The sequence below is a fragment of the Balaenoptera ricei genome, chromosome 8, assembly GCF_028023285.1.
Source record: "Balaenoptera ricei isolate mBalRic1 chromosome 8, mBalRic1.hap2, whole genome shotgun sequence".
In the NCBI taxonomy this organism is placed as follows: Eukaryota; Metazoa; Chordata; class Mammalia; order Artiodactyla; family Balaenopteridae; genus Balaenoptera; species Balaenoptera ricei.
Window position 1 is genome coordinate 4,603,461 of NC_082646.1, and position 576,716 is coordinate 5,180,176.

Sequence of the window (576,716 nt, forward strand, 5' to 3'; positions counted from 1 at the left end):
CCCTTTGGCCAGGAAGAAAATAAATAAACAAGGCAATGTCAAATGTCACTTTGGGAGAATTCTCTCTTAAACCTGGCTGGCTTTCAGCAACTCATTTTTCTCAAGTCAGCTGTTGAGCCTTCAGTTTGGGGATGAGAATAAGCTTTCTCTCTCTCCCTTGCTCAGATTTCCAGGTTCCCTCTAAAACTCAAGGTTAGGCAAGCAATGCAGTCGTCTCTGGGGCTGCTCTCTGTGCTGGCTCGACTTGTCTGCACCGTGACGCTGCTTCAGTGCCTGGAGGGCACTGCGGTGCAACAGACCTGAGATGCCAGGAGTGAGCCCAGATGCTACCGTCAGGAAGACGCCAGTGTCAAGGCCGACAAAGGAGGCCAGGGGGAGGCCTCCGACAGCTTCAGAGACAGAGGGAATTTGCCTTCTCCCCGGCTCCCCCCAGCCCCTCACCGCGAGAATACTGAATCAAACTATAACAAATGCAGTTATTTACCGATTTACATCCAGACAGGCTTTTTCTTTTTTTAGGGAATGTTGCAATTATTGGAATATACGTATTGAATCACTAAAGGTGTTACTAGGACAGAGGTAATTGGTTACAGACTCTGAAGCACCAACTTCAGATGGCTGCAGAGTTGCCCAGAAATCACAGCCTTCTGTCTATCTGCAGGTATAGCAAGAATAACTACTTACCTGTAGGCTATCTGGATGCTTCTTTCTAAGGAGGGGCAGTGCTGGCTCAGAACGAGAGTAAGGAACATCAGCACCCTTGAGCTCGCTCAAACACCCCTGACATCTGGAATACACAGAAGGAATCCATTTCTTCTTTCTCTGAACTAGACAGAATACCAATGGGGGGAAAGTTACCAAGATGTTTTGAGACCCTGGAATAGAGTATCTGTGTCATCCAATGTATGTAGAGATCCCAGTTCCTGTAGGTATTATTCACCTTCTCCACCAGCTGAGCATAAACCATTTAACATTCGGTCAGTACAGCTGAATTTGGAGGTGTGATGGCCAAACTCTGGGATGTGAAGTCTTTCTGAAAGAAAACAGAATGTCATTATCTTAGCTGAGAGTAGCCAAGGGATGAGAGCCTTGGGCAAAACTCCATTCTCACGGTGACTTGGTTGAATGCCCCATCCTGACCTCCTCTTGACATCACAGGAGATTTCATGTTTCATGCTCACCAATCCCTGGGAACAACACAAGCTATTAAATCCCTCTCTGCATACTCTTCTCTCTCTGGCAGAGATGGCTCTCTGTGGCCAAAAGGTGAACCCATGGAACTCCTGCAGTTTGGAGAAAGAGTAATTTTTAAACTATGTGTTTGTGTGAAGCTGCAGGTCTCTAGTTTTCTTCATTCACCTGGCTGTTTCTCCAGCACTTAGGAAGTACCCATTAAGACCATTACAGATCCTAAGTGTACCAGTTTCAAGTAGATGGCTACCATACCAGGATACATTTCTTTAAAGTACACGTCTTTCAATTCTCCCGTCCAACCCTGTGCTTCTATGGGAAACTCATTCCAGCCTTTCCCTCCTTCTCTGCTAGAAAACATCTAGAATTTTGGTCTTTAAAAAAACTCTGGTTATACTGAAGTTGGCAAGAGTGAGATTATTATGCATGTTCACTCCCTAATTTCTCTCCAGGATGTGGTGAAACCCTGCTTCACGTCCATGCCCTTGAAATTCTGCTAACTGTGGTCAAGGCCACGTTTTATATTCAGTGACGCCCACTGAAATGACTAAACGCTGAGTGGACCCGAATCTCTGCAGTGACATTAGATGATGCAGTATTTGGCATGGGTGGGTTTGGGTACTGGGTTAAATTATGTAGGTTAACCCCCTCCCCAACATTTAGATTCCAAAGGCGTCAGAAGGAGGGAAAGGTACAAATATAAAAGAAAAAGATCGAAACAAAAAAGGGAGAATGTCAAGATCTGTTCTGTTACACAGACGCTTGTTGCAGGTCGAAGTGCCGCGCAGCCTTCAGAGGCTGAACAAAAGGAGCCCGGGGAGAACCAAGGGCAGTGCCATCTACGGGCAGGGGTTCACTTGTCTCCTGGCCATGCACCTTCGGGGGTTGCTACTCTTTCACCCTTTCTTGTCCTTCCTCTCCCCTGCCAGGTCACTTCCAATCTTCTGGTCCATAACTCTGAATGAAGAAGACAACCAAAGGAACTTTTAGGCCCTGATTCCAAATAATAACCGATGCGAGTTGATTTTACACCAATATGCGCAAGAGATGGAGAGACGAGGAGCTTCCCGACTTGCGGCAACGCCCCCTCTCCTCCGCCGCGCGGTGACAGTACCCTGGGGTCAGCTGGCAGTGGAGAGGAGCCACTGCCATAGTCTCGGAGGATGTCTCTTCCTGCTGCTGCTGCTGCTGCTGCTGCGGCAGGTTCAGTGTTTTTGCACCGCAGCACAGTGCAGAAGCCGAGGCTGCAGACCTCGCCCAAACCCCCGAGCCGGCGTCCGGGCCGCGTTCCCGCGCCCCGCCGGCCCCAGAGCCTCGGGGCGGGGACGAGCCGCGCGCCTCTCGCCGCCCTCCCGCCGCGCACGTGCGCTCCCGGGACAACGGCAGGCGAGGTCCGGGCGCGCCCCCGCCGGCCTCGGCCGCGCGCGCGCTCCGCCCGCCCTCCTCGCGCGTGCTCGTGCCCGCGACGACGGCGGCGCGCCTCTTCTCCCCGCTGCGGGCGTCGCGGGCGCTGGAGGAGGCGGAGCGCGGGAGGCGGAGGCCGGGCCGACGGCGGGCTCCGGCGGGCGCGCGCGCCGCGAGCGGGGCGGGGGCGCTGCGGGGGCGGCCCGAAGGCGGCGGGCGAGGGGCTCGGAGGCGGAGGACCGCGTCCCCGGGGCCGACTCGGCCGGGTGAGGGCGAGCGCGGTGCGTGTCGGAGGTGGGGACTCCGAGGCCGCGGCCCGGAGCCCGGCGTCCCCGCCCCCGAGCCTGACGGGGCGACGCGGCGGGATGAGGCGCTGGCGCGGGGGGCGCCCGGCCGAGCCCCCGCGGCTGCCCTGGGCGGCCAGGCGCTAGGCTCGGCGCGCGGGCGGTGCTCGGCAGCGGCCAGGACCGGGACGAGGACGAGGACGAGGAGGAGGAGGAGGAGGGCGTCGGGCCCGGCGCCCCGCAGGGCAGACACGGAGCGGCGAGCGGGGCGCAGCGACGCCGCGGCGGCGCGGCGGAGCCGCGGGGCTCGGTAAGGCGGGGGCCGCGGGAGGGCCGGGGGCGCCGGTGACGTGGGCAGGCGCCGCAGGGGAAGGCTGCGGGGGCCTGGGTTTCCTTGTCGGGAGAAATTCTTTTTAAAGTAAAGGTTCGGGATCGAATGTTCTTAGAAGGCCATCTCGGGTTTCCCCCGTCCCCGCCGACTCCCTCCACGGCCTCCCGGGGCGGACCGCGCTCGGGCCGCTGCCTCCCGCGCCCGCCGCTTCCCCCCGCGCCCGCCGCTTCCCCGCGGCCTCGTCGGAGCGGGCCGGGCGGTTCCTGGCCTGCTGCGGCGCTCCGGACCCGAGGCGCGGGCGGCGGGCCTGGGGGCTCCGGGGGCGTCCTCGCCGTGCCCGCCCCCTGCCGTGCTCGCCGGCGCACCCGTGGAGTTTTCCCTCTCATCTTTCTAATTGGCTGAAGTTGCCACTGCACATTGGACGGTGCTGGTGACTTAGTGCCCTTTTCCCCCGCCATCACCCCCCACGCCCCCGTCTTGCCTTTCTCGTTTTGTTGACTTGAGTAAATATTCATATTAAAAAATTACCCAAACAGATGACGAGAAACGGCAGAGGGAGAAAGTCAAAGCTGATTTCTTAGCTGTAGTCTACTTCTGGACCCTTTATAACTCCACCTTCTGTTGCTGAAGCTTAAGGAAGGTGGGGGGGGGGAGGAGGAAGAGGCCCCCAGCAGGATGCTTGGGATGCAGTTTGATAGTTACCTTTTAGGAAATAGAATTTGGAGCATTATAATTTTGATCCGCATGCAGAATTGCAGTCTGCTTTTAAACTGCTCGGGGCACTGCATGATGCTACATGGGTAGCTGGCAGCTGGGCCACATTGCATTGTTGTCAGCACCTCTTTTATTTTCCATTCTTTCAGAGTTCTGTTTGGCACAGATTTAGACCTTTTAAGTCAGTCTGAATGGGAATAACTTCTGATACATTGGTTGCTTTTGTAAACGTTGTCTGTATCTGTATTTCTGTTGGAAGAAAAAAAGCATATGGTGCTGGAGTGCCGTGGCTCTTAAGAGTGCAGAAAATGTGCTAGTTTGAATCAGTAATTGAATTGGTTGTAATATTTTTGGGTAGTGACTGTTGTGATTCATTATTTTTCCTTATTGAGTAAATTGAAATCTAACTCGGCATCTTGACATATGGTCCATGAACTTGAGAGTGAAGGAAATAGAAGCTTTAATTGCTGCTACAGCACGACCTCAAAGTTTTTCAGGCCCTCATTGGTGTGAATTATTTTTTAATAGGGCTGTTTGTGAAGATGGGATATTATGATGTTGTGATTACCATTTTCAGGAATATCTGGAGTCTACTTCATTCCTAAAATTGGGTGTGTGATGCTTTATAGAATAAGTATTCTAGAACGGTGTGAGGTTGGAACTATGCTCAAGCTGGTTATCTTCATACCATCGTCCCTATAGCCGTCCGTGGAATAAAGCAGCACTTTGGACAGAGACTTGTCCAGACCTAGCTGGGGTGGAAGCCCAGTTTTTTACTGTATGGTGATGCACATTGAGGTGGGTGATAGCGTGTAAGTGGGCCACAGAGGAAATGTTAGTTGGAAGAACCTTTGTTGGTTATATAACTTTTTGTTTTCTAGGGAGAGACCAAGAAGCAGACAGGCAGGCTCAACTGTCATTAGAGTCTTTGATGTTGGTTTGAATTCCAGTAGTTACGTTCCTCTTATTTTCTTTTCCTAACCTCCACATTATTTTCCAATCACCAGAAGCTATTCCACAGTTGGGCCAAGACTTTAATGGCAGTTCATTCATCTCCATTTCTCTTTCCCTTATTCTCTGTTTAGATGACTTGTTCAGCAGTTTCCCCTTTCTGAGCTGGTCTGGGTGCATTGTCTGCATAGTGCACATAGATTCACTATTGAGTCTAAATGCATTTAACAAATGTCAAGAATTAGCAGCTGTTTTCTTCAGAAGACTGTGATAGCAGAATAAAAATCGAGTGAAATGAACTAAACGTTTTCATTGCATTTAAAGATTTTGACAAATATTCTTGAAAATCTTAAGGGTTTAACCCATTAGTGTGAAATTTGATGTCCATGGAAGTAGTTAAGAGGCAGCGAGGATTTGAAATCAGGTCGTAGTTGCAGTTATGCTGCTCAGTAGCTGTGTGGCCTCGTCCCTGCTTTGGGCAAGTTATTTACATTTCTGAGCCTGTTTTCCGTAGGTGTAAAATGGGGATGAGAAGGCTTGCACTGTCTTCCTTACAGAGGAGGGGTCAGATGAGAGAAAGGGTGTGAAAATGTTTTGTAATACTTCTTATATGCGTAAGGTATTACTGTCATTACCTATAAACTTAGTATTGAACTGTTTTAAATGTCTTAATATCAGTTTTAAAAAATGCACGTTAGGAATTAGAATGTGTTAGATCTCTTTGAGTTCCAGAATCTTGTGATTCTATTTCATTCTTAGGAAATCCATATGTGGGGTCTACAGTTTTGGACTCTGGAGTTTTTGATTATTTTGGGACAGATGTCAAGTTTATTGAGACTTCGAGCTTCTTTAAAGTATCAGTTCAGAATATTAAAGGAGATTACAAGTTAGGAGTTATGAAAAGAGCTGTTTAGCAAAAAATATCTTATATTTGTCTGCATTATTTAGGACAGACATTGGCAAAATTCAGCATGTAGGCCAAATCTGGCCTGCAGCTTGTATTTTGTATGGCCTATGAACTAAGAATGAAAAATTTTTAAATGGTTGAAAAAAATAAAAAGAATATTTCATGATGTTCAAGTTACATGAAGTTCAGATATCAGTGCTCATAAATAAAGTTTTATTGGGATACGGTCATACTTGTTTATGTATTGTCCGTGGCTGCATTGGCAGTACAGCAGCAGAGTTGATTTCTTGCAACAGAGACAGTATGGCCTGCATAGCCCCCAAATTTTAATAGCTGGCCCCTTCCAGAAAAAGTTTGCCAATCTTTGATGTAGGACTTAAAATTTTTGCTTTACTTAGCACAGTGTTATTTCCTATCATAGCATTATAGGGGTTAAGACCCCTGGAAAGGTACTAATTTTTGCTTTGGAGTCAGATGGACTTGTATTTGAGTACCAGCTGTGATATAAACTTTGATCCTGGACAAACAAATTAACATCTTGGTGTTCAGGTACCTCCTTTGTAATCAGAGAATATAGAATCTGTCTTAGAAGGTTGTGGTGATGATTAAATGAAATGTTACATGTCAAAGCTTAATACGATTTAGGCATACAGTAAGTACTTAGTAAGTTATACATGACAGTGATCATAACTTCTAGTGTAAACAATAAGCCTAAGATATTGCACATCACCTTGCCCCAGTATTGTAGAATTGTTCTCCTGAGTGGTATGCTACTTGGTATGGAATTTTCTCCTTTACTGAAACAATTAGTTCAGTTACCAGCTGATAATTGGAATAGCTTGAGAAGTTTCCCATATGTTGTACTGTATTTTTATTAATCACTTGCTTATTTAGATGATTAAGAATGGGTGAAAAGGTAATTCTGCTCTGTTTTTCAGAGATCCTGGTTCTTGATAATTTCTTGGTATTAATGTGTTTGCAAGCTGAATTTAAATACCAGTTCTCTGTTGGTTTTGGTGTTTCCTGTTTTTATTTATTTGAGACAGATATTTGAGAAAATACATTAAATAAGGCCAAGGTTAGATAACTTTTTTAATGTATTTGACACTCTATGTCTTCCTTACGATTTGCATTAGCATCTCTCTCATATCCTCTTCAGAATTGGAATAATAAAACTTAATTTTTTTCCCTAAAGATAGACCTAGTGTACTATCTAGAAGCTTCGATGTTAAGCTGCTTTCTGAAGTATTTGGTTTAAATTATCTTACAATTGACAAATTGGATGTGCTTCCCAACTTCAAGTGCTGGTTTATTTAACATTAATCCTAAACTAAGAGTGAGCAAATAAACAGAGGCCATTGTTCTGACTGAGTCAAACAGAACAGAATTGGGGCCAGTGTGACTCCTGCCATCCTACAAATTGTGCAGTTTTACACCTTGGATGTTGCTTACATGCAGTGGGATGATCCAAGGGAGACATGGGAGGGCACTCATGCTGTCCCCATTCTGTCCTTGGTGGGGCAGAGGGCCTTTCATCAAACTGTAGAGCTGCAGCCCCTGGAAAACTACACTGCAGGGTTCTAATTGTAGCACCTCAAAAACAGTAGAGGCCTAAAGAAGACCCACGTGGAGACAGTATTCTCTTTTGAGGTTAAAACATATAAACAACAAAACCAACCAGAGATTTCCTCTTTGAAGAGATGCAGGTTGAGAGGGGATATTCCCCATGGTAGCAAAACGTAAAGATTTGGTAAAATAGGTGTTTATAGTTTCATAGTATACCTGGACAAGGGGACTTCCTTGGTATTTAAAGGAGATTGTTTTAAGAAGGTAAAAGGAAGTGAGAAACAAGGTGTTTGGTTTAATTTCTCATAAGAAATTTATGAATCAGAATGTTCAGAGTGGAAGTAGAATTCTGATTTTCAGGGAGATCCTGTTATTTGGCTTATGATCATATATTCATTTACTACTTTATTTTAGTATACATTAGTATTGGAGGCTGTGGAGATGGAAAGCACTGAGTGGAAAAGCATACGTGACCCACGTGGTATGATATGTTTACGTTGTCTCTATTAGGAAAGATAGGCACCACGCTCTGGGGAAGAACTCTAAAATAAATATTCCATTCATTTTCCCTTAAAATAGTAAAATTTTTATTATCTGGGGTTCAACCTTGTGGTCTTGGGCAGGCCATTTGATTACATTGTTTTTATTCCCTTGTGTGTAGGATGGAAACAGTAATTCCTGTTCCTCTTTTTATTGGAGAGGTATATGGTAAAAGGACTCAAGATGAGTAGTATTTTCAACAGTTTTGAAGAACATATTATGTGTACTTTATAAATTACCTAGTATATTAAGGACAGACAAAGGAGATTTTTGTTTAACAGAAAGAAGATTTGAACTTGAAGTCAGGACCTGGCTTGGCTCTGCTGTAAATAATCTGTGACTTTGGACGAGTAATTCATCTCTCTAAACCTCATTTTCCTTATATGTAAAATGAGGGGTCAGACTACAGGTCTCTAAGATCCTTTCTTGCTCCAAAATTCCATGATTCTCTGATTTTTTTTTTTTTTTTTTTTTAAAGTAGGGACCATCCTCTTGCACTTGCCCAGTTTCCATTGACCTTCTACCTGAGGAGAACCTGAAATCCAGTGGTCTTCCGGATTCGCTAACAATCCTGGCTCCGGTAGGATGCAGGAAACCAAATCTCTTTTATCAGTGAACTGAAAAGTATCCATTCAGTACAAGTGAGTATTTTGTACCATGCTAAATGCAGTGGAAGATAGATATGAAAGAAGGTGGCATTGAGTCTCTGCCCTTAGGAAGTGTTCATTCCACTGGGGAGATAAACTATATTATGAAAAAGAATATCTATAAAAGAGTAGACAAGGGGACAGTGGGATGATCCCTGATCTGGCAGTTCGAGGACTTGGGTGTACTATTGGAGAGGATACTTTGTGGCTTTATGGCCTTGTGGCCTTGAACATTTGTAACATGAGCTTTGTAGACTGTCTCCAGCTCTGAAATTTGGTCATATTCTCTTTGACAGAGAGGCAGCATCTTTGAATCAGCCTGTTAGGAGACAGCTCAAGTGAGAACTGCTCAGTCCAGGCCAGATTTTTATGCTCATTTTGCATAATTGCTTGATTTACTGGATAGAAGGAAAGGGTTACTTTAATTTGCTGGAAATGCATTCAAGGGGCAACTTTTCTTCTGGAAAAGTCAAGCATGTGAGAAGTGACAAGAGACCAAAGTGTCCCTGCTTCTGGATCAATAACTCTGAGCCCTGGATCTCATTCATTTTTCCCTTCTTAAGGCTTTCACTCCTGCCATTATTTTTTTCCTTGAATTTTCATTCTCTCCTTACTGGATCATCTCTCTTAGTATGCAGACATGCCTTATATTACTCGCAGCAGTGATGATTAACTGTTCACCAAATGCCATTCTCTGCAGCTTCATTTCAGTAATAGGGCCCTCAGGTTTGCTCTGGCACATGGATGCCCAACTAGACTACATTTCCTAGCCTCCCTCTTACAGCTCGATGTGACCACATGATGAACTTTGGGTAAATGGATATGACCAGAAGTGATGTGAGTGATTTCTGTGTCATGGCCTTAGAAAGGAAAGCAGGTTGCTTTCTGCTTCCTCTTCCTTTCTGCCAGGAGAATGTAGTGCTGGTGCATGTTATTCAACCTTGCTGGTGAGAGCAGCACTTTAGGGGGGATGGATCAGTAAGATGGGTCCTCGGATGGTCTCGTGGAGCAGAGCCGCCCTACTACTGCTCACTTATCTCTGGGTGGTTAAGTGAAAAGGGAATACAGTTTTGTCTTGTTGGAGCCCCTAATACCTTAACTGAATAAATCACCTCTGTTAAACCAGCCTCTCCTCCACCTTATGTTTCCCTTCAGCTGTTGCCCAATTTCTTTGTTCCCGTTTGCAACAGGAGAGGTTTATGTTTGCTGTGTCTACTTCCTTACCACTGATTCTCTCTTTAGCCTGATCTGTTTGAGCTCCTGTTTCTGCACTCACTGACATTGTTTTTAATCAAGGCTGCAACGACCTGTGTCTCGTCAAAGCCAGTGATCAGCAGTGTCTATGTCTTATTGACCTCTCATCAGCATTTCACATTGGCCAACTACTTTCTCTGACCTCGTAGCTACTCATTCTCTATGTCTTTTTGCAGCTTATCTCTACCCACCCCCCACTCTAAAATTTGGAGTGTCCCTGGGCTCTCCTCGTGTGATTTCATGCATTTTCGTGGTTTCAGATACCATTTATATGCTGAGGGAGCTCAGATTCTTTTTTTTTCCCCCTTGAGCTCTAGATTCATCTAACGCCATTCCTCCACTTGGATGTCTAATAGACACCTCAAATGTAACGTGAACAAAGCAGAACTATGAGTTACTCTTTCTTTCATTTGCTCTTCCCTCCACCTTTCCGAAGTCTTCATCTTCTCAAGTGAAGTGACACCACTGTCTACCCAGTTGTGCAGGCCAAAACCCCTGGGGTTATCCTCCATTTTTTCCTTCTCATCTCATATTAAAGTCCCGTCAGCTCCACCTTCAGAATACACACTGGACGTGACTACGTTTTTTAATAGTTTTTTCACTGTTAACACCTAGGCTGGCAGCCTTTCTCCTCTGGAAAACTGCCAGCAGACTTCCCTGCCTCTACTCTTGCCCTTATTTTCCTCACCTGTCCTATAACAGGAGCCAAAAATAATGTTAAATGTTAATCAGATTGTATCACCTGTTTACTGGCTTTCCAATACACTTAACACTAAAACTAAAACTTAAAGGTTTATTATGGAAACAAAATCTCCACTGTGGCCACTTATGAGGCCCCGTGTCAGCGGTTGTTAGTTGGGGAAGATCTTGCCCTTAGGGGACGGTTGGCAGTGTCTGGCTGTCAGGCCGGGGGGACGGGTGGCAGGGGGAGTGTGCTGCTGGCATCCAGTGGGTAGAAGCCCGGGAAGCGGAGCATCCTGCAGTGCGCAGGACAGCCCCAACCGCGACGGACACTGTCGTCCAGCACGTCTGCAGGGCGCCGTCTGGCTCCTTGCTTCCTCGCCAACCTCGTCGTCTTTCTCTGTCTTCTCCTTTGTTCACGGGGCTGCAATCACAATGATGTGATTCTTCTTGTTTTTTCCGTAATAGACTTTTTTTTTTTTTTGAGCACCTGTAGGCTCACAGCAAAATCGAGCAGAGGGTACAGGTATTTCCCGCATCCTGCCGGCCCTCACACACACAGCCTTCTCCACTGCCAGCGTTCCCCACCAGAGCGGGACGTTAGCTACAACTGATGGAGCTGTGACAGCACACCATCACCACCCAAAGTCCGCAGTTCTATTAGGGTTCATTCTTGGTGTTGTACATTCTGTGGGTTTGGACAGATTTATAATGACATACATCCACCATTATAGCGTCACACAGAGTGGTTTTCACTGCCCTGAAAACCCCCTGTGCTCCGCCTGTTCATCCCTCACCTCCCCCCACTCCCAACCCTTGGCTACTCATGATCTGTTTAATGACTCCATAGTTTTGCCGTTTACACAGTGTCTTATAGTTCGAATCGTACAGTATGTAGCTTTTGCAGATTGGCTGCTTTCACTTAGTAATGTGTATCTAAGTTTCTTCCATGTCTTTTCATGGTTTGATAGCTCATTTCTTTTTAGCACTGAATAATATTCCATTGTCTGAATGTACCACAGTTTATCCATTCACCTGCTAAAGGACATCTTGGTTGCTTCCAGGTTTCGGCAGTTATGAATAAAATTGCTATAAACAATCCGTGTGCAGTTTTTTTGTGGACATGTTTTCAACTCCTTCGGGTAAATACCAAGGACTGTGATTGTGGGATTGTATGGTAAACGTATGTTTTGTTTTATAAGAAACTGCCAAACTGTTTTCCAAAGTGGCTGCATTGCCACCAGCAGTGAATGAGAGTTCCTTTTGTCCCACATCCTTGCTGGCACTTGGTGGTGTGAGCTTTCTGGATTTAGGCCATTCTAATAGGTGTATAGTGGATGATGCTCTTTTTTTATCTCTTGAAGAAGCTAAGCATGTACCTTTTCAGGGATTTACAGTTGCTGTTCCTTTTGCTTGGAATGTACTTCCTTCAGATCTTTGTGTGACTGCCTTCTCCTACCCCAGAGAGGCCTTTGTGATTACTGTGTACATGCAGTACCGCAGTCTTTCTCTTCTATATTACCCCATTTTATTTTCTTCATTTTAGTTTATTTATTTGCTTATGTTTTACATTTATAATCCCCTTCTCTGCAAGCTGTTTGAGGGGCACGGGCTCTGTCTAGATACGTACTGTATCCCTAGCTTTCCTATTAAAACATATTTGTTGATGCCAGAGAGGTGCCATCCATCGTGGGGATGGGAAGACAAGGTTTTCAGTGATAATGATAAATCAGAGCATCCTGAGAGCAGCAGGGAAGGTTATGATTTTCCAGAGGATGGAAAAAATCCCTTGAGACAAGGCTGCTTTAGTCTTAAGTAAGTAATTTTGTAGAATGGAGGAATTTACCTCGATTTTTGTGAGGACGCAAATGACAAGAGTAAGCTGACAGCAGGGACTTTTTAAGAGAGAAAGGTTACTTCAGGGTTTAACTTCCATTTTGCCTTGTGTCTCATACCACTTGTCTCTGCATATAGAGCTACACGTTCATACTGCAGTTATATAGGCCTTCTGGTTATACGTAGTTTTACCTTTTCCCAGTATCAGAGTTTCTTCTGCATTTTCCTTGGAAGAGAAGCACATACCCTCTGCTTCTGTATTTTCAGTGACTGAAAACTCAGTTACTCACCTGACAGCCCAATTCTTTTTTTTTTTTTTTATTGAAGTATAGTTGATTTACAGTGTTGTGTTAATTACTGCTGTAGAGCAAATTGGCTCAATTATACATATATATACACATTCTTTTTCATATTCTTTTCCATTACGGTTTATCACAGGATATTGAATATAGTTCCCTGTGCTATGCAGTAGGACCTTGTTGTTGCCCAGTTCTTTTTAAAAGTTCTTATTTTTAAAAATTCCTCATTATATTAGAGTGGAATGTACCTGCCTGCATTTCCAACACCACACAGATCTGCTCTGTTTTTCACATGATGGCCTTCAGCTGTCATGGAAAAATGGCTGGTTCTTTGATCTTCCCACCAACTTTTTCTCTTTCCAGGCTAAATATACTTATTTTCTTCAACTGTTCCTCATATGCCTAAGATTTTTAGCTCCTTTTCCAGGAGCTATTTACAAGTTATTAATCAAGCTAACTGATACAGATGTTCCATTGCCTACCTTAACAAAGAAAACTTCATAATGACCTAACTCAGGGTCAAACAGGGAATTCTCAGATTCCTCTGAGTTCTGCTCCAGAACATGGTAAAGGGCAAAGACCCAGCCTTCAACCCAAGATTCCATTCTCCCTCCAGGTTCCTTGCATGAGGGACTTTTTGCGTGCGCACATATGTGGACACTTGAATCCGTGCATCCCCGTTCACCTTTCAGACAGCAGCTCTTTGATCATCCCTTGGACCCAGCGATGTAAACACCAATGGTGGGGTCATCTGCCATTGGGAGGATCAACTCACTCAGGGAAGAGACCTGAGCAAAGCCTAGAAGTAGCCAGGAAGTTCTGGGGTCCTGGCAAAATGAGGGCTGGGTGTGTAGGCTGCAGTTGGGCGTACCTTTTAGGTCCGGAGATCAGCTGGCCCCATGCATGGTCAAGGGTGTGGTCAGAGGGAGGCCAGTGCATGGCCATTCAAAGATCCAGGCCTAGGACAGGGGTTTATTGCTTAGGTCCAAGGTATTACTGTTCTGTCATCGTCAGACTCTACTCTTGATTCTGTTTCCCAGAGCCAGTTATTGTGGAAAAAGTTAAATTCCCTCTTACAAGTGTTCCAAATTAGACATCGCATTTTAATTAGAGCTTCCTAACGAGTGTGTCAGACAGCACTCTGAATGTGTTACAGATAGGGCAGAAATACTGATGTCCTTATTCCTCAGAGAGGATTATCAGTGACGGAGTGGCAAGAGCTTCTGCTGATCACTGTTGGCCAGCAGCAGCATGGCTTGCTTGCTGCCGTGTGCCTGTATCTGGACTGTCATTTTCTGTATGTGTCCTAAGTGCAAAAGGCTGAGAAACCCTGCTCTAGACTGCTGTGTGGTGACTATGCAGGTCTCATGGTATAACGTGTTTACATACAGCTTTGAGAGCATTTTTATCAACATTAATATTTGGTCCACCTGATGATGTTGGAGGTGTCAAAGTAGGTTTGTGCCCTTCTTATTAATGAGGATATAGGTCCAGGTTAAGTGGCTTAATCTAGCTACACATTCTCACTCAAGTAGGGCAGTCGAAACTAGAACTCCATTCTTCTGACTCTTATTCTGGTGTATTCTCTCTACTAACCCAAATTCTTTTTCTTGTACTTTTTTTTGGACAGCCTATCACTTCTGGTTCATTTAGGGCATGCAGGCAATTACACTTTTTAGAGTTTGTCTGTCCCAACTTCTGTTATGTTGTTTCCCTTTATTGTTACTTTTTAACCTAAAGACTCAGCTTGACATTTAATCTCTATTAATTGGTATCATTTTTATCAGATTCAAACAATTCATCCAGTGTCTTGCAACTTAATTGTGTGTTATGCATTTTGATAGCTCTCTTCCCTAAATTAGTGTCCTGTTTAGTTGTTACAGTGACGTTTGACTGAAATGGTCACCCTGCATTGTTTATAAAAGGTTAGATTACGTTAAAGCAGGAAAATGTGCAATACATTTTAGAAATCTTTCTTTCCTAAACCAGTTATGATTAAAAAAAGTTCTGGCATGTAAGTGTAAATTCACTTCCCTTTTTATTTAGTGCCCATTTTGTATTGATCTTTACTAAAGTTATTTTATTTAAACCTCAGTAACCTCACTTACTCATGTTACCTAAGTGCTGGATTGATTCATAATTCAAATCTAGGTCTGTTTAACCTCAAAGTACCTGTGCTTTTCCTCAGTACTAGTCTATAAATAATGTGAAATGATTTCTAAACATTTAACTTGAGCTGAGAAAGGGATGTTTCCCAGATTATATTCTTACATTTGGAATAAGTAATTCTCTGTTACTTATGCACAGGACAGGCCCCCTCACCGCACCCCCTGGCCCCCTCATTATCTGGTCTAAATGTCAGTAGTGCCAAGTTGAGAAACCCTGCTCTAAAGATTTTAAGTAGTCAAGGTTTTACTTTGAATATGTGTGTGTGGTTTTAGCCAACAGCATCATGGTGATAGGTGCTAGAGTGGATCAGAGATAGTTTCTCCTACTCCCTGCTTGGGAACAGGTTGTCAGTGACATTAGAGCATGATGTTTTTATTCATTTCAGTTCTGTGTTGCTTCTAGAGAATCTGGGATTTAATGTTAAAGGCTTTCTGAGTTAGAAAAGGTTAGGCTTTTTATATTGTAATACTTATGTTTGTTAGAACTTTTGATGGGTAAAAACGTGAAATATATGAAACTTAGCTGGCATTTTGGTATTGACCTGCTAACCAACATAACTTCTATGAGAAGTTGTATTTATTGGTTAAAAGCACAGATTTGAAGGGATGGTTGCTTAGCATTCTAACACCAGTTCTCTTTTTTCCCTTGTTTTTGAGTTGCAAGGCATGACTGGAACATCACTGTAGCACCGTTCTCAATTTCTTTACGTTAATTTTCCCAGACTTGATTTTGTGTTCCTTTGTTCTAGATTGCTATACCTACCTCCTTAAACTAAAGTTTAATTGTTTACTCTAGCTGATCAAGAACCATCAGAGGTTCTGTATTCCTGTTATACTTATTAAATGCTCTTGCTACTACACGTACTAAACTCTCTTGCTTTGATTTGCAAGGAAAGCTTTTTTTTTTTTAATAACCCTCAATTCATGATTCAGTGTCACTAAATGATACATATCTGTCTTTTTAATACTATCAGTAGCTGCTGTTACTGCTAACATTTATTTATTATTGATATGCCAGAAACTGTTCTAAGCCCCTTACATGTATTATCTGGTTTATTATCACAATTGCCCCATGAGGTAGTTACTCATACAATTTTTTTTTTATTGTGGTAAAATTTAACATAACAAAATTTACTATCTTAACCATTTTTAGGTGTCCAGTAGTTTTAAATATATTCACATTGTTGTGAAACAGATCTCCAGAACGTTTCCATCCTGCAAAACTAACACTCTGTGCCAATTAAACATCTCATTTCTTCCACCCTGCAGCCCCTGGTACCCACCATTCTACTTTCTGTTTTTATGAATTTGACTACTTTAGGTACCTCATATAAACGGAATCATACACTGTTTGTCTTTTTGTGACTGACTTATTTCACTTAGCATAATGTCCTCAAGGTTCAACCATGTTGTAGCATGTGACAAGATTTCCTTACATTTTAAGGCCGAATAATATTCCATTGTATGTATATATCACATTTTATTCATCTCTTCATCCATTGAGGGACACTTGGGTTGCTTCTGTCTCTTGGCTGTTGTGAATAGTGCTGCTGTGAACATGGATGCAAGTAGTTCTTTGAGATCTTGCTTTCAGTTGTTTTGTATGTATACCCAGGAGTAAAATTTCTGGGTCATATGGTAATTCTGTTTTTAACTTTTTGAGGAACTACCGTAATGTTTTCGACCCCAGCTGTACCATTTCACATTCCCACCAACAGTGCACAAGGGTTCTTATTTCTCCACATCCTCATGAACATTTGTAATTTTCTGTTTTTTTTTTTTTTCTTGTACCATCCTTATGGATGTGAAGTGATATCTCATTGTGGTTTTGATGTGCATTGGCTTAGTGGTAGTGATGTTGAGCATTATTTTCAGAAGTTTGTTGTCAATTTTCATATCATCTTTGGATAAATGTCTATTCAAGTTCTTTGTCCATTTTTAATTTTTATTTTTTTGGCTGCGCCATGCGGCATGTCGGATCTTAGTGCCCCGACCAGGGATCGAATGCCCCCTGCAGTGGAAGTGCAGAATCTTAACCACCGGACCGCTAGGGAAGTCCCTGTCCATTTTTTTAAAATCAGGTTTTTTGTTGTTGTTGACTTGTTGGAGTTCTTTATATATTCTGGATACCAATCTCTTACCAGATATGTGGTTTCAAATATTTTCTTCCATTCTGTGGGTGGCCTTTTCACTCTGTCGATGGTGTCCTGTGATGCACAACAGTGTTTAATTTTGATGAAGTCCAGCTTATCTATTTTGTCTTTTGTTGCCTGTGCTTTTGGTGTCATATCCAAGGAATCATTGCCAAATCCAGTGTCCTGAGGTTTTTCCCTTACGTTTTCTTCTAAGAGTTTTATAGTTTTAGCTCTTTTATTTGGATCTTTACTCCAGTTTGAGTTAAATTTTCTGTATCTTATAAGGGTCCAATTTTTTTTTTTTTTTTTTGCATGTGGATATCCAGTTTTCCCCAATACCATTGTTGAAAAGACTATCCTTTTTCAATTGAATGGTCTTGGTACCCTTGTTGGAAATCATTTGCCCATATATGCAAGTACTCCTACTGATTTTATAGATGAGGTGATTGATATTGAGATGTGACTGATAGATAATACTAATACATTAAAAAAAAGAATTAGTTTACCACAAAGTAATTTATATTTGGTACAGTAAGATGAAGGAGGTTTTTAGGGTCGTGAGGTCTTTTTTTGTGTTGTAGTCTCTTCTCCCAGGAAAATTAAGTGTCAGTAACCCGGTTACTGTGTTTGCACCCCAGTTCTGATAGGTTGCCAACTCCATGCACTAAGTCAGTGAGTTTTTCAAACTTTTCTAGCAACAAAACCCTTTTTTTTTTCCCTCTCAAACAAAATCATAGGTGGACCTCCAGGGTTTTAGTGATAATTAGTATTTTGTTATTATATATTCATCTAAAAAAATCAGTGTATAATATTTACCTATTTTTGCTGATTATTATAACACGAATTCATGCATTTGTGGTTTCCACTGTGTTGAAAACGTGCATATTATGGTTTTAAAATTTCTGCCTGTTATCGTTTTAAGCATAGGGAATGATGTATGGGAACACCTTCAAATCGAATGTTTGCAAAACATCTGAAGCTCTTCCATGGATGTCAGTGTGAAAAATACTAGCTTATCTAGCTATCTTTGAGGTTCAACTTGTGATTATGGAGAACCATTTTTCTCTATGCAAAGTTGGTTAGAGAGTTAATATGAGAAAGTCTTGACTTCTTTAGTGCTGAGATGCAGGGCTAATTTAATAGCCTAACAGCTGGCTCAGACCGACTTCTTTTCATTTTTATACTCAGGATCGAAGGGTTAGTGCCAAAAGATATCTTTTTTCTGTGTGTCCTACGGTGGTTTAAACTTAACGTCAATTCAGATCTTGTATTTTAAGATACTGACATTGATAAGGATACCAGAATTTGTGTAGCTAGTTGTAAGAATTTTATTCTTTGAGATTTGATTTTAAGTATGTCAGCAGCATTTGTTAAGTTTGGAAGATAGTAATTTTGGGTTTCAGCATTCTTATTAGATACAGTAAGGTCTTCAAAAAACGAATCACTCTTTTTTTAAAAAGTTCTTTTTCCTAATGGAGTGTCTCCCATGAATTAACTGTATGTATAATGAAATATACTCTTTTCTAAAGCTGTAATCATTACTTAATCACTGTGCAGTGGCATTAAGTAATTTTGCAGAGCCCAAGATGCTTGAAAATTGGTATAGCTGGTGATATTTTAAATTTAGCAACAGTAAGAAATAGTCCTATTCTGGCTGTAGAATACAAGTGTTGGAAAAGGTTTTGTTTGATTTCTTTAATACTCTTATTTTTAGAGCTTTTGCAGCCCCCAGCTTTATTGAAATATTGTTGACATGTAACGTAAAAGTTTAAGATGTATAAGCTGATAATTTGATACAGTATATATTGCAAAATGATTACCACAATAAGATTAGTTAATATCTCCATCCCCACAGGCTATTAACATTTTTTTTTTTTTTTCGGTGTGGTGATAACATTTAAGATCTACTCTCAATATCTTTCAAGTGTATAATAACAGTATTGTTAAATGTAATCACCATGCTGTACATTAGATCCCCAGAAAACATATTCATTTTATAGCTGGGTGTTTGTACCCTTTGACCAACATCTCTCAGTTTCCTCCACCCCAGCCCCTGGCAACCACCATCCTACTCTCTGTTTCTATGAATTCAGCTTTTTTTTGGTTCCACATATAAGTGAGAACATACAGTATTTGTCAGGGTCCATTCATATTGTTACATATTGTTTCCTTCTTTTTTTTTCTTGGCTGAATAATATTCTGTTGTATGTATACCACATTTTCTTTATTCATTCATCCCTTGATGGACACTTAGCTTCTTCCCATGTCTTGGCTATTGTGAATAGTGCTGCTCTTCAAGATAGTGATTTCATTTCCTTTGGATATACACCCAAAAGTGGCATGGCTGGATCAGGTGGGAGTTCTGTTCTTAACTTTTTAAGAAATCTCCATATTGTTTTCTATCATGGCTGTACCAAATGACATTCCACCAACAGTGCACAAGGGCTACTTTTTCTTTACATCTTTGCCAACACTTATTGTCTCTTGTCTTTTTGAGGACAGCCATTCTAACAGGTGTGAGGTGATATTTCACTGTGGTTTTGATTTGCATTTTCCTGATGATTAGTGATGTTGAGCACCTTTTCATGTACCTGTTGGCCACTTGTTTGTCTTCTTTGGAAAAATGTCTATTCAGTCCTCTGCCCATTTTTTAATCAGATTTTAAAAAATGCTCTTTTTCTTTTTTGGTGTATTTAAAAGGTAGTGTTTAATAATTGACTTTGTTATTGATACATTTGGGAAAACAAACAGGTTCCCATATGCATGTTCAACTGTTCTCTCTTGTAGGGATACATTCTGACCTGATGTTTTAAAAACTTCCCTAAGTGTGTAAACTGTATTTTGAAAATAGTAGATTTAGCCAGATTTTACAACTCTTTATTTGTAAATTTGTAAATTTGGTTAAACTAATAACTCAGCATTCATTCAGTAGATATTTACTACCTACCTATTAGAAGTGGATTTGTAGGGGATTAAAAAGTAGGGATTTTCTTTTGCTATCTATATTGTTAGAAATTAAAAAAAATAAGACAGCTAGAATAATATTAAATATAGTACAGTGTAAACTTTTTTAGAAATTGAAGAAAAATTAAAAGCTCAAAAGGTATGTTTTAATTCTATTTAGTTTTTGTGGCATGCTCAATTTATTCTGTCATAAGTAAATATTATTTGTGAACATTTTGTTAGATTTCCATATTTTCTCTTAATTTGTGTGTGAAAGGCAGACTTTTCCCTGTTTCTTTTTTAAGTAAATAAATATTTATTTATTTATTTTTGGCTGTGTTGGGTCTTCGTTGCTGCATGCGGGCTTTCTCTAGTTGTGGTGAGCGGGGGCTGCTCTTCGTTGCGGTGCGCGCGCTTCTCATTGCGGTGGCTTCTCTTGTTGTGGAGCACGGGCTCTAGGCGTGCGGGCTTCAGTAGTTGTGGCTCATGGGCTCAGTAGTTGTGGCTCACAGGCTCTAGAGTGCAGGCTGAGTAGTTGTGGCTCACGGGCTTAGCTGCTCCGTGGCATGTGGGATCTTCCCGGACCAGGGCTCGAACCCGTGTCCCCTGCATTGGAAGGCGGATTCTTAACCACTGCACCACTAGGAAAGTCCCCATTTCCCTGTTTATATGAAGCTCCATCTTCACTTATCATATGGTGATACGGCAATGGCTAGCCATAAACATCAATACGTTTAGTTATAAAAATCACCAGAATTTGAATATTTTTTTCTATAGGAATTTCTTTTTTTTTTTTTTTTTAAATTTTACTTATTTATTTATTTATTTATTTTTGGCTGTGTTGGGTCCCTGTTTCTGTGCGAGGGCTCTCCCCAGCCGTGGCGAGCGGGGGCCACTCTTCATCGCGGTGCGTGGGCCTCTCACTATCGCGGCCTCTCTTGTTGCGGAGCACAGGCTCCAGACGCGCTCAGCAGTTGTGGCTCACGGGCCTAGTTGCTCTGCGGCACGCAGGATCCTCCCAGACCAGGGCTCGAACCCGTGTCCCCTGCATTGGCAGGCAGACCCTCAACCACTGCGCCACCAGGGAAGCCCAGGAATTTCTATATATCATTGCTAGTAGCATATTGATTTCCTGCTAAATAAGATTCTAATATGATCAGTTTGCCCTTTTTTTCTTTGCACCATTAATATTCTAGGAATCATTTTAGATTCCTAGACATGTTTAGAGTCTGTTACTTCGATAAACAGAACAAGTTGCTTATCAGCTCTTTGCTCCTCGTAGGAAGCAGTTCTCATACATTTATTTGCTTAAGAGTATGTCTTGAAAACTATTTGGTGAATTCCTCATTACCTGCTCGCTTAGCATAGGAAGAGGTGGAAACAGAAAAAAATGCTTGGTTTTTACTGGTTTTCTTTCTTTTAGCATTACTGTCTAATCAAAACAGGGGCCTGGGCTTCAGCATATGGAGAACTGAGTTCACGTAACTGGAGCTGATCTGTTTATAGGCTAACCTCTTGGAAGGTAGAAAGGGAAGGTCTGAAACAGGAGAAGAGGTTTAGAAAATCCTTTAGCTTAGTCTTAGCTAGATTAGTGATATGAAAAATATTATGATATTCTTAGTGTTTAGGATTAAGGACTTCAGTAGAAGTAGAAAAAAAGAAATGCTTGGTTAAATGAGCTGATACAGGCCCTAGTGGTTTAGAAGTATTTCTGAGTTACTGAAGTTCATGCAACAAGATCTGGAATAACTTTTCCTTCACTTTAGACCCTCTTCCTTTGTTTAGCCCTGTCCAGAGCCACCTTATACTCCATTTCAGCAATATTGCTGAATTTCTGTGATCTTTGGTATATGCAGTTCATTCTTTTTGCTTCTTTCAGCTGTATTCCTTTCCATTGCATGCTCCTTAACATTAAAAACATTGTGATCTTGGACCCATTTGCTCTGAGGAGTATGGTGTTTAGCACACTGTTGGAGGCTCAGTAAGTTTTCAGAAGTCTTTTCAGCCTTCCAGAGTGTTTGCCTTAGTTAGAAACAGTTCTGGAAAGTTTTCTTTGTGGAGGAAACTGCCTCTTATCTTTGTACTGGCAGAGTCCTTCCAGCATCATGCTTCAGTTGATTTGTGTTCATTTAGCAGCTCTGCTGCTAAAACTTTTTTTTTTTTTCAAAGATGCTTATGTAATTCCTTTTTGGATTACTTACTGGTTAATTTTTTGGGTAATTATGTTTTGATTAATTATTCAGCTATAATAAAAGTATTGTATGAGAATAGATTTTGGAGGTTGCTGTTAGCACATGAAAGTAGTAGGAATTTATTTAAAAATTGGCTTAAATGGACAGTTTTAACAATTAAATGTTTGACTTCTATGCTTAAAGAGTTGTTAAAGTATATGCATAAAGGTAAAATTACTTGTATTCTAAATTATATTACTGTATTTATACTATTTTTCAAACATATTCTTTAGACTCTTTTATTTTAAAATAAATTTTATAACTTTGAGATTTCTTATTTAGATGTATTTATTGTCACATTTTAAGAAAGAACTTTTAGATTTACAACTCTGTATAAAAGCCCATAATAAATTTCTTTACTTTTTATCATGTGGGTATGATTTAAAATAGAGAAAGGCAACAAGGATGAGAAAAACCCTGAAAAAGTCTTTAACAAAAACTTTACTAAATCATGTTATAGGAAGTATGATAATTATGACAAGAAATTGTAAGACCATTACTGTCAGTGATGTTCTTTGTGTTTGGCTAGAATCAACATTCATTTGTGCCCAGGTAAATAAATTATTTTATTTCACAAAAGAGATTTAATAATTTATGGCTGAAGCATAAATGAAATACTATGGCCCTTCAGTTAAGTAATGCACATGTAGGCCTCAGATGTAAAATTTCAGTCAGTGTAGTTGTTGCAGCCCATGTCATTGAAGGAATGGGGACAAAAGTTTGTTTGTAACTACCATGGAACTGAGTACAAAGACGCCAGTGACCTTTGAACTTCTGTGGCTGTGCGTCTGAACAAGGAATTGTTTGAGGATGGGAAAAGCTGCCAGTAGACTTGGGATGTGCTTTTCCCTTGCTTTCTATGGAATTGTTGAGTGACCCTCCTCCAGAAAAACAAAAAAGCACAAACCCAAAAAACAAAAAGCTTAATTGGAAGAAATTCTTATTAGTCCCAGAGGAATCTCATGTCCACACAGCTAAATCTAATTAGATATTCATATCCCAAAGTGATAGTCTCTATAAAAATATTGTCTCCACTTACAAAAATGGCAGTGTTAATTACTGCTGTTTTATGCATTGACTAATCTGGTAGATGCTTGTGGTTTCTTCCTCTGCAGTTCTTGTTATCTTCTTCGTAAAAGCTATCCTGCAGCTCTTCTGGTTGAAAAGTCCTTCTGTATCCGGGTCACACTAATTCCTTAGCTTTCTTTTTTACATTGTTTAAAGGTTGGGCATTATTCAGTCAGTGAAACCTATAAATATTTGGCAAATGAATGAGTGCGTTAATAAATCCACAGGAAAAGTGTTATTTTTTTGTGTGAGAAAGTAGGAATAATGGCATTTGCAGTAGTGTTTTTTTTCCTTTATCCCAAGGTGATTAATAAAAATCTAGTAATATCTCTCAATATGAGAATACCATAAATGCAGTATCTCTTTTACAAATATAGAGTAGCTCGGCGTTTGAGTCTTGGTTGCATTAGCCAGTGTTCAAACTGGGCTCAGGTAACAAGGTTTTATTTCAAGTCTGTTGTCCTTGGAAAGACTAAGGAATCAATACTAGTATTACCATTTTGGTGAAAAGCTGCCTCTGGCGTATGTTGTTGCATATCTCTCACCCATGATTAATAAAGCAGGAAGTTTGTATTTGAAACTAATGCACTGATTCACCATTGAGTAGTGCATGTGCTTTGAGGTAGTTCCTCTTTCCTATCAGTAATGCATTTGTGTATTTTTTTTGTACACTTTTGGGTAGTTCTCTTTCTGATCAGTGGTCAGCACCATGGTTTGGTTTATAGGTTATGATATATGTGGTCATACTGCTTAACCGGGGCCATTGGGATTGAGTCTCTGACTTTAGGAGGAGCTTTGTCTCTGTGAGTGGTAAGAGTTAAGGTGGGAAAAATGAGTATGGTAGTTATGATAACTCTTCTAAATGTCTTTATGTATTATGTATGTCTTTATGTCTTTATATATTAAAATCCTGATTTACCAGAAGTTTAACATAAATTCTTAACTTATTGCTACTTGGAGAATTTTGTTTTTCACACTCTTATGGAAAGTTACTTAGGAGGTTTAGCCTTGAGTCTTGATTTATCAGCTACTGTTATGAAATATAACAATTTTTAAAAATAAATGTATTTATTTTATTTTATTTATTTCTGGCTGTGTTGGGTCTTCATTTCTGCGTGCGGGTTTTCTCTCGTTCCGGCGAGCGAGGGCTACTCTTCATTGTGGTGCACGGGCCTCTCATTGCGGTGTCTTCTCTTGTTGCGGAGCACGGACTCTAGGCGCGTGGGCTTCAGTAGTTGTGGCACGCGGGCTCAGTAGTCATGGCTCGCGGGCTCTAGAGCGCAGGCTCAGTAGTTGTGGCGCAAGGGCTTAGTTGCTCTGCAGCATGTGGGATCTTCCCAGACCAGGGCTCGAACCCGTGTTCCTGGCATTGGCAGGAGGATTCTTAACCACTGCGCCGCGAGGGAAGCCGGAAATATAACAATTTGCTGCCAGAAGTTTTTCAGACTCTTGTTAGGCCTGTTTAAATTGCCTAAGATGAGCATGGCCTCCAGATGTTTGTTATCCTGGAGACCAGCTCCTCTGGAGGCAGAGATGTAGCATGGAGAAGACTGTGGCTGAGACCCGAAGGAAAGTAGGTGAAGAGTGGGCGCTAGGAGACGGGCGGGGCTGAAAAGAGAGCAGAGGAGGTACAGACAGCTGCAGATGAGAGCCTCTCAGATCCCAGCTAAAGGAAACTGGAGGTATCCTGTAGAGGAGAAAATCCTTAAATGTTTTGAAGATTACAAAAAATTAAATTCAGCTTCCTTGGGTTAATTGATGTATATCTTTTATTCAGTTTTGCTTTGTTTTAAAGTCTTTCCTGTGATATGTATTGAACTTAGTTTAAACTTTAATGTGATAGTTGTTTAAGAGAGAACAAGCAAACCTTTGCACAAAATAGAGAATATATTTGACAGACTGCTCGAAAATTGCGACGTAACATTTAGTGAATTGAATATTCCCCTTTAAAAATCTTCCAGTAAATATATTGTTACTGATTTGGATGAAAATAATTTTTTGAATAGTCTACTTTATTTTATTAAAATGGTTGGTTTATTCAGGGGAAGGATAAAGAGGAGGACTAAAGAATATGGGAAATACTGGTTGAATATAGCATTATTCACATCTGTTACATCGAGAGGACATGTTTGAGTTCTGATAACTATTTCAGCAGAAAAGTGCCATGTTACTTTATGAGATGGCAGAGGCTAACTAAAGTTAATTTGGTTGAATAGTGAATAATGCTTTAGGTCAGAAAAGGGCAGAATGAGAATTCACTGTTCATTCTGAAAAAATTTGTCAGGAAATACTCTCTTTAGAATTTAAGAAGTTCTGTTTTTTTTTTTTTGTTTTTTTTTTTCGGATTTGTTATTACTACATCTAAGAACTGGGTATTTTAGAAAACGTCATTCAACTTTTTTGTAATTTCCGGTTTAAAAGATTAAAATTGAAATATGAAAGGAAAACAATCTGGACATTGAGCTTTAGCTGCTAGCTGGAGAAATGGTGGGTGTGCCTGGCCTTGTGATGTTACAGGGCCTGAACTTTTAGATTTCTTCCTGTGGGAAGTAGTGTGAAAAATGCTTCGGAAAAATAGTTGCCAGAGTTGTACCACAGAACATTGCCTCTAGTGCCGTGAACCACAGACTTGTAAATTGCTAGATTAAAAAAATATATTCAGTATTAGTAAAGACAGCAAGTACTCATCATAGCTATGGCAGAGAGTCCTCACTGCCTATCTGATATCCATTTCCCTATGTTTCCTTTCTAATAGAACTTAATGTTTTGCTAGAAGCAGAAGTAGGCCTAGCTAAAAAAACTATACATTTCTTAGCCTCCTTTCCAGCCCGAGCAGCCATGTAACATAGTTCTGGTCAGTGAGATGTAGGCAGAAATTTCTGGATGAAGTTCTTTTGAAAGCCCTTTTACCTGTTTTTTTTCCTCCTGCGTAGAAATCAGACCATGCGTGGGGCTAGACCAGTATTCTAGAGGCCTTTAGAGGAAAGCCAGGAGATTTACAGAGATCTTCCCCCATGTATTCCTGAGCTGCCAAACCAGTGTCAGCAAGTGCCTCTGTGCACTTCCATTTGATGAGAAGAGTAAACCCCTGTCTTGCTTAAACCAGTATAATTTAGGCTTCCTGTTACATGCATCAGAACATTATTCCTAACTGATATAATTATTTACATGCCCGTTATGATCTGCTTCCTGGAGATTTGGAATCGTCTCATTATAATTTAACAAGGGATTTTATCTAACTTCAAATCCGGAAGACCTTGGGAGTTTTGGAATTATTTCTGTCTTTTAGACTTGATTGGACCAGCTGGATATCCAGCTGGATGGATATTGGTTACCAAGGAGGTCTGAGGAAATGTGAGGAAGTATTCATAAATAGTCTAGCATCTCCCACCGTCACTTCATCCTCTCTTTCATTTTAGTTCCTGGCTTCATCTGGCTACATAATCTATAGTGAAACTACTGGCGCTCCCTCTGAATGGAGAGGATTTCAGGTAGTTATAGCACAGTCAGGAATCTGACTGATGACCTGATCTCCCTCCATACCAAGGTTAACTGTGGAGACCGTTTCCCTTTTAAAAAAAAACTTATTCAGGTGTAATGTACATACGGGGAAAGTACACGGATCATACATGTACAACCTTATGACTTTTCACAAACTGAACATATCTGTGTAACCAGCATCTTGATCAAGAAACAAAGAAGTTCCTCTGTTGCCCTCGTGGATTATCAGTGTCCTTCTAACAGCATACATTAGTTTTTACCTGTATTTGTATTGTATATACATGGAATCATACAGAATGTACTCTTTTGTGTCTGGCTTCTTTTGCTCAGCATTTCTGTGAGATTTGTCCATATTGTTATATATAATTATAGGTCATTCATTCTCATTGCTGTGTAGCATTCCATTGTGTGACTATATCCCAGCTTATTTATCTCATCAACTGTTGGTGGGCACTTGGGGTGTTTCCAGTCTTGACTTATGAATACTGCTGCTAAGAACATTCTTTTGGTAAACATATGTAAGTATTCTGTTGGGTATGTACTTTGGAATGGAATTGCTGGATCATAGGGTATCAGTGCTTGAGAGTTTTAGCTCCTCTGCCTTCTCATCAGCACTTGATTTGTCATTGCTTTTAACCTAGTCATTCTGGTGGGTGTGTATTTTGTGAAGTGCCTGTTTGTCTTTTGCCCATGTTCTATTGAGTTGTAGGTCTTTTCTTACTGTTTGTGGGAGTCCTTTTTATATTCTGGATACTAGTCCTTTGTCAGATATTTGTATTGTGAATACCTTTTCCTATTCTGTGATTTGCTCTTTCACTCTTTAATTGTCTTTTGAGGAATAGGTCTTTATATAATCCAATTTATCAGATTTTCTTTTATGGTTAGTGCTTTTTGGGTAATGTTAAAAAGTATCTTTGCCTACTCCAACGTCACAAAGATGATGATCTATATTTTCTTCGAAAAACTTTTATTATTTTACCTCTTATATGTAGATCTTCCCTCCATCTAGAATTGACTTTTGTCTAGATATGAGGGAGGGGTCACAAAACATTTTTCTCCATATGGTTATGTAGTGGAGTCAGCACCATTTGTTAAAAAGATTATCCTTTCTCCTCCACTACAGCGTTAGGTTTGTCGTAAATCAGGTAACCAGATGTGTGGCTTGTTTCTGGACACGATTCTATTCTGTTCCATCAGTCAGTTTTTCTACCCTTGTGCAAGTAGCATACTGTTTTAATTATTATAGCTTTATAATGGGTTTTGTTAACTGTTAGTGTTAAGTTCTTTACCATCTTTGTTTTTCTTTAAGATGGCCTTAGCTAACTGGTGATTGTCAGCTGGTTATGTGGAGTTAATATTCATTCTGTATGCCTTCCACCCTCTACCATACACATCCCTCAACCAGCTGACTGAAATACTGGCTTAATCTACTTAGCTGTCAAGAGAACCCAGTAAGGACCTCTAACCTCTTAGTGGATTTTCAGATTTATTGAGTAAACAGAAAACAATTTTTTTTCTGTTATTGAATAAACAGAAAATGTGATGAATTAAATTATTCATCACATTTAAACTCAGTGCTCACTTTTAGCATAAATCACTGCTGTGTGCAGTAATCAAATATTTAGTTCAAATGTGTATATTTAATTGCATTGAGGCTTAATTTTCTCATTTGTAAGTAATCAGCTGTTTTGTTTATTATGACCAACTCTGTAGATACTGTGTTTGGGATTTTTGAAGCAAAAAGATGAAACAGGAATAGTAAAATAAAAATAAGACGAATCCATCTGGAAGACTGAATCATCTGTGCCTGACATTTAAAGGCGGTGATCTTTGTTAGTCACAATGTGATATTGTCAGTTGGAAGAAATTTCTCCTCAGTATCCTGCCTTCTTTTCCCCTTCCATTTCATGTTGAATCAATTGGGGGAAATCATAAGTTTTTAAACTAAAATATTAGTTATTTTTCTTCAAAATGAGTCATTCATAACTTATTTTCTTTGGGGGCTGGAGAATGGGAAGGAGTCAGGGAAGTAGGGGCCTTCTGGTGACAGTGACTGTGCATTTCACATTCCCATATGACACACGTCATCATGTATGGTACGTCAGAGTTGAACAGTGCAGGTGTGAACTGTGTGGGTCCACTTACATGTGGATATTTTCCAGTAGTAAGTACTACAGCACTACGTGGTCTGTGATTGGTTGAATCTGCGGATGCGGGGGTGGGAGGCGCCTATAAATTATATGCTGATTAACCCTTGCATTGTTCAAGGTCCAACTATATTTAAAATTGAGATTGTCTTGGGCTTCCCTGGTGGCGCAGTGGTTGAGAATCTGCCTGCCAATGCAGGGGACATGGGTTCGTGCCCTGGTCTGGGAAGATCCCACATGCCACGGAGCAACTAGGCCCGTGAGCCACAACTACTGAGCCTGCGCGTCTGGAGCCTGTGCTCCGCAACAAGAGAGGCCGCGACAGTGCGAGGCCCGCGCACCGCGATGAAGAGTGGCCCCCACTCGCTGCAACTAGAGAAAGCCCTCGCACAGAAACGAAGACCCAACACACCCAAAAATAAATAAATTTTAAAAAAAAAAAAAAAAAAAAAAATTGAGATTGTCTTGAGAAATTGAAAATATATGAATTATTACAGTATCTTTGGGGAACTTTCTTTCTAGTTTTTAAACTCGGGGGCCAGACGATCAGAGATCTGTATACATGTGTGCTGCATGAGTTTTTAATTCCTCTCTCAATTAATAAATGGTGAGTTACAAGGGTTCATGTTTGCTTCAGAATTTGGAATTGAACTGAATGTGAGTTAGGCACATAAGGCTCTAACCCCACCTATTTACTTTTAATTACAAATAAAGAATATACCATTTCATTTATAATGTAATTTTAATATAATTAAACTTGAATAGTTAAAAGTTGCATAATTATATTCTGCATGAGTTAGAATAACTAACCAATCCAAATCTGCTCAGATCCCTGGCAGCAGTCCATTTGTACAACCATGTGGTAGGCAGTTCTCCTGTGTTAGCAGGTCTGATACAGATTTTTGCCTAAAGATCTCAGTGGCAGCATTTTTGAACAGGTACTTAACTGAGTGCATATTGATTTTCAAATACTTTGTAAGCTCTGGCAATACAAAGATGAGCAAAATAGGTGTGTTACCTGCCATCACAGAAGTTTCCAGCTAGAGTTGTATAACTCTGGGTTATAATGCGGTGTGTTTGCCTACTGGTAACAAGAAATATTTTTTTCCAGCTTTATTGAGATATAATTGACATATAATATTGTGTAAGTTTAATGTGATGATTTGACGCACATATATATAGCAAAATGTTTACCACGTAAGGTTAGTTAACACATCCTTCACCTCTCAAAATTACATTTTTCTTGTTGTTATGGTGAGAATATTTAAGATCTACTCTCTTAGCAACTTGCAAGTATACAGTGCGGTATTGTTGACTGGAGTCAGCGTGCTGCACATTAGATCCTCAGAACTAACTCATCTTATAACTGGAAGTTTGTACCGTTTGACTAACATCTCCCCATTTCCTCTACCCCCCAGCCCCTGGCAACCACCAATCTACTCTGTTTTTATGAGTAAGTGATTTTTGATTGCCCTGTGAGTATTCAGGCCTTCTGCTCCAGTTAAGTATAAAGTTTCTAGGACAATATATTAGTATCAGACTTCTACATATTGTGGACTATTTTTCCTCAACATGTAATTGGTTAATAGTGTGTAACGTAGCTGGATTTAGCCGTTTGCACTCTGTGCAGAGCATATTCTGTCTGAAAATATTAAGGCTCTGTTTCTGAGTGCTTCTGGAAACAGGCACTCAAAAATTAACGTGCACTGCATGTTCTTCATGTAACACGTTTCCTTATCTACTGCTCTTTTTGCTTGGATTGGGAAATAATGAGAATGTGTATACTTACCTATCCATAGACTGTGGCCATATTTGGTATCAAGAGTATGTCCTTATTCATAGATAAGGTCTGTCTCCATATATCACAAGTTCCTGTTTAAGAAGCAAAGTGAGGTAATGAACAGGGAGAGGGATGGATCCCTATCTGACAGAATTTAGGTGGCCACTCCCTAGGTGTCCAGGAGTAGGAGGGCAAGATTAGGACCAGGCTTCTTCCAAAGATCCTCCCTCTGTCTTCTTAACTTACCCTCTGGCTCTCCAGTTCCTTCCCCCAAAGCACACCTGGATTTAATTTATCTATGTAGTTCTACTTTTACATCTTTTAAACCAATGTCAAGTTTGTCTGCCGCTTGCCATCTCCACTGCTACATCTGATAGATATTCTCTTTCAGTTATTGCAACAGCCTCCTTACTGCTCTCTCTGCCGAAAACTTTTCCATTCCAGCTCATTCTTCCTTCATTTTGGAGCCAGAATAATTTTACTGAGATGCCCCTATGGGTATTCAGGGAGTTCCCCTAGGTGCTTTTCCCTGGTTGGGCTTAGAGTTTGGCCTAGCGAGAGGCTGAAGCATGCTGTGTAGAGGGAGTAGCGTTTACAAAGCTTTGATACTTTAACTGATGGCAGCATCATTACATCAAGTAGACAGCCTCCAAGAAAGACTGCAGTTCTTTCAGACCTGATAGTCATTCACCTCTAGGCATGCTGGCAAAGTCAGTTGTATTACTTACTGGTGGTATAGCCTTACTTTAATTCAAGCACAAATACACTTGAACCTTGTTTCTCTTACACAGTTGGATTTGGAAGACCTGTTCTGCCATTTATATCTAAGAGCTTGTTCCTATTATTTTCCTGGAGTATTTGATTCACTCTACTGTGTTTGTTTAGTTAAGAAGAATAACTAATTTGCAATGGTGATCAATATTTTGCCCAGTTCAGCAAACATCTTTGATGAGTTGGAATCCCCTGTCGAGGAGAGAAGTTGCCAGTTAAACTGTTAATGGAAAGCAGTGTATTAGCATAGACAGCATCCTGAAAATGCACAGGTACCATCTACTAATTAGCTGACCATTGTTGCCTCTTAACCAGTTTGGTGACAGTATATCCTAGGAGAGTTTGTTATTTTCCTCCATTGATAATCAAAGATTAGACATGACTACAGTTGAGAGTAAAGCTGTTAAGCTGGAAGTAGACCAGTTAGTGTAAGTGATGGTAAAGGTGTTAGAGAAGATAAAAGTAAACTGTAGTTGTAAAGGTAATGTCAGTTTAGAATTGCTCCGAAACTATAAATTATCTCCCTTTTCTGTGGTGGAGATGATACAAGGGTGAGGCATGTAATCACATTGGCGTGTTTGAGATAAATGTCCTTTGTTGTTGTCTTCAACCCTCCATATTTTTTGCTCTATTTCTTCCATAATATTTTAGTTATAAATATGTGTAATTAATATATTGTTGATGTTTCATTCAGTAAGTTTCTGTCAAATATAATTTTAAAGTATAGTTGCATTTAAACATTGAGCTTAAGCAAATTAGATGTTTTCTGTGTTTTCATGAATACATTTACATGTATTCATATAGTCCACTTACTTTTAAAAGTTTACTGTTTCCTGCCATGTGTTTTTTACATTCAGAGACACATTTTCTTCTTATTGAAACTGTTTCAAGATTTTGTGGTGTAGGCTGGTGGAAAAATGATTCATTTGACAGTATTGTATTCTACAGTCAGGGTTATTGGAGTACATCATATTTCATTAAGGGAGAAAAGCTTGAGAAAAGGAGAGTCTGTAAACCAGATAAAAGTAACAGTGTCTGTTAACTTCGTTATCTTATCACCATCACCTTGGGAGTTACTTAGTGGTGCCTCATCAAGATAGGACCAGTCTACTTATTGTCTACTGGTTTAGAATTCTCTTAACCAATATCTAAGAAATCACAACTTGCTGGTTTAAATTATAAGGTATTTTTTGGATCTAAGCCAAATTCAAAGATGGATTTTATAGCATTCAGTGTAATTTTTTAAAAAAATTTACATTTATTTATTTATTTTTGGCTGTGTTGGGTCTTCGTTGCTATGCGCAGGCTTTCTCTAGCTGCAGCGAGCAGGGGCTACTCTTCATTGCAGTGCGCAGGCTTCTCATTGCGGTGGCTTCTCTTTGTTGCGGAGCATGGGCTCTAGGTGCATGGGCTTCAGTATTTGTGGCTTGTGGGCTCTAGAGCGCAGGCTCAGTAGTTGTGGCGCATGGGCTTCAGTATTTGTGGCTTGCGGGCTCTAGAGCGCAGGCTCAGTAGTTGTGGCGCATAGGCTTAGTTGCTCCGTGGGATGTGGGATCTTCCCGGACCAGGGCTTGAACCCGTGTCCCCTGCATTGGCAGACGAATTCTTAACCACTGCGCCACCAGGGAAGTCCCCAGTGTAATTTTTAAACATCTGTTCCTTGAATAAATAATTCTTTAAAAGGCAAAAATAGTGTAATGGAATTCATACACTGCTGTGGGTGTGTTAAATGGTGTGATTTTTCTGAAGGGCAATTTAGGAATATGTATCAAGAGCCTTGAAGCGTTACCTTTGACCTAGTAATTCCACTTCGAGGATCTTAAAGATTTAACCAAAGATACTCATTGTAGTATTATATCTAATGATGAAAATTTGGTAAATCATAATGTCCAACAAAATATAGTTATGATATATCCATATAGAAGAATGTTACTTAGCCATTATAAACTTTATTACTTAAGACTTTAATAACAAGGGAAAATCATGATATAAAAGTGAAAAAGGTATGAAGAACTCTATAAGAAGTTGAGCTCTATCAAACAAAAGCTAGCAGTTAAAAGCATGAGTCAGGGGACTTCCCTGGTGGTGCAGTGGTTAAGAATCCACCTGCCAATGCAGGGGACATGGGTTCGAGCCCTGGTCTGGGAAGATCCCACATGCCGTGGAGCAACTAAGCCCATGTGCCACAACTACTGAGCCTGCACTCTAGAGCCCGCGAGCCGCAACTGCTGAGCCCGCGTGCCACAACTACTGAAGCCCGTGCGCCTAGAGCCCGTGCTCCGCAACAAGAGAAGCCACTGCAATGAGAAGCCTGCGCACTGCAATGAAGAGTAGCCCATGCTCGCAGCAACTAGAGAAAGCCCGCGCACAGCAACGAAGACCCAACGCAGCGAAAAAATAAATAAATAAATAAAATAAATTAAAAAGCATGAGTCAGCCCTGTATATAAAAGATCTGGAAAGATCATCAAGCCACATAAGATGCAGAAAAGCAAGGTATAGAATAATACACACACATGCACAGAAAAATAAGATATTTATGAAAATACACTAAATGAACTATATTTATATTTGTATATAAGCATAAAGAAAAGTCTTTTTAGTAAAACTGTTAATAATGACTGGAACTGGAGATAAGAAAAGGCTTACTTTGACTCCTACTTGACTTTTAACAATGAGAGTGTATCCATATATTAATTTGTAATTTAACGTAATAATAAAAAAAACCCTGAAACTTTTTTATTTTATAAAGAAAAAAATTCACTGAGATGTAAGCAGTAGTTATCTCTGGATGGTAGGAGTTCAGATAGTTCTTAATAGTCTTTGTATTTTTTTTGTACTTCCCAGAATTTTGGCAATGAACAGGTATTATTTTTATAATCTGAAAAAGCAGGAAGATTTTTTAAAAAGCTGAAATCACAGGTAATAGCGTGGTCTGGAGTAAGGACTGCTGTTATTCAGATCCTGGCTGTAGCATTCTAGAGCCTTGTGACCTTGGGGCTGGGGCAGGGGGAGCTGCTTTACTTTTTCTCACAGGATTTTTTGAAGATTAAATTAGGTATGACATATGTAGGTTAATTTTTATAGTGTCTGGCACGCATTTGGTGCTTAATGAACCTTAATTTCCTTCCTTCTTGTTTTTTCTCATTAATGACATAATAAACTCTTCAAAAGAGATGGAAAATACCATAAAGCTATTAACAAAAACACAAATGTATTCAATAATTAGACAATTGAAGAGTTTACAGTGTGATAGTTTCAGAAATAATCCTGCTACAGTATACGAAGTGAGAATATTCCTTAGAGCAAAACAAAGAACTATGGTATTTCACTTCTGATGGTAGGAAGAGGTGGGTATCAATCCTCACCGTTCTGTATGAACCAGTTGTTAGTCAGCAGTAACATGGTTGTCTAAGTATAGTTTAAAAAATTCTCCACAGGTTCAACCTGAATAGTTTTTTTAAAGCTTTGTTATAGATAAATTGCTGTTTTTATTCATCATAGCTGTCAATATTAAGAAATAAAATTAAGATTTCAGGATAAGTCTTATATTAGTAAATTAATATGTAAAATGAGATACCTTAATTTCAGAGGCTATATTTCAGTGACATAAGATAATTAGGGAAAATAGACATCAACATAAAATTCTCAAAGCAGTTAACGATTGTATTCTTCATACACATTTGTTAGATATACAACAGAAAATACAGACATCTGCTTTTCCCTGTTTTGCAGAGGAGGTATCACAAGCTTAAAGAGGAAGATTGATTGATATCAGCTGGTGAGGTGGCAAAGTAGGATCTCATTCTAAATACATTGGACTTGAGAAGCACCAACATTGCTGTCTCTGGTATTGCTGCATCTGATGTTTTCATACAAGGAAGCAATTTTTAAAAACACGAATTCAAAAAGATACATGCACCCCAGTGTTCACAACAGCATTATGTATAATAGTCAAGGTACGGAAGAAACCCAAGTGTCCATCAACAGATGATGAATGGATAAAGAAGCTGTGGTATGTATATACAATGAAATACTACTCAGCCATAAAAAAGAATAAAATTCTGACATTTGCAGCAACCCAGATGGACCTAGAGAGTATTATGCTTAGTGAAATAAGTCAGAGAAAGACAGATACTGTATGTTATCACTTATGTGTGGAATCTAAAAAATAAAACAAACGAATGTCTGTAACAAAACAAACAGACTCACAGGTATAGAAGACAAATTAGTGGTTACCGGTGGGGAGGGGGAAAAGGGGAGGGGCAAGATAGGGGTATGGGATTAAGAGGTACAAACTACTGTGTATAAAATAGATGAGCAACAAGGATAGATTGTACAGCACAGGGAAATATAGGCATTATTTTATAATAACTAGGTGGAGTATAATCTATAAAAATACTGAATCATGATGCTGTACACCTGAAACTAATATAATACTATAAATCAATTATACTTCAATACAAAAAAAGGAAACAATTTCTTTAAAGGACTGAGAGGTTTGGATAGGTATCAAGTGTTCCTGTTAGTTCATTTGTTTCCTTATTTAGTCATATTTCTCAAAGGAATACATTTGATATCATGTGTAGCTGGCTATGTTTCTTCTTATAATCTCTCTCTTGAATCGCAACCCTTCAAGAATGCCACATAGTGAAAAACAGTTTGGGATAGATTTTCGTGTGGTAGAAAATGAGTGTGCTTTGGGAAACCACTCTGCTCATGTGACTCTGAGCCAGCAGCAGGGTCTCAGCTGGGAGCCTGCACTTATGGTTTGGCCTGAGCACCTCTTTTCTTGAGTATCTACTAGTAATAAAAATCTCAATATTAATGCCAATTCAGTGCTTTTTATAAATATGAAATCCTTTAGAATTGAGCCCTCTGAGTTCATTTCCACTCTGATATACGTATTTTCCTTTATTCTATATGATTTTTTTTCTAAAAAGCTAAAAAAAATGTTGGAATATATTGTTCTTTCATACCCTATCCGATTTTTTACCTTGTAGGTTGGTCAGTGGTCAGTGTTTTTCTTTATGTCTCAGTAGTGTCTTTATATTTTTAACCTTGTAGTTGTTTGACTCATTATAGGTTTTCTAGGAAGTTTTTTGCTGTTTCTAATGAATTTCAGAATGGTTCTCTTTTGACTTTGTCCCTTCTCTTAATGGCATCCTATTATTTTCCTTATCTGATTTAGTCTATTATTGTCATCCTTGCACTACAGCATTTGTTGTAAGAGGTAACCTGAGCGGCATTGTGTTACCCTTTTCTCTCGGTTCGCTAAATGACTGTGAGAGAGGCGGTGGACTCCAGGCTCCAGGAGGGCAGAGACCATGTCAGCTTTACTCACTGTGCACTGTCTCTTGCACAGCAGGTGGTACATAGTAGGCACACAGTACAGAAGTACACGAGGGTGTGTCTAAGCACGGATGGAGCAGAAGGAACCTTGGGGTCATAGGTCACTACAGCCTGAGTCATCAGCGTATTGTTGCGGGTGTGGAGCATAAGAAAATGAGGAGAGGGAAGATTCAGCCAGGATTTTAGAAGTATGTGGAGAAACGAGTAATAGTGATAACAGTACTTTTTTTTTCTTTTTTTAGCATTTTAACCTTTTTTTTAATTTTTGAATTTTATTTTATTTATTTTTTTATATAGCAGGTTCTTATTAGTCATCCATTTTATATACATCAGTGTATACATGTCAATCCCAATCTCCCAATTCATCCCACCCCCCCATCACCCCCCTGCCGCTTTCCCCCATTGGTGCCATATGTTTGTTCTTTACATCTGTGTCTCTACTTCTGCCCTGCAAACCGGTTCATCTGCACCATTTTTCTAGGTTCCACATACATGTGTTAATATACGATATTTGTTTTTCTCTTTCTGACTTACTTCACTCTGTATGACAGTCTCTAGATCCATCCACGTCTCTACAAATGACCCAAGTTCGTTCCTTTTTATGGCTCAGTAATATTCCATTGTATATATGTACCACATCTTCTTTATCCATTTGTCTGTCGATGGGCATTTAGGTTGCTTCCATGACCTGGCTATTGTAAACAGTGCTGCAATGAACATTGGGGTGCATGTGTCTTTTTGAATTACGGTTTTCTCTGGGTATATGCCCAGTAGTGGGATTGCTGGGTCATATGGTAATTCTATTTTTAGTTTTTTAAGGAACCTCCATACTGTTCTCCATAGTGGCTGTATCAATTTACATTCCCACCAACAGTGCAAGAGGGTTCCCTTTCTCCACACCCTCTCGAGCATTTGTTGTTTGTAGATTTTCTGATGATGCCCATTCTAACTGGTGTGAGGTGATACCTCATTGTAGTTTTGATTTGCATTTCTCTAATAATTAGTGATGTTGAGCAGCTTTTCATGTGCTTCTTGGCCATCTGTATGTCTTCTTTGGAGAAATGTTGATTTAGGTCTTCTGCCCATTTTTGGATTGGGTTGTTTTTTTTTTAATATTGAACTGCATGAGCTGTTTATATATTTTGGAGATTAATGCTTTGTCCGTTGATTCGTTTGCAAATATTTTCTCCCACTCTGAGGGTTGTCTTTTCATCTTGTTTATGGTTTCCTTTGCTGTGCAAAAGCTTTGAAGTTTCATTAGGTCCCCTTTGTTTATTTTTGTTTTTATTTCCATTACTCTAGGAGGTGGATCAAAAAAGATCTTGCTGTGATTTATGTCAAAGAATGTTCTTCCTATGTTTTCCTCTAAGAGTTTTATAGTATCTGGGCTTACATGTAGGTCTCTAATCCATTTTGAGTTTATTTTTGTGTATGGTGTTAGGGAGTGTTCTAATTGCATTCTTTTACATGTAGGTGTCCAGTTTTCCCAGCACCACTTATTGAAGAGACTGTCTTTTCTCCGTTGTATATCCTTGCCTCCTTTGTCGTAGATGAGTTGACCATAGGTGTGTGGGTTTATCTCTGGGCTTTCTATCCTGTTCCATTGATCTATGTTTCTGTTTTTGTGTCAGTACCGTATTGTCTTGATTACTGTAGCTTTGTAGTACAGTCTGAAGTCCGGGAGTCTGATTCCTCCAGCTCCGTTTTTTTCCCTCAAGACTGCTTTGGCTATTCGGGGTCTTCTGTGTCTCAATACAAATTTTAAGATGATTTGTTCTAGTTCCGTAAAAAATGCCATTGGTAGTTTGATAGGGATTGCATTGAATCTGTAGATTGCTTTAGGTAGTATAGTCATTTTCACAATATTGATTCCTCCAATCCAAGAACATGGTATATCTCTCCATCTGTTGGTATCATCTTTAATTTCTTTCATCAGTGTCTTATTGTTTTCTGCATACAGGTCTTTTGTCTCCCTAGGTAGGTTTATTCCTAGGTATTTTATTCTTTTTGTTGCAATGGTAAATGGGAGTGTTTCCATAATTTCTCCTTCAGACTTTTCATCATTAGTGTATAGGATAGCAAGAGATTTCTGTGCATTAATTTTGTATCCTGCAACTTTACCAAATTCATTGATTAGCTCTAGTAGTTTTCTGGTGGCATCTTTAGGATTCTCTATGTATAGTATCATGTCATCTGCAAACGGTGACAGTTTTTACTTCTTCTTTTCCGATTTGTATGCCTTTTATTTCTTTTTCTTCTCTGATTGCCATGGCTAGGACTTCCAAAACTATGTTGAATAACAGTGGTGAGAGTGGACATCCTTGTCTCGTTCCTGATCTTAGAGGAAATGCTTTCAGTTTTTCACCATTGAGAATGATGTTTGCTGTGGGTTTGTCGTATATGGCCTTTATTATGTTGAGGTAGGTTCCCTCTATGCCCACTTTCTGGAGAGTTTTTATCATAAATAGGTGTTGAATTTTGTCAAAAGCTTTTTCTGCATCTATTGAGATGATCATATGGTTTTTATTCTTCAATTTGTTAATATGGTGTATCACATTGATTGATTTGTGTATATTGAAGAATCCTTGCATCCCTGGGATAACTCCCACTTGATCATGGCGTATGATCCTTTTAATGTGTTGTTGGATTCTGTTTGCTAGTATTGTGTTGAGGATTTTTGCATCTATATTCATCAGTGATATTCGCCTGTAATTTTCTTTTTTTGTAGTATCTTTGTCTGGTTTTGGTATCAGGGTGATGGTGGCCTCATAGAATGTGTTTGGGAGTGTTCCTTCCTCTGCAGTTTTTTGGAAGAGTTTGAGAAGGATGGGCGTTAGCTCTTCTCTAAATGTTTGATAGAATTCACCTGTGAAGCCATCTGGTCCTGGACTTTTGTTTGTTGGGAGATTTTTAATCACAGCTTCAATTTCATTACTTGTGATTGGTGTGTTCATATTTTTTATTTCTTCCTGGCTCAGTCTTGGAAGGTTATACCTTTCTAAGAATTTGTCCGTTTCTTCCAAGTTGTCCATTTTATTGGCATAGAGTTGCTTGTAGTAGTCTCTTAGGATGCTTTGTATTTCTGTGGTGTCTGTTGTAACTTCTCCTTTTTCATTTCTAATTTTATTGATTTGAGTCCTCTTCCTCTTTTTCTTGATGAGTCTGGCTAATGGGTTATCAATCTTGTTTATCTTCTCAAAGAACCAGCTTTTAATTTTATTGATCTTTGCTGTTGTTTTCTTTGTTTCTATTTCATTTATTTCTGCCCTGCTCTTTATGATTTCTTTCCTTCTGCTAACTTTGGGTTTTGTTTGTTCTTCTTTCTCTAGTTCCTTTAGGTGTAAGGTTAGATTGTTTATTTGAGATTTTTCTTGTTTCTTGAGGTGGGGTTGTATAGCTATAAACTTCTCTCTTAGAACTGCTTTTGCTGCATCCCATAGGTTTTGGATTGTCGTGTGTTCATTGTCATTTGTCTCTAGGTATTTTTTGATTTCCTCTTTGATTTCTTCAGTGATCTCTTGGTTATTTAGTAACATATTGTTTAGCCTCCCTGTGTTTGTGTTTTTTACATTTTTTTCCCTGTAATTGATTTCTAATCTCATAGCGTTGTGGTCAGAAAAGATGCTTGATCTGATTTCAATTTTCTTAAATTTACTGAGGCTTGATTTGTGACCCAAGATGTGATCTATCCTGGAGAATGTTCCGTGTGCACTTGAGAAGAAAGTGTAATCTGCTGTTTTTGGATGGAATGTCCTATAAATATCAATTAAATCTATCTGGTCTATTGTGTCATTTAAAGCTTTTTTCCTTATTAATTTTATGTCTGGATGATCTGTCCATTGGTGTAAGTGAGGTGTTAAAGTCCCCCACTATTATTGTGTTAGTGTCGATTTCGTCTTTTATTGCTGTTAGCAGTTTCCTTATGTATTGAGGTGCTCCTATGTTGGGTGTATATATATTTATAATTGTTGTATCTTCTTCTTGGATTGATCCTTTGATCATTATGTAGTGTCCTTCCTTGCCTCTTGTAACATTCTTTATTTTAAAGTCTATTTTATCTGATATGAGTATTGCTACTCCAGCTTTCTTTTGATTTCCATTTGCATGGAATATCTTTTTCCATCCCCTCACTTTCAGTCTGTATGTGTCCCTAGATCTGAAGTGGGTCTCTTGTAGACAGCATATATATGGGTCTTGTTCTTTTTTTTTTTTAATTTCTTTAATTTATTGCTTTACTTTTTTTTTTTTAAAGTATTTGTTTATTTATTTATTTATGGCTGTGTTGGGTCTTCGTTTCTGTGTGAGGGCTTTCTCTAGAACTTGTGGCAAGCGGGGACCACTCTTCATCGTGGTACGTGGGCCTCTCGCTGTCGCGGCCTCTCTTGTGGAGCACAAGCTCCAGACGCACAGGCTCAGTAGTTGTGGCTCATGGGCCTAGTTGCTCCACGGCATGTGGAATCTTCCCAGACCAGGACTCGAACCCGTGTCCCCTGCATTGGCAGGCAGATTCTCAACCACTGCGCCACCAGGGAAGCCCTGGGTCTTGTTTTTGTATCCATTCAGCAAGCCTGTATCTTTTGGTTGGAGCGTTTACTCCATTCACGTTTAAGGTAATTATTGATATGTATGTTCCTATGACCATTTTCTTGATTGTTTTGGGTTTGTTTTTGAGGTGCTTGTCTTCTCTTGTGTTTCCCACGTAGAGAAGTTCCTTTAGCATTTCTTGTAGAGCTGGTTTTGTGATGCTGAATACTCTTAGCTCTTGCTTGTCTGTAAAGCTTTTGATTTCTCCCTTGAATCTGAATGAGATCCTTGCAGGGTAGAGTAATCTTGGTTGTAGGTTCTTCCCTTTAATCACTTTGAGTATATCATGCCACTCCCTTCTGGCTTGTAGAGTTTCTGCTCAGAAATCAGCTGTTAACCTTATGGGAGTTCCCTTGTATGTTATTTGTCGTTTTCCCCTTGCTGCTTTCAATAATTTTTCTTTGTCTTTAATTTTTGCCAGTTTGATTACTATGTTTCTCAGCGTGTTTCTCCTTGGGTTTATCCTGTATGTGACTCGCTGCGCTTCCTGGACTTGGGTGACTGTTTCGTTTCCCATGGTAGGGAAGTTTTCGACTATAATCTCTTAAAATATTTTCTCGGGTCCTTTCTCTCTCTCTTCTCTTTCTTGGACCCCTGTAATACGATGTTGTTGCACTTAATGTTGTCCCAGAGGTCTCTTAGGCTGTCTTCATTTCTTTTCATTCTTTTTTCTTTATTCTGTTCCACAGCAGTGAATTCCACCATTCCGTCTTCCAGGTCACTTATCTGTTCTTCTGCCTCAGTTATTCTGCTGTTGATTCCTTCTAGTGTAGTTTTCATTTCAGTTATTGTATTGTTCATCTCTGTTTGATTGTTCTTTAATTCTTCTAGGTCTTTGTTAAACATTTCTTGCATCTTCTCGATCTTTGCCTCCATTCTTTTTCCGAGGTCCTGGATCATCTTCACTATCATTATTCTGAATTCTTTTTCTGGAAGGTTGCCTATTTCCACTTCCTTCAGTTGTTTTTCTGGGGTTTTATCTTGTTCCTTCATCTGGTACATAGCCCTCTGCCTTTTTATCTTGTCTATCTTTCTGTGAATGTGGTTTTTGTTTCACAGGTTACAGGATTGTAGTTCTTCTTGCTTCTGCTATCTGCCCTCTGGTGGATAGTCTATCTAAGTGGCTTGTGCAAGTTTCCTGATGGGAGGGGTGGTGGTGGGTAGAGCTGGCTGCTGCTCTGGTGGGCAGAGTTCAGTAAAACTTTAATCCACTTGTCTGCTGATGGGTGGGGCTGGGTCCCTCCCTACTGGTTGTTTGGCCTGAGGCGACCCAACACTGGAGCCTACCCGGGCTCTTTGGTGGGGCTAATGGCAGAGTCTTTGATGGCTCATGCCAAGGAGTACTTCTCAGAACTTCTCCTGCCAGTGTCCTTGGCCTCACAGTGAGACACAGCCACCCCTGCCTCTGCAGGAGACCCTCCAACACTAGCAGGTAGGTCTGGGTTCAGTCTCCTATGGGGTCACTGCTCCTTCCCCTGGGTCCCGATGCACAGACTACTTTGTGTGTGCCCTCCAAGAGTGGAATCTCTGTTTCCCCCAGTCCTGTCGAAGTCCTGCAGTCAAATCCCGCTAGCCTTCAAAGTCTGATTCTCTAGGAATTCCTCCTCCCCTCCTTCCCCTCCCTTCTCCTCCCTTCCCCTCCCTCCCCTTCCCTCCCCTCTCCTTCCCTCCCCTTCCCCTCCCCTCCCTCCTTCCTTCCTTCCTTCCTTCCATCAAAAAACATTTGTTGTTCACTCCTGTGCCGTGTTTTATGTTTTATATTGAGGACAGTAAACTTTATCATATTTATTGCTTGACCTGTGGTTGTTAGTGGTATTTCAGAACGTAGATGATGAAGACTGAAACTACTGTGGTGTTTGTAGGAATGAAATATTAGATGTCAGATGCGTTACAGAGGTGGCATGGCAGGCTTGGTAACTTTGTACGTGGGGTTAGGGAGAGGTCCACGTTAAAGGCAACTTTTAGGTTTTAAACTCGAGTGACTTGGGGACTTATTGCACGTCTTGTTCCTAATGCACATTGGGAAATAAAGAGGGTGTGCTAGTGTATGTGGACAAGTGGGATTTTCTATTGGATTTATTTCGTTTGCATTGCCAGTGGAAAATTCAGTTGATTCCTTCTAGGAAGCAGGTAGCAATGGGGAACTGGGACTTGGGGAGTAGGGAATAGGGGTGGCCAGAGATGTTAAGAATATAGATTTGTAATCATGTCTGCAGAAGTGGTAGATAAAGCCTGAAGTGAATTAAACTGTCATGGGAGAATGTGGGTTTGTGCTCTTAGTGGGGGTGGGTCTGGAGCTGAATACTCTTAATTTTAAGAGTCACTTTATTCCTTAAAAAAATTATATATGCCCATTATAAAAAACCTGGTGGTATGGAGGGTATATCCAAAATCTTACTACTCAAAAGTAACTGTCATTAATATTCAGGAAGATCATCCTAGACTTCTTTTTATACATATTTGTAGGTAGTTAGAAATAATTTTGGAAATTACTATTTATTGAACAGTGTATTTTGTTTCATACCATGACTGTCTTTAGCAGTCCAAATCCCTCAGTTGTTTGTTTGTGATATTGAGTTCCTACAACTGTAGCCCTGGATAGGGCTAGGAGGAGTACACTCTCGGTATGTTGCAAGAGCTTGCCTTGGGGGGCAGTGATCAAGGGAGGTGACAGGAATGTGACACATGATGGAACTAGTTGGCCTCAGGGTTCCAAGTAGAGCTGTGGTATGGTAGGTTAAAGGTGACTGCACATTCTTTGCTGCTCTTTAAAGGAGGCATTTAAATTATACTAAGAAAAACTTTTTTCTGTCGCATCATTAAAAACAGTTACTTCTGATAGCACTTACTGAATTTAAGTGGTATTTCAGGGTTAGTTTGTATTATTAATATTATAAAAGCTAGATTGCTACTATTGCAATTCCTGTCTTTAAGCTATATTGCATAGATATATTTTCAAGAATATATTATTCATATGTAGAAAATATAAAATTAAAATCTGTAAAGAGATATTTCATGAACTTAATGGTGTCCAATTATTTCCACTTGTATCATGCTGTTATATGCTCCCTTCTGAGTAGGGAAGAGTTTGATCTTGTTGACTAGCTATAAATGGGGAGAATGTGCTTACAGCTTAAGAATTAAACAACTTGGTTTAGGTATTGATATTTGATGGGGTTGGTTATCTGAAAGTCAAATCTTAAGATAGTAATCTCAACTAGTATAACTGGCAAGTGGGACCTGCATCTTTAAAAACTTAAGTTTTATGCCCAGAATTAATTCTACAAACATTTTATGTGCAGGTGATATGTAGGAAATGAAGATTACAAAAAACAGTCCCTCCCCTGGAATTTATATAGTCTGAGAGGTGAGAGAAGGAATTTGTATGAACAAGGTAGAATGATAGTTGCCTAAAAAACTACAAAATGCTGTGGGGTCTCCAAGAGGGAAAAATCTGTTTTTAAAAAAATTGTGTGTGTATGTCTTGTAAGTTTTTGGGAAAAAAATTTCAGGAAGAGTGGCATTTGAGTTGGATTTTAGAGAGATGGCTTGGTGTCAACAGATTGAGGCTGGTTTGATGGATTAATATGAGAACAACACAGGTGGAATAGTATGGAACATATTTGGAAAATGGCCAGTAGTGTGTGTTGGCAGTAATGTGGGGAATGAGGAGGATTAATTGGAGATGATGTTAAGGCTAATATGCTAAGGAGTTTGTACTCTATTTTGTAGGCGTTTGAAAACACTTGGAGGTATTTTATTTGAGCAGGAACTGATATCATTCAATTTGTATTTTAGGAAGGTTTCCTAGATGGACTAAGAGATACTTAATGGTAGGTAGGAGCATGAACTGTGGAGCCTTCAGTACAGGGACACCTCCTGGCTCTGTCACTCTTGGTAATCTGATCAATCACGGGTTTACTCATCTGCAAAGTGGTGGTAATGATAGTACTTAGCTGTTGTGATGAATAAATGACATTATGCAGTGGAGTGCTTACTGCAGGTCTTAACACAGAGTAAATGCTCACAAAAAATATTTGCTACAGAAGAATATGATTTTGGAAAAGGGCAAAAGCTAGAGGTAGAAAGAACACACAGGAAAGAGGAAAGTCAGTCTGTACTAACTAACAAGGTATATAATATGCCGGGCTTTTAAAAATTATGGAGATAACATTTTATTGCACTATTGAAAAGTCTTAATTGTGTTTGTTAGATATATGTGTGCATGTATTTAAAATAAGTTCTCTGAAAAGGCAGCTGGTTATATTAAATCTCTCCTGTCTTTGTATCAGAGTGACCTTAAGCCTGCATGAACGCATGGGTTAGTGATTTTTGTAGATACGCGGTGTTGGCGGAACAGGAGATGATTAGTAAACCCAGCTGCCTGGGAAGTCATTGATTGAAGAAAGACCGTCGCTGAAGTTTTCACTCAGTGCTTCCTCACTGTGCAGCTTTTTTTCTTACTGGGTCATGAGAAATGAGAAGAGGTGGAAAAGAAAGGACATGAAAGGGCAAAGGCTCCATTACTTGGCTTTGTTGTTAGGAGTTATTCCTGAGAGGGTATAAAAGTTAGAAGGAAGAATCCTTTAACATAAAGGTGCTCTGTGTCCTCAGAGGGACTGTGAATAAATTCCGTGATTGATTGGCCTTAAGATGAGAGATTCAGGGTGAATTGATTTTACCTAAGCTTATGGGAAGAGTTAGGATTAGTCAGAACTGTGATTGAGAAAATTGAAAATTACCTTGAAACATCAAAGTCTTTGGGGTCAAATGCGACTCTGCTTTTTCTCCAGTTCATACCCACTATATCAGCAAACTCTGTTGTCCCTACCCTCAAAATAGATCTTGGCTTGGGGCATTTCTCACTTCCTCCATTGCTCCCACTGTAGCTCAAAATCACCACTACCTCCTTGACTAGACCAAGGCAACAGCCCTAAACTGGTCTCCTTGTTTGATTTGTGTCTAGCTCAGAACTAGTCTTTATTATAGCAGCTGAGTTAAACCTCTTTAATATAAGCAAGGCCATATTCCTCTTTCACAGAAACCTTAGTAGATTCCTATTTCAGGTGTTCTTAGTACAACTTGGAAAGCCCTGCAAGGTCTGGCCCTATTTCTGGAGCCTTTTCTCCTGTCACTCCACTGATACTCTATTGCACACCCTAGCCATCAAGCTGCTCTTGCCCCAGGGTCTTTGTACTTGTGGATCCCCCTGCCCAGATGGGCTTTCCACAGGTACCCACGTAATTCACTAAGTTTATTCAGGTCTCTGTTCACAGGTCACCTCCTCACAGAGGCTTCTCTGGTTACCTACTGTAAAGCAGGCATTCTCCGTTCCCTTTAACAGGCTTTATGCACTTATCACTACCCAACAAATACATCTTTTAAGAACATTTGTCTTCCCCATTAGGATGTAAACTCCAAGAGAGCAGGGATTTTGTTTTTTGGAGTATTCCTACCAGCTAGGACTTAGTAAATGGCCAGTAAATATTTGTTTAATGGATGAATGATTTATAAGCAAAAGGGGATTTATATTTCTTTAAATCTGAAATTTACTATTTTCATCGATATTTACTTATTATCAGCTATGTACTGGAGCAGGCAAAATGAAAATATGAAATATTTAAGAAAAGGAACAACTAGGGAACCATAGGATTATAATAGGATATCCAAGCAGCTTTTGCTTAAGATCGTACTTGGTGGTATAGAGGATATAGTCTTTAGAAGCTTCTTTCCCTCTAACTGTAAATTATCTTTCTTATGACATTGTCTATGCTAAACTTGAGGGCTGACAAAAATTGTTTGATTCTTACAAATTATTTAGTAGCTGACTGATTTTGTAACTCTCTGGTTAACAGTGTGGTCTTAATCTTGTGTGATTCTTTTCAGAAATACAATTTTTTAGGTCTTATAGTATCTAGAAGTTTTCAATCTTAAAGTGAATTTTAGCTCTAGATCTTTTTGACAAAGGTTCAAACTCTCAGTTCCAAATATCAGAGAACTATGTTGAATTTAAATGGCTAAGTGAGGGACTTCCCTGGTGGTGCAGTGGTTAAGAATCCGCCTGCCAGTGCAGGGGACACGGGTTCGAGCCCTGGTTCGGGAAGATCCCACATGCCGCGGAACAACTAAGCCTGTGCGCCATAACTACTGAGCCCGTGTTCTAGAGCCCGCAAGCCATAACTACTGAGCCCACGTGCCACAACTGCTGAAGCCCGTGTGCCTAGAGCCCATGCTCTGCGAAAAGAGAAGCCCCTGCAATGAGAAGCCTGCACACCACAACGAAGAGTAGCCCCCGCTCGCCACAACTAGAGAAAGGCTGCGCGCAGCAACGAAGACCCAGCGCAGCCAAAAATAATAAAATGCATAAACTTATAAAAATAAATAAATAAATGAATGAATGAATGGCTAAGTGAAAAACAAACGTTGCAAACACCAGAATGCTCTTTGGGATCATTAGGAAACCCAGCATGCCTTAATGCATAAAACTAATGTAAGTCATACTTAAATTTGAATTCTTCCTTACTAGTATTATAATTTTGCACAAGTTTTTTAACCTTTCTTGAGCCTGTTTATCTAATGAGTAAAATGGGTATAAAATTATCTAGCTACCGTACAGGGTTGATGTATGAATTAAGAAGATATTTGTATCATATAGTTTGTACATAATAAATGGTAGATAATATTATAAAATAGTATATGCATGGGTTGCTGTGAGTGCATATGTTTTTGTATTTTGATAGTTGTGATGTTTCTAATTTTCCAAAGGTATTCGACAGTATTAACTAACATATTTTAAATCTATCCAGTTGTCATGAAATCCAGTCAATTTGTTTTATGCTTTTTATTTTAAAAAGCAGGTGTATTTTGAATTAATGCGTTATTCAAAATAGTATTAGATAGGGTGGGAGGGAGATGCAAGAGGGAGTAGATACGGGGATATAGGTATATGTATAGCTGATTCACTTTGTTATACAGCAGAAACTAACACACCATTGTAAAGCAATTATACTCCAATAAAGATGTTAAAGAAAAATAAAAAATAATATAGTATTAGAAGTTATGAACATGAGAAAGTGACATAATTTCTGCTTTTAGAGATTAAAAAAACATTTTTAGGATCAATATTTTTGAAGCTCTGTAACTGTGTGTGTGTGTGGTTTTTTTTTAGTTTATTTATTTATTTATTTACTTGGTTGCGCCAGGTCTTAGTTGCGGCAGGCGGGCTCCTTGGTTGTGGCACGTGGGCTCCTTAGTTGCGGCATGCGTGTGGGATCCCTGACCAGGGATTGAACCCGGGCCCCCTGCGTTGAGGGCACGGAGTCTTAACCACTGTGCCACCAGGGAAGTCCCTGTAACTGCGTTTTAAAATTATACTATGAAGGGGCAGTTGGCAGAAGAGATCGTGCTCCAAGGCCGCCAGCTCACTTTCTGCTTGGAGTTCTCGTGGCCCGTGATTCGGCCTCTGCTCTCGACCTGGGGTCCATTTGTTGGGCGTCCTGGTTGCCCTCTCTCACCTGGCTGGGGCACAGCAAGGAGGCCCCATCTTCTGACGGCGTCCTATGGAGTAGGGTCCCGGACCGTTGTCCTGAAGAGCGAGATTGAGCTTGGCCCCCTCCCCCTCCTCTCCCTCCCTCCTTCCTTCCGCCGCAACGTGGCTAACCACAGCCCCGCGCTGAGCCGCAGCCCCAGGCGGCCCAGCCGCAGCAGCAGCAGTGTGGCGCGGAGGCGCCCCCGAGCCGGCAGCCTCAGGCAAGCAGGGCAGTGTGCTGCCGCTGTGGGGCCACGGAGAGACCGTGGATCTCAACCCCACGACTGGACCAGTATCCCATCGTCGCCTTACTTCAGAGTGCAGCTCTACGAGCTCAAGACCTACCACGAGGTGGTGGACGAGATCTACTGTAAGGTCACACATGCTGGACCATGGGCGAAAGGAGGCAGGAAGACAGCTGGCCAAACAGGGATGTGCGGAGGGGTTCTAGGCGTTAGGACAGAAGGAATTGATTCTACAGCTTTTTGTCTGTTATACAGATTATTTACTCTGAAGTTAACTCGCAAGCAAGTGATGGGTCTTATAACACACACAGACTCTCCATATATTAGAGCCCTTGGATTTATGTATATAAGGTACACACAGCCACCTACAGATCTATGGGACTGGTTTGAATCCTTCCTTGATGCTGAAGAGGACCTAGATGTGAAGGCTGGTGGAGACTGTGTAATGACCATTGGAGAAATGCTATGGTCTTTGCTTACAAAACTGGAGTGGTGTTCTACCTTGTTTCCAAGAATTCCGGTTCCAGGTCAGAAGAATATTGATCAACAGATTAAAATGCGGCCAAGAAAAATCAAGAAAGATGGAAAGGAAAGTGCTGAGGAAATAGACATGTTGAACGCAGGTGTTCAAGGTCTCCAAGGAGATCACTGAGTCCACGGAGGTCCCCAAGAAGATCCAGAAGTAGAAGCCATCATGGGGAGGGCCATGGGTCTTCTAGTTTTGACTGAGAATTAGAAAGAGGAAAGAACGCTGGCAACCAGAGCGTGAAGCCAAAGAAGGAAAAAGAAAGGCGAAGATCCTGAAATATTGATCGGGGGCTAGAAGGTAGGCATAGCAGGAGTAGGGAAAGACATAGAAGCCGTAGTTGAAGTCGTGATAGGAAAGGGGATAGAAGGGACAGGGATCGGGAAAGAGAGAAAGAAAATGAGAGAGGTAGAAGATGAGATTGTGACTATGATAAGGAAAGAGGTAATGACCGAGAAAAAGAGAGGTCAAGAGAACGGTCCAAGGAACGGAGAAGTAGGGGTGAGGTAGAAGGAAAGAAATATAAAGAAGGCAAAGATGATAGGCGGCATAGAGATGACAGAAAAGATTCCAAGAAAGAAAGAAAACATAGGAGTAGAAGTAGAAGTGCGGGGAAACGAAGTAGAAGCAGGAGCAAAGAGAAATCAAGTAAACATAAAAATGAAAGTAAAGAAAAATCAAATAAACGGAGTAGAAGTGGCAGTAGAGGAAGAACTGACAGTGTTGAAAAATCAAGAAAACGGGAACATAGCCCCAGCAAAGAAAAATCTAGGACGCGTAGCAGAAGCAAAGAACGTTCCCACAAATGAGATCACAGTGATAGTAAGGACCAGTCTGACAAACATGATCGCCAAAGGAGCCAAAGTATAGAACCCAGAGAGCCAAGAAAGACAACATAAAAGCAAAGAGGAGAGTGTGTGAAAATTTTTTGTATAAGTGGATCACATTGAATCCTATAAATGTTGGATTAAATCTGCTTTTTTTTTTCCTCCCAAGTTGAGATGGTGAAGTAGTTACACACTCTTCAAGCTCCCTGTAGGCTGCATTTTCATTTCCTCTTTTGTGTAGGGAAGTGCCTTTGTAATCCCATTTATTGCATTGATGTTTTCACCCAACTGTTGAGTTTGATACATGATGCACAGATTATTCTTGCATTTTATTGTTGAATTGTTTTTGAGATGTACAGTCTGTACATATGTCCTGAAAATGTTTTAATTCCTTTGGCATGGTTGCCATGTTGGTTAAATTTGTATAAGGCAATAAACTGCCACTAATTCTATTTTTGTTTTGTAGGTGTGGGATTATGGTTTGTGTACTGAAGTTAGCATGGCTGTGCTTTTCGTAATAGAATGCTAAAAACTTTGAAAATGGGTCTTGGATGTCTATTATAGGAGAATTACATGCTTTCAGTGTACATGAAGGCAGCAGTTGTAGGATTCACATTCTTGTCCACTGTATATTATCTTGGAAGGCTCTTGTTAATATGTCAAACCTAATATTCTCCACAGTTAACTTTAGAGAGAATTTAAGAGAAGTTAGTTTCTGATGCAAAGGTTTCAGTTAGGCTGTGATTTGATCAAAAGTCCTTTTAGCATTCTACCTCAAAGGGACACTGTTAGTATACCTAAAATTTATTCACTAAGTTTTCCTTAAATTTCCTTAAATACTTAAATTATGAAACAGCTTGATATAGTGTCCTTTTTTTAAATTCAAAACTTTTTTTATTGATAATGAAGATTGCTGTTTGAGGTTTTAAACTTAATCTAGAACAGAGAAATATTAAAAGTAATGCTATGCTGCATTATTTAAGATTATCAGCAAATTATTTGATAGATTGTTCTAATGATTTGTATTCTGATTACAGAGAAGGATCGTGAGTGTGGAATAAATACTGGATTAAATCCTTTAAAAAAATAAAGTTATACTGTGGCTGTACCTGGTCACCTCATGGATGTCAGTGTAGGACCAGTGCACAGAATGGCTCAGTAAAATAAAATCACATATTGAAGTTTTCAAGTAGCAGATTCCAGCTTTATTAGATAATCTTTTGATGCTTCTACAAGCTTTTTTATGGTTAACATTTTGCGGTGTAGTTTTATTCCTTGGATGCTTTTTTAGTCTTCCATCTCTCAGGTGAGATAATTAGCTTCATTCCATGAAATACGGATTTTAATGAACCTATAGGCAACAATAAGAAAAACATTATTTCTCCTGAGTCCTCTGAATATGAATTAAGAAGGCAATAAGATGTACATAATAGACTTATAAAAACAGTGCTGCAGTAATGACTGATTTTAAAATATCCAGTTATATACAGTTCATTTGATATAGCAGTTATGGCAATATTCTGGTCATTGCCTATAGAATATATTTGACTTAGAAACTCCCTCTGAGTCTTCATATGCTACCCCCCTCTCCTCTCCAGCTGTGTAGAGAAATATAAAAATATATGGTTAAGCAGAGTCAGTGGGTGAGAAAATGGAATAGACACTCAGGAAGTAGGCAGTTAACTTGAAAGCTGCCTTAGAATAAGCTGAATGTGCTGTGTAGGAATTTTGCAAATTGTCATTAAGATTTGTGCAAATGTAAATGCAAATACTGGGTTCTTCTGATTGTTTGCTCTTTCAAGTACTGTACACAGGGGTACACTGCTGGAGGCTACTGCAACAGAAATACCGGTTGAGCTATATAGTCTTGTACAAAAATATAGAGAACTGGAGAGTAGTAGCAGGGAAAGCAGTCCAGCAGGGAGCAATCAGTGTTTGCTTAGAGGAAGTCATTCGACAAAACTTGGCTAAAAAACAGGCTGCAACTGCAACCTGCCTGCTTTATCTGTGTGAAATGATTTATCATCCTTTTATTTGATGTCTGCATATACAAATATAAAGGTGGTCCGTCACCAGTGGTCACCTGTTCTACATAGCAACTCACACATTGTGTGTGAATGTCAGCAGTGATTCACCAGGCAGCGGCATGAAAAGGCCGGACTCAAACGTGTCATCTTTAAGGGAGCTTCAGGTAGTAAGCATGGAAACCTTGTCCATTATAGCAAATCAGCAAAAGGTTATATTATTTTTTTCAATTTGTGCATTAATACCTGCTGAATAACTGTACTGTCAAGTACAATAAATAAATATGTCATCACCATTTAGTGGTAATTCAAACCTAGCAAGAACTGATAACCAAAATCAGGAATATTTTGAAATACACTAACCATTTTAGTTGATCTGTTATCTTAACTGCTTTCAAATTAAATGCAAATTTCTGGGAAAAAAAAAAGAATAGGGATCTTGTAAGTAGAACCCTATTTTATTATTTGTATACATTTTTACTGAACTGGAATAAAACCAGCTGATGGTAGGTTAGTAAGTCACAAACACTCTATCGAGGTACAGCTGATGTCAGATGTGAGTTAAGTAGCTCTAAATGTCTTTGAAATTTCATATCTATCTTAAAAATCCAGATGACTTTTACAATGCCCACACCATAATATATTTAAATTTATATAAATATAACAGTGTTTAAAATTACCCCTCCCCTGAAGATGTGCCGTTTTAACTTTTTGTATTCCTTGGCACTTGTTATAGTACTTCCACTTTGAAAAGTAATGTGAAGATGGTAGGTTTTTGATTTAATTATCTGTTTTAAAATTTATTAGTTTGAAATGTCCCACACGAGGAAGTACAATCACCATTTCACTTTTGAAGTCTGTGGTTGGGTGTACAGGCAGGTACAGGTCATTTTAGGTAAAAATACTGTTATCTAACACTGAAGAAAAACCCCACAATTCTTATCAAAAAAGCAAATAAGGCCAGTTTTTAATTTCCAGTTAAAAAGGTGAACTATCTTACTAGTGATTCAAAAGTTAGACATGAATTGATACTGGTTGTTGGTACACTTTTGGTAATAATAGATATAAATCTTTTTCAAGCAGAAGAAAATATAAATAAAAGGAGAAATAAGCCAATCTTATTTATATGTAGGTAAGATATATAGCATTCAGGGACTTCCCTGGTGGCCTGGTGGCTAAGACTCTGCACTCCCAGTGCAGGGGGCCTGGGTTTGATCCCTGGTCAGGGAACTAGATCCCACATGCTGCAACTAAAGATCCTGCGTGCCGCAACTGAGACCCGGTGCAGCCAAATAAATAAAATAATAAATATTAAAAAAAAAAAAAAAAGATATATAGCATTCAGAACATGAAAAGAGTTGTTAAAAAAAGCTTCAAATAAGATCTGTCAGAACCACTGAACAGTGCACTCCTTGTGAACGATATTTTCATCATCCGGATTGCGAGTGTACACAGTTAAGAATAGTTATCTTGGAGTAGTTTCTCTTTGAAAAACATCAGTGCTCTTCAGAATGTATTTGTTTTCCATTATAGTCTTCTTTTATTATTTTAAAATTTTAGAATTTATTTTTTGAATAATAAATACATTCAGATGTTCAAAATTCAAAGGAAATAGCAGAGTTTATAATATTCACTCCTTGTGTCTCCATCTAGAGATATTTTAAGCATCTGCAAGTATGAGTATAGTTATTTTACATGTATATGTTTTTCTTCTCCCTCCTTTAAGCAGAAATTCTAACCTACTGTATGTATTGTTCTGTACCTTGAAAACATTTTTTATTTTTTTTTTACATAATTCTGTATCATGTAAAGTGTCTCCCTCATGGTTCTTTTTTAGGACTGCCTGGTATTTTCTTGAATGGCTGTATCCCATTCTTTTTTAACCAGTGCCTGTTGTTATACTTTCAGATTGTTGCCTTATTGTCTTCACTCCATAGATATTTTAGTGTTGAAAATCATTTGTTTCGTACTTTTCAGGCAGAAATGTTTCGGAGTTAAGAAAAGAATAAAGACTGTTGGGACCTGGGTGAGGAAGGGTAGTCCTCAGCTAGTTTTTGATTGTTAAAGAGTTCACTTAAGGTCTTTTAAAATCTGCTTTCATTCATGTCTGTACATAAATGATAGCATTCTACAGAAAGGGCTTAAAAAAAACTTGAACAGCCCCAGGCAACATTCAAGCATCCACTGGGAGAACCTTGTGTCATAGAGCCAGAGATCTGGGTTTTTATTTCCATTGAATTGGGACTGTGGGCAAGCCTGAAATTCTGAACTGACTATATCTTTTTTACTTTACTTTCTTTATATTGTTTTGTAATAATAATAATAATAAACCCCTAGTTGTAAACAGTTTAGACAGTGGTTCCTATATTCATTCTCTTGCTTCCCTTTTAATATAGTTTTTTTTTTTTTAATTTTAATTAATTTATTTATTTACTTATGGCTGTGTTGGGTCTTCGTTTCTGTGTGAGGGCTTTCTCTAGTTGTGGCAGGCGGGGGCCACTCTTCATCGCTGTGCGCGGGCCTCTCACTATCGCGGCCTCTCTTGTTGCGGAGCACAGGCTCCAGACGCGCAGGCTCAGTAATTGTAGCTCACGGGCCCAATTGCTCCGCGGCATGTGGGATCTTCCCAGACCAGGGCTCGAACCCGTGTGCCCTGCATTGGCAGGCAGACTCTCAACCACTGCGCCACCAGGGAAGCCCCTTAATATAGTTTTATTGCATCTATATATTCCTAAGAATATTTTATTTTTAAAAAACTAGTTTTAAATTTTATAAAAAGATTATGATGCTCTGTCTAATCTCTAGAATTTCTTCCACTTAATATTACATTGCTAAAATTCATCTATATTATTACTTGTCACTAAAATGTATCCATCTTATAATGTATGTATATCTCATTCTATGATTATGACTACAATTTATTTATCCAGTTTTCTGTTTGTGGACATTTGAGTTGTTTCCCAGGTTTTGTTATTGTGAACAGTGCTTCTAAGAATATTTTTGTACTTGTTTTCTGTTGTACTTGTGCAAGAGTTTCTCTTAGGTATAGACACTAGGTAGGTGTATAGCTAGGAAATTAGGAAATCCTCAGGTATGTACCTAGGACATTAGTTGCTAGGCATATGTGAATGTTCCAGTTCAGGAAGTAATGCCAGACTGTTTACCAAAGTGCTTGTACTGCATGCAACAATTAAGTTTCTATTTCTGAGTTGTGTGTACAAATTGGGTTCCTGCTCTCATGGGAATTATATTCTAGTTAAATAAATACAAGAAGATAATTTCAGAATTGGTGCAGTGTTATGCAAAGGATAGATAATATTGGGAGCTGGGCGATGGATGGTCTTTAGCCAGTTTCTAATCATTAGGAGCAAAGAGTGATGGCAAGTGATTAGGAGGGTTTGTTTTAGTTACGGAAGGCCTGGGGTGGGGTGGTCATTTGAGGTGAGACCTGGATGAAGAGGCAGCTGGGTCAAAATCAGGGACCCCAGGAGTAGAGAGCGCAGAGGCACTGGGGAAGGAACGAACAGGGTCTGTAGCAGGTGCAAAAAAGCTACTCTGGTTGGAAAGCAGTGGACCAGGAAGGAAGTGAGAGGTCAGCAGAGCTGGAGCATGACAGGGCGGTGAAGAGCCATTAGAAATTAAAATAGATGAGTGATGTGAGCTTATTTAGATTAAAAAAATATATATTTATTTATATTTATTTTGGCTGCTCCGGGTCTTAGTTGTGGCACGCTGGATCTTTTAGTGGCGGCATGTAGACTTCTTGGTTGCGGGCATGCGAACTCTTAGTTGTGGAATGCATGCGGGATCTAGTTCCCCAACCAGGGATCAAACCTGGACCCCTTGCATTGGGAGTGTGGAGTCTAACCCACTGGACCACCAGGGAAGTCCCGCTTATTTCTATTTTGAAAATATTACTCTCACTACCGTTTTGGTAATGAATACCAGATCATGATGTGCAGGAATGGAGAAAGGGAGATGGGTTAGAAGCAAATGCTAGTCCAGTTGAAAGATGCTGATGGCTTAGACTAAGGTAGCAGTGCAGAGGAGAGAGATAGTGAGGTTCAGGATATGTCTTACAGGTAAAGTGACAGGATTTGCTGGTAAATTAGTTTTGGAGTTTTAGGGAGATAGAAGCTTTTAATTTCTAAAACATGGTTTTTAAAACCAGTATGTTATTAATTCAGAAGCTTTGTCTCTGCTCTAAATAATGTACTCAATGATTTTAGTAGAGTTAATTGATTTTCACTCATCACTTGAATCTGTTTTCTGGGATGTTGCAAATGTTTGCTGCACAGGTGTTAAAACTGGTTCCTGGTCTAGCTCCAGACCTTTCCTGTGCACTTCTATCACTGCAGTCCCTTTTCTGGCCTCTACCTGGGGACATCTGTCCTTGTTCCACCAGCCATTTCTTGTTCTTTGTTCTGCATTCTTTTTTTTTTTTTTTAAATTTTTAAAATTTTTGGCTGTGTTGGGTCTTCGTTGCTGCGCGCGGGCTTTCTCCAGTTGCATCGAGCGGGGGCTGCTCTTTGTTCCAGTGTGCGGGCTTCTCACTGCAGTGGCTTCTCTTGTTGCAGAGCACAGGCTCAAGGCCCATGGGCTTCAGTAGTTGTGGCTCGCGGGCTCTAGAGCGCAGTCTCAGTAGTTGTGGCGCATGGGCTTAGTTGCTCCGTGGCATGTGGGATCTTCCCGGACCTGGGCTCGAACCCATGTCCCCTGCATTGGCAGGCGGATTCTTAACCACTGCGCCACCAGGGAAGCCCCTGTTCTGCATTCTTGCTGTCACGCTTACTTTGCAGGGATGTGCAGAAGCTGCATCATTTGGATTAGGGCCATGACATCCAAACCTGAAACTGTGGCTGGTAGGTTGGGTCAGAACAGCCTGAGGCCTTGGAGATTTGGACTGAGGAAAGTAGTTGAGTCTTAACTGTCAGAATTTCTGCAGAATCCAATTACTTTTGTTTCTGTGAAATTAGAATTGATAAGATACAGCTGATTCATAAATTGATGTTAGGTTCAAACACATCTTTTAATGTAGCCTTTACATTTTAATCAGATTCTAGTTTTTGTAAATCACATCATGTTGTACTTATGCTCAGAAATTCTGTAATTGTTTGTGACTGGAGACTCTGTACTCCAACAATATCACTTATTCCTGCTTCTTTTTTTATATTACCACCACCCAGGGCTGGTTTTCTCTTATTTGAAGACCAAGTTCAATGGTACTTTTTACCCACACACCTGCATTTGTGTCCATGGTGCCCTGCCACTTTACCAGTCCTTTAATTCCAGCTGATAACAGCAAAAGTGGTACAGACCTACTTTTGCTACAGATGATGGAAGTTTCAGAATAGGTTATATTGCTACACATATAGCATCTAAGGGTAGGGGCTCAAGCAAGAGCTCGGGGAGGGGCACAGGAAATGTGGACTGAGATTCTACAGAGCAAGGAAAGTCATGGCAGGTACCATGTTGGGTAGCTAGTTGAATCGGGAGGGGAATGTCTGGAAGGGGAGATTGTATTGGTGTCTGGTGGCTGCTGTAACAAATGACCACAAACCTGGTGGCTTAGAGCTGCAGAAATTTATTCCCTCACGGTTCTAGAGAGCAGAAGGCTGAAGTCAAGGTGGCAGCAGGGCCACACTCCCTCCACAGGTTGTAGGATCCTTTAGCTCTTCCAGATTTTGGTAGCTCCAGGCTTCCTTGGCTTGTGGTCACATCACTCTTGTCACTGCCTCCATCTTTACATGGTCTTCTCCTTTGTGTCTTAATCTCCTCTTCTGTCTCAGAAGGATGCTTATAACAGGATTTAGGGCCCACTGGAAATACAGGATGATTTCATCTCAAGATCTTTAACTTCAAAGGTCTTTCTTCTAAATGATGCAACACTCACTGCATATGAATATTAGGACATGAACATATCTTTTTGGGGACCACCATTCAACCCACTACAGTGATCAAAACCTGTGAAGTCCTACTTTAAACCTAGAAAACTAAGGTAATGATCAAGTGGGGAATCAAAGATAGAAACAACTACCTTTGGGTTTTGTTTGTTTGTTTTTCCTAGAACACATTTATCCTGACAGAGCCTCCCCTTTAAAGAAGCATAACATTCATAAAGCATAAAGTTCATAATGCTGAGTAGGTCTCCCCATTCCACTCTGGAGAGGTGGTTTAGTTAGTATAAAAGTGGCCAGATTCGTTCAGGTAGAAGATTAAAAATAAATAAACATTTTTCTTTTTTGAACAGCTAGTATGGAGATCTTTGGGAAGAATTTCCTAGAATGCTGTATATGTATATATATGTATATACATATTATATATTTACCATTCTTTCTGCAGATATTTCAATTATATTTATTTTTCTCCACTTCGTAAAAGGTTTCAAAACATAAAGCACAGAGAATCACAGCACTTAGGTGCCCATCATCTAAACTTAATAAAATTTTGCATTTTGCCATATTTACTTTGGATATATATTTTTAAGAAGAATAATGTAGATATAGTAGGCTATTCATCTTACATATATATTTTATAATCTTAAAATTATTCGGCACAATGCTTTGACTACACTTTTGGGTTTAGTTATTCATAATTCATATTTTGTACTATGTGTTATTAGTGTTGTCAGCAGGACTTCTTTTAAATCAGTATTTAACTGTGGGTGTTTTGAAGTGAGATAGTTTATAGTTCTGAAATAGTATGTAATGTTTGAAATTGATTAAATTGATTCTTAAAATCTTGGGGCTTCCCTGGTGGCGCAGTGGTTGAGAGTCTGCCTGCCAATGCAGGGGGCACGGGTTCGGGCCCTGGTCTGGGAGGATCCCACGTGCCGCGGAGCAGCTGGGCCCGTGAGCCACAATTGCTGAGCCTGCACATCTGGAGCCTGTGCTCTGCAACAAGAGAGGCTGCGACAGTGAGAGGCCCGCGCACCGCGATGAAGAGTGGCCCCCGCTCGCCGCAACTGAGAAAGCTCTCGCACAGAAACAAAGACCCAACACAGCCATAAATAAATAAATAAACAAATACTTTAAAAAAAAAAAAAAAAGAAAATCTTATTTGAAAACTTTAATGTTCGATAACTTGTCAGTTATCAAGTAGTAAACTCTCTTGAACTCTTGCAATAGCTTTATAGTTTTTTGTTTCGTGTTTTCCAAAAATTTTGAAATGTTTCAAACAAACAGGAAAGAATAGAGAGAAACATAAACCAACATACCAGCTTCATTAATTCCTTATATTTTACTAACTTGCTTGATATTAAAAAAAAATAAATAAATAAAACATTACATATATAGTTGAACCCTTGATGTTATTTTCCTTTCTTCTTACCTAGAAGTAACCATTAACCTGAATTTGGTACACTATCATACTCATTCATGATACCCTTTCTATTAAGTACATACATCTAGCCATAAATAATATGTACCGTTTCTTGGTACATATTACAACTATATAACAAGTATCATATTTATTACTCTGCAGCTTTTTTCTCATTTTTAAAATTTATTTATTTATTTATTTATTTTTGGCCGTGTTGGGTCTTCGTTGCTGTGCGCAGGCTTTCTCTAGTTGGGGTGAGCCGGAGCTACTCTTCCTTGCGGTGCACGGGCTTCTATTGCGGTGTCTTCTCTTGTTGCAGAGCACGGGCTCTAGGCGTGCGGGCTTCAGTAGTTGTGGCTTGCAGGCTTTAGAGTGCAGGCTCAGTAGTTGTGGCGCCCGGGCTTAGTTGCTCCGTGGCATGTGGGATCTTCCCAGACCAGGGCTTGAACCCGTGTCCCCTGCATTGGCAGGCAGATTCTCAACCACTGCGCCACCAGGGAAGCCCCCTCATCATTTTTTGATAGTCATGTAGCTATATGAAGATACAGTTCATTTTAACTATTGTGTATATTTTCACTGTGTGAGTATTCCACAATTACTTCATCCATTATCTCAGAGATGTTTAGATTATTGCAAATTTTTTGATGACTCTGCTGCATGGAACAGCCTTGAACGTTTACTTCTGCGTGAGTTTGTTATGGTGTCCTAAAAGTGAGTTGCTGGGTTGAAGAGCATATGTAGCCTTAGGTTTAGTAGGTTTAAACAAATTGATCTCTAAAGGGGTTGTACCCATTTGTACTCAGACCAATTATGTATTAGAATTCCTGTTGTTTTGTATTCACTGCCAAGAATAGGTTAGTTCAGATATCTTTTTATTATGGACATTTTCAAATATGTACAAAAGTAGAGAGTAAATATAATGAATTCCCACGGAACCCTCACCTAGCTTCAATAGTCTTTAATATATGACCAATTTTACTTTATCCACAAAGCCGCTCCTACCACCCAGGATTGTTTGGAAGCAAATCTGCCGTCGTATCATTTCATCAGTAACTATTTTCATACACAATGCCTGTCTTCAGAAGATAAGGACTCTTTTTAGTAGCATTGGTATTTATTTAGCATATATCTTTTTAGATTGAAGTATAACTTTTATATAGTAAAATGCATGTCTTAGGTGTACTGTTCTCTGTTTTGATAAATGCATATATTTGAGTAATTCATAGCCCAGTCCAGAGCAAGTCCATCCCTCCAGCTGGAAGAGATCTGTGCACATCTGACCTCTGTGAGGGAGACAGAAGTAAAGGAAGGTGGGTAGGAAAAGCCCCAGACTGTGGCATAGTTTTCAGAGTTTTGGCAAAGCCAGTGGGGAACCATTGAGCCAAAGTTACCTGTCAGGGGAGCCACATGGTTCCCAGGGACAGGCTTGCCTTTATATCCCTGTGGCACTCAGTTCTTGTCTGGGGGCAGCCCGTGAGAAGACTGGTGGACAGAATTCCAAAGACAGCCCCCAGGATTCCTGTCCCCTGGCTGTTCTGTCAAACACTCATCTAGGTACTGTTGTGAAGGGATTTTTACAGATGTAAGTCCAAGTCAGTTGACTTTAAGTTATGGAAATGACGTAGGCCCTTTAAAAGAGAGTTTTCTCAGGTTGGTGACAGGAGGGGAAGTCAGAGAGATTTGAAGGCAAGAAGGATTAGGTGTGCCAGTGCCGGCCCAGAGGCAGAAGGCGCACAGGTGAGGAAGAATATGAGTGTCCTCTAGAAGCTGAGGGTGACCCTTGGCTGACCGCCAGCAAGGAAACAGGAACCTCAGTCCTGCAACTGCAAGGAACTGAATTTGGCCAACAACCTGAATGAGCTTGGGAGCAAATTCTTCCTAGAGCTGACAGCTGAGAGTCAAGCCTGGCTGACACCTTGATTTTGGCCTTGTGAGACCATTTATTAATATTATCACTGATCTCATCAGAAAAGCTATCAAGCTCACAGTGTCAGATACAAATTTTTCCAAAAATCTAACTTTACTTGAAAGTTCAGATTTTATCATTTGCCACAGACACAATTTTATTCCTTGAAGTGAGAGACTTGCTTCATTTCTGAGAAAATTCCTGACAAATATGATTTGAGTAACCGTAATTGGTTCTTCTTTCAAATAAATATGTCATTCAGTGAAGAATGGAACTAGTTCATCCCTTATTGCAGTCACTCGAGTGATTTCCTCAGACACCTCAATCTGTTGTGTATCGAAGCCTGAAGTACTTTATGGGTACTTCCCATGTCATCACACAGAATATTAAAGAGATACATCGATTCACGGGTCACAATTGAATACAATTAATAATTTTTGCTGCTTCAAACGTATTTTAAATGAAAGTAGATTTTGCTTTTTGGAATTGTGAGTGCATGTTAGTGAAGAATACGATGACTTGCTATAGTTTATTACACTGCCTTTGTTCATAGTTACACCAATATTTTTATGTATCTGCTTTTACACCATCATGCAACACAGTGACAAGGTGATAAGTTATTATGAAAATAGTTTTACCGTGCCAGACCCCTGAAAGGATTTTGGGGATTCTTAGCTATACAGGTACACCTTGTTTTATGGTGCTTTGCTTTATTGTGCTTCACAGATAATGGGGTGTTTTCAAATTGAAGGTTTGTGGCAACCCTGTATCGAGCAAGTCTACTGGTACCAGTTTTCCAACAGGATTTGCCCACTTTGTGCTTCTGTGTCATATTTTGGTAATTCTCACAATATTTCAGACTTTTTTGTTATGGTGATCTGTGATCAGTGACCTTTGATGTTGCTGTTGCAAAAAGATTATGACTTGCTGAAGGCTGAAACGATGGTTAGCATTTTTTAGCAAAAAAATTGATATTAAATTGATCAAATATTAGTTAATTACATTTTTTAAGACATAATGCTATTGTGCTCTCAGTAGACTGCAGTCTAGCGTAAACATAACTTTTATATGCACCAGGAAACAAAAAACGTTTGTGTGACTTGCTTTATTGTGAAATTCGCTCTACTGCAGTGGTCTGGAACTGAACCTGCACTATCTCTGAGGTATGCCTGTACGTTGAGAAATGCTGCCCTACATCTTTTTGTCTTGTCAGTTCTTCAGTTTTAACCATCTAGTGGGTGTACAATTGTATCTCGTTGTGGTTTTAATTTTCATTTCTTTCATGACTAATGAGCATTGAGTACCTTTTTATGTGCTTATTGGGCACTTGGATATCCTCTTTGTCGAGGGCCTGTTGTCTTTGAAATGCCTCTTCTGGACCCTGTGATGGAGGTAGACAACCTTGGAAAGCCCGCTTTTAGACCCAGCACACTTAACATTTTTACTGGGCATCTGCAAGTCAATTAGGAAAAAAATGTCATTTATTCAGTCATAGTTTGTAATTTTTTTTGTTTTTAAAACTTTTTATTGAAGTATTAACATCAGTTCAGCAAGATGCTTTTCATATTTATTAATCTTTTAGTTTTTTAAGTTACTGATTTTCCGTTTTCTATTTCATTTATTTTTGCTTATCTGCATTATTTCTTTCTACCTATTTCTTCCTAGGTTATGAGTGGCAATTTAGATGATTGATTTCAAGTCATCTTCTTTTCTAATTTAAGCATTTAATGCTATAAATTTCCCTCTAACCACTGCTTTAACTGGATTTTACAAGTTTTGATGTAGTATATTTTCTGTATTGTTAAATTATGAAATATTTTAAATTTCCTTTTAATATCTTCTTTGACCCATTGGCTGTGTATATGTTGCTTAATTTCCAAATATCAATATTTGAATCTTTTCTAGATATCTTATTACCGATTTCTAATTTAATTATGTTATCAGAAATTTTACTCTGTAAACTAAATCTTTTGAAATCTGAGCCCTGGTTTATAGCACAGCATATGCTCCATCTCAGTGTTATGTTCCACATGCATTTGAAAGAATGTGTATTCTGTGTTTGTAGTGTTCTATTAATGTCCATTAAAGCAAGTTGATTTAATTGTATATTATCCAATTTTTCTATATCCTTATTATTTTTTTGTCTAGGATTTTCTAGAGAGGAAGAGAGGTGTTAAATTTTCTAATTATGGTATGGATATCTGTTTTTCCCTTTATTTCTGCAGGTATACCTCAGGTTTTGTGGGTTCACTAGACCACCATAATAAAGCGAATATTACATAAAGTGAGTCACATGAAGTTTTTGGTTTCCCAGTGCATGTAAAATTTATGTTGACACTAAACTGTAGTCTATAAGTGTCTAATAGCATTATGTCTAAAAAAACAATGTACAAACCTTCATTAAAAAATAATGCTGTTGAAAAAAAATAATAATAATGCTGTTGAAAAAATGGCTCAGATATATCGACTTGCTCCAGGGTTGCCACAAACCTTCAATTTGTTAAAAACACAGTATCTGCAAAGCACAATACAGGGAAGTGCAATACAATGAGGTATGCCCATGTTGGTGTTTACTTCATGTATTTTGAAGTTTTGTTATTTGGAGCATACACATTTATGATTAAGTTTTCCTGATGAGTTGACTTTTCTTATATTATTTGCAAAAGTCCCATTTTACCTCTGCTAATACATTTTTTTCTTGAAAAGTGATTATATTAATATAGTCAAGCCAGCTTTTCTTGGACTTATTATGTTGATGGTTTATCTTTTTCTGTTTTTATTCTCAACCTATCTTTGTCTTTATTTTTATTTTTTATTGAAGAATAGTTGATTTACAATGTTATGTTAATTTTTTCTGTATAGCAAAGTGACTCAGTTATACACATATATACATTCTTTTTTGTATTCTTTCCCATTATGTCTTTATTTTTTTTTTATTTTTTTATTTTTTTTTTAATGTCTTTATTTTTAAGGTGTATTGCTTGTCACTAGTATATAAATGGGCCTTGCTTTTTTATCCAGCCTGACAACCTCTGTTTAATTAGAATATTTACTCTATTTATATTTAAACTACCTGCTAATTCCAATATCTCTCGGTCATTCCATGGTTTGTTTCTGTTGACAGCTTTTTCTCTTTACAATGGCCTAGTAATTTTCTGTTGTATCCTAATCATTATGGATGATTGTTGTAGAGAGCCTGTCTTTTCTGTTTTCTTTCTCTGAGTATCATTTTGGTTTTAGTAGGCAGTAAAATTACTGGGTGATCACATTGAACCTTTGGTACCTTAGTTTTGTAGTGTACCAGGGTGGGCTGGTTTTGCCCTAGTTCAAGAGGACCCCTTTAATCCTGGGGCATAGCCTTTACTCTTCAGGAAAGAGCCTCAGTGTAAAGCCTGGGGTTTTTACCCAGCAGTTTCTAGGCTTGGCTGACATTCTGTTTCCTTTGGGGTGGCAGCAGCTGAGATACCGTCTCAGCCTCTTTCAACCTTCCAGCTATTGCTCTCTGGTGGCCTCCATGGAGTCTTTCTTTGCACATGTGAGTTAATGGGTCAGCCACGAATTTGAAGTGAGCTTATTGTTAGAGCATAGGTCTCCTCTGCAGCCCTCTCCTTTCTGGAATTTCTACATTCAAATTTACACTCACTTTGGTGACCCCAAACTCTGTCGTTTGACACCTCCAGCAAATAAGACTGTGGCTTTCTGCTGGAATTTTGGTTACTCCTACACTGTGGGAACTGGGATGTGCTCTCGGGAAGAGCTTAGATATGTGGACCTTACCCATGAGTGTGGTTGTTTAAGTGGTTGAATCCCTGATAGTTTTGCTGGTGTTTGGTTGCTTTTGTAGGTTGGGTTCCTTTGGGAAGCAAACTCTGTGGGGCAGAGAGAGATGTGAAGGAAGTTTATTAGTATATTATTGGTATTGACACCTGAGGAAAAAGGGGGAAGAGAAGGGAAGGAAGAAATGGGTAGAGGGAGAAGGTGGGCTGTGATGCATTTTTAGAAAGGCCGTAGCTGACTCTGTAGGGGGTTCTGAAATGGGATGGCTCTTCAGAGTTTATAGCCATTCATTAGATGTTCTTCTTCTGTCTTTTCAATTACTTGTCTTATATTTTGTTCACAGTTGATAGTCCTTAACCTGTTGGAGATAGACAACGTGGTGGAAAAATATAAGCTGTTATACCATTACCAGAACTAGGATTTCCCTAGGTTTTAAAATTGAAAGTTATTTGATTTTCTGGTAGTGTGTCATGCTTACATTTGACAGTGTGAAGACACTCCAGGTGGTTTTCATTTAGTTTGAAATACTTGCTTGTTAGTGTATTTAACTTAATAAGAAAATGCTACTCTACTGAGCTTTCATCTGTAATCAGAAAACATAATTGTTTGCCACATGTTTAATAGCTGTCAAAAATAGGGCAGGATTTCTTAACATAAAACAACGACATCAACACAACAGAGTAAATATTTGTATAAGAACCATAAAGTATGTGCTATATAACTATGAAAAGTTATTTTATATATTGAATACTATATGAAATTTTAGGCTCTTATTTGTTAGATTTTTACATTTTAAATGTTAGCCAATCATTGAATTGATTTGATGTGAAATCACTTAGTCCAAAGATATTTCAGTCTTATTTTAAAAAAAGTTTTACTGTCAGTTCTCTAAGTTGTGAAATATTACTTGTGAGAAATTTCATTTAAAAAGCATATTCTAGTTTAACGTGATGTCACAAATTTAGCCTGGAGAAGACAAAAATACTTAAACAGTTGTTTGCTTTCCTGCCACATCCCAACAAAAATGCTTTACCTTAAGATGTTTTGTAACCAGATTAAAAAAAAAAAAAAGTTAAATCGAACAAACTAGTAAATACGTTATGGAGTACAGTTGCATCATTCATTATATGTTTTACTTGCATCCTCACTGTAACTTTAAATGAGAGAGATTAGGGAGAGTGAAGATGAAAGCTCCTTGACCTTTGTCCGGGTCCAAAAAGAATGACTTTTTTCAGTAGCATCTGAAGCATTTCCTCAAAGATATGGATTGTGTATTCGGAAAAAAATTAAGTAGTTTCTTTTGAAGTATGTTTTATAAAAGAATCTGGATTGGCCACGTAGTGTAATGTTAAACTTGAGGTTCATGTTCTTAGCCTGTGTTACCATTGTTACCATAATTATTTCTTTTACAAGAGTGCCACCTGACGTTCCAGTTCTTCAGTAGCAGCTAACTGCGTATTTTCATTTAGCAGCTTAGACATAATTTTGTTGCTTGCTATCTGGCCATGTTAATGTAATATATATATATATAAAATTATGCAGACTTTGTCCCAGTTAAGGTGATAATTAAAATCCTTAAGTAACTTAATTTTAAAAATTGGCTCATTTTAAGGGATTCAATTATGTGATTCTTTTCCTGTGTCCCCAAACCTTGCCGAGCCTCTCCACATCTTACCTTTTGTTGCCCTTGCAACCTCTACAGACTTCCAACCCTCAGCTTGGTCCCTGAGTCATATCAAATAAAGATAGCTGTACAAGTGGGGTGTTCTAGGGAGGTACCAGGTAGGTCCCTATATTGAGAATTCCTTGGGAACGAAGCTTTCAGGCAGCTCCAAACCTCTGGTATCTGCCAGGTTGCTGGTTTTCATGGGTTGTAGGTTGTTGGTTTTCAAGGAAACCGTGGAAATGTGAGGCAGGGGTGGGATTAGGTCAAGTTAAAGCAACACAAAGCTCACTCTTTCTACTGAGATTCAGTCATTTTTATTGAAAAAAAAAAATGCTCCCTGGATTGCTGCAAGCCTTTGGTTAATTTTCAGAATCTTTTAAAAACTGAGGAGAGAATTTTCAGAGGTTCTTTCTTCACCGTTTTCACTGGTATAACTCTCTTGGCCGGTATTTAAACCTCAATAAATGTGGGTTCCTCTCTTTGACTCTCTTTGGTTTGAATTACTAAGTTTTTAATACATAACCATTCCGTTGTAGAGCTTTTGTAATCTGAATGCAGGGACCAGAGCCTTCTAAAAGTTTGAATCTCTTGCCACGTCTTCTAGTATAATTCTGAGAGTTCTGCAGTGATGGCAGGGTGTGGATGCTGTAGTCCCCAGTACGGTGGCACCGCCATCTGTTTGCCACTTTTCTTGTGGACGTAAAATTTCAGTTAGTGATAATAGTGCGGTTGGTTCATCTGTTTTCTTGGTTGGCATTTTATTACTTCACCGTCACCGTGGAGCCTGTGAGCTCATCACCAGTATTCAAAATGAAGGCCAGTAAATGGACTTGGCGTCTTTTTATTTCTACACAGAAATTTCTGGTATTGGCTCTTTTTATCCTTACTTCAAGACAGTACCACAATGTGATTTGGTTCAAGTGGCGTATGTGTGGGCAGGTGTCCAGCTGATTCTTTCTTTGCCTGAAACTTCAGTTCTGGTGAGCATGGTAGACCTTGTTAACTTAGTTCCTTAATTTTCTTTGGTTCTTTGTGGAATCCTGGCATATAGAAACTTGTTTTTGGAAAGTTGAATTTACTTTTCATTTTGTCCGCTTTTACTCCTTTCACTGTTTTTGAAATGAATGTTCGATATTTAAATTGATATTTAAATCTTTATTTCAGATTTTAAAAAATGTCAGCAAAAAGTCTGAATTCATAAAAGTAAGCAGGTATCTTTTTCATTTTGTTTCCTGAATTATGCCAAGATTACATTTAAAAATATCATCAATTCTGCTTTTCCTATTAGCATTCCTGGTGTTACTCAGCCTTCCACCTTTTCTTTCCCTATAGTGCGAATATTTGACTAATTATTATGTCCTTCCTGTGCTTTAGCGCTCAGTCATGGATTGTCTGGCAGCCTGGGTAAAAGGAAAAGGTAAAAAACAAACAAATAAAAAATAAACAATCTACTATTCCACTGATACCACAGATCAATAGCTAAGCTTAAATAGTTGGCTAATGAGAAATTTTCAAGCATTCAAACATTCTAAGCAAGCTAGAGGTGCAGAGTAGCTAAAATTCAATAATATACTGGGTCTGTTCTGTTCAAAATATAGCCACTAGCCATTTGTGGTTATTGAGCTCTTGGGATATGGCTGTTCTGAATTGACATGTGTACTGTAAGTGGAAAATTCATATGGGATTTCAAGGGCTTAGTATGACGAAAGAATGTAAAATAGATCATTAATTTTTAAATATTGAATACTTGGTGAACTGATAATGGCTTGGATATATTAAAGTAAATAACATATATTATGAAAATTAATTTTACCTGTTTTAAGAAGTTTTATTACTAGGCTATTAAATTTAATATGTATGTCACTTACATTATTTCTATAGGGGAACTCACCATTGCACTAGACTCTTGCTAATGGATGTGTCTGAAACGTCAGTGTTCTCAGTTTCTAGAAGTTATTTTTTCATTTTTAATTTCTGTACACCTTTTTCCCCCTAATCAGAATGTATAGCATCATCTGAGTCCGTGATTTTTAAACATGGCCTCACATCAGAATTACCTAGGAGACTTTTAATAAATACTGATGCCCTCACCTTATCCTTAGAGAATTTGATTTAGTTGATGGGTCTCAGGCTTTGGAAAGTATTAAAAAAGCTCCTTAGATAATTCTAATGTATCGTTAAGTTTGAGAACTGTTGTACCATTTGGTTCAATTCTATTTGTTAAATAGTTTGTAGAAATGAATAGATATAACTTGGAGCAAAGGTATTATTACCATTATGGATTCTGCACCAAAACAATAACCAGGCTTTAACCTGTAAAGGGAATGCCTAGAGGTTGTTAACAATGCAGAGTTTTGAGTCGTGCTAACGGAATCATTGCAGGGTTGATCCTGGAAATCTGCCTTTTTAATGGCCTTGTAGGTGATCGTGATGCAGGTGGGTCACCATCCGTTGAGTGAAGCCAGGCTGGATCCCAATCAGAGGACATGTGTTTACTGAGGAATTGACGTCCCTTCATGTTGGGAAAACCTGACTCTGGCAAGGCAGACATTTGAGTGTGTATTCTCCTCTCACCTTTTCTGTGTTGGGACAGCTTGTTTTTTTAATTTAGGTTGCTGTAGTGATTTCTGTATATATTGATTATTAAAAAAACATGCAGGTGTTGGAGAAGTTGATAACATTTGTGCTGTTTGCATTAAAAAGGAGTGTGTATGAAAGACGTTGGCAGGGCTATGTTTTGGCCATAATTCACAATTTCATTTTAATTGAATATTCGCAGTATGCAGTAGGCTCATTTGGACTGGAGAGTAACTTTACTACAGCTTTTGCCATATACCTGCTTTTGAAAATGACCCTCCAGCATTCTGCTGTAACACTCAGTTTAAAGCCTTTATTGGGCATAAGATATATTCTCTGCTAGTAAGCAAAAAGTAGTAAGAGTAACATTTGGGCTTCCCTGTTCAGCAAGCTGTCTACATTTTTGAGTTAATAACCCCCTGATAAAAGTGGCATTTTTCATTTTGTCTAGAAGTGAAAGGTGACCTTTGGTTTTCTGTTGTATTGTTGCACTAGGGCTAAAATAGTTTTTTCCTTTCCCTCTTTCTCCCAAACCTTATTCACATGTCTTTATTGTTAGTCACAGTCTCTTTTACTCCAAGTCCTTTGCCATATACAAATCCTTTCTTTTGCCTTAAAATTCACCTCCAGTTTTAAAATCTTTTTTCTTTGTTTTGTCTATTCTGTGCTCTCCTGGACGCTCCAAATGGTGAATGAACATATTATAGGTACTTAAGCCACAGTATTTCAGTTAATGATACTCTGGTTTTAAAAAAGTTAATTCATTCTAGAGAATGTTCCAGTTAAAGGAAAAGCATATTCGTTGTTAAATGACCTGCTCTGCCTGATCCAGCTTTCTTAAGCAATTTATGCTAGTGCTGTCGTATTAAAACCCCCACTTACCCAGAGTATAATTCCTTTTCATTGTTTATGAGCTTTAGAAAAAAGAGATGTGTTTGGAAATGGGATTGCCAGGATTTGTTTTTTTCATGACAAAATGGTTATGGCTCCCTCTGTTTGAGGCGGACTAAGTTGTGTGGGATTGAGAATGAGCGCTGCGTATGTGTGGATGGGTAGTTAACGTGAATGTTACTAATCTCTGGATTTTAGGTACTTTTTATTTGCAAGTAGGAGGACGTCTCTATCTTCCATTTTCAGTCTGGGAGAAAGAATATTAATAATCGTATGGCAGAAAAATAAAGTTGTGGTCTGACCCGAGAAAGTTTGAGGCAAGTCTTAGTAATTATCTTTACAAATAATGTTGTTAATGTTTTTGAAATTATCAAAATATTAGAAAAGTTTGAAAATTACTGGAGAAATTATATTTCTGGGCCAGAAGAATAGAGATTTTGGCCAGCTAGTCTGAGAGATTGCCTAAGAACTGGTGTGAGATTGTAATTCTCTGCTCTTTTGTGCTTCCTAAGTTAAGCATGGTTTGCATAACAGGCCTTAGAAACATTTAGCTGAAAAACAGGTTTAAGCTTTCTTGGGTATCATTTGGAGGAGAGGAATAATAGAAAAGTTACAGGAAAGGTTCCTCAGCCTGAACTCAATAAAACAATAGGAGCAGAAGGAAAAGATATGCTTTGTTTGTAAATCTTTAACCATTTTTATATTTGATAATTATAACTACCGAAACATCGTGGAGAAAGTACGAGAAAACAATTTTTGTATATGTATTCCTTATGTACACGTAACTGAAATTTGCATTTTCTGGTAGGATAAAAGTGCAGCTTTCAAAATAAAGCTATTTCTATTTGAACTAATGCCCCAACTAAAAGGTGAAAAGAATTTTGAAAATTCAGCTATCAAGTTCTCCAAGAGCATAATCTGAATTTGAAACCTAGCTGGTGTGTGTTTGTGAATTTAGCACCCCTTCCCAGTGTGGCCCGAAGACTGGTTGGTATAGGATATAAAGGGCCCTCTTGCCCCTCCTCAGTTTTGGGGGCCACGTCAGTGCTGCCCGTGGGATTGGTGTTGACTGTCACTAGGTCTGCAGTGCAGGCCGGCTTCTCTCTTTGCTGAGTGTTGCTTCTCCCTCTCACCACAGATGTTGATCCCTCTGGTACTTCCTAATAAAGAGTCTACATGCCACCATCACCTGGAAATTAAAACTCTGTAAATAATTTTTGGATCAAAGAGGAAATTTTAAAATGTAGAAAATGACAAAATATATTAGACAAAATATATTAGAACCTATGGGATCTAGTAGCTAAAACCATATTCTCATTTTATTGCACTTCACTTTATTGTGCTTTGCAGATACTGCATTTTTACAAATTGAAGGTTTGTGGCAACCCTGTGTTTGTCAGATGATGGTTAGCATTATTTAGCAATAAGGTATTTTTAAATTAAGGTATGTGCATTGCTTTTTTAAACATAATGCTATTGTACATTTAATAGACTGCAGTATAGTGTAAACATAACTTGTATATGCACCAGGAAACCAAAAAATTCATGTGACTTAATTATTAAGATATTTGCTTTATTGTGGTGGTCTGGAACAGACCCATAATATATCCAAGGTATGCTTGTGTAGGAAGATTATTTGTCTTAAATATGCATATAATAAGCAAGAAAGAATTAATGAATTATCCATCTAACTCAAGGAGAGAGAAAACATCATAAAATAAATCCAAAGAGAGCAAAGGAAGAAATGAATAAAGACCGGTGGGCATGAATAATGGCCTCTTAAATATGGCCCTGTCCAAACCCCGGAACTGTGAATGTGTTGCTTTACATGGTGTATTAGTTTACCATGGCTGCTCCAACAAATTACCACCAACCTGGTAGCTAAAACAATGTAAAGCTGTTCTCTCAGTCTCGGAGGCCAGAAGGCTGAAATCAAGGTGTTGGCAGGGCCATGCTTCCTCCAGAGGCTACAGGGGAGAATTTGTTCCTCACTTTTTCTTGCTTCTGGTGGCTGCTAGTATTACTGTGCTTGTGTGCTTCACTCCAATCTCTGCTGCTCTCTTCACATCACTTTTCCCTCTTCTGTGTGTCTAATCTCCCATTGCCTCTTTCTTATAAGGATACTTGTGATGGCGTTTAGGGACCACCTAGGTAATCCAGGGTTATTTAATTATCTCAAGATCCTTAATCATATCTGCAAAAATCCTTTTCCTAGGCGTTGGGACATGGACAGGTCTTTGGGACTCACACCAGATTACCACACATCGGCAAAAGGGACTTTGAGATGTGATTAAATTAAGAACTTTCGCATGGGGAGATTATCTTGGATATCTGGGTAGCCCAAGGGGTCCTTAAAAGTGAGAAGCAGGAGAATCATTGTGAGTAGCAGAGGTGATGACGGGAGCAAAAGGTTGGAGTGATGTGTGGAAGGGGCCGTGAGCCAAGGAGTACAAGTGGCCTCTAGAAGCTGTAAAAGGCGAGAAACAGATTCTCCTCTCTCCCCAGGGGACCAGCCCTGCTGACACTTGGACTTTAGCCCAGCGAGACTGATTTTGGACTTCTGATCTCCTGAACTTTAAGATAGTACATTTATGTTGTGTTAAGCCACTAAGTTTGGGGTGATTTGTTCCAGCAGCAGTTGCATATGAATTCAAAGATCAAAGCAGAAATGAATACATAACAATGCATTGAGTGCTAGTGTGTGTTCTAGGCAATTTGCATATATGAGCTCATCTAGTTCTCACAATAACCTTATGAAACAGGAACTTTTATTGATAAACCGAGGCACTGGAAAGTTACATAACATTTTCAGTAAGGTGATAGATCTATTTAGAGAAATTGAATAACTGTTTTGTTTTAGAAAACAATGAAATAACTAATCTGTTAAGTTTCATTTGGAAATGAACACAGGTACAGAAGGAGTTTAAAGAATCATTGGATTTGCTCAACTCTGATGAAACAAATATGAGAAACTGAATGAATTGGATGATTTTTCTAGGAAAGTTGTTGTAACAACCAAGCTTACCCTAGAAGATAGAGAAAATGGAAGCGGAGCGATTACCATAGAAGAAAGAGAAAAACTTGTTAAAGAGAAACCCTCCTTTTTCTCATCCTAATCTACCAGACTTGGGTGATACTGGAGAGGAAATCTACCACAGCTTTATGAACTGGATAATACCAGTGCCGTTTAAACTGGTGGAGAGAACAGAAAAAGAAGGAACAGTTTCAAAAATTTTAAAAGATGCTAGCGAAACTTGGCAAAGATTGTACATTGGAAACTTGATCAGTCTCACAAATGAATAACTGTAAAAATCTTATAAATATTAGCAGAATCAAAGCTCATTAAGGAGTAATACACCATGGTCAGATATGATTATTTACTAACCCCAGGAATGTAAAGATAGTTCCTTTTGTAAATCACCATATGAATAAATCAAATCAAAAGTCTGATTTCATCACTTATGTAGATTTTGAAAAACTATTTGTTAAAGGATAAAAGGAATAGATGGCTGTTTGCTCCAAAATGATTAAATCTGTGTGTGTGTATGTGTGTGTGCGTGCGCGTGTGTGTGTGTATATGTATGTGTATCTGTCTGTTTCCAAAAGCCAGCATCATGATTACTGAGCCAACACTGGAAATGTTATCATTAACCAGTATAAAACAGTGATAATCAGTGGCAAGAAGGACTTCAAGAGGAAAGTGTTGCTTGAAGGATGAGTCATTGTTTACCAAGTGAATGAGTGAAAGCCTCTTCAAAGGAAAGGGGCTAAGCAGTACAAACATAGTCATGGCGATGTGAAAAAATTGGTGAGTTCAGGGAAGTAATTTTCAGATATGATTTGAGTGGAGCTGATAAAGGGAAGGTAGTCATCCCTTTGTACCTGCGGGCTCGGCATCGGCGGATTCAACCAACCGCAGATCAAAAATATTCAAGAAAAAAAGTTACAGAAAGTTCCAAAAAGCAAAACTTGGATTTGTTGCAACTATTTACATAGCATTCACATTGTATTTACAACTATTTACATAGCACTTGTATTAGGTATTATAAGTAATCTACAGATGATTTAAAGTAAATGGGTTATATATGTTATATGCTAATACTCCATTTTATATAAGGGATTTGAGCATCCTTGGAATTTGGCATCCCTGGGGGGTCCTGGAACTGATCCCTCAAGGATACAGAAGGATGACTAAATATTTATTTATTTATTTATTTATTTATTTATTTATGGCTGCGTTGGGTCTTCGTTACTGTGCGCGGGCTTTCTCTAGTTGCAGCGAGCGGGGGCTACTCTTCGTTGTGGTGCGCGGGCTCTTTCTCATTGCGGTGGCTTCTCTTGTTGCGGAGCACAGGCTCTAGGCGCGTACGCGGGCTCAGTAGTTGTGGCTCACGGGCTCTAGAGTGCAGGCTCAGTAGTTGTGGCTCACAGGCTTAATTGCTCCACAGCATGTGGGATCTTCCCGGACCAGGGCTCGAACCTGTGTCCCCTGCATTGGCAGGGAGATTCTTAACCACTGTGCCCCCAGGGAAGCCCAGGGATGACTAATTTTTAAAAAGCCTTTCATATTGATTTTAAAAATCAGTATATAGTGTTACCTGGAGAAACCATAATTCAAAAAGATACATGCACCCCAGTGTTCATCGTAGCACTATTTACAATAGCCAGGACATGGACGCAACCTAAATGTCTGTCAACAGAGGAATGGATAAAGAAGATGTGTACATATATACAATGGAATATTACTCAGCCATGAAATAGAATGAAATAATGCCATTTGCAGCAACATGGATGGACCTAGGGATAGTCATACTGAGTGAAGTAAGGTAGACACAGAAAGACAAATATATCTCTTATATGTGGAATTGAAGAAAAATGGTACAAATGAACTTATTTACAAAACAGAAGTAGAGTTACAGATGTAGAAAACAAACTTATGGTTACCAAGGGATAAGGGGGGGAGGGATAAATTGGGAGAGTGGGATTGACATATACACACTACTATATATAAAATAGTTAACTAATAAGAACCTGCTATATAGCACAGGGAACTCTATTCAGTACTCTGTAATGGCCTATATGGGAAAAGAATCTAAAAAAAAAGTGGATATATATATATATGTATAACTGATTCACTTTGCTCTACACCTAAATCTAACACAATATTATAAATCAACTATAATAAAAATAAAAAAAATAAAGTCAGTATATAGTGTTGATGAGAGGAACTCATTGGACTTAAGCAAGTTTCCATTGTCCTTGTAAGCTTTAAGAATATATTTTTTGGAAACTCTGATTGCTTGCTTCAGTATCCATGAGCTGCACTTTATCCATGGGTTAGTTCTGAAGTCAGTGGGCAAGGTGATGTGAATGCCTAGTTAAAAGTATCCTTGAAAACCCTTTAAATTTGCTGTAAAGAACAGAATAAAAACATATTGTCGTCACTAAATTCATTATAGTTTTTTCCCAGCAGTGAAACAGATTTGCTATTTTTCTTTTAATTGAGCACCAAGTGAAATATATTGTCAGATTTTTTAAGAAGCTCTGTTATATTAAAAATGCATGTCTTAAAAAAAAATGCATGTCTTTAAATTACTTGGAATCAAACCCAGTGCTGAATAGGTATTGTTGAGTTTGCATAAATTAATCACATGTGAAACTCTGCCACTCTAGCTCTTGTACATAGAGGTTGTACTGGATACTTGTTTTCTCCTCCCTCCCTCTCCCCCTCCCTCCCTCCCTCTCCTTCCCTCTCTCTCCCTCCCTCCCTCTCTCTCTCTCTCCCTCCCTCCCTCTCTCTCTCTCTCCCCCCCCTCTTTCTCCCTCTCTCTCTTTCTCTCTCTCCCTCCCTCCCACCCGCCCTTTCTCTCTCTCTCTCTCCCCCCCTCCCCATCTCCCCCCCTCCCTCCTTCCCTCCCTCCCTCTCTCTCTCTCTCTCTCTCTCTCTCTCTCACTCACACTCTCCCTCTCTCTCTGTGTCTCTCTCTTTCTCTGACTTGCTCACGCACTGACTTTCTCACTCCCTTTTTGCAATAGCCCTTGATTTTGGTTTGGGAGTCCTTTCTTGCCCCAGTCTTGGTTCCTTAGGGACCAAGCAGGACTCCACCTTCCTGTTGCAATGATAAAGTCCGTGACTCAAGCCCAGGCCAGTCAACAGAGTATCTTTCAGACAAAGTGATCTGTTCAGAAGTGGGTAGGAAATCTTAAGATGGCCCAATTAAATGGACTCTGTGGTGCTACCGGAGGAGGAGGTGGTGTGGGAGTGTGGCCCCCCCTGTGGTTAGGGCTGAAGAGGCTGGTCAGAAGTCAGATGGAAGTGGTAACAGCACATGTGGCTGGGCGCGGCTCCTTGTCCTAGGGAGTTGTGCGCGGTCTCTGTGTTCCTAAGCGGTTTGGTTCAGCGGGGTGCAGCTTTCTGCATTCGCTTAGTGCCTGGTTGTTTCAGTAAATAAATTGTATTGGAAAACATCCGTGCCCATTCATTTACTCTTGTCTACGGCTGCTTTTCTTCTACAAAGGCGGAGTTGAGTAGTTGTGACAGAGACCATACGGTTCACAAAACCTAAAATATTTATTATCTGGCCCTTTACAGAAAAAGTTTGCTGACTCCTAACCTAGTGCTTCTGGCAGATGAAATCATGTATAAGCAGATGCAAAATTCATGCTGTGTATAAATTGGTCCCTAATATAACAATAACTTTGGAACAAATTTGTCTTTGCAAAGCAAGTATTGTAGCAGAACTGTCTGTACATGAAACCTAGGACTGTAGCCAACATCTGGAGAGACACCTTCCTGAAGCCATTTGAACCCTCTGAATGTCTCTGTACCTAAAGTGAGAGCAACCTTTAGGTATTTTCAGTCATATGATCCAACAAATTTCTTTTATGTTTAATCCAGTTTCAGTTGCATTTTCTATCCCTTATAATAGAGTTCTCTAGAAAAATATTTTTTTGGAGTAGTTTTAGATTTACCAAAAAGTTGCGGATATTATAGAGTTCCCATTTATCCCATTCCGATTTCCCCTTTTGTTAACATCTTACATTAGTATAGCACATTTGTCACATATAATGAACCAATATTGACACATAATTATTATCTAAGGTTCATATTTTATTTGAATCTTGGTTTCTACCTAATGTTCTTTTTCTGTTCCAGGATACCAGATACCTTTAGTCATCATTTCTTCTTGGGCTCTTCTTGGTTTTGACAGTTCTCAGACTTTCTGCAGTTTTGATGACCGTGACAGTTTTGATTAGTACTGGTAGGTTATTTTGTAGACTGTCCTCACTTTGAGTTTGTCTGACTTTTTCCTCATGGCTAGAGTGGGGTTATGGGATTTTTGGGGGAGTACTACTGCAGTTCTCTTTTAAAAATTGCTTCTTGAGCAACAAGCATGGACAAGATAAGATAAATATGAGTTATTCTTCTTCCCTTCAAGATTTTTATAATTTTTATTTTTAAAAAAATATTTAAAACATACCTACCTTCCTCCTATAAAACTAGAGTGTGTAGTCGCCTTCCCTATCTTTTCCTGCCCTCATTTAATGCCTCATTTATCATTCCTGTAGCATCTTCATGTAAGATTTGTCATTTTGGCTATGCAAAGCACTGTGTCTATTTGAAGTAAATCTGTTTTTAAATGGCTTATGTAGGGTTATGAAAATGTTGCACTATTAAAATGTTATCTTTAACATAAAAATTTAATTCAAGATAAGGGAACCTGTCACATTTTTAGGAGTTTTGGTTTAATATTTATATTTGCATAATGCAGAATTCACCTAATGCAGCTGAAATAGGGCACACTATTTTTGGCATGTCTCGCAGTACGTTACTTAATGTGGGTTACAGGGTGCTGGGGTGATGTCTCAGGCTCTCACATCCGTCACTTTTCTCCATTACTGTTACCTGCTGCCAATTGCAGGAAATTTCAGTACATTATTAACATTCTGTCATTTGCCTTTGGCAAGTAGTTCTGACAAATGGAAGATTAAAATTTAGCTGCTATAGGTTTAAACCACATCCTTTGTGTCAGTAATACCCAATACCTCCTTGGGTATTTTTCTGGTTTACCTGAAGCAGTGATTTTGTCCATTTTCAATGAAATGGGAGTTTCATTGAGCTTCGCAGTGTGGTCCTGCCTTGGGGACATCTCTTGATTACCCTGTATCTCAATTTACATCATTTAAATTTCAAATAGCAGCACTTCCAAAGTGAGTCAGAACATTTGAGGCTTAGACAAATGAAAACTCATTGATTCTTTTTTTTTTTAAAGATTTTAATTTAAAAAAAAAAGTTTTTAATTTTTATTTTTGGCTGCGTTGGGTCTTCGTTGTGGTGCTCAGGCTTTTCCTTGTTGGGGCTTCTCTTGTTGCGGAGCACAGGCTCTGTGCGTACGGGCTTCAGTAGTTGTGGCGTGCGGGCTCAGTAATTGTGGCTCGCGGGCTCTAGAGTGCAGCCTCAGTAGTTGTGGCGCACAGGCTTAGTTGCTCCGTGGCATGTGGGATCTTCCCGGACCAAGGATAGAACCCATGTCCCCTGCATTGGCAGGCGGATTCTTATCCACTGTACCACCAGGGAAGTCTCACTCATTGATTCTTTATACTATATTTTATTTGAAATGTACAGTTATGAAATATAAACCTTTGATGTGGTTTGGAAAATAAAATTCAGATATCATATATATTTTGGGGACAACTAGGTAAAGGCCAGATAAAAATATAATTTGAGATCCAAATGAGTCATGTTTGGTGGTCCAAATAAGGTTTGTTTATATGTAAAATGAGCAATTTTTTCGCCCCCAAACTGAAACTTTTTGTCTTCTTGTAAGTATCCTGGATTACAAATTTTCAACTACAATTACTTAAGTACATAACATGTTATGAAGTTTCCTAGAACATTGTGTATAAGCATACTTTGCTCTAATTGCCATCTAGAATGTTTACAGTTGTACTACTTTATGTACTGTAGTAGCTGTAAGAGTCTACCAACTGTGGTGGATTCATACGAACATTTAAATAAGAAATATTAATGGAGAAATAGTGTACATTATGTTGAGGCAAATTAAGCAGTATGGTTAGTAATGGTTAGTATAGTAGTACTGGTATAGCCTTAACGAGAATAATTTGCCTCAATAGATAGAATAACTCCAAAATAAAAAAGTCCAAAGGTTGTCAGAGCTCTGAGCCAAGAAATGACAACTTCCTACCTGTCATATATTACAAATACCATGTGTTTCCTTCCATTTCCCACAATGAGAGACTTATTTGTATATCAGGCAACTGGTTAGAGGGTATAGTTGATAGTTATGTTACTATTTCACTCATTTCCAGCCTCTCAGTAACCACATACATCTCATGAACAACCCTTCATATTTGAACTGATAAATTCTGAGTTACAGAATTAAAAAGTGGTATTTTTACAGTTCTAATACTCTTCATTTAGGAATGCTATTTCTTTCACTTGGATTATTGACCATTTCAGAAAGTAAAAGCATATCATTTGGGAGGCTTAATTTTTGTTCTTATTGCTCTCTTATGTGAATACCTGATCATTATACAGCTGGGCTGTCAGATAAATAGAATCAACTGAAGAACTTCAAATGCAAATTCTAGAATTTGGTCTCTGGAAATACAATAGGTCTGTGTGTGTCGGGGGGGAACCTGTCTTTTTTTAAGCTACTCATGTAATTCTGATGCCTAGTGGTACATGTTTGTGTAGTTCTCTTACGTACCTCCTGAGGAGCGCCTGCATTTGGTTTATATGGAAGGCACTGAGATGGGTAGGGAATGAATAACTGTTCTGTTGTGTTAGGTGTCCAATAGTTGTGACGGTAGCAGTTTTATTTTGTAGTAAAACTCTAATGGGCCATAACGGAGTATGTAGTAAATATAGTAAATATTGATACCGTTTTTAAAACATTTTTTATACAGTTGTTTTTGCAATAATGTGTAAAAATACGGTCGCACAAATCACTCAAAATCTATACAGCTTTGTATCCAGAGCACTAATAAAAGCAATAATGATTCTAATAATAGCACAGTTAAAAAGATATGTCAAATTTTGAATAAGTAAAGAAATATTAGTTAAGTTAGGATTTTACCTTTTGATTAATTAATTAATTAATTAAAAAAACTTTTTGAGCTGTGCCACGTGGCATGTGGGATCTTAGTTCCCCAACCAGGGATCGAACCCACGCCCCCTGCAGTGGAAGCGCGGAGTCCTAACCAGTGGACCACCAGAGGAGTCCTAGGATTTTACCTTTTAAATAGGGTGATGGTTGCTTGATAGAAAGTGGTGGAATGAAGGGTTGAGACTGCTGATAACAGAGACAAAGGCCAAGTACACCAAAAGGAGGAAGCACCATGCGAAAAGCCCAAGACGTAGGATGGAACCGAATTGAACCAGCAACAGAGTGGTGCGAGTGGGCGTCACGTGCAGTCCAGTGGTCCCTGTGTTTCGCCTCCACATTCACCCGTGTAGACAACTTTGTGTTAAACTGGACGTACCCGGCTGAAAACATAAGGTGTGGGAAAAATTGTCACATATAATCTGAGTTATGTTGACACATTCCCCTACTTACCAACCTCATATGAACTAATTCGTGTTACAGAAATGTGTTGTAGCAGAACAGATCATACTTGGTGACCATTTTGGGGGCATGACTTTGTGGTTAAGTGCATAATCTCAGGCTCGCTCCACCCTGGTGTCCCTTGGGCAAATCACTTTACCTCTTTATGCCTGTTTCTCTTTTTTTTTTTTTTTAATTAATTAATTAATTTATTTATTTTTGGCTGTGTTGGGTCTTCGCTTCTGTGCGAGGGCTTTCCCCAGCCGTGGCAATCGGGGGCCACTCCTCATCGCGGTGCGCGGGCCTCTCACCATCGCGGCCTCTCCCGTTGCGGAGCACAGGCTCCAGACGCGCAGGCTCAGCAGTTGTGGCCCACGGGCCCAGCTGCCCTGCGGCATGCGGGATCCTCCCAGACCAGGGCTCGAATCCGTGTCCCCTGCATTAGCAGGCAGATTCTCAACCACTGTGCCACCAGGGAAGCCCTCTCTTGTATTTTTAAAAGTATTTTGAAAGTGTTTTTTTTTTTTTTAATTTTTATTTATTTATTTATTTATTTTTGGCTGTGTTAGGTCTTCGTTTCTGTGCGAGGGCTTTCCCCAGTTGTGGCGAGCGGGGGCCACTCTTCATCGCGGTGCGCGGGCCTTTCGCTGTCGCGGCCTCTCTTGTTGCGGAGCACAGGCTCCAGACGCGCAGGCTCAGTAGTTGTGGCTCACGGGCCTAATTGCTCCGCGGCACGCGGGATCCTCCCAGACCAGGACTCGAACCCGTGTCCACTGCATTGGCAGGCAGACTCTCAACCACTGCACCACCAGGGAAGCCCTTGAAAGTGTTTTTGAAAGTATTATGGGAAAGCAGAAAGGAGAATACTTTGGACTGGGAAATAATTTGAAAATTTCTTGGTGGAGGAGATGTTTTACCTCTTCCTTCTCAAATAACCCGACAGGTTAATACCACTTATAAATTGTGTGACTTTGGGCAAGCCTCAGTTTCCTCATATGTAATTCAGAGACAGTGTTTTGATCACACCATCTCATCAGAATTAATATGAGATACTATGTGAAAATTTACCATATAGTTGAAAGGTAGAAAAAGGAAACATGCATTTCTGGAGTTAAGTTTACTGACTTCAGAGTAGATGGTCTTAAAGATTTCTTCTAGCTTTGAAAGTACTGGAATCTCTGAAACTTCTATAAGTTCTAATAGTTGTTTCCAGTTCTCTGTGTTCTCTGACACAGATGTTTCTCTGGCCCTTCATCCTCTTCAGCCTTAAGTAGCCACTGGCCAAATTCTTCTTTACTATCATGTCATAGAGATTTGCACCAGATACTCATTCAGGCGAATGTTCCTTATTTCAGAGAAGATTGCCTAAGAAAAATATCAATAACAGCATAAGAATTACCCGCATATTGATTCACAGCCTGTGTCCATGCAGTTGAGCATTCTGTCACTTTGGTGTCATTTGCAGAATGTTTTGAGGAAGGGTATTGATACCCTTACTGATAGCCCCAGATATTCTGGTTAATGATTTACATCTATTTCATTCGTTAATTTTTAAGGAATTAAGACAGAGTTTAGTTTTTGCCTTCCTCCTTTTTGCCCTCATATTGCCTTAGCTGATCAGAGACTTCACTTCATCCAGCTCTTCCTCCCTCCCGATCCCTCTTTAAAACCAATTTTTGTGTGTGTGTCGCTGATTTCAACTAAATTAAATTCTCATTAAAATAATTTTCACCTTAAGGTTTGAATGCTCAACAAGCTTGACCCTCTCACAGATAATTTGCTTTTCAAATGGTTGTTCATCAAAATAAATCTCTAAATAGTTTATGAGTCATTGTTCCTAATGAGTGTGTGCATATCCTTGAACTGTTTTGGGGCAGAAAAAAGGATTGAGAATCCTCTGTTTTAAAGCCACACTTGGAGAAATAGCCTCAGTTTTTTCCTTGGAAAACAATGCTGTAAGTGACCATACTTTCCTGTTTGTTTATTTTCCTGTGTTACACCTGTTTTTATTATTAAGCTCTTTAATGTTAGACTATATAGTTATTGAAAGATTATAATGAATTCACTTCTCAGTGCTTTTTCTTATAAATTTAGTTTTCTAAAATCTGTTATTTCAGATGTAAAATTCCCACCCTTCACTTGGTTTAGTTTCTTTTAGTCACTTGTTATTTGTTTTGAAATATGTCAGAGTGCTTTCAAAACAATAAACCACTGTAATAGTCTAAGGTGGTATTTTTGTTTTGCTGGTATCTACTTTGTATTTTATATTTGAAAATGACAGAACGGGTGATGATACTCACTGGCTGGTGGTTCAGCTGGCAGAAAAGCCAGTGCATGGCGAATCGCCTCTTCCATGTGTTCACTTAAGAATGCCTTGTCAGTTTGTGGATATAGTTTCTACTTGTAGAATCTTTCACTGTTTTAGTAGTTCTTTGACTTGGAGATTCTGATAGACTGGCCAAATAGCTAACAGTGTTTTCTTGGGGGGCAGGGAATGGGGAGGAGATTTGTCTAGTTCTCCTTGGCAAATCTGTGTTACTTGATACTAACAGGTTGGATTTCCAAGCTCATGAAGGTTTATTAATGTTTACACCTCTGTGTTACATTATATCATGAATCCATGTTTTCTCAGATATGCAGCCTGTTATAGATATATCTTTGATCTCTTGATTCCTGCTAATCATTTAATATCAAATGTTTAAGAGTTGATGAACCTAGGTTTAATATACTAGAGTGAGATAAGTCCTGCATTTCACCTGTTTTCACATAATTGATAATTTATTCCAGTATATCAATTGTTCCTTTTCCTGCTCAAAGAGGAGTGATTATAATGTTTCTGTCCTTTAAGAATATTTCATAGTTCACACAGCTTTTGTGTTGTCCTAAAATGTAGAAACTAATTAGTGGCAGACATACTGGGTAAAGTCTTGGTATTAGTCATAGATTGTTCAGGTGTGTGCAGGTATTGCCATTGTCCTTAGCAGATTGTGTAGGAGGACATAAAAATGTCATAGATGATAGTAGAGGATGCAAGAGCCCTTTTAGGTTAGAAGTTAAACAACACTTGAAACTTCTTAATGTGCTGTACCTTGGATAGCTACCCCACTATGCCTGGTTAAGTCATGCAAGAATATATTATATATGGCCCTTTGGTTACTTGTGTCTTTGCATTTTGTATCATTTTACCATTTTGCTGTTCATTTGATTAATGTTTATTTTAGAAGGCTGGTAGGTAAGGCAAAAAACATGAAACTAAAGCATTCAGTGTAGCTTTTAGGAATTAATGCCTGTAAAGGAAATAAGAGAGCTAGAGGAACCGGTAGAACAACACTGTTGGGATAGATATAATCAACAAGGACTGGAATACTAGAGGTTATACAGGACCTGATTTCTTCAACAAATATGTGACAAAAAAAGGAGAAGAGGAAGCCCGTAAATCTCAAGATTATTAACTAAATTATTAACTAAAAACTTATTAACTAAAATGTCATGTGTGGTCTTTCTGATTCAAACAAACCAACTGTTTAAAAAACAGGTTTGTAACAATTGGAAAACTTGGTACACTGAACTGGGTATTTGTGATATTTCTTCAGGTGAGATAGTGATATTTTAGTAATTTATAAAGGAGCCCTTATGAGAGTTTTGATTTCTCTTCTGAAGGAGTTTAACATTTTTTTTGTAGATCCTAAACCTAGATTCATGAAACATCTTTCTTTTAATTATACCTTCCATTTTTTTAGCATCTTTTATTTACAAATGTTGTGTTCCATAGGTGCTTTATGTATACTGTTTCATCTAATCACTTTGATTGCAATATGATTGGGCATGTTTATTTTGTTCAGATGAGGAAATTGCACTTCAGAGATCTTAAGTAAATTGCCCAAGTTCATATAGGTAATAAGTGGCACGGAAGGAATTTGAATTATCTGAGCTTCATCAAATTAAAAAAATCCAACATTATTTCTAAAATGGAAACCATGGACTCAAAAGTAGTACTGTTGTTTTCAGTTGCTTTGTATATTTAACTTGAATACTACTTGTAATAGTGAAACAGTAGCTTAATGAATTGTATATCAGTAAGCAGCAAGTTAATTCAGTTTCTAAACATACTTATCTTACCACAAAGGTATAGTGATATAATTTGAGGATTCTGAATTGACACTTAAAAACAGCTTTATTGGGCTTCCCTGGTGGCGCAGTGGTTGAGAATCTGTCTGCCAGTGCAGGGGACACGGGTTCGAGCCCTGGTCCAGGAGGATCCCATATGCCGTGGAGCAGCTAAGCCCGTTCGCCACAACTACTGAAGCTTGTGCGCCTAGAGCCCATGCTCTGCAAAACAGAAGCCACCGCAATGAGAAGTCTGCCCACCGCAACGAAGAGTAGCCCCTGCTCGCCACAACTAGAGAAAGCCTGCGCGCAGCAACAAAGACCCAGCTCAGCCAAAAATAAATAAATAAATGCATTAAAAAAAATTAAAAAGAAACTTTATTATTTTGCAAGTACTGCTTGAGACATCATAAAACGTACTTTGTATTCATTATATCTTTTGAAAATATCATGTGAAAAGCACCACAGATTATAGTATTAATGTCTGGTTCTAGCAAAAACAGAAGAAATCGGCAAATAGTCAATTCTTAATGTATCATTCAAATTTAACGCCCATACTATAAGTGTAAAGACTGTATCAAATTCATAAACCACTTCGTTTCACTGTTTCCCTTTTCAAAAACTCACAAAATCCAACCCAGGAATACCTTGTTCCAGTACTCAAGAGCTCCAGGTGCTCTTGCTCAAAGGAAAAAAAAAACCCAAACACCATGGTAGCAGCATTAACATATTCTAGCAAGTGAAATTAAAGTAGTCAGAGGCTGCAGAGAACTCTGCATCCACCTTGACACTGGCACACAGAACAAGCAAGCAAGCTGCACTAAACTTAAGCATTCCGCTGGCTGACTCAATAAATAACAAAACACTTGCTTTATGAGACATGTTCAAAGCTAAGGGTCTCAGGAAATCCTCACTGGCTAAGCAACCACCTCACTAAATATGATAATTACATCATCATTTCTAATCCATACATTAACCTTACAAGGTTGTTATTCCTCTTTTAGAGATTACCAAACTGAGATGCAATTTGTTACTTGCCCCAAACCATACCATCTTATAAACAGTACAGTTGAGATTTGAGCCCATGTCTGTTTGACTTCAAAATACTTCCACTTCTATTGAAAACTGTTTTTTCCCCCCAGGTTTTATAAACGGAACTTTTTATGAAACGGAACTTTTTTTTCATGAATATATTCTTGTGATAGGGATGACATATTCAGATAGCCATTTTGGGGGGAAATTTTATTTAGTTCTTTTGAACAGTTCAGAGAGCTGTCCTTGAATACAAGTTTCTAATGAAGCAAAATCTTCTCTAACATCAAATGTTCTATTTTCTAGTCAAGCAGACCAAGGTTGTCCACAGAATGCTTCACAGCTATGACTCTACACATAGATATACCAAATGGACTCTTCAGAAAATTATGTATTCTAAACATGAATAGTGCGTGTCTGAGTATAATGTATACATGTGTATCAAATAATTGTGTCAGAAAAATTAAGCAAGAATCCTTCTAAAATATTTCCAGTGACTGAAGATTTTCCTCAAATGTTCAAATGCCATCCATCATTAACCATTCTTACACTATGTATTCATTCTAAATTTTAGTGGATTTATATCTTTAAATTGTTTTTCTCTTGAAAAAAAAAATGCATTCTACTTTGGGACTCTTCAACTGTTGCTAAGAATGCTTTTCCTCTTCCTGCAGGGATTAGGAACTTCTCTTTCCCTCACCTTCCTTACCTCTCTTGGTCAGTGGAAGATGAAGAATCAGCTGGTTCTAAACTGCTGATGATGACTCCCTGGGTTTAGGTCAGAGACTTGTGCTCTAAGAAGCTTGTTGTGGAAATGGAGTCTGGTCAGGTTTTAAGCCAATCAGGAAAAAGGGTTAAAGCCACCCTGTGGTCTGCAGGAAGGGCCAGTCCCTGGCTCAGCTTCTGGTGCCCTTGGGACTGACTCTGCCTGGTTCCTGTCCTGCCTCCCTGCTATTCATTATCTTTTGTTTTTTCTAGATTTTCATAAACTACCAAAGAAGGGAACAGAAAAAAGAATGCATGTTGATTCTTAAGTTAAAAACATTTTTTAAAAACTTCTAATAGCAGAGTCAAAACTGTGAGAACAAGTGTTGGGAGGTCTGCTTGGTGTGTAAGTCAGCTTGGGAGGGGAGGAGGCTCTCACCGCAGCAGGGGCGCGGGACAGGGAGGTAGGGTTCTGATGTGGCAGCAGAACTAGGAGAGACTGCCGGAGTGATCTGACGTTAGTCAGGCTGCCCGCAGTGTGCTGTGTACAGATACTGCTTACAGGTCACTTTTCCTTGTTTGAAAGGGCTTGAGGAAGGGAGGTGATCAACCATGAGAGTGAAAGAGCAAAAGAAATGATTAAAAGGAAAGGTAAGTAGAATTCATGAAAACACAGGATTTTTTTTGCCAGATTGCCCTGCATAGAGGTTATACCAATGTATATTTCCACCAACAGTCTATATTTATTTTCCCACATCTTCTTCCAAACAGCTTGTTAAAACTTTTAAAAATCTTTGCCTGATAGATAAAAAAAAATCTTACTGTGTTTTTTTGCATTTTTATTATGAGTGAAGTTAAATACTTTTTTTTATGTTTTAAGATTCTTTCGTATTTTTCTATTATTATTCTCTTTATGCCCTTTGCCTAGTTATCTTTTGGGTTGTTGGGTTTTAAAGAGTTATAGGCACTTTTTTAATATGTTAAGGAAATTAACCCATTGTGATATGTTCCAAATATTTTTTCTTAATTAATTACATTTTACTTTATTCACAATTAAAAACTTTTTTTTTGGTTAGGGAAGATTTTAAAATTTGTATGTAGTAAAATATCAGTCTTTTGTGGTTTCAGGGCTTCTTAAAATTATACTTAGAAAGGACTTCCTCGCTGTGAGGTGATAAAAGCTTTCCCATGATTTTCTTTTATGGTTTTCTCTTTACATTTAAATCTTTGATCCATTGGGAATTTATTTCAATGGATGGAATGAGGAAGGGATTAAATTTAATTCCATCTCTTTGGAATCTTTGGAAAATGATAGGGGATTTATGGCATAGAGAGATCTCAATAATCCTTTAATTTTTTTTTATAGTTATTCAGGCCAAAATTTCTCTGGAATTGTCTTGAGTGAAAATCATTAGACTAGTTTGCAAGATATCTCTGTATAAATTGTTCAGGAGTTTTTCCAGTGTAGCTGCTCTCTAAGAACAGTTTGTTTTCAAGATTTGTTCCCAGACCTGATAACAAATTTCAGTTTCTAGCAGGAATATATGTAATGACCACACAGTCCGTGGATTAAAACTGTATAATTTTTGAAGCAACAAGATTAAAACAGTAACACATAATGTAAATTGTAGTTTTGTAGAAAGGAAGAAGTATCGTATAAACAAAGTCAGCTAGAGGGTTAACTTCCCTTATTTTCAAATATGAAAATTCAAGGGTATCCCAGTGGATGCCTTTTAAAATTTCATCTGGTAAGATTTAATGTAAAACCAGGCTCGTCAGTGTTTGGCTGCTCAGTAAAGGGCAGACGCCCATGCATGGGTGACATGTCAGTGGTTGGTACCAGCATGCTTGTTTTTTAAGTAACAGTTATGTTTTTGCCAGTGTTGTAGATGCTATACTTTTCACTCATTTCCCAGCGAGTCATTTTATTGCTGCTCTAGGCATCTGCAGTTTAAGTTATGTGTGAAAATGTTGCATGCTTTTATTTGCTGTAATTGTCAGCATCTTTTAACTTACGATATTTACTTTTTTTTTTTCTTTAGAAAGCCATGGACAAGCCTGGCTGCTGTGTCCCACTTTGGATACTTGAGCAAAGGTGTATATGGCAGTTATTATTGTGGGGAAGGAAAGACGGATGTAATACTAGAAGGCACGAAGTTGGGCAGGTCCCTAGACCATGCTTATCTTCTCTATAAATTGTGATCCTCCCTACCTCTGAGATCTATAACTGTGCCTCCCATTGTGCTTGGCCCAGGAGACCTTTTCATGCAGTGTTATCCTTTCTAGTTTTTAGTTGACGTTTCTTAAGTCTGAGATAGAGCTTTTAAGTTTAATTAGGTCCCATTTGTTTATTTTTGTTTTTATTTCGATTACTCTAGGAGACGGATCTAAAAAGATGTTGCTGCGATTTATGCCAGAGAGTGTTCTGCCTATGTTTTCCTCTAAGAGTTTTATAGTATCTGGTCTTACATTTAGGTCTTTAATCCATTTTGAGTTTATTTTTGTATGTGGTGTTAGAGAATGTTCTAATTTCATTCTTTACATGTAGCTGTCCAGTTTTCCCAACACCACTTATTGAAGAGACTGTATTTTCTCCATTGTATAGTCTTGTCTCCTTTGAGGAAATCGTAAACAAAACAAAAAGACAACCTACAGAATGGGAGAAAATATTTGCAAATGATGCATCCGGCAAGGGATTAATTTCCAAAATATACAAATAACTCATACAGCTCAATATCAAACAACAAAAAAAAATCAATCAAAAAATGGGCAGAAGACCTAAATAGACATCTCCGAAGAAGACATACAGATGGCCAACAGGCAAATGAAAAAAATGCTCGACATCACTAATTATTAGAGAAATACAAATCAAAACTACAATGAGTTGTCACCTCACTCTGGTCAGAATGGCCATCATCAGAAAGTCTACAAATAATAAATGCTGGAGATGATGTGGAGAAAAAGGAACCCTCCTGCACTGTTGGTGGGAATGTAAATTGGTGCAGTCACTGTGGAGAATAGTATGGAGGTTCCTTAAAAAATCAAAAACAGAGTTACCATATGATCCTGTAGTCCCACTTCTGGGCATATATCTGGAGAAAACTATAATTTGAAAAGATACATGCACCCCAGTGTTCAGAGCAGCACTATTTACAATAGCCAAGACATGGAAGCAACCTAAATGTCCATCGACAGATGAATGGATAAAGATGTGGCACATATATACAATGGAATATTACTCAGCCATTAAAAAAGAACAAAATAATGCCATTTGCAGCAACATGGATGGACCTAGAGATTGTCATACTGAGTGAAGTAAGTCAGAGACAAATATCATATGATGTCCCTTATATGTGGAATCTAAAAAAAAAAAAGGATACAAATGAACTTATTTACAAAAGAGAAATAGACCCACAGACATAGAAAACAAATTTATGGTTACCAAAGGGGAAAGAGCAGGGGGAGGGATAAATTAGGAGGTTGGGATTAATATATACACACTATTATATATAAAATAGATAACAAGGACCTACTGTGTAGCACCAGGAACTATTCTCAATAATTTTGTAATAACCTATAAGAGAAAAGAATCTGAAAAAGACTATACACACACACATACACACGTATAACTGAATCACTGTGCTGTATACCTGAAACTAACACAACATTGTAAATCAACTACAATTTAAAAAAAAAGTCTGAGAGAAAAAAAAAGGATATAAGTAAGAGAAGTCTGCATCTTGAAAGCTTCTATTTTTTAACTTATTAGCTGGAAAGTTTAAGAAGAGAGAAATAGTTATTAAATGAATTATAGTGAAAACTCACCTTCATTTCGGTTCTGCATTTGGTTATGTAGGTCACAGAGCCTAAGGCAGTGGGAGGGGTCCGGTATCACAGGTGTAGCAGTCTGACACAGTGAGGGTGCTTCATGGGATTTCCTGTCTTTGCCTCACCTGCAATTAACCTAGCACGTAATAAACTTCGGCCCAGCATGATCACATATCACTGATGCCTCAGCTGTGCACCTGTGTGTACATCAGTAGAGCTGAACAGCCTGAACACTGCTGTTCTTTAGTCCATGGCTTGAGGTTTAAATTTTTGAAGTACAAGATGGAGACAGAAAGTGAGAGTAGCACTTCAGGAGATGACAGTGTCTTTTTGTTGGAGTCAGAAGTTATAACCCAGGTGAATGACATTGAAGAGGGAGAAAGGGAAGAACGTTTCAGGTAATTACGGAATTTGCTGTCAGTTCTCCCTCTCTCACCTTTGTCCCTCTGTCCACATCCTTCACTTGTGCTACTCAGCCCTCCCATCCTCTTTGTTTTAATCTCTTTTCCAGTAAGACTTCTTTTCTCTGGGGGAAGGTTTGGAGCTGAAGAGGACAGGTTTCTAGTTGTATGTAGCACTCTTCATTCCACAACTTGTCCTGAGCTTGTAAAAGACATTTTAAATGACTTGTTAGAACACCAGGAAGAGAAGGTGTTAGACAGGTTTTGTAGTAGCATTTCAGGAATTTCAGGTAGAGACTGAACTACTACCCCTTTGTATAGCTGATTTGTACCTAACATGTGATTTGGATTTGAATCTAGTAGATTTTTCTTCTTCTTTTCTTGGAATATGTTCCTGTGTGTGTGTGTGTGTGTGTGTGTGTGTGTGTGTGTGTGTATGGCTGCTTTTGTTGCCTTATTCATGTGTATGAAACATTTTGATTAAGTACAAATTAATTGTTTCATGAATCAAAGCCTCTGACCTTATATCTCACTCCCCTTATATCTCCCCTGCCCCCCGCCCTGGCAAATCTCTCTTGGTTTGATCTCTAGCTGTAACTTCATAATTGAAGTGTTTGCGAATGCCTCCTGATTAAGCAGCTCTCCAAGTTCCTTTCATTGGTGAAGAAAGAGGTCTCACCCAGCTTGTAGACACAGCGCCATTTGTGTATTAATTGTGTTGTGCTGTTACAAATTTTAGGAGGCTTTATTCTGGCTTTTCTTTCTCAACACGGTTAGCAAATTAATTCTTTTGGAGGTATTAAAAAAAACTCTTGAAGTTTGTACTGCATATTATCACTGTCAGCCACATGGGCAGTTAAACATCTTTTACAGTTTTATCTATGAGTAATTGGGTAGGAGAACAGATCATTATTTTCATCAGATCTTGTCTTTTTTTTTTTTTTAATTTAATTAATTAATTTATTTATGGCTGTGTTGGGTCTTCGTTTCTCTGCGAGGGCTTTCTCTAGTTGCGGCAAGTGGGGGCCACTCTTCATGGCGGTGCGTGGGCCTCTCACTATCGTGGCCTCTCTTGTTGCGGAGCACAGGCTCCAGACGCGCAGGCTCAGTAGTTGTGGCTCACGGGCCTGGTTGCTCCGCGGCATATGGGATCTTCCCAGACCGGGGCTCGAACCCGTGTCTCCTGCATTGGCAGGTAGATTCTCAACCACTGCGCCACCAGGGAAGCCCAGATCTTGTCTTTATGTTTAGTGTTCAAAGAGTCTTTCCTTTCTCAAGTTAAAGGATTTCTTTATCCACAGATTTTATTTTTAAAGTCTAGGTTAAATTACAGAAGAGATTGAATATTAGGAACTCTTGATAACCCACACTAAGTTTGTTAATCAGTGGTTAAAATGAATAAGAAGTATGTTTTACATTTGAAAGAATAATTCAATGTTCAAAGTATGAAAATGAACTATTTTATTAACATATGAAATTCTTTTTTTGTGTCAGCCTTCTCATTCTCTCCATAATTTTATTTTAGCCTTTTTTAAAAAAAATGTTTACTTATTTGGCTGCTCCAGGTCTTAGTTGTGGCACACGGGTCTTTTTAGTTGCTGCATGCGGGATCTTTTAGTTGCAGCATGCAGGCTCTTAGTTGTGGCATGCGGGATCTAGTTCCCTGACCAGGGATTGAACCTGGGCCTTCTGCATTGGGAGCTCGGTGTCTTAACTCCTGGACCACGAGGGAAGTCCCTAGCCTTTCTTATTTGAGTAAGCTACCTCTCCCAAGGTGTGCTGATGCTTCACATATTGCATAGTTTTAAATATGGTCAGTGTGTCATGAACAATTAGTAGGAATGAGGTATTTATTATGTTTGTGTTAAAACTGTTTGGCCTGGTGTTAAAATTGTGGAAGTTATTTTGACATATTTGTCAAAGGAAGAAACAACCTGGACTTTGCTGTTGTGATAGATTTGGTACTGTGATCCTCCATTTACTTGTGAGGCAACAGGAGGCTGTCTGGGATATTCTTTTGACAGTTCATTTAAAAGCAAATCTGTGTAAGATTGAGCTTTTCTTTTCCTTAGGACTGTGTGACCACGTTTTCATCCTGAGAAACTGAGCTAGTGTATGCATTGTTTTAGGAAACCGTGATACTCTAGGGCATTTGTCTGTTTACAGTATTATTTCATAGCTGAATGTCACCGTGACTCTCCCAAACCAAATATGTCTTTGAGGTTTGATCTTATTTCATTTATAAGTGCAACAAAGAGATCAAGGTAAGGCCACATTCCAAGTAGCGTTTCTCACCTCTTCAGCAGTCAGACGTAAGGAAGTGTGGCATCAGAGTGCTTGCACAATGTTCACAGTGGCGTTCCAGCTGAAACGCCTTGCAGAAAAAAATGTGTGTGGGTGTCGAAGGTGGTGAGGGGCGGATAGTGGGAGTTGCAGCTGTAACCTTGGGAGAACCAATTATAGATTCAGTGCTGTATATGAGAGTTGTTTCTGTAAAATCAATTAGATAGTTAAAAATATATATAGAAAAGTTTTATGTGTTTCTTTAAAATCTGTGCTAATACACATTAACCAAACTGTCATTATGGTTACATACTCATTAATTTCCATGCATGCACACACACAGAATAAGGGCAGAGAAGATTGTGTGCTCTTCTTTTTCTCTGAATAGCTTCTGATCTGGGTTTTAAATTCATTCTTAAGAGAATAGCATTGTGTCATTTGAGGCAGCATGGCTAAGAGGGTAAAGTCATAGCTGCCTGAAATGTAGGTTTCTTTCTGGTACTTCCAGTTGTCATCTGCTTTAGGAGGAGGTACTCACAGAGGAGCACTATGCCCAGTAGCTTTTGGAATAACTTTTATTTTTGGACTTGGTTGGAGTAAGGGGTACCTTTTCTTACGTTATAGCTCTGTGGGAAGTTGGTCAGTCTCCCTTCATGGCAGTAGTTCTAACCTGCCTACCACTGACTCACAAATCTCTCATTTTGATTTCTAATTTCGTGAAGTTAATGTCTATCATACCATTACGGTAAAAGAGTTCTTAGACTAGAATATTTCGAGATCCTCAGAGTCTTTTTTTTTTTTTTAAAGTGCTTCTATAGCACCTTGTATTTTTTTAAAATTTAATTTAATTAATTAATTTATTTTATTTATTTATGGCTGTGTTGGGTCTTCGTTTCTGTGAGAGGGCTTTCTCTAGTTGCGGCAAGTGGGGGCCACTCTTCATCGCGGTGCGCGGGCCTCTCACTATCGCGGCCTCTCTTGTTGCAGAGCACAGGCTCCAGACGCGCAGGCTCAGCAATTGTGGCTCACGGGCCTAGTTGCTCCGCGGCATGTGGGATCCTCCCAGACCAGGGCTTGAACCCGTGTCCTCTGCATTGGCAGGCAGATTCTCAACCACTGCGCCACCAGGGAAGCCCCCTCAGAGTCTTTAGAATAGTCCTTAGGGATCATTAGAAGAATGCTTCTGTAAATATGAAAGGAGAATATAAGGCAGAAAGGAAAAACAAAAATGTTTTAATTCTTTTAAGAGAGAAAAATTTATTTAGGAGTTATATGCAGTGTACTAAGTCAAATATGATATAGTATATCAGTTATATGTTTATTAATCCTGTAAAGTAGGTGTTATTATTTCCTATCTTCCAGATGCAGAAACTGTAGCTCAGAAAGCCACATACACCATATCGTCAGTACATGGTAGAGCAAAATCTTGAACCCCAGGGTAACTGATGTTAAAAGTAAAAGACTTCAGTTTTATAAAAAATTTTCATATGTCTGCTGCTTAATGTTATTTTCTAGTAAGTAATAACTTTTAAGAGGCTACAGCTTATTTCTCAGTTCTGAAATTCCTTCTTTGAGCACCAGTGGTGTATAAATTATGCAGCCAACATAAAAGTGAAGTAGTGCATACAGTAATGTGACCTTTTAAAAATATGACCTCGAGGACACCTGGGAATTATTATTAACTCACGATCATGAGAGGTTCTGGTTCTTTGGCATTTGAGAGTAGAAATGTTTATCATATGATCTTTTTTTTTAAAAAAAATATTTATTTATTTATTTATTTATTTTTGGCTGCGTTGGGTCTTCGTTGATGCGCGTGGGCTTTCTCTATTTGCGGCGAGCAGGGGCCACTCTCTGCTGCGGTGCGCGGGCTTCTCATTGCAGTGGCTTCTCTTGCTGTGGAGCACGGGTCCCAGACACGCGGGCTTCAGTAGTTGTGGCACGTGGGCTCAGTAGTTGTGGCTTGCGGGCTCTAGAGCACAGGCTCAGTAGTTGTGGTGCACGAACTTTGTTGCTCCGCGGCATGTGGGATCTTCCCGGACCAGGGATCGAACCCATGTCCCCTGCATTGGCAGGCAGACTCCCATCCACCGCGCCACCAGGGAAGCCCTATCATATGATCTTGTTTAATGTTCTCTGGTATCTCATTGTTGGCAGATTCATAGCCTAGTATGTATGACAAACAATGACATATAGTTTGAAATGTTTACAGAGATAGTACATAATTAAACCACATTTCTAGAACTTGTATACCTTTAAAATTAAGAGTATACAGATGCCCAGATCTCTCAGTCAGATCTTCACTTGTATCTCCATTATAAGACAATTGATTTTAAGTGAGAAGAGAAGCTTCTGATTTGAGTTAAACCAGATAATTTGGTGTACATATTTTAATTTTTTTGCAATGTCTCTATTGGTTTATAGCATCAGAGAACTAATAATAATGGCTCATGCATTTGATTGGTTGGTTGCTTGCTTGCTTTATTCATTCTCTGCCTTATTTGAAATGAGGCCATGAGTTAGAAGATACTGCAGCAGTCCAAATAGGTAACAAGGGCTTGGAATATGGTATTTCTTCTATGTTCTTGCATTTCTTTCAGATCTAGGATGGCTATTTTAATGGCTAAATTCCTCTGGAAACCCATAAAGCTATTTCACAGTTCTCTGCTTTTAATACCCTGACTGTTATTTTGTCTTCTATAGAAATTCCTCATTTTAGGGTTCCCAGGATAGAGAGGTAGCATTAACAGCTTACCAGTGACAGATATATCAATATCACACCCAGGCCTATTTTATACTCTGTGACTTTTCCTAGTCATCACACCCTTAATAATCTGTTATGTATGATACCAAAAAAGATGTGTATTTTTGCATTAAAAAAAAAGATATTTCTATTACTGTGTAACTTTGGATGTATGATCTGGAGTATAGTTTAGCCCCTAAAATATTCTTTCAATATGAAATAGAACTATCACCCAATATACTCTCATTAGTGTCACAAAAATAATAAATTTAATGATAATCAGCAGAGTCTGATGTGAACATTGCTTAATCTCAGAAAATTTTATTCAGTATTGGAGTCTAGCCAATTGGCTGCCTTTGTAATTAACCATGAAGCATGCTCCTACAAGACTTTCTTGGTATTTCAGTAATTAAACTCTTTGGGATGGAATCCAAGGTATGTTTATCTGTATGAGTTTTATGATGTACAAGAAGGACCTTAGAGCACAGAAACTGTATAAAACTATATGGAAGTTCCTGGTTATTAAGTTATTTATTTAAAGTTAAAATTTTAACTTTCTTTTTCTTTCTGTTTCTCCTTAAGCTTTGGATTCAACTTAACATTAAACCCTCGTAAACAGTCAATTGCATGTTCAAACTTTACTGTAAATGAAAATCCCTGAAACACTTAAAGCTCTGTTTATAAATGTAATATAGTCAATTTCCTTTTTTAAAAAAAATACATAAAGTGACAAACCTGGGAAGATTACAATCAGAACAAGCAAAACCTTTCTAGATACTTAATTTTAGAAGTTCTGCTATACTTTTACTTTCCATTAGTGATTAGCTTCCCTTTTCCATGCTCTCATATGCAGATATGCATTTTCTGTATTAATAATTTGCAAATCAAACAGTTTCTTTAACTTAGGTAGGCTGTTTTTTCCCCTCTTCGTGCTCTCTTTTCTTCCCTATTTCCCTTCCTTTTAAGATAAGGTCTTTAGAATACTTCTTTCAGTCCCCTTCTCTCTGGATGAGACTTGGGGTACTCTTCTGTTTAACACCGTTCTCCCCTCACCCCCAGGCCTAGTGTTTTGCTGTAATGCTTTACTGTTTTTTATCATTCAGTCAGATTCAGTTACATGTGTCGTTGTTTGCTCTCCTTTTTATCATATTACATCTTAATGTATCTGTTCTAGTGCATTTGTTATTTGGTTGATATTTTCTTGTGTATTTTGTTCAGATAAGTTCTATGAGTGATGTACTCTGATTTCTTGCATAGACTCAATGCTGTTTTTTTCTTTTCCGTTGTAGGCAACTTATTCTTTCTGAATGCTTGTAAGATTTTCTTTTTATTCGTAGTTATGTGTATTTTGTCATCAAATCTTCAGCTTGGAGCTCAGTGACTTTCAATCTACAGATTCAGGTCTTCATATTAGGAAAGATTTTTTAATGTTATCTATTATTAATTTAATTATTACCTCTTTTATCTGTAATAATTTTCTCCTTGTGGAATCTATTTATTGCATATTTAGTCTCCTTAATCATTTTTTCATGATGTATTTATCTTTACATTTTGATTTTGTGATTTGAGGTATTTCTTGTACTTGTTCTTTAGGCCAGGGGTCCCCAACCCCCAGGCCGTGGACCGTTAGGTACCGGTCCGTGGCCTGTGAGGAACCGGGCCGCACCGTAGGAGGTGAGCAGGCTGGTGCGCGAGTGAGTGAAGCTTCATCTGCCGCTCCCCAATGTTCGCATTACGGCCTGAACCATCCCCCCCTGCCCCGTCCCCATCCGTGGAAAAATTGTCTTCCATGAAACTGGTCCCTGGTGCCAAAAAGGTTGGGGACTGCTGCTTTAGGCCACTGATTTCGTCCTTTTCTTTAATCTTTCAGATTCAATTTGAGTATAGAAGTAATTTCTAAGCATTCTTCTTCACGTATAGATATAACATATCCACTGACATAATATTTATACAGTGATAAATTTAGATTATTGTCTTTCTTCTTCAGCTTTGTAGCTTGATTCATTCAATGTACGTGTTCTGTTTGTTCTGACTGAACAGAATTGAAGCTTTTACTGCTAAGCTAAATATTGCCCTTCTTTGTTTCCTCCCCCTACGGTGTTTTCTCCAGCAGTCCCATGATGTGTATAGCTCTGCCTTCTCTTAGGTGCAGATACCCACATTAGGAGCCCTAGTCCTTCTAATTGACTGTTAAATTTATTTACAGAGTAATTTTCCAGTTTTTACTAATTCCTTGGGGGCAAGTACCTCTTTTGTTGTGGAGAGAAGTGGGAGTGTAGCCCCCTTGAACCTCTGTTTTTCTCTGCCGGTTTACCAGTCAGTATGATCGCATTTGCTTTTTTGTCTTCCAAAAGTTGATCGAGATTTCTGGCCTGCTGATCCCACCCATATTAATCTCTTAAGGAGTTATTTCCTTTTATTTGGCTTACTGGCTTTTCAGAGACTTGGAGAAGGAGAGCTCTGTTTCTCAACATATATGAGGTCTTGAATTGGAAGTCCACTGGTAGTTATTTTCATGGCTTTTGAGAGGAAACTTCTGAAGGGGGCGTTCAGTGAGGCAGAATCTTGGTGTCTGTCACCTAGTCTAGTGGGTCTCTAGAGGTGAGAATGGCTTGTTTTAGTGTCCTCTTCAGGCTGGGAAGTGGGAACTTCTAGGAGAAAATGGTCTATCACATCTGGAGTGACTGAGATGTGCTAATATATTTCAGTCTTCCCATCTGCAAAATAAGGCTAATAACAGTGTATCAAACAGTAACCAGTTAGAAGATATAATGGAAGAAAAGGTGCCATTTTTAAGAGCAACAAAGAAGATAAAATACTCAGAAATAAACTTAATAAGAAATTCTAAAACCTATATGGGGAAAATTTAAAATATCACTGAAGGACATGAAAGAAGTTTGGAATAAATGAAAAGGTATACCTTGTTCATAGCAAAATATTCAACATGATAAAGATGTCAGTTTATTATAAATTTAATGTGATAATAAGAATCCTTGTAAAAACCTAGGTAAATTGGTTTTGAAAGAAATTGACCTTGACCAAATAATTTAGCAAAGAAACTTTGGGGAAAAGAAAAAAGCAAGGATGTTGGATACAGGATTAGTGTGAGCAGACATTGCTATAAAGTGTCAATAGTTAAAACCTTGTGGTACCGGTATGAATAGAGGGCATAAGGGAGTAAAATGGAAAGCCTGGGAATACACCCTAATACATAGGCAGGTATGGCAAAGATGGCTTCTCAAAAACCAACAGAGACATTATGTTTTTGATTTTGTTTTTTTAATTAATTTATTTTGGCTGCGTTGGGTCTTCATTGCTGTGTGCGGGCTTTCTCTAGTTGCGACAATCGGGGGCTACTCTTCATTGCAGTGTGTGGGCTTCTTGTTGCAGTGGCTTCTCTTGTTGCGAAGCACGGGCTCTAGGCGCATAGGCTTCAGTAGTTGTGGCACATGGGCTAAGTAGTTGTGGCTCAGGGGCTTAGTTGCTCCGTGGCATGTGGGATCTTCCCGGCACAGGGCTCGAACCCATGTCCCCTGCATTGGCAGGCGGATTCTTAACCACTGCGCCACCAGCAAAGTATTCAGGAAATACTTTGGGGGAAACTGGATATGCATCTGTGGAAAATAAAATTGGAGACCTGCCTCATACCAGGGATAATTTCCAAATGGTTGAAGATACAATGTATTAAATAAAAACATGAAATATTCAAAAGAAAACATGGGAAATTTAAAAAAAAATTGTTTTAGATCCGGAAAGGCATTTTGAACTGACTTAAAATGCAAAACGCCCCGTAGAGCTCTGTCAGCTTCTGGTCCGTCAGGAAGTCTAAGCTCTGCTCTGAGGCTGACGTGGCCGACTGCAGGGAGCTCTGCAACCCGTTGGGACCAAACCACACCCCTCGAACATCTGTGTGGCTGACAGGGTCTTGATGCTCTGGCTGGGTGTCAGGCCTGAGCCTCTGAGGTGGGAGAACTGAGTTCAGGACATTGGACCAACAAAGACCTCCTGGCCCCATGTAATATCAATTGGCGAGAGTTCGCCCAGAGGTCTCCATCACAATGCTAAGACCCAGCTCCACTCAACGACCAGCAAGCTCCAGTGCTGGACACCCCATACCAAACAACTAGCAAGACAGGAACACAACCCCACCCATTAACAGAGAGGCTGCCTAAAATCGTAATAAGTTCACAGACACCCCGAAACACACGACCGGATGTGGTCCTGCCCAACAGAAAGACAAGATCCTCATCCGCCAGAACACAGGCATCAGTCCCATCCACCAGGAAGCCTACACAACCCACTGAAGCAGCCTTACCCACTGGGGGCAGACACCAAAAACAGCAGGAACTACGAACCTGCAGCCTGCAAAAAGGAGATCCCAAACACAGTAAGTTAAGCAAAATGAGAAGACAGAGAAATACACAACAGATGAAGGAGCAAGGTAAAAACCCACCAGCCCAAACAAATGAAGAGGAAATAAGCAGTCTACCTGAAAAGAGAATTCAGAGTTATGATAGTAAAGATGATCCAAAATCTTGGAAATAGAATGGAGAAAATACAAGAAACATTTAACAAGGACCTAGAAGAACTAAAGAGCAAACAATGATAAACAACACAATAAATGAAATTAAAAATTCTCTAGAAGGAATCAACAGCAGAATAACCAAGGCAGAAGAACGGGTAAGTGACTGGAAAGGTAAAATAGTGGAAATAACTACCACAGAGCAGAATAAAGAAAAAAGAAAGAAAAGAATTGAGGACAGTCTCAGAGAGCTCTGGGACAACAAAAATGCACCAACATTTGAATTATAGGGGTCCCAGAAGAAGAAGAGAAAAAGAAAGGGACTGAGAAAATATTTGAAGAGATTATAGTTGGAAACATCCCTACTATGGGAAAGGAAATAGTCAATCAAGTCCAGGATGTGCAGAGAGTCCCATACAGGAGAAATGGAAGGAGAAACACGGCAAGACACATATTAATCAAACTATCAAAAATTAAATACAAAGAAAATATATTAAAAGCAGCAAGGGAAAAGCAACAAATAACATACAAGGGAATCCCCATAAGGTTAACAGCTGATCTTTCAGCAGAAACTCTGCAAGCCAGAAGGGAGTGGCAGGACATATTTAAAGTGATGAAAGGGAAAAACCTACAACCAAGATTACCCTACCCGGCAAGGATCTCATTCACATTTGCCGGAGAAATTAAAACCTTTACAGACAAGCAAAAGCTAAGAGAATTCAGCACCACCAAACCAGCTTTACAACAAATGCTAAAGGAACTTCTCTAGGCAGGAAACACAAGAGAAGGAAAAGACCTACAATTACAAACCCGAAACAATTAAGAAAATGGTAATAGGAACATACATATTGATAATTACCTAAATATAAATGGATTAAATGCTCCAACCAAAAGACACAGACTGGCTGAATGGATACAAAACAAGCCCCATATATATGCTGCTACGAGAGACCCACTTCAGACCTTAAATGTAAATGGATTAAATGCTCCAACCAAAAGACACAGACTGGCTGAATGGATACAAAACAAGCCCCATATAAATGCTGCTATGAGAGACCCACTTCAGACCTAGGGACACATACAGACTGAAAGTGAGGGGATGGAAAAAGATATTCCATGTAAATGGAAATCAAAAGAAAGCTGGAATAACAATTCTCATATCAGACAAAATAGACTTTAAAATAAAGACTATTACAAGAGACAAAGAAGGACACTACATAATGCTCAAGGGATCAATCCAAGAAGAAGGTATAACAATTGTAAATATTTATGCACACAGCATAGGAGTGCCTCAATACATAAGGCAAATGCTAACAACCATAAAAGGGGAAATCGACAGTAACACAATAATAGTAGGGGACTTTAACACCCCACTTTCACCAATGGACAGATCATCCAAAATGACAATAAATACGAAACAAAAGCTTTAAATGACACATTAAACAAGATGGCCTTAATTGATATTTATAGGACATTCCATCCAAAAACAACACAATACACTTTCTTCTCAAGTGCTCATGGAACATTCTCAAGGATAGATCATATCGTGGGTCACAAATCAGCCTTGGTAAATTTAAGAAAACTGAAATTATTTTTTCTGACACAACGCTATGAGACTAGATATCAATTACAGGAAAAAAATCTGTAAAAAATACATACACATGGTGGCTAAATAATACACTACTAAATAACCAAGAGATCACTGAAGAAATCAAAGAGGAAATCAAAAAATACCTAGAAACGAATGACAGTGAAAACACGATGGCCCAAAACCTATGGGATTTAGCAAAAGCAGTTCTAAGTGGGAAGCTTATAGCAATACAAACCTACCTCAAGAAACAAGAAACATCTCAAATAAGCAACCTAACCTTACACCTAAAGCAATTAGAGAAAGAAGAACAGAAAAACCTAAAAGTTAGCAGAAGGAAAGAAATCATAAAAATCAGATCAGAAATAAATGAAGGAAACGATAGCAAAGATCAATAAAACTAAAAGCTGGTTCTTTGAGAAGATAAACAAAATTGATAAACCAGTAGCCAGACTCATCAAGAAAAAAAGGGAGAAGATTCAAATCAACAGAATTAGAAATGATAAAGCAGAAGTAACAAGTGACACTGCAGAAATACAAAGGCTCATGAGAGATTACTAGAAGCAACTATATGCCAATAAAATGGACAACCTGGAAGAGATGGACAAATTCTTAGAAAAACACAACCTTCCGAGACTGAACCGGGAGGAAGTAGAAAATACAAACAGACAGTCATAAGCACTGAAATTGAAACTGTGATTAAAAATCTTCCAACAAACAAAAGCCCAGGACCAGATGGCTTCACAGACGAATTCTATTAAACATTTAGAGAAGAGCTAAACCCTGTCCTTCTCAAACTCTTCCAAAATATAGCAGAGGGAGGAACACTCCCAAACTCATTCTACAAGGCCACCATCACCCTGATACCAAAACCAGACAAAGATGTCACAAAAAAGAAAACTACAGGCCAATATCATTGATGAACATAGATTCAGAAGTTGTCAACAAAATGCTAGCAAACAGAATCCAGCAGCACATTAAAAGGATCATACACCATAGTCAAGTGGGGTTTATCCCAGGAATGCAAGGATTCTTCAGTATACACAAATCAATGTGATACACCATATTAACAAATTGAAGGATAAAAACCATATGATAATCTCAATAGATGCAGAAAAAGCTTTTGAGAAAATTCAACACCCATTTATGATAAAAACCCTCAGAAAGTAGGCATAGAGGGAACTTACCTCGACATAATAAAGGCCATTATGACAAACTCACAACCAGCGTCATTCTCAATGGTGAAAAACAAACGATTTCCACCAAGATCAGGAACAAAACAAGGTTTTCCACTCTCACTGCTATTGTTCAACATAGTTTTGGAAGTTTTAGCCCCAACAATCAGAGACAAAAAGAAATAAAAGGAATCCAAATTGGAAAATAAGAAGTAAAAGTGTCACTGTTTGTGGATGACATGATACTATACATAGAGAATCCTAAAGATGCTACCAGAAAACTACTAGAGCTAATCAATGAATTTGGTAAAGTAGCAGGATACAAAATTAATGCACAGAAATCTCTTGCATTCCTATACTCTAATGTTGAAATGTCTGAAAGAAATTAAGGAAACACTCGCATTTACCATTGCAATGAAAAGAATAAAATATCTAGGCATAAACCTGCCTAAGGAGGTAAAAGACTTGTATGCAGAAAACTATAAGACACTGATGAAAGAAATTAAAAATGATACAGAGAGATGGAGAGATATACCATGTTCTTGGATTGGAATAGTCAACGTTGTGAAGATGACTATACTACCCAAAGCAATCTACAGATTCAGTGCAATCCCTATCAAACTACCAATGGCATTTTTCACAGAATTAAACAAAAAATTTCACAATTTGTATGGAATCACAAAAGACCCTGAATAGCCAAAGCAATCTTGAGAAAGCAAAATGGAGCTGGAGGAATCAGGCTCCCTGACTTCAGGTTATACTACAGAGCTACAGTAATCAAGATAGTATGGTACTGGCACAAAAACAGAAATATAGATCAATGGAAGATGATAGGAAGCCCAGAGATAAACCCATGCACATATGGTCACCTTATCTTTGATAAAGGAGGCAAGAATGTACAATGGAGAAAAGACAGCCTCTTCAATAAGGGGTGCTGGGAGAACTGGACAGCTACATGTAAAAGAATGAAATTAGAACACTTCCTAATGCCATACATAAAAATAAACTCAAAATGGATTAAAGACCTAAATGTAAGGCCAGACACTATAAAACTCTTAGAGGAAAACATAGGCAGAATACTCTATGACATAAATCACAGCAAGATCCTTTTTGACCCACCTTCTAGAGAAATGGAAGTATAAACAAATGGGACCTAATGGAACTTAAAAGCCTTTGTACAGCAAAGGAAACCATAAACAAGACGAAAAGACAACCCTCAGAATGGGATAAAATACTTGCAAAGGAATTAATGGACAAAGGATTAATCTCCAAAATATACAAGCATCTCATGCAGCTCAACATCAAAAAAACAACCCAATCCAAAAATGGGCAGAAGACCTAAATAGACATTTCTCCAAAGAAGATATACGGATTGCCAACAAACACATGAAAGGATGCTCAATATCACTAATCATTAGAGAAATGCAAATCAAAACTACACTGAGGTATCACCTCACACCGGTCAGAATGGCCATCATCCAAAAATCTACAAACAATAAATGCTGGAGAGGGTGTGGAAAAAAGAGAACCCTCTTGCATTGTTGGTGGGAATGTAAATTGATACAGCCGCTATGGAGAACAGTATGGAGGTTGCTTAAGAAACAAAAAATAGAACTACCATACGACCCAGCAATCCCACTACTGGGCATATACCCTAAGAAAACCATAATTCAAAAAGAGTCATGTACCACAGTGTTCATTGCAGCACTATTTACAATAGCCAGGACATGGAAGCAACCTAAGTGTCCATCGACAGATGAATGGATAAAGAAGACGTGGCACATATATACAATGGAATATTACTCAGCCATAAAAAGAAATGAGATTGAGTATAGTGAAGGGTATGGACCTAGAGTCTGTCATACAGAGTGGAGTAAGTCAGAAAGAGAAAAAGAAATACCGTATGCTAACATATATATATGGAATCTGAAGAAAAAAAAAAGGTTCTGAAGAACCTAGTGATAGGACAGGAATAAAGACGCAGACGTAGAGAATGGATTTGAGGGCACAGGGAGGGGGAAGAGTAAGTTGGGATGAAGTGAGAGAGTGGCATGGACATATATATATACACTACCAAATGTAAAATAGATGGCTAGTGGGAAGCAGCCGCATAGCACAGGGAGATCAGCTCGGTGCTTTTTGACCACCTAGAGGGGTGGGATAGGGAGGTTGTGAGGGAGCCGCAAGAGGGAGGAGATATGGGGATATATGAATATGTATAGCTGATTCACTTTGTTACTCAGCAGCAACTAACAGAAGAGTGTAAAGCAATTATACTCCAATAAAGATGTTAAAAAAATGCAAAAGTCCTAAAGGAAAGGGTTCTGAAATTCAACTACATAAAATATAAAACATCTGCATTATAGAAAACAATAAGCAAGGACAAATGACAGCCTTTAAAAAATACTTGGAATTCATAATACAAATGAAGAACTAATCTCTTTAGTATATAAAGAACTAAAAAGATATAAGAAAAAGACCAAGAACCCAACAGAAAAATGGGCTACTGTATAAAAAGAATTTTTTACACTGTATTGTATTTGTCTTTCAGGTATACGTGAACATATATAAAAATGACATCTTACAAACTTGTAGCATAGTTAGTAATAGCAAAAGATTGGAAATAATTGAAGAATTCATTAGTAGGGGGATTGGTTCAATAAATTATGGAATATCTACACAGTGGACTATTACACAGTTGTAAAAACAGTGAAGAAGCTCTTTATATACTGATATGGAAAGTTCTGCAGGAAATATTAGAGAACTGCACAACAGTGTGTAAACATACTTTTTATGTAAAAAGAGATGGAGGAATAAAACTGTTCTAATTTTTTACGCAAAGAGTAGCATATTTAAACATTGCTTTTTTACTTTGCTTTTTGTGGATATATTCTTTAATATATATGAAAAAATTATATACGTAAATATATATATTCATAAAGTCTGGAAGAGTATATAAAGTGGGGAATTTAATGGGTAGGAATTGGGCAGACTGGAGGCAGGGAAGGGAGGAAGATTTTTCACTATATACCTTTTGATACTCTTTTGATTTTTGCATGATAAAGTTATACCTGCTAAGAATTATAGTATATCAGGCATTTTCAGTTGGAAATAACCAAAACTCGATTCCTCTGCCTTCAGTAAACCTCCATTCTGTTTTCACCACCAACATAGCTAACCCTGTTATTGTTAGAAGTTCAGTTTCTTTATTTTCTGGGAATTCTAGGAATATTAGATATTTGTAAGCGCTTAATAGTCTGTATAAACGAACCAGAACAGAGCTCCAGTATTTTAAGGTGCTTTATAATCTAATTTATTAATATCCTCTGAAGGTAGGAAAATATATTACTCCCTATGATAACAGGTAATAACTCTTATCATTTAGAGACACACACAGCCACCTTGTAGCTTCAGTTTTACAACTTAAACAGAGAACACCAAACTCACCAGTTTAGGTATATCTCAACGAGATGATGTTCTCTTCAGTAAAATTTAAATATATTCTTTCACAAACAGAGAGACATAAATAGACTAAAACCCATTTCTCTGACAGAGAATAGGTGCCTTTCTCTGTCAAATATCACCACATGGTCAGACCATAAGAAAACTTCCCAGTCATTCTCTATACCAATGGGGAGTAACTCACTCGCCACCAGTGTCACAGAACCATACCCAACTGGGCAAAGAACCAGAAATGAACAAAAAGCAAAGATTGGGGGATACAAGGAAAAAAGTTCTGTCGCTGCTCGGAATTCACCCCGTGGATCAAGGGAAGATATCCCTGGGAGCAAGCAGTCCCTTAGGCGATGTGTCACTTGGGCTTCTCTGTGGAACTTCAACTCCGTCAAGTATGATTTTTCATGTTATGAACAAGAAGCTCATAAAATATAAAGTGAGTGTGTGTCAGAGATTCAAATAATTTTTTAATTAGGGAAGCAGCAAGATGGTAAGGCTAGTTCCTACAATTTGAAGAAAGTGTTGTCTCTCTGCTTTTTCCTTTTGATTGAAAATATCCAGGTTCAAGTCTGGAGATGTTTTACACAAAACTCTTGTAAATATAGCATTAGATTCTTCAGGTTTTATGGTTAGTAATCTTAACACTTTGTCTTTTCTGTTAGATATGCAACTATAATTAATCACTTTAAGGGTAAAATCTGTCTATAATTTTAAAAGCATAGAAGAAAATAGTCAATTAAAAAGATACTAAGTTTTTGTGGAGTTGATTCATTGTTATATGACACAAAATGTATATAAACATAATTTTTATACCTTTTATGATAATGTGTGACATTTGCCAATAAATTTTTATTTTATACTTTTTTAAGGTATAACTTGCATATAAATAAAGTCCACAGATCAGAAGAATGGAGCTTGAAGAACGTATAGAAATGTATACATTCATATACTCAAAACACAGTCAAATATAAATTATTCTCAGCACCCTACAAGACCCTTGCCCCTCCTATTCATTACCTCTCCCAAAGGTAACCATTCTGACTTCTGTCACAATAGATTAGTTTTGCCTGTCCTCTTACTTCATGTAAATAAACTACGGTATGTACTCTTCTTCCCTCCAGCTTTATTGAGATATAATTGACTTATAACATTGTGTAAGTTTAAGGCTACAAAGTAATGGTTTGATACACATATATACTGGGAACAGCATGTACTCATATCTGGCTTCTGTTTCTCAACATTTATGAGATTCATCCACTTGTTGCAAGTTGCAGCAGTAATTTTTTTTTCACTTCTGTGTAGTTATTATATGGAAGATAGTACAAATTATTTATCTATTGTATTTTTGGTGGGTTTTTTTGGTCTTAATAAATAATTGTATGATACTACTGGTATATATAAATACATTCTATTTTTGCATTTGACCTTATATTCTGTGATCTTGCTAAATTATCTTATTTATTCGGATTGTTTTTAGAGTCTGTTACATTGTTTACATACTGTATCATTTTCAAATAATGAGAATTTTATTTTTTCTGTTCTAATTTTTATACCTCTTATTTATTTTCCTTACCTTTTTAAATAAAACTGATTAAGAGGGACTTCCCTGGTGGCGCAGTCATTAAGAATCCGCCTGCCAATGCAGGGGACATGGGTTCGAGCCCTGGTCCGGGAAGATCCTAAATTTCGCGGAGCAACTAAGCCCGTGTGCCACAACTACTGAGCCTGCGCTCTAGAGCCCATGAGCCACAACTACTGAAGCCCACACGCCTAGATCTCGTGCTCTGCAACAAGAGAAGTCGCCGCAATGAGAAGCCTGCACACCGCAACAAAGAGTAGCCCCTACTTGCCGCAACTATAGAAAGCCTGCGCGCAGCAACAAAGACCTAACGCAGCCAAAAATAAATAAATAAATTAAAAAAAAACACCTGATTAAGATCTCAAGGACAATGTTGAATAGAAGACATTCTTGTCTTGTTCATGACCATGTTGACCATTCTTGTCAGCGGGAAAGCATCAGTTTTACCATTAAGTGTGATGCTAGGTGTGTGTGTTTGTGTGTGTTTTAATAATCCTCATCAAAACATAAGTGTAGTTAAAAAATCATGAATAAGTATTAAATTTTACCTGTTGAAATTATATATGTTTTTATTCCTTTATTTTAATGATGTGGTCAGTTTATAGGGATTGATTTTAGAATATTAAATTAATTTGTATTTTGGACTGAAACTCACTTGTTCACTATCCTTTTTGCTAATATTTTGTTTAGGAGTTCTGCAACTATGTTCATGATATTGAACCATAATTTTTTTTTCTAGTAGTGTGTTTATCAGCTTGTTATGAAGGCTGTCCTGGTCTCATGGAACAGGTTGGTAGGTCTTCCTTTTACTTTTATACTCTGGAAGAATGTATGTAAGGTTGTTATTATTTATTCCTGAAATGTTTGAAAGAATTCACCAATGAATCCATTTGGGGCTGCAGTTTTCTTACAGATTCAGTTTCTTTAATAGCTATAAGACTATTTAAATCTTTTGTTTCTTGTTTCAGTTTTGATAAGTTGTGTTCTTCAGGGAATTCGTTCATTTAAACTAAATTCTCAATATATTGGAATAGAGTTGTTGGTAGTATCTTCAGAGTCTTTTTTGTTTTTTTGAAGTATTTATTTATTTATTTGGCTGCGGTGGGTCTTAGTTGCGGCACGCAGGATCTTCGTTACCACGTGCAGAATCATCTTTGCGGCGTGTGGGATCTTTAGTTTCCCATGCAAACTCTTACTTGCAGCATGTTGGAACTAGTTCCCTGACCAGGGATTGAACTCGGGCCCCCTGCATTGGGAGCGCAGTGTCTTAGCCACTGGATCACCAGGGAAGTCCCTCTCAGAATCTTTTTTAATGTCGGCAGGCTTCTAGTTATATCTCCATTTTCATTCTTTATATTTGTGTTCCTTGTTTTTTCCTCAATGTTTCTTCCTAGGCGTTGTCCATTTTATTAATCTCCCAAAGAATCAACTTCTGACTTTGATTTCTTCTATTATACACCTGCTTTCTATTTCATTGATTTCTTTATTATATTTTTTTTCTTTCTTTTTTGAATTAATTTTCTGTTCTTTTTCTAGATTTTTATGATGGAAGCATAAATCATTTATTTTTCAACTTGTCTTATTTCAGATAATATACATTTAGAGATGTGAATTTTGCTCTGTTTCAGTTGTATTCTACACACTTTAATGTGTTTATTTTTGTTTTTCAGATCAAAATATTTTCTAATTTCTATTGTGATTTTGTGTATTTGACTCATGAGTCATTCAGAATTTTGTTTCTTAATTTCCAAACATTTGGGAGAATTTTTAGTTATCTTTCAGTAATTGATTTTTTAAAATATTTATTTATTTATTTTTGGTTGCGTTGGGTCTTTGTTGCTGCACGCGAGCTTTCTCTAGTTGCGGAGAGCAGGGGCTACTCTTTGTTGTGGTGCGCAGGCTTGTCATTATGGTGGCTTCTCTTGTTTTGGAGCATGGGCTATAGGCGTGCAGGCTTCAGTAGTTGTGGCTCATGGGCTGTAGAGGGCAGGCTCAGTAGTTGTGGTGCACGGGTTTAGTTGCTCCACGGCATGTGGGATCTTCCGGGACCAGGGCTCGAACCCATGTCCCCTGCATCGGCAGGCAGATTCTTAACCACTGTACCACCAGGGAAGTCCCTTTCAGTAATTGATTTTTAGTGTAATTCTATGGTGGTCACAAAACAGTTCATTCATGATTTAAATTTTTTGTATTTGTTGCTACCACTTCATGGTCTAGCATGTGGTCTTTTTGTAAATATTTCATATACAGTTGTAAAGAACGTATATTATGTAGTTGTTGGGTTTAATGTTCTAGTTCAGGTTGGAAAATTGGGTTGTTCAAATCTCCTATATACTTACATTTTTTTCTTTTCACTAACTTATTCTATCAGTTACTGAGAAACGTTTGTTAAAATCTACAGCTGTAAGGTGGATATAGCTATTTTCCTTTTAGTTCTTTCAGATTTTGCCTTATGTATTTTGAAGCTGTGTTATTTGTTGCATATGGATTTTATTATTATTCTACTCTGTTGATTTGACACTTTTATCATCATGAAATGTCCCCCTTTACCTATTTTTAATTAGAATTTTTAGTCCGTTTACTTTTTTATTGAGATATAATTTACATGCCATAAAATTCACTCTTTTAAAGTATACAATTATGTGGTTGTTAGTATATTTTCAAAGTTGCACAAATACCACCACTACCTAATTCTTGAACATTTCAGAAAGAAATCTCTTATTCATTGGTAACAACTCTCCATTTGGTCCTCCCTCAAGCCCCTGGTAATCACCAGTATACTTCCTGTCTCTGTGAATTTGATTATTCTAGACATTTTGTATATATGGAATCACACAATATGTGGTCTTTTGTGTCTGACTTCTTTCATTAAGCATAATGCTTTTACTTTTCATCCATGTGGTAACATGGATTAGCACTTCATTCTTTTTTTAATGGCCAAATATTATTTTATTGTATGGATCTGGTAAATATTTTGGTTCATTTTTCAGTTGATGCTTGTTTCTACTTTTTGGCTATTATGAATAATATTGGTATGCTTATTCATGTAAAAGTTCTTGGTGGACATATGCTTTTATTTCTCTTGGTTAAATACGTAGGAGTGGAATTGATGGCTCATACAGTTTTTCTATGTTTAACATCTTGAGAAACTGCCAAATTGTTTTCTATAGTGACTGTACCATTTAAATTCCTACCAGTAATGAATGAGGGTTACAGTTTCTACACATGCTTGCTAACTAGTCCAGTCATGTTAAAAATTATTAATAATATCCTTGGACTGAAGTTTACCATCTTGATATTTATTTATTTGCCTTGTTTATTCTTTGTGCTTTTATTCTTCCTTTACTGCTTTCTTTGGGATTAATCAAGTATGTTTTATTTTTCAAAATTTTCTCCTCTATTAGCTTTTTAGTTGTACATTTATTATTCTTTTAGTGGTTACCATAGGGATTGTAACATATATCTTTGGAATGTTGCATTCTTCTCTAAAATAGGACTTATTTCACTTCCCAACCAATAGAGGATTCCTAAATTGTTTGGCTACATGTACCCCTCCTATCCTTTGTGCATTTTTATGTCTATTATAAACCTTGTAGAACATTATTATTGTGTTTACATCCATTTTTACATCAATATTTACTTACGTTTCCCCACTTTTTGTGCTCATCATGCATTTCTGTAGATCTGGATCAGTTTCTTTTGGTGAGAAGAACTCTACTATTTCTTTTATTGAAAGTCTTCTGATAATAAATTCTTTTAGCTTTTGTTTGAAAATAAGTTATTTTACCTGATTTATTAGTGGATAGTTTTGTGAGGCAGAGGGTTTTATGTTGGCAATATTTTCCCTTTTTCTGTGCTGAAGATTTACCCTATTATCTTCTCATTTCCATTGAAATGTCCTCACATTGTTATCATTGCTCCTTTGAAGTCAATTTGTCTTTTATTTTCTGGCTGCTTTTAAGAATTTCTCTTAGTAATTTTTTTTTTTTTTAGCAGTTTGAGTGTAATGTAAGTGTTTATTTTTTTTAATCCTGCTTGAGATTTGTAAGATTTATTTGATCTGTAGTTTGATGACTGTCATCAGTTTTGAAAATTTTTCAGCCTTTATTTTTTTATTTTTATTTTTTAAAGATTTATTTATTGATTGATTGATCGCTATGTTGGGTCTTCGTTTCTGCGCGAGGGCTTTCTCTAGTTGTGGCAAGCGGGGGCCACTCTTCATCGCGGTGCGCGGGCCTCTCACTGTCGTGGCCTCTCTTGTTGCGGAGCACAGGCTCCAGACGCGCAGGCTCAGTAGTTGTGTCACACAGGCCCAGTTGCTTCGCGGCATGTGGGATCTTCCCAGACCAGGGCTCGAACCCGTGTCCCCTGCATTGGCAGGCAGATTCTCAACCACTGCGCCACCAGGGAAGCCCCTCAGCCTTTATTTTTAAAACATTGCTTTTGTTTCTTTTTTAAATTCATGTGTCTTATCTCTGAGTTGTGAATTTTGAGGCCTTTTTCGCGTATTTTATGCTGTTTCGTGTATTTCTGTCACTTTTTTCTTAATGTGCTTCCATGTGGATATTTTATACTGAACTGTCTTCCAGTTCACTAATCCTCTCTTTAGTCATGTTCATTGTTCTATTAAACTGACCCAATGAGTTCTTAATTTCAGATATGGTATTTTTCAGTTGTAGGATGAATGTTTTGTTGTTTTTCATAGATTACAATTTTCTGTTGGAATTCTTCATCTTTTCATCTATTTCTTTCATTTTATTGAACATTAATCATAAATGTTTTTGGCAACTTGATAAAAATGTAGCTGAAGTTTTCTTATCAAGTTGTATATTACTCTTCTCCCTCTGCTTTGTCCTAGGCAAGTAATTGTTTGTAATTCATCTCATCTTGGAGATTCCTGTTTTACGTTAGAATTTAGGCTAGTTGGTTGCCTGGAGACCTCAGTTTTCTGATGGATCTAAAAAAAAAAGTTATGATTTCATAGATTATCTGCTTTTTCCTCTTGTTAGGCTGGGAGCGATGCTCTTTACAGCTTTCTGCATTGTAAACAGAAGCCAGAAATGCATGATAGCAATTTTAAAGTCCTTTTCTGATAATTCTAAAATCTGAATGAAATGTGAGTCTTTTTCTGTTTTGACAACTTATTCCCAATGTTTATTCATTTGTTCCTGTTTCTTCTTCTTATTATTATTAATTTTGGGGGCAGTCCTTATCATGTTTATTGGATGCCACACAAGGTGGATGAGAAATTTGCAGAAGGTCTATAGGATGTTATTTTCCCTGAGGACAGTTAATTTTTCTTCTGGCAGTTCTGATCATGTCAAGCCTTGATTTTAAGCTGTGTTAGAGCTTGTTTATTGCTATTTTGACCTTACTCCCAAGGCATGACTTTTCTGGAGTCTCAGTTGAGAGCCCAGCGTTTTTCTTTTCAGTACTCCTCTGTCTTGGCAGTGCTTGCCTGCCAATCTCCATCTCCTCAGCATGGCTGGGCTGTTGAAATATCTGCTTGGCTTTTTGTTGCCCATCTGCTGTTTTTTGATAGGTTTCTTTGCATCTTGTCCTATATACTTATGTAAGCTTAGGAATCAGTTAACAATTTGAGGGGAATTTTCATGTGGATTTTTAGGCTCCTTCTATATAGGTCTTTTGGGAGGCATTTTTCACTCTGGAGCCTCCTCTGCTTTGGCAACCCCAGTCTCCAGGCTCTGCCTCCTCAGCCCAGTTAAGGTACAGCAGTGTGCTTGGGCTCTCTTTCCCATCATTGGTCTAGAAAATCTCTTATACCAAAGAATGATTAAATGTGGAATTTGCTTCATGGGCTCCCCTGCTCTCCAAGGATGTAGCCCCAGAAATCCTACCTGTAAAGCTTGCTTTCCTGTGCCTTCAGGCAAGTAGTTTTATATGTTTTTTTCAGCATTCATAGTTGTTCTCCTTGAGAATGCTAGTTCAATACGCTATGTTCCATAAATTGGAACCAGAAGTGCCATATCTCTTTTCTCATTTTGCATGTTCACTAATGCTTAGCAGAGTTCTATAAATATTGATGGCTGTTGCAAATCTTTTCAAGGTTCCAACTGTGTTGAACAGATAAAATCAGTACTTATATAATAATTACCATAGACAATAAAGGATAACTAGTTATAAACCTTAGTTTTATCTCCTGGAATAAAAGCAGGTGTTGGTACATCAGGAAAGAGCTCTGAAAGCAGAGCAGAAATGGAGAGCCAATACTAGCCACTAAAGCTCTTTTAACTGAACTTCAAATCTGGTATGATTATCTGTTCTTTGAATTGTGGTCATTGGAAAGCTTTCCTAGAAACAGGAGCTCTTATCACAGTCTTTCATGTTTTGATCTCTAGGAAGATGAAGTCCTCAGTACATTCTGAAGAGGATGATTTTGTTCCAGAACTACACAGAAACGTTCACCCTCGAGAGCGGCCTGATTGGGAAGAAACACTTAGTGCAATGGTAAATCAGTTTTATGCATATGTATGTATGTATATTTTACTTACATAAAGAAAAGGAACTGAGGAAGCATTACTCACATTAAAAATTTTTTTGTCGTTTGTTGCTTTGCTCATTTGTTCAGGAAATATCTGTTGAGCGAATTATCTATTCAAGGCACTGTTTTAGACTCTCTCGGCAGAGCTGTGAATAAAACACACACATTTCCTGCCTTTGTAGCTTATATTTTAATGAGGTAGGAGGAGAAGCAAATAATTAAATATATAATATGTCATGTGGTGGTATGTGCCATTGTAGAAAATTAATGCGGAGTGGTGGGGTTACAGAGTGGGAGGAGAGAGTGTGAAAGAATAGTTGCTAGTTATATAGGATGGGCACAGATGGCCTCTGGGAGAAGGTGAGATTTGAGCAGACACCAGAGGGATGTGAGGGAGTGTGTTTATCTGGGAACCGATCATTTTAGGCAATGGAAGAACAAGTTAAAGGCTGTAGCATAGAAATAAAAAGCAAGTTGGAAAAAACACAAGTAGGACATGTGACTGAAACTGAGCTGGGAAAAGTAGAGGAGATGAGGTCAGAGAAGTGGTTTGTTGTACTCCATTATAAGGACTTTGGTTTTTTATGCTGAGTGAGCTGGGAAACCATTGGAGGATTTTTAGCCAAGAAGTGACATGATCTGGCTTAAAATTTTAAAGGAAGTCTCTGGTCGCTGTGAATAGGCTAAAGAGGGAGGCAAAAAGAGGAAATAAGGAGACCAGTTAGAAGGTTATTATATTAGACGGACGGTGATGGTGGCTTGAACCAGGACGGTAGATGGGGAAAATGGTTCGATTCTGGATGTAGTTTTACAGGTAAAGCCAAGCATTTTTACTCATGAATGGGACAGAGAGTAAGATAAAGAGATGTCAAGGATGAGTTCAAGTTCTTTGGCTGATCAGCCTGAAGAATGGAGTTTACGTTCACTGAGATACTGGAAAAGCAATCCTTGTTTGTTGTGAGTTAGGTGGGAAAATCCTATGCAGTGTAGTTTTTCCACATAAGTTTGAGATAGTCATTTAATCTATTATAACTTTTATAACTTTTTGTAATTCAGATCTGTTAATAAGAACAATGAAATTTGTTTTGCAGAGAATAACATTTTACTTAATTGGAGTTAAAAGTTAGTGATTCTTATCAAAATTGAATGCAAATGTTCATTTGTCAGTGCAGGTTTGCAATGAGATTTTACATATTTCATTTTTGAAAATGCCTTTTCCCTCAGGTACTGCCAAATATATCAGTTTATGAGCATATGATTTTAATTGAGCATATTCATTGCTTAGAAGGTGTTTATGGAATTCTTTTAGTTTCTTCTCTTGATATTTTCCTTTTAGCATAACATTACATTGCAAATTTCTGCGCTGAGGAGATGTGAAATAGTCTCATCAAAGACAAACATGCCCCACACCCCTATTGAATCAAGTAATCCCTGGAGGTGCCAGCATGCCACTGAAAGGATATTCAGTAAATTCTTTTGCTTATTTAGAAATCTTTCACAGTTTTCCTATGTATTTTGATAACCTGCAGTAAGTCTACATTGAATTTATCAATGGGAAGAAAGGTGGTATCTGTTATGTGGTGGTTTGTTTACTCTGTATTAAAATGTCACATGACGCGCAACATAGAAAGTTACTGAATTCTGTTTTCTGGAGTTCACATTGATTTGTCTATGGAAATTACCATTTGTATCATATGTTCTTAGCATCTTTTATTATTATATTGGTACTCTAATTTCTTTATTTGTAAACTTTTTTTAAAAATTAATTAATTTTATTTTATTTATTTTATTTTTGGCTGTGTTGGGTCTTTGTTGCTGCACGCAGGCTTTTCTCTAGTTGCGGCGAGCGGGGGCTACTCTTCGTTGCGGTGTGTGGGCTTCTCATTGCAGTGGCTTCTCTTGTTGTAGAGCACGGGCTCTAGGCGCGTGGGCTTCAGTAGCTGTGGCACGTGGGCTCAGTAGTTGTGGCTTGCAGGCTCTAGAGCACAGGCTCTGTAGTTGTGGCGCACAGGCTTAGTTGCTCCATGGTATGTGGGATCTTCCCAGCCCAGGGCTTGAACCCGTGTCCCCTGCATTGGCAGGCAGATTCTTAGCCACTGAGCCACCAGGGAAGCCCTATGTGTAAACTTCTTGAAGACAAGTGCTATGATTCTATTTTTTGAAAAAATCATTACACTCAATAAATAGTATATTGCAAGGTTGCAAAAAGTGTACAGTGAATGATGAAGAGGATATAAATGAGATTAGAGCTGCTGTTTAACTACACTTACTCTAGAAAATTATACTGATTTTAAGGAGGAAGTAAGAGTAAAGAAAGTTTGGGACCTTTTTCTCTTTCAATAATAATTTGTGTGAAATATTATGTTGAGAATGAAGTTTATTAAGAGAAACCCTTATAAAATGTTTTTCCAAAACAATTCCATTTATTTAATTTTTTAATAGTTTTCAAAATAAAAGGGCTTAAGTGTTGAACTTTTATTGATTTGTGTGGTGTGGCCAGAATATTAGTTTTTTAATACATATCTAAAAGAATGTCAGAAATTTCTGAATTGTTAAGAATTTTAAAAAGTTTGTAAACAGTCATTTTTAAATTGAGGTATAATTGATATGTAACATTATATTAGTTTCAGATGTACAATATAATGTTTTGGTATATGTGTATATTGTGAAATGTTCACCACAATAAGTCTAGGTAACATCCATTACCACACATAGCTGCAGATTTTTTTTCTTGTGATGAGAACTTCTAAGATTTACTCACTTAGCAACTTAAAAATATACAACTCTGTAAATATTGTATATTTACTACAGTAACCATGCTGTACTTTATGTTCCAGGACTTATTTTATAGGGGGAAGTTTGTACTTTTTGACCACCTGAACCCATTTCGCTCACCCACCTTTGGCAACCACCAGTCTGTTCTCTGTATCTTTGAGTTCAATTTAATTAATTAACTAATTAATTATATATTTTTAAAGCCTCCACATACAAGTGAGATCATGTGGTATTAGTCTTTCTGTTTTTCACTTATTTCACTTAGCATAATGCCCTCAAGGTCCATTTATATTTTAACAAGTGGCAAGATTTCTTTCTTTTTTATGGCTGAATAATATTCCTTTGTGTATATATACCACATTTTCTTTATCCATTCATCAATCAATGAATACTTAGGTTGCTTTCATTTTTTGGCCAGTGCAGATGATGCTGCAATTAACAAAGGGGTGCAGATATCTTTTCGAATTAGTGTGTTCATTTTCTTCAGATAAATACCCAGAAATGGAATTGCTGGATCATATGGTAGTTCTGGTTTTCATTTTTTTGAGGAACCTCCATAATGTTTTCTGAAGTGGCTGCACCATTTATATTTACACTACCAGTGCACAAGGGTACTGTTTCTCTTTTCTCCACATCCTTGCTGTTACTTATTTTTTATCTTTTTGATAATAGCTATTCTAACAGGTATGAAGTGATAACCCATTGTGTTTTTGTTTTGCATTTCCCTGATGATTAGTGATGTTGAGAACCCTTTCATGTACATGTTAGCCATTTGTATGTCTTCTCTGGAAAAATGTCTATTCAGAGCCTCTGCTCATTTTTTAATTGGATTTTTTTTTTTTTTTTGCTATTGAGTTGTGTGAGTTCTTTTATATTTTGAATATTAATCCCTTACTAGATATATGATTTGCAAAAATTTTCTCCCATTTTCTTTCCCTTTCTTCCCATGAAAGGTTACCTTTTCATTTGGTTGATGGTTTCCTTTGCTATGTAGAACTTTTCAGTTTGATGTAGTCTCACCTGTCTATTTTTTGCTTTTGTTGCTTTTGCTTTTGTTGTCAAATGCAAAAAGTCATCTCCAGGACTGACGTCAAGGAGCTTAACTACCTATGTTTTTTCCTAGGAGTTTAATGACTTCACGTATTATGTTCAAGTCTTTAATCCTTTTTGAGTTAGTTTTTGTGTGTGGCATAAGATAGTGGTTCAGTTTTGTTCTTTTGCATGTGGCTGTCCAGTTTTCCCAACACCATTTATGAAGAGACTGTCCTTTTCCCATTGTATATTCTTGGCTTCTTTGTCATAAACTTATTGACAGTATAGAAGTGGACTGATTTCTGGGCTGTCTGTTTGTTTCCATTCATCTATGTGTCTGTTTTTATGCCAGTATCATACTGTTCGGACTACTATAGCTTTGTAATATAGTTTGAAATCAGGAAGCATTATGCTTCCAGCTTTGTCCTTCTTTCTCAAGGTTACTTTGACTATTCCATGTCTTTTATGGTTCCATATAAATTTTAGAATTGTTTCATTTCTGTGAAAAATGCCATTGGAATGTTGGTAGGGATTGCATTGAATCTGCAGATTGCTTTGGGTAAAATGAGCATTTAATTCTTCCGATCCATGGGTATGGAACATCTTTCCATTTGTTTGTATCTTTTTTACTTTCTTTCATCAGTGTCTTATAGTTTTCAATGTTCAGGTCTTTCACTTCCTTTGTTAAGTCAATTTCTGGGTATTTTATTCTTTTTATTCAATTTGTTGAATCTCAATTGTAAATGAGATTGTTTTCTTAATTTCTCTTTCTGATAGTTCACTATTTGTTTACAGAAATGGAACTAATTTTTGTATAATGATTTTGTATTCTGAAGCTTTACCAAATTTATTAGTTCTAACAGTTATTTTTTTGGTGGAATTCTTAGGGTTTTCTTTATATAATATCATGTCATCTGTAAATAGTGATAGTAACACTATCACTTTCCAGTTTGGATACCTTTTATTTCGTTTTCTTGCCTAATTGCTCTGGCTAGGACTTCCAATACTGTGTTAAATAGATGTGGCAAGAGTGGGCATCCTTGTCTTGCTCCTGGTCTTAGGGGAAAAACTTCCACCTTTTCATTGTTGAGTATGATGTTATCTGTGGTTGTATCAGATATAGCCTTTATTATGTTGAGGTACAGTCCCTCTATACCTGGTTTGTTGAGAGTTTTTATCATAAGTGGATGTTCAGTTTTGTCATTTGTATCCCTGGATGAAATCCCCCTTGATCATGGGTGTATGATCCTTTTGCTGTTTTGTTGAATTTGGTTTGCTAATATTTTTTTGAGGATTTTTATATCAATGTTTACCAGGGATATTGGCCTGTAATTTTCTTTTCTTGTTGTATCCTTGCCTGGTTTTGGTATCAGTGTAATTCTGGACTTTTAAAATGAGTTTGGAAGAGTTTCCTCTTTTATTTTTTGGAAGACTTTGACAAGAATTGGTATTAATTCTTTCAGTCTTTGGTAGAATTCACTGGTTAAACCACCTGGTTCTGGACTTCTGTTGATTGGGAGCTTTTTAATTACTCAGTCTCCTTACTGGTAATTGGTCTGTACTACATAGTCATTTTTAAGTCAAAACAGCAACAACAGTAAACCCTAAAATAGGGCTCTATCCTTTTGTGATTTATGGCTTATGATTTATTTATTACTCTTCATAAATGTGTAGCTAAAACTAAGTTTTTAAAGAATAATAAAAAACTGTAGAATTTTTCTAAATTACTAAATTGAAATATTTATTTGCAGTTATTTAACAATGAAATCATTTAGGAAATAAATATTAGGATCTTAAAAAAATAAGATTAAAAACCTGAAAAGAGAGAGAGAATCTTTCACCAGTTTTGACTATTTTAACTAAAATCACCTTAATTATCATACTTCTTAGTGTTTTTCAATTCACTTTATTTTTAATATTGATCATTGCAAAATTCTCAAAATGGAGCCTGTTAATTCTTGAATTTTTTTGTTAAGAACAGTTTCAGTTGCCTTTTGTACCATTAAAATAAATGTGTTCAAGGCTCAGCACTACAGCAGGTCATGTTGTAGCAAATGAAGTTATTATTGATAAAATAAAGTCAATGGTCCTGGCTGAAAATGCTCACACATATGCTAACAACCAGAGTCAGGAAAATTAAAACCAGTTACAAATTTTGAACTTCCAAAATACCAAAAAATTTAAAAAGGAAGACAGAAAGTTAATGCCCAGTGTTGTCAACACTGTGTGTGCTCAGGCACATGCTGTCCCCCTCCTCTGCCTTCTCTCCCTCTCCAGCAACAAGTGGGTGCTGGAGCGTGCTCTCTCTCCCTCTCTCCCTCTCTCTCTCTCTCTCTCTCTCTCTCTCTCTCTCTCTCTCTCACACACACACACACACACACACACACACACACACAAAGAAATTCACACTCGCAAATCACAGTCACACCCACTCACTCCTGCAAGTTTGGTCTTTTCCTGTCTCTCTTCTTCCTACCTGCTAGATGTAGGCATGCACAGGGGTCTGTGCTTTGTCTCTTAATGTTTGTTTCTTGCTAGTTCTTTACTGTTCCTGTAGATTTCACTGTCATCTCTGTACACATGACTGCCATGTCCATAGCTCTAGCCCTGTAAGAGTTCTTTCCCTACATGAAGGTCCTGTAGAAACCATGGGCTACACATTTTCACTAAATCCCGTCTTTACTCTCCCTGAAATGAGTTGTTTCTTTTTAACATTACAGTTTATGTTAATAACACTAACTTTATTCCAGTCCCCCAGGTTCAAAACCTTGCATTTGTTATAAATGGTTTCATTTCATTTTTCTTAAAAGCAAAAGCTTGATCATTTTTGCTCCAGTCACAGTGGCCTCCTTACTTTTTCTCAAATAAGCCAAACATTCCCCTACTTTGGGGCCTTATATTTGTGTTCTCTGCTCCTGGAAAGTGCTCTTCCTACACAGTCTGCAAAGACTGCTCTCGCTCTGCCTTCAGACCTCTCTTCAGATGTTACACTTCAGTGCTGCCTTTACTTGCCACCTTAGGTGAAGTAATAACCCTATCCTCCGCTCTTTCTTTCTTACTCTGTTTTAATTTTCTCTGTAGCACTTGCAAATCCTGAATATTTGTATGATTATTGTCTTTCTTTTCCATTAGGGTGTAAGCTCCTTGAGTATGAGGACTTCATCCCTATTGTTTACTGTTTTAGCACCCATGCCTGGCATAGTGAATTCTCAGTAAATATTTTTTGAATGAATGAAATTGTCATTTTCTGGACAAATTGAACCATTTGTTTCTCCTTGAAAAATGCCCTGAATTTTCCTGCATTTTTATATCATTTCTCAGATATTAATATGAATTCTTTTTTCTTTTCCTCTTTCTTCTCTTCTTTTTTTCTTTTTTCCCCCTTCTCTCTTTCCTTTCTTTTTTTAAAACAAAAGTGAGACCATTGGTATACTTTTCTTAGACTTTAAAAAAATACTCTTTGTATTTGGAGTTTTTCCCTCTCTATTGCCTACTTTCTTTTTTTTAAATTGAAGTATAATTGACTTACAATATTATGTTAGTTTCAGGTATACAACACAGTGATTTGGTATCTTCATACATTATAAAATGAACACCAGGATAAATCTAGTTACCATCTGTCACCATACAAAGTCATTAACTATAGTCAACCATGCTATACATACATCCTCGTGACTTATTTGTTTTATAGCTGGAAGTTCGTACCCCTTAATCCACTTTGTTATTTCACTCATCCCACTACCCTCCTCTCCTCTGGTGACTACCAGTTTGTTCTATCTGTGAGTCTATTTCTGTTCTGTTCTGTTTGTTCATTTGTGGTTTTTTTTTTTGATTCCACATATAAGTGAAATCATACAGTATTTGTCTTTGTCTGTCTGACTTATTCCACTTAGCAAAATAGCCTCAAGGTCCATTCATGTTGTTGCAAATGGCAAGATTTCATTCTTGTTTATGGGTGAGTAATATTCCTCTCTGTGTGTGTGTGTGTGTGTGTGTGTGTGTGTGTGTGTGTTCTTTATCCATTCATCTATTGATGGACACTTAGATTGCTTTTATGTAGTGCTGCAGTGAACATAGGGGTGCATATATCTTTTGAGTTAGTCTTTTTGTTTTCTTCAAATAAATACCTAGAAGTGGGATTGCTGGATCATATGGTAGTTCTATTTTTAGTTTTTTGAGGACCCGTCATACTGTTTTCCACAGTGACTGCACCAGTTTACATTCCCACCAACAGCGCACAAGGGTACCATTTTCTCCACGTCCTTGCCAACACTTGTATTTCTTGTCTAATGCCTGCTTTCTAAAGAGGAATGAGGATTGATAGAGCAGCTGGATTATTTCTTTCAGAATAAGTTTGAAGAGGAGGTAATTTTGGAGGAGGTGTGTATTTTGTTTGTTGTTCCTTGGATTGATAGGTGTCCATCATATGTGGTGCTGAGACTGGTTTCTTTTACCCATCAAGCTAGGAAAACATTTGCAATTTGAATAAAAGAAAAGAAAGACATTGCAAATGCTCCTTAAATGAATATCTTTAGCTCTTTTATTACTGTATGATGTTTAACAGTATTTTTGACTGATGGCTGGATTTTAATTATGATTCATAGACGCTGATAATGTTTAGCATGCTTACATAGAAAATGCAGAAGAGTGGTTTTAAAAAAAAAAGACCAGTAATTCGATTTCCCATAGTGGTGAGATTATTTTGGTATGTTTCCATCATGATTTCTTTTTTTTTTTTTTAACATCTTTATTGGAGTATAATTGCTTTACAATGGTTAGTTTCTGCTTTATAACAAAGTGAATCGGTTATACATATACATATATCCCCATATCTCTTCCCTCTTGCATCTCCCTCCCTCCTACCCTCCCTATCCCACCCCTCTAGGTGGTCACAAAGCACTGAGCTGATCTCCCTGTGCTATGCAGCTGCTTCCCACTAGCTATCTATTTTACATTTGGTAGTGTATATATGTCCATGCCACTCTCTCACTTTGTCCCAGCTTACCCTTCCCTCTCGCTGTATCCTCAAGTCCATTCTCTAGTAGGTCTGTGTCTTTATTCCCGTCTTGCCCCTAGGTTTTTCATGACCATTTTTTTTTTTTTTAAGATTCCATATATATGTGTTAGCATACGGTATTTGTTTTTCTCTTTCTGACTTACTTCACTCCGTATGACAGACTCTAGGTCCATCCACCTCACTACAAATAACTCAATTTCGTTTCTTTTTATGGCTGAGTAATATTCCATTGTATATATGTGCCACATCTTCTTTATCCATTCATCTGTCGATGGACACTTAGGTTGCTTCCATGTCCTGGCTACTGTAAATAGTGCTGCAATGAACACTGTGGTACATGAGTCTTTTCGAATTACGGTTTTCTCAGGGTATACGCCCAGTAGTTAGAGGAAAACATAGGCAGAACACTCTGTGACATAAACCACAGCAAGATCCTTTTTGACCCACCTCCTAGAGAAATGAAAATAAAAGCAAAAATAAACAAATGGGACCTAATGAAGCTTAAAAGCTTTTGAACAGCAAAGGAAACCATAAACAAGACGAAAAGACAACCCTCAGAATGGGATAAAATATTTGCAAATGAAGCAGCTGACAAAGGATTAATCTCCAAAATTTACAAGCAACTCATGCAGCTCAATATCAAAAAAACAAACAACCCAATCCAAAAATGAGCAGAATACCTAAATAGACATTTCTCCAAAGCAGATATACAGATTGCTGACAAGCACATGAAAGAATGCTCAACATCATTAATCATTAGAGAAATGCAAATCTAAACTACAATGAGATATCATCTCACACAGGTCAAAATGGCCATCATCAAAAAATCTACAAACAGTAAATGCTGGAGAGGGTGTGGAGAGAAGGGAACCCTCTTGCACTGTTGGTGGGAATGTAAATTGATACAGCCACTATGGAGAACAGTATGGAGGTTCCTTAAAAAAACTAAAAATAGAACTGCCATACGACCCAGCAATCCCACTACTGGGCATATACCCTGAGAAAACCATAATTCAAAACGGGTCATGTACCACAATGTTCATTGCAGCTCCTTCATGATTTCTTATAATCAAGGAGTTTTTAATTTAGCATCCATATAACCATGATTTTCTTATATAAATTTCCCCAAATTGTTAGTTTCAAAGAATATTGCTTTGTTGATATATTTCGCTTTCTCATCATGTCTGGGAATATGATTTGACAGTTGTGAACCATATACAATTTTATGTTTCCTTTTTTTCTCCATTTAATATAAGCTTTCTACCTTGTTATTAAGGTGCTGCAGCAAAGAGAAAATTGAATAGTCCCCATTTTACATTATGGGAAGTGTCATAGGTGAAGGAGTTGGCTGGTTTACTGGAGGGAAGAGATCTCTGGAAAAGACTGGCTGGTGGACATAGTGTAGGGACACCTGTGAAGGGGGAATACAAAACATTGCCATGGATAGGGAAAGAAATTAAGTTTTCCTCCTCATAGCAGAAAAGAGTGAGGGTCTTGAGAGCTGCAAATGGGAAATGGAACAGATTTTAGTGTGCACAGTGAACACAGGGTTACAAGGGAGAAGGCAGAGGTGCCTCTTGCACTGGGTCAGATCTGTATACCCCCCCATCAGACACCTGCAGATCTGTATACCCCCCATCAGACACTTGCAGATCTGTATACCCCTCATCAGACACCTGCAGATCTGTATACCCCCCATCAGACACCTGCAGATCTGTATACCCCCCATCAGACACCTGCAGATCTGTATACCCCCCATCAGACACCTGCAGATCTGTATACCCCCCATCAGACACCTGCAGATCTGTATACCCCCCATCAGACACCTGCAGATCTGTATACCCCCCATCAGACACCTGCAGATCTGTATACCCCCATCAGACACCTGCAGATCTGTATACCCCGCATCAGACACCTGCAGATCTGTATACCCCCCATCAGACACCTGCAGATCTGTATACCCCGCATCAGACACCTGCAGATCTGTATACCCCGCATCAGACACCTGCCCCACCTGCAGAATTTGCACTCTCTTCCAGGGCTCGCCTTCGCGTGGGCAGCGTACTCCTGTGAGGGATGCTTCAGCAGAGTCTTGGGCAAGTACTGAAGTCAGTGCATTCTGTGGAGTTCTGGAAGGCATGAGCTTCTGAGGCTCTGCATCACAGTCCTGGGAAGAGAGAGAGTTTTAACTGCATGAGAAGTAAAGGAGCACTTAAAGCCTGAGGTCACTTGGGAATTTCTAGGGTCTTAAATGTCCACATTGTTAGTATTCATTTTCTATTGCTGTGTAAGAAATTACGACAAATTTGGGGGCTGAAAACAGTACCCATGTATTATCTTACAGTTCTGTCGGTAGAAAGTCTGGGCAAGCTGAGCTGGGTTCTCTGCTCAGGGTCTCATAAGGTTGAAATCAAGGTGTTGGCTACGTTGGGCTCTCATCTGAAGACTGAAGAATCTGCTTCCCACATCATTCAGTTGTGGACAGAATCTAGTTCCTTGTGATTCCTTCTGGTTCCTAGGTCTGAGGTCCCTGTTTCCTTGCTGGCTGCCAGCAGGGTGTGGGGTGGCGTGAGGACTTTCTCCTCCTATTGGCTGTCTGAATTCCTTCTCACTTGGTTACCTCAATCTTCAAAGCCAGCAGTTGCACCTCAAGTCCTTCTCATTCAGTAAATCCTCTTTGACTTTCCCTTTTGCTACCAGCTGAAGAAAACTCTGGTTTTGAAGTGCTCATGTGATTAGATTAGGCTCACCCAGATAATTTTCATACTTTAAGATCAACTGACATGAGACTTTAATTATATCTGCAAAATCTTTTCACAACATTACCTAGGTTAATGTTTGAATAACCAGGAGGTGGGAATTTTGGCAGGGGTGGGGTTGGGGGCCCTTATAGAATTTTTTTGCTTAACAGTGTTATATAGTTTTTCTTTGTTATTTATGCTTCGTAACATGTTTAACATATGTGATAACATTAGTTGATGAAAATTACAAATATTCAAGAAATTTTAAAACCACTAATACACCATAAAACCTATTGCTTGGAAGAAATATATGTATACAGTGTGTTGTAATTGGTATTAAATGAAAACTCTTAATAAACAAATGTAATAACTATATAATACCCTATAATACAGAATGTGTTTTTGATATTAAGTAGTAGGACCTTGAGCTTGTTTTATACTCTTCACTTTGATGAATATCTTTATGGTGAATTTTGCCTTTTCTTTTTACTATCATGGGGAATTACTTAATCAAAGAATGTGAGGATCCCTACATTACTTATCAAGAAGTTTTGTTAATTCATATAATAATGTTTAGGGTCTTTTGTGCCATATATTTTCAATCTTAAAAATTTTTAGTCTTTCATATTTTGATAGGAATAGAGCTGTTTCTCATTGTTGTAATTTCTCATTTAAAAAAATTCCACTGTCTTTGAACTTTTTTCCTTCCATATGCCTATATTAGAGGTAGTAGGTTTTGTGATAAAAATTCAGTTTAACTCGTGCAGCTAATGCACTATGGCAGGTTGCTTCTTTCTTGGTCTCGGTTTCCTCTCTACGGTGGAATGGCTGAATGAGATTTCTTGCAGCTCTGTGATTATGTGTTAAATACCTTCCCATATTCTTTTTTCCTTATTTAAAAATGTGTAATACCCATTAGCATTCTGCTGGTACCTGTTAAGATAGACTTTATAGTATTTGGAGAAGATAGTCACACACATAGACAATATGGAGGGGGCAGGCATTGTGTGGGGCTCACTGTGGAAGCAGCCAGCGCTATGGTTCTGTATCAGAGGGTAGTGTGTTACACTGATGCTAAATCAGTTTACAGTTAGCCATTCAGCATTAGAGTTTTATTTGGATTTGGGATCAAGAGAATTGGCATTTGAAGGATTGTTTAAAGATCTGTACCAGTGGTAGGAATGAGAGAATACTTCTCTGGGTTAGGGAGCAAAGAAGCAGACAGGATAAAACATTGCCAGTTCCTATTTCTGCAAGTTTTCAACATCAAATTATGTTTTCCTGAAATGGATGAACTCTACAGTATGTGGTTTAACTGGTTCAGATCATGGAGAAACAAATACTTTCCTTGTTATAGATGACACATTGTTTTCAGACTGCATTAGTTTTTACCAGTGAGGGTTTTTTTTTTTTTTTTGGCTTATATTTAGCTTGTGGTAAACTATAGGGCTTAGATTTTGTTACAGGAATTCTTGTCAAATAAAGTGTGTTCCCCCATACTTATGTAATTGAGTTTTGAATATAAATTGAAGGCTTTAATTTTTATTCTTGATGAACTTCATAATCATTTTAGTTTGTCTTTGCAACCTATTTAATAAAATCTCTTGAACTCTGTCACTCAGAGTATTAATATGCTTTTAAGTTTTCTCCTGTCTATAAAATTGATAAATATGTCATATATGCTTTTGTCGTTTATAAAAATTTTGATAAATTTGGGAATAAAACAGCCCTGTGATCTGCTGCCTCTTTCCTGTCACACAGTAACTGCAGTGTCATTGACACTTACTTCACATTCTTGAGTATATGATCAGCTCCAAATTCATCTCATTGTAGTAATATTGAATTCCCACTTTAAAATTGTATCCACCAGCCTATCATAGAAGACTCAGCTATATGCCTGGCTGTAATCTAGTTTCAGTATGCCTTCTACATTTGTCTGTTGCCATTCTGCCAGCCTTATTTAAATACTGCTACCCGCCCCCCCAAAGGAAATGAGTAAGGGTTTCTACGTAATGTCTTTGCTTTATATTTGAACTATGTCTTATGCTGAAAACCTTTTTAATGACGTTAACAATTACTAGTTTGCTTTAATCTACTTTTAGTAGTTTCAAAGGAATAATGCAACTATTATTGAAAACAATTTGTTTCCTTTCATCTCTAGGATCTATCATATTTGGATGTATTACTTTGCATTACTGTCATTTGAAGTAATTCCTCTCTGTGTGCTTAAGCCTCCAGCTTTAAATGATTATGTTCATTTGTTTTATTTGGGTTTTGATTTTAAGAGTTTGCCTTCTTCCGCCATTTTAATTTAACTTAGTTTTTACAAATATTTAAAACATTTACATGGCCCTAAAATCTGAATGACCGAACAAAGCATTCAGAAAAATCTGACTTCTATCCCTGTCTCTTTGTTCTTCATATGTGAACATTTTATTATTTTTTTCATATGTGAACATTCTAATTGGTTATCGTTTCTCACTTTTCTAAGTGTAACAAATTATACATAATATACATTTTATATACAAAATGTTCATATTTACCTTCTTTTTAGATAAAGGATAGCCTGTTCTTATGTAATGTTTTTTCCCCCACTCAGTATATGCAGAGGGTTACTTCATAGCAATAGATCAAAATCTTCCTCATTACTTTTATAGCTGTGACTATTCCATTGTGTGGATGGAACACAGTTTATTTAACCATTCCCTTTTTGATGGGCATCTAGGTTGTTTCCACCCTTTAGTTACTAGAGATAGTCCTGCAAAGAATAACCTTATTCATATGGAACTTTGTACTTTTGCCATTATAAGAAGAAAATGGTAAAAAAAAAAAAAGGTTCCATTTATTAAAATGACTGTCTTTTTTCCTGACTTAATTGCAGTCGTGCCTTTGTCCTGAATCAGATGGCCCTATTATTGGCTGTTGCCTGAATTCCCTAATGTGCTCTATTGATCCACTTTTCTGTTCTTGGGGAAATACCATATTTAGTTATTTTAATTTTATAGCAAACCTTGTTATCTGATAGAGTAAGTATTCCAGCTTTGCTCTTCTTAGCCTTGGCACTTCTATGTCTTTTGCATTTCCATATACATCCTTAGAATTAGCTTGCCAATTTACACAGGTAAATCTGTAGATAATTTTGGCGGAAACTGACACCCTGACAGTATTGTGTCTTCCAAGCTGTGCAAATGAGTTGTGTGTATGTGTATAATATATCTATTAATCTACATTTTCTTATATTTTGAAAAACATTTGTAGTTCTTAGTGTAGAGGTTTTTCATATAATAGGTATTTTCCTAGGTATTTGATGTTTTCCTCAATGTTATTGTAATTATTATTGTAGGTAAAAATTTCTTGTTGTTTTAAAATTTTATTTTCTGCTAATATATAGATATGTAATTAAGTTTTGTATATTTATTTTATGCCGAGAGACATTGATGCATTCTTTTGTTAATTCTAAGAGTTTGTAAATTCTTTTGGATTTTATATGTGCACAGTTTTTATTCCTTTTACCTTCCATATTGCACTGGCTAGGCACTCTATAATGATGTTGAATAGATGTGGTAATTGCATGCGTCCTTGTTTTGTTCCTGATATTGGAGGAGGGAACTTTTAATATTTCATCATTCAGTATGCAGTTTCCTTTAGTTTCTTTCTGGATACTTTTTATCACCTTAAGGATGTTCTCTTCTATTTTAGTTTACTGATTTTTATTTTTTTGTGAATAGGATTTGGAATTTTTTCAAATGTGTTTACTGCCTCAGAGATGATTACGTGGTTATTTTCTCCCTTTTTCGGTTAATGTGATGAACTACTTTGATTTGTTTTCAGATATTAAACTGATCTTGTATTCCTAGGATAATCTACCTGATCATGGTGTTTTATCTTTTAAATCTATTGTTGGTTTCATTTTTCTAACTTTTTATATTCTCCTTAGAACTATTATTTTATACTTAAAGTAAGGTGTAGAAACCTTGCCACCGCATAGGTTCCTTCATCTTCCCCCTTTATGTCGTACTTTTTTTTTTTTTTAAAGCTAAATAAAATCTGTATTAACCAGCAAAACAACAAACAAACTTCTGAAGTTTAGAAAAAGAACTAAAGTACATAAAAATAACATTTGCATAAGTCAAGATTTGATATGATTGGAGTTAAATGTATGAACGTCTTTATGTTTTGCTGGAAGATGGTGAGGATATTGATTTACTTTTAACTTCGGTTGGTTACCAGCTTTAATAGGTTATGCCACAGCAGTAACACCAAAATTTCACTCGTTTTTCATCAAAAGTTTATTTTTTCTTATGCAATGCCTATTGCAGGTTTGGGTGACTCTCCGGAATACTGAAAAAAGAAAAAGGTTAAAATGAAAAATAGCAAATAAATTAGAAAGAATGTTATTTTAGTTAAATGAGTTAAGGTTCCTGTATTATTCTAGAGCTGTGCTACCCAGTAGAGTACCCAGATGTGACTTTTTGCATTTAAATTAATTAGTAAAATTTAAAATTCAGTTCCTCAGTTTACAGCCACATTTCAAGTGCTCAATATTAGTATGTGGCTGGTGGCTACCATATTAGACATTTTGGGGGTTTATATTTGTATCTTATGTAATAAGATCATTTCTGGAATTTATAGGTAATATCATTAGGTCCATATTGTGAGCAGTGACAAAATTAGTTTACACCTGTTTTTCTTCAACTCAGATTATAGTGCTTAAAAGTATTATCTTTTTTTTTTTTTAGTTTTTTTTTTTTAATTCAAACAGAAAGTCACAAAAATTATAATCATCCTCATCAGTTCACTCAGTCCCATGTAATTAAATTTTTTTTTATCTTGATCTTTTGTTAGCACTTTTATGAGTTCATCAGTTTTTCATTAGAGTTCTGAAAATGCTTATTCATTCAGTTCAGCAGTACAGTCAGTTACCAGAAACCTGTACTTGTCAGAGTCTTTTCCATGAATTTCTTGAAGATGAAACCCTTTTATAGGAACATATTTGCAAAAGCATCAGAGTACACCCAGAACTGTCTGTAAATGACAAAAGACTTAAAAATGACCACGGTTAAAGATTTGATGAAAGTTCATAATAATGCAATTGTATGTCGTACTTTTTTAAAGTATTACATCAAACAGTGTTATAATTTGGCTTTCAACTGGCACATATATTTTTAAAAACTTCAGAGGAGATTAATGATTTATTACATTTATCCAATTATTTACCATTTCTCTTGCTCTTCCTTTATACCAGAAGTTTCAAATTTTACTCTGGTATCATTTTCCTTTTACAAGAAGAACTTTCTTTAGCATTTCTTTTGGAGCCTATGGGCTGGTGATAAATTCTTAATTTTTTTTCATCTGAGTATGTTCTTTTACTTCATTTCTGAAGGGTATTTCCACTTGATGTAATTTATGGGTTGAGAGTTCTTACAGCATTTTATAAATGTTTCTCCACTATCTTCTGGTCTTCTTGGTTTCTAATGAGAAATCCAGTAAGGATTTAAATACTTATTACCTTATACATAATATTTATTTTTTTCTCTGGCTGCTCTCAAAATACTTACTTTATATTTGGTTTTCAATAGCTTATGATGGTTTGTGGTGTTCTTTGATTTTATTGTTTTAATTTTGCTAATCTTCTTAAATCTGTAAATATATATCCTTCAACTAATTTGTAATGTTTTCTGGAATTATTTCTTCAAACAGTATTTTTTTTTTCCTGTGCCACTGTGTTTCTTTACCGTGGGTATATACGGGTTTATTCACATTTTTCAACCTTTTGAAACACTTCTGAGTACCTGCTCTTTAGATTGGATAAATTGTCGGGTTCACGAACTCTTTTCTGCCGTCATCGTCATTCTGCTGTGGAACCACGACAGCGTGTTTTATGTCAGATACCACATTCTCCAATTTAAAGTTTTTCATGTGGTCTTTCTTTTCAGTTTACATATTTCGTTAAGGAGTTACCGTTTTTTTCTGTTGATTTCAATATCTGATGCAGCATGTTTATAATGCAGCTGTCTGTTGAACAACATGGGTTGGAACTGCATGGGCCCACTTACATGCAGATTTTTGTCAGTAGCAAATACTACAGTATTGCTTGATCCATGGTTGATTGAATCTGCAGATGTGGAATCTTGGATATGGAAGACCTGCGCATACGGAGGGCCGACTGTAAGTTATACTTAGATTTTCGACTGTGTGGAGGGAGGATCAGTGCCCCTAACCCTGCCGTGTTGTTCAGGGGGCAACTGTGTATGAGTATATAGGCTTTAAAATTTTGGTAAGTCCAACATCTGTTTCATCTCATATTTGGCACTTCTTTATTATCTTTTCCTTTGGGAATTGTTCATATTTTACTGGTTTTTGGTGTATTTAGTAATTTTGGACTGTATCATGGACATTTTGAATGTTATGCTGTGAATCTGACTCCTGTTGAAATCCTCTGGAGAGTGTTGACTTTTTTATCTTATCAGGCATCAGCCTGATTGGGTTCAGATTGAAATTTCTTTCTGGACTTCTTTAGCTGGTGGTTTCAACGTCAGTTCAGTTCCATAGCATTTGCTGTACTCTTATCTTTATTGGGGATTTTGCACACACTGTCTGCTCTCAGATGATGCTTTTCATGGTTTCTCTGGCTGGAAAGATGGAGCTTTAGCGCATGCAGTTTTTCCTAACTGGGGCTGCTGTTAGGTCTAAGTAGAGAGAGAAAAAACGTGAGAGGAAAAAACCCCAAGGATTACCCCCACAGTCTTTACACAGCAGGGTCCTCTTTTATTGTTTCTCTCTTCAGAAGAATGGGTTCTTCACTTAGGGTCTTATGTGCCCATGCTGCAGCTGAAGTGCTGCTCTCAGGCCTGTCCTTGGGCCATGTTGAAAGAGGAAAGAGGAAAAAAATCTCTTGGTTACTTTCCCCACATTTGAGGGGCATTTCCCCCTCAAGTCCTCTGGCCAGAAAGTTGGACTTCCTGAAGAGTTTTTCTCACTGTGCCTGTTACTCATATCCTGATTCTGCCTGTCTTTGGGTAATTCAAGAGGTAATGGGTGGGGAAAAAACCAGGAAGTTCAAGTTTTAACTTTGCTCCCCAATTCACCTGCTCTCATTAAATCTTTTAGAGTAGTTGCATGTTTTAATTTTATTTCATTTTATTTCCTGTAGAGTTTTTATTGTAAACAGTAGAAGAGACTGGAAACCTCACATTCTGTTTTTGAAATAAATTTCACTGCATATAGAATTCTATAGACAGTTGTTTTAAAAAGCAGTTGAAAGAACTCAATCCAGGTGTTCTGCCTTTCTCATATTTATTCCTGTGAATGTAATGTGTATCCTTTTTCCCCAGCTGCTGTTAAGATTTTCTCTTTATCAGTGGTTTTCAGCCATTTGATTATGATATGCCTTGTTGTTTTTTAAAGTGTATATCATACTTCACATTTATTGAGTTTTCTGGATAACGTGTTTATAATTTTCATGAAATTTGGAAACTTTTTACCCATGGTTTTTCAAAATTTTTTTCTATGCCTCTTCTTCCACCAGCCTTGGGAGAGGACAGCATTTTCCTCTCCTTTTTTGCCTTTGGTTACACTTACATTAAATGGCTTGATATTGTCCCACATGTCACTGTGACTTTTTCCTGTCTTTTTTCTTTCACAAAGCACAAAAACTAAAAAACCAAAAAAAAATTTGGGAGGGGTTAGTTTTTCTTGCTATTTCTTTAAGCTTACTGATCTTTTCTTCTGCTATGTCTAATATGCTCTTAGGTGTTTTTAGTTACAGATATATTTTTTCATCAGTAGTAGTCCCTTTGATTTTTTTGTTTAGTTTTCATTTCTTTCTTCATTATGTTTGTTTTTTCCCCATCCTTGAGCATATTGAGCATATTTACAAAGTGTTTTTACATTTTTTTCCTGCTTGTTCCTTTACTTTTGTTATTTCTAGGTCTGTTTCTAGTTAGTGAGTTTTCTCCTGGTTATACCATTTTGGCTAGATTTCTTAGGCTTTTCCTGTATATGTGGAGAATAGGAATGACAAATTATTTCAGGTTCATTTGTATATGAATATTTTCATTCACTTGTAGTAGTTTTCTCCTTTCTGGGAGTTTCCCTTTAAGGGGCAGTCAGTCATATGGCAGCTTTGAAACGTGACACCTGTTTCTCCTCCCCAGTAATACTGCTGCTTTCTGTTTGGGCTGTATTCCTTCTTGCTGTGGTTTGGGAGTGTTTGCAGCTCAACAGTTTGGCTGAATATGGAGTTCATCTTACATAATTTGTTTCTCTCAAAGATCATATCACTTCTTATGTCTTTTCTGTATGGTTGAACTTTAGTGCTTATTAAAACAGTTGGTTTACACATTTTATCCAGCTTTTCTGGTTGTTTTAGTTTAGTTCTAGATCTTAGTCTAGTCCTGGCTGGTGTTGAAAGTCTCTTGGTTGGTTTTGATGTCTGTATTAACTGGTATCGTAAAATAAGTTAGAAAACAGTTTTCTTTTTCTGTTCTTTGGAATTGTATTCTTTCCTCATTCCTCATTGTTTTAATAGTGATCATTAACTATTCCAGGCAAATGTAGAACCAGCTTAAGTTCCATAAAAATTTCTTTTGATATTTTTCTGTTAATTTTTAATTGAAGTTTAACTCTCTTCTTTCACGTACTGTAATAACAGCTAGATTTAGTCATGTACATCAAAATAGTAAGAGTAAATATTTTTAACCATAAAAACGGAGCTGTTAAAATGAATAATTTTATTTTATTAATTTAGACTTTCATAGATATTATTTATTAGCAAGGAGAATTAAAAAACGAGAGATAAAAGTCTTGATTTGCTTTCCTGGGGTAGTACAGTACTGAGTTTCTTTGAGCCTTTTCCTTGAATGATACTAAATTTTAGTGTTGTAATGGGGGTTGGGGATGTTAGGTATTAATAAAATATGTACATATATCACTCCATTGGCTCTTGCATCAAGGAAGTTATCTTCTTGATGAATGGAAAAGTCTTTGATTGGAGAATGAGACAAGGCAGTTTGCAATAAAATATGAATAAAAACATAATATAATGCTTCAACTTGCTGTATATAGGGTGAGTCCTGTGGATGATTTAAAAAAAGAAAATATCAGAATTTGGCTAAGTTATTGGGATAGGCTTAAATGGTAGGTAGATTTTAATTGCATTTTGAAGATAGGGCTATCTTGAGGGGTAATGAACACATCAGTTACATTACACAGTGAAAATAAGAGGTGTAAAACTGAGCCATGGGGAGGAGTGAGGAGATAAAAATAGTTAATAATCTATTAATTCCCTTTATCTTCTTGGAGCACATCTTTTGTGCCTGTTGTCTGTAATTCAAGGGTGAATGAAACTCTCCAACCTTTTAGGAAGTCAGTTTATTGCTGGAGATAAGTATATAGGGAATTTAATTTAACGGTGGGTGCTTTTATGAGCATGCTATGTTCCTTAAGTGCTATTTTCCATTGCCTCTGTTGTCTCTTTAATTTTCTATTGATGAATGGCACTGTTTCTGTGAAGGTGATACAAATTCTATTTTGGAAGCATAAATAAGTGACGATTATAACATGAATAAATTGGGAAAATTGTGTGTTTTCCAAGAATGAATGTTACTTAATGAATATTTTCTAAAAGAGAACTTTCTTAATTTTTGATTTAGAGCAACAGAATAAAATGGCTCAAGCTAGGTGCTTTCAGTAGAAATTTAAGAAAATTTATTTTATTAAAAAATAATATGTAGGTAAAAATGTTAGTTTATCACACAGTGGAGTAATAGTACTATATTTTCCTTTTAATTCTGTTTTCTGAATCTTAAAAGAATTAATGATACCACTTTTTATGCTTGGGACCTTTCTGGACTATGGGAAAATATTGCTGGACAAAACATACATGGTTACAGGCTTGTTGAACTGTTGGTTCAAAAATATTTTCTTGAATCCTCTCAGGCTTCTTGGACCATTGCTTTGTTCATTTGCCGAATTATTACCATTTTGTCTTTTTAGGCAGAGGTCTTCCTGTCAGGCCCATTTGGATAGCCTGTGAATTTACCTTTGGGTCATGTTTCGACCTTCAGTCCAGTCAGTTGTGGTTGAAGAGCTGTGTGGTCCACAGTGTGTCTCCCCATGTGGATCATGGGCCTGGCAGGCTTCCTCATTTTCTCCTTGGGTGTGTGTTAGGGATGATGGCCTATCTAGCACAGTGAGCTTGTTTGCAAAGGACAGTTAATATTTTAAGTTTCAATCTGCCAAATAAAGTCATCACCATCTACCAGCTGGGGCCAGTGCACCCTTTTCAACGCCTTTATATTTAAATTTTAAGTCAATTTATGAATAATTTACAGAACAAATATTGAAAAACCATTTTGTTAGAAATTTTAATATGAATTTAAGCATAGCAGACCTCTTAATGTCAAGTGAATTTTGGTGCACAAGCATCATAAAAGCTGAAAGAATGTTGCCACCCATTATTTTAGCAAAACAGGTGATCCAGGTCGTTGCTGCAAAATTTTCTGTGATAAAATCCTTTCAGTTGAGTGACCAACTGGAGGAAAATACCGTGTTTTCTTTTTGTCCTTAGAAATATATTACTCACTTATAATTTTTAACAGATTGATATAATCATCAATCTGAGATGTCATATGTATGTGACCAATGTCACCAGCATTATTAAAGTCTAGGGTGCTGCACACTGTCTCTTTGCACCCATCCTTTGATGTGCCTAATCATTGTAAAAAATCTTTGTCAGTTTTCTCTTTTCTATTACGGATGGAAAATGAAAAATATGGAATTCTTAAATATATTCAATGAAAACAAAATGTCAACTACAAAGATGGTGTCTCCAAGCTTTTAAAGTGTGTTCTTTTTTTTTTTGAGGTATAATTGATTTACAGTATTATATAAGTTTCAGGTATACAGCATAAAGTACCTTCTTTAAAGATGATGCAGCGGTTTGGGCAACACAACGTAAAAACTAGATGATGATTTATTTCACTATTGCGTCAACATTGTGGGTCAGTGGTTGACAAATTCAGCCTACTGGGTGCTTGTTTTTGCAAATAAAGTTGTACTGAACATGGATCTATATTCAGTCATTTACACATGGCTGCTTCTGTGTTGTAACAGAGTTGAGTTGTGGGAGAGACAGTGTGGTCCATAAACTTAAAATATTTACCATCTGACCCTTTAAGAAAAAGATTGCCAATGTCCTTTCTAGGTGTTTCCCTTATTTTTATTTTTTTAAAAAAAGTATTTTAAATTTTAGTCTTTTCTAGTCTGGTAGGGTTAAGAATCATGATGAACACTGATGAAACAATACCTAGAATTTTGAAAGAACTCTGTTTCAAGATAGAGGAGAAATTATACTGAGACTCTATCTTAGATTTTTGAAAAGGTCCAGTGAATCCATAATGTAATTGCAAGACAGAATGAGTTCTGTTTCATTACTAAAGAATATAATAATACTTTTTCTCTTTGGAAGACCTGTAGGACAGAATAAAAAGACTCTATGAACAATTAATGATGGAGTATCTACCATTATAAATAAGCTAAGGAGGTTTAACTATTATTGACTATAGCAAGTTTAACCATGCTAAAGACCAAAACCTAAAAAAAAATGGGTCCAGTGGTTCCTGATGGTATATATATATCACGTGTTAATTCTTGTAAGTTCATACATTGTTACCTCATATTTTTGAGAAGTCATGGTTTTTAACATTTAACTAAACTGTCTTTGCTATTTTTTTTTAAAACATCTTTATTGGAGTATAATTGCTTTACAATGTTGTGTTAGTTTCTGCTGTATAAAAAAGTGAATCAGCTATACGTACACATATATCCCCATATCTCCTCCCTCTTGCGTATCCCTCCCACCCTCCCTATCCCACCACTCTAGGTGGTCACAAAGCACGTAGCTGATCTCCCTGTGCTATGCGGCTGCTTCCCACTAGCTATTTTATATTTGGTAGTGTGTATATGTCCATGCCACTCTCTCACTTCAACCCAGCTTACCCTTCCCCCTCCCTGTGTCCTCAAGTCCATTCCCTACGTCTGCATCTTTATTCCTGTCCTGCCCGTAGGTTCTTTGGAACCATTTTTTTTTTAGATTCCATATATATGTCTTAGCATACAGTATTTGTTTTTCTCTCTCTGACTTACTTCACTCTGTATGACAGACTCTAGGTCCATCCACCTCTCTACAAATAACTCAATTTCGTTTCTTTTTATGGCTGAGTAATATTCCATTGTATATATGTGCCACGTCTTCTTTATCCATTCATCTGTCGATGGACACTTAGGTTGCTTCCATGTCCTGGCTATTGTAAATACAGCTGCAGTGAACACTGTGGTACATGACTCTTTCTGAATTATAGTTTTCTCAGGATATATGCCCAGTAGTGGGATTGCTGGGTTGTATGATAGGTCTATTTTAGTTTTTTAAGGAACCTCCATACTGTTCTCCATAGTGGCTGTATCAATTTACATTCCCACCAACAGTGCAGGAGGGTTCCCTTTTCTCCACACCCTCTCCAGCATTTATTGTTTGTAGATTTTTTGATGGTGGCCATTCTGATCGGTGTGAGGTGATATCTCATTGTAGTTTTGATTTGCATTTCTCTAATGATTAGTGATGTTGAGCATCCTTTCATGTGTTTGTTGGCAATCTGTATATCTTCTTTGGAGAAATGTCTATTTAGGTCTTCTGCCCATTTTTGGATTGGGTTGTTTGTTTTTTTGATACTGAGCTGCATAAGCTGCTTGTATATTTTGGAGATTAATCCTTTGTCAGTTGCTTCATCTGCAAATATTTTCTCCCAGTCTGAGGGCTGTCGTTTCATCTTGTTTATGGTTTCCTTTGCTGTGCAAAGGCTTTTACGTTTCATTAGGTCCCATTTGTTTATTTTTGTTTTTATTTCCATTTCTCTAGGAGGTGGGTCAAAAAGGATCTTGCTGTGATTTATGTCATAGAGTGTTCTGCCTATGTTTTCCTGTAAGTGTTTTATAGTGTCTGGCCTTATATTTAGGTCTTTAATCCATTTTGAGGTTTTTTTGTGTATGGTGTTAGGGAGTGTTCTAATTTCATTCTTTTACATGTAGCTGTCCAGTTTTCCCAGCACCACTTATTGAAGAGGCTGTCTTTTCTCCATTGTATATTCTTGCCTCCTTTATCAAAGGTAAGGTGACCATATGTGCATGGGTTTATCTCTGGGCTTTCTATCTTGTTCCATTGATCTGTATTTCCTGTTTTGTGCCAGTACCATACTGTCTTGATTACTGTAGCTTTGTAGTATAATCTGAAGTCAGGGAGCCTAATTCCTCCAGCTCCATTTTTCTTTCTCAAGATTGCTTTGGCTATTCGGGGTCTTTTGTGTTTCCATACAAATTGTGAAATTTTTTGTTCTAGTTCTGTGAAAAATGCCATTGGTAGTTTGATAGGGATTGCATTGATCTGTAGATTGCTTTGGGTAGTATAGTCATCTTCACAATGTTGATTTTTCCAATCCAAGAACACGGTATATCTTTCCATCTGTTTGTATCATCTTTAATTTGTTTCATCAGTGTCTGATAGTTTTCTGCATACAGGTCTTTTATCTCCTAAGGTAGGTTTATCCCTAGGTATTTTATTCTTTTTGTTGCCATGGTAAATGGGAATGTTTCCTTAATTTCTCTTTCAGATATTTCATCATTAGCGTATAGGAATGCAAGAGATTTCTGTGCAATATTTTGTATCCTGCAACTTTACCAAATTCATTGATTAGCTCTAGTAGTTTTCTGGTAGCATCTTTAGGATTTTCTATATATAGTATCATGTCATCTGCAAACAGTGACAGTTTTACTTCTTTTCCAGTTTGGATTCCTTTTATTTCTTTTTCGTCTCTAATTGCAGTGGCTAAAACTTCCAAAGCTATGTTGAATAATAGTGGTGAGAGTGGGCAACCTTGCCTTGTTCCTGATCTTAGTGGAAATGGGTTCAGTGTTTCACCACTGAGAATGATGTTGGCCGTGGGTTTGTCATATATGGCCTTTATTATGTTGAGGTTAGTTCCCTCTATGCCTACTTTCTGGAGGGTCTTTATCATAAATGGGTGTTGAATTTCGTCAAAAGCTTTTTCTGCATCTGTTGAGATGATCATAAGGTTTTTATCCTTCAAGTTGTTAATATGGTGTATCACATTGATTGATTTGCGTATATTGAAGAATCCTTGCACTCCTGGGATAAACCCCACTTGATCATAGTGTATGATCCTTTTAATGTGCTGCTGGACTCTGTTTGCTAACATTTTGTTGAGGATTTTTGCATTTATGTTCATCAGTGATACTGGCCTATAGTTTTCTTTTTTTGTGATATCTTTGTCTGGTTTTGGTATCAGGGTGATGGTGGCCTCATAGAATGAGTTTTGGAGTGTTCCTCCCTCTGCTATGTTTTGGGAGAGTTTGAGAAGGATAGGTGTTAGCTCTTCTCTAAATGTTTGATAGAATTCGCCTGTGAAGCCATCTGGTCCTGGGCTTTTGTTTGTTGGAAGATTTTTAATCACAGTTTCAATTTCAGTGCTTGTGATTGGTGTGTTTGTATTTTCTATTTCTTCCTGGTTCAGTCTCAGAACATGCTTTTCTAAGAATTTGTCCATCTCTTCCATGTTGTCCATTTTATTAGCATATAGTTGCTTGTAGTAATCTCTCATGATCTTTTGTATTTCTGCAGTGTCAGTTGTTATTTCTCCTTTTTCATTTCTAATTCTGTTGTTTTGAGTCTTTTCCCTTTTTTCTTGATGAGTCTGGCTAATGATTTATCAATTTTGTTTATCTTCTCAAAGAACCAGCTTTTAGTTTTATTGATCTTTGCTATTGCGTCCTTCATTTCTTTTTCATTTATTTCTGATCTGATTTTTATGATTTGTTTCCTTCTGCTAACTTTTGGGTTTTTTTGTTCTTCTTTGTCTAATTGCTTTAGGTGTAAGGTTAGGTTGTTCATTTGAGAAGTTTCTTGTTTCTTGAGGTAGGATTGTATTGCTCTAAACTTCCCTCTTAGAACTGCTTTTGCTGCATCCCATAGGTTTTGGGTTGTCGTGTTTTCATTGTCATATGTTTCTAGGTATATTTTGATTTCCTCTTTGATTTCTTCAGTGATCTCTTGGTTACTTAGTAGTGTATTTTTTAGCCTCCATGTGTATGTATTTTTTACAGATTTTTTCCTGTAATTGATATCTAGTCTCATAGTGTTGTGGTCAGAAAAGATACTTGATACGATTTCAATTTTCTTAAATTTACCAAGGCTTGATTTGTGACCCAAGATATTATCTGTCTTGGAGAATGTTCCATGAGCACTTGAGAAGAAAGTGTATTGTGTTGTTTTTGGATGGAATGTCCTATAAATATCAATTAAGTCCATCTTGTTTAATGTGTCATTTAAAGCTTGTGTTTCCTTATTTATTTTCATTTTGGTTGATCTGTCCATTGGTGAAAGTGTGGTGTTAAAGTCCCCTACTATGATTGTGTTCCTGTTGATTTCCCTTTTTATGGCTGTTAACATTTGCCTTATGTATTGAGGGCTCCTCTGTTGGGTGCATAAATATTTACAGTTGTTATATCTTCTTCTTGGATTGATCCCTTGAGCATTAGGTAGTCTCCTTCTTTGTCTCTTGTAGTAGCCTTTATTTTAAAGTCTATTTTGTCTGATATGAGAATTGCTACTGCAGCTTTCTTTTAATATCCGTTTGCATGGAATATCCTTTTCCATCCCCTCACTTTCAGTCTGTATGTGTCCCTAGGTCTGAAGTGGGTCTCTCGTAGCAGCATATATATGGGGCTTGTTTTGTATCCATTCAGCCAGTCTGTCTTTTGATTGGAGCATTTAATCCATTTACATTTAAGGTAATTATTGATATGTATGTTCCTATTACCATTTTCTTAATTGTTTTGGGTTTGTTATTGTAGGTCTTTTCCTTCTCTTGTGTTTCCTGCTTAGAGAAGTTCCTTTAGCATTTGTTGTAAAGCTGGTTTGGTGGTGCTGAATTCTCTTAGCTTTTGCTTGTCTTTAAAGGTTTTAATTGTTTAATTTCTCTGTCGAATCTGAATGAGATCCTTGCTGGGTAGAGTAATCTTGGTTGTAGGTTTTTCCCTTTCATCACTTTAAATATGTCCTGCCACTCCCTTCTGGCTTGCAGAGTTTCTGCTGAAAGATCAGCTGTTAACCTTATGGGAATTCCCTTGTATGTTATTTGTTGCTTTTCCCTTGCTGCTTTTAATATATTTTCTTTGTATTTAATTTCTGATAGTTTGATTAATATGTGTCTTGGCGTGTTTCTCCTTGAATTTCTCCTGTATGGGACTCTCTGTGCATCCTGGACTTGATTGACTATTTCCTTTCCCATATTAGGGAAGTTTTCAACTATAAATCTCTTCAATATTTTCTCAGTCCCTTTCTCTTTCTCTTCTTCTTCTGGGACCCCTATAATTCAAATGTTGGTGCGTTTATGTTGTCCCAGATGTCTCTGAGACTGTCCTCAATTCTTTTCAGTCTTTTTTCTTTATTGTGCTCTGCGGTAGTTATTTCCACTATTTTATCTTCCAGGTCACGTATCCGTTCTTCTGCCTCAGTCATTCTGCTATTGATTCCTTCTAGAGAATTTTTAATTTCATTTATTGTGTTGTTCATCACTGTTTGTTTGCTCTTTAGTTCTTCTAGGTCCTTGTTAAACGTTTCTTGTATTTTCTCCATTCTATTTACAAGATTTTGGATCATCTTTACTATCATTACTCTGAATTCTTTTTCAAGTACACTGCCTATTTCCTCTTCAGTTTTTTGGTCTGGTGGGTTTTTACCTTGCTGCTTCATCTGCTGCGTATTTTTCTGTCTTCTCATTTTGCTTAACTTACTGTGTTTGGGGTCTCCTTTTCGCAGGCTGCAGGTTCATAGTTCCCATTGTTTTTGGTTTCTGCCCCCAGTGGGTAAGGTTGGTTCAGTGGGTAGTGTAGGCTTCCTGGTGGAGGGGAATGGTGTCTGCCAGTGTCCTGTGGATGAGACTGGATCTTGTCTTTCTGGTGGGCAGGACCTTGTTCGGTGGTGTGTTTTGGGGTGTCTGTGAACTTCTTATGATTTTAGGCTGCCTCTCTGCTAATGGGTGGGGTTGTGTTCCTGTCTTGTTAGTTGTTTGGCATGGGGTGTCCAGCACTGGAGCTTGCTGGTCGTTGAGTGGAGCTGGGTCTCAGTGTTGAGACGGAGGTCTCTGGGAGAGCTCTCACTGATTGATATTATGTGGGGCCGGGAGGTCTGTGGTGGTCCAGTGTCCTGAACTCGGCTCTCCCACCTCAGCGGTTCAGGCCTGACACCCAGCCAGAGCACCAACACCCTTTGGGGAAGTCTGAGGTCTTCTGCCAGCATTCAGTAGGTGTATTGTAGGAGTTGTTCTGCATCTAGATGTATTTTTGATGTATTTGTGGGGAGCAAGGTGATCTCCACGTCTTATTCCTCCACCATCTTGAAGGTCCTCCTTGGCTCTTTTTTTTTTAATAAGAAAACATTTTAAAAAATTGAACTGATGTTGTGAATTTCTTCTCTTTTTTATTTTATTGAGGTATAATTGATGTGTAATACTGTATTAGTTTCTGGTATACAATATAATGATTTGATATTTGTATACATTGTGAAATGATCACAACAGTAAGTCTAATTAACGTCTGTCACCATACATAGTTACAAATTTTTTTTTTTTTCCTTGTGATGAGTACTTTTTTTTTAAAATTAAAAACACATTTTTTTTGGCCACACCACACGGCATGTGGGATCTTAGTTCCCCAACTAGGGATCAAATCCATGCCCCCTACTTTGGAAACATGGAGGCTTAACCACTGAATCACCAGGGAAGCCCTGTGATGAGCACTTTTAAGATCTCTCTTTGTAATTTTCAGATGTGCAATACAGTATTATTAATTATAGTCATCGTGCTGTACATTAAATCCCCATGACTTATTTATTTTATTGCTAGAAGTTTGTATGTTTTGACCTCTTCACCTTTTTCACCTATCCACCACCCCTACCTCTGGCAATCACCAGTCTGTTCTCTGTATCTATGAGCTTGGGTTTTTTTCATATTGATTTGATTTTAGATTCCATGTATAGGTGAGATCATACAGTATTTGTCTTTTTTTTTTTTTTTTTTAAAGAAAGCTGCGTTTTATAGCTACTTTATTTATTTATTTATTTATTTATGGATGTGTTGGGTCTTTGGTTCGTGCGAGGGCTTTCTCCAGTTGCGGCAAGCGGGGGCCACTCTTCATCGCGGTGCGGGGACCGCTCTTCATCGCGGTGCACGGGCCTTTCACTATCGCGGCCCCTCCCGTTGCGGGGCACAGGCTCCAGACGCGCAGGCTCAGTAGTTGTGGCTCACGGGCCCAGCCACTCCGTGGCATGTGGGATCTTCCCAGACCAGGGCTCGAACCCGTGTCCCCTGCATTAGCAGGCAGATTCTCAACCACTGCACCACCAGGGAAGCCCCAGTATTTGTCTTTTTCTGACTTAATTTCACTTAACATAATGCCCTTAGGGTCCATCCATGTTGTTACAAAAGGCAAGATATCGTTCTTTTTTTTATGGCTGAGTAATATTCCACTGTATATATTTACCGCATCTTCTTTGTGGATCTCCTCTTAACTCAGTTTAAATGCTCAACCCGCATTATTCTCCTCTATTGCATTATGTGACATTGGCTATACTAATTTTTTCTGTTACAAGTCATAGAATGTATAGCATAACTTTGTTTTTTAATATAGATATTTGGATTTGCTGTTTGCTTTCTCCAGAGTGTGAAGAACTTTTTCATTTTCCAGTTTCTGTTGTTAAAATGATGCAGGTGAATGTTTCACTAAAGTTATAAAATCACTACTATGAAAACTGGCAGAGTAAGAAGTAATTTGGAGGTATTACATAGATGGTACTTTCAAATTTTAGTGTGAGAAATGTATATTGTGATCTCCTAATTATGTTCACATATACCATTTAAACTTTTATTAATCATTGTAACCACGGTTATTTTGCTACAACAACTCTTGGGGGAGATTTCAGTTTGTGCTGAGGCACATAGTATAATAATTGATTTCAAAATTTGATTATAAGATAATGAAAATTCTTAGTTTAACAAAAAATTTTTTCCTTTTACAGTAAAGTTAAATATTTTTAGGTGAATATTTTTCCTTATTCTTAACAATTAAAAGTCTAGTAAGTTATAATTTTAAGAAGAGATTATTAAATCTGTATGTATTTCTTTTGGTGTGGAGTCAGCAGAACCATTGAAATGAACTATAATCTGCTTTTTTAAATCTATTCATAATAAAGGGATAGTCATAAATCCTTTGTCTTTATTTTTTTAAGGCAAGAGGAGCAGACATTCCAGAGATTCCTGGAGACCTTAGTCTTAAGACATGTGGCAGTACAGCCAGTATGAAGGTTAAACATGTGAAAAAGTAAGTATAATTTTACAGCGGGTTTTAAGTGAATTTCTATAAATGGAAATCAGTTCTTTAGTTCTGTTAAAACTTTTATCCAGATTTCTTACTAAATGAGCTCTTACTGTCCATACATTAAATTATACTGTTAAGCCTTTAATTATCACTCAACTATTAGCAGAATAGGTCTGAGGATTATCTGCTTATCTAAAAATACACTTTAATTTTGTTCTTGTAACAACTTTTATGTTATTGTGTATTAGGTTGCATTTGTTCAATAGGAACAATCCAAGTATGTCTTTTTTGGTACCTTTAATACATGCTCTCAGTCATTTGGAAAAATCACTTTTGGTATTTGAGTTATGAAATTGCTATTTCTCAGCTATGCCTTTGAGAAAGCCTGAGATGGATGCCAGTATTTGACTATTAAGTGAAGTATCCGTTTCAGTTTTAGACAGAAAAACTCTTTTCACCTGGTGAAGGGTTAGATAGCTATGTTTTTATTCTAAGTAGAGGAAAGACAAGGATAAAAATGTTCATTCTGTATACAGACCCACCAATCCAGGACTGATGGGCTGTGACAACATTCACAGGTAAAATCTGGTTTTGTATATTGTGGTGGGAATGCTGCTTCTGCTTAGAGCAGGCTGTTGACAGTTTCCGTAACACTCACTGAAAGCCTAGTTTTTCTAGGGCCATTGACGTGGGTCAAGATTAGAAGAGTACTATAGTGATGCTTTTTATTTTACTTTATTTTATTCTTTTGGTTTTGACTTGTGCACTGAATGTAATTTCCATTTGATCCTGTGTATTTCTGAAAAGGTGTGTGTGGATATATGTGCTCATGTGCATGTGCTTATTAAATAGTTTTGCTTGTTGCATGAGCTCTGCAACCTGTTTTATTTCCCCCTTAAGTTTAGTAGTTTTGACTGTTCCAGTATCTTGTATCTCATTTATTTCATGTACTTCAGGTTACCCTTCACTAAAGGTCACTTTCCGAAGATGGCTGAATGTGCACATTTCCATTATGAGAACGTTGAGTTTGGCAGCATACAGGTATATTCGAGATATTTCCTGCATACTGAATCAAGACATTTATATCTTTATCTGTGTATCTGATAGGTGACACTTAGAAGTAGTTTTTTCTATTGATGTCTTATTGGTTGATGTGAAGACTTTTTTTCTCTTCTATTGACTAATATTTGACACCTGATGACTCCTGTTTCAAGTGGAAACAGTGTAAGAGAATCTGTATACATTTCAGAATTTCTATCAGATTCCTAGACAGAGTTTGCCACTGTTTGATAGCATGAACTATTTTAGTCGTTACCTGACCCTTGTGTTGGGTCATACTGGTGATGGATAAATCAGAGTTGGGGTGAAGGTGGAGTAGGGGTTAGGGAGAGAAGTGCTAATGGAGTTTTTTTTCAATATTTTTCTTATTATAAAGTATATTATGTATATACATGTATATAAAACACATTTATAATATATTTTATATACATATTTGTGTACATTTTAAAGCCTAGGTTAAGAGATAGAAATTTCCTGTGTCCCTCTTGTGTTTCATTTGCCTTCCCTACCTGAGAGGTCACTTATACCATGACTTTTGTAATATTCATTACCTTACATTTTTAAAATAGTTTTACTCTCTTATATGCATTCCTAATCAATATGGCATTAAGGTTTACCTTTTTGAACTTAACATAATTGTAATTATTCTAATTTGTTCAGCAAATACTTACTGAACAAGTACTATGTACAAGGCGCTGTTTTAGGTGCTTTGGCTATATTAGTGAACAACAACAACCAAAATGAAAGACCCATTCTTAAAGAGCATAGAAGATGGCCAAGAAGGTAAGAGTTATGGTAAAAAAGTAGAACAGGGTTAGAAGGATCAGGGGTTCTTGGGGGTAAATTGAAATATCAAACCAGTTTGGGCTTCATTATTGAATATATTCCTTCTTGCTTCTTTCATTTAACATTGTGAAATTTATCCTTGCAGATGTATGTACTCATAGTTTGTTCGGTTTGTTCACAGCTGTATATTAATCCACAGTGTGCGTATGTCACAAGTAATTTATTGATTCTTTTATTTTTTTGAAATTTGGGTTATTGTCAGTTTTTGGCTGTTTTAAACAACATCTCAGTGAACATTGTTCTACATGAATCCTGATGTACAAATGCCAACTACTTTTTAAAGTGGTTTACAAATTTATACTCCCATAAGCAGTAAACGAGAGTAGTTGTTCCACATCCTTGCCAACTCTTGGTTGTTTGATACTTGTTAATTTTTACCAATCTGATGGGGATGTAATTCTCACTGCATTTTGATTTGCAGTCTCCTGATTTCTGATATGGTTGCTCAGCTCTTCAAATGTTTATTGGGCATTTGAGATTCCTATTTTTTAAAACTCTAGATCAAGCCTTTTGCTCATTTTGTTTTATAAATTTGCTTGTATTTTTCTTATTCATTCATGAGAATGCTTTACATATTTTGGATCTTAGTCCTTTCATGTTGCATCTAGTCCTTTATTGTTTTTGTATGTGAACTAAAAACACTTCTCTCACCCTGTGGTATGTTTCTTTCACTCTCTTTATTCTGCTTTTAGTGTTCAGGCATTGACTATTTTATTCTTTATTTTATGTAGTTGTATGTTTGTACAAATCTTCTGATTTGTAGTTTTTCTGTCATATTTAAGATGCCCTTCCCTGCTCTGAAGTTACGAAGATATTGTCCTATTTTTTTTCTAAGTTTCATAGTTTTGACTTTAACATTCAAGTTACTTGTAATTGATATTTATGTATAGTGTGAAAAGGAGTGCTGTTAAAAATTTTGAACCCTTAGTGTGACAACCAGTCAGAGTAGATATAAACCATAGCACTGGAGGTGAGTCCTGATGGCCTTCTCCTGTGCAAAGCATTGCCCCTGTAGTTGCATGGATATTGGTGGTACAGTATTTCAGTATTTTAACACTGTGATACCCACCAGTCTTTTTTAAAGGGAGTCCAATTTTATTATTATTTTAAAGTGTGATTAGCTATGTTAGTCAGAGTTCTGTAGTGAAACAGAACGAATTTGTGTGCATGTGTGTGTGTGTGTGTGTGTTGTGTGTGTGTGTGAAGAGAGAGAGGGAGAGATAGATAGATACTTAGATTTTAAGGAATTGGCTCGTGTGGTTGTGGAGCTTTAGTAAGTCCTGAATCTCCAGAGCGGGCTGAAGACCAAGGGAGGAGTTGCTGTTGCAGTTTGAGTCCAAGGGCACTCTGCTGATAGCGTTCCCTCTTCTACAGGGGAGGTCTGTCTTTTTTTCTATTAAGACCTGCAACTGATTGGAGGATAATCTTCTTTTCTCCCTCTGCCTCTCCCTCTCCATTATGGAGGGTCATCTGCTTTACTCAGGGTCTACTGAATTAATGTTAATCTCATCTAAAAAATAAGAGTACCATTTGGAATCATGTTTGCCCAAAAGCTGACACATAAGATTAACCATCACAGTCTGCCCCTTCTCAACTTGGCACCCCTTAAACCATACTTATCGCCAAATAAAGACAATAACAAAGTCATACTTCTGCCTAGCACCATCAACTATTTTTCATACAACCAAAAACATTAACCCTTTTCCTAGAGGAGGATGCAAAGTCCTTGGGTAATGTTGACTCTTCTTGATAACCCATAACTAAAATACTGTGATGTAAAGTTAAAAATACTTAAATACCATGATATAAATCTTACATTATATAAGGTGATAAGAGAGGGAAGAAAACAAAGATATTTGTTACACGTGCATGCATGCGCACACACACAGGAACATATTCATAACAAAATAAGGAGGAAATGCTCATGGCAAGTATAGTTCTTGATTCTGTAAACAGTCATATGGTTGTAGGTGGTGTTACAGTTACCTTCATCCACTACTCATTCTGTATTTCCCTCTGCCCTCAGCAAGAACCTCGGCTGGTTGTGGTTCTTTACCTGGTGAGGCAACCCAAACCTTCATTCTGGGTCTGGCCATTAATAGTCCTGCCAGAACTGGGTTTTTGTTATTTTTCATTGAGTTTAATGATGGGGCATGGTGATACTAAGGACACCCTAAGGGATCCCATATATTCCAGACATACTCTGCATTACCTCCATTGTGAAGTAGCTGTCCAGTTTCCCCCTGGTAGTCAGGATCAGGATCAGTCATACCAGCCAGTACCATAATGCCCTTCTTTTCCTGTTGATCTAGAGGCATGAGGAGCCCAAAGTGGCTGAACAGCATTCTTAACTTCCACATCATTGGAATCATTGTTGTGTTTTCTGGTGGAAACATTCCTTACCTTGGAACTAAGGCTACTAGGCCAGTAGAGCATATAGTCATGGAGACAGGAAACACTAATTTTGCTAGTGAGTCACTATGAGTAACACTGAGTGGTACCACTCCCATTTTCACCCCCCTTGATTCCTGGTTCCCCAGTCTGATTAAAGACACTAATGACTCTATGTCCAATAGTAAAGAGAGCATGGATAGTCCATGGCATGATGGGGCAATAGAGATATGCGTGATGCGCCATTGGATGCTTGGAATCAAACACTTGTAGGAGACAAGGTTCTGGATGAACATATATATGATATAACATTTGAACATTTTTGTCAAACTAATGAGTATAATAAGGTTTTCATTTCCCTAATGATTAGTGATGTTCAGCATCTTTTCTTGTACTTATTGTCCATTTGTATATCTTCTTTGGAGAAATGTCTATTGAAGTCCTTTCCCCATTTTTGAATTGGGTTGTTTAGTTTTTGTTGTTGTTGAGTTTTAGGAATTCTTTTTATATAACCTGTTTGTGTCTTTTAATCTAAAGTGAGTCTTCTTTTAGACAGCATATAGTTGGATCACTTTTTTTTTTTAATCCATTGTGTCCATCTTTGTCTTTTGATTGGAGAGTTTAATCCATTTCATCTAGGGTAATTGCTGATTAGGAAGAATTACTTCTGTCATTTTGCTATTTGTTTTCTCTATGTATTATAGATTTCTTGTCCCTCATTTTTTGCATTAGTCCTCTTTTGCTTTTAGTTAATTTTTTGGTAGTGAAATGTTTCAATTCCTTTCTCATTTCCTTTTGTGTCTATCTATAGGTATTTCCTTTGTGGTTACCATGGGGGTTACATTTAACATCCAAAGTTATATCACTCTAATTATACCAGCTTAACTTCAATGATATACAAAAGCTCTGCTCCTTTACAGCTTGGTCCCCATACCTTTCAGTTGTTGATGTCATATAATTACATCTTCTTACATTGTGTGTCCCTAAAACATAAACTAGTAATTCTTTTAAATACATTAGTCTCTTAAATTATGTCAAAAACAAAATGTGGGGTTACAAACTAAATTTCCAATACTCGCTTTTAGACTTATAATTTTAAAAAAGTATTAGTTTCTTAAGTCATGTAGAAAACAAAAACTGGTTACAAAGCGTTGTTACACAATCCCAGCTTTTATAGTTGCCCATGTATTTACCTTTACTGAGGTCTTTATTTGTTTGTATGTTTTCTAGTTATTGTCAAGCATCATTTCATTTCAACTTGCAGGACTCCCTTGAGCATCTCTTGCAAAAATAAGCCTAATGTTAATGAACTTCCTCAGCTTTTGTTTATTTGGGAATGTCTTATTTTATCTCTCACTTTTGAAGGGTGGTTTGCTGGATATGTATTCTTGGTTGACAATTTTATTCTTTTAGCAGTTTGAATTTGTTGCCCCACTACCTTCTGGCCTCCAAAGTTTCTGATAAGAAATCTGATAATCTCATTGAAGATCCCTTGTATGTGACTAGTTGCTTCTCCCTTGCTACTTTTAAGATTCTTTCATTGTATTTGGATTTTGAAAGTTTGATTATAATGTGTCTTGTGTGGGTTTCTTGAAGTTCATCTTACTTGGAGTTTGTTGAGCTTCTTGGCTATTTATATTCATATCTTCAATCAAATTTTGGAAGTTTTCAGGAAGTATTTCTTCAAATAGTCTCTCTGTCCTTTGTCTCTCTGTTTCATTCTGAGGTTCCTACCGTGTGTATGGGATGGTGCCCCAGAGGTCCTGTAGGCTCTGTTCACTTTTCTTCACTCTTTTTTTTTTTTCCTGTTCCTCAGACTCAGTAATTTCCATTGTCATATCTTCACATTCACTGATTCTTTCTTCTGATTACTCAAATTTGCCCTTAAGTCCCTCTTGTGAAATATTCATTGTTGCTATTGTACTTTCAGGTGCAGAATTTCTTTTTAGAAACTTGTCTTTTTGTTGATATTTCCATTTTGTTCATATGTCATTTTCTTTACTTTTTCTACATTGTCCTTTAGTTTTGGAGGGCATCTTAAAAAAGTTATCTTAAAGTCTTTTCCTAGTAGATCTACTATCACTTTTTTTTTATGGTTGTTTCTGTTGATTTATTTTTTTCCTTTGGATGGGCTATAGTTTTTTATTTCTTTGTGTACCTTATGGTTTTTTGTTGATTCAGACATTTGAACGTGGTAGTAGTAACTAACTTTGGAAATCTGATTTTTGCCCCTTCCTTGAGGTTTGCTGTTTTTTGTTTTTGTTTATTTTATTTTATTTTTAATTGTTGTAGCCTCACTCTGTGCCAAGGACTAGCCTGAGGTTTAAACTTAAGGTCTCCTCAGGTACTTCCTGAGCCTGCACGTGTCCCTGGGCATCTTCCCCATGTATGCAGTTGGTTTGGAATGTCCTAGTCTATAATGTCTGGCTCCCCAAAGGGGAAGAAGAAAAATTAAGGAGGGGAAAGGGCACTGGGCCTTTAAATTCTTTGGAAGTTGCTTCAGCTAGTGGGGGAGGGGCTTACAACAATATGGGGGGTGTAACAACGTGACTGTCTGCCTGTTTACGCCTCTGCTATCAGGAGCAGCCATCAGAGCCCAGGTCCTTCTTATTTATGGGGCAGGCTCCTTTTTGCCCACCCTGGCTCTCACAAGCTGCATGCAGGCTGCTCCTTGAGTGTATGCGGCGTGTGCCGAGGGGCTGGGGATGGGGAGCTGCCACTGTGCTAAGAGCTGAGATGGACCAAAATTCTCTGCAGTGTATCCTCCAAGCCTTCACCTGGAAGTCCCAAGCCTTCAGTAGACTCCAGAGTTACAGAACAATTGCATCAGATTCTGCCAGTGCAATTACTGTCTAGGTGGGAGATTCCTGATGCTTCCTACTCCACCATCTTCCCAGAATCCTCCTTCTCAGAATCCTTACTTGTTTTTAATATAGGATTGACAGTATGTGCTGTGGAGAAAATAAGTAGGAAAACTTAGTAAAATGTGTTTGGAAGACGTCATCAGCCTTAAGCTCGGTAGCTCTGTTATATCCTCATCCTCATAGGTATTCATACTGTCAGTTGACTGACTCAGTTGTTGCCTATTAATATGTCCCAGTTGTGGGACATTCTGCAGTTGCATTCCTTCTTTTTTTTTTTTTTTTACTCTGATCTGAGGAATTTCTCTTAGACTTAACGGATTTCTTGTGCTCATATTTATAGCTCTTTCTCTTCCTCAGATATTGAGAATTTATAGTTTCAATAGGCCATTGTATCCTAGAAAATGTCACTGTCCACTAAATTTTTAAAATCTGACAGTACTATATTTAACTGTAAGGCTTTCAGTTATAAAATGAAAATAATTATTCTTAATCCTATATGTTATAAATTCTGATTCTCAATTTTATTTAGACTGAGAGACACAATTGCTTATAAAATAATTTAGATGTAAGGGTTAATTTGGGCGAGTAGTATCATTACCATATAACATACAAAGGAAATTTTAATGGTTTCTCCTTTGAATTGTGGCATTGTGTCTCTAGCGGACTTCTCTGCATCTTCACTTGGATGACTAATAGTCCCTTAAATTTAGCATACTTAGAACAGTCCCCTCTCAGACCTGCTCCTCCTGCTGTGTTCCCCAACGTGATGAATAGCAACTCTATATCTTTCCAGTTCCTGACCAGCCAAACCTTGGAGTCGTCTTGGATTTCTTTCCTTTTGTTACTCCTCACATCCAGTCCATCAGCAAAACTCTTGGCTCTGTCTTTAAAATATATCCAGGATCTGGCCACCCCTGCCTGTCTCAGCTGTCACCTTAGGTTAGCTGTTGTCCTTTCAGGGGGATTATTTCAGTAGTCTTATATAGTTGGCATAACAGCAAGAATGATTCTTTTCAAATGTTAAGTCAGATCATGTCACTTTTTCAGAACCCTCCAATTATTTCTCCTGTTTTTCAGAGTAAAAGTCAAATTCTTTGAAATTCCCTGCATGGATCACAAGCTCTACCTCTATCCTCTTTGACCTCGTCTCTTACTCCTCCTCCCCTAAGACTTAGAATTCTGGCCACAGTTGCCTCTGCTCTCCCTCCAGTGTACAGGCTCCCTCCTCAGGACCACTGGACTCTCTGTTTCCTCTACTTGGAAAGTTCTTCTCCCTGGATATTCACATAACTTGCTACCTTCCCTCTTTTAAATACTTGATCAAATGTTGTCTTCTCAGAGCAAGTGTACTTTCTGCACATAAGATGGCAATTCCTGGTCACCAGCATTTTTCATCTCTCTTCTGTAATTAATTTTTCTCCATAACATTTACCACCATTTGGCATGCTAAATATTTTATTATTATTTATTCTTTTTTTTCCTACCTCAGCATCTATCTAGAACAGTGCCTGACACATAAAAAATCACTCAATGAATATTTGTTGAATGAATGGATGAATAAATTTGAAGAAGAGATAAAATTTGCTTTAAAAATGCTTTTTTAATATTTTGGGTTTTTTCACCATTTAAATTTGCTCTTATAGGATAAGAATATATTTTCCTTATGAGTATACATTTATTTATTTATTTACAGTAAAGCATCAAATAGAATGGATGATGAAAACTACAAATGCAAGTTAAAATTCCCTTTATGCCCTATTTCTTTTATTAACTATTTGTTATGTGTCTGGAATTTTTCTATATATTTATAAAATAAATAGCAGTATCTCTAGATAGAGCTATAGCTATAACTCTCTACCTAGCTATCTATAACCTTTAAAAAATATAGCTAAATGGAATTCTATACATACTGTCTTGAAAATCGCTTTTTTTCTTGAAAGTATATTTTGCATTTTTTTTAATTTCAGTAATTTGGATTCACCTCATTCTTTTTCACAGCTACATAATATTTCATTTTATTATTATACCATAGTTTATTTAATCAGTTCCCCATTGACGGATATTCCAGGTTTTATTGATATGAATATATCCATTAAATAAAATCCTGTAAGAGGATTTGCTGGGTCAAAGGGTATGTACATTTAAAATGTTGACAGTTGTTGCTAAGTTTATTTGCTTTCTGTCTCTGTAGATTTGCCTATTCTTGACATTTCATATAAATATAATCATACACTATGCTGTCTTTTGTGCTGGCTTCTTTTACTTGGCCTAGTATTTTCAAGGTTCATCCATGTTGTGGCATTTATCAGTACTTCATTCCTTTTTATGGCTGAATGTTATTCTGTTGTGTGGACCTACCACATATTGTTAACCATTCTTTAGTTTGTGGTCATTTGAGATGTTTCTGCTTTTTGGCCACTATAAACAATCATGTATGATTTTTTGTGTGAACATATGTTTTTGATTCTCTTGGTTTTATATGTCTTGTTGAATATAGCACCCTAGTGGGTGTGACTAGACAGATGTGCTGTTGGTCATTTACATACTTTTTTGAAGAAATGTCTATTCAAGTCCATATTTTAATTGGGTTATTTGTTTTTTGTTGTTGTTGTTGAGTTGTAAGAATTCTTTATATTATTCAGAATACTAGACCCTTATACATAATTTGCAAATATTTTCTCACATCCTGTGGGTTGTCTTTTAACTTTCTTTATAGTGTCCTTTGAAGCGTAGAAATTTGTAATTTTGGTAAAATCTGATTTATCTGTTTTTTTCTTTGGTTGTGTATGCTTTTGTCGTTACATCCGAGAAATCATTGCCTAACCCAATATGAAGATTGATATGAAGATTTATTCCTGTGGTTCCTTTTAAGAGTTTTATGGTTTTATCACTTACATTTATGTCTTTGATCCATTTTGAGTTAATTTTTGTATATAGTGTGATGTAAGGGGTCCAGATTCATTCTTTCGGATGCGAATATCCAGTTTTCTGAGCACCACCGTTGTAAAGACTGTTCTTTCTGCCTTGGTCCTGGCACTCCTGTTGAAAATCTATTGACGATAGATGTATGAGTTTATTTCTGTACTCTCACCTCTCTTCCTTTTGACTATATATATTCTATGCCAGCACCACACAGTTATTATCACTGTAACTGTGTAATGTGTTTTGAAATTGAGAATTGTGTGTCTGCCAACTTTGTTCTTCTTTTACAAGATTGTTTTGGCTATTCTGAAGTCCCCTGGATTTCCATGTGAATTTTAGGATCAGCTTGTCCATTTTTGTTTTTTTTTTTTTAAAAAAAGGGCAGTTGAAATTTTTATAGGAATTATGTTGATTCTGTAGTTCAATTTGCAGAATATAGCCATCTTAATAATATTGTCTTCCAGTCCTTGAACATGGGGTGTCTGCCCATATTCTTTAATTTTTTTCAACAATATTTTGTAGTTTTCTGCATACAACTGTTTCAATTTTTTGGTTAAGTTTATTCCTAAGTATGTTATTCCTTTTGATGCTGTTGTAAACACTGAGCAGCCTCCAGCATTCCTGTTTGTAATTTAACTTGTGCCTGATAAAATAATTACCAAGCCTGTGTATTCTTTTCCCAGTGAATTTGGCAACACATATGCTTTAGATTGCACAGCTGTGTTCAAATCCTACTTCAGCTCAGTTCTAGCAGACCTTAGCCTATCTCTGATTTTCCTGTTCAAGTGTCAGTTCACTATTTTCAGTTGTAACACGTGACATAAAATGGCATTGTCCTGTTGAGAAGAAAGGATACTGGTGTGGGGTGGAATGGGTGTGGCCAGCTGGCAGGACGCTCTCATTGTGCCACACAGTCTTGACCTTGAGGGAGATTGTCAGTTAATCTAGGTCTTGTTTTCCTTATCTTCCTACTGGATACACTAGAATAACCAGATGACAGCTGATGATCCTTCTAGCTAAGATGAACTCTGAGCTCCGACTTAAATGAACTGGGGATGTGACAAGGTGAAGAGGTAAAAGGTTGTAATGACACAGCAGGAGAGACTGTACCATGTCATGTTCTTAGTTCTTAGTCCACTTTTATATAGAGCATGACTAAGCTGTCTTTAAAAATTAGTACAGATCATTACTCTGGTCACAGAAATAGATTGTTGAAGCATCTTTGTATTCCTAGGACACACTCTACTTCTGGGCTAAATATTTAAAAACTAAATTCCCTTTTTCACTCTTAACAGGATTTTATGCTTTTTGTGTCTGTGTTCATTAGTGCTGTTGGTCTGTGTATTGTACTTGTCTACTAGCCTGAGTGAGGGAACTTCACTGCCCCATACCCTTTAAAAAGTGAATGTCTTGGAATAGTTTGTGGAAATGGGAATTACCTGTTCTTTGAAAGTTTAGTACAATTTTCCTGTTTGGTTCCCATTTGAGGGCTTAATCTTTAATTACCATTTCAACTTATAATTTGATTATTGGTCTAGTCAGGTTCTTTTTAGGTCTAGTCAATGTCTCCTTAGGTCAGTTTTTTTTATCTTTTCTGAGAAAATTGTCCGTTTAATGTAGGTTTTCAAATTTGTGGGTATAAATTTTTGTGTACAAGGTATTCTTAACACTTGGTCTTACCAAGAAACCAGCTTGGGATTTTATTCATCAACGTGAAACTCTTTGTCTTCTCCCTCCCTCCTTTCATTTCTCCCTTCCTATTATTAATTAACTATTAATTCCTAAGCATACTTTTTTCCTTAGATAAATAAAATTGTATAGGTACTATTGATATTTTATTTGTTTTTGGTCACTGTTTTTTAATAAGTGCATTTGAGTTTGGACATTTTCTTCCTGAATAGTACTTTGAACAGACTCTACAGGATTTGATGTATAAGTGTTATATTTTATTTACAGAAATTGAAACCTGAAGAAAAATATAAAGATAAGCAATTGCTAGAAAGGGCTTCTTATTATTTATTAAGTAAAACCACATGTAGTTTTAAATTCTGTATATTTATTATCTTTATTGCACTTCTCCTCATTGTATCATCTCCATTGTCCAAAAACAAACATTTACTCACATTCACGAACTATTTTTCAGTAAGAAGGAAAAAAATCTCTTGCCACATGTGAAGATATATAATCAGTTTATTCAGCTTGATGCTATTGAGTCGTGAGTCTCTTTCTGCTGTGCTTTATGTGATACCGCCATCTAGTGTGTAGAACACTAAGTGACTATGTGGGTTTACATTTTCTTTTTATCATTCGGTTATCTGAAGCTGCGAGTTAATGTTTCTTTTTATCCAGTTTCATATAAAGCATTAAGTTAAATTCACCTGAATGCGAGAGCTCAGGTTTTGACTGAAATACAGCACAGAAAAAGTATGAATGGTAATACCTGTTTCCTGAGTGTTCTCTACTGAAGCTGCTGTGCAAGGGGCTCGGAAATGCTCCTGTGGCATAATTCTCAACTTTCAGGGTGTGCTTTTTCTTCAGTCGACACTTCCTATCAGCAGACACAGTCTTGCCTTGATACTGAGAAATGTGGAAAAAGTTAGTAAAGTTTGATCTGAAATGTTGAGGAGTAAAAGTATAAAATAAACGCCCCTCAATCTTCATTTCAAATGAAGTAATTGGAACTATAAGCCAGTATTTATTGAATGCTTTCTGTGAGCCAAACATTATACTAAGTACTGTTTGTATGTTGTCTCATTGACCCTTCATAACAGTTTCAGTTGAGGAATTTGAGGCAAAAAGAGCTTGAGAACTTACCTAGGATCGCAACTACTAAGTGGTGGGGGTCTGTGTTTGAATCAAGGCTGTAGAGCTGTTCTGCACATTCTTTTGTAAAAGTACGAGAGAAGGATACACTGACAAAACTGTTTTAAGCAGGAAGAAACCATAGTTTTGAAAGGCCTACATCTTTGATGTATTTGAAGGTAAAAAAGTATGATGATTAATAGTGCAGTGTAACCTGTGTGCTCTTAAGTAAATTCTTTAACTTTTCTGGGCCTGTTTCCTTGTTTGTAAAATAGGGATAAATATATCAATTCCAAATATATATATATATACTTTCCTGATGACCTAAGGGTAGTGGTGTCAGGACTGAGGCAGTGGGTAAAGAAAAGCTTTGCAAATAGGAGGCTTTATAACTGTAAGGAATTTTGTGACAAACTACCCCTCACAAGAGAGACTGTATTGATAATATTCTTGTTGATCTAGTAATCAGTTTATTTAGATGTAATATTTCTTTTAATATAAAAACTGGCCTTATATAAAATTGTGAAATGGAGAATGTTAAAATAACAGGTGCATTTTCTGTAATTATAATTAATTAAAAAATTTAGTTCCAGTTTCAGATAGAATTAAACCTATAGCTTAGAATATTCAAATTGTAATGTATTTAGAAGGTTTCAGGTTTAAAAATAAAGATAAAGGAAACGGAAGAAAACACATCATTGCATTTTACCCTATTGAATAGTAACATTGAAAATCTTTTGTTAACAAATCGTTAACAGATAAGATCATATATATGGATTCCACATTTTCAGTTTCAGTATTTCAGTGTACTGGTATAATAGTTAACAAGTTCAATGGACTGTTGACTAAGTGTGGTTTCTTTTGGAAACAGACTGAGTTTTCTTCCTGATTAAGAATTCGTATAAATATAGGCATTAAAGTTTATAGAAATAAATATCAGCAACAAGTTTTGGTAGCTATCTGTGAGACTTTCAGACATTAATAAAAATGAAGTAAGTCAATGAAATGGTATTTCCCCCATCTTCTTAATACTACCTGCAGTTTCAATATTAGCTTGTAGATGTTTCCATTTAAAAATATCTTATTTACAAGTATATATTATTATGTGTGTAACCATTTGAAACAAAAGCTGTGATAATTTTACTATTCCTAACCCTACCAGAAAGTTAAGTTTTCCTCAAACCAAAACAAACGTATTTCACCCCTACTTTTCTGCATATTCTGTAGTGACACCTCCTCTTATTCCTGGAAATCTTCGTCATTTGAGGGGAGGATTTAAAATGAAGAGTTCCATAGTGAGTTATCAGTGCTGCTGTCATCCAGGTACTGGATTTTAACTGTATCTCATATGAGATTATCCAGTCCAGGAGTTCGGTGTGCAAAATTGCTTGAATGATGAAAAAATATATCCTATGTTGGAGTCACATTACACATGCAGTTGACTTCCAGGAATTTGACTGAATATTCTTATAAAAATAGTATTGTTGAGTCTGAAACTGAGAAGGGTCTGAGAGACTAACAAGTCAGCTCGCCACAGTTTCTCTCTCTCTCTCTCACTCTCTCTCTCTCTCTCACTCTCTCTCTCTCTCTCTAACAGAATTGTGAGGTCGCTGCATCAGAAATCAGACCTTTTGTAAACTCATAGTGTAAATCGTGTTGGTTCCTTATGCCTCAGTTCTCCATGAGGTGATGTGAGAACGAGATATACCCTGTGTGTACACTGGGATTTTGTACCACGAGAGACAAACGCTGAAATTATGAAACTTGGAGTTTATATAGGAGAGCTGGCACTTCTGTCCATTTGCCTTTCTGGAGATGGAGAGAGGGAACACTGCTCTGGAATGTAAACACATCCTCTCTGGGGAAAAGAAGGAAAGGTGTCTTTTTCACAAACAGATGGCTCTGGGGAGAGAGAAGACTTTGTGTCTCTCTGGAGGGCTCTATTATTTGGGTTCCCATTCAGTCTTCCTTTAACCCTGCTGCTAAAGCTGTTTGTTCAAAAAGTTCTGACCATATAGAAATGTGAAAATATTCTTGAAGTATTGTTTCCTGACAAGTATATATTCTGGAGTGAACATCTGTAAGATGGGAGATGTGATTCTGCTGTTCTGTCATTTAATCTCATTTCCCACGCATTCTTCATGCTGTGGACCTCTCGTTGAGCTGAGGGTGGTTCTGGTGTTTTAAGGATGAGCAAACCAGTTCCTTCACCTGGTACTCACCTGAGGAAACAGTGCTCTGTTCCGGTTCTGGAAGGAAAAACTGACTGTTAAGTTTATTAAGATGCATGTAGGTCTCTAGCTTTTTCCTAAGAAATTTGAATTGCAGTTTTGTCTCATTGATTTTTGCCCTGTGTTCTGAAATTAGAACTTATTTCGCTTATTACCCACCTAAGATGTAACTCAGATATAGGGTTGTTCTTCCAGTTGGTGTCCTCAGCTCAGGTGTTTTGAAGTGGTATTTTCAGTGTTGAGTCTTAGGCTGTTGATGGTTGGGATGAGCAGACCACATAATATTGTGCAACAGAAATTATTTTTCATGTTTACATATTCTACTACAAGCTATGGTGCGTGAAGAAAACTTTACAAACTCCATAGGTATGTCATAGTGAAACCATAATAGCATTATAAAAGGTGAATAAAAAGAAGAGAACTCTTTCTTTGCCCCATTTGCAATCTGTTGATTAAGCTCTGATGAATGGTTTTTATGTGGGTGGGGTGATGTATTTTTACCCAGCTTTACGCTGATTTCCATTCTCCATGCAGAGAAGGGACTTTTTTGAACATTTGAAGGCTTGCTGAATAGAGTTGTATTTTTAAAGATCCTAACAACACTAATTTCAGATTTGTTTCCATGGTGATAGAAAGTGAATTCAGTATAGGAAAAAAAACTCCAAAAATAGATTTGTAAGGAATCCAGAAGTATGGGACTTGGAAATTCTGTTTTCCATTTCTTATAGGCAAAGGATTGAGATATCATTAAGTTGAAGGAAGTAAAAATAAATCATTATGTTCATGTCATAAGTTTCTATAGGCAAATGTAGCCTAATCTTTCATAGTGGTTTAGAAGATAATTTGGAGAAATGCCATCCTTCAAGGCTCATCTAAGGTATTTGGATTTTGCCTTTAAATTAATTTCTTAGTAGGAACTGACAAAGTATTGAGGGATTTTGAGAAGAAAGTACCATGATCAGTGTGTAGTAGGAAGTGGAAAGAGACCAGTTAGAAGACCACTGTAATCATCTAGTCTGCAATTGTCTAGACCAGGGGTCCCCAACCTTTTTGGCACCAGGGATGGGTTTCATGGAAGACAGTTTTTCCATGGACCGGGGTTTGGGGGGGGTGCTTTTGGGATGATTCAAGCATATTACATTTATTGTGCACCTTATTTCTGTTATTATTACATTGTAATATATAATGAAATCATTATGCAGCTCACCATTATGCAGAATCAGTGGGAGCCCTGAGCTTGTTTTCCTGCAACTAGATGGTCCCATCTGGGGGTGATGGGGACAGTGACACCCGAAGTGTGTTGCTTATGTCCATCTACTCCGTAATCTCGCTTTGGTTGCCGTCCCTGCAGAAAACCCTGCTTCACAAGGATAGGATGTTGGAAATGGAAGCAGGCTTTTCAGTGCTTTTGTGGCAATCTCAGGATATTCCGCCTTGACTTTAATCCAGAACGTATGGAGATTTGAAGTTGTCTCGCACATACTTTTAAGGCCGCCGTCATTTGCGATCTCAAGCGGTTGATCATCTTATAGCACGGACAAAGTCGATTCACCTGGCTTATTCACAAATGGGTCACGGATCCGTTCCTTCCCAGTTCGGGGGTCTTTTGTGGTTGTGAAGTAATGCTCAAACTCTTTTGAAAACTGAGATAGGTGATCATGCACCAGCTGGGAGAAAGAAGGCCCTGGCTCAGTCTCTTTCAAAATCTCTGCTAATGTTTGAAACATGTCAAAAATCCCAATGTTCACTCATTGCCCCCATAATTCCAGTTTGGCTTTGAATGCAGCCACTTTATCAGCCGACTTGAACACAGTTGTCTTTCTCCCCTGAAGTGACAGATTGAGTTTGTTGAGCAGGTTGAATATGTCACACAAGTAAGCAAGTTTTGCGACCCATTCTGTGTCACTGAAATGTGCTGCCAGTGGTGACTGTTTTTCTAAAAGAAATCTCTGGAGCGGCTCTCCTAACTCAGAAACTCTGGCCAGTGATCTCCCTTTGGAAAGCCGTCTCACCTCTGTGTGTAAGAGAAGACGTGTGTGCTCTGCGTCCATCTCCTCATGGAGCTGCGCGAACAGACGTGAGTTAAGGGCATGTACTTTGATGTGGTTGATAATTCTAATCACATCCTGCAAAACGTTAAGTTCAGGTGACATTTTTCGGCTAGCCAGCACTTCTCTCTGGATGACACAGTGCGTAGACACACATTCAGAAGCGACCTCTTCGACCCGAGTAGTGAGACCAGAAAGCCCTCCAGTCATGGCAGCCGCTCTGTCCGTGCATATACAGACACAAAATGACCAATTCAGTTTTCCTGATATGTAATCATTCAAAGACTTGACTAGTTCTGCAGCTGTGGTGTTGGTTGGCAACAAAAGTGCACATAGCGTATCCTCATGCACATGCTCCTGAAAAATATATCGCGCAAAAACAAGCATTGTTGTCTTGTTGTCAACATCGGTAGACCCGTCAACCTGGATTGTGTGCCACGGTGACTCATTAATCCTCTCTAACAATTGTGCCTCAATATCCTCTGCTATTTCATTAATTCGTCTAGTTATGGTGCTGGCCGAAAGAGGAACATGTGCCACCTTTTGAACTGCAGTATCTCCTAAAAGTTCACGACACATGTCCTTAGCAGCAGGCAGGATCAACTCTTCACCCATAGTAAAGGGCTTCTCTTAGCTTTAGCAATGCGGTTAGCCACTAAGAACGATGTTCTCAGGGCAGACACATTTGATGAAGTGGTGGCCTTCAATAATTTCTTCTGTTCTTCGTGTTCATGTTTTTTTCTTTTGAGAAACTCCAAAGGCTTGTCTTTTAATGCAGGGTTCTTGGTCTCCACGTGGTGAAGCAGTTTTGAAGGTTTCCTGGCTTGGTTGGATAGCCAGTTGCCACATATTATACAAATTGGGCTTGGAGAATGTGAATTACCTGTTGTGATGAACCCGTAATTTAAGTAGGACTCTTGGTATTTTCCTTTAAATGCAGCTTTCTTTTTGTTGGCAGTCTTAAGAGTCTTCTCCTGTCTCATCATTGGGTCTTCCCCCCTTTTCAAAGAAGCTCTCCAGTGATGTTTATTTTTTACTCATTTTGGCTAGGGTTAGCTTGTGGGCTTACCAAAACTATGACTGAGACAACTGTGCAGTATGGGAAAGAGGCGCAGACGGAAGTGGTGAATAAAATAATGGGCGGGCCATGGGTGGGCTAAAACAAGTGTCGCATTCTGACTTAAAGCCTGTAAAGCCTTCACCAGATGCAGCTGTACGATTGAAGTACAGCAACACACTTGCCACTGTAAAGCCTTCACCAGATGCAGCTGTACGATTGAAGTACAGCAACTCACTTGCCACTGTAAAGCCTCCACCAGATGCAGCTGTACGATTGCAGTACAGCAACGCACTTGCCACTGTAAAGCCTTCACCAGATGCAGCTGTACGATTGCAGTACAGCAACTCACTTGCCACTGTAAAGCCTCCACCAGATGCAGCTGTACGATTGCAGTACAGCAACGCACTTGCCACTGTAAAGCCTGCCACCAGATGCAGTTGTATGATTGAAGTACAGCAAGTCACTTGCCACTGTAAAGCCTGACACCAGATGCAGCTGTACGATTGAAGTACAGCAACTCAACTGCCACTGTAAAGCCTGCCACCAGATGCAGCTTAATTGTCACTTGCCACTCACTGATAGGGTTTTTAAAATATATATATATATATATATATATATATATATATATATATATATATATTTATTTATTTATTTATTTATTTATTTATTTTTGGCTGCATTGGGTCTTAGTTGCTGCGCACGAGGTTTCTCTAGTTGTGACGAGCGGGGGCTACTCTTGGTTGCGGTGCGCGGGCTTCTCATTGCGGTGGCTTCTCTTGTTGTGGAGTATAGGCTCTAGGTGTGCGGGCTTCAGGAGCTGTGGCTTGTGGGCTCAGTAGTTGTGGCTCGCGGGCTCTAGAGCACAGGCTCAGTAGTTGTAGCGCACAGGCTTAGTTGCTCCGCGGCACGTGGGATCTTCCCAGACCAGGGCTTGAACCCGCGTCCCCTGCATTGGCAGGCAGATTCTTAACCACTGTGCCACAAGGGAAGCCCACTGATAGGGTTTTGATAGGAGTCTGCAAGCACTTGATTGATTACGGTCTCTGTGCAGTCAGACCTCTCGTCTAATAATAATCTGTATTTGCAGCCGCTCCCCAGCGCTAGCATCACCGCCTCAGCTCCACCTCAGATCATCAGGCATTAGATTCTCATAAGGAGCGAGCAACCCAGATCCCTCGCGTGCGCAGTTCACAGTTGGGTTCGTGCTCCTAAGAGAATCTAATGCCACCGCTGATCTGACAGGAGGTGGAGCTCAGGCGGTAATGCAAGCAATGGGGAGCAGCTGTAAATACAGATGAAGCTTCACTCGCTCACCTGCCGCTCACCTCCTGCTGTGCGGCCCAGTTCCCAATAGGCCACAGACTGGTACCAGTCTCTGGCCCGGGGCTTGGGGACCCCTGGTGTAGACCAGATGCAGTGAGGCCCAGAACTAGGGAGGTAGCAATGGAGAACAGGAAGAAAGGAACAGGTGTGAGAGACAAGTTTTGGGAGACAGGAGAGATTAAGGAATCAAAGGTCTAGGTTAGATCTTAACCCTGGGAATATGAAAAGAAAGGATGTATGGAGAGGAGGGGGTGGTAGAGGAATCAAGGGTGATTAGGTTGGTCAATTGGGTGAATAGTTATATTTATTTACTTTGGGAATTCAAGAGGTAGAAGAGAATATGCAGGGAAAGAGAATGAATTCAGTTTTGAAAATGAGTGCTGTATTCCAGTGAGACAATGTTTGCTTATTCAGTCATTCATCAAATAATTAGTGATCCCCATTTAAATTCCAGATACTTTTCAAGATGTTGGGGTGGGTATACACCTATCTCATTTTTTTCACTATATATTGTGTTTAAGAAATCTGTCAATGTGTATTACAAAGATTTTTATCCCCATTTGTGACTCATCTTTTCACTTGGTTTATTGTGGCCCTTTGTGATAACTTTGATGGACAGTTGCTATTACCTGTTTTTGTGAAGGGGTCTAGAGTTGGGGTCTCCTCTTCCTGCATCTTCCTAATATCCCTCCTCATATAATCTCTTTATGTCTGTCTTTTTCTTTTTCCTCTGGGATTCCCATAATGTATTGTTTTGGTCCTCTGTATGGTGTCCTACAGTTTCTTAGGTACTTTTCATTTTCCTTAATTCTTTCTTCTTTCTGTTCTTTGGAGTGTATACTTTTTTTTTATTTTTTATTTTTTGGTTGTGCTGAGTGGCTTGCAGGATCTTAGTTCCCTGACCAGGGATTGAACCCGGGCCCTCAGCAGTGAGAGCGTGGAGTCCTAACCACTGGACCACCAGGGAATTCCCTGGACTGTATACTTTTATTTGCCCTTTCTTTAAGTAAACTTATTCTTCTTCCTGCCTAAATCTGCTGTTGATCTCTTCTAGTGAAATTTTCATTTTAGATAGTGATTTGTCATCACCCAAGTCTGTGTTTGGTTCCTTTTTTTTCTTTCTTTTTATTGATATGCTCATTTATTCATACATTGTTTTCCTGCTTTCCTTTAGTTCTGTGTAGTTTCTTTGAGCTCTTTGAGTATATTTTATGTAGTTTGTTTAAAATCTACTAAACTGGAACTTCCCTGGTGGTCCAATGGTTAGGACTTCTTGCTTCCACTGCAGGGGGCACAGGTTCCATCCCTGGTCAGGGAACTAAGATCCTGCAAGCTGCACGGCACAGCCAAAAAAAAAAAAACTACTAGATTTTATATCCGGACTTCTCAGGGATATTTTCTTTTGTTTTATTTATTTTTTCTTGTGAATTTTTTTGTGCGTATCTTGTGATTTTTTTTTGTTGCACACTGGACATTTGACTGTTATAATGTGTAACCCTGGAAATCAGATTCCACTCCTTTATACAGGTTTGCTGTCTTTTTTTGTGAAGGCTGCAGTTGTCTGTGACTTTTCCAGACTGTTTTTGCAAAGACTGTATTTCTTGTCATAGGTGTTCACTGAAGGCTCCCTTCTTTTAGCTTGTGTTCCAGAAGGGTTTTGTTAGGGAATTCCTTGAATGCCGGGAGCTAAAAATAAAACAAACAAATAGCCGCTTCTCCAGTCTTTGCACATTTCCTTTGTGGTGGGGGTGCTCATTCAACACTTAACCAAGCTGTTTACAGCTCTGTCTTAGCTAAAGTTTAATTAGAGGTTAAAGCTTAGGGTCTTACTATGTCCTTTGCGTGCATGTGTCTCACCCTGAACATGTTCATGGGCTTCTGCTGTTTTCTAGAGTAGTGAGAAAGTTTGTTCTGAGAGTTTTTGCTTGTTTTTTCATGTTTCTGTGAACGGACTGGAGTTTGGAGCTGCCTACTCCACCATTTTGTTGATACCATTTGACTATACTGTTTTGCTTTTAATGCCCCCCACCCCATCTCCTTGCTTTAATTTGGAAATTTGCTCTCTCCTTCCCTCCCTTTCCTTCCTCCCCCTTCTGTTCTACTTAGGAAGACTGATCTTCTTCTATTCTTAATTCTGTTGCAGGTATTGACATTTAAAAATTTTACCTCCCTCTTTATTGTTTGGAAGTTACAGCGGGTTTTTCTGTTCTTTTGGTGGCTACCATTAAAATTTAACTTGAACACCTAATTTTTAGTCTAAGGTTTATCAGTGTCTTTACTTTTTTTCTCAAGCAATACCAGCACTTAGAATGTTTTAAGTGGGATTACTCTTTCTTGTCTTCCATGGTAGTGTTGTTCAGGATTTATAGTTTCATCTCTTTATTTCTTATAATTAATCATTATTTTTGTTATACGTTAAGATTTGTTTAGATGTAATACTTATTTGCTGAATTCTTTGCTCAATATTTCTGCTTTATACCTTAGTTCTTTATCCTGGAATCCTTTTTCATCTTTAAGTACATATTTTGGAAGTCTTTTTAGTGAGGATTTGTTGATGGGAACTGATGAGTTTTGTGTTTTTTTTAAAATGTAATTTATTTATTTCTTTGCTTATTTATTTATTTTTGGCTGCATTGGGTCTTTGTTGCTGCGCGTGGGCTTTCTCTAGTTGCAGCGAGCGGGGGCTACTCTTCATTGTGATGTGCGGGCTTCTCATTGCAGTGGCTTCTTTTGTTGTGGCGCACGGGCTTAGTTGCTCCACGGCATGTGGGATCTTCCCGGACCCGTATCCCCTGCATTGGCAGGTGGATTCTTAACCACTGTGCCGTCAGGGAAGTCCAAACTCATTAAGTTTTTATTCATCAGAAAATGCTTTTTTTTTTTTGCTCTTTTCTTGTAGGTTTAGGTATGAATAAAACCTAGGTTAATTTATTTTCTTTTCTCAAAACTATTAAGATCGTCTCAAACTTCTGTCTGTTACTGTTGAGAATTTAGGTGTTTTATGTTTACTTACATATTTACCCTTTCTGATGTTGTTTATTCCTTCCTGAAGTTCTGGGTTTTTGTCTAGTACTATTTCCCTTCAATCTTAGAAAGTTGTATTAGCTTTTATCGTTGCACTGGTCTGTTAGAGACAAATTCTCTCAGCTTTTGTCATTTGTAAATGTGTTTATATTTCTTAAATTTCTGAAGTTTATTTTAGTGAGATATAGAATTGACAGTCTTTTTTCTTCCAGCACTTTAAATCTGTTTCTCTTTGTCTTCTGACCTCTCTTATTTCTGTTGAGAATTTAGCTGTCACTTATCCATTTTCCTCTTAATGTTATATGTTTTTTTCTTTGCCTGCTTTAAGGATTCTTGTCTTTATTTTGTTGTTCAAAAGTGTGATTATGATATGCCTAGTAGTGATTTTTGAAATTTATCCTATTTGGGATTCACTGTTTCTTGAATTTGTTAGTTGGTATCTTTCACCTGTTTTAGAAAGTTCTCATCTGTTGTCTCAGCAAATACTTCTCTGCCCCATTCCAATCCCATTTCCTTCTGGTACGCCAGTTGTACATACTGCTTGTCTGTCTGGTATTCTTTCAGAGATCTTAACTGTACTGTTATTTATTTATTTATTTTTTGGTCATTCTTTATTTTCTCTATTTTTTTTCAGCTTGGATACTTTTTGTTGACCTGTTTTCAAGTTCAGTGATTCTTTCATTTACTGTGTTCAGTTTGCTGTTAATATCTGACATCATAGTTTTATTTTTAGCATTTCTTTTGAATATATTTGTAGATCAGTCTCTGCTAGAATTCCCTGTATACTTATATTCTTACATATTATCTTTTCAGACTAAATTTTAGAATTTCTACCATAATTAATTTACATTCTTTTTATTATTTCAATATCTGGGCCATTTCTATGTCTGTCCCTTATCCTGTTTCCTCTCTTGACCTTGGGTCACAATTTCTGGCTTCCATGTATGTTTTGTAATTTTGTATGCCGAATATGTTATATAAGAGACAGTAGAGACTAAAGTCAATAATTTTTATCTTCAGAAATGGGCTTATCCCTTCTTTTTCCGTTCTGTTAGATTGTTGTGGTAGATTATGTTAGTCATGTTTGATGGGGCCCTGAGTCAAGCTGACCTATGGCTGATATAGACCTGGCCTTTGGCAACTTTGCTTTAGTTTATCATTACTTTTAAATATTTTGAGTGTAGGTTCAGGAAGTTTTTTTTTCAGCAGGGAAAAGTGAAAATTGGTGAGATCTCTTTGTGCTTTACTGCTAAGCCCGTAGTTTTCTGAACTGAGGCAGAGCAACCCACCTGGTTGTTAGTTCTCTTTGCTCCCCAGCTTTTTGCGCCAACAGGTGCTCTCTTCCGGCTACCCTTGCCCAGGTCCTAGTGTGTAGCTGCCTTATACTCTTACAGCACCCGCGATGCCTCAGTGGGGTTTCTCTCAGCTTTTCTGTGCCACCTCCAGTCACCAGTTGTTAAATGCCCCGAGAGCCTCAGAGGATCTTTCTCAGCTTTCTTGCCTTCTCTCCATCTCCACTGCGCTGCCTCGTGCTTGGGGAGACTCCACACACTTCATGGGTTCATATCTCTCAGTTCTCCTGCTCTGTCCCCCTGCCCCGCCGTTGGTGTACTGACTGTGTCCACTTGGTGAATACCTGTGGGAGTCAGTTGCTGGGTAGGTGTTGATGGTGCTCCTTGGAATTTTAGTTTATCTGTCACTCCAGTCCACATGCAGTCAGTTGGGGTTTGGCTGGTTTCTCCTTACCGTGTCTAAGGCAGGTTCTTTATCCTCCTGCGTCTTTGCCAGGTGTCTGAGCACATCCATACGAATCTCTTCTGTCTCAGGAAAGTCTTGTCCCTGTTTGCAACTTAGTTCGTGTAGGTTTCTTTTCACTTTTTAAAAAACTCATTTTGTAGTTAATCTGGCTTATTTTTTGGCTAGTGTGAGAATGAGCATTATCCTCTGAACTTCTCCTACTTAATACCAGGAGTTTTTTGTTTTTTTTCTTTTTTAATACTTCCAGTGATACTGCTTTCAAAAAATAGAGACTATATTCTCATCAACTTTATATTTCTTATAATATTAACTATAATGATAGGTAATGTTTATTAAGTACTTACTGAGTGCCAGGCACCTTGGTAAACACTTTAAATGCATTATCTCATTTAATGAACTTGAGAATAGGTGTTATTATATCATTCCCATTTTCCAGATGAGAGATTAAGTAGGTAGGTCAACATTATAGAACCAGTTGGTGGCACTTTTGAACTCAGGATTGTCTGTATCTGGAGCTGAGTTTGCAAATTCACATCCCTAGATGGGAAGGATGTAAATAAATGTAAATAAATGAGTGAAGTGAGTAGGGTGTAAAAAAATAACAAAGCAAGTAGCATGATAGATGACACTTAACATTCAACCTAGCTATTGACTAAAAAGTAGAGAGTAATCACTTCTGTGACAAAGTCTCTGGGAGAATTCTTGCCTCATTCAGAAGGGGGTGGTCACTTAGCTCCGGCCACTTGTTGCCCATGTGAGAATATGGGTCTAGTAGTTCAGATTTTCAGATTTTTCGGTAGAAGTCAGAAATCTGTATTTTTCATATCAAACCGCTTAGTTTCTAAATGTTAGCTGCTGGTTCAAATAAAAATAAAATGAAATCCAGTGTTCAGACCTGCATGGTGAGTCTGAAATAAAATGTGTCTGCGGGCCCAACCTGTTCTCTGGGCAGCCAGTGTGCAGTCTCCGTAATAGAGCCTGAGCTCGTTTAGACCACCGGTCACGCTGTCTCTCAGGGCCCGCCTGAATGCCTTCCTTTCACATTTGTGCTGTACCTCAGGGACATGAAGGCCTGCTTTGGAATGAATGTACTATTTTATTTACTGCTGTTATACCGTTGTGCTAGTTTAGATATAAGCTACAAAGAAAATTTTTAGAAACGTTTTTTAAATTTCTTATTTTTTAAATTTTTATTTTATATTGGAGTATAGTTGATTAACAATGTTGTGTTAGCTTCAGGTGTACAGCAAAGTGATTCAGTTATACATATACATGTATCTATTCTTTTTCAAGTAGAAACATATTTTTTAAAAATCCTGAATTCCTCATTTTATCTGCTTTAAGCAACAGAGTTCTATTATAAGGCATATCTTACATTAAGTTGATGGGAGGGACAGGTGTTATTGAATGCTTATTTTATTTTGTTCATTAATCATGACTTTCTCTTCCTCTCTTTTGCCCTTTCTTCTTTGACGTAGCTTTCACTTTCAGAAGAACAGAATGAAGTAACAAAAAATGGCTGTGAATCTAAAGAGCTGGTCTACCTCGTGCACATTGCTTGTCAGGTAATTTTGTGGATGTGTTCTCCATTTCACATAAAATTTAATGAGAATTAAATATGAATGAATAACATTGAATAAATGAATGAATAAATATGAACAAATAACATTGACTGTGGTAACACAGATGTTTTATTTTATTCTTTCTCCCATTCATATTGGCATTTCTGCATATACTCAGAGTTGAAACAATCAATTTAATAGAGTCAATTTAATAGATATTTAATGTACAAACGTAAGTGAAAATTCTTCCTGTAAGAGTAAAGGAAATAGGACTTCCCTGGTGGCGCAGTGGTTAAGAATCCACCTGCCAATTCAGGGGACACGGGTTCGAGCCCTGGTACAGGAAGATCCCACATGCCGTGGAGCACGTAAGTCCATGCACCACAACTACTGAGCCTGTGCTCTAGACCCCGCGAGCCACAGCTACTGAAGCCCGCGCACCTAAAACCTGTGCCCTGCAATGAGAAGCACGCACACCGCAATGAAAGAGTAGCCCCTGCTCGCCGCAACTAGGGAAAGCCTGCGCGCAGCAATGAAGACCCAGTGCGGTCAAATAAATAAATAAAAATAAATAAATAAAATCCTTAAAAAAAAAAAAAGAGTAAAGGAAATATATTGTTTATTGATGATGAGATTAAATGAGTCAGCTACGGGTCACATATTACAATAAAAGAGCAGACTAAGTAGTGTCTGCATCAGGTGCGCACTTTTCTAACCAAGATGGTAAGTTCTGCTGTTGTGTAACAACAATGTGTGTATATTTCAGAAGTGTGCTATTTCTTAACTCTTAGTATTAGAACTTTTTTGGTGGTAATTACCGTGACTTGCTCCTAATGAGATTTAAAATATGTCATTTGTAGCATTGATTATTTCCTCCATCAAGTAAGCAGTTAGTTTCTTTATTTATTCTTTGTTCATTGAGCCTTCTTGCCTATCTTTGAACTAGTCATTGTAAAGCAAGTGTTTTCGAGGAAAGCTTTCTTATGTACAAAGTTTTTAGTTTTCTTTGAGAGAGTAAGATAAGGGAGTTTATGGGGTTTTTTTTCCAAAAAGTATTATTCATGTACCTGAAATTAAAAATTAAATAATCTGGAAAAGTCTAATGGCTATATCATATGGGAAATACTTAAGTTCTTAGTCTTGGTGTGACTTTAAGGGCAAACCTTTTATAATTAAGTGCTTTTATTTGTAGGTGAGGGAATATGAGATTGGAAATTGAACTTAGCTTGTATATATATGTTCAAAGTTACATATCATTTATACATGTTTTACTGTATGTCATCTTGGTTCCTTTGAGGAAGTGGGCAGCTCTGAATCACTGTTTCATGTCATATTTCATAAAAATGCTTCTATTTGGTGAGTTAATTTTTAAGTGAAAATATCAAATGCTTTTATGATGAACCATTGCTAATACAGGGATATAAAACATTTTTTCTTTATCTAGAGTACATGATTGACATGTGAGTCATGAACTTATTATTCCATCTAAAACCTACACCTTTTAGCATCTTCTCTTCTTACCAGTGATTTCCATTTGTTCTGACAATGCAAATATTTTTATTCTCATAAGCAAAACATAATGTCAAAAATACCTGTGCTGTGGACATATATACACTACGAAATGTAAAATAGATAGCTAGTGGGAAGCAGCCACATAGGACAGGGAGATCAGCTCGGTGCTTTACGACCACATAGAGGGGTGGGATAGGGAGGGTGGCAGGGAGACACAAGTGGGAGGCGATATGGGGATATATGTATACGTATAGCTGATTCACTTTGTTATAAAGCAGAAACTAACACATCATTGTAAAGCAATTATACTCCAATAAAGATGTTAAAAAAAAAATACCTGTGCTGTTCTTAAAAAATGACCTTCAAAAGGTAAGCATGGTATTTTGGTACCATACATTAAAATGTATAATCGTTACTTGATTATGCCTCCATGAATTAGTGACCTAGATAATTAAGGCTATTTCCTGGTTGTAAATATCTTGTCAAGCTGCTTAAAAAATTTCAGACTACTTGTTACACTATTTACTACATGAAAGTAGTAATTTACTGCATTGTCATAATGCTATCACGTTTCTCCTCTGCCTCACACTGTAAGTAATCATTGATATGTTCTCATGGCTTACCTTCTGTATTCTTGCCATATATGTCAGCCATAAACCACATTAATCTAGAATCATTTTTTTTTTATAACCAAGAGAGACTCACAATCAAACCTTCTAATTTTGCAAATGAAGAAGTTGAGGCCCAAATTATGGAAGTTGCTTTCCTAAGCTATATGAAATCTTAGCAGGAGCTACTAAGGGCTTCAGTTTCCTGATTGCCAGCTTTTCTTGCATCACCTTGGAATTTGCAATCTACAACAGATTTTAGAGATTGCTTAATCTTCAGATGAGATACGATCACCCTTACGCCCTGTAATCTGTTCGTTATAGAAGCCAATTTCATATTTCATATCTTTGCTAATTTCTAATTTTTAATAATGTGCACTTGAAATTTTTTTTATTTAACCAAAATTCTTGGTCCTTCATCTTAACCCACTTTCTTCGCTTGTTCTTTTATCTTAGAAAGTGTCTAATTAAACAGCTGTGATCTTTTTCCTTTCTGTAGGTTAAGTGATACTGATTTCTTTAGGTATTACCTTTGAATCTTGTAATGGAGTCTTTGTCTCTGCCTTTTACAGTTTTAATTTCTTTATAAATTGTGAACCCAGAAATGTAAGCCATATCTTCCATACTGCATAGATCCAAATTCAGTAGGCATTTTTTGATCACTTATATGTCTAGTACACAAGTATTATGGCATGTAGCATATCATTTAATTCTTAAAACCTCTGTGAGGCAAATAGTCTGGTTTAAAAACATCAGTTTTTAAGTGTTAATTTTTTTAAATAAATAAATAAATAAATTAATTAATTTATTTATGGCTGCGTTGGGTCTTCGTTGCTGCATGTGGGCTTTCTCTAGTTGCGGCAAGTGGGGGGTACTGTTTGTTGCGGTGGCTTCTCTTGTCGTAGAGCATAGGCTCTAGGCGCACGGGCTTCAGTATTTCTGGCATGTGGGCTCAGTAGTTGTGGCTCATTGGCTCTAGAGCGCGGGCTCAGTAGTTGTGGCTCATTGGCTCTAGAGCGCAGGCTCAGTAGTTGTGGTGCACGGGCTTACTTGCTCTGCGGCAGGTAGGATCTTCCCAGACCAGGGCTTGAACCCGTGTCCCCTGCATTGGCAGGCAGATTCTTAACTGCACCACCAGGGAAACCCCTAAGTGTTAATTTTAAAATGACTAATTTAAACCTAGCTGTTGCAAGAATTTATTCTAACATGTGCCCTAATGAAAATTCTGTTCTGATCTTTCCCCCTCTGAGTATAGTTTTGTTGGTTTAAGAATAATTGTTGCTTAATGAAATACTTAGTATTTTATTGTTCCATAGTAAGCTTTAGAGAAGTTGAAATGAATGGTTCTTATTGAAGTTGAATTGTATGAACTACCTTTGTATTTACCAGAATTCATCAATGTATAATAGTTTATTTTTTCTGAAGATCAAGTTTTTCATAAATATTTACATTAGAAGGAAATGGACTGTCAGTCAGGAGGCCTAAATTTGTCCCAGCTGTGCCATGACTAACCAGCTGTGTGGCTGACAGGGTCTTGGTGCTCTGGCCGGGTGTCAGGCCTGAGCTTCTGAGGTGGGAGAGCCAAGTTCAGCACACTGGTCCACCAGAGACCTCTGGGCCCCATGTAATAAAAAAAAGGCGAAAGCTCTCCCAGAGATCTCCATCTCAATGCTAAGACCCAGCTCCACTCAACGACCAGCAAGGTACAGTGCTGGACACCCTATGTCAAACAACTAGCAAGACAGGAACACAAACCCACCCATTAGCAGAGAGGCAGCCTAAAATCATAAGAAGTTCACAGACACCCCAAAACACACCACTGGACATGGTCCTGCCACCGGAAAGACAAAATGCAGCCTCATTCACCAGAACACAGGCACCAGTCCCCTCCACCAGAAAGCCTACACAACCCACTGAACCAAGCCTACCCACTGGGAGCAGACACCAAAAACAACGGGAACTACAAACCTGCAGCCTGCAAAAAGGAGACCCCAAACACAGTAAGTTAAGCAAAATGAGAAGACAAATACACAGCAGATGAAGGAGCAAGGTAAAAACCCACCATCCCAAGCAAATGAAGAGGAAATAGGCAGTCTACCTGAAAAAGAATTCAGAGTAATCATAGTAAAGATGATCCAAAATCTTGTAAATAGAATGGAGAAAATACAAGAAACGTTTAACAAGGACCTAGAAGAACTAAAGAGCAAACAAACTGATGAACAACACAATAAATGAAATAAAAAATTCTCTAGAAGAAATCAGTAGCACAATAACTGAGGCAGAAGAACGGATAAGTGACCTGGAAGATAAAATAGTGGAAATAACTACCGCAGGGCAGAATAAAGAATGAAAAGAATTGAGAACAGTCTCAGAGACCTCTGGAACAACATTAACCGCACGAACATTTGAATATATAGGTATCCCAGAAGAAGAAGAGACAAAAAAAGGAACTAAGAAAACATTTGAAGAGATTATAGTTGAAAACTTCCCTAGTATGGGAAAAGAAATAGTCAAGCAAGTCCAGGAAGCACAGAGAGTCCCATACAGTATAAATCCAAGGAGGAACACACCAAGACATATTAATCAAACTCTCAAAAATTAAATACAAAGAAAAAATATTAAAAGCAGCAAGGGAAAAGCAACAAATAACATACAAGGGAATCCCCATAAGGTTAACAGCTGATCTTTCAGCAGAAACTCTGCAAGCCAGAAGGGAGTGGCAGGACATATTTAAAGTGATGAAAGGGAAAAACCTACAACCAAGATTACTCTACCCAGCAAGGATCTCATTCAGATTCGATGGAGAAATTAAAACCTTTAAAGACAAGCAAAAGCTAAGAGAATTCAGCACCACCAAACCAGCTTTACAACAAATGCTAAATAAAGGAACTTCTCTAGGCAGGAAACACAAGAGAAGGAAAAGACCTACAATAACAAACCCAAAACAATTAAGAAAATGGTAATAGGAACATACATATCGATAATTACCTTAAATGTAAATGGATTAAATGCTCCAATCAAAAGACACAGACTGGCTGAATGGATACAAAACAAGACCTGTATATATGCTGTCTACAGGAGACCCACTTCAGACCTAGGGACACATACAGACTGAAAGTGAGGGGATGGAAAAAGATATTCCATGCAAATGGAAATCAAAAGAAAGCTGGAGTACCAATTCTCAAATCAGACAAAATGGACTCTAAAATAAAGACTATTACAAGAGACAAAGAAGGAGACTACCTAATGCTCAAGGGATCAATCCAACAAGAAGATATAACAATTGTAAATAATAATGCACCCAACACAGGAGCACTTCAATGCATAAGGCAAATGCTAACAGCCATAAAAGGGGAAATAAACAGTAACACAATCAAAGTAGGGGACTTTAACACCCCACTTTCACCAATAGACAGATCATCCAAAATGAAAATAAATAAGGAAACACAAGCTTTAAATGACACATTAAACAAGATGGACTTAACTGATATTTATAGGACATTCAATCCAAAAGCAGCACAATACACTTTCTTCTCAAGTGCTCATGGAACATTCTCCAGGATAGATCATGTCTTGGGTCACAAATCAAGCCTTGGTATACTTAAGAAAATTGAAATTGTATTTTTTCCAACACAACGCTATGAGACTAGATATCAGCTGCAGGAAAAAAACTGCAAAAAATAGAAACATAAAGGCTAAAGAATACACTGCTAAATAACCAAGAAATCACTGAAGAAATCAAAGGGGAAATCAAAAAATACCTATAAACAAATGACAATGAAAACACAACATGGGATGCAGCAAAAGCGTTCTAAAAGGGAAGTTTATAGCAATACAATCCTACCTCAAGAAACAAGAAACATCTCAAATAAACAACCTAACCTTACACCTAAAGCAGAGAAAGAAGAACAAAAAGAACCAAAAGTTAGCAAAAGGAAAGAAATCATAAAAATCAGATCAGAAATAAATGAAAAAGAAATGAAGGATACAGTAGCAAAGATCAGTAAAACTAAAAGCTGGTTCTTTGAGAAGATAAACAAAATTGGTAAACCATTAGCCAGACTCATCAAGAAAAAAAGGGAGAAGACTCAAATCAACAGAATTAGAATGAAAAAGGAGAAGTAACAAATGACACTGCAGAAATACAAAGGATCATGAGAGATTACTACAAGCAACTATATGCCAATAAAATGGACAACCTGGAAGAAATGGACAAATTCTTACAAAAGCACAACCTTCTGAGATGGAACCGGGAAGAAATAGAAAATAAAAACAGACCATTCACAAGCACTGAAATTGAAACTGTGATTAAAAATCTTCCAACAAACAAAAACCCGGGACCAGATGACTTCACAGGCGAATTCTATCAAACATTTAGAGAAGAGCTAACACCTGTCCTTCTCAAACTCTTCCAAAATACAGCAGAGGGAGGAACACTCCCAAACTCATTCTGCGAGGCCATCATCACCCTGATACGAAAACCAGACAAAGATGTCACAAAAAAAGAAAACTACAGGCCAATATCACTGACGAACATAGATGCAAAAATCTTCAACAAAATACTAGCAAACAGAATCCAGCAGCACATTAAAAGGATCATACCCCATGATCAAGTGGGGTTTATCCCAGGAATGCAAGGATTCCTCAGTATGTGCAAATCAATCAATGTGATGCACCTTATTAACAGATTGAAGGAGAAAAACCATATGATCTTCTCAGTAGATGCAGAAAAAGCTTTTGACAAAATTCAACACCCAGTTATGATAAAAACCCTCCAGAAAGTAGGCATAGAGGGAACTTACCTCAACATAATAAAGGCCATATATGACAAACCCACAGCCAACATCATTCTCAGTGGTGAAAAACTGAAACCACTTCCACTATCATCAGAACAAGATAAGGTTGCCCACTCTCACCACTGTTATTCAACATAGTTTTGGAAGTTATAGCCACAGCAATCAGAGAATAAAAAGAAACAAAAGAATCCAAATAGGAAAAGAAGAAGTGAAGCTGTCACTGTTTGCAGATGACATGATACTATACTTAGAGAATCTTAAAGAGGCTACCAGAACACTACTAGAGCTAATCAATGAATTTGGTAACATAGCAGGATACAAAATTAATGCACAGAAATCTCTTGCATTCCTATACACTAATGATGAAAAATCTGAAAGAGAAATTAAGGAAACACTCCTGTTTGCCATTGCAACAAAAAGAACAAAATTCCTAGGAATAAACCTACCTAAGGAGACAAAAGACCTATATGCAGAAAACTATAAGGCACTGATGAAAGAAATTAAAGATGTTACAAACAGATGGAGAGATATACCATGTTCTTGGATTGGAAGAATCAACATTGTGAAAATGACTATACTACCCAGAGCAATCTACAGATTCAGTGCAATCCCTGTCAAACTACCAATGGCATTTTTCACAGAACTAGAACAAAAAATTCCACAATTTGTATGGAAACACAACGGCCCCGAATAGCCAAAACAACCTTGAGAAAGCAAAGTGGAGCTGGAGGAATCAGGCTCCCTGACTTCAGACTATACTACAAACCTACAGTAATCAAGACAGTATGGTACTGGCACAAAAACAGAAATATAGATCAATGGAAGAGGATAGAAAGCCCAGAGATAAACTCATGCACATATGGTCACCTTATCTTTGATAAAGGAGGCAAGAATATGCAATGGAGAAAAGACAGCCTCTTTAATAAGTGGTGCTGGGAAAACTGGACAGCTACATGTAAAAGAATAAAATTAGAGCACTCCCTAACACCATACACCAAAATAAACTCAAAATGGATTAAAGACCTAGATGTAAGGCCAGACACTATAAAACTCTTAGAGGAGGGGGCTTCCCTGGTGGCGCAGTGGTTGAGAATCTGCCTGCCAATGCAGGGGACACGGGTTCGAGCCCTGGTCTGGGAAGATCCCACATGCCGCGGAGCAACTGCGCCTGTGAGCCACAATTACTGAGCCTGCGCATCTGGAGCCTGTGCTCCGCAACAAGAGAGGCCATGATAGTGAGAGGCCCGTGCACCGTGATGAAGAGTGGCCCCCGCTTGCCACAACTAGAGAAAGCCCTCGCACGGAAACGAAGACCCAACACAGCCATGAATAAATAAATAAATAAATAAATTTAAAAGTAGTAGTAAAAAAAAAAAAAACTTTCTTAAAAAAAAAAAACAACTCTTAGAGGCAAACATAGACAGAACACTCTATGACATAAATCACAGCAAGATCCTTTTTGACCCACATCCTAGAGAAATGGAAATAAAAAGAAAAATAAACAAATGGGACCCAACTAAACTTAAAAGCTTTTGCACAGCAAAGGGAACCATAAACAAGACGAAAAGACAACCCTCAGACTGGGAGAAAATATTTGCAAATGAAGCAACTGACAAAGGATAAATCTCCAAAATATACAAGCAGCTCATGCAGCTCAATATCAAAAAAACAAACAACCCAATCCAAAAAGGGGCAGGAGACCTAAATAGACATTTCTCCAAAGATGATATACAGATTAACAACAGACACATGAACGGATGCTCAACATCACTAATCATTAGAGAAATGCAAATCAAAATTACAGTGAGGTATCACCTCACACCAGTCAGAATGGCCATCATCCAAAAATCTACAAACAATAAATGCTGGAGAGGGTGTGGAGAAAAGGGAACCCTCCTGCACTGTTGGTGGGAATGTAAATTGATACAGCCACTATGGAGAACAGTATGTAGGTTTCTTAAAAACTAAAAATAGAACTACCGTATGACCCATCAATCCCACTACTGGGCATATACCCTGAGAAAACCATAATTCAAAATGTGTCATGTACCACAATGTTCATTGCAGCTATATTTACAATAGCCAAGACATGGAATCAACCTAAGTTTCCATCGACAGATGAATGGATAAAGAAGATGTGGCACATATATACAATGTGCTACATATATGCCACATGTATGTGCCACATATATATATGTGGCATATATATATATGGACCTAGAGACTGTCATACAGAGTGAAGTACGTCAGAAAGAGAAAAACAAATACTGCATGCTAACACATATATATGGAATCTAAAAAAAAAGAAAAAAAAAGGTTCTGAAGAACCTAGGGGAAGGACAGGAATAAAGATGCAGGCGTAGAGAATGGACTTGTGGACACCGGTAAGCCAGGACGAAGTGAGAGAGTGGCATGGACATATATACACTACCAAATGTAAAATAGATAGCTAGTGGGAAGCAGCCGCATAGCACAGGGAGATCAGCTCGGTGCTTTGTGTCCATCTGAGGAGTGGAATAGGGAGGTTGGGAGGGAGATGCAAAAGGGAGGAGATATGGCGATATATGTATATGTATAGCTGATTCACTTTGTCATACAGTAGAAACTAACACACCATTGTAAAGCAATTATACTCCAATAAAGATGTTAAAAAAAAATATTTACAGTCATGTGAAAGCTTCTTTACGTCCCCATTGATGGAGTAAACAGTTGGTTTTAGGGGAATGCTTTTCTGTCTCAAAATATCTCCTGTACTCTGATGCTTGAAATTCCACCATCAGAAATGCATTCCTCGGTATTAAATAACTCCTCCACTTGGTCGGTTTAGAATATGTTGTTACTAAGGGGGTGGAGTTGATTATTAACGTTTGAAGAGCATCTGTGTATGAACACAATGTATTGAATATAAGCAGGTCGCAAACATTCTTACTTAAACCTAAAAACTTTTCTCTGAAATATATGTGTTACTATTCCCATTATGTAGAAGAATAAACTGCTGTTCGTAGGTGTTAAGTAACTTGTGTAAAGTCCCCTATTTGGGATAAGGCCAGGCTGAGGTTTAAATCAGGTCTTTCTTTTCACTGAACTTCATCATACATACAATTAATTCATAGTACTAATTCTTTTGCATGATATACTTTCTCATGATAAAAGAGTCTTCAGAGGACATGGGTGAAGACTGTTCTTCTCAGAAAGGACCGCAAGTATGTGTAGATTTTGTCTAACTCTTTCCACCTCTATTATTACCAAGCTATATCTCAAACGCTGTATCTTGTTAGGCCATTGTTGATAGCATCTGCGTTTGCACCCTATACTTGATTATAACCCTTCAACTGCCAGAATGAGGTAAAATGTAAATTTAAACATGTTACTCTCATGGTTAAAACTCTTCAGTAGATTTCCATTGAATTTAAAACTAAACCCAAACTGCTATCAAGGCCTGTGTGGGCCGTGTAGGATCTGGACCTTGCCTACTTTTTCTAAGCATCGTGGGACAATCTTCTCACTCCTACGCTTTGGTCTCACTAGCTTTCAGTCAGTTCCTAAAAGACCCTGAGTTTTTTCCTGCAACAAGGCATTGACCTTTTGGTCAGCTCGTCACTCCATTCACACACGCAGTTGCTGTGTCTGGTGCTTGCTCAGTTCTCAGGAGGCAGGTTAGATATCACTTCTTCATAGCACAGAAGTATCATTATTTTATTTATGTATTTATTAACTTAAAAAGTATTTTTTTCCTCACTAGAAATAAATTCTAAGCAGTCAGAGGTTTGGTGGTACTTTCTCTGTTGTATCTCTAATGCTCGCTCCAGGGCTTGGTACTATGTAGGTGCTCAGTAAATAGCTGGTGAATGAATGAAAGAAAGAAGAACAAAATTTTGTCTTAGAAATTTGATCCTATATACACTGGTATTTTTCTTTTTCTCTCATTCTTCTTTATGAGCCTTGTTAAGAATTGTTGATTTTTGTTATCCTTGGAGAGCAATACTTACTTGATAGTAATAATTATTAAGGTTATAAATTAGCCACAAATTAAAATTTAGACAGATGTATATAGTGAATTTTTTGTCCTGTTCTTCATAAAATAATTGAACTTCTGAAATACTCTGATCATTTACTTTATTCAGCCCATTTAGAAATTCCATGATTAAGGTTGTTTTTTTACATATGAAATTTAAAGTTTTTCTTCCACATCTACTGAAAAGATAGGTATTTTACTATTTTTAGAATTTTACTCAGTGACTTTAAAACAGTTTGAGAGAATTTGCAAATTATGTGTTATGGTTTTAATTTCCTGCATGTAAATCTGTATAAAAACGCAGACTTTTTACTAGCACAAGAACAGTTTTTAAAAGTTGAAAGAAATCAGTTTATTGATATATGAAGAAATGAATTTTGAAATCCAGTCCCCAGTATTTACCTTTTGAGGCTCTGAATTTTATTTCCTTTATGTGGTTGCTTATTGATATTTATTTCTTTCAGCAAGACTCTGTAGAGAGAAGAGAACATGATTACTTTTTATAAATTTAATAGACTTTTTTTTTAGACCAATTTTAGGTTTACAGCAAAATTGAGTGGAAGTACAAGGTTCCCTCATATCCCTTGTCCTCACACATGCACATCCTCCTCCACTATGGACATTCCCCTGCTAACGTCGTACATTGTTACAACTGATGAGCTTACATTGACGTACCATTGTCATTAAGGGTTCATTCATGGTGTTGTGCATTCTGTGGGTTTGGATAAATTTATAATGTGTATCCACCATTATAGTATGTGGAATAGTTTCACCATCCTATAATCTCCTGTGCTCCACCTATTCATCTCGCACTCCCCCTCGTCCCTGGCAACTACTGATTTTTTTCTTAAATTTTCTCCATACTTTTGTATTTTCTTTTTTTTTTTTTTTTTTTTTTTTTTTTTTTTTTTTTTTTTTTAATAAATTTATTTATTTATTTTTGGCTGTGTTGGGTCTTCGTTTCTGTGCGAGGGCTTTCTCTAGTTGCGGTGAGCGGGGGCCACTCTTCATCGCGGTGCGCGGGCCTCTCACTATCGGGGCCTCTCTTGTTGGGGAGCACAGGCTCCAGACGCACAGGCTCAGTAGTTGTGGCTCACGGGCCCAGTTGCTCCGTGGCATGTGGGATCTTCCCAGACCAGGGCTCGAACCCGTGTCCCCTGCATTGGCAGGCAGATTCTCAACCACTGCGCCACCAGGGAAGCCCACTTTTGTATTTTCTACAGTGTCATATGGTTGGAATCATATAGTATGTAGCCTTTTCAGGGTGGCTACTTTCACTTAGCAGTATGCATTTAAGTTTCATGTCTTTTCATGGCTTGATACTTACTTTGTTTTAGTGCTGAGTCATATTCCATTGTCTGGATGTACCACAGTTCATTTATCCATTCACCAGCTAAAGGACATCTTGGTTGCTTCCAGGCTTTGGCAGCTTTTAATAAAGCTGCTGTAAACCTTTGTGTGCAGTTTTTGTGTGGACATAACTTTTCAGCTCCTTTGGGTAAACACCAAGGAGTGCAATTGCTGGATCTTGTGCTAAGAGTATGATAAATTTTGTAAGAAACTGAAAAGTCTGCCTAAATGGCTGTACCATTTTGTATTCATACCAGCAGTGAAGGAAAGTTCCTGTTGCTTCCCATCCTCTCTAGCATTTGGTGTCATTAGTGTTCTGGATTTTTGCCACTCTAATAGATGTGTAGTGATATCTTCTTGTTTTTATTTGCCTTGCCCTGATGTCATATGGTGTGGAGCATCCTTTCATATGCTTATTTATCGTCTGTATCATCACCTCATCTTTTTGGTGAGGTGCCCATTTTAAAATCCGTTGTTTGTTTTCTTATTGTTGATTTTTAAGGGTTCTTTGTATATTTTGGTTAAAATCCCTTATCAGTAGATATGTTATTTGCCAATATTTTCTCCCAAGTCTGTGGCTTGTCTTTTCATTCTCTCGACAGGGCAGAAAATCTTAATTTCAGTGAAGTCCAGCTTATCGATTCTTTCTTTCATGGACTGTGCCTTTGCTCTTGTATCTAAAGAAAGTCATCACCAAACCCAAGGTCATCTATATTTTCTCCTATGTTATCTTCTAAGAGTTTTATTGTTTTCTGTCTTATGCTAAGGTCTTTTTGAGTTAGTTTTTGTGAAAGATGTAAGGTCTATGTCTAGATTTATTTTTTTGTGTGTGGATGTTCAGTTTTTCCAGCGCCATTTGTTGAAAAAAACCATCTTTTCTGCATTGTATTGCCTTTGCTTTTTTGTCAAACATCAGTTGACTGTATTTAGGTGGGTCTGTTTCTGGGCTGTCTATTCTGTTCCATTTATGTATATGTCTATTCCTTTCCTAATACCATATTGTGTTGATTATTGTAGCTTTATGGTAAGTCTTGAAGTTACATACCATCAATCCTCCAACTTTGTTCTTCTTCTTTAATATTGTGTTAGCTATTCTGGGACTTTTGCCTCTCCATATACACTTTAGAATCAGTTTGTCAATATTCAGAAAAATAACTTGCTGGGGTTTAGGCTGGGGAAGGATTGTGAATCTGTAGATCAAGTTGGGAAGAATTAACATCTTGGCAATATTGAGTCTTCCTGTCCGTGAACATGGTATATCTGTCCATATTTAGTTTTTTGACTTCTTTCACCAGAGTTTTATAGTTTTCCTCATATAGACCTTGTACATATTTTGTTAGATTTATGCCTAAGTATTTCATTTTTGGGGTGGTAATGTAAATGGTATTGTGTTTTTAATTTCAGACTCCACTTATTTATTGCCTGGTATATAGGAAAGCAATTGACTTTTGTATATTAACCTTGTATCCTGCTACTTTGCTATAATCACTTACTGGTTGTAGATGGTTTTTGTTTTGTTTTGTTTTGTATTTTCTACCTAGATGATCATGTCATCTGTGTACAAAGGCAATTTTATTTCTTCCTTACCAATCTATATATCTTTTATTTTCTTTTCCTGTCTTACTGCGTTAGCTAGGAATTCCAGCACAGTGTTTTAAATCAGTGATGAGAGAAGATATCCTTGCCTTGTTCCTGATCTTAGTTGGAAAGCTTCAAGCTTCTTACCAAAAGTCAGTTCCATTTCTATAAACTATAATAACAGATTATCAGAAAGAGAAATTAAGAAAACAATCCCACAATTGCATCAAAAATAATAAAATACCTAGGAATAAATTTAACCAAGGAGGTGAAAGATCTGTACACTGAAAACTGTAAGGCACTGCTGAAAGGAATGGAAGATGACACAAATAAATGGAAAGATAATTCTTTGCTCGTGGATTGAAATAATTGATATTGTTAAAATGTGCATACTCCCCAAAGCAATCTACAGATTCAGTGCAATCCCTACCAACATTCCAATGGCATCTTTCACAGAAATAGAAGAAACACCCCTAAAATTTGTTTGGAACCACAAAAGACCCCAAATATTCAAAGCAATCTTGAGAAAGAAGAACAAAACTGGAGGTATCATGTGCCCTGATTTCAAACTATATTACAAAGTTATAGTAATCAAAACAGTATGGTATTGGCATAAAAACAGAAAAAATAATCAATGGAGTAGAATAGAGAGCCCAGAAATAAACCCACACGTATATGGTCACTTAGTTTATAGCAAAGGAACCAAGAATATACAATGGGGAAAGCACAGTTTCTTGAATAAATGGTGCTGGGGAAACTGGACCACCACATGCAAAAGAATGAAAATAGACTTATACCATACACAAAAATTAAATCAAAATGGTTTAAAGGCTTAGGTGTAAGACCTGAAGCCATAAAACTCCTAGAAGAAAACACGGGTAGTATTCCCCTTAATATCAGTCTTGGTAATGATTTTTTAAAATCTGATTCCAAAAGCAAAAATAAACAAGTGGAACTACAAAAAAACTAAAAGGTCTGAACTGCAAAGGAAAGCATCAAGAAAGTAAAAAGATAACCTGTGGAATGGGAAAAAATATTTGCAAACCACGTATCTGATAAGGGGTTAATATCCAGTATATACAAGGAACCCCTACAGCTCAATAGCAAAAAACACTCTGATTAAAAAATGGGCAGAGGTCTCTTCAGTCTCTTTAGCAAGTGGTGTTGGGAAAGCTAGACAGCCTCATGTAAATCAGTGAAGTTAGAACACTGCCTCACACCATACACAAAAATAAACTCAAAACGGTTTAAAGACCTAAATATAAGACATGACACCATGACAATCCTAGAAGAGAACATAGGCAAAATATTCTCTGACATAAATCATAACAATATTTTCTTAGGACCATCTCCCAAGGCAAAAGAAATAAAAGCAAAATTAAACAAATGGGACCTAGTCAAACTTAAAGTCGTTTGCACAGCAAGGAAGCCATCAACAAAATGAAAAGACAACCTATGGAATGGGGGAAATAGTTGCAAACGATGTGACCAGCAAGGGGTTAATACCCAAAATATATAAATAGCTCATACAGCTCCATATCAAAAAAACCAAACAACCCAATCAAAAAATGGGCAGAAGACCTAAATAGACATTTCTCCAAAGAAGACATAGAGGTGGTCAACAGGCATATGAAAAGATGCTCAACATCACTAACTATTAGAGAAATGCAAATCAAAACTACAGTCAGGTATCACCTCACACCAGTTAGAATGGGCATCATCAGAAAATTTACAAATAATAAATGCTGTAGAGGGTGTGGAGGAAAGAGAACCCTCTTGCACTGTTGGTGGGAATGTAAATTGATACAGCCACTATGGAGAACAGTATGGAGGTTCCTTAAAAAACTAAAAATAGAATTACCGTATGACCCAGCAATCCCACTACTGGGCATATACCCAGAGAAAACCATAATTCAAAAAGACACATGCACCCCAATGTTCATTGCAGCACTATTTACAATAGTCAGGTCATGGAAGCAACCTAAATGCCCATCAACAGATGAATGGATAAAGAAGATGTGGTACATATATACAATGGAATATTACTCAGCCATAAAAAGGAATGAAATTGGGTCATTTGTAGAGACGTGGATGGACCTAGAGACTGTCATACAGAGTGAAGTAAGTCAAAGAGAAAAACAAATATCGTATATTAACACACATATGTGGAATCTAGAAAAATGGTACAGTTGAACCTGTTTGCAAGGCAGAAATAGAGACACAGACGTAGAGAATAAACATATGTACACCAGGGGGAGAAACGGGGGGTGGGGTGGGATGAATTGGGAGATTAGGATTGACATGTATACACTAATATGTATAAAATAGATAACTAATAAGACCTGCTGTATAGCACAGGAACTCCACTTAGCTGTACAGTAGAAACTAACACAACATTGTAAAACAATTATACCCCCCCAAAAAATTAATCTTAAAATAAAAAAAAAATTAGGTATCCCCTCACTACTGTCAGAATGGCCATCATCAAAAGTCTACAAATAATAAATGCTGGAGAGGGTGTGGAGAAAAAGGAACCCTCTTGCACATTGGTGGGAATGTAAATTGATACAGCCACTATGGAGAACATTATGGAGGTTCCTTAAAAAACTAAAAATAGAGCTACCATATGACCCAGCAATCCCACTCCTGAGCATATACCCAGAGAAAACGTTAATTCAAAAAGATACATGCACCCCAATGTTCATAGCAACACTATTTACAATAGCAAAGGCATGGAAGCAACCTAAGTGTCCATCAACAGGTGAATGGATAAAGAGGATGTGGTATATTTATACAATGGAATATTGCTTAGCCATAAAAAATAATGAAATATTGCCATTTGCAGCAACATGGATGGACCTAGAGAATATACTAGGTGATGTAAGTTAGATGGAGAAAGTATGATATCACTTATATGTGGAATCTAAAAAACAATACAGATGAATTTCTATACAAAGCAGAAACAGACTCACAGACATGAAAAACAAATTTATACTTACCAAAGGGGAAAGGGAGGGGGAGAGGGATAAATTAGAAGTATGAGATTAACAGATAGAAACTACTATACATAATATAGATAAGCAACAAGCATTTACTGTATAGCACAGGGGACTATATTCAATATCTGGTAATAACCTATAATGGAAAATAATTTTAAAAATAATATAGTATAACTGAATCACTTTGCTGTACACCTGAAACTAACATAATACTGTAAGTCAACTATATTTCAATTTAAAATATCCAGAGCTTTGAAATAAAAAGTCGACATCTGTTTAATCTCTGTGATGGAGATATACATATGTTAAATTAATTTTTGTAATTTTCTGATATTTGAAGTGTTGCGTAATTTTTGAAATGTTTATGTGTGAAAGAAAAAATATTTGCAACTGTGCGATAAGTTGTTTTTTTTTTCTGCTTTGTTGTTCATTTTTATTTTTTATTTTTGCCATTCCAAAGGAACAAGTATTTAACCACCTGTTGTCACTCAGGAATGCTTTGGGTAGAAGGCAGTGGTAGAACTGAAAAAACAAAGGAGCTTACTTGAGCGAAGAGTAAAAGAACAACTTTCCATAGTAGAAGAAGAGCACTTAAAAATCATGTAGGCAAGAAAGGGAACATTTCACACATGGAAGAAATGCAAGTGATTGAGCATAACTGGAAGCAAAGACACGGCATGGAGGAGTAGTGAGTGGGATCACACTGCAAATTTAGAGAGGCCCAGACATGCAAGCCCTGATATGTGCAAGTATGTTTGCACTTAATCTCGTGGGGCAGCGGTTCCCAACTCAGGCTGCTCATCAGATTAACTGGATCTCATTCCAGATTTATTGAACTAGCATTTCTTAGAATAGGAACCAGGAGACTGTTCTTTAAAAATATCTGGCACATCTGTTCTCTTATTTCATTCTAACAGCCCTCTGAAAGAGGGAGGTGGTATTGCTTTCCGTCTGTGTAATGGAGAATTGCAGTCCACGGTAGGACTAGACAAGTTTATCCTGTTAGTTATGGACATACCTGTGTTTAGAATTCAGCACCTCTCCCATGGAATGGTACCTTCTGCTTCTGCCCCGTCTGGCGGAGGCAGATGGAAAAGAGCTACAGCAGAGATGTTTCTTGCAATTCGGAGATGGCTGCTTTGTCTCCCGGCCCCTCCAGATTGCTATGAGATGAAAGCCTCCATGTAAAAGTGGATTGAACTGTCAAACCAAATGATGTGGAGTGGGGACCAGCTCATCATTACTGCCCACGGGAGCTTTTGAAGGCCTTTTGTCAGTGTGACCTGACAAACTTTGTATTTTGTGTTGGGGGAGAAGATCAAAAGCAGGGAGGTCAGAAATGATGTCGGTCCTTAATAAAGCTCTGGCTACAAAGTGATAGATTCAAGAGAAACTTAGAAGACAGTGTGTAATAAATATGCTCTGTGAGCAGATTTTCATTTCTAATGAGCTTGTGAGTTTAGGCAAGGAAAGGAAGAAAGACTGAGAATTGGGGAGATATAGTGGGCTCTAGATAATATATGCACACCAAATGCTTCTAGATGAAATTTCAGTAGTATTAATTTTCAGTGTATTTCCAGTTTCAGTCACAGAAATGTTCATGGTAACTGATCAGTAACCTGGTTTTATTTTTCTTTAATTTCTGGTAATATTCTCCCACACAAAATCATTTTATGTTTCTTTCTGTGGGTTTAAGGTCACATGCTATCTTCCCATCTACCAGTTATTATTCCCAAGGAGAGCCAGTGGGCTTGATCAGTGGTAGGAAGAGGTTTAGTGGACAGTTCTAGCTTATTTTCCATTTTTGACATTTTAATGTAATATAACTCACTGTAGGGTTTTGGAGTTTAACTATTTATTGTCAAGTTAATTAGTAAATATAAAATCTCATGAATAACATATCGTTACGGAACAAATCCTGGTTCCTAACCATTCCTAATAGAGATAAATTATAGGAGTCTTTTTTTTTCTTACTCATAGGGCAAAAGTTGGATCGTTAAAAGAAGTTATGAAGATTTTCGGGTACTTGATAAACATCTTCATCTGTGTATTTATGACCGACGATTCTCCCAGCTCTCAGAGCTTCCCCGTTCTGAGGCCCTGAAGGACAGTCTAGAGGTAAGCATTCAGTACTTTGCAGAAGTAATCACTATAAATTAGCAGAATTTTTTTTGCCAGTATACTAAATAAAAGCTTATATTGAGCACTCAGGAAGATTCGTGGGATTAATTATTTCTTAACTGAAAAATTAGTAATGCTGTTAGGATATTTCGAATTGAAATAGGTTCAGTGTATAATTTTATAAGAAGAATCTCATATCTTAATATATAAATGGGCAATATATATGAGCAGATCATTTTTCAAAGAGAATGCAAAATATAGAAGCAAAAATAATGGAAAAATGTTGACCTCACTAATAATCAAAGAAATGTGTATTCAAATGATGCTGTTTACTCAGTTTATGATGGCAGGCTGTGTCCATGCACTTATTTCCACTCCTGCCAAAAATTTCTAGTAAAAATATAAGAGATTTTTTTTTTTTAATTTAAGAGGAAAGAGATTCTTTTAGAACATCAGAAAATAAAAAGAACCATCAGGGAATCAAAACTTGTGAGGAATCTTTGAAAGTAGATGGGATGAGATTTATGGGGGCAAGAAAATACAGCATAAGAAACTTGTACAGGAGGACTGCAGAGGGACAGATAAACTAGAAATCTTCAATGTGAAAACCGAATAAACAAAGTAACAGAAGAGCAAACAGAGGGCTTTCAGAAGCATGATTATCACCCTCAGAGAGAAAGTGAGGCAGTCACATTCACGGAATGAGAACAGAGTTTTAAAAAATAAAATAATCAGAGATCTTAGAAATGAACATGTGGTTTTTAACATTAATTTTAATAATAGCAAACCTTAACAGCTGGACTACATGCAAAATGGACATAGATGAAGAGAGAATTAGTGAGCAGGAAGGGCCAGTTTTGTAAGAACACAGCCCCAAAAGGGATACAAAGTTGTGAGAGAATTGTTGGGAATCACAGAGAATAGTTCCAGAAGTTCCTCCAAGTTCCTGTTCCTCTTGTAGGAGTTATAGGAGGAGAGAGTGGTTGGCAGTAACTAAAAATATAATAAATTCCCCTAAATTAAAAAAGGGCCTGTTTTCAGATTAAATGGGCCCATTAAGTGCTAAATATAATAAGTGAAAAGACACACATCTAGAAACATTGTGGTAAAATTTCAAAATGCCAAAACAGAGAGGAAACCCAAAAGGCTTCCGGAGAGCAAAAACAAGGTTTTTCTCAACGGAACAAGAAACGTATTGGCATTAGACTCCTTGGCAGCCACAGTGGATGCCTGAAAACAGTGGAAGTCCTGAAGGGAAGCCATTTCACATCTATAGTTAATTCCCAGGCGATTATGTAGTGAGGGCAGAGTGGAGACTTCAGTCATGCAAGAACTGACACCGCGACACGGAATGTCCTCAAACCTCAAGAATGTCCTCAAACCGCAGATCCTTTCGTACCATAGAAAGGCTGGACGTCTCTCTGCCTCCTTTTCCCTGTCTGCCTTGTCTGTTGTGTATTTCTTTCTCAGACTGTCTCAGAGCATGACCACTCCCAACAGGGGCCAGGTTCTCATTTACTTTTAAGACAGCAGCCAGACTGAGCTGAAATTTTGTGTCACGGTTCCTAATTCCTGCAGCAACTCCTGTTAGGTCAGCTAATGTTGGGTCCCATTCCCGGACCCATCCGTTGACTCGTGGTGTAGGATCACGTACGAACTGTCCTGCCATGGCTGGGTGTGTGAAGACTGCAGCAGGCCTTGAAGAAAGCATTTCAGAGTAGCAGGGGGAAGCCGGGTGGAAAAGCAAGTATGTCTCTGCTATCGTTTTACACTTTCAATACAAAAATAGAAAGAGAAGGCAACCAAATTAGAAGCTGTACAGTAGTATGAGCCCTGATGATGAGGGGCTAAAGTGAAAGTTCTGCACCAGACAGGAAGTTATGTAAGTGCCTGTAATGTCAGTTCATGGAACTGTTAAGCCTCTGTGAAGAACCTCCGTAACTATGAAAATGCATAAAAATCTGCAGATTTTTTTTCTTCCAGAAACAACCAACTTACACCAGTTTCTTTGACAAAGAGTGTAGTATCTTTATTCTGTTACCACTGAATCTTCTCTTTTTCTTTAGTCAGTCACTCAGATGCTTATGGCTTACCTGTCCCGCCTTTCAGCTATTGCTGGCAACAAGATCAATTGTGGACCTGCCCTTACTTGGATGGAGGTATTAATCCAGTTCATCTTTTATTAAAGTTAATTTTTAAATTATCTACTTAAGAAATTTATATTAATTTTCATAGCTGTTGAGTTTCAGGAATTGAATAAATGGCGCTTATTCTCCTCTTCTGGAAGATAGATATGTGATGCATTAAATATTTTTCATCTCAAATCTTTCTTTGATAATCCAGGAAGCTAATTTTAATATTATTTTATGACTCACAATGACACCTGTTATTTTTGTATTTAATATATTAAATAATATTGATATATTAATGTATATACATTTAGCAAGGTGTATGTGTATATATATGTATATATATATATTTAATTGGCTTAGTAACTGAAAATAGTTTTTAGTCATTGATGAACAAGAGACAATTAACCTTTTAAAGAGTCTGATTTAAGAATGTCTTGAGTGATAGAGTATCCTCCTGTCAATAGGTTAGGTTTTTCTCCTTAATTTGCATATATAGAGTTACATTATTCTCTCCTCTCAGTGGAAATTGGGAAGGCAATGAAAAGTAGAAAGAATATAGACCTTAGAGCCAGGCCAACTTGCCCTGAGATCTTGGTTCTTCATTATTGGCTGTGTGATCTGGGACAAATTATTTAATCTCTCATAATTTACATAACCTCTTTTAGCTTTAGCATCTTCATCTTTAAGTGTTGATAATGATGATAAGTATCTTTTAGAGTTATGAAGATTAAAGTGTGTATGTTACATGTATAATACAATGACTGGCATATAGTAAGTACTCAATAAGTGGTGAGTTTGTTTTTTTTTTTAATATTCTTTGGGTTATGGTTTTTCTAAGTCGAGTTGAATTACATAGATACACAAAGAAACTTGCAAGTCCCATGTCTTTACCCATCTCATAGTACATTTTCTTTGTTACAGATTGATAATAAGGGAAATCACCTTCTAGTTCATGAAGAATCATCCATTAACACTCCTGCTGTTGGTGCTGCCCATGTTATCAAGAGGTACACTGCTCGGGCCCCGGATGAATTGACCTTAGAGGTAAGTGACTAAAGCTGCCGTGTGTTAGCTCAGTCCCTGCTATCTTTCTAGCCTCAATTTTAACTGTTGCAATCATTTCCTTAATGAAAAGCACCAGGTTTTTCTGTGCATCATTGTCTTTCCGCCTGGCATGCCATCTATTTTTATTTTAATGACTGTACTCATTCTTGAAAATCCAGCTTAAATGTCTCCCATTTCTTCTAGGAAGTCTCCTTGATCTCCTTCCCTCTACTCCATGGAAATACATACCCCCCAGAACCTGCACTGAACGTCATTCTGAGCTGTTCTCAAGGCTTATCTCTGATATGTCACTTAACTACATTCAATCATAATTGTTCTCCTGTTTGTCTCTGTGAGCTTCTTGAAAGCCAAATCCTCTTTTGTCTGTGTGTTTTTAGCACCTAAAAACAATACCCAGTGATACTTTCTTCTCATTGTTCATAGATTGAGGTAAAGACCAGATGAAAAGTGAAATGAACATTTCTTGCTATCAGATGCAAAAGGAGGAGAATTAAGTTTCTTCCTTTAATATTGGCTGATGAGAGACCAAAGAAAATGCTGGCAGTTATTCAGTTTAAGAGGAAACAAAGTGTAAATTTTTACTGTATAGAATTCAAACTGTTCTCAAACTAAATTTTTAGCTCTATACACAAAGGAATCCTTGGTCTTGAAAGATACCATGTCTGTTAGCAAATATGGTTTTGTGAAGAGGACTTTCGTGACTGGAAAAATTAGTTGTGAATATACAAAAAAAATTCTTAAAGCAGTATTGTGTACATTAGCAACATTGCTCTGAAGTGCTTAACTGGTTTATCACAGAGATCATCAGTTATTTTGATTGAAGAATACAACTTCCTTTAAATATATTATTAAAAACTATTATTGCCATTTTCATACTTAAAATTTTGTAAAAGTTTGTATAAACTCATCAGTTTGTCTTTTAAAGTGAAGAAAGTCAGCTATTTAGTGGGAATGTTATATTGAACCATCTATTAAAAGAAATGTAGTTGTCATTCAGTTTTACATGTACTAAGAATAACCCAGTAATTGTAGACATCTTAGAGCTTTCCTATATGATGAAATAAGATATGTCAAATGTTTAGCACAGTGCCCGGCACATGGTAAGCGCTCGCTAAATGTATTAATAGAAGCCGCTGTTGTTCTAAATATGAGTATTTAAAATTGCCTTTTAGATTCACTATAGTGAATCTGATCACCTTTAGTAACAGCAGTTAACAGAGTATTTTAACAGAAGTGATGATGGTATGATGCCTGGTGTTCAGACATCTTATGCTATCAATCAGGCTTTCTGAAGTTACTACAGTTGTTAGTTGGACCACAGTCTTTGTGCTGCTTAACTTTTTGTAAACCTCTCCTTAACAAATGGTTAAGATTATTAAATTCCTTACAGAAAGAAGTGTTAATGTTTTACCAGAAATAATGAGCCAGAAAATAAGATAGTACTTTACCCTTTTGTTACAGTTAAGATTTAAATTCTAGACAGACAATTGCTTTAAAAATTGATTTAAAACGTTTCACTTTAAATTTTTTCTCCTAGGTGGGAGACATTGTTTCTGTTATTGACATGCCCCCAAAAGTGTTAAGCACATGGTGGAGAGGCAAGCATGGATTTCAGGTAGGCAACAAAGAATTTGGTGTGGAAAATTCAAAGATCGTTTTTTCTTTCAGTAATATTTCTGTTTATAATATGTGCTGGCAGTGGACTTTGTCATCAGAAATTTTGTCTGCAGTGATAAAAAAAATGTAGATGATGTTAGACTTGGGTTTCCTTTTCGAGTTACTGTTGTGGTTGTTTTGATCTCCTTCTTCTTTCCTGTGTGGTGGTACAGCCAAAGTGTGAGCAGAATGACACGCCTGGTGGCCACTTCTAGGTTATCGGGACTGTGCTTCTGCCTTGCTTTTCACCGCGGTTTAAAATCATGAATCACATATGTTTTCTCTCTAGAATTAAGTCAGGTTGATCAATATTTTTTTAATGCATTGTAACTGTTAATGTAAACAATGTATGAATTGCAGAATAACAGCAGAATCTAAAGCTGTCTCTTTTTCCTTATATGCCTAAGTAATTTGAGACCTGATAAAGGCATATTTTAGATTGGCTAGCACTAATTTCCACAGGATAGAAAAGTTTCCTTTTAACTTTTAAAACTACCACTAGAAGAGCATCTAAATATGCCTTAAAATTGTATCCTGAATATATTTGTTGTCTATTTATAAAAGTGTTCCTAAAATGCTGCATAGATTAAATGCTCGTGCTGTACAGTTAGAAATATTAATAACTATCATATAAATATCTTGAGCTTTAAGTGCATATAAAATAAAAGCTATTAGGCTTTTATAAAATGTATTTTCTCAAAAATAATCATACACTTTAAAACAGGATAGCGTGGTGGTTAAGAGCATGGGTTCTGGTGCTAGATTGCCTGGGTTTTAATCTTGTGTTATGTTGAGCAAGTTATTTTACTTCTCTGTGCTTTAGTTTCCCCAATTGTAAAATGGGGATTGTAGGACTATTCTTAATCTCATAAGATTATCGCAAAGATTAAATGTGTCAGGATAAAATATGTAAAGTATCTAGAGCAGACGTGATGCATATTTTTCACTCAATAAATGTTGATTTTTAAATGTAAATAATTCAGTTTTTTATTTTGCAGATTTAAGTTTATCTCTCTCTTTATCTGTTATAAAAGCATTTATAGCAATTTAATTTGATGATTAAAAGCAAAAAAACCATCTTTATTACCCCACAAATTTTCTTATTTGTATAATTTGCAGTCCTTCTTTATCTGTGCTCTGATTTCTTAATTGTTACGAATAATTGGTGCTTCTGATTAAATATAAAACTAAATGGAAAACTGGTGTTACCTCTTTTTCTTATTAAGAGGTCAATTCTCCATGTTCATGGAAATGAGCTATAAATGTTAGGGTCCCAAAGATGATCAAAAAGTAAATTTGGCTTTAAAATGACAGTTATGTTTTATTCTTGATATTGCTGCCTTTCTTATAATCTTAGATAAGTCACTTGCTTTCTTTGGACTTTAGTGTCTTCTTAGACAGTTCCACTTGTAATCCCGTCAGTCCTTCTTAACATTTTAATTCCATGATTGCAAAATAACAGGTTTTCCCTTCTTTCATATAACAGATATTTATTGAGTATTGACTCTGTGCTAGGTATAGATTTATCTTCCTAACTTTTATTTAGAGTTAAAAATTAGTTTATTCCCCAAACAAATTATTTAATATAAAAACAGGTTTTTAAGCTTTCAGGATTGATTTATAATTGATAATGAAATGTTTTTCGTACAGGATTGCTGGTTGTTTAGACCGTGTTGGAGTATGACTGTGAGAAGAGGAGTTGCTTTGGGGGCGTGGGGGCTCCCGTGAAACCAGGAGCAGGTCTTTAAATGTCACTGTCAAAACTTCATTTAAAAAAGGAACTGAATACTTTAAGGGAAGGACCCACACAATTCAGTCCTCCTCACTCCCGTCTCCAAGTACAGTCACACTCTGAGATACTGGGGTTAAAGGCTTCAGCATAAGAATTTGGGGAGATATTATTTAGCCAGTCCCGGATGGCTAGGTGGGTGGGGCCACTCTTAGGGCTGCTTGAAGGCCGTTCCTGGACTCTCTCTCATAGACTTGGTAAAGAGTAGGGCCCTGCTTGAGCCAGGCTGGCTCCTAGGCCAAAGGCAGGCAGAGTGTAGGGCTGTTGGCCATGACTGCAGAGAGCTTGAGGGCCTTGGGAGGAAGGAGCCCTGGGAATGACTGCTTCATGGGTGCCCCTCCCTGCCCCACTGTCCTCAGGCAGCATCTGAGAAGGGGACAGTGGTACTCACAGGCTGGTACAGGGCCTTCGTTTCACTCATGGCAGAAGGCCCTCTGGGCACTGACACCGTGCCCCGAGGCAGGACGAGGAGGACAAGCAGTACTGGTCCCCTCCTCAGGGCCTCGCAGATGAGTGGGAGGTTCTGAGCCCAGCAGGACGCCCTAGGAGATGTAGGAGGGGATCCTGGAGGTGGTGACTTTGAAAGGCAGAGTCTTGTGCATGTCTTCAGAGGAGAGGATGTCCAGATGACCTGGGTAGACCGGCTAGACGTGAAGCAGCCATGTGACCGGTTAGCCAGCTTGACCTGTCCTGGTCACACAGATGGACTCTGTAAACTGAGCTTTGTCAGTGAGCCATGAAGGAGGAAGCACAGAGGCAGGAAAACTGTCTTCCTGATACAGTAGCAGGAGACGAGGGGCTGGGCTTGGCCTTGGGGTAGCTTGGACAGTGGTCTTCCGGGAATCAAGGCCATTTAGAGCTGACCACTCTCGGGAGAGAGGGTGAGGGGGAGCAAAGACGTGGGCTGTTGCGTCCCAGGATGGAGGCCAGCTCTGAGCTGTGGCGCTCTGACCGCTGAAGGGACGTGTTCTGGGAATGTGGCGTTGGCGTGCAGGCAGGTCTGCTCAACCCGATGTGTTCATAGCGTGTTACGTGGACTCCGCTTTCTTTTTTTCCCAGTCTCGTGTGTCGTTTTCTCCGCCCAGCTGTCGGGGCATGACGGGGTACACGTGGCGTGCAGAAGCCTTTCCCTCAGAGCCCTGTGAACTGATGCTGTGCAGTTGCTGGCTTGTGACTTTGTTTTATTTTTTTTTATTATCTAAAAAATAATTAATAGATTTTATCATTTAGTACAAGTTTACAGAATAGTTGACCAGATAATACACAGAATTTCATATACTCCCTGCCCCACACATGTATACAGTTTCTCCTATTAACATCTTGCTTTACAATTCATTGGATAGAATTGGCAAAATGCTGAACTTTATTACCCACAAGCTGATTAGCAGAGTTTACCTACAGCACAGTGTAAGCACTCTTTCTAGAAAAGTGGTCTGAGGAACACCGGGGCCAGAATCACAAGGATAAGAATACAGTGTGTCAGTATCACATCCTCCTCCATAATGATGGAAACAGTTTTGGGGTTTGCTTTTTGTTACCTTTAATGAACCAATATTCATACATCATTATTAACTATAATCCATATTTTCATTAAGGTTCACTCTTTGTGATGTATATAGTTCTGTGGGTTTTAACAGATGCATAATGACATGTATCCACCATTACAGCTTCATACAGAGTAGTTTCACTGTCCCCAAAATCTCCTGTGCTCACCTATCCATCCTTCTCTCCTCCTAACCTCTGACAAGCACTGATTGTTTATTGTCTCCATAGTTTTGCCTTTTCCGAAACATCGTACAATTGGAATCATATGGTATGTAGCCTTTTCAAACTGGCTTCTTTCACTTAGCAATATGCATTTTAGGTTCCTCCATGTCTTTCATGGTCTGATAGTTCCTTTCTTTCACTGTCTAATATTCATTATTATGGCTATGCCATCATTTATTTTTCCATTCACTTATTACAGTGCATCTTGGTTGCTTCTAGTTTGGAGCATTTATGAATAATGTTGCTGTAAACATCCATGGGCAGGTTTTTGTGCAGATGTGTTTTCACCTCCTTTGGGTAAATACCACAGAGTGCACTTGCTGTATTGTATGGTAAGGTCATGTCTAGCTTTGTCAGAAACTACCAAACCGTGGTTTAAAGTAGTTGTTACCGTTTTGCCTTCCCACCAGCAGCAGCGGCGGGGATCCTGCTCCGTGTTCTCATCAGCATTCGACAGCTCTCAGTTGTTGTTGTTGTGGTTTTAACCATTCTGATAGGGGTGTGATGGTATTTATTGCACTGTTCTCTTAATTTGCAAATAAAATTAGTCCAAGGAGTAGCATTTACCAATATAGCTAAGGGTGCTGTACTGCCATCTTCACTTGTTACCAGTGTTACCATAACTCCTGCTCTCCCTTCACCACTGATTCTCAGACTTCACTTGATACGCTTATGACATGTTACATGGGGAACATGGTAAAACATAAAATCCTACGACCTAAGCCCTGAAATTCGGTTTCACTGGTTGTGGGATAGGATTAAGACTGCATCTTTATCCATGTGATTCCGGCCCAGGTGTTCCTCAGACCACTCTTCTGGAAGCAGTGCTTACTCTGAGCTGTAGATAGACTCTGCCAATCAGCTGGTGGTTGATGAAGATCAGCATTCTGCCAGTGTGTGTATTGTTCTAACCTAGGCCATAATTTTGCTATGGGGACAGAAGGATTAGTTCATCCATGTGTTTAAATTATACTGTGACTATGTTTCTTTTCTTAAACTTCTGGGAGTAGGAAGTGTGAAATTATATTAACTATAGTAATTTGAAATTCCGAAATCTGTTTTTTACTTGTCTTCTAAAGGGTATATTGAATCTTTTACCTTTGTTTTCTGAGGTGTTTCATCATATAATCTATACTTCAGCAAAAAAAAAAAAAAGCTCTTTGCTTTTTCTTTCTTGTTAAAAATAAATGTCATCAGCTTTTATACTTACCTGGGGACCGTGGTTGGAAATGTGAGATGAAGTGTCTGGAAAGTCTTTTTTTCTTATGTAAAAGCCATAACACAGATGTCAAATGTTAAAATCTTTGAGGATTATTTGTTTGTTAGTGCCATGTTTGGCAAAATTTTATCTGGGAGCCACTGGCATCAGAATGACCCAAGAAACATGTTAAAACCAGATATTACTAATCAGAATCTCTGGGGATGGGGACAGGAATCTGAATTTTATCAAGTTCCTCAGGTGATGAATAAGCACAAAATGTGAGAACCACTGACCCAGCCTCCCATTGTTTATCCTGTGCACAGATAAAGGAAGAAATTAAACACAGTTTAGTGAGTGTTCTCCTTTCCCCCAGAAAATCTTCTAAAACGTATTTGGGATACAGTCAATCTAAGAGATAAAATACCGTTTAGCGAGTGACAGAACTCTGTACAGCTCATGTTCTCTTGGTTCTCCACAGGATGATCAAGGATCGGCTATTTTATTTTTCAGAGTTACCCGAGAAGGTTGTGTGAGGATTTCTGTGTACAATGACAGAGAAGCAAATCTTGGACAGTAAACATTCCCTTACCTCAGGAGTTTAATGTGGTTCCAAGTAGCTTATTTTCAGAAAAGTATTCTTTATCCCAAAGGGGAGATATTTGGAAACCTTGTCACTTGTAGTAAGTAGTTTAATAAAGGAAGACAATTTACCCACTTATTTATATGAAGACCATCATTTTATGTACGGAATTCAAAGCTACACCTTTTCATTACTCAAAATTAAATAGAGCAAAATATTTCCTCTCCAGTTAAGTAATGGGAAATCACATACTGTAATTTTTCATCTGTAATGTTATAGAATTTCAAGGGAAGAGGGAGTATGTGGTACTCCAATATAAGGAATTGTAACACTTCTTGGTGCTCTTACGTGTGCTTTCTAAGTGCTTTCCATTAACCTTTAATTCTCACAGTCTATGAAGAAGGTACTATTATTACCTCTCTTTTACTGACAAGGAAACTAAAGCAAAAGGGGACTAAACTACAAGCCCATTGTTATTTCGCTGTTTAGTGTCAGAGCTTAGGTAGAAATTTAGGCATTCTGGGCAAAGAACAGATCATAGTAGTAATTTAATGAACCAGTAGTGGCTTCTGCTTGTCTACATGTGTGAATCATAGATTTCTATATTAGAAAAGATGGTAGTGGATCATCTAGTCCTAAACTGTCATTTTAAAATTATAGAAATCCTGAGACAAAGGAATTTAGATAGATTGTTCTGATTTACAAAGACAGTAAGTCAGTGATATAGCCAGAACACAAGCTTGGTGAGTTCCAATTTTGTATTTTCCCCCCCTTGGATCACAAAAATTTGTAACTTTTCTTAAATTATTTTCTGTGTTACTTACTGCAATTTTTTATTTTTCTTATTAGTGCCATTAGCAGCTGCCACTGATGTTTAGAGAGAAATTAGTTTCTAGATAGCTCCTTTTGTTAATTTGTAACATCAGAATATGTCCTAGCAAATGATGCTTAAACACTCAGTTTCATGGAAATTATTGACAAAATGGCTTAGGGTAGTAGTTCTTAACCTCATCAAACCCTATATATCCCCTTGTTACGATAAATAATTTCTGAAATCTTTCCTTATGATCCTGAAATGAAATTTACAAGTGATATACCAACCTACAAGCACAATTTCAAAAAAGTCAGTATAATTTTTCACTTATAATATAAAGGAGAAATAAAAGGAAAGTAGTTGTGTATTTAAAATACACAGTGTATATTTAAAATCTATATACTTGGGACAACTGCATGGACGTCTTGTTATTTCATATCTAGTCCACAGACCAGTAGCCTTAACATCAGTCAGAAAATATAATAAAACCCATTTGTAATAGCATCAAAACTATGAACTACTTAGGGATATATCGGAAGAAAAGATATAAAAGATCTGTGTACTGGAAGCTACAAAGCATTTCTGAGAGAAATTAAAGAATATTTTAAAAATGAGAGATATATACCTTGTGTATGGGTTGGAAGTCTTTATATTGTTAAGATGCCATCTCTTCTCAAATTGATCCCAATCAAAATCTCAGCAGATTTTTTGTAGAAATTGATAAGCAGATTAAACAATTCATATGGAAATGCAAAGGACCTAGAAAAGAACAGCCAAAACAAAATTGAAAAAGAAGAACAACGTTGGAGAACTAACACTAATTGATTTGAAGACTCAACTATAAAACTGCAGTACCAAGAGAGTGTGGCATTAGGGGAAAGATAGACAAGTAAGTCAACAGGACAGAATAGATTCCAGAAGTAGACCCACACATACATGGGCTGCTTATTTTTGACAGAGGTTCAATGTCAGTTCAGTGAAGAAAACATGGTCTGTTTTACAAATGATGCTGGAACAGTTGGATTTCCTTATGCCTCCAGAAATCCTTTGATTTATTTCTTGCACCATATGCAAAAATTAACTCGAAATGGATCACGTACCCAAAATGTAAAGCTTAAACTATAAAGCTTCTAGACGAAAACATAGGAGAAACTTTTGTGACTTTGGGTTAGGCAGAGTTTCTTAGATTAATATCAAAAGAACAATTCATAAAATAATAAATTGAATTTCATCAAAATTTAACACTTCTGCTCTTTGAAAGACATTACTTATAAGACAATAAAAAGACACACCACAGACCGGGAAAAAATATTTGTGATGATTATATCTGATGAAGGACTTGTATCCACTACATAGAAAGAACTCTCAAAATTCAACAAGAAACAGAACTCAATTTAAAAAGTAGCAAAAGTGGGAGCAGACACTTAACCAAAAAGATATATGACAAAGAAACACATAAAGAGATGCTCAACACCAGTAGTCATTAGAGAAATGCAAATTAAAATGACAGTGAAGTCTTGTTACATACTTATTAGAATGGTGAGGATGTGGAGGAATTGGAACGCTGACACAGTTGGGGGGAATGTAAGATGCTACAACCAATTTGGAAAACATTTTGTCAGTTTCTTAAACATACACTGATGACATGATCCAGCCATTCGACTCCCAGCTGTTTATCCAAGAGAAAAGAAGGCTTACATTCATACAAAAACTCACACATGACTGTTCATAGCAGCCTTACATATAATGGCCTCAAGCTGGAAACAACCCAGGTATCTCATGAACAAGAGATTAATGCATAAAGAAATGGTGGTATTTGTACAGTAGAATATTACTCAGGAATAAAAGGAAAGAATTATTGATAAATACAGCAACATGAATGATCCTCAAAATAATTAATGCTGAATGAAAGAAAACAGACAACAAAGAGTACATTCTGCATGACTCTATTCATATAAAATTGTAGGAATTGCAAAGTAATGTATAGTGATAGAAACTAGGTTAGTTGCCTGGTGAGCAGGGGTAGGGGCTGGTAGGGAGAGGGAAAGATTACAAAGAGATACAAGGAAACTTTGGGGGTTGATAAATATATTCATAAATTTAAGTGTGGTTACAGTTTTATGGGTGTCAGAACTTATCAAAATGTACACTTTAAATATGCACAGTTTGTCAGTTATACCTCAATAAAAGTGGGAAAAAACTGCAGAAGCATCTGATTTAACTTTTCATGTATCTAATCCTATTGACAATTCCTGTGTTTTCTACCTCTGTGTCTCTTACATTCATATACTTTTCTTTCTTCCTCATGCCAACTTGACTTGGGGAAAAACTACTAAATGGAAGGTTCTCTTTCTCTCCTTTAAGCCCATCCCTAACCTGTTCCTGCCTTATCTTTTTCTTCTGCTACTATATTTTTATTACCTGCTTCTCTACCCTCATGGGCCCTAGATGCTCATCTTTTCTTTTCCTTCCATCTTCCTAGAGTAGAAACTCATTTTGAGTGCTGCAAAATATACTGAATTTCCCTCACCTTTCTCAGCCATTTACATTAGAGCTTTAGAAAATGCCACTGCAGCAGAAAGAATAATATGATGAATATAATTATAATAATATAATTTAACATGAATAAAACAGGATGATATAGTTCATACATCATATTGTTAGAGTTCCAGTCACTTTTAACATTGGACATTTTGAGTTTATTAGAATTATTTATATTTGGTGAAATACTAGCTTAAGTATGCATCAGAAAAGTATAAATGTTCATTAACTATATTTTTAGGGTTAGTCATGTGTATATTTTCAATAGAACACAGTTTCATTTTTTATGATGGAAATTTTATAATAGGAAAACAATCTATTTGCTTTTCACAAGTATACAGAGTTAACTCTTTCAAATAAAAGTTATCTTAACTGTAAACAGTTACAGTTAAGAGTGATTTTGGCTTCAAGAAACAAAAGTGAACAGAAAAGGTAGCATTGCTGCAGTTGAGTCAGCAGCATAATGATGCTAGGCAGAATTCTCTAAGATTCTCTTGGCCTTTCTTTAAGGTCAAATGATGGCTACTGCAGATCCAATCCCAATACCTACGTACGTACACAGCATAAAGAAGAGACAGAATAGTAGCAGTAAAGCTTTTTACAGGTGCCGTGGCTACACCTGAATGCAAGGAATCTGGGAAACTGAATATTTAGTTTAGCTAATATTTAGTAATATTACACTTTATAATAAAGGGAGACAGGTGAGCAGGGATTGGAATTAGGCGTTAGATGAACCTATCATGGACTTACCTCTATGTATTACACAGTAGCATTTCCCCCATATACCTAGACCTGATGCATTGAGACATTCAAAAAGTGAAAAGTGTAACTAGTATGTATGATACAGTTCCCCAAAGAAGATCATTAAGCTTTGTTCAGTCTTCGTGAAGAAGTGATGGAAAATTAGTTTTGTTTGCTGACAGATGCTTGAGCTTATAAACTAGGCTAGGTGCTTTCACACACATTATTGAGGTAGCTAATGTTGTCCCATTTTTACAAATTAAGAAACAGACATATGTTAAGCAATTTGCTCCAGATCACAGAGCCTAGTAAATGGATGCTCTTTTCTCTATAGCAGATTGCAGAAAATGTTTACAAATGGAAATGAATTAGAATTTTATGGAAAGAATGGTATTTGACAGTGAGGAAACTTAAGTATACACAAGCAAAAGGTGGTAGGTATTGTGTGTCATATCCATACAGTGGAGGGGCTGGAGCCCTCTAGATCTTCCAGTGGCCAGCATATTGAGATAATAAAGAATAGATAGCATTTCTCAAGTGCTTACTATATGCACTTTGCTTATACTGATCCATTTAATTCTCATAACAACTCTTATGAATTAGGTGCAATATTATTATGTTTAGAGGAAGAAACTGAAACATAGAGGCTAAGTTATAAACCCGACCTAGTAAGTGGCAGACCTGGAGTAGAACCCAGGCCCTCTTAATCCTGAGGCTACACTTAACCATAAGTGATTACCTTATAACTGATTTGCATAAGAGAGAATGAGAATGATCTTTCAAGTTGATTCTTGTCTGGTTCTAACCAATCTTGGAAGAATTTCTACTTGTTATTAGTTAAATAGGAAGTTGAGTAAAGTATGATATAGAATTTCACCAATAAAAGCAAATACTTGGAGCATCATTTTGGAAGGCAATGCATATAGGAACTCTAAGACCCAACTTTCACATATTTCAAACAAAACTGATAATTTGTTAATAAGCCCTTTTCAGCTCATGATAACTAGTTACATCTTAAAATTTTTAAGAACTAACATAGAATATCGATCAAGAAATTGAAGTAAGAATGCAGCAAGTGAGCATGTGAAAATAATCCCACACAGATGGAAATTATACAGCTCAGAACTTCACGATGAATCATACTCTTGGAAGACCATTCCTTTCTTCCCCAGAGTCTGTCAACAGAGGGATGTACAAAGTGATGTAGTTTTCTTGTTTCAGCTTTAACATCTGCTGCTTGGCAGCCCAATTATATTCCCATCTAAGAAAACATCTATAAATATTGGTTAAAAATTCCCTTTTTACTTTTGTTTCCTGGCTCGTTGTTTCTGTATTCATTCTGTTGGCTATGTAGTATCTCTGGGTGATCTGGAGCTCAGTATTTTACTAATAAAGCTCCTTGGGAATCTACCTGACACCATGAGCAATTCTGCTACCAGGTCACATTGGTGTGTTTTTTAAAGCCAGAGTCTGTTACCACTGCCGAGATTGGTTGTTTTCTTCTCTTGCTTTCCCACTTATCCACGCACTACTGGGCTCTTTAACAACAGTGGATACCAGGATTTTAAGTGAGCGATTGTTTCACCAATTTATTTTAGTCTTGTCATTTTTCATGGAACCTGTGAGAGAAAGAAGAGAAAATTTGCAAAAAAAATTTGAATGAGGTTTAACGTTGATTTTTAAAAAATCATATAGAGAAATCAGTAAATATGAAAATTGGCAGTAGAGGTGTTAACACAACTAGATTGAAATTTCAGCAAAGTAAATTATTAACAGGTATAAATTATACCTCTTGCACGCATAGCTTGGTATCAGACTAAATATTTTAATTGGTGTAAAAGAAGTTTGGGAAATTAAAAGGTAAAACTAGGAAAGCAGGCTTAGATATTTAGACAAAACACGTAACTCTATATACTCATAGCAACAGATTGTTTTATTGTTTGTATAATTGGCATCATCAGTGATTTAGAGTCTTGGAATAACAGAATCATTGGGAGGGGCTGTGGAGCACATTACTGGAATTGAATTGGCAGCGTTCGTACGCTGGTCTGTTCTCTGGTTTAAAATCCTCTCTTTGCTGCTTTTCTTCTTTAGGTGGGACTCTTCCCTGGACACTGTGTTGAGTTAATTAATCAGAAAGTTCCCCAATCAGTGACCAACTCAGTGCCAAAACCAGGTGAGTACACTTTTTCATTAATGTGGTTATTTATCAGCTGCTTAAAGATTAAGATTTTCTCTTCCAGTCAAGCACATAGCTTGTTTAGCTATTCTTTGCATTTATTGTCATAATGTGCATTCTTAATTTTATGTGGTTTTGATTTTTAATATATTCTTTTTTCTCTATTGATCATTTCACAAAGGTTTACATGCATTCAAAATTTTAGACAATTTTAAGAACTGTTTGCTCCATTAAGCTTTGTCATTATTTGTTTTTACAATTATATAGTAGGAATGTAGCTTATTAATGAATAAAATGATAAAAGAAAATACGAGGTTTAAAGAACTGACGTGGAGATAGTATGATTAGCTGAAAATTAATAAATGAAGGGAATGTATATTTTATCAGTGCCTGTGAACATCAAAACTATTTTAAACAGCATTTGTTATCATTTATATAGTATATTTATAGTGCTATATAAGTATGTGGAGTATTTTACAGATATGTAGAGCAGTGTGTTACAGGGGGTAAAAATTAAAAAATGAAAATTTTTGTTTTTATTGGGGTGATTTAATCTGGACAAATTTTACAGAATACCTCATCTGGAACTTTTTAATGTGATGTAAATTTTTGGAAAGAAAATAAAAACAAAGACTAAAAGATTTTAGAAGGAGGAGGGAGTAATCAAGTGTATTTCTCCTGATTGTATTACATTCCCTCTGCCCTTCTCTACCCTCATCGTGGGATTCCCAGTCTCTTTGCAAGGCATTTTCATCCTCTGTTAAATCCCCCTTCTTTGGGTAAACTTGTTAAACATAAAAACACTTTCTCAGTAAGTACTTATTCATTAGTGGTTGTGATGGCTGTAGTTTTCTTTTCTTGTTTAAATATGGCATCAGTAACTTAAAAAAAAAAATCCTATGCCCATTAGCAGACACTGCCCCATCGTCTCCCTTCCCCCCAGCCGTAAGCAACTACTAACCTACTTTCTGTCTCTAAATTTCCCTAATCTAGACATTTCACATAAATGGAATCATACAATATATAGTCTTTTTGTGACTGGCTTATTTCACTTAGCATAATGTTTTCAAGATTCATCCATATATCAGTGCTTCATTCTTTCTTATGGCTAAATAATAGTCCAGTGTATGGATATACAATATTTCTTTTATCCATTCACTTTGGGTTTCCATTTTGGCTATTATGAATAATGTAATACTTAGTGTACAAGTTTTTGTATAGATGTGTGTTTTCATCTCTTGAGTATATATCTAGGAGTAGAATTGCTGGGCCATATGGTAACTCTGTGTTCAACCTTGTGAGGAACTGCCAAACTGTTTTACAAAGTAGCTGCACTGTTTTACAATTCCACCAGCAGTGTATGAGAATTCCAGTTGTTCCATATCCTTGTTACTTTTTTTTCTGTTGTTGTTATTGCTGTCTTAGTGGGCATGAAGTGATATATCTTTGTGATTTTGATTTGCATTTCCCTGATGGCTAATAATGTTGAACATCTTTTTATGCGCTTATTACCCATTTGTATATCTTTGGAGAAATGTTCAGATCCTTTGTATATTTTTTAATTGGGTTGTCTTTTTATTATTGAGTTGTAAGTGTTCTTTATACATTCCAGATACAAGTCCTATATCAGATAATATGATTTGAAAATATTTTCTCACATTCTGGTTTGTCTTTCGTTTTCTTGATGATGTCTATTGAAGCGGAAATGTTCTTAATTTTGATGAAGTTCAATTTATTTTTTTCTTTTGTCACTTATGCTTTTGATGTCTTATCTAAGAAGGTGTTGCTTAACCCAAAGTCAATATTTACTCCTATGTTTTCTTCTAAGTTTATAGCTTTAGATCTTATATTTTAGTCTATGATCCATTTTGAGTTAATCTTTGTGTGTGGTGTGAGGTCCAACTCCATGGGATATCCAGTTGTCCGAGCACGATTTGTTGCAAAGATTATTCCTTCCCCATTGAATTGACTCCCTTGTAGAGAATCAGTTGACCTTAGACACATGAGTTTATTTCTGGATTTTCAATTCTCTTCCATTGATCTATATGTCTGTTTTTATGCCAGTACCACCCTGTCTTGTAATATTACCATTGCTTAGTAGTAAATTTTGCAATTGGGAGGTCCTCCTACTTTATTCTTTTTCAGGATTGATGTGGTTTTTCTGGGTACCTTGCAGTTCTATATGAATTTTAGAATCATCTTGTCAGTTTCTACAGAGAAGAGAGCTGGGATTCTGATAGGGATTTACTGAATCTGTTTATCAATTTGGGAAGTATTACCTTCTTGCCAGTATTTATTAAGTCTTCCAATCCTTGAACATGGGATATTTTTCCATTTGATTATTAGACCTTTCATTTCATTCAACATTTTGTAGTTCTTTTTAGAGTATAAGTTTTGCATATCTATTGTTAAATTTATTTTTATTCTTTTTGATGCTATTGTAAATGGAATTGTTTTCTTAATTTCATTTTCTTATTGTTCATTGCAAGTGCACAGAAATACAATTAATTTTTGTATATTAATCTTGTATCCTGAAACTTTGCTGAAATTTTGTTAGTTCTAATAGGTTTTTTAGTAGATTTCTTGGGATAGGCTAAATATAAGGTCATGTCATCTGTGAATAGAGGTATGTTTACTTCTTCCTTTCCAGTTGGGATGTTTTTTATTTCTTTTCCCTGCCCAGTTGCCCTGGATATGCTACATTGTTGCATAGAAGTTCTGAGAACAGGCATCCTTGTCTTACTTATGATTTTAGGAGAAAGCATCTAGTTGTTCACCGTTAAGTAAGATTTTAACTGTGGGGTTTTCATAGATGCCCTTCATCAGGTTGACAAAGCACCCTTCAATTCTTAGTTTGTTGAATGATTTTATCACAAAAGGGTGTTGGATTTTGTCAGATACTTTTTATCCATCTATTGAGATGATCATGGGTTTTTGTGGTCACTATTTTAAAGTTATTAAAGTTCAACATCAAAAATTTATTGCTATTTCTTGTGCTTTATTTTTATGTATTTCTGCTGCATAAGCTTAACTTTTATTAATTATAAAGTCTTATCTTTGATAATTTTGCTTCAGAGATATACTGTTTTTAAAAATAAGCTTAATATTGGTATTAAATTGTATCAATCAAATATTATACTTTCTCATGTTCTGAATATGAAAGTGATTTTCTAATAGTGATAACGTTTAAAACTTTTAAAACTTGAGGAAGTTAATCAGTTATTGGCAGTTCTAGAAAATAGGTTTCTGTTAATAGACCTGTATGGCATTGTTAATTCTAAATTAGTAATGATATATAATGACAGCACACCTTCAAAAGCTAGTATTTTATCTTTTGTGAGCAGCATTGCAGGGTTGGCATAGGAAAATGTGCATTCTTACTACATTTTGAAAAGGATGATGTGAATTCTATCAGCCTCAGGCTTGTTTCACACTTTAAAACTGTCTTTGCCTGCAGTACAAATAACTTTAATGTTCTATTTATTTTTAACATTGCCATCTGTCACTGTTAGATGCCAGATCTGAAAGATGCAGCTATAGTTTGAGACTGCAACTTAAAGCTCCCTATATTATTGCACAACAAGGGCAATAGGGAAAACTTTCCCTTTGGAACTCTTCTTAGTGCTCTCCATATGTCCAATTATTTGTGTATGTAAAAATAAAATTAATGAATCACTGTGTCCTGACCAAGATAGCATGTATCCATGGTTCCTTAAGGAAAAGAACGTGTGTGGGGTGGAGGGGGCAGAGAAAAGAAGAGGAAAGAAGAGAGGAAGAAAGGTAGACACTTGTCCCAAAGAAATTGGCATTTAGTTCAGTCCCCACAGGTTCTGGTTGAATGGCAGGTGAGGCTGAGGTGGGAGGAAGAGGAAGGAAGCACATGAGGATTTCTGTGTGTTTATCCGGTGCAGCATTTACTGAGCAGTTATTTACTGGTGTCTGTCTGCACGTTTTTAGTGTTCTCAGCTGTTATCTCCTCGGATATTTGTTTTGCGCCCTTCTGTCTCCCTCCTCCTCCACATGTCAGTTACGTCTTTGATGTTGGCTCATTGGTCCTCTCTCCAGCTTGGGTGCTTTCTGTTGACCTCTTCCCTCTGTGCAGGCTTCTCTGAATTCTAATGAATTCTTCAGTTCTCATATCAGGTATTTCGTTTCTAGGATCAACATTTGGTCTTTTTTATAATTTCCATGGTGGAGTCCCCACCTTCCCACCTTATCCACCTTTTCTTCCAGAAAGAAAGAAAGAGGGGGTTTGGGGGAGGGAGGGAGAGGGCGGAAGGTGGAGAGAGGGTGAAGAGAGAAGAAAGGCAAAGCTTACTTTTGAAGCATGAGCTTCTAAAAATGAAGGACTAGGGAATTTAGACAAACCCTCCCTCTGAAAAGAGAAAATTTGGACAGAAATGTAAAAATATAATATCTCTTTGAAGCACTGGAGAGTTAACAAGGTAGTAAACAATTACTGAGCTAAGATTAAGCAGAAGAAGGATATTCAGAGATGTGACCCCAGTGTATGGGGACATTAGCCCCCTAGGGTATCAGCTGATGGAGTAGGGGATGTCGCAGCACTCACGGAACAACAGATGGAGCTCAGAGCCCAACAGAGCAGTGTTGCTGATAATGCCCCAAGCTTTGAGTTAGGAGTTTTCTCGAAATTGACAACGGATTCTAAATCGATCCTAAAATTTGTATAGAAATGCAGAGCCCCAAACACACAAGACAGTTTTGAAGAACAAAAAAGTGGGAAAATTAATATAATAGATATCAAGACTTATTGTTAAAGCTTCACTCATTAAGATACTGAGATTAATGCAAGGATAGACAGATAGAACAGTGGAAAAGAATAGAGTCCAGGAACAAACCTGTGTCCATATAGATGCTTCATAGAACAGTGGAAAAGAATAGAGTCCAGGAACAAACCTGTGTCCATATAGATGCTTCATAGAACAGTGGAAAAGAATAGAGTCCAGGAACAAACCTGTGTCCATATAGATGCTTCATAGAACAGTGGAAAAGAATAGAGTCCAGGAACAAACCTGTGTCCATATAGATGCTTCATTCATGCACAGCAGAGCATTGTGAAAAAGACAGCCATTTCTATAAATGTTGCTAGATCACGGAGAATTATAGATCTGTATATGAAAGGTAAAACAACAAGACTTTTAGAAGAGAATACTATAGAATATCTTCATGACCTGTTTTCATGATCTTGGGTTAGACATAAAGCAGTAATAACTGGGAAGCTTAATCATTAAACTTAATTAAAGTTCAAAATGTCATTGTAATATGCTATTAAGATAGTGAAAAGGGCAAATCACACAGTGAGAAAGATATTTGCAGTACACATATCTGACAAAGGTCACGTAACCAAAGTATGTAAAGAGTCAGTAAGAAAAGGACAGATAAACTGATTTTTTTAATTGAATGAAAACTCGATCAGGTATTTCACAACAAATATCAAAATGCTGAATAAGCACATGACAAGATGTTCCACATCATTAGTCTTTAGGGAAATGCAAGTAAAAACTTTATTAACTCACAAAAACACACCCACCAGAATGCTTAAAATTTAAGAGTAGCAATACCAAAAGTTGGCAAGGATGTAAATCTGTGGGAATTCTCGTACGCTGCCAGGGAAGCGTAATGCAGGACAAGCACTGTTTGACACTGCCTACTAAGTTTGACATGTATATATACCTTGTGACCCATTCTTAGGTATATGTATAGAATGTTCATAGCAACCTTATTCCTAATTGTCAAAAAACTAAAGAACTCAAAGGTATATCCATAGTGGAATGGATAAATAAAGGCATGTTCATTCAGTGGATTCTTCTACACCAATGAAAATGAAATGAGTATGGCTGTGCGGAGCAACATGGATGAGTCTCACAAAAATAAGTATTGAGTGGGAGCAGCCTGATGTATGTGCACACGTACACTGTGTAATTCCGTACATGTAAAGAGGGAGTTCAGAATCGTACAGTTCACACTGTGTAATTCCGTACATGTAAAGAGGGAGTTCAGAATCGTACAGTTCACACTGTGTAATTCCGTACATATAAAGAGGGAGTTCAGAATCGTACAGTTCACACTGTGTAATTCCGTACATATAAAGAGGGAGTTCAGAATCGTACAGTTCACACTGTGTAATTCCGTACATATAAAGAGGGAGTTCAGAATCGTACAGTTCACACTGTGTAATTCCGTACATATAAAGAGGGAGTTCAGAATCGTACAGTTCACACTGTGTAATTCCGTACATATAAAGAGGGAGTTCAGAATCGTACAGTTCACACTGTGTAATTCCGTACATATAAAGAGGGAGTTCAGAATCGTACAGTTCACACTGTGTAATTCCGTATATATAAAGAGGGAGTTCAGAATCGTACAGTTCAGGACTGTTCTGTGGTGACAAAAGTTTGGACAGTGGTTACTTTTGGAGAGGAGAGTGAGTAGATGGGTAGGAGAGAGGATTCTGAAGTGCTGGTAATGCTCTGTTCATCCAGGCGGTGACTATACAGAAATGTAATGACGTGGAGTGTCTTTTCATGTGCTTATTGGAGAAATGTCTATTCAAGTCCTTTGTCGTTTTTGAATTGGTCACTTTGCGTTTTTTACCTCCTATCCAGGTAAATATTCCTTACAGTATCGCTTTAATACACAAATGTTTGAGATTACATTTTCAAAATAGATTTTATACTTCCATACTGTGAAATACTCTGCAACCCTCAAAAGGAATGAAGTAGAAGCCTATGTGCTAACCCAGGGAATTTTTTCTGTGATGTATTGTTAAATGAAAAAGCAAATCACACAACAGTATAATCCCATTGTAAACTCATAGAAGAGGATCAGGAAGGATACATACCTAACTGGAAAGCGGAATGAGGTTGTAGCTATAACAAGAGACATTTCATTTTTTTTCCTCTGCTCCTGTATTGTTTAACTCCTTTACAATGATCATATATTACTTTACATAGATTATAATCTACCCTTCACCCCACCCTGTCCAAACAGGTAATTTCTTAGGGTCTTTCTTAATGCAACCACCCCATAAAATAGATATTTTGTGATAACAGATTTATTTAATGTTTATACCTATGTGAAAAGCAGCTCAGAGAGGTGAGAGCACAGGCCTCAGCCTTGAACTTTAATGCCTGTGCCATGTGTTACTGTCCATATGCATGTCATTTGGCTTCTCTGATTTTTAATTTCCTCATCTAAGAAGTGAAGCAAGATTCTTTTAAAGATTAGAGATAAGGCATTTAAAGCCCCTGGACACTTAATAAATGTCAGCTGTTATTTTTTATCGACATGTTTATTTACTATGTTATATCCTTTAAATTCAGGAGTGTCTGAAACTAGGTCTATTTAGTTTATGTAGATGCTTATTTAATATATTATTTGTTGGTATAAATCTATATGCAAATATTTCACAGTATACCACTGAAACAAATGAATTGCAGTAGTTTTCATGGGACCATGGTGAGGAAGGGAGCTTCTCTGCATGGTCACTTGAATAGAGTTTGCATCACAGATTTCTGTCTGAATTTTTTTGTTAGCAGACATAGAAGTAGCTGAGGCTTTTTTTCATTTTGGGGGAAGACTTACTAATCAGGTGTAATGCTGATGAAATCCTTATAAATAGTTTATAAGGTAACACAGCCTGAATTTGTGGCATAATTTTGAAATTAAAAAGTCCTTGTATTATCCTTTTAGGAAACTGGTCCTCTAGTATCTTGTGTTTTGTTGTTGTTTTATTTGCAGTTTTGCCTAATTATAGTTTTTTTCCTTTGTTTTCATTTGTTTACTTCTGGATTATTTCCATTTTCTTTCTTTGAATGTCCAGCACTTAGCTCTTCTGTAACCATGTTTCCTCACGTCACTTTAGTATGAGGTGACCACTCTATAGCAAGTAAAAAGGTTCAGGTTTTTACTTACCCGAAATGGAATGTTGTACTGAATATTCTTCCCATTGAACACATTACTTTATTACTCTGGAGGCAAATACCTTAAGAATCAGATATGAAAATCAGTACCCTAGGAGGCATTGATGTAAGATTTAAAAGAGTTGCAAAATGCTAGAATGCCCGGGTGGTTTTCTCTCCGAATACATGGTAAGAGATACATCAAGATAATACTTTCTCGGGCTTCCCTGGTGGCGCAGTGGTTGAGAGTCTGCCTGCCAATGCAGGGGACACGGGTTCGGGCCCTGGTCTGGGAGGATCCCACATGCCGCGGAGCGGCTGGGCCCGTGGGCCACAGCTGCTGAGCCTGCGCGTCTGGAGCCTGTGCTCCGCAGCGGGAGAGGCCGCGGTAGTGAGAGGCCCGCGCACCGCGATGAAGAGTGGCCCCCGCTTGCCACAACTAGAGAAAGCCCTCACACAGAAACGAAGACCCAACACAGCAAAAATAAATAAATAAATTAATTAATTAAAATCACATGGAAGCTAGCAAACAACAACAACAAAAAATTAAAAAAAAAAAAAAAAAAAGATAATACTTTCTCACTCTGCATCAGGGAAAAATAGAAAATTCATAACATCACATATTTGCAGTTGCCTTAGAGTTTTTGAATACTGTATTTTTATTATTTAAATTGGAATTTGAATCTCGATACCGCCCTGCAATGTACTAAGGATGCGGAATGTATTTCTGTCCCCCACACACCGCTTTTTTTTTGAATTTTATTTATTTTGTTATACAGCAGATTCTTATTAGTTTTTTAACTAGTGGAGTAACTGAGACTCAGAAAACTCCACGCTGTGCCTGAGCTTTCATAGCTGAACTTGCAGAAGTTTTCTGACCTCTCCTAGTAACCACTGTCCACACCTAGGTAGCCCTGGCTGTGCACCAGATGGATTACACTCATTTGCGATTGTTTAACTCAAAACCCAGAATTTTCCCACCATGGAACACTGAATAGAGGTAAAATTTATTGTTTTCTCTCTAAAAACAAACATTTTGGTTTTATTACAACAAGAGTAAATAAAACTGTATTTCTGTATATGAACAGAAGAGAAATTAGGGCAAAAGATGTGTTGAATGGAAGATGAAGAGAAGTGCTTATAGGAACCTACTTAATTTGCTAATTTTGTTTCAGCCATCATTCTTTCTAAGGCTTCTCTAATCAATTAAAAGAAATCTTTCCATAGTTCCTCATTGCCTATAAAGCATAACTCCAGACTACGTTATTGTGTCATTTTTGGCCGTCTTCCTTTTCCATTCTCCTGTTCTGCTCTTTCTCCCTGTGCTCGCTGGGCTCTATTTCTGTGTCCTCAGAACATACCACGTGGTCTCATAGCTTTCCCTCTGTTCCTGCAGTCTGAAATGCCCTCCTCCCCATTTTGCCCACTTGAAATTTTCCTTGTATTTAGACTCAGGCCATAATCTTCTTGTCCATGAAAGTTTCCCTGACCATCTCTCCCCGGCCCGACTCTCCCTGGCCCATCTCTACCTAGGCCCATCTCTCCCTGGCCTGTCTCTACCTAGACCCATCTCTCCCGGGCCCATCTCTCCCAGGCCCATCTCTCCCAGGCCCGTCTCTCCCGGGCCCGTCTCTCCCGGGCCCGTCTCTCCCAGGCCCGTCTCTCCCTGGCCCATTTCTCCCTGACCTGTCTCTCCCTTGCCCTGTCTCTATCTAGGCCCATCTCTCCCTGGCCTGTCTCTCCCTGACCCGTCTCTCCCTGCCCTGTCTCTATCTAGGCCCGTCTCTCCCTGACCCGTCCCTCCCAGGCCCGTCTCTCCCTGGCCCGTCTCTCCCTGGCCCGTCTCTCCCTGGCCCGTCTCTCCCTGGCCCGTCTCTCCCAGGCCCGTCTCTCCCTGGCCCGTCTCTCCCTGGCCCGTCTCTCCCTGGCCCGTTTCTCCCTGGCCCGTCTCTCCCTAGGCCCGTGTCCTGTTTGTCCTCAAGTCAGATCTGACAGCAGCTGTTTCACTTGCTCACGAAATTGCAATCTCCTCACAATTGACAGGTGTGTCTCATTCATCCTTGTCTCCCCCACAGGATACGTGCACAGTGGATGCACAATGAATGCCTGTGGAATTACTTTGTCTTAATATTTACTACTAAAATAAAATTTTAGAATACAGCTTTTAACTTGTAATCCCTGACTGCAGAAAACCTCAGTGATTTCCCTTTGTGCCAGAATTGTATACAAAATCTTTAGCCTAGAGTTTAAGATGCTCCATAAATACTGAGAACTCACTTATCTTTGTAACCTGTTTTTCCCTTTTCTCCTCTCTGCTCAGCATCAGAACATGTTTCCTTATTCTCCACTCATTGATACTTTGGCTCTGCCCCTTTCCCTGCCTGTGATCTTTCTTCTGCCTGAGATGACTTACTCTGTTCTTCACGAAGGCTCCTTAAGCTGCTGCTTCACAAACTTGATTGCGCATTCAGTCTGCCTGAGAGAGAGAGAGTTAAAAACTGTAGACTATCATTCGTTAGGGTGGGGCCTGACATTCTGTATGTCTAAGAAACTCCCAGGTAATTCCATAATACTGGTCCTAAGACTATGTTTTGAATAACGAAGGACTACATTTCAGCCTACGGTAGCTATTCTTTGTGTCACTCATTTGGAAATAGTGTCTGGCAATGAGTTATTTTGAATTTGATGCTTTACTTTTTGTGTGTCTTTCTTCTTCACCTACATCGTTTTGCTTGTGGATAGATATTCTATTTTATATTAATTTGTATCCTTTATACATAGTGTTTGTATTAAAACAGTTGATTAATAATTATAAACAAGAATAATGTCCACTAAAATTATCAAAAATGTTTCCTAAACTCCCATTTATGTTTTAGCCAGTGCTAGGGGTGGGCTCGATCTAATCCTTGCCATAAATAAAGCAACTTTTCCATTTCTGATCATTTCCAGTATTCGTTCATTCACTGATCAGACATTTTATTGAGTGCATACCAAGTACTGGGGTTAAAATGGTGAACACAACAGACAAAAATATTGTTATTTTGTTGTTGGTATTCAGGTGGGATGACAGGGAGAGAAAGAGGCAAACAGACACATTATATATATACTAAGGTAGGTAAGTGCTCTGGAGAAAAATGAAGCCTGGAAGGGGGGTTGGTACAGGGGTTAGGAAGTACTGGGATGTGGTTCATGTGGGGTTGTCATTTCAAAGGAGGGTAGAGTGGTTGGGGACAGGCTCATTAGAGGTAGCTTTTGAGCAGAGATGTGAAGGAGATGAGGAGCAGAGATACGCACGTACCTGGGGGAAGAGCTTCGGAGAGAGGGAACTGCAAGTGTAAGGGCACTGAGCCGAGTGTGAGTTGGGGCTGTTGAAGGATCAGTGGGAAGGCCAGCTTGACTGGAGCAGTGAGTGAAGACATAGGATGAGGTCTGGAGGTGAAAGGACATCAGATTCTCCTTGGGGCTCGGGTGCCACTCTGTGGATTGTGGCTTTCATTTAAAATTAGATGGGAAGACGTTAGAACGTTTTGAGCAGAGCTGTTTGACCTGCCTCACCTTACGTAAAGGATCACCTTGCTTGCTGCGTTCAGGACAGGAGATGACATGGGTGTACGCTGTGGTGATGAGCCCACCAAGAGATGTTGGTGGCTTAGACCAGGAGGGTAGCTGTAGAAGGACTGAAATGTGGTCTAATTCTGGATATGTTTTTGGCCATGAAACTGGCAGAATTTACAGACATACTACTGTCAAGGGTTTGAATAATTCGGGTAATTTTTATGACAGAATGATCGGAAGGTGGCCTTTGCCTTTCCAGTGAGTTGTCTCGTTGCCCCCGCTGCCCACACGGATACATCTTAGTCCTTCACAGGATAACCTCCATTTGTTAAATACAAGAGAAAAATAACAGGTGACCTCTCCTGTGCCATCAGCAGTCTTTAGAAGACAGAGCATAATGCTTTAGGGTCAGCCATATTTTTTAACTTTTTATTTTGAAATAATTATAGTCTCAGAAGAAGTTTCCAAAATAGTACAGAGAGGTCCCATATACTCAAAACCCAGCTTCTCCCAGTTGTAACACCCTACATAGCTATACTGTACATTATCAAAACCAGGAAATCGACACTGTCGCAATGCAGGGAACAAGATTGACAGACCTCCCTCCAGCTTCACCAGTGTTTGCACACACTCATTCTTACCCTGTGTTTTTACGCGGCACAGAGTGCAGGCTTTAGGTTACAGGTGAGGGTCATTTTGTCACTCTCCTGCACTCAGGCAAACTACCGTCAAATTTATTTATTCCTCTCTGTGCTCGTATGTTAAGCTGTACTGAGTATTCCCCCAAATGGCTTTTCTACAGCATGGATTCCTCTTCCCCTTCCCCCTTCCTTCGCTCTCTCATTCCTCTTTCCCTTGCCCTCCCTTGCTGTCTTCAGTGCTGAGGAGGGGGTGGAAGGAGGGGTGGCTTTGCTTTCTTCCACCATGAATAAACTTTAAGAGCCTCATTTCCTATTCAACAAAATCCATAAATTCCCAGCTGTTCCATTGGTAAAAATTAACATGTTTTGTTCCTGCCACACACTGGAATTCTCTGTGGTCTTTCAAATTGTGAAATCACATCAGTTCATTGTTTTTCTTATTGTGGCCTACCATTTATCAACACTTCTTTATTCACAACTATGATCAGAAAGGAAGGAATGAATACATTTGATCAGTAGCAGATTTTGGCACTGTGCGTGATAAATGCTCCCTGGGTATCTTGAATTCAGCAGTTCCTACTTGTTTGACCTTGGCAATTGCTTAATCCTCTGCCTTGGCTTCCTCATCTCTAGCATGGGAATAGTATTCGAATCAACTTCATAGGGTTATAATGAAGACTATCTGTAAAGTACTTAGAATCTGTCTGGCACGTGTAACATTATTTTGTTTACTAAAAACAAATATGTGAACATGAATTTACATTGGTATTAGTAAAAAGTCATTTGGAACAGAAAATAACGTTAATCTCTTCCAATTCATTTATTTCTTCCAATAATTCTAATTGGGTTAACACAGTGTAGTACTGTTATTTAGTATAAATATTGAATCTTTTCAATGTTTTTATGAGTAGAGCTACAATTTTAACACTTGGGCAGTGTATAAAGGAGGAGGTCATAATCAGGAAAATTTAATTCTGAATTTTTTTGGTATTGAAGTATAGTTGATTTATACTTTTGCATAATTCTGGATTTTTAATCCTGAAAAAACTTTTCAGGTTTTAAAACTTTTTATTTGCATATTAAAGAATTGTGCATTCCAATCTCAGAATTTTTCACACAGAGGCAGTATAAGTTGGTAATTTTTTTTGTCAGTCTAAGTAGAAAGCAATCACAGCTCATTATCAGCAAAGATATTCAGAGTTACGTTTTCCTAGCCTGTTGCTGCCAGTTTAATGATTCAGCCTTTTACAGACAGTACTTCCTGCTTGATCAGTTACTTTTCTTATTTTATTTGGGCGTAAATACCATCATTTTTATAGGATACATTGTCTCCCATGTGGATAGCAAATATAAACAACTGAATAGTAAGTGACTTTTTAAAAAATTAAAGACTGAATATCAATTTCATAGTGGTGTTATTCTGAGCAGAAAATATGCACCTGTGTGAAGCTGGTGGGTGGAGTCATACTGGTGAAGCCTGTTCAGCAAGTGCAGTTGGGCTGGGGCGGTTTTCCTGTGCTGCAAAGCAGGATGTGCAGAGAGAGAGGATTAAGCTCCTCCAAGCAGCACTCTCGCACACACAAGCTGCTCGGCTTGACTAAAGACCAGAAACAGGGCCAAGAGAACTGCTGAAAGGGGCCCCGAAAGCAGAGCTGGAACCTCAAAGTGCCGTGAAGATTTGACTTGGAGTTATCCCGTGGTGGACAGGGTCTGAGCCAGTGTGATTATGATTCATTTGGCACGCTTTTGCATGGAATGCAGAGCCGTGGTATCCTGTCGGATCTACTGCTAAGTGCAGTCATCTGGAATAATTGTAATTATTGATCCTAAAACTTGTGCCACAGCAAGAGGTAAGGACATCTCAATCAATGATTCAAGTGTTTGACCCCAGCAATACTCAAGAATATTTCACTGAGACTATTTTTATATTACATTTGGGCACATGCTTCTTTGGCTGCTTTTAGGTGAGTGGTTAATTATTTAGTTATCCAAAAAATTCAATAATTGAGCTTTAAGGTTTGTCATGTTTGTAGAGAGATGATCATTTTTTCAAGTAGATCGTACTACGTAGGTATTATCTGTTACTTTCCTAGTTTTAGGAAATACTCATTTTAAAATTTCAAATCAGCTTATTTCTTAATGCTTTCTAGACCTCAGGTTAATGTACAAAAGTTTGCATGTTTAAAAGAACATACCTTTGTTTCATAAGCAACAAGTATATATTATCATATTTAAAAATTTTTCCTTGCTGGGTAAATAGCATCTCAATTATTGACTAATAGAAAATAGGCAGCACTGCTTTACCATAAAGAATTTGGTAGACTGTATAAAGAGACTGTTCAAATTAGCACAAGGAAGTAATAACCCTTCTTCTGCCCTTTTATCTTCAAGTATTGGTTTTTTTTTTCCCCTCATTGACATCAGTAAGGATAACTGTCTCTATCCATGATATATTTGTATTAACTCTTTTTTCCTCTTGCAGAGATTTTCTTACCATTAGGGTAGTATTCCATATTTATATGGTGCTTCTTCAGATCTTGGTTATAAATGCTTTTCATTAAGATAACATGGAGACCACAATTTTCTCTGAATCACAGATTAGTCCTGTTAAGAAGCTGAACATTTTTCTTTTCTACTACTCTTTAAATAATATTGATATTTTAATTTTCAAAACCACAAATGGGGGAACCTCAGAATTTAGAGCTCTTTTTCACTGTCAACTTTTAAAGAGGCACCAGTTGCTCATATGATACTGGTTTGAGACTGTAACTTCTCTTTTTTAACATATTATGTAGTACTATATGATATTCAGCAGGAGAGAGCAGAAATCTAAAGTTTCTTAGGTTAAGTTTACACATAAGACAATTAGAGGGGGAAGAACTAGGAAGTGACTCTGTGTTTGTGTGCACCCTTCCTTAGTGATCTCAGCCCTGAATTTAGGAGGTACAACCAGATGTGATCAAACCTGGTTTGGAAAGCTGACTCAGGTTCTGATTAGCCCTGTACCGTGGAAGATTATGAAAAGTGTTCAGAGAAATTATAGTGGTGAAGTAACTCCTGTTTACTGACACTTGCTGAGTTAAGTGGTTGGCATATGTAATTTCATGTAAGCATTGTAGTAACCCCGAGTGATAGTACTGTTATAGTCATTCTCATTGTGTATTTGAGGGAATTGAGACTTAAATTTGCTCAAGACCTTGCAAATTGGGAAGTGATTAGGGAATGGATTCAAGCCCTTAGGTCTGTCTGACTGCAAGGCCCATGTTCTTATTTCTCATGCCAAAGGTCAGGTCTTTTGTAGGGCAGGCTTCTAAGACTTCTGCCTTTAAATAAAGAGTTCTTGTTATCAGTTCTGTCTTCTTCAAATATGGAGCTTTGCCCCTCCAGCTCCTGCAAAAGAAAATGTTGGGGCGGGGAGTGGGGGGAAACAACCCACAAAAACAAACAAAACCCACCCTGATCATATCAGTGTTACACACAAAACTTCATAGCTTAATAAAGTGCAGAGGGTTATTTGACATCAAACTGAATATGGTTACATTTTAATCTAATAAAAAATAATTTCAAGAAAAGTATTTTCACACTGTTAAGATTAAGGTTCTACATGTTCAGACTTATAGAACTTTATGATGTTACTGAATTCCTAAGAATATGTAGTTACTATAATTTAATTTTTATAAGAGATATATAAATAAGTGTTCTCTTAAAATAGTACTAGTTTTTAAGCTTCATATCAAATAGTACTAGTTCATCCTGGAAAAATAAGAGCTCAGATCACTTAAAAATTCTTAGCAGCGATGCTTCTATAGTCTTTTTATTATAACCCACTCTAGTATTAGAATCCTTTAGTGTCAGGAATTTATAGCCACCTCATGTTTCCTCCTACTCTCCTCTGCTAAAATGCAAATCTTTTTGTTCTGTATTTAGAAATGAAATTAGTCAGAGTCTTTTATATAACTAAAGGGGTAAAGTTAAAAAAATTTCTTACTTTGTTTTTGTACAGAGTTGAGGAACAAAACCAATCACATTTATTGTTTTAATTTGTAATTTAAAATTTTAAAATAAAAAATCAGTATCAGGGGCTTCCCTGGTGGCGTAGTGGTTGAGAATCCATCTGCCGACGCAGGAGACAGGGGTTCGAGCCCCGGTCCGGGAAGATCCCACATGCCGCGGAGCAACTAAGCCCGTGTGCCACAACTACTGAGCCTGTGCTCTAGAGCCCGCGAGCCACAACTGCTGAGCCCACGTGCCACAACTACTGAAGCCCGCGCGCCTAGAGCCTGTGCTCCACCACAAGAGAAGCCACCGCAATGAGAAGCCTGCGCACCACAACGAAGAGTAGCCCCTGCTCTCTGCAACTAGAGAAAAGCCCGTGCGCAGCAACGAAGACCCAATGCAGCCAAAAATAAATAAATAAATTTATTTTTTAAAAAAATCAATATCAGTTTTAGCAGGAAAAATGTAAAATTTACTTATATTACCCTAAAATCACATAAGCTAAATTTGAGCATTCTTATTACTATTATTTTTAACATCTTTATTGGAGTATAATTGCTTTACAATGGTGTGTTAGTTTCTGCTTTACAACAAAGTGAATCAGCTATACGTATACATATATCCCCATATCTCCTCCCTCTTGCCTCTCCCTTCCACCCTCCCTATCCCACCCCTCTAGGTGGTCACAAAGCCTTTATGTTCGTTACTGAAATTCATAGCTCCTAGAAAAATAAATGTATCATGTAAATAATGTCTTATTGTAACCTAATGCCCATTTTCCCAAGGGAACTATGATTTTTAAAGCTTTAACATAGTATGCCCTTTGTGGTTTATCACTGTTTATGTCCTGCTCTAGCAAGAGCAGCAGCATGAGGTTGCTTTGGTTTCATTCTTAACCCTGAAAAAGAGACATATTTTTATTCAAATACTCAAATATTTTAGTTAACCACAGGCATGCTATTCCACGTAAGAGTTGTGTTGGATATTCTGAAGAAGCAATTTGTTACCAGTTCTCTGCTTCTCTTTTTCCAGATGAATTGTTCTCATCTCCTCTGTGTCTGAAAAGCTCTTCTCTATAATTTACTACAGATTTATTTTCTAGATCTATTAGTGTCATCCATTTGCATTCCACTCAGTTAATGCCTTTTGAAATGCCTCCTCTTCTCTCTTATGGGTAAATGGAAGCCTATTTGACTTATGTAACTGTTAGTAGCTTTACAAATTTTCAAACAAGAGCCATTACTGTCAGTGCTATTTTAAATTCAGTATTGCATGAACATGACATTTCTCAAATACCTGGTTTCCTCCCTTTGAGGCTGGAATGTACAGATATCAGAACTGTTACAGCCGTCCCCATTCCAGAGCCTCATCCCTGGGCTGGCCCCAGATATTGCCCTGGCAGCTGTTACACACATCAGTTAGAGAGCTGTGCTTTTTCTCTTACTTCTGGAATTGTTTATGATATATTGAACAAAAATGATTCTCTACTTTCTTATTCCATAATAACTTCAACAGTATGTTACGATTTAATACTCAAGCTTATCTACATATTTTCTTTGACATCTACTTTGGGATGGGTGCGGGGCGTCAGTGAAACTCAAGGCTGAAACTGCTTTATTCCTGCTTTAAAAATTAGAAGAAAACTCAGTAGTTCCTTTGAGACAGTGAGGATTTTGCATTTTTGAGTATCAACCTGGTAGAATATAAGTTTTCAGAAATTCCAGAACGTATAGATACTATTTACCTTTTTTTCTCTTACTACAGTGAATTCCTGAAACATAGTTCAAAAATTAATCTTTATAAAGTATATGGCACTTTCTAGTAAAAACAATATTATAAATGGCCATTGTAGTGTTCACCAGGGACTTGCTAGCAAATAAATCAAAGAAACAATCGTGTATCATATATATTATGATATTACTGGAATTTCTATATTTTCCTTCAATTTTCATTGGAGATCTGGTTTAGGATTCAGTTTATCTTTTTCTTCATCTTGCCTTTTTTAGGACTGGGAACAGGCCAGTGAGTGGAGGCAGGGAGAGGGCAGATCTAGCAAGATAGACCAGAAGATTTACAGAGAGAAAAATAGAGTCAGTGACAGAGTTTCTTAGATGTGTCCTTATTCCATCAAATAAAAACCTACTCTGAGTTTGGTTTGCAAGAAACTCTTTAACTCTGATTTGGATGGTGTTTTTTGTAAGACTAAAAAAACATATCATCAGAATCATTCATGTGTATTTTCAGTCATTGGCTTAAAGAACTTCCTTTACATCATTATTCATCCTTTTGCTTTATTTATGTTAAAGCTCTTCTGTAGTATGAAAAAGGAAAAGTTACAAAAGGTTCTATATTTCAGTTACTGGAAGAAGTGTTTTTAGTTCAGTTTGTTTAATATTTGAGTAACATATAATCTTGCTCATACAGAAATTTTTCTTTAAAAGTTTGTCAAATTACTACTCTAGTGAATCAGTTTAATTTCTAAGTCCGTTTATCTTCAAATAAAAGCTTTGTTGGTTTAGTTTAAAACTAATTTAACTGATATACTCAAAGCTATAAACTAAGTAAATATTATATCATATTTTTCCCAGCATGAGTGCTGACTAAACTGGTTCAAAAGCTATGTTTCTGAGTTGCTGACAGATCCTTTCAGGACATGCTAAAAATAAGTTAATTTTGGCATCTCTTCCCAATACCCATTTTAATAAATTTGAAAATGCTAAGTAACACAGTTCACTTCAGCTATTTAAGAATGTAAATATAAATCTATATCATATTTCTTTGCTGCTATTTAAGGCAGCAGCAACCTATTACAGTTTTCCCGTTTTTAGAATTCTTTGTCTATACTTGTACCCTATAGAATTCTTTTATGTTTGTGTTCTTTTATTGAATGACACTTCTAATATGTTTGCAGGATCACTGTGTTTTTTACAGTTTCTAAGAAGGACTCTTGCCTTGGCTTAAGGCTTTAGTTTTTTAAGTTGCCACTTGCCTTCTCCAGTCTTTCATACTCATTTACATCCGTGCAATGGATACAGGGCAAGTAGGAGTAAAGGAGATTTACCACATGAGTATAAAAGCAAGACTTTAAAAGTGCATCTAGTTTGTCACGTTCAAAACTTAAAAATTAAACAAAACAAACTAAATGATTATCTTAGTAGATACAGAGAAATCATTTGATAAAGGTCAACACTTGTTCATTTTATGTATCTTGGCAATTAAGAATAGGGAGTTTCTAAAATCTATTTAAGGTTTCTACCCAAAAACCCAAGAAAATTTTATTCTTAATGGTGAGGCATAAGAAACAATCTATTTGAAGTCAAGAACAAGATCATCATTTATTCAAGGTTCAGTGAAATTAGACAAAAAGACATGGAAGGGATAAATATGTACTATTTGTAGATGATTGTCTACAAATCCAGAAGAGTCTACTGTCAAATTATTAGAAGTAATAACAGTTGAGCAAGGTTGCTGAATGAAAGATAAATAATACAGTGACAACAGAGTACCTAATATTTATTAAGGTTTTTTTTTTTCTATCCAGCAGAAAAAAAGTGCTTTATATTTAATTCTCACAACAATCCTATTAGGTAATTACTATTTTTAACTTTTTCATAGATGAGGAAAATGAGGTCTGAGAATTAGGTACCTTGTCCACAGTTGTACAGCTAGAAGTCACAGAGGCATGATTGGAACCTCAGTAGTCTGTCACACCATGCTAATTGTGTTTCTATATACCAGTAATAAATTATTAGAAACTCTCATTTAGAAAATAGTACAATTTACAATAGCAATGCAAATCATAAAGTTCCTAAGAATAGCTATAACAAAAGTAAGTAAGACCTTTATGGAGAAAGATTAGAAAAACTTAAACTGAAGGACATAAAAGAATCTTAAATAAATGGAGAGATATACTGTGTTCATGGTCAGGAAGGCTCAATATTGAAAAGAAGTCAGTTTTCCTCTAAAATAATCTGTAATTCAGTGCAGCTTCAATCGAATTCCCCAAAGTTTTTTTTCCTCCTATAATTAGAGAAGCAGGTGCTAAAATTTATATGAAAGAGTAAAGGGCTAAAAATGTAAAGGCAGTTTTGAAGAATCAGAAAAAGTGGAGGGACTCATTTTTCCAGGTATTAAGACCTATAAAATGCTAGAAATGAAGAAAGTGAGGAATTGATGAAGAGAGACTGGTAGGATTGAGAGAACACAGAAACAGACCCTCACATACTGTACACACTTTTCACATAAGAATTAACCTTACAAAGCAATGGAGAAGGAATTATCCAGTAAAAGGTGATGAAATAATTGGTTGTGCATAAAGAAAAAAGCAGTGCGATTATATCTCTGCCTCATCCTAAACATACAAAAAAGTTCAAAGTCAATTAAAAACCTTAAAGTGAAAGAGGTTTAGGAAATAAAAGGTTTAAAAGAAATAAGACGGTATGTTTATGACCTTGGGTAGGGAAAGATATCTTAAAGCATGGAAACCTTACACAAAGACGTGATTAGAAATTTAGACAAGATAAGCCAAAGACTGGGAGAACATGTTTGTAACATGAGTAACTGACAGGGGACTCGTTTCCAGATTATATAAAGAATTCTTGCCCATCAGTAAGAAAAAGACAACCAAATAGTAAAATGGGCCAAGGATGTGAACTGTTATTTCCCTGAAGAGGAAGACTGAATGACCAATGAACATGAAACAATGCCTAATCTCATTAGCAAGCACAGAAGTGCACTTTAAAGTGGAATAAAATTTCATACTGATCAGATTGATAGAAATGAAAAAGTCTGACAGAACTGAATAGGACAAAGAAATGAAGAGTGGAATCCTGAAGTACACCCTATGGGAATGTTATGTTGGTAAATCATTTTAGAGAATATTCTAGCAAAGTTGAAATATGGTTGAAAAGTACATACTCTACAGCCCAGATGTCCTACTCTTCAGCATGAGTGCCAGAGAAATTCTCTCAGCTGTGTCAGGAGACACCAGATTGCTCAATGCAGTACTGATTGTAATAACAAAAACTTCAAAACCCTCTGAATGACAGTCAACAGAATGGGAGTGCAGCTGTAGTATATACTTACAGGGGAATACTATAATGCAATTAAAGTGAATATACTGGGCTTCACTGGTGGCGCAGTGGTTGAGAGTCTGCCTGCCAATGCAGGGGACACGGGTTCGAGCCCTGGTCTGGGAAGATCCCACATGCCGCAGAGCAACTAGGCCCGTGAGCCACAACTACTGAGCCTGCGCGTCTGGAGCCTGTGCTCCGCAACAGGAGGGGCCGCGATAGTGAGAGGCCCGCGCACCGCGATGAAGAGTGGCCCCGGCCTGCCACAACTAGAGAAAGCCCTCGCACAGAAACGAAGACCTAACGCAGCCAAAAATAAAAATAAATTAATTAATAAAAAATAAAAATAAATAAATAAAATGAATATACTGAGCCACAATTATATATTCTCAAAACAGATAACTTTGAGGAAGGTTTGATATAGTATGATTCCATTTCTACAAATTTTAAAAACATGCAAAATGATAATATATATTGCTTATGGCTGTGTACATGTACAGCTAAAGTATAAAAACATGCATGGAAATGATATAAATCGCAGCAATATCTTTTTGGATCCATCACCTAAAGTAATGGAAATAAAAACAAAAATAAACAAATGGGACCTGATTAAACTGAAAAGCTTTTGCACAGCAAAGGAAACCATAAGCAAAATGAAAAGACAACCTACAGAATGGGAGAAAATATTTGTTGTTTTTGTTTATATGTATCTGGTAGGTTGGTTACATTTCCCTGCCTTGGAGAAGGGGCCTTTTGTAGGAGGTGTCCTTGGCGTCCCAGCAGCGAACTCCCCTCTCATCACCAGAGCTTTGTGCTGGGCTTGGGTCACAAGCGGCTGACTGTGGAGCCCCGTGGGGGCCTGGGGCTAGTGCTGGCTCACTGGGGCAGAGTCAAGGTTCAGGAGAGCCCGGGGCTGTTGCCTGCCCACTGGTGGGTGAAGCCAGGTCTCTGGACTAGTGCTGGCCTCCTGTAGGGCAGGGCTGGGTCCTGGGTTCTGGCTGCAGAGCCCAGGGGTCCTAGAGCTGGTATCAGATGGCTGGTGAGTAGGGCTGCTTCCTGGCACCCTTGGCTGTGGAGTCTGGGATGTCCCAGAGCTTGTGTTGGCCGGCTGGAGGATGGGGCCAGGGCCCAGAGGTTGCTGGGCCTGCTGCCTGCCTTCTGGTGGTGGGAGCTGGGTCCCGGGGTCTCTTTCTGGAGGTCCCTGGGGGTCCCAGGTTTATTGTCTGTGCACTGTTGTGTGAGACCGGGTCCTGGGTCCTCTGGTGGGCCTGGCTGTGTCTAGGGGTGGCTGTGGGCTTTGGGAGTCTTAAGCAGCCTGTCTGTTGGTGGGTGAGGCTGTTTCTACACCCAGTTAGTTGCTTGGCCTGATGCGCCCCGGCACTGGCGCCTATAGGCTGATGGGTTAGGGGCTGGGCTGGGTCCTGAGGCTGATAAGCTAGAGAGAGGATTCCAGAATGGTGCTTGCCAGGACCAGTGTCCACATGGTAGACCGGACTCCTCAGAAATGGCTACCACCTGTGTCTGTGTCCCCAGGGGAGCTGCAGTTGCTGCCTGCCTCAGAGAGACTCTCCAAGATCAGCAGGCAGGTCTGACCCAGGCTCCTTTCAAATCACTGCTTCTGCCCTGGGTCCCGGAGTGTGTGAGATTCTGTGTGCCCTTTAAGAGTGGAGTCTCTATTTCCCCCAGCCCTCCGGGACTCCCAAAAGTAAGCCCTGGTGACTTTCAAAGCCAAATGCTCTGGGGGCTTGTTTTCCTGGTGCAGGATTCCTGAGCTGGGGAGCCCCATGGAGCCCAGCATGGGGCTTGGACCCCTCACTTCTTCGGTAGAAGCTCCACAGTTAATACTCATCTCCCGCTTGTGGTTCATCCACCCCGAAGGTTTGACTGTATTGCAACTCCACCCCTCCTACCTGTCTCGTTGTGGTTCTTTTTTTATATCTTTAGTTGTAGAAGATCTTTTCTGGTAGGTTCTGGTCTTTTTCATCGATGATTGTTCTGCAAATAGTTGTAATTCTGGGGAGCCCATGAGAGGAGGCGAGCTCAGAGTCTTTCTACACCATCTTGGCTGATCTTGAAGAGCAGAATTTTTTTTAGAAAACTAGTCTGTGTATATAATAACAAAGTAAGGGAAAAATCAATTTGACATTGCTTAGAGAAAAGTCTTTTCTCCATATCTATTGGTATGAATATATATGTTGTTGTACGTTAAATGAAAGCAAGTTTATGGAATTTTGTATTAAAATTTGAATCTTTTCATGTTTATTTAACATAAAATATTTCAAAGTATGCAACAGAGACAGAATTTGAGAGGTTATAAAGACCCTTAAATATCCCAGAGTCCAGTTGCCTGTATTTCTATTCCAGTCTCTTAAATTTCCATCAAATGGTCATCTAATCTATGCTTATAAAAATTTGAGCAAAAGACAGGACATTGTGTACAATTGTGAAAATCCATTGGACATATAAACCTTACACTTGTACTTTATTATACCTTAGGTTAACCAAGATAATCTCCTCAGGTATTACGCATCCCACCTCTACCCTCTCACTTTGTCTGCCTGGCCATATGAATTCATTACAGATCTTAGAACTTGATGCATATAATCAAATAAACCTAATGCCAAGGCCCTTATCTGACACAAATCATCTTCCTTTAATTTAATTTACTGAGAAATTACTCCAAGCCCAGACTTCTCTCACATCAGTCTAGAAGATTTCTAAGACCCAATTTAGAGAACTCTGATTTAAGTGAAGTATTATGAAAAAGGAGAATTCTTAGGATTTGCTGGAGAAATACTATACTTGTGTAGTTAGAAACTCCTGGTGCCCTGCCTCTCCATGTCAAGGTTCACCGTGCCCCTATAAACTGGTTGTTGGTATCATAAAGATTTACCTTGGAGATACTAAGTTGTGTGTCATACTGCTAAAGCTTTTAACTACTGGAAGAACTGGTCTGGTTGGATTTGTGTCAAGTTTGAAAGATGATTGCAAGCATGAAATCTTGTCTAAATGATATGGAAGAAAGTAGCCTTGTGGCACATGTTGCATTTTAACCCTAGAGTAGGGAATTTGAATACACAGTGGTATGATTTGCTTTTGTCTAAGTACTGTTTTGTGTTTTATTTTTTATGCATTTTATCTGTGGAAATGTCTGTTATCATTTTCATTTCTCTGATCCACCATATTTGGTGGACCTTAACCCTAACACACTTCCCACTGCATTCCAAGGTTCCTTTGCTGAAGTGGGTTTATAAGCACTTACCTGTCTAAAGCCAGTCCCCCACTCTCCCTTCCTCAGGAGAAGTCTCCTGATTTCATTGACAGTATTCCGTACTCTGTTCCTCGAAAGGTAGTTTTACTAAGAAGTTTGCTAGTTTGTTATAAGAAAATGCGTAGGGGCAGTGTAGTGTCCAAAAGAAACTTCTTTTAGCCATTTTATTGTCTAAGAAATGGGAAGAAAATATAAAGTGAAGAAAAAATTAATATGAAGAGACATTTATATTTGGAAGTGTTGTTAGATCTTCAAATTTGTAACTAAATTGAGTATTTTTATTAGTTTAAATTTCCAGTGCAATGAAATTTGTCTATCTCGATAAGTAATTGATTATTTAATTATGGATGCCAGAGTTTTTCACCATAACTATCTCTAAATTGGAATGCCAATTGTAATAACAATAACAGCAACACTAAAACTGTGTAGAACATAGTTCAATCTTTCTTTGAAGACTTAGAAATTATTTAAGATTGTATGTCTAGTCACCATTATGAATATTAGTTATTTTGGTATCTCACATTGGGATATAGGTTGGCAGGAAGAGACCACACCCACCCCTCTTTCCCATTACAAGTTTAGGTTTAAAGTTCCCAATTTATTTAGTAGTGTTTTTGGAAAGGTGACAGAAGCAGCGTGGCCACGCCGAGTAGAAGCCAGGTTACGCGCATATCAGCACAATTTCCCAGAACCCACAAGTGCCAGATGGGGGCACAGAGTTGCTAATGGCACTCTCCACTGGTCTTAATTTTGTGTCATACTGCAAGCTCCTACTTGAGTCTTAGGTCATTATTTAGGAAAAATAAATATGAATGGTCTTTACCCTACGGGAAAAGATAGCCAACTTTCCTTCTTCTTGAGCCCAACTTAGGACACCAAAGACAGTCAAAGCTACCAGGTGTCCTGGAAAGTCCTGTCCTACCCAGGTTGCCCTCTGACTAATGTAATTTTATTGTGTATGAGAGTTTGGTCGGAGGAGCATGAATACAAATCTATCTCTGTACAGGTATCGCTGAATTGTGAGCGTATTTCCTGGTTAATATATAATTAATTTCAGTCAGTAATTCGAGATACGATACTGCTAACTGATGTGAAAGAAATAAACCTATTGCTCTGTACTTGCAGGGAGCCTAGTTCAATATGGCAAACTATCACGGCAGTTTTTTTTAATGTTCTAGCTCCATTTTTGCTGAAAATCATCACTCCCTTCCTTCCTTCTGGGGAGTATTTTAAGAAGTCATAGTCGTTCTTCATGATATTCAAATCTTTCTGACGCTCCAAAGCTGGCCAGTGGGAGTCCATTCAACTCCGTGCTTTTGACATGGCTCCTGATGGGTGTGGGTGCTTCCCCTGCTTTGTGTCTCAAAAAAATGTCCCAGTCTCACCTTGTGCTTGCTTGCTATCGACTTGCAAACAGGCATTTCTCCAAGGAGTCCTGGTTTATTTTGTTAGGGAATGATATTTAGAAATCCAGGTCTGAGACCAAAGGCATTCATGCAACTGGAATGTCATTGTTTCTAAGCCTTTTCAGTAGCTAGAGCTTAGGGAAAATGTGTGTATATTTTAATTTTGAGTTCATGTTCCAACTCATGGCTAACATTAGGGTTATTTTTTCTTAAATTCCTTTATTTTATTATTGTATCTCCTTTCTCTCATACAGTTGAAAGAAGTTTAATATTACTTGGTAGTTGTTTTGTCCCTAGAATATATCCCGGTAATCATGTGCAGTTAGTTTATTGTTTACAAGGCATTTAAAATATTTTCTCTCTGTTGACAATGTTACCAATTTGATATATTATTAGATACATTTCTTAGGTTATTTTCAATCTTAGGATTTTCTTTTTTAACGTTCGAAATTTATATTTGAACGTGTAGAAAGAACATTAACATAATTCAGAAGTCAAACTACATAAAAAGGTATATTCAGAACAGTCTCATTTTTTATCCCCACCCTTTCCCCACCCATTTTTTTTACCCATTATTATTAATATCTGGTTTATCCTTCCAGTGTTTCTCTTTGCAAAAATAAGCTCTTATGTACACACATACATGTGTTTATTATGTGTTATGAATTTATGTGTGTGTGATGTATTTATTCCATATCCTTTCTTATGCTAAATATACTGTTCTCTACCTTCCTTTTTGACTTAATATATTCTGGGGATTGCTTCATATCAATAGTTAGAGATCCTCCTTTAAAAAAAAAAAGCCAAACAGCAGTCCTCTGTGCAGATGTATCCATTAATATTCAATCAATTTCCTGTTAATGCACATTTAGGTTTCTAATACACATATTGGGTTATTTTTAAAGTAACCTTTCTAAAGTGTTTAAACTCTTCAGTGTGTTTTCATTGCATAAAATCCAGACTCTGTATTATGGCCTCTAGTGCTGGCCTTTACCTACCTCTTCAGCCTCATTTCATACAGTCTTCCTTGTTCACTATACTCGCATCTTCCAGTTCATATATGACTTCCTCAGACCTTCCCTGACCACCTTATCAAGGTATTGGGTTGGCCAAAAGGTTTGTTCGGTTTTTTCCGTAAGATGGCTTTAGTAGCGCTTAGTTGTCTTTAACTTCATTCGAAACAATTTTGTTAGATTGTATTGTGGCAGCTGTCATATCAGCGTGCATTTTAAAAAAACTTATCAAAATTGGTGAATTTTTGTGTAGCCACTTTAATATTGAAGACGGAAGAAAAAAAGCAACACTTTAGGCATATTATGCTTTATTATTTCAAGAAAGGTAAAAACGCAACCGAAACGCAAAAAGAGATTTGTGCAGTGTATGGAGAAGGTGCTGTGACTGATCGAACATGTCAAAAGTGGTTTGCGAAGTTTTGTGCTGGAGTTTTCTCTCTGGACAATGCTTCACAGTTGGGTAGACCAGTTGAAGTTGATAGCGATCAAATCGAGACATTAAATCAAATCGAGACATTAATTGAGAACAATCAATGTTATACCACTCGGGAGGTAGCTGACATACTCAAAATATCCAAATCAAGTGCTGAAAATCATTTGCATCAGCTTCGTTATGTTAATTGCTTTGATGTTTGGGTTCCACATAAGTTAAGCGAATAAAACCTTGACCGTATTTCTGCATGCGATTCTCTACTTAAACATAATGAAAATGTTCCATTTTTAAAACAAATTGTGACGGGCGATGAAAAGTGGATACTGTACAACAATGTGGAACGGAAGAGATCGTGGGGCAAGCGAAATGGGCCACCACCAACCACACCAAAGGCTGGTCTTCATCCAAAGAAGGTGATGTTATGTATATGGTGGGATTGGAAGGGAGTCCTCTATTATGAGCTCCTTCCAGAAAACGAAATGATTAATTCCAACAGGTCTAATTGGTACTGCTCCCGATTAGACCGACTGAAAGTAGCACTCGACAAAGAGCATCCGGAGTTAGTCAACAGAAAATGCATAATCTTCCATCAGGGTAATGCAAGACCTCATATCTCTTTGATGACCATGCAAAAACTGTTACAGCTTGGCTGGGAAGTTCTGATTCATCTGCTCTATTCACTAGACATTGCTTCTTTGGATTTCCATTTATTTCGGTCCTTACAAAATTCTCTTAATGGAAAAAATTTCAGTTCCCTGGAAGACTATAAAAGGTACCTGGAACAGTTCTTTGCTCAAAAAGATAAAAGATTTTGGGAAGATGGAATTATGAAGTTGCCTGAAAAATGGCAGAAGGTAGTGGAACAAAACAGTGAATATGTTTTTCAACAAAGTTCTTGGTGAAAGTGAAAAATGTGTCTTTTATTTTTACTGAAAAACCAAAGGAACTTTTTGGCCGACCCAATAGTTTCTTTTTCTCATCACTATTACTACACTCTGTTTATTTCCTACTAGCAGTTAAAAGCAATCTGAAATTACCTTGCTGTCTTAATTTAGGCTGTATCATACAGTGGCTAAGAACTTGGGTTTTGAGCTAGACCACCTGACTTTTAATCCTGGTTCCATGACCTTAGACATGTTACTTAGCCCTCTGTGCCTGAGTTTCTTCCTCTAAAAAGGGGGTAGCAATAGTATTTTCCTTATAGGATCCTATGAGAAATGAATGGTTAATAAATATAAACACTTATGCAGTTGTTGGCACGTAACTAAGCATAAAATAAATGCTGGCTATATGGGTATTATTATTTGTTCATTGTCCTTCTCTCCTCAGTAAGCTCTGACAGCAAGAGCTTGTCTTACTTGTTGCCCACTGTACTCTCAGTTCCTGAGGTACAGGAGGCACTTACATGTTTGTTGCTAAATGAATAGTAGTTAAAATTCAGTTCCCATCCCTTTGAAACATTCCTGGAAATCTGACTAAAAGAATGTTTTCTCATGTACATCATATGCAGTTGCCAAATCCAACAGATATTTTCATCAAATTCAGCGTCAAAGTACAAATGCCTACTTTTTAACATGTGTCTTGGAAGTTCTGGCCAATTATTAAAATCTGAAAAAGAAATCAGAAACAGGATGGAATTACCATATTTGCTTTAACACAATATATCCATGAAATCCGAAAGGATCAACTAAAATTCTCCTAAAATTGTTGAGAGTTTAGAAAATGATCAGATTTGAGCCATACATGAAGAAATAATTTTCCAGTATACCAGTAACTACCAGTTAGGACTGTAATTGAAGAAAACTATTATTCTACAAAAGCAGCAAAAAAAAAAAAAAAAAGAAAAGAAAAAAAGGTAAAATACTTAGCAATATCCCTAACAAGAAATATGTGGAATGTGTCTTTTCATAAAGAAAATTAGAAAACTTTACTGCGAGATATAAAAGCTTTAGAAAACTGATGACACACCCTGTTTCCAGGTAGAAATATTGACTATTATAGAAATTAAAATTCTTTCAAATATATAAATGTAATGTTAAATTACTGTAAAGCAAACTCATTTGTTTTTATTCATTAATCTTCTCAAAATTATTTTAAAGTTTGTTAGAGAATGTTCAAAAATGAACAAAAATGGTTTGATGGCCATACTTTTAACAACAAAGATTCATAACACACAATCTGGTAGCAACTAGGGGAGAATAAAACTCATACAAGTTCAGTAACTTTTAATATACTAATATTACAAGTGTGACATACTTCTGAAGTTACCCCAGTGTGCTATAAATGTCTCAGCAGATAAGAGACCATGTCATTTAACTTCGTAGCAAGGATCTCAGATACAGGCGAGGTTGTACTTTACCCAGTGTCACAGCATGTTAGAGATAGCATCAAAATTATACTGACGATTCTAAGTAAACTTTAAGTAATTGGTATAGAAAAAATAAATTTCCTCTTTAATCTGTGTACGGTCTAGGATGACTACTTTGTCCCAGTTTGCTCAGGACTTTGCTGGTTTTAGCACTGAAAGGCTCATGTCCCAGGAAACCTCTCAGTTATGGGCAAGCCAGTTACAGTTGATCACCTTTGTACAGTTCATAGAAAAGATGCTTAAGTCTGTAAATAGAGTTTCCCCCAAAATGTAAAGAGAGTGTTTAATCTGGTCAGAGTAACCCATCTAGTGGTCCATTTTGGCCACAAGTTAATCTCAGTGCACAGAATTCCTACAGGAGGATTCATCAGTTCAAGGGATTTATGATTTGGGTTCACTCAAGAAACTATAGCAGGGTTCAATAAGACTCCTGTAATCATATACAAACTGAGTAGGAGGATTGAGGCCATGTGGCTTAGTGTTCTATCCTGCAGCTAATCTCTGATCTTATGGTAATTTGTTGTGTGTTGACTTCTAGAGTAATTTTCCCTGCAGGCTGTACTTCTCAGCAAAAGTCAGTTTTCTAAGGATTTGTTTGCTTTCAGATCTTTTGCTGTTATCTTTCTAACATATAAGTCAGTGGAAATATCTTACTATATGTAACTTATCTCTTGCCTTGATCTACAAAGGATTTAAGGTGACATATTTGGTGTACTATAGATGAATGTTAATAGAAAATCTAATGCTTTTTTATGTGTGTGTGTGTCTTGTACTTACATAGCCATTAGTTTGACAAGTGTGATCTATATCATAATGCAATGAGAAAGAGGGAGTTGTTTATTTTTTCAGTTTTACATTCCAGATTGTAAATGTCATGAAAATTTCTAACCACTAAATAAAATATTTTAGAAATTAACTAGAAATGCAGTTTCTAAATTTACACCATTTTAAGTCTTACTTATCATGAAGATCTCCAAAGCAATATACAACTCAGGTCCCAGTTGTCATCCTGTAGCACGCTTGGGTAGCATTGGGAAGGTGGCTGGTTTACCACGCTTGATTTAAAAAAGTCACAAATTATAATACTTCAGTTTGCTCACAATCCCATCACATAAGATCACAGGCTCTTGAGAAGAATATGCAAAAACCCTGATATTATTTATAAAGCAACTGTTTCTGCAACTTCTGCAGAAAATTTCCTACAGAATATAAAGTATACTTGTAATAGATTATTTTGTGGTCAGCTGTTGAGATCGGCATTTCTTTTCATACTAAGTAAAAATGTGACCTCTTGCCCCAACTAAGGTATTTTCTCTTTATTATTATTTTTTAGTATCTAAAAAGCACGGCAAGCTCATTACTTTTTTACGGACATTCATGAAGTCTCGTCCAACAAAACAGAAGTTGAAGCAGCGTGGGATCTTGAAAGAAAGGGTATTTGGTTGTGACCTGGGGGAGCACCTTCTGAATTCTGGTTTTGAAGGTAAAAATAAAATTTATGAACTCATAATTTTAGTTTCTGACCTCTCCCTGTTGATTTCCTATAATCAATTAAAGTAGATTGGACAAGCAATACCTATTCCAAGTAAGTTCAGCAGCACATATTGAACGTTCTCAGGTACTCACCTGAGTTCTGGGGTAGCTGAGAATCAAGAGGGGTCTAGGAATGCACTTTGGCATCAGAGATGCTTGTGATCTGTTCAGGAAGAGGAAAACATTCACACAGAGGGTATAGTAGCTCTGCTAGTTTACGTTATTTTCATATCTGTCCAGATAGCTTCCTCAGCCAGTTTTCCTTCTCACAGTTTATTCTAAAATGTTTATTTCTCTTTTGAAAAAAAAGTCATAGTTTTGAGACTGTATATTACCAAGACCAGCCTCCCAACTTTTATAACTAAAAATTTAAATTCCTTTTTCTGTAAATTAAATTCTTATTCAAGAATTCAGTGCTTGGATGAATGGATGGATGTGATCATTATGAGGGAGTGCTTTCCAGTTTGTTATTAGCTTTCAAATATCAATTCAGCAAGTTTTAGTTGTGCTTAGAAGTTTTGGTTGTGTTTCCATTCTTAGTAAGTATGGTAGAGAGGACAGATGCCAATATATAATTTCTTTATGAAAAATAACAGGTTTAATAACTGTAATGGTTATATATCCCCTAACTATGATAAAATCTATTCTAGTGGAACAAAGGGTTTGTAGGTGTCATTGATTTTTTCATAGGACTTGTTTTATTTGCTGCACATATTTGAAGCCAAATATCCTTAAAATGAGATCGCTTTTTTAAAAAGTGAGAACTTTGTAGAAAACTAGGTAAAATTACATTTGGTACAAAATGTAAAAAATATTTTAAAACTCAAGGTGAGGAAACTCTGTTGCCCGAATGTATTTCTGTTTGAGGTTATTTGGCCCTTTCAACAAGAGGCTTTCTTAAATTATTGTAAATATACGGGGATTTTATAATCAGAGCACACTGGAAACAAGCAAGGCCCAATAACCCCTGAAATTAATCCTTTAGGTAATCGTATTTTTCTAACCAAAAATCATGATGCACATTCTAATGTGTAACACCGTACCGTGTACTCTTGGCCTGGAAGCCACTGCCTTGAGAATGGAACTTGCCTTTTTCGTCTGTGTTACACAATGCTTGCATGATGCCTGGCATATAAAAGGCTGAATGTGTGAAGGGAATGACTGACTGAATAAATGAAGAGAAAAGAACAGAAATGAAACTGAAACTGTCAAGAAAAATAAAGGACCAATTTTTGTCATACTTACTTATACTTCTTTTAGCCATGATTCTAATTTTAAGGGTCATCAGTTTAATTTAAACATTTACTTCCTATTGTATTGTCATTTGATGATAAAAAAGTACTAAAAATATTAAATAAGAGTGGTTTAGAAGTGTATTATTTGGAGAATGTGGGAATAATTCTTAAAGTTATATCACCTTTTGGAAGAATCATTTTGGAGGTTTCTAATGTTATGTTTTGACTGGGTGATTATTTAATGTGCACTTGGCTGGTTGGTTAGATGGTTTGAGGGAAAAAGGTAGTTAATAAAATGCCTTTTTATACTAGGATTTCTTCTAATAATGTATTGGGTTCTCATATTACTTTCTTATGTTAGTGAAAAAAAGAATTCAGATCTTTTCTCTTTTTATCTTCCTGTACTGTTCTTCAGTTTCTACTCTCTGTTTTTCAAAATGAAAGTTTATGCTCTTCTCTTTCATTTTGCTACTAATTTTAATTTTATGTCTCATTAGTCTCTCTTAAAATTCTAAGTAATAACAATGTTCAGTTATATTGTTTTATTTATGAAGCTCTGTGATGTGATTGTTTTTTGGACATTCAGTCCTTTTACTTAGGGAACATAAAGTGTAAAGAAACAGTTCAGATGTTTTCCATGAAGTATGATGTCTGTAGAGGCTTAGCTGTATAATCAGGGAAAGACCTCTAATTCCCCATATTTTCAAATTTGCCTACTTGTTTGGGAGAACATAAGCAAGTATGAATATAATATCACATGGTTGTAAGAATCCCAGAGAAGTTATCTATACTTTTTGACAGATGGTACGTTATTTTTTTTAGGTTTTTTTTTTTTTTTTTGGAGTATAATTGCTTTACAATGTTGTGCTGTACAATGAAGTGAATCGGCTATATGTATACCTATATCCCCTCCCTCTTGGACCTTCTTCCCACCCACCCCATCCCACCCATCTAGGTCATCACAGAAGCACCAAGCTGAGCTCCCTGTGCTATACAGCAGGTGCCCACTAGCTATCTGTTTTACACATGGTAGTGTATTTGTGTCAAATCTAATCTCCCAATTTGTCCCACCCTCCCCTTGCCCCTGTGTGTCCACATGTCCATTCTCTACATCTGAGTCTTTATTCCTGCCCTGAAAATAGGTTCATCTGTACCATTTTTCTAGATTCCACATATATGCGTTAATATACGATATTTGTTTTTCTCTTTCTGACTTACATCACTCTGTATGACAGACTCTAGGTCCATGCACATCTCTACAAATGACCCAATTTTGTTCCTTTTTATGGCTGAGTAATATTCCATTGTATACATGTACCACATCTTCTTTATCCATTCATCTGTCATTGGACATTTAGGTTGTTTCCATGTCCTGGCTATTGTAAATAGTGCTGCAGTGAACATTGGGGTACATGTGTCCTTTTGAATTATGGTTTTCTCAGGGTATATGCCCAGTAGTGGTATTGCTGGGTTGTATGGTAATTCTATTTTTAGTTTTTTAAGGAACCTCCATACTGTTCTCCCTAGTGGCTGTATCAATTTACATTCCCACCAACAGTGCAAAAGGGTTCCCTTTTCTCCATACCCTCTCCCGCATTTATTGTTTGTAGATATTTTGATGATGACCATTCTGACCGGTGTGAGGTGGTACCTCATAGTAGTTTTGATTTGCATTTGTCTAATAATTAGTGATGTTGAGCATCTTTTCATGTGCCTCTTGGCCATCTGTATGTCTTCTTTGGTGAAATGTCTGTTTAGGTCTTCTGCCCATTTTTTAATTGGCTTGTTTGTTTTTTTGGTATTGAGCTCCGTGAGCTGTTTGTGTATTTTGGAGATTAATCCTTCATCCGTTGCTTGATTTGCAAATATTTTCTCCCCTTCTGAGGGTTGTCTTTTCGTCTTGTTTATGGTTTCCTTTGCTGTGCAAAAGCTTTTAAGTTTAGTTGGGTCCCATTTGTTTATTTTTGTTCTTATTTTCATTACTCTAGGAGGTGGGTCAAAAAAGATCTTGTTGTGATTTTTGTCAAAGAGTGTTCTTCCTGTGTTTTCCTCTAAGAGTTTTATGGTGTCTGGTCTTACATTTAGGTCGTTAATCCATGTTGAGTTTATTTTTGTGTGTGGTGTTAGGGAGTGTTCTAATTTCATTCTTTTAAATGTAGCTGTCCAGTTTTCCTGGCACCACTTATTGAAGAGGCTGTTTTTTCTCCACTGTATGTTCTTGCCTCCTTTGTCATAAATTAGGTGACCATATGTGTATGGGTTTATCTCTGGGCTTTCTATCCTGTACCATTGATCTATATTTCTGTTTTTGTGCCAGTACCATACTGTCTTGATTACTGTAGCTTTGTAGTATAGTTTGAAGTTGGGGAGCCTGATTCCTCCAACTCCGTTTTTCTTTCTCAGGACTGCTTTGGCTATTCAGGGTCTTTTGTGTTTCCATACAAACTGTAAAATGTTTTGCTCTAATTCTGTGAAGAATGCCATTGATAGTTTGATAGGGATTGCATTGAATCTGTAGATTGCTTTGGGTAGTATAGTCATTTTCACAATATTGATTCTTCCAATCCAAGAACATGGTCTATTTCTCCATCTGTTTATGTCGTCTTTGATTTCTTTCATCAGTGTTTTATAGTTTTCTGAGTACAAGTCTTTTATCTCCTTAGGTAGGTTTATTCCTAGGTATTTTATTCTTTTTGTTGTGATGGTAAATGGGATTGTTTCCTTAATATCTCTTTCTGATCTTCCGTTGTTAGTGTATAGGAATGCCAGAGATTTCTGTGCATTAATTTTGTATCCTGCAACCTTACCAAATTTATTGATTAGTTCTAGTAGTTTTCTGGTGGCATCAAAGGATTTTCTATGTATAGTATCATGTCATCTTATTTTTATGAAAATTCTGTAATGCAAGCTAGGAGAGCCTGATAATGCAGAAATAAAACTCTGTCCTCTGAAGAGTTTTCTTCCAAGGCAAACCTTTTGTGTACTTGCTTGAGTTAGCATGATAACTTGGAGCATGCTTTATGAGAAATATCTTCTAAAAAAAAATACAGCTTTGTTTTCCTTTTTCTCTTTAAGTAATTATGTTAATTGCCCCAATAATCTCTAAATATATTTTCTTTGAAATAGCTGATAGAAATTTTCCAGCCCCAGATTTTACTATTCTACCTCTCGTTTGCAGAGTAGGAGCCTAAAGCATTGAGGTTATCATTGATGGAACAATTTTAGAAATAGGAGTCAAACTCATAAAGATACTTTATATTTTGCATTTTGCATATCATTTTGACATAGAGATTGCTTATATTATCAAAGTCAATCCACAAAAAATACCCAACAATTCTGCCTGCCCTTTATCTCTACCACATATACATATTCCCTTTCTTGTTACTAAAATTCTTAAATGCTTTTAGAAGTAAAAAGCATACAGCTGAAAATGAATACAGTTCTACATGAAGACCAAGATCCCTATTCTGCTGACTTGGTCAGATAACTTCGTCAGGCTCACAGGGTCCTGTAAATTAATTCATTTGCTAATTTTCTACATTGTGTCAAGACAGTGCTCCTGGATTTTGAGTACACAAGGATGAACAAAGCATGTTTGTTTGCCATTTAAGAGTTTGACTAAGAAGGAGTAATAGCTGTATAAACAAATAAATATTAATTCAAAAATGGCATAGTTCTGTGGGCACCTAGAACCTAGTGCAGCTACCTCTACTTGGGACTTTGGGGGATATTCAGAGAAGGCTTGCTTAAGAGTGATAGTTCAGTTGGGTTTTGAACAACAGCCAAGAGTTTTCCATAAGAAGATGGTAGTAGAGAAAGAATCCAGGCAGAGGAAATTGGTTTTCCATCACCTGGAAATTGATGGACTTATAGAATGGCTGGTTAGTATGGTAAAAGATGAAACTTCACTTGGCCTAGAGTTGTGAAATATGGTAATAATAAAATAAGTGCAAATGGCAAAGGACCTTAAAATTCAGGCAGTGTATTTCCATAGTTAAAATGTGGCTCTGTACTTGGACTGCTTCAGTTAGCACCTTATTTCTGCCATTTGTTTACTGCTTGTCCGTGGGTAAATCTTCACCTAAGCCTCAGTTTCCTCTCTGTAAAATGGGGATAATGATAGAACTTCTCCCACAGGATTTCTGTGAGAATGAAATGAGAGTATCCATTGTAAAGCACTTAGCCTGGCACCTTATACATGCTCAATAATATACCTGCTTTTTAATAAAATTATTCAAAGCTAAGGAGTCTTAAGTTTTAAATGTAAGTTACAGGATCTGATAGAATTTAAAAGACAGGATGCAGGAAGTACAACAAAAGGCAGGAAAACCAAGGAAAAGTCTTCTGTAGTAATGATGATAATATGCTGTAAGTGAAATACATTAGCTAAAATTATCTTATTAAAATATCTTAATTGTTTCATTCCCCACTCTGCATGTTTCATCCCTAATATAGTAGTTTTTTGCACACCAAATAATGTTCTTCCAAGCCATTCTTTTCATGGATTGTAACTTAAAACGATGAAAGGAACATAGCTACTAAAGCCTGTGAATTCCTCAGTCTGCATTGCAAGACAAATGAAGTTCAGATTTCAGTAATTGTAAATTTTTGAATGGTTAGAAAAATGTTTTATCATAGACTTTAAACGTTCTGTTCTAGACCGTTGTTCAGAGAGGTAACCAAAGTGCCTTTCTCTTCTTCCTGCTTGTGGTTGGTGTCGTTTATGATGAGCTGATACTGTCGGTCAGAAGTCAGTAATTTTAATGCAACGATAGGCAGGAAATTAAAAGATTCCATTTACTTGAAATTGCTTTGACCTTCGCATTATGTTGATGTTTTGTTTATTGGATATAATTGGAATTAGCATTAACTATAAAAATGATAAAAGAAACTTTTAAAAGTGAAAAATTGAAGCACTTAGAATAGATAGTTGTCAGGCTGGGATAAGCATTTAACTTTGCATATTCATTCACTGTGTACGAAGTTCAGCTGAATAGCTGTATTTTTTAAAAATCTAGAATGGTTTTAGAACTGAACAGTTCACCTTACTAACATGATCTAAATGAGTCTGTTGCAGAAGATCTTAGAGAAACTATGCTAATGATGTATGAACTCTTCCACTTACCTAAATGTAACAAGATAGAGCCAGTCTTGATTATTTAGCAACCAGTTATCTAGCGTAGATGTGAAATTAAGTAAATATGCCTTTGTCAGTTTTTGTAGTAGATTAATCTCCCCCCCTTAAAACTTTAATTTGCAAATTTCATTTTGCTAAGACATTCTCATTTTTTGTGACTTTGTTTCCACTGAATACTCTCAATTTAAATCTTCAAAAATTCTCTCTAGTGCCCCAGGTTCTTCAAAGCTGTACAGCATTCATTGAGAGATATGGCATCGTGGATGGAATATATCGTCTCTCTGGCGTTGCCTCCAATATCCAGAGACTACGGTAAAACCTAATTTGGCATTTTCTTTTTCGTTCCTACTGTAATTCATTAAAATGAAACTGTTTCAAAATTAAGTCACTTATATTGATAACTGTAATTTTCTGTAAGATAGTTTAAAGTAGGAAATAATATCCATATTGTTCTCTGTGTATATTTTCCTAAATGCCATCTCTTCGTTTGTAGTATCAGAAAACCATGTCCCCTAATCTCTTCAGTACTTGTATTTTCTCTTTGCAATATTTGAAGATTTTTAAAAATTGAATTTGAACCTATGATAACCATGAGAGATGATAATTTACATTATAATAGAATTATTCTTTAGTTAATTACAATTGATGAGAGCGAACTTTCTAATCTCCTTTCACCTGAGCTCTGTAGTATATGTTCAAGTGTGCATGTATTACATATTGCACATCCTCTCCCATTATCGTCTCAGAGACAAGAATAGTGATATCCTTTACACCAGCAATAGAATTTTTAATTTTTGCTTAATCTCTTAGATTCTAGTCTATTCTTAATATGTTATTATCCTTTATTTTTTAGTCTATTCTTAATATGTTATTATCCTTTATTTTTCACTGTGGTGCATGATAATTGCCATTATTCTATAGGATTTTAATTGTTCTAATTTGACCACAGAGTTCATCTCTATTTTCAGGAATACATGTTTGGAAACTAACTGAAATTGATTCTTTTCTTTTTTTTAATAGATCTTTATTGGAGTATAATTGCTTCACAATACCGTGTTAGTTTCTGTTGCACAACAAAGCGAATCAACCATATGCATACACATGTCCCCATATCCCCTTCCTCTTGAGCCTCCCTCCCATCCTCCCTATCCCACCCTTCTAGGTCATCACAAAGCACTGAGCCAATCTCCCTGTGCTATGCTGCTGCTTCCCACCAGCCAACGGTTTTACATTTGGTAGTGTATATATGTCGATGCTGCTCTCACTTTGCCCTAGCTTCCCCCCCGACCCCATGTCCTCAAGTCCATTCTCTGTGTCTACCTCCTTCCTGCCCTGCAACTAGGTTCATCAGTACCTTTTTTTTTTAGATTCCATATATATGCGTTAGCATACGGTATTTGTTTTTCTCTTTCTGACTGACTTCATTCTGTATGACAGACTCTAGTCCATCTGCATCTCTACAAATGACCCAATTTCGTTCCTTTTTGTGGCTGAGTAATATTCCATTGTATATATGTGCCACATCTTCTTTATCCATTCATCTATCATTGGACATTTAGGTTGTTTCCATGTCCTGGCTATTGTAAATAGTGCTGTAGTGAACATTGGGGTACATGTGTCCTTTTGAATTATGGTTTTCTCAGGGTATGTGCCCAGTAGTGGGATTGCTGGGTCATATGGTAGTTCTATTTTTAGTTTAGTTTTTTTTTTTAAATAAATTTATTTATTTATTTACTTATGGCTGCGCTGGGGCTTCATTGCTGCACGTGGGCTTTCTCCCACGACGAGTGGGGACTGCTCTGTTGTGGTGTGTGGGCGTCTCATTGCAGTGGCTTCTCTTGTTGCAGAGCATGGGCTCTAGGCGTGCAGGCTTCAGTAGTTGTGGCACACGGGCTTAGTCGTTCTGGCTCACGGGCTCCAGAGTGCAGGCTCAGTAGTTGTGGTGCACGGGCTTAGTTGCTCCATGGCATGTGGGATCTTCCTGGACCAGGGCTCGAACCCGTGTCCCCTACATTGGCAGGCGGATTCTTAACCCCTGCACCACCAGGGAAGTCCTATTTTCAGTTTTTTAAGGGCCCTCCATACTGTTTTCCGTAGTGGTTGTATCAGTTTACATTCCCACCAACAGTGCAGGAGGGTTCCCTTTTTACCACACCCTTTCCAGCATTAAATTGTTTTCTAGATTTTTTGATAATGGCCATTCTGACCGGTTTGAGGTGATACCTCATTGTAGTTTTGATATGCATTTCTCTAATAATTAGTGATGTTGAGCATCTTTTCATGTGCCTCCCAGCCATCCGTATGTCCTCCTTGGTGAAATGTCTACCTAGGTTTTCCGCATGTGTTTTAACTGGATTGTTTGTTTTATTGATATTGAGCTCCATGAGCTGTTTGTATATTTTGTAGATTAATCCTTTGTTGTTTCATTTGCAAACATTTTCTCCCATTCTGAGGGTTGTCTTTTTGTCTTGTTTATGGTTTCCTTTGCTGTGCAAAAGCTTTTAAGTTTAATTAAGTCCCATTTGTTTATTTTTGTTTTTATTTCCATTACTCTAGGAGGTGGGTCAAAAAAGATCTTGCTGTAGTTTATGTCAAAGAGTGTTTTTCCTATGTTTTCCTCTAAGAGTTTTATAGTGTCTGGTCTTACATTTAGGTCTTTAATCCATTTTGAGTTTATTTTTGTGTATGGTATTAGGTAGTGTTCTAATTTCATTCTTTTACATGTAGCTATCCAGTTTTCCCAGCACCACTTATTGAAGAGGCTGTCTTTTCTCCATTGTATGTTCTTGCCTCCTTTGTCGTAAATTAGGTGACCATATATGCGTGGGTTTATCTCTGGGCTTTCTATCCTGTACCATTGATCTATATTTCTGTTTTTGTGCCAGTACCATACTGTCGTGATTACTGTAGCTTTGTGGTATAGTTTGAAGTCGGGGAGCCTGGTTCCTCCAACTCCGTTTTTCTTTCTCAAAATTGCTTTGGCTATTCGGGGTCTTTTGTGTTTCCATACAAATTGTAAAATTTTTTGTGCTAATTCTGTGAAGAATGCCATTGGTAGTTTGATAGGGATTGCATTGAATCTGTAGATTGCTTTGGGTAGGAGAGTCATTTTCACAAATATTGATCCTTCCAATCCAAGAACATGGTACATTTCTCCATCTGTTTATGTCATCTTTGATTTCTTTCATCAGTGTTTTATAGTTTTCTGAATACAAGTCTTTTGCCTCCTTAGGCAGGTTTATTCCTAGGTATTTTATTCTTTTTGTTGCAATGGTAGGTGGGAGTGTTTCCTTCATTTCTCTTTCTGATTTTTCTTTGTTGGTGCATAGGCATGCCAGAGATTTCTGTGCATTAATTTTGTATCCTGCAACCTTACCAAATACATTGATTAGTTCTAGTAGTTTTCTGGTGGCATCTTTAGGATTTTCTATTTATAGTATAATGTCATTGCAAACTGTGACAGTTTTACTTCTTCTTTTCCAATTTGTATTCCTTTCATTTCTTTTTCTTCTCTGATTGCTGTGGCTAGGACTTCCAAAACTATGTTGAATAAGAGTGGTGAGAGTGGACATCCTTGTCTTCTTCCTGATCTTAGTGGAAATGCTTTCAGTTTTTCACCATTAAGTATGATGCTTGCTGTGGGTTTGTCATATATGGCCTTTGTTATGTTGAGGTAGGTTCCCTCTATGCCCATTTTCTGAAGACTTTTTATCATAAATGGGTGTTGAATTTTGTCAAAAGCTTTTTCTGCATCTATTGAGATGATCATATGGTTTTTATTCCTTGATTTGTTGATGTGGTGTTTCACATTGATTTACGTATATTGAAGAATCCTTGCATCCCTGGGATAAATCCCACTTGATCATGGTATATGATCCTTTTAATGTGCTGTTGGATTCTGTTTGCTATTATTTTGTTGAGGATTTTTGCATCTATGTTCATCAGGGATATTGGTCTGTAATTTTCTTTTTTTGTAGTACCTTTTTCTGCTTCTGGTATCAGGATGTTGGTGGCCTCATAGAATGAATTTGGGGGTGTTTCTCCCTCTGCAATTTTTGGGAAGAGTTTGAGAAGGATAGGTGTTAACTCTTCTCTAAATGTTTGATAGAATTTGCCTGTGAAGCCATCTGCTCCTGGACTTTTGTTTGTTGGAAGAGTTTTAATTATGCTTTCAATTTCATTATTTTTGATAGGTCTGTTTGTATTTTCTAATTCTTCCTGGTTCAGTCTTGGAAAATTGTACCTTTCCAGAATTTGTCCATTTCTTTGTGGTTGTCCATTTTATTGGCATACGGTTGTTTGTAGTATTCTCTTACAATCCTTTGTATTTCTGCTGTGTCAGTTGTGATTTCTCCTTTTTCATTGCTAATTTTATTGATTTGCATCCTCTCCCTTTTTTTCTTGATGAGTCAGGCTAAGGGTTTATCAATTTTGTTTATCTTATTAAAGAACCAGCTTTTAGTTTTATTGATCTTTGCTATTGTTTTTTCATTTCTCTTTCATTCATTTCTGCTCTGATCTTGATGATTTCTTTCCTTCTACTGACTTTGGGTTTTCTTTGTTCTTGTTTCTCTAGTTTTAAGTGTAGGGTTAGATTGTTTGTTTGAGATTTTTCTTGTTTCTTGAGGTGAGATTGAATTGCTATAAACCTCCCTCTTAGAACTGCTTTTGCTGCATCCCATAGGTTTTGGTCATTGTGTTTTCGTTGTCATTTGTTTCTATGTATTTTTTTATTTCTTCTTTGATTTCTTCAGTGATCTCTTGGTTATTTAGTAGCACACTGTTTAGCCTCCATGTATTTGGGTTTTTTACAGTTTTTTTCCTGTATTGATTCCTGATCTCATAGCGTTGTGGTCAGAAAAGATGCTTGATATGATTTCAATTTTCTTAAATTTTCCGAGGCTTGATTTGTGACCCAAGATGTGATCTATCCTGGAGAATGTTCCATGTGCACTGGAGAAGAAAGTGTCTTCTGCCATTTTTGGATGGAATGTTCTATAAATATCAATTAAATCTATCTGATCTAGTGTGTTATTTAAAGCATGTGTTTCCTTTTTATTTTCTGTTTGGATGATCTGTCTGTTGGTGTAAGTGGTGTGTTAAATAAAGTCCCCTACTATTATTGTGTTACTGTCGATTTCTCCTTTCATGGTTGTTAGCATTTGCCTTATGTATTGAGGTGCTCCTATGTTGGGTGCATAAACATTTATAATTGTTATATCTTCTTCTTGGATTGATCCTTTGATCATTATGTATTGTCCTTCCTTATCTCTTGTAACAGTCTTTATTTTAAAGCCTATTTTATCTGATACGAATGTTGCTACTCCAGCTTTCTTTTGATTTCCATTTGCGTGGAATATCTTTTTCCTTCCCTTCATTTTCAGTCTGTATGTGTCCCTAGGTCTGAAGTGGGTCTCTTATAGACAGCATATGTATGAGTCTTGTTTTTGTATCCATTCAGCCAGTCTGTGTCTTTTGTTTGGGGCATTTAATCTATTTACATTCAAGGTTATTTTCAATATGTATGTTCCTATTACCATTTTCTTAATTGTTTTGGGTTTGTTTTTGTGGGTCTTTTTCTTCTCTTGTGTTTCCCGCCTAGAGTAGTTTCTTTAGCATTTGTTGTAAAGCTGGTTTGGTGGTGTGAATTCTCTTAGCTTTTGCTTGTTTGAAAAGCTTTTGACTTTTCCATCGAATCTGAATGAGATCCTTGCTGGGTAGAGTAATCTTGGTTGTAGGTTTTTCTCTTTCATCACTTTAAGTATATCGTGCCACTCCCTTCTGGCTTGCAGGGTTTCTGCTGAAAAATCAGCTGATAACCTTATGGGGGTTCCTTTGTATGTTGTTTTTTGTTTTTCCTTCGCTGCTTTTAATATTTTTTCTTTGAATTTAATTTTTGTTAGTTTGATTAAGATGTGTCTTGGTGTATTTTTCCTAGGGTTTATCCTGTATGGGACTCTCTGTGCTTCCTGGACTTGATTGACTATTTCCTTTCCCATGTTAGGGAAGTTTTCAACTATAATCTCTTCAAATATTTTCTCAGACCCTTTGTTTTTCTCTTTTTCTTCTGGGACCCCTATAATTCGAATGTTGGTGTGTTTAGTGTTGTCCCAGAGGTCTCTGAGATTGTCGTCAGTTCTTTTCATTCTTTTTTCTTTATTCTGCTCCTCGGCAGTTATTTCCACTGTTTTGTCTTCCAGAACACTTATTTGTTCTTCTACCTCAGTTATTCTGTTATTGATTCCTTCTAGTGTATTTTTCATTTGTTATTGTGTTGTTCATCTCTGTTTGTTCTTTAGTTCTTCTAGATCTTTGTTAAACACTTCTTGTTTTTTCTCAGTCCGTGCCTCCATTCTATTTCCGAGATTCTGGATCATCTTCACTATGATTACTCTGAATTCTTTTTCAGGTAGATTGCCTATTTCCTCTTCATTTATTTGGTCTTGTAGGTTTTTACCTTGCTCCTTCATCTGTGATGTATTTTTTTGCTTTCTCATTTTTTATTTTTATTTTTTTTTTTGAGTGGGATTGTATTTCTGCCTTACTGGTCGTTTGGCCTGAGGCTTCCAACACGGGAGTTTGTAGGCTGTTGGGTAGAGCTGGATCTTGGTGCTGAGGTGAGGAACTCCATGAAACCTCACTCTGATGAATATTCCCTGGGGTCTGAGGTTCTCTGTTAGTCCAGTGGTTTGGACTCAGAGCTCCTACTGCAGGAGCTTCGGCCCAGCCCCTGGCTCGTCAACCAAGATCCCACAAGCCTCGTGGGGCAGCCAAAAAAAGAACAATAACAAAGTAAAAAATAAAATTAGACTAGGAAACTAACAGATATGTTAGAAAGGTTATAAAAATAAAAATATAGATGAATCAACATCCAGAAGATAACCTCAGTACCACAATATAAAAAAGAGGAGGAGGGAAAAGGAAAAAAACTTCTAAAAGGGAGAAAAGGCCTTGGCTGTGGAGGGCAGGGCCTAAGGAAAGGTGAGGTTTGGGTGGTGGGCGGGGCCTATGCTTAGGACCCACAGGGCTGGAAAAGGCCCTGGGGGCTGTGGGGGGTGGGGCTTAGGCTCAAGGAACAGAAGGTCTCAGAGGGCGGGGCACCTCACCTGGGAGTCCAGCAGGCTTCCTGGGCTCTAGTGGGCGAGGCAGTCGAGCTCCTCTCCTCTCCTGCTCCTCCGGTCTGGGAGGCCCTCCCGCCTGCCTCTCCTGATCTCCCAGCCTCCCTCCTGTGCCCCCAGGACCAATGCGGCTGGGGGTAGGGGGAGGCCTTGGAGGGCAGGGGACCAGCCTGCTAGCTCAGCAGGCTCCCAAGTGGGCGGGGCAAACGCCCTCCTCCGCTCCTCTCCCGCTCCTCCTGGAGGCCCCTCCCGCCTGCCTCTCCTGATCTCCCCGCCCTCAGGGGCGCCGATCCTGTCTGGCCTCTACTTCTCCTCCCCCCTCAGTCCCCCTGCGTCCTACTCGTTCACTTCGGGGTTCCTCCTGCCTCCTTGGGGTCAGAGCCCCCCACCAGCAGCCGGCAGGTGCCCTAGTTGTGGGGAGGTGCTGACTCTGCGTCTTCCCACACCGCCATCTTGACTCCGCCTCCTCAAATTGATTCTTGTACGGAAAAAGGTTTCAGTCTTTAGTTTCAGATGCAGCAAATCTCATACTAAGATTGTCCACATACATTAATCCTCTAGGTTCATGAGTGGTCTCATGTCTGTAGATTAATATTAGTTAACCTCCTCAGAGTGAGCTTAATCTGCCTTAGTGTTCTGAGCACAGTTTTTATTTCACTCACTTTAGTGCTGCAGATTTTGCTTTCTTTTAAAATTTGGTGTCAGCTGGGAATTGCTTTATATTGTTTCTGGCTTCCTTATCCCTCTTCCATAAAGCATTCCTGAACTGTACTTCTTGTACCTGAGGAATTTCTGCACATAGTCACACATGGACCAGCTGCCATTCAACTCTAGTTTTCAGAATTGCCAAAACATTGGGTATTTAAACCATTAGGAATTAGAAGTCCTGTTTTCAGATCTGTGTGGTAAGAGCTTCTCTTTCACACACATTTCAGAGATTTCTGTCCATTTTAATATTAAAGCTATTCCCTTAATTTCCATTTAGAAAAACACTTGTTTCATGATTAGACATTTGATTACTACTGAAGTCCAAATATAACTTGTATGAAATATAGTCATTTGAAGAAAATATTAACTCACTGAGGTAGAGGTTAATACTTTGGACCTTTCCTTTCTGTTTTAAAGTCATATTTGCTTTTCTTTCAAAAAAATAGTTTTGTTGTCTCTCATCTATCTTTTTAGCCATGAATTTGACTCTGAACATGTTCCCGACCTGACAAAAGAACCCTATGTTCAAGACATCCATTCCGTGGGCTCCCTGTGTAAGCTGTATTTCCGAGAGCTCCCAAACCCTTTGCTCACCTACCAGCTGTATGAGAAGTTTTCTGTGAGTACAAGTCACTTTTAAGTCAAGTTCTGTTTGGAGTTTTGCTGTGTTTTTTTTCCAAAGCGTGTGAAGATTGGTTTGGTCATATGAGATAGTTGTATGAGGAAGAGGGGTCCTTTAAAGAAAATAAAAACACTTTACTGCTAGCTGGTCCACAGTCTTCACTGTTTTCACTCTTTCGGTTTCTGACTTTGAGCCGCTAATCTTATAACCCTCGATACTGGTTATCATAAAGTTTTTAAAATATTATCTTTTAATAGATTTCAGTATCTATTTAGTGTGGAAACAAAGTTTACTTCCTTGAATACTACATTGTTTTTCTTCATAGTTCAGCATCAAAGAGTAAAGTCAATTAATCTCAAAGTGAAACTGAATTGTAAATGAAGAACTTTCATCTTTACCAACAAAGCCTAATAGTTTATTTTGCATTATGGTTGTTCTAGGATGCTGTTTCAGCAGCAACAGATGAAGAAAGGCTGATAAAAATTCATGATGTCATCCAGCAGCTCCCCCCTCCACACTACAGGTAAACCACATGTAAAATACCAGCCAAAAGTAGAAGTCAGTTGTGTAAAAGTGGGTTCTGGGGTTTCTGTTTAAATTTACTTGGAGTTCTAACTCTTTAAACTTCCGTTTCTCCATACATTTGTATTTATTTGTCTTCGTATTCTCAGGGTCTGGCACAGTGCTTGGCATCCAGTTGGCACTTAACAAATGTTGTATGAATGAATGAACAAATGGATGGTTGACTGAGCCTGTTTGTTCGTTTGTTTTTTGAGACACTGAGAAATTGCTGAAGGTAGTGGGTGTATGACCACAGGTGTGAATACTTTGTGAATTGCTTTGCTTAAATCCAAAATAAATCCAAAATATTGACACACTGCTGGGTGCCTGTTTACTTGTTTACCCAGAAGATGACCCTTAAGGAATCTTCACTGTTTTAAATTCCTTTTTTCTTTTTGCTGTTTTGTCTGGGGGATTTCCATTGCTTTGTTTTCTAGCTCGTTAATCCATCCTTCTGCTTCATCCAGTCTGCTCTTGAATCCCTCTAGTATATTTTTTGTTAGATTATTTTATTTTTCAGCTCTGTAACTTCGTTTAGAACTTTCTTATATTTTTCTCTTTGTTGAAGATCTCTCTGTTCATCCATTCTTTTCGCAAGTTCAGTGAGCATCTTTATGACCATTACTTTGAACTCTTTATCTCTGTTTCATTTAGCGTCTTTTTCTGAGGTTTTGTCTTACTCTTTTATTTGAAATATAATCCTTTTTCTCTTCGTTTTGCCTGACCCTCTGTGTTTGTTTCTACGTATTCGTTGAAACAGCTGTCTCCTCCAGTTTTGAAGGAGTGGCTGCTGAGAGACTGGGGGCGGGGGTCTGTTGTCTCCGCAGTGCCCTGGGGGTGACAGCCTGACAACACCTGTCTGTCCGATTGTCTCCGTGCTCTGGGGCTCAGAAACGCGAGCCCCCCAGTCCCCAGTACTAGGCATTCAGGGGGGGTGCTCACACCGTCCAGATCTGGCAGAGGTGGGGTCAGAGCTCAGGGAGGGGAGCTCCATGTTTGTCATATCCCTCCCACTTGTGGGCCACCCGCCGTGGGTGGGGGTAACTGGCACAACTGCGCCTTTCCCCTCCGCTCCGTCCCAGTGGGGCTTTCCCACCCCGCTTTTTTGTCCTTTCTGTAGAAGAGCCGCCTTGCCAGCCTTTAGGTCTTTTGTGGAGAGAGTCATCCTATGTGTATCTAGTTATAGCTTTGGTGTGTCCGTGCCAGGAGGTAAGCTCAGGATCTTCCTACACCACCATTTTGAACCCTCTCTTTTGTTGCTGCTTTTTAAAACCCAGTTTAATTTGTATGTTAGCTTCGACTCTCAGAAATACTTTTGCTATATCTGAGAAGACAGAATAAAATGGAGGATGACTGCCATTTAGTGAGAGAAAGAAAATGGCATAAATTATGGATTGATTATAGTGTACAAAGAAGCAAAAAGATAAAATTTTAAAATTTCAGTTATTGACAAGAAATTAAATTCAGTAGGTGTTTTAGTAATTAACAAATTAAGTAATTTAGTGCTGACCTTTTCAAAATGACATTGTTCATATATATATTTTTTAAATTGGCACTAAATTTGGCACTAAATCAACATGAAAATTTTCAATCAACATTAAAAATCAGCACTTTTTTTAGTCAACTCTGTAGCTGTAAATGCCTGGCAGTCGAGTCAGGAGGTGACTCAGCATTGGCTTGTCCTGTTACTGTGGCCTGTCTTAGGAGGAACGTGAGAACTTTGCGGGGGTCTTAAGGACCCACTGAAGAGTGGAAAAAAACCTCAAAAGAACTTTTGTGAAGGAAGCTCAAGAAATTTAGGTGTTTAGCCCTGAAAAAGAAGGTTGAGAAGACAAATCTGATCAATACACAGTTATTAAAAAATATTTTTAAGGGGGACTAGGGCTTTCTTTAACTTACCAGAAAAAGAAACCTAGCGCAATACAGAGAATATTGGCTTTGGTAGATAGACCCAAGTTTGAATTTCCAGCTTCATCACTTACTAGCTGTGTGGCCTCTCCAGGCATCAATCTCCATATATGTGAAAATACTAACAATACTAACAATACCTTCTGAAGAGGATGCTTTTTAATGTAATGAGATCAAATGTGTGAATGAGTCTGGCCTTTAATATTTTTTTTAGTATAAAGTGTAGCAAGACAGATGATTAGATTTAAGCCGAGGCTTCTTTATAGTTTTACATGAAGTACTACGCGAATATCTTTTCTCTCTAAATTAAAATTGTCAATATAACTTATGTACATAGTTTTAAAAAGTCAAACACTTATGCAAAGCTGGCAGCAAAAAACCAGCAGTCCTGGGGCTTCCCTGGTGGCTCAGTGGTTAAGAATCCACCTGCCAATGCAGGGGACACGGGTTCGAGCCCTGGTCCAGGAAGATCCCACATGCCGCAGAGTAACTAAGCCCGTGCGCCACAACTACGGAGCCTGCGCTCTAGAGCCCACGAGCTACAACTACTGAGCCCACGTGCCACAACTACTGAGGCTGCATGCGTAGAGCCCGTGCTCCGCAACAAGAGAAGCCACTGCAATGAGAAGCCCACGCACTGCAACGAAGAGTAGACCCCGCTCGCCGCAACTAGAGAAAAGCCTGCGCGCAGCAATGAAGGCCCAATGCAGCCACAAATAAATAAAATAAATAAAATAAATAAATTAAAAAAAAAAAACAAAAAACCAGCAGTCTCCTCTCCCCGTTCTAATTTCTCTTACCCAGAAGTTATTATTCTCAACTCTTAACTTCTAGAGTTTACTCCCCTGTTTTTAAATAGCATGCGTATGTTTTTATTTCCTGATTTTTCATTTTTAGGTATAATTATTTGCCTTCATTTTGTGGTAAATGAGGATGTAGCTGTAGCTCCCCTCCCCCAATAGCACACAAACACACGGCCCCTTCTCTCCTCTTCATAGTCTGGTTGTATCAGCATTTGGTGTGCAGCCAGAGTTCATTTTCTATGTTGTTGTAACTACTTAACTGTTATTCACAGCTGCATCTAATAGTATACTAGGATTTTATTTCCCTTCTGGGATAACTGTGTGTTTTCATGGAGTGATGGCCTGTTTTTGGTTTGCTGAGTATCTGTTGATTGCTGGTCCGTCCCCTGACTCTCTCACAGAACTGTGGATGTTCCCTTAGTTGTATTTAAACATATCAAGCAACCTTTTAAAAGAAATTTTTCCCCATGAAAACACCCCTCCTGGTGCCTTCTGTCCCACTGCTCTGCCCGGGTTGATTGCTCTCTGGATCTCCACGCAGCTCCAGCCCTTCACCTTCCTCCTGGAAATTCCCTCCATCACTTTCTTCACGAGTTAGATCCCTTCTCTTCTGGATCTCTGGCTGTCACCTTCCATGTTTTACTCCCTGCTTTCCTAGTGTACGTCTTCGGTAGCTCCGTGAGAAAAGGTGTATGGGAGGTAAATGTTTTGAGACTTTGATATGAAAATGCTCTTATTCTCCTCGAATATTTGGCTGATAGTTGGCTATAGAATTTTAGTCTGTAAATAGTATTTTCCCGTAATTTTGATGGTATTACACCATTGGCATCTAAGCAAAAATGCTGCAGCAAAGTCTGATACTAGAGTGCTACTTTTTTATATGATCTATTTTGTATTGTGTATATCCTTTCTGGATGTTTTTAAATTTGGAACATACCTAGTGGTCCGTTTCCTTAGTGACTCATCTTGGAGTGGGTTCTTTTTCATTCTTTGCTCTGGGCACTCACTGGGCTTAGAAACTGCTGAGAAATTTTCTTGTATTATTTCCTTGATGGTTCTCACTGCAGCGTAAACCTCATCCCTTTTCTTCATTCTCTTTCTGGAATTGTTTTAACTCTTGAACTAACTCTTTTAGTTTCTCACCTTCTCTTTGTCAGTTTCCACATGTGGGTTTCCTCCAGTCCGTCTCATGATTAAAAAATAAAATTGCTTCTGAGAGCTAACTGCCTGCCTTCCCTTGCTCCCTCTCTTTCTTGTTTCTCCGAATGTTTCTGCTTTATAGCATCCTATTCTATTCTTATTCATGGATCTGTCTCTTCTCTCTGTGAGAATATTATTGGTCAGTACAGGTTGTGTTTTGTTTTAAATTGTTCTCTGCTCCTCACGGTACTTGTTTCCTCCTCATGTGGCAGCTCACCTTTATACAAGACTTTGCAGAGCATCCACTGAGGTTTCATAGAAATCTTTTTAAAATTTTGTTTTATAAATGTTGATAGCATTTAACTTAACTATGAATTAAAGTAACCTTGCATAAACAGTCATAGAAACACTTAACATTGGCTTTAGGTAAGCTTATAATTCAAATGATATTAGTCTAAGTATTCAGTATGTTAGCCAGAGAAACTTATTGTGCCTTGGACATCAATCATCAGTACGTTTTACAGAGGGAATTGAGAGGGTTATTGGTTAATCTTGTGGGTGAATTAAGAGAACATCAGTAAGAAGAGGAGGAAGAAACCCTATCATATATCATACAGAGAGAGAGTATATATGTGTGTATAAATAGAGAGAAAGAGTATGTATGTATATATCATATGTATATATACATGTGTATATTGTATACATATATATGTATATATTTCTCATATAGTGAAGTACAAATGTCTTCTATATATTTTATATTTTATACAAATAATCTCCCACCATTTGTTTTATTTATATTCCTTATATATTTATCCCCTGCAGTGTAGTACATTTATATCACCTATTATATATAATTTCTATATATTATAGAAATTATAATGTAGGGCTTCTGGAGCCAATGGCCTGTGTTAGCTGTCTGACCTTGTGACCTTGGGCAAGTTCCTTTGCCTCTGTGGACTCAGTTTCATTGTTTGTAAGAGAGAGATAATAGTACTTTTCTCATAGGATTGTTACGAATATTAAAAGGAAAGCACTCAGAACAAGGCCTGTTAAATAATTACTATTTATATGAGTTAATAACCATTATTATTATCATTGTTATTGTCTGCCGTGTACCTTTATGTTTTAAGTTTGTTATGTATTTTATCTCTACAAACACACATACACAGAAACATAAATGTGTGTGTGAATATATATATATATAAAAATATGCTCATACACATACATATATATTTCCTACTATATTGATACATATAGCTTTTTTACTATATTATGCTTATCTTATCTACTATTATTTATATTTCTGTTACCAAAGTATATATTCTTCTTTATTATATAGATATTTCTTAATAATATATAGGTATTTCCCCAGGAAATTACATGTATAGCTCCCTTGCTATCTGTTTAATCTTCCCTCTTGAACATTATGTACCTTTCCTGCTGTATATTATATATTGTACAAATATCCTTCTATATGTTTTTTATATTTACTGTATTGCCTATTCTAGATATAACCCGTCTAAAATATAAGCTTCCTGAGGTCACGAATCCTGTCTTATCACTGTATTCTCAGAATAGAAACCTTGCACATAGTAAATGTGCAGTTATATATTGCATATGCACTTTACATATTTTGTACACTATATATTTTATAGATTGCTGATATATATCTATGTATATAGAATATGTATATCCTAATATTATCCTCTTTTCTCCTGATGTGCATTATATTACCTTACCATGTATGCCCACCTGTTTCATACATATTACTCACTGTATACATATTTCCTCCTTGGCATCTATCTCCTATGTAATGTGTTTTTATATTCTAGTTTCTTCTATGTAATTTGTGTATCTCCTACTTCATATATCTCTTTTCATTCAGACTTTCTAAGATTTTAACATTCACATTTTCTAATTCCTTAAATGTTCTTGAAAAACATGATTCTTAATAGTATTCTTTCATGTGAATGGGCCATATGTTATATAAACGTTTCCCCTAATTTGCCTATTTAATCTATTTGTATCGTGGGAGTTTCTTCTCCAATTTTGAACACTGCTATGAGGACCATCCATTTACCTGAATCTTTTGGGGAATCAAGGTTATTTTTTAGGATAAAAACCTGGGAATTCTTGGAAATCAAAAGATCTTAAAAGTTTCTTCCCAACATAAAGCAGTTTTCAACTTGTATTCCATAAAGGTATATGCAGTTTATACTCTGCTAAATATGAAATGCTCATTTCATGGCACTCTGACTAAAATTCTCCTTTAGCTTTTAAAAAATCTTTACAATTAGATGTAAAGATTTACAGTTAGATGTAAATCTTTACAGTTAGGTGTGTGAATAAAATGGTGTCTTTTGTTTTAATTTGCATTTCTTTTAAAATACATTTCTGAAGTGCTTTGATCTTTACCTTCCTTCTTCTACTCCTCCGACTCCAAATAATAAAATTTTACATTGTGTTCTAAATACATTTCTCAAGCTTCCTGTCTCTACATTGTCTCCAGGCCAGCCTCACTTCTGTCTGTGTGTCTTTCCTTATTTAACTTGTACAGAAGAGGGACCGAAAATTACCCTTTTTTTTTTTTGCCAGCTAGAGTAGATACTCAGTGCTATTGACGAGCACAGACTTTTGGAGCCAAGCTGACCTGGATTTGATCCCAGCACCACTTGTCTCTGTAACCTGGGCCAACATTGGCTCTCTCGCCCATAAAATGGGGATGGTAACACTGTGCTTGTGGGGTCTGTTGTGAGAATTTGGTGAGATCCCCTGCAGAGGCTTCTTGAACAGTGCCTTGAGCTGTTATCTTCCTTTTCTCAAATTCATGTCAGGCTCATCTGAATCTTGAAGGCTTATATGTTGACCACAATTTAACTTTAATTTCTGTTTCAAATAATAGTCTTAAACTTCTGTCTCCTGTTCATTGTCTTTAACAGTTTTGTAAGCTGATAGGTAATACCTCTGTGTTTATCTGACTTGACTTACATTTAAGCTGATCATGCTTTATTTCCCAAAATACTCTGCCCTATTGTTTAATCTCTCTATATATAAAAAATTATTTAAATAAATCACACTTAGAATGTATAAGATAAACCAGGATATTAGGATTTGAAGTAGGCTTTCTATTCCAAGAGCATGTTATTTGTTCAAATATTTTCCCCCTTGGTACCTACTGGAATTTTTCTTTTAACTCTTTTTAGGCTTGTGAAATGTTGTTTTCTTTTACAGAAGAGAAGTTTAAATTCTTTCCTGTTAGCATGTCTGCTGCAAGTAGAATAGCATAACTTCTTGATAGTATTTGTCTAGAAACTAAATTTTGTGGAGGATTCACTTCACTGGTGTCCCTGAAACTAAATTTCTAACAGGCAGGAGCAAATATTCCTAAAGATTTCTTTAAAACTAAAGCTGTTTCGTTTTCTGAGCCAGTTCTATCAGAAACTTGCACTTCTTACTGTATCTGCCTTAGACTTTTTTTCTTAGTATTCTGTAGATGTAATTATCATACATAAAATGTAGAATCCATAATATTCGGACAGTTCTGTAGCAGTAATAATACTCAAACCTAATAGGCAGCAAAAAAATTTGCTGGTGTTTGTATGGTTTCTTTTTCCATGTTGCCATTGAAAACTTACAAGTTAATTAGTGGAGCTTTTATGCTCTATACTGATACATGGTGTTTCTTTTTGTTAATATGTTGTATTTCATTTTCCAGAACGCTGGAGTTCCTAATGAGACACTTGTCTCTTCTAGCTGACTATTGTTCCATCACAAATATGCATGCAAAAAACCTAGCAATTGTTTGGGCTCCAAACCTGCTAAGGTAAGTTGCATTTGACTTATGACCTGAAGTAGAAACAGAGTGACCTTAAATAAAAGTAATTCATCAGTGTTCCTTAAGGATAATTTTTTAAAATTAATTAATTAATTTATTTATTTATTTATTTTATTTATCTTTGGCTGTGTTGGGTCTTTGTTGCAGTGCGCGGGCTTTCTCTAGTTGCGGCCAGCGGGGGCTACTCTTCGTTGTGGTGCGCGGGCTTCTCATTGCAGTGGCTTCTCTTGTTGTGGAGCGCAGGCTCTAGGCGTGTGGGCTTCTGTAGTTGTGGCATGCGGGCTCAGTAGTTGTGGCTCGAGGGCTCTAGAGTGCAGGCTCAGTAGTTGTGGCACATGGGCTTTGTTGCTCCGCGGCATGTGGAATCTTCCTGGACCAGGGCTTGAACCCGTGTCCCCTGCATTGCCAGGCGGATTCTTAACCACTGCGCCACCAGGGAAGCCCAAGGATAATTTTAAAAAGTAAAACTAATATGTTGTTTTTATGAGCATCTTCCTAAAACAGGCAATCGGGGTTTAGCCAAGGCACTGTAAAAGTATGCTTTCTTCCTCTGGTTTGTCTGTGATTTACACTTAAAGCAAAAAATAATGCTCTTTAAGACTGCTGTTTTGGGGACCCTATGATGGTAATGTTGTTTACCCCACAGATCAAAACAGATAGAATCTGCCTGCTTCAGTGGGACGGCAGCTTTCATGGAAGTGAGAATTCAGTCTGTGGTTGTTGAGTTCATCCTCAATCATGTTGACGTCCTTTTCAGCGGGAAGATCAGCGCGGTCATTCAGGAAGGGGCAGGTAGGGCTCTAACAGATGTTGTTCACTACCAGGAACATGTATTAAAACCTCTACCAGGTTGGGAAACTGCATTTCTTATCTCAGTTTAATAAATCTGTCTTAGTAGAAAGCAGCTAATTTATATCTGTTCCCCAAAATGCACAATATAACAGTTATTTTGTATGTTTTTAGTGACTACTAAGTATTAGACCTATCATGATCTAAGTTCATGGCCCATAAAAAATGTATCATGTCACCTATTATTGATGTATATAAAGATGTAATATAGAGCAGCAGAAGTAAAATTCCTTCCAAAACTAAAAATACATGAATGATACTAGGCCTTGCCTAGAATCTTTTAAGAAAGGAAAATAGTTAAATTACTTAAGGAATTTTATATTTATATCTATCACTGTTAATAACCTGGTATGTATCTTCTATTCCTCACTTAGTATAAGGCTCTATTACTTTTGCCATTTAAAAAACTTAATGAAGAAAATATAAAACAACACAGAAAGGGAGATAGATGGATGGACAGGTACACAGATTGTTGTACACACCCACAGATACTTGTATTTTTTTTCCCCCGTGTCATAAAGTTTGACTCTCTTCATTGCTTTTTTTTCTTTCCAAAGCTTCTCTATCAAGACCCAAGTCCCTGCTGGTTTCATCTCCATCCACCAAACTGCTGACACTGGAGGAAGCCCAGGCACGAACACAGGCTCAGGTCAATTCTCCAATTGTGACTGAAAACAAATATATCGAAGTAGGAGAAGGACCTGCTGCACTTCAGGGAAAATTTCACACCATAATTGAGTTCCCACCTGAAAGGTAAAATTCATTTAGTCCTCCTCAAAAATGTGCGTTTCATGGCTATTTGTTATTTTCTTTTCTTTTACTTTTGTATTTTCGTATTACTATATTGATTCTGTGCCAGTCCCAGAAAAACCTGTTCCTTCGACTCTGGATGTTACTTCATAGGGACTGATGTGAATGATTCTCGAAAAGCATTACAACATCATGTCATTGTTGGAAAGGAGAGGAAGGTCTGCTGTACAGGGAATATTGTTAGGAAAAATGATACATTTCCTGTATGTCGGGTGTCATTTTCTCTCTGAAATATGTTGTTGAGAAATTAGTTTAGAAATAAACGTTGCGACAGCTTATTCAAAAAACAGTGAATGGATAATGGCGTGACGTTGGTTCCCACTGAGTTCAGAGTAGACCAGCGCTCCTCACAGGGCACCTCCCGACCAGCAGATCGTTCTCGGCCGGCCCCAACCCCAGACCCACTGAACCAGAACTCCGGGGTGGGGTCCCGCAGTCAGTCTTTTATCAGACCTTCCAGGTGGTTCTGATGTGTGACAGAGTTTGAGAACCACTGCTGTTCACTCTCTCAGTGTCCTTTCCAGCTCCTATTCTCTGTTTCTCTAAAGAAATGATAATAACACGGTTTTTATATCTTCTTTACTAAGTTACTGTGGGAAGACTAATGTATGTGAGTTAATTTTGACCTCGGGTTCCTGCTTTGGCTATTACATAGGAATGTGAGGACTTCAACTCCGTGGATTTGGATAGTACTAATGAAAGTTGAGAATTTATTTCCGCATGTTAGTATACTTCTCTAAATTCCTTTCATTTCCCTTGATTAAAATGTCCTGACAATAGTAAGTTAGAACATCTTTGTCATTCTAAGTTTATCTTCAGTTTCTTGAATTTATATGATACCTCTACAATTTTCTCAAAAACCTCTTTATAGAATAGTAATCAGGAGTGTCGATGCTGGGATACAGATAGACCTGGGTTCCAACTCTGACTCCATTATTTACTAGTTTTACAACATTAAGGAAGTCACTTCAACTTCTTAGTGTCATAATTTCCTCAGTTGTAAAATGAGAATAATAATACCTACCTCATATGGTTTTATATAACTTAAATGAGATACTACATATACAGTTAGCATAGCGCCTGGCATTCTGTATATGTTAGTTATTTTTCTTAATACTTTTCTTCTTTTTTGGCTTAATTCTCTTTCCTCACACCTAAAATCATTTTCTTCAACTCTGTTTTATTTTTGGAGTTTTAATATTTTCTATTCCCAAATATGTCTTATTCTCACTTATTTCATGGATTGTGAGGTTAGATCCAAATATGAAAATCTGTATAAAAGTTATCTTTGTGAAACTAGTTACTACAATTAAACTTCGTACATGTAATTTTCATTTCCTGCTTCAGCTGCACGGCTCAGCCGCGCTGAGTGGAGAGAGCTCTGTGCAGGGTGGGGGTGTACTGTGTCGGCTGGGCCTCTCCAGGCTGCTTGCTTCTTTCCATCGTTTATTCTTTGTCCATAAGTAAAGGTGGCCCCTTGGGTGTCTTAATACAGATTATTTTCTCTCATAGGAGGAGGCCTCAAAATAAAATGAAAAAATCTCCTGTGGGCAGCTGGCGTTCCTTTTTCAACCTGGGGAAATCATCATCTGTTTCTAAACGAAAGTTGCAGCGTAATGAGAGTGAGCCCTCAGAGATGAAAGCCATGGCTCTGAAAGGTCAGTGTGTCACGCCTTCCCTTCTCTCTGCGCTGCGGGAGCAGTTTGCCTGCGGGGCCACGCTTCCCAGCCTAGAATGCGGCTCTCCTCTAACTCAGACACAAACTCACCACATTGTTATAACAGGCTTCAACAGGATGCATCCTAGTTGTGTTGTTACACGTGAATTGTCTTCTTTGACCAGTGCTTCATCCCCAAATACGTATTATATATAAGTGTGTAGAAGTTCCCAATTCCTTTGGAAACTATATAGACTATATATAGTGTGAATGTGGTTAAAAATTCACAATATATTTGTAATGTAGTTTGTATATTGTTGGTAATAAAAAATAACTGCTGTGGTATTTAAACTTACTAGTCTACATATTTATAGATTTTAAAAATGACAAAATCATATTTCAACATGCCTCTAAGAGTTTATAAGTCTTATAACCAAAGAAGGTATCTTTTTACCAGATGATTCATTGATGAGAGTATCTTATTGGATAGATAAATCTATTACTGTGTTGTTGAAAGTACTGCTCTTTTAAAAATCATTTAAATCTACCGATATTAAGAGGTTCTGAATCTAGGAAGGAAAGTAGTGCTTACTTCTTGGGTAATGTTAGAAATACAACATACAGTTCATTTAATTCATCATTCATTCAGTTTGCGATCATGTACATATTTTCTTCTTAAAAGGATACCAGTCATTGGATTTAGGGCTCACCCTAAATCCAGTTTTGTTGCCAAAATATCGGCTTCCCTGTGCACCGATGCCGAACAGAAATATGGAGACAGAGATTTTGGAGGAAGACAGAGATGGCTTTATTTTTCTGCCAGGCAGAAGGGAAGACACAGCAGGCTAGTGCCTCAAGAACTGTGCCCCCCTGTCCTGGGGAATTACAGGGGTTCTTATAGGTGGAACTCCCAAGGATAAGTGATAGGATCAAAGTGGTGAAGGTCTTGCATTCTTCTTCTTCTTCCAGTATTTTAAAACAGTCACTGCTGGCGTCAGGCAGCCTGTTAATTGGGTCCATTCATCTCTGGGTTATCAGCCTGCGACCTTCTTTCTGAAATGTAAACAGCTACAAGGGGTGATTTGCTACAAGAGAATGCAGCAAGAGTAAATGCCAGGTGCAGGGTACAATACATATGGAATCAGAGAGTAATTAGCTTTGTGAAGGACATGTCTAGCTACAAGTATTTGTTAGTAGTAACAGCTAAAGAATAACCAGGATTGCTTAACTCTTTCAGGGCTGTTTATGCTGTTTCCCCAGCCTGTGCATTGTTGCTTATTTTTCTTGTTTATCAGAAAAGTCTCATTTCTGTTTTTGCTGCAACAGTATGAGATCATCTCAAGACATACTGATCTTTAGGAAATATAAAAGCAAGTTTTAAAACTCATCTCTATTCTCAAGTTCATAATCCTTTAGAAAAGATTTTTTACATAGGAAACCACTTGAGAAAACAGTACAACACATTATAAAATACAAAGCAAAATTGAATATGGTTGCAAAAATATGATTACTCTTGGAAGTTTAAATATGTGCACAGAAAAGCACCGTTCCCTTTCAGTACATATGTAACGGTGGATAAAGCCTGACACTGTTTGGTTTCGACTCTTCAGGTGGCAGAGCAGAAGGGACCTTGCGCTCAGCTAAGAGTGAGGAGTCCCTCTCTTCCCTCCACGCAGCCGATGGTGAGACTAAAGCGTCAGTTGTTTTATTCTAGAATATATTTCATAAAAGGACACACAATTAAGTATATTTTATAAATACATGCTTAATAAATAGGCTATAGACTATAATTTCCTAAAAATACTAGTATCTATTGATATTTAGCATTGTCCATTGATGTTTTAATATGGTACCAGTCTTTAATTTCTTCATTTTTGACATGATTGCTATTCAATTTACATAAAAATAGGTGAAGTGTTTTAAGTTAACCATTTATATTTATTAATGCCCAGCGGAAAATGGTGTTAATAGTATTTCTTTCTTTAAATTTCACAATGAGAGCACAATGTTTGTTACAAAGTATAAAATTAAGCCGTTTTGATGTTTAGACCAGTAGTCTTTTGTCTTGCCAATTTAACCTGACGTTAAATCTCGTACATCACTTTGGTTAGAGGCAGCCCTCATTATCTGAGGATGATTAGTACCAGGAAAAGGCAACCTGAAGTGAATCTGCTTAAAATGGGGGCCGAAATTTTACGGTAAATAGTACAAAAGGATTTGATCGCAACTTGGAGAACAAAACTAAAAAATTTTGAAAATAACTTCTTAGCTTCCGTTTAGCATAAGTCGGGTTATAGTTGCAACTCTGTACTAATTTTTAGAATGAACAAAGATTACTTCCATGTTGACTTGGAGGGAGGTAGAGCTTTTTTGACAAAACCATGTAGTTTAGCAAATAGGACGTCCTCCACGTCACGTTTGGCTTGTGCAGCAGTATGGTAAAAAAGGCCCTTGTTAGAAAAATAATGAAGAGCTGCATTGATTTCCCACGGACTTTTCTTAATCCACTGGTATTCAAATTGTGCTCTTTTGAAGTTTGCTGGGGTGTCTTCCTTCTGGTCAACTTGCTCATCCTCATTTATAACTTCTAACAGCCAGGTCCTCATTGACCGATGGCTCTGCTTGTGATTCAACAGATCCTCGCATTTCACTTCCGTTGGGTGTCTGACATCTTACTGGTTTTCCCAGATTTTCCATTTCACTGAAGTTAAGAGAATGGTTCACAAAAACAATGCAGTGGGCTGCGTAGGTGCTTGTATTAAGCAGCAAATAGTATTTGAGTAGGGATTAATTTTATAAGTGGTCAACACATTAGTGGATGTATTTGTGTTAAGACAGTGCCTCTTTATAGTACATTTTCACTATGGCAATTCTAATCATTGTAATAGAATAATGAGATAGAGGACTTCTTTTACCAGTTGGATGTTTAGCAGTATCATAAAATCAGGTAATACTCTACCACTCTTAAGGCCTCTCCTTGAGGAACTTAAAGCCTGTTCTTGTTAAAGAAAAAAAATATATTTTTAAGTATTTGAAAGGAATCCTTTACTAAATATATGTAAACACTTCTTTTTGAGAAGTTCAATTTTGTAGAAATTTGGGTATGAGGATTTTTCCTCAGAAAAACAAACAGAAAACCCTTTTTGCTATTGTACATCCAAAGTACCATTTAAAGTGGTTAGTTCTACCTCACACATCATGTGTGAGGTCAGTGATAAAATCAGAAAAAAAGAAATGAAAAACTTGGGCAAAGTCACAAGAGTCAGTGCTGGACTAGTAATAGAATCTAAGACTTTTGAGTCCTTTTTCCTATTGAAACCATCAAATGCATTCTCCCTCTGATTGTATCAAATGTGTTTGTTATTTAGCATTCGCTTTGGGAGTTCCGTCTGTGTGCCCCAAGAGACAATTATGTTTTCTTTCTCTATATGGTATGTTTCTGCTGTACTAAGTAGATAATTTATCACGGCACCGTGTATCCTGTGACATTCATACTCTGATACTGTATCCATTTTTACCAGGTGATTCCAAGCTGTTCCGACCCAGAAGACCCAGATCTAGCAGTGACGCCCTGAGTGCCTCTTTTAACGGAGAGATGCTGGGGAACCGCTGTAACTCCTACGATAATCTGCCTCACAGCCACGGAAGTGAGGAGGAAGTAGGGCTGCTGCACATTCCGGCTCTCGTGTCTCCTCATTCAGCTGAGGATGTTGATCTGAGCCCACCAGACATCGGGGTAGCCAGCCTGGATTTTGATCCGATGTCATTTCAGTGCAGTCCTCCTAAGGCCGAATCAGAATGTCTGGAGAGCGGGGCTTCCTTTTTAGACTCATTGGGATACTCCAAGGATAAACAGAGTACCAGTAGAAAGGACACAGAAGCAGGTGGTAGCCAGTCTCAGACTCCAGGAAGTACTGCAAGTTCTGAACCTGTCTCTCCTCTTCAGGAGAAACTGAGTCCATTCTTTACCCTGGACTTGAGCCCGACTGAAGAGAAATCATCTAAGCCAGCCTCGTTCACTGAAAAGGTCGTCTATGCTTTCTCTCCAAAGATTGGACGGAAATTAAGCAAATCCCCCTCTCTGAACATATCTGAGCCAATTTCAGTGACCCTTCCCGCTCGGGTGTCAGAAGTCATCGGTACCGTCGCAAACACAGCAGCTCAGAATGCACCTTCTCCGGCCTGGAACAAAAGTGGCGAAGAAAGTGATGTCATAAATAGATCCCCCACCCAGGTAGTAAAGATAAAAGCAAACGAGAGAGAGGCCCAGGAAGGGTGTGAGTCTGAAGTCCAGCCCCTGGACCAGGTGGCTGCTGCAGACGCAGACCCGCCAGGGAAGGAGGAACCTGCCTCAAGCAGTCAGAGTAAGGCTGTACCTTCTGGACAGGCTCAGACAGGTACCATTTGCTTTCCTCCATTCTTTCTGTAAGCTAAGAGGGATCTTCAATCCCGTGTGCCAACTGTGCCTTTTAAGAGAGAAATTTACTCCACAGCTAGCCTTTAATCAAACAGAATGTTTTTCTAGGTGGTGCTGATGGCTCAAAGCCCTAAATTAAAATCAGTCAAACAAAAAATCCCCCGAAGGGCCAGTGGTCCTGCTTCAAACCTTCATAAAGTCCCCTTATCTCCTTGGACAGTCAGAATTCCTGGATAATTTTTGCACAACTTCGTAGCTCTTGATTCTGTTTTGTCTTCTGATAAAATACCTATATTATAGCCTTACAAGTTAACCAGCCAGCCTACACCATCAAATATAAATACTATTCTTAATAACAATCTGCAAGCACTTGAAGCTTGTTTTCTAAGCAATCTTTTCTGAGCCAGGTGAGGGACCTGCTTCACCCCCATCTCTGTAGCAATCCAAGAGGAGATTGCAGTCTCAAACACTCTTTGTTTTAGTTTTCCTTCTGAACCAGATGTGTCTTCTACAGCATTTGCATGTGGGATAGAAGATCGTGGATTGCCATTTTGAAATATGGAAGGCACCCATTTTTTTAGTGATGAAATGGGGAGTGTTTGGCTTTCCGTATAGGATAACACAAGCTACCTTTTCACTTTCATTTTTTTCCCCAATTTCCCACCAGGAGCAGATGCCCATGACCCCCCTCAGGATTCCGTTCCTGTAAGTTCAGTCTCTCTTATCCCACCACCGCCGCCTCCGAAAAATGCTGCGCGCCTGTTGGCGCTGGCCTTGGCTGAGTCTGCACAACAAGCCTCGACCCAGTCGTTGGAGAGGCCGGGCGCTTCCCGGGCTGCTTGCACACACCACGGGGACACAGCAGTGGCCACGGCTGAGGAGAAACTGCCGACTGCCTACTCTAGTGCTGCCCTAGATAGAGCCTATTTCCAAACCGATAGGCCAGCTGAGCAGTTCCACCTCCAGACCAAGGCCTCCGGAAACTGTGACCAGCCAGCACCGGATACGGCAGCTACTGGGGTTTATACCCACTCCAACGCCGCTGAATCTGGGGAGCAACGACACCCAGCAGACATACCAGGCAATCAGCCGCCTCGAATCTATTTATCTGGGGACCCAGAAAAGGCCAGGGTCGCTTCAGTTCCCTTAACAGATGCTGAGTCTGATGATCACATAAGTTTCCCTGAAGCCCAGCCTGTGAAGACCAGTATGCCGACTGTCTCCTTTGTGGACCAGGGTCAGCTTCATTTCTACAGTGGAGATCAGCCTCCTTCTTACCTTGGCGCAAGTGTGGATAAGCCCCATCACCCTTCAGAACTTGCAGACGAAGCTCCCGCACCTTCTAATTTGCCTAGGGACAAAATCTACCCTCCTTCTGGGTCCCCTGAAGAGAATACCAGCACAGCCCCCGTGGCGTACATGACCACTGCTCCAGCAGCAGCCGACGTGAGCGCCAGGGAAGCCAACTGGGATGTGGTCGAACAGCCCAGCGCAGCAGGGTTCACCGCTGCCACCCTCCAGCTCGGTCACAGAACTCATCGTCCCCTCCCCCCGCCTCCTTCCCAGAGACCCTCAGAGCAGCTCCCAGTCCTGGGGCAGGTACAAGCCGCAGCCAGTATAGGACTAAGCAACGCCCACAAGGTAAGAAGGGGGGAAGTCAGCGAGGGGAAATGTGTATTTTTCCGAAGGTATGTCACTTTCCAGCAGAGTGTGTTGTTATCTTGAGTGAGATCTGACATCTGCCTTGAAGTCCTGTGGCAGGTTTCCATGAAACATTTCCCAGTTGAGGTTGGCATCTGCCTTTATTGTGATGCTGGTTTTCCTCTGAAAAAGGCGTGGTTACTCGATGGCTCTAGTTGAACGATACCTGCTCCCTTTAGTTCCCAAGCATGTAGGTAGTTTCTTCATAGAAGTACAAAGAGATTGTGAACAAACGAGTCGAGCCGGGCCTTAGGTGTCAGGGCTTCAGGGCTTTCCCGGCTCTGTCATTGATTCACTGTGGCTCTGGGCAAGTCGTCCAACCACCTCTGCCGGTTACTCATGTCTGCACTACCAAAGCGCTGTATTCTCAGGACATTTGGAAGACTTTCTGCCTTACAGACTTTTTAGCAATATCAGAGGTGACAGTGTCCTAGGACTTTTTATTTTCTCAACATTAACCAGCAGATTGTTCTATAGTTAAGCACCTGTTTTGATGAGAGAATGTTATACGCAGAATGCTAAGGGTTTTTGTGGTCACCTTGAACTAAAAGGACTTCGCTATCTAGTCTTCTGTGCGGGATGCTCGTTCTAGTGGCTGCTTCTCAAGGGGAGCGTGTTTGCAGCCCTGCAGTGAGGACCACGTTTGGCTTCTGCTGCCACAGACCAGCTGGAGCACAAGGAGGGAGGGAGAGACGGGGGCTGTTGGATGCCACCTAGACGAGTCCCTTCCTGTCCTTCCCTGGACTTGGGGCTGAAAACTGTCCACTGGGCAGCCGTGAGTCACTTTAAAAACCTCTCCAGATAGAATCAATGCTTCTTGTTTAACAGAATGTTCTTGGTGTTGAGACTGAGCTACACAGATAGACCAGGTGTATGTTTTTAACCTGGTGGTTATTTGGCTAAACTTCTGTTTGGTCTGCACAGTGAGATAGTGTCATGGGCACCTCATCTCACGTTGAAAACCTGTCGTTCGTAAATTGGAACAGCTCTCCAAAGGTGGGATGGCTGCTACGCCAGATGGCTGAAAAGAAGGCACTGGGGACAGGCAGGCCTCTGTCCTGTCCAGGGTATCCGCACAGCTTGGGAAATTTCAAGCTGCTGCCCCAATGGCCTCACCTTGTGAGTTGTGAATTTAATAGCGTTTGATTCCATAGAGAGGAGCAGAAAAAACAAACTCATAATGTTATCATCTTTCAATAGGTTCAAGGAGTAGTTCTGGCTCCAGAGAGGCCGCCTGAACCCAGAGCCCTGGGTGAGCCCACGCCCGTCCTGGTCGGCGACGGCGGAGCAGCCGCGCAGTGTCCCGCCTCTGCCCCTGCTTCCCAGCCCAGCCTTCCCGAAAAGGTGCGGGAAGGCGCCAGGGCCCCCCCGCTGCACCTGCGTGGCGAGCCCATCCCCGTGCACTCCTATGGCTTCCCTACCCCGGGGCCCCCCACCAGGACCGTGGAGAATAAAATCGCCGCTGCCATCCACTCCGGCGGCGCAGACACGTCCAGCAGCTCTGGGCACCATCCCTTTGTCACTACTTCCTCGGCCTCCGTGGAGGACGTTTTGCCTTTACCACTCCCTGTCCCGCAAGCCAAGCATGCCTCTCAGAAAACTGCTTATTCCACCTTTGCTAGGCCTGATGTCTCCACCGATCCCTTTGGTCCAGAAAACTGTCTGCATTTCAGTTTGACTCCAAACTGCCAGTACCGCCCCCAGAGCGTTCCCCCTCATCACGGCAGAGTGGAGCAGCGCCAAGCGTGCGGTTCCAGATCGGAGACACCGGCCTCCGCGGGTCCTCGGTACAACACGTACGTGGCCCCGGGAAGAAACGTGTCTGGACACCACCCGAAGCCATGCAGCCGGGCCGAATACGTGTCCGCTCTGAGCTCCTCCGTTAGGGGCAGTTGTTACTCCGAAGAAATGCCCCTGTACCCCACCATCCGCAGGGTGCAGTCTCTCCACACCCCTCCGTCGTCCATGATTCGCTCTGTCCCCATTTCGAGGACAGAGGTGCCCCCAGATGATGAACCAGCCTACTGCCCAAGACCCCTGTACCAGTATAAGCCATATCAGTCCTCCCAGGCCCGCTCAGATTATCACGTGACTCAGCTCCAGCCTTACTTTGAGAATGGCCGGGTGCACTACCGCTACAGCCCCTATTCCAGTTCTGGTTCCTATTACAGCCCAGACGGGGCCCTGTGTGACGTGGACGCCTACAGCACGGTGCAGTTGAGGCCCCTTCACCGCCTGCCCAACCGCGATTTTGCTTTCTACAATCCTAGGCTGCAAGGAAAGAACGTGTACAGCTATGCTGGTTTTCCTGCACGTCCCCGGGCCAACGTGACTGGCTGTTTCTCTGCTAATGACCACAGTGTAGTCAACATGCCTCCAGTTGCCGACGTAAAGCACACTTACACCTCATGGGATTTTGAGGACATGGAAAAATACCGCCTGCAGTCCATCCGGAGGGAGAGCCGTGCGCGGCAGAAGGTGAAAGGGCCCGTTATGTCCCAGTATGACAACATGACCCCCGTGGTGCAAGATGACTTGGGTGGGATCTATGTCATCCACCTGCGGAGTAAATCAGATCCTGGGAAAACTGGACTTCTCTCGGTGGCAGAAGGAAAGGAGGGGTGGCACCCAGCCAAGGCCCTCAGTCCCGAGGGAGATGACCGCCTCTATAGGAAGCATCTGGAGCCAGAGTTCGACAGAGCCCACCACCACGGAGGACACGGCAACGGGCAGTCAGAGAAGCCGACCCTCCCTCAGAAGCAGAGTAGCCTCAGGAACAGGAAGCTGCACGACATGGGCTGTAGTCTCCCCGAGCACAGGGCACGTCAGGAAGCAAGCCATAGGCAGCTGTGTGAATCAAAAAACGGGCCACCTTACCCGCAGGGAGCCGGCCAGCTAGATTATGGGCCCAAGGGGATTCCGGACACTTCTGAGCCAGTCAGCTACCATAACTCTGGAGGGAAATATGTTCCATCAGGGCAGGAGTCTCTAAGACTGAACCACAAAGAGGTGAGGCTCCCCAAGGAGCTGGAGAGGCCTCGGGCTAGGCAGATGGCAGCCCCAGAGAAACACTCCAGAGACTGCTGCAAGGAGGGGGAACACCTCACGCAGCCAGCAGTCCCGCCCCCCAAGCCAGAGAGGAGTCACAGCCTGAAGCTCCACCACACCCAGAACGTGGAGAGGGACCCCGGCGTGCTGTACCAGTACCAAACACACGGCAGGCGCCAGGGCAGTGGGACCGTCGGGCCCCAGTACGATAACCTGGAGGGCTACCACTCCCCGCCCCAGCACCAGCGAGGAGGCTTCGGAGCAGCGGCGATGGGCACGTATGTGCCCCCCAGCTTTCCCCACCCACAGAACAGGACATACGCTACAGCTCTGGGGCAGGGCGCCTTCCTGCCCACAGAGCTGTCCTTGCAGCATTCTGAGACACAGGTCCATGCGGAATGAGCCCCGGGAGCAATAGAGTTGAAGCAGCCTCTGCTGGACAGTGGACTGTTCTATTTTTTTCAGTAACCAAAAAAAAAAAAAAAGCTACAAAACCCCCGACCACATTTAAAAAATAAGAAGAAAAATAAATCGCCATCTTTTTCCCCCTTCCCTGCTTCATCACCACCTCTTCCATCTACAGACTGTGTCATTTTTGTCATTTAAAGATCTGAAAGATTGTACAGCACTGTGTTGAAAATCTCATAAAGAAATTTGTTACAGACCGTACTTGCCATATATAAGGGCTGATTTGTAAGAGCCTGAGGACTGCCTTTAACTGAATCTGAGTTTGACTTCGTCCTTCCTAGCGTTTTCTGTGTCCTTCAGAGCAGCTGCTGCCCGCTTCCCTGAAGGTCTCCGTGTGTCCTGTCTGTCCCCACTTGCTTTCCCGGTAGCTACGTCTTGCCTAGAGGGACACCCGCTTTTCTCACTTCATCCCCCTGTCGTAGAAGGGGCTGTGTGTTATATTAGAGTGGGGAAAACTTCTCCTTGATCCTTCACATAAGTCTGTTGGACATTTAGAAAATTATAACAAAAAAAGGAATTAAGACTTTAAGCATTTAATAGTCATCACAAAATGTCAGACCACTTAGATCCGGGCTGAACCATGCTTTGCACACCCTTCCATAGTTTCTCCTCACAGTTCAGTGAAGAGACTCATCTCACTGCAGAGGGATTTTTAAGTTAGAATTAAAGAAACTTCTTAGGTGGACGTCAGTGACCTTTGTTAGTACCAGAAAATGACATCAGTGGTTCTAAGCTGCTGCCTGCCTTCAGTTCTTTTTTTTTTTTTTTTTTTCTCAGTAATATTTGGTAAATTGTGATCCTAGTGAAATATTTCACACCATTTGTTTTCCTGAAGCAACTTTTGTTTTTCATTAAAAAAACAAAACAAAACAGCATGGTTTGACTGGATAAACACATAATTTATCATGATTACAAATTTACATGTTAATTTGTTTCTAAACCAGGAGTCCTGGGAATTCTTAAAGTAGCTACAGGTTATCTGTTAGTAAACTGAGCATTCCTGCAATAACCACTTAGCACAGCCCGTTTCACCTGCTGGAATTCTGGGCAGTGACCGTTTACACCCTGAGGAATGAACGTACTGTTTCTTCCCTCTGTCCTTGTGCGATCACAGTCTTACTGTAATTGCCATCCACACCAGCATTTCAGGTATAGTCCTTACAACGCTGGAGACATGTTAAACATGTTCATACCCAGGACTTTCTTTTGAAAGTCGCATTCCATTTTCTCAACCCACCTCACCACGTATGCCAGACTAGAAGGCAGTCCTGTATTTATAAAACGAGTTGAGATTGTCATGTCATTCCATAGCTCTTTATAATACTTGATTTTTATACATTCACATGTTTTAAATGCTCAGTTTGTAGAAGATACTAGGAGAATTTCATTCCATTTACTGGATGGTTGCTGCTCTGGCTTTTTAAAACTTGGAATTTTATTTAGAGCAAAGAAAAATCTTCTAAGAGGCTAAATTCATGCTGCTATTATTGCTGTGAAATTGTATAAAGATTAGGATTCATGCCAGTTTTTTTTAATCTAAAATATCATGTGATTGCATTTTAAGGGTTTATATTTAGAAAATAATAAAGTTTTAAGAGCAACACATTTACCTATATGTGGAAATATGCTGTAAGGTTTTCTTTCGTTCCCCCAGAATTGATCAGAGAGATTCAATAAAGATCATGGTAGAAATCCTAAAATTATGGAAAAGGTCTGCAGAAATTCGGGCCTCTAGATGAAAGGTGCAGACCCACCTGGCATATAGTCACAATGTTAGGGAACCTGATAGGATACTTCCATTTAGCACACACACATCAAGAGCTCTGTGCAGGAATTTGCTCTTTGGTGAATGTGCAGCACTAATATTTTTTCAACCACAGCCGTCTTTTTGTCAGTAGGCAATCCATTGTCCCCTTGCGATAATACAAGCCCTGTAAGCTCTCACCAACAGCAGGGAGACTAGGAAGTGGAGCTGGTGTGACCCGGAGATACAGATGGCTTTAGGAACTGAGAGCCTAGAAGGGTGTGGCTGAAGGTGTCCAATTTTAACATGTGTGGATTTGTCACGCACATTATTTACTCCTGAAACTAAGGTCTATTTTATAAACACTAAGCTTAATTCTTGAAGGCGGTTACTTTATTAAAGTGCTATGGGTTTAGAAATGTCAGGTAAATATTTTGAATACAGAATAATCACTCAAATTCCTGGTATAAGTGTGAAACACAAACTTTAGGTAAAATCTACAGTTGTTGCACTTAGTGTAGGTACAGCCTTAACTCTGGGTTCAGTTATTTGAAGGACTTTGCCAGTATCCTTCCCTTTCTCATATTGTGGGTAGACGGCAGGTCACTGTGACCCGGTTACCTCAGCATGGTTCACCTTGTGTGTGACTTCACAGATTGAGTAACTGTTTTGACGTGGAGCATTATGATGAGGAAATGGAGCTGCCTTATGCATTAAACCCAGAATTTAATTCTGTTGGTATTTTCACAGCCATGTCTCCAGATTTTATCCTTTTTGGAAAAATTCTGACACCACAGCTTTGTTTGATTGAAATAAATATTCCCTGGATGTCTGGCCAGAGACTTTGCTAACAGCCCCGGAGATGCCATCTTCTTTCAGTAAATTTCATCTGAGCCTTATTACTTCCTGTGGTCAGTTTCCTTCTAAACATGCAAGTCCCTGGGGACGGTCCCAGGATAGGGCCTGCACGTTTTTATAATGGCAAAGCATTTTTTAAAAGGGTCAGGTTGAAATATTCTAGGACTAATCCTGTAAAGAAGAGGGACCATTAATGTGAGTGGGGGTAGAAGAATAGGTTATTACCACATCTGAAGCAGCAATAGACATATACAGTGTAAATTTGAAATTTGCCCTTTCGTTTAAAAAAGGAGCCGGCAAAGTCCATATATCTGTTCCCAGCCCTATCAGTCACCCATTCAATATGTTGGCAAAGTATCGTCTGAGCAGTGTGTGTAAGAAGTAATGAAGAAAGCAAAAGGATGTCAGAAAGTTAATTCCAAATGGTTAGAGGCATGTGATTTTTAGTACTGTGTGTTACGGAAATGTCAAGAATGGTATATTTTAACCGTGTGCAAGCTAATGTCAGTGTGCACAGAGGGTCTTTTTTCCTTTCTCGATTAGTGCTGTTAGTGTTCAAAGAATAAAAATGGTTGTTTTACAGTTTAGATTCCAAGGTAGCAAAATCTGATTTTTCAACCATGACCTGCATGAGAGAAGCATCCTAGGAAGTCTTAGATCATACTTCTGAGTTCTTAACTTTAATTTATATAGTGTTTTTTTATGTTTTAATATTTTTGTGAACTGGTGTAAATTGTTAATGCATATAAGCTTGTGTATTTTTGTAAATAGTTTGTGATTTATTTCTTGACCCATATGTAAATATTTAGAGTCTCATTTCTTCAAAAGTTATTTGAAGCTGAGTTGTGGGTTTGGGGTTTTGTTTGTTTCTTTGTTTTGGATGGGGGTGGGGGGAGAGAAGGGATTTTGTACTCTGATAACCCAGATGGAGATACCTTGTGGTTTAAAGCAAATGTCCCACTGAAAGCAATTCAGATATCAACAAAATTATTTCAGGTTAAAACAGACTTCCTTGTGTATGTGTTTCCTTTTTAACCTAATATGAATGATAACAAAATAGATGGGGTAATTGGGGGTATTCAGACCAAAAGATTAGCGTTTGTATGACACAGACTATTATACCAAAAGGAATATTATTTTATTTGAGGGAAGGGACTTAACGCCTCCTGTTTTTATCTGTCACAGTACGCTGCCTGGCCGACTCTTCCCCAGGTCAGACAGTACCTTTAGAACTGCAGAAACCTTGACCTGCACCGGAGGGTCTGGGCAGACTTGCTGCACCTACGTAGGGCCACCCTCAGGCATCTGTGCCCTGGGCTGCCGCCTGGCTCCCACGCTTGCGGTGTCCAGGAGGCTGAATTGGCTTCTTAGGGTTCCCCAGAAGGGGGCTCTGAATAGCAACCACATTTCTAAAGATTCCCACACAGCATCTTGGACATCCTGTGTACTTTGCAGAGTGAAATGACCAGAAAAGAATCAACTCCTACACTCAGTCACCTGTGGCCTGGTGGTTTGTGGATAAAAATAAAGCATTCAAATGTGACAGCTGCTGCCAGTAACCCACCTGCCTGTTGGGGGTCCAGACGCCTTCCTGTGCCAACGTTCTGAAAAGAAATGCTTCATATCAACCAGGACTTTGTAAAGGAAAAAAAAAACAAAACAAAACACTTCAATATTAAGCTATTGGAATCCTAGTTTTCCTACCAGGAAAGATAAATTACAAATTATTCTTCATCCTAAAATATTAGGGCCTGTCCCTTTTTGCCAGTAAAAGGGAAGTTGCCTGTTTAGTACAGATGGCCCTGGCGTGCCAGCCCTCTTTTATATATCTGTGTACCACACTCCAGACCGGAAGCAAGATATAACATCTGCTTTCAATAAACACTCCCAGCCTGAACATGTGTTCCCACGGAAACTGCTCAGATGGGATTAAAGACATGTATGACATTGCCACTGGGTCTTCTACTTAATTTTCTGAAATTCTCAATACCAAGTATTTCATTACCAAATTTCCTTCATACTGATGAAAATATAGTACCTACCTCTTAAAAATGTGTATTTATTTGTCATTGAGGAATCAATGATAAATACATTGGTGGTGTTTGGGATTTTAGTCATTCGTGGTCCTGTGGGAAAAGGCACACTTTAAAGTGATACTGACTCCCTATTACATTAAAACTTTGGGCACCTGCATCCACCTGAAACAAGACATTTTAGTTGCTATGTTTCTCACATAATTGAGAGTGTACCTCTTAAAAAAAATTGTGAGGTTTAATTTTTATTTTAAATATTTTAATTAAAATATTTCCAGAATATATTTCAAACCACAAACTTTGCTGTCAGTATACCTAACGATTCACCATTTACATCTATAGATCACTATACCACAAGATAGTGATACCGTTGGGACACACTGAGATAAAATGTTCGCTTCTATACCAAATGCTCTACCACCGCTGTCCTATTATGTTCTTGCGGTTTTTTTGTTGTTTTTTTTTTAATTTCCTATATTCTCCTTTTCTTTCTGCTGTCACTGCCTGCTACCACTACGTGGTACCTGTAAAACTCCCTCTTCCTCTAAATAACCATTCAAAATAAATAAGCTTGTCAAATAGGTGAGCAAAAAAAATTCTGAACTGGGGCCCTGAAAGATTGGGACTTTGTGTCATCTGTTTTTCATTACTTGGAGCCTCTGATTCTTTTCTCCTAACAAGGTACTTGGGTAGCCGAGTTTCAGAAGGTGAGATTATTATATAAGATGCTTAGAAGGGAGAATGAAACAAAAACTCTTAAAAGAGTTCTCCCTGCATTTGACATTTTGTGAGAAAGCTACATGATTAGACAGACTGTCATTTTCCATGTGAATAACTCCCCATAGAGGAATGCTGGCCCACAGAAGACATCCAGCTCCACCATGAACTCCAGTGGGAAGAGAGAAGGGAGTGCCAGGCACATACAGCTTCAGCTGTCATCAAGTCATTCAATTAGTGCCCTTTTTTTTTTCATTTCCTAAAAACATTTTGCAAAACACCCTGAGATTTCTCAGCCACTTGTTCATGTTTTAAACTGGGCAAGAAGTTCTCACACTTTGGAATCCATATAAAGCACCTGGATAGCCGGTTAAACGTAAGATTCCTTGAGCAACCGCCGGACAGTCTGATTCAGTAGGTCTCGGACTGGACTCGGGAATCTACAATTTTAGCAACCACTGTGTGATTCTGGTACAGGTGGTTGAGAAATACTAGACAGAAGCTGTAATAGGCTTCTCGCAGAGGGAATACCAGTTCAAGTTTATAGAGCTTCGCCACTTTTTCGCATTTGCACTTTGGCTCCCCGTCACTTTTGTGATGGCTAGAACAGAAGTTTATCATTCATTTCTCTGTCCCCGGTGATTACACATTAAGCCCAGATTCAATTATTTATAGCAATGACACATAGAAATTAGGTCTAACTGGGCTGACAAGCAATATAGAAAACACTTTAACATTTTCTAAAACTGGTAAGATGCTCATGACTCCATACCATTAACTCCCATTATATACTTACATAGTCAAGTCTTGGGTGTGAGCCATTCAGGCTGGTTAGGAAGAGTAGTTCACGCATATTGCTATTCAGACAGTCAACTCAAATACTGTATTCAGGGGAAACAAATAACTCTTAGAACAAAGTGATCTGCTTTCCTTTCGCACCAAAACTTTTACAAGAACTACCAGCACATAATTAGCTTATTTGACTTTTTAGTTTCATGTATTTTATCAGTTGTGGGCAATGGTATAGAAATGTTTTTAACAGCCAATGGTGACACTATGCTTACTATATACAGTGCCAGTCACTGGTGTAAGCCTTGTACATATGTTAACTCATTTGTTCCTCATGGGTTTATAGATGAAGCCAAGGCACACAGAGGTTCAACTCTTCACCCACTGTCGTACAGCTGGTAAAGAGTGAAGGAGCTGAGATCCAGACCCAGGCACTCCTGACACGAGTGTAGTCTCTAATACAAGCAGACTTTAAGTTTGGGTAATTGAATCCCGACTGCTACTAGTTTTAAAACCCTCAACTGAACTACTGAGTCCTTCTAAAACCATTTCTAAAACTCATACTAAGCCATGGCTTCCTCATCTCTAAAATGGGAATAATAATAATATTACCTACCCCTTGGGGTTGCTCTGAGGACTAAATTAGATAATAGATGTTCCTAAAGGGCTTAACAAGAGAGCAAGTACCCAATAAAAGTTATCCAGGCTTTGTACTGTGAGATGGTGCAAGACCGCACAGCAGTTAAGGGAAAGTTATGCTTATACAATTGTATCATTAAGAATTTAATCAGTTGGGTCAACTTTTCTGAAAAACTGGAAGGTTTCACATAGTTGACGTATATCTTGCAGGAAGAGAATCTTGACCAGTAGAGATGCAAGATGTAATTTAGTGGTTAAAAGGAAACTTCAGAGTGAGACTTGGAGTGGGACTGGCAGTGGAGGAAGCCCTTGCTTTCTGAAGATCCTTGGCGGTTGTTTTGCAGACACCTTTACGTAGATGGCCCCGGTTACGACCACTGATGACGCTACGTCCGTCCTGTGCTACAGCAGGGTTCTCTCCGTCCCATTCCATTGACTCATAACTGCAGCTCAGGGAAGTGGTCTCATGACCCCAGGGAGCGGTGCCTTCTCTACTAACGGAGCAGCTGTCAGCAGGCCTGGCTTCATTGTGTGGCCCCAGCGGCTCGCGGGCTGGTTAAAGCACACGGTGGCCGGAACAGGAGCCGCGCTCAGACTTGCCGCAGAAGAATCACAGGGGAAAACAGACAGCGTGCTTTACGCAAGAGGGGCTAAAGCGAGATGACTTTGTCTCTCCACTTTTGAAAAGGAAAACTTAGGGTCAGTTATAAGGGTCTTTCCGTTATTCTTAAACACACGACCATTTTTCTTTTTTTTTTTTTAAATATTTATTTATTTATTTATTTATTTATTTTTGTCTGTGTTGGGTCTTCGTTTCTGTGCGAGGGCTTTGTCCAGTTGCGGCAAGCGGGGGCCACTCTTCATCGCGGTGCGCGGGCCTCTCACTATTGTGGCCTCTCTTGTTGCAGAGCACAGGCTCCAGACGCGCAGGCTCAGTAGCCGTGGCTCACGGGCCCAGATGCTCTGCGGCATGTGGGATCTTCCCAGACCAGGGCTCGAACCCATGTCCCCTGCATTGGCAGGCAGATTCTCAACCACTGCGCCACCAGGGAAGCCCACGACCATTTTTCTTGATTCAAGATCCGTGGAAGGAAAATGCTTATTCAGAGAAGAGAGTGTAGTGACTGAAGTGATGGCAAATATCGTGCTAACAATTTATTGGTCGATTACCATATACCAGGCTCTTCTAGGCGTTTACATGTATTAATACCAACTCGGCCTTCCAACAGTTATGTCAAGTAGCTTTGTTACTTTTATGCCACTTGACAGATAAAGAGACTGAGGCCCAGAAAGTTTCAGTGATGTGCCCGAGCTCATTCCTCGGAGGTTTGGGGGATTCAGGCCCCAGCTCTCTGACTCGGAGGCTGCACTTTTATCACTTCTGTGCTGCCCGCCCAAAGGGGGTCTTCAGAGGTCGCGAACACCCTAACCCTGGACCGGCCAAGACACCGGGCTGTGAACTTGCAGGGAACTCACCCCCGCCTCAGGCTCGGCTAGGCTTATGCTGTGGTGACGTCACCCACCTCTCAGTACCTTCGCACAAAAACGGTGTACTTGCTGCTCAAGCCAAGTCCGCCGCAGGTCGGGCGACTCTCCCGGGAACAGCCTTCTGTGCGGCGGCCGGCTGCCCGCCTTGAGCCGCCTCATCTGAGACGCGTGTCCCCGGGGTGGCGGCTGGAGGGTCCTGGACGAGGAGCTGGAAGGCGGCCCCAAGGCGAGGCAGGGCCTCCCGCGCACGGCCGGACCGGAGCTGGTCTCCGGGCCCCGCCGCCCCCAGGCCCCGCGAGGCCGCCGAGCCTGGAAGGAGGCGAGCCCAGGGCAGCGGGCAGCTCGGCGCTCTGCGCACCTACGACGGTGGCAAGAAGCTGGCCCTGCGCCCACGAGGCTCCGGTCACTGGCTGGAGGAAAGCCTCTGGAGGTAAGGAGCCGGCGTACCTCGCTCAGTCCCGACACACGCAGGAAGGCTTGCCGTGCGGCGGGTGCTCTGTGAGGGCTGTTGGGGTCAAACAGCCCTCTGCCCACCCCTCACCTGCTCCATCACTGCGGCCTCACGCAGCTCCTGGTTCTTCCCTAGACGGGCCGCGTCCCCTCGCCGCACCTGTGCACGCACGTCCGTCCCCTGCACGCTCAGGCCCCAGTGTTCACCCGGCCTGCTCCCTCACTTTAAGTCTTTGCCAAGTGTCACCACCTTAGATATGACCCCCCGCATCTAAAATAGCATCTCGTACTGCTCTCAACCCACTTCCTCCGCTTTCCTATGCTACACATGTACACCCGTGTCTCCTCGAGAATGCACACTCCGCGACGACAAGGACTTTGTTCACTATTATATTCTCACGCCGAAAACAGGGCCGTAGCGGAATATGTGCCTCAGTGCCTAGTGAACGAATGACCGACGGGTGCCCGTCCTCCATGGTAACGCAGTGCAACGTGTGAGCTCAGAAGCCTTAGTCTGGACACCGGAATAGAACCGGTTCTCTCTCCTCAGCGGCAAGAATGGACCCAACCTCACTTGTTTGCTTTGCTTTCATGTGTTACAAGCGCGTTTGGACTAGTAGTGTTGCTTGATGGCCCCAAAAGGAAAGCAAGTTAGCTTAAGTTATTTCAAATTCAACTGCCAGAGTGACTAGATGCTGCCAGAATTCGTCAGAAACTCTTTTTTAAAGGAGGTCAGATTTGAAAATTGCTTGCAAGGTAGTGAAGGGGAGTTACTTGGAAGAGAGGAATGGAGATGTTCTAAGTGTCCGGAAAAGACTTCCCTCCCACTTTCACACCCACCCTACAAAGCATTTTAGAGTGCGGGCCTGAGAAAATGTAATGAACCCTTTTCCTCAAGGCCACAGCAACTTTGGAAAAGAAGGAAAAATCAAGGCTTGAATCGTTTTCAGCAAACATACAGAGTAACCTATGTACCAAGGGATGATAGCCTCCAGAAACGTAAATGGGTTAGTGCCTGAGTGATCCACTTCTCTAAGTTACAGGAGCTTAAAGGGGATAGAAAGTATAGGAAACCATCTCACTGATGTTACTTGGACCCTACAGGTTAAAGCTGCTGGGCCCCCGGAACTCTCTGAAAGGAGCTGCCCTGGCTCTGGATTTCACTGTTGCCTGGCCCCTCCTGATGTAGGAACTACCTGTTTTCTTGGTGCTCCTCTCAATGCCACTTAGCAAGTGTTTTATACTGATTAATGGGGGGAAATGGTTCTCTTCCTACCAGAGTTTATGATGATTAGAGTGCCAAAGGCTATCTTAACTCTTAAATAAACCTAGAACACGTAGGAATAGCTTCTAGCCAAAAGCAGCCAATGTTGGACTCGAAAAAATTTTTGCTACCCTAATATGAGTATTCCAGGATAGTGTACGAATGTTGCCAAAGCCAAATTCGTGTGCCTGATGCACAGTGAGGCCAAACAAACCGAAACATCAGTTTGGAGCAGAGAAAGGTTTTCTGCAGGACCAGGCAAGGAGAAAGGGTGGCTCGTGCTCAAAAAGCTCAGACTCCCTGATGGTTTGCAGGGAAGAGTTTTTATGGGCAAAATTTGTGGGGAGCTCTGCAGGGTGTATGACCTCCCTCTGACTGGTTGGTGGGGAGGTCACAGGGTGGTGATCCAGGAATCTCAATCATCAGCCTTCTGGTTGCAACCAGTCCGTTCGGTCTGAAGTTACCGTCCTCCCCCTGGGTGGAGGCCTTCGTTACTGTAGAAGAACTCAGAGATTGTTATATATTGTTCTGTATATCCCTTGAGGAGGAACCAGGACTCTGCCCCATCTCTGCACTATTGTTTCTTCACTGCCTTTCCTTTGTTTCTGCATTCCCTCACTCCTCTAATTAGTAACTGTTTGAATCTGCCCTTTGGAACTCAAGGAAGGTCTAGGAGGCTGAAAACCTTTTTCCTACAAACAAGAAACAGGGGATGCAGGAAGGCTTTTGTGCTCGGGAGGGCCCCACAGGTCCTGCTCGGTTTCACTAATACCATCACTTTCCTACTTTAAGGTAATTTCCTTGGTGATTATACCTCACAGAGATGGGCACCTTTTGTCCCCTATCTTAGAGAATGGGATGCTTGTCCAAAGACCTCCTTATTGTCCAGGAAGGTTCCTGATCATCTGTGCTGGCTTCTCCTCAGTTCTTCAGCAACAAGTTCCCCTCACCTGTCACCCACATCCCAGTGAAGGAGGGGAGGCTTGGGAGGGAGGAGGCGAGCATGAGAGTCACAGCCCACGTACACACAGGACTCTGAGGGGAGAAGGAGGTAGGCTTGTTCTGATTGGCCCTAAATGGTGGAGGCAATCAGACATGAGAGCCATGAGCAAGGATGCTGTAAGAGGGATGGGAATGTTGGATGGGTAATTAGAACAGGCCTGTGAAGACCCTCCGAGCCCTGAGGGTGTGCGGTGTTCCTGAAATCTTGACGATTGGTGGCCGATGCCACCTGGAGGTCCTTTGGGAGCTGCCTGCTCTGCCACCCAGTGGTGCCCTTTTCTCTGCACCTGGAGAACCCTTCTTCTCCCGCTGCGGGCCACTGCCCCTCCAAATAGCACTTGACGTTAAATCCCAGCTCTTCAGCCTGCTCGATATGATCCGGCTCCCTGGCGCCTCTCTCCCTCCCCCCCTCCTGTCACAGTCAGACGCTGCCTTTTCCTTATTCCTACATCCCAGGTCCGCCAGGAACGCCCTTCTCATGGGAGGCCGCTTCTCTTCACCGCGTTCTCACTCCATCGGAGAGCCTTCCTTGATGACCCAGTTCAAGGCCACTTGATCATCTCACCCTCTTAATTCTCTAAATAGCACTTATTATTCAGAAATGGTTTGTATTTATTGTCTACTAATTGTCTGCATCTCTTAACTAGTTTGTAAGCCCTACGAGCCGGGGACACACGGTACATATGCAAACAGGTTTGTTGAATGAACGAATGAATAAATAAATCATTTTAAGAAAGAAAGGGGTCATGGAAAGAAGAACTTTAGGAAACTGTTATTTTGCCCAATGCTCAGCCCTGCGCGGAAGGGCTGCCTTTGTAACCACGGGCGTCTCCAGATGCCAAAACCTGACCTTCCTGCTGCCTGGAGAGCGGGGTTTTGAAAAAGCCGCCAGATGGCGCTGGTGACACGCTCGTTCCTCGCCAGCGTCCTGTGTGTGGACCAGGGCGGCTCGGGCCCCCCGATGCTCCGTAGGCTGCTTTCTCCCTCCTCTCTTCGCATCCACTACCACAAGTCCGGGCACTTCAAGGGCACGGACCCGGCCGCAGAGGCTGGGAGCTGATGTGAGGAGCCAGTACTGAAAGCAGGAGGGTGAGATTGGAGCTGTGACACACAGCACTGGGATAAAAACGCCATCCGCCCAAGAACGCTAGTGAGGGGTTGCTTTCATTAGAAGTCTCCGTGATTTCTAAGGATGATATCATGGTTTTCAATTCTCGAATACTGTTTATGGCTATTTTCAGGAAATGGCATAAACATTTAGAGACTAGCTTCTCCATTTTCACATGCTAAGTCCAGACAGGGCTTCTGAGCCCCAGCAGAGTTTCCAAACTCTGATGTGGACACACATCAGAATTCCTTGCAGAGCTTTTTCATTTTTTATTTTATTTATTTATTTATTTTTTTGCAGAGCTTTTTTAGAATATAGATTTCTATGCGCCACTAAATGAATTGTCTCTTTGATGGCCAGAGAACTTGTTTTTTAAATTAATTAATTTTTTAAAAAATTCTTATTGGAGTATAGTTGATTTACAATGTTGTGTTAGTTTCAGGTATATAGCAGAGTGAATCAGCTATATGTATATAATACATATATCCACAGAACTTGTATTTTTAAAAGGAACTCCTCAGAAGAATCCGTGTCATCGTGATTTAGATGCCATCGTTCCCAGAGAGGAGCCATCCCCTCCCCCAGGCTCCGTTCTAGAACCAGGCGGCTCTGCCCACCACTCCCCTGCTTGTCCAGGGTTCACCTGGCACCAGCGCAGTGTCACAAGTTATGTTTCACAGTCGTCACTGTAAATGGGAGTCTCCCCAGCCCACAAAGACCACATGGTCCCAAGGTTTGGAAAATAATGGGTTAAATAGGTTTGTTTGGTTTTGTAACTACAGAATTTCTTGGAGATCCACATGGCACGTGTACATGAAAACCTCTAAGAAGGAGTATTTGGTGTTGGATTGTAGAGCATTTGTTCACAGAATATTCCTTCTGAACACGTTTTAGGAAACATGTCTGGTTGCATATGGTCTGGACTGGGTGTCAGGAATTTTTGGTTTTGGCCACAGCTGCTTTATTAATAATAATGTGACCACCTTATTTATCCCCACCTGATTCCACACCAAATTTGAGGGAACCGGCCATGGGACTTTGCTAAGTTACTCCATCTCTTGAAGCCACCACTGCCTTGTCTGTAAAATGGGGAGAGTGACCGCAGTCAGGACAGCCTCAGAAGCAGTGCGGGACAAATGAAGCCCCTCATCATCTGAGAAAGCGCTCTGGAGAGAGCGAAGTACCAGATAAGTAAGAGGCGGTTGTGCGTCTAGCAGAATGCGAGCCTTAGTCCAATAGCTCCAAAGAGTGGAATGTTTTCAGGCTGGCATATAAATTTATAACCATTATCATAATAGCTGTCATCTGTAACAACTTTTCTGCACAGTAAGTCCCCTACATACGAACAAGTTCCGTTCCAAGAGCGCGTTCTAAGTCCAATTTGTTTGTAAGTCCAACAAAGTTAACATAGGTACCCAACTGACACAATAGGCTATATAGTACTATACTGTAATAGGTTTATAATACTTTTCATGTAAATAATACATTTAAAAAAACACGCAAAAATAAAGAAAACATTTTTAATCTTACAGTACAGTACCTTGAAAAGTACAGTAGTACAGTACAACGGCTGGCATATAGGGGCTGGCATCGAGTGAACAGGCAAGAAGAGTTACTCACTGGAGGAGGGAGAGGAGGTGGGAGATGGTAGAGCTGAAGGATCGTCAGCAATAGGAGACAGAGGGCAAGCTGTGATTTCACTCATGCCTGACGGTGATGGCACAGGTTCTGGTTCCTTGCTGGATTCAATTCTATCTACACTCTTGAAAAAATGATCCAGTGACGTCTGGGGAAAAAGCAGTTCTTTTTTCTCATCATAGATGACACGGTAGCACTGGATTGCATTCTGAACGGCTGCTGCAACCTTCATGCACAGTTCGGGTCCTGTGCCTCAAAAACTAACAGTGCCTCCTCAAATAAAGAAAACCCCCCTTGCCATTTCCTGTATCGTGAATCTCTTCGGTTCTTCAGTTACTTCTTCCTCTTGTCTCTCTTCATCCTTCCTCTGGGCCTCCAATTCCTCGCGCTTCTTAACAGTACCAGCTATATCACTGCTGCTGTTTATGCTTGCTTCAGGACACCCTGGGCTTGAAATAAAGATACTGTACTCTATACAGTACTGTATAGTAAAGTACACAGAAGCACAACCACTTTCAGAGGATGCACACATGTGACAATGTAGGCCAGATACTTGAACTAACCTGCGTGATTGGACATGCAAATGCACGTTTGCATCTTTGAAAGTTCGCAATTTGAAGGTTTGTATGTAGGGGACTTACTGTAATGAAAATCATTCACATAATTAGTTTTGAAAGTCAAACAGGATCACAAACCTTATAATAAAACATCAGTTCCCACTCACTTTCCAATTTCTACTGCCCAGAGCAACCTTTTTCAATTCTTGTAGGTGTGTCTCTGGTATTTTTTTTTAATTTAAAAAAATTTTTTGGCTGCACCACGAGGTATGTGGGATTTTAGTTCCCCAACCAGGGATTGAACCCACACCCCCTGCAATGGAAGCTCAAAGTCTTAACCACCGGACTGCCAGGGAAGTCCCAATCTTCTGGTATTGACCACCTAATTTTTAAAGAACAAAGTCTTAATTTTAATCTAGTCAGATATATCAATTTTTTCATTTAGGGTCAGTGAATTTTATGTCCTATTAAAAAGTCATTCCCTACCATAAGGTCACAAATTTAGAAATTTTATTGTTTTACCTTTTATCCTGTGACTCAAATCTAGCTAGAATTGATTTTTCCATATAATGTGAGATGGAGTCAGCTTAGTATTTTTTTTTCTATATGGATATAATTGTCTAACACCAATTATTGAAAAATATTTCCTTTTCCCAAAGCTCATCAATGCCATATTTTTTATAAATCAAATGTTTGGCTATTCATTTAGATTCACTCCTATTTATCATTTCCATTGCTCATACCTTACTGTATCTTTGAACTTCTATGTGGGATCATTTCTTTCTGCATGAATAACATTTACTATTTCCTCTAGTGTGGGTCTGATGTTAATTACTTCTTAGTTTTTGTTTATTTGAAAATGTTTCTATTTCACCTTCATTCCTGAAGGACATTTTCATGGATATAGGCTGGCTATTATTTTCTTTCCATTGTCTGCTGATTTCCATTATTATTTTTTTTTAAAGATTTTTTTGATGTGGACCTTTTTTTAAAAAAAAATAATTAATTAATTAATTTATTTTTGGCTGTGTTGGGTCTTCGTTTCTGTGCGAGGGCCTTCTCTAGTTGCGGCGAGTGGGGGCCACTCTTCATCGTGGTGCGCGGGCCTCTCACTATCGCGGCCTCTCTTGTTGCGGAGCACAGGCTCCCGACGCGCAGGCTCAGTAGCTGTGGCTCACGGGCCTAGTTGCTCCGTGGCATGTGGGATCTTCCCAGACCAGGGCTCGAACCCGTGTCCCCTGCATCGGCAGGCAGATTCTCAACCACTGCGCCACCAGGGAAGCCCATGATTTCCATTATTTTTATGAAGAAGTCAGCTGTAAGTCTAATTGTTACTCCTTTGAAGGTATTGTTTTTTCACCCCTCAGTCTGCATTTAAGATCTTCTCTTTGTCTTCTTTTTTTTTTTTTAGTATTTTTACAATAGTGTGCTTAGATATGGAGATGATGATGATGATGATGTGTGTGTGTGTGTGTGTGTGTATTTATACAAATACATGTAATATATATATATATTTTTTAAATTTTATTTATTTATTTATTTATGGCTGTGTTGGGTCCTCGTTTCTGTGCGAGGGCTTTCTCTAGTTGTGGCAAGCGGGGGCCACTCTTCATCGCGGTGCGCGGGCCTCTCACTGTCGCGGCCTCTCTTGTTGCGGAGCACAGGCTCCAGACGCGCAGGCTCAGTAGTTGTGGTTCACGGGCCTAGTTGCTCCACGGCATGTGGGATCTTCCCAGACCAGGGCTCGAACCCGTGTCCCCTGCATTGGCAGGCAGACTCTCAACCACTGCGCCACCAGGGAAGCCCATGTAATATATTTTTAATGTAATTTGCTTAGGGGTATAGAACTTTTAAAATCTATGGCTTAATATTTTTCAGCATGTTTGCAAAGTTCTCAGCCATTATATCTCTAAATATCATTTCTGCCTTGTTTTCGCTCTCCTCTCCTGGGATTCCACGTATGTGTATGTTATACTGTTTCACTATATTTTCTCTGTCTCCTACTCTCCTGTTTTCCATTGTTTTGTCTCTCCATGCTTTATGCTGGATATTTTCTTTTCACCAGTTCATAATTCAGATTTTTAGCTTTTCAGAGTAATCTATTATTTAATACGTCACCGAGTTTTAAAAATCGACATTAAAAATTTCTCAGTTCTGGAATATCCTTCTTTCCTTTAATAGTTCTACTTCTCTGCCAAAATTCTTGATATTGTCTTTTGTCATCTTGAACACATATGCATAGATATTTTAAAGTCTACGTCCGATAAGTGCTATTTCTGTAGTCCCTGTAAGTCTGTTTCTATTGTCTATTTTTTCTCTTAGCTTGTTTTCTTCTTGTGCACTAGTTATTTCTTATTGTGTGCTGAACATTCTTTTCAAAAAATTGTTTGCTAAAATAATTTGAGGACTAGAATAATATCACCTTCCTCCAGAAAGGATTTATGCTCGCTTCTGCTATACATCTACGGATGCCAACACTTGGAGCTACCTAATCCAGTACCAGACTTGGAGAGAGCTTGAAGCTGAATTGCAGTCTCCTTGAGAACAATCTGGTTCTGTTCAGTTTGCTCCTAGGGTGCAGACTTTCCCAACCCAAAAGGAACTGGGTTCGTCAGGCCACTCCCCTATATATTGGCTCATCCCTATGTTGGTGAGCTCCACACTGCAACTCAGGTGCATTAAGCCCTGCAATGTGCCACATGCAATATGCAATGTGCCCTTCAGCCAACTCCTCTAGAACCAACCCATACTCCGAAAGGGGAAGTGGTCCCAACTACCGGGCTTACCTCTCTGGGCTTCTGCTCTCTCTCCTAGATCTTCTCCCAATAATTCATCATGATCTTGTTCGCTTACTATCAAGAGCTAACAGTGCCTTTGAGAACAGTTTTTAAAAGATTTTTATCTACCTCTTATATTTGTCCTCAGTCAGAGGTTTGTTCTAAATTACTGAATCTCCATTACCAAGAGCAGAGGTCCTCTTGGGACTTTCAGCATAGGGCCTCTGGCCACCAGCATTTATGCTTTAACATTTCGTATCAGACACTTCCAGTAGGCAGGGGTTGTATTTGAGAATATACTTGATGGAAAGAGAGAGAGAGGAGCATTCAGTATGGTGGTTCAAGAGTTTGGGGTAACTCTGAACCACAATCAACCTTCAGCTACAGCCCTTTGGTTCAGAGATTGGCTCAAGTAAGAAATTTTGTTCTTTTCTTTAAAAAAAAAAAAAAAAAAAGGTTCTTAATACCATGGATTCCATAGGGTCCTTTCAAAATGAATCATGTCTATATGGATACATTTCTCTTGAAGTTATAAAAATGTATTTAAAATATCTTCTAAAAGAGAAATAAATACCAAGCCCTGAAACATATTTTAGATTTAGATTTTCCAACTCAGGCTATTTGGAAAATAACTGAAAAATATTTGTGTGACTAAAAGAAGCTCTTCCAAGCTCCCCTTCATTACCTGACTTGTTCATTAAAAATGCATCAATGGATTTTCACTGCTTTCCTGTGCCAGGCTCTGAATATTAAGAGTATGTACTACTTTGCCTCAGAGAATTTATAATCTAGCTAAAACCAGACAGGTGAAAACCATCTAAAGTAATAAATATGCATAGGGTCATGTAATGAAATGTACATATATTATAGAGCCTAACAGCAAGAGAGAACATTTATGAGTTATTCCGCCTCACTGATTATTTATCATAAACTCTCATGGCAGTTCCTAGTTACTGACTACCTTGGGCTTCCTCTGAGAAAATCAAAAGTAACTGGGTAATCTAAGCAGCTTCTATTTATTAATAGTCACTAGGACCTATGAACTAAAAGTGGTATAAAATGATAGACAAAGGAACAGGTGCAGGATATAGACTGCCTGGGTGTGAATTTTTATGTGGGTGTCTTAGTTGGGTGACCCTGGTTAAGTTACCCCAGCCCTCTGCTTACTTTTCTATAAAATAAGGATGAGTGTACCTAGTTTATAACATGCTTGTGCAGAACGAATGGGTTGAGATCAATAATGCACTGAAAACCAATTCTGGGGCATGGTTAAGACTCTCAGTGTAAGTTCTTATTTTTCTTAATGTGTAATCATGGTTAAACATTTACTTGGGGGAATTGAGGTGTAAATAGGAAAATACTTTGTGAATTATTAGCAACAACATACACATAAAGAAGGAAAGGGGAAAATCCATTCTGTTCCCAGCCAAGAGACGTTTAAACCAATAGCCTTCCTGCCTCCACTCACATGTGAGGTGTAGAAAAGCAGTTTCCACTTTGTCCTTCCAAAATATCTCTTTGATTTTTCTTACACTCATGCCTGAAAGAACTGGCTGGTGGCATTTCTTACTGAAGGCAATTTTACTGAAAGCATTTTTACTTTGTGCGCAGCCTTAATGAAGAGGGTTCACTTATGTCCGCATCCCCTGAACTCTCACTGGTGATATGGCTATTCTCCCACCCAACTCAATTCTCTCCTCCTGCCCCACCTGCAACATTGAACTCTGGTGCTTGCATTCATCTCATTAAATTTATTAAATAGCCTGGGATAAATACTTAAATAGAATTGTATTTCCTAATCACTACCTATGCAAACATGCCGTCTTGTTAAAATTTAAATTGATCTAAAATGGACATTAAACTCTTATTTTTAACTTCATCCCACTGGCTTCATGGACTATCATGTCTATGTTCTTTTAATCTGGGTAACATTTTTGCCTTGACTCAGCATATGGATAATTTAGCAGTGGTTACATTCTTGTTTATTAAAACACTTTGTATTCAAATTAAAAAAAAATAAAATGGACATTAAAAAAGTTACTTTCCCTAATTTTAAGCCCCATTCATCAGGCAACTTTTCTTCTGCTTCGCCCTTTGATGTTGACAGTCCTAAACATTTTGTCCTCAGGCTTTTTCTTTGCTCTCGCATTCTTCCTGAGAAATCACATCCGCGCCAAGGATTTCCTTCCCCGTCTCTCTGTTATCTTTTGTTCAGAATTTCCTCCTGAGTCCAAACTTCCGTCCAACCTCCCCCTGGACTGCTCCCCTCGGGGTAACCCCAGGCTCCTCAAACTCAGCATATCTAAAGCAACTAAGAATTTTCCTCCGCAAATTACATTTCCTTTGAATCCCCCTAATTATCCTTTATTGACTCAATCACTCAAGTTGGAAACTCCAGAGCTGACCTCCTCATGTAGCTGCAGCCTCATCGCTGGTGCTCAGTTCAGACCTTCATCATTCCTCACCTGGAGTATTACGATAATCACTTGTCTGGCCTCCAGTTTTTAAAATACGTCCCACAAAGTGCAACCAAAGCGATCAATCTGATTACATCATCCCTTGGTTTAGGTTCTTGAATGAACCTCTCAATCAATGGTGCCATTGTTTTCAAAGTAAAGTGTGCTTGAGAATTACCCAGGCATCTTGTGACTACGTGGGGTCCTGGATCCACCACAAAGATTCAGAGTCAGTAGACCTGGGAACGGGGCTCAAGAATAACATTGTTGGCAAACGTGTCAGGCTGCTCTGTACAGGTGGTCTCTGGGTCGCATTCTGAGAAGCGCTACTCTGCAGGACAGTCCCGACCCCTCGGAATGGCACGAGTGCGTGTTACTTTCTGGCATGTGCTCACCTCTCTAACCCCATCCATGTCTATTCTCCCATTCATGTCCTAAAACCCAGCGTTCAAGGTCAAGCCCAGGAGGGCATCAGGCCTGAGTTAGAGGCCTGCTGCTCGCTCATTCTCACTTTGCAGATGTAACAAGAGGAGCGCTACGTCCAAGCTGTAACAGGCAAAAATGAGAAAAGTCCCATATTGCCAGTAGCTCAGACTGTGCTAATACCTTGCAGTCACGGTTCTCTTATAAAAATGGAAATGCTGAACACTCCTGAGCAGAGGATGAAGGGAAGGAAGCCAGACGCCTTGCCCATCAACAGTGTCCAAGTCTAGAAAGTCGCCCTCAACTCACGCGCCCAACTGGTGAGCTTGGCCGGCCTGTGTCCGGCAGCGATCTGAGAGCGAGGACGGTCGCCGAAGTCTGTCCGAGGGGACAGCCTTAGAAAGGTGTGCTTCTTGCCTGGGAGCACAAAGTTTAAGAGATGTACCCCACATGGCTACGATCATTAAGCCACAGTAACGTCTCCCTAGTGAGACGTGGCTAAGTAGAACTTCTCTTGCCTTGCTTTGGAAGGGTGTCAGAGGAGGTCGGGGAGCCCGGGTGGAGGGCAGAGGTTCTCTCCCTGACACCTGTGGCTCCCAGCTTGCTGGAGAAGCGATGGAGGCAGAGCCCCTCATGGGCAGAGGCCCACACTCCTTGCCATCACAGATTCTTCGCGATACTAGAGAGAAAACATATTTAGGCAAAAACCATTCTCTGCAACATTATAACTTTTGATTCAGGAATGAGACAGGGAAATGCAAATTACATCTCTCAGAGGATGTAAATGAATTTTTAAGAAGCAAATGACTACTGAGCCTGTGCATCTGGAGCCTGTGCTCCGCAACAAGAGAGGCCACGATAGTGAGAGGCCCGCGCATCGCGATGAAGAGTGGCCCCCGCTTGCCGCAACTGGAGAAAGCCCTCGTACAGAAACGAAGACCCAACACAGCCAAAAATAAATAATAAATAAATAATAAATAAACTAAAAAAAAAAAAAAAAGAAGCAAATGAGAGTGTTTCTCAGGGTAAGATGTCTCATCCGGTTTAATTAAGAGCCCCAGGATTTCTATCCAGTGAGCGTTCATCGCATCAGCTTTCCTTGCTCTGTAATAAAGACACAGTCAGTGAGAAATCCCCTCAAGACGGGGAATAAAGAGCTCCCAAATATAAACATCTTTCCAAGAATTTGGAGGTAGAAAAAGGAGCTGTATGTCTGAAGGTTGGAAACATGTATGGGGGATAAAAATTAATATTCTGCCTGTGATAATATCTTTAGTGGGTAGTGCTTCATTCAGAATCAGATGTGTCTCCCTTCCAGATAGGAGCCGGCATTTCACGGGCTAACTATAAAGTACATTCAAGCTGGTCCAAAATTAGGATCCACACAACGGCCAGCTCCGTTCCTGGAGAAAGTTGCCCTTTCACCTTCTGCTATCCTCCCACCCATCCCTCGTTTTACCTGGGGTCTGAGTTGCATCTCTCAGTCGGGCCTGGTAATTAGGATGAGATGAGGTCGCGGTGAAGCCAGGGCTGGGTGGCAGCTGCTGAGGACAGCCCGCGTGGGTGGGAACCGGTCTGCAGGGTGAACACGGTGCGGTCAGTCTCCCGAGGCTGAGTGGACACCCCCTGCCTGCTCTTCATGCGCCTTCATGGACGTTGAGAGAGGCCTGCTGTAAGCCGAGGAGGGGTCATGGAGCAGTGCTAGAATCAGCTTTCTGGAGAAACCCCCGATTTCCCGGCACACGGGAGAACCATCTGCACATGGAAACCCGGCCCCACCGCGGGCTGACGTCCCAGCTCCTGGCTGGGCAGCGACCTTGTCTCTGCTCACCCGGCCGTTGCCTCTTGACCTCTGGCACTGGTTGCAAATGGGGGGCTGGTGTTGTGCCTGGGTCACCCCCACAGGCCAGCGTGCCAAGAACAGGTGAGGGCCCAGCCCATCCGCCAAGGGCCCACGGGCATCTCCAGGGAGGCTCTGGACTCGCTTCCGGGGAGCTAAGCCCTGGGTCACCTTCCTCTCTGGCCTTGGCCCGTTTAGAAAGGTCAGACCTGCACCCCTAGTCAGCTGGGAAACAGTGTGCAGGAGACCACTTTCACAGGACCTCCAAATTCTAGGAAGGAGAGGAGGGGTGCGGAGCAGGCAGTGAAGAAGGTTGTATCATTCCTCTATCTGTGTATCTCTATCTCTGTGTCTATACTGTTGCCCCCATTATTGTGCTCTTACTTTGTGCCATCTTATCAAATCCTCACAACCATTATGTGAGGAAGATACAATCATTACCATTTGCAGGTGAGGCCTAAGAAGTTAAGTTCCTCCATACCAGTGGTTCTCAAACCTTTGCTAACATCAGATTCACCTGAAGGGCTCGTGACAGCACAGAACGCAGAGTTTCTGATTCACCAGATCGGAAACGGGGCCCGAGAAGTTGCATTTCCAACCAGTTCCCAGGTGGTACTGTTGCTGCAGGTCCGGGGCCCGCACGGTGAGACGCAGAGGTGCCCACAGCCTGTGGGGACACAGACAGTGGCCGGCCACCTGATCTGTGAGAAGTGCCGTGGCAGCGGGGCCGTGGCAGGGCCTCGGAAGGCCTGGGAGGGACGCAGGGCTCTTGTTTACACAGCTTCTGGGCAGGGGCGCGGGCCTTGTCACATGACAGTCGAGGTAAACGGCACCTCCTCCTCCTCCCATCCCTATTTTTGGAGCAAAACTACTCCAGGTGTATCAGCGTGGGTTCCATCCCCACATGTAATTTGTACAGGAAAGTTTGATATAAACTACTAGTAACTCTTTACAGGAGATTAGCTACGAAGAAGGAATAAAGCAGCTCTGAAGACCATCCTAAGGCTGAGTGAGGTAGATGATTGCAAGGGGGCCTCCTCGCCACTCCGAGCCTAGAATTCCAACTTTGTTTGGAGCGGGTGAGGCTGAAGCCTGCTGGACGGTGAGAAGATGACTGGCACGCCCTGGGCCACAGCTGGGCCACAGGCGGCAGCCCGTGGTTGGAGAGCGAGGAAACGCAGGTGGGGACCGGCACGCTGCGAGCGCCCCACTGGGTTAGCAGGAGACCAAGGAGGGTGGGCGGGGGATCACGGGCCAAGGCTGGCCAGCCCTCCTGGGGAGCCAGCAGGCCGGGGACCCAGGCGGGGACTGGGAACGACACTTGCTGGAAGGTGAGCACCATGGCGTATTCAGCTCCCACACGTCTGGCAGCCCTGGGTAAGCAGGAAGGAAGCACAGACGCGGGAGAGAGGCCCCTTCCTTCTGCGATGTCCGGCCAGTGCCCTGTGCAAGCTTAACCTCATGCCGGCTGGCGAAGAAGAAATATTTACAGGGCCCGGTTTCGTTATCACAGAGTAAGGCGCTGAAGGGTGCAGTTGGAGCTGAGACTCAATAAACTGATAACTGCACACGCCAGCGATCCACTTACTTAGACTACAATGTGAATGGCCTTTTGGAACTGAGAAGGCACGGCGGCCCTGAGAGAGGCATTCACCCCAGTTGGCCGGTGGTTAGGAAAGTTGTCCTTGAAATACTTTCTATTCTGTCTTGGAGAACCCATGGAAATTGGCCAGAGGAAGGAGAGGAAAGGCATAGTATGAAGGCACAGAAAACGGAGAAGATGATGGACTTTCCCAAGAAGCCAATCGGGAGAGAGAACTGCAGATACTGAGGTTTCATCTCCTCAAGAGTAAGTCCCATTGCAGAGAACACCACCTCCTGGGGCCAAAGTGGATGAGAGAAAGCTGTTGCCTCTTGTCACCCTTACTCCTCTCGACCCCCGCCCTCCCCTGCGGCCATCCTCCCGCTGGCCACCCCACTCCGCTCTCCTAGCTCTGCCGCCTTAACACTCCCGAGCCCCGTTCCTTCACATCCCTCCCAGGAGTTTTATGAGTCCCCAGGATGTGATCCGGGGGCCTCACTGGAGGTGATTCTTTGCCCCCGCGTCCCTGCTCTCTTGCTTTGGCTCATAGTGGGTGAACCTTCTAATGCTGCTGGTGCCACAACCCGCGCAGGCCAAAGGCCCTTCCGCCACAGCCAGTGCCCCTGAGGAGGCCTGCTGTCCGGGGCCAGGTCCCCCAAGGTCACTGCTGCCTGAGATGGGTGTGCTAATTCCACCTCAGTGAAGGGGGCCCGAGGCCGCCTGTCCTCCCTGCCCTGGGAGCAGGGACAGAGCAGAGGCTTCTCACCTCTCCCCTCCAACACCAGCTCAGGGTCTTGACCGAAACTTAGCCCTTGAGTCCTCCAAGGAGTGGGTTCCCATCCAGGAGCCCCTGAGCTTCACTGTGATAACAGACCAGAGGTGGCAAATGGGTTTCATCTCATATTTAGCCCCCAGATGTTCGAGAGTAGCTGCCCAGGGCACCTCACTGAGGACCCTCTAGGCAGGTCCAGAACTGGGAGGGAAGAGGGCGGTGATGCATTCCCACGACCAATGGAAGCGTCACCCTTGAAACTCGACTTGGGCAGCCCCCTGCCTCTGAGCTGTGCGCCGTCTGAGCCCCACGAGCACAGCTGGGACCCCTTCTGCTCTTAGTTACCTCACTTCTCCAACAGGAGATGGAAAGGGAATAAAGCTTGTTTTGACGTGAAAACTGGTTTTTACGCCACGTGTGAGCTGCAAACACCAGCCAGCTGGGGGGTAGGAACACCCAGTTCTTCAGAAGAAGCGGCTGTCTTTTCATCGCATGGAGGCGTCACGTTTCTGGAAAGGGCACCCAGGTGTTCTGAGCCATCTTCCTCCTAAATTAAGATGGGTTGCAGCAGGAACTCCTAGAGAACCAGACAGGTCCGGACAGGAAAGCAAACCCCCTAATCTGGGTCTAGAGGTGGAGGTGGCCCCTGAGGAGCGCGTGCCACTGTCCTCCTGCGGCTGACGCGGGGCAAGACGCTAGGAGGGAGGCGGGACGGTGGACATAACTCCCGAGACCCTGGCTCCCAGAGGCTGCAAGGCAGGGAAGGAGGCGCGGCCACAGCTCGGCTCTTTGCCCTTCAGATCACGCGGGCCAGTCGGGCGCTCCGCGCCGCTGCAGGAGCAGGGCAGCCGCTTCGCCCTCAGGAGGGGCCGCGGGCGTGGCCACCGTCCTGTAAGCAGCTCTTCCGAGGGTGAATGTCTCATGGCTGCCGAGCTGGGGTCCCCCCAAAACGGCGGGGAGAGGGGGCCTCGTGGGCAGAGCGTGGCCTGCGGGCGTGGCCGTGGCCGTGAACGCGGTTCTCACCTTTTCCTCCGTGGCTCACTGGGCAGCTCCCTCTGTGGCTGGTTGTTGCTTGATCACATTGGGAAAGAACTTGCTCAGGTCGCAGGAGGGATGCTGGGAGCCGGTCCACGCAGGCACTCCGCATGGTCGTCACCAAATCGGCTGCGAGGACAGATTCGTGCGACTCGGGCTGGGGCCGGGGGGCGAGGCGCTGCCCGTCCGTGCTCTTCGGCCCAGGGCCTGACCCCGCTGCTCTCAGCCTCCGGCCGGAGCGCGCACCCCCCGCCGCTACCGTCCGGCGCCGTCGGCTGGCTCTTTGCTCAGCGCCCGCGGGCAGAGCCGCCTCGTCCGGGGGCCGCGGGGCGCCGGCTCCGCACCAGGCTCTTCCCGGGGAGGACGGGCCGCGCGCCCCGAGGGGAGGACACGGGCCGGGGCGCGGGGGGCGCGGGGGGCGCGGGGGCCGTGGTCCGGAGGCGCGGCGCGGGCGGCGCGGGCGGCGGGAGGGCGGAGGGGCTGGGCCGCGTCCCGGCCTCACCCGCGGGGCGCGCATCCTCGCTCCTCCCCGGGCCCCGCCGGCTCTCGGGCGTAGTTTCAGCCGCGGCGTCAGGGACGAGGGCCTCGCCGGGAGTCCCCTCCTCAGGGCCGTGTCCCGGCAGCGCGGAGCAGTGCGGCCGCCGCCCCCTCCCCACGCCCGCGCGGCGGCGACCCCGAGAACGGCCGCTTCCGGGGACGGTCCCCCGCGGAGGGCGCGCCCACCCGGAGAGGCGCGCGGCGGCGGGAGCGGGGCGTCCTCCCCGAGCTCGGGCTGGCTGGCTGCGTCCCGCACACAGGCCTGGGCTCCGGCCCCGCCGGGTCAGGTAACCTTGCCCTCGCCCTGACCCCAGCTCCAGAGACTGCGCCATCCCCCGGGGTCCCCTGTCACTCACATCCCTCAGTCGTGTTGGAAGGTGCCGTCTGTTTCCCGCTGGGACTCCGCGGGGCCAGGCCCTCTTAGTGTGGACTCTGAAGCCAGACCGTTGGCATCAAAATCGTGTCTCCACCCTCCCAGCTGGGACTCTGGGCCCCACCTATCTCTTCTCTAAGCCTCACTTTCCCCACCTGTGAAATGGGCACAAAAATTGTCATTCCGTCTCCTCCATCTCCTTCCCCACCTTCCCCTCCTTCCCCTCCTCCTCCTCCTGAACTTCCCCCCCTACCTCCAGCTCCCAGAGGCTCGGTCCACAGCTCTCCATTTGGACAGCTGGCATGTGGTCTCCAGGTAGATGGTGCAGGGAGTTCAGCTTCGGGGCAGGCAGCTTTCAGCTCTAAGCCTGGGCCCTGATGAAGTGAATGTTAATCATTAATATAATTTCTTTCCGGAGAATCATAAGATTTTACAGCTGGAAGCGGCCTTAGAGAATCATTATAGCCCACATGTTACACTGTGGCAACAGAGGGCTGTTGCTGTCCCTAAAGTCACAGGGCTAGTAGGCTAGTAGCTGACTGTGCTGTGGGCCCCACTACCCCACGCCCTTCCCCCAAACCCAGTCCAAGCTTTTGAGTTTGTAAAAGCATCGCCTAGATGCGTGAGTATAGCCCAGCCCTGCAATATCACTCTGGGTGGATAGACCTCTCCCCTGGTGATCCAAGGAGAACTGTAGAAGGAATAAACCAACCCTAACAATATTAATAATCGTTATTACCCCAGTGCTGTCACCACCGCTTCTGTTTGTATCCTGCACTTTTTTTAACCTCTTAAGTACTGGCCCTAATGACAAATGAGGAGAAGCCAATTTCAGCAGACAGGGTCTCCCCAGGGAGCTCAGAGATGCTCAGGCTTCAGGCAATGGGGTCCGGAGGCAGGGCCTGGGCTGCTGGGAGACCCAGAGCCCCATGGTGATGCTGCAGGTGCCTGGCACAATTTGGAGCCTAATGAAAACCAGAAGCGACCTCGTGGACTTGTCTTTGCCAGTCACTGCCAGAAGACTCTGTCCCCGTTAAGTCGTTCAGTCTCTGAGTCCGATAGCTGGACTCCCAGCCTCACGTGACTTGGTGGCAGGGTCCTCAGGTTTGGTGACCTTTCCCCCCACCCCCCAGCTCTGGGCCCGGACAGCGCTGGGGATGTACAGGCCTGATAAACAGTTCCAAGGGAACAGCCAGCCCTGCTCTGAAGCCTGGGCGGCTGGGAGGCAGAAAGGTCTTTTCTTGAGGCTTTTGGAAGGAAGGAGAAGTTCACGGCCGGGGTGTTAAACAAGGAAGGGCTGAAAGGAGAGGGTCTGCAGCAGACAGACACACGCACCGGGACGCGCGGTGACGCCAGCGAGAGCGAGATGAAGCCGTTTCAGCATCCCCGCGGCCCTGGCCCTGAGCTGGCCCCTCCCACACGCGGCTTTCTGATCAGAGGATCCTCAGGGTGGCAGTCCTCGACTCCGGGACATCTTCCGGAAGCTGGTAACGAAGACGGCGCTGGAAGCTTAGTGGCTCTGAGGACGGGGGAGGGCACACGGGGACAGGCATTCATCTCCAAACTTGCAGGGCACGTCTCCTGGAAACCGGACTCAGCGCTGGGCCGGGGGGCCGAAAGAGCAGCCCGCCCCCCGAGCCTGGCCCTGGGCCGCCCCGGCACTTCCGGCGGGGGGTGGGGAGCGGTCGAGGCGGGGGGGGGGGGGGGGGCGGGCGGGCGAGGCGGAGGCGCACAGGCTCCTCCCCCAGAACTCCCTGCCTGGGGCCCCAAGGTCGTGTTGCTGATGGAGCCACGTGTTTCAGCGATGAGAGGGAGGAAGCGCTCCCTTTCCTTGCTGTCCTTGTCTCCTCTCTCCTGTGCTCTGATGACCTTGAAGAGCCTTCTGTTCCTTCTGTCCCAGTTCGGTTTCCATGGGAACCGGAGTGGCAGCGTCATCTCTCTGCTGAGGTGAGATGCCCCCAGGATGCCATGAATACCCAGGAGAAAACTATCAGAGGAGAATAAACCATCTCAGAAATTACCCTGCAGGGCCCTTCCTGATATTCTGCTTCCGTCTTCTCCTGAGTTAGTTAGATCTTTCGTTTTGCGTCCTCAACTTCAGGGCAGCGGCGGGGAATGGGCATTCTCTTCCATTTTATCTGGATCTTTGGTCCTTAGCAGCTGTCCTGCACCTGGTTGGTGTGATAATTACTTACTTAGTGAATTCATGGGTGAGGGCCGTGATAAGATGAAGTAATGTGATGTCCTCTCAATAAATCCAGATAACCACATGTGGCTCCTTGAGTTCTGTCCTCTCCCCAAATTTGCCAGCTGACAAAGTGACTTCATGACAGAGTCATGAACTGCTGTAGATATATTTTATTTGAACTTCTCAAAAAAGCTGGTGGTACATTTACGAGTGGTCACTTACAGTCAAGCCGATTGACAGCCCCTGGACTTTCTAGAATGGGCCGTGGACTGCTCAGCACGTTCCTGGACAATGGGACAGATTCAGAATGAGCTGTCTCCTAACTGTGGTTCTTATAGAACTGTTGAGAACATGGACTCTGGAGCCAGTCTGCCTGGGTTCAAATCCCGACTCTGCTACTTAGGAGCTGAGTGAACCTGGGCAGGGCACTTAGCCTGTCTGAGTCTCAGTGTCCTCATCCATAGAATGAGACAATAATGGATTCTATCTCGTAAGTTTGCTGTATTAAAAGAATTAATACACGTAAAGTGCTCAGAACAGTACCTGTGCATAGCAAGTCCTAGACATCTTATTATTATCATTATTATCCTATTTTATTCATTCTGAGATGCATTTTTTCCCCATTTTGACATCTCTGAAATCTGAAGGTTTTTTTTTTTTTTTTCTGTCTTCTGGGAACATAAAATATGGTGTGCCTTACAATGGATTGTGTTTCAGATTCAATTAAACTCATTATTATTGTTATTATTCCATCTCTAGCACAGTCTCTGGTCAATAACAGGCACCATATACTTTTGCAAAGACTAAATAAATTCTCTCTAGGTCTTCCCTTCCTGGAGTCCTAGTAATGAAAGGTTTGCCATTGTGATCATCAGTGTGGGCTCAGCTGAATCAGGCAGACAAACAGCACTGATACTAGAGGTGCAGTCCTTTCCTTTTCTTCTCCTTAGCCATCAGGACAGACATTCTAGCTGGTCCTGCAGTGTTGGGGAGGTAGGGGATCTCAATCTGCATCATTCTGACACCCAGAGGGAGTTTTGTGTCTGTTTTAGACAGAGTTCTCTAGAGAAACAGAATCAATACGATGTGTATTTAGGTTTATTTTAAGGAATTGGCTCATGAGATTACGTGGCTGGCAAGTTCAAAATCTGCAGAGTAGGTTAGCAGGCTGGAGCCCCAGGAAGGAGCCGGTGTTCCAGTTCAGGTTTGCTGCAGAGTTCCTTCTTGCTTGGGGGTGGTCAGTCTTCTGTTCAGGCCTTCAGCTGATTGGAGAGGCCCACTCACATTATAAGGGGCAATCTGCTTTACTCAGAGTCCACTGGTTTAAATGTTAATTTCACCACAAACACCCTCACAGAAACCTCCAGAATAATGTTTGACCCAATATCTGGGCACGTTGGCCCAACCAAGTTGATGCATAAATTCACCATCGCAGTGACTTATAGGGGAGATTCCTGGTGTGAAGGGTGTGCATTTGTTAAGACCATCTTTGCCTTGGAGAGCCCACCCCTCCTTCCTTGGGAAATCCTGAAGGGCTCGGCTGGACTTTACAGTAGTATCTTCTGTTGTCCCCACTTCAGTCCTGCACCCTAGGCAGGAATAACTTCATTTTTCAAATGAAGACAAAAAAAATCTGAGTCTATATGTCTTATTTTTTTTTTTTTTAAAGATTATTTATTTTATTTATTGATTGATTGCTATGTTGGGTCTTCGTTTCTGTGCTAGGGCTTTCTCTAGTTGCGGCAAGCGGGGGCCACTCTTCATCGCGGTGCGCGGGCCTCTCACTATCGTGGCCTCTCTTGTTGAGGAGCACAGGCTCCAGACGCGCAAGCTCAGTAGTTGTGGCTAACGGGCTTAGCCGCTCCGCGGCATGTGGGATCCTCCCAGACCAAGGCTTGAACCCGTGTCCCCTGCATTAGCAGGCAGATTCTCAACCATTGCGCCACCAGGGAAGCCCAATATATGTCTTATTATTAATAGTGGATAACTCTGGGAAACTAGAAGGTGCCTTATTCAAATCCAGGTTTCTCTGACTTTAGCTCTTGCTTGTCAAGGATACTAATAGTTTTTACTGTTGCTATTTCATTATTATATTAAACACTGATGCTTCCTGTGTTTCAGGCCCTATTCTAAGCACTTTACATAGATTGACTTTCTTAATTAACTCAATTTCCTAACCTGCCCCTAGAATTCCGAAGACAGATGTGACAAACAAGCCACCTGAAGGTGAGAAGTGCCTGCAGCGGACATTGCCTGGGCGTGGCCATGGGCAGGGCTCTTTGCTGCCTGGGGCTAGTTATCGCTCTCTCTCCTGCCAAGCTTCTTCCCTGCTATTTTCACTGAGCAACTGATTAATGTCTGTGCGGGGTGGACATGCCCACGCCATTGGTGTTCTCACCTCGTCAGTTCTTAGCACCTTCTAATGGCTTCTGAGATTAGCGCCTATCTTAGTTTGCCACGTTTGATGAGGCCGGGGAACATAGACAGGAGCCAGGGATGCTGTCAACACCACAGGCTCTCCGAGCTCCACCGTCCTGCGCTCTTGTTTTGCACGTCTTCTTAACTGCCAGTAGCTCAGCCCTACCAGCCTCCTGAGAAATGAGGACCTTGTTAGCAGGACATCCGTCTGTCTCTGAGCATTGCTTAAGGGCTGGAGTCCTGATGTGCATAGGGGAGCCATGAGGTTTTCTCCTTACCTTGACTCCTGTATGGGTTCATTTTGGCAGTAAAAATCCCCTTTATCTTTCATGTTAGGTCAGAGGTTGGTGTTGAGGGAATCAGTAAAAGAAAGGAAATGCTACTTTGATGGACAGGCTAGCCGGCAGGTGTTCGGCGCATCCAGAGGACATGGGTCATCGTTTGGCGTAAGTGATGAGTGCCACAAAGCCCCTGGGCATTCAGTGGGACGAGGAGGACGGAGGTCGGGGTGGGGAAGAAGAAAAAGCGGTGCTAACTTCATCTGGGCAATGAAGGATGAACAGGATTTTAAAGGTGTGAAGGGAAGGGAGAAGGAGGTGATGGGAAAAGCCCGGGAAGAGTGAACGTCTCTCGGCGAGGGGTTCTCCACTGTACTGCGCATCCCACCCTCCCTTTCTCTCTGGGATTGTCTGTTGATGATCCCTTCACTGCTGGGCGTTGTCTGCTTCTCCTCTTTGGTTGATGTTTCCCATCAGCATTTAAATACACTAAGTCTGTAGCATCTTCAAACAGCAGCACACGATCAAAACTCTAAAACTGTCTTCCCCCAATCCATTTCTCTCCAGACGCCCACTGCCCTACTTATCACGGTCATCCAGTGGCTCAAGCCCAAAATGAGGGAGTCAGTCTTTACATCTCTCACCCTACTCTGTCTGCTTCTCTCATTCCTTACTAGGTCCTGCCAAGTTTAACTCTTAAATATCACCTGAAGCTGTCCACTTCTTTTTATAGTGAAGGTTAATTTTGTGTGTTCACTTGGCTGGCCACAGAATATCTAGATCAAACGCTTTTCTAGGTATGAAATTAGCATGTGAATTATTGGACTCTATAAAGTAGACTGCCCTTCCCAATGTGAGCGGACATCCTCCATTCCATGACGGGCCTGAATAGAGCAAAAGGCAGAGGCAGGAGGAATTTACCCCTTTTTCCTGCCTCACTGCTGAGCTGGGACACCTTGTATCATCCCCTCCTGCTCTGGGGCTGGGATCTAAACCGCTGGCTCCCTTGGTTTCCCAAACGTTGGACTCTGACTGAATTATACCACCGGCAAAGGCAGATTATGGGGCTTCTCAGCTTCCATAATCACATGAGCCAATTCCTCATCATACATACTTACATACATACCTACATACATACATTCATACATACACACTCTCCTGTTGGTTCTGTTTCTCTGGAGAGCCCTGACTAATACAGATGTGGGTACTGACAGTGGTTGTAAAGGAACAGAATTTGAAGGATGAGTTTTCTGAATTGGTTGTGGGGTTTCTGGAGTTGGTTCTCTAACTTGATTAGATTTAAAAATGCTAATCGCTCTATTTCCAGTAGTAAAGAGAGCACTGATAGTCCATGACATGAACTGTTTATGGAGATGTGCAAAATATCTGCATTGGATACTCCTAGTTGATTAGAAGTAAGGTGATCAAGATACTCCTAGTTGAGGAAGAAGAAAGATGCTGCTTGACCGTGTATATGATACTTTTGATCTGGAAACTATTTTTGGAAATGCATATAATGACCTTAGGTGGTTGCTCCTAATGTCACTGGACAAAGTGGCAAAAGAAAAGGATGAGCTCAGGGATTGGAATTCCCAGCTCCAGTGCCACATGTAGGACCTGAGAGTATCGGGGTGTGCCCTCACAACACCCTCAGCTCCTGGAGCTGCAGGGCTGAGACGGCTGAAAGTCAAATGCAGATCTCTTCCTGCTGACTTACTACGCAAAGTGATGCAAGTTGACTTACAATGCAAGTGGCTGACTTACTATGGAAGTTGAACTCCCAGCCTCCTAGGGTGTCTGCTGTTAAAGTGAGGGCATTGGTTGGGGAAGAATGGGATCCTGAGTTGAGATGGGGACCTGTGGGAAGATCATGATGAGGCTGGGGACATTAAGCTCCTGAATTCTGATAATGTCATCTTTACCAGTGGAAGAGGACTCGCCACCCCAGAGGCCGTGGCATCCTGACCCCCGTCTGAGGGGATTAACCCTGCATTGCCTGGAGAAACTGTGATGGCCTCCCCTGAGGCAATTGTGTCTTGCAAGACAATACTGATTCTCTTCCTGCAAACCAACCCCCCATATATACACACACACAACACACACGGCAGAACCTCCTATGGCTTCTGTTCCTCTGGAGAACCCTGACTGATACACACATCTACTGATTTACTTCTACTTCCCTAGTCCAAGCTACCAGCATCTCCTCCCTGGACAAGTATGTCTCTTCCTGACCAACTTCCCCACATCTGCTCCTGCCCTTCCTCCATCTTATTCTCCACACTGCAGTCAAACTGATCTTTTAAAAGTTACAAATATAATTTTTTGCTCCCCTGTGCAAAACCTGCCAGCAGGCTCTTCTTGCTCTGACCAGAGCCCTGAACGTGGCCTGGAGGCCTGGCGGGGCCACTCCCGAGAACCTCCCCAGGCACCACCCACATGACACTGGGGCTCACACCTGCCCGTTCCTCCAACAGCCCAGGCTCCCCCTCTTCCTGGCTTTTGCGCAAGCTATTCCCTGGGACGTTTTCTTCTAAAGCTTTACCTAACTCATTCCTGCCGGTCCTTTGGAGCGCAAGTCCAGTGTTGCGACCTTGAGGAACTGGTCAGTGACCGCCGTGCCCAGCAGCCCTCATTCTCCTGCTATACGTTCTCTCGCAGCCCTCGGTCCAGAGCGGACCTCAAAATGCTTATTCAACACTCATTGTAGAATTCCTTTTTGGAGTCCCCCCCGTCGCCCCAGAATGAGAACTTTGGTTGGTCTTGCACACACCAGGCCCTCGGTCACCCCTAGGGCACCCGACCTCTCTCTGCTGCTAGCTTCACCCTCCAAACCACGGATCTGCCCGTTGCACTTTCTCACCTAAAACTCTTCAGTGGCTTCAATGACCCACAGCTCTACTTGTCAGTCTTTCCACTTGGATGATGGGGGACTAGGAGGCCCCATAAGGCCGCCAGTGTCAAGCATGACATTTTCTTGAAGTTTCATGTTGTTGTTTAAAAATGCATGTGAGGTCTGCATTTCAATCTATAGTATCCATTTGCGAAAAAAAAAAAAAAAATTGTGCTTCCCTACAAAAACCTGCAAGAAAATGGAAGCTCCAAGCACTTGCCTCGCACTGACCATGGGGCCTTCACAAACCACCAGGACCACCGTGCACTCCCAGAAATATGAGTCCCTAAGTCTGAGAATTGCTGCTCTGATGTCATTCATCACAGATGATGTCGAGGCCCAGCCCTATGCCCGTGGTCCACTTCTGGGTTTTCCACAGATGCAGCGGACAATCTCTACTCCTGCCCACAAGTTCTTGCTTCTCTCTGCTTCTCTGCCCGAGAGGATTTTTTTTTTTCCGGTGCAATAAGAGCTTGCTCAGCCAGTGTGCAGGGCAGCCCAAGCCTGAAAGTCTGGGGATTGAAAAACCCCGGGGCCACCCTCAGCTGATGAGGGAAGAGCGTTGGTGTGTGACTCGCCTCGCCAGCTTCTCTCCGTGGGCCAGTCGTGAGCAAGTAGCATCTTCCAGGAAGAATGTCCAGGAGATGTGCGGGGAGGGATGGTCCTGAGAAAGGGGAGGCTAAGCAGAAGTGGGCAGAGGGCCCCCAGGTCACTGTGTGGGTCTGCAGTCTATGAAAGGAGGGGGAGAAGGAAGGAGGAGGGGGCAGGAAGACCCCCAGACTGCGGCGGTGCGGCTTGGAGAAATTCTTGGGGGCCCCGGGGAGCGGGGTGTGGGAGTGGTGCCCACAGGGGAGCCTCACGGACACAGCAACTGATTGCCTGCCTGCGGAGCTCCTGGTTTTGGGTTTGAAAGCTGCTGTCAGCTAACTGCATTCCTCCAGCCGGTCTGTCACGAAGGGAAATGATTATGTCCTTTTGCAGAGGAGATTAAGTAACTGGCTCTAGAACATGGGCAAGTTGTAGATCCAGGGCTTAACTCCAGGTTCTCTGGCTCCAGGGTCCGTATGCTTTTATTATTTTTTAATTAATATTTATTGTAGTGTAGTTGACTTACAATGTAGTGTTAGTTTCAGGTGTACAGCAAAGTGAATCAATTACATATATATTTATCCACTCCTTTTTAGATTCTTTTCCCATATAGGTCATTACAGAGTATTGGGTAGAGTTCCCACGCTATACAGTAGGTCCTTGTTGGTTACCTATTTTATATATAGTAGTGTGTATAAGTCAATCCCAATCTCCCAATTTTTCCTTCCCCCACTTTCCCCCAGGGTCCGTACGCTTAATCACGAACCTGTGAGGCCTTGGAGAAGCGGTCATGCCATCCAGTATGGTGAGCAAACAGCAGGGTTGGGAACCACAGGAGGTGGCAGCCCACGGTGCACGTGCGGCGGGCAGCCCGAGGCCATCAGCATCCGGGCATTTCAGAGCCCTCGGAGCCCCGGTGGATCTCCCAGGGCCTCTGCTCACATCAGTGACCACGGACAGTTCAGAAGGGCAGGGTCCCCAGCGCTGCTGCAGCCCTAGAGCACTATGTCCCAATCAGCCCCACCCCAAAGGCAGCACGTGCCCCCAGGGCCGCCCCCTGTGCCTTCGCCCGCCACTGCCCTGAGTGACAGGACGGGGACCCCCACCCCTCCAAGGTCAACAGATGGTGGCAGCTGAGTGAGCAAGGAGGTCGGAGGGACCTGGTGGGTCTCTGAGCACAGCTGGCCTCTGGATGACTCCAGTCTGCGGAAGCTGAGCCCTCCCTCAGAACTGTTGCCCTGTGTGAAGGAGCAAAGGGGATCTGAACCCTGTCGGCCAGGAGGGGCCAATGTCTGACTGCTCTGCACCAGAGCGTAGGTGTGGAGCATGGCTGGGTTGTCCCGCCAATCCCGATCCCAAACGCTGAGCAAGGGCCTCGCACAGAGCCGGGTACGTGCTCTGTGCATCAGGGAAGAATCAGGGAGTGAAGGAAAGGCCGAGATGCCTTTGCCGAGGAGGAGCAAGCAGGAGTGGGGGGAGGGGGAGGAGGAAGCAGGTGTGGGGGGAGGGGAGGAGGAAGCAGGTGTGGGGGGAGGGCAGGAGGAAGCAGGTGTGGGGGGAGGGCAGGAGGAAGCAGGTGTGGGGGGAGGGGAGGAGGAAGCAGGTGTGGGGGGAGGGGAGGAGGAAGCAGGTGTGGGGGGAGGGAAGGAGGAAGCAGGTGTGGGGAGAGGGGAGGAGCAAGCAGGTGTGGGGGGAGGGGGAGGAGGAAGCAGGTGTGGGGGGAGGAGGTAGCAGGGTGGGGGGCAGGAGGCCCTCGCAGTCAGGGAGCAGAGGGTCCTGCTTAGAGGACCAACCCAGGAGCAAGGCTGTCGGGTGCATAAAACGTAGGTAGGAGGTCCAGGAGTTTCTCGGAAGCCCAGTAATTGGGTGGAAAACTCTGGTATGGGGAAGTAAAGGACAAGAGAACAGGAGGGACTGTGGGAAAGGTGGGAGGGGCTAGGATGCCTCCTTTAGAGGCTGGTTAAACGGAGGGGGGATCTGAGGAGAGGGGAGGGTGGAAAATGAAGGTTCCTTTCTCTGCAGGTGGCCAGCAGTTTCAAAGGAGAGGAGCTAATATTTACAGAGATGCCACTTTGAATGGGGCACTTCCCATGAAATCTCATATACTTCTATGACATTCTGTGAGGTAGTTATCGCTGTTCTCCAGCAGGGAAAGAGATGTGGAGGTTTTTTTTTTTTTTTTTTTTTTTTCTAGAGGTTGTGGAGGTTTAATGTGGCTGAAAAGGCTTTTCTCTTTCCAAGATGGTGTGCACACTCCGAGTTCAGGCAGAGACACTTCCTGCATTAGCACCTCTTGCTCCTCGGCTGTGTGGCATTTAGATACTGGGGAGATGTTAATGCAGCCATAGGATATTAATGTTTGTGCATGGTTTTCTATTTATAACTCTCATTGAAATCAGTGCATAAGGCAATGGTTATTATAATCAATTCAAAGGTCAGTAAGGAAAAAGTGAGCTAAAGAATCATGAATTAATGGTGACTGCACATCTTGGAGGGTGTGTGTCTTGTGCATCTGTGTTGTAAATGGGTGAATGAAAAAAATCACCATCTATTGGGCTTTTTCTAAAACGTGGCTGAAGGATTTTGCTACAGAAACTTGAAGCACAACTGTCCTGCCAATGAAGAGTAATGATGGGTGGTCACCCTGGAAAAGAAAGGCATGACTCATAACACACGAAGGCCATCTTTACGTGAATAAAACGAATAAAGTGGAACTATTTGGGACAGTTCATTGAACTGCAACGGAGGCTGCTTCTGGATTACCTTCCAGAACAGGCTATTCTAGGCATAGTGAATATAAATTAAGAGAGACGGGGTAGAGTGAGAGGCAGTAATGTAGGAATCAAATCTTATATTATCTATTGATCAAGTTCTTCGCCCCTGGTTAATTCCTTACGTTTTCTTCCCTGAGTCTCATACTGCAAAAGAAGCCCGTTGTTTGATTCAGTACACCTTTCTGCCCACCAGCTATTTCAAAGAATTCAACAGTCTGTTCTCCAGTTGATGTGAAAATGCAAATCTGTAAGGAGACTATGGAAATTTCACTCTTTTAATGAGCTACCTGTCAGACATCACAATAAAAACCAACGAGGTGACATGAATTTAAAAGAATGCTTCAAAAATGAAAATAAGGCATTTAAATGGGTAGTGGAAATCAAAAGAAGTTGCAAAGCTACAATGTGAAAAAGAACTAATTAGGAGAGAAATTCAGAGCAATCTAGACCAGGCAACATGCAAGAAACAAAGCAAAATAGGCCTGATTCAGAGGGAAGAGAAGAGGTTATCTGCGTGAAACCCAGGGAAGATGGGTCCTCTCTTGTTTGGCCTTCCCGGGAGCTGGCGTGCTTGGGAACAAGCAGGTCTCTGTGGTGGGAACTCTGAAGAATGTGCTCTGCTTACGGGTGGATAACTGTTGGGTCCTTTTGTGTTCTCACCTCATGGCTCTTCCATGGGTTCCTTGCTCAGCGTCTCCATGGAATCCTGTGGGCTCTAGAAGCAGTATTTGTGCATGTCTGGGCTCTAGAAGCAGTATTTGTGCATGTCTGTGGGAGGGTTCCCTGAAGCTATCATTCCGTGGAGTGCTGGAGGCAAGGGGCCCTCAAGATCTTCTCTAGTTCCTTTTCAGACTCCTCCTTTCCAGCGTGTCCATTAAATGAAGGAGTTCCTCAAGTGCTTAGCAGGTGTTTAATCCTGTCCAAAACGTCCATTAGACATTTGGTCCATAAGCCATTTGGTCCAAGCCAAAAGACCCTTGATATTTGGTCACATTTGGTCCTGTCTCAAACATCCATGGAAACATTTGGTCCATGCCAAAAGTCCTTGATATTTGGTCCCATCCAAAACCTCTCGGCATGGACCAAATATGCTCATGAAATTTTGGATTGAACTGAATTTCAGGTACCTTTTGGCATGGACCAAATGGCTTATGGGTGTTTTCGGCAGGACCAAATGTCCTGCAGGACCTCAAGGATCAGCCCTACACCTGCTTCTCTTTCCGCTTCTACTTTCTTCAAGGACAATTTCATCTGTGAACTCCGCTCCAATTCCCACTTAAAAAAAAAAAAAATTAATTAATTAATTTATTTATTTATTTATTTTTGGCTGCGTTGGGTCTTCGTTTCTGTGCGAGGGCTTTCTCTAGTTGCGGCGAGCGGGGGCCACTCTTCATTGTGGTGCACGGACCTCTCACTGTCGCGGCCTCTCTTGTTGCGGAGCACAGGCTCCAGACGCGCAGGCTCAGTAGTTGTGGCGCACGGGCCTAGTTGCTCTGCGGCATGTGGGATCTTCCCAGACCAGGGCTCGAACCCGTGTCCCCTGCATTGGCAGGCAGATTCTCAACCACTGCGCCACCAGGGAAGCCCCCAATTCCCACTTTTATGCTGATAGAATCTACTGTTCTGTCCTCTGGGCTCCAAACTTATATATTCAAATGGTTAATTTTGAGTGTCCTCAACCATACCTCAAAGGCAAACACGCAAATGCAGTGGTTTGGTCTGAAACCAAGCTCATACTAGTCTCTCCCTTCCCACCACCGCCTAGATTAGATTCTCCTCCAGGGCAACCAGGCTCAGGGGATGACCCAGCTGTCCAGTTGGTTCTGCAAACCAAAGGCCTGGGGGTTGTCCCTGACACTCCCCTCTCCCCAGGGTCCCATCGTTCTGTTCATTATTCCGCTTGTATTTTCTCAAACCTAGTTATATCTTTTCAGCTCCTCTGCTGCCTTCTTAGTTCAAGTTGCCATCATTTCTCACCCAGCTGGCCTCCTAACACATCCTCTTGCCATTCTCCACTCTTAATCAAGAGTAATTATTTTTAAAAAATGATAATCTTTTGGTAGTGTTCTATGGCTCTTAAGATAATCAAAATCTCCACCACCACGATAGCCTTGTACGGCCCAGCTCCTGCCATCCACCAGACCCCGGCTCCCACACCTTCCCTCTGCCCCTATGCTGTCCCCCTCACCTCCCTTTTAGATCCTCCAGAATATCTTTCCCCCCTCACCCAATGTGAGTGTTTCTCAAAGCAATACCTGCACCTGGAGGGCTTTCCTTCACCCCGACTCTTCCTGATTAAGCCCTTCTCGTGCTTCAGATCTCAGCTCAAATGCTGCTTCTTCAGACCAGAGAAGATCCCCTGTTATACGCTTTTTGTACTTTCATTGCACCATATACACAGGACAGACCAAAAGTTTACACCACGTGTGACTTTATTAAATGAATGCCTGGCTCCCCCCTGGAATATAAGCTCCTCAAAGACAAGAGCTGTGTCTCTTTTGTCCAGTGTGGAGACTCCAGTCTTGAGGGCTGTACCAGGTTCGTGGTGTCCTCCCCGCCCCCGGTACAGGCACTCCGTGGAGTTTGCTCAAGGATGGGTGTGTGAGAGAGAGGGCTGGTTCCCTCTGTGGGCCTTGAGTTTCCAGTTGGGAAACACTTCCTCTCTCTGGCTGTCTTCAGGGATATGAACGAGAGAGGGCGGCAGGGCAGGGGGCAGGATGGCCAGAGTTTTTCCAGGTCTGTAGAGGAAAGGCTGTGATTCCTTTGTTTTTACTTGGAGCATGAAAAACAGCCTGGAAACTGTGTTCACAATTGTTACATCAGAAAAAGGGATGCGTGGATCCAATCCATGCCTATGTTTTAGCCGGGAGGAAGCCAGGAAAAATCCTAATACTCAGACTTGTTCTCTGCATACTGTGAGCTCTGTGCACATTGCAGATGGTAAATGGCTGATGGAACGTAGGGTTAAGTGCTGCTGGTCGACCAGTTCTCCACAGACTAAGCTGAAGACGATGAACATGATCTGAAAGTGGTAGGTGTGGAGGGTATGAAGGTTTGGCCTGGAATGCCTTTTAATAGCACATTCTACGTGTGCTAAATCATTAATACTGATTTGATGGCCAATCACTGATTTTATAGACAACACTTGCATTTTGGGTCTTTCAATAATTCTTCATGAACGTGTTCATGTATTTTACCTCGTTCTTTCCTCTAGTCACCAACAACATGGGCATTTCTGTGTCTATAAAACAGATTGAGATGACTGGTCAACGAGATGAATCAGAGCAACCTCTGCCCAGTTCTGCTGTGGGCTCCCTAAGGGCAGGGACCACGTCTTAGTCAATTCTGTGCCCCCAGCTCCTGGCAGGATGCTCAAATCATAGGAGGTACTCATCAAATGTTTGCTGAGGAAGTGATTGCAAGTTAAGTATGGCCTGAAAGGATGCCTGAAAAGACTTCTGGGGACATCCTAATTCCACTCGTAAAGAACCGTCTCCTGAATGCTTTCATCCTGAAAATGTTTTGGTTTTGCTGTTGTTGTCTTAAATACAACCTTATTGCTTATGCAGAGGAGGAAGGAGAAGTAAGTTTAACTTGGGGGCTAATATCCTTGGAGTAGTCGTTAGAGGAAAAATTCTAGGGAGCAATGAGGCGTTAAGTGGTGGAAAGTGGGTGGGGAGGGAGGGCAGAGTGTGGGCATCTCGGGGGCTCATGATTGAAACTGGGGAGGGAGATCCTGCAGGGGAGAAGTGTCGGGAGCAGAGTGAGAGCCGGATTTCCCTGGGCGTCACACAAAGCAACGCCAGTTTTCGAGGTGTCATGCACATGTCATACACACGAGCAGTGCTTTACAGAATGAAATTTCCTTTTTTAAAGTGGAAACTTGAAAGGCTTTGAAAAGAGACTAGTTTTCTCTTTCGGATGCTGCCTGGAAGTGTTGCCGTGAAGAGAGCCTGCTGTCTGTGTGAGATGAATGGGAAGAGCTCAAGGTCAGGGCCACACAGGAGGAAGCCTTTTTCCACATTCTTAAGTAGCCAGAGCGCAGCCCGCGTAGGTGGCTCGTGAAGCTGCAGCCCAGGCACAGGTGAGAAATGCAGCAGGTAGACATGGGTGTGGTTTGTGGCACTTATAAGGGTCCTCGCACAATCTGATCAGGTCTGACATGTATGGGATGGGCGGTCATACTTGGAATGAATTTGCTCAGAATGGCTCCTGAGTTTACAACTTATTAATGTTTATGATGAAGTATTTAGAATTATCTGTGGCTTTTAGACCTTAAGGTCCAAGGTTGAGAAGAGCCAGACTGAGCAGTTCAAAACCTTGCCATGTGGCCGAGAACCTGTGAGCCCCGGGGGAAAAGGGGCCCCGCTCCTGAGCCCACAGCATCTCAAAGAGAAGCGTGCCTGGCCGCCTATCTGATAAACTCTCTGCATTGCTTTCCACTGTCATTGGAATAAAAGCCACACTCACAGCCCTGTCTCCCCGTCAGGCAGGTCTGAACTCTACTTGCCCCGCCCCCAGGGCTGCAGCCTCCTGGCCTTTCCTCCCAGTATCTTCCACTGCAGGCCTTTCAGAATCACTCAGCGCCACCACCGCACCTGGCAGCCCATCCCTCCTCACGAGCTCGTCCCAGCCCCGCCGTTCTCCACCTCAGGCCCCTGCGTGTTTCCTCCACAGCCCTTCTTGCAAACTCTCATCCTTTCATTCGTTTGGGACTTTCACGTTCTCCCTCCGTGATCCCCACCAGATGGGAAATTCCAGGGGGGGCAGAGACATATCGGTCTCCATCGCTGCTGAATCCACAGTGCCTGTTCCTGCTTCTGGCGCCTAGAAGGTGCTCCGTGAACATTGACTGAGGAATGTGTGGGAAGATTGGGGCAATGAAATCAGAGATCCTTTGGATGTGTGCAGAGTTGGTGCCATGTTTTCTGAGGAGTAGTTTTTAACCTTTAACGGATGAGATGGCGTTGGAATGCCGAGCACACCTCCGCCGAGCCTGGAGGGAAAGGTCAGGATGAACCAGGGTCCAGGTTCTCCTGCTACCGTGGACCCGCTGGGATCCTGGGACGCTTGTGAAGAACAGCTACCCCACGGGTTCTCTCCTTATATATGAAAAGGCCACAAGGACCCCTGAAGGTGGGGGTCTGTCCACTGGGCAGAGTTCTCGTCTGGCGCTCACCCTGGAGAGGAGGCAGGTGAGGGCTGCACCCAGGCTGGTCCCGATGGGAATGACAGGCAGGTGAACAGCTAGGTTTCTACCCATCAGGTGCATCTGGATTCAGCAAACACCCCTCCCCTCCTTCCCATCTGTCTCCATGGGCCAGATCCAGCTGGACTTTTCCTCTGTGAGCAGACAGATGGGTGAATTCCTCAGTAACCATGGCTGATGGCTTCCTCAGGTTAGGAGAGAAAACGGTCACTGCTGAGAAGGGTCAAATCACACAGGGCTGACTGTAGTCTATCCATGAGCATGGTTAAATTTTTTTATTTTTGAATTTTTTTAGTTTTCCTATTTAAAAAAAATTTTTATTGGCATATAGTTGATTTACAATGTTGTGTTAGTTTCAGGTGTACAGCAAACGGAATCAGTTATACATATACATATAGCCACTCTTTTTTAGATTCTCTTCCCATATAGTTCATTACAGAGTATTGAGTAGAGTTAGTTCCCTGTGCTATACAGTAGGTCCTTATTAGTTATGTATTTTATATATAGTAATGTGTATATGTCGAAAGATGCTCAACATCGCTAATTATTAGAGAAATGCAAATCAAAACTACAATGATGTATCATCTCACATGAGTCAGAATGGCCATCATCAAAAAATCTACTGGACTTCCCTGGTGGCGCAGTGGTTAAGGATCCACCTGCCAATGCAGGGGACACGGGTTCAATCCCTGGTCCAGGAAGATCCCACATGCCATGGAGCAACTAAGCCCATGTGCCACAACTACTGAGCCTGCACTCTAGAGCCCGGGGGCCACAACTACTGAGCCCACTTGCTACAACTATTGAAGCCCGCGTGGCTAGAGCACGTGCTCCACAACAAGAGAAGCCACTGCAGTGAGAAGCCCACGCACCTCAACGAAGAGTAACCCCCACTCGCTGCAACTAGAGAAAGCCCGTGCGCAGCAACAAAGACCCAACACAGCCAAAAAAAAAAAATCTACCAACAAGTGGCCTAGTAGTTAGGATTCCAGACTTTCACTGCTGTGGCCCCAGGTTCCGTACCTGGTTGGGGAACTGAGATCCTGCAAGCCGCACAGCTTGGTGGCCAAAAAAAAAAAAGTGAAAAGACAATAAATGCTGGAGAGGGTGTGAAGAAAAGGGAACACTCCTACACTGTTGGTGGGAATGTAACTTGGTAAAGTCACTATGGAGAACAGTATGGAGGTTCCTTAAAAAACTAAATATAGAACTAGCATATGATCCGTGAGCATGGTTATTTAAGAGGCGATTTGGAATGTGACCATGACATTCTGTGTGTGCACACAAAGGGCTCCTTAATGCACGTACTTATCAACCACGTTCTTACTACCAGCAGCCTCGCGTCCTCAGCCCTGGATTTCTCCACTTACACTGTTGCCACGGGATAGATGAATGATGTTCAAAGAACCATGTGCCCACATTCTCATTAATTCCTCCCCTGTGATTTAGGATGTTTGCCTTCACTAAGAGAGTCGAGGTTATTTTAGTAGCAGTTTCTGAGTAAAGGTAAATAGATCCTTAGAGAAAAAGTCTGCAACATTTCTGTTTCTGAAACTCCTTCCTAGACATTTATCTGCCCTACAGAAGTCAGCACGCTTTACAGCTGCACCTAAGGGTCCAAAGGGATGCCCAGGGCACGCGTCTCACCCTGCTCCTCTGACTGGCACAAGCGAAGACTGGACCTTCTGGGCAAGGTCGGTTTTCTGAGGAAAATGCTCAGATTTTTGCATTTTACTAGAAACCTGTGTGTAGTTCTCCTTCCCCAAATTGTAATCCAGGCTTGAGTGGCAAATGTGTCTGTTGAGGGGCCATTTCTTGCCCCCTGACTTGGAGTTTCCCTTCTGATGCTGAACAGTCTTTGCAGTACAATCCCCAGCAAAGAGGTATCCCTGCAGGTGAACAGCCAACCGTTCCCAGAACTTCCTGGCCTTTGTGCGTGTTTTGTATTCCACGTCACCACTGTGAAGCCCATTTCACCCTCAGTATTACCAGGTGCTTTTGCCCAAGGCTAATTTACCTGCTATGGCCTTGGTCACATGCACTGATCTGCTTGTGCTTACATATGGACTGAATGATTGTGTCCCCTCCAGATTCACATGTTGCAATCCTGACCCCTAATGTGATGGTACGAGGAAGTGGGGTCTTTGGAGCTGACTAGGTGATGAGGGTGGAGCCCTCACGAATGGCATCTGTGCCCTTGTAAAAGAGACCCTGGAGAGCTCCCTCACCCCTTCCACTGTGAGAAGATACAGTGAGAAGACAGCCGTCTATGAACCAGGGAGCAGGCTCTCATCAGACACCAAATCTGCCGGAGCCTTGATCTTGGACTTCCCAGCCTACCAAACTGTGAGAATAAATGTTTGTTGTGTAAGCCACCCAGTCTGTGGTATTTTTGTCATAGCAGCTGGACCAGACTAAGCCATGCCTGGTCACATGGGTGGGCCACAGAGCCAGACAAGGAAGATGCTCCCACACATCTGTGCTGCATTTCCTCCACAACTGAAAATACCGCGTCCCGTCTTAAATCAAAGCCCTGGAGAGCTGTTTTATCCTTTCAGAATGGTTTCAGCGAGGGACCTTTCGTTAACCTATTTCGTAGATCTGAACTGTTCAATTCCCATCGGTGGACTGGAGCAGAAGGGAAGCCAATTGTAAATCCTCTAATGACAATCTCGGCAGAAACTGTTGGCCTTCGCTTGAAAATCCTGAAGTCCGGTGCCCATATGACACAGCCCAGCCTCCTCTGCCCCTCCCCCATAGTTCAGTAAAATCAATCCTTTTGCTAATTAATGTGATGAATGCAGACGCCAGTGCAGGTCTTGCTGCACTGGGTGCTTTTAGACACTCATTATTATTATTATTATTTTAACATCTTTATTGGAGTATAATTGCTTTATGATGTTGTGTTAGTCTCTGCTGTATGACAAACTGAATCAGTTATACATATACACATATCCCCATATCTCCTCCCTCTTGCGTCTCCCTCCCACCCTCCCTATCCCACCCCTCTAGGTGGTCACAGAGCACTGAGCTGATCTCCCTGTGCTATGCGGCTGCTTCCCACTAGCTATCTATTTGACATTTGGTAGTGTATATATGTCCATGCCACTCTCTCACTTCGTCCCAGCTTACCCTTCCCCTTCCCTGTTTCCTCAAGTCCATTCTCTATGTCTGCATCTTTATTCCTGTCCTACCCCTAGGTTTTTCAGAACCTTTTTTTTTTTAAATTCCATATATTTGTGTTAGCATACGGTATTTGTTTTTCTCTTTCCGACTTACTTCACTCTGTATGACAGTCTCTAAGTCCATCTACCTCACTACAAATAACTCAATTTCGTTTCTTTTTATGGCTGAGTAATATTCCATTGTATATATGTGCCACATCTTCTTTATCCATTCATCTGTCGATGGACACTTAGGTTGCTTCCATGTCCCGGCTATTGTAAATACAGCTACAATGAACATTGTGGTACATGACACTTTTTGAATTATGGTTTTCTCAGGGTATATGCCCAGTAGTGGGATTGCTGGGTCATATGGTAGTTTTACTTTTAGTTTTTTAAGGAACCTCCATACTGTTCTCCATAGTGGCTGTATCAATTTACATTCCCACCAACAGTGCAAGAGGGTTCCCTTTCCTCCACACCTTCTCCAGCATTTGCTGTTTGTAGATTTTTTGATGATGACCATTCTGACCGGTGTGAGGTGACACCTCATTGTAGTTTTGATTTGCATTTCTCTAATGATTAGTGATGTTGAGCATCCTTTCATGTGTTTGTTGGCAATCTGTGTATCTTCTTTGGAGAAATGTCTGTTTAAGTCTTCTGCCCATTTTTGGATTGGATTGTTTGTTTTTTTGATATTGAGCTGCATGAGCTGCTTGTATATTTTGGAGATTAATCCTTTGTCAGTTGCTTCATTTGCAAATATTTTCTCCCATTCTGAGGGTTGTCTTTTCATCTTGTTTAAGGTTTCCTTTGCTGTGTAAAAGCTTTTAAGTTTCATTAGGTCCCATTCGTTTATTTTTGTTTTTATTTCCATTTCTCTAGGAGGTGGGTCAAAAAAGGATCTTGCTATGATTTATGTCATAGAGTGTTCTGCCTACGTTTTCCTGTAAGAGTTTTATAGTGTCTGGCTTTACATTTAGGTCTTTAATCCATTTTGAGTTTATTTTTGAGACACTCGTTATTTAGGTAGTGTAGATTCTGAATATTTATTAATTTTTTTATTTTTCTTTTGGTCCATATGGCATGCAAGATCTTAGTTCCCCAACCAGGGATAGAACCTACACCCCCTGCAGTGGAAGCGTGAAGTCTTAACCACTGGACAACCAAGGAAGTCCCAGATTCTGAATATTTAACATGAAAGAACGTGTGAGAATGATCTGGGGGAGGGAATGAATGATCAGGAGAAGCACATCTCTCACATCCTCTGGGCGATGGTGCCCTCACCCCGCCCTTTGCCTGGAGGCTGAACCCTGACCCCTGGTCCAGCTCTCCACCTCCAGTTTCCTCACCCAGACTCCACCTCCACTCTAGTTTAGATATTGATACTGTGTTTTTAGACTGGTGAAAACAAGAAGGACAAGTTTGCTTAAACTGGCAGTGAATTCGAATGGGAAACCAATGGCCATCTACTTAAAACGAGAAAGAGTTCTGTAAGATCAAATCCACTTTATTGGATGATTTTTTTTAGCAGTGTAATGGTGTTCTTTTTAATAAGAAGACTGACAAATCCTACACTGGGAGGAAGGGATTTGACACAGGAGTTTAAGAGGATGTCATTAGCAAAAACCAAGTTGAGCAGAATAAGTGGCTTCTTCCCCAAAGCAATGACTCCCCATCTAATCTCTTTTCACGGCTCATTAATTCTCTCAGGATCAGAAAAGAGGCGTTTCCCAATTATCCTGCCACAGGAGAACGTTGCTGGGGGCTGGAAGCTGACGGTCCACAGCACTGCACAGGGGCGACCGGAAGAGGTGAGGCGGCCTTACCTCTGCAGCCGAGCTCAGGAGCTGCCCTGGGGGCGGGGGTTATGTAGGATGAGGGCACATCTGTGTTTGGGAGACTCTGCTTGGCCCAGAGGCCCTGCCTCCTCTGATTACCTGTGGCCTTGAGCCAACGAACTAACCTTGCTGAACCTCAGTTATCTCTGTGGTAGCAAGGGGTTCCTAAGAGCTTCTCTGCAGTGTTTTGAGAATTCAGTGCCATCTTCCGGGCAAGGGCCTAACCCATCGCTGGGCACGTAGTAGGTGCGCAGTAAATGGTGTTTGTGCAGAGATGTGTTCAGGGCATATTCTTAGACAACAACAGGCAACTTTTGGTGGGGGTTTCGTTTTAGTTTCTGGCAACTTCCGTACAAAAACTTCGAGTTTCTGTGGCTCTCAGCTCACGGGAGAGACAGGGCGGAGGCACGCTGGGAGGCAGGCGTGGGACCGGCATGTGCCAGAAGGTGCCCAGCTGTTACCGATCACGAGCAGGAGGGCTCCCCCAGACAGACCAGGGCTCCTTCCCCTCCGTCAAGGCCAGCTGCTCCGGCCAGGGCCTCAAGCAGCACGAGGAAATGAGCAGCTCGGCCACTGCCGAGCACGAGGCATCTGGAGGGGAGAGTCACGGGCACAACCCATTCAGCCTGGCCCAGGACCAGGGGCCTTTGGGCAAGGCTGTGGAGACCTAGCAGGTGTCAGAATGATGGGGAGAGGATGACTAGGGGGACTTACCTTCTTCTGAGCTCCTGGGGGCTTCTCCCTTACAGGGAACGGTTCCAGAGAGGAAGGACGTGGAAGCTGAGGCAGGAAGTTAGCTCCCAAGGCTTTTAGGGTCTGACCCATGAGAACATTCTTTGGGATCTTGGAGATGCTGAGGCCTGTGGGAAGCCCCCCTTACAGCCTGGCTCACCTGTCTGTGGCCCATCAGAGGCGATGGGTGATCTCAGAGCCGTGCAGCTAAGGGCTGGGACCCACAGGTGGCTTGTGGGCAGATGCAATGTTTTTAAAGTGATCTCCACTGAGGTTCCAACCTTCGTCAGACTTTACATCGAGTGAGTCCATGTTTATACAAGAACTTCCAGGAAATGATTTGAAGAATGTTTCAAAACTTTAGTTAGATCAATTGGTAATCAAGAAAGGCTTGCCTTGGAATACAAAGGGCAGTTGTCTTGCATTTGAATTTTCTTGGGACAAAGCAGCTAATGTGTACACTGGGATTACTACCTGCTTCATCCCAGTAGAGTGAGCTCTGGCCCTCAGAGGGCTTTCGAATAGGACTGTGCTCATTTCTTCCTCTTCTGTTGCCTCCACAGCGTCTGTAGGTGGCTGACGGACGTGATGTGGCCCAGGTCCCTGGAGGCCACTGCCGAGCTAGGGAACAGGAGAGTGGCTCACGTGGCCACCTGGGGATGCTGAAGAGGCAGGTGTGAAACAGGCCCAGGACCCAGTCCAGCTGCAAGGCTAGCTTCTCCCGTGGTTTCCCCGTGCTTGCTTAGCTGCCTCACCGAGGGCGCTAAACCTGCAGGCACTGATGATCGGTTTTGACAAAAGCAGCATTTAGATCTGCTGGGGGTGGGAGGGGCGCGGGAACAGTCCTGCAGTGCAAGGCTTGGATCTGGCGGGCCTGGGCTGAGGACGGGCCCTCCTGTCTGACAGTTCCAGCTGTAGCTCCTCCACCCCCAAGGCATCCGGTCTTAGTAACAGGCTCCCTGCCTTAGATTCCTGATTGTGAGCAGTTCCCCACTGCGGTGCGCCAGCCTGCCTGTTCCCCTTTCCCCGGAGGGCAGGATTCCAGCCCATTCCCGTTCCCTCCAAGCCCTGCTTCACCGCAGAAGGATGCCAGGAGCCAGGACTCAGCACCGCGCCTCTGTCGGGAAGACCCCACCGCTCACTGATTTCCGGCGCCCGCCTGTCCAGATCCAGCCCCCAGGCCCAAGCACCGGGGTCCCCCTCCCCCCACGTGTGGATGCCTGCTTCTCTTCTCTGCAGCCCCAGGACCTGGAAAACCCAGCCCCAGGGGGACTGGGCCTGAGATCCAAGCCCGGTTCCCTTGGCTCTGCCTTAACTGCCTGCTCTTCCTCCTAGGGAAGGCCCTTTGTGTCTGGGGCAGGAAGATGCTTCCATTTTCAAAGGCCGGCTGAGCACTGTGCAGTGGTGCTGAGGCCTCCCTAGTTCTGTGACCAGAACATCTGACAGCTCTCTCCAGGTCTAGGTGAGCTAATGAGGAACCGGTCGGCCTCTACCCATGCCAGACGTGCCCCATCGCTGTGACAGCTGCACCGTCTGTCCGTCCTCTTCCTGCGCCTCTAGACTGGAAAGGAAAAACCTCTGCCATTGTCATTTTTTTTTTTTTTTTGGTGGTGCCACATGGCTTGTGGAATCTCAGTTCCCTGACCAGGGATTGAACCCGGGCCCTCGGCAGTGAAAGTGCCAAGTCCTAACCACTGGACCGCAGGGAAGTCCCATGCCGTTGTCCGCTCAACTCTCTCTTAACGTTCACCCCCTTCCTGATTCTCCGTGTCTGCAGGGTGAGGGTGACGCCACCCCCTCCCCTGGCCATCATCTCTGCTCTCCAGGCCCAGCCGCCGTGTTACACTCCCGCCTGCCGGAGGGGAGGCCCAGGGCCCAGGCCTAGGCACCAGCTGAGGGTCGCCAGCCTGGGCTCAAAGGCGACGCCGCCTCTGCAGGCACCTCTCCCGTTGCTTCATGTCCGTACGTCGCCTGGTAACAGAGGTTGAAGTCAGCGATCTCGGCGACAGTTGCTGCTGCTGCTGATTTTAAAGTTCGAGTTGCCTGCCTTTCTCTGTGCTTCGTCCCTCCCCCTCCCTGTTTCACACCCACTGGCTCTCCCCGTCCTCTGACCTCAGCATTCTCCCTGGATCGCACCGTGGGCTTTCTGAGATTGTGAGTGAAACCACAGTGAAGCTTAGAAGAACTTTGAGATTCTTGGGCCAACAGTCCCAGCAAAGATCCCGCTGCCGGGGTTCTCTCTCAGGTGGGAGGTGCAGGCACGGTGTGGCTGGGAAGGCCAGGAAGTGACCGACGGAGACGCTGCACGTGCCCGAGGTGCTCTGCGGCCCAGGGCCCCGACTAAATGTCACCCAGAGGAAAGCAGTGATCTGTAGGCTGCATTAGACACACAGAACACAGCAGGGGAAAACACACACTTCACAGGTAATGCAGGGATCGCCCAGCAAGGGCCTTGCACTCTGTAGCGCACTAAGTGGTCACTGGTCACAGATTTGCAAGGAACTGCTGCCAGACTTGGATCAACCTTAACCCCGAAGTCTGTGAGCTCCCCCGAGGACCGGGGGTTTGAGCTTCCGGGCAGGCAGAATCTCCCCGCCCCGAATCCACAACAAGCCCCAGGGTGATCAGAATGAGGGGAAGGGGGCGACAGCCCTCTCTAGGTGTCACCCCTGGAGGGCTGCTGCCAGTGGGGGTGTGAAACCCAAAGAGAAAGGTGATCCGGGCCAGCTGGCAGAGAGAGGGGTGTGAGGACAGAGGCCACCTGTGTGTTTCATTGTGGGGCAACCCCTCCTGGCCTGGCCCTTAGCCAGTGTGACAGAGGCCAGGGGAGAAGAAGCAGCCCTGCCACGGGGGCCCAGGCAAGAGCCGGCAGGTGCCAGGACTGGGTTACTTCTCCTCCCCACAGAGCCTAACGGCTCCTGGCTGACCCCCAGCACACTCAGCTGGTTCACCCCTCCACCCCCAGCCCTGCAGCATCTGTGCTCATGAGAAGCCAGTGAGGGGAGGTCGCGGGGAGAGTGCCGTCCTCACACCGAGCCCCTGGTCTCCCGGGACCCACTCGGACCCTCAGGCTCTTCCTCTCCATCCTGCTCAGCCTCCGCGTCCAGCTCTGCTCCAGCACAGACTCCCGGCAGTGGGGGACTGGGGAGGTACTGCAGGAGCCGGCCTTCCCGCTTCACTTCTGCCAGCTCCTTGGCACAGCAGCTGGGCGTGTTGGTTTCATAGGTGTCGTGGAAGGTGTTGTAGTCCACCTCATAGAAGCCCTTTTCCAAGGTGAGGACTGGAGTGAATCGGTGGCCCCAGAGCACCTCCGTATCCATGTAGGAGCTCCGTGCTTGGCAAGTCATGCCTGGGTGAACAGAAGGCACACGTGTTAGGAGTGGCCACAGCCATCCATCCATCATCTACCCATCTGTCCATCCATCTATTCACCTATCCATCCAATCACCCACCAATCAGTCATCCATCCATCCATCCATCCATCCACCCATCCATCCACCTATTCACCTATCCATCCAATCATCCACCAATCAGTCATCCATCCATCCATCCATCCACCCATCCATCCACCTATTCACCTATCCATCCAATCATCCACCAATCAGTCATCCATCCATCCATCCATCCACCCATCCATCCACCTATTCACCTATCCATCCAATCATCCACCAATCAGTCATCCATCCATCCACCCACCCATCTATCCACCTATCCATCCAATCACCCACCAATCAGTCATCTGTCCATCCATCCATCCACCCATCCATCCATCTATTCACCTATCCATCCAATCACCCACCAATCAGTCATCTATCCATCCATCCATCCACCCATCCATCCATCTATTCACCTATCCATCCAATCATCCACCAATCAGTCATCCATCCATCCATCCATCCATCCACCCATCCATCCACCTATTCACCTATCCATCCAATCATCCACCAATCAGTCATCCATCCATCCATCCATCCACCCATCCATCCACCTATTCACCTATCCATCCAATCATCCACCAATCAGTCATCCATCCATCCATCCATCCACCCATCCATCCACCTATTCACCTATCCATCCAATCATCCACCAATCAGTCATCCATCCATCCATCCATCCACCTATTCACCTATCCATCCAATCATCCACCAATCAGTCATCCATCCATCCACCCACCCATCCATCCATCCCTCCGTCCACCCTATCATCCATCCCTCCATCCATCCAATCATTCATCAAGCGCTTGTTGAACGTCTGTGCTAAGCACGATGCAGATAGAAAGCTGAATAAGACACGATCCTTGCCCTGAAGGAGCTCAAGGAGTGATGGAGGCAGAAAATTAGAAATTAACAGTGCAAGGTTTTGGAGTTGGTTCCTAGAGACTGGAGTGGATAATTCAGAAATGGACGTGGTTCCTGAAAATGCATTAAGTTCTAGAAGAGTGAGACAAGAGAAGAGGCAGGAAAAGTGTTTGAACAAAGATAAATTCAGCATGGCTGAACCCAGAGAAACTGACAGGCACTTAGAACACCCAGGGGTTGTTTTGGGTGGATACACATGGGCAGAAGTCTACATGCGCGTACACACACACACACACACACACACACACACACACACACACACACTCTCACAGCATGGCTCCTTGATTGGAGCATGCCCCAATGTCTCCATTCCCTGTCCGCTCAGCCCTGGCATGCCTGTGTTATTTTTAGGTGCTGCTTTCTCTCCAGAGAGGGCAGCTTTGTTTATGGATGAGGACGCCTTTGAGCTCAGGGCCATGGGGAAGCAGCTTTCTGATATTTAATCTTTCAGCCAAGGAAGGTCCTAGCTTGTGCTCTTCAGGGACTGCTCCAGCCCCCCAGTTTGGACGTTCTCTGGCAGGGGTCTCATACACACCAGACCCAGGGCAGAGGCTGCTCCCCACTCGGTGCTCGGTGCTGGGCAACTCCAGTGTACCCCACATGCTGCGGCTCGCAGCCTGCTGTCTGCTCTCAGGGTGCTGCCTGCACCAGGCCTCTCCCCTCTGTCCTTGGACAAGCCCCTCAGCTCAGCAGAGGTGCAGAGGCCCAAGCTGGGCACTGACCAGCCTAGACACGGGCCAGGTGTCTGCAGGCTCGGGGGCCTCAGGAAAAACAGCAGGACAGGACCTCCATGGAAGCTTTGGGCCAACCCTCTTGGGGTCTTCCTGCCCTTCTTCTGTCCCACCGCTTGGGAGGGGGCTGCCCCACGGCTGGAAACCCACCTGTGTGTCTGGCAGCCATGTTCCAACGCACTTGGAAAGGACAGAAGCCCCTCTGGGTGACAGGCCACTGCGCGGGGGGTGGCAGGCACTGCGCGGGGGGTGGCAGGCACTGCGCTTCACATACGCTACTCCATTTCGTCATTTAACCCCGAGTGAGCCTGTGAAGTTTATTATCCTCATCTTGCTGACAAGTTGAGCAATCTGCCCAAACTCACACAGTCAGGCTGCACAGAGCCGTGCTGGTCAAACCTCGGCCTGAGCTCACAGCCCGTACTTGTCTCCATAGGTGTGGCCAGCAAGCTCTTAGCGATGCTGAGATCAGAGCCAGTGTGGGTGGGTGGTCTCCTTCTCGTCTCCCTGCAGACCCAGGGTTACCCAGGTCATGCGGGCAGAGGAGGTCAACCAGGTGGGGGGCCAGCCTCAGGACCTGACTTTGAGGCATCGTGAGGGAGAGGCCAGCGGGTGGCAGTGAGGGTGGGGGTGGGGCAGAGGGGCCGTGCTTAGGCACCGCTTTCCTGTTTGTCCCCGCGTCTCTGACCTGACCCCTCCTTTGTGGCCTCCAAGTGGAGCTTTTTTCCCAGAATCTCAGCCCACGTTCTGATCCGAGCCCGGCACCAAGGTCAGGGTGACCCGCAAGCCCCTGGCACTGTGGGAGGAGACTCCCTGCATCCCAACTGTCCTGGCCCCAAGGGCTCCCTCGGCTGCCACCATATGCCGCCTGGCCAGGCTCAGCCCCCGAGCAGCTCCCTCCGCCCAGGTCTCTGGGGCCTGTTCGCACCCCAGCCGGTTCCACTGGCTCCGATCGGGAGGGTCTGTGGCTGCCCGGTCCGAGTCTCGCACCCAGCACCCAGCTTCTCAGGAGGCCAGGAAGGCTTGTTTGGCCACCTTTGTGCCAGCCCCCAACGTTTTGCGGGAGAGTGTGGCGTGGCAGACAAGCTGTAGTCACAGACCTGAGCATGAACCCTTCCAGTCTGCACAAAGCTGCTACCACATCTTTAACAGGAGCTTAACGTCAGCCCTCCATGTTGTTGCCAGATTAGAAAAATATGTATATTCCGAGCCCGGGTGAGATTTCTGCAAGTCATCCTTAGGGTCAGACCTGTGGCTCAGACTCCTTCGTGAGTGAAGAGAAGCGGGGCAGGAGAAGGGGAGGAAGCAGAGGTGGGTGCAATGTTAGCGGGGGCTCCTCGGCCCAGGAAATACAGCGGGGACACGGGGTCCCCCAGGCCTTGGGCTCCCCGAGCCCCGCACAGAGCTCGGCCTTGGGAAGCGCTCGGCTGCCCGTGAGTCCGTCGCTGGGCAGGGAGGGGCTGGCCGGGCACGTGTGGGTGTGATGCACGGTTTTCTGCACACCTCGTGCTCATGGAGCCCTTTCCACAGGGAAGACGAGGGGCAGCCAGCTCCACAGGGACCCACAGGGGCCCACAGGTGTCTCTCCCCAAAGAGGATTCTGTGACTTTGGGAACCTTGGGTTTGGGAAATGCCGCACCCTGTCCTCTCCTCAGGAGGTGATTCACACGTAAAAAGGCAATGCCAAGTCCTACCGTAAGAAGCCGGTTCACCTTTGTTTAACCCGGAGTTTCCCAAAGTTATTTGCTCACAGAAGTCTCTTTGGGTGACACCTGCTCCACGATGGCAGTTAGGTGTAGCCTGTTGGAACCCAGTGCTGGCTTTGGGTCACCTGGCTTTGACCTGCATCCTGGCTCCATGACTTAGGAGCCCTTGCTCCTGGGCAAATAATTTGCCTGTGCCTCTGTTTTCCTATCTGCAACTGAAGGAAAACTATCTCACTCGATGAGCTACTGCGAGTTTAGAGTCTAGAATGGGCCCAGATGTTGGGCGGGTTCTGTACACCTTAGCTGCTCTCATTCCTCCATCTTGAGGAACGGTACCCCCCCAGATCACCATGCAGGGGTCGGGCCGGTTGAGCTGCCGTCTGGAGACTCCACCTTCTGGAGACCTGGCAGTGGCCTGAGGGGAGGGGCCAAGGAGGAGAAAGCATCTCACCTGTTGCCTCCACCATCCCTTCCAGGATGACCACGATTTCAAACTCTTCCTGATTCAGCTGGGCCCGCGACATCTCCCAGAAAGGGCTCTTCTCGTTGATCTCGTGAGAGATGATGAGCGGGGACACCAGGAAGAGGCGGTCGTCCCCCGTGTCGAAGCCCACGTTGATGTCGGTCTGGTTCAGCGGGATGAACTCCCCCTCCTTGGTCTGCCGGGACTTGATGAGCTTGGCGCGGATGGAGGCTTCCACGATGTGCGAGTTGCGAAGGTCGCCCACGCGGAACATAAGGCAGAGCTTCTCGTCCCGCAGGGAGATGACGGCGTTGCTGGAGAACATGAGGGTCTCGGCCCTCTTCTTGGGCTGGCTGATCTTGACGAACATGCAGCCCACCATGAAGGCGTTGACGATGGAGCCGAGGATGGCCTGGACCAGGAGGAGGAGGATGCCCTCCGGACACTTCTCCGTGATCACCCGGAAGCCGTACCCGATGGTGGTCTCGGTCTCGATGGAGAACAGGAAGGCAGACACGAAGCCACTGAGGTTTTCGACACAGGGGATCCACTCCCGGTCCCCGATGTGGTCCAGGTCACCCCGGATGTAAGCAATGAGCCACCAGATGAACCCGAAGAACAGCCAGGTGACGGTGTAGACCATGGTGAAGACGAGCAGGTTGAAGCGCCACTTGAGGTCCACCAGGGTGGTGAAGAGGTCGCTCAGGTAGCGGTAGGTCTCCTGGACGTTGCCGTGGTGGACGTTGCACTTGCCGCTCTTCTCCATGTAGCGCTGCCGGGGTTTCTTGCCCTCCGCCAGCAGGCGTGTGCGGTCGGTGGCGATGGGGATATAGTCGCGGGCCTGCTTGGGAACCTTCTTAGGGTCCCTGGGAGTGACCCCAATCTCCATATCCTGGTTCATGGCATTCCTAGAATCGCCAGCCATAGCTGGGCTATGCTGAATTAAAGAAGACATCATCAGAGGGCCAATAGGCACAAGAAAAGATGCTCAACATCAGCTAATTATTAGAGAAATGCAAATCAAACTATGAGGTACCACCTCACAGCAGTCAAAATGGCCATCATTAAAAAGTCTACGAATAGCAAATGCTGGAGAGGGTGTGGAGGAAAGGGAACCCTCCCACACTGTTGGTGGGAATGTAAGTTGGTGCAGCCACTATGGAAAACAGTGTGGAGGTTCCTCAAAAAACTAAAAATAGAGATGCCATATGAGCCAGCAATCCCACTCCTGGGCATATATCTGCAGAAAACTCTAATTCGAAAAGATACATGCACCCCTATGTTCATAGCAGCACTATTTACAATAGCCAAGACATGGAAGCAACCTAAATGTCCATCAACAAATGAATGAATAAAGAAGATGTGGTACATATATACAATGGAATATTACTCAGCCATCAAAAAGAACGAAATAATGTCATTTGCAGCAACATGGTTGGACCTAGAGATTATCATACTAAGGGGAGTAAGTCAGAAAAAGAAAGACAAATACCATAAGGTACCACTTATATGTGGAATCTAAAATATGATACAAATGAACGTATCTACCAAACAAAAACAGACTCAAAATATAGAGAACAGACCTGTGGTTGCCAACGGGGAGCAGGGGTGGGGGGAGGGAAGGATTAGGAGTTTGGGGTTAGTAGATGCAAACTATCATATATAGAATGGATAAACAACAAGGCCCTACTGTATAGCACAGGGAACTATATTCAATATCCTGTGATAAACCATAATGGAAAAGAACATGAAAAAGAATATATATATATATATATATATATGTATAACTGAGTCACTTTGATGTACAGAAGAAATTAACACAACATTGTAAATCAACTATATGTCAATAAAAAAAAAAAATCATCATCAGTGAGGTGGACCATTCTGATTCACAGAAACCCTGAACTTCAAGGTCACTCTGCCTTTGTGCCCTCAAAGACCTCTCCTCTAGTGTACAGTGGACCAATAGATGTGGACCAGCAGCAGGCTGGGAGATGCTCAGGGCAGGGACCATGTTTTCTTATATTATTCACTTATACCCCTGGTGCCTAGTACAGGTTCTAGCATATAATGGAAGCTCAATAGTTGTTTGTTGAATGAATAAACGAACGCATTCCAGGTGCAAACTCCACATTTAGTGTTTAAAGGCTTTAAAGAAATCTGGGAGCAATTTAAAAAATAGTAATTGCAACACTTTATTAAATGGCTACTGTATTCCATGCCTGATACATGGACAGTCACTTGTTATCTCCACAACAACCCGTGGGAGCGAGAGCTTGTAATCTCCATTATAGAAACACTGCACTGTTTGCTCAGGCATCAGGCTTATTTCCAACAGTCTCTCTCCCTCCTTTAGAATATAAGCCCCCCACCCCCCAGCTCAATTTGGGGTCTGTTTTGTTCCCTGATACATCCCAAGTACCCAGAGCATAGCCTGGCACATACTATGTACTCAAAAATTACTATTGAATAAATGGATGAATAAATAAGAAATGAGTCCCAAAGAGGATAAGTGACATCCAGGTGGAAGAGCTGATATTTGGGTTCTCGCTGGTCAGGCCCAAAGTCTATGCTGTTTCCTTTATCCCTCCCTGTCTTCTTTCTTTTTATCTGAGATCTTAGCAGCAGACAGAAAGGAAAAGCAACATGTGTCTGATTCACCTTGCGGTCACTCCTACCGTCTGAGCCGAAGGTCTGTGGCCGTTTGAACCCTTACGAATATGAAAAATTGCTGTGTAGACCCACCATTAAAAATTCTGATACAGTAATTCCTTGCCCTCTAAGAAACTGAGATGGGCAGGCTGTTAATGCCCCAAGGTTTTCAAAAGGGCTATAAAATATTTTTGGAGTATATGCTGCACTTTAAAGAAACACCCAGAATCCTGTAGTACTCAGTCTACTGTTTTTCTGATATTCTGCTCACCGTCATTTAAAATGCTCCCAAGACATGAAGCTGGGCAGGACCGTGAGACTGCAACAGCAATAGCTTCAATGTCTGCCCAGTCCTGAGCCAGGCACCTCGCTAAGACGCTAATATCGCATGAGCTCATTTAATCCTCCCAACAGAGCTCTTACACTAGTACTGTATCATCACTCCATTTTCAGACAAGGAAAATGAAGCTCAGGTGGTAAGTGGCTGACTTAGGTTTGGGATCTAGGTCTGTCTGGCTCCAGCCCCGGGGGTTCACAGCCCCCAACACCCAATGGCCTGCAGACCTTGAGGTTCCAAGGAGCACGCTGAGACTGGTGAGCTGCTCCTTCTAGAAGGTTCTAGGAGCTTCTGATCCTGGGGATACTATCATTCAGCCCTTCTTCATCTCTATAAGCAAGTTCTTGACTTCACAGTTACGCCCCTTCCCAGGAAACTGTGTCCCTGATAGAACAACCTAGATGAATGTTCTATAAACCACGAGTCAACCGCCTGATTGACTGAGTGAGGAAGATCTCACCCATCACAGAGAGGCAGACCTTTCCTCTGCTGCCTGAGTGGCTGCAGCAATTCCAGGGTAACCTTTAAAATATCATAGTGAAGGGTCATAGGAAGTGCTGTTTGTCTCAGACATCCACTGGCCATTTCCCGTTCTGCACAGGCCACCTGCTCCTTGCCCCACGCATGGTGGTTACAAAGATAAATGGAACTAGGAGGGCATGCTTGCTGCTACTTTGCAGAATCCCAAGCACGATTTTGCTCTGCCCCTTAGCCAGGAGACCATTGACTGAAAACTCGACCAGAGAGTGCCCAGAAATGCTGCTGATCTTGAGGCTCTGGGTGCTCCTGGGGACCCCAGCTGCTGGAACCCAGACGGGGGTCCGTTAGGAGTGCTGCCTGTGACTTCTCAAGACCCTGACGTTGGGCAGGGCAGGCTCAGCACCGGCAAGAATGAGTCACCGGCCAGGGCGCCTGGAAAGCACATCAGCTGCCCTCAGCTCTTTCAGGAAAGGAGCTTTCTGCTGATTTTCTGCACTATTTCCTTCTTTACTTTTAAGCATACTTTCATACGTTCTTGCAGAAGAAGGCCTTGTTCTGTGATGGAAACAGAAAAAGGCTTTCTGGGACACCTCAGCCCACATCTGAAAACGTTTTGTCTCCAGCAGACAGGAAAAGAGGTTGGCTTCTGATTTGATATTGGCACCCGTTCTCCACGTGAGCTCGAATCCTCTGCAGGAGTTATTACTCGTTCATCCCAGGGTGAGATCTGGACTCTAGCTCAGCTTTCAACACACCTGCTCTGTGATCCAAAGTAAAAGTCTTAACTTTCTTTGCTTCAGTCTGATCTGCTATAAACCTCGGATACTATTCTCCACCCCTCCAGTCCTCCATTACGGGGGAAAGGATATATGAAAATAAACATAAGTATAAATGTAAATAGTTACAAACTCTCCTTGAATTGAAATTTAATGCAATTTCCCAATAACCCCATTCTAAAGAAGACAGAGGCCGGGAGCATCTAAGTCAAGTATTTAAAGCCCCAGTGTGCAATCTGCAAGGCAGGTATCAGGCAGGGTCCCTTGACTACCTGGATTCCTTCTAAGAGTAAGCAAATTGCCCACCCTAGAAATCTTGGTCTCCAGTGCTGTGGCCCAACAAGTCAAAGGGTTTTCATGGACAATGAAGATTCTTTAATTAGATTTTCAAGATCCATTCTATTAATTTATGCATCCATTGAGCAAACACTAATTGATGAACTATTAATAGTTCAACTCGTGTGCTAAGAGCTGGTGATAAAGCAGTAAGATGAATGCAGACCCAGGCCTTGTATAGTTTGTATTCTAGCATTGCCTCTTTGAACCCAGGGGTCTGTGGAGACAGAGGCAGGGAGAAAGTGTTGGCCTGGCCGTGGCAAGCTGCTTGTGGGCACTGATCTCTGCAGAGCCAGGAAGAGGGCCTGACTTGAGCAAATCCCATTCAATCTCATCAAGCCCAACACTGCTCTTCATCTTTCATTCTCTCCTGCGTCCCTGAATGGAAAGCTGTGCCGAGACACGATGAAAGCTCTTGGGAAAGGCAGAGCTTCAAGTCCAGCAAAGTGGTTGAATCTCTTTGATATAAAAACACAAGTGGAGAAAGAATCAAAAGAGGCAAAATCAAAGGCAGTTGTATTTTAGATAATGCATTAGTGAATCTGACATCCATTTAAATGCACCTCTGCATTAAGAATTCCAAAAACACCTCTCACGTCCCCAGTGAAGAAAACTCTGTGTCATGGGGGTGCTTTAGAAAGTCATGGACGCAGCAGCTTGATAGAAACTGCACTTGGGGGCCAGCAGGTCTTCCTGAAGACAGCACTGGCCCGGGAATCTTGTCTCAGACTCAGTTCCCCTACTGTGAAATGGGCATAGCAGGCGCCCTTAGCAATTTCTTCCTTTCTCTCTTAGACACACTGGATCAAAGTCTGAGTTCCCTGAGATTTGGGATTTGGCGTGAGATTGGAGGAAGAGTAATGGAGGGAATATACCCATTTCTCAGACTGAGATACTTGTCTACTGTTCTATATGAGTCTATACGGCTGTACTGCTTGTTAAATATGAAAAGACTCCAAACTGGTTGATGAATAAGTTGCTCCAATGCCCTCAAAGACCCTCAAGGTGAGCAGGAAGTATAAAAGGTCTTACCAGTAGAGTATGTACTTGGAACAGAGAGGGCACATGAGAGTAGGAAGAATTCTTTTTTTTTTTTTTTTAAATCTTACCTACATCTTTTTTTTTTTTTTTTTTAATATTTATTTATTTATTTGGCTGCATCGGGTCTTAGTTACGGCATGCAGGCTCTTCGTTGTGGCGCTCGGGCTTCTCTCTGGTTGCGGTGTGTGGGCTCTAGAGTGCGTGGGCTTAGTTGCCCAGTGGCAGGTGGGATCTTAGTTCCCCGACCAGGGATTGAACCCGTGTCCCATGCACTGGAGGGCGAATTCTTAACCACTGGTCCGCCAGGGAAGTCCTGAGAGTAGGAAGAATTCTGAGAGGCCCCCATGATTCCTGCCCCCATACACTCCCTGTACACCCCCAGACGTGGGGATGGGGTTCTCACTCCTGTGCCTGGGTTTTGTGCTGGCCCAGTTGACTCTAAGCGAGGCAGATCGTTTGGGGGTGAGCCAGACCTAGTCAGAGAAGCCCTTAAAAGGACTGGGCTTTTCCTGAAGCAGGATACTGGAGGCACGAGAGGAATTTGACGAGACAGGTGTTTCCTTTGCTGGCTTTCAAGACGGAGGGGCATCGTGGTGAGGAATGTGGGTGGCCCTCAGGAGCCGAGAGCAGCCGCTCACTGACAGCCAGCAGGGGAATGAGGACCTCAGTCCTACAGCCACAGAGAATGAGATTCTGCCACTACCACAGGAGCCGGAGGAGGGCCTGAGCGCCAGACGCCGTGCAGCTGCTGATACCTGGGTTTTGGCCTCGTGAGACTTTGAGTGGAGAACGTGACCATGTGGCGTCTGGACTTCTGACCTTCAGAACCGTGAGCCGACCAATGGCGTTTTAAACCAGTACGTCTGTGCTCAGATGTGACGGCAGAAATAAACAACTAAAACACGACAGAAGAGGAAACCAGGTAATGACGAGTTAGGCACCAGATTGCCCAGCTTCCTACTTTACCTTGAGCTGAGGGACTTCCGGGGAGGTGACTTCTCTGTAAGCCTCAGTTACCTTATCTGTAAAATGCGGACAATAATAGTGCCGCAAAGAGGGTTGCTGTGACGATGAAACGAAAGGCGTGTGCACGGTGTGTGGCTGATGGGAGCTCTCCTAAGTGGTAGCTCTGTTATCCTCTGTCTAGGGGTGGGGGTGGGAGTTGGATGGGGGCAGGAGAGCTTCAAGCATCAAGGACGAGGAAGGAGGACCACCAGGGCCCTGTGCCTGCCGCGCCAGCATCGCGCTGCCATGTGGCTTCATTCCATTCACTCCTGCGAGGAGGGCATCGTCTTCATCTTACAAAGGCGGGAGCTAAGAGGGAGCTTAAATAACACACCCAGAGTCACACAGCATCTGCTGGGAGCTAAGACCCAACGCAGTGTCTAGATTCCACGGTGGCTGCACCAGATTGGCGCCTGCGGCTTGGAGAGGAAGAGGTCTTAGATGGCTCTGGTCTCTGTGGGGTCCTGGTGGGGAACCCCTCTCTCTTTCCCCAGAAGCCGTGCCTGAAGAACTTTCTAAGAACCTTCACTTTCGGTTCTTTTCACACCGAGGCAGAGACGGTTCTGGTGCTCAGATCAGGGCGTTTCTCTTGCATGTGACCTGCCTTCTCCACACAGGAGCGTGGGAAGAGGAGGAGGGGAGCCACCAGGGCTGGGGGGACAGGGGACCCCTGAGCGCAGTGGCCTGAGCATGGAATCGGGGTCACCAGCCTGGCTTTCCGTGACCATGACCCCTCTTCTCCCAGCCACCTGTCTCGGGCCAAATACCCCCACTGGGCTTGGAAAGGGCTGCTCCTGCCTCCTTCCTGTCTTCTGGGCCCCGGACAGTTCAGAGGCCCGGGAAGAAGCAGCAGGCACCTGGCCTCAGCCCACAGGCTGCCCACGTGGAGCCTGGTGTAGAAACAGCAGAGAGAGAGGCCAGGGCCCATGGACACGGGAGACCCAGGGGCTGGCTCAGAATGGGTGGGACTGGCCCGGAAACTGATGGCCGAGCAAGCCCCTCTTCAACCAGGAGAAATCGGCCATCAACTCCAGCCTCCTAGAGCCTGGGCCCAAACCGCACGATGGGCTGGCTCCTCCTAGGGCCCAGCCCTGGTTTCCCAGCTTTCACGGTTACTAACCTTGAAAACAAAACCAGAACTCTCTGTAGTGCATTCTGAGGTTTAATGGCAACTAGTCAGAAGTAATACATCTTTAAAAACCCAGCAGATATTTTGTTTAAAAGCCTCATCATTTTGCAGCTATTTGCAGCTATCAACTTAGGTGGGAGTCTATTCTCTATTTCCTGGATGTTTTGTGGTTTTCCTTCTTGAACCCAAGCTCAAAAAGTATCTGGGTGACACCACACGTGTGAAAGCCCATTGGAGACCGTGGCACACAAGATTCATTCATTCATTCATTCCTTCATTCAGTGAGTCGGTGACCCCCACTGAACGTCCCCTGCAAACGTGCATGATCGCCCTGGGGGGTGTAGAAGGAGGTGGCGCAGCAGTTCAGCCCTTTCCTGCTCTTTCCATTCACATTGCCAGGGGTCTTGTTAAAATGCAGATTCTGATGCAGTAGCTCTGGGGTTCCCAAGATCTGCGTTTTCTCAAGGAGCTCCCAGGGACCTCGATGCTCTGGTCCTCAGGCACCCATTGTGGGTGCCCACTGTGACCAGCTGGGGGGCTGGACGCCATGCTGAGGCCCAGGTCCCACAGCCCAGAAGCCTGACCCTGGCCACTCTCATGGCAGTGGAGACGGAGGACCCCTGCTCTATTTTCTGCCCTCAAGGAGCTCACGGAATGGTGGGGACACACAGGCAGACGGTGCACTAGAGAGTGACAGAGGGACCAAGGCACAGTTCTTGATTCAGCCTGGCCTGAGTGGGTGAGGAAGAGTAAGGAAAGACTTGGTGAAGAGGGTGCCCAGCGGGCGGGGTGAGGTGAGCTCTCGTGACACGAGACACGGGAGCCTCATAACAGCTCAGGCACTTAACGCCCACTCCATGCCACCGCTGTGCTGGGTGCTTCTTATGCATTGTCTCATTTAGTGCTCAAACATCTTAGCAGTTTCATTTACAGATCACAAAAGCAGAGTGATTTAGTAACGTGCTTAAGCCCACTCAGTTATTAAGAGGCAGGACTAGACATGTTTGACTCCAAACCTCTAAATGCAGCTCTAAAACACCTGGTCCAGGAGGCGGCGGACGACACATTCCGATCTGTGCTTGGAAACCAATTCATGATTTACTGCCGTGCTGTCCGTTCTGCCTGGGCTGCAGAATAGAGCTGGGGCCGTCCCCCCTCTCCTCCATCCACCCTCCTGCTTTTCGCCTGAGCTGAAAGCTCCCCGTGCTTACATCTGCTCCTGGACTTTTTCTCACCACCGCAGTATTTGCTCACACAGGTCCCCAGTTGCTCCAAGGAGACAGGGTGTCCGCATATCCCAGCCAACACCTGGTGTCTTGGTGTAAATCACCAAGCGCCCCTTTCACTCCCAGAAGCATCTCTGTGTGGATGTGCTGGGCTCTCCCAGGGCAGAGACCACTAGCCGGTGGCCACTGATCTCACTGTGAATGACTCTGGCTGGGCTTCCCTTCATGTCAGGGGTGTCTGCCTCTGCCAGGAGTGGAGCCAATACCTGTCCCACCTGAATGGGATGAGCACGCCGTAGTGACCAGAACCCAGGAGGCTGGTACCCAACTCGGCCGCCTCCAAAGGCAGATGAGTGAGGCCAGCGAACGGAGCTGCTGCTTCTCTGAACACAGACACACCTCACGTGCGTACTGACCAGACAATGTGCTTTCTCTTATTTTAATTCAAATATGAGACTTCTCAGACCTTCTTTTCCACATTTTTGATAGAGAAAAAGATTTTAAAAGATATAATTCCTATTCTAGGAAAAGCAATTATGCAAACCCATGGTAAATGCAATCAAAACTTGCTCTGGGTCCTGGGGATACTATAGGGAGTGGTGGGGACTGAGGTGAGCAAAGTACACGTGTGGTGCCACAGGGGGCAGCACTACTCAGCTGCAGCTAATTACTGTCATGCAAGAATGTGGAGCTGGTGCTGCAACATCTTCCACTTTCTTTTTCTAGAAAAACTAGAAATGAAGACTTTTAAACAGGAAATTTTGTTTTTTCAATGTTGACAACTAATTCAATGATTTCTGAAACACCGAGGGAGCCAAAAAAACATCTATCTGTGAGTCAGATTCAGTCTGTCAGCTGCCAATTTATACTCCTGGGCTCCCGAGACAGAGAGAGGCTCCTTCCCCACGTGGACATGTTGGCTGGGACTTTGAGTTACGCTGAGTGTGGTGTTAAGGGTTGTGGTCATGCCAATAAATTCTCCTCAGAGCCTCCTGTTTGCACTAATGAGTCTGCCATGTACACCACCTGTCAATCCTCAGTACAAAGGAAGCCAGGAGGCCAACGTAGGACTCACACGATAGCAAAGAGACAGAGAATGGGCTGCTGCTCGGTTCCCACCGTGGTCCCAACCAGCCCCGTCTCGCCGCCCATAGCCTTGTCCCCCCTCCCCAGACCCCTCCGTCGTGCAGAGGGCTGCCGTGGCCCCCTCTTCTCACCGTGCACCCTCTACCTACCTGCCTTCTCCTCCCAGTCACACCCCTTGCAGTTATGCTGCAGGAAGCAGGGTCTCCGGGAAGCATTACGCTCTCCACTTCACTGATGGCAGAAGTGGTTCCCCGTGGGAAGAGATTCTGACTAGAAATGCTTTGAGAAGGTGGAGGGAGCGCCCTCTCCGGGGCGGGGTGGTGGGCTGTGGGGCCAGGAGGTGGATCAGGTCAGGAGTTGTCTCTGGCTGGGACGTAATGGAAGCTGAGCATCCGTCATTAGGGGATCCTGAGCCAAGAGGGCTGTAGAGCGCAGCGGGAGGAGCGGGGTGGACCCCAGGCGCTGGCTTGTGCCCAGGAGGCTCTTCGCTGTCGCAGGCTCACAAGGGCTCAGGACGCGTGTGCTCCTTGTAGCCCTGCTCCTGGGCCAACGCCCAAGAAAGGGATTCTGCCGAGGTCTGCTACAGCACACTGAACGTTGGCACCCCTCTCTCTCAGATGCAAAACTGTCCCGTGACAAGGAAAACAGATATCATATGATATCGCTTATATGTGGAATCTAAAAAAATGGTACAAATGAACTTATTTACAAAACAGAAATAGAGTCACAGATGTAGAAAACAAACTTATGGTTACTAAAGGGGAAAGGTGGGGAGAGATAAATTAGGAGATTGGGATTAACATATACACGCTGCTATATATAAAATAGATAACCAATAAGGACCTACTGTAGTAGCACAGGGAACTCTACTCAATGCTCTGTAATAACCTATGTGGGAAAAGAATGTAAAAAAAGAATTGATATATGTATACGTATAACTGAATCACTGTGCTGTACACCTGAAACTAACACAACATTGTAAATCAATTATACTTCAATAAAAATTAAATAAAACAGTCCCGTGACTGCATGAGGGGGGCATGTACCAGGAGAAGGGCGGGGGGCTTTCAGCGGAACGTGGAGCCGGGACCACGTGGATGGAGGAACAGGCCTTGCCGGGTGGGACCCCCGGTCACCGCGATGTCCCTGCACGCCACCATCCTGACTGCTGAGCTGCTGAGGCTGCGGCAGGGGGGCCGCTGTGTAAGGTGGGGGAGGCTCAGGGCATGGGCGTCCTGTGCTGCCTGCGACTGCTCAGAATGACCTTCCCTGGGGAGCTGTCACAGACTGCCCGGCCCCTCCTGCTCAGGCCTCCCGGGTCTCCTTCCTGGGGCTGCCTCTGTCCCTCCCAGGGGAGCCCTTGAATCTGGTCCCTCAGCATGGGTGGGACTGTTGAGCAAAGTCAAGGTAGGGGTGTGGCTGCAGGGCCGGGGTCACTCCTAGCTAAGTCACCTGTCCCTAGGTTTGCCTCAGACATGCCCTGACCAGAGCCAGCTCTTTAGGGAGCGTCTATCCCATGTGTGCTGATTCCCCCATGCCCTCTGCACTCATTTTGTTTTTGTTTTAAATATGTGTTCAATTTACTTCCTGCAGTGGGTTATGCTGACTTATTTTTATTTAAATAGCCCTGGAAGTGAAATGTGTGTGTGTGTGTGCGTGGTTTTTTTCTCTGAACCAGATGTATATTAACCTTATGTGTATTCACTCACCTAATCAGCTCCACAACACTGTGGAGAAAGCGCAATGCGTCCATTATACAGATAAGGAGGCTGAGACTCAGGGAAGGTCACGTGACTGGGAAGCCGCAGGACCCGCTTGAACTGACACCGGGCTGACCACAGGGTCCACGCTCTCCCATTCTCCCACTCGACATCCATCCAAGTCCGGAGCACTAGACAGAGTGCAATCTTGATCCTGAATTATAATCCCAACTCTCCTGGCCACATACCTTGCCCTGAACTACACATCATTCCATAGATCCCTACCCTGGGTCTCTTTCCTGTATAAGAAATGGAAATATCCACAGGAATCGTAGTGTCAATGAAATACCTGCTGTTTTATCAGGAAAATTTTACTCCACCAAATACCAGTATAAGGCACTCGGCCCCCTAATCCGAATTGTTACTGGATAAGGGCAGGTATGAGGTATGAAATAATAGCAGTGTTATTACTCTATGGAATTATTATGGAATAATAATGGTAATTGCCATCTCCGTGGGGCCCATTCATAACTCTTGGGCTCATGAGACTCCTATGATTTTAGTCCCACTTTGTAGTTGGCTAGCTGTCCAAGGACCCACACATGCTGGCTAAATCACTCCCACGACGATGACACTTGACATGGAAACACAGACTATGAGGTTTTGGGTAATAAAAATGCCGGAAGATTTAACAATAGGTCTAGCAGGTGGCCTTGACCCCTGGCCGCACAGAGAAGGGGCTGGTCAGTGCCAAAAGGGTGAACCTGGGCCCTCAGAACCTCGGGCAGCCCAGACCAGGCCACTCATTCAGACTGCATCCTCGGACACGGGTCTCCACCACGATTCCAAGGAAGGAATAAAAGCTTCTGCATTATTTTTTGGTATCTGGAGAGGAACATGAGCCTTATTTGAAGTGCTGTGGACTAATCCTACGCTTACTTTGTCATTAAAGACACAAAAACATGGGGCGTTTGCGATACAGATAAAAAGCAAAGAGAGAAGGATTAAATGGTGTTTCACTGAAGGGTTTTTAAAGGAAGACAGAGTTCTCGTCTGAAATGAGAGCAGACAGATCTGGCATTTGCTTGTGGAGTTCAATTCTTTGGAGGAAACACAGACAAAAAGATCATTTTGATAGTATGTAAAAGATCTAGTTGAGTATATCTGAGTGAGTCCAAATATGTTCACTAATTTTTTAAAAATAAATTTATTTATTTATTTTTGGCTGCTTTGGGTCTTCATTGCCTCGTGCAGGGTTTTTCTAGTTGTGGCTAGCAGGGGCTACTCTTCCTTGCGGTGCGCGGGCTTCTCATTGCGGTGGCTTCTCTTGTTGCGGAGCTCGGGCTCTAGGTGTGCGGGCTTCAGTAGTTGTGTCACGCAGGCTCAGTAGTTGTGGCTCGTGGGCTCTAGAGCACAGGCTCAGTAGTTGTGGCGCACGGGCTTAGTTGCTCCACGGCATGTGGGATCTTCCCGGACCAGGGCTCAAACCCGTGTCCCCTGCATTGGCAGGTGGATTCTTATCCACTGCGCCACCAGGGAAGTCCCTATTCACTACTTTTTAAGAGGGCGAAAATCAGGCTTAATTTGAGGTACGGACTATGGATTTGAAAGGCTTAATCACATGTACCTGTCAAGCAATTTAATGTTTTGTAAGCACCTCATTGTTGGGCAATGCATCTATGGAACTGTAGTTGTGACTCAACTTCCCAACTCAAGTTCCCAACTCATTTGGCTCCCATTTGCTTAAGATGGAACATTTGTTGCCCTCCTTGGCAGGTGCTGCGGGACCTCATGGGTCCTTATGTCTATTCGTCTTAATACTCAGCCATGGTTTACTGGCCGCAGTCCAGATTCACCCTCCCAACCCCCTGCAGGAGATGCATGAAAAATCACGAATAAAAGGGCATGAAAATCAAATTAATTCATTTTACATTTTCCCCCCATTCGTGTCTGTCCAGTCAGTACTTTTCCCTTTGAAGCCGGCTAGCTCTCTGAAAGTGAGCAGAATCGTTGTAATACATTCTCTTCACTGTAACCCTGCACTGTGAGTATGTATCCTGCATTAAATAATAAAGCAGATTAATAATTAAATCAAAATGAAAAACCACTTGTTTCCTCTCAACAGCCCCAGGGACAGATTTCCTGGGCTGGTACCAATTTATCAATGACGATCAAAGAATATGAGATACAGTAGCGCAGAGAGATGGTAGCAAGAAAGCAAGATCATGTGAATATAAACAGACTTACATACAAGTGAAAAGATGGCATGGTGACAAGAAGGTAAGAGAACCAGTGGGAAAGGACCAGAGATTCAGAGCGTGACAGTAATACTATTATCCCAGATTGTATTTTAAATGATTTATATGTCTTGACTCATTTAATCATTTCAGAAAAGATGTGACATAGGTACTGTTTTCCCTGTTTATAGATGAAGAAAGAGAGTGAGTAAACTGCCCCAAAGCTAGTGTCGTGGGTCTGGACTTGAACCCAGGCTGACTGGCCCTAGCATCACACGCTACATCTACGGAAAAGGGAGCCTCCACGTGATGCAGTAAAGAGGAAGAAGACGAACATCACGGGAGGCTGAGTGACCAGGAGAAGCAGTGAGAATATAAGAGAAACAGGAAGCAAAGAGGACTGAGTAAAGGGCTGAGCATGAAAGACGCTTAAGGCAGCACAAGATGAAAAGAAACGACACAGTGATGAGAAGTGAGTGAGGGCATCAGAACGTGAGTTGGGAGAAAGAAAAGAAAGAACAGAGAAGAGAATCAGTCAAGGGGAAATAAGCTTATCTTACTTGCCCTTTGCTATGCCATTATACCCATTTTACAGAAAGTAAAATGAAGGTCTGAGGAACTAAGTGATTCGCCCAAGGTCACACAGTTCCTGGCAGATCAAAAGGAACCGTGTTAAGTACAAAATGCCAATGAAAGAAACCAGAGAACATCTAGAAAATGGAGACACATACTCTGTTCATGAATGGGAAGGCTCAACACAGAAAAGATGTCAGCTCTCCCCAGGCTGATGTATAGATTTAATGCCATTCTTATCAACCTCCCACAAGATTTTTTTGTAGATACAGGGAAGATTATTCTGAAATTTATATGGAAAGGCAAAGGAACTAGACTAGGGAAAACAATTTTGCAAAAGAGTAAGATGGAAGAAGCCAGTTTACTCAGTTTCACAACTTACTATACAGGCAGAGTGATCAAGACCATGTGGTTCTTCAAGCCCCTTGGAAAGCCTTCTGCGGTCCAGTGGGACCTCCTTGGCCCCCACATCTCTCTGGCGAGGCTCCCCGCCCCCCGACGCTGTGGCACGGCTGCCTTCCCCCTAGTCAGTCCTGGGAGAGGCTCCAGGCAGGACAGACAGGGTGTGTAAATGACCCAACCTGTATCACAAGTTCCTACACAAGGTGTGGCCTGTGGTAGGAGCTCCATACACATTTTTGAAGGAATATGCGAGCGACTTTTTAAGTTCATCCAATAAAGGGCACTTTCCAAAGTGACTGAGGCAACCTACTCGGGACTGTGTTCCCTGATCTCCAGTGGGGTCGTCTGCGATAGCCCAGGAGCGCTGGCTGTCACAGCCTTGCTTGTGAGGTGCCTTGGACCTGGGCCCCCGTGGACCTGTTACCCCAGCTGGACAGCAGCTTCCTGGGGCAGGGGTGGCCCCTCGTCCCTGCTGCTCTTGTGACCCCCCAGCCAGGCTCTGGGGATTAATGCTCAACAGCCCAATCTTGGGGGAGGGGAGCAGACTCCAAGTGCAAGACGTGGGGCACAGGTTCAGCCCTGGATGACACGTTTCCACTCTTGCCTTTTCTCCTCTTCTCCTTTATGAGCAGCAAGAAATAACACAGGATGATGGCTCTAGGACCTACCTGACTTTAAACGCTGGGAGCCTGAAATGTAAGAGAGGACATAGTGGCAGGTGGCACACACAGCCCCAAACAACCAAGTCTCAGGAGATGAGAGTGAGAACCTAAAAGCTTGTCCTTGTCACCATCGATCTCTGACCCCCGCCTCCACTTCCCTTTTCAGTGTCCCCACCAGCTTCTCTGGCCACCATACGGGTTGACCCTTGGTGACCAGGAAGTGCCGTTGCCACCTGCCAAACTGGTCAGATATCCCTGACCTCTGCCCCTCAGCCTGCTCTGGTCTGGAATGATGATGGAACTTAACATGGATGCACAAGCCAGGATCTCCAGGGTCATGTGTTAAAGGTTTGGCTCTGACATTTAGCTCAACAGGGCCGTTGGCCAGTGTAGCTGCCGTCCTGGGCTCTGGGGACTAGAATAGCTCACTTATCAGAATGTCAAGGTAGGAGGCGCTAGATAAGCTGGGCTGCACTGGCAGAGGCCACCACTCGGTCCCTCGGCAGCCAGGGCTCCGGAAGGGGAAGCTGTCCCCTCTGGTTTAAAATTATTCCAGAGAAAGCCACTCCACAGGTCTCTTAGAGAAATACATTCAGGTGTTGTTGTTTTTTTCAAATGTCTCCCTTCAGTCCTTTGTGTTGGCTCTCCCATCCTTCTTATCTTGTCTTTAGGAAAAACAGAGCAATTCCTCCATGGCTGACAACGGTCTTACAGACAACTGATGATGAGGTCCGGCTCCCAGTGGCCAGTCTGTAGCTCAGACACGGTGGAAATTTAATCTAAAAATGGCTCCTTCCAACCACCTAATGGATTCCTGGGCCACACCCTTCTCTCCATCATCCTCCCATCTGCAGCCTAAATATTCAACCAGGATTGCTCAGAAAATGCAAACTTCTGCTAACGTTCTCCTAAGTGGAAAGCATAACCCTCCCTGCGCGAATGATCACGTTCCAAGGTTTTCAAAAATTAATTACTCCTGGCACATGCTCGGAGATCAAATCGATGGTTGCTGAATTGATTTAAAAACAAAAAACAGACATAGACGCAGTTTTCGAGTACGTGAACGCACAGGACACTGCTGGTGGCTTTGACCACAGGACGCAACGAGAGCTTGGCCGTATTTGGAGCAAACAGGAGGGAGGGTGGCACCCCTGCTGTCACCTCGTGCTGCTGGTCAGCACCCTCACGGGCCACTGGGGCACCTCTAGGGTCTCCTGGATGGGAAACCCCGGAGGGTGCCGGCAGAGCGCCCCAGGGGCATCTTGCTACGCAGCCTGTGGGGTGGGAAGAATGCTGGTGACAGGGCCACACTGATTCTGCTGGACCCACAGATAGAGGGAAGAGCTCTGCCCGGCTCAGGATGTGCCCGAAGACTCCGGGGAACCCAAGTCGGGGAGTCCCACTGGGATCTGACCCTGGGCAGTGCGGGCCCTTCTCTCCCCTCCCATTTCACCCTCGCCTCTGCCTCCTGCCGCGCTGCTGGCTGCATGGAGTTCACCCATCTCTGCTTACTGTCGGCGGGCTACTTAAACAAGGAAGGCTGCGGGAGAGTCTGTGTCTGAGTGATGCCCTTCCTGTTGGAGAGCTAGACAGGGAGTCTAGAATATGGTTTGGGGAAACTGGGAGCCCCGTGCTTTCGTGGAAAGCACAGACCGTTTCTCTATGGGATGTTTCCTCTTTCAGCGATGGCCCTGGTGCTGTTCTAATAATTGATGCTGTTTTAACAATTTATTATCAATCTTGTGGTGAATGAACGGAGCCTGAGAAGTAGTAAACACTCGATAAATGCCCCAAAATATTCCTTCCAAGGTAAAAGAATGCTTGTCTTTTTCTAGCCTTAGGTTCCAAATCTCTACTCTGTGAACTTAGTTTCAGATTGTGTGGGTACAGGATGGTGTAGGGGGGCGAGATGAGGTGAGGTCAGGGGAGGCTGGGAGGAATAGTGGGAAAAGCACTGGATGGGAAAAGAAAAACACAACCTCATTACGTACGTAAAATGCCTTAGGTCACACAGGAAGCGTTCATAAGTGACGATTCCCTGATATCAGTGCCAAAAAGCACCCCCGCCCTGCTCCCCAGCACTTCCTCTGAGGGCCCTGCCTTCCTCTACCTGGAGTGAGGGCATCGCAGGCAGGATCAATAGCTGAAAATCACAGCCGACCAGGCTTCTCATGTGGGAGCCCAGCCAAGGGCCCTTTTCTCTAACGCCCACACCAATGGCTCTGCTAGATTCTCCCACCAGATTTTAGGAAGCCCGAGGGCGTCTGTCAGCCAGCTGATGGGATTTACACCTGGGTTTTAAGGAAAGGTATAGATATGGGAAGGCCAGAACACCTTTCAGGCTTGCTGTTTGACAGTGGAAACAATCCGGATTTGAAGCCAGAGGACAAGCATTTAGAAGTTAATGGCTGCTTACTAGCGCTCAGAGCTCTCCAAACTTCAGCCTCATCTATAACGTGGGTGGGATGAGCTCCACGTCATAGGACTGGAGTCCACATTACCGCACATGAGCGTGTCCAGCTCAGTATTTGGTTCATAAATATTAGCTTCTTTTCACTGCCTCCCTCCCACATGGAGAAGTACTTTGGGAAGCAGAAAGCCCTACGATGCATAGCTTAGTGATGAAAAAGAGGTAGGGTTTGGAGTCAGGCCCAGGTGAGACTCTCACTTGAAGTTTGTGGACCCCCAGCAAGTGACGTCGCCTTGCTCAGCTGCACTTTCTCCCCTGTAGAACGAGGATGGTGATATCTGCTCCATTAAAAGGCTCAGAAGACAGCAAAGTGCTGGGCATGGTTTGACCCAAAACAACCACTCATGTGCCTGTGGGTCTGCTGGTGTTTGAAAGGGCTCTCAGAGCAGGTGCTGAGCTGGCCTTGTCCGACCCGATGCTTGGCACAAACCCTGGAGCTTCGGGGCCAGAGCTGGTCCAAGGAGCCGGCAGCGCACAGGCTGTCCCGCAGTCCGGGGAGGAGGAGAGACCTGGCTGAGGGCAGGCACCACAGCTCTCCAGGGAGATGCGAGGGTTTGGGGAGCACGGGAATAACGGTGCCATTCCCTAGTCCCTAACCCTGCCCTTGGAGCTTTGCCCCCCCCCCCCGGCCTTTCCGAACAGTTTGAAAGATGTTTAAAAAGAGATACGGAGGCACGCAGGAGGTGACGGGGCGGCAGGAGGGCAGAATCAGCAAGGCCATGTTGCCAATTTGGCCGGACTTAAAAGGAAGCAAGACTAAGCTGAGGATTTAAGGCTAAAAGGGCTGGCCGCCCGCCCCGGCTCTCCATGCCCACACTTGAAGGCAGAGCGGCTGCCCAGGGGATTCCCCCTCCCCACTGCCCCGGCCTCGCCCAGCCTGATGCGGGTTTTGGTGCCACAGGATCCCAGCTCTAGAACAGAAGAGCCACATTCACAGCCCTCTGAAGCCTAAGCTCCCAGCCCAGGGCAGCGCACCGGCTGCGGGGAGCTCAGATTTCCTGGCTGAACTTTGGACCCATCCTAGGCCCATCCCTGTCCCCAGGGCTCCCAAACTGTCAGGTGCCGGGGAAAAGCCAGCTGCTCGGGCAGTGGGCACCCTGAGAGCGCCCGTCGTGCCTTCCAGAACCGGTGAGCTGGGGAGAAGCGGAGGAGGAAGGAAGACAACTTACTTGTTGAGATGGGAGCTTCCACGCCACACTGATGCTAACTTCTGGGGTGCCCCTCCGAGGCGGTGCAGGAGCCTTCAGGGCCCGGGAGGGGATACTCCAGCCCCAGCCATCACGGCAGCCTCGGACTCTGCCGGGAGCCTCTGCCTGCGTGGGGTCCGGTGGGCAGAGGCTTCTAAGCCATTCTTTCCCTTCCCTCGCCAGCCCCTCCGGTCCCAGCCACTAGTCACTCCCTTTCTCCAGCGACAGTGGCAGGAGGCGCTCGCTCTCTCCCTCTCTCCCTCTCTCTCTCTCTCTCTCTCTCTCTCCCTCCCTCCGTCCCCTCCTCCCTACCTCCCCTCCGCCCTCTTCTCTCCCCTGCTTCTCCTCCCCTTCTGCCCCCAGTACAATGAATCTCCGTGTACTGATGTGTAATAACCGATGTAAAGGACCACGGGCGAAGCGATGGGGAGGGGGCCGGGGCCGGGCGGGGGTTCAGTGCGACGTGATGGGGGCGCCGTCAGTTCTGAATGAATCCGAGGGGGAAGGCGGAGAGACACCCCGCGGGCGGGGCCCGGCGGCTCTGCGCTCCCTTCCCCGCGGGCCCCGCCCCTCCGTCCCTCCCCCAGGTTCCCGCCACCTCCCTGCCGCACCTGCCGCTGGTGCCGGGGCTGCTTCTGGTCGTGCAGGTGCCAAGGACAGAGATCCGTGCGCGCGCGCCTGTGCGTGTGTGTGAGCGTGTGCACGCGTGTTTAGGGGGTGCGGTGCCGCCGACCGAAAGAAGGAAGAAACTAGGCGAGCAGAAATCTTGGATCAGAGCCTTGCTCATTCACTCCGCCGTACGTTGATGGGGCGGTTGGCGAAATTTAGTTGCGCTTCTTAGATGGAACCCAGAAGGTGAGAGGCTTTCCTTGGGAAGTTGGAGGGGCCACAGGCTTGGCGCTGCATCCCCAGCCCCACGGACCTTGCTCCCATGGGTGGAGTGAGGGTCTGGGGTGCCCTGACTCACGGGCTGGAGATGGGGCAGGTCCAGAGACAGGAAACAGGCCTGCGGCTCCCAGGCTCTGTGCTCACCCCTGGCCGTCCTCTCCAGAGGCGTGTGGCCTGTGGCCGCGCAGGAAGAGCAGGAAGTGTCCCCTCTGCCCCAGGAGAAGCCCGGAGCAATTCAGATGCAGAGCCATCGCCTAGCAGTCGTCTCCCTTTCCTCCCTTTTTGAGCTCCTCCCTGCCTGGGGGAAGATGAGTGCCTACGTTCATTCTGTAACTCCTGTGAGTTGTAGGAAAGCCAGCTGCTAACGTCACATCCCCTCCAAAGGGAGGGCTGCTGTCTGGGCAGGGCCTGCAAGCTTCTCCGAGGACTGGCCCATCAGGGGGGCCCTTCCTGGCCTGTCTCTGCCTGTTGCCCAGCCTTTGGGGATCCACAACCCTGCCCTAAGCCCCGAGCCTGTCTCCCCTCAGGGGCAGGCACACCAGCTCAGGCGTGTGAAACCAGTGTCTGCCAGGCCAGGGACCCTGGCTGTCATGTTCTCTGCTGTGCCCTCAGCACGTAGCACAGGTGCTCAGTGAATATTTATCAAGTGAACATTGTCAAAAACAAGAAAACCGGTTTATTAATTAGAAGGAGATGACAAATGCTTGTCACTGGGGCTAAGACGCACCAAACCTGTCCTCTCCTCCATGCACAGTAACGTGGCAGCGACCGAGCAGCTTAGTCTCACGGTGGCAACCTGGGGGCTCCTCTTGCCGTGGACCAGCGTGTACACAGCCCACCGTCCAGGCACCGTCCCCAGGGATAGAGCTCAGAGCAGCCGGGGTTGGTCTCCTGGATGTCCCTCCCCTCTCTCTCTGCAGAGGGTCTTTATCCAGTGAGGCTGCAATGGTTCTGACTAACCAGGAAATCTCTCGGTCCCCTTAGGGGATGTAGTCTGTCCTCCTGCTCATCCACCACAGGCTGATCTTAGGGTTTATCACTCTGAGAAGAAAATTCCCGAGTCCTACATTTCCTAGTTCTCAGAGAGGCCTTGGCGGTGTAGGTCTGTGGACCACATGACACATGCTGTAAGCATCTACTGAGCCCAGGAGGTGCTCTGTCTTGGGGTGGCAGCTGCCTTTGGGTTCAGTATAAAGACCATGGCATTTCTTCTGCCCTGATGGAGGGAGCCTGGCTGATTTTGAAGCAAAATGTAGGGTAAGAGAATGCTATTCTGTAAATATTCTCACAGTGATGGGCCTTGGACCAGGAGGCAGAGAACCTGGGTCCAGTTCCCCGCCTAGACCTGAAAAATGAGAAATAGGATTCTATTCTTGGCTGGTTTTTGCAAATTTCGGTGAGCCTTGACTTTTTCATGTCCAAATCCCTCAAAGATCACAGGTGACACTTGAGCATGGGGGACACAATTGAAGAACTACTCGGGGGGCTTGGAAGGTATAAGTGCATCTTTCATTGTCTGAAAATTGATGAGGCTGGGACTCGAAAGCAACGGAGAATTCAGGTGTGTCATCACCGGTAATTAGCACGCAGAACCCCTGACTCTGTGCGCCCTCCCCTGCTTCTGACCTTCCTTCATCGAGCAAGAGATGAATTCACAATTAAAGTTTTCTCTTCAGAATATGACACACAGGAAATTATTTTTTCTCCTATTTATAGAAATTCCATTTGCATTTATGAGGCTGGTAATGAGCCAGATAAAATATTAATTAAAAGAGTTTGTTGAGTTAGATTCTGAAGTCCTAACTGAAACTCTTCTAAGACAAATATTTTAAGTATTTTTTTTCATGTCAGAAGAATTCTTCATACATTGGTTGTATGTCTTAATCACCTCGTCTGTAAACAGCAGATATGTCTCAGTCAGTGGTACTTCTCTTTCTCATGGTTTCTTTATGCTAAAACCGCTCCCCACATGTATATACATTTTGTATATATTGAATGTGTATATTGAATAGTGACTATTGACCACATATAAGTTAAGGTCTGCTATGTTTGTGACACTCTGATGGGCACTAAAAAGTGTAATGGTGGGCTTTGATCTCAAACGCCTAACAAACAGTCTAATTGGGAGGGTCAGCCTATGTGCAAGAAAAGTTAGCAGACAAATTAACAACTTGGGATTTTAATTCCCAGGTGCTAATTGATGGGATGGTGGTGCAGAGTTGATAATAATGCTAACACAGCTTGGAGAGGGAGCCGAGGGCTGACATCTGACTGCAGGAAGAAGTGGGACATGAGGAAGACTAGGGCTGGAATATGAGTGGACTTGTATGAAAAAGCCTTGGGGAGGCAAGCCCTCAGGGACCCGCAGTGAGGGAGGGGTTGCTGCTGGGATGAAGGGGAGGTCAAGGGTAAGAAGTGATGACAAGTGGCTATAACTGACAGTGCCTACTATGTGCTGAGCTCTGCTGAGCAGGTGCTTCACAGAAGTCAATGCTTTTAAGCTCCTTAACAACCTCGTGAGGGGGGTAATGTTATCACCCTTTCTCAGAGAGAAAAACGGAGGCTCAGGCAAGTATCCTCTCATTGGCACAGTTATTAATAGTGAATTTCCAAACCCAGTTTTGTTAGATTGCACAATCATATTCCTCACTGCTAGGGGCTGAATGGTGTGTCCCTGCTCCAAATTCAGATGTTGAAACCCTAACCCCCAGCCCTGCAGACTGTGACTATCTTTAGAGACAGGGCCTTTAGAGAAGTGATTAAGTTAAAATGAGTCTGTTGCAACAGGCCCTAATCCAACTGGGTTGGGGTCTCTTTAAGGAGAGGAAATTGACACACAGGGAGATAGCAGGGAGACACACACGCAGGGTCAAGGCCGTGTGAAGACTCAGGGAGAAGACAGCTGTCTGCAAGCCAGGGAGAGAGGCCTCAGGAGAAACTGATCCTGCCCGCACCTTGATCTTGGACTTCCGGCCTCCAGAACTGTGGGAAATTTCTGTTGTTAAAGCCCCCAGATCTGGGCCATCTTGTTAGAGGGGCTCTAGCAAACCAACGTGCTAACATGATGGATGGAACTCTGCTTCTCAGAAGGGCCTTGCACCCCAGGCTGTGGAATTTAGACTTTCTTCCACAGATGGGAATAAATGTTGAAGATTTCTGAGTCGGGGAGAATTATGAAAGTCATTTTTGAAGATTTTCCTGGAGGTGGTTTGTATATTATTCACCCATTTGCTTATTTTAAGGAGCATCTATTTTGTGACCTCTGCCATCGCAGGGACCGTATCCGTGTGGTCCACCTCTGAGCGCCACTGGCTCTGGTGCTTGCACAGCTTCTGGCACCTAGACGGTGATAAACAAATGTTTGACAAGTGAAAGAAGGGTTAGATTCTGAGGAGAGAGAAAAGGCATACACAGAGCTTGCCTTCAAAGAGCTTCCAGTCTGCTGAGGGTGGCAGTCAGTATATAACTAGTTCCACAGACTAATCAGTTTAGGTGGGGCCGCGATGAAGCAGTACCATCCAACACAGCTTTGGCGATGAAGGGACGTTGGGTATGTGTCCTGTAGACTGGGGCCCATGTGGCTCTTGAACGTCTGAGTTATGGCTGCTGCAGATAACAAACTGAATTTTAAATATTATTCCGTTTTCATTGGAATAAGCGGGACGGCTGGTGGCCACCATGTGGCACAGTCTAGGATTAGGGAGGCGCGTTCGTGGGCCACGCACTGGTGCTGCCCTGCGGTGACAAGGGCGGGGGGGGGGACAGACCCTGAGGACGCACAGTGTGGGGCACAGCCCAGCAGCGTCAGCACCATCCCAGGCCCCTTGTGAGAAATGCAGAGTCTCAGGCTCCGCCCTAGTCCTGCTCAAAGAGAAGCTTCATTTTAACAAGATCCCCGAGTGATTCCCACGCACACTGGGGTTTGAGAAAGAGAGAGAGAAAACACAGCTGAGAGAGACTCAGCAGATGCCAGTGCCTGACAGCACCCAGGGAACAGGGAGAAGAGGAGTAGAGCTGGGCTTGCTGCTGAGCTGGGCTAAGCTTCCCAGAATCCCCGGGGGCCCTGAGGCTGGCCTCCCCCTGTGCGCACGGAGCCCCTTCTGGTCCCCGCACTACGGCTCTGATCACCGCGTGCTGGGGCGTCTGTTTCCTGTCTCTTTCCTCTACCTGGAATCTCTAAGTTCCTTGAGGCGGACGACCTTGCTTTTTCAAATCCGTGAAATTCACAGAGTCTGGCACCATCTCTTTTATTCAGCAAATGCTTACTGAATGCATGCATGTCTGATGATGGGAATACGAAAGGCAAGAGAAAGAGGGGGCTTGGAAAGCAGAGATGCAGAGTGTGATTTTAGACAGAGTATGTGCTAACCAAAGGTTGGGCGAGTCGCCCAGATGGAATTGTCTGAGAAGAGGAGGGAGTGGGCGTCTGGGGTTGAGGGAATCAGGGACAGAGGTGTAGACTTTGGGATGCCATCTACGGAGAGGAGGAGACTGGGACTCTGAGGCCAGTTTAGATGTTCGGAGGAGGGCGGAGAGGGATAGGAGATGTGGCCAGAGCTGGGGGCCATGCTCACACCTGGGGGGAGGAGGCAGGTCCAGAAGGGGACAGAGTGTTGTGATCAGAATGACCGGTGTGGTGGCACCACCCTGAAAGGATGAGGGTGGCAAGACCTCAGAGTGGGCGGTGTACCAGATTCCATCTCTAATAAAATATTTACTAAATGGTACTTATCTCACAAAGACTTGGGCTCAGCACAGCAGGGGGGCAAGAAACGTGTACCCACAGCTCCTGCTGACCGCAGAGCCAGAAAAATCAGGGACAGTAGAGCTGAGGGTAAAAGCCACTGCTCCGGCTTTCCAGATGTCACTAGTAACTTCGCAGGTCATGCTAGATGTGCCTTGGGCTCATGCCTGATCGCCAAGCCGGTGCCTCTGCTTCCCCGAGTAGATAAGCACCTACCTGTTGGGAGAGGATCCCAGATCACCTTTCAGGGACTTTCATGGAATTCTGGCTGTAGCACAATTGTAGCTTCAGCTTTTCTAACAACAGCTTCCCGTTCCTGAGTTTCCTCTTATTCCTGAGTCCGGGCCCAGGTGCCCGAGGGAGACATTTACCACAGTCGACTGCACGGTTGATTTTATTAAATCACCGCCTGTGCGCCTAGAGGCTGGGGAAACCCAACAGCCAGAGGACTCTGGATTTTGTCCCCAGATTCCAGTTTTCAACTATTGCAACACTAGGAGCAAATAATTTTTTCTTCCTGCTCCATGAGAGGGACAATATTTGAAGATAAAAGAAAACAAACAACTTTACTTCCTTCCTATCTTTATTGATCAAATCTCACTTTATTCTGTTTTATGGAAAACACCATAGCATTACTGGCCAGCCAGCACTGGCCTTGCTCTGGCAGTTTCCACAAGTGACCAATAGCACCATCTAGTGGCTGAAAAGGATTTCTCAGTAGGTAGAATGCCTTATTGACTCATTCATCTTAACCTCTAGTTTTGGTTTTATTAAAGTAACATATGCTTTTATTCAAAGCGTCACATTGTTCTAACTAGTTTGATGCGAAAAAGTCAGAATTCCTCCTCCTCCTTCTCTCAATCTCCAGAGGCTACCATCTTTCCTCTTCGGTTATCTTTTCCCCTTGGTTTTACCCATTGTGTCTAAGTACCATGTTTATAGTCGTACTTTTAGATGCTTCGCTCTTAGAGGCTATCACTGAAGACGGAACTTAACTTTTTCCTTCTCTATCCGTACCACGTGTGCACACTCTTCCCACGTTCCGTTCTCCCAGTGGAGTGGTATCGCCATTCTCCTTGGATAATATTCAGGTTTAATGTTATCAAGTCTACAAAATTCTACTCATAGCTGATCCGTGCAGTAAGCCAGACTACTTTTTCTTTCCTGCACAACTTTTAGTTTTCCGTGGAGTCACTAATTTTCTTGGTTCTCTTTGTTCTATTGCCAGTCTCAAGGAAAATTCTCCACCTACGGTTTCAATCTCCTCTCAAGATGTCCAGGTACGTAATGTGTCCTATTAACTTCATCTCTTAGAGAAATCTCCCCAGGAGCCATCCACTCCCTTTGGTCTGGATAGGTTGCCCTCTGCTGATGCACAGCTGGCCTCCGGCATCTCTTTTCCCTCCACCCCCCACTCTTGGATCACATCCTCTGTTTCCTGTGTCTCCTGAACTTTTCTTCCTTGGTTTGCTCTCTCACTTTGGAGGAACACATTCTATAGTTGTTTTGTGGGAAAGAGAGCATTCAAGGTAAATTTTCTGAGACTTTGCTTATCTGAAAATATCTCTACTTTACTTGATTGACAGCTTGGCTAGGCATAGAATTCTAAATTGGAGATCATTTTCCTTCAGAATGTTAAAGGGGTGTCTTCATTTTCTTCCACCTTTCCATCATGTTGTTGAGATGTCCAGGGCCAGTTCCATGCCTGATCCTTTTACCCGTCCTCTTTTTACTTTCTGAAAACAAGTGAGACCCTCTGTGTGTCCGTAGTGTTCTGAAATTTCACAGTGATGGGACCTGGTTGGTGTGGGGCTATTTATACCTGTTTCTGGGCACTAGGCAGCTCTTTTCACCATTGCCTTCCATTCTGGGAAATTCTCTTGCCATGTTTCTTTGATGGTTTCCTTTTTCCTATTTTCTTCATTCTCTCACTCTGGAATTCCTGTCACTTAGATGTTGGAACTCAGAAAACTCTCATTTCCTTATCTTCTTCTCCCGATTTCATCTCTTTGTGTTTTGCTCTATGTTCCAGTAGATTTCCTCAACTTTTTCTTTCAACTGTTTCACTGAGATTTTTGGTTTTCTACCATATTTTAATTTCCAAGAACTTCCTTTTATTATTCTCTTAAAGTTCATTATTTTGGTAGCATCCTTTCCATTTAAGGTTTCTTCCCCCTGCGCAGTCTCTGTTTCCTCCAAGACAATTTTTCATGTCTGTTTGTTTTAGCTCCGCAGATACCTGGTAACCTGCTAAGAGGAAGCTCTGGGCCCGAGGATGGGGCTTGACAGCTGTCAGGCACTCTGGAAGATGCTCTATCTGGACCATTTCACTGCAGGCACCCCCTGATAGTATTTTTCCTTTGGGGATATTCAGATTCCTCGGGAAAAACTCTCTCAGTCTCCTGCTTGGAGGGTCAAGTCCTGACTGCCAGCCTCTGGAATCAAGTTGGGGCGAGATCTGGGGGCCTTGACATCTGTGATGGGTATGTTTACTTAGCCTTGTTTTTCTCAGGGTGTGAAAGTCCATCCTTAATGGTGCTGTGCGTCCCTCCATCCAGATGCCCTTTGTTTTACGCTAGAGAATAAACCTCCAGTCTTGTGCCAGGGAGGCCGGGAGAGGTTTCCTGCCTGGGCCGAGTCAGGGAGAGGATCCTTCCTAAACAGACTCAACCAATCTTCCTCCTTCTAACTGCTTCCTTCATCCCCCACCTCCAGAGGCAAACTGTGCTACGAATAGCTACACCTCTGGGCATTCTGATGTGTCAATTGTGCTGGTCCTGGTTTTTTCCTGTCCAAGCATAGAATGTATCTGTTTTCTGGTTTTCAAAAGTGTTGTTTTTATTGTCTCCTGTCTGGTTCTTTTTACCTTTAAGGGTTAATGCCTGTTTAAAAACTTGTTATTTTATTGGGATTTCAGATGACAGCAAAAGTAGAAGCATTTCTTTAATTCACTGTCTTTATACTCAAGTCATTCATTCGTTTTGAACCATCCGTCCTACTGACATTGGTTGACCCCTCGCTCTGCAGCAGACCCTGTGCCAGGTTCTGGATGTGCAGTGATGAATAAGGCCATATTCCATGCCCACAGGGATGCCTACGCTTGTGGTAGCAGATAAATAAATAGTTATGCCAGCGTATATATATAGAAAGGGCACACAGCTAACGGTGATGTTTGGGTGTCTCCATGGACGTCAAGTCGGCTGTCTTCCAAGAGATCCCAGAAAGTGACATCGCTTAGAGCATTTGCCAAGACCCCCTTGCAAGTTCAATCAATCACCTGATTTTTGAGTACAACCATCTCCCAGCAACACCCGTTCAGGTCTAGCTTCCTAACGTCTAGACGAGAATGTTAACTCATTAATTTGCAGTGAGCACTCTTCACTCTGCTGGGAGCCTGAATCCACATGAGGTCAACACATCTCTCCCTACAGGGGGAGCCAGAAGGGAGGTCAGCGCGTGATTGGAACATTGCTAGGTGAGCCTGGACTCCAGCAAGGGGCATGAATTGTAGGTCGACTAGGTGATTATTGGTCTTGGCTATTGACCAAGAAGGCAGGTCATGTTCAATGGACTGGAATGTTGAAGTCTGTTGAATGAGGCTTGCCCTTCCCTAGAAGGTGCCTGATTCACAGTGCACGGGGGGATGTTTTTAAATTCAGATACATTAACTCGCTCTCTGCATGAAGATCCCAAGGGCTTGGGATTTTTCTAGAGCGGTTCACACTCTCTCCTCCTTGTATTCCCCTCTCCCTGCCCACAGCCGCTCAAACCCTCCCCAGATGCTCTGGTAATAAGAGATTGTATTGGGTCAGGGGACATGGTTACTTATTAAATGGCGGGTTCTGAATGAGATGCTCTAAATCTGTCTGATGGTGGACACACCTGCTGGGGGATTGAAGAATCATATAACGTCGTTGTTGAGCTCTAGAGGTCACAGAAAAAGACCACCTTGCCTCCTTTTGTAGTGACATCAGAAAATACCCACTGGGCAATTGTTCCCAGAGAATTCACTTCGCCTTAGCTCCAGAGAACCGGGCTGTTATTCGCCCCAGTGTCCTTTTGTAAAGGAAGGAATCAAGCCCCAAGGCTGTTGGTGAGCGTGGCGGGTGGAATCTTTCTCCTCCGCTGAGGATTTCCAGGCGACAAACGGAGGAGACCTGGGGAGGGCGCTCCCAGCTTCTGCTTAGTGGGCCGGGAGGATGGGTGAGGTCAGGACGGGAGGGGGCTTGCACAGACGGGGGCGGGGATGGGAATAGCCCGTATCACCTCTGCTCCAGGGCAGCTGGGGTAACAAGGACAAGACTGTTAACCGGACACGGAGGCAGGAGGCCACCTTCCTCTGCAGCTACTCTCCCTTGTTTAAGTGATCACATAAGGTCATGTTCACAAAAGTGCTTTGCAAAGGACCAGACAGAAAAAGGGAGGCTACTGTGATGGTTGTTTTATAGGCAGTGCTGAGACCCTTTTAAAGAGCAGAGTTCACCCTCGGGATTCTTTCGCAGGAAGAAGGTAGGAACGGCCCTGCATCATGGTCCCCAAGCCTAGGTCAGGCCCTATGTGTGCTCTCCGGTCTCCAAACGGTGTCCCAGCCACCCGGCACCTCCAATTCCACAGCCCACGCAGCCCCCCGGGGCCACTGGAGACAGCTGACTCTATTCCCACGTCACAGTCTGGGGAGCACGGCGTGGCCTCTGCTGTGCATTCATTGGTGCAGGACTTAGAACTAAACCCAGGATTCCTAGTCTCTGGTTCTATTTGACCTTGGTAGTCCGCATAATGATAAATCAGCAAGTGATGTTCATATAGCGTTTAGCAATAACAAGACACTGTCACACAATACCGTGTAAGGCAAGTGTTATTTGTCCTTTTTCAGATGAGGAAGCTGAGACTCAGAGAGGTTATGTAACTAACCCAATGTGACACTGCCACGAAGGGGCAAAGGCACACATCAAACCCAGATTTTTCTGACTGCAAGTTCAGTGTTTTTCCTACTAACTCGAGCTCCCTGAGGCTGTCGCCCTGAACTTGAGGCCCTTATTCTAAAGCATGTTTCCTCCCCCTGAATGAAATCTTCATGACCTTGCACCCAAAGTCACTGAGGGGCCCGAGAGACAGCAGGGACCCAGGCCGGAAGGCCAGTGAGACCTGCTCTCTGGAATCCAAGTTCTTAATATTCTGGGACGGCCTGGGCGTCGTGGTTTGTTCTGTAGGCACTGCGGGTTCTGATGATTGTCGCAGGGCATTCCTTGTGGGTGGATCTTTGAGCAACGAGGTGCAGGGCTGGTCACCGTGGTAGGAAATGATTGTCACATCGGCTAACTTGGCTGCAAAGGCATCAACTGCAAGGTCACTGGACTGGCCCAGGGCACCTGTGCTTCGTCACTGTAGAAGTTGGCAATTTCCAGAGCCTGGGTTTGCATGCCCGAGTCGAGAAGCTGACCACCATAAATACGCGAGCCTGGGCCAAAGTGCCTGCCAAGTACCGGCTCGAGGGGCGTCTGGTCCCTGCCCAGCCCTCCCTGCTTCCCGGGGCATTCAACGAACAGAGGGGTGACTAGCTTGGACCGTGTGAACTTACTTGTCTTGACTTTTGATTTTATGGGGACACGTGTGAGCAACTGAGAATCTGGAACCAAGTGTCCGAGACACTGAACTGAAACTCTACAAAACCACAGGCCAGTGTTGCTGCCACCCTTCCCTCTACCTTCCAAAGGATCCCAGCAGGACCCCCTGGTCCTACGTCCACCCATGTCCCCACCTCACACCTGCTCCCCAGACAGTCGAGTGTGAAGGGCAGGCATCCACCATCCCTTCCTGCTCTGGTCTGCTGTCCTGGCTGGACCTGTATGCTCTGTGGGCTTCCGGTGAGTCTGGGCATGCCTGAGGGCGTTACGGGTGGTCCTCTGAGAATCTGTTGGTTGCCACAGGGATTGTAGCTCTAAGAGAAAAGCATCGGCCAGACTACGTGACCAGGGAGCCGCCCTTGGTCTTCAGAGTGGAGGCATGATTATGACCACCGCGTGGCAGGGACCGCTCAGCCCCGTCCTTCGCTCAGGCCCCATGGATGTGTGGCTGGGTCCTGGCAAGGCTGTCTCGGTAGCTTTCCAGCAAACAGAAGTCCCCACCCCTACCCCAAATGAAAATTGCCTCCTCTGCTCACTTGGCCATAGCATGGCGCAGAATAGGGACCCCTGTCTGAGTGGCCCCGAGGGAAGGAAGGCACAGGCTGCTCTGTGGATATGATGTCACCACTGGGTGCCAGGGCAGCAAACAAAGAAAAACCACAGGATGCCTGTGCCAGCTGGGAACTCCAAGAAGTAAATGTCTTTTGTGGGATGGCAGGGCTTTGCAGGGGAACAGGCATCCTGTGTTCGCAGGCTGTGCCCGGCAAAGGGGAGGGAACTCCACTGCGGTCGTTCATTCATTCTTCGGACAAGGTTTTAAGCTTGGGAGCTTGGGAGCTCAGAGAACTCGGGGGATGAGGAACCCGTTTCCTGGGAACATCAGTTCAGCGAGAGAGAAAGCCATGCTGAGGCACAAAAGCGGCAAGAAAAGTTCCCCAGAGACTGCACGAGTTAGGGGAGAAAGACTTGGCCGCTGACTGGGGTCTGGGATTCTTCGTGGAGATGCCCAGGGAGACAGCCTGGAGGCAGCGCCCTGTCTTCCCTGCGGCCCCCTGGGGACAGGAGCCAGGGAAGCGGTGAGGCTTCAGAACGCAGGGCAGGGTTTCTGTGAAGCCACCCCCGGACCCCTTGGGCTGTCTTCCTGCCCTGTTTGTATTCACCACTTCAGTCCACGAGACAACCTCTCTCTCCCAAGTGCTAGGATGACCTATATATTTCATCCTTTCCCAAAGATTTATTTATTTTTTATGATTTTTTAAAATTGAAGTATAGTTAATTTACTGTGTTAATTTACTTAGTTAATTTACTAAGTATGTTAATTTACTAACAAACTAATGTGTTAGTTTCAGGTGTACAGCAAAGTGATTGAGTTTTATATATATTTAATATGTATCTATGTGTGTGTATACATAAATATACACACATATATACATTCTCTTTCAGATTCTTTTCCCTTATAGGTTATTACAACATATTGAGTATAGTTCCCTGTACTATACAGTAGGTCTTTGTTGTTTACCTGTTTTATATATAGTAGTGTGTATAAGGTAATTGGATACTCCTAATTTATCTCCCCCTCCCCTCCCCTTTGGTAGCCATGTTTGTTTTCTATGTCTGTGAGTCTATTTCTGTTTTGTAAATAAGTTCATTTGTATCATTTTCTTTAGATTCCACATATAAGTGATATCATCTCCAAAGATTTATTTTTATATGCTTATTCTTTTAAGCTTATAGTAAGTTACTCAGGTTTGTTTTCTTCCAGGAATTCTCCCATTAAACAAGCACACACTGCAAAAAGAAGAGAAATGTGAAAGAAATTTAAAAAAATAAAGAGGGCGCTCTCTATAACCTACGTTTGCAATTTCACCATCAAGCCCAGGGCGGTCTCCCCCAGGCGCTGGGAGAGGGAGTCTGGGGTCCTCCTTGAGGGTTACCGTGTTCTCTGCCCGGTTCCTGGATCCTCAAAGACAGGAAGGACACTGGGGGAGAATTCTGTTGATGAGATTTGCTCGGTATTTACACCTCCACAGCGCCATGGAGTTAGTCTTGGATTTGAGTTCCGCTTCCCCGGAACTCATTGTCTGTGCAAGCCAACCCCAAATGAGCCATTCCTGTGCAGGCTGGGGGGATGAATGGATTATTTCCATTTGAAGACAAAACAAAAGTCAGCTGTAGCTCACCAGAAATCACCCTGTGAGTGCAGAGGGGCGTTGAGAAGAGCATCACTTTCCAGGCCAAACTGGCTTCCTCTCCTCCTCTCCCCAGCCCCACCACTCTTAAGTATTGAATGTACTTTGTATAATTTTAGTGGAATTATTATTGTTATTAAAGAGAATAAAATTTTTACAGGGCTTCCCTGGTGGTGCAGTGGTTGAGAATCCGCCTGCCAATGCAGGGAACACGGGTTCGAGCCCTGGTCTGGGAAGATCCCACATGCTGCGGAGCAACTGGGCCCGTGAGCCACAACTACTGAGCCTGCGTGTCTGGAGCCTGTGCTCCGCAACGGGAGAGGCCGCGATAGTGAGAGGCCCGCGCACCGCGGTGAAGAGTGGCCCCCACTTGCCACAACTAGAGAAAGCCCTCGCACAGAAACGAAGACCCAACACAGCCAAAATAAATACATTTATTTAAAAAAAAAAATTTTACAATCCCAACTGGCTTTTTCCAAGTAACTAGCTGCAGACTGAAAGGAACAAGTCCCCGGCACATACTGTGTGGTAGCCTGCCCCTAATTCCTGCTCTGATTTTTTGTACTGTGACCATGTTCTATTTGCTATACCCAGGGTAATAAAGAAGAGCATCACATCTAGAACGACAGAGGTGATGGTCCTGTCCCACGTGGGCTGGCTGGAGGGCAGCTCTGCAGAGCTGGGTTCCAAGGGCCAGGTTCTTAAGAAGACTACGGGCGGGCTGGAGAGTCTGGGTGGAAGTGGTTGAGGAAGGAAGCTTGGAAAATGTGGGCAACAAGGAGGTGACCTCTAGGTTCCCTTTCAGTGCGGGAGGTTTGCGAATCTATGAACCTCTCTTTCCATTCCAAGAAGGCAGCTGCCCCGGGAGATGGGGGTACAACATCTTTCAGATTGCTGGTCTGGTGTCTAGTGATCAAAAATACGGGGCCAGCCAAGTTCACATAGGAACTGAGCCTGGTCTCAACCCCAGTCTATCCTGGGTCCCTTTAGGAAGGGCATTTGAGGCCCTCTGGGAACTGATCTTGCTAAGCCTCTGTGTCCTCTTCTCTAAAATGAGGATTAGAAAGATACATCTCTGCCTCCTTCACAGAGACACAGACAAGACCAAACAGCAAAGTGCCTTGAACTGCAGATCAGAAGAGATTACAGTAAGTCCCCTACATACGAACGAGTTCCGTTCTGAGAGCGCGTTTGTAAGTCCAACAAGGTTAGCCTAGGTACCCAACTAACACAGTCGGCTATAGAGTACCGTACTGTAATAGGTTTATAATACTTTTCACACAAATAATACATAAAAAGCAAACAAACACAACAAATAAAACGTTTTTAATCTTACAGTACAGTATCTTGAAAAGTACAGTAGTACCAGCTACATCACCGTTGCTTTTACACTTGCTTCTCGACATCCTGGGCTTGAAATAGAGATACTGTACTACTGTACTCTACACAGTACTGTACAGTAAAGTACACAAAAGCACAACCACTTGTAGTGGATGCACGCACGTGAAAATGTATGCCAGACACGTGAACTAACTTATGTCATTGGACATGTGAACACATGTTCGCCTCTTTGAAAGTTTGCAACCTGAAGGTTCGTATGTAGGGGACTTACTGTGTTACCTTTACCCAAGTGCTCCCTGCCACACCTCTCTCTTGGGCTCGTCCCGAGTAACAGCTGTCACAGAGCAACCCCTCCACCATGGGACCAGGGACCCCGACTCCAGCCTGCTGATGGAAGACATGGGGACCCACAGGGTTCAAAGCACACGGCCCTGGGGAGGCATCCATTCTCAGGGGAGGGACAATCCAGTCCTGGGCATTACAGGGAACCCACCTGAAGGAACCCCCTACAGCTGTGCTCTATGTATCTCAAGGGTTGGGAGGTGGAAAAATACATTGCTGCTGAGTATTGAAGTAGCACTTGCTTCAGGGGAACTAACATCTATTTATTCTTGGGAGCTTTCCTGAGGGGCAAGAAGGCCTCGGGGCACGGCTGAAGGCTGTGGCCTTTTCTAGAAAGCCTGGCAGAAACAGAAACGAGGGCAAATCTGCAGCCTCTGGGTATCTTTTCTTCCTCGTTTAATGGTATGAGTGGCAGGGCTCTACAAGGAACACGAGTGAGACTCTGTGTGTGAGATTTGGGTTTCCAGGATGTGTCCCCACTATGTCTTAGAGGAGGAAACATTTTACATTTGTCAGAAATGTGCTAGAGATGTCAAAATAGGCAGCAATATACATAAATACAAAAGTCTGGATAAAACATGGCAAAATTCCTCAAGATAGAAAATACAAAACAAAGAAGAACTCTCAGCATCATCTTACGTTGAGACCCATGGCTCTTGCATTCTGAGTGTCCGTCCCTGCACCCTAGAGCCAGGTGACTCCCATGGAAACATGGAAAAAGGTCAAATCCAAGCACAGCCTCTCCCTCTGCCATCTTGTCCCCATCTGCCCCTCTTCTGCCTCATCTGCCAAGACGTCTGTTCTTAAACCGACGTGTCTCCCCTCGAGTCCTCCAAGTGCTCCAAACTCACTGTTGTTCTCCAGCCTCCAAGCTACTTCCCCTTCATCCACTTCCCACCTTCCACCAGCTAGTTGCCAAGTAACTAGCTGCAGACTCCAAGGAGTGAGTGTAATTCTACCCTCCTGATAGCATCCAGCTATACATCACCATCTATATGAGGCTCCCCCAATTCCTCCAGCCAGAAATAACCTCTTCTTCCATTTATTCATGACACTTCCCATGAATTTATGCCTTATTGTGTCTCTGATGTCTTCTCCCCTACAAAGCATTAAACTCTTGAAGGGCAGGGACCATGTTTTATTCATGTTGTAACTTCCCCAAGTGCCTGGCGCTGTGGCTTTTACAGGAAGGCCCTCGACAAGATTTTAGTGAATTAAACGGAATCATCAAAATCCTCCCTTTGTTCAATCCTATTTTTTTTTTTTAAATGTCCCTTGACCTGGAATTTCTCACAGAGCCATGGATGCACTACCATCTTCAAAGGCAGTAAATGTTTCAGAGGGAAGCATTTCATCTCTTGCACACAGATTTCTCAAAACCTTTCCATTGTGAAGCCCTTATAACGGTGTTCTTTCCTTTTTGTCACCTCAGTGGGATTACCTAGTTCCCCTCTGAAGCAAACATGTTCAGACTGTACCACATCTCTTTCACCAGACACTTGTTCTCCGAAAAAATCGAGGCACAAAGATGAAAGAACACGTTCCCGCAATGAGTCCCTCTGTCTTTCCCCATTTAGGAACTGGAGGCCTGTCTGAGGGGCCATGTGTTCGCTTGTCATGGAATCACCTTTGCTGCCCTTCCTAAACCAGAGGACACAGCTCACATCTGTAGGAAGGCGGTGGCCTGGGTCACAGGAGATCTCTCCCCTTATGTGCAGAGGGGAGACAGCTTGTAGATTAGTGGCTAGAAAAGTAGATTTCAACTCTGTGTTAGAATAACATGTCCATATGCTTGTTTTGCAAAAAGAACGTGTGCAGGAAGGGACTCATGGTCTCCCACTCAGTGCGAAGATTTCCCCACAATCCCCCTTCTGTCTCCAGTACAGAGCTTCACCCCCATCCTCAGCTACATTTGAAGAACCCCAGTCCACACTCTCCCTGGCTTTCTCAAATCCTAGGAGTGGGGATTTTGTTCCTGATAAGGAATTTCAACCGGTTTTCCTGTCTTCCGCCCCAACATGAGCACTGCCTCCAGGGGTGCCTGGGCTCCCACGCCCTGGGCTTTGAGAGCTCAGCTTGCCCCTAGATGCCGGCTGACTTGTCCCTCGGTGGGTACTTGTGTTCAGCCCTTGCTGCTCTACCCTGTTCATATATTCTCCAGCGTCTTGAATTTTGTACAACTCTCTTGACCACTGTTGTTCCCTTTCCTGTGCTCTTTGTCTTTGTGGATTTTCACCTTTTAAAATTCCTTTTCCCCCATTTTTGTTGAGTTCAGGAGGGAGCAAAAATAAACATTTGTTTCATCTACTGCATTTTCATCTTACAATTCTTTAAAATTTCCTTTCCTGATTCCCAAAATGATGAGTTCAGTGCTTTGCCAAGAATATATGCTCTACCCAAAGTGTGCAGTTAGAACTGCTTTTTAACTAACCAGAGCAGAGGCAGGACAAAGACTTGCACCTCTGTTTCCCCCTACGGGAAACTGTGTCCGCCTCGTGGTCGATCGTCTCAACAAGGCAGTGGTTGTCAGGGCCTGAGCTTCTCATATAGGCGTGAATTTAACCTCCGCCTGGTCACATACTCAGTGTGTCCCCAGAGACGAGTCTTTCCCTCTTTATCTGTGTGTTGATTAAAACAACACTTCCCCAAAGGTTGTTAGGATGACGTGAAGTGACACGGCACGGACTGGGAGCCCACCCCGGGTCAGGTTTCCCCTTGCTCCGCGCAGACCAGGGAGAATTCGCCTTGGCAGCGTTGCTGTGATTTGCTGCTCTCACCTGCTATTCATCGCATACCCACCCCTGGGACCCAGAACTGGCTCCGTTTTGCAAGGCCTGCCTGCCTTCCCTACTGTGTGCTCTGCACCTGGTCCCAGCCTTGCCGAACTCGCTGTGAGCTGCCCTTTGTTGTGTGAGTGGAATGCCGCACATCCCCTAGCCAGACGGGCACCTCTAAAGACCGACTGTTTATCCAAATTGCTCCCGTTGGAATATTAGTCATGAATGGGATAATATCTTTGAAATGTTCCAATTGTCTTTAAAGAAAAGAAAAAGAAAACCAGTCCGTCGACTCTGGTCCCCCAGCTCAGGTGCAGAGGTTGGGGCTCCTGGCTGTGTCTGAGGAATAAACGCCTGTGAACACCAGCGGGGTCAGCGCAGCGGGACCAAGGCAAAGCCCGGGGGAAAAGGCACTCTGCTTACTGTCACAGGCTGCCAGGCCCAGGAGGATTGTCCCTGTGACCGCAAAGGTGGGAGAAGCAACGGACGGTGGAACAGGAGCAGAATTTCTCCATGAAGACCGTGGGTAGGAGGAGAGACTGAGAAAACGAATCATGTTGGTTTCATGCAAGATGCAGCGTTCTATCAGATCAAGCGCCTTCACTGGCACCTTATAACCAAGGCTCCTGGAGCTGGGAGAAGCAGCCGCCCTGCCCTCCCTGTTGCTTAGCAACAGCCTCTTTCTTATTCCCAGATGGTCCCCAGGGGCCGTTCTGAATTGGGGGGCAAGGAGAGGGAGGACAGAGGTAAGATAACTACCTGGTCTCCATAATAATGAGACGCCTGGCTCCATCCTGCGAGGGACCTGACTTGCAAATGAATGAGGCGCTTAAGAAAATGTTTATTTTCCTCATTTTGGGTCTGTTCTGTGCTGGCTCCGAGAATTAATGCTTTCCAGTTGTCTGGAGGCTGATTGGAGAATGAAAGGCACATCTGCGGCTCACACTGGCCCAGAGACCCACCGTGGCTCTTCGGGCCCCTGCTCTGAAATTGAAGATGAGAGCCCTCTTCCTGGATTGCCCTGTGTGAACCGGGTGCCCGCCCTGCAGTGGCCCTGACAGCTCCCGTCCTGTCTGAACAGCCCAGGAGAGAGGGAGGGGAGGTGGAAGCACCCGAGGCTGCCCTGGAGTCTAAGGAAGGTTCCAGGGGCCATAGGGGAGTTCTCCAGCCACGGCTGCTCTGTAGGAGCCCCCTCTCCATCACCAGCTCCCTGGGTGTGTCCTGTGCTCAGCCTTTATGAGGCGCAGCTGCTAGGGCCCCCGGTCGCCCACTCTCCCTGCACTGGGCGTCTGCAGGCTGCATTCCTATGCTCCCCACAGCCAGACTTGGGGCGATGTGCTGCTCAGGGGTGGGGAGGAGGAACCTGGGGTGGGAGGTTATCCCCCGGGTGGGGTAGGGATGCCAGGGAAGGTAGGTGGAGGACCACACAGTGGGGGATTGAGAAAGGAGGTAACTTTGGAGAGAGGGCTGAGCCTAGGGAGAGGGGGCAGGGACTGCTTGCCCACAGGGGACCTTCTGTGAAGGGAAGAAGTCGTATTTAGCACAAGCTTTGGAACTCTCCTCTTGTTCTGTTTCCCGTGGCACTGCTGCGCCCTAGAATAGGTCTCCTACAATCAAACTTCATATGGGAAATGCTCCTATAAGTTCTTTTACTTACACCTACTCTATTCTTTTTGCTCTATTATAAAACTGATGATACTTATACAGGTTTGAAAACACAATTTCCTTTCCTCATGTAATTATCAGTTTCTATTTTATCGTCTTTACGAAAATCAAAATGTATACCTTCTCCTGGTATTCCTGTGTCAGAATCACTGGAACGTGGCCTCCAAACTACAGTCCAGCTCTGCAGCTTCTCCTGTTCTTTGAGTCACTTAGACTGGAGTGAAATCTGATACTTAAGATCATCTCGTGAGGTGCTGAGTGGAGACCGGCAAGAAGGTGAAGGTGAAGGGTGCCTGCATTCACCCTCCAGCCCCGCGCGGCCACCCGACCGCTACTCCACGAGCACACAGTGACAGCTTACTAGGGGAACTGTTTTCGGACGCTCCAGTGGTGACTAGCAGTGAAATGAGTGAGGGTCCACAGAGGCCACTAGGACAGGGAGGAACCCTGACACCAGAACAGCCCAAGAGGGCGTAAGACACCAAGTATGAACCAGAGGGAGATGACCCTAAGGGGTGGGGTGGGGTTGGAAGGGGGAAAGAAAGCAGATACTGGGGTGTGTTGATTTCCCGAGCCTTCACTCAATGCCAAGTACGTGCCAAGTCCATTCCATCCATCCCCTCACTACCCACGGCAGACCTTGAGTGAGAGCAGCTAGGACCTTACCCCCAGTGAGACGCTTGTGCCGCAGGGCTTCTTTGCCTTTACAGGGCTCTTCTGTAAAGTCTCGGCTGCAGAGCTGCACTGAACGGGGACCAGGGTGGCAGATAATGGCCGAGGGAAGGTCAGGCCAGCCTGACCTGTGGTCACTGAGGAGCGTCCCTGAGCAGGAGACATTTTGGAAGGGCTCCTCGGGGACCCCGGTGCCCCCATCCGGGAGCATCCAGCCTTCACGCATGCATTTGGCTGGGACCCTCAGCAGGTACACACTGGTTCCAGCACGGGTCCATAAACAAATCCCTCGTAATTAGCCCTGGCGGCTCAACACCTCTGCTGTATCCGGCCCACTTACCTGCCACGCCTCCTCTTATTGGAACCGGTTCTAAGTAAACTGTGTTCTCTGAGAGCCGTTGCATACAGATGAGTTGGCAGCCACTCTGAGCTGACCCACAGACTCATAAAAACGAACAGGGCCCCGGGCCCCGTCACCTGGGCCATCCCAACTCTTGAACCAAAGGTGCAAGGACTCGCTCACATCAAGGACCCGGCTGCTTTCTCGGGGACCAAGAAACTGGGCTTTTGTGTCTGTGTTCACGCTGGCAATCCATGAGGTAAGGGGAGAAAAGCCACACTGCTCCTTTGGGGAGTTAATGAGAAAGGAGTTAATTCTGGTGGAAATTTAGCCTTCTTTTCCCCACCTCAAATCTAGACAGACTGTCCACTGTTCCCAGGGGATAAAAGTGTGCTTTTAACTCCCTTGCGTGATGCTCTGTATCTTTTGGTTGCATGTGGATGACGAGCCATGAGCTTCCTCCTGGCCACCCTTGGCCATTCCATAGCCCTGAGCATCACGCCTGGTGCCACCACCTTCTCCTCGTGGTGGTGGAGACAGACGTGCGTGGGCTTCTGTCCCTGATGGCTTCAGCTCCTGCAAGGGCAGACCTCTCTCTGCCTTTGCCGTCATTCAGGTAGAGGGTAAGGGTGCTAGTGAGGTCCACTGTGGAAAACGCTGAAGGCTCGACTGGGTGGAGTGCGTTAGTAAGACTCTTTGCTTACCTGCACCAAAATGCCTTTCCTTCATCTGACGCAATGCTGCGTGATTCCGAGTGGATGCATCTGGACTCCTCACTGTTTGTTCAGCTCCCTAAGTACAGCTTTGACAGATGCTCTGCACAGTGAATGGCAGTGTTCCCCGTGTTCCGCTTCGTACGAGCCCGAGAATGAACAGGCGTGGAGCCCCCTTCTCCAAACATCCATGTCGTATAGATGCTATGCATAGTTGCTCAAAAGATGTCTGTCTTTTGCGATTGGCAAGCTTTAGGAAAATTGTGTTTGCTTTTTTCTGTAGTTGGGCGAACAAAATGAAGCCAAGCATCGTGATGGGAAGGACACCATTGTCAACAAGGACTTACCCAGCCCACTGGCAGGTGCCCTTCAGTCATACACTTAGCGCTTGAGTTGTCTTAATCTGCCCTGTTTTGTGAAAATGTATCCCCACTAAGTTAGCTTCAGCTTTTCAAAACACAGTGGAGTGGAGTGTCTGGGAAGGTGCGAACCATCAGAAAAGATTTTTTTGAATACATAAGGCACGAAGATGGCTTTTCTCCTGGGTAAGAAGGACATCAAGTCAGCTCAGGTGCAGGGCTGAATTCGCAAATCAGCACAGGGAGCACATGATTTGTGAATGGTTCTTGGAGCTTTGATGCTGTTGGTGGCTTTGGTTTTCCGTGATTTTTTCCCAAATACATAAGATGCTGTCATTGCCAAGAAACACTCTGCAGAGTTGAGACTCAGGATTTCTCAGGCATGTCTTTTTTCCTTTTCCCAGCAATTCATTTTTTCTGTGCTGGGTTACAAATCTACCCTGGACCTTTTCACAGCTCAGTGATTTTCCAAAGATTCAGCTTTGATCACGTGCTTTGCCTCTTACCTGGCATGTGGCTTCCGTGGAACGAATGCTTCTGAATTCCTCCGCTTACAGTTCTCACTGGGATTGCTTATATGTCCTGAGGTTGATCCAAATTTCGCTCCTCCTGGTTCTACAATTTAAGATGCTAATCGTGACCACTGCGTTCTTCTCTGCATTATTGCCCTTTCCATTAATATTATTATTAGGCATACAGGTTTTTTTTCCCCATTTGCCTTGCAACAAGCTTATAATGAGCACCCACTGTCTTCTGGGAACTCTCTGAAGTCCCGGGAAATTACTGCACAGCCCCTGTCCGCATGGAAGTTACAGTCTTGGGGGGGGTGGGTTGTGCACACGGAGGTAGACTGTTCCACTCCAGCAGGATAAATGCCGCAGCGCAGTCGTGATGTAATCGTTGCCTGCATGGGAGGGACTGCCCAGTTTGCCTATGGAAGGCCTCCTCGTGGAACTGTGACCCTCAGCTCGCTGGGTGGGCAGGATGGGGCCGCTGGAGACAGGAGGAAGGGCATTCCAGAGCAAGGAAATAGCATTTACAAAACCGCAGAGGCAAGAGAGAACATGGCATATGCAGGGAATAAGGAGCTGGCACGGCTGGGGTGGGTGGACGGGGAGGGGAGAAGAAGGACGGAGCTGCGGCGGGAGAGCTCACCACGAGGGACCTCGTGCGCGATGCCCAGGAGCGTGGCGGTATCTTGAAGGTAGTGGGAGGCCACGTGAGGTCATATGTACAATTTAGAAAGGCTGCTCTGTCTGCAAAGTGCAAAGTGGGTTGAGCTGGGGTACGACCATTGCCAGGAAACCTGTTAGGAAATTACTAAAAGGCAGAACACCCGAGATCTAGGACAGACTGGTTGTGAGGATGTAGCATAGCCCTGACACGGGAAACTGGGGGTTGGCTGGTCTCATTCTGGAAACTTCCCCAAAGTCCAAACGATGAGCAAACTTTGAATGGAAAAGAGCGTTTTCTCTACACTGAGCCTCACGCACCCACCACGGCTTCCTGGGCCCAGAGAAATGAGTTAATGGGCCCGGATGTTACAGGAGGCCGGTGCTGTGTAGGGCAGAGGGCTGGCCTTGCAGGGGCCCCCTCCTCAGAAATGTAGCCTCCGGTCATTTGCTTTCCTCCGTCACTGAAGTAAGTGCCTGCCTGTCTGCGGTGAAGGAGTATCTCTTTCTCCTTCTCTCCTCGATCACCCGGCCTAGATGATGTGTCGCCCTGGATCTCTGCTGAGCCCCAGTGTCACCCCTTAGGAGGCAGGGCAGAAAATGTGTCTTTCCCGGCGGTGGAGCTTAAAGTGGAGACAATATCAGAAATAATAACAGAATTGCTGAGCTTTAGAGGCCCTTGTCACCGTTACAAGTACCGGTTACAAGTACCGTTACAAGTACAATTAATTGCCCCAAAGTATTCCCTACTCACATTGAGCAGATACTGAGCTGAATCTTCCTTGTGGGTCATTCCTATGAGTAGGTGCTCTTTTCTTTTTTTCTTTTTTTTTAAATATAGAATAATCTTTCTTTTTCTTTTCTTTTTTTTTTATTGGAGTAAAATTACTTTACAATGTTGTGTTAGTTTCTGCTGTGTAATGAAGTGAATCAGCTACGTACATACCTATATCCCCTCCCTCTTGGACCTCCTTCCCACCCCCTTATCCCACCCATCTAGGTTGTCACAGAGCACCGAGCTGAGCTCCCTGTGCTCTACAGCAGGTTCCCACTAGCTATCTATTTTACACGTGGTAATGTATTTATGTCAAACCTAATCTCCCAATTCGTCCCACCCTCTCCTTCCCCCCTCTGTGTCCACATGTCCGTTCTCTACGTCTACGTTTCTATTCCTGCCCTGCAAATAGGTTCATCCGTACTATTTTTCTAGATTCCACATACATGCTTGTTTTTCTCTTTCTGGCTTACTGCACTCTGTATGACAGACTCCAGGTCCATCCACGTCTCGGGTAGGTGCTCTTTTCAGCCCCATTTTGCAGGGAGGTAAAGATGACAGGGACAAAGGGAAGGGAGCTTAAGTCCGTGTCTCCTGAGTTTTTTCTAGGGGGCCACACGGAATAGGATGACGTTGATAAGACAATCACCCCTTGCCGGGGTCAGTGGAGAGGCTGCCATCTCAGGCCTGGTCACTCACTCCAGCCCCACCCCAGGGCGAGGGGACAGCATCTGGGTCCACGTGACCCCTGTCCAGTCACAGCATCTGAGACGCTCTGGGCGGGTCCCACAGGCAGAGAGCGACAGAGCTGGGATTCAGACCCGTGTCTATCTGACCCCAGCATCCACCATATATCCCTCCTCCTTCCACTTGGCAGGCGGGTGACAAGTCCCGGATAGTGAGATCTCACAGTTCAGAGGATCTGGAAAAAGCAGCCCGCTGGGATTTAAGTGAGGATAGACTCATGTCAGACTAGCCAACTTCGGGTGCCCCTAGGACTTTTCTCCCTGGACCTGAAGTAACTCCTGGGATCCAGACAGGACTCAAAGTGTTCCAGTTTAGTTTCTGTCAGGCCCGAGAAGAAGAATATGCCAGAATATGTATCGTGTTGCAAGTTCAAGTCACAGCCGAATGAATTTATTGGCACAGAAATCAAAGTGTGCCCAATAATTAATTGAGGATAGTTGAATATATTAATTAGTTTTAAAGACTCTGCTTCCCTCTGTCTCTTTTCCCCACATCAGCTCGGCATCTTCAGAGGTGGAGGTGATGGTCAGCCTGATAAGGGGGTCAAGAGACAGCTCCAAGGGACCATCCATCTACCTTCATCTCAAGGTCAATAAAATCATTAAAATTTCGTAGGTTGAGAAAAGAAAGTACAGGGCAGTGATGACTTAGGCTAAAGCCAAAAGTAAAGAAAAAACGACCAGACCTTCCCAGTCTGTTCTGTCTCCTGGATTATATATGATTCATGAGTAATATTAGCTCTGCTCCAGACAGCAGAAGTGGTTAGCTTGATTATGTAGTTCATAATCTTCATGAACAAGCAGGGAGTGTGTATGGAAATGGGAGAAACAAAACAGAATAAAAACAAACAACTTCAAAAAAAGAAAAAAGATGAAAGAAAAATTCCTGGGGAGATATATAGGAGGTAGACCTAGAAAAGTCAGCAATAAGCAAAAAATAACCTAAGGTCAAGGGGCTCAGAAAAGTCCATTCTCTGCTCCAGATGGAATGATCCTAAGCCATCCTCGCTGGCTTTGTTATGAAGGATGTTCAGAGAACTTTCCCCATCCTCGCTGCTGCCTTGTCAGAATGCACGAGCAGACAAAGGGAGCGATGCCCTCGCCCCTGAAACTCCCTGGGTCTGTTTGAAAAACAGCACAAAGGAACCAAGAATAATGCAGACAATGGGCAACTTCAAGACTGCTGAGAATCCAAAGATGTTCTACCCCAAGTAGTTCCTTCTCGAAAACTCTAACTAAGGGCTTTAGCTGTTAATATAAAACTTAACCCAATACCATCCCATTAAAAAACAGAGCATTGAAACGAATTCTTTTTTTGGCAGATTTTTACAAGATTTTAATTTTATATTGGAGTAGTATAGTTGATTCACAATGTTGTGTTAGTTTCATGTGTGATTCAGTTATACATATACATATATCTACTATTTTTCAGATTCTTTTCCCATATAGGTTATTACCGAGTATTGAGTGGAGTTCCCTGTGCTATATACAGTAGGTCCTTGTTGATTATTTTATATATAGTAGTGTGCACAACTAATTTTAAACAATCATTCTAAGGGTTCATTAGAACCCTCGCTCACTCATCGTAGGAAAGAAGAAACTAAGGGCTAGAAGGGTCCAAGACTTTCCAGTGTCCCCAGGTAAAGCAGAAACCTGAATTCACCCAACAGGGCTTTGGATCTGTAACTTCCTCACTCAAGGAAGCCTGTTGTTTCTTCCCTAAATCGGTTCCCCAGTGTGTGGTCTGCCCCGGTGGGCATGTGTCTGCCCAGGTTCCGACCTGCAGTTATTCAGCCTTGTAAACATTCATAGAGGCAGGTGACCCATTTAGGCTTTAAGAGAACATTCTTTTTGAATACTCTGAAATATACAAGCCAGAAATTTCCATGTATTCAGAATTTTCCAATGTCCATCCATGGCCTTCCCTCTCTTCCAATTGCACAAACACCAATGTTTTTTAGCTCAGGTTCAGGAATTGCATCTACCAGGGGGTATAAATGTGCCACCGTATCCCCAGGCAGCAGATTTAAATATGCAACACAACACGGTTGAAAGCAACAGGTTAATACGTCTTTGCAGCAGGAACCACCACAGCTCTCTCAGGTGACTACCCTCGGGGAAGACTCATGCTTCGCTGCCCTTGATTAAACGCTCGGGAGCTTTCTGGCTCCATCCAGATCTGCCATTTGTCCTTGAGGAGCTTGACAGAGCTTGGAAACTATGAATAACTGTTCCTAGATTCTCATGGGCAAAGACTCCCCGAAATGTGGCCTTTTGGGGTCCGAGTCACTGATAAGATGTTGGGAGAGATAAGAGTAATCCCTGTCTTGTGCTGGAAGGCAATCAACCGTGTCGGGAATCAGGGGATTCAGAGGTTCTGAGGGGTTGGACCGCTGATGAACTATGCATGGGGTGGAGAGGGCAGGAATCGGATTCAGAGAGAAGTCACAGGAGTGGTCAGGGGATCACCCGGAAGACCTCTGGGGAAACCCACGCTGTGCTGGGCTTTCCAAAGTGGGAGGTCCCTGTCCCTACCTTGCAGAAATTTCGGGCCCCTGGGAGGACAGACAGGTGGGAATGAGAGAGGCTTGGGAGGGGCACATTCTACCCGATGGGGCTGGGCTCTCCCCTCCCACCCAGTCTGCTCCCAGAGTGGCCCCAGTGGGATGGGCGGGAGGGGTGTCGAGGAGAGAAGGCTGGTCCCCTCTCCCAACTGCTCCATCCCCTTTGATGGAGAGGAGAGGGCAGCTCTGAGAGATCTTAACTCAGACTGCTTACCTGGACCATTCCGAGCATCCCTGTAGAGTCTGGGGCTCTTGCGTTCCTTTATCCAAAACCATCGTGGGTGAGAGCACGGGGTTTCCTTCAGGCGGTGCGGGCGCTCACCGCTGTCAAGACACGGACAGGATGGAGTCCCCTGGGGAAGGAGTCCAGCTGAGAAGTGGAGAGAACTGTGTCCAAGATTTGGATTTTATTCACCTTTTTATTAATACATGATTTCCTTTGGCCTGTGGTGCTGTTTGAAGTTTTGGATTTCTACAGACAAGGATGTTTCTTTAAGGACCTGGTGACAGTGAGAGGGGGGTGTGGGGAGGGTAGTGAAGGGGGCCCAGGCCAGGCTTGTGCCTGGAGCCATGTGAGCGGAGAGATTCGTCACTCAGGGCATGAAGTGGGCAAATTCCTTCCCGGGAGTTGACTCTAGTGACAGTGAAGGGAAGCTGAGAAACAGGCTGTCATTTGAAAAGGTTGCCGAGGGATGTGGGCTAAAATTGCTCCCTAACACGGGAAGGGCTGGTTTTCTCATACCTGCTGAAGGCAAGAGGAGAGTAGATGCAAATCTCAGCCTGAGGATGTGGGTTAGGTATCAGGGGGAATCTGGGTGCTGAGAGGCAGGAATGGGTTTCAGAGGGAGACGTTCCTTATACAGACAGGGAACCAGCGTCCGTCTCTCTGGGAGAGGGGTTCAGGGGCTGCCTGCCCACAGGCAGGGTGGACTTGAAGTCTTTTCCCACCCCAGGTCCTGGAGGGAGCAACCATGAGCCCCTCACTCTTGGTCTTGTGTTCTGGCAGCAAGGAGGTGAGTCTCCAGCGATCCCACTGCCTTTGGTGGCTCGAAGGGGCAGGTATCTGATTCTTAGCTTAAGTGTGGACCTGGGACTGACACTTCCGGCCACCTCCCCTGGCTAAGCCTTTCTTCAGGCCGCCTGGAAGCACCCCATAAACCAGCCGCCTGGAAGCTTCCTTCCTGCCCAGGCCCCAGAGACCCCAGAGGTACCATAACCCTGGCAACCAAGGGGTCAAGGCCCCGTCTCTTCCAAGCCTCCCCTCCTCTCCCTGCTGACTCCTTACTTGTACTCTTGTTCTGTCCCCATCCCCTGCCTGATCCCTGGTCCCCACCTGCAGCTACCAGACAGAGCTGCTTGGGGAAGCAGGCCTCTTTAATCCCCTCGGCCGCCTGCTTTACTCGTGACAGAGCCTGGGCGGAAGCTGGCGGTGCAGCGGGTCCTGCCTCTGCCGGCTTAGCCCTGTGGGTGAGGGGCTGCAGGGACTCCAGCAGCCAGACCGCAGGCAGGCCAAGCTCCCAAGACAGACACAGTAAACGCCATGCATCTGGTGACTAGCGACCAGATGCTGAGCCATTTCCAGGCCCGGCTGTGATGGGGGATGGAGAGAAGGCACGACACCCACAGAAAGATGCCGGTTTTGCCTGTGCACTGTGGACGCTCCCTGGTCCCTGCCCCGGAGTTAATGAGAGTAATCCCGGGCAGGGTGTGCAGTGGGATTGCAGCGCAGGTGCGGGGAGGGATGGGGAGGGGCGCAGTCGCAGGAGCTGGGTCAGCTGGTCTCCAGGGTCCTGTGTGCATGGGGTCCAATGGGCGGTGCCTTCACTTTTGTTCAGAGAGAAGCTTCTGGAATCCCTGACTTAGAACTAGCAAAGAGACTTCTTGAGTTCTTTAAGCTGCCTCTTCCTGCATTTAAAAATTCATCCGTTTCTACATTTATTCACTCCACACAACGAAGCCTATGGAGGGTCAGGCACTTATCTGAGACAGATAGTTATCACTTCTATTTTATTTTTTAACTTTTAAAAAATTATTTTTATTTTAATTTTTTAAATTGAAGTATAGGGGATTTACAATGTTGTGTTAATTTCTGCTGTACAACAAAGTGATTCAGTTATACATATATATACATTCGTTTTTCCGTATTCTTTTCCATGATGGTTTATCCCAGGATATTGAATATAGTTCCCTGTGCTATACAGTAGGACCTTGTTGTTTATGCATCCTATATATAATAGCTTACATCTGCTAACCCTATTGCTTCTATTTTAAATGGTCAATATAGATAAGATTCTTCATTGGAAACCTGCTGTGCATCATATCATCCTTTCCATCAGAAAGTTCTTCCTTGTGTCTAACTGAACTCCCTCTTGCTACGAGTCCAGCTCACTTTTCTCTAGTGTGTCACTCATTCGCCTGAACTCTCCCAAACGCTCCGTCATTTAATTTGTATGATGGCCTCGGGAGGTAGATATGTCATTATTGTCATCTGACAAATGGGAAGACTGCAGCTGGCTTTGTGCCCATCTGGGGGTGCAGGCAGGGCAGGTTTCCTAGGTCTGCCTGAAGTGCTAAAACTCTCTGAGCAACGCCCTGGGTAGGAGCCAGCAGGTGCGGCTTGGGAGGAGGCCGAGTTCGGCTCGCCTCGGGCCTGGGGGAGGACCTGCCCTCTCTCATGGTGGCATTGCTTCCCCCCACCATCTTTAGCTCCTGGTGCCCTCTACTCACTGCCACTTGTCAAGGTCACCCCTTGTTGCCATGGCTTTCTCAGCCCTTATCGCCATCTATAATTACCCTGTTTATTTGGTTCCTTTTTGTTATCTGTCCTGTTCTCTCCACCTCCCTGAGTACCAATCTTGTTCCTGCTCTATCCCCAGCTCGCAGCACGGAGCTGGGCATGTGATAGACTCTCAGTAAATATTTATTGACAGAAGGAAAACAAGGAAGGAACAAGCAAAGAAAGAGCAAGCAAGCAAGGAAAGAAAGAGGGAAACAGAGGAGGGCCTGTCTTTCCCCAAGGCCTTCCTGCCTTTCCTCCCTGACCCTAGACCAGAATTGATTCAATCTTTATGGAACTTCTGGTAGAAGGATCCAAGAAGACTTGGGTTCCCATCCCAGCTCTGCCTCATCTGAGCTATTTAACCTCTCCATACCTCAGTGCCCTTCCTTGTAAAATAGAGATAATTATACCTACTTCATGGGGTCGCTGTGAGGATTGAATGGACTAATTTCTGCAAAGCCCGCAACACAGTCTCTGGCATGTGCAGACATGCAATAAGAGTTCATTCTTTTTCCTCCGCCATGATTTCAACCCTTCCGCCCCAATCCTGTAAAGCAAAATCAAACCCTGCAGCGTTCCTCCAGCCACGTGTGAGAGGTGCTCTGCCTGGCTGGAAGGGGATCTTTTAGGGGACACACCGCCCGCCTTCCGTCTGTGCCAAAGAAAGTCACATTGGAAGGGATGCATTTTAATGAGTTTCTTCCAATAACTAAGCAGAAGGCGGACACATATCCCACCAGAGGAAGCTACAGTAGGCTGAATTTTAACTTCCTAGCTCCGGGAACATGGGTCAATAACTTAGCTTCTCTGATCTCTGATTTTCTCCTCTATACCCTGGGAATAATGATGATACTGTGTAAGTCATAGAGCAGCTGTAACTGTAGAGTTTACACATGGAGAGTGCCCAGAACATAAATGTTCGCTATTGTTGATCTGTGGGTTAGAGGAAAAACTACCCTCACATTAAACTAGATTCAAGAAAGCTTGATAGAACTTTCTTTCTTTCTTTCTTTCTTTCTTTGTTTCTTTCTTCCTTTCTTTCTTTCTGTCTCTCTCTCTCTCTCTTCCTTCCTTCCTTCTTTGTGCGAGGTCTTAGTTGCAGCAGTCGTGTTCCTTGGTTGCGGCATGCATGTGGGATCTAGTTCCCTGACAAGGGATCGAACCCGGGTCCCCTGCATTGGGAGGGCGGAGTCTTAACCACTGCGCCATCAGGGAAGTCCCTGATGGAACTTTCATTAATCGCCAGTTACTTTTGTCCATCTTATCTCCTTTTCTCTTCAGATAACATGGGATGATTGACCCGCTACCCATTCTTCATTCATTCATCAGTTCACTCATTCAACAAACACTAACTGCAGCCAGAGAGACAGATAGCTTTCTGACAATGGTTAACTGTCCATAAAACATGGTGATGTGCAGATGTAGAAAACAAACTTATGGTTACCAAAGGGGAAGTGGGGGGAGGGATAAATTAGGCGGTTGGGATTAACAGATACACACTCCTATATACAAAATAGTTAAACAACAAGGACCTACCATATAGCAGAAGGAACTGTATTCAATACCTTGTAATAACCTATAATGGAAAAGAATAAAATATTTAGATATATACATATATATGTACAACTGAATCACTTTGCTGTACACCTGAAACTAACATGATACTGCAAATCAACTACACTTTAATTAAAACAAACAAGCAAACATGGTGGTGTGTAGGTGACTTCTTTAACAGCCATTCTCCTGTGTCCTTTTTTTTTTTTAATTTTTATTTATTTATATTTTATTTTTGGCTGTGTTGGGTCTTCATTTCTATGCGAGGGCTTTCTCTAGTTGCGGCAAGCGGGGGCCACTCTTCATCGCGGTGCGCGGGCCTCTCACTGTCGTGGCCTCTCTTGTTGCGGAGCACAAGCTCCAGACGCGCAGGCTCAGTAATTGTGGCTCACGGGCCTAGTCGCTCCGCGGCATGTGGGATCTTCCCAGACCAGGGCTCGAACCCATGTCCCCTGCATTGGCAGGCAGATTCTCAACCGCTGCGCCACCAGGGAAGCCCTTTCCTGTGTCCTTTATTTCAGGACTCACCACTGTATTGCTTGTTCCCTCGGAGCGGGGGTTTTCCTCTGGGTACCCCTGCTTGGTCAAGTGTCCCCTCATTTCCAGCTGCTCTTGCTGGCCAGGGCTCCCTACCGTCCTCTCCATCACCCAGACTCCCTGAGCCTTGCACTTCATTGGATCTATCTCATTCACATTTTCGTCAGAGTCTCTGAACTTTGAATATATTTCAGCTGCTTCTACACTTTTAAAAACTTTAAAACCCTTGACCAAGTGAATAAACGCTAAAAATAAACGGTAAAAAAATTTTTTTTTTTTTTTTTTGGCCACGCCATGTGGCATACAGGATCTTAGTTCCCCGACCAGGGATGGAACCCACGCCCCCTGCATTGGGAGCACAAAGTCTTAATCACACAACTTCCAGGGTAGTCTCCAAAATGGGTAGTTTTTTGATCATGGAAACGAACACTCAGAAACACATCTATTTCTTACACACATTTCCATGCACAATATTGAGTTCAAAATACATGAAGTTTATGTGCCACTGCACATTGTAGAAAACCTAAACTTAGCTTTAAAAGATTAGGGGGGAAAATGCCCACAAATGCATGTGATAGGAGCATGCACTATCTCCCTGTCACCTCTTAGACTTGGCATTTATGAATTCACCACGAGTTGTTTTCATACCATCACTGGATGTTTACTTCGTCATTAGTTGCATGAACAAGTAAAAATCATGTTCAGCTGCATCTTGGAGGAAAATAGCTTCTCTCTCTCTTTCTTTCTCTCTCTCTCTCTCTCTTCTCTCTCTCTAGAGGGGCAATGGAGTCCAATGGGTGGCGCTGGATATAAAGTTGTGAACAGATCACACCACGTCCCCGCGCTTGTGCACTTCCAGCCAGAGGAGGGCACGAACTTTTACTCTTTCGAGAACTATTTGTAGAGTTTCTCTAATGGTGGATCTGGGAGCTGAGAATTCAGAGGAAAGCAAGACAGGCTGCTTTCGTGGAGTGGATATATTCTACTAGAGGGGAGCTAGACAAGAAGTGAGCACATAATAAATAGGCAGATAAATGAGATGACATCTGATATTGATGAGATGAGAGCAGCGGGGTTGACTGAGGCCACGGTGCTACCTGGGATTGGATGCTGATCGGCCCTCAGAGGAGGTGACCACGGAACTGAGTCCTGACGGACGGAAAGGAGCCAGGACAGCCCCAAAGGAGGGAACAGCAGGTGCGAAAGACCAGGGCAGGGGCAGTGTGGCACGTGGTCTGAGCAGCACCGTTGGTGGAAGCACAGTGACATGAGGTAGGTCTGGGCAGAGCCCGGGTTATACAGGACCTTGTGGTGGTTAGGACGAGGGGATGCCAAGGAAGGCTTCCGCCAGGCAGCAACACGATCTGATTTACACGAGAAATACCTGCCTCTGACCTGGTGAGTGTGTCAGGGTGAGGAGAGAGAGACAGCAGAGACATGAGTGAGCAGGTGATTTCTGCAGCTAAAGCAGGAGTGATGGTGGTTTGGACAGCAGTGGCAGTGATGGAGATGGAGCCAAGGGGACAAAGAGCTTCTGAATATACTTTGTAGGAAGAGCAGAGAAGACTTGCTGATGGATTGGATGTAGGGATGAGAGACAGAAAAGAATCAAGATTGAATCAAGTTTTCCTCAATTGTTTTGCCATTGACAGAGCTGAGGAAGGCACGAATTCAACAAAATAAATATATAATAAACTCTACTTGGTGCTAAGAAAGAAAAGAAGAGGGTGCTAGGGACATTTTTTAAGAGTAGAATCTCAGCCACAGATGCCCGGTGGAGATGCACCTCTCAACCCCACCCAGGGCTCGTGGGGTCTGAACTCCCGCTAAGAGCTTTTGGAGAAAGGATTGTGCCAGGTGCCAATCACAAGCCCTGTGCTCCAGCAGCCTCTGCTTCTGGAAGGCTGGTCATGCTAACCTCAGAGGAAATTCAATTGGTCTGGCATAATTGGATCTTCGTGGTCTAATCTAATCTGGTCGTTTTATGGGCAATCTTTTTCTTTTTGATCGTCAGTCTTTCCCCCCCAGCTTTGTTATTTTTCCCTAGCAGCCAGATAAACAAAGTCTTCCCCTCCCAGAGGTTCTGGGGGGAGAGCCTTCTTGAAGAGCCAGGCAGGACAGGGCTAACAGAGGCAGAAGAATACTGCCCATGGCCTGGCATCTCCCCCCGCGGGGCCACACGCCCGCCCCTGCATTTTCTCTGCAGCTCACGTGGGCCCTTCCGAGTCTGTCCTTGGATCTGGCAGGCGAGCCAGCCGCCTCCTCCAAACCAGACCTGGGAGTTCAAATTTTTCCTCAAATGCCAAATCAACACTGGCTGTCTCTTCATGAAGGCTCCTCAACTCTGCCAAGCATGGAAGGAAGCTGACCTCACTGAAGTCCCCACATGCTGGACTCTCTGCTGTGTGTTCTTACACTGAAGCCCGTCTCAGCTTGTGAAACAGGCATTCTTATCTCCATGTTCATGGAGAACACTCAGGTTCAGAGAAGCAAAGTCATTTATCCTGTTGACAAGCGGAAGGAGTGGGGTTTAAACGGAGTCCACACCACCTTCCAGCCTGACCTTCACTACCTTTGTGACACCTGCTGAACCCCCTCTTTGCTTTGCCAGCCCCACCTACTGGCCTTCTGCAATGATGTTCTCAGTCTTAGCGCCCACAGCTCGGACCCCACACCCCACAGGCACCGGGGAGCCAGCATTTCGGTCAGTGCTAAGCCCACTGGTCTTTGCAATTCCTAGTGGCCTTCCTTCCATCCTTGCTTCTCCATCTGGCCCAGGGGAGCCCGAGCAAAGGGGACCAAGCCAGGACTAGGGTGATGCTGTGAAAAACCCATTGCTGAAAATGGGTTCAGTTATTGGGAGTGTGGATGGACTGGAAAAATGAACCAGGAAACAGTGGCTTTGGCTCTGCAATTTAGGGCTGTGCAGAGCAGCAAGATACACAGACAGAAAAAGAAAGGAAGGAAGGAAGGGAGGAGAGAAGGAAGGAAGGAAGGAAGGAGGGAAGGAAGGAAGGAAGGAAGAAGCAAACATAACTCACCACAAACTCCAGGGTCTTTATTGATCCTAAGCTTTTCTTAGTAACTTTCCGTTTTGTCTTGTTTATTTCCAGGTTTAATAGATTACATTGGGAAATTAGGTCTGTGAAAACGCAGGCAGTCAGCTCAGACGGGCATCAGTCAGCAGCAGAGCTGGAATTCAAGTCTGACTCCAGACCACGTGTTTCAAGGCCAGCAGAGACTTCGGGGAGGCTGTACAGGCCCTCCAGGTAGACTGGCCTCTTCTTCTTTTTGTAGGAAGTAGTTCTCACCACGGGACAAGGGCCATACTTTAGTTTCTTTGCCCCCGAAATGTCATTTATTTGTGATGATCCAGGATTGGTCCTGATGGTGTGTCATCAAACAGGTCATTGTGATCTATGTTAATGCAGGTGAGGTTTTTTTTTTTTTAAGGTCGGCAACTGAAAATAGAGAGGGGTGACCCGTGTTCAGGAAGCGTACATGGAAATCCAGCCCTGCCCTTGAGAAAGGGGCCGGGCCAACCTCCGGGAATGCACAGTGGGTGGTTTTCTGTCCCTCCTTTGAGAGGCCCTGAATTTGGCCTCTACACAGCTCCTCCCCGCAGCTGTCACCAAGGAGGCAGCCAAGACCCCCCTCCCATCCTAAGCTGCTCCACGCCCCCTCCTCCCTCCTCCGTGTGTGGGCAGGCGGAAGGACGTGGGGGAATGTGGCCTCGCGAGTGGTTTCAGTGATGCGATGGGATTCTGGCTCATCTGTCAGGTAGCTGAGTCTCCACAGAGGTCGGTCTAAGGATGGATAACTAATGTCACTGACTCCAGGAATACAACAAGGGCCATGGGCAAGGAACAAAGGTCAGGAAAAAATGAAGATTAAAAAATGTACTGAGTAAAGGGGACTGCCCTGGCGGTCCAGCGGTTAAGACTGCACCTTCCGATGCAGGGGGTGGGGTTCGATCCCTGGTCGGGGAGCTACGATCCCAAGAGCCTCGCAGCCAAAAAAACCCGAAACATAAAACAGAAGCAATATTGTAACAGATTCAATAAAGACTTTAAAAATGGTGCAGATCAAAAAAAATATTTAAAAAAAAAAAGTACTGTGTGAAGGAAAGAGCAGGAGAGAATGGAACTGAGCTCCCACGAGGGTGAAAGAGGGTGAGGGAGTGTGGGCAGGCGTGGCCAGCACAGTGGACCGAGGGGCAGCCTGACGAGGCCAAGGCCACATGAATTCCCGTCTGCCTCCGGGCGACCCATCAGATGGCGCGTGGGTCCGCGGGCCTGTGGTGCTTGGGGGACGGTAGACCTGCTCCCAAGCTCAGAACCTTGGCCCGACCTCCTTCCCTGGGAGCTGTGAGGGGCGAGTGGGCAGAGCTGACCCGGGGCTAAACCCTGAGCTGCCAGGTCAGGGTCACGGCGTGTGGGACCCAGGTGAGGGTGGACGGCGGGGCGGCACCACGCTCTGCCTCGGCTGCTGCCCCAGTCACCGCCGGCCGGGCTGGAGGAGAAGGGCTTGTCCCACGGATGCCGGGAGAGGCGCAGTCTCTCCTTTGCAGGCAGAGCGCATGTTGAGGGTGAGGATGGACAGAAGCATCTTTGGGCGCCTCCAGACTCTTATGACCAAGGAAATAATTTGGATGTGGTGCCTCCAGAATCACGGTGGCACTTGCTATAGGAGGAGGGGGCCAAGGTCAGCCGAGGGCCCTACAAGGGCCGAGGGTGGTGTTTCCGGCTGGCGCTGGGAGAGAAGGGAGGAGAAGAGATGGAGAGGAAGGAATTGGAGAGGCAGGACACAGATGGGGGCAGTTTGCCGAGTCCTGCTGTGCAAGAGGTACTTGATGTGGATTTTTCCTGTACCGGCTCTATTGAAATAGTACAATATGATACGATACAATACAATATTGATATAATATAATATAAAATAATATATAATTCCTATACCATGAAATCCACCCATTTAAAGCTACAATAGTGGGTTTTGGGTATAGTCACAAAATTGGACAACCATCACCACCATCAATATTAGAACTGTTTCATCACTTCAAAAAAGACACTCCGTACCCATTACAGTCACTCCCCACTTCCCTCTCCCCCCACCACTGGGAACTACTGATCTAACTTTCTCTCTATGTAGATTTGTCCATTCTACACATTTGTACAAATGGAAAAACTCCATATCTGGCCGCTTTCACTTAGCACAATGCTTTCAAAAATTCACCTCTTTGTAGCATGTATCAGTACTTCATTCCTTTTTTATGGTCGAATAATATTCCATTGTATGGACAAACCCCATTTATTTATTGATTCATCGGTGGATGGACATTTGAGCTGTTTCCAATTTCTGGCTGTTACGAACAATGCCGCTATCAACATTTGTGCACGGGTTTTTGTGTGGACATGTGTATTTTCCAGTGAATCCCCTTGGCAACAAATAGGCGTTATAATCACCAATTTATTAGGAAAAACTGCGGAGAGGTTAAGTAACGTTTCTGAGACGGAAAAACTTCTTGTAATTCAGTTTGATTACGACTAGAAGGGCAAATAAGAGGAAGTGAAGTGGAATTTCACTTCACCTTTTCCAGGACACTGTACACACCAGTGAGTAAAAAGAGAGGAGAGGAATGAGGAAAAGTGCGTCATCAGGGCTGCCGTGGGCTCCGTGGGCCCTCTCGGGGGCAGGTCTCGGCGAGGCCTTGGGTTTGCCCACCCTGGCCCGGCTCTGAGTCTGGGGGAGGCCCTCCTCCTGCTCGCTCTCTTGTTTCAGGGGCAGACACTTGCCAAGAGCCGCGCAAGACAGTTGCTGGCGTAGCTCGTCAAACTGTGAGGAGGCGGGTGGGACGTCTCTGCAGCAATGTCCCCACTCTGAGAGGATCCCCTGGGGTGGGCCCTGCCCGGTGACAAGAAGAGCCCCAAAGAGAGGAATTCAGCACAGGCCCAAGGGCGGCTCTAGGACACGGAACTACAGGGTCATGGGGGCTGCTGAGTCTGCCTCCCTCTGCCTCCAGGGCTTTCCCAGAAAGTTCTTGGACATGGGAGGGTGGGTGACGTGCCGCCCCATTAATGCAACTCCCTTGGCTCGGCGGAACCCAAGCCAAAGCTGGTAATCATTGACCCTCAGAAGGTCCCGGGGCAGAGCAGCAGAATCCACAGGAGGGTGGGCTCGGCAGCTAATGCCCTGCCCTGTGGTTAGAGCCTTGCCCTTCTCATTACCTTTCTGGGAAGCATGCTGCTATTGCAGCCCGGACACTGGTGAAGAGAAGCCCAGAATTTAAAGGCATCACAGATAATGACACGGTTGGATCTTTCATTCAATGTATGGCTGTAACTTGACAGAGAAATTAGAGCTGGAGGTTGCATTCCTGAAGGTGTTAACGGCTGGATCACTTTCCATGCCTAAGTGCTGCCTGAGCTCTTTCTATCCATCTGTAATGGATATGAATGGGCCCATTTTTTCAGATGAGGAAATCGACACACTGAGAGACTGGATGGTACCCCGAGTTAGAGCTAGTGACTGACTGACTCCAGATTCAAACCCCACACACCCACCTCTTAAATCCTGCCCTGTAGGCCCGTTGCTGGGGCAGTGACAGGAAACATAAGCTAGAATATAGGACTGAAAGGCCCCCAGAGGTCCCCTCCAAACTCAGGAACCTGCGGTTCTGCGCCTTCTCCTTGCATGTCTCTTGGAGAGAGGATGGACCAACATGACACCCTTCACCTGTGGGCACAGCATCATGACTAATAGCCCCCCAGTGCCAAACTCGAGGCATCAGAATGATTCCTCTATATTATAAATCTTCAAGGTTTGAGATTCTATATGTTTTCTTAAAAATCAAGTGTGCTTTCTGGTTGCAGACACTCAGGAAAGCATGTTCAGGGTCTCTGGTCCACATGGAATTCATTCCTTTTTGGGGCTGGAAAGACTGAATTGATGTAATACCAACCCAAACCACAGAGAGCTAGAAGGGTCAGACTAATAACGGGGTCTCTGCACACATATAAATACAACTTTTGGTAAACATTAAACTCTTTTATTAAATGTCAGTGCCATTTGAGGTGGGTGCTTGAGAGAGATTTAAAAATTATTTTATTACATATGTGTCCAGTTTTCAGAAAAACAAACTACACTCATCCCCCAATACACATACTTTTACAAGCCAAACAAGTGAGAAAATGATTTTTTTATTTGAAAAAATGATTCTTTGCTTTATAAACTTATTCAGTAAAGGATTCCTTTAAATATCTAATATTCTAGTGCATATATCATACAACTTACTATACACAAGCAATTTCTGTTTATATACTATCTTTCGAGAACAAAATTTATTGGTTTTGGTTTCAGCATAAGGTTTATATCTAGACTTGTATAATGATCTTTTCATTGTAATGGATTTCTTTTGAATAGAAATGAGAATAAAAGGCCATGAGACTAGAAATGCCTTTGGGTCCTTGTGTTAATTTAATTCTCAGCTATAGGTTCACCAGAAACTAGAATTCAACGGTTAGTGCAGTGACTCTCAGGAAGTCTGGCCTGAGTGCGTGGTGGAGGCCTGAGAACTGACCCTCCCACCCTTTCCATGGCGGAGGGTTCCATCTGGTCCTGGGACAGACTGAGTGGAATTTCACCCAGGATTCTCTAGGGACCTGTCATCTATCTCCAGGTGATAACCATATTTGTTGTGTTTTACTAGGTATCTTCCATACTGTGTTTTCACCCCCAATCCTGAGCCCAGCAAAGGCAACTTGGCAAATTCCAAGCCCAACAACTGGAATCCCAAAGCCAGCAGCTCTTGGGTCACTGCAAATTCCAGTCATACATGAAGCTTTGAAAATCATCTCCTGCACCTCTTCAGACAGAGGCAAGTGACTTCATGTCCACACTGGCTTCTCAGTAAACAAGCCAGTGGACAACCCAGCTTGCAAGAGATTTCACACTTGTGGCTGGGCAGACACTGTGGGCTCCTTGCCCCAGAAGGTCCCTGTTTCAGGGCACCATTGCACTGTGCTCTAGAGGGCGCTGTTCACAAAGGATACAGCTGGGAGGCCCTCCACCCAGATCTTAATGACCATTTCACAGTCTGCAGAGGCTTTTCTCAGCCCTGGGCTTCCCTTCCTTCACTTTGAGCTGTGCATCCTCACGTTTCCCTTGGTTTTTCCTCTTCACTTTGGCTCAATCCATGCATAGCCAACAAAGCCATGCCTTCTTTTGGTAAAGTACAGAACTCCCTAAAGTTGAGAAGATATACTCCTTAGAAAATCTTTAGAATAAAAGCCAAGAAGACCCAACTCTGCGACTGTGAGTTTCTCTCGTCCTCTAGGGTCCTCTCACTCTGTGGTCACCATTCCCCACAGCCCCCAGGGATGTGTGGCTGTCCCTTCAAAACTCTGAATCAGGCAGAGATGAAGGGACCCCCCTAACGGGGGTCCCTTTGCAGAACCGAGACATGCTAACATTTCCAAAATACTTTAAAAAACAACTTTGAAGAACAACAAGGAAACAAAATTGAAAATACACATAGAATTAGTGTCAACTTCCGAAGCACAGGTTTCCTACTCCACAGCAGAGGCATGCTGCCACCAAAGACTGGTGAGACCCTACGGACACCTGGCTTGGGGCCAGCCTCACAGACTCCCAGGCTGGCTGTCCTGGTGGGAATATCACATCTCTTGATGCTTCCTGCTGGGTCCCAATCCAGGTGCCAGGAAGTGATACACGTCTTTGTGGGGAGAGTAGAATTATCTTAGGATGACCAACGGCCCTCGTAAACTAGTTAGCTAGATAGAACTTTAAAACTGAACTTGAACATTTTAACTCCTTTTGGTGACTTTGTATATTTAAATTTGGTCCTTCATTTTCACATCCTGATACAAAAGCCTGCAAATATACATATGCGAGTGTGACTTCTGGAAGCAATGGTATGGAATCGTCCATTGGTTATGAAACGGCTTTATGACCTCTTAGTTACACCTCTTCTGTGTGCTCTTCTGCCTTTTGGGGTGTCAGTGCCTTCCAGCCAAAGAACACCAGGAGCACCCCAGCAGCTGAACAAGTTGGCCTGTTGCAGCTAGTGCGCACCTGCACCCTGAGGAATTGTGGGGGCCTCGCTTGAGAGAGTGTTAGGAAGCACGTAAATAAGATTTGGGCTTCTTCTAGGTGATTTGGGAGAGTTAAGGAAGCAATACGCTGCTCTGGGTTAGATGTCAAGAAATAGGGGTAATTCTGTGATCGAATATGTTAATAAATCTTATTATCTAGAAGCAGAGAAGACCCGTGTAAGGCTAAAGCTGTTATTGGTAAAGAAGCAGGGATCACTCACAGTGCCAGCACAGGGGGACATTTGGTCATTTTCATGGTTTGGACAATGTTCATGTTTCTGTCTGTGTTCAGACATGATTCTGATGTTGATATCCTGTGAAACTGGGTTCAACAAGAGAACACCAAGACCCAGCTGTGAGCCCCAGGACAGCTCCCGACAACACCGAGACCCAGATGTAGTGCCAGGCTGGCTCCCAGCCGTCTGGAGCTGCTTTCTCCTTTTCAACGGCGTCTGTAGATTGTCAGTGATACAACCAAATGCTACTTAATGTCTGTGGTAAGAGAAGAAGGGCATCACCCTTGGTAGTGCACCAAGGAAAATTCTCTCCCTCTATCCTGTTCTCACCTCTCCAGGATAAGGCTTCTGCCCTGATGATGGACAAATCCTTTATACAAACGTGTTTGACTTTCTCAGGTCTTCTATTCCACAGGTCAGGATGGGCTCTGAAGCCAGTACAGTTCACAGACATCGACGTGTTGTCAGAACCTTTGTCACCCTCTCTCTCAGGAGCCTTGTCCCTCGCCTGGGTGTCATTTCCCCACACAGCCCCTGTGACTCTGCAGAGCAGACCCTCAGTGGCCTGGGTCGGTGATGCCTGGTTAAGCTGCTGCACAGGTTTAAATTTCTGAACTAATAATAACAGTTGCTACTATTTATTGTTACTACTATTTATACATTTATTGTGTAATTGCTGTGTTCTAGGAACTTTGCATATGCGATTGCATTTAAAACACACTACAGCCTTTGAGAGCACATTCTTACAGTCATTTCACAGGCGAGGAAGCTGAGGCTCAGTTAGCCTAAGTGGCTTTTGCTCAGGTCACCTGGCCATCAAGTGACAGAACTGGGATTCAAGTCCATGTCTGCGCTCAGCCCAGCTGGACTTCCTCCAGTCTACCCGCTGCCTTGGTTCTTACCTGTGCCATGAACATCCTGCGCCAGGGCTCCCACCCCCTCTTGATCCCCATGCATGGCAGATCTCTATAGTTATTCGGGTGATACTTCTGGACCGGCAGGCTCCGGAGATGCCTACAGAAGCCGGTGTGCCTTAGGAGAGCACCAACACCCCCAGACCTTATGATTCACTGGCTCTTGTTCCCAAACTCTCTTCTCTGGAAGGAACCAGGCACCTAGGAAAGTCTGTGCTGCATTCCCACCCTGGACACAAGCAACTTGTGGCTTCACAGGGGAGGGGGCCTGTGAGGACACTCGGCCCCAGGGAAAGGTGGGGTATTACTGAGGTGCAGTCCCAAATCTAGCCTGGAAGGGTCCTGATGCTCATGCCCTTTCACATGCCCATGAGGCCAGGAAAAATTATTTCCACCAGCCTTGCCAAGTTCTATGTAAGAACCCAGGCTGAGCCCAAGGGAGCAGCCTGGTAGAGCTAAAGACATCAGAGGTGATTTCTCTCGGAATATGGAACAAAGAGGAAATAATGCCCTCTGTCGACAATAGGTCTCCTTATAAGTATCCCCAGGAGCTGGCTGGCTGTATGCTCCTGGGCACTGAGGGTTTGCAAATCCAGCTGGGTGGCCATCCTCCAATAGCTTGAGGCCGTTTTCATAGAAAACAGGAAGTCCTCTGCGGTATCAGTTAGATGCATTTGTTTTAGCTCCTCTGCAAAGGTGTGTTAAAGAGTGTAAGCTTGACCTTCAGGCTGTTGCGTCTCCTCTCTGGTGGATGCTTGAAAACCCTGTGCTCGACCCCTTCCGGGCAGCAAACCTGCCGCATTGCAATTACTGGATAATGACTGAATTACTACTCATCCTTGAGCAGCTTGACAGCAGGGAGTTACCTCTTTTGCTTCCTAGTGTAGCACCTGGCATGCAGTAAGTTCAATCAGTAGAGAGTTTGCTTGATTTCACTGATTAAGAAGGCAGAGACCTTGGGCCATGATCCCATTGCATGCCTTGCTACGGTAGGCCCTCAGGAAATGTTGGTTAATGGCCTGAAACAAAGCCATCAATTTTCATGGAAGCTTGAATTTCTCCTCCAGCACCGTTGCAAAGGGACTACAGAAAGTCATTTGACTTCTGCTCTCAGGCTCAATAACTCCTGTTTTCTACCTCTGACAGACAATCTTGACTCTCAGAAATGTCCCGAGCGAATTCAGGCTGTGTGTGAGCTGTGAGAGGTTGGACTAAAAGGCAGACTACAGCAACTGTTTTTTCATCTATAGAGAGGAACGGTAGCCTTTGTGATTCTAAATAAGAGATAAAAGCAACATCTATGGGCTTCCCTGGTGGCACAGTGGTTGAGAGTCTGCCTGCCAATGCAGGGGACACGGGTTCGAGCCCTGGTCTGGGAGGATCCCACATGCCGCGGAGCGGCTGGGCCCGTGAGCCACAATTACTGAGCCTGCGCGTCTGGAGCCTGTGCTCCGCAACAAGAGAGGCCACGATAGTGAGAGGCCCGCGCACCGCGATGAAGAGTGGCCCCCACTTGCCACAACTAGAGAAAGCCCTCACACAGAAACGAAGACCCAACACAGCCAAAAATAAATAAATTAATTAATTAATTAAAAAAAAATAGGAGGGTCATTAAAAAAAAAAAAGTACCTATTTAAAAAAAAAAAAAAAGCAACATCTATTTGCCGTCTTTTCTCGGTACAGTGGTTGCTGCGTGCTGGGGTGGGAAGAAGGCAGTGTGATATTGGCCACGGGAAACCCCAAGTTCCCAATTACTTGTTCTCAGGGGGTTGCCTGCAAAAGAACGACCTCTGTCCTGGTTCTTTAAATACCATCAAGGAGTACAAACTGTAGGTACCTCACTTAAAATGCAGAGGGGTTTGGTTGCCATAGGTATTGTATGCAAATAAAGCATGCATTTTTATGGAGAAAAGGAGATTCAGGAGGAAAATGTTTATTTTCAAGAATTTGAAAGGCTGATCACCGGAAGAGAGTTCAGACTTCTTTAGAAGTATCATGAGTTGTCCCTGAGGCAGAACTAGACCGGGTGTTGTTGGTATCAGTTTCTCCTCTAGGTCTAGATGAGAACATCTCGCAGGGCACACAGACGCTAAGTGAGCTGGCCCTTGCTAGTGCTGGCCCTTGCTGGTTCCAGCCGGTGTCTCGCGATGTCCCCCAGCACTGTTACCTATTTACTCAGCAATTCTTTCAGTTCCTCTGTGCCCCTGCCTCTGTCACATACACAATTTACAGTTTCAGTGCCGCACAAAAATGTCTCTTCCAAAATATCTCTATTGGATGGGGAGCCATGTAAGTGATAGCAGACTCATTGCTTTCATGCATGCTTTGTTTAATTGATTGATCGTCATTCAGCAAACAGTTACAGAGTTCCCACCATGTGTGACTCTAATGCCATCTCCAGGCCTTGGTCTCCATAGCACTTCTCTGCTCCTCAAATAAGATGCTCCCAGAGCACTTCCATGGTTTTCTACCCTGGCAGGTATCATACTGCATTTGACGGTTTATCAGCTCGTTTGCATCTCCCACCCAGACTAGAAGCTTTTTCACAATGACAGGGACTGTACCCATTTGGTAAATGATTACTTCCGTGATGTCTAACACATGTTAGAATCCACACATTGCTTAATGATGGATAAATAAATTAATCGACACAAAAGTTGAGTTTTCTGTCAGTTGTGGTGTTTTCGCAGGGGGTTGGGGGATGCCTGTCTAATAGAGAGATCTTTGAGCAGAGACGTGTCCTTTGGGTATTATACAAACCACACCACATTGTAATTGCTGATTTACTGAGCTCACTTCCCCCTTCGACTGTGAGCTCCTTGAGAACAGGAACAGAGTTCTATTTGTCTTTGAAATCCTACACAATACACTCAGTGTTCGGAAAGTTCATACAAAGTCTATTTTTTGAGAATGGACTGTTTACAGAAAAAAAGAATGCTGGAGCACTGAAGAAAAAAGATGGCAATAATATAATCCACTTGCTTTGCCAGGCCATTAAGAAGACTTTGGTAAACATTAGCTAATGTCCAGCCCTATGCTTGCTATTAAGATTTACTGATTTCAATAGAAAGTGACCTAAAAACTGTGCATGTTACATAATCCAGGGCCAATTTCTAATCGCCCAATAGTTGCAAAAATACGTATTGTATCTGTCTGTGGTAGGATTAAATGCCATTGTCTAGGCAAAGTCGGATATAGGCTGTGTATAATGGGACTGCCATGTGACTGATGGGTTTGGTCAGAGGATGAATTTATCCTGTATTCTTGCATTCTCTAGGTATAAATCTTCACACTGTCTGAGTAAATAAATCAACAGTATTGGTTAACCCAGTGCATATAGAAAGTACCTTCAGTAAATGCCAGAGTTTACAAAATAAATCCAACAATAAAGGCTGCTTTTAAATCTCAATTTCTTAAACAACAGTGACTGCTGTGTACAGAGATTAACATGGTATCTTGTTTCTTCCTGGTGTGATCTTATTTTTGTCTTACAAATATGTACTTACCTACGTCTGTATCATTCACCTGTATCTTTGTGAACGCTTAGAAATCTGAGTATCTCAGTGTGTTTCAGGGAATATGCTGGGAGATTGATGATAACTAATGTTTCTGGTGAAAGGTATTGGGCACAAACTAGGAGAAAGAGCGAGAGAGCTATAGAGCATGGTAAAGGAGAGGAGGAAGATGCCAGAACAGAACCTGTGCCTGCTGCCCAGGGACCTTAGCTGGTGGCTTATCAAGTCTTAGCATGATGGTATTCAAGCCATGTGAGGTTTGGGAAAAAAATACATACCCAGCTTGGGGCTTGGTCTGAGAAAGACCAATTACCTTGGTTTAAAACACACAACTCCACTATCAAATTAATGTTTTCAGGCTAATACAAATTAGCATCAGTCCACTGGCCAAAGCCTACCCTTAATTAGGCTGGGTTTAAAAGAAATCAGCCTGCCTACAGAGACCAACTCCCAACACTACCTCCTTGCTTTCCCCAGCCGTGGATGCTGCGGGTCGGAATATGTTTAAGATGTTGGTAAGTGTGGGCGATCTGGGGAAAGCTCTTTTTAAGCTGGTTGCTTTCGTTCCTGCTCTTTCCAAGGCCAGGCAGATAATATTTTCTTAGTAGTCCAGGCATGGAAACCCACACTCATCCAAGAGATAAATCAGGGGGGACAGGCATGGAAACCCACACTCATCCAAGAGATAAATCAGGGGGGACTCATTTACTCTACAGAAATACTCTTTCTCTTCAAAAGTGAAATGAATTTAGGTGGTATTACAAGAATAGTGGGGGAGAAAAGCTTAGAGGTTGGTGTGTTAGGAGCTACGTCTGGAATTATAATGTATGACAAAGAGGATGTGGATTCGACTGATGAATGTTGGCTTTAGAAGTTATTGTTTTAGGTGAGATCCACCCTAGGAAGAGCTTTGTAAACAGTATGAGCTTCCACGAACCTGGGAAAGGGAGAGAGTCCCCAGTGGATGGACACAAGGTTAGGGGAGATGTGAGCAGAGAAAAGGGAGAGATTGGGGAAGGAAGAGACCACTTTCCTTGGTGAGCCACACTTGGGACCATCCCCTCATATTCTTTGGGACTTGAGGTCAATGAGGGTTGGGTGAGATGAGGGGCAGGCCCCTCTTAGTGCACTGCTGTCTGCTCTCCTGGTTACATTTTCTTTTTTTAAATATCTTTAGAACCTGTCCTTCCAATCACCACAGCCGTGGTTTTCTCATCACCACTTCTACCTGGGGTCTTTTTGTGTTTTCACCTGGTTTAAGGCCATGAGCAAGACGTGGTAGGATATCACTTTTGTTTAAAATTTATCACTAAGTTGGTTTCGCTTCCTAGTTTGTATGAATAAACACATTTTTGAAGGGGGATTTTGAAATCTATTTTAGAAACATGTTTGCATTTGATTAAAAATACCACGAAGACAACCATAACAGGCACACCTTGGGAGTGGGGTGGGCACAGCTAGGGGAGGAGACCATCTAGTGTTTATGATCCCGGGGGTTCATCAATGCTGTCTGTTTGGGGGAAATCCCTTCAGTTTTGTGCTGTAAGATGGAAGTTACAATAATGTCATCAATGAGACCTTTGACCAGATGGTATTTTGAAGTGCTTAATTCATTCACGGAATGATTCCATTTATGCTTATTGAATAAATAGTAAGTGCCCATGGTCTGTGCTAACAGCTGGGATAGAGGAGTGAATAAAACATGGTTCTACCTTTGTGCAGGATTCTTTAAATCAGAGTGCCACATCCTTCAGCTTGCGGGCAAGGAAGGAAGTAGGAGATATCGATGGTGAGCATCTTACTATTCCTTTTGGGAATCTTGGCATCCCAGGCTTGTGATCCACTGAGAAAACTTCCGAGATCTTATGATATAACTTGACCAAACGGTATTGAGGAACTCGGTTCTAAATAGTGTCGAGCAAAAAAAAAAAAGGAAGTTGACCAATGCTTCTCTTGAAATGTTTCAGAGAAATCTGGTGTTAGAATATAAAATGCTATAACTGAGACACAGTGAGGTAGAGATTCCTCTGACCTGGAAGCAGGGAGCCTTATGCTCTAGTTGTCATCTTGCCATGGTTAGGTCCCTGACTTTGCTGTTGTCCTAATTTTATTGAAGTATAGTTGATTTGCAATGTTGTGTTAATTTCTGCTGCGGGACCTGACTTTGGAAATGTCATTAAAATTTTCTCAATTCCTTCACTAGATAAATGAGAGAACTGAACTGGATTATAATTTCTCTTGCTATGTGAGTATCCATAGCAGTACACAAGATGATTTAGGTAGTATACTGATGAGCCTTTTTTTCATGGTTATTTATTTCTATATATTAACAAAAATGTAAATAGTGTATCAAGCTTCTGCTTTCACAGATATTTTTGCTTAGCTTAAGACTAAATTTATTAAAGAAGAAAGGAGAATTCATTTAAAGAATGCTATCAAATAAATCATAGTACAGGTCATAATTTGTTATAAACATTTTTAAAAATTTATTTTATTGAAGCATAGTGGATTTACAATGTTGTGTTAATTTCTATTGTTCAGCAAAGTGATTCAGTTATACATATATATACATTCTTTTTCCTCTTCTTTTCCATTATGGTTTATCACAGGATACTGAATATAGTTCCCTGTGCTATACAGTAGGACCTTGTTGTTTATCCATCCTATGCATAATAGTTTGCATCTGCCAACCCCAAACTCCCAATCCATCCCTCCCCCACTTCCCTTCCCCCTGGCAACCACAAGTCTGTTCTCTGTGTCTGCGTTATCACAAACATTTTTAAGGTTGGGTGTGACTAAGGTCAGAAAACACATGGATGTATGCTATCTCAGGTTCCTTTACATTTCTATCTCCCTGTAATTATTTTTTCTCTTTATCTTTAAGCAATATGGTCTTGTAGCAGAAATTTTCTACTGACAATAGCATTATGGTATCCAGAACAAGGTTGTCAGCTTGCCCAAGCGATCATTCACCCAGATTGTATTGAATGGCCGTTTCATAGGCAGTTAGCTCTTTAAGTGAGTCACTTAGTGCACTAGTGTTACACACATAATTTTGTTCTGTTTTGTTCTTCTTTGATGTGATTTCAGGTCGGGTGTTGACAGAAAGAATGTTCAAACATCTTCAGAAATGGTTTGTCACTCACTTTCTTGGTCATTCTCGGCGAAGAGCAAGGCTGGTCTCCAAAGATGGAAGGTGTAACATTGAATTTGGCAACGTAGAGGCACAGTCGAGGCTGATATTCTTTGTGGATATCTGGACGACTGTGCTGGACCTCAAGTGGAGATACAAAATGACCATCTTCATCACAGCCTTCTTGGGGAGCTGGTTCTTCTTTGGCCTCCTGTGGTATGCGGTCGCCTACATTCACAAAGATCTCCCTGAGTTCCACCCTTCCGCCAACCACACGCCTTGCGTGGAGCACATTAATGGCCTGACCTCAGCTTTTCTGTTTTCTCTGGAAACGCAAGTGACCATTGGCTATGGATTCAGGTGTGTGACGGAACAGTGCGGCACTGCCATTTTTCTGCTTATCTTCCAGTCTATTCTTGGAGTCATCATCAATTCTTTCATGTGTGGCGCCATTTTAGCCAAGATCTCCAGACCCAAAAAACGTGCCAAGACCATTACTTTCAGCAAGAACGCAGTGATCAGTAAGCGGGGTGGGAAGCTCTGTCTCTTGATCCGAGTGGCTAATCTTCGGAAGAGCCTCCTTATCGGCAGTCACATATACGGAAAGCTTCTGAAGACCACCATCACTCCTGAAGGAGAGACCATTATTTTGGACCAGATCAATATCAACTTTGTGGTTGACGCGGGGAATGAAAATTTATTTTTCATCTCCCCACTGACAATTTACCATGTCATTGACCACACTAGCCCCTTCTTCCACATGGCAGCAGAAACCCTTCCCCAGCAGGACTTTGAATTAGTGGTGTTTTTAGATGGCACGGTGGAATCAACCAGTGCTACCTGCCAAGTCCGGACATCCTATGTCCCAGAAGAGGTGCTCTGGGGCTATCGTTTTGCTCCCATGGTGTCCAAGACCAAGGAAGGGAAATACCGAGTAGATTTCCATAACTTTAGCAAAACAGTGGAAGTGGAGACGCCTCATTGTGCCATGTGCCTTTATAATGAGAAAGATGCTCAAGCCAGGATGAAGAGAGGCTATGACAACCCCAACTTCATCTTGTCCGAAGTCAGCGAAACAGACGACACCAAAATGTAACAGTGGCTTTTCAACACGAGTAAAGCAAAATCTCGAAGATACCTAGTGACTAGAAACATTATGGAGCAATCAACAATTTGGGGGTATGACAGTGGGACAAGAGCCTTTAAAATCTCCCTGCACAATGTCCCTGAACCCCATAACCATGATCCTACAAGACATATAGCTCTACAAGGCAACTGCATGAGAACATGCAATGGGTTTATAGGAAACTGGAATATGGGGGCCATAGGAGCTCACATAAAATCTTGAATAGGATTATTTGAAATCACGCAGTGTTGATGGAAACAGACAAAAATCATTGAAAGCCTCATGGACAGACCAAATGAGATCTTTTTAAGAGTCTTCCCAAAGAAGATATAAGCTTTAGAAAGGATCAGGGAAAAACGATATTCTTATTTTGGTTCTACTGATAAGAAAGAAGCCACGTTTATTTTAACATTGGCTTGTATCAAAGGAAAAATTGTCTTCTGAGTTGGGGGAGATGAACCAATCAAAGTAATAAGAAAAGACGGATGCACAGTGAACATTTGTGAGGCACTGGCCTTCTCCAGCCCTGGTTGTTGGCGCTTTCATCTAAATCTGGGTCATGCTGTGTTTCCAGAGGAGCAGGGGGTAGGCTTGGCCCGTGGGCTCCGCACCTCTACGTACCGGAGAGAAGCACAGGGCCCAGCCGGCTCGATGGCACCTCCAGACCCTGTGGCCAAGCTGGGTGTTGCCCCAAGGACATTTAGACAGAGGCTAAATCACCACTCTAGAATCTCAATGAACACTTTGCTGCAAGAAAGAATGTTTGATTTGAAAATGACGGTGATATTTCTTCCAATTTGTGTTAGATGGGATAAGGGGCTTCAAATCTGTTAAAAAAAGTATTTCCTGATCTTCCAAGAAGGCAGTGAGGAGTTTGAAGGAGCAAAGACATTTTAGAAGGGAAAATACTGCTAATGCTTCTGAGAAAAATATATCTTGTGTTTGTCACCTGAGGGTTTGTAACTGAAATGCTGTTTCTAAAGGAGAAGAAGTATGAAAGGGAAGGGAATGGGATATGACCCCACAGTAAGGAAAGTGCTAGGTCTTCCTTCCTCTGAGGGCCAACACCACATCTTCATCAAAGAGACCAATGTAATATAAAGATTGATCTGCAGGGGAAGGTTTTACTGTGAATGTCTTGTTCAGTTTCCTACTTACGTTATTTTGAATGTATACTGGAAAAGATGGTACCCAAAGCTGCTTAGGAATCAAAATGTTTTCAGTGTGTTGATTAATACATTAAATCTCTGACACTGTGATGTACTTTCCCCAAGTGTCAGTCATTGCACATTAATTGTGACAGACCACTTGGTAACAATCCTCCTGCGGAGGGTGGGCTTTCTTCTGGGAGAGGCAAGAGTGGTGGCCCGTTTTGTCTTGAATCCAGCGTGCCCAGGAGGACACGACCTCAGGTGCAGATGTGTCCCATCCCATGCAGCCCCATCAAAACACTCCGGTGTGAGTCTAGGCACATAGTCATGGATACCAGTGACTTTGCTTTTGCAGGCCTGGGGTTGAGGTTGTACAGATACACACACACACACTCTGGTCCTTCCGACAAAAACGAGTGAGGAGTCTGATGGGTTCAGAGTTGCGCACTTTGTCCGTGGCCATAACGGTGGACACGATGGGACCACGTGGGAGATTACTCTGTGCCTGTAAGTGTGTTGGCATCGCCATTTAATCTGCTGACAAAGCTAAAGGAAATCAGGTGTCACAAGCTCGAGGGAGCTGGAATTCTCTGCTGGCCCACTGTCATGAGGGTTTATGACTCTGTAGTGTCTTTATAGACGGAAGGGTCAGAAGACATGCCTTCTAGTCTGTTCTGCTCCTTTTAGCAGATGTTGGGGGATGCTGGTAGCGAAGTGGTCATAGGCAATCCATTCCTCTTGATCGTTAAGAGAGCAGAACAACCGGAATCTTTGCGAATGGCCTTTCTTTCTGGGTTATTCGATGGAAGACGTCTGCTTTCAAATATTCTTTTATTAGGATTGAGGCATTCGGCCCTTTGAAGTCTACTTTTTAATGCAAATTCCCATTGAACCTTTAGTAACTGTTAACATACTTACATCCAACAAAGCCCCGAGGAAATGAGGCCCTGCAGGCACCATCCAATGGTCCTAAGGGATGGCTGGAACCCCAAAGCAGCATAAGAACTCTGGACATTTGGAGAGAAAGGGTTACCACAGGCATAGGAACTCAGTGAGTAAATAAATTAAATGGAAAACAGAAGGTTCCAGAAGGCCAACTTGCCCATAGTTGAATGCCAGTGCTAAAGGCAGGCTTTTTATTCCAATGTGGTAACAGCGTTCCCACCAGGACCTGATCACATAGGCACTGCTACTGCTACAGGCGTGCCATATAATTCTATTTACTGATTTACCCATTTTTAAAAGCAATTCAACATTTCTTTTTCCTTTCAAGAAAAACTGCATCTCATGATGCATCACCACATTCAGAGTTTCCCTTGGTACTGATTCCTCTTGAATGGGCTGTTTAACTCTGTTGCTCTGAGGTTTTGACTTGGAGAGTCTGATCCTGGTTTAAACTTCCAGGACTTCGGTTGGCTCAAGCTCCAGTATTTAGAGTTAAGATGTGGCACACTGTCTAAAAATTTATTCCTCAAGACAGAAAGGGTGGAAGGAAAAGATCCTAAGTTGCCAGATCTAAGGAGTGAGATGTTCAGCTCATCTGTCTGTTTTCACGGACAGCAAAGAACTTCCCTGGTAGATCGTGGGGACCGCTGAGGAGGTGTCTTCCCTCGAGATTTTTCATAAAACGGGAGATGGGTCCTCCACAGGCTGACTGTGAGTAGCGCGGGGGCTTGTCCCCTGTCCAGAGCAAACGTGATGAAAACCTCGGATGCCCAGAATGCAAATGAAGCCCTGGCCCCGCCCCCGGGCCGTTGTCCTCCCCATTCCAGGAAGTGTATGTCAATCAAAGCTTGACAGGGGAGATAGAGCATTTTATTTTGGAAGCCAGAAGTTTGAGAACAATGACTGGAATTTCCTCTTTCTGTCCAGCAAGGGCTGTTTGTCACTGGGGAGATAAAAGTCCAGGGGTAGGGAATAAAGGTTATCGGGATCTGCGCCACACAGAGCCGCGCTGGGGGGCGCCGCGGGAGGAGGGGTTACGGAGGAAATCTATTTCAATGCCTGTCATTAAGTTTCCATTAAAAGAACATTCAGTTAGGAATTCAAAAATAATTTAATCTCCCCAGCCAGATGCACCCAGCTGGACTCCTTGGAGCTGAGCCCTGCAGAGAGGGAGACCTTGCATGGGGGCTGCGGGGGCGAGGGACGGGTGTGGGCCCTTCTGCATCTCCATCCCAAGCATCCTCCGCCGCCCTGGATGTCCTAGAGGCCGGGAGCATCTTTCAGGCGAGTGGGGAACCCCAAGTTTCTCTTGTGCTATAGTAGGAGAAACTTACTCCAGGGCTACTTACTGACTTCTTACTATGTCTGAAGTTCTGTTTAAAGCATTTCGTATACACTACCTAATTTTATTTTCCCAATGATCCTGTGAGGAACTATCATTCCACCTATTTTTCACCCGAGGCAGCTCAGGTAATGATGAGAGCCTGCTTATTGTTTTCACTGTTTTCTTTGGTTAGTCGTGCAAAGAACGGTTCTATGGTTTCAAAATCATAGAACCGGATTTAGAAAACTCATTTCTATTCCTGTGGCCTCTCCTTTCCCTTCCTCTTAGATCAAGGTAGCCATTCTCATTAGTTTTATCATGATGCTATTTCTTTTTGAAAAATATAAGCACTATACATATATTTATATCCCCCCATTCTTACACAAAAGGTAGCATTCTAGAAACACCGTTCACTTAGTGATACCTCCTGCAGATTACTGTGTATCTATTGTTGATAGATAATTCCAACACCTGTGGGCTCCCCAGCCCACTTGCCGTCGCTGGCTTTGCTGTGGCTGCTGGGATCTTGCTCCAGAGGCCCCTGCTCCGCTGTTATGAGCCTGAGAGATCAGGGCTGTGCTTGTTTTGCATTCCTCTCCCATTGCAGAGCGCCTGCAGGGCTTACCCTGCTTGGGACTGAGCTGGATTCTCAGAACCAGGGTTCTCAGTGGGAGTCGATCTGCCTGGGCTAGCACCTCTTTAAGGATCAAGCCTTCCTGGAAGTTTGGCTGGTGAGAAAGTCAGAACAGGTGCCCTCAGGAGAAACAACGCCACTCCGGAACCTGGTCTAGGGTCTCTGCTAGGAAGAGGGGGGCTTCATTCCCGGGGCTTCTGGGTCATCACCTTTTGATGAGGATCCAGGCACCCTTTGGGAGATGGAGGTCACAGAACCCACCACTGTATGTGAAATTTTGTGCATAGGTATTAAAATTGAATTCAATGAATTAAGTAAATAAGATGCTACAATTGAAGTATGAAGAAAATGTTGAGGGGGCCAGAGGAAGGGGAAGGCTTCCCAGAGGAGGTGGCAGCCGAGCTGGGCTTAGTGGATGGGTAAGACTGAAAATAGGGAAAGGGGTAGGCTAGAGAGCTGAGCACCAGCTGATGCACACACGTCCCAGACTAATGGAAGAACAGGATGTACATTTGCTTGGGTCTCCTGGGAGGTGATGTGGTGTTTCCATGGCCACAGCATCGGCACAGGAGGGAAGCATCACTCTGTGGTCAGAGGAGCCGGAGGCTTGGTGCTGACCTGAGGTCGCATCCTGGATCTATCAGTCAACCACTGGAGTCCTTGCAGGGCGATGACATGATTAAATGTGTGTTTTAGGTATCTATCTCTGGTGTTGGTGTTGAGGGTGGAGTGGAGAAATTAGAAGCAGAAGCTCGCTTTTGGGGGCTGGGGAGGAAAGTGTTAGCATTCCCATTTTCCAGGAGGGGAAACCTGCTCAGAGACCACATGACTTGCCCAGGTCACTAGTGATGCAGCGGGAAGGCGGGGCGAGGGCCCTGGGCTTCTGCTTTCGAGTCGGTCAGGGCTCTTTCCTGGGGCCACCCACAAACCTCACGCCTGGGGGTCACCTTTCCTGAAGGAAAGCTCACCAGGAAGGTGGCAGCCAAGGTCAGCGGGACTGCTCACCAGGACCAGAGGGAGTGAGTCTGGGGAACGGAGAAGCACATCCTTGAACTGGTTCCTTGGGGACACAGAGGTCACATGCATCTACCATGGCACTGAGCAGCCAAGGAGTCTGGGAAGGTGAGAGGCTTGTCCACGTCCCAGAGGTAACTTTCTCTGTCCCAGTGACATGAAAAGTAAGTGATTCACTGATGTGTGGGCTCTGGACCACCGGCACTGTTGGTTTGAGTTGAACTCAAAGTGGCGGTGAGAGACCACAACGATCCTGACGGCTTTCTCACTTCCCCATGTCGCTGGTGGTGGCCACACACGACCTGAGCCTGGCACCGCCTCTGAAGGACACGCCCTGCTGGCAGCATGGAAGAAAAGACGGAGGTGAGGAAGAGCAGAAGTGAAGGCAGGCAGCCCAGTGTGAAGTTCAGGGCCTTGGGAGACAGACACACTTGGGCAAATGCAGCTTTCCCCCTTGGCTGTGCTGTCTAAAACTAGTTCTTAACCTTTCTGAACCACTTTTAAAGAGTTAAAAATTTTTCTATTTTTTTAAAATTAATTTTCATTGGAGTGTAGTTGATTTACATGAACCACTTTTAAAAAAATCGTAAATAACAATAATCCCTCTTTTAGAGGGTCAATGAAAGGACAACAGTATGAAATAATACATAATGAAACAGTAGGTAAAGCACCCAGCACAGAGCCTGGTACAGCCTCCCAGTAGATGGTAGTTTGAGTGATGCTACAGCCAAGGAGATGATTCTGATGATGAAGGCAAGGTGGGAAGGTGAGTCTGGCCCTGTGGTTGGTCCCATACTGTGCCTTATCCCCTCAGCCTGAGCCCCACCACTTCCCTTTGCTTTCTAGTCCCAGCCTTGATCTTAACCTGAGACAAAATAACTCACCTTCCTCCCATCACTGCTTCTGCTTCCGCTGCAAATGCACCAAATCCTAGAAGCTTAGCGGTGAAAAAGCCCTATGAAAACCCTGACCAACCCTGTCATCTTACAAGTGGAGAGACTCAGGGTCCTGGAAGGAGATGGCTTATTCGGTGTGGCTTCATGGATCTCGGAAAGCACTGGTTGCTGACCTGGCCTGTGCTTTAGACACTCCATCAGGTGACCAGGGGAGTAGAAACAGGTGATATTACGGCCCTACCTGGAGAGGAAGGGGAGAGGGAGGGGAATCAACACAAGCCGTCAGTCGTAAGCAAGCTGGCACCTTACGTTAGCGCCTCTGGCCAGCAGGTGGCGCCATCCACTGCCAGATCACGAAAGTGAAAGTGGTCTGAAGTCCGCCTCCAACTGTTAGGCAGGCGGTGGAGAGAGGGCTTTCGCAGACCCGGCAAGCTCTTTAATAGCCATTATGTTGTTTAAATATTTAACAGAGAGACCTAAAATATCTGGGTCATCTGATCATTACTGGGCTGATAAAACAACGGTGAAAGACTTTGGAAAAATAAATATGATATCAATGTAGAAGTTTATAACTCTAGAGAGGGTATGGTGGCAGAAGAGACAGTTGTTACAGTTTATTAAGAGGCCCCTAGAGTGCAGGAGCTTTCCATTTTCTCTGCAACAAGCTGAAATAATATTATTATCCCCATTTTATGGGCGAGAAGACTGAGGCTCAGAGGTTAAGACACTTGCCCAAGGTGGCAAGCGAGGGCAGAGCTGGTATATATCTACATAGTCAACATTTAGAGCTTTCTCATTTAATCCTCATAACTACCCTAAGAGGGGTAGGAACAACCCGCGCATGCAAGCACAGGTCATGCTGTGTCAAAATTCACAGTTTTCCACCAAAAACAGGCCAACTCCTGTCTCCTGGTCAGGGCCCAATCCCGACCCTTCTAGTTGCTTTCTTATGAATTTGGTGCGTCACTTACTCTCGCTGAGCCTCAGCTTTGTCACCTGTAAGATGTGGATTATAACCACACAAGCCTATGGAGATCAAGTGGGGAGACACAGGGTTCATTTTAAAGCAAAATTCTATTTTATGGCATTATCTGTACTGCAGACACCTAATGGCTCAATTCACATAAAGACGTACACAAGGCCATTTGTCACAGGATTATTTGTAGTGAGGAAAGACCTCCGCATACCACAACAGGGAGATGGCGTTAGTGCTGTGTGGACCAGAATAAGGTGAGATGCTATGCTGCTTTCAACAAACGTTTGGGCACACAGCAGCGTCCTGGGACATGCTGGAAGACGAAATGCACCGGGAGCGCCGTGGAGCTCAGATTCCAGAGACAGCTGACAGGAGACACAGTTGTCAAAGGAGACACCAGGCACAAGGGGTCCTAACCTTGTCAGGGGCACCAAGGAGGGCTGCCTGAGGAGCAGACATCAAGGTGAAGCCTGAGGCATAAGGAAGAGTTAGTCAGATGATGGGGGCGGGGTAAGGAAGGATCATGGGGTGGGCCGTGCTCCAGGAATACACCACTACGCGTTACAAATCACATTTAACAAGTGTAATGATTATAGACAATGGTCTCAAAAATGTCACATGAAAGAAGTATGAACCAAAAATGATAAAATTCAATTTTATAAAAATTGTTTAATTAAATTAAAAAAATAAAACTTGAAATATTTTTTAAAAACATACAATTTTGTTGCATATATATACATATGTGTACATACACATGAAAGAAGATTCAGAAGTAACCACAAATCCATTCACTCACTCATTCATTCACTCATCCAATGTGTTTGGAGGGCCTGCAGTTCTGAGACTGCTGAGGGCAGGGGGGATACACAGTGAGGAAGATGGTCAAGGGCTTCACCTTTACGGACCTACTTTCTAATGGAGGGAGGCGGAAAATAACAGTACATGCATAGCTTTAAGAAAATTTCACATAATGATACAGGTCACAAGGAACATTCAGGAGGGTCAGGACTCAGAATGACTGGATGGGAGGAAAATGCTTTAGACAGAGTGGGGACGGAAGACCTCTCCCAGGAGCTAACACTGAGAAATGGCCAATGGTAAGGAGCCAGCTACGCAAAGATATGGGAGGAGAATATTCTAGGCCAGTGGTCCTCAGCCTGTGGCACCCAGGCATCACATGGGGAGCTTCAAAAAATACCAATGCTTGCCACCACCAACCCCCAGATTCTGACTTAATTCCTTAATGGTACAGCTGGGCGTTAGGACTTTTCAATCCTTCACAGGGAGTTTTACAAGCTTTCCTGGTGACACTAATATGCGCTGAGGCCGAGACCCACTAGACTAGGTGGAAGCAAGTATAAGTGATGCACGTGATTATCTGATCATCTTTGGGTGGTAACATAATGGTCATTTTCATTGTCATTTTTTAATATTCTGTATTCTACAGATTTTCTTTTAAGCCATGCATTTCTTTCATAATAATTTTAAACAAAAGATAACTTAGACAACAAACTAGTGAATCTAACAAAAAAGGAGAAGCAGACTCACAGATATAGAGGACAAACTAGTGGTTGCCAGTGGGGCGAGGGAAGGGGGGAGGGGCAAGATAGGGGTAGGGGATTGAGACGCACAAGCTATTATGGATAAAATAAGCTACAGGGAAGTACTGTGCAGCGCAGGGAATATAGCCAATATTTTATAATAACTATAAGTGGAGTATAACCTTTCAAAATTGTGAATCACTGTGCTGTACACCTGTAACTTATATAATATTGCACATCATCTATACTTCAATTAAAAAAAGATAACTTAGAGATAATACATTGTAGTATCTAGGAATCTAGGTAAAGATCTAGGCCTGGACTGGATCTAGGAAATTTGAATTCTAGCTGCTGCTGAACGAGTAAATAGCAGTACGGTCTTGGGCAAATTCTGTTACCTCTCTGTGCCTCCGGTTTTGCTCATCTCTAGAATGAATGCTGTAATTTCATGATTCTAGGAACTGGAGTTCTGAATGAGGAAGAACTAGCAGACACCTGAACAATTATAAACCAGACTTCATGCGAGGGAAGGTCTCCAAATAAGAGCCAACTCTAAACTTCCAGCTTTGGAGAATCTTATCAGATGCTTCTTTTGTGCTTTCATGTAGTTTTCATGCGAACTTCATTTCAGTTGTTTTCTTATGTCGGCTCTTAAGGAAGCACAAAAGGATGAACCATGCCCTTCTCTTCATCCCGTTTCTCCCGGCATGACCTCACTCTGCTACCCACCCCGTCACAACTCCGCCCCAGTGCTTTTGAGGCCCTGGTTAGAATCATCCAAGGCCAGCTGGCAAAGTGCCTTCTCTTCGGCCTCCCATCTTTGGCAAGACTCTAGCCCATTTCCCAGGATCATTCTCTTGCTTCTTTTACTTTCCCCCCCCGCCAAGAACACAAGCCTCAGGAGTTGGGCACTCAGGCTCTTCCCCAGACACGCCACATCTTTAAGAACTTCATCATGGCAAGGTGAAGAGGAAGGAAAGGCAGGCGACATTGTTTGTTTACTGTTCTGCTTCCTGGTTTCGTTCTGGTTGTGGTCAAAGTCACCAGGGTGTGGGGCTCACCCCCCGGCTGTGTGGTCATGATTTCTGCTAACTAAGAGGACAGCCAGGCTCTGCCGTGGGCAGAGCCCTGAATTCACGTTCCTCTCCTGACTCTGGCCCCAAGGAACCGTCGCTTCATTGCTGTGGGTCTCAGGGGAGGTCCAAGTGACGAGAGCCGATGGCGCGCATCTCTTCCTGGCTCTGAGTTCAGAGCTTTCACAGTGGTTGCCTGAAGTCGGCCACGTGGAAGTCTTTATACTCTGGAAACCAACAAATGCTACAAATCAGGCCCCCTGCTGCCACCCCATCTCAAGAGCCGGTTATTAAACGTTTACCAGCATACCACTGAGGCTGTCTGCCAGGCGGGGCTGTGTCCACATCACCTGAGAGGGCTTGTTATAAATGCAGAATCCCTGGGTCCCACTGCACACCTCTGGAATCAGGACATTTAGATGCCCTAGGTGATTCCAAAGACCTGTACACTGGACACTGGTTTTCTAATGACATGTCCTTAAAGGTTATTTTTAGCTCTAAAAAACTCTGCTTCTGGTTGTCACCTGCTCATAAGTTGGTGACTGTGGCTGCTTTGCCTCAGTGGCTAAGCCTGCTGACATCTTCACCTGGAGCAGATAATTCCTGCTCTCTGGTCTTAAGTCGGCCTGATCCCGGGATGGGAGGACTTGTAACTAGCCCGTCCTCGCTAGGCTTGGAGGGAAAGCAGGCGAGGTTGCCAAGATTTCCTTTGGAAGAGGCTTCCCGAGGGAAAGTTGAAGGGCACAAGGCACAGCGAGGCCCCCAGGGCGTCCTTCCTGGCCCTGGTTTCCTCCTGGGTCACGAAGCCGTCCTAGCTCTACAGGGGCTGGCCTGCGGCCTGCTGCTGATGCCAGGTCGGCCTTAATGGTCGCTCTTGCTTTGATCTGGGGAGGAGAGGAAATCACTGCCAAAGAGAGACAGAGATGTTCTGAAGCAGACACCACTGTCTTAAAATTCTACACCTAGCATCCTGCCAGCAAACAGACCACCAGCTCAATAGCAGCCCCCAGAAAGGTCTTCTCCAGCGAAGTGAGGGCCTGCCCGGGTTGGGGAAGGGTCTGTGCTTGAGCAGGAGGGCGGTACCAAGTCTGTACCCGCCTCCATAGCTGTGGAGTTCTTTCTGGATCCCCTCTTGCCTCTGTCAGGACAGCACCCTGCCCTCCTGTGATCTGACCTGGACAGGAAAGGTTTACTGCATCTCCTTTCTGTGTCCTTAGGTTATTCCCTTGCCTCTCATTTTCTGCCCCCAGCCGCTCTATCTTCCAGAATCCCTCTGAGTTAGGCGGTTCCTGCTTCCTAGGTCCCATACCTTTTTCAGGCCCCAGCCTTCCACCCTTGGCTTTGGATAACCCCCTCTGGCTGCCAGGGGCGGCCTCCTCAAAGCCTCTTTCAGATGTTGGTTATGGCCGTAGGCTCCGGTCTCCCCACATTGACTCAGCAGCGGCCGCCGCTTTCCTCCATAGCTCCCCTCGCCCACCCCGCCGCCGCTGGCCTTGGGAAGAAGGTGAGCTTTGCGATCTGTAGATGCACGTGAAGGCTTCTCAGAGGCTGGGGGAGGGAGTGGGAACGCGCAGGAGCGCCCTGAGGGCATGTCAGTGCTGACCCTGGGCGGGAGGCCGGCCAGCGTTTGCGCGTAGACTGGGCGAGAGGGGACCCGCGAAGGGTCAGCCGAGGTTTCGGCTTCCCCCTGATTTGCGCCCCGCCCCCCAGGTCTCCCCTCGAATCAACATCATCTTTCTAAGAAAGCCACTTTATCACTGCCAGGTCACATGAGGCCGGACCGGGGAGGGCCTCACGGTGGAGCCGGCTCCCCGCTGCCCCGCCGGGCAGGGGCACAGCCTGGCACCCACGCGGCCCCCGGCGCCTCCCGGAGCGGCTCCGGCTGTCTGCCCGCCCGCGCTCCAAGGCAGCGGGGTGGATGGCCAGCATCCAGCCCGGCCGGCGACTTGAACATACAAATAAAACAGGGAAAAGAAAGAAAGAATAAGGAGCGCACCGGCAAGCCAAAGAAAATATAATTCCCAGGCCCGGGCAGGCTTGGGGCCTGCAGCCGGGGCCGGGCCGCGAGCCTTTGGCACGGGAACCGGCGGCCCTTTGTGCTGCCCTCGGCCCCCACCCCCGCCGCGCGGCCCCGTCCTAATTGGAGAAACACAATCCGGGTTTGCGCCCGACGCGCCCGCGGCCGTGGAGGCCGGAGAGGCCGGCAGCGCCCTGCCCTCAACAGGGCCCGGCTTGTTCTTTGTGCGGCAAATATTTATTTTGGTTCAAGTGGACCCCTTTCCACAAAGACCACCTGGTTGTGGTCAATAACACCTATTTTCAGATAATCTGCCGCTCTCTAGGCAGAGCCCAAGGAACTCACCCAAACAGAGACCTTTTCAAAGGGAATTGTAAATGGGCTGGATTCACGGCGGGCCGGAGGGGGACCGGGTAGGGGCAGGGCGGAGAGGAGGGGGAGCCCGCGGGCCTGGGTGGTCAGGCCAGAGCTGGGCGAGGCTGCCAGGTGGCCGGCTCCGCTCAGACCTGGCTCTCTACCCTGGCTGGGGGTGGGGCTGCCCGGGGGGCGCGGGGAGGGCTTCCAGGGACCTTTCTCAAAACAAATTCCAAATCTTTCTTCTGTGGCCAAGTCTCGCTGCGGAGGTAAACTTCTAGAAACTCCGAGAGCAGCTTCCTCTTCCGCCCCAAAGAGCATGTAACTTGTCAGATGAGGATTCGGGGATGCTGCAGCTGTGAGGCTTGCCGTACCTTACTCGCAAAGTGAGCACCGACCCCGGGTCTCTCTTGGGACAGCTCTTGATGCAGGGGTGCACTCTGAGCACCGAGGGGTCCCCAGCGCTGGGATGCAGCAGGGCACAAAACACAGGGACCCTGCCCTCAGGGAGCTGACATTCCAGCGCGGACAGCCAGACAAATCAACAGGTAAAACACTTAGTGATGTACAGGAAGAAGGAAACATGTGAATAGGTATTTTGAAAGCTGTAAAGTGCTTCGTGTGTCAGCTCTGAGATGGAAGCAGCGCTCCCGCCGGGCCAGTTTGTCCCCTCCACGGCAGGTGTCAGGAGATGAGTTCACGCAGGTGGAAAACCCCAAGGAGACTCAGAAGGTGCTGTGAGCTCCAGACATGTCAGGGGTGGACCCAGCAGGCCGGAGTCCACGTCCACCTACTAACGAATTTCAGAGCCTCGGAATCCCTGAGAAGGAATTGGGCTGGATAACGTCCATCTCTTGGGTTGTCATGAGGATTAAATAAAAACTGAGACCACACATCCATCAGTGTTAGTTCCTCCCTGCCCCAAATGCCATGGAATCATGGCATGTAACCATGTAACCAGACTTAACAGTCTGGGCCCAGTGGAGGTGCAGTCTCTTTCTGTAATAGGACAATTTTAGGGTTTCCATAACATAATTTAAGGTTTGGGGGCACAGACTGGAGACCAAATAATTTCTGGAAGCTGGGGCTTGGGATTCCTTCCACAGGAGATGCTACTTGGGGTGGTCCTGCACTCGGGGTCATCCTCACTCTGTCGGTAGGGATGGCCTAGGCCGGCCAGTCTGGGTGCCTGCCGTGCCCTCAGCCCCACTGGGGAGAAGCTGGGCTGATCTGGAGTAGGTGACACCCCCCTCTCCCGGCTGCCGCCCCTGAGCCCTGAGTTGAGGATAGCCAGTCCACGGACTTCAACCGGATGGACCTCGAGGGGTCAGAGTTAGGTGACAGTAATTCGCTCGGCAAACCTTCTCTCTCAAACGTTTTAACTGGGTTAAAGGTAGGGTTTGAGGCCCGTGGTAGTGGGAGGACGGGTGGGAAGATGTGGGGAGTGTGCCTTGGTCGTAGGGACATAGGCGCACTCTCCCTCACACCCCTGGGTCCCCAGGAGCTTTCTTGTTCCGGCTCCAGGAGGCTGTCTGTCCATTTTTAAGAGGTCTCCATCTCCCCCATCGCCCATGGGTGTTTTACAGTCAATTCCCAGCTCTCCAGGAAGCCTGAGTGGGTGCCTGCCCCTTACAACTCACAGAGCCCACCTTCCCTGCAGTCTGTCTAAACAATGCACGAGGCTCTTCAGCCGTATATGGCCAGGCTGGGGAGAGGGGAAGGGCAGACCAAGGGTAGGATGGGTGTGCACGATGGTGTTAAAACCTCAGCAGGTAAAACCGTTTCAAGAGTTTTCCCTCTTTGTCAGTTAGTAAGGGCCTCCATGCTGTCAGAGGACCTGCTGTAAAATCTTGAAAAGTAGCTTCTCGTATCCTGATGCTGCTTTCTCCGCACTCGGATGTGGCTGGAAAGAGGGGATAGACTGATTTACTTCATCTTTGCACTGGTTGGGCCAGGTTGGGGCTGCATTTATGTCACTACTCGTCATCAAGAATGTGGCCTTCTCCCTCTGATGAGATGTCCTCAGTGTTGATTCCTAGCTCCGAGTTTGCTGAGATTAAACTTGGATTCAGACAAGCTGGTGGGGGGTTGATGGCCCAGGAAAGATTATGATAAGAAAGGGGCGAGGGACAGGAAAGAGGCTGGTGTGTCGGAATTCGGGATAATTGAATTTGCGGTGCAGCCAGCAGTTATGACCTGGGTCATCCGCTGAATCTTTGGTTGTAAATCCGCTAAGACCAGGAAATTCCATGATTAGGCCAATCTTTCCATTTTTTCTCAAGATGGCTGAAGATTTAGCTAGGGACGGTTTTCACCTTCTAAAGATACTGACTCTGAGTAAACTAGTATTTTTGCATTAAGATTGTTTAACTTATGTCCTGGAAACCAAGCATCGGTCCCTCTGTCTTTTTGTCACAGTTTCTCCCAGGAAATCCAGCAAGCCCTCATACTTAAAGGACATCTATCCATCTGCCCTGATTACCCAAAATGCTGGAGGCGGAAAGGGTTTCCTCCAGGGACCTACTGCATGTGAGTTATGAGGCCACAGTTTTGACTCCAGTTTTCCCTCCATTGCCTTTTGGGCATTTGCTAATGCAAAGCTGTGGGGCCGTTTGTAATGAACTCTCAGCAGACTGAAAAACTGATGTCCTGAAAAACGAGTATTTCTTGCCAAGTAAGATATAACCTAAGTGCACACTGAATGCAAATGTGATGTTTATGGAACCTTGAGAGTTTTCTGGAAGCTCTACAAATACTCAGGATTTCCCTCTTGGACTTAGGCAAATCCCCTCGAGGTGAGGGGCTTGCTTCTTTAGGGACACAGTCTCCTGAGCATGGAGAGCAGCTTAGGGGACGACTGTCTTTGGCCACGAGGCTCATTGCGGGGATGGAAACTCCTGCTCTGCTCCACTGCTCCGTCTTCACTCCCCTTTGCCCCAGACCTTCCAGGGTTGGCTTTGAGCCCAAGTGGCAGCCCTCTACTTGAAAAATTGGATCCATCGGAGTTTTGTGCCTTGGATTCTGATCAGATAATCAGTGAAGTTTGTAAAGATTCAATGCGAAGGGAAAAGACTGCAGATCATCAGAAATACTCTTTTAAAAGCAGGTTTAAGCTACAATTTGATTAGCTTTGCTTTTCAGAAATGAGTGGCAAGCTCATATTTCTTCCTCACACACTAAGTATCTGTGGATAGAAAATTCATATTCTCCACTTTTTAAAGTTCTCAGATAGAGGTCTGGTGCAAACTGGTTTCTTAGTGGTCATATGTTCTATTATTATTTTTTAAAGACCAAACTTTGCGTTACTCAGAAAAATGCTAGGTAAGTAGAAGGTCCTAAAAAGACAGAGAAAGAGCAAAAGAAGGGAAGTTTTCAGGAAGAGCTGGGATGTCTGGAAAGTATTCCTAGAATATATGTGATGCTTGACTAGACGTTTCTGAAAACCAGGGCCTCCGGGCACCGTAATAATCAATGGGGAAAGAAATACTGCATCTTCTGGGGAAACCAATTGGCACCAAACACTGACTCGGTAGAAATTGCCAGCAAATTATAACAGTGCTCTGGTCTTATACTTTAACTGTGTCTTCCATGTTTTTTATTTTATACATGTATCTCTGGGGTTAACTGTAACAAAGCAGAGCAGAGGCTCCCACCCTGCCTCTCAGAATTGCTGGGCAAGCGGGCCTGGACAATTTCTGTCCAGCAGGTGCAGTTTGACAAACAACAGACATGTATCGGATCCTTCTATAAAGGCAGGCACTTGCTAGGTGCTAGGAATAAAAAGAAAGAATTAGACACAGTTCCTGCCCTTCATGTCTTTATAGTCTAATGAAGGACACAGATCTTCAAACACAAATAGATTCTGGGGTCTCAAATTGCTGTGTCTCAGCACTGCCCCAACACCAAAATTAATAAAAAGTCATGCCATTTTTGCCTCCGTTTCTATCAGAAAACATTAACGGCATATCCCAGAGCATTGCTTTTCCACACTCACCAGCCATATCCTGTCCCTCCTCCTGCTTCCAATTGTTCCCCTGGATACCCAGCACAAAATTAAAAAAAAAAATTTATTGAAGTGTAGTTGATTTATAATGTTGCATTAATTTCTGCTATATAACAAAGTGACTCAGTCATATATATATGCACATATATATGTATATATATATATATATATACATATATATGTGTATATATATATATACACATATATATATATTCTTTTTCATGTTCTTTTCCATTCTGGTTTATCATAGGCTATTGAATATAGTTCCCTGTGCTGTACAGTAGGACCTTGTTGTTTATCCTTCCTATATATACTAGTTTGCAACCGCTAATCCCAAACTCCCAATCCTTCCCTCCCCCACCCCCTCCCCCTTGGCAACCACAAGTCTGTTCTCTATGATTGTGAGTCTTTTTCTGTTTCATAGATATGTTCATCTGTGTCGTATTGTAGATTCCACATATAAGCGATATCATATGATATTTGTCTTTCTCTGTCTGACTTACTTCACTTAGAATGATAACCTCTGGGTCCATCCATGTTGCTGCAAACGGCATTATTTCATTCTTTTTGATGGCTGAGTAATATTCCATTGTATATATGTACTACATCTTCTTTATCCATTCATCTGTCACTGGACACTTAGGTTGTTTCCATGTCTTAGGTATGGTAAATAGCTAGCACACAATTTTAAAATGTCATTTTCTCCATCTATCCCCCATTCCCAACTAGCTCCTAACTTGTAGTCTCCCTAGTTAATTTCCATCCCTTTCTCTCCTTTCTCTAACTGTTCTCCAATTCTGCACCGTGAAAAGTGCAGGGGTGTGTGTGTGTGTGTGTGTGTGTGCATGCCCTTTTGTGCACACACACACACACACACATTTGGATGCGAGAATGCAGAGACAGGCAAAAACCACAAGTGAATGAATCTTGTAATCCCTTGTCCCCACCACGTCCACCACATACACATACCAATGAGATGCGTGCAGTCTTCACCGTGTGTTCATGGATCTTCCCTTTTTCCACGTTCCTTCCTTTCCCTCTTTCCTCTTCCTTTCTTCCCCTTTCCTTCCCATCCTGAAATATTTATTCCTGAGGCCACAAGTGGAGCAGAGCAAGGTCAGTATCAGTGCAGTGGTGTCAGGGCCTGAACGGGGCACCAGATGGAGTGTCCTGGAGTGTGGTGTTTGTGCCCGAGCGGAGTAAAGAGAGCATCCATGGGGGGGACAGGGGTGCAGCTGTCACAGCAGTCAGGTTTGAGCGGGTTGAGGGTGGAGTCCCAGATAGGAGGGAGTCCCAGCCAGACAGTCCCAGGCCTGTCCCAGGATTTCAGAGCTTGAATGGGGAGAGGAAGGCATCCATATGGAGGCGTGGCCTGGTGTAGGGTAAGGAGGGTGCCCATGCAGTGGGGGTGGCCAGGATGGGAATTGAGAACCACAGCAGGGTTCACGTGGGGGAAGGGTGGGGTGCAGCAGAGATAGGAGACTGGTTACATGCAGAAAGATTGATACGTAAGTGTATATATTATGCGTAATGGAAACCATGTTTCTCGTCGAACAAGAGAATAACAAATGTGGGAAGGGAGAAAAACTGGGGTGGGTCTTGTGGTGTTAGATTGGAAATAGATGCATCTGAGTCAACTCCAGGCTTTCGAGATATGTGTATAGATATAGAAATAACTATAGATATAAATGTCTATGCATATGAGACAGTTAATTCCATGTGTCATCTTTTTTTTAAATAAGTTTATTTATTTTATTTATTTATTTTTTGGCTGTGTTGGGTCTTTGTTGCTGTGCACAGGCTTTCTCTAGTTGTGGTGAGGGGGGGCTACTCTTCGTTGCATTGCATGGGCTTCTCATTACGGTGGCTTCTCTTGTTGTGGAGCACGGGCTCTAGGCGCGCAGCCTTCAGTAGTTGTGGTGCTCAGGCTTAGTAGTTGTGGCTCACGGGCTCTAGAGTGCAGGCTCAGTAGTTGTGGCGCATGGGCTTAGTTGCTCCACGGCATGTGGGATTTTCCCGGACCAAGGCTTGAACCTGTGTCGCCTGCAATGGCAGGCGGATTCTTAACCACTGCGCCACCAGGGAAGACCCATGTGTCATCTTGATTGGGTTAAGAAATGCCCAGATAGCTGGCAAAATATTATTTCCAGGTGTGAATGTGAGGGTGTTTCTGGGAGAGATTTGCATTTGAAACAGTAAACTGAGTAAAGAAGATCCCCCCACGCCAAGGTGGGTGGGCACCATCCAATCCAGAGACGGACTGAGTGAAACCAAAAGGGGGAGGAAGGGTGAATTCTTTCTCTACTTGAGCTGAGATGTCCACCTTCTTCTGCCCTCAGACGTTGGTGCTCCTTGTTCTTGGGTTTCCACAGTCAGACTGGGACCTACACCATTGGCCTCACCCACCTCTCATTCTCAAGCCTTTAGACTCACTTGGACTGAATTACACTATGGGTTCTTGAGCTTGCAGACAGCAGACTGTGGGTCTTCTTGGCCTCCGTAATTGTGTGAGCCAATTCCTATAATTAATCTCTTCTTATATCTATCTATCTATCATCTATCTATCTATCTATCTATCTATCTATCTATCTATCTATCTATCTTTTCTTGGTTCTGTTTCTCTGGAGAACTCTGATTCACACAACGCACGTATGTATATAAAAGTCTATGTATGTATACATGATGTATATGCATATATACACATAGGCTTCCTAGCTCTGTCCACTTGAGAGGCCTTGGGAGCAAAAACATTGCAATAGCAATGAGCACACCCAGCACCCTGATATTGGCTTCTAAATATCATTTTCCACTAAACAGAACCAGTGATCTTTGGAGAAATGAATGACTCCAGAGCTGAAACAGGGAGCCCCAAATATGTAACTGGGGGAGAAAGCAAGAAAGTGCTCAAAGACTGAGGGGAACACATCAAAGGACATGGAGGCCAGCTTGAATGACCTCCCATGGGGACAATGTAATCATCAAAATAAATAATTGTAAGAACTGTCATACCCACTGAATAAAATAGGAAAACACCAGTCTTTGGAGATATAAAATGAATGAATGAATTCATTGAAATCTGATGATGAATGGAATATTTGCTTAATTTCAAAGTACCTCCCCACAAAATACTTATTAATTACAAAGGGGAAAAGAGTAACTTCACAGTGGAGAAGCCTGGCAGACACCATACCCTAATCATATCATCAGAATGGACATCATCAATCCTGGGGTTCACTGCAATTGTCAGAGGCAAGGAGAAGGCAGCAGCACCAACTCTGTGATGTCAGAGATGCCTAGGCTACGTCTAATCATGGAACACCAGACAGCCCCAGATTGAGGGCCATTCTGCAAAATAACTGGCCTATAATATTCAAAGTTGTCAAGAGTCCTGGAAGTTAAGGAAAGTTGGGAGTGTCCCAGACTAAAGGTACGTGACAATTAAATGCAATATGTGATTCTGGATGAGATCCTTTTGCAAAAGACAAGACATAACGGGGCCACTAGTGAAGCGTGAGTGGTGCCTGAGGATTATGTGGTTGTTTGTCCATCTTTATTTTCTTATTGTCATGATTGTCCCAGATTACGTGGGAGAACGTTGTTGTTTATAGGAAATACACACTCAAATATTTGGTGGTGATAGAGCATCAGGTTGGCAACTCACTCTCAAACGGTTCCCTAAAAATGTTCTTTGTGCAGTTCCAACTTTTCTATACGTTTGTGACTGTCTCAAGCTTTTGTAACTTTTTAAGTTAAAAAGGTATATTTGTAATATGTGAAAGAATGGAGGAGTACGATTTACTCCTCTGTCTTAGGATGAGAGAGAAGAGACCAGGACAGAGTCTTGAATGATAAAGAGGGACTGCTCATCAACCAAGACAGTATCTGGCATTTCTGTCGTTCTTTTCAACATACACAGCGTTTTTACTTACAATCTCATACTTAATTCCTGTCATAACATTGTGCGGTTGTGACTATAATCCTCATTTTACAGATGGGAGTCAAGCTCAAAGACAGTAGTTATAATTAGGGAGGTGGAAATGCTGGGCTTATGTCCAGACCTCGCTGACTGCATCCCTGTTCTTTACGTATCCACTCAGCATATAGTTACTGACTAACTGCTGTGTGGCCAGGAAGGCAGCAAACGAAACAGAGGCTCTTCTCTCCTGGAGCTTACAGGCTCTTTGGGTCTGCAAAAAAAATCTGGATTCAAGCTTACTAGGCATAAAATCCCAGCTCCCAGCCTCTATTTCTTAGCTGATTTGAAAACCCAACACAGCATTTCTGACAAAAGTGCATTTTTAGCATTCCTTCACAACAATCTCATTTCCAAGCGTTCTGCAGCTTGAAAGCCTGGTCTGCTGGGCTTTAGGGGTACACAGAACCAGTGAAAGGCAGGAGGCCAAGTGGGGTGTGGCGAGAGCCGGGGTTGGGGAAAATCCAATGTACTCCCACTTTTCACTCATTTGGAAAATGCCTTTCTGACTGTAAAACAAAACCTACACTGTATTGCACCCCCCAGAGTGCTCTCTGGTTACCAAGGACTGAATAAAAGTTCCTGGAGAAACCTAGCAAATACTAACAGGTAACAGTGATTATATATATATATATATATATATATTATATATATATATATATATATATATACATTTTATATTATATACATGATTTAATTTATGCATATATATTTCCTGTACAGTACTTTGTAAAGGGTTTTCCATGTGTGTCATCTAATATCTCACAGGAACTCTTGCGGGAGGTATTACTCAGCTGCCCAGTTCATAGGTGCAGATAAGTTGCCCAGTAGGTGGAAGGGCCAGAATTTGAACCCAGGACCTCTGGAGTTACATCCCTGCTCATTTATCTGCCTAAATTGCCTCTCTCCTCCCACTAAGAAAACACATGAGGTAACAGTTAAAATCCAGAGGGTTAGTTGAGCAATGGTAGGTGAGTGGTCTCCCTGGAAACTTTTTCTGTTTCTCCCTAGAGCTTTTAAGCTAAGTGTAAATTGACTATGAGCTTAGGAATTTACCAGCTCAGACAGACTGAAACAATTAGAGAGGAGGCCAAGTAAGAGTGAGAGAGGGAGACAGACCCCAGGCGTGTGAGCTGAGCAGACATTCCTTTTAAAAGCTTCCCTCCATCCCCTTTCTCAATTGGCTGAAACCCTAGAGGTTTGACTGGCTAAATCACTTCCTCTCAGAAGTGTCCGTCCCCCAAGGGAGGCTGGGATTTGTAGTCTTGAAATCAGCCGACCTTTCAGAATCCTTCAGCCAGACTCCCTGGGTGAAGGAATGCAGTGTCGATTTCAGTAGCTTTTCTGTAGAGTGAAGTGGCCAGTGTGCTTTTTGCAAAACTCAAAGTCCTTCTTCGATAAGAAGAGTTGAAGCCTCTGTTTGTGCACCAGGACCCCGTCTCCTGCCCCCCATTCCAGTTCTTTATTGTCTCCCCTCTCCTTCCAAAGAGACTAAGCACCATTTATTGCCTCATCACTGCTGTTGATGAAAGGGAGACCTGGGGGCGTGGGGAGCAGCTCCCCCGCTAGGTGTGGAGCAGGGCTCAGCAGCAGAAGAGCCTTGCCCAAGGGTTGCTTCCCAAAGTGGTACCTCTTCAATAGTTTCTAAGGTAACATGTTTACATAATGGGTGTTAATAATAGATTTTAGAGGAAGTAGAGTGTGAAACCAAGCCCCTAGACCACTTAAAGAAAGCACTGCACGTTGTTTTGTTTTGCTTTTTTCTAATTTCCTCACCAACCTTAGCCTTGGCCTGGCAGCTCCTTGGCTTAGGGCAGTCAAATGTTCTTTTCCACCTGGGAGTTCTGGAACCTCATGTTCTCGTTTGGTCTAAACTAGTGATAACTTGTGTGAGGGCCCACACTTTGTGCATTACTCATGGCCTAAATAAACGTTGTACACATAGATGGTTCAGTTGCATGTACATGTCATTGGTTTAATAAAATAATGATCATTTTAGGTGTTATTACATTCCTAGTGGTCATTGACCATTAACAATGTTGTAAAACAACAGATTTGAAAATATAGCTTCCCTTGCATGGGAGTCAACAATATTTTTTGGCACACACACACACACACACACACACACAAAATGACTGCCTGCTCAAAAGGGCTGTTGAGTGGCGTCTTAAACTGTGGGGAAGAGGATTTCCATTAGAACTGCCCACAGGCTTGCCAAGCTCCGCTCTGCTTGGCGTGCCCTGTTTGTTAGACTGAATGCACGTCATGGCCTCAGTACAGAATGGTTGAGTGGGGGGAAGATTGGGCTGGCAGCCAGGATGGTCAAGATCCTGTTTGTCCTCTGTGACGAGTCAGCTGGCTGCCTTGGAGTAAGTTAGCAAACCCTAAACCTGAGTATTACAGGGACTAACTGACAGCCCTCACTCCATACAAATGCTTCTAAGGAAGAAATGGTGTCCTGGTCCTGTTATGAGTGGACCAGCTTCCTAAATGTGGAATAAATCATGGGGGGATGAATTCTAGGGGCAATATTTGGTCAAAGTTCTAAGACCTTGTAAAGGTCTTAGCCAGTGCTTGAATAGGGCATATTAAGAAAACCTCTTAAAAGGGTGACCTCCCCAGGGTCTCAGCATCCCATCCTTCTCACAGCAGTCAGAAGTTCCCATCCTTCTCACAGCAGTCGGAAGTATGTGCCTCTGTTTCCCCAAATGACTACTTAGCAGATTTCAAAATTGATGGGAAAATTACTTGGCTGAGAAAAAGATTTGCAAAAGAATCCAGCTAGACAATTCTTAAACATCCCTGGCCTTTATCATTTCTCTTTCTATGCTTAGGCCACTTATATCAAATTTTTATTTTCTTCTTTCTTAGAAGTCCACTAGAAAACCCATACAGGTGTATACATACATACTTATTCCTCTAAAGACTAACATTCTTATTGAGTGTTGACAGTGGGAGATATGCAATACAATGAAAATAGGAAGAAACCATTAGAATTTCAGTTACAATTTATTTTTATATCACTCTTTAAACTTTTTTATTTTGTGTTTGTTTTATAAGGTAGATAATAATAATGTAACAGTTTTATATATCTTTATAAATTAATGTGCATACATTGAGAATATTTGCTTACGTTTTTTAATGGCAGGGTGCAAGTTAAAAAATGTAACTGGAACATGTCTCCTTTCGTTTAGGTAGACAAATTGTCTAGAAGGTACTCACTGTCACCCAGGGAAGATTACAGGGTGACCAATGTTGTGAGTCTAATTTCTCACAACATCAAGGACTTTCCAAACCTCGTTGATTTTCATTATAAAATAGAGGAAATGAAAATGAGCTAACTAACAGTGAAACGATTTGAGGCAGGTTTCTTCCTTGGGAAGAAAAGAGATCTTAAAAATCCGCATGGGCCATAAGCTCCTGGTACAGGACCAGAGGCAGCTGGGCCATCTGATTCTTTGCTGGAGTATCAGGGGGATGGCCACTTGGGTTTGAGGTGCTCAGTGGATGCAAGAGTGAAGTCCAACGCATGACGTCTATCCTGGATGGACATGATTGCTTTGTTCTGGTTCTTGGACACAGACTATCCACGGCCTTGGCTGTCATCCTATAAAACCCTTTTAGGCTGGAGGAAGATTTAAATAATATTTAAAAAAAAAAACATTATCCACAACGGGAAGGTTAATTTTAAGTATCAATTTGACGGTGGCCAAGATTAAGCAGTATTTCCGGGTATGTAAGTGAGGGTGTTTCGGAATGAGATTAGCATTGAACATGTGGACTCAGTGAAGTGGACTCCCTTCTCCAACGCCGGCCACAGCACCTCGTCCAGTCACGGAGGGTCTGAGCACAGAGCAGAGGAAAGAGGAATTCACCCCTGGCTCCCTGCTTGAGCTGGGACTTCTCTCCTGCCCTTGAACTGGGATTTACACCATCAGCTAGCTTCCCTGGTTGCCTAGAATTACACACCACTGGCTTTCCTGTGTGTCCAGCTTGCAGACCGGGGGACTTCTCAGCCTCTAGAATCACATGAGTCGAGTCCTCATAATAAATCTCCAAATAAATCCCATTGGTTCTGTTTCTCTGGAGGACCCTGACTAATACAAACAACAATAAAAACCACATTGAGCCTATACTTTCTGCTGTATGTACATGTGAAAAAGTTTTCATGGTGTCAGAAGAGGTCAATAGGAAACTTCCCCTGGGAAAACCCTTGGACCTGAGGCGGGCAGGGGAGAGAATGCTGGTTGTAAATAAGAAAACGGTGTCCTTGGTTCTGAGAGAAAAAGGCACAATTTATTTAGTCAAATTATTGTACAACATAGTCTTCATTGACAGTTGTCAGCTTAACACTTAATATAGTTTAAAAAAGTCAATGATTACCTGCAAAATTATATATATTTTAATATCTAAAAAATATATTGCATATATAAGGCAGGAAGATCCCTTGTATCCACAAGGGAAAGTTTGGTTGTTCTTTTCCAAGTTATGACTGCTGCAGTTCGGTTATTTACAAACATCTCCAAAGCAGGAACGGTTTAAAGAGCTTGCCTTGATTTGCTTCTGCTCACTTGTTAAATAACAACACCAGTGATTCTCTTTCTAGTAAGTCAGTGACTTGAACGTCCTGTGTTCTTTTCCGCAATAAGTCACATTATGCTTTTTTAAAAACCAGCTATAAAAAACATACAAACAGCCCAAATGTACAGATTGACAAAAGATGTACAAATTACATTTAAAAAAAAATAGCAACTGATTTGATAGTTAACATTGTATTTGTGACCGAGGTCAACTCGTTTCTTTACTCTTTTTCACTTTTTAATTATTTATTTTTAATACTGCGAGATATAGGAAAATAACTCTGCATAATTTATACAGTAAGTTGCCTTCTGGTTGGTGGACCCTGGACCGATCTGACAAGCGCACAGCACTTGCGAATCTGTTTGTGTTTAGAAATCCCTAGGACTTTTCAAAGTTCTGGGACCCACTGTCATTATTTAAAAAAAAAAAAAGATATTTAACTCTCTGGCTTTCAGGAATGTCTGCATTTGCATTAACATTTCTTAGTTCATATCTTGACTATTTCCAGAGAGAATGGTCAGCCTAGTGCATATTTACTGCCCACTGAGAAAGATTTTGCAATGCCCGTGGCTTCTTAAATACACACTTGTTCTTTCTCTGAAATTCCAGTTGGGTGAAAACTTCACTAGCCTTACAACCAATGTTCCAGTTTGCTATCCACTGAGTTAGGTCTTCCTAAGATAAGATGATAAGCTTCCTGCCTCTATTTTCACTAAGTCTCAAACCAGAGCGTAACTGGTTAAGTCCATGATTCTTTATCATATGAACCCTTCAAGGTCCAAGACGAGACCCGTGTGTCGATAAGTAACTGCTTTGGTCCTAAAAATATAAATCTACAGTTTCTTTCCCAGACCCATGACACAACTATTCCAGTAATCTAAATATTCAACTCGTAGGCTGACAGGAGATTGAGACTCCCAACTGGCATACTGGCCCATGGAATTATCCATCTCTTTGTTCAAGGTAGAGGAAGCAGGAGTTACCAACGTTTAAAAAAAAAAAAAAAAAGAATCGTTTTTAAAGAACAGGTATAAAGGTTCTATCCAACAAGAAAGAGCATCCAGTTTCGTTTTCTCTTCAAGGCCACGTATGTCCAACAAGAAGTGTGAGGAAGGGGACTTCAGCGAGAAGGCCACCGGTGATGAAGCGTCTAGTAGTAGCTGCCTAAGTGTGAGGGCACGTGGGTGTTTGGGTGGCGGGGGACATTGGGGTTGGGGTAGATGCCACCCGTGGGAGAGGTCCAGTACTGTGACGCTGCTCCAAAGAGGCTAGAGGAAGTGACCGGCATGGAGGACGGGGGCGGAGGGACAAAGTTCACCTTCTGCGGGTGGGTGTGGTAGGAGGGCATGTAGGAGATATCCGAAGGGTACTTGTACATGGACGACTCAGTGGGGTGCGGCTGCAGAGCCTGGGCGATGCCGTGGAAGTCAAATTTGTAGGCGTACCTCTTGCCGTGCACTTTGGTCATAATGTTTTTATCGTAGTAGTATCGGAGGGCTCGGCTCAGCTTGTCGTAATTCATGTTGGGTTTGCTCTTCCGCTCCCCCCAGCGCCTGGCCACCTCATCGGGGTCCGTCATTTTGAACTCCCCGTTGGTCCCCTCCCAGGTGATGCAGCTGGCGTTGGCGCTGTCCGACAGTAACTCCAGAAGGAACTGCCACAGCTGGATCTGCCCGCTCCCTGCAGGCAGCGAGGCACACAGGAGGAAACAGAGGCTCAGCCTGGGAAGTCAGAACCTAATTTCCTAAGTGCAAGGGTCCTCTCACCCTGGGTAAGAATCCCTTGGTTTCTTTTTACGGTCAGAGCCCACTGGCCCCTGACGCTGGCGAGATCAGCAAGGTTAGATGGTAAGATAATCTGCCCTGGGCCAGGTGACATTCGCCCAGAACCCGCTGTGTGGTTTTGGGCGAGCCACTCCCCACCCTTCTGGGCAAGATACTGACTCTCTTCCTCTATAAAGGCCTGAATCACTGTCTTCTCTTTACTCAGTGCTAAAGTCCCTCAGAGTCCCTGGGGGAAGGTGTGACAACGCTTTAGGCTGATGGGACCTGGACTGCTCCTTAGCCCTCGTGCTTGGCTCTTGGCTCTAAGTTCTACAGAGAAGAAGTTGGGCAGAGAGGAAACAAGAGGAGAGGGAGCTGGTGGCTTCCCAGCCTTTTGAGCAGGGACGGCCTGGAGACACGGGCCGCAGGAGTTCCCTGGGTGCCCGTCTCACTATTGCAAGGGCCTATTAGCTCACACAGGAGGTGAGTTTCGTTTAGAACTCGCTTGAGAGTTAGTTTAATCACAAACCCTTAAAATACACTGTCAAGTTTATTTTAGCTGCAACCTCTTTCACGTAGCCAGATAACGCTGCAATACTTTCTAAAGTCAGGACTAAAGCGCCTTTGGAATACGTATTCACTTGCGTGAGGAAGATTGCCGTGAGCTGGCTGGAACTGTTTCCTGGTCTCCCACCCCCCATCTTTCCCTACTGAAACTTATCTCAACCTCAGTGCAGAGACACAGGGCTAAAATGTTTGTGGTCCAGAAGCATCTTCAGCTAACTGACATTATCACCACCATGACAAGTCCTGTCCTCTCCTGCGTGCACCAGAGAAACAGGGCTCGAACATTTCAAGGAAAGAAGTACATGCTACTCCCAGGTCAGGTGTCTGAACTGAGGACACCTAAGAGGTCCCTGTGACCTCACAAAGCTATGGAACATTCTGGAAGACGACCTCTCAGGTCAAAGGAAACTCACCGGGATTGGCTAGGCGACTGCTGGTCGGGCCCAGGATCTGATATGGATCTAAGGAAACAAGAAAGGAAATTTGCTTCACTGTTATTAAAAATATAGAAACAACAGCATTAACAATGACAATACCCCAAGGGTTTACACTTTTATTTCAATATCATAGGAAAGCCTGATTTCAGAAAACTGCACTGCCTTTTTTTGCACACCTCAAAGATCTTGACCAGTTACGGTCTTTATCCCCGTAATTACAGAAATAACGTGAAATAGTATCATTTTTTCATACTTGGTGTCTAAAATTTGTAGGTAATGCTGTCATTACCTAAAACAGAATAGTAAAACCACTTGGAAGGGAGCTAGCTAATATTCAGTCGTCATGAATAAGGTGAAGTATGGCTTATTAAATGGGCTTAAAGAAGCCTAATGATGACTGGACTTTAATAGCTCTAACTATTACTGACAACTTTACACGTCTCTCTTTTTCTGATGTAGCAGAAACACATGCCCAGAAATCAAGCAGCCTGGGTTCTAGCCCAGCAAAGTTATAAACTAAATAACTCATTGGACAATCTCTGGGTATCGGTTTTCTCATCTGCAAAATGATGGGTTGGGTTCCTGGATTCCCCAGTTCCCTTCTAGTATAACCGTCTCTGATTTTAAGCTTGGAAATGTCAACACCAACCAGAATTTGGATTTTAGCTATAAAATGATTATTCTTAATATCTCAGTTTGCTTAAAACTTATGTGATTGTTTAGCCATAAAAGAAATCTTTGCCATATTGACTTATGTGAGGTTTATCTTCTTTATTTCAGGCGAGGGAATCACGGTAGAGAGCTGAATCGCAACTTGGCCATGCTATCGTACGTTTGATACTTTACAATTTTCATAATTTTACTTGTAATTTAAAAAATCGACATGATTTTGGGGGTTTTGCTTACAACCACAAATTAACTTGAAGAGTCCTTTTAAGCCCTCTTAGTCTACCCCTTTTTATCCACACGGTATGACAACTAAAATATTCTGGGCAGGTAATGTCTAATTTCGTTGTTGTTGGGGATTCTTTAAATCCCCTATGTCAAGTCCTCTCTGTCTGACTTGTGTTTCACAGTCAGCAAGTTCTCAGCCTTCCTGAGGAAATGTAGGTCAACTTTCTATCGCTTATCTTCAGTGCAGATGGAAAACAATGTCTGTCCATCCCAAAGCGGTGGCTTGTTTGGAGCTCAGTCTTAGCTGTGTCCCACAGAGAAGACCAAGCTGGGCTTGGAAGGGGCACAACAGCTGTCTTCAGATACATGAAGGACCTTCACAGAGAATGGGAGGAAGACCTCTCCTGAGGGCAAACTGGGAAGCTCGAATGGAAGATACAGGGAGGGGGACTTTGACTCATATGGTGGAATTGAGCCTAGCCAGGTAGTGAACTCCCCGTTGCTGTAGGTATTCAAGTGGAGGTGAGGTAATCATAAGACTGAGATGTTACGGAGGATGTTGTAGACCTAGATGTCTCTAGGCTCCCTTCCCATACTAAGAGTCTCCAATTCCATGGTTTTAACAGTTCCTCTGCCTTAATTGTTAAGTAGATCCACCACAGGGAACGTTTGGTCAAGCAACTTGAGAGTCTGGGATGGTAGCTCTAGTTCTCCCATAAACCAGCCGTGTGGCTTTTCGCAAATCACTTCACCTCTTTGGGCCTCAGTTTCTTTATTTTACAACATGAGGCATTTTACTCTTTAGGTTCCTTTCACCTCTGATATTCCACGAGTCTCTATGTGATTCCAGTGTCAGGTACCCAATTCACAGATCTATTATAGTGTCAAATATAGGATTCTATGAAAGACACAAATTCCGTATATTGTCTAAATCCTCCTCCGCTGACCATGTGGGACCAATGGCCACATAGGAAGCAAAGGAGGGTTCGCACATCATGGACAGGTACCTGGTTGGGGCCGCTGTTCGGTATTCTTACTCATTGTTTGTGCTCCTGCAAGGGGGGGACCTGCAGCAAGAAGAGAAATACGGTAAGTGGGGCCATTCTCCACGAGGGGAGGGGAACACCTCGTCCAACGCCCCCCCCCCCGAAGGAGGACAAATGTGCTTTCTCATTCATTCATTCGCTCACGCTACTCATTTATTCATTCTATTTTATAAATATTTATCCAGAATCTACTCTGTGCCGGCACTGCTCTTGATACTAGAGAACCCAGCACTGAACCAGTGGTTCCTGCTAGAACTTACGTTTTAATGGGAAGACAATGATACACAGTATCATTAGCAGTAAGTATGTAGAAGATCGTGTCTAACGGTATCAGGGCTGCGGATTTCATTTTTAATGAAAATTTAGAAAGGTCCTGAAGGAGAAGGTGACATCTGAGCACAGGTCACCTGCTCCTGAGTTTCCATGTTTGTGAGCTCCCCTCCATGGCATCTCTTAGGTACACCCTTTCCACCCCTGTCATCATGTCTCCATGTTAGAGCTGCGTTGCTTCTTGCACCGTCTACAGACTCATCTGACTGGCGTGCTTGCCACTTCTGTCTTCCCATCGACCCATCAAACGTTATTTAGCCAGTTTCATCTCCCTAAATCACTACACCCCACCATCCAAAAACCTTAGTGACTCACTGTCAACTAAAGCATTGAGGTCTATCTTCCTGGCATCTTTGTGTCCCCTTCCTTACCTTTCCAGACGTATTTCCCTTCGTGCATCCTAAACCCCAGGAGCCCAAGTCCTCCTGACTGTCAGACACGTCAACCTTGATGTCTTTCCCTGGCCCCGCCTCTCCTGGGAGGCCCAGTCCTCCCCACCTCTGTGGGTCCAAATCCTGCCTCTCCTTGCAGAGCCAAATCATATGGCCCCAGGTCCACTTGGCCTTCCTGATACCGCCCAGAGGGAAAGAGTTGTATGTGCGCATGACTCTTCTCCCCTGCTTGAGAGATTGGTCCATGTCTGATTCAACACTGTGTACCCCATAGGGCCAAGGGCTGGGGGCAGAGTAAACAAATAATGCATATTATTAAAAGGGATGGTGGTTATTGCTGGCATTAGTTTTAGTCCCAACCTCTTTCTTGAAAGAATTCCCTTCACCATCCATTTCTGTGTTTGATATTTTACTTCCTAGAGATAGCAAGATTGACACATTCTGGGTCAGGACCACATGAGTCAGTCTTTCCCGCTACTCCCTTAATGGGAGATTTTGGGTCAGATTTCAACACAAATTGATGTGTCAGACCCCTACCATCCCCTCATCAGGTTATCCTCCCTCTCAGCCTTTCATGAAATTGGGGTAGAGATGTTGGTATAACTACATCTTGACAATTAGAAAAGCAAAGCCATAGAGGGTCATTATCATAACTTAAGTGACAGAGTCCGAATCTGGTGATTTTTCATTCATACAGACCTTGTCATGAGAGAAACCTTCCAACTTCGAAAATTCTAAAGCCAAATGCAATGAAACAAAACTCACAGGTCTGAGTGAAAATCCCATATCTTTCCAGAACTAGGTATCACTGACAGGTCCTACATTGGCAATTAATTCTGATGGCCATTCAAAAAGTAGGAAAACAAAATGCTCACTCCTATCCTCCTTTATCTTATGACTCTGTTCTCCACCCCGTCCTCAGAAAAAGGTTTTCTTCCCAAAGAATAAAGTGACGTTTACTTACTTTTGTTGAGACCAGAATTCATGTTATTGCCCCATCCTCCTCTCCTGACTGAGTCATAGGAAGGGTCTAATGGAAAAAACAAATAGAGGCACATCAGCATCTCCTGCTCTTTAGAAAGGTTGCATGAAGATTATCGTTCAGGGTCCTGGAGAATTCTGCAACAACTTTTCAAGCATCACTAAATTCCAGAAGTGTACCCTTCCCCTGGGGCAAAGGGGAATGAACGGAAGGAACATCGACACACTGATTGGGAGCCCAAGTAATGGAAAGAACCCTGAATTTGAAGTCATAGGGCTGGTTCAAATTCTGTCCTTCCACCATTTGTTGTGAGACCTTGGATGAATCCAGACATCCTTGGGCCTCAATTTTTTAAAATATGGAAATAAAAATTTACATGATTTACCTACCTTACAGGGTTGTGCTGATGTTATCAACGGAATATTTGTGTCCCCTGCGCAAATTCATACATTGATGTCTAATCCCCTCAGTGGGATGGTACTGGGAGGTGGGGGTCTTGGGAGGTAATTAAGTCATGAGGGTGGAGCCTCCATGAATGGGATTAGTGCCCTTATAAGAAGAGGTCACAGAGGTAGCATGTCTGCCTGCTTCCTGCCATATGAGGGCACAAAAAGAAGTCAGGTGTCGGCAATCCAAAAGGGAGCTCTCACCAGAACCTGACCATGCTGGCACCCTGACCTCAGACTTCCAACCTCCAGCACTGTGAGAAGTTTGTTTCTTTTGTTTGTAAACCACCCAGACTATGGTACTTTGTTACAGCAACCAGAATGGATGGAGACAGGTAATGATCAAATGAGACAGCATATGTGAAGCATCTTATAAGGCATTCTACAAATATCATCTAAGTTTAGCAAGAAAAAAATGTCCGAAGCTGTATAGCAAAGCCCTTTAAGCAGCTCTGGAGAGATGGGTCATGTCCAGATTAAAGGCTCACGGGCAGACTGTCTCACAGCCCCGGCCGTGAGGACCCTGGTGGCGGCTCCAGCCCTTCACTCCAGCACACTGATGTGTGGGCACATCTGGGCTCTCCTCGGCCTCTCATGCTTTTCTGTTGATAGTGAAGAGGGCTGGGTAATGACCACAGAGAAAGGAAAAAGGCCAGAGGTGTGGCTGGAACCAGAAACGAGGGGCTGGAGAGATGCTTCCTGCCTGGAAGTGCAGAGAGGTTTCCAGATCGCCTTGGCGGACACTCCATTGACATGGAACATTCGTGATCCCAACCCCTTTCTTGAAAGAATACACATGCCTCCCTAACCCTGTTCAGAAATTGCTTAACCGACTGGCTGGAAACATCCTGTTTTCCTTTCTCATGGTGTGAGTCCCATTGAGACACGGAGCAGGAATAGCAGAAGAGCTTAAGGATACAGAATGATGACTTTCAAAGTCTTTCCATGGACAACAAAGAAACCATAAAAAACATCTGAACAAATGGAGCACAGACCTCAGCAAACAACGGTCAGGCGGGGTGAAACGCAAACCATCCCCCTCCGCCCCTTCTGAGCCTCTCAAACGAATTAGAATGAGAACTGCAAAGACGGACCGGCTGGTCCCATGGCTTGTTCTTGTTGTTTCTGGCTAAGAGGAACCAAAAGACAGGAATGATTTCCTTGTGGAAAAATCCACGTGCGGATGCACATTCCTCCTGGCTCTGGAAAAGCCAGTGCAGTTTTAAAATTACAGTCTTTAGCAATTGGCATGAAAAGCAAAACAGAAAGTGAGGGGGATGCAGATGGGAGGAAGGGGAGGGAAGGGGGCAAAAAAGAGAGACAAAGCTCGGCTCGTTTGAGTCGTCTGTTTTTATTTTTCTTTGACTTGTTTTTTTTCTCACAATTCCTCCTGCAAATAGATTCTTGTGCTTGCTTAAAAACAAAATAAAACAAAAACAAACAAAGAACCTAAGTTGTTTTCAAGCTGGGGATGCGGTTGTAGGTTCTCATGGGTATCTTCTGGGCTGTCTTGCGGGCGTCTGCAGAGTGTGTGCGAGGCTGGGGTATCCTCGAGGAAAGGCTGGGTTCTTCCAGGATTTCTCTTTGGTGGAGGGGAATGCTGGTTAGGCCTCCAGCAATTTATCTGGGACTGATTTCTGCCATGTATTGTGTGTTTGGTGGCTATACAGTGGATGTGAACGAATATGACACAAGTCCCCAGTGCTTGCCTTTAAATAGGAGACGATAACAGACTGTGAAGAAATACGGGTCATGTACCAAAGGAGTGCTGGAGATACTGGGGGTGACGGAGGGAGAGGCTAGTGTGACTGGGCCTGGGGTGACTTGAGTGAGGCCTCTTTGGGGAGGAGAGAGTGTGCATCCCCGGCGGGCATACGGCGGAAGTGAGCGGTGAGATGTGAACGTGTCGGATGCGGGGAACCACGCGTGGGGCTGTGGGACAGCAGCGGGGGGACACGGAAGAGAGGGCCGAGGCCAGGTTCATGGCCAGGTCCACGGCCGCTCAGCCAGCTTAATGGCTCTGGGTTACAGGCCATGGAAACCAGGAGAGGCTTGGGGCAGGTGGCAATACCATGATCCCAGGGTGTGGTGGAGAGTGCAGCTCGTGGTGATGTGTAGGATGGATGGATGGGGTGGGTGCCGGGGGAAGGAGATGAATCTAGCAGGAACGGAACAGAAAGTGGAATAGAAAGTGACAAATTCATGAAAGAGAAAAAGCAAATCGCTAAGTTCCAGGAATTGGTGTGTGTTATCTGAAGTTCTGACTTGACTTCTGACTTACTGCACTGATAATATCTCTGACTCAGAGTTTTCTAATCAGTGTTTCTTCTCAATCCTTAGTTTACCGGAGGCTTCCATCCTCTCTTGCATCTTCTCTAAAGCTATGTTATATTCGTTCAGAAGAACCTGTTTTCTTAGTCCAAATTATGGCTTTGGCTATAGTTATCCTTGACTTCTTGCCAACTTTTCCTCCTATTCTTTTATTCTAGCTCTGGGGGCACTGCAGACAGGCAAAAGTTGGAGAATGCTTGGAAGAATTCCCTCTAACCAACAGAGGGCGGGTGGTGGCTGGATTTTTCTCTGAGTGCCCAATCATGTTGGAAGTTGATGCTTTATCAGAGAAGTGTCTGGCAGCCCCATCTTTCCCGTGATGCCTTGGGGGTTGGGGGGGGAAGCCTGACCGGGAGGACTTTCGAGGTCCCAACCAATCTTAAAGTCCCCTAGTAGGTGAAAAAAGCAAGGGACAGAAACAGAGAGGCCACCAGCAATCAGCCTGAACTGTGTCCTCCTGTGGAGTTAACAGAACAATAAACAGCAGCGGGCCGTGCCGTGAGCGGGCGTCTTTAGCCAAGGGTCCCGGAGCAGAGTGTAGAATCAGAGCAGCAAAGACCACAAGGCTCCCTCCCATGTGCTCTTTCATTCCTACCCACTTGCATGGAAAATCCTGCCACTGGCACCTGAGTCTACAAAGGACACCTGGGTCCATTTACTGGGGAGTTTAACAAATGCTCTCTGTGGGCCCTGGGGTTTGTGGGGTCATCTCCTAAATGGAAGATTGACATGAAAGCCAGTGTTTTTGGAGTATGTCCTACTACAGGGACAAAGCTGAAGATGGAGAAGGCCAAGGTCAAGAGCTAAGGTCTGGCATTCTGCCTTAGAGATTGGAAGTACCGGGGCAGCCTTGCAGATTAAATTAGATATCCAAGCAAACAGCTGGCCCAGCGCCCAGCACAGCATCAAACTCGGTAAATATTAGCAAGTAACGTTATTACTGTGTTTGCATCATTAAATACCTTAAAACGTTCAGACCCAGAAACACGTTTGCCAGCCCTACCAAATACACATTAACCCCCCTCCCCTGCTTCCATCCCCCTTACCCTGCTCTGCTTCTTATTTTTCCACTTATCACCTCATTTAATCAATAATTAATCCATGACGTTTATTGTCCGCATCTCCCACCTGAATGTCAGGTCCATAAGGGTAGGGACCCCTCTTTTGTTCTCTGATAGAACCAAGCACCTAGAACAGTGTCCAGCCCAGAATAAGCACCCCATAAATATTTGTTGAATGAATGAATGAATAACTGGGCCGATATTTTCTCCTTCTTGCTAAATATACACACTTCCTCTTGTTGTTCACTCTTTTTTCCTAGCTGGAGAGAATTCAAAGCCTCTACCCCAGCTGCGCCCCACTAAATGAAGTCTTCAGGGGATTCCAGTCTGGGTGACGGGTGATGGATGAGTATAGACTGTTAACCCCGGCTGCCCTCCGAGCAGAATGGACAACGGTCCACGTATGACAAGGCGTGGGCTGAGACCTGTCCCCACAGGAAGCCCAGCACTAGATGCCATTCACTCAAGTGGCCTGCTTTTTGTTTCAGATATATTTTAACAGCATCATTGTTGAAATGAGGGCTTGTTTTCCTCCTAAAAGTCATACAAGTGAGAACTCAGCAGTGTGGTCAGCTCTAGTCCCAGACACACAGACAGAAATATGTCTACAACCAACATGGAAAATCCTGGACCCGGAGCTACCCAACGACTCATATTCCTGCACAAACACTCTTCCTCCCCGGGCCTGACTCCTGGCTGTGCCAGAGCTCCCCGACCCTCGGCTGCCGGTCAGCACGTGGGCTGCTCTCCTGTGGGACGTGCCTGGCCCACAAGGTAGCCTGAGCATGCCCTGGGCCCCCCACCCTGAAAGTGGTGCATACCGTCTGCTTTCTGAGAACTGACTTCTCAAAACACACACTTAAGGGAGTGGCCAAGGGCACAGAGGGCAAAAATGTGACCTTTAGGGACCCACAGAGCAGCTGGTCTCAGAACTTCTGGGTGGTGGCAGACGCTTGAGCAGCAGAAAATTACCCCAATTCTGACACTCACTTTTTACTTCAGTGAAGGCTGGTACCCCTGGCTTGATGACGAATCTTATTGTGATGCTTTTTCAGAGGAGTCCTCCCAGAAGGGCTTTGCGTGGAGCTTATGGTTTCAGGCGGTCCTGAGATCAACTTTTGCCAAAGCAAAGAGAGACCAGAGCCTTATTCTGGGGAATCTGGGCACTGCCAGGCATTGTGGATAATTCAGCTTCAAGTATATAATGGTCTGAACAGTATCTCCACCATGGGACGCCCGGTGCGGCTGACTTTGACCCTAAATGGCCTCTTAGATTCCAGGAGAGCCTCCCGGGGTGGAGAAATATGAGCATGGAGATTTTTTTCTGAAAAGTCCTTGTTGGAAGGGGAAAACTTTCTCTGGACGTGACTTTCTCACAGACATCCCAGTGTTAACTCAGCTTCTGTGTGGAGCTGTTAAACGGGTCCTGGAAACCTGGCCAAACATCTCAGGAAAGACATTTCTTTCTGTTCTGATGCCGACGGTTCACTGTCTGAAAGCCCAATGTCCCAGGCAACGCGCAGCTCCACACTTTGTCATGCCCTCACCTGGAGGCCAAAGATGCAGAGACACCAGCACAAAAGCCTCTCTCTTCATCCCGTATGACATGAGACCGTGCTCTCGATTACTGGATAGAAAAAGATGAATTTTCTCTGAGACTTCTCTTCAAATTTCTGGTTGGCAGTACCTAGTCCTGTTTATCTTTGGAAAGCCTGGCTTCTGAATGCAGACCTTTCAGCAGAAGAACGGGCAAGGCCACTCCTGCTCAGGGCAGAAACTTCTCTCAGTCCGATCCAGACCTCTTTTCTTGGAAGAGCGAGGGTGCCAAAGGAGAAAAGCTCTAACAAAGGGGACCCCGAACCCAAAGCCCCAAACTTCCCAAAAAAGAGCCAAGTCTGCCAGGAGGAAGACCCACCGCCCAGACTTCCCCCCATACAGGGAAGACTGTACATGGGGGCAACATCCTAGCTGTTGGCAGAGGACGAGCGAGATGGTCCTCCAAACCCCTCCTCCCTCTGAGGCCCTGGGTTAGAAAAGGCCCAGCCTTCGAGGAGGGCCCTACTGGCCACCAACCCCATTCTGCTTCCCTCTGGGCCTTCCCTCCGGCGATGCCCACCCGGGACAGCCTGCCCTGCTTCCCGAACCTTCTCAGCTCAGGACCGGCCCCTCGTCTGCCACTGTCTCCCTACGACCCCTGCCGGCGACCACTACCAGATGTCTGACCAGCTGGCCTGGCCTCCCACTTCCAAAGCTGTGCAAAGGCGACTGGCACCCGGGCTGTGGAAGGGCGTGGAGGGCGTGGACGCCCTGGTGCAGACATCCTTCCTCTCTGGCAGGTCAGTGGTTACGATGTGGCGTTTAGAATCAGTCCACCCTGGGTTCAGACCCCAGCTCAGCCATTTACTCTTCCAAACAGTCTCTGTCGAAAGCTTCCTCTTTTTGAACCCCAGGTTCTGCTTCTCTAAGTTAACCTTAAAAACGCATTCCAATATACATTAGGTGCAGACAAATACTGTTTGATTCCACCTCTACGAGGTACCTGGGATAGTCAAATTCATAGAGTCAGAAAGCACACTGGTGGATGCCAGGGTCCCAGGGGGAGGGGGAATGGGGAGGCAGTGTTTGATGGGGACAGCGTTTCAGTCTGGGAAGGTGAAGAATTCGGGAGACGGATGATGGTGAGAGTTGCATAGCCATGTGAATGTACTTAGTGCCACTGAACTGTACAGTTAAGTATGGTGAAAATAATATGTTTTATATTATGTGACTTTTACCACAATAAAAAAAAAAAGGATTAATAACAAATGCTTTATAGGATTGTTAAGGGGATTAAATAAGCATTCGATAAATGGCAACTTAAAAATATACACAGTATACACGTAGTCTATACCATCTTGCTTGCACCTCTAAGATGCTGACCTTGGTGAACTGAGGTTAAAAAGTCATTAGGGGAGGCCCTGAAAATGAAGAGAAGCGTAAAGGAGGAAGAATAATTCCTGTGCTCTGAGATCAGTGATTCCCAAATCCGAATAAACTCTGGCTCTCTTTTAGAAGAAGAAGTGGATTATCCTGTATCCCGGTTCAGAATCGCCGGCCAGGAAGCTGGCGAGGGCTGGTGGCTCTGGCAGCCTGCTGGTATATTACCAGGCTGAGGGTTTACCCGGCATGCTTCCTGCTCCCCTGACTGTCAGCTCCCCCAGCTCCCTGCCCAGCCAGCCCTGGTGCTCCAAGCTGGGTCCTCACCTCCTTTCAACCCTGTCTATAAGCGCAGCTCGGCCTTTACCTCAGGGACATCTTATGTTCTAAAGAACACCAGAGGATCTTGGCTTCCACGGAGATCTCAGGAGGAGGGCAATATCTAGGGAAGGCTTTCCTTAAACTTGGAATGCACAGAAAAAAAACATCCTGGATCAGATTTCCTTTGCTCAAGGATCTTGTCCTGGAATCCAAACAGCCCCTCAGCCTCAGAGCCGGCCCCGCTGCGTGGAGGAGAATAAAACTACTGTTTAAGATATTCCACGTGCAAAGGGAAGAAAGGACACGTGAGGGAAATGCTTGAAGAATGGATGGCTTTCAAAGATGAGAATTTGGAGAGGCCAGTGGCACCCCTGTGGGCACAGACTCATCACGGTCTCAAGAGGTTCCCCACCAAGCCGGGACCCTCCCTTGACTTCGTCCCTCCCGTGGGCTCTGTGTCTAAATGACACACAAGTCTAAACGACCTCTTTATTTTGATAAGGCCTCAGAGTGGGATTTGGGGGCCAGCCTTGTGTGGAAAAGCACTTTATACTGACTCAGTTAATTGGGTGTTTGCCCAAACTCCCCTCCATGTTGGGTCATGCAGACGCAACTAAATTGCAGCCTTCCTGGGTCAAATCTGCCTCAGGTTTAAGAGGATTCTGGGTCAGAAAAAGAAAACCTAACAGCTGACTTAGGTAAGAGGGCTTGAGGATGAATGAGAAGCAGTCTGTGTTCAGCCCCCTGGGCTCTGCTGAGAGCCCGGATCTGACCCTCTCCTGTCCGCGTTCCTCAGCTGGGTTGCCCTCACTCTCTGGTGATACGGGATAGTCTTGCATTTGTTGCATGATTCAGCTTTTGCATCTTTTTCTTCCAGAGTTCTGCAAAGGCTCACCGGTGAAGGTCTCGTGTTTATTGCCCTCATCTTGTTAAGCCTCCTGGTGTAATTCTTTGTGCACTTATGCCCCTTGCTTGGTGAGCATCTTTGGGAAGAGACGGACTGTATCTTGTCACCTTGTTTCCTTCCCTTGCCCCCAGGTTCTTCCTCTTCCCAGCACCAGCTATTGGGCTTAGCTAATACCTCACATCCCACTCACATTCATTCATTCAACAACATTTTATTGAATGTCTACAATTGTGCTAGACCCTGTTCTATGTGCTGAGAATACAATGGTGGCCAGACATATATCCTTGCTCTGGGAGCTGACATTCAAAACAAATAGTAAGTGACATCGTATATAAGAAGGTGGTGAGTGGTATGGAGAAAAAGAAAACAGGTGAAGGGGAGCAGGTACAGGGAGGGACAGGGAGGGCCTCGCTGACAACACAATTTGAACAAAGACTTGACCTATCTAATGTTATGAAAATAAAGCTCTCCATAATTTTCTTATGAAAAGTGACTGGGTCGTCCAACACTGATTTCAAAGCCCTTCTGGAAAGGTAATCCCTTGTTATCAGTTCTTTACCTTGTTGAGAATTACTTTATGTTGGAAGACGAAAAATAAGCTAAAAAACTTGACAGTATCGTTTTGATGTCTGGGTGAGAGATAGTAAAAGGCGAGATGAGCTTAGTTTATTAAAGAGTTCACCAAGTTTTGCATATGTAGAATCAGGGTAATTGCCAAATCTGTTGTCTTAGAATCACACTGACTTAGGAAGGCCATTCAAATGAAGAAACTTAAAATCCCAGCACTTCCTCTGATTTGTTTTTGACCTGCCTCTGAAGTGTTTTGCAGGAAAGGGTGTTTCTGAGGGGTCAGTGTGGTTGAGAAGAGGACAGGTGAGTTCTCCCTGAAGGAACACTCCGTCTTTGTGGCCTGGCAGTTGAGCCCTGGAACACTCCCACCTCTGTGTCCTGCCCCCACACATCAAAAAGCACAGGAGTTAAAGACAACCATCAACTCTGGGCAGGTGGAATGTGGTCTCACTTATATAATAGAATCCGAGGTTTCTTTTCAGGCTGGAGGGGACTTCAGACATTATCTAAACCAGACATGCAAATTAGCACAGGCCTGGAGGCCCAAAGCCTGAGAGAAAGCATATGTGGCCATATAAGAATTTTAATAGAAATTGAAAGTATGACTCATAGCAGAAAAACTGCCTTTCTCTCAACTCCTCTAGGATATTGGGCAGGCCAAAGACTTTTGAAGCTTGAAGTGTTTTCAAAGTTATACCAAGAACGGTTTTCATTTCTTTGGAAGAGGGGTACCTAAATCTTATCAAGTCTAAGGTCATTTGTGGTGTTATTAAGGGCTTTTAAAGATTTTCATGGGAAGGAATTCCATGATTTCTCTTTAATCCATTCCAAACAGGGAAACAGTTCACTGCCATGGAAAAAACTCTAGATTGAGGTTCAGAACTCCTTGGTTCCCCTCCCATCTCTGCCAGTTATGAGCTGTGTGAACTTAGGCAAGTGACAATCTCTCTGACTCTGTCAACCTATCTGTAACAGGGGAAACATCGATTCTCCTAAAATTTAAGAATTTGGAAAAGCAAATAGCCTATTTAATCCTCCCAGGGTTCTCTTGAGAATAAATGAGATCATGCATGTGAAAATGCTTTACACACTCCAAATGTCTTCTAAGATTATAGCTGCTATTCTTTTCCAGAGTTTTATTCCTTGGAAAGAAGTTAATCTCTCTTGTGTCAACCAAGGCTAATTTCTTCTGGTTCTTTGTTTAGGGAAGCAGAAGGATTGAGTAAATATTTAATTAAATTGACAAACTAGATTTTCCTTCCCCAGTGAATCCATCGACTGTCAATGTTATTTACTGAATATCTACAGGGCTGGAAAAAAGGGATACAGGACAAAACTCACCGTTAAAGATGACAAGATAATCTGTAATTAGGTCCATTGACGGCTAGTGGCTGAGATAGGGTCCCGATAAGAGATTGTAGTCTTTGTGGGTAAGGAAAAAATATCCTGATGAGAGTGGGACTTGAATTGGGCTTTGAAGGATGTCCTGGATTTTGATAAAGTAATAATCTCACGTAATTTACCACTTTCCCTTTAGAATGTGCCTAACACACGAATTTGAACTTCATCAGAGGTGTGTTAAACTTTTTATTGATCCTCACATGTGATTGCTTACAGATCCCTGAGGCTGGAGGGGAGAAGCCCACGTGGGTTAGTGTTTCTAACCATAGTATTTCTTCCTCAAAGACTTTATCTTCTCTTGAAAGGATATTTCATGAGAAATAATTATTTATTATCTTAGATATGGGCTTCTCTGAAGAAAGTATGATGTTACATCTATAAAAAGAACTTGGGAAAGGTTTTTATCTTAAGATAACAAATGATGCTATCTATGCCTTGGCTTTTCCCTAGAAGATTCCCCAAGTCCCTATACCTTTGTCTGGCAGGAGAAAAGCTTCTCTCTTTCTCCGGGGTGGGGAAGGGGGGGAGGGAGAGAGGAGGGAGAGAGAGGGGGAGAGAGATGGAGAAAAATTTGGTTTATGAGCATGGGACTAAACAAACTTCTTTTAAATACTTTTCAGCAACTACTGACCCTCAAACAACCTCTCTGAAGAATTTCTAAAAATCAGTGTATTCTGCAAAACAAATGCATTTGGAATATTCTGTGTGGAGGCGGCCACCAGTGGATTACCTGGGGCACTCGTGGACCTCGCCTTTTCTTCCCAAAGTACTCTGGGACCCCACTCCTCAACACAGCTAACAGCGATCACTTCCAGTTTCTATTACAAACCAAGACCCTGCGGTCATGGAAATGGAGTTACATCAACCAAGGCCAATTTCATTTTGAGTCGGAGCTCTATAATCTGGAATGGGATGAAATGTCTGAGTCAAAGTGAAACCTGGTAGGGACGGGAGGGCTAAAATGATAATAGTCAAGAGTCTGGAGATGAATTGGAAATGCAAAACCCAAACGGCCCACTCAGTAAGTGTGAAACGCCACTGACAGGTTGGTGGAGCTGTGGTGGGACTCCACCCCATGCACCGAGTGCCCACCGTCAGGACACCCCTCCCTGGCATTGGTGGGTGAAGCAGCTGTCTGGCCGAGTCCAGTTGCAAGGGTGCTCTGGAGGTCCAGTTGGCCCCAAATACCTTTCCCACAGCCTTGCGCCTCTTCCCCTCCCCCTCTGAGGTTTGCGTAAAGCATTTTTCTTTATTAAGGTGCAGGAGGGTTCATGTTTTCACTGTCACCTTCACTGATGTTGCAGAGCAAGGTGGCGCCTATCAGATTCTTCAAGGGAGCATGTCAGAGCAGTTTTGATAAACATGACGAAAGATGCCCAAGGGGGCGGGAAGGCCAAAGTGGGCACTTCTAAGCAGCCAGGAACAATACCAGGGGCCAAGATGCCTGCTGGCACAGGGAAGAGGAGAGACCAATGTTGCAATGGCAGAAGGGATGCTGATGCAGAGCAACGAAGGCACATTTTGTCTCTGTTAAGTATTCAAGTAAAACCTGGCTCTCCGTGGTGGGGTGATGTGTGGGGAGAGAATTTCAGGAGCAATGGGAGATGCCTACTCTCAAAACACTAAGCTCCAACTTCGCCTCCCAAGGGCACCTATGGATTGAGAAGGGGGTGTAGGCTGGGGTGCTGGAGCAGCCTGGCTTGTGTCTTGAAAATGGTCCAGGTGATGCTGATATCCTTCCTTTTCCTGGAGAGCCACGGGTCAACGAAGCTTATTGAGGCAAGGCTTTGCTCACCTCTTGTAATTTGAGGGAATTTCACAACTAGATTTATCGAGCTAATATCCACCGTCTTTGTTTTTTTAAGTTTACTGCAATCCTTATTGATCAACAGAGTGTTACTTAGGATAGCATTTCCTTTTCTAAATCTCTTCTTTTTTTCTTTGATTTTTAAAAATGTAATATTAAACACACAAAATGTATAATGTTGTGTAAATTATAAAGCACAATAATGAAAAGGACATCCGTGAAGCCACCTAATATGCTTCTTGAAATGCAAGAACTGAGTACCCTGAGTGAGGGTCCTAATTTGAGGACCACAGCGGAAATCAGTGAATCTCACCATATCATCTTAACAACTAGATGACATCAGCTTCCTGGAAGAAATGGGCCGTTCCATGGTGTGCTGGATGGAAGAGGGAGATGCGGTTGTGGGCCTGGCACTGCCTGGGTGGGGAGTGGGCTGCAGTAACAGGCTCTGTGCTGCTTTCTGACTCCTACTAGCTTTGCCATTTGAGCTTAACGTATCTGTGCCCCAGTTTTCTTATATGCAAGATGGGAATAATAATCATACCAACTACATAAGGTGGTTATGAAGCGTAAAAATGAAGTGAATAGAAAAGTTTTGGGCACAGAATAAGCCCTCAATCAATGGCAGTTGTTATCGTTATGGGGGGGGGGGCGTTGATAAGAAAGGTAAGGAAAGGAGGGTTGAATGAGCAGGAGTTAACCTTTCCTGCAATATGACTTTCCCTTGTCTTGGTCCTGTCCTTGGCCTCTTTCTCAGTGGCACCCATAGCAAGAGGACTCAAATCTGAAGGGCCTCCAAGGGGAGCCTAAGCTGATAAAAAATGGGGCAAAAGGGGGTGATGTGGAACCATCACCTTGTTACTGAAATCTGCTCTCGGCAAGCTCTTCCCTCTACTTCTGGGTGGGACCAATCACAGCCTGGGAGGAATCACGATGGGGTCAAATGAAGGGGAAATTGTGGCAGAACGGGAAAGGCAAGTCCTGAGCCCATCTTTGCAGTGGACGAGGCCAAAACATCACTCTTGGATTTAGAAACATCATGAAGGGTGAGTTTTACAGTAAGTCCTTGGGGAGTAGTTTAAGGCAATTTGTCTATAATTTCCATCCATCCATCATCCATCCATCCATCCATCCATCCATCATCCATCCATCCATCCATCCATCATCCATCCATCCAACCATCCATCCATCCATCCATATCCATCATCCATCCATCCATCCATCCATCATCCATCCATCCATCCATCCATCCATCCATCCATATCCATCATCCATCCATCCATCCATCCATCATCCATCCATCCATCCATCCATCCATCCATCCATATCCATCATCCATCCAACCATCCATCCATCCATCCATCATCCATCCAACCGTCCATCCATCCATCCATCCATAGCCTTTTCTAAGGCACTGTCCCTGCCTCCAAGATGCATCAAGTCTTGCAAGACCAAAGGCTGTTGGATAGACTCTGTCGGATGCTTCACTGGGAAGACAGTGGGTACAAGCAAAGCGCCGTGGGGCAGGGGTGGTTGAGGAGACATCGTCTGACCTGGGCCACCAAGAGCGAGTGTGGCTCATAGGGTGTGGATTGGGGTGGGAGTGAGACAGCCGAGGAAGGTATGTCAGGCAATGGGAGAACGGGAAACATTCAAAGTTCTGTTTGAAATGGTCTAGACAGGAATCCACTCACATTTGAAGGACACATTTTTTTGGTCGGAACCTAAATGGGTAAAAACTGTGCCGCTGGCCAAGCTGTCACCCCGCCCAGACCCCGAAGTGACCCAGGCCGCGCTGGACGGTGTCTCTGTCCATCCTGCTTGGCGGGACCTGGACGGCCTGCAAACATGCACACTCCGGAAAGGGCGGGTTTTGCCTCACAATCCCTCATGAGGTTGCGGCAGTCAACTGATGTGAGTGGCTGGAGACAGGAGAGCAGTGCCTGCTTTACTCCAGGGGGTCACCCAGTTGTGCCTGCCTGTCCCTAACCCTGGAGGCTCACGGCTGACACCCACCTACCTTGGAATTCCCTCCCCGAGATGAGAGAGACCTATGGTGGTAGATTTCTTTAAAAATTATCAATTAATCGATCAAACACAGAAACTGAAGGGAACAATCATCGGAAGATATCTTTATACATATTTCAAAAAAAAAAATCTTCGAAGGAATAAAATGTACACAATTTGAATTATTCCTGAGATGGAAGAGCTTCTCCAAATAAGGGGATTCGTGCCGTAACTGGGACTAAACAAAATGCCCCAGCGAAATCCCTCTACCTGCCTCTAACGAGCAACATGGAAAGCCGTTCGCATCGTCATCCTGGAACAAATTTACACTTGTCTTAGGAAACAGGCTAAGTGTTTCCAATAATTTAGAGAGAGTGTGTCCTAGTCGCTGTGGAACCCACACGTGCGGTAACAGCGCACACAGCACACCCGCGGAACAAAATAACAGTTCTTTTACTCAGAGAAAGGAAGGATAATGGTTACTTAGAAAGTGTCCCAGACAAGCTGTCAAATTGAATTCAGAGAGCTGGAGTCTGACTCCAGGACAGGGCTGGCTGGCTCCGCTCCCTCGGGATTGGGGTTTCCTGCCTGCTACAGCTTACAGACAAAGATTCTTTGTTTCCAGCCCTCTCTCTCTCTTTCTCTCTCTCTTTCTCGCTCTCTCAATCTCTCTCTGGTGAAAACACACACACACACACACACACACACACACACACACACACACACACACCATGTAGCTCTCCAAAGAGGGTCAGATTGAAAGCAGACAAAACATTAAGTCTGGAATTTCAAAGGAAAACAATTAAAAAAATAATAAAACGGAGAGAGCAAGCTACTGTCTGTTCTATAATCATAAATCTTGCCTTTGGATACAGAAACAGCACACTCGCGCACACACACACACACACACACACAGCAATCATCCCTGCTTTTGCTAAAAATGGATTAGGGGTAGTTCATCATAAAGGAAAAACATATAATGACAAAGTTCTTAACAGGCCCTCCTGGGAGGCCTGAATACCCTCAAATTTTAAGTGCACATTAGCGGACACAGACAGAACCTGCTCCATGAGAGATGTTATTTACTCCCTAAAAATAACAGGCGATTACCTCACAGCATTACAGGCCTTTTCCTCAGGCACACGTGTTCCAGACCAACCCGCACTGGCCATCCCGCACAGGGCAATACGCACACGGCCCGAGGCCCTGCCAAACACACGATCACCCCTTGAGACTCTGACTCAGGCTGCTGCCTCGAGCCCACCCCCCGTGCTGGGCCCCCAACCTGCCACCCTCGTTCACTGCCACACGCACAGGGCACAGGAATCCATATTCTGCACGCATCTACATTTTCTCCATCAAAGCAAAACTTCTCGGGGCATCTTTTCAATCATGGAAAATTTTGAAGGTGTAGGAAAGCAGAGAGAAAAGTCTACTGCACCCCGAAGGGCCCTTCGGCTTTAACAAGCATGAACTCATGGTCAACATGACTTCAGCTGTCCCCCCACCCATGCCCCCTCCCTGCCCTGACTATTTTGAAGCAAATCCCTGGCTCCTTTGCTGAGCTTCCTGTCACACCGCGACACTATACCCGTCTTTCGGTTTCGTGTAAACCACTAAGAGTCCCGCCCAAGGCTCCCCCATCACGCTCGCGTCACACACCCGGGCCCCGGTCCTCCCAGGGGCACACTCAGGTATACCCACGGGAGTCCACCTGGTCCCGTCCCCCAAACCCAGCCCGAGCACACGCAGCCCCCGCACAGGATAGACCCAGACATGCTGGGTCTTTGATGCCCACCTTCCCTTCATTCGATACCCATTTCCAGCACCACTGTGCTGGGTCCTTCCAGAGGCCTCCCATCTTTCACTATGACCTCTATCATTAAATCGTCAAGGACACCCAATAGGTGATGAAAATGCAGGGGAAAGTGGCGAGAGGTGGTGCTGTAGCAGCCATAGCCAATACACAGCACTGACTCACAGGCCCACCTGTATCTCTGACTACATCCTCTTGAGGGTAGAGCGCTGGGTACCACGTTTCCGAGGCTCAGCCTAGCGTCCCATACATGGTAGGTTCTTAATAAATGAAGACATGCGTGAACAGGCTGGAGGAGGGCACGAGTCCTAACTAAGGTCCTGAGAGAAGCTCTTCCCTTCCTGTGTGGTCTTGGGGGGACCCACACCTTCCCTGGCCTCCTATCGCCTCTGTTCCATGAAAGGTTCGGAGTGGATGGTCCACTTTAACATTTAATGATTTTTCATCTCTTCATTTCTCTTAGGGAACTTCTTGTAGGTCACATGCATTTTTCTATTTGATTATATGCAGTTTCATATTATCCCTTAATCGTTCCATATGTGAATCTCCCGAATAAGATTTTAAACAACTTGGCCATCTCATCTACGGTGGTACCACGCCATCTGATATGGTGTCTTTCATAACCCTGGGCGTAGTGTCAGCATGTGGTAAACCCTCAAGAACATTCTAGTGATTTTGTGATAAAATCCTAATTCCTACTGTAATCCATGGAGCAAACATATTGTGTACTTACCGGTGCATCAGATACCCTGGTAAGTGATTTATAAGTATAATATCACTCCTGAAGGGGCACTAAGATTATCCTCATTCTATACATGAGGAAACTGAGGCAGAAAAAAGTAAGTGACTTGACCAAAGTCACACAGCCTGTTTGAGTCCAGAGCCTGGGTTTTGAACCAATATGCTCTAAGGCTGAGATATGAGATAAATACCTGCCTTGGGGAAATGGAGAGCATTAATTAAAGAAGGTTTAGGATGTTTGTTAGATGCTTGATGCAAACTATTATATAGAGAATGGATAAACCACAAGGTCCTACTGTATAGCCCAGGGAACTAAATTCAATATCCTGTGATGAACCATAATGGAAAAGAAGATGAAAAAGAATATATGTATGTATAACGGAGTCACTTTGCTGTGGAGCAGAAATGAACACAACATTGTAAATCAATTATACTTCAGTACGATAAATTTTAAAAAAAGATGTCAGATGCTTGAATGAAATATGTGGAGATGATGAGGTGAGAAGCAGCCTGGAGGGAGGAGTGAACAGCAGAGACCTACGTTGGAGTCCTGCTCTGTCCTAAGACCTGGGTGACTTCAAATGAACCCTGTAATCCCTGTGCCTTGTTTCCATTATCTACAGAATGGGGATAATAATAATACCAGCCCTGCCAGCTCACGGGGATGGTGAGGGGCGCAAACGACGTAATAGATGTGCAAATGCTTGGCAGACAGTGAGGGGCTGCAGAACCGTGGTCCTGGCTATGTGCACAGGTCCCGCCATCTGGAAATCTCCTTGAGAGAAGCAGGGCTCTCATTAGCATAATCTTCAGCACCGGTTAGGCATTTCACTCGGAAGGACATGGAAAGGTGGTTTCTCCCCCTCTCTCTCCTGCACTTAGCGTGCAAGAAGACAGACTTTTTATCCATTAGCCCAGGTGACTGCAGGCCAGGGCGGCACCCCCGGCCGCCGGCGGCCTGCGTGGAGGAGCGGTCTGCATTTCACAGCGGGTCCTGAAAGGCTTCCCGGGCGGGGGCTAGAGGCTCAGCCTGCACGGGCCGGTTTATGAGTTCCAGGAGTTAATAAACAAGGAGCTCAGTATCCTCTGACTTTTGGAGAGTCAGAGGTATTTAAACAGATCCAGCACGAGGAGCTAAGGAAATGAGGGTTTAGGGTGCAAAGCAGCTCTGAAGCAGAGCGCGGCCGCCCGTCCAGGGGATGCACCGGGGGGGCCCAGGGCAAGGCCGCCCGGAAACACGGTGGAGCTCTGACCTGCGTCCCGGGCGGACCCTCTCGTCCCTGGGAGTGGAGGTCGGAGCTCGAGGTCTAGGGAATCCTCAGTCCTGGCCCCGGGACTGCTACGTATTGGGCTGGCCAAAAAGTTTGTTCAGTTTTAAGTAAAAATAAGACACATCTTTCATTTTCACCAAGAACTTTATTGAACAATGGATTCATTAGCCGAACGAACTTTTTGGCCAAGCCAATACTCGGACCAGCCATTTAACTTCTAGAACCCCAGTGCTCTCCGGATAAGATCAGGTAACCAACACCAATCCCAATTACTATTTAGATACACACGATGAGAACATATAAGAATGGGATTTCTGAGAGCTGAAGTGATGGACTCATGTAAAGCTGTCAGAATCAATATCAATAAAAATTATAACCTCATCAAAGACAAGGATGAAAAAGAACGAATAATCCAGTGGTCAGTTCAACCTGCTCTTCCATTAGTATAACATGAGGTCCTGCTCTTCCTTTTCTAGGTCAATTTGGGGCCAGGAAAGATCAAGATCAACCGCCCAGTGTGTCTCCAAGAAAACCTGGGTGGCCCTGAGATGGGTCTCCCTTTCCTCTTTCTGGTTCCTGTGTGCCGTGTAGCACAGCACTGCTCAATCTTGGCTGCACGTTTAAGAGTAATGGGGAGAGCTTGAAAAAGTTCCCAATGCCCAGCTGTCACTACTAGAGATTCTGAATCAGTTGGTTGTGTTTGGGACCTTGGCATCAGTGTTTTAAAACATTTTTTATTTTTACTTTTGTTGTATTTTTTTCAGATATATATATATATATATATATATATATATATATATATATATATTTCCCTGTATTATACAGTAAATCCTTGTTGCTATTTTATACATAGTGGTGTGTATCTGTTAATCCCATACTCCTAATTTATCCCTTCCCCCATCCCTTTCCCCTTTGGTCACCATAAGTTTGTTTTCTATGTCTGAATCTGTTTCTGTTTTATAAATAGATTCATTTGTATTATTTTTTAGATACTACATATAAGTGGTATCATATAATATTTGTCTTTCTTTGACTGATTTACCTCACTTAGCTTGATAATCTCTAGGTCCATCCATGTTGCTGCAAATGACATTATTTCATTCTTTTTTATGGCTGAGTAATATTCCATTGTATGTATGTACCACATCTTCTTCATCCATTCATCTGTTGATGGGCCCTTGGGGTGCTTCCCTGTCTTGGCTACTATAGCTAGTGAACATTGGGGTGCATGTATCTTTTCAAATTAGCGTTTTTGTCTTTACTGGATATATGCTGGGGAGTGGATTGCTGGATCATATGGTAACTCTATTTTTAGTTTTTTAAGGAATCTCCATCCTGTTTTCCATAGTGGCTGCATCAATTTGCATTCCCACCAACCGTATAGGAGGGTTCCCCTTTTCTCCACACCCTCTCCAGCATTTATGATTTGTAGGCTTTTTGATGATGGCCATTCAGACTGCTGTGAGGTGATACCTCATTGTAGTTTTGATTTGCATTTCTCTAGTAATTAGCGATGTTGAGATCTTTTCATGTGCTTTTGCAGTTTTTATTGTGGTAAAACATACATCACATAGAATTTACCATTTTGACCATCTTCCAGTGTACATTTCAGTGGCATTAAGTAATTCACGTTGGACAACCATCGCCATCAGAACTCTTTCATCTTTCCAAACTGAAACGCTGGGCCCATTAAACAATAACTCCCCGTTCTTCCCTCCTTCCAGCCCCTGGCAACCATCATTCTACTTTTCTGGTCTCTATGAATCTGCCCACTTACGGACCCTCCTATGAGTGGAGTCATACAATATTTGTCCTAGGGCATCAGTAATTTTAAAAAGCTCTCCAGCTCATTCTCTGTGCAGTTAGGAATAGAGGGTAGTGCCAAGCAGGGGTTACGTATGAATTCATCTTTGGGAAGAGAGGATAATGCAGGGATGTGGATGGAGATGATAGTAGAAAAACTGCAGGGACAGAGAAAAATAATGGAAAAAATTCACATCTCCGCCCACACGACATTTAGGAAAGGTATTGCTTTCATGAAAAGCCAGCTAGAAGGGAAAGGCTGTGTTTGTCAGGGAGACTATCCGAAGTAAGGGATTTTGAATCCTACACACTGGGTTTGAACCCTTGTTCTGCTGTTGAATAGCTGTGTGCCCTTCAGGGAGTCATTTAATAGTCCTGAACCTCACTTTCTCTGTCTGAAAAATGGGGCTAATTCAATCTACCTCTCGGGGATGTTGCCGGGTTTAAAAGCAGAGGCAAAACACGTGAAAGTGTCTGAGGCATTGCAGAATAGTATACATATGACAGTGGTGGCTGCATTGAAAATGGGTAGCAGTTGCTTCCATTCTAATTTATTTTCTTAAGTGCATTAGCCTTGGTATCAGGTAGAGAGAGCATAACTGTTCTAGCTGGGTCCAATCTGTGACCATAGAATATTTAATTTTAGAAAAAGCTTAAAAACTGCTACAAATTAATTTTTAAAATCTAGCCTTACTTCTTGGGCACCAATAACCCTTAGAGAGTGCAATTGTTTTCAAGCGACAAGCTGGAAGGATGATTATGCCATTTTAAAGTAAAAAGACATACTCATTTGATAAGCACAGTGAAGAAGCATTCACAGAAGCATTTACCTCTTCAACTTCTTTCTTTTGTGCTTGATGCCAGCACCTGTCCTTTGTGAAATAAACACGTACACTTATGCACACACACACACACACACACACACACAGAGCTCTGGTCCTCTTGTTGGACTCTGGGTTTGTTTGGGGTTGTGTGTGTGCCTTATTCAAACAAGACGGAGCTAAGGTTGCATGACGTCTTCTCTTTATTTTTCCATTTAATATTTTAAGGACCCAAGATAGCTATTAGAGAAAAGCAGAAGAGAGAGGTGGGGAGGAGGGTGAAAAGCAGGGAGAGAGGAGCGTGGCTAGCTTTGTCTTGCTAATGTACTTTGTTTTGTGGATGATGGGCCGTTTAGACAGATTCAGACCACCTCAGGAGGGGGAAGGCGACAGAGCAGCAAGACAGCTCAAGTGGAAAGCTTTACTGGGGACAAAAGCTGCACCTGCAAAGCGCAGACGTAACCGTTTCTGGAGGCCAGGGCTGATGCTGGGAGATAAATGCCCGGCACCACCTGACTGAGGGCCTTGCAGCGCGCACTTGCCTGGATACTGCAGTTCATTCATTTCAGAAGAGAGGCAGCTCCTGCAAAAGCCCCAAAGAGCCCAGCGTGGCATTACAAACGCACAAAAGGACCGAGGGAAGGAACAGCAGTGCAGGTAGAGGAGAGGCTGAAAGCTAGGACCCCTGGAGGAGTAATGAATCGTGTATCAGAGCAGTTCAACCCAGACAAACTTGCTTCTTAACGAAAATCTGTATTTTAAGTCCAATATCAGATATTCTCTCATTGGCTCTGCCCCCAGAGTCTCCCTGGTTAATCCTGGTGGTGTCAGCAGGTCTCAGCCTGCAGAACTGGAGGAGCTTTCAGGGATCTCCTGCCTGCCTTCCTCCCTTCTTTCCTTTCCTTCTTCCTTCTCTCCCTCCTTCCTTCCAAGACATGGATCCCTATCTGCAGATGAAACGAAGTTCAGTAAGTGAACCAGATCAGAGCAGAGGGGCCCTGGACGAAAGCAGACCCTCACCTGCAGCAGCCAAGAGCTCGACAGTCGGGGGTGACTCTTACTGGTTTAGTTTGGCCCTTTTATTTGACAGGAAACTGAGGTTCAGGGCATGAAGTGATTTCCCCAAAGTAAACCAGAGGTGCTCCGACCTCAATCTAATATGTTTGACACTGTAATACATTTTGTCTCTTATGGACGTTTGCAACATGATGGTAAATGGGTCACCTAATAAAATGTGGCTTGGACCGTATGATGAGTCACTATGACTTCAGATTTTTTATGGCAAAAGCCAATAACTCTGACTTCGAAAGAAAACAGTAGCAGGGACTGGCCCAGGGTGGGGTAGGAGGTGAAGAAAGTCACAGAAAACCAGGAAAGTTTACAAACATATTCATTATGTTGAATTTTTCCTCCACAGACTTGTCTGGTCGTTATCTGATTATAAATTGTTAACAGGAAACAGGAAGTCTAATGTGATCGAAGGTGTGAACTTGGTCAAGACACCCAGGCTCACTGGGTCTCTGTTTCCTCCATAACCCAAGACAGTTTTGAACCAAATGTCTCTAAGATTCTTCCCTTAGAAGAGCTTTATGTTTCTCTGAAATATTATGCTGTGCTAACTCCATGCAACCAATACTAAAAACTTCTGCCTTCATTCATTCTATGCAGCAGGTGTGCCTTAAAGAAAAAGGACTGAAGGAGAGAGAGCCAAGGAAGAGAGTGCCCTTCATACTCCTACTCATCCTTCAAGACCCCACTCAAAATGCCCCTCCTCCATGGAATTTTTCTTCTGCCTCAGGCAGAATTTTTTCACTCACATTTTTTTCTCCCTTAAACCAGGTACCATGAATTATTCACTTGTTTAAATGCCTGGAATCTAACAGTGTCTGGAGCAGGAAATCTCCACAACGTTGTTTCATGAATAAAGATGCTGAGAAATGTATTGTAATGTTTGCTAAAACCCTCACTGGCGAAAACCATTTGCTGAGACCATTTTCTTTCTCTTTCAACCAAAGCAAAGCAACTAGACCAAATCTCCAAATCACCACTTTAAAAATGAATTGGTATCGCTTAAATTTCTTACCAACAACCCCCTGAAAATATGACATTGCAAGAATCCTTGAAATCTTCATTTCATTTCCTTCAACAAAGAAAGCCCCCGCCTTTTGGCTTTGAAAGTGAGCAGCATCTGTTTCCTTCCAAGAGCAACACGCTTTCGTTCATGGAGTAACAACCTCAAGTCGCATCTTTATGGAATTATCACAAGATATTTCACAACCTTGTCAAGTTTTTGCAACGAGCAGCATAAGGGGGATCAGCTTAGGCTTCTAGAAAAGCTGAGTGGACAAGAGAGTTGGGACACACACCTGAGGTTCCCCCACCGCAGTCTTACCATCGTGGACTGTGCCGGGCTGGCAATGAGGACAATTCTACATGTGGGAGAACAGACTTACCTTCTTTGACATTCAGTCGTGAGGACGGGTCCGTGTGGGAGGTTGTGTTATAGGCCAACAGTGAACCTGAAAGGCGAAGCAAAAGCATCAGGTTATAACCAAGACACTCTTCCGAGATCAAGACGAGGAGATGGGATGAGAAGTGAGTGGGGAGGGCAGGAGACAGGGAGAAGGATGGAAGGACAGATGACTGACTCCTTGAGAGAAAGAAGCAGTTAATGTCACCCATGTGGGGGGCCAATCACGCAGGACCGTAATAGCTTCCTGGAGTTAGGGTCCGAGGAAGGTAGGACAGAAAGCTCGTGGGCGGGACACACACAAGCCCTCCCAGCAGCCACGTTTAAGGTTCTAGAGTTCTTGGGGTCCACACTATGTCACAGCAGGAACACAGGGCTGGGAACCATGTCCTGGTCCTTCGACAGACTTCCCGTGTGACCGTTAATGAGGGACTTTACGTGTCTGGATCTTGATTTCTTCACCTTGAACTACAAGAGGGGGTGGCAAACTTTTTATACAGACCAGATAGTAATTATTTTAGTCTCCGCGGGCTGAATAGGGCCTCTGTTGCACATTCCTCTTTGTTTTTGTTTTGTCTTGTCCACGGGCCAGCGCTGGCCAGATTGGACTGCAGCTTGTATTGCCACGCCCTGGAGGAGAAGCCCGGCCACTTTCTTCCCACTGTGATGTCCTTTGGGTTTACAGGTGGGCAAGGTGCTTGGAGCCTCACGCTTGGTGAAGGGGGTGCTAGGAGCTGGGAAAGGGGTGGGGCTGGCAGTGCTCCCCAGAGTAACTTTTGTCTCCCTTTACGCATAGCTAAGAGAATACAACTCAACGTGAGGCATAAGCCACTGAATCTTCTGTCATCACAGGGTGCTGATATACAATCTTTCAGAATTAAATGCTCATGCAGAACTACTTTTAGCAAGCACTAAAAGTAGTTCTAGTCTGGGCATTTTCTAGTAGATTTAGTCTGGGCATTTTCGAGGTTTTTTCTTTTCTTTTTTTTTATTGTTGTTGCATGTAAAAAAATTCTCCCTTCTTTCCTACAACTAGACTTGTGCCTTTGTTTCCAGCAAATCCAAGAGCTTTATTTTGGAAAAACGTAGGCATTTTTGTCATCCTCCTTGAGGCTCTCCCGTGGAAACTCTGAAGTGCGATCAAGAGGGCTGGGATCTGCTTTTACAAGCTTGACATGGGTGTTGGAAGCTAAAAAATCTTTCTAAACCATCCTTTGCCTGCTCCCTGGGACCGAGCGGATGGACTCGGGTGCCAGGGCTTGGAACAGGGAATGGGCTGTCAGACACTCCTATTTTTAGTCTCAAGTCCCGGAAGGGACACGGGAGTGGAGCGGCCGCCTCACCCAGCTGTGGGCGTTTGGTTGTGTGTGTGCCTCAGAGAAGCTGTGTGCCCTTCCGGGCCAGACGACGAAGAGAGAATTTTGGAAGAGTCATCCAACTGCTTAGAACCTCTGACTTTGGGCTTGAGCAACTATTCCTTTTAGCTCTGCAACAGTTCCAGACAAAAAAAAGCAGAGGGGTGGTGATGGTACTGAGAGAGCTCTATGCCAAAGCGTGGCTGTGTGGAGACACCTTTAGAAAGGAGGCAGTCACGTGCCTGGAATAGCCGAGAACCAGATGCGTTTGGTTCTTCCATTCTCAAAAATATCAAGGACAAAGTGATTTTTTGCACTTCGTTTAATATAAATTTTTATGCACATGAGAGTTCAGAATTAGACCTGCTTCTTACCACTTACTAGCTTGGTGACCTCCATCAATTTACCCAAGCTCTCTAAGCCATAGGGTCCTCCTACATAAAACAGGCTAATAATAACACCTACCTGATAAGGTTCTTATGAGGAGTCAATAAAATAATACACACAACTGCTCGGAACAGACCTTGGCTCAGAATGAATGTTCAATACACACTAGGTATTATCACGACTATTTTTATATCTTTTCTCCCACAGAGACCACGATGACACACAATAAACTCTTTATAAAAGAGCTTGCTGGGCATTTGCCTTGTTCTCTGGAATTACAGTTATGAATGGGTTCTGCTGCAATAAGAAATAATCCTCCATGACTGGAAGGAGGTTAAGAAATGGAAACAAGCGTTCCAAGGGAAGAGAAAACAGTCTCTGGAGTAAGACCAAGAATGTCTGCCTCTCTGTCCCTGCCATTCTCGGCCTCAGGCGGAAACCTCACGGCTGGAGCAAATAAAGAAAAATGATGGTCTCGGAGGACCGAACTGCCTGAGTCATTAGTGCAGATGTAGCTGAGAGCACGAAGCTTAGATAAACCGCACTTATTAAATTTCCCCCTCGGTGAAAGTTCTTCCTTGGGCACACGTGGATTCCAGAGGAAACTCCCAGAAAGCCAAGAGGAAGGGTCGTTTGACCTCTGCAAAGCTTGCATGAAATACACATTTCATGGTAACCTAGGAGAAGGGTTTTGCCCTGAAGACTGTTCTTGGTTCAAGTTTCACTCCTAGAAGGAGAGGCTGCCTTCCCCGTGGAGGGGCTGATTTGGGGTGTCTGACCTCCTTCCCAAGGGACCAACTTTCCCTTCTCTCCTCCCATTTTTTACTTAACCAGTTCCTCAGGCTACAGAAAGTGGCAAGGCACACTCTTTCCTTAAAGGACTTCGTTCAGATGCAAGAAGGTCCTCCCTGGAGCCGGGCCCCTCACTCTGTGGCTTTGGATATCTCTCTCTCCTTCTCTGAGGCACTTTCTGCGTGGGGCGAACACCACCTTGTCAGAGGAGACAGGCTGTGACGCCAGGAGGGAAGCCAGCACTCTTGGGATGCTTGTCGTGCGCCGGATGCTTTCTGTCTATTCGCTCACTTAATTCTCACACAGACGACGAAATCAACATTCAGAGAAGTCAAGTAATTTGCCCAGGATCACACAGCCAGAAAGCCCAGGAGGCAGGATGCCCATTCTGGTCTATCTACAAAATCTGCTCTCAGCCCAGCAGACCCTGCGGCCTCCAGGCTAAATCGAAGAAACAGACAACACTCACCTATGGTGTTGGAATCAAGACAGTGGCTGCCTTTGGGGAGGAAGAGGGGGTGATGGAGGGGGGCACTCGGGGGCTTCTAGTCTCCCCCTTGGACTGGAGGGACTCATATGAGTGAGTGGATTCACTTCGTGATAATTCCTTGACTTGTGCATTTATGATTTTTGCACTTCTCTCTATGTGATACTTTAATTAAAACGTTTGTTGACTTATCTGTTTATGTATTTACATACGCATGCGGGCTTCTATGCGTATCTATGTATTTGGGGCCCCGAAAAGCACGGAGCAGCTGCTGCTGAGAACGGAATAGGCTCCCCAATGTGAAAGCACAAGGACAAAATAATTTCCCATTGTCGCGTCCATTCGTCACTGGTACAGTATTTGGGATCTGAAAGAGGATGGAAATGAACAGAGTGAAGCTTGCAGGTGTGGGTGGAGCCCCCAGCAATCGGGCTTTCTCCAGCTCCACATTCCCATGAGCGGACCTGGTCTTCCTCTGGGGCACCTGCAGACGAGACAATGGCCGTCTGAGCGCCAAAGCCTTTGTCTCCCGCCTTGCAGACAACTCGCCAGCCCCACTGCCAGCCTCTTGAAGCCGGGCTCCCTTTTTTCTGCGCTGCCATCAATGGCTCTGGCTGGAGGGTGCAGGTGGGCAGGGAGGAGGAAGGAGGCTCTGTGTTCTGAACAACAGGCCTGGCTGACGACTGAGTCCCGGGAAATCTGGCCTTTTGTTCTCCTTCACCGGTCAGACCCGGCCTGGAAGGGATAATACTTCACTGGCTTAATTGCCCGGACCCATCACCTTTGCCCGAACATCTGAGGCGGCCGGTGGGGACACCACAAAATGCAAAATGTGTTTTCCATTATGTTTAAATTAAAAATGGGAATCAAGATAGATACCTTTGCTGTGGCCTCCCTGTCACCCAATATATTTCATTTCTCTAGTGCTGCCACTATTTCCAAACGCATTTTCTTAGCATTTTTCACGGGTCAGAGGCAGACAGACAGACTGAACACAACTTTCTGTAAAATGAACAAAGGCTCTTTCCTTCTGCCTCTGGCTGCCCCACCCAGGACCTTTTGGGCTCCCAGAAACCCCAAACTCCCCCCAGCGGCCCTGGGTCTGAACTGCCGTTTGGGGACAGCTCCCACTTCCTTTGAGGTCCGTCCCAATCTTGCCTTGTGACACCCAATCTCATTTCCCGCAGCCCGAGACTGTAAATACGGCCTCTGCCTGCGCGAGATACTGATGGGGCCGCCCGTCGGGTCCAGAGTATGGGGCGCCGCGCGGAAGAGAGAAGGGCAGAGTTGGCGTGCAGATAGGTTTGGCTTAATCGGCCTCATTCCAGGAGGCCACAGGGAAGTTTTCGGAAAGCATTTATCTCTGGGCACAAATGAAAACAGAAAATGCTGTGGGGAAAGTGGCCTGGCCCCCCACACGGGAGCCCCAGGGGCGTGAGGCTAATTCCACAGCAGGGGAGGGAAAGACCGGGTGGCCCAGGTAAGCGGGCGCTGTCTGTTCGGCCTGGCCTCTGCCCTCAGGGCGTGAGGCTGTGGGCACAGCTGCAGCCCGGGCCGTAGGAGGCCTGGGTCTCAGACACCAGGCTGGTCTCCAGGGGCTGGGCACGTCTGAACCAACTTCCGAAGCACTCCAGGCCTCATTTGCTTTGGCTTTAAAATGGGGATTTATAACTAGTTGTCCGTGGCGTCCACAAGGGGGCATCCTGTCTGTCCCGTAAAGCGAATGACACCTGGGCAGAGGCAGCCTGAGCCCGGGTGTCCCCAGGAGACTCCAGAATGATCCCAAGAACTGTGGGCATCTCCCCAGACCCGGCCCCCGCCGTCCTCCTCCCATTTCAAGTGCGGGTGACATTACAGAGGGGTGGTATAGGGTACAGCCACTCGGTCTGGGCCAGCTGAAAAGCCAGGGGATGGAGAACCGGAGCCTCCAGGCAGGTAAATCCCAGCACGCCAGACGGGGGCTCAGGACACTGCTATTTCTTCTCCACCCTGGAAAATATATTTTTAATTTGAAGTTTGGTTTTTAAAATTTGAAAGTATAGCTCCTGTCCTGACAACCCGAATAAATACTCGAGCACCTTTGGTGAAAGTGTAAATTTGGTGTCAGAGCTTCTTAATCCTACCATGTCCTTTTTTCTACTAAAGTCCAGAAAGCTCGGACGCCTCTGGAGAGGTGCAGCTGCCTTGCAGTCTTCTGACCCAGGGCTAAGTTAGAAGGGCTCCAGTTCTCTCCTATTGACTCTCCTTAGCCCCACTGCACTTCCTCCCTCTGTGCTGAGGAGCTCAGCTCTTTTCCTTCCACCTCTCGCCAAAGTGGAACTGTTTGAACGCCACCCCCTCCCCCACGAAAGGACAGATGACATTGCACGAGGCTTAGCACCCTTCTCCCGGCCTCAACTCAGCTGCCCCAACCTCTCCCCAGAGCCCTGGCCTCCCTGCCTCCGCACAAAACATCCGCTGGAAGTAAGTCTGGAAAAACAATACAGTGTTTGAAGGCAAGTCGGTGGGCCTTGCGGGGTTCCCAGCGGTCCTGAGAGCAGACAGCTACCACGCACGTGACCTCCTGCAGGCGTCTCAGTGGACGCACCCCCCACAACCGGGGGTCCCAGAGGCTGCAGCTGAAAGTGGACCCCAATTAACAAGAGGCATGAATCAAAAATTGTTTCCATGATAGCAGATCATTCTGTCTAGGTTCCTCAAAAGGCCTCTAGAGTAGTACAACGCTATGCTGGGGCAAGTTTTTTTGAACCTTAATACAAGTATTTTAATTTTTGCTTTTGCAGGCAGACATGGTTTTGCATCGTTGCGCAGACCCCATTATATTTTGCTGTTTCACTCAACATTGTATCATATCTGTGCTTTGTTCATCTCCACTCAACTCTGGAAATTTGCTCCGCTAATAAGCTCCTTTCTGGAAACTTCATATTATTATTGCTTTGAGGGCATCTTCCTTAATGTCTACAAATACTCTTAGGAAGAACGAAGAGAAGAAATCCACCCTTTTTCATGCCCTGCTACATATACCCACAAACCCAACCCTCTGGCGTCCACTTCTTCCCAGCCTGCTTATTCCTTTGCTCTTTGTTATCTGTTCTCCTCCGATAGAAAGCCTCCTCAACAGTTACCCACGACTACCTTATTAAATTCCTTGGCCTTCTGAGCAGAGGTTGGTCTTGCTTCAGGGTCTGTGGCTTGGGTTCTTCTGTGAGAGGAAGTCCCAGTGGGGACTTTAGTTGTTTATGGACCCGCCAGAAAGCAGGGCCTGGGATCACACGGCGTGAATGGGCTCTCCCCACATCAGTCAGAACGTGCTTGAACATTCCCTCAACAAGGGCATCTGGTAACTGGGCCCTTTAAGTGCTCCAAGCTCGCTGCCCACACTGCTGTCCATCTCTTCTCCCACAAAGCGATTCCCGGACCTCCCGCCATATGACACCAGGAGGGGCAGAAGGGCAGAATCGGTCAGCGTTTTTGCTTTGCTGGTCTCTCCTTCTCATGCCCAGCTTCTGTGTGCCCACCTCCACCTCCTGCCCTGCCCAGCTAGCATTACTGCGGGACTCTGTGCAAAGATCCTTTCTAAAAAAATTCTATAAACACTTAAAGAAATACAGATTGTTAGAAAATGCTCATTCTCCAAAGCTCAGAAAAACTGGGTGGAAAACTGCCCCCGTTTTTGAAATTGTCATTTCTTGGGCTGACCTCATGTTGCAGCAAGACTCAGACATGAGGTCATTCCTCTGGTGTTAACACACACTGCATCACCCACACAATCCCACTGCTTACCAGACGCCTCGGAGGGGTGACTGGGGAGCCCAGAGGCACCAGTGGAAACTTCCGAAGGCATTTTCAAATTTTTTCATTTTTACACCCAGTGTGTGTTGCCCCTACCCCACAGAGTGCACTGCTGCAGAAGGAGACAGAAGATTTCAGGAACGGTGAGCTGAAGACCCACCGAACAACGGAACACAGATGAAGAACTAACCGACCCAGAGCCCAGGAGACCAGGGAAAGCGGTCCGTGGGCACTGTCCAAGGATCTCAGCTTTAAAGGACCTTTAAAATCATCAACCTCCTTCTTTCCGAAGCTGAACTCCTGCAAGATTCCCAGCAGCCACGGACAGCAAACACTGCACCCTGAGGCTGCCAGTGGATCTTTGGGCAGGACTGACTGTTAGAAAGCCCCCTTGTAGAATGAATCCACAACTGTTTTCCTGTAGCTTCAACTTGCCCATCTTAGGACCATCTTTTCTGGCCACAGAACAGTCCTTCGGTACTTGGGGTCGCCGATATACCACCTGTATTTCTGGTGAAGGGTTAAGGCTGAGGTTATTAGCAGGTTTATCAAAATTCTGTTCCTATGTGTATGTTTCATATCAGATGAAATTCATATCAAATTGATGGGGCTTGGCAACAGAGAAGCCTCATATTGGATAAATCCTTTGGCAACTGTGCACTTTCTTTCATAAACTCTCCCTTTCCAAAGCTCTTTGCCTTCTGACTCGGCCAGGAGAAAGCTTCCAACAGATCCTAACCCGCCTGTAGCATCTACTACACTTCCTGCTTAGTTGGGAAGGGTGTGTAGGTAACAGCGGGTAAAGGTGGGTTAGGGGGGTGCCAGAGTGACCCCAAGAATAAGAGGAACTTAACGTGTAAATATTCAAAAACGTAAATCTAGAGTTTACTGTAGGAACTTTAAATCATCGCTCAAGACAATACCAGCCAGGGTGTCCATCTATTTATAGTTTGGGGCAAAGTAGTTTCTGGAAAGTGGTTCTCATGTGAAGAGTGTGACTCGCCTCTGGCAGACCCCACGGGGCTGCAGCTCTCTACTTTTTCTCCATTCCTTGTTTTCCTTCCCTTGTCACGGCAGGACTGGGTCAGCCCCCTCGCAGGGTCTCTGGGAGCCAGTGCGACCTTGGCAACTGGACACCCGGACGGGCTGCTCCTATAGCATCCGCTCAGCATAAACCGACAGCCCGGGACCCTATCTCCTTTCCCTGGGTTGGCTCCGTGGGAACCAGTCTTCATCCTGCGTGGCTGGGCAGAATTCTCTCCCAGCCCTGGGGACTTGGGCTGCAGCCTCTGGGGGTGTTTTGCTGCCCAGAAAGGGAAGGGACCAGGCACTTACTTTCCCTGAGGTAGCTGAGGTGTGACAATAGCACTTCCGTGTTGTAGAGGGAGGTGGCTCGGAGGATATCCTCCTTGTTCAGTTTACACAGTTCCTTGCCGTCCATGTTCTGGAAGAAAGATGTGTCGATCTCCATCAAGCCGTACTCCTTTATCGCCCACTCCAGCCACTGCCTCACGTGCTCCTGCGTCCACAGCGTGGGGTCTGCAGGGGAGATGGGCTGTTAGCAAGGCTGCAGGACGCAGGGCTCCACCCCTCCTCTGTCTTTGCCTCCCTCCCTCCCTCTCTCCCCATCTCCACCTCTCTCCCCTCCCTTCCTCTTCCCCTCCCTTCCCCCTCCTCAATCCCCCCTCCCCCCAGTGAGAAAGTGGTTCCCTCCCAGATGGTCCTCCCAGAATGCCCATCCGGCCCCGTCACATCTGGCGCTGCCTGAACCACTTAGCGCTCTGGAAAGGTTCTTAGACGCCTCACTACGCATCCGGACAGGACATTCTCTTTAAAGTCGTTGGAGGGCAACCGAAACCTCTGCCTGAGAAATGGTGGCATCAAAATGAAAACAAGCACAGTTTCCAACACGCAGGGACCAATGTCTCCGGAAAGGGCTACCATCTGTGTCTTAAGAACATCAGTGATTTCAGGGAAGAACAGTGATGTCTCCGATGGCTGCAGAAAAGAAGATGTGCGTGGACACTTGGACCACAATTCCACGTGTGCAGTTGGAAAACCCAGTGGTGTTAGTCTTAATAACTTAACCCCAATCTGGGTTTTCTCCCTTTGGAGACAGCTGTGTTGAAATTTCTTTAAAATCATCCTGACAAAGCTTTTAGGATATTTAAATCCCCAAAGATGGGAAATGGGGAATTCCCTGGTGGTCCAGTGGTTAAGAGTCCGCCTTCCAATGCAGGGGTCACGGGTTGGATTCCTGGTCGGGGAACTAAGATCCCACATGCTGCGGGGCAACGAAGCCCTCGTGCAGCAATGAAGACCCAGCGCAGCAAAAAAAAAAAAAAAAAAAAAAAAAAAAAACCCTATGGGAAATGGTGTTGGAGGGAGAAAACATTTTAGCTCTCAAGTGAACATACATAATGTAAGGACTGAGGTTGTAAGGTCTCCACTTGGGACCCTCAGACTCCTCCCCAGCCAGGTGTGTGTATATGGGGAGCATGTGTACTTTGAGTGCTGGTGATGAGTTCTAGCAGGTTCCACGGTAGGTAGAGCCCTTATATCTTATCACGCATCACCATGTCCTTCCTTGGCCCCCAATTATTAGAGAGTCCAATACGCAGTTAAATATGCTTATCATAGAAGAAAACTACATGGGTCTTGCCCTTATGGAAGATCATCCACACGAAACACTAGGGCAGGAAAGCACGGAATTAAGCAGCAGATTTTTCTTGTGGCAGTTCAAGAACTCGTGGGCAGAAGGGGTTACTGTGAATTTGGAGTCATGGAAGGCTTCCTGGAGGAGGGGAGATTTGATGGTCCCCAACTTCTACTGGGCCTGTTTTATTGGACTGCTCATTTGGTAGGAATATCTGTGCTACCTCTCAACCACCTCACCCTCTCATTCTAAGGGTCTGTGAAGGCTCTTGGCAAAAATGGGAGCAGGTTTGAATGATTAGGAGGGGTTGTGGGGAAAGAAACAAGGTTCATACCAACCACCCAGAGCCCGGTAACTCGTAACAGTCCAGATTTTGAATGCCTCCTAGGTGCCCGATGCTCCACGTGTGCTATTTTTCACTCGTCAAGAAAAGCCTGCAAAGTGGCTTTTCTCTTCGTTTTGCAGTTGGGAAGTGGCGTCTTGAAAGGTTAAGTCCCCAGCTCAACCTTCAGTCCCAGTCTGAGCTGGAATTCCAGTCAAAATCCTCCCAGGACTGCACTTAGTTGAGGGTCCCCCACCCCAAGCCTCCTCTCCTCTCCCCTCTCACCATCCTGCCTTAGCTCACCCGGGAGGTGCTCTGCCATCACCCCAAAAAGCGGAGCTACCCGGGGCTCCATTGTACAGGTCTGTATCTCTCTCTCTCTGTCTCTCAGATAAATTTCTTGCTTTGTCTTACTCTTTTGCTCTCCAGGAACAATCAGGCACGGACCATTGGTAAATGGAAATAATTTTGCACCATTTCAGAATTCTAAAGAAAAGTGTCCTGGGGGAACTTGGATTACGTAGCATATTATTTTTTTCCATCAGCTTGCCTCTGCCTCTCCTAATTCCTCACTTTGAGTATCCAAGGCCTCAAATACAATTTTATACTGTAGATTTTATTTATTTTATTATTTCCTCCCTTGCTTTGGGCTCTGTCACAATATTATTTCTCTTCCTTTACAGCACACTGAATTATAAATCTTCCACTGTGGAGCATGCTAAACTCTTCCAAATATATTTCCTGGATGATTTAGTCCTAGTTTCTTCCCATCTGAACTTGGAACTGGTGATGAACTAGGGACCTCGTTTATACTTGTCTTAAAATCCCACCATAAATTCAATTGGTTGTTCCACTGATGTTTTATTGCCTTGATTTGTGGACTTGCCCAAATGAGACTTTCTGTTATGTCCAGGAGGCTGACCTGGAGGAAGCCAACATGTGTGAGGGTAATGCTTAAAGATCCAGCCAGAGGTAAAACAATGAAGTGAATCCCTAGGTAGTGAATTCATGACACGAAGTGCTTTGAAAACCCTTTGATAGGAATTTATGCTATTTTCATTATTACTGCTGTGGTTACCTTGGCCTCCTAAGACTGCCATCTTGATACTCCTTTTGAAAGTATTTCAACACCATTTCGGAGTTGAAGGGTCAACCAAACAGTCTGGTCATTTCCACCCCCCCACCCCTTCCCTACCCCCGCCCAAAAGTGACTATGGAAATGAAATGGTGTCAACATTTGGTTCAGAGACAACCTCTGGCCTCCTAACTCTTCTGTCCTCAAGATTTCCTCCCCACGCTGGCCACTGTTTAGAGGAGCAGTGCGGAGGTGGGAGGGTGGGGTTTGATTCCACGTCAGCAAAGGCCTGGAGAGGTTCGGCTCCAATGGGGGGAGTCCAGAAGTTTCCCTCCAGGCCAGCTTTAGCTCAGCTTCATTTCTGCCTTCTTTCTATAATAAAGGAGAAGGCACCGTTTTCTTGCCTCTCACAAATGCACCTGAGCTACACACGCCTAGCTGGCGTTCCCGGGGAGGGGAGATCGGACGTTACAAGATAGAAGTAGCGTCACAGGGATGAGGCCATCTGCACAGCGCCTGGCACCGAGAGGCACTCAGTATATGGAGCTATTCTTCCCCTTCCTCTCTGAGGTCACGTGCTTGTGGAGAAAGGAAATAAACATGCTTTCTGGGCGGTTTTCAAGTCCTGCAGGGCACAGAAAAGTTCCCGCTGGTCCAGCCCTCTCCTGCCTCACCTGTTCCCACACCTCCCGCGCCTGCCACCTTGAGTTTGGCCCAGGATACAAGCATGTGGCTGTGTTCCTAGGAGACGGTGACACACAGCTTCCCAAGGAAAAGAAATACAAAGAGCCTAGGACGGAGCGGCCCGTTACAAAACCACACCTTCTAGACCGAGCCGCAGATTCCTTTGGATTACCTCAAAGAGACATCTAATCCTTGGCTCTCACACACAACTACATTTACATTTTTCCAAATGGAAGGGGTTGGCCTTCTTGGTAAACTGATTTTGGTAAGTCATTCACTTTGCTTCAGATTTGGACACTCTGGCTCCTTCTACCTGGCATGGACTCTACACCTGGTGGGTTTTCCCCCCTTTTCAACCAGGCAGCTGAGTTCACCAGCCGAGGCGGAGTGTCCAGCCAATGCACGGAAGGCTTGAACAATGATTTTATTTTCTGTAACCAAAAGCACCAATACCTAGGAAAAATCGCCTATTTTTACCTCATGACATAACTCGCTGCACACATGTTCAGGCTCTCCTTTTGTTAAATATAGTTATTTGTGTTTTGAACCCGGAAGAGCTGGCTGTAATTTTGGAAAGGTAAGACCCTGCAGATGCCAGGAAGTGCGTGCCTGATGGACGGGACAGACCTCTGTAGCCACTCTTCTCCTTAAAGGCAAGGGTGGGCACATCTGGGTGTCCCCAGGCTTCCTTTTGGGTTCCGAAGGCCTTGCCTCTCCTCTCTTTGCAGGCCTCGTCCTGTGGAACAAGGCACCAAGGGTAGACTCTGTGATGTGACCTGTTTGAGGGCAGGGCTTCCAGCATCTGCGCTTCAGGGCTCTGGTGACATTTGGGAAACTGTCTTGGAGGGCAGCCAGGGAAGAAGGTGGGAAGTGCAGCTTTCCCAAGTCAGCATTTCCATAGAGAATAGGGTACCAGGTGTAAGGAAACCAGGGTACCAGGGTACCACGTGAAGGTGTAGGTGCCCACTGGGACCTGCCCACTGGGATGACTAGCCCAGAAGACTGAGGACGCGGGTGGCAGCCAGCGAACTGGCTCCCAAAGTACCTGCGGGGACGATGACCCTCCTCTCGTTGGTGGTCATGTTGGGGGGAGGGGGGCCGTTCTTCTCGTCCATGTAGCTGTTGTAGCTCATGGCATTGGACTCGCCTCCGCCCACTAGCTTGCCGCATTTGCTAACGCTGCAGTCCACCGGAGACTCCCTGGAGCAAGAGAAGACAAAGCCCAGAGGAAGTCATCAGTGTCACCGCCACCGCTGCCACCGGCACATCCGTGGAGCCGCTGCCCAGCCCCATTTGGGGGAATGACACGGACGAGGGCGCTGCTGACGCTGCCCTATTTCTATCCACGCGGCCACCAGAGTTTTCTCCAAATCCCAGCCCAATCCTATAATTACGGTACTTACACACTTTCTGGCAGCCCCTCGCTGCCCTCAGACTGGAGTCTGGACCTCTGAGTTCGGCGCTGCTGCCCTCCCGCTCTGCCTGCAGCTGACACTTTTAGCCTTGTGGCCAGGCGACCTACGGTCCCGAGGCGCGTGCACTACACCTCGCTCCCAGACAGGCCTTTCCCCGCTCCCAGGACACCCTGCTTCTGCCATGGCTCTAGGACTTGTCACATCATGTGATGCTTAGCCTGGCAGGTGCCCTTCCCCTGGCTGGATTGGGAGGTGCCTGATGGTGGTGCCATGACTTTTTTTTTTAAAGTTATTTTTTATTGTGGTAAAAGTCTCATAAAACATACTATTTTACCCATATTCAACTGTACAGTTTAGTGGCACTAAGTACATTCACATGGCTGTGTAACTCTCACCATCATCCATCTCCCGAATTCTTCACCTTCCCAAACTGAAACGCTATCCACATCAAACACTACCTCCCCATTCCCCTTCCCCGCCCCCCATCCCCCGGCCCCTGGCATCCACCAGTGTACTTTCTGACTTTATGAATTTGACTATTCTAGGCACCCCGTATAAGTGGGTTTTAGACAAATACACCTTTTTAAACCCCCACTATAGTGCCTTACAGAGGGGGTAAGCCATCACTGTTTTTGGAGTGAGTTATTTCTGTGGCATGTATATCATTTTAATGTGTTTCTCACACCATGTTCTATTTGAACTTCCCAATCACCCGCCAGGATAGGCATGGCAAGGGTTAATATCTCCTTTCTACGGTTAAGGAAACCAGAGGAGCACACGGCCAGGTGAGCCCCTGATACTTTGCAGTGTGGGAGCACAGGGTTTCAGCTCAGCGACGAGCATCTGTCTGGTGACTGAGCTGACATCTCACTTGGGGCCACCTGGTGCCCACAGCAGCCTGGCAGAACACTCTGCCTACCCCGAGCCCAGGGCCATGGAACTGCCCCCATCAGGCGTGCCCAGGCAGTGCCATCCGACCCTGCCCTCGCTCCCGCTCAGCCGCTCCAGCAGCGGCAGGACCGAGGGAGATGACTAGAGGCCAAGGAAAGGCTGCAGCCCTGGTTGTCTGGAGCAGGAAGCATCAGTTCTGGCAACCTGGGAGACAGCCAGTCCTCGCAAGAGCTCCAAACCAGGCTTTCAGACCCAGGAGTTCAGATAAGGTTCAGATTACAGCCGGCCAACTCCGGGCCGCAGAACCTCGCAGGGCTTTCCAGAGGCCTGGCCGCTGCCCTCCCTCACTCTGCTGTGGGCAGGAACAGACCATCCCGAGGCCTTAAGGACCAGCGTTGTGCCAGATCGACCCGCCCGTCCTGCGAAGGCCGAAGCCCGGGGGCAGGAGAGCAGTCACTGAGCCAGGAGAAGGGAGTAACAGCCTGGGGGGGCGGGGACTCGGCAGGGTGGGGGAGGCCAGAGCACATTCAATAAAGAAAATTAAATGAATTTGTTTCTTAATCTGAAAGGAAAAAAATATTGAAGATCACTTATCATAGCTGGGAGATAAATGCCCCACTGAGATATTAGAAGTCAGACGGTAATTTTTTCCTGATGTCTTACAGAGGGGAACATGGGCTGAAAATGAAAATAAGATGTATAACTTACACATGTTAGAATTTAAGGTTTTACTATTCGCCTACTGTTTTTCCAGGCAGAGAACCAAGAACCAGCCGTCAGAGCCCCAGATTGTTAAAGGTTTAATGTCCCCATAGCAGTCTGAGAGGAGGCAGTAGCACATCGGGGCTTTGCACCAGAGTTTGGCCCTTTGGCTTCTGCTGGAGAAGGACTTGGCCTGCGATGAAGCAGTCCCAGAAAGACCCTGGTGCCGCGTCTGAGCTGAGCTCTTGCGGAGCTGGCGGGGTCTCCTTCAGCCTCCTCAAGGCTAACCGCAAGTGGGCGCATGCGCACACAGGCGCATACGCTACCCACGCAGGCACACGCACCCACGCACGCACATGCAGGCATACGCACCCATGCACGCATGCACGCACATGCAGGCACACGCACACATGCATGCATGCACACACACGTACACACACCACCATGGCCTGGCAGCCTTTCCCAGCATACTTGAACATGGTGAAACAACCCAAGTGCAGCAGAAGTTTGGAGGATTAAGTTGGCCTTTAACCAAGAGAGCAACGGTTTCATTGGCTGGGAACGCAGTGCAGAGGGTGAGGTTGCCAGAGCACACACTTCCCCTGGCGGGGGCCAGAGAACTTTCTGCGAGGGGGCGGTGTCGGGCGGGGGCGGGCGTGGCGGAAGGGGACTTGCCCTCCGCGGGCTGCGCCCCACTTTGGAAACATCGGGGAGACGAGTTGTGAAAATTCTTTTCCACGTCAGCTGGGCCTCTGGGGATTTCTGTGCCCAAAACGGACCCCTTGCCATGCAGAGATGAAAAGTCAGACCTCAGAAAGCATCGCAATGAAATGACCCCTTATGCCATAGGTGCCTGGGGCAGGGCCAGTCCCTGGGGCCAGGAGGAGAGAAAAACAAATTTGGAAAGAGGAATTGTTTGGTGAAAGCTGCCTGGTGTGTCACCTGGTAAGGAGCCTGAGCACTGCGGTGAGAGAAGCACCTGCGTGGGGGGCGGGGGGGTGGGGGGGCGTGGCCAGGCCAGATCCCCGGGGAGGACATCTGAACAGGGTCAGGCCCCGGGTTCTCCTGCTAGGGTGACCACGGGGGCCGGCCAGTAATGGGAACCTTCCCGTTTCCTATCACAAAGAAAGCGGCCATATTTCAGGGCCCAACCCCTCCCCCGCCCCGTGTTCGCACCTGCTCCCTAAGATCTGCAAAGGGGCGCCCTAAGGGAGAAGCCCTGGCCACCACCCTGGCCCTCCTCCGGCTTCTGGGAGAGAAGGAGGGAAGGAAAGCCACACCCTCACCACCCACCTGCCGCGCTCCCCTCCGCGCTGGGGCTCTCGGCTCTGCGACTCTGCAGACAGCACAAGCCTGACTCGGGGCCTCCCCAGCTACTGCGAGGCGGGGGGCGGGGGGGGTTAGTGGGGTACAGGTGAAGCACAGCATAAAGGCTGCTCTTTAGTGAGGCAGCTGGCGCCCGTGAAGAGGCCCGATGAAAACAAGGGGGGGGCACGCATGGAGGGGGAGAGGTTTCGCCATTCAGCTTGCCCATACTGCTGCTGATTTGTATTGAGACCTGTACTTACAGCTAGCATGGGGTCAGGGCCCACAGGCAGCTGACAGCACCGGGACAGGTGACAGGAGGGCCTGGGGCTGCCACGGTAGAGCTGGGGGAGGTGATGGCTCTGAGAGGGTAACTCAGAGCATCTCCCGCTCAGAAAAGCCACGCAGCGGAGGCCACAGCAAAGGCGTTGTGGACCCTGCAATCTTGTCCTTTATTTTCACCACTGGACATAGGCTCTTTACTCCTCTGGTTTTATCTGTGTGTGTTCAGGGAGCATTGCTTTAAAAAGGCTACTACTGGTTTCCAGAAGTGCCTTGCAAACTGTCAAGTGATTTAAAACAAGATGAGAAATCTTGAGTGTTTGGATGGAAGGAGATTTCAAAGACTTTGCCCAAAGATAACCCCTTCAGACTATGCAAACATCTTCTCTACCTTCCCTTTCAACTCAGAGCAACTTAACTCAGGGTATGTCGTCCAGACTCACAGATCTGCAGCCCAGGCTTACTGTCAATGGACACGCAATATCCACACAGCTAATGTGAGGTCCCAAGGTCTACTGGAGCCCTGTGGTTGCACTAGGACTATCAGGTGTGTCTTCCACATCATGTGTGTCTTCCACATCCTGTGTGTCTTCCACAACATGTGTACCTACACTGTATGGAAATTAAACAAATCTGTGCTGTCTTTAGGATTTCCGTAGGAGCCATGCAGAGATGTGTGCATATGTCTGTTTTGTTTTTGAAAAGGAGATGCAATATGTTAAAAGCAAATTTCAAGACAAGAAATCACCTATAGTAAAGCCATCACCCTAACTCGTATGTAGTAGATGCTCATAGCTTCTCCAGAACCCTGAGTACGCCTCCCACCCAGCTTATGTGTGACATGCTTCATATTGTGAGGTTCAGAATTTTAGGAAGCACCTTAGGAAGGCACTCTGCATTCGGAGGCAGAAGTGACAGGGTGTGTGGGGCTCGTCTTCCTGTATGTAGAACCGAAGTCTGTAGGTGTCTAATAAGGGCATCCGGATCCTGCTGGCCAGTCTAGGGAGCGTCGGGGCAGACTAATGCTGAACTCTGGTCCAGAAGGTCAGGCAAGCGAGTCTTTGCATTTCCCCTCTATAAGTTGATATATTTTTTTTCCTTCATGGGATGTTATCCCCAAAACCTGCGGTTGGGACAGGATGAAGCTGAGAGTTAACTGCAGACCACAGCTTGGATCGAGATGCTGAAGTCTACATCCAGCACAGAGCCTATGTGCCACACTGTTTGAAGAGCAACTCATGCTAACAGATTCAACCACAAGGGGAAGGTACAGAGAAAGAGAGCGGACCTTCCTCAACGCGGGCAAGCTCGAATTTCTATGAGCTCCTCCGACCTCCGTCTCTCCACCGGCCCCTGTGACTTTGCCGGCGGCATAAGAAGCAAGAAGGGTCTTGTAGCTTTAGGTGCACAGAAGAATACCTCCTCCAGTGACACATGTATCTGTGGGGTCTCTGATAAGCATCAACTAACTCAGAATCCCAAGTTAACAAAGAACATGGCGAGAATTCACAGTGAATCACGGGACGGTCCAAAACATTCTAGCCCAGCACTGTCCAATCGAAGGGGCCACATATATAATTTAAAATTTTCTAGTAGCCACATTTTTAAAATAAAAAAACAAGGTAAAATGAATTTTAATAATATATTAAAATGTATTAATATATTAATTCAATACAGCCCCAAGATGATCATTTCAATAAAATCAATATAAAAAATTAATGAGATATTTCACTTTTTTTCTACACTAAGTCTTCTAAAGCCAGTATGTTAAAATATATTTCAAGCACATGTCCATTTTGCATAGGCCATAGTTCAGGGGCTCCAAAGCAACCTGTGACCAGTGGCTACTGCCTCGAAAAGAAAGCACAGATTCAGTCTGTGAGCCAAGAGATCCCAAATTTTACACTCCGGTTTTTTCATCTGAAGTTAGGAATTATCTTTTGCGTTAAAAGTACCATCATCAGTGTTACTTGGAGGATAGAAGCACAGAGTGGCAGGTGAGAGATTTAAATAGGCCGGCATCTGTTTCATCACATTGTTTCTTTTTGAGTTTTCAAATAATGGGATCTGACGTGGTTGCATCTTAGGAAAAGACATTTTTCTGAGAATCCTTGCTCCCTGCTGCCCACCGTCCGGTTTCCATGTGAGCACTTAGAGGACATTTATGAGGTGCCAGTGACGGCTGTACCTAGCCTGCCTGGCTCTGAGAGCGCACTGGGTCTTCTTTGTTTCCCAGGAGGGGTGAGACTACGTCGGTTTCTGAACCTACTCTGTCACCGGCTCCTAGCCCTGGTCAAGACCGGCAGATCAAAAGCAGGGGCTGCTTTGTGTAACCAGAGCCAGGTAGATATCACGTCTGGTCCCTGGGGTCTTCACACAACTCGCCTCCAGCTGGCTTCTGGTGTGACCGGAGCCAGGGACGAGCTGGCAAGGGGGTTCTGAAAACCGATTTCCTTGGGGGGACCCTCTTTGCCCAGGATTAGTGTCTTGCAGTGCTTGAGGCTTCCCTGCAGTAGGGGAGGGACCGGTCAGCTCACAAATGCAGGCTCACCTGAGCACAGACACAGGGTCTTGGGTCTTGGGTCTCTGTCCCGGCTTGTACACGGATGACCTACATGGCTATAGAGGAACCTCTTCACCTTTGAATCGCGTTAGCCACGCGTTCATTCACTTATTTAACAACCGCGTGTTGAACAGCCAATGATCACGTGCCAGGTGCTGCTCAGTAAACAAACGAAGCCCTGCCCGCACTTTAGTGAGGGGTGTGCCGAGAGCCGGGAAGGACCCAAGCAAGGTAAACACTGGTGGGTGCTGTTTCAGATCCGGTGGTCAGAGAAGGCCTCTGAGAAGGGGACATTCCGGCAGAGACGTAAAACAAGTGAAGGAGAGAGTCAGAAGACCAGATGGAGTAGGAATGTTCCAGAAAGAAGGAACACATGTGCTTGGCATGCAGGAGCAGCTAGAGTCTCGTGTGGCCGGTGTGGACGGAAAGAGAGAGATGGGGGTGGAGGGCGAAGAGGGTGTCAGAGGGATGGTGAAGGACTTTGGATTTTTGTCATAAGCCATTAAAGGATTTTGAGCAAGAAAGTTAAATCTTTTGAAAGGAGGACTCTGGTTGCTGTCTGATGACGAGATTTCAGAAAGGCAAGAGGAAGTGGGGGGAAGAAGGTTGCTCCCAGGTGGCCTAGAAGGAGAGGTGCTTGGACGGGGCGAGGGCAGTGGAGGGGAGCGGGGGTTGGATTCAGGCTACAGCAGACCAAAGCCTGTCCAAGGGTGCATCTGGACTGTCGGCAAGCATCGGGAGCGCCTGTGTTCAGGCCAGTTTGGGAGGCCCTGCTGAACGGCACTCCGTGCTGCGGGGTGGGTGTCGGCAGACACGAGACGGTGGCAAAGGCACAACACGCAGGCGGAGGGGGCGGAGAGGTGGGCCACGGGGCCAGGATCCGAGAGCCTGGGCTCCGGGGCCAGCACTGCCTCCTCTGAATCCTTAGGCAAGTCATTCACCATCTCAAAGCCCGCTTTGCCTCTGATGTCAACATGCAATTACAATATGGACCTCATGGGAGAGTGGGGGGGGAGCAAATGGTAACGTGGAAAGATGTTTGACAAACTCTGTCCTCCCTGCACTGGGGGCAGGCCATTACCCTCATTCTCTCTGTGGAGAGACACTCACTCACTGGAGGGGCTCCTGGCTCGGACCCCCTGAGCCTCCCTGAAATCCTAGAGGCTGGGGAGGTGGCTGGGATCCCAGCGGCTGGTTTTGGTTAGTGGGGTTGGAGTGTGTTGGGGTCAGGTGTTTCCACAGGCAGGTCCGAGACCAGGGCCATCTGGGGGGTGCCTCCCCACCATACGCGCACCCCTCCTCCTGCTCTCTCTAGACTTGTTTCTAGACTTGTTTCCTCCGTGACCTCATCCACCAGCTCAGTTAGAACTCTTCCACGATGATGCCCAAACCTAAATTCCAAACCCCAGTAGTATCTGAGCTTCGGTTTCCAGGGCCCCGTAGATGTTTTGATCTGGATGTCCTACTGATTGCTCCCGACGCATCTCATGGGGAACGTTGACATCCCAACTCAAAGCATGTCCTCCTCCTGCCCCCTGTGACTGCTGCTGGCACTGTCCTTCTTGGAAACATCCAAGCTTTGCCAATCTTCAATTCTTTCCTCTCACAAACCCCTCCCCCCAGTGCAATATTTATCCACCTAAGCCCCGTGAATTATACCCCGGATATGTCCCTCACGTGTCTTTCCGCTTTTATTTCCACAGTCAGTGCCATCACTCTAGTTCAGAACTATCTAATTTCCTACCTGGGATATTTCACTAACTTCTTTACTTATCTTTCCGACTCTTCTCTCCCCACTCTCTGTGTACAACGATCCTTAGCTTTCAAGTCCCAGCTCTTATGATGTTCAGATGTCACGTCTATGTTTCAAGTGGGCGTCTGCATGTGGAATAAATTCCCTATTTTCTTAGCCTGTCCATCAGGGCTGTCTCTTAATTTCCATTTTTATCTCCCTGTGCCGTAGGCCCCTTAGCTTGCCTGACGTTTCATGAACGAGACTACCATTTTCTCTATTTTCGACCTTGGCTCATGATGGTCACTATTGGGATATCCAGCACTTTCCAAGTCCAGGGCCCTGTCCTGGGTCCTTTCTCCTACAGCATCAGTGTCGACACTTGTAACAAGCCTACGGAAGAGTAAATGCTCCAGCTGTGCAGAAAGGAGGCTGCTGGTGCTCAGAGGGGCCCGTAACTGGCCCACGTACAGAGGCAGGACTGGACCCGGGCCACCCGCCCCCCAGGTGTGCTCTTCCTCGTCCCTGTGATTTTCTTCTCGTCAGTCCTCTCCTGTCCTTCTCTATCTGCAAAGTCTTACCCACCCCGGGCGGCATTAACTCCCAACACACTTTCCAAGCGTGACATGTCCTCCCTCGCACGGGGAGCCCTCAGATGTGTTTACCCTCGTCATCATCCTGGACTTTTACTCCAAGAATGGTTTGGTCATCTTTGCTCTAGTGAGACCCACCCAGAGAGGCCAAGTATCTGGAACAAGACACGGAAGAGTATCTTATTGCTTCGTTATCCCTAAGAGGGGCTGCACCTGGGCCTGACATAAGGTAGATGCTCCGAAAGTGCCTGTTAGTGTCGTGGGCCTGAGGGCTGCCTCGGAGCCCAGAGAGCAGGGGGGCTTCCAGCCCTGCTCTGCCCCAGCCCTCAAGTAACTCTCTCACCCCAGCTCTCTGGGGACTGGCTCGGGCTCTCCGGCCCAGCATCAGAGCCCCATCTGCTGCAGACACCCCTTGGTGCCAGATCTGCTGACTCAGCCCCAGAGGAGCGAGCTGGGGTGGGGGCGGGGGAGGGAGGGGGCCCAGCCTCCCCCGGCCCCCGACCCTGGGCAGCACAGGCCTGGTGGGCTTACCTGGACCCATTCATGTGGTCGTACTCCCGCTTGACACTGACCCTCACGGGCTGATTCATCCACTCCTGCTGCGGGGGGAGGGGGTTGATCTTGTGGGGCTGGCCGTAGTCGGGACTCCCAGAGGCGGTCATGTCGGCTTTGGGAAGATGGGCCGCCGGTCCGTAGGCGGAGTCGAAGAGGGATTGGTCGTCGCTCACCACCGACAGAGCCTCCTGGAGGGCAGATAGGAGACAGAAGCCCGGCGTCACTCTTCAGCCAGCACCGCTCCCCACCTACCCTCCCTGGGGATCGGCGGGCTGGCCCAGGGCTGCCCAGTTACGCAAGCTTGGTGGGTTCTCTGCAGGTTACCCTGGGTGACGAGGCAGTCTGGGCAGTGGAGCGGGGATGCAGACCCCCGGAAGTGTGTCCATCTGTTGGGTCTATAGACTGGGACCCCCAGAAAGGAGGGTGGGGAGCGGGAGACCAGGAAGAATGGTTACACAGAGCGCACACGTGGGTTGGGGTGGTGCTTGAACCCCGGGCTCTCTTGGGATAAACAGAAGTGCCCCTTACTAGGTGGGGAAGAAGTCAAGCTACGGGGCATAGGAGTGGGGACATTTCTTTTACAGGTGAGGCCAGTGAGACCCACCCGAAGAGGTTAAGTATGTGGCTCAAGGTCACACCAGGGAAGAAGGGTGAGGCCCAGGGTTGTGGTCCCCTCCAGTTTCAGTTTCCTTCTCTGCAAACAGGAATAAGAATAGCTTTTTCAGAGTTGATAGGTGATTGAATGAGAAGACCTAGGTACAGGTGTCTAGCTTGTTTGCTTAGAGGCGCTCTAGGATGTGCTGGGGCATCTTACACATCTGAGATGCTGATGGGAGGCTGCCTGCCTCCCCGGGACACAGTGCTCCGTCATCCTTTCCTGCCTGATTCCTTCAGATGACAGTTTCCAGTCCTAAATGTGAGGATTCAGCCTGCCCAGGAAAGAGGGCGGAATCCCAGCTATGTGGATGGAGGAGTCAGGGCTGATCTTCCCATGCCTACTGTCCCATCACCTGCCGGGGCAGGTGGAGACGGCGGACGAAGAAAGGCGGCAGCATCGCACTTTCCGGAGGTCTACCAACACAAGCAGGGTAATGAGATTCTCTCATCGTCCAGCTCACGGCAGATCACAGCGACCCAGGTCGTGGACTGGGGTGTGATGGTCACTAGATCACACAATTCCACCAAATTAAGTTGACCACGTTTCAGAAAAGGTAGTAATTCACCATCTAGAGTTAATTATAATCAATATAATCTAAATATAATTACACAATCTGTAATCGTGGAGAGGTGATGTAATATTACAGGAGAAATGTCTAGCACAGTCTCTGGCACATAGTGACACCCAGTAAAGTTAGCTTTGATGGTTATTAGCTTCAAGTAAAGATTCTCTTAGGCCACCTGCTATGGTCTGAGTTGTTCCCTTAAAATTCATATGTTGAAGCCCTAACCCCAGTTCCTCAGAATCTGACTGTATTTTGAGATAAGATTTTTAAAGAGATGATTAAGTTGAAATGAGGCCTTTTGGGTGGGTCCTAATCCAATATGACTGATGTCCTTATAAGAGGAGGATATTTGGAAACATGGAGAGACACCAGGGATGGTGGGCACAGAGGGACCACCATGTGGAGAAGCAGCAAGAGGGCAGCTTATCTGCAAGCCAAGAAGAGGCCTCAGGACCCGCCAGCACCCCATTTTGGATTTCCGGCTTTCAGAGCTGTGAGAAAATACATTTCTGTTGCCTGAGCCACACTGTCGGTGGTATTTTGCTATGGCAGCCCTACTATGGCACCTTTACTTTAGCCCCCGCTCCCATACCTCTAAAATTACAATCTGCTCTACCAGCTAAGTGTTGCCCTTTCTCCCACGGCTGTTCTCAACCCCAGCAGGAGGACAGCCATACTTCAAAGGAAGAGGCTCTTCTGCAGCTGTTTCCGGCTGGGATCAGGAAAGAATAACTGGAACATAGTCCGGGAAGTGTGCTCCTACACCAGAAGGCTTTGCAGAGTATAGACATGGCCGGAGATGGCAGTTTCGAAGCTGAGCTGCCTGCACAGTATGGAAAGGACAGGGCGGGTCCCTTGATTCAGACCTAAAATCTACTGGGATCCTTCACTTTCCACCTGCTGCCCTGTGGCATACTCCGAGGAAAGCTGTGCTTCTTGGAACCATGTGTCTGTTGGTTATTATATCCATTGTCCATTTCAGTTAGGGATCCGCGCTGGCTCCACACCCCAAACCAGGGGTCTGAACCGTCATCCAGGCACACAGTGGTCCCGAGTTGAAAAGTGTGACACTGTCATCTTCCAGAGGCCTGACTCTGAGCCCATGAACTTCCTGGGGTTCTACACTAGGAGCGGAGATGCATTACCAACTAGGACCCATAAATGCCCTTTTGGTGATGGATGAACAGTCACCAGTTCTGCTACAAAAAGAGACTACCCCTAAGGAATCAGGTATCATCGTCTGCCGTGGAGAGCGGCTTACGTGCTTGCTTGATCATGCGCAAATCTTGGAGTTTCCAATTAAAGTATTTCGTCCATCTCCTTTCCTCTGGGTTGGGGGAGAAGATGATGGAATAACGGAGGCCAGGAGGCCTGGGAAGCAGGACCGGAGATAGTGATACTCGGGCGAAGATCCCTACCACCATTATCCCCAGAGACGGCAGGTCAGGGAGCAGAGAAGCAGGGTAGTCAAGTCAGAGGGACCAAGCAGATGGCAAAACCGGGGTTCCCAGCAAAGAGGCTGCAACAGAGGCCAGATGAGACCAAGCTGGGATTTCTGAAGGCTGACCAAGGAGAGACTTCTTAAGTAGATGAGAAAAAATACTTTACAGAACAAAGTGCAGTGTGGTAAATGGTACAAAACCGGTTTGAACTCATTTTGGGAAAAAGTTTCCTTCAGTTCACAATCAAAGGAAACTCCAGTCAAGGGGCCACGTCACAGGAGGCGAGGACGCTGGTTTACTCCAGAACGCCTCTCCTTCCCCTTTCTGTCCAGTCCCGTCCTCGGCTCCCTCCGCTGTTTTGTTCAGACTCTTTCCTCCGTGATCGAGTACCTAGTCCCTCACCCAGCCCACCCTGCACGTTCCCCCGACAGATCCGCTCCCTTGAAAGCTGTAAATACCGTCATCTGCCACAACCCGGGGTCAGATCCCTCCGAGAGCATCCTCGGTTTCAGCCATCGCACATCTATTCTCATCTGCCTGTTTTCCAAGAGCTCAGCTTCGCCCCGGCGGCCCACCATCCACGCCCCCCGTTCACGATGTCCAGGCTGCACCTCCTGCCCCAGGCTCGCTGTTCCCGCTGCTGCACGAAACGGGCCTTCAAGTGCCCGCCTGTGTCCTAGACTTCGTGAGTCCTTGCGCTGGGACCATCCTTTCCTTGCCCCCTGCTCCGGACACACATCCGATTCTTCCCATTTTGTAGGTAAATGAAATCTTTCTTGCTCCATGAAACCTTCCCTGATAATAATGCCCTGTGACTCATTTGAACTTTGAAAGGCCAAGTGAGACTACTGCTTGGGTAAACATACACATACACACACACACACACACACACACACACACACACACTTTTCTGTTTGCAGCCATTGTTAGGGAAAAGGCTTTTTTAAAAAGTTTCATCACATGGTTGAGAAAAGAATTGGTGGCTGGGAGAAGCTGGGGAGAGAGAAGATGCAAAAGAACGGTTCCTTGTCTGGCCTCCTGGACTGGGTCAGAAAACCTAACATGAGCAGGGGAGGGAGATGAGGACTGTTAAGTGGAAATCGTAGATTTGGGGAGACCAGGCCCCAAACAAGCTGCTTTGGGATCCTGGTGGAGCGTGAGAGCTGGGGAGAAGATTCACACTGGCTCCGAAAGGAAACAACGGCGTTTTGCCATGTAAGGCTGGAGCTTTGGGGGTGTCCCGAGACCAAGCCCACGGCATGTTCCCAATGGGCAGTGGCGAGTCTTTTCCAAACTGCTTTTGGGGCAGCGGCACATTGCAGGAAGACGGGCGTGGAGCAGGAAGAGGCCAACAGGAGCGCGGTGTGAGGTGAGTGTGGCCATTGTACTTGTATGACAGAATCTTGTCCCCACTTGGGGTCCCGGAAGTCCCTGGGGCTGATTTGATGGGGGCGTCGGCACCAAGGAGCTGCTTTGCTCAGCTGAGAAGTTGTTGAGCTGGCAGACAGATCAACAACACGCCTGTAGCTTGTTACACGCTTGTGGCTCTTGTTATTTTCCCTATGTCTTAGAAGCTGTTTACTTTTACTTAAATTCTTAAAACTTATAAAAGTTTCAACATGAAACTCTTACTTGTACTTAAAACTCTTTATAGGAATGAGTACACAGTCGGGGTTCAAGACCTTTACATTGAGGGATGGTTGTTAAGTGTTTACCTCCGGGATGATGGGCTGAAGACAGAGAGAACATCAGCATAAAAGTTCACACACTGTTCTCAGGGTGGCTGGGTTCCTTCACTTCTCCTTTTGACTTTGGACCTGACACTGATCCCTTCATTCAGAGGAAGTCAAATGATCCTTTAAAGACTTGCTGAGTCCGGGTTGCTGTAGAGCACATGGCAGGGAAATTGACTTCAGTGGGAAGGACAGAGGGCGTGGCCCTAATCCCGTGTGGTGCTCAGTCTGGGGTCTCTCTCGGCCCTTGTCGCTGTCCCTGTGAAGTCAGCCCTGACTTGCTTAGTAACTGGATCCTGAGAAGCACATCCCTTTGCTCTGCTGAGTGCTGGGAAGGAAAGGCCTGTCACTTAGGATGCTCTGGTCCCTCAGCCACTGAGACCTAGACCCAGAGGGAGGCCCAGGGCCCCTTGACTCCAAGCAGGGAAGTGGCCCAGCACATCAGTATCCCACTTGACCCGTTTACCAGAGCACTCAGGCAAGGGCAACTACTTGGAATGGCAGCTTGATTTCCGAGCTAAGCGGATAGTCATACTGGCGGTAGAAATGCTGACCAAACCGTGTCAGCTTTCCTTCCCAGGATGCCCTGCTGGCCCAGGGAGGCAGCAGATGTACACGGCCAATGGGCACTAGTCTTGGTGCTTCTTACCCAATTTGTGTAAGGTGCCTTTAACACATCACTTATAATACATCCCTGTTACCATTATAGAAGACAGATCGAAGTAGCAGACGGTTATCATAGCATTTATGAAGTGCAAATCAAGTTTCCCTGAGCGATCTAACTTAATCCTCCCTGCAATTCTACGAGGGATGTACTGTTATCACCTCGATTTTTCAGATAAAGAAATGGATATTCAGAGAAGTGAACTAACTAGCTCAGGTGACGTAGCAAGTGAGTGTGACCTGGGATTCAAATTCAGATCTGCTGTCTGGGCACTTAACCATTACCATCCACCTCCCAGTTAGACTATAACTTCTTTGAGGGTGACTCTTCATGTTTGTTGAGATGTACACAGAGCACAATCTTTGGAGTCAGAAAGATTTGCGTTCCAGTCCAAGTTCCATCAGTTACTCATCAATGCACCACCTGGTGCAATTTATTTATACTTTACAAACTTTATTTCCTAATCTGTAGAATGGTGATAATAACAGTACCTAATCTGGCAGATTTTGAATAAATATAAAACGAGGTAAGTGAACTCCCTAAATCAAGAGCCTAAAGTTCTTAGGACACAGCAAACACTAAAACAAAAAAACAAAAAAAAGGGTTTTTTTAAAAGAAGCACAATGCTGAGAGATGCCTTGGGACCCTTTGGGTTGGAGATGGGGGCAGGGGGAGGGGAGACAGATAAAGCCTGAGAGATTCCTCCTTCTCAACTGTGTTGGTTACTTAAAAGTAACCAAGGTTGCCCAAGGTTCAAAATGAGCGGGTTTGAAGATAATAGTTGGATTTGAAATGCAGATTCCATGGGCTTCTAGAAAAGAGAACCTACTTCCTAATCTATATTTCTCCTTCTCCTTGCAAACCATCAGATTGTTCCATTGCAGCTTCAGCCCTCTCTCTCTTTCTAGCTTCTGAATTCAGGCCTCTAGGAGGCACAGATAAGGCACTGAAATAATCCTGCAAACGAGGGGAGGAGGTGGCCAGCGCCCACTCATCCTGCTGTTCCTACATCAGGCATGTGGTAAATATCAGAAGAATGCCACGTGCATAACTGTGAATTCACTAATAAATAAACTTCCCTTATTTTGGAATTTGCCATATATACTTTTTTTCCCCCCTCTTTTCCTTTTTTTTAAATACCAGCAGATGTGTCTTCCACCATTTGTTTCCCTTAGATTAAGCAAAGGATATTTTCCACGCTCACATCAGTTGAGTGATGGGGGATGAGGTCAGAGCATGGCCACATGATGGCCTGGCTGACATCAGTGGTGAGCCAAGAACTGCATCTCTAAAGACCTTAGCAGAGATGCAGGCAGAGAGGGAAAATGCTGGAGAGGGTGCCGTGAGGATCTCCCCATTCTCTGCAGGAGCGCATGGAAGAAATGTCTGCCGTCGTCCATGTGCAGGAAGGACACACACGAGCCACGGTGATGGGCCAAATGGAGTCAGAGAAGGAAAAGACACAATTTTCCCCAACCCTTTCCTGATTCTTACAATTAGGCTGAGTATTTATTTCTAGCACAGGGAATGACCCAAAAGATGGGCCTGAGAAGAACTGACCCTACGTTGTTTCCTTCCCCTCCTCTCCCCTGTCCTGCCCCGAATCTTGTAAGGACAGCTTTCTGTGGCTCAGGAACTCTGCTGGAGCAAGTGAAAAAGATGTCAAAAGCGACCAAACTGAGTTCCCTGCCTCTGCCCCTGCTCAGTGGGTCCATGACTCCCAGACCAGGCCTCTGGAAAGCTAATCCCCGGGTCAGCGCAGGGAGCCCATGAGCTGTGGCTTTTTATTACATTCTTTGCATAATGACGTGAAGTCCCTTCTCCTGGCAGCCAGAGAGCATACAAAATGCAGACAGGATTCTAGGGGGCAAAGTCCTCTGTCTTCTCTGTTTTGGGAAACCAGCAGGCTCTGCAGCAGTGTGTGTGTGTGTGTGTGTCTGTGTGTGTGTGTGTGTGGCTAGGGGGGTGGTCAGCACATTCTCATCTGAAGTGTCAGGAGAGGTGGCTCCTGTGAGTTTGCTCAAACCTTTGGCCTCTCCCTCCCTTCTAATTGCCAGCCCTGTGCCCAAATTTTGCCCGTTATTTGCATCCCACAGAGGGCAGGTGCCAAAGGGAAAAGGAGGTAAATGTTCTGCAAAGTTGGACAAGGAAGAAGGTGGAAACATTGATCAGTCACCCAACTTTAACTGAAAGCTCTTCTGCGCAGAGCAGCGCAGGTGCCCTGCTCAGTCAGGAAGGTTGCCTTTGCCCCAAATCAGCCACAACAGTGTTTCCAATCTCTGCCACTCCCCACTGAGAGGCTGCGTCTATTTCCCTCCCCTTGAACCCAGAGGAGACTTTATGACGCCTCAGCAAGTGGAAGGTGGCAGAAGTGACCTTGCAAAGACTTCCAAGGCCAGGGGATGGACGCATTACGACTTCCACCTGCTTCTCGTTCTCTCTTGGGCCTCTAGCCCTTGGAAACCAGCCACCATCCTGTGAGGAAGCCCAAACCAGCCCGAGCAGAGAAACTACATGGAGAAGTCCACACACAGAGCAACTGAGGCCACCAGCCACCAGCCAGCTTCAGCCTCCAGGCCTGGGAGTGAGGGACCTTCTGCGAAGGTTGACAGAACTCATAAGCATAATAATTGTTTTTTGCCACTAGATTTGGGGGTGATTTCTCATGTAGCAACCGGAGCATCTCCTATCACTTTAATCAGCGACAAGAGATCCATATCCAAAGGAGGCAGAGGAGGATTGTGTGAGTATCCTTCTCACTATGGTTACTGGCAGGGCCTGGCAGGAGTCAGCACCAGGACAGACGCCGTGGGGAAGCTGAGGCCCAAAGCCTAACCTCACCAGGTTCGCACAGTGAGGGAGGGTCAGACTCAGCCATAAGGCCTGACTCCTCTGTTAACCATGTAGGGGAATGACCCCAGACAAACAACAGTGAGAAAACAAACAACCGACAAGCAGGGACCACTTTTTAAAATTAGAAAGAATAGACAGAACAAGTATAATTTGATAACATGAAGCTTTCAAGGAACTTTTGCAACCATCACCTCATTTAGCCTTTAGGATGTGAGTTAGGATCTCCATATTATTGTAAAGAAAACTGAACTAGTGACTCTCCAACCCGTAGCTTGACTGCAAAGCCTATACTCTTCCCTCCAAACTGTTCCCAGTTTGCTAACTCTGTCTAATACTATCCTGGGCTCTGCCGCACAGCCAAATTGGCCCTGGAAACTCAGAGTGTTTGGCTGATTTCTAAAGTAGCTTATTGAAATTGCTAACCTCATCCCCGCCCTGCCCCCTCGTCCTCCATCCCCACTCCTTGTCACTTAGATCTTCACTAACTGGGGAGGGGACTTCTGCTGTGGCCGGCCCAGAGAAAGGCAGCCAGCCAAGTCCCTAGAAGATGGAATTGGAATCCTTTGCAGATGAAAGTACTTTATTTAATGGAGTTTAATAAATTAAGGGAGTGAGCCTAAATGAGTTCAGAGGAGAGGGTCTTGCCGTTCCACAAAGATGGCCATGTAACAGAATCCAGAGCTGGAGGTCCCTGTTAATCACCGTCTCCCATTAGACGCTTCTCCACGTCTCCTGTGGGTATTTACCTTTGCCTGTTGACATTGAGTTTTCACAGTCACTTTTTTGACCATAACCACATTTAAAGGGCATCTCTAAAGATCAAAGTTACATTCTCCTCCCACAGAGAATGATTTTACTGCCGAAAAGAAGAAAAGTGCTGAATGTAGACACTAACAGGAAGGCAGATAGAGGTTAGTCTGAGCTCCAAGAAGGGAACATTTTACAGTGTGTTGTCCTTTCTGTTTCTTTACAATGGGACTGACCACTCTTCAAGCTGCTTTTTCTCAATGACAGTGGGGAGTGTGAAAAGGCCAGCCATGATCTGCTGTGTATAACTTGTTACATTTGACACTCCGGGGACCAAGCCCCTCTCTAAGAATAAGGAGTGACCTGACCACAGAGGTGGACCCCGAGGTTCCCAAGGGGCAGGGTGGCAAGAGGGTGTGATGTGAGGCCTCGCGGTGGCTGGGAAGCTTAGATGTTCTCTTCTGTGCAATCGAGCCCGTATTCTCCTGCCAGTTCTGACTGGCTGGGAGGGTTAAATAAAGCCCTGCCAGGTGCAAAGGGGTGATGATGAAGAGGGAACTGTCAACCATCAAAACACACCCCCAGATGCCATGGGGAGAAGCAGGCGGGCAAGGCGGCCGTCCTGGACACTGGACCAGCCGTAGTTCCCAATGGATTTCACTGCTCTTCCCTTGCACTGGGACGGTATTCTGCCTAGTTGCACAGCAGTGGCCGTACCAGTCACTAAAAATACAGGATGCTTCCTCACTGGTGGCTGAGTGCTGCTGCTCTGAGCCCCCTCCTGCCCTTCTCTGCCCCGGGATGACGGCAACTAAAGGGTCGAAGATTGGCACCGCAGGTCCTCCGGGACTCCGCTCCAAGACCAAGAGTTGGTGCCCTGGTGCCCCCGTGGCACCACATGAGTGGTTATACATCAGAACGTTTTCCTTGCCCTGCTTTTCCGATTGCGGAGGTGGTGGCATGAGAGGATGGCTGAGGATCTGGATGGGCTGGGAGCGGCCTTGTCCCCCAGAGGGTCCCTGAGCATGTCTGCTGCAGGGGGGGTCAAAGACAAAGGGCAAAAAGGAAGCAAACCACTTCACCGCTCTCTTCACTCCATAGGGTGCCATTGTAAAATCCGTTCCAATAAAAGGCACAGGCTGCCAGCTGGGTCAATGCGGGGCTTTATCGGCTGTGCAACTTTGGGCAAATTACCTAACCTCTTGGTTCTTGGGAAATTTTAACTGTCTTCTACTGAACGTTTAATGCTCTTTGACGATGATGAATGGTTGCCCTGCCCTGATCACGGAGAGCTGAAAGCTTGGAAGAAGCATCCTGGTGGGGAGAAGCTGCAGTGCTTCCTCACAGAGTCTGAATTTCCCCCATCGCGGGGCTGATGGGACAGCCAGGGAGATGGAATGCAGTTCCTGAGACTGGGGAGTGGGGGGCTCTAAGAGTTTCCCTTGGGGCTTGGTCTTTATGGCTCTGGCCTGCTAGCTGGACCAAGACGAGCTCAGGCTGGTCTGTGGTGACAAGAGAGTGATGAAGGGAAGAAGGGGGCGGAGGCAGTTCAGGTCTGAAACGATGGGCTTCCCCGGGGGAAGCAGACATTTGTCTACCAGTCTGATGACACCTTCTGACATCTTTTGCAAGTGTCTGGGAAGGGAGGAAATGTAGATGGCATGTATCCTTGGGTGCTTCTCCAACACCACGGGTCCTGGGAACTTTCCCATCCTTTCTCTCAAAGACCAGTTTTGCTGCTAGAAGCAGCCCAAAGAGAGGGACCACGTCAATCTTAGTCACTGTCTGCATCCAGCAGCTTGCACAGTTCCTGGCACCTAGTAGGTGTGCAACAAATTCTTTTGACAGATAAGAACCCCAGAGCATGACGGGAAACACCGAGGGTCTCCCTCTCCCGCCAGCACCTGTGCCGCCAGCCAGACCTCCCGCTCACTCTCGCCACGAGACATTAAGCCTTGCACCCAGGCTTGTCCATTTTTTTAACCCACCACACCCAGTGACCGTTTCTTGTTCAAATTTAAACACGAAGCTACTGACTACTCCGCACCCCCCCCCCCAAACAAGCACTTGAGGTCCTTTTCCTAGAAGCTGTGATCTTATCTGCCGATTTCCTCATGTGATGGTTTCCGTGGCAACGGGTGCCCTCATAATCACAGGAAGCCGGGGAGGAAACAAGCACGTAGGGGCCCTTCGATCTATTCTTCCAGCTACACCCAGGGAGCATCCTGGCAGGAGGGCGAAAGCAAAAGCAGCCTCAAGAAGAAGGGTGTCCATATCTGTGAGCCCCGCTGGCCCTGGCCAGGGAGAGGGGAGAGTCCACTTCACCTTGATGGGCACCCGGGGCACAGCACGAGTGACTCCGTTTGACTTCACTTTCTCCAGGGCGTTGGGCAAAGAGGATCCCGAATCCATTTCCCAGTGCTTAATAGCTGTTTCCTTTCCGTGATTCATGCCCAAGGAGCCACACTGGGTGACCTCAGGCCCATCTAGCCCTGAGTGTGCAGGATTTCCAGCTTTCACATCTGGACGAGCTATTCTAGCCAAGGTGTTTAGTTCTTCTGTGGCCCCAGGGCATATGGTTACCAGATTGCTGCAGCAGCACAAGGATGGGAGTGACCAGAGGAGGTGCCCACAGAGGTCCGTCTTCTGGGTCGGCTCAGCCAGCCCGGCCCCGTCTCTGCCCACCTCCTGGGTTTACTGTACTCTGCTCCTCCACTCCATTTGTACCTTCTGGTCGTTTTCCCCTTTCTTGTTCCTTCTCTTGCATTTTAATGTCCTGTTTTTTTAAATTAATTTTTATTGGAGTATAGTTGCTTTACAATGCTGTGCCAGTTTCTCCTGTACAGCAAAGTGAATCAGCTATACATATACATATATCCCCTCTTTTCTGGATTTCCTTCCCATTTAGGTCACCACAGAGCACTGAGTAGAGTTCCCTGTGCTATACAGTAGGTTCTCATTAGTTATCTATTTTATATAACACAGAGTAGTGTGTATATGTCAATCCCAATCTCCCAATTCATCCCACGGCCCCTTTCCCCCCTTGGTATCCACACATTTGTTCTCTACATCTGTGTCTCTACTTCTGCTTTGCAAATAAGTTCATCTATACCATTTTTCTAGATTCCACATATAAGTGATACTATACGATACTTGTTTTTCTCTTTCTGAGTTACTTCACTTTGTATGATAGTCTCTAGGTCCATCCACGTCTCTGCAAATGGCACAATTTCGTTCCTTTTTATGGCTGAGTAATATTCCATTGCATATATGTACCACATCTTCTTTATCCGTTCCTCTGTTGATGGACTTAATGTCCTATTTTAAATAGTTTCTCCTCTTGTTATATAAGACCTGCCACCCCTTTCTCCCCAGCACTCTTGGCCTGTAGACATCTCTATAATACAGATTTCTGATTTCTCTTTGCGTGTCTGCAAACACCTATCTGGACACCAGCTTTCTTCTCCCTTTGCTCTATCCAGATGTCCCTGCATAGACCCTTCCTCATCCCCTCTGCCTCATTAAATCTCAGCTTTTCACCAAACCTTTATGGAGGACCTTCTACACGTCAGGCATTCAGTACAGGGGATGCAAAGGTAAATAAGCCCCAAGGTGCTCAATCTTCTTCTGGGGAGAAGGTTGACATAAATACAGGGACTTATGTGTGGGGATGGGAGGGCAGTGAGTGACGGCCTTGGGGGTTGGCCTCCCGGAGGAAGTAGAGCCTGAGGTGGGTGGAAGGGACCTTCTAGAACACCTGGAGTTCCACCACGTCTTCCAGGAAGTTTTGCCACTCTGCAGCTCACCGCAGTAACCTCTCACTCTGCTGAAGTCTGTAGTACTTTCCATCTCACCCCTGATTCAGCACTTTATTCTAGACTGCCTTGTCACGTTGCTTTTATTTGTATTTAACTCCCTCTGGATACTGTAGTTTTTCATAGGTTGATGCTCTGTCTCTCCAGAAAGTAAATCCCGCATGGATGGATTTTCTTTGTGGTTTTCCACAGACGTTATGAACACTTACGAATACCTTGGTTTCCTCATCCCTAAAATGGGCACAATGACAGAACCTACTGCAAAGGGTTAATGTGAGGATGGGGTGAGGCGAAGGGCTCCCCACTGTGTCCTTGCTCTGAACGGCACAGTGCTGGCCCCTTAGAGATGTTGCTTCTGGTACCTCTTGTTAGTTCTGTGACTTTAGGCAAATCCATCTCTCTGTGCCACGGTTTCCTTTTCGGTAAAATAGTGATGATGACATTAGTATGCTGACTCATGCCTGTCACACAGTAAAGCTCTCCTTCAGCTTAACCTTCGTATTCTAATCCACGGGATTTAAGATAGGAGAAGCACTTCATTTCTCCCGGCCTATTTCTTTACCAAAACGCAGAAGACTGAACTAGGGGAGAGCAAGATCCCTGCCGGTGCTTCAGTCCTATCATCCATTAGTAGATCGATCCTATAGCCCCGTTTGCCTGCGATGGTCCCAACGGATGCCTTTTGTGCCAGAAAATGCTTAATAATGCCTCCTTTGACTCTCAAAATTCTCCTGGTTTGGCTGATGCGCTATGGGGCTGCCCCGTCTATGGTCACTCAGAGATCGCGCTGTGCCTCAGCTCCAGGGGCCCACTGCCTGTCATCGTCGCCCTCCCCTCCAGGGAGGAGGTAAGGGGAACCGAGGACGGCCTGGTCTCCGCACGAGAAGCCAGGCATCGCTCCTCTTGGAGCGCTGACTCTGCCTCTGGAACACAGCTGGTCTCTCGGTTGGCAACCACCCTCAAAGCAGTCACCCACTGGGTTGGCCTTCATCCTCGTTTGACTTGAGCGCCAAGCCTAGGCATTCTGGCACTGGGCCTCCTGTCTCTCGGCATCCATCTATAGGAAAAGCAGATATTTTGTGAACAAGTCCTGCCAAGGGCTTCCAATGAAAACATCTCAGTGGGATTACATGGAGGTATTTTCTTTGTCACTCTCAGTAAAGCTGGTTGAGCAGAAAACCCAGCTGAAGCCCCCTGACAGTTCCTAGGGACTTGGGACTGATTTGGTTACTTTCTCTATAAAGGGTACTTAGTGTTCGACTCTTGGAAGCTTCTGGAGGGACCGGCCTTGCGGCGTAGAAGCCACGCCTGTCTGTCTGTCCCAAGGACAGGAGTCATGATGGCAGTAAGGCTTAATCCTTGACGTTCCAAAAACTTAGGGGAAATGGGAAACCGCTCTCCTAGGTGGGAAAGCCGTGAGGAGGTGTCCAAAGCCTCATCAGAAAGCCTCTCAGCTCCTTTCCCTGCTTGGTTCCCTTTACTTCAGGATCCACTGTCGATGACTGTCAATTCTCATGCTGCTACTTCTGCTTGGGTTTCTTCACGGTTGGCATCTCCCATGTTCTGTAGGCCTTGGTGATTTTCACGAGAAGGCCAAAGCCAACAATGTCAACCTTCCCAACCCTGCGCTTCTTGGAACCCGTCGTCACCTTGCTCTCTCTAATCCCGAACCAAGAAAGGTTTCAGGTCTCCCAGCCTGAATGACTTTTAAAAAGTGTTAGGGATGGTGGAAAGGAGGAACAAGGGTAGGTATACTCTTCAACCTCAGTCTTGTGATAAATTCAGAATTAAGAAACAAAAACTGTTTACATAAACCTATGATCCTTTTACATAGAAAGAAACTGAACTCTTGAATTTGGTCCTTCCGACCAGCCCTGTCCAGTAGAACTTTCTTCGAGAGGAAACGCTCTCCAGTCTGCACTGTGCAATGCACAGGGCACTAGCCCTGGTGGCTACAAGCATTTGAAATGTGGCCCGTGTGACTGAGGAACTGAATTTTAAAATTTTAGTTAATTTAAATTGAAATAGCCACATTTGCTAGGGATTGCCATATTAACCAGCACGGGCTCTAGACACTCGGGCTTGGTGGCCGGTCTACGTACTACTCAAAATGTGTGACGGTCACTTTGGATATTTCTTGAACACGTCCTGTCTCATTATGGGATCGTGAAACATATTTGTCACAAAAAGCATTCCTTCTTTGAGGCATTCATTCATTTGACGAGTATTGGTTGGACATGTGCCTTGCTCCAGACACTGTGATAAAAAGTCGAGAATGTGTCTGTGGAAAATGACATCAGAGAGTTTTAATAGCATTTGTTGATTGCAATGGAATTAGGAGATTTGTAGAAACTTTCCCTCCTGCTGATCTGGCTGTGTCTGTGTAGTGAAGTAAATGCCTGCAAGTGATTTTGTGAATAGAGGGTCCCCTGAGAAGTGAGCAGCCTCTCCAAGTCTGCTGTGTAATCACGACCGTGCCCAGGGCGGGGGAGGTGATGGTGGGAGAGGGAGATGGGGGAAGATCCTGAATTAAATACGGTAGGAATTACGGTATGTTGTGAGGACCAAATTAAAGAGGAGCGAGGTCTGCAAAAGAACTCTGGAAAGTGTAAGGCGCTGCCTTTTAATGCTACCGTGAGCTCATGCACACCATCCCGGCCAATGGCTTTCCCAGATACCCTGGTGTAGCATCTCCGAAAGTGATAAAGCAGCTGAGCAGTGCCTCCCGAGAAAGAGGCAGGGCGTGAAGTAGACAGAAGGCAACTGCCAAGGCAGGGGGATTTCAGAGGAGGGGAGAGCAGTGAGCTGAGCAGGAAAGCAGGAATGGGGGAGGGGAGGGTGTTAACACTCTATCGCCTGTCAACAAATGTACGGCAGGGGCTTTCCTGGTCACAAATAGCCAGCTGGGACCTCACGGAAACATCTCATCCCGTATCTAAAGAGCACACAGCAGGGAGAAGGGGGCCTAGACACAGCACCCCGACCTCCGGAGGCTTCTTCCTAAGGGATTTGGAAGGACACCGTCTCCCTTTAGAAAAAGGTTGTGGCTTTCACTGCAGGGCCTTCAAACAACACCTGGGTCTTGAGCGATCTGGAAGCACGGTGGGAGGACCCCACAGTAAGATTCCCTGCATCTTGGCAGGCTGCTCAGCCCCAGAGCCCAAGTCCCAGTGTGTGGTGACTGTGCTTTAAACCAGAGCTTCAGCCTGCGCACTCTTGGCCCCGTGACACATCACGGGTGCTTCTGGAATGCTTAGCCCTTAGGAGACCGGCAGCTCTGATGGGCGCAGCCCAGGGCTGTGGGTGCCAGCTCTGCCTGGGAACCCTTCTTCCCACAACATCAACATTTGCATGCAAACAGGATCTTTGCCGCTGCACCTTCTCTCCCCTCCTTTGTGACTACGCTGTCCCCATCCTTCCCAGGCCGTGGCCCAACCTCAGCTCAGCAACCAAACCACACACTACCCCAGCTCTAAGCGGTGACCCGACCATTAGGATGCCTCAGATCACCTGAGCCTCTGGAGGGAGGACCCTATGCCATGGATCCACTCCAGGTCCCAACTGTCAACATTTGATGGTCTGAGCTCATTGAGAAAGAGTTAATCTATAATATTTACTCTTATAATCCAAAGAGACCACTAAGTTTTAGAGGGGTTTCCCCTTCCCTCCCAGCAGATAAATCCTCTTAATTGTTTTTAATAGAGGCACATTTTTAAAAAAATGCATCCTCTAAGCACACAGAAAACTAACTGGGACGATTAGGGGAAGAGGAGGGGGTAAAAGCATGGTGAGCCCACGGTCAGGCCGGCTGACAGGAAATCAGGTTGACCACATGCATGGGGTCTTGGTCTTTGACAACCCAACAGCGTTCAAGGATTTCTCTGGCTTAATTTCAGGACTCCCAATGGGCCAGTCCTTCTATAAACACCAAATGTGAGCGCCAAGGGGAAAAGGTAGGAAAGATGTCGTCTTTAGATACCGTTATTTGTTGTGATCGCAGATTTACTCTTTCAGACCCTGTGTGGGTCCCTCGAGAGCTTTCCGAACACACCTTTCAGATAGAGACCATCTGATCACCACTCTCCCTGTACACGTGTGTACACATATCCCGAGTATTTATTTCAATATACAGCTGCTCTTCCCACTTCGGGTCAGAGGGTTTCTTGGGAGATTAGTCTCTGCACTCACGGAGCACAGCCATACATGGAAGCTGATGGCCAGGACGCCTCTGTTTCCCTCTAACACCAGAGCACGTGAATCAAGACCCATGTGTCCCTCACACGTGGGGACACGAGGCGTAGCCAGAGGGTCTGGCCAGACCTGATGCAGCTCAGACGTGGCCCTTTGCTCCTGCGGCAGGAGGAAAATCCTGTCAAAACGGCTTAAAGATCTTCTAATATTTCCATGCAATTAAGGCCACATCTGTCTCCCAGGCCCCCGCACTTCTTTGCTAGTTCACAGACATGAACCAAACAGTCTGTCTTGTCGATCTGGAAGGTAACAAAGAGCTCCATTCATAACTGTAGGCACTTTCACCAGTTTTTTTTTTCAAAGTAAAATAGAGTTTTCACTTTGAGAATAACCTGTGTGGCAAGCGAGCGAAGGATTTTTCCCCCCTAATAAATCAAATTCAACAGCCTAATAAAATGCTGGCCCCCCCCTCTCCCCACCCCCGTTCCCTCCCTCCCTCCCTCCCAAGGTCCCACTGGGCTGACAACTGCTCTGCATTGAGAGCAGTGGGTACCCCCAAGGAGGTGGGGGAAGGTGAGCTGGGAGCAAATGAAGGGAGTTAAAACACCTTTGGAAGGTGCGATGGGTTGTTTGGCAGATTAAGGTCTGGGTGGGCGCGGTGGGGTGGAGGGAAGGTGGGGGGCTACTCTGCCTTCCCCTCCCCAGCTTCACCTACTTTTTCAGCCTTTCAGAGCTTGTTTCAAAATATTCCTTTTCTTCCACAGCTCCCTCTACCCCAGTACCCATCCCTGAACATTGGGTAAACCTTCTGCTTCCCTCTTTTGCACGAGGAGGAACAAAAGCTCCATGTTCCGAAAGATGGAGCAAGGGCTCTGGGACCACACCTGCAGCTGAAGCCCTGCAGGAGCTTGCCCCTCCTCAGAACAAGGCTGAGAGATCTCCCCTGTCTTTGAAGCCTCCAGAGAGTGAGTTTGCAGGAGATAAGTGCTGATAAACATCGGGTTGGGTGCTTATCCGCAGTGAACACAATCTTTTGAGGTTCTCTCTGCACTCACAGGCCGTAGAGACTCTAATCAGAAAACAGAAGGGAAAATGCAAAACCAAGCAGTATTTGCTGCTGCTTTTTCTTCTTCTTTTTTGTTTTGTTTTGTTTGGTTTCAGTCTACACACTGGAAAGCCCAACACGGATGCTGTAACACAGGGGACTCCAGAACAGAAATGCAGCCCTGGGTCTTTGCTTTGTTCGACGTTTTTGTTCTGACATCAATGGAAGAAATATTTTCAGTCCTGTACATAAGAGGATGAGTCAAACGTTGATAACAATGATTATCTACCTCCAACATTTTCTTTTCCAAAGTGCTTTTGCAGGCGTTGTGTTATCTGGCCCTCATGACAGCCCTCTAAGGAGGACAGATGGTTTACAAGGGAAGAAAGTGAGCCTGAGCTTGGTTGTATGATGTATCCAATGCCACACAGGATGAAGTGGGGTGGCCGAAGGAAAACCCAGATTTTTCTGGCTATAAAGCTGGGTTCTGTTCCTTCTATCCCACGCAGTGGCTCAGTAGCTAGAAGATACTCAGAAATCAGAATGGCCTTGAGCCTGGGCATGGCATCTGGAAGGATCTGGAAAGCTTGGGTGGCGGTGGATGAACCAGGGTGGAGGGGAGCTCTGAGCTTTGCAGCACTTGAGTAATGCCAAAAGGGCAGAGCCTTGGCCGTCCTAGATTTCAATGTATTGGTGATGCCTGATTTTTTTAGTATGGGATGTTAGCAAGAAGCCCACGGTGAAGACGCGGTGTAGAGTAGAAGGAACACAGGACCAGGGAATCCACAACTCTGGCCTCTGCTCTACCACTGACCAGCTATGGGGTCCTAAGCAAAGGTTGCTTCTCTGATTTGCCACTTCTCCTTCGTAAAATGAAAGAGTGGGACAAGATGGCACCTGATGCAGGAGGGTGGGGGTCAGTGAGGAGAGCACGGAGAGCGTTTTCTCCCCCACGAGCACATCCTCTTAAAAATCATGCAACCACAATGGCAATACTAGGGTAACATGTTGACAAGGCTTGCCAAGACTAAGATGGAAAGCTCAGTGGTAGAACCTGGCTATCCCTCCCAGCTCCCAAGTTCTAGGGTGATGATGTAGAAGTCTTTAGCTCAAGGAACCACAGATGGCTATTTATATCCATAAAGATAATGAGTTATTTCCACACAAACTTTGATTAAGCAATTCTGCACCTGACTGCCAAGCCTCAGTATTATATGTACTATTGACCATCTGCAGTTGGATAGAAAGTAAACTCTCCACAAAAACCTCACAAGTCACATTACAGCAAAAGTAACTGGAATTCAGCCAAAAAGAAAGTTTCCTAAGGGAAAAAGTGATATATCATTTGTACAATGCGTCTTAGGCCCCTCAATAAACCCTCCATGGCCACTTCTAGGATGGGAAGTGAGACCGGGGTGTGGTCTCACCCCAGACTCAGGGGGCTCTGACTTTATTTGATTTGTTTTTTTTTACAGGAATGTACTCGTGTTATTTATTTAATTAAAAATCAAATTGAAAAGAAGGGCAGAAAAAGGAACATCTTGTCCACGGCTGGATTCATGGTTTGGAGAGGAGGTGGAGGGGGTGGGGCTGGATGAGATCCCCACTTAGGACTGAGTCAAGATTGCTGACCCTGGAGAGAAGCCCGGTGTTGCAGAGGGCCGGTGTGCAGGTACGGTGGAGGCCGTCTGGAGAGATGCAAATGTGCCCCGTTTGTGTCTGTCTTACCAGTCTCACTCGTGAATACCTGACTTTGTGCTTCATAGTCTAGCTTTTCAGCTCCCAGTTGAAGACAGACCAGAAGATAATGCTGGGAGGTGGTCAGAGGCCCCCCTCCCCGCTACAGATGCGGGGATGGAGCTATGCTGGCCCCAGGTCCTTTCCTTCCCTTGGTCTCTATCTCCTGCTCCCACCGAGAGCCCACACCATCATCACTACGTAGCTGGCTGGATTCAACAAGTTCAGTTAAGGGTTTTCAGAAGTCCCTGTCTATAGAAGAGCTAAATCTACTGCAGAAATATGCCTCTAGAACTCAGACACCCATATTCGTATACATACACTTATCCTTTAGAATATGTTTGCTTGGGGTTTGGGGAGGGAGACTCATCTGGTTAGTATTACCCTTTGGAAACTGGGCTGGACTGGTCTAGGGTGCTGAGTCAGACTCTACCCCCAACGACAAGAGGCCTTAGTCTTTTTCACTGTCCTCCCCACACCTGCGCATGCACGCACACACACACACAAACACAGATACCCACAAATTACAATGCATTTTGAAACTACTAAAAATTGAGCTATAAATATTTAACGTATGCAAATAGTATTACAGCAGAAAGAATGCACGTAGACAAAGTGGCAGTTATCTATCTCGTCTAGAATCAAGAAAATAACCATTCTTTCTAGTTTTCTTCTGATCATACAGTATTTGCTGAACATTTGCCCTGGAAAGCCAGTAAACAACACAGTTTATTGGTGTACTATTAGCCATAGGCTTCTGTTTTTAGATGACATAGCTTGAGTGGAGATTTTTATCTGTACCTGGCACGTTTTGCGAGTGTCTGAAATGAGTGTGTCTCAAGAACTCTCTCCAGGTTCTTGCCTCTCCAAAGTTGATCAAGTGACAAACCAATTCAGGGTATCAAGCCAACAATCGGAATTTTAGATGTGATGTGCCTGCTACAAGTACATATTCTAAGAATTTGTAATATCTAAGAATTGCTAATATCACCATCAAAAGCTGTAGCTTATCAATTCGTATGACCCCTTTTGCTGGAAGTTTCCTGAGAGTAAAATTCCTGAGGGTAAGAATTATCACCGGGTCTTCTTTTTCTAACAACTTCTGATTGCATTGCATGAAATGAATGTACACATCTCACCATAATGAATGGAAAGCGAAGAACAATGTACTTATGCTGGGTGGGGTGGCAGGGGGGCCCTGGGGGGCGGTTGCTTGCTCAGCTCGAGCAGCTTGCACTTCCTGTTTAGTGGGGTTGGGTGAACGATTGAAGTAGGAAAGTCTCAGTGCTAAAGTAGATAGATGGCCTCCTTGGTGATGCCCAAGGAACTGAGATTTGGCCTCTGATACCAGATGGAAGCTTTAGTATTAGGAATCTTCAGCATCAACCAGTCCCCAATTCTAGCTGTTTGTTTCAAGTGGCCTTTGTCTTCCCTTAAAAGTGGAATTAAATAATTTCTCAGACCAGCACATGAGATCCTTGAAGGAAAATTAAAAAAAAAAAAAATCTTATTCTTAATCCTATTTTCTGTTTGTGGGAATCAGATGAATTTCCAAGGGGATCTAGCACATAAGGGTGGTGAAGGCTCGGGAAGGCCTATGAAATTCATTAACATTTCACAATTTATTCTCCAACTACAGCCAAATTCAGACTCCTGGTTCATCTAGCTACCTAGGAAATCATAATCACACAGATGTCATAAAGTTGCCTTATATTTGCCTCTCTTATCTAGACACCTAATAATACTGATAATCGCTATGATCATTTCTTGATCATCAAACTGACCTCTTGAGGAATTACACCAACTACACGGTCACAAAGTTCTACTAAATTGAAGGTCAGCTCCCTGAAAATTAAAACCAAATGGTGTCTTAGGAAGTATGTTATCTTCTTGGATTTCTCCAAATCTTAGACATGATAAGTTCATCTTAAATCTTTCAATACAAATGATAACCATGATTACCTTTAAATTATTATAGAGGAATTAAGCAAAGAGTGAGGGGCTAGAACAGAGCCCTGGGCTGGTTTAATTCCTGTACTCAGCTCAGTCTCTGCCTCTCTCTCTTTTTAGTGGAAATAGCAGAAGATGCATCTTCTAGACTGATTTCCCTCCATGCTGTTACTATAGCATTAATAATAACTAAACTTTTAGACTATTTTATAGTGTAAGGCATTTATCCTAATAGAAGCCTTCCCACACCTATAATCGTATTTAATCACCGTAATAAACTAAAGAAGTAGGTAGTATTATTCCCCTCCCCCATTTTGCTGATGAAGAAAGGAAGGTACAGAAAGACTAAGACCTCATTTCTGGTCACAGAAGAATGTGAGCCCACCTTCTGGACCCCAGAAACCCAGCCCTCCCCGTGGGGCCACCCTTTCTCTGACGCATGCTTTGCCCCCAAAACACTGTAGCAATGAGTACATTTATTATTTTTCTGTTAATGCCATTTTTCCTTCCCTTTTGATCTCGCGCCCTTGGTTAGATGGTAGGCAGTCTTGAGGCGAGATCTTTATCTCTTAGTTACCGTTTTAACTGGCAGTGGGCTCCTTGGGGGTCCAGAGACACTTGCTGATTGATGGCATGCACCGGACAGGAGGCTGCTGGCTTTGACATTTTAAAACTGCACACTTCCTGCAGTGACACAGTATGCCCAAGCGACAGGCCTCACTGCCATTTTCTCAAAACCAGGAAGTGAAACTGGCCACCAAGAGCAAATGACCACCAGCTAGAGCATTAGTGCAAACCAAGCAAAACACAGCAAGATGCAGACCGTGCGGGTCAGAAAGACAAACACATTCAATGTGCAGTTATCTTTGAGGAAAGGTACTTCACTTCTTCTCTCACCATGGTTTGGGTCACAATCACTCTCAACTTTTAACCAGGTTCTGTGTATGTGTTCTTACACAAAACTCATCTTTAGACCTGCCTTGCACAAAAATCTTGGTCTCTGGCAAACACACAAGTACAGCCTTCCCTAAATTTTTTGGCTGAGTGTCCTGAAAAGGACAAGGCAAGGCTGTTGAATGTGCAGGAAAACACTATTTTTCCTCACATTTTTCTTTCTGTGTCTCCTCTTCCCACCTCCGGTCTCTCTTTTAACCAACTCAAATCTCTGGCAAATTGGGCTTAGGAGTGACACCGAACGTGTTTTCTGTCTGCAGCTGTGGAGCACTTGGAGCTCTGGGGGGGTTACTGGGGCCCAGGTGAGTAATCTGAACCTTGCCTATTAGCAGCAAGCCCTGTCCGGTCACGTGCTCGGTCACCCCTCCTCGGGATGCTGATTGCAACCCAGATAGGAGGGGCCTGGAGAGTCCACCCCCCCCACCCCCCCACCCCTCCACCCCCGCTGCAAAGAGCCCCTTTCTCCAGCCTTTTTCCTTCTGTTGGCCAGGACAGGAGGGAGAGAAAATAAAAACCACAAACTTCTTTTGCATATGAATGCATCAAGAAGTGTCTTTCTGAGCACTTTTGTTCCATTTGAAAGCAAGGGAGGTGGCTAAAGAGCCAGGGCTAATTATACAAAGACAGGTTGGCCATCCTGCAGAAACAATTTTGCTGGACCCCGTATTTGCACAGCTTCAGGAATTTTCTATGTGCAGCATCGTCCATATACCACACAGTGTATACCGCACACGTGTTCCTGCCAACCGAGTCCAAATGGCAAAGGTGGTCTTTGTAGCTCCACGTGTGACACCCAACAGATACTAGACCAAGGGCAAATTTGCTGTCTCTGACTTATTTTGCTTATTATTATTACTTTAAAAGAAGTCTATCCTGGCCCAATAACGTAGCTGTGTTCACCCAGCATCAACCAGATTTAAAGGAATACAGGGAGCCAGGAAGGCTGGTCACGGAAATAAGCAGAGCTGCTGAGATGCTCTTCGGAATTCTAGCCCTATTAGTTTTTCTCCAAGTGTGGTTCCTGGATTTGCCGCCTCAAAATCACTTGAGGTGTTGATTAAAAAGGAAGCTTGCCAGGACCGTTCTAGATGGAGTGAATCAGACTTTCAGGAGCCAGAGCCTTGAATCAGCATTTATTATTCTCCCCAAGTGGGTCTTAAGCAGAATCAGATTTAGCTTAGGTGCTCATCGAAAAAAATTGCTCCTCCATCACGTATTTTTGGAAAACACGGCAGAAGGTATTGCCCCTCTCCTTCCCTTAGAGATTCATGATCTACATCAGCGTGCGCAAGGTTCTGATAAGTCCTGAAACGTAGGCAAGGTTCTGATAAGTCCTGAGACATAGGCCTCTGTATGTGTGCATAAGCCAGTACTTCCCACACTAATTTGAACACAGAATCCTGTTTGCATAAAGCACCTGTAAACATCTCCCAGACTCACTCACTCACTCCCAGCAATGATGTGCCCTAATAGGACTTTTATCACAAGTCATCGGCGGACCCTACCTCCTTGCGTCTCATTTTTCCCCTCTTTTCCTGCCATAAACCACCTCCATTATTGGGAGAAGGAGGCATGGTTCCCTCGGTAAAGACAAATGCACTTGAGCTCAAGAGAGCAATCATTTCTCTTTTTTTGGTAACTAGTTGCTTCTTAGAATCATAACTTGCTTTGGTTTTGTGTTGAAAAAGCAGTGATGCATGGTCCTTCCTTCCATCTTTGTCATTTACATGTAAATATCCTATCTTCAGAGGGCCTTGCTGTGACTCCTCAGACTAACTTACATCCAGCCTTGAGTTCTTTCTCTCTACCCTTCTGTCATCACAGGAACCACATTTAGAATTAAATACTCATTTGTGCAAAAGTGGGATTAATGTCTCTCCCCCACTACACGGAACTTTTTGAAGGCAGAATCGCTGGTCTAGCCTGTTTACTCCTGCACCCAGGACTTAGCACCAAGCCCGGCAGACAGTAAGCACTCAGTATTTACTTGTTGCCTTGGTAAATTACAGCGTTTTAATTTAGCAATTCATGTAGAACATGTCAGGCGAAGTGACTGAGAGCTACAGTGATTCTGTCTGCACAACAGAACTTCCTGAAAAGCTTTTAAATAAATGTCAGGTTCCACCCCAGACCTCCTGCATGAGGAGGGGGGCAGTGCCCAGGAATGAGGTGGCAATCCCTGGCTTAGCAGATGGAGAACGGTGGGTCCTGGTGAATTTTATGCCGGTCTCTTCTCCTGACTTGCTCTAGGTTTGGGGCAGGTCTCTGCATTTTTGGTGCCTACATTTCACTGCTTAGTAAAGGGGGAGTCTTTTCTGCAGCTCCAAAATTACACTGTGAGATGTCTACTCAAGCATTTGAAATCCTAAGCTGAGAGGCCACTCTGAGAGTCCAATCATGGCTGCTATTCCTGGCATTGTGGGTTTCTAGCACGTGGCTGTGAGCCTTGGGTTTCGCCAAATGATTTTTAATACAACCTCACTAAGGACGTTTTTACTGAAGCTGCCCCTTTAACAGAACAAGGGCCGCTCCATCTGTTACCACCCTTTCTTACTTGACCCCTTGTTCTGTGGTGCAGGAGTTACACAAGCAGACCGTTAGACACGCATGTTGGCTGCCGGCTTTTTGGTGTTTTTCGCACTGACGTCTATCTGCAGCGAGGCGGTCGGTACCAGGGAGGATGGGAGTGCACCTCGCAGACACCTATAGACACCCCAAGTCAGGTCTTGGGGGCTCCCTGCCGCTGGGCAGCTCTGAGCAGTGCTGGGCTGGTCCACCCCAGCAGTCAGCAGCACAGGAAGTAGAGGGCACGGCTAATGTACATGTCACCGTGTGGCTTATGGTCACGGCCTCACCCCACCTTTGCTGTACAAGCTGCAGAGCAACAGGAAACGGCCGCGGTATATATATAGCCACATTGTGTTTATCCAAAGGTGCTGTTTTGCACAGATTCTTATGCGCTTTTTCACCGGGAGAGGACATGGCATTCACCTTTTCCTCAGGGCCTCCTAGGTGCTTGTAAAATTAATCGCTCCACCTGAGAAGGAAGAGGGACATTTCGCCTCTTTGGTTTCTTCATGTTCAAGGTGAACAGACCCGTGCATTTTCTTTTCCAGAGGATTTCCGGATCCGTTCAGCTGAGGCTCAGAAAGGGTGGGAAACAGCAGTGGAAAAATGCAGGATTCCCAGGAGCCTCTAAATACAGCCCATCTGGGAAAATCATTCATTCCACAGATTGAAACTCACTAATTAGGCTTTGTTCCCTCCCCATGGCATCTTCCTGGCAAATAACTAAGCGCACCCCTTTGTGGTGTGTTCATCACACAGCCTTGGTCTAGTCCACAGAAAGCTAGCAGAGGCAGGGCCGACAGGGTAGTCGTGGTGTCAAGACTTGGGGGGTCCCCTCTGCCCTCACCCAAGAGCCGCCAAAGGGAAGGAGAAAGACCTCTCAGCCCAGGTCCGTCCTCTGAGCAGAGCCCCCTTCACCGCTTTGGAAGTGGCTTCCTGGGAGTACCAGCTTATTTATCAACCATCTAGACTGAAACGCATGTTCTTGAGCCGGGCCATGGCTCTAGCAGCAGAGGTCCGCCCTTCACCACGCTCCTCTCCCCGCTGAATGAACACGGGACGAGTATTGGGACAGTGGAGCTATTGAAACACCGGTCCCACGAAGCATGGATGGAAATGTTTTGGTCTAAAATGTGCAATGGGGGACCTTGGGCAAGTTAGGAAACCTCTCTGAGACCAGGTTTTCGTCTGTAAAATGGGTATCACGAGGTGGTGAGAGAGGATGGGTGAAGTTTTCAGCACGGGACCCATACAACCAAAGACATACACAGCAGGCAGAATGGAGACGGCGAGAACAGAAATCAAAGTGGGACTTCAGAGCAGGAGGAATCCTGCAGCGTACAGACCCTGATTTCAAGATCTTCAACGTTTCTATGACCCACACCTTCTTGCTCTGAGTCAGTTGGCTCAGCTAACACAGATAAACTCTGTGTTGGGAGATGAGAACAGCTTGGGAGGTCAGGTGTGGTTCAGTATAGCATCGCAGAGCTCTCCTTAGCAGAGTGCCACTCAATAAAGGGGGTTCCTGAAAGTCTTGGTTCTTCCTACTCCGAAAAGACGTTGAAGTTACAGATGCATTTTGAAAAACTAGGCATCCCTTTAGCGCAAGCATTCTGGAGAACAGTTTACAAGTTTCCCCCATCTCAGAGTCCCCCAGCCGATGCTGGGACGTGTTCTCCAAGCAGGTTCAAAAGAACCCAGCTCGAGAAGCAGAAGTGAATGCCTCTCGTTTCCATCCTTTAAAAAATGGTGGGAGGTATGTGTGTCTCCTTTGCATACTTTCTCCTCGGTACATGGAGGCAAAGTGAGTAAAAGACCTGAGTTGGATGCAGCCGGTGTTCCTACTTAGTGGGCCTGCATCTCTCATGGAAAGCCCCAGATCCCTCAAGCCTCCCCCGGTTCTTTTCCCACCTCCTTAATTGTCCTGAGTCCCGAACCATTGTTCAGTCTCATTACTGAAAGTCAAGCACACAGTGGCAGGGGCCAAGGCCTGTGGCTGTGTGTGCCTGAGATTAAGACTTTTATCTGATCTTTGACAACTTGCAGAGGAAATCCTGTTCCAAAACCCGGACCCCTGAGTGAAAGGTTGCCAGCAGTTCCTCCCTCCCACCTGCGAGATGAATCAGGACACCTGAAATGCGAACATGGGCTCATTGTTTATAAATATAATAAACTCACTTCCTGTCGCTCTATTAATCCCTCCCCCTACCTCTTTTCTTTTAAACACGGAGCCTAACAAGGTCTCTTGGCAAAGCCTGGCCGAGCGTCCTTCGTGTCCTCGTGCACACCGGGTCACAGAGTGAGATGCCGGCGCAAGGCAGATGCTCCTTGCGTGACACTCCGAGGCTGCCCATCTCTAGCGCCTTAGGATTCGCACAGGAGCCCAGCCACCTCCTCGCGGACCGAGACAGGCGCCGGCAGCTCTGCCATCACCGTGGAGCCCAACGTGGGTCACCTCGAGGAATAAGAGAACACCAGGCAGAAGACATGGCCCTGGTGGTTGGAGTACAGGTTCGGGGAGTCGTAGGTTTTTCCCTCAGCCCACCCCCCAGCTAGGGGGCTAACTGACTGTGGTTAGTTTTACATGGTTTGTTGCATCCCTCAGCATGGTGTAGGTGATGCAGGCACACCTGGTATTCAGGTAAAGTTGGTGATGCCCGCTGGGGTATATGGGGAGTGGAAACAAGATACTTCCGGTAACTGAAGGAAGGAATCCCAAGACGGAATTTGCTGGGGCGTCTGCCCCGATTCTGCTCCTTTTCCCACCACTCCTATCACTTCCTTTACTGCAAACGGGAGCAGATCTGCTCCTCAGCTAATCCACGAGTCTGCCCAGGGCCGTGCTGGGTGCCTGCGGGGAACACACACACACACACACGAAAGAGGAGGTTTGCCTGAGGGAGTTCACACCTGCAGGGGCCACAGGAATGAAGGAAGAAGTGGTTGAGGAAAACACGGGCAAGAAAGGGAGGTCTGGGTGTAGACCCGCCCCAGCTGAGGGGGTTGACCCCGTCCATGCCCTCACCTGGCAGCAAGTAGGCACACAGACCATCCCTAAGACCATTCCTAAGCCACATCCAGCTCTGGCGTCCCGGGAACCTGAGCCGGCTGCTGCCGGATAATTCACGGGGGACGAAGCCAGATGCTGTGGCCACTTCGCACAGGACGTGGGTCCTCATCAGCTCCCTTGGTGGCCACTCCAGCTCAGGGAGCGCGAAGCAGGGGGGACGTTTGCTCCCAGAACAAGGGTGGTGACTCTGGGGCCTGCACCTGCTGACCCCTCTTAAAGCAGAGCTGAAGGCCTCCTGGAGAGAGCGCTTGTTGTGTTTTGTTTTGTTTCAGCTTGTGAGGAAAATGAACTTGCTAGTCAGGATGGAAGTGGCCTGAGGGGAAGTGGGTCCTGGGAGGGAAACTTTACTTCTACCCAGTGGAGGACAGAGGAGACGGCAGGGATGCCGTTCTCCCCCTTCAACCCCTCACCCTCTGCTTAACAAACAAGAAGCAAAACCAGGCCGGCCCGGGGGGGACAGGCGCCCTTCCTAGCACCTGGATGGGGACGGAGGAGGCATGGATGCTGGACCAGGTTCCCATCGGGAGACCTCACCGCGCGTGTCTCTTCCCAGCCCCAGGTTCAGTGTCATTGCTGGCAGCTTGAAGGCGGCCACGGTGGGAGCGTTGACACCATGGAAACAGGTGACACACCCTGGAGAGCTGGTCATTAAACATGTATCAGCACGTGTGGGTGGGGGCGACTGCTTCGCAATCAGACGGGACTTGAACCCTTGCCCCCGGGGCCTCTGGCTGCAACAGGCCAGCGTTTGAAGCTGATGTGTCAGCCCTGCTCACAATCACTGCTGTGGACCCAGCACTCAGATTGACTCAAATCTTGGCTGACTTCACCCACCGAAAGGTTGACACAGGTCTGACCTGCTGAGATGAGCAAGAGTCCAATTGCTTACACTCCCTCCCTCGGGGACTTCAAGCAGTTTTCTGTGGCTGCCTTTCTAATCTGTAAGCTATAAAATCGATACGACCGGTCACTATTGACTTAGGAGCTGCTCTTTGCCAGGTACAGAATCAAGCACTTTGTATAAGTTATTTCATCGAATCTCATTCTCACCATAGCCTTATGAAATAATTCCCTCATTTTATAGTTTGGGAAGGTGAGGCTTGGGCGGTTCCCTGGCTTATCAATGGCAGAGCTAAGATGTGAACTCAGATGTCTGATGCTAAAACGTGCTCCTTCCAAAGTCTACGTTCTTGCCGCTACATCGCAGGACTATTGCTAATAAATCATTCTTCCTGCCTTGAAAATATACCCGAATGATATTAACTCTAGGTGGAACCACCAAGCGTGGCCCAGCTCCCAGGGCCACCAGGCAAGCAGCGTTCGCCCTTCCCAAACCAGCCCCTCCCCCCACAGGACACACTTCCTCTTCCCCCTCCTCTACCCGGGCCGTTGTCCCTCCCCTCCTTCAACCTCTGCTCAGAACCTACTTCCTCCTTGAAGCCTTCTGTCATTCACCCCACCCAGTGTTGATCACTTCACCAACTTCGCTTCTCCTCCAACACCGATACTCACACTTACCCTGGATTTCTCTGGCCTTGTTTTCACAGCTGGAGTCCACCGGGCTCTTCTGCACTGAGCGGTGCCTTGCCCCCTCTCTTTCGTCCTTTCCCACAGGGCCTGGCAATGAGTGTGGTCCTCCGGGGCCTCTTGGGGTTGGCCTCGGTGCTCTCTGTCTGTGGGTCTATGGATGGCCCGCTCTTGCTGTCCGTAGCACACGTCCCAGTGATCTGGCCAAAGGATGCGAGCAGCCCCTTTATTCTGGCCAAAGATGATACTGGTGTGGAGTCTGGGCAGGAGGTCAGGAGAAGTAGCCCAGGTCAGTCAATGTCACTCAGGAACTCTCCTGTCCAGCCTAAACATTCACTGAAACTTCTGAGGACTTCTTCTTCCAATCTTGGGCCAGAAAAGGACTTGATTGTCTCTGAAACGGTCTTAGGATTTCCTGTCAGGTTCTTCCTACTCCTTTACCTTGAGTGGTAGGTTGAAACTAGCAACTAGAGTAGGAGTTTGGGGCTGGGTTTGGGGAGGTACCTTTCTGTTTAATCAGGGTGTTCCAAAAGGTGTGAACACATAGGTGAGTGTGAGTGGGTGTTAGCTGGGGACGATGGGACGGAGACAGGCCTTGGGACACATGTACAGGTGCTTCAAAAGCTTCCGAGTGGACTTAGGGGAGAAGCCAGGCCTCAGGTCTTCTGGAGGAAGGCGCCAGTAACGTGGTGGCGACAGCTGGTCTGATTTGCATTTGGGAAGCCGGACTGTTTCAGACAGTTCATCCATGGCAGACAGCCGTTCCTGAGAGCCTCCCTGGCCGGTTAGGACTCTGCCCTCCTCCAGAGGCCTCTCCTGCCTTGTCCCTGACTCCCCCCGGGCCCTGGACACGTTACAATTCCTGCCACTGGGAAGACCCAGCCGTGATCGTCACGCTCCGTGCTCCTGACACGTGAGCAGGTTCTCCTCCCGCACGGCCTGCCGCTTTTAGACTGGCACACACAGTTTTCACAAGACGGGTTTTTGTGGTTTGGGTTTTTTCCTTCATAAGTTTGCAGCTGCTAGTTTTGAAACCACCAGCCCTGAGGCAACTCAGTCAAAAAGAGAGCAAGAAGAGAAAAGAAAGAAAAGGAGAGAGAATCCAGAAAGGGAGGACAAGCTGTCTTTCTACAAACCGTGCACTACACACACAAGGTCTGTGCAGCAGTCTCGGCCTTGCTTGGCCAGCTCTGCAGGCTTCTGTTGGGGACAGGCTCTTAGGGGGTCCGTGGGCAGGGTGGATTTGAGGAAGTGGGCTCTGGATCCCCTGCCCCTGGCTGCCTGTGGTCACAGGTGAGTTGTGACAGGCCAAGACTTCCGGTTATGATCTGAAGGGGACCTGCCAGCTCCCTGGCTCTGCTCAAAGGTGCATGCATGTAGGGACAGCAAGGTGTGCGGGCTGGGGTGAGAAGGGGGAGGAGGGGGGAGACACAGGAAGACCCTGATTGAGTTTCCCAGTCCAATTCAGGGATGCTGTCCAGGCCCACCTAGTGGGTGCCTTTGCATATGCAAACAGAAGGATTTAGCTGAACACAGACTCCAGGCAAGAAGGAGAGCCAGCAATAAGCGAATCCAGAAACAACTATTCACATACAGGTCTCCCCCTCTCACATTCACGGTGTTTGTGGCAGCTAATTATAGTTTTATCTAAACCGAACGCCTAGAGTCCCAGCCTCAAGTCATGGCCCTGGGCTGGGCGTGGAGGCCAGTCAGGGCAGGGAGCTGTCAGGCTTATTCTGGGGGGGGGGGGGGGGGGGGGCTTTGGGGAGTCCCCTATTTGCTGGCAGTCCGACCTGAACCCCACAGTTCTCTGGGGGGCTGATAAAAGCACTTATGCTGGAGGGAAGAGGGAGAATCCTGGGGCTATTGCTAAGGAAAGGAAATGGGAAATGGTTGGGCCTCGAAATCAGGCCTGAGCAGGCAGGGACAGATGGGGCTGCTGGGAATCTCTGCCTCCGTAAACCTGTGTCCCCTGTGGAACAATCTTGCATCTAAGTTATCTGTGCTCATTTCTCCTCACCCTCTCCATCGCTCCTCTCCACAATTATTGGGGGTCCCTTGAAGGCTGGGAATATGTTTTCTTTGAGTGACCCATAAAGCTATCCAGCACAGTGAGTGAGTGTAGTAGGCGCTCTGTAAATGCTTACTTCACAGAATTGAATAGAATATTGCTGGTCACACTCTCTTACAAAAACATGTACCGATGTTCTTGTTGTCTACAACATAAAATCCAAATTCTCTAGAGCCTGATATAAAAGTTACAGTTTTTTAGGGTCAGGCCCTAGCTATGTTCCAGCTTCCCCGCCAGCTGCGCCATGCCTGTGGCGCTCTTACTGGCATTCTTTTCTCCGTTCTTGTTCCCTCTCCCTGGAATACCCTGCCAGGTAAATTCCAAGTCACTTAAAAACCAACTCCATCGTGAGCTGCCCTCTGCGAAGCCCAGCTCTTTCCAGCAGAGTTGGTTGTTTCTTCAGTTGGTCTCTTGTGACATTTAGTACATAGTATTGTGAAAGCACTTGCCCTTCTTTAGAGTGAGTATTCAGGTCCGCCTGTGTCCATCAAGAGACTCTGAATTCATCAAAGATAAAGACCACGACTTACGCATCATTGCATTCTCAATGCTGCAAGGTGCTTGGAAATAGCAGATGCTCAATAAACGTTTGACGATTAAATTAACGAAAGAAAGAATGGGTTCCATCCATCTATTCCTTGGAAACCCCAGCAGGGTCTTCCTGCACCTGTTCTCCTTCCTTCCTTCTCTTTCCCACATGTGGCCACCTCCTGGCGCTCAGCACACAGATGGCAGCAGGAACACAGTTCTTTTATTTCCACTTCTGAAACGTCTCTATCCTTGTGCACAAGCTCCACAGAATCATCCACAGCCATTGCTGCTCACCACTGCTCACGGGCCGCCAAAGTCTGTAAAGATGTTGATTCTGGCCCTTTATTACCCAATGGTATAGACTCCCATGAAGATGAGCTTTTCTGGATCACAACACACCTCCTCCAGGAAGCCCTCCCACACTAGTCCAAACCCACAGGGACTTTCCTTTTCTTCTGATCTTTTTTGGCTTATCCGCTTATACTGCCTGATCCCTCACTTGCTCCTCTGTTCCCTTTCACTGTTCCACTGTTATTTTGGACTTGCATGCAGTCGTCAATGGATATTTCTTTTCTCCCGATTCTTTGGAGAGTCCCGCCACCACACTTCACAATACTTGATACACGATCAGAGTACAAAATGAGCGACTGCAGTAGATGCTCCTCCACTGACTTTGCTCCTCCACTGACATTCACATTCCTCAGACTGTGGGTTTTCCCCAGGGAACTTTACCTGGTCCGACTAGCCCCTGGTCAGGCAATAGTAATCAGCAACATCTCAATGACTCTAAGTCCTGCGGTGGAAAAAATCTCCAATAACTGGCACGTTTTTGACTCACATAGTTGTGTTTTCCTGTGGAAGCCATATTACTTAGTCCCTTGGTTCAAATACTGATAAACATTGTAGAATCTTCCCCAGCAGAGAGAGCTGTTCTCCCTGGAGCTTGATCTGGTACGGCCCTGCAGAGTGTGCCGGGACCCCGGGGCCACAGGTATGAGAGGGAATGCCCCATGAGAGGGCCACCTGTAGCCAAGTAGGTCAGGTGGTTTTCTGGAGTCTACACTCAACCAAAGTGGTGTCTCCAGCCTGTTCTGTTCGTTGTCTGAACACCCCCTTCCTGTGCTCCCTTCTCTGGCTTGGGCCTCTCTGAAAAGCATCCCTGGACAACGTCTCCTGTTCTCTCCCTCTCCACACCCAGTCAAAATTTGCCAGGTTTGCCGTAGTCAAAGGACCTTGCTAAGATCAGCTCAGACAGTCATGTCAATGAGTAAGTTGCATTTTGACATGAGCTTCCTGAGGCTCAAAGGAATCAGCTCATGGTGATCATTTCAGGCAGATGGGATATTGGGGATGGAGACTTTAGGGGATGGATCGTTCAGAGCCGCCCAGCACAGCTACTGGGATGCCTGCATCTAGGGCCAACTGTGGACAGGGGCAAGGTCCCCGCACCCCATCCCTGCCTCAAGATGACCAGGGAGTCTCTGACTTTAAGCTCACTTGGGGGGAGTTCAGTCTGGAAGGGTAGGAAAGGAGGTCTCCTCAATAGATACCTAGCCTGAGTCATCTGGTTTGGAACTCAGGGTTTGGAAAGTCACCCGAATGCCTCATTCCCAAGTCCGACCTTCTAGAGAGTCTGGAGCTGGCAAGCTTCAGATTCATTTGCGTCAACATGTTGTTTGGTTAATGCAGCTGAGCATCTAAGCCCATTTTCTTAGAAACAGGAAATCCCAGTGTGCCAAGAGTAAACAGATCCCAGCCCCCAAAGTTCGAGTTCATTTAGGAACTCCCTGACCACAAGGGTCTGTGGGGCTGTGCGCTTGAGCCAAGGCGGGCTCTCCTGCCCATAACTGATCTTGCACAAAGAGATGGTCTCTCTGCAGCTCAGCGGCTGGAAGAGCTGTGTGCTCAGGAGAGGCTGCGGAGGCGGCTAAGGGCAGGGTCCCAGTGTGAAACCTAAGACAGAGGGGTATCAAGGGTCTTTTGTCACTTGGCAGGTGTCTCCCCTGAGAGCCCCACCATAAACTCGTCAACTCTAGTCGCTTCCCTTTATATTCTTTGTGTTTTCCATGAGAGCAGGGGTCTGGCCTCTTTCATCCTCCATCCTGTCGATACTGTCAGCACAGTACCTGCAACAGGAGGCACTAAATACTTATTGGTGGAATGAATGAATGATGGCCAAAGCAGCACCAGCTGAGTCCAGGGTCTGAGGAAGGGCGCGGCTGGCCCAGCTCTGTAACGCGTCATGCCTGGGTGAAGTGGCATAGCTGCTGGTGCTCCCAGAAAATCCTCCCTCACAAACCTCCCGGCACCCAGCTGGGGAGGACAGATTCTCCGGAAGCTGCCGGAAGGTTCAAGCTTCTCAAGGCTGGCTGAGTGAGCTCAGGTTTGTAGGGGCTGGAGGAGAACGATCATTGGCTGGGTGGAGGGGGACAGGCAGGGGCGGTTGGCCAGAGGGGCTCGTGCTGCAGAGAGGTCTCGCTCCCTCACTAGACAAAGAGCCCTCAGAAAGCTACCTTCCCAACCTCCAGCACACATGGAGCGGGCGGGGAGGGCCTGGCCTCTTTCTGACAAGCAGTCCGGCTGACCCTACAGCTGGGAGGGCAGAGGTGTGGCAGACAGCTGCCCCAGACGTGAAGTCTCTGAGCAGTCACGGCGGGGCCTGACGATGGAAGAAAAGAGGCAGCTCTTCTATTATTAGTGGCTGCTTTCCACGTATGTGTAAGTCAAACAGCCTATGCAAAAGAGAGGCCTCATGGTAGCAGGAAACTCAGAGTTGTGGGTGTCCTGGCGCTATCAGATCGGGCCCTGGGCTGGGCCAGCTTCCATCTGGGCTACGCAATGAGCTGAGCCCAGGCCCTATTTTTCTGACTCAAGGGGGATCCTGTGGCTGCTTTAACATCCCATTTTCAGCATTTCACGTGGGCTCATTTCTAAAGCCCATCAAGAATATTTTACTAAAATAAAAAGAAAGGAGTCTAGCCCTGTTACAAAATGCCATCCCAGGTCCAGAAGTTGGGGAGCAGCAAGATGACACACACTATCCAAAAGCCCAGCACTTAACATTCATGCGTGGTTTAACCGTACATCCATCAGACATAGCGATCTACAATAATACCTAATGATATAGGAAAATGGCCATAATTTAATACGAAGAGAATAAAAGGAGACTACAAAACAATACGACTCTGGTTATATAAAAACAAGACATGTATGTCTATATATTTGTATTAAAACGCCTGGAAGGGAATGCACCAAATATTAATAGGTTGTTTTCTGGGTTGTTAGACTGTGGGCGCGCTTTGGTATTTTTCTATTGTGATTTTTCTGTATTTTCTAAATTTTATACAAAGATGATGTATTGCTTTGGAAATTATTGTTTTAAAAAATATGTAAGAATAAGCAATACTTTTAATGAGTAAAAGAAAAATTTAAGCCAAAAAACAGAGGAGGAAAGAAGTAGCAGCCTATGCAGCACAGGCTTTTGCTAAGGCAGCTGAATGGTCAGCGTTGGGTGGATTTAATGCCCTTTACCTTCCTGTCCCTGACTCCCTCTCGCTGTCGCCTCCTTTCTCATCCCTACCCAGCTCTGCTCCGTCCAGCCAATGCCTGGGCAGGGCTCCGACAGCACCTTGCTTTCCTACTGCACCTGCCTGCCTGGCAATCCTGCTAGCTTGTTCCGGGAAACAAGAGGCCCTAGAAGCAAACGCAAATGTGATGAACCTAACTCAGCTTCCAAAGTCCAGAGTAAGTCTCACTTGTTACTCCAAACTGCCTGAGATCTTTCCAGGCCCTCAGAGCTCTCATCCATTTTGCATCCAGAGCCCTCAGTGCCTGGGTGTGGAGGGCCACTGGACAGTGAATTAGGGAGCCCTCAGTGACCTCCAAATGCCACATCTATCAGACACTGGCTGCCTTAGACCCCTGGGGGAACTTATTCAAGGTATAAATGAATAATACATAGACACGCAGGCACACACACCTCTATTTGGTATACATGTACACGTAGACATGTATGTACCATACAGCCATATATGCACACATCATACACAAATATGTGAGCAAAGAGGAGAGAGCTTGAGCGTGCAGGTTTGCACGCACGCACGCACACACACACAACTTTGTCCTCACAACATTATGAAATGGTATATTTTCTTCATCTAACTGATGAGGAAACTAAGTGTCTAAGAGGTTAAGTCACACGGCCGGAAGTGGCAGGGCTAGAAGCTGAACACAGCCCTGTGTCTCCCAATCCCGGACCCTTCAGCAGAGCGCCTTTCCCCCTCCTCTATCGCCATCCTGGCAGGCTGCTGTGGTCCTAGTGAGCCCGAAAGCTCCATAATTACTGGGCTGGACTTGGCCTCCAGAATAACCATGATAAAATTTGTGGAAATGTTCACAACAGCTCTTTACTTCCAGGTTCTGAGATCAGAAACGGAAGTTTCAAAATACCGAAAGTTCGTTTATGTTGAACACACTGCTTGGGTTAGAAGCAGGAAGTCCAAGAAAGCCTGATCTCATGAGATTTTTCAGCCCAATTCGGATCCACATCTGCACTGCTGGATTTTCCACTGAGTCCAACTTCAGCTGCTCTGCTGCTTCTCCCATTTCACTGACTCTCCACCTACGGGGGGTACAGATAAATAACACAGTCTGTGGCTATTAACTAAGATTTATCCAGAGATCGGCCAGTTGCAAGGTGGTGAGCTGGGGCAGGCAGTAGAGGGGAACAACTGAAATTTGAAAAATCTGCACGTTTCTTTCTGTACATTTTTTAAAAAGCCAAACCAAAACAAACAAAAGCTCCAAACAATAAGTCATCCAAATAATGGCCTCTGTGCTTGTTTCCAGGTGCAGGAAACAAGTGGAAAGGAATCCTGCCACCTACCCCTTCCCGCAGACCTGGACCTGGCCTCGCCATGGGTCAGACCCCAGCTGGGCTGGGAGAGGACAGGAAGGCGGTGGGCTCAGCAGCGGGCCTGGGTCACCAGCTTTGGGGAAGCTTCAGAAGGTGGGGAGAATCATTTCTGTATCCCAACTAGTTGACGGCAGGAGCTGGGATTAGAACCCGGGTCGAGGGCTTCAGGCTGCCTCTCTTTCCAGCTATACGAGCTGCCCTGGCCACCTCTCAGCATTCGAATGAGTGAACAGCATCACAGGGTTTTTAAGTGACAGAGGACAAAGGGAACATTAGCTGTTATAGTATTTATATAATGGGTGGTTACTACAGCCGATGCTATTTTTCACTGGGGTCCCCTTCCATTCCAGAGTTTCCTGGGGACGCCAGTATCTCTGAGACTTCCCTGCTGGAGGGTTCAGAGGCTCCCAGGGACACCTACCCTCAGCACCCCCGCGTCACTTTAGATGCCCCCCAGGGCAACATCTGGAGGACTTCTGCAAAGCGAGAATCCTCAGTGCCGTGTGGTCTGGCCTCCTCTGCTCACGGACTGGCGCACACTCTCTTGAAGTGCAACTTTGAATCAGCCACACCCAACTGAAACAGGCCAGGAGAGGGGCAGACCGCACCTTACAGCCACCCACTTCACCCCATTTTCAGTTTGAGGAGCTCAGGCACACGTGGGTCCCTGCCTCGCCTTGTGAATCTGTGCAAACTGGGTGCAGAGGAGGGGCAGCGTAGCAAATGTAGCCGCTGTGTGGCCTTGAGTGAATCACTGAACCTCTCTGGGCCTCAGCTTCCTCCTCATAAAATGCTAAGTGCAATATCCACCTCGTGGGTGGGTGTGGGCCCAATAAAGTCCCCAGGGCACACGTGGGCGCGGGCCCTTCCCGCCTGCCCTGCGGTCCAACCCCACCCTTTGGGGTAAACCCTGGGGGCCTAAGTGTCTTGGAAGCAGCCCTTCTGTGCTCCAGAAGAACTGCCAGAATCTGGAAGAAGAAGGCCTCAAATCTGCAGTGCACTTTTCAGGGGGAGGAATTTCCTACACTTAGCAATCATTAAATAAATGCCGCCTTAGAGCACAACCTTAATAAGCCTGCTTTTCTACTAGAGAGGGCCTTGTGGGCATCGCCTCTCTCCTTACACGGGTCCTGCTCTGTTTCCCTGGCCACATAGCACGTGCACATCCTTCGCCGGGTACCCTGGCCTGGGTGCACCTGAAGCAGGATGAGGAAGGTAGGCTTCCCCATCCCTGGAAGCTGCGGGAGGAGGACACAGGGCCTTTCATGTGGCAGGGGCGGGCGCTCTCCCCAGAGCAGTTTGTGCCCCGGAAGTCAGGCTGGTGGGCAGAGGCCGCGGCCGCTGCTGCTTCCTCCCCACCTTGGAAAATTACACAGAGTGCCACTCTGCCCACTGGCTGCCAGGAGATGCCCTGCTGCTTTCTGAAACGATCCCACCTCCTTAGAATCAAAAACAACAATGTGCCTGCAGTGACCAGCTTGCCCTTTCCTCTTCCTCCTCCCTGCCCTGGAAAAAGTACAGGATCTGTAAACAAGTCATTAGATTCGAGATCCTACCCAATTTAGACCTTTGTCTCAGTTTTCTCCAGAGTAAACTCGTGGTCACACCCACCCAAACCAAGCAAAGCCCAGAAGGAATGCAGAGTCCTGCGGCCAGGCTAACCACAGCCGACCACACCATGTCGGGGCTCGGCGCACTCCCGGGGCTGGGAGAGGACGGCGGGGAGGAGAGAGCACCGCGATCCACCAGGGCAAGAGGCGTGCGCTCCGACGTGCCAGTGGCTGAGACCTTGGTCTCTGGGTTCAATTCCCCAAAGCAGTGTTCATTTTGCAAATGCCTCCCCAAACTATCAAAACCCAAAAGTCTACCTCCTTTGAAGTCTGGCAAGAAAACCCCCTCAGATCAGCTTCTCTTTTATTCCTGTACTTCCCGTACAGGCAAGCTTCTAGAAAACAGAGGTTGGAGAAAATGAAAGTCAATGCCAAATACTAACCAGACAGAAGAATAACTGCTTTTCCCCACAGCCCTCCACCCCCAGCTCTGGCATTACGGGCTGGGGAACTGGGCCCCTCTCCTGCCGCCGTAGATCTGTTTATTCTGCACTCCATAAAGGGAAACCAGGCCCTTTGCTGACATTTTGGTTTGGAGGGGGTGGGGAGAGACGGAGGTCCAGAATTTAAACTCAAAACCAGATCAACTTCTCTAAATCTCCTGGTGCTTTTCCTGCAATTCCTCAATGGGCCACATTGTACGATTCAGGCTTTTAACCCTCCCAGCCGCCCGTGCGCCCCCATCACTAACAGTCTGGCTCCGGACTGCGATGAATGCCATAAACTGCAGTGACCCCTTCTTGACTTCCCACCCCGTCGGGGCTCCCCAGATGAAATTCGGGAGCAGCCAGCTCACGAGGAGCTGGGCAGCTCCCTGATCTCACTGCACCCCTGGTTTGTCTCTGCCTCTCCTGCCCGCCGACATGTGCCCCAAACCTTGCTCTCCCGAGTGGACGGGGGCTTCCTTCGAACAATGAAACAGGGAATTTCCTTTGTCCTGGAAATGTTCCACTTGTCATCCACGTTATCCTTATCAGCAGACCACAGGGCAGTGAGCAAAGGCCCCTTCGAGCTCGGAACCCGGGGGGGTATCATTGCAAAATGTTTTCTTCACTTTTTCCTCTGCCTTGAATTCAAAGCCTGACCTTTACGGGTGGAATTCAATCAGGTCATCGCTCAGATTCCCCAGTGGGGAAATGAAAGTAGCACAGGCAAAGTCTATTGTTTCCATTTCAAGAAGGTAGAAATGTTGTCTTCTCCCTGGAGCATCCAACTAAACGCCGTGGGATGGGGGATAGAGGAGGTAATAAAAAGACCCTTAAAAATGGTTTAAGGTCTTGGTAATAAAATGTAGCCTGGATCCTCCCATTCTCTCTCCTTTTACACAATCTGTTCTCATCAAACGTGATTGACACCTCAACTTCGGTCCTTCAGGGCTGGCTTTCACTGGTTTTAATGCAATTCATTTGTATTTGGACAAGTTTGAAAAAGATTTTTTTTTTCCCGCTTTAAACAACAGGAGAGCAATACAGGCACACCTTGTTTATTGCCCTTCGTAGATACTGCATTTTTTTTACAAATTGAAGGTTTGTGGCAACCCTGCATCAAGCACATCTGTCAGTGCCATTTTCCCTACAGCATTTGCTCACTTTGTGTCTCTGTGTCACACTGGCGATTCTTGCAATATTTCAAACTTTTTCATTATTGTCCTATTTGTTATGGGGATCTCTGATCAGTGATCTTCAATGTTTCTTCTACAACTTGTTGCAGGCTCAGATCCTGGTTAGCATTTTTTAGCAATAAAGTATTTTCTAACGAAGGTCCTCAGACACAGTGCTATACACTTAATAGACTCCAGTATAGTGTAAATGTAACTTTTCTACACACTGGGAAATCGAAATATTTTGTGACTTGCTTTACCGTGATACTCGCTTTATTGTTGTGGCCTGGAACCGAACCCGCGACACCTCGGAGGTCTGCCCGTACGGTTAGGAAGAGGCATGTGGAACACCAGAAGGCCAAAGGAATTGTAAAAACAACTGCTAATGTTAACACGCTTGTCTTCCGGGGCAGGAATAATTAATTGTATATGTTTAGTCACTTAGCAACCCTGAGCTCTTATTCTGAAAAGTTCAAAATATTTCACATATGTAGGGAATAAAGTCTCTGGGATCAGACAGACCCTACGAGCTGCATAACTTTTGATGAGAAACTTGAGTTTTCTGTGCCTGGGTTCCTCTCACTGGTAAAGTCTAATGATAGATGGATCCCACGGGCTGTGGTGGAAACGAAGTGCTAACATGCCCTGAAGTGCTCAGGACAGTGTCTGGTTCATCTGTAACTACTCAATAAATAATATTAATGATGATATTAATAATAATACTATTATTGACATTACTGATATCTCCTGTGAAAATTGTTTCCAAGTAATAATAAGGTGAAGGACACAGCCACTCCAGGAAAGATCTTGAAGGCCAATCCCAGTTCTTACCCTCTATAACGTCTTAGATCAGACAGCTTTCTCTGAAATTCTAGCAAACACCACATATAGAGAGCATGCCTCTTCAGTAGGCGTTTTTTTTTTTTTTTTTTTTTTTTTTAGTTCTTTTTTTGATCTTGCAAAATGCATTTACGGCCATCTTTATTACAACATGGCTTTGAGGTAAAATTATCATTGGCAGAATCTCCCTGCTCTGCAGTTGAGGAAACCAAAGCATGAGGAGGTCCAGGACCTGCTGAAGGGCAGAGAGCAGCCATACCAAAGCCAGCAAGCATGGCTCCCAGAGCTCTGTGTGCCAAAGAGCTGCCTCACTCTGCCAGTGAGGAGGTCCACCAAGCTGAGAACAGGTCCATCCCAAACACTGCTGAAGTCTTCAAAGATGGAAGTAAGCCTTCTGGACTCTTCTTGCCCTTGACATTTCTGGATGCACTGCATATTCAAAGCATGCCAACCGATACAAAGGTACTCTGTGTGCTCAAACACTAGTCTGATCACACCTTTGAAACTTCGAAAGTTACTGTCCTCTCACGATGTTCATTATTCCACTTTACTTGCCTTCACTGAAGAAAATGGCTTAGGGGCCCACAGACAATGCCTAGAGGGACTAAAGTCAGAGCCACAGGTTTGTGACACTCCATTTAGCAGAGCTGTAGGAAAGCAGCATTTCATTCCCTCACTCATTCAGCAAACACTTCTCGAAGGCCTGCTCTCCTGCATGCCTATTCCTGCTTGCCACTCGGGGTTCAGCCCAAATGTCACTTCCTTGGGGAAGCCTTAGACCTCTGACACTAGGTTAGGTCCCCATAGGATACTCTCCTGAAGCATCTTCTATTTCCTTTTTCACCGAGCTCTTCGCACTTATAACTGGCTCAATATCTCTTTTCCCTCTTTGACTACAATTTCTGTCACAGCAAAAGCCTTGCCTGTCTTTTTTTTTTTTTTTTTTTACCACTGTATCCCAGCACCTGGCACACAGAAGGTGCTCAATAAACACACAAATATGTGCTAGGTGCTAAGGTGTCACAGGCAAACTGGCAGAGTGTCTGCCCTCAAGGAGCTGACAGCAAACAATAGAAACCCACACTGTGATGCTCGCCACGAGGTACCAGGAGCAACGGAATTGTCACGGTCACAGAATCGTATTCTACACACACTTCCTCCCCTTCTTCCAGATGTAATCTGAAAAGAACAAAGGTGGAAGATTTCAAACTGCAGAGAGATTTTTCTGAAAATGCATAAGCCCTAGAAATATCAGACTAATGACGGATTTTATACGTAATCAGCATGAGGTGATCAAAGACTCGAATTGGGCATTCACAGGGGCCTGCGGGTTGATCCATATTTTCTCCTTTCTGGTGCGCAAGTGTGAGCGAGAAGCAGGACCACAGTGGTTCATCACCCCTAGAACCATCATGGAGAGTTAGACTGCAGGGAGCTTTGCCCTATTTTCTCTGTGGCATCTGTCCATCTTGCTTTTAAACAATTCAACTCAGAAATGCGTGCCACTGATTCAGTGATAGACGTAGGATGGACCTTCCCAGTGATGTCCAACTGAAGACTTCCAAAGCAAAAGCCACCAAAGCTCTGCTCATTAGAGAGGCCTTAGGAAGGAGGTCCGATCTCCCCAGAGAAGGACTGGGTGTTTATTCCTCATGGGCATTCCAAAGCCGCAGCCGGTAGACCATGTCATATGTTTGATTGTCCACGGGTGAGGGCCACGAAGGAAGGAGAGAAATTGCTCCATGTCTTGGACATGTCAAGCACATGGGTCTCAGTGACTGAGAACACTGCAAAACAATGCAAGCCCAGGGAACACTCACCGGAGGGAAACGGGTTCAAAGTCACCACTCTAGCTACTGGTTTGCTAAGTAAGTTGCTTTGCTCACATTTATACTCAAGGAGAAATCTACCTACAAGGAATTATAAGGATCTTGGAACTAGAAAAGCCAAGTCTCTGTTAATAGCATGGAATCCTCTGTAATAGGAAATCATATATTCACAGCAGGACAAAGCATTAGAGCTGAAAACGACCTTAAAAACAATTGAGCACAATGCCAGTATTCTACAAATGAGGAAGCTGAAATCACCATGCTGTAGAGGATTCCCTTTGGCTGAGGTCATTTTCAATGAAAAGACCTACAGGAAAAGTCCACACCTTTCTTTGACAAGCCCAGTGTATGTTTAATCATAATTTGTGAATATCCCTGTGGCAGATTCCAAGTGCACCCATTTTATAAATGGGAAAAGAAAGCATTATATTCTTAAAGGTCAGTGTAGAATTGGTGATGAAGCCGAGAGACTAGATGGTTACCTTAGTTCCAGCTCCAGGCCAGCACTGGTAGTACCTGGGTAACGCTGGACATCCACCCTTCATCTGGTTTTGCTTTAATATCAGTCATAAGAGTCAATGGAAGTGTTAGTCTCCATGTGGACCACACATTGCTGACTCAGATAAAAGTAATCCACATAAATATACCTTCCAACTGAATTCAGATTTTAAGACGTTTTTGACCTGAAATATATAGACTTTTATTGTCTAATACGGGAGCCACTAGCCACATGTGGCTATTTAAATGTAGAATAACTAAGAGGAAATAGAATGAAATTAAAAATTTAGTTCCTCTTTGCACCAGCCACATTTCAAGTGCTCAGCAGCTGCTTGAATAGCTAGGCTAGTGGCAACATATTAGATGGCACAGAACAGGACATTTCCACCTTTGCAGAAAGTTCTATTGGACAGCCCAGATAATGACAGTTTTCTTAATCTTCCACTTTGCTTTGCCTTTAAGATCAGGTTAAGTAAGTTGAGTAGTACTGATGAAGTTTTCCAAATCTCTTATCCTAAAAATTGTACAAGAGCTACATCTCTCATGAGGTTTTCTATACATCAATACTTTCCAAAGAGAGATGTTTAAGCCTTCTACAGCCCAAGAAAATATCGCTCTCCCTTCCACCCAAATCAATTTAAAACCAGAAATTTAGTGTTACACGAAAAAGATGAGAAAAGTGTTACATTAGCTATTTCCAAATCTGTAATACGTTTAGGCAAGACATTGGATGTGGTTAAGATGGTAGGATGAGTGTCCAGAACCTTTATACAATCCAATCTTCCAAAGATAGAGACCATTTGTCAAACAAAATGAATTTTCTGCAAGGCTGAATTAATTTCCATGAGCGAGATATTCTTCATAGCTTGAAATATATATTTGAGACGCTCTCTAATCTCTTTACCTCCACTCTGTGGTTTTGGTGTAGAAAACACAGAATGCTCCTTCAATACAGCGTACAGATCTTGGAGGTCATTTGTTTTCACTGAGAAAGAAGCAGTAGGGTGACCTTAGCTGGACTGAGGTTCCTAAAGAGCTAATACATCAGTGTCTGAGCAGCTCAATGCCCTCCCCATGGACTTTGAAATCCCAATTCTGTTGGCTAAGAAGAAAACCCTAATCCCTAATTCAACACGTTCAGAAAAAAGATGTCAGGAGGAGCTCTTAATCTCAATCCTAAATGTCTGGATCAGCACTTTAAAATGAAAAGAGTCAACTTCATTTTCCAGTTTTTAAATCTCATCATCATTTAGCTACTTCAGTGTGGGTAGAACACGGGCAAATGTTCTTCCCCTTCACTCCACCTCTGGTCACACAGTCATACTGGTTGTGTAATGTCACACAGAAGACAGAGACACAAGCTTTCCTAAAATATTACTGATGCGGGATGAGAACAGAGACAAAGCTTGCCTGTCGAGTCTCCATACGTGGGGGAAGAGCCACCATCATTCCTGCCTTCTGCCCCAGCAGAGGACCACCTTCAAGGCAGATGGACTTCTTTCACACTGTTGCCCCTTCACTCACACTTAAGTAGGTTAAACCTTTTAGTTCCTTAAACGATCACATTCCTTGATCAGGACCATTCAGTCCTACAGTCCCTCCTAGGTTGGAAAACTCTTCTTTCTGGAAGGGGATGGGAAAGCAGAGCACATGGAAGGACTGAAATGTTAGCTCCCTCTGAATCAACCCACTTCAGGCCTTGCCCTGTATCCCCGCAACCCATGACCACAAGGACACAGAGAAGACAGAGGAGGTGGCATAGGTGGACCACTGGGAATGGGGCAGCAGGTGTCTGGCTCACTAGATGGGCATCTAAAAACCATTCACAAGGGGACGTGGCACAAGATACATGGTTTACATTCTAGGAGAGCTCTTGACTCTTTAAAGGCAGAGACAAAAGTAAAAAAAACAAAACAAAAAAACCTGAGTAGCGTAGGTTGGACAGGAGAATTTTGTTTCTCTGGTGTTTTCAGTGTCCACAGCCCTCTTTATCAGCAGCACAAGCCTGGAATTCCTGAAGCTGCACTCATATCCTGCCATCGGGGTTTTACGTAAAACCCCCATTGATGGGGATGGGAGTTTCATGAGGAGAACAATGACCGGATATGAGGGAGGGGCGAGGAGGAATAGGTGATGTTTGGTCTGTACTGGTGCATTCATAGGGGAGAATGTCTATACTGGCAAAGATATGAAATAGCTAACTGACATATTTTACCAAATGCAAGTAAGTCTTGGGAACCATGAAAGCCAGAAAAAAGCAGCCCAGTGGACTCAATTTAAGCAACATTTATTATCTGTTATGTTCAAATGTCGACCTTAGAGTAATAACTACGATAATAATAACCAGTATTTACATAGCTCTTTACAATTACAAAGTGTTTTTCCTTCCACACTTGTTTTGATTCTTATCATTGGTCCCTAAGGTAGGTGGAAAACGTAATATTACTTATTACGATCATTACTAGTCTTATTTTACAGATAGGAAGGGAGGAGACTAAAGAAGTTAATATCTGGCCCAAGATCATACAACCAATCAGCCGCTTTGAAACCGAGATATTCACACTTTGAATTGCACAGGGCTTTCACAGAGCCATTCTGCCACCATCACGATAATTTGCAAAACATTACAGCACCTCACTGCCCACCTGAATAAAAGTTTTGTGTCACCTTTCTTAGGCAAGAAGCACCACCCAGCACACAGCACCCCTGCATTACACTGTGTGAACACAAAGTTACATCTTGTAACTCTGGCTGAAGAGGGCTAACCAGCCCCTAACAATAAAGAGAGAAGGGTGACCTCTCTTTAGTAAGATGCCCATACGAGGCTCAGAAACGGAAATGGGGCATGATTTACAATTGACAACAACAATGTAACAAGCCACCCAACTGTTAGTCAAATGGTAGTAATTCATTGATGCTTTTCTTCAAGAAATTCAAAGCAACTCGTCAATCCAGATTTTCACGAAAGCCACAGGAGAAGAGGTTTGTACTACGGCTCCTCTTCATCCTTTTGGGTGGATGGAGAAGCTGAAGTTAAGAAAAGGAGAGTAACTTGTGCAAGGTCACCCAGCCAGCCAGAGGCAAAGCCAGGAGCGGAAGTCAGGTTACCCCACACCCTGTGCCCACTTCAGCACTTTAGAGGGACTGGTACAAACGTAGAACCTGGGACCTCTCCCAGGGGTCCTGGGGGACCCGCTTCATCAGTCTCTTCTGCATTTAGTGCAGAGGTGTGCCCAGGTAGGTTCACCATCAAGGCTTTCTACCGAGGATGAAGGAAGAGGTGGAGGACGCGGCTTGCTGTCACTGCAGACAACTGACTCCCTCCGGTCAGAAGGAAACTGGAAGCAGCATCAGCCTGTGGAAAACGCCACTCGACCTGGTCCATCTCTGATGAGACGGACTGCCCCACTGACAGCTTGTTGACGCTGACTGGCTGCTTTAAGAGGGACTCGTGTGTTTCCCATAACACCGCCTTGACCCTTCCAGAGGAACTGAGCTCAGAGCACGCCTCCCTCCCAGCGGTGGGCACACCAAGGTGTCTACCCTCAGTCATATTCCTTATTTTCCCACAAGAGTCACCTTCACCCAGCCATCTGTCTCCCGCTTTCGCCTCGTAAATGTGCTCGTTTTGTGCACATACAGTAAACATTCTCTCCTGTTTCCAATTATTTTGAACAGTTAAGCATGCAAATGTCTGAGCAACATTTATTAAACTTCTGTGGACTTTTAGGAGGAAAAAAAAAGATGAACCAACAAGAATCTGAATCATCAAAGAGCTCTTACAAAACCAGCATTTTGAGCCTTTAATTGGAAATGAATCAGAAACAGGCACATGAAATTTCCCATGAAATACACACAGGGTTTAAATTTTTTTAAAAAAGGGTGCTCTGGGCAGAACAAAATCTGGGTTATACACAGTCCAAACTGATGGGAAGAAATCATTAATTCCGAGGTGCTCCAAACCCAGCCGCACTCTACAACATCTTCCCATGCAAACTCTGGGAAGGCAGGGAGGGAGGACCACAGTCTCCCTTTCTGGCATTACAGATCCAGTAAGTACATAGGGAACCACAGATCTCCAGAAGGAAGAGCTTAGAGGCTCCAGGGTCCACAGCAGCAAATCCACATGTCTGGGTGCCTTTCCTGAGGCACCCTGGGAAAATTCTCCGCATGCCAGTTTCCTGAAACACATATCCGGAAAAGTAGTCTGCCCTTTCTCCCTCCCCTTTCTCGAAAAGTGCAGAAAGTACAGGTGCCCCTCAAGTCCCTGACCTCTAGGGAAGTCCTGTGTTGCACCAGAGACCCCATTTGAGCAAGATTACCTGTACCCATTGACCGAATATGCTCTTACTGTTGAGAAAACCAAGGTCAGCACAGTCGGCCCTTCTTTTGGCAGGTTCCTCATCCCCAGGTGCAACCAACCGCGGATGTAGTAGTATTTCTGACCCGCGGTTGGTTGAATCTGTGGATGGGGAAGCCGCAGCTACGCGGGGCTGACCGTAAGGGACTTGAGCATCTGCGGATTTTGGTATCCATGATGGAACCAGTCCACCGGGGATACTGGGGGACAACTGTACCTGTATGGTTTTCTACAGACAGCATTTTGTGCGCTGGGAGAGAGAACGCATGGATCTTTTTTCTAGGATTCCTGACTGGTCATGGACTTAGGTACAGGGCTGGCGGCAGAGTACAGAGCTGGGAAAAGAAAGATCTCATGCTCTTATGTATAGGTGCAGACATTCTAACCCTTTTCCCCTGGCATCCCCAAAGCAGGTTATGTGAGGCTTAGCACCTGCCCTCACGCACTCCCCTCACGCCATATAGTTTCTGAGTGATTTTCCTCTCTGAGATCACCTCTTCAACGCATTTACACCTAGAGATGATTCCATTGAGGATTGGGTTGGGAAAAATCAATACGAATTACCCATGATAATTCCTCTTGTCTTAAAAATACCTCTTTTGCCAGGGGAGCTACATTTCCGTTTCAATTGTTTTCTATTTCAAATCAGTGATCTCTGTAAAGAGAAGAGCTGCACTTGGGTGGTTGCGTGACTGCTTAGCTGCCTGGGTGGCTCCTATGGAAAGTGCTGTGTTTGATCCCACAGGAGAATTACACAATGGCCAGGGAATAAGACTGACAGGCAAAGAAAGCAGGAACGCCTGTGGATTCGATGAGTCTTGCTGTCTTTGCTTCTGGAAACACCCTTACGGTGGAATGTGCGGTTTGGGGGAACGGATACCTGAGTTCTGCTGCCAGGGTCTCCTGCCCAGTCCTCATCTTTAGACACATCACACCTTGAAGACTCAGTTACCTCTTCTGTGCAATGGCCTCTTGTGTTCTAACAATCTCAGGGGTACTCAAGTTGGCAACTTGCAATATTTGCATTGGGGAATTTGACAGAGATACAAGCGGCTCTCTTAGTGTTCTCTTCTCGCCTGGAATTACACTCAAGTCCTTTCAGAAATAACGTGTAGAGGAAGAGGTAAGGCCAAGTGGTAGGGGGTGATAGGGCACCCTCCAGGCCAAAGAAGAAAGCGGCGCCTTTATCCCAATTTCTGGAATGTCTTCAGTTGATGTCAATGACCCTTCGGATAGAATTTGAAGCTTCTTCGCTTATATGCACGTTTCTAGAGTTAGAACTTCAAACACAAATAGGCTGAAATCTCTAAATAAGAGAGTTTCTTTGCTGATGGATTATGTTGAATTAGGGTAACAAAAGCGCAAACCCTATACACAGAGATAGTCCATGTGACTCCCGAAGGTGTATGTGTGTATGGCGTGGGGGGCTCATGCAGTGTCAGTGAGGAGAACGGGTTAATTTTCCCGCTTTAAAAGAAATCCAACTACAACTATGATGAGTTTGAGTGCCTCCTTGACCCTGCCCATTGCACCCAGGGTCCACCATGATGCCATACAGAGTGCCAGGAAAAAACGCAAAGCCAGGCACTGGGCCTCTGCATTGAGAATGAAAAGTTTAAAATAATAGGTTCTTCAGTGCTAAATGATGTTTGGTTCCAAGGATCCTTGGAGCTATGGCTTTCTTTGTTCTGCCAAAGGAAAAAGGAAATACATCAGGAAGCTGGGCCAGTCCGCAGGAAGTCTCACTTGAGCTGATAAAAGGAACTGATGTGAGGTGTCTGGGGATGCAGTTATAAGTCAATCAGCCTTGAAATAACAAGAAATGCTATTCAGGAGAAACTGGAGCCTGAACTTAGCCTTTCTCGATGATTTCCTTTTAACCTTGCAAAACATTCCTTTCTTTGTGTTTTGTAGAACCCCCCCCAAAACCAGGGGGTTGTTTTAGTGTGTGTAGTTAGTGTGTGTATATGAGTGAAAGGGAATGAAAAAGACAGCAAGAGTTAGAGCTGGAGAGAGGAGGAGAAAACACAGAAGGGTGCAGAAGGAAGTATTGTCAAGTCACAGAATAGGCTATTCTCTACTGAGCTACAAAGCTTTTTTTTTTTTTTAAATCATCTTGGTAGCTCATTAAATTAAAACAGAACCTGTTGGTTTCATCCTCGCTTGCCTGCCTGCTCTCCAGTACACCTGCCAGCTGAGTCAGGCAGAGACTCTTACCTGGGGAATAGAGGGCTGAGGCCTTCTTCAGGAGAGGGTGTGGAGGATGGAGCGAGGCCATGAATCTGCCCAGTGCAGACTGAGGTTGGGAGTCACTTAGACAAACACCACCGCCACCTGCAAGGTCCTCAAGAGATGGGTTGGACGTGTGTGTGTCAAACCGGCTACAGATCACAGTGGCTAAGCTCTATGAACTTCAGAGGCTAACAGGATAAGGTTCAAATCATTGCTTTTCCACTTCCTATCTTGATGGCCTTGGGTAAGTTACTTCACCTCTCCAAAATGAAAAGAGTACATCCAGCATAGGGTTGTTACAAGGATCAAAAGGGAATATGTCCTAGAGAACAGACTTGTGGTTGCCAAGGGGAGGGGTGAAGGAGGAGGGATGGATTGGGAATTTGGGTTTAAGAGATGCAAACTATTATATGTAGAATGGATAAACAACAAGGTCGTACCGTATAGCTCAGGGAACTATATTCAATATCCTGTGATAGACCAAAATGGAAAAGAATATGAAAAAGAATGTACATATATGTATAACTGAATCACTTTGCTGTACAGCAGAAATTAACACAACATTGCAAATCAACTATACTTGAATTAAATAAATTTTTTAAAAAGTGAGTATGTCCATAAAGGTGAAAACAGATGTTGGCACATAGTAAGAGCTCGATAAATAGCTCCTTCTTTTTCGTCTTCTGAATGTGATTACCCGTCCTCAACGCTATTCCCCTCAGACGGAAGGTGAGTGCATCTCTTACTCTCAGGTGAGGGGTAAGGAAAAAATGGCCTCAGCAAGGGCCATTGGTGCTCATGCAAAATGGTGGGTGATACGGTTTCAAACTGAACTGGGGCCTTTCAGGGTTGACTGTGTTTGCCCAAAGCCTAGCACCACTTCCTGTTTTAAGAAGAAGAAGAAAAAAAGCCTCCCAGAAAACTCATTAAGAGGCTCAAAATTCTTCCTGGACATCAAATATGTACTCAAAATAAAATGTTTGTTTTTTTTTAAAGAGTTAAGTGTAAATGAATCAAAACCAGACGAATTCAATTTCCCTTCAATTAAACAGAATTTTTAAAAAGTCCAAGGAAAAGGCACTTGGGACCAAATGTGTTTTGGGTTTTAAATGAGACCAAATTTTGGGAAAGAGTGTAAGACCCCAAAGCAGAGTCAGGCCCCATTGTTAGCTTACATTAATGCAAAGGGATTAACACAGCTCCAGTGTCACTTGGTAATAAAAACACCAGCTCACAGAAATTCAGGAAGCACCTCCTAAGACCCCCAGCCTCCAACTGGCTGCAAGAACACTCTATGACTTATCCTTGGGATTGTGGAGAAGAGCCACATGGGCCCAGATGGAACTTCTGTGAGAAGTTCAGTCACCCACGCCCCCAAATAAGAAATGCTTTTAAAGCCTGCCTGGGATCAGAGTCTTATAAACACGGGAGCTAAAAGAAACTTTTGAAATCATACATTCAATTTATAGATGAGAAAACCTTTAACACGAGGAAATTTACACAAATGCTGATGGAGTGAAGTGACTCGTCTAAGATCTCAGAGCTCGTTTGGGGTAGAGCTGGAGCTAGAACTCAGGTCCCCGGATCCTTGGCTGGACAATTTTTCTCCGTATTTTACTGTGAAAATGGGATCCCCAAATCTCTGAGATCAGCACACTGGGGCTAGAATGATAGTGCTCAGCTTATTTTTTACAAATCTATTTCTAATTGTCCCTCTTCATTTTTTACATCAGTGTTTTAAATTATAAAAGTAATATATACTAGTGATTGAAAAAGCCAAATACCACATGTTTATAGTGTGAAAAGTAAAAGTCTACTTTTCCCTGCCCAGACGCAGCCACTGTTTTAAAAAAAACAAAACAAGGCAAAACATTGAAAATGCACACATATGTATGATTATTTATGCATAGACAATTTCTGGAAGGGTCTATCCAGAAACAAACAAACAATAAATAAATAAATGTTTTCAATTTTTTTTTACAGAAATGGGACCACATATTTTGTAATTTGCATTTTTCCATGTATTAGTATACCTTGGAGAAACTTCTAAATCAGTGTATGTAGACAATTGATTTTATTCCATTCAACAATTGCATGATTTTTTTTATATGAGTCTCCTAAAATTTATTTATCTAGTTCCGTACTGATGGACGTTTAGATTCTTTCCAGTTTTTGCCATTACAAGCAATGCTACAATAAACATCTTGTACGTGTATCTTTGGTATCCGAGTGAACATGCCTGTGTGATACATTTTTAGATTTGGAATTATTATCAAATTTGTATAAGTACTTAACATCGCCATAATTGTTTCCAAGTTGCATTCCAGAATGAGTGTACCAAGTTAGAGTTCCACCAGCAGGGATAGAGAGCAACATTTCCCCTTATTCTTTCTAACATGAGGCATTATTAAGCTGTTTTAATCTGTGCTACCCTCATAGGTGATAACTGTTGGAACTTCATTAATTTCATTTGAATATATACATGCTTGAGATTCTTTTCATATGCTTCTTGGCCATTTGCATTTCTTTTTCTAGCAGTTATTTGTAGCATTTTTGCCTCTTTTTCTGCTAAGAGGTCTACCTTTTGTTTATTGATTTGTAAATAGTCTTTATATCTTAGGACAGGTGCCCTCTGTTTGATGTATGGGAAATATTCTTTCTCAGTTTCTCATTTATCTTTTCACTTTAGTTATGGCATTTTTCTTTACATTAATATATAGAAGAACTACAGCTGAGAAAGGGAGAATAATAATAAGAAAGAGTTTCCTTGGCTGAAGCCCTGGACTTCCAAAAATGTCCGTACAATGGACTAGTATCGCCAAGAATAAAGGGTCAATGGAAATTATAAGCTGGGTGTTACTCTTGGGAAAATGTGCCTACATTTCCTTATAATAAAAAGCCACAAATAAAGATTCCCCCAGTGAGTACTGCTTCTTTTGGAAACTCCAATAGTCAGAGCTTAAAATCAGTAAGCAGAGAAACTTCTACTCTCTAGAAGCCTGGGAGAAACAGTGAAGGCATCCTGCTCTCGTTCGTTTATGTGGGGTTCTGTGGGGCACTGTGCCTTGCAATAGTTTTCAACACTTAGTTGAATGAGTAAACGCACGAGTATGAATTAAGTGATAAATACCTGAAGCCAAAAGGACTCTCAGGCATAAGAATTTTGATGTAAGTATATGCATCTATATAGACTGCAAAAGCACTGACAGCTCACGAGCCGAGTAATTTTATAATATTAACCTGTTTGTTTTCACATTTCTGCTACATGAACAATATTGCAAAATTGTTCACTCTCAGACTTCTTCCCACGAAAAATCAGTGAATTCCCATATATTCGGACCTAACAACCCCGCTCCTGGTATGTTAGATTCCAGTAGACACGAGAAAAGCACATATGTCTAGAAATGCAGAGTTAAAGCTCCCGTGACACCTGTAATGCTGGCCGCTTGCAGGTGTGCGCTGGGATGTGACATACCGTCTTTTGTTACCTGGGACGCATGGCACTGTCTGAGAAAATGGGCCCTGCTGTGGGGAACACACTTCACATTTCAAGTCTGCATTCTCTTGGAAGTGGCTTGAAAAATTACATACTCTGGAATTTTGATCATGATCTAAATGGCAGGCACATTGTTCCCCAAAGATGGGAACTGTCTCAAATATTCAGTATTTTGGTTCGTTGTTGCGGGTATAAGCCATTTTGAAGCTGTTATAAAGTTGATCTGAATTACCTGAAAGTGCATCTGAACACATAATCTCTGATCCTACTTGGAAAGATGGTGATAACTCTCTGAGTTTTTGGTTTGCTTGGGTGAAATGTCAGTATTTCTAAGTGAGGTGATGGGCCCAGCCAACCTATGAAAGTCTGTCAGACCTGTCTGAATTTCCATAAAGACTGGATTTGAGTTTCAGGGAAACAACTTTTCCTTTTGTCTCTTCTCACTTACTCCCTGCTGACTCATTCTCAAAAGGAACTAAAGTGGTAGCCCAGGATAGATGGCCCCGTTGAAAAGACAGCTTGTGGTGAAATCTCTAGAACAACTACGAAAGAAGACACAGTCAAAGGAGGGAAAGGATAATCACATTTTCATGAGATCTGGTGAAACAGAGTTTCTCCTCCCTCTCTTGACTCCATATTTAATAAACAAACATCTTTAAACACAGCTGATAGCATGGTCTGGTGGCTGTTTATTTATCACTGTTTTTCTAGTCCTTTCTGCTGCTCACTTCTTATGGCCTCTGATAAGTGATGGAGCCTCTTCCATCTCCATTTCTTAAGGAGCAGGATGAGAATAGGAAGTCTTCTGAGATTTGTACAATTACCTAGATCATCCCTCTTTTAAAAATGTTGTGATTCCTCCTTTCTATGTATTTGGTAAGACCCAAATTCTTTCTTACGGTATTTAAGGTCATCCATAATCTAATTCCACCCAATATTTCCACTCTTACCTTCTCCTTCATATGCTCCCCCAACAAAAGTATTCCACTTTCCTAGAAAGCCCCTGAACCATATCTTCCTGTGCAAGTCCTACCCATCCTTCAAAGCCAAGAGGCATTGTGACTGGTCTGTAGAAAAAAACAAGTATTCTGGAAACAGAAACCCTGGGTTTGAAAACCAAATCTGTCACCTATTAGCTGTCATCTTAGGCAAGTTACCTAACCTCTCTGAACTTTCATTTCTCCCCAATAAAACAGAGATGTGATGATATTACTTCCCATAAGGCTGTTTTGAGGATTAAATGCACGGGTGTATGTGAAAGTGGTTTGTAAACAGAAGGGACTGAACACATAACTCTCGTTATTCGGTCTTTCTGTGTCTCTCCAGTTGAAATTGCTCTTTCGTTCCTTGAGGCTAGCAGAACACTACTGCATTCTGCTGTGCAAACACACACACACACACACACACACGCACGGCTTCTCCTCCTGCTCTGTCTCGAGGGCGGCAGCCCTTTTGCCACCAACCTGGTGTCTTGATAGCATTTAATACCTAGTTCAGCGCCTGCCTAACAGGCATGCAGCAGACCTACTGGCCTGCATTGCTACAGCTGGCATCAGCTTACGATGCCAATGGGACTAAGGTGACAAATTCCCATAAGGCCAGCTAGCTTTGTACGGAAAAGGGTTATTCCATAGATTGTCTAATTCTGTCAAATGTCCAAGATATTGGTCCTACGGGTGATAATGTGGGGATAGACACACCCCATCCATTGCCTCTGGGGAAACATCTCAAAGTCCGTGGGCTACTGATGTTGGGTCTATCAGGTCAGTAGAAGAATTAGAGTGACATCATTTAGTAATACTGTCCCACTGATGAATTAGCACATGAATGGGATGAACACTATAGATAAACATCATTAAAGCAACAGAAAATGAAACAGTGTGTAGTCTTCTGCAGAGAGAAAGACACCTGCACAGCTCTGAGATTTCCAAAATTGCTGTTACGGCTGGTTGAAGATTTTGTGAGATTGTGTGTGTGTGTGTGTGTGTGTGTGTGTGTATAGATAGTGGTCAATGGCCTTTAGTCTCCTCAGTTTGTCACAAAACAACAAACAAAAGATAGACTTAGAAAGACTGTTTCAAGACAGGACAAAAAAAGAAAGTCTTGTTATTCAAAACAAAACAAAACAAAAAAATTATTCTATACCTATATAATGCAACTGCATGTCTAAAATAAATGAAAATAGTAGGGGTTTTTTTCATTCTAACTCTAGACAGTTGGCCCCTAATGTGAAAATCTTTCTATCAAGTTTCAGGTAGAATGAGACTTTTCCCACAGAAGACGAGGACCTTGCCGATGGCCTGAGTGTTGACTTACAATTTGGGGATACTTTCTGACATTTGAGGGAGGATAAAGGCCTCAGACCATTCGAAATCGTGCCTGGTGGTTCATCATCATAAAGTTTTCCCAACTCTTTTTTTTTTTTCTTTTTGGCTGGGGCAACTCAGTGCTAGCATTTGTCTAATATTACATTTCTAGAAAAGAGGTTTGGTTTAAATCAACCACCTTTCAAAACCAATACCAAATTAACTGGTTGACCCCAAATAGAAAGAGACATCGAAATCTTAAATCTTACATAATGTGGTTATTATTGAAGACCTACTTAATACACAGACTACATATCTTGGGCCACAAGATAAGTTCTAATGCATCTGAGTATATTTTATTTAAATAGTCAAATATTCAATTATTAAAAGAATTGAAATAGGAATTCAGCCCACCTGCCCCTGGTCTGTAGAGGGGCCTATTGGCTATTTAAGTGAAATACTCTATTTTTTGTTGTCTCCTGATTATGGAGACCTTGTTTGTCTACAGAAAGAGAAGGGTTTATTTTGGAAAAATAAAAAAAAAATATTATGTAAAAATCCTATCCAGAAATTTGGGATTTTTTAATGAATTATGGAAATAATTCAAGATGGTAGCAATACATTTTTCATTAAATAACAGAAGTGTCTTTAGTCTACAGAGTCAGAGTCTCCATGATATTTTTTAAAAGCTTATCTCTCTGTCTCTGTCCCTCTCTGTGCATCTCTGTTTCTGTCTGTCTGTCTGTTTCTCTTTCACACACACGCACACGCACACACACAGAAACACACTGCCTCCAGGGTTCTATAACTCATAAAAATGTAAAGAAAGCAAATAAAACGTTCATGGTATAGTGGAAAGAACACTAGCCTGAGGGTAAGGAGCCTGCGTTCTCACCCTGACTCTGTCACTAGTCAACCGTGGGATCTCGGATAATTCAGTAAACTCTGGGCCTCAGTTTCCCTTCCCATAAAAAGAGGATATGGAGCTAAATAATCTCTAAAGCTCTAAAGTTGCAAACCTGAAAACCTGAAGTTGAACAGCAGCCGAAGTGGTAGAAACTACTCACAAACAAATAGGATTCATCGTCTGGTAACTCCCCGAGGGAGGCAATTCTACGTGGTCACGGGACAGAGAAAAAGACACAGCCTGTTTCGCCCGGAGTTCTCGTGAGTCTAGGCGCTATGAAGGTTAATTAAAAGATGCAGGTGGGTGAGCGGTTCACTCTCAGAGTGAAGACAGCATCCACCTCTAACGACAGAAGTGAAGTCTTCGTTCCCGGGTATCCATCGCTCTGCTGCTTTCTCCCGGGATCCCATCCTGAAGTTTCCCGACTGGACATGCACTGTCAGTGGTAACCTGCAGCCTGGGCCAGTCTGGCTCACGGACTCTGCTGGTTTTCAAAGCCCAGCTGTCACCTCAACCCTCCTTTCCCGCTTTGCTCTCCCAGCACGTACTGCTTGTGTGATGCTGTGCTTTCCTGAGGCAAAGGGTGAAAGCTGATAGCATCTCTGCCCAACTGCCACTTCACTGCAAGCACCCTCCGTGCCCACTCTGGCTGATACCACCACATTGCTTTCTATCCCCTAACCTGCTTTACGGTTCTTCAGAAGCTGTATCACCCTGGACATAGAATGATTTATTTATGTGTCTGTCACCTCCGCCAGAGTGTATAAATTCCAGCAGGGTTTTGACCCCTGTTTTATCCTCAACACATAAACCAGAGCCTTGGGACATAAGAGACCCCTAATTAAGATTCAGAGCATTAATGAAATACCTATTATAATAAATCCATACCCATGATCTAATTTTCTGCCCAGTCGATCCCCACAAGCCCTGTCCCCAAGGAGAAATTCAACTAATGTACAGTCAACGAAGGTACCAGACTTTATTGAATCCTTACTGTGACCTACGGCAAGGAGGTACTTTGGCCCCATTTTATAGATGAGAAAACTGAGTCTCCAGGAGCTTAGTGCCTTGCTATAGGACACACAGCAACTGAGCAGCAGAACCAAGAATGAACCCAGGTTTTCTGACTTGGAGTCCCCAGTTCATTTCCCTATTTCATTCACCAGGTCTGCATTTTCTCTGACTGTTTCCCCATCTTTAATGGTACCATGTGCATTGACTGAATCAAGCTTCCATAGATGAAATAAGTAGATTCAATTGAAGACTGCCTAGAACTAAGATGCAGTTTTGGAAACCAGGTCATTCTTAAAGCAGCAACCAGTATCACGTGCTTTTCAACAACTGATACCATCACCGTGGGGAGCAGGGTGGTATAGGGTGTTGTTTAACATTTAGGCTAACTTATCTGTGGCAAAAGAACAGTGGAAGGCCTCCTGCAAATTTTGGTGCTCCCAACATGATGCTCGGAGCCTTCCCAGGAGACATTCTTGGAGAGGAGAAGAGAGAGTAATACAGAAGGACTTATTATAACAAGGGTGATGAAGTTAAGATTTTGCAATCACACGAAGTTGTGCAAATTATGCACAAAGTAAAAAGCTTCTGCAAAGGAATCCAGACTTCCCTGGCATTCTGGACCAAACAGCTCCCCAGTGATGAGACCCAGAGGTATTCTGAAATATAAGTATGCTTCATATATGAGGAAGAAATACGCAGGTGCATAAAAATCACATCCAGAATTAGTCAAAGATGACTTGTCAAGGCCATTCAAACTGGGAACACACATTCTGAATCTGTGTCTACAAATTCGACATGGTATGTGGTGTCTTCTGACCTCTCTCAGCCTAGAACTGGATTTCGTGGACACGGAGGTACATGTTCTTGCAAGAGCATGTGAGCGTGATATTTTAGGAACTGAAAGGATTGGAAAGGCACTATTGTAGAGGTAATCTAGTCCCGCTATTTCACTTTTACGAAGAGTTTGAAGCTCATACTGGCTGAATGGACTGTGCATCCTCGCACAGAGACCTGGCCTCTCCTTGTCCACCGTCCTCTCCAAACACAGTGTTTGAACCAATGTGGGAGTGGGGTCTGGGAACCCCGAGATCCGAAGGTCACCCATGAACAGGAAACTGTGGCTTTCACACAATTTCAATACCAAAGTGTAACTAAACACTCAATCCTTCAGAACGCTGGGCAGTGAAGACGCCTGCTTGGAAAGCCACTGCTCTGCCCACCAACAGGTCAGCCAGGCAACCTGGATCACACACAAAAGGTGCTCCGGGGAGGGTCTGGACGGGACTCACATGCTCCCATCACCCAGGTGAGAAGGAACCCTGTCACTCCCACCCTGGCATGAAGCGCCAGGGTCCTGGTCTAAGCTTGTTCTCATTGACGGCCATGCCAATCCCTGTGTGTGCATCTAAAGAGGTTAGCACATCCTGGGTTCACAGACCACAGCTTCCTCCCTGCCCTCAGGGCCTGTGCTGAGAGGTCTGAATATCGGGGAGATATTGCTTCACTTCTCCTTAGGGTGTCCACATCAAGACCCTGGAGCCATCTTACCACCCTTCCGGGTCAGCTGGGGGCCTTCTGGGTAAGTGGCAAGCATCCTAGTGAGGGGAGTTTTCTAGAGTGGAGCATCTTATTCTTAAACCAGGGATACTGAGACACTTGCACGCACCCACCAATGAGAAGAGAAGCTGGCATGAAATGACCGGTGGGTGACCACCTCCCTGCAGGAATGCCCTCTCACCCACTCCTCACCCAAGCACTTTAAAGTGGAGGAACCCAGACTCACAGAGGCTCCCTTCAACCCAACACAATCAGTAATCTCATCTCCACATTTTCAAGTTCCTGCTGTTGGTGCCTTTTACTTAAGTCAGCATATTTCAAACTTTCAGAGAAAAAAAAAAACAACAAAAATCTTAGAAAATAAAAACCACTACCCCACCCAAATGATAAAAATCTCCTGAATTCTCCGAGCCCGACATCTGCCTCCTCTTCCTCAGCCCTGAGCAAAGACTTGATTCCTCTGGGTTCCGGGAATGGCGGGCTCTGCCAGCCCCCACCTCACCAGACTAATAGCTTTTCCAGACCGACTCGGGCTTGGTGTTGGGGGACAGCCTCGCAGCCAACTCCTGGTCCCATTCATTCCTCTCGGGCCTCTTAAGGCCAGTCTCATTAGGGGCTGTCCCTCCTCTCTGCTTCTGGCTCCACTTCCCCCTTCCAGAGGGAGCAGGCAGTCAACCCTCGTGAAGCCTGCGGTGAAACCCAGACCCTCACCCGTCCCTCTGGGCTGCGCTTGGCAACGTGGACCCGGGCGCGAGGCGCGGGGTGAGGCTAGGGGCTGGGGGGTAGGGTTTGGCCGCCCGGCAGTCGTCCGGGCCGCCGGCTCAGGGCCGCTCACTTTAGGAGGAGCGGCTCCGCAGGCGCGGGACCCTCTTCGAGAGGCCGGTGGGAGCCCGGGCGCGGAGTGCGGGAGCCGGGCGTGCGGAGCGGCGCGGAGCGGCCGGGAAAAAGATGCCCCGGCGGAGGAGCGGCGAGGCCGGCCCGTTAGTCCCGAGGAGCCGGCAGCTCCCGAGCGCCGAGAGCCCGGCAACAGAAGTACCAAGAGGCAGGGAAGCCGGCCCGCGCTGACATGTAAACAGGGCTTCCATCTGGAGCAGCCCGCGCCCACAGACCCCCAGACACACTCACTCGCACCCCGATCCGCCTGCAACCAATCCACTTGCCCGCCCCTGGGCCCTCCCGGCAGCGGCCCGGGCTGCTGGCGGCTGCCCGCCCGCCCCCGCCGTCTTCGGCCTCGGGGGAGAGGAAGCCGGCCGCCGGGCGGGTGCCCAGCGCCGGGGCCGAGGTGCCCGGCTCGCCGGGTGGGAGTGGTGGCCCCGGAGGTCTCCGGCCCCCGGCTGCGATCGGCGCCCGGTTCCCCGGGTTTCACGCCGCCGCCGCCGCCCCCGCCCGCAGCCCGGCCGGCAGCGCGATGGGAGGGGGCCGGGCTCCGCTCCGGGCAAGGGGTGCGGGGGAGATCGCCCTCGGCGGGGAGCCCGGCGGCTCGCCCCCGCCTGCGAGACTCGCCACCCGAGCGCGGGAGGAGACGGCGCGAAGCCGGGGCGCGGAAGGAAGGGAGAGTGGCCACGTCTTCCGGGACCCCGGCGCCCCGCGCCCAGCCTGCCCGCCGCCTCGCCGCCCCGGCCGACCCCGGCGCTCCGCGCCCACCGCCCGGTCGCTTACCTTAATAGTCCCGTCCATTTGGCCAAGTCTGCAGCCGAGCCCCCCAATATTCCACACATTGACCCGGTTACAGCCTGACCTCGCAGCCCCTTCGGATTAGCCCGGCGCGGCCTCTCTGGCGCCCTGGGCCCTCCCTGCGTGCCCCCCGCGAGCGCCCTGCCCTCGCTCCCCTGTGCACGTTTGTTGTTGTAGCGGAGCGAAAAAGAGACAGTTAACCGGATGAAACTTTTTTTCAGCTAATTTTGGGAAGTGACTTCACTTTGCGAATGGGGAGGAAGTCCTATCTCTCTCTCTCTCTCTCTCTCTCTGTCTCTCGCTCTCCTCTCTCTTCTCTTCTCTCCCCTCTGCTCTCCCTCGTCTTCCCTCTCCCCCCCTCACACCCCCTCTTCCTCTCCTCCGCGGGTCCTGCTTTTCGCATCACACACACTATATAAATACACGCGGAGATGCCCAGATACATTCATGCGCTGCGCACACAGGATACTTGCTCCCGGGAGATAAGAGCGAGCGGGGAACAATGCCGGGGTCCACGCCCGGCGCCCGCGCCCTGATTCCCGCAGTCTGCACGCCTCCCCCCACACCTTCCCCCAAAGTCCAACACCGAACGCCTTTGGCCTCCTTCCTTTCCAGGGGCCGTTGGCGGAAGGTGGCCCTCCTGACTCATTCACTTGCCGTTTCTTCCCACAGATACGTTCATTAATGTTTTTTCCAGCCGGAGGCAAACTTTTTTGGGGGTGGGGGTGGGGGGAAGGCAGGGGGCGGGAGAGTTTACTCGGGCTGGGGACAACCTGGAGCCTACTGCCCGGGAAGATCCGGACGCGACCGAAGCCGACCAACCATTAGAAAGTGCATCCAATGGGAATTTTTCCACTCGGGCCCTCGGCTGCGGAGTCGCGCAGACTCCCGGAGCGGCTCACCCATCGACGCGGACTCGGGGCGGTTTCGGACGGACCCCGGCAGTCGGGGGCGTGGACTCGGCTCCCAGCGAGCTGTTAGCGGAGGGACGCACGCGGGGAGGAGCGCCTCGGCCCCTCCGCTCCTGGGGAGGTCCCGGCGCCCGCCGAGGGCCGGGACCTGCGGCACCCCAGGCCACTGCTCCGCGCCTTCTAGGGTCAACCCCCCGGCACATACCCCGACCCGATGGCCCAAGCCCTGGCACTCGGGTCAAAGCCGCCTGTGCAATGCCACCTTGGGCCCCAAGAAACCTACACTACGGCGAGACGATCCCTCCAGGCTGGCCGGCGGGTCTCCAAACACAGCAGGCAACATCCCCACACCGACCCAGACTTCTCCCGGGTGAGACCCCCGGGGCCGGGGCTCCAGACCATCATCCCCACCCCGCCGTGAGGCCAACCTCCCCTCGGCCCGCCTTGTCGGGCCCCGCCACCCGGAGACCTCCCGGGTCCCTCCGCAGTGCCGCCGCCCGCTCCAGTTGGCGCAGCGAGGGGACCCCCGGGCGCTCTCGGCCTGACTCGCTTCTCCCCGACCTCCTCCGAAACAAGTTACCTTGTCCACGCTCTCCAGACCACGCTTTGGACTTTCTCACTTTTATTTAAGAGTCCACCCGGAGAAAGAGGAAAAAAAAATCCAGAGGAGATCCGAGTCAATTGGAAAGAAAAATTTTCAAAAGGGTGTCCACAGCGGCGAAAAAGGTGACTTATTAATTCTTTATTTCTTCAGGAGCAGTTGAGCCCGAGAGCTCGCTGGCCTCCCTCCCTCCCCCCACCCCCCTCTCGAAATTAGTCTCATCAATTCAGCTCCAATTTTGGGTTCGAATACAGACACGGGTCTGAACGTGACCAGACCTGGAGTGGCGGATGCAGCTTGCCAGCGATTGTGACTCGGTGCGCGTATGGGGGAGAGGGGTGGGGGATGGGATGGGGGTGGGATGGGGGCCGGGCCGGCCCCCCCCCCACCTCCTGTCTGCTTCTCAATCCAGGGGTCTGTTCGGGGGCTCCCCTGGGACCGCCACATCTGGTTACCGCTAGCGGGGTCAGTCCCCCCCTTTGCCTGGGGCCACCAGTTCTGGAGTTCAATTAAAAGAAATCAGGCTTAACCCTTTCCTTCCCTCGGCCCCGATGCCCGCCCTCTTTCTCTCTTCCCTTCAGCGTTTCCACATGCTTTCCAGAGAGGAAAGAGGTTAAAGGGAAAGGAAGAATGAATTACATCCTTTCAAACCCCAAATTGTTTCCTTTTCAGCCCAGACTCTGCCGACCTTCAAACGACAACAAGGCTTTCAGGAGGGAGCGGGGAGACCGCTTCCCACACGGACCTGACCAGAAACCCGGCACCCCCGGGCCACATTCCCCCTCTTTCAGGCATAGAGAACTCCAGTCTACGGCCAGAGGCCCCCTTCCTGGTGCTGGGCAAACACTCAGGCCGTTAAAGGCCACTGCAGGCCAGCCAGCGTCTCCCCCTTCTACACCCGGTCTTCCTAGTACTTGAGAAGGCACCTCTGTGGCCAAACATTGGCCAGGTGTCTCTTCCCAACTCCTGTCCAGCCTGGCAAATAACAGATTGGCTTCACTGCTCCGATCAGTAAGTCACCCCAACATCTCTAGTACCCCCAACTCCTTTTAGCAGGAGCTGCCTCTCCCCTAGGGAGAACTCAATGTGGAACTAGATTAAAACGAGGACTTGCCCTCCTGCTTGAGCTGTGGAACTCAACAGCACTTTCTGTTTCTGCCTGTAAAACCAAAGCTTCTGGCAATTTCGTAATTTTGAAGATGGTGGGGAGGGGGAAGAGGCTGGCACTGGTACAGCTGTCACCCCTCAGTGACTCACTGACTGGCACTGGGGCCGTGGCTTTGAGTGTTTACCAGCCCCTCTGTCAGAAGCTCCTGTCCATTCACAAGGTCCTCCACCCAGAAAGAAGAGCCCCCCCAACTCTGAAGAGCCCTCTGAGGGAATCTGAGTCTCCCTGTGACCCGCACTGGCATGGCAGTGGGCAGGGCTGCCCACTTATGTAACTCTGGGTTTGATGTCCCACTCCACTGCTGCTGCTGCTTTTTTAAATCCTGAAGGGGGAAAAAAGCCCTAACCAAACACAACAGTAAACAAATCTGCCCTGTTTAATGTGGTTACCACCAGACATCTGGAAAGATGGTTTGATCCTGGCAGCTCACATTGTTTTCACGAGCAGCCAAAGAGAATATTTCGAATGTTTGCATTGAGACAAATTGATAGAGAGCCTGTGGTGAGGCGGCTACAGATGAAAACGGTCTTGGAGCTGGGGAGGGGGAATCCTTCCCCTTCTCTCTCCTCACCCCTCTTCTGCCCTCTCCCCTCCCCCTCCTCTCCCTTCTCCTGGCCCAGCTAGGGGCTTGTTACCCCAGCCCACGCATTTGCTCACACCCTCTTTCCTGGCTCACCAGAGACTGTCCTGCCTCTCCCTTTCCCAGACTGGGCAGGGCTGGTGACCAGGAGCTGATGCCCAGTACCATCCTGCCCACTCCACCAGCTCCGGCTGGCTTTCAAGTCAGGGGAAGCTCACAGCCAAGGGAGCCGAACCCACACTGAAAACAAAAGCTAGCAACCGGGGGTCGAGGTGGGGTGAGGGGGACCAACAAAAGAGCCCACCACACGTTTCTAAGTCTAAGGTCACTTGCAGAAAGCATGACCACGGGGGCGAATACTCAGGAAACCTTTGGACTTGGAGCATTTTCATTGCAACTGTGGTGGGGCGACTTGCCTCGCACCATCCGCACTTGACAATATTTTCAAAGATGCGGAAGTCCTGCTTCCCCCGGGAGGGGAGCGGCGGGGTGAAACGTGTCTTGGCTCGCTCAATGTCAGCCCTTTTGACCCGGTCAAGACTTTCCAGACGCGGCTTCCCGGGCTTCTTCGGTCCCAGCCCGGGTTGGGGGTGGGAGGACGCGACAACCGGAGCCGGGTCCCTGGGGTGCCTCCAGACCTCGGGGCCTCCGGTCACTTGAAACCCCGAAAGATGCCAGGCTTGGCAGGGCGTCTCGGGCGGGTCCTTCCCCTTTCGTCCTCCCTCCTCCCGGCCCCTCCGGCCCGGCGGCCTCGGCGGGTATTCGAGCTGGCAAGGGGGGTGGGGGAGGGCGCGCGGGGGAGGGATGGGCGAACGAGCGCCAAAACTCCAGACTGCACAACTGCAGCTTCAAGTGTCTGGCCCCTCGCTCGAGGCCATAATTAATTTGAGATTTATTTTTATTGGAGAACTCGAGTCTCGTCTGACCTTAGCCAAACAAGGCAGCTCGAGCCGCCCCTGGATGCGCTTGAATGCCGGGGAATATTTCTGCAGGAAGGCTCTGCAGGCGCGCCTGCTTTGAATTTGTTTCTCAGACTTCATCGACTCACAGATTGAAGGAAGATTTAGAGCCTCTGCTGGCCCGGCCCGCTCCCCACGCTCGTTCTTGCCTTAGCGCCAAGAGGGTTCAAAACGCTACGTGGGAGGCCGCGGCGGCGGGAGGGCCCGGGAGGGGGAGGGTCTCTGCGCCCCGAGCCCCTGGCGCTCCGGGGCCGGGTCCCCAGACCACGCGGCGTCGAGGAGGAAATCCCAAGGGAGTCCGAGACTGACCAGAGAGCGCAGGCTGACAAGAGGTGGAGACCAGCCAGGTGCCGGGACCCTCACCCGGTGGCGGCGCCTAGATGGGGGCTTTGGGGGAAGGGAGAATTCAGCCTTTCCAAATCTCCAGCCGCCCTGCCTCCCAGCCGCCCCAAACAGCATGCAAAGTACAGACCTGTGTCCTTGAAACGCCGTTTCAGGACCTGCCGGCCAGATGCTGCCCCTGGGCCGTGCCGTTGCGAACATTCTGGGGCTACCAGCCTCTTTTCGTCTGGCTGGGGGGAGTCTCCCCCAGAATGCAGCGTGGGCTGAACCAGCACGCTGGTTGGAGGGGGAGCGAGAGCAAGGAGTCTGGGAGACTCGTAAAGAGGGAAAGTGGGGGACCCTGCCAGTCTCGAGTGGGGCGGCGAGGGGTCTTCGGGGATGTGCTCCTGGCGCTGGGATTGACAAGTGCTTTGCCCAGTGCGGGCACCTCGCAAGGACGTGGTCAGGGTTCCTCCACTGGGTCTCCTGCCCCTCCCCGATACCTACAAGTGGAACGTCCTGGTTGAACATTGGCATTGGGAAACCCGGCTCCTTGGGTTTATATTCTAGCTCTGCACTTACCAGCTCTGTGGCCTTGGACAAGTTCCTTAACCTCTCTGTGCTTCAATGTCCTCATCTGTACGTTGGCTTTATAATAGGATCTACCTCAAAGGGCTGTTGTAAAGATGAAGTGAGTGTTTAGAACTCGCCTGGCAGTCAGCACAACTTTGCCCTTATTGTTTGTATCTTGGCTCTGCCCCTTGTAAGCTGGGTTACGTTAACCTCTCAATGCCTCAGTTTCTCATCTGCAAAATGGACCACCTCCGAGGGTTGCTATTAATATTAAATAAGTTAGTACAAATACAATGCTCTCCCTCTTTTCACCTTTCTCTTGCTCTTTCCAGCCTCAAACCCGCCCTACGCTCTCTCCTGCGCGGTCCTCCTTGAGCACTTGGAACCCAGATCGCTGCCCGGGTGGAGTGGGCACCCTTGGTTCCCCAGGGCCCGGCTCGTCTCCTGGCTCCTGGGGCCCGGGCGCCTGGACCTGCCGTGTTTGTCAATAATATCGGAGCCGAGTGCTGAGGCGGGATGGCCGGGGCTTGGCGGCCGGGGACTGTTTGTGCCCCTCTGGCAAATGGTAGGCGTAGGGAGCCTTCGGAACAGACCCAAGATTGTCACCGCCCCGCGGACCTCCCGACCTCATCAATGCACCTCTTTGTGCAACAATACAAACTTTGTGGCTGCCGAAAAATCCATTTTTTCCCCTTGAAAAGAGCTCCTGCGGCGAGCGGCTCCCCTGGCGGCCAGAGCTCGTAGACTGCCGCCCCTCTCGCCCTCCCCCAGCGGCTCCCTCCACTCGCCGGGGCCCCTTTGCTTCCTCTCTGACTCTTGGCCTGGGTCAGGCTCCCGGGCTCCCACTTGCCCCCCTGGGTCAGCCTTAAGGTTTTGGGTCCCCGGGTGTGTGCAGGCTCGGGGGTCCCAGTGGATGGGAGAGAGACTGCAGCTCCCCGCCCCGGGGCCCTTCGCAGCCCTCGGGGCAGAGCCGGGAGTGAGAGCCGGGTCAGCTGCGCCCCGCGTCCCGGGAGCGGTGGGGTGGGAGCGGTTACCGCGCCCATAACCCCTCAGGAAGCCTGGACGCCGCGAACCGAGCTCGCTGTAGTCTGTGTCTGCTCTGCCACCTCCTGGGGGCCATCCATCCACCCATCCGTTTACTGATCACCCATCCATTGATTCACTCGTTTTTCATTCATTCATCACTGATAGATTAAACACCCCTTCCCGGCCAAGCCTCCAAAACCTGGCTTCCCCAAAGGGACTATGGACTCCTTCAGACCACAGGCGGGGAAGATGCTACTTGGTGTCAACAGATTTCCCTTGAGAGAAACAGCAGGAGGGCTGGACGCAAAATTGACGCGCCCAGATAAGACCCGAGAGTCCCCACGCCGTCGAGGTGCCCGGTGCCCGCAGACGGTCACTCCGCCCGGCGTTCGCGGGTGCTGGACGCAGCGGAGGGGGCAGGAGGGAGGGGCGGGGGCCTCTCGGGGCGGGGTTTCGGGAAGGAGGGGGCGGAGCCGAGACCTAAGGAGGTGGGAGTTAGTTTGCCGAGCCGCAGCGGTCCTTCCTTTTCGGAGCTGGGGAAGGATCTGGGCTGCTACCCGGAAGGCGGGAGGTCGCGCTTGGGCTGCGAGGGTTCCTCGCCGCGGTCCCCACCCCGGGCAGCTCCGCACCTTCGGCCCGCCCCGCTGGCGGATTTTCATTAAACGTGTAACCCAGATGTCCTGGCCTCGGTTTGTTTACATTCTTGGGAACTGCTGTGGAAAAGGAAAAAAAAAAAAACAAAACCCAACCCCCTTCGATATACCTTCAAATACAGGAATCTGCGCTTTTGAGGGGCCGGTGGAGCCGAGGAAGGTGGGCTTGAGGACCGGGGGTGTCGAACCCGTAAGAGAAGCGCGTCGCGATCACTTGCCCGCACCCACACGCGCGCGCTCACACCCTCACACTCTTGTCCACACAGACCCCTGACTCGGGGAACCTGCTGTGCACGGCGCGGCGTGGGCGCACGACCCATCGGGACCGGACGCTGGCCCGCGGGTCCCGGTGCCGGCGTCTCGGCTTTCCTGCACGGCCCTCACCAGGCTCGCCCACCTCCATTCTCCCAAACAGAAGCGGCCAAGAGGCTTGGTCCTCAACCAGGGATTCCCGAGGGTCTGCGCCATCCTCATCCAGTCTAGCTAGTGGCCCCAGCTCCACACCCACCTGCTAAGAGCGCGGCCTGCTCCACCCGCCTCTTTTCACGCGGAAAGGGGGAAGGAACCCTAGGTCCGGGGAGAGGGTCGGGGGGTGCTGGGGGGGGGTCATTACCTGTTTAAAGACGCTGTCATGTCTTACCTTGACGTAAGACGACGTGTCGGGGACTGTCTGAAACATCCTGGGTGGGTGAGGAAGGGTCGGGAAGGCCCAAGAACCAACCTGGGTGGGAGAAACCTCAGTCACCCTCGAGCGGAGCAAGGGTGAGATGGTGGGGGGCAGAGTGAAGTGGGAGAGCAAAAGAGAGACGACAGGAGGGCTGGGAGGCTCCGATCCACCTGGACCAGTGAGGGAGGGTGGGGTGCAGGTACCCTCACCCTTCCTGCGCCTCTATCCCCCAGGCTTCAGGCCAAGGGGTGGTGGTGAGAGGCAGCTCACACCGTTGGGTCTCTTTCCTACAGTCCTGTAACCTTCTATCGGCAACCGGAGATGCCCGTCTCCCCCAGGGCCTGCGTAGTTTCATACCTGGGGATGCAGGGGTGGGGATATGGGTGCGCCCTTGCCAGAGAAGAGAAGGTGGCCAGGATAGAGGTAGGTCTCCTCAGCTTTGCAGCCCGAGGCCCCAGGAAACAGATATACACAGAGTTGCCCACGCTGGGGCCCTCGGGGCACAGACCTTCTGCCTGACTCCCCTACCCCCCACCCCAGGGCTTCACTAGCGTCCAGCTGTCTCCCTCTTCCCTGCTGGGGGACCGCTTAGAAGGGCCCCTGGCTCAAGGTTCTGGAGGTCTATGGAGGCCCCTTTCCCAGAGCGCACCCCTCACCGCCACCGCTTCTGGAAGAAATGGAGTTTCCCCAGCAGAGACAAAGACAATGAATGAGGCGGCCTCATTTCTAGTGGCAGGGGAGGTGGGGTCTGAAGTTTGAATATTTGGACTGGAGGACTCAAAAACTACCCTAGGAGGCCAGGTGCCTCTGCGTGAGTCTCTCCCCGCCTGGCCAAGTCTGGCGGCTGTCTCTCTCCTCTTCCTTCCCTTCCTTCTCTTAAACCATCTCTAACGTGGCAGGGCGCAGCTTCTACAGCAGCCAATGTGTTTCTGATAAAACGCTTTTCTCCCCACTAACGAATTCCAGCTTTTTGGCTCCCGAAGCCACAACAGACACACAAGTTCAGGGACCAGGTACGTTTCTCCAGGCTCCTAGATTCCCATTCACTGTTCTCCCCTGGTGCCCTTGCCCTAGAGTCTCCCCATTTTCTTTGAAAGTTGGAGTGAAATTTGCAAGAAGAGTGAGCAGGAGGGAAAAAAGGACAGAAAAGAAAGCCTGGGAGAGAATGAGAGAAGGAGCCCCAGAAAGCCTCCAGGCTGCACCTAAAGCAGGCAGCTGTGACCCTGCATCGCCCCCAGAGATCCCTCGCAAACGAACACCCACCTCAGACACCCCTTCCTGCTCCGCCAGCAGGAGCTGGATTCCAGCAGCTCCAGGGCGTTCAAGCTCTTGGTGTGAATCCTCTGCCCCCAGACTCCTGATCCTTGGCAGAACGGAATTAAACCTGCTGGCTGCCCAGAGCCAACGTTTGCCTTTCTTTCCAGCGTATCCAGACAGGCAGCCTCAGCTCCTGCACATCCTCGGGGGCTGCAGGAACCACTCAAGTCCGTGCGTCCTGCAGATTTCCTCCCCGCCGCCTCTCTCCAGCGTTCTCCGTCCCACTCCCTCTTCCTCTCTCTTTTCCGTCTCTTAATTTGATTTCCGTTTTCTTATCAATATTTCAACTGCTGTCTGATGAATTGTTCTAATACGCAGCCACCCATCTGCCCCCAGCTGCTTTTCCAGAAGCCTCCCTGTGTTACTAGGAAATGTCAAGGATCACCAGAAACCACCATGTATCATAAATGTAAAGACACACAACCGAGTCAAGCCAGGAGGAGACGGAGAAACCAGGGCCTTCTTGAAGCTGATTATTCAGTTTCAAACGATTGCAGCGCAAAGAATTATTCTTCAAATTTAAATGATATGAGTGATGTCTACTTTGATTTTTCAAGCCCTTAAGTTTTTCCTCCTTAAAAGTTACTCCTGGGCTTCCCTGGTGGCGCAGTGGTTGAGAGTCTGCCTGCCAATGCAGGGGACACGGGTTCGAGCCCTGGTCAGGGAAGATCCCACATGCCGCGGAGCAACTGGGCCCGTGAGCCACAACTACTGAGCCTGCGCATCTGGAGCCTGTGCTCCGCAGCAAGAGAGGCCGCGATAGTGAGAGGCCCGCGCACCGCGATGAAGAGTGGCCCCCGCTTGCCGCAACTAGAGAAAGCCCTCGCACAGAAACGAAGACCCAACACAGCCATAAATAAATAAATTTTTTTAAAAAAGTTACTCCTTTCTCTTATTTGGTCCTCTCCAGGCATCTACCTCCTGACTCACATTTTCTAGGCAGCATCTATAAGAGCAAGTAGATTGCAAGTGTCAGGGAACCAACACCATTATGGGGTTTTGATACACATACGTTTAAAAACACTCTTGCTGTAACACAACATTGTAAATCAACTATACTTCAATTAAAAAAAAAACACTCTTACTAAGGGATTTTTTCTGGGTCCTCAGATTTATGTTTTCTTGAAATTTGGAATGTTGCTCATTTCTTGGCTTGTAGGCCACTTGTAGACCTGGCCTTGAATGGGGCTCCGATTTGTGGGCCGTGCTCGCACTGCCTTTCAGTTGCCCCATCCCAGGGCCATTCTCCACAGACCCTGGGCCCCCCTCTCCAGAGTCTCCTGTAAAAGGGAACTGCTTACCAAGCCCCAGACCAGAACTTTTGTGGGGGAAGGGGATGGCAGAGAGAAGAAAGCAGAGATGACAGGTAAGAGTAGAGAGTGTGTCGGTTTGTAAGAACAAAACCGACCGTTTTGTACACCTCTGATAATTAGTCTCAGTTTCTCCAGCCTTCCCCTCCTCTTCCTTCCTGGGGTACCCAGATCTCTGGCTACTTTGGTTCTGGGCACTGGGAAAATTTGTTTAGTACCTGCTCCCTCCTTTCCACCTCCCCCTCTTCCCTCTCCTCCCCCTCCAACTGGCTCTGGAAATTTCTGACCAAAAGGCAATTGCTTGGATTCCATTTCTGGAGAAAGCGCACTTATCACCCAGATCTCCCCACGTGGGGGGTATGGGCGTCAGGGTTATTCATTATTTCCTTCTCAACAATATCCCGATTTTTCTCTCCGTCCCTCCCCCCAAAGCTCAACATATTGAAACATTTTGCTGCTTAATAAGAGCGGCCGGGAGAGCTGGGAGGTGAAAGGCCAGCCTGGGACCGTGACTGGGGCTGCCTGGGCTCAGTGCTGACAGCCGGGTTGTCCCCGCCCAGCACATTCCTGGCCACGGCTTAGGAAAACAAGACAGGGCTGGGGAGGGGAAGGGACTGAAGGACCAGAGCCATGGCCCCGTATTTTTGTTCTTGGGATTCTTGGAGAGCTTGTCTTCCCTCCCAAAGGGAACAAACGCTATTCTACACAACCACGAGTAAAACAGAAGATGCTCCTCCAGCAGATTATAATCCTGCACTAATGTCATGCATTTCAAAGGTAAGCTCTTTTTAGGAAAGTTAGAGGTTTGAAAATGAAGGCTTCAGCTATCTTAGAGGAGATGAAAATGAAGCACATTGTCTAATTAATACCTCACCACCCAGATTAGGCTTTTCCTCCCTTTGTCCTCCCTTTATTTTCTTTTTCCCTCCCTCCCACTCTTCCTCCTTCCTTCTCTTGAAGGTGATTTCTAAGAGATCCCTTGAGTACCTGCCCCTCGATTTTTAACCCTTTTCTTTATGTTTTCACAGTTGGTATTACATCCTTATTTGTTGACACATCTGTCTAAGGTTTGTTCCCTTCATTGGACTGTAAGCTCCCTGAAGGCAGGAGTTGAGTTTGTCTGGATACTTACTGTCCACACTGAAACTGACAGGCAGAGAAACAGAATGATTATTTAGCTACATCCCTCCTTTCTGAGCCAAAACTAAAGAAGGAAATACAGAACAAGCACACGGAACCATCACATTGTTATTAAGGCGAAACTGACAGGAAAATTACACCTGAGTGAGTGATCCTGATTCATTTTCCGCTTTGCAGGGTTACATGAAATCAGTGCTCATGTGTTGGCTGCATTTTTACATAAATGGTTTAACCAGGGAGCGTGTGATCATCCCTCTTCCCAAACACACTTCGTGTGGTCAGTTGATGGAGGTGTCCCATCTCCAGGTTCTGTACCAAACTCTTCAGGGTTCTGTGTGTGTGTGTGTGTTGGGGGCTGGTGGGTGCGCTTGAGCACGTGTCCTATTTCCTACTCTTCCGGTAATTTTAAAAGCCAAGAATGGGCATTCATCCCAAGGGTCATGCAAATAATAAAATCTTGTTGGTCCTGGGAAAACAGATGAGTTGAGAATGAAGTGAGGAATAATCTGGAGTTCTTTTCAGAACTGGACATAGACCTGGAAGCCTGCCTTGTTTGTGCATGTATGAGGCGGGGGAGGGTTAGGGATGTCTCTGGCCTTGACCACGAAGTCTGGGAGCAGGGGTGGGTGGGAGTAGACACAGGCTCTCTATCCTCCAGGAGGATATGACCAACTCCCTTAGTCACCTGGAGCCTTCGATTTGCCAGAAGAAGACTGCTGAAATTGGTAACAGCTGCCATAAGAAGGCACAAAAGAGAGGAGGATGGTGGGGGGGGAAAGGGGTAGGAAAACTCATGAAAGCCAGTGTATCCCTCCAACTGTTTCCAAAGGAGAAGGGGTGGGGGCTTTCTTGCTCCAGGTACCAGCCTGTACCAAGCTGCTTCCTTGGGCTGTAGATTTGCAGTCCAGGGCCTGGGTGGCAGGTGACCCTGGTGTAGAGTTTAGAGATCAGGGGACTGGAATCCAAGAAAGGTCCCCAGTGGGGGAATAACTGGGTGGCACCAAGCTGGGCCATCCATGGGTTCTAGGATTCTAAGCAGGACAAGTCGAATTGGCTTCTTTATCTGGCAAACGAGAGAGCTATGATTAGATCATCACGAGATGCCTTCCAATCAGAGCGTGCTGTAATTCTGTGAGATTATTTAACCTGGGAAAGGATGTGAATCAAAGGCAAATTCACATTCTAGGGTTAGAAACTCTGGGTTCCAGTCTTGGTTCTGCTCCTGATGACTGGTGTTAGGGGCTGAATCGTGTCCCCCTAAAATTCATACGTTAAAGCCCTGATCACGCTTCAGAGTGTGACTATGTTTGGAGATAAGGTCTTTAAAGAGGTGAATAAGGTAAAAAAATGGGCCCTAATCCAAAAGGGCTGGTGTCCTTTTAGTAGAGGAGATGGGACACAGAAATGTGAGAGCACAGAAGGAAGACCACCATGTGAGGACACAGCGAGAAGGTGACCAACTGCAGGCCAAGGAGAGAGGCCTAGGAGAAAACAAACTTGCCGACACCTGGATCTGGGACAGCTAGTCTCCAGAACTGTGAGAAAATAGATGATTTAAGCCACTAAGACTCTGGCATTTTAATATGGCAGCCATCGCAGACTAGTACAACTGAGGAATAGTATTTTGCCAAGATCTGGTTTCTCCAAGCAGGCAAAAGGAATTGACTATGTTGACTCAACATTTCTAGAACTTGCTATGATGATCAATGTCTATTGTGTATCCACACTGTTTTGGGTCATGTGTGGCCTTGTGTGTAAAGCAGTGTTTCTGTCTTTGGGGCTCTTTCCACCCCAGATAAAGTCCAAAACCACATTGAGTTTCAGTGTCCTCTATTTGCTTTTGCTCGTAATGATGGGGGAGGAAGGAAGGAAGGAAATTGCTCTTCCAAGAAGCAACTTCAGATTTTAAAGTGTAGTCAGCAAGGTGTCGCACTCCTTATCTCTCACTATCTGTGTCCTCTTGTGGCCCTGGACAGGCTGTAAACCTAGATTGGGCTCCTGGAAATTACAAGGAGAGGGAAGGGGTGGGAAATTTGCCCGGGGAGATAAGTCCAGGAAATAGAGGCAGTGAGTAGAACAGAACCCATGAGAAGAGCGGTCAGACGGGGGCTCTTTAGATTCCAAGATGTGTGTGACCTGATCAGTCCTTTGATTCCCATCACATACCAACACATGCGCATGCACACACACGCGCACACGCGCTCACGCACACACACACACATTGGCACATTCATACATATCCTCAGTGTAAAAGAGGATCTATCTTAGGATGAGTAGCATGGGATGCAAAACAGGGACCATCCAGAGCCAGGATTGAGAACGGCTGGGGCAACAAATCAGCAATCCAAACAGGTACAAGAGAAACGGTCCCCCCCAGCTGACAGATTCACCTCCTCGGCCCCATCTATAAATCTAAAATATGTAAAGTTTCCCAGGACTGGGGATGAAGACGTGAGGTTACTGGAGAATGAATGGGACTATGCATTAAGGCAAAGAAGTGCTCTGAAGACCAAAGATTTTTATATACTTTAGATTCATTCTTCTAACTCCCTAAGCAAGTTTTTCTCCCCCTTAAGTTATCTACTCATGGATACCAGTTTACTAATTTTATTTTATTAGATAATCCCGAGGCCTGTTCTAGCTTAAATTTTCGTAATTCTAAGGAGCATATTACTAATCTCATCTACGGTTATATTTTTCCAGGTTTTTGGGAGATGGTCTCCATCCCTGTTCCTGTTGAAAAATTGTGGAGTGTTTCCTTTGTAATAATTCCAGTGTGATTCCAGATAGGGTGATGTTTCTTTTGACTGAATGAAATTTATTTATTCATCCATTTATTTATTCATTCGTTTGCCAGGGGTGGGAGGATGGGTCATAAAAAGGACCTGAGGGGTATCATTTTGCTATCTCTGAGAAGGCAAAAGTTTGCAAAGACTATGTTATCTTTGCTCTATCAGTCTGGTCTTACTCAACCCTAAAAAAGAAGGAGAATAAAATTAAAAGAAAGCATCGGGTTCAGGACCTCTTGTGGAAAAAGTGACCATCATAGTTTGAGGGGGAATGAATCGGTAACTAAAGGATTGAAAACATAATTACAGAGTGAGACAGCTGGTCCATCCACTGCAACTTTGAGGTAGAAGATAATTGTGTTAGTTGAAAAAAAAACAGCCCTTTGAGACACCGCTGAGAAAAATGCCACAGAAATACTCTGGCTGCTGAGGATTGGAGAGGACAATAGATGCCATAGTATTTGCCCCCTTCCTTCCTTTTTTTAAATTAATTGTTATTGGAGTATAGTTGCTTTACATTGTTGTGTTAGTTTCTGCTGTACAGCAAAGTGAATCAGCTATACGTATACATATATCCCCTCTTTTTTGGATTTCCTTCCCATTTAGGTCACCACTGAGCACTGAGGAGAGTTCCCTGTGCTGTACAGAAGGTTCTCATTAGTTATCTATTTCATACAAAGTGGTGTATATATGTCAATCCCAATCTCCCAGTTCATCCCACCACCACCCCCGCCCCCTTGGTATCCATACGTCTGTGTCTGTATTTCTGCTTTGCAAATAAGTTCATCTGTATCATTTTTCTACATTCCACATGTAAGCGATATTATACGATATTTGTTTTTCTCTTTCTGACTTCACTCTGGATGACAGTCTGCCCCCTTCCCTCCTTAATGACCCCCAATTTAAAAAAAAAAAAAGAAAGGAAAAAACCCAGACAAAAGTCAAGCTGGGCCAATGCCAATTCTATATGACATGAAGGTCTTTGACATCTTTTTTAATGAAGGTGGTAGGAGTGGGGTGAGGTATAGGAAATGGTTGGTTGAGGAGAGGGGTAAACAATATTCCTCACGCGAATGCCTGAGGAGAGTCTTTTGAGAACTGAGAGGCTTTTGGCCGAGTGCTTCCAACTTCTAGAGGAAAAAGATGCTATGTAAATACTTGCCTGATCAAATACTGGTCTGATGTGTCATTATTATTATTTTGGTGACCTTCAGCTTTGACAGACAGGGGACAGCGGGGTCCTGGAGAGAGCATGGCCACTCAGTATCACTTCAGTGCACTTCACAGCTGAACGCAAAACAATGTACCCCACTTAACACAATAAACACTGGGGACCCACCGCCTGCCTTGTGAGTTCCTCTGAGGGAACCTGGCTTTCCTAGATAAGAGATCAAAAGTGGAGGACATGTTTTCATTTTCTTAGCGTGTGTTTTTATATCAGACTTTGTGAAATAAGATGTCTCCTAGATCTTTGTCTGAGGGCAAGAGGGACATAGATTTATTCCAAATCCTATTTTCTCTTTGTAAAAGATCAGACTTGTGAGTGGCACGTAGAAGAACTGAGTATTTGACTCTGGAATTCTTGTTGCTTCGAAGGGATTGGTAAGTTGGCTATGGAAAGGGTAGGAAATTATATGTCACTCTCTATGCAGCCTGTGTGCCGCTACTTTTGGTGATGACTTTGGTTCAGTTTTACAAAAATTGACTAGAACAAAGGAGGTGGCATAGAGTGGACCTTGAAGAAATAGGGCTCCCCTTCCATTGGGTAATATTCCCCTCCTGCCCCTATCTCTCCCCTCCTCAAGTTCTGACCAGAGAGTGATTTGGCCTGGGCGGCGGTGACCGGCACTTGTTTGATTTTAATTGAGTGAGTCCTGCACATCCTTTGTTACCTCAACTGGCCACCTCTGCTGGCTGGCTTGCCCTATTGAGGTCCCTTCCCTTTTCATTCCATGAACCTTTTTATATGAGCCACGCAGCAGTGTGCCCACTGAACATTTATTTCGCAAGTCAGCTGGACAAGAGTCAAGTAGGCACCACAGCTTTGACCACTGGCTTGGGGACCAGATACCCCAATCTTTTTGCAGCGCCCCCAGGTGGTTGCAATGTGCAGCCACGTGGAGAGCCAGTCTCTTCATTTCCTTAGGAATTCCCCCGGCCAGACTACCACCCATGGTGAAAATTCAGCAAGTCGTTTGCCTGGTTTCCTCGCAAAGGCTGACAAGGGTGGGTGATGATCACATTTTTTCAGTTGGGTAGTCCTTTCGATTTGGAACCAAACTGAATTTTGGCCTGCATCTCGAGCAGAGAAACTGGTCATAGCTGTAGGGCCCAGGACCCAGAGACGATAAGGACTTGCAATCTTGAGTGCTTATCTCCCCCTGTATCTGGCCTTCTTGCTTTCATAAAGTAAATCGGGAAATCTCACCGCAACAGGCTTTCCTGTGAGGAGGCTGGCATTTCCTGCCTGCCCCACCGGGGACAGGGATGGAGGGTACACGTGGCTGATGCTTAGGCCACGTACTAGCTGATTTTCAACTGCTGGGGCAGGAAAAGTGGGAGCCCACCGAGATCAACAATGGTGTGCGTTTAAGCTACCGAGGTGGTTGTTTTCCAGACACACTTTTCATATAGCTTTCTTACACTTGGAATAAGAAAAAAGAATCCGTAGTTACTTGCTTGAACACACACACAAGCTCACTCACATGTATATGCTGCGTGGATACTCAGCTGACATTCTTGGATAAACTCTGGACCGTTAAACTGGTGATATTAAAATTAGGTCACATTTTCATGCACTGGGGAAACAGCTATATAAATTTCATGGCTTAACATTTTTCAAATTTTGTAAACAGATATTGCTTCTGTAAAGAGAATTGCCTCTCCTCACCTCCCACATTTATCTTTAGGGTAATTTTTATTCCAACCATAATACATGTGCTATTGAAAAGGTCATTTGTGCTAATAAAGATTTCACATATTACTTCTGTCAAAGAATGACATGAGCTTACATAGAAAACTTGATCTTGTTCTACTATTATAACATTTACATGCTATGTTTTATGTAGCCCTTAGAGTCATGTGTGATTGGAAAGGACCCTAGAGAAATTCATACTCAATTTCCAGATGGAAAAACAGAATCTGAAACAGAAATTGCTTTTTTTCATGGCAATATTTAAACATGCTATTTCAGTAAGTGACACGATTACTGTTATCACCACCTTTTACTTGGTGAAAACTGAATCATAAATGAGAAACCCGAGTCTCTTAGAATCATCTTTTATACATTATCTAAGTAATGTGTTTTAGACATTATCTAAGTAATTACATAAACAATTTGTCACACTTTGCCTGGGGAGCCGCAGGGCCTGGCTAGACCCCAGGCCTTTTAACCTCTAATCTCATATTCCCTTGCTGAGTTTCTATCTATGTGTCCATGAAATAGAGTACTTTCCACCTCCTTTAGGTGGTGGTGGGGTTGGTTTTTCACTAAGAATGCCAGTTCACTGACTTTATCACTCCCTTCTCTCTTTCCATGTTTAAAGCATCCAATGTTGCCTTCCACTTCTCTTCCCTTCATCCCCAGAGAAAGAGTCACAAAGATAGTAGAGATAGTTTGCATACCCTTCCCCTGACGTTCCCATATTACATAGCCATGGCATGATTATAAAAACTTAGCGTCAGTACAATACCATTCAGAAACCACAGACTATACCTATTTCATCGATTTTCCTTCAGTGTCCTTGCTTTGCTCCAGGGTCTAGTCCAGGACCCACATTGCATTGAACTGTCAGGTCTCCTTAGCCACCTCCTCTGTTATAGTAACTCAGTCCTTCCTTATGTTCCACGATCCTGACATTTGGAAGGGCATTGGTGAGGTTTTATGTAGGATGTCCCACTGTGGGTTTGTCTGAAGCTTTTTCATGATTAGATCGAGGTTTTGTGTTTGGGGGAAGAACACACAGAGGTGAGGTGCCTCCTGCAACTCATCATTCTGGAGGATCCATGACACTGACCTGTCTTATTACTGGTGATGTTGACCTTGAGCACTTGGTCAAGGTGCTGCTGACCAGGACACTTCCCTGTATAGTCACTATTTTTTCCCTTTGCAATTAATAAGAATCTGAGTGCTGGGGGAAGATACTTTGCAATTAACAAGTATTTGGGGAGGAAATACCTTGCAACCTTGAGACCTTACTCTTTTGCTCAATAATTTTAGCATTTGTACTTGGATTTCACCTTGAGCAATAATTACTGTGGTGCTCTAATGGTGAATGCACTCACTTCATCTACAGTTATTAATTGGAAATTTTTGTAAGAAAGAGTTGTCCCTTCTCTTCCTTCACTGCCCTATCTCCCTTTCTTTCTTTCTCTCTCTTCCTCTATTTCTTCCTCCCTCCCCTCCCTCCCCTCCTTCTCTCCCTCCCTCCCCTCCTTCTCTCCCTCCCTCCCCTCCTTCCTTTCTTCAGTATGGACTCTTGGGTATTTATTTTCCTCTTTGGATTGTAATTCATTACTACCATTTATTTTTTTTTTGTCTCAAATTGTTCCACTTGGGCCATTGGGAACTTTTTCAGATTGACCCCTGCATCCTTTTGACATGTCCCATCCTTCCTGATTTTTCTCCTTTAGCATCTTCTTACTTTCTGGCACCAGGATTATCTTGCATTTTCCCTGCCCAGCCCTGGAATCAACTGCTCCTCCAAGGATCCCCAGTTCCTTGTAGAGCAGAATGGTATTTGGAAACCAAGATCTGGCAATTAGCTGTGCTGCTTGCTATTAGGTGCTATTGCTTCTAGGCCCTCTCAGCAAACAGAATAAGGAAATATATGTGTGTACACTAACCTAAGTAAACACACGTATCTGTATTCCTTTCTGTATCTTTCTTTTTCTTTTTTTTTTTTGCCGCACCATGAGGCATGCGGGATCTTAGTTCCCCGACCAAGGATCAAACCCGTGCCCCCTGCAATGGAAGCACAGGGTCTTAACCACTGGACCACCACGGAAGACCCTCCATTCTGTATCTTTCTATTTGTGTCATAGTCTGCTAAGGTGGCCAAAACAAAATATCACAGACTGCGTGGCTTAAACATCAGAAATTCAGTTCTCATAATTCTGGAGGCTGGAAGTGCAGGATTAAGGTGGTGACTGGGCTTGTTTCTTCGGAGGTCTTGCTCCTTGGCTTGCAGTAGGTGGTCTTCTTTCTGTGTCCTCACATGGCCTCTCCTGTGTGCATGCCCATCCCTCCCTCTCTTCTTATGAGGACACCAGTCATTGGACTAGGGCCCCACTCTTAGACCTCATTTAACCTCAGTTACCTCCTTAAAAGCCTCATCTCCCAATACAGTCCTATTGAGGGTAGGGCTTCAACATATGGACTCCACAGTCCATAACCATCTGTATAGACGTATGTTTAAAAATGAGTTAATGCTGACACCTCAGATGCCGGTTCATACCATAGGGTCCATTCTAACCTTTCTTCTTTGCTTACTTGTTATTTCTTTCTCCAACAGTGAGAAATCTGACATCTACTCTCTACAATATATTTATTTATTTGTTCAGCCAGAGTATACCTATGTTGTTTCAGAACTGCTAATTCATACCCTTGGAAGAAACAATTCGCCCAACTAAAATATGGAGTTTATGCCTGGTTCTTTTGTTTTTCGCCTTACAGTATCTGCTCAACGCAATGTTTCCCAGAATTACTTAGGTCATGTTTCTTCCTCAGCCCTTGAGTGTGGTTACGTCATTCCTTTGAAATGCAGTTAATTTCACTTGTCATACTCTGCATCCCATCTTGGGTTCCCCTGAAATTGGGGTTGAGTTTTAAAATTTACATACAGTAACATTCACGCTTTGTGGTGTACCGTTCTATGTTGTTTACAAATGGGCATCACCATAGCACCATATAACACCATCACCCTCATCTTTACCAATCAGTTCCATCACACCTAAAATTCTCTCGTGCTGCCCTTCCTCCCACCCTCAACCCCTGACAATTACTGGGATTTGCTTTCCATCTGCAGACTTTTGCCTATTTCACAATGTCATGTAAATGGACTCATATAATATGTTGCTTTTGGGTCTTGCTTCTTTCACTCACCAAAATGCATTTAAGATTCTTTCATGTTGTTGTGTGAATTAATAGCTCGTTCCTTTTCATTGCTGAGTAGTATTCCATTGTTGAGTAGTACTCTTTTTGTGAATGTACCACAATTTCTTTATCCATTCAGCTACTGAAGGACAGCTAGGCTGCATTCCTCCCAGCAGGTTTGAGAATTCCACTTGCTCTCAATACTTACCAGGACTTGGCTGTAATTTGCATTTCTCTAATGACTAATGATGCTGAACATCTTTTCATATGTGTGCTTGCATCCGTATATCTTCTTTGGTGAAGTATTTTTTCCAGATCTTTTGTCCAGTATTTTATTGTTTTTTACTTACTGTTGAGACCTGAGAGTTCTTCATTACTCTGGACACACATCCTTTATCAGATTTATGTTTGCAAAGATTTTCTTCCATTTTGTGCCTTGTCTTTTGATTCTTTTGGTTCTACCAAACTCTAAAGAATTCAGTAGCTGCAGTTGCCAAAGTGTACCTATTCTGAAATGTAGCAACATCCCTGGAAAAAACTTCTAATAAAAATTTGCTAAATTATTTCCATTGAAATCAGTCTACATGAAAAGGATGTATTATTCATAAATTGTCATTTATCAGAAAAGCTAAAGGTAGAAGTGACTGAATGCTGACTGATTTTTAAACAGACAGGCAGCATGATAATCTAATAGCATTCTTGAACTAATCACTAATGTAGGCAAGCCCTCTCCCGTTTACAAGCACACATACATGTGCACACACAATCCGGTGGGTTGAAAAGTGAGTTGTTTGACTTCAGAAATTCATCTAGTTTAGTTCATAAACAATCCTGTTTAGCTACTTTGTTAAAAAGTCCTTTATTCTCTCACTACTCTTGTGTGATTTCAGGAAAAGCTGACTTTATGGAGCCCCAAATCTTCATGATTTATAAGGATGAGTGTCATCCTACAGATTCTACACACGTGGACTATTTGATCAAAGGCAGCACTAGCCACAGAAAAGAACCTTTGAGTGAAAGATGCTGGGAAAGTTGTCTCCATCACCACCTCCTCGTTGTTCTGTCCTTCTACCTACAGATCTGTACTCAGAGCTGATGAACGCTGGTGACAAAAGCAAAGCAATTTGCATTCAGATTCTTTTGCTTGGTTAGGAGCAAGGCTGGGACCACACCACCGTATTCACAGTCCAAAGCTTGGTGCTTTCCTTGACCCTGTGGAGTCGGTTTTTCAGGCAGCTGAGGACAGTCCCTCAAAGGTGACTGGGCAGTATCAGCTAGTGAGGACGCAGACACAGGTTAACAGGAGTCCAGGAAATGCACTGGGTCCCCTGGAGATTTGTTCAGGTGCATGTCCGGTGGGGCTTTGGGGACCTGGGAGAGCTTGAAGCACCCTGGGCTCTCCATGGTGGGTAAGTCTATGTCTCTCTTCTCCGATTCCATTTCCTGCCTCTAATGGCCACAGCTTGATCGTTGAGACTTAGCCACCCGTGACTGTTGAGGGAAACAGAGGGAAAATTGAGCTGCTGCATTCACCTCCTCTCCTGGCATAAGGGGCAGGGCCCAGCCAGAGCCCATCGTTCACTGTCACCTTCGGTTTTAAAACCATTCTATTAGGAGCCAGGAGAGAGATTCTGAGATCCCTGCAGAAGAGATCCTTCTGTACTTATTTTTTTTTATTTTCTGAGCTTAAAGATGAGGAAGTAAGTCTGTGATGGAGAAAGACGAAAGTAATGCCTAATGAAGGGGCAGTATTTAATTCTAGGGAGGGAGCCAGCAAGCGAATATTGAGAAACAGAGATGAAAAATGATGCAAGTTGGAGTCTCTGCCCCAAGAGGTGAAGTTATCAAGGAATTGTCCCATCTCGATCGTCATCTCTGCTGTTCAATCCCTGAAAAATAATGCTGGTCACTCTCCCTCCATCTGGGCCTCTGTTTTCCCAGTATTTTAAATGGGGATATTATCCACTGTTGAAAATGAGGTGAGGATAGCCATGGGTAGCAGAGGTCCTAAAAAACACACCCCAGGTCCACGTGGAGAGCACCACGTCTTACAACTTGATTCTAAAAATTCACTGATAGCTAAAAATACCCTGTTGACACAGGCCTGTCTGCACCCTCTGATTTTTTACTTTACGTGCAAAATTTATGTTTTTCCATTTGCCTTGGCTAGGGTTCTGTTATTTGAAGGTAAGGTGTGGGAAGTCCTTCAGAGGTTCAATGGGAGACAGGGAATCGGATATAGTTTTTCTCTCTGGAAGGAACTTTCATCGAGTTTTAAAGAAAAATGTTTAGGCTCTGCTTGCTACTGTAACCTCTAGTCTTCTGCCAAATGGCAATACAACAAAGAAATCCTCCTTTTCAAGTTCTGGTTAATAAAACAACACAACGCAAGACAAATAAACAGAAACAGAAGGCTTGAGCTCTCAGAACTTAGTGAGTCCATGTGTGAAGTGAAAAGGAGCCACTGTGCCTGGCCGGGCAGGCGACGTCTCCGAGAGACCATGGTACCCCTGACCCTGGTCCGAGGTCCAAGACCCACTGCACACGCAGGTCCCCAAACCAACAATATGGAGGGCTGGAAAAATCTCACCAACAAGCAGCCTCTTCTTTTCTCTCTCTTGCCCCGTTGCTCTTTAGCTTTGTTTTTTTTTTTGCTCATAGAGACTTGAGTTGGTGGCTGAGTTTCTGGAGGTGGTGGCTCCAGGCATGATGGTTGAGTGGATAGTGCTAGAAAGAGTGGATGTCCTGCAGGGGTCGTGGTGACAAGTCCTTTCGGGGGGTTTGCTCAGAACTTAATGGGCAGCTGAGTTATTGAAACTATAAGCTCAGCTTTCTCAGGCTGACTGTCTTTCCTCTTAGTGATATTGCTTCTTAGGGCTCAGCTGTGAGTGGTGAGGGCTTGGGGCCTTGTGCTAGGAAGGGGAGAGGCATGGTGCAGGGGAGCTGGTGGCCTGCAGAGACCTGGACGGTTCATGCTGCTTTTGCAGTGTGGGCTCCGGGTGGGGAGGTGGCAGCTCAGGAAGCAGCGTAGCAACAAAAGCCACCCATCGCTTCCATGCTTCTCCCCTTCTCTTTTCCTCTTCTACCCGTGAAAACACTCTCTCCCCTTTGCTTGCACTGGAAGCCCTCTCTCCACCTCCCCCCAGCGGCTTTCAGCACAAGATTGAACATAAGCCCCAAACCCATGAGGAAAGCATTTCCTAGTAGCCGTCTTTCCTTGGCTCACAGGGAATGGTTTCTCAGTTCCTCATCCCTATTCTCAGGGGACATCTTCAGGCCATTACGAGGCCGTATCTGTGGATCAGCTGCTGCTAAAACCTGGAAACAGAGCAAACCCCAAACTGGAAGAACTGCTAAGGATTTATGATGTTTCAGAGAAGAAACCGTTCATAAACAGCCGGCCAGCCAACTTCTCTGCAACGTGTTAAATAACAAACCGAGGATGGAGAGCTGCTTTTCGTTATTTGGAGCAAATTAAATGACAGGAGAGACCATGAAGCAGTTGGTGGGATGTCCTTGGAATTCAAGTGCATGGCATTTTCATCTTTGGGGGGATTTCATGCGTTTAGCTGCTCTTCCTTCAGACTCATTACTTCTCCTGTTTTTGATAAATGTCTCTAGGATATCTTCTGGGGTACATGATTCCTGCAAATCTCGCAGAACTCTCCCCCAAGCTCACTTCCTTGTTGAAGGTTTTATTAGATTCATCTAAAACTCTTTTTTTTTTTAAAGATTTTTTTTTTGATGTGGACCATTTTTAAAGTCTTCATTGAATTTGTTACAATATTGCTTCTGTTTTTTCAAATTAATTAATTAATTAACTAAATAATTTTTGGCTGCGTTGGGTCTTCATTGCTGCGCGTGGGTTTTCTCTAATTGTGGTGAGCGGGCTTCTCATTGCGGTGGCTTCTCTTGTGTGGAGCACCGGCTCTAGGCACACGGGCTTCAGTAGTTGTGGTGCATGGGCTTCAGTAGTTGTGGCTCGTGGGCTCAGTAGTTGTGGCTCATGGGCTCTAGAGTGCAGGCTCAGTAGTTGTGGTGCACGGGTTTAGTTGTTGCGCGGCATGTGGGATCTTCTCTGACCAGGGCTCGAACCCGTGTCCCCTGCATTGGCAAGAAGATTCTTAACCACTGAGCCACCAGAGAAGCCCTGCTTCTGTTTTATGTTTTGGTTTCTTGACCACGAGGCCTGTGGGATCTTAGCTCCCCAAACAGGGATTGAACCCACACCCCCTGCAGTGGAAGGCAAAGTCTTAACCCCTGGACCGCCAAGGAAGTCCCTTATCTAAAACTCTTTTTTGGTGGGGTGGGGGATGATTGCCACAAAGAAAGCAGAAGCTGGCAATGCCCCAGTAGGAAGCTTTAAGTTTTGGGCACCATAAAGGGTTTGATGGCCCCCTACCTGCCTCCCCGTCCCTCCTCCTTCCTTCCCGAGTGAATCCTGGCAACGGGCATATGCCTTCCTGCACTTGAGTTTCTCAGGGACTGTGGAGCTACCCTCAGCTCCAGGGATGGGCCACGATTTGACTCCAGGGCAATTCCCTCCTTGAAATGCTTGGTTCAGAAGTGGTCATATGACCTTATTCTGTTTGAGGCAAAGATATCAAAGACTGCTGGGAACATTCTTTTTCATTTTTAAGAAGAACGGTAAATAGCCATTTTCTCTCTTTCTGCCTCATTTTCTGTTGGTGGCCTTTTTAAAGACCATGAGGGAAGCTGCTCTGAGAACAAGGCTGATGCCCAGAGCAAGGCCTCTTGAGAGGATCTCAGGGAAACGTAGCCAGAGTCCTGATTGCATGTTCTTGGAAACTGTGCAACCTCTGGACATCCAGTTATAGAAGCAAATCAAATTCCTTATTGTTCAAGCCATTCAATTTAGCTGAAATCATCCTAACTTGTCTAGGGGTGCAGACTCGTAGCATGGTGTAGAGTGGGCCCAGTGAAAGAGAACTCAGGTGGGAATCCAAGGCTGTAGCCTGGAGTTTTGGGCTACCGTGTACTAATTATGTGCCCAGGAGCAAGGCCAGTCAAACTTCCGTGCTCGATTCCCGTGTTAAAGGGGTGTGATAATCTCTACATCAAGGTCACAAGGCTGAGTGTGGATCAGATAAGTCAGAGCTTCAAAACATGCTGTGTAAAACGTTATTACCACCCTTTGTTGGTTCAATTCTTCCATTCTTCAGATAATTCTTCAATTATCCCATTATACTGAAAATAATAGTGCCTAACTTTATTGAGAGATGATTAAGCTTCAGGCCCTGTGCTAATTGCTTTAATGACTGAGCTCATTTAATCTGCATTGCAATCTTATAAAGTATGTTATTATGTCTCCGTTTTGCAGATGGAGAAAAAGCATTAGAAAAATTAATATTCTTTCAATATTAGACATCTGGTAAGTGGGGGAGCTTACTAGTATTTGGAGATAATGATACTTGCCTAAGCATGAGTTCAAAAAATTGTCAACTGCACAAAAATTGCCACCAGTCCCCAATTCTGTATTAGACTTGCTCCCATTTTCAGTGTTTTACCATTTATTCTGTGATTATCTAGCTTTCTGTTACTGCTCCCTAATCCTTAAGTTAATACAAATTTCCCTTTCACGTTAACTACTGTACTTATTTATTGCACTTGGAAAATAAGTAGTTTGTGCTGGAGTTGTTTTCACCACCACTCTACAAGTGTGTGTGTGTGGTGCACGTGTATGTGTTGGAGTATTAATGGAAATAGTGAGTGCTTCAAATATTTTGAGACTGTTAAAACAAATGCACTTTACTGAGATGTCTGAGATAGTGGCTTACTGGTCACAAATTGTAGATAGTGGCTTACTGGTCACGAATATCTTGCCCTGAAATACTGGAGGTGGGTATAGATTCCACGTAATAAGGGAGGGCTTCCTTACTGTCAAGACCAGTAGTTCGCAGATGAAGACAGTTTTGCACCCTTCACTCCCACAGGGGACTGTTGGCAATGTCCAGAGACATTTGGATCGTCACAACTAGGAGGCAATGATGTGCTATTGACATCTAGTGGGTAGAGCCCAGGGATGCTGTGAAACATCCTCCAAAGCACAGGACAGTCCCCCACGACCAAGAATCATAGCTCCACTTGGCAATCGTGCTGAGGTTGACAGACCCTAGTCTAGACATCCCCGGGGTCCAGTGCTGAGCTCTTGTTTCCATGCCATTCCTGCTTGGTTAGGAGTTAGGCAACCCATCCTGTTCTGGGGATCCATATGAGTGGACTGCTCACAATGTGATACCAACACTCAGGGTCAGCAAAATTCTGGAGGCTGGTCAAGGATCCTTCTACTGGCGGAGCCACAGGCCTTTTGCAAGAAACTGATGATGAAAGCCTCTTGCCCCAAAGAGTTGAGGTCAGCTGATGTGCACCTTTTGAACAAAGAGGGATGGTCTTTGGGCATTCAGTCCCTACAGCCCCCTTCCACCTCACCCCCTGCATTCAGCTTCCTAGGATGCTTGACTGTCTCTCCGTTGACGCCTCCCCCTCCTCCTTATTCCCTCAGGTTTATTCCTATTGTCTCGGCCCCTGACAAGTTCCAAGGTCCTGACCTCAGTACCTTTGCTCCACTACTGCCAACCCAGGGTCCCATCATCAAGTCTCTTTACAGCAAAGGGTAGGATCACTTTCTTTTCCTTCTGATTTATACACATCATGATAATACACATTATTTCCCATTACACTTAGGACCTTCCTTGTTGATTCACAGGAGCTTAGGTTAGAACTTTAAAAAGAACAGACTATTAGAATTTCCTTTCTTTTAATTTTCTTGTATCGAAGTCGAAATTTTTCTTATAGCCTGTAAATTTCTCTAAATAATGAGGAGAGAGTCAGGACACACAACAAAGAAAGAAAAAATTACAAAGATGAAAATATCGAGATCTTATTTCACTACATTTGAGATTTCGTAAGTTTTTCTGTTCTCCCTACACTTTGGAGTTAGGAAGGAGGTAGTGGTGGTAGAAGATAGTTTTATGGGTTTAGCCAGATGTTAAGGACATCTGGTGACTGGATGTTTGTTTTTGAAGCATTTCTGAATGTTATGCTCAGAGGATGGGAACTGGGGGTTGAACGGTGGCTGCTCTGACCAGTCTAATAAACAGCATTTGCTTTGAGAGCAGAGATTAGGGGCAGGAGTAAGGAGAGGTGGCTTGGGCTTGGCAGAAGGAAAGTTCTTCCTCCATGTGCCTCTGTTTATTTATTTGAAGATGAGAGTCTGCCTGATATAATAACCATACTGAGTCTAGCTGTAATTCACAGAGTGCTTATTATAAGACAGGCACTGTGCTAGACCCTTTGCTTGTGTTTTCTTATTTACATCTAGTTCTCATATGCTAATCTGTGATGCTCTGGAAGGATGTCTTCTAATGCTTCTAGAATTTACATCATTCTTTTTCTCCATCATCTGGATAAATGTCATTCTTTAGACTTAAACATACGGTTCTCACATTTAGGAATTTTACTACTACCAATCCTAGTATAATATTGATGGGTCACCTTAAATTATCCACATCCATCAGTCCAATTTTCTTGGAGAAGGTGCCAGGTTCACAGTATTACTTGTGACAGTGAAAGTCTTTATGTGAAGTGAACTTCCCCACCCCAACGTCAAAACTTGGGACCTTTGTTTGATAAACTCTAGGCTGCAACTGGGTGAATCAATTGAAGAAAAGTCTAGATTTTCTGGAGGAATATCTCTTGGACTTGAGCCTTTTGGAGGAATATCTCTTGGACTTGAGTTTTTTGGAGGAATATCTCTTAGACTTGAGTCTTCTTTCTTTTTTTTAATTAAAATTAAAAAAAATTCTTTTGGCTGCATTGGGTCTTCATTGTGGCAGGTGGGATCTTTTTTTGTTGTTGCAGCGCGCAGGTTCTTCGTTGCAGCGTGAGGGCTTCTCTCTAGTTGTGGCGTGCAGTTTTCTCTCTCTAGCTGTGGTGCGTGGGCTCCAGAGCACGTGGGCTCTGTAGTTTGTGGCACGAGGGCTCTCTAGTTGAGGCGTGCGGCCTCAGTAATTGTGGCACTCGGACTTAGTTGCCCTGCGGCATGTGGGATCTTAGTTCCCCGACCAGGGATTGAACCCACGTCCCCTGCACTGGAAGGCAGATTCTTTACCACTGGACCACCAGGGAAGTTCCTTGAGTCTTCTTTCCATCAGAGGCAGCCTGAGGAAATAGATGGCATTTGATGCTCAAACTCGTGCTTCAGAAAAGGAAAGGCTGCTATAGGAATATACTCGGTGAGTGGATTTGAAGGCTTAGAGAAGACTGCAAACAAAATTCTACCTCTTCCCAAACACCACGGCTAACAGTGTGTGACTGTTGTCCCAGTGAATTGAGTTGTCTCCTGGTGCGAGATTTTCTAGAGTTGGGCAGAGGTTGTCAATGGCTGTAGGGAGAAGCTCCTGAGCTAAATAGTAAAGAAGCAGAAATGGACAACATATGTTGAATGAGACAAAAAATCCTGAGAGTCCTTCAAGGAAAAGAGCAGTGTTTTGACTATGAGTAGAAAGAAAAAGATCAGGAAATCAGGAGGTGAGCAAAAATGATCTTCACATGGGAGCCAGAGACTAGTGGGCTAACTGGGGTCCAGAAGAATCTGGGAGATGCTGACTCAGTTAGAACCCTGGTCAGTGGTCCAGGGCTGGCCTTCCATATGCTACTCCCCAATCCTGATGGTAGCAGTGGAGCAACCCCTGGAAGGACTCAGTGGAGAATCTGCCACCATCAATGGTAAAGGTCTGGGGAACTGGTGGTACAGATGAGCAAGCCTGCACCCTGAGGGCCGTCCTGACCTATAGGTTTCAAGAGGATCCGTCCGTTATTTGAAGGCTAGAGACTTAGCACAGCTTAGAGGATTTACAAGAGATTTGACTGCTGCATTGGAGCAGGCACGCTTCGTGTGCTCAGATGGGCACCAGCAGGCCCCGGCATCTCGTTTCCTTAAGTTGGTGGGAAGGATTTGATTTGTCAGGAAGGTCCTCAGCTTCAGAGAGTGAGGGGACATACAGAGTGGGATGAGTAGGAACAAGATATATAGTGGAAGGCAGAATGTATTCTGGAAGTTTCTCCAAACAATGATATACTCATACCTCCTCTGCTTTTAGGAAAGGAAGCTGATTTTAAGCAAATAAACAAACAAACAAACAAAACTAGTGTAGGGAGATTTGAAAAAGTTTATAAAGCAACTCTGAAGGCCAAAGAGACCCTAAATAATCCACATCTTACTTCTCTTTTTCTATGACTTTTGCTTTCAGGGTAGAGCAGTCAAATATATCAAGACGGGACTGTAAACCAGGACCCCTCCCTGCCACATCCTATAAAGGAGAAAGCTCTTTAAAAATTTGGAAATCTTAAAAGTAAAAAGAATAGTTTGTGAATGGATCCTTACAATAAACAAAGAAATAGAATGGTTACCTTCTATGATATCAAATTTCATGTACAGTTTAAGTATCCTTACCAGGTAGGATCAACCAAATACTTTTAACTCTATAAAGTTTCCATTATTTCATTTAGCCAGAGAAATCTTCCAGCTAATTCTTTACTAAGTTTGGAAAAATATTAACTAGCCCTTTCCACATCTATCAAGTTCAGAGACAATATACTTCATGTACCAAACTGCATAAAGTTTAGTCCTAGAAATGTGGATTATATATATATATTTGTTTTTTATATAAATTTATTTATTTATTTATTTTGGGCTGAGTTGGGTCTTCTTTGCTGTGCACGGGCTTTCTCTAGTTGCAGCGATGGGGGGCTACTCTTCATTGCGGTGCGCGGGCTTCTCACTGCGGTGGCTTCTCTTGTTGCGGAGCACGGGCTCTAGGCACGCTGGCTCAGTAGTCGTGGCTCGCGGGCTCTAGAGCGCAGGCTCAGTAGTTGTGGCGCACAGGCTTAGTGGCTCCGCGGCATGTGGGATCTTCCCGGACCAGGGCTCGAACCCGTGTCCCCTGCATTGGCAGGCGGATTCTTAACCACTGTGCCACCAGGGAAGCCCAGTATATTCTTAATATTTATTAAATTTTTTCTTTGTCTATCGGCTGACTTATTTTAGTCCCATGGGCGTGCACTTTTATTGCACTTATCATAGACTTAATTCATATATTCAGATGACTCTAGCAACTTTCTGTTCATGAAGATCATTTAAGATGAAAGGCATCAAAATAAGGTAGACTTGAGATAGCAAAGCATCTGTTTAATATAGCCCCTCTTTATATTACTTATTTCTGGTGCTGGGCATCAAAGAAAAAAATGAAAAGTCGGCACTGTTCTCTTAAAAATACGTCAAGGGCCCCCAACTCTTTAACAACACAGGAAATGTCAAATATTATATGGATATAAATAACTCAGTAAAACAGGGTTACAAGAACATCTGGCTTTGCACAGTTCCATGCACTCAGCTGGTGCAGAGATATTTCAGTAATACTATCCAGTCGCTGGGCTGTGCGTGCTTGGGACACAGAAGGGAATTTGAGTGTCGAGTGAAAAATGTGCTTGTAAAAGGGTCTGAATTGTTATCTGTCTAATCCGTCCTAATCTGTTCAGTCATTTGCTCTGGGGGCTCCTAAGAGGGAATACTGACCCCCTCTGGAAGCTACTTTCTTAGACAGACACCCCCAGAGTCCAGGGTGAAGGGTGGAGGGTGAGAGGTTAACGACCCTTGAGACGCACGCTGCCCCAGTGATAACTGGAGAGATCATTTTAAAAGGGACAGCTCAGTCTTCGGGGGGAATTGTAAAGTAAAGTAAAGCTTCAGCTTTGCTTCAGCTCTGACATTGTGGAAACCGTCGGGAGGGAACGCTGGCGACGCGTCTCCTTTGTTCTTGCCAGTTTTGCCTCTCAACCCCCTGGGCTCTGCTGTGTTGTTTCCCTCCTCTCTCTGCTACTTCGTGGTCCCCACTGAAGGCTTCCCTGGGATTCGGATGGGCTAGCATCTGGGGAAGGCAGTGTGTACAATCTAAACCATTTGCTGTTCATTTCATTATGCACATGAAAAAAGAAAGTGAAACCCTCAAAACAGAATACACGAAACCTTCTCACAAGGCACCTGAGCTGTATGGTTTTCCTCCCAATTACAAAGTTCATCATTATTAAGAGTAGTAAAGGGCAACATCATCCGCCTCACAGGAGGGCAAAGGCAAATATAAATGCCAAGTATATCTTGGATCCTTTCGGGCTCATTCCCAAGTAACTCTTTTACTTATGTATTCTGCAAATATTGAGTAACTACCATGTACCAAGCTCAGTGGTATGTAAAGACTCAAGGCCCTTCCTTGCCTTCGAGGAGCTTACAGTCTGGTGAGGGAGGCAACACTTGGACACTAACAGTTTAAATCCAATTCAATGCAATCCAGTCCAACCTGATCCAACCCAGTCCAGTCCAATCCAGTCCAATCCAGTCCAATATAATGTATTCTAAAATAAACCATTGAAAAAAAATGAATACCAGGTAAAGACACTTGCTTAAATATCTCGTACCAAACTTTCGAAAATCTAGTTATACTGATATCCTCCTGCATCTCCAAGAGTCTTTTTGGCAATCACCTGATCCTCTGTTAAAATCAAGTCTAGGCGGGGAAGCACAGGTAATTTAACTGAGTGGCAATGTTGCCCAGCACTGAGACAGGAAGTGGAGGTGAAGATGATTCCTCTCTGAAGCAGCTGGGGAAATTGTCTTGAGGTGAAAGAAATCCCTTTATAGGCAGGATGACTGATAAATGTGCATGACGATCTGGCTGTAGCTCCTGGAGACACCAAAGTGCTAACCTTATGGCATATTTTTTTTGTTCTTTCTCAAATAACCGTATTCTATTCACTAAATAATTGGTTAATTCAACTAATGTGTTTCTATGGAGCATCTTCTAGGAGTGAAGGTCTGTGGGAGATGATAATTCCCTGCTTTCAAGGAGCTCAGTCGACTGGGGGAAGCCACATAAATGCATAAGTGAAACAGCATGGGATCAGTGTTAAGGATCTGTGCTAGAGAGAGATAGAGAAACATCTGGTTAGAAAGCAAAACCCCATGGTGCATGGGTTGGAAAACATCGGATGGGTGAGAGTAATTCTCACACTAAATATTCATACGTTAAATTGAATTGTTCATTCAGAATGATCCTGATTGGCTATATACCTTGTTTGCTTTAATCGGATAATTTCCCAAATCCCTTTCACTGTGTTCTCTGTAGACTTGTCTTGAAAGGGATGATCAGTTAGTCACCTGAATTACAGACTTTGCCTAGACTGTGAGTTTGGTTCTCTAGAACCTCGAGAGGGTGCCCCCTTAGGTTCATTTGTTGGCGGGGTCCCAGCCCTACACACCAACCCAGCCTTAGAAGAATACTGCTGAGTATCACTTGTCAACTTGTCCTTCTGCGGGTTTCTTGCACTTACTCTCCCTTTTCTGTTCCATTCTATTCCAGGGATTTGACCGAAGAACTGCCCCCAGACACCACTGAGATCATGACACAGGCCAGTACACTTCAGGAAATTCAAACTGACAGGAACTCCTGTCTTCTGCTATTGCCCAAGTGACTTGGTGTAGCGAGACGCCAGCTCAGAGCCATGGGCTGCCACTGAAGGTTCTTGACCCTCTCTGCAGAGATGGGAATGCCTGAGGGGCTGAAAGCTTTGGCAGGGTTGAGATAAACACTCAGGTTAAGGCATTTTTCATCTGTTTAACCAGATCTCATTATGTTGTCAAACAAGACTGCGGTGCTCACAAGAAACAGCTATGGTATTCTTGTTGAGAGTTAGGACGAGACGTAAGAATTTATTTTTTCCATTGAGGTTAATTTCCCTAATGCTGGGATGCCAGGCATAGGTTTCATTGGGATGGAAGTGGGGGGTGGGGGTGGAGAGAGTAAGCTGTTGGAGCCTTTGAAGAAAAGCTTAATGGCACTTCATAGAGCCCCCTGCCTGGTGTTGGGGAGAAGAGTTTAGTGATAATCTCGCCCACATCCTCGGCAGAGGACCCCCTTCTCTAAGCCACCTGCAGAACCTTCCCCTAATCATACATCCCCTTGCTGTGTTATTCTCTCACACGCCCCTTCTGCTGGTTCCAGGAAAATGCCACTCTATTTATTTTTTAAGTAACTTCCCTTATCTTTTCCAGGTTGAGTTAACTTTAACAGTTGCTTAGTCCTGATAATGCTCAAAAGCTAGGTAAATTACCGTGCTACCCAGCCATTTGTCCCAATGGCTATAGGAGTAGTGGTGACCCATGTGAAAATACTTATCGATAGTCCTATAAAATGGACTTATTGAAAATCCAGAGCAAATGTCTGGTAAGTGAATCCTTTCATTAACCACTGACTTCTAACATGATGCTATTTTATATTTGTATCGTGCATTTCACACACTTAGCTGACTTTTGTTTTAATCACAAAACTCTATGATATAGCTCAAAATTTTAAAGCCAATTCTTTCTTCCTTTATTTAGAAAATATTTGAGTTACAAGTTTGTGAAAGCGGTCTTATGATGTTCCTCTCCCACATTTGCATGACTATTTTAATACTTCTCGGCCCTCCTGGAAACTCTAGTACTCCCACTTCACCTCCTGCCCTATGGAGGTGGTTCTGCTTCACTGGGAAAATAGAAACCATCCAATGGGAATCCCTTTAACTTCCTGCCACCAGATCTGCATCTTATATCTGCCTCCGTAGTCCCCTTCTTCCTTCCTATGGCAGTGAAGAAAGGTCTCTTAGGTAGCTGTTTTACAGCGCAGGAAAGCTGCAGAATGACTAGAAGAACTGTTTAATATCTTATATCTTGTAAAAGCAGCAACAGAATTTGAACTCAGGTCTCCAGTCTTTTTGGTCCTAATGCCCTTTGGTTTTTTCTTTTTCCTTTTTTAATAGACTCTTCTTTTAGAGCAGTTTTAGGTTTACAGTAAAATTGAGAGGAAGCTATAGAGATTTCCCATGTAATACACCCCTTGCTCCCACAAATGTATAGCCTTTCCTATATCAACATCACTCACCAGAATGGTACATCTTTTTTAAACCGAGGATGAACCTACATTGACACATCATAATTACACAAAGTCTATAGTTTACCTAAGGGTTCATTCTGGGTGTTATATGTTCAGTGGGTTTAGGCAAATGTATAATGACATGTATCCATCATTACAGCACCATACAGAGTGCTGAAACTACTCTGCCCTGAAACTACTCTGTGCTCTATTTACATCAACCCCACCCTGCCCTGCTGCCTGGCAACCACTGATCTCCACAGTTTTGCCTTTTCCAGATGTCATACGGTTGGAATCATATGGTATGTAGCCTTTTCAAACTGGCTTCTTTCACTTAGCAATATGCATTTAAGGTTCCTCTATGTCTTTTCATGGCGTGATAGCTCTTTTTTTTTTTTTTAGCCCTGAATAATATTCCCTTGTCTAGATGTACCACAGTTTATTTATCCATTCACCTACTGAAGGACGTCTTGGTTGCTTCCAAGCTTTGGTAATTATGAATAAAGTGTTGTAAACATCCGTGTGCAGGTTTTTTGGTGGACCCATGTTTTCAGCTCCTTTGGGTAAATACCAAGGAGTATGATTGCTGGATCATATGGTAAGAATGTGTTTAGTTTGATAAGAAACCTGCAAACTGTCTTCTACAGTGGCTGTGCCGTTCTGTATTCCCACCAGTAAATAATGTTTCTGCCTCGCCACATCCTCATCAGCATTTAGTATTGTCACTGTTCTGGATTTTGGCCATTTTCATAGGTGTGCAGTCGTATCTCACTGTTGTTTTAATTTGCACTTCCCTGATGACATATGATGTGGATGGAGAGGAGATGCTGAGGAAATACTAGGAATGGGCTTAGTGACAGGTCGAATGTGGAGAGTGAAAGAGCAGATGCCAAGGAGAAATCTTGGCTTCTGACATGGATGGAGCATGGCGCATGGAGAGAGCGTCACAAATATGGCGTCCGCCCAGGAGAGCCTGTCATGGGAGAAGTCACGTGGGAGCGGGCACGTGGGTCTGCAGCGCACAGGAAAGGTCCAGGCTGGAGAAGCAAATCTGTAAGTCCTCAAAGATAAAATGGAAATTTCAATCATGGGCATGAAGAAGACTGTCCTTCACGAAGGAGAAAACGAGCGAGAGTCCTACTCACAAAACAGTCCAGAGCAGGTCTTTAGGAGCTGGGTAGGGAGGGTGAATGTTCAAAGGCTACTGAAAGGAGCAGCAGAGAAGTCAGAAAAAGCTGAAAAGTGCAGAGTCTCAGCATCAAAAGGAAGAGAGGGCATCAAGAAATGCAGGGCCATAGCCAGTGTCCAGAGCTGTGGGGAGGTCAGCAAAGATGAGGGCTGAGAAGCATCTTTTGGATTTAATAGCATTTGGGCTTTTGGTGACCTCAGCAAGAACTATTTCAGAGAAGTGATGCGTTACTGTGGTTTGAGGAGAGGTTAGGTGAAGAGAGAATGGAACAAGTTCTGTGAAAAACTTCTAGGAATTTTGCTGAGAAGGGGAGCAGAGAGTTAGGGCTAACACGGTTCTCAACCTTGTCTGCACACTACAATTATTGAGGCGCTTTAAAAAAATCCCAAAGCCAAGGCCACTCTCCAGATCAATTAAAACAGGATCTCCGAGAGTTAGCCCCAAGCACTGAGATGTTTTATAGCTCCCAGGTGATTCTGATACACAACCAAGACTGACAATCACCAGGGTGGAAGGAGATGTGGGGTTGAAAATATATACAAATATATTTTAAGGATTGCAGAGACTCGAACATGCTTTATTGTTGACGGGAGGGGTCTGGTTGGGAGGGAAGAGAAGGATTTAGTTGACTGTGTGAAACCCTGAGCTGTGGTGATGAGAAAGGCCTTGGAAGGCAGCCCTTTAGAAGGAATGCATTATACTTTTAACTGCATTATGATTACCTTGACATTAAAAAATCTTTTTAATCTGCATTTCTTTAATTATCCAAAGTCAAGAGTAAAGTTGCTTCCTGAAGCATTTCCTATAGAAGAAAATGCATTTAAGCTGTTTGACTTTTCCAGACACCTTTTTCCTTTTCTTAAGTGTTTGATCCAAATGATGGCTGCAAAATCCTTTTTTTGCATTCTCTATTCTCTCTTTTAGAACCACTTCTGACACTTGCATTTAATTTTGTAACCATGGTTTAAAGCAATTATTTTGGTTGAATTCTAGATGTACTTCATTGTAAATGCTACCTGCCCGTGTGATGACACCATGACACTCCTGTTCCTGGGTTCTGAAATTCTTCCCTCGTTTGGTATGAGTGTTCAAAATACGTATATGGCATTATATTTTCTGAATTCTTTAATAACTTAAACATTGTCTTATTATTGTGAAGATAACAAGCGAAACATATGTGGAATCTAAAATATAATACAAATGAACTTATTTACAAAACAGAAATAGACTCACAGACATAGAAAACAAACTTACGATTACCAAAGGGGAAGGGTGGGGGAGGAATAAATTAGGAGTTTGAGGTTAGAGTTACAAACTACTATATTTAAAACTGATAAACAACAAGCTCCTACTGTATAGTACAGAGAACTACATTCAGTATCTTGTAATAAACTATAATGGAAAGAAATATGAAAAAAATATATACACACTTGTAACTGAATTACTTTGCTGTACACCTGAAACTAACACAACATTGTAAATCAACTCTACTTCAATTAAAGATTAATTCATTTAAACAAATAAAATACAAAAGAAAGATAGTAAGTGAAAGATATCATCGATGAGCATTTAATTCTTTTATTTCAATATTCTCCATAAATACTCCACCAATCTTAATTTCTCTTCCGCTGTAGGTGACATGGTTTCCTACCTGCATATTTGTAGGGTGTTTTCCTATTATCCTTATGTTTACTATAAATTTCCAGGATGCGGCTCTTGTTGTTTAGCCTTGGACGTGATGAACGCTTTTGGTCTCCAGGACACGTTTCTCCTCCTCAGAAAAGTGTTATGATTCTGATGACCACTCTGGTTGAGTGGTTTCGGTTTATTCCTCAGAGACACTCTCATTCTTTGTCTTCTGTGTCTAGTATCTTTTCTCTGTTTTCATTCGACTATTTTACTTTGCATTCTGGAAGAACTCATCAAGTTTATACTCCAATTACCAATTGGTTTTTCTGCAATTTCAACTCTTCTTTTTCCTGCTTTCCATGTAATTCTGCTGTTGTATTTTTCATTAGCTTATAATCTTCCATTGTCTTACTCATCTCCTTTTTATCTGTTTGTAGTTTTCTTTCTTATCGCATCCTATCTCTCCTTGGGCATTCTGGTACTCTTTCAAAGAGGCCAAACCTTTGGGTGTTCTATTGAAGTCTGATATTTTCCAGAGACTTTAAGATGGTGGGCCCTTTCTCATGTTCTGCAATTTTCTTTTTGTAAGACCCGTGGCCAACCGAACAAAATGTTTGCCAATATTCAAAGTGTGTGGATTGCTTGTGTATACTCTCTGCATCCTTGGGCATGTGTTAAATCCCCTTTCTATTTCAATATCAGGTATATGTCAGGTTGATAGACCCTCGGGACTTAGCTACATTCCCAGGGTCTGGCAGGCCTCAGCTAGCTTGCTCTACTGGCTACTGGCATCTTCTACCCCCTGAGTTGACTCTTCCCTATCAAGCTGAACCTGCAGGCCACAAGAACACCTGTAAGCTCCAGCCTTCATGGCCTGGAGGACTCTCCTTGCTCTGTCCCTCCTGATGCTTATGCCTCGCGGGGGGCAGTGCACAGCTTCCAGTGCCCTGAACCCAGCCTCTGGCCAGTGTACTCCTGAATTTGTAGTCTCTAATTAGCTGTGGAAGCAAGGACCGATGCGAGTGTGAGACAGGGCTGGGGAAAGGGCCCCCTGGGGGATGGACGTGTCCACACGGCCCAGGTTGGCGCCCTGGTTTCCCATGGTGCAGCCCTGGAGCAGAGTCGAGTGGGGGGCAGGGGGAGCAGACTTGCCTCGTTCTCCACATGCTCGGCTGTTTCTGTCAGTCAGCTTCTACCAGACACACAGTCAGTGGGAAGTCTTCTCAGATTCTATCAGTGGTCTTCATTTTGGGTATTGTGAGTTCATCTTTTTCTTTCTTTCTTTCTTTCTTTCTTTCTTTCTTTCTTTTCTTTCTCTCTCTTTCTTTCCTTCCTTCTTTCTTTCTTTCTTTCTTTTCTTTCTTTCTTTCTTTCTTTCTTTCTTTCTTCCTTCCTTCTTCCTTCCTTCCTTCCTTTCTTTCTTTCCTTTCTTTCCCTTTCTTTCTTTCTTTCTTTCTCTCTCTCTTTCCTTCTTTCTTCCTCCCTTCCTTCCTTCCTTCCTTCCTTCCTTCCTTCCTTTCCTTCCTTCCTTCCTTCCTTCCTTCCTTCCTTCTTTCTTTCTTTCTTTCTTTCTTTTCTTTTCTTTTCTTTTCTTTTCTTTCCCACCCTGCATGGCTTGCACAATCTTAGTTCCCCAACCAGGGATTGAACCCACGCCCTCCACAATGAAAGCACACAATCCTAACCACGGGACGACCAGGGAATTTCCTCTTTTTCTATCTTAATAAGAATGTTAATGAGAGGCTGGTAGAGTCTTAAATGGAAGACTTATATTGAGGCCCGATACTATTTCTTACTTTCATTTTAAAATTTGAGGGATGGTACCATAGAAATAAATCTTCATCAGCTAAGGTGAACACTTTTGACAAAGGTGAGAAATGGTGAGAACCAGCCTGAGGACACACAGCAGGTGGTTGGTGGACGTGTGACCCTCAGTCTGGGATAAACTTCTTTGTGCTGCCCTCCGAAAGACTCTTACAAGTCCAGACCCTCTCCTGCTTCTTAGAGTGCATAGACCCCTCTTTTCTTAGTAACTCTGAGATCTCCTACATCTCCTAAAGCTGTTCCGTTCCTTCTAGTAGGGTGTTTAAAATATGCTTAAAAAGTAGTGCCGGAAGTCTAATTATGAGGGAAGAAGTTAGCGGAGAGGATGCTGGCAAACAGACCTTTGGGTGTGAACCTGTAAGACAGGTGGGTGCAGACCAGACATTGCACAGACTTAGCTAGAAACACCTGTGGGTCAACAAAAGGGAAGTGCTTGCTAGAGTAATCGCCAGCAGCACATAGTGTATTTGGCAGTCAGAGCTTATTCCGTTCATTTAAAAGTAGCCAATATTTACTGAGAAACTATACGTCAGACACTGAAGGAAAATATTGGGGGCACAACATCAAACGTGGCACATTCTCTGCTTTTAAGCAGCTTGTAGTGTATTGGTGGAGATTGACAAGTAACCAGAAGATCACATGTGTTATAGCCTGAAATTGATTGAAGTCCATGGTACTCTGAGAGAGTAAAGGAGGGAAAATTTGACTCACCTCAGTGGACCAAGGAAGGCTTTCTATAGGAAGGGATGCATAAACTCCAGAAAGAACACATAAAAGAAAGTCAATATTAAAACAACTGAGCTGAAAGAAAACCTAAGTCTGTGGAATCAAAGCAGGGACCAAGATCCAGTCAAGTTTAATTAAAAAAAAAAAAAAAAAAAAAAAAGCTACACATGTGGTGAGTGGTGAACAGCACAGATTCTGGAACCAGGCCATTTGGGCTTCAAGCCTGGCCCCATCGCTTATGAGCTGTTTGGACTTAGGCCATGTACTTCATCTCTGAGCCTCAGTTTTCTCATCTGTAAAATGGAGAAATGATAATATTTACTGCAAAATGTTCTTGCGGGGATTAGAGTTAATATGGGAAAATTGTTGAGAGTAGCGCCCAACATTTAGTAAGTACTCAATAAATAGTGAATGTGGATAGCCACATTCTTGTAGGATTACAGAGCTTCAAAGTAAGAGGGAAACTGTTTTGAATTTCCAGACAAAAAGAACACATTATGTATAAACGAGAAGCTATCATACTAGCATCTGACTTCCTATCTGCAACAGTGGAGGTGAGGAGATGGTCAAGTAACCCAACAACTAATGAATAAAACAAATGGGTGAATAGTACGTTGTCTGGAAATGTCTAATAAGTGCTAAATTACCATTGTTAAAGGTATAGACCATCAGACCATATAGACTGGAAGGGAAATCCTAATAATGTTCTAAAATTAAGCAATTTCAACAAAATGAGTTGAAGTGGGGTTTTTCTTTACATGAAAAACCCTGTAAAGATTCCTTTTGGGATAAGGAGGAGAAGTAAAATGTTCTAAATACCTCATCATATTGGAATATGGAGAGAGGTGGGGAAAAAGAATATCTTGGCAGGAGAAATATTTGGTGTTTTGTTTTTAAGCAATGGTAGAGAATTAGGTACCAGATTAAGGGCACTTGTAAAACAAAGATAACCATTAATTTCTCCCTTTTAACATTCACTTTCATTTGAGGTTTTGATAAAATATATTCAAAATGTTTACACTTTGGGTAGAATTACCTTTTATCTTTATGTTAGTACTGTCAATAGGACATAAAGTATTTAAAAATAATTTGATTATAACAATATAACTAATAATTTTGCCCAAATGTAGGCACGAGAAAGTTAACGGAATAAATAAAGAACACTTTATTATGTATGTGTATCTTTATTTTATTTTCACCCCACATTGTTGGGCATATAAGCAGTCAAGGAAGCCTTCAAAATAATAATTAAATTCCATCATCTGATATTTTGTTAACTTTCAGTACCCTAGAGACCATAGCTTTGCATGTTTTTAAAAGTGGTGTTGTAAAGTTTTATTTATCACATTAGGAGGATAGAACATATTTATTTTCCAGTTTGTTAGCTTGAGTTAAAGTTTTAAGTATTTAGACATACCTTGTGTTGGCCTCCATTTGTACCCTTGACCTGGACCCTGCAAATGCCAGGGATGGACCTGTCACTCAGAGCTTGGTGATGTTAGTGCCGTGTCAGAGAGACCTTGCTTAAGTGAATATTTACAATAGAATATCTATTAGTAATTCCCATATCAAATGATCATAACATATACTTTCTGAAGTGGTGGAATAATTTTTCTCCTGTAACATGATTATGTTGATACTTTTTTTTTTCATGTGTCACAAAAATGGAGATCTCAGCCCAAAGCTGGAATGAGTAGAAACTTTTAAATAGTGGGGAAGATTTGAATTCATGAGGGGTCTCTGTAGCACTTTAGGTCCACCGAGCGTTTCCGCTCGTATATCGCAAAGCATGCTCTTTTCAATATTCAAGGAGGTTGGGAGAGAAAAACTCAGTTTTCGAGTGTTTTGAAGCAGCCCTGACTCTGCTTAACATGAGGGGTCCCTGTCAGTTCCTTCGGGGCATCACACCTTGCTCATCTTTCTACCTCTGGATCTGGAATCATTGATTTGGGGT

General features: G+C 43.4%; 5 protein-coding genes, 2 long non-coding RNA genes and 1 pseudogene across 19 annotated transcripts; 4 read left to right on the plus strand and 4 right to left on the minus strand.

Moving 5' to 3' along the window:
• Positions 1–3,022: 3,022 nt before the first annotated feature.
• ARHGAP32 (Rho GTPase activating protein 32) lies at positions 3,023–278,244 on the plus strand. Of its 5 annotated transcripts, none has more exons than XM_059930040.1 (23): positions 3,023–3,189; positions 114,918–115,026; positions 145,983–146,074; positions 146,608–146,649; positions 147,028–147,112; positions 171,878–171,964; positions 190,800–190,937; positions 193,007–193,099; positions 193,994–194,116; positions 195,675–195,752; positions 207,321–207,402; positions 238,416–238,565; positions 245,197–245,299; positions 253,288–253,432; positions 253,876–253,958; positions 261,566–261,673; positions 262,332–262,477; positions 263,092–263,287; positions 264,857–265,002; positions 266,612–266,683; positions 268,523–269,398; positions 270,086–271,059; positions 272,320–278,244. In XM_059930040.1, the coding sequence occupies exons 2-23, from the start codon at positions 114,922–114,924 to the stop codon at positions 274,567–274,569; spliced, it is 6,174 nt and encodes a 2,057-aa protein (XP_059786023.1). In that variant the 5' UTR covers positions 3,023–3,189; positions 114,918–114,921; the 3' UTR covers positions 274,570–278,244. The 5 variants fall into 5 exon arrangements, with proteins under 5 accessions (XP_059786023.1, XP_059786026.1, XP_059786025.1 ...); XM_059930042.1 differs by lacking the exon at positions 3,023–3,189 and adding an exon at positions 8,496–8,529; XM_059930043.1 differs by lacking the exon at positions 146,608–146,649.
• LOC132369527 (pre-mRNA-splicing factor 38B-like) lies at positions 24,691–49,786 on the plus strand (annotated as a pseudogene).
• Positions 278,245–292,280: 14,036 nt separating the features above from the next.
• Positions 292,281–299,919, minus strand: LOC132369528 (uncharacterized). Its single transcript, XM_059929211.1, has 6 exons — positions 299,853–299,919; positions 299,578–299,758; positions 299,118–299,234; positions 296,936–297,085; positions 296,038–296,153; positions 292,281–295,257 (listed from the first exon to the last, which is right to left on the minus strand). The coding sequence occupies exons 1-6, from the start codon at positions 299,917–299,919 to the stop codon at positions 294,884–294,886; spliced, it is 1,005 nt and encodes a 334-aa protein (XP_059785194.1). The 3' UTR covers positions 292,281–294,883.
• A 21,856-nt stretch (positions 299,920–321,775) lies between these two features.
• KCNJ5 (potassium inwardly rectifying channel subfamily J member 5) lies at positions 321,776–350,551 on the minus strand. The gene is made up of 4 exons (XM_059930055.1): positions 349,968–350,551; positions 349,339–349,482; positions 330,046–330,994; positions 321,776–326,148 (listed from the first exon to the last, which is right to left on the minus strand). Exons 3-4 carry the CDS (start codon positions 330,980–330,982, stop codon positions 325,826–325,828), a joined length of 1,260 nt encoding a protein of 419 aa, XP_059786038.1. The 5' UTR covers positions 330,983–330,994; positions 349,339–349,482; positions 349,968–350,551; the 3' UTR covers positions 321,776–325,825.
• Positions 350,552–369,426: 18,875 nt separating this feature from the next.
• On the plus strand, positions 369,427–400,430 carry KCNJ1 (potassium inwardly rectifying channel subfamily J member 1). Of its 5 annotated transcripts, none has more exons than XM_059930057.1 (3): positions 369,970–370,197; positions 384,251–384,406; positions 398,003–400,430. In XM_059930057.1, exon 3 carries the CDS (start codon positions 398,023–398,025, stop codon positions 399,139–399,141), a length of 1,119 nt encoding a protein of 372 aa, XP_059786040.1. In that variant the 5' UTR covers positions 369,970–370,197; positions 384,251–384,406; positions 398,003–398,022; the 3' UTR covers positions 399,142–400,430. The 5 variants fall into 5 exon arrangements, 4 of the variants coding, with proteins under 4 accessions (XP_059786040.1, XP_059786039.1, XP_059786042.1 ...); XM_059930059.1 differs by lacking the exon at positions 384,251–384,406 and adding an exon at positions 396,635–396,701 and having other exon boundaries at positions 370,052–370,197; XM_059930058.1 differs by lacking the exon at positions 369,970–370,197 and adding an exon at positions 388,843–389,010 and having other exon boundaries at positions 384,305–384,406.
• A 22,916-nt stretch (positions 400,431–423,346) lies between these two features.
• Positions 423,347–544,284, minus strand: FLI1 (Fli-1 proto-oncogene, ETS transcription factor). 5 transcript variants are annotated; one of them, XM_059930063.1, is made up of 10 exons: positions 544,023–544,284; positions 542,733–542,813; positions 474,318–474,529; positions 465,349–465,503; positions 460,902–461,105; positions 452,737–452,802; positions 430,047–430,112; positions 428,322–428,381; positions 426,397–426,444; positions 423,347–425,333 (listed from the first exon to the last, which is right to left on the minus strand). In XM_059930063.1, exons 2-10 carry the CDS (start codon positions 542,769–542,771, stop codon positions 424,804–424,806), a joined length of 1,380 nt encoding a protein of 459 aa, XP_059786046.1. In that variant the 5' UTR covers positions 542,772–542,813; positions 544,023–544,284; the 3' UTR covers positions 423,347–424,803. The 5 variants fall into 5 exon arrangements, with proteins under 5 accessions (XP_059786046.1, XP_059786044.1, XP_059786048.1 ...); XM_059930061.1 differs by having other exon boundaries at positions 542,706–542,813; XM_059930065.1 differs by lacking the exons at positions 542,733–542,813; positions 544,023–544,284 and adding an exon at positions 536,792–537,120.
• LOC132370290 (uncharacterized) lies at positions 536,068–537,952 on the plus strand. Its single transcript, XR_009504537.1, has 2 exons — positions 536,068–536,937; positions 537,485–537,952. It is a non-coding gene; the product is annotated as an uncharacterized LOC132370290 (long non-coding RNA).
• LOC132370291 (uncharacterized) lies at positions 539,416–540,868 on the minus strand. Its single transcript, XR_009504538.1, has 3 exons — positions 540,423–540,868; positions 539,992–540,343; positions 539,416–539,906 (listed from the first exon to the last, which is right to left on the minus strand). It is a non-coding gene; the product is annotated as an uncharacterized LOC132370291 (long non-coding RNA).
• Positions 544,285–576,716: the final 32,432 nt, after the last annotated feature.

Bases quoted from the DNA above. Each gene is read 5' to 3' on its own strand.
- KCNJ5 (XM_059930055.1), bottom strand. From the start codon at position 330,982: ATGGCTGGCGATTCTAGGAATGCCATGAACCAGGATATGGAGATTGGG. The intron at 326,149-330,045 runs GTGAGATGCTTT...CTGTTCACCCAG, and splicing joins AGGGATGGTGGAGGCAACAG to GCATGACTTGCCAAGCACGG.
- KCNJ1 (XM_059930057.1), top strand. From the start codon at position 398,023: ATGTTCAAACATCTTCAGAAATGGTTTGTCACTCACTTTCTTGGTCAT.
- ARHGAP32 (XM_059930040.1), top strand. From the start codon at position 114,922: ATGAAGTCCTCAGTACATTCTGAAGAGGATGATTTTGTTCCAGAACTA. The intron at 147,113-171,877 runs GTATATTCGAGA...TCTTTGACGTAG, and splicing joins TTGAGTTTGGCAGCATACAG to CTTTCACTTTCAGAAGAACA. The intron at 253,959-261,565 runs GTAAACCACATG...TTCATTTTCCAG, and splicing joins CTCCCCCCTCCACACTACAG to AACGCTGGAGTTCCTAATGA.
- FLI1 (XM_059930061.1), bottom strand. From the start codon at position 542,771: ATGTTTCAGACAGTCCCCGACACGTCGTCTTACGTCAAGGTAAGACAT. The intron at 452,803-460,901 runs GTAAGTGCCTGG...TTCGCCTTTCAG, and splicing joins CCTCAGCTACCTCAGGGAAA to GTTCACTGTTGGCCTATAAC. The intron at 430,113-452,736 runs GTAAGTCTGTTC...TTTTTCCATTAG, and splicing joins ACGACTGAATGTCAAAGAAG to ACCCTTCCTATGACTCAGTC.
- LOC132369528 (XM_059929211.1), bottom strand. From the start codon at position 299,919: ATGCGGAGTGCCTGCGTGGACCGGCTCCCAGCATCCCTCCTGCGACCT. The intron at 299,759-299,852 runs GTGATCAAGCAA...CCACGCCCGCAG, and splicing joins TGAGCAAGTTCTTTCCCAAT to GCCACGCTCTGCCCACGAGG. The intron at 296,154-296,935 runs GTGAATCTGATG...TTCACCCTGCAG, and splicing joins TGCTGTCACGAGCCCTTCAG to ACCGGTTCCCACCCACGCGG.